This window comes from Meleagris gallopavo, chromosome Z (assembly GCF_905368555.1).
Source record: "Meleagris gallopavo chromosome Z, MGAL_WU_HG_1.1, whole genome shotgun sequence".
Taxonomy (NCBI): domain Eukaryota; kingdom Metazoa; phylum Chordata; class Aves; order Galliformes; family Phasianidae; genus Meleagris; species Meleagris gallopavo.
In genome coordinates this window covers 46,170,210-46,746,925 of record NC_139435.1, presented here as the reverse complement: position 1 = coordinate 46,746,925, position 576,716 = coordinate 46,170,210, and the positions used below count along the sequence as shown (strand labels likewise).

General features: G+C 37.0%; 3 protein-coding genes and 1 pseudogene across 4 annotated transcripts; 3 read left to right on the top strand and 1 right to left on the bottom strand.

Annotated features, from left to right (window-relative positions):
• Nucleotides 1-211,679: 211,679 nt before the first annotated feature.
• On the bottom strand, nt 211,680-212,669 carry LOC146542247 (uncharacterized). Its single transcript, XM_085213394.1, has one exon. It carries the CDS (start codon nt 212,667-212,669, stop codon nt 211,680-211,682), a length of 990 nt encoding a protein of 329 aa, XP_085069520.1.
• Nucleotides 212,670-216,589: 3,920 nt separating this feature from the next.
• Nucleotides 216,590-217,867, top strand: LOC146542246 (uncharacterized). Its single transcript, XM_085214074.1, is given in 2 exon segments — nt 216,590-217,069; nt 217,151-217,867. Coding segments are annotated over 2 exon segments (1,197 nt in total).
• A 29,331-nt stretch (nt 217,868-247,198) lies between these two features.
• Nucleotides 247,199-520,109, top strand: EDIL3 (EGF like and discoidin domains 3). Of its 2 annotated transcripts, XM_085213567.1 has the most exons (11): nt 247,203-247,544; nt 327,329-327,457; nt 361,469-361,498; nt 388,105-388,233; nt 415,268-415,381; nt 441,327-441,508; nt 458,390-458,545; nt 459,626-459,770; nt 464,917-465,101; nt 501,338-501,493; nt 516,241-520,109. In XM_085213567.1, the coding sequence occupies exons 1-11, from the start codon at nt 247,478-247,480 to the stop codon at nt 516,388-516,390; spliced, it is 1,443 nt and encodes a 480-aa protein (XP_085069693.1). In that variant the 5' UTR covers nt 247,203-247,477; the 3' UTR covers nt 516,391-520,109. The 2 variants fall into 2 exon arrangements, with proteins under 2 accessions (XP_085069694.1, XP_085069693.1); XM_085213568.1 differs by lacking the exon at nt 361,469-361,498 and having other exon boundaries at nt 247,199-247,544.
• Nucleotides 295,454-301,691, top strand: LOC146542245 (uncharacterized; annotated as a pseudogene).
• Nucleotides 520,110-576,716: the final 56,607 nt, after the last annotated feature.

Below are 576,716 nucleotides of genomic sequence, written 5' to 3'. Positions count from 1 at the left end.
TTTGAAGAATGACCTGAAAAAAAACCCATGTGACACATGGTATCAAAGATTGGCCTTAAAGAAATTATACATTATACAAGGGAAATCAGCCTTTTCTGTAAAACTTAAATGAACAGGAACGGCGATGTAGATGTCAATTAGTAAACTTGAGAAAAAATTCAATTCTTGTATGACAATGAAATCTTCAAGATAAGCAGAAACCTCAACAGTTCATCCAAGAGCGGAGTATTCTTTTAGACTCATTATATTTTCATGGAAGCATACAGAAGACCACTCTACATTTAACAAGATAAAGGATGTAAAGTTCTTGTCAGTCAAATTTTTCTCCTTTCAGTCTGATTTTATTATCAGCATATATCATACATTATAGCAGATAATTTTTTTTTTGAAATTAGAAAAGCTTCTGATCAGCTAAGATTAGGGATAATTTGAGGGTTTATCCACAGAGACTTGACAGGAATAGTCTTTAAGATATTTAGCCTTTGTAAACACAAGCTTATACTATTAAGATAACAGTAACATCTCAGTGGTTAAAATTTCATTCAACTCTGAAAAAAAAAAAAAGTTCTTTTCCAGTTGCCATCATTTTACTTTAATAATTAATAATCCAGAATGATACAATCTTTACATTAGTTGCTGTTTACATTTGTTTCTGCAGGGTTTCAATAAATGTATATTTTGACTAGCAACATTACAAAATACCCCACTCTTAAGTGATTGTTCAAATCAAGATCAAAATAATTTCACATGAACTTGCACAAAATCCATATGTCTTGAATTTGAGCGTGATAATTTGAGGGAACTATCAGAGATCATAAACCATATATATTTGTACTAAATTTAAATTATTTTATATAGTTCTAGTGTCTTTACTGCTTTGTTACTCCATAGTAGGTTTGAAGTCACAAACCAGAGACTCTCCAAGTGAAATACTCCTGAAATAACATTTTAGAGAAAACGGAAAAATCTATTTTCTGTGAAAAGTTGGAGATACAGTAATTGATAACGGGTTACAATTCCCTAGGAAAGTGTGTCCTTGGACAGTCATATAAAGAAAGAGTTGGCAGATTAGTTAGGAGATGAGTCACTTTCTCTTATCTATTGCAATTACTTGGATAAATGGAGAAGTGAATCAACAGTTTTACCAGGCTGCCTTCCCAAATGTACATAGAACTCCATCCCTCTTTCTTAGAAGACATAAGCAGATGAAGAGCAGGGTGAAAAAACACAGAAATTTTGTTCGGGTAAGGAACAAAAGAGCAAGTGAAGCCAATACATATGGGCTGCTCTGAAAGTAATGCTTCCTGTTTTATTATATTAGGCAATGATGTTAGAAGTAGATGTTGATGGAATGGCAGTAGAGATTAAACTTTCCCACGAATATCCTGCTATATTTTGTTGCTTGCTGAGCACAGTGAGGCAGTGGGTGATGTATTTCTGCAGTGGTGATGGCAACAGTGGTCATTTTTGCTGGTGCAGACTGTTACAAGTGCAGCCTGCAGGCTCTTGTTCATTCATGGAGAAAATGCATAACTAATAATGATGACTTTGCTAAAAAAAAAAAAGGATGTTTTGTAGATGAGGGCTTGCTCTGTTAAATAGTGTTATTGTGCCCTTTGTATTCATTGAAGTTTCCATGGCAACAGATGAGAAAGCATTACTTTTGGAGTGACCTATGTAATATTCATCATCATTTTGATGTTTGTGCTGTTTACACAGGAGGTAGCATGATGACTAAGATGGCTTTTGGGTAGTCTGATATGTAAATTATCAACACAATAAGCATTTGTGTTTTTCATACCTTTATTACAGTTCTGACATTTACTGGGAACTTTTTCCCATAAAATGAGGTGGTTTGTGGAAAGTAAGTTATCTCATCTGTTGAAAATACACCCTACTTGTTATTTCAGACAAATGAGCCTCAGAAGAAGCAGAAGGAAGGACAGAATCAACATTCAATATGTCTGAACATGAGACCAGTCTCCCTCTTGTTAAGAATTTCTTGCCATCACCACAGAAGTTGTCATTTTACATTATTCTGTCTCCATGAAAATAATCAGACATTGATCAGACATGTGATACTTCAGGACATCTCAGACAAACTGCCTGGCTCACTGTTTAATAATCATTTCCGAATATGCAGCATGTGTTGTAATAAGTTTACCTTTACTTCTTCCTGAACTCTATTTATATGTTGTTTCTTATTTTATATTCTAAGATGAAGGAAAATAGTTCAGATTTTTCACTTCTGTTATAGAGTGGTACTTTCTAGTACCCTATATAATTTAAGATTCAGTAACAGAAAAAAATAGAATAGTAGTCTTTGCTCTACGTGACAAAATCTGGTCAGAATTTTCTTTTCTAAAACCCTGTTTTTTATGTCTTGCAGTACTATAAACTTCACTGCATACTTGTTTCCTCTGTCAGACTCTAAGGAATGTTCACAGTAATTAATATTTTCCAGCCTGCTTCTACATTGTATGTTAATGACTATGAGATTCAGAATAAACTGGAAAAATAAATAGATAAATAAATAAGTGAGATGGGCTTTACCAATAAAGAGTTTTTATATCACTGTTTTTAAAAGATTTCTTTATAATTTGTTCTTATATAAAAACTTCAATAGATTTTGTTAAAAGTGCCACTACTGGACTTCAATTACAAAGTTGTAAACATATTAATTTCCTATATTTCCAGTTTACACTGTATTTTGTTAAAATTTCAGGAAATAATTTACCCCTAAAGCATAATACCAATTATTTTGAAAAAGTCTTTCATGTGAGACATGCTGACATTGACAAGAGCCTTGTTAAAATGAAAGAAAAAGGAAAACGTCAGATGAAAATTTGAACTAAATTCACAAGTATTTCAGATAGATTTGCAGAAATAAGTAACAGAAGAAACTCTTTGGAAATTAAAGCTATGTTTCCACATCAAGTAGTGTGAAAAAGAATTTTAAGAAGTGAAGAAAGATAAGGCATTTTCAATGTGTATTTTGAAATTCACAGGAAATTCTTTATCTATATAAGAACTTCCTTCAGTAGGACAACAGGAAGTAAGAGTCTTCTTTTCATAGGCTCCTTCTAAAACACAATCATATTTTATTTAAAAATTTATATTAACTTCTACAGAAAGCATTCCTTAAGCTCTATAGCAGACTATAATACCCTCAGTTTTGAAGGAGTATAAGGATGAAGCATTAGAGACAGCATATGTTGAAAGGATATTAATAATCTCTTTTGCAATATTGTTGTGTTATTTAGGAAGTAAGGTTCACTTCATTCAACAATATCTGTATGTTATGCTTTATAATAGCATTTAATTTGTTACAGTATTACTGGTTAAAATGATTATCGACGAAGTCTTTTAGAATATACTGGTAAATTATTCAGCATTCAAGCTGTGTCTACTTAATCTTGTCAAATGTGAACAGAAAGTTATAAATTAAGCTATAATTTCAAGACATAGAGGAAAATATTCTTTATGTTTGCAAAATTCGTATCTGTCTTATCATTTATTTATTTATTTATTCATTTCTTTAATTAATTAATTTTAATGAGAGCCTTTAGGTACAAGCTCAGTGTTTACTGAAATAGACATTTTTCATATTCTTGGACGAAGGAGAGATTTTGACCTTTCTGACTCCAGAGATGGATGTTAAAATTCTTTGTTCAGAAGTGGTCAAGGAAACGTATAGTCTTATAGTCCTGATTTATATATAAGATTAAAGATTTTGTTTATACAAAACTAAAGAATGAAACAGTGCAAAATAATATGAGATGTTGTTTCAGATATCGCTTTTCTTACAACTAGCAGTCATTCTCTGGTGATGTTTCTAAAATTCTTTAATGAATAACAACCACAAGATTATTTTCAATATGCACTCCTTCCTATCTGTAAAAGTGGAGAGTGCATGAATAATGAGACTTTTGTTATTACTATTATTATTTTTACAAAGCAAAGTAAAATGGAAAATCATTTAACTCTTAGAAATAAATCCAAGCTGGTCAGCAAAATTTATGTCAAATCAGTAAACGAGTCTTGCTACATTCACTACATCCTCCCAGAGGATTCTGATAACAGATAAAATATATTTTTCTGCTTCCTGTGATTGTCAGTCAATTTTATTTCTAAAGCTGATTTTACATTAGTGGTAATAACAGATAGGTTAGATAGAGTTATACTTCAGTATGATATGAAGTCTAAGTGCTTGTGCTGACTGAAATCTTTTGACAATTTCATATTGTCACCCAAATTAAATGCCTGAAATTTTTAATCTGCCGATTGTTCAATCTCCAGCTGTCAGAGCTTCAAATCAAATGCTACACAAGAGTCACTGAAAGTATTTCAGGCATCTTGTGAAGAACAAAAATGTATTTATCTCTGTAAAGACAAACACAGGAAAATGCAATGGAAGGTATAAAACACTGCACTAATCTTCACAGTCTCACAAACAGCTGGAAGAAATTTTGTCTTAATCTCTACCTGGCAATCAGTTCATTCTCTGAAGTAGGATGACAAATAGCATTTCTTCACTAATATTTCGGATGGTGTCCAATAACAGTTATTGATTTTCTGAAGGAAAAACAGAAACTAAGTATAACTATTGCTCTTGGGTAGCAGTCTGCCTCATAGTATTGCTCAGGCTTGCCAGAGCAGTTAATGGAGACCTTTCTCCCATGTATGAAGAAAGACATAATTTCTAAACTCTCAGATGTAATAATTAGTGAATGCAGACAGGACTTCTCATGGGATAAAGAAAACAGAGAAAGAACAAAATGCCTTTCCACTGCATTAATGTTTATTTTTAGTTTCAATTCAGTTAAGCCTTAAGTGGATAGTCTACACTGCTTTTCCCGACCTGCACCCTCAGATGCAAGCCTTAGCACCTGAGGGTGTACGCAAGGCTCCACTTCCCTGACCTGACAAGACCTAGAAGTCCCTTTCATCCCATTTTTCAGAACATTGTTTCAGTGGAGAGATAAGGAAGATGACAGAGACAAAGCATACTGCAAGAGCTTCCAAAAGAGCACACCTGTATGACCACTGAGGTTCTGATCAGGAGAGTAATTCTGAAGTGTCCGCCAATCATAGTGAAGTTCATAGTGCACAGCATATATGAAAGGTATATATTCCTTTGGAGAGAACTCTCTGAGCACATTATCCAGAAGTCTACATGTCCATAGAACAAGGTTTACAGCTAGTTATGATAAACTTTCTATATATACACGAGTACATGTATTCCTCAGAAACAGCTGCTTTTCTCAGCAGGCCTGCTTCCATTAGACCATCACAACTTAAACATGGCCACTATGAATAAATAAAAGATACATAATCCAAGTGCTGCATCTGGGTCGGGGCAGTCTCAAGCACAGGCACAGGTTGGATGGGGAATGATTTGAGAGTAGCCCTGAGTAGCAGTCCAGAGACCATCTGCATCCTGGGTTACATCAAGAGAAGTGTTACCAACAAGTCGAGGGAGGTGATTCTGCCCTTCTACTCTGCTCCCCTGAGACCCCACCTGGAGTACTGTGTCCAGTTCTGGAGCCCTCAATACAAAGACATGGAGCTGTTGGAGTAGGTCCAGAGGAGAGCCAGAGAGATGATCAGTGAGCTGGAGAACCTCCAGGGTGAAACAGCTGGGGCTGTTCAGACTAGAGAAGAGAAGACTCTGAGAAGACCTTATAGCAGCCTTTAACTAGAGGGACCCACAGGAAAGCTGGGGAGGGACTTTTTATAAGGACAGGTAATGACAGAGTGAGGGAAAATGGCTTTAGACTGGAAGAGGGTACATTTAGACTACATATTGGGAAGAAATGCCTTATTGTAAGGGTGGTGACATGCTGGAACAGGTTGCCCAGGGAAGTTCTGGATGCCCTCTCCCTGGAAGCATTCAAGGCCAGGCTGGATGGGGCTGTGAGCAACCTGATCTGGTGGGAGGTGTCCCTGTCTATAGCAGGGGCATGAAACTAGCTGATCTTAAAGTTCCCTTCCAACTCAAACCACACTATGATTCTATGATTCTGTAAGTCACAGAGGTAATCAGAGTTAAATTCCATCAAGTAGATATGTTTTTCTTTCTCAGAAGCACTCCTCAAAATTTTGCCAGATGGTAGAGAAAAAATGTAACCAACCACAGAGATGAGGAAGGGAAAAAAATAGTTTTTAGTTCTCTCCAACATTGTCAAAAACACTTACCAGGGTCCCATCTTCAAATTCGCATGTCACATCCCCAGCCTAAACATAAAATTTTAAACACATTAGCCTTCTGTGTTTTCTTGTGTAAAACAAACTTTTCTAGCTCCATTTGTCACATATAATAACCATAACAAAGTAAATGGATAAAATAAGTTTTGTCTGAAAGTACAATCCTGGTGAAGCTAACTAGAATCAAATCAGCAAAATGAGAAGCACAGACTAATCATGCATACTTTCAGTATAAGCAATATATTGAAAGACTAGCAAGAAGTATAAATGCCATATTACTTTTTCTATAATATTTACAATAATATTTTGTCCAAATATTTTCCATGCATTCTATTGAAATGAAGAGATTCTACTCTTGTCCAAAGGTTTCACTTTAGATTCAAAATGTTTTTTTAGGATGAGAAAAGGGAGAAATATTTTCTGTCAATGTACATATATATAAGCATAAATGAAGCTGACTGCATCTCAATAACTTGATGGTAAAAAAATCACAATCCTTTTTAAAAATTTGTTTGGATTTTTTTTTTAATTATTTTTGAACAAAAATTTTGCATCTTCTAAGTCCTTAGTTTGGATTTCTCATTTTGAAATTTTCTATATTTACAAGAATTGTAAATGGTGCACAGAAAACAGAGTTTCAGTGTCTGATACTATACTAACTACTACTTTCTTTTGGGTAATTAATAAATATATGAATATATGAATTAATACTTTTTAATAAAGTGAATAACTTGCTGTTCAAGGCCTAGAACACTAAACAGCCTCTAACACTTTATTCATTTATCTACTTATTTTATTTCTATTAATCTTTTAATTTAATTGAAAAAAAATACTAATTTTTGAAATTTTTTGAATTTATTTGCTCCAAAGAAAAGTCTTGCATAATGTAAGCAGACTGTCATTTATTATAGAGAAGCTCCAGGAATGTGGTTAAGAACACAATGATTTCTTCCAGATATTCCTGGGGAAGAGCCAGAAAACAACAGAATGGTGAGCCACACTTCTGTGCTGGGGAAGATCAGGGAATGGATTCTACTGGAAGATATGTTAAGGTACAAATGAGATGAAGATATGATTTGAGACAGCTAGTACTTGGCTTCACCAAGGGCAAATTTTTCCTTACCAGTCTGGTGGCTGTTTGTGATAGAGCATCAGCATTGGTGAACAAAGGAAGGCATCTAATGTCATCTACCTGGATGTGTGCAAGGCCTTGGATGTGGTCCTGCACCACATTCTTATTTCTAAATTGGAGAGAAATGGTATAATGTACTGTTTGGTGGAAAAGGAATTGGTAGGATAGCTATAGTCAGAGGGTCATGGTTAATGGCCCCATGTACAGGTAAAGTCCAAAGATGAGTGGTGTTATTCAGTGGTCTGTCTGGGGACAGGTGTACTTTAACATCTTTATCAAGCATCTGAATAGTGGGATCAAGTATACTCTCAGTGAGTGTGCTGATGACACTAAGATGAGTTAGGCCATCGATACAATAGAAGGAAGAGATGCCATCCCGAAGGTCCTGGACAAACCTGGTAATTGGGTCAACGTGAACTTAATGACATTCAGCAAGGCCAGGTGCAGTGTGCTGCATCTAGGTCAGAGCAATCCTAGATATGTCTAGTTTCAGAGAACTGTTGGAGAGCAGCCCTGCAGAGAAGGATTTGATAAATGAAAAGCTAAATGTGAACAAACACAAACAAAATGTTTGCTTACAACCCAGAAGACCAACTGCATCCTGAGCTGCATCAACAGACAGATGGCCAGCAGAGGGAGGAAGGGCATTCTCTCCTTCAACTCTGCCCTCATTAGATCACATCTGGAATACTGCATCCAGATCTGGCTCCCCCGCCTCAAGAAAGACACGGACTTGTTGGGGTGGGTCCAGAGTAGACTACAAAAATGATCAGAGGGCTGGAGAACTGCTGCTGTGAGGAAAAATTGATGGAATTGGGCTTGTTTAGTCTAGAAAGAAGAAAGCTCTGGAGAAACCTCAGTGTTGCCTTCCAGTACTTATAGGAAGCTTATAAACAGGAAGGGCACTTACTTTTTATATGGGCAGAAAGTGATAGGATAGAGGGAACAGTTTTAAAATAAAAGTAGGGAAATTTTGATTAAGTATGTATTAAAAGGAAATTTTTTACACAAATGGCAATTAGGCCCTGGCACAGGTTGCCCAGAGAAGTTGTGGATGCCTCATCTCTGAAGGTGTTCAAGGTCATCAACCTTGATGAGGCCCTGAACAGCATCATCTGGTGGTGGCAACTGCCCACAGCAGGAGGGTTGGAACTGGATGTGCTTTAAGGTCCCTTTAGACACAAACCATTGCATGTTTCTGAAATTCCTCCTCTCTCTCAGGCCTTCAAGTAGACATATATCAGGGCAATTTGGAGCTGATATCTGTATTCCTGATAGCCATAGGATTAGATGACTCAGAATACTTAGCACTTTTGTGTCTGTTATTTGTACAATACAGACTGACTGTGGAAATGAGGGTTGAGTATGTCACATGCTTCTGCCACGAGGCTGCTCCTGCCATATTCTCCCTTGTTGCAGTAATACCAAAAGACATCATAAACAACCAGTTTACAGAATTAGGAACTATAGGATAAACAGCAAACATAAACAGTATAAAATGAGTGACGGGACAACAAATAACTGCTGAGTATTCATTAGTATTCATGTAAGCTAAGTTACAGAACAGTAAGTAATTCTGAGTAGAGAGACACAGAGGATTAAAATAGACTTAAGCTTTGTGAAGCTCATTGAAAGCTGTGTTTAAACCACTTACAGTGACAAATGATAATGAAGTACATCTAAAGCAATAATAAAAGCCTACTAGGGCTTTGCTTTTATATACAGAAAATAGTGTACAAATAAGCAATATCTAAAACACCTAATGGACTGCAGAATCACATTAAAAGGGAGAGGTTAAACCTTTGTGCAGTATATATTCAATATGAATTGAATATAAGAGTCTAATTAAAATATAATTTAAAAATATCGCATTACTTATCCTCCTTTCTGCCTTTTTCCTTTAATTTCCTCCAGTGCCAGATTTACTCTCTTTTTGTGTTTCTATTTTAATGCTTTGAGAATGCTTTTAGTGCTTATACTACATGAAGGCACCATGCAATCAATATATCTGAATTAATAGGATTAAAGACAAGCTCTCTTTCTCTGGGACCATAATGTACTATCTTTAAGAAAAAAAAAATATATATATAGGATGTCAGATTTACTCAAAATGTTCAGATTCTCTTTAATATCACCTTGTTGTTTATCTGCTTTATACGCTGGCATGCAATGAGATTGTATGGAGCTCTAGCTTGGAAACCTGAGATATCTGTCCATAACTTTCCCAAGTGAATAGACAAAGTCTTTATTTATGCCTGAAAAGATAAGTTCTTCAGAGCAGTACAGTTATGTAATTCTGGTACTAATAATCCTGACATTGCTGTATACGAGTGATAAAAATGAGGAAAATTTCCACATATAAGTGTAGGTGAATGTGACTGGACCAGGACAATATGACAACTGCACACACAGACACACACACAAAGTCAACAGAGACAGTTCAAGAAGAAAACAAAGTCAGAAAATTACCATTGTATGCTTACAATAAGCATTGTGGATAACTGGTTTTGCTTACTTAACTCTTTGTAAGTTTGAAGTTTGGCAAGTATCCTATGACATTATAGACTAACAGAAAACGTTGAGATGGAAGATAACAGCTTCAAGAACTTCTTCCTTTGTCTTTGGCTAACACAGATGAAAACAGAAAGAAAAATTAAAGAAAAATTGAACCATTCAATCAGTAGCTAACTAACAACTCTGTAAACAGAGAAACTCTTTTAAAATGTTTGCTATTTTTCAGTGCTGAAAAATACCCACCAGTATCTTTATATGTAAAGTCATACATATAAAAAATGTAGCAAATCTATAATTTGATTATTTCTGATGCCTTAAAGACTACTTTCTTCATAAACAAAGTAAATATATATTAAAAAAAAAAATTATAGTGACAAAATGAGGCCCTACACTCCACTCTTCTCAAATTTCATAGATGCAGAAGAGTGTCAAACCATGTTTTACGTTTTAGGAATGATAGGTAAATACTGAGTTGAGCTCTTGCTGACCAAAAAAAAAAAAAAAAAAAAAGGAGTTAGACACAAATGTTTGCTCAAGAGCCCATTGGAAAAAGAGGGAAGCAAAAGAAAAAACAGTCTCAACTGCATTATTGGTGGATTTTTTGTTCCCTAAAATGATTTAAAAGTTTTTGGAAATTTCATTAATGAAGTTTTCCGTCTGTTATGTATTTATACATATTCATTTTATTTTTGTTTAATTCTATTATATTATATATAGAATACCTTTTTTAATTTTTCCCTCATTCTTTCCTTACCTCTCAGTAAGTAGTACAAAGACAATAAAGCTGAGTTTTAATTTCTGAAACAACCTGAGCTTAGCCACTAATTGTAAACATGTGCAGTAAACTATTATCACTCGCATAGCAAAAGTAAGGAATTATTGCTAAGAGAATTCATGTATTACTGTAGTCTTCTTAACTATTAACAAGATGTACCAGATAAACATTACTTTGAGTTCCAAAAAATACCATTTTGCAATTACTTTGAAATTGTTTTTCCATTCCTATCTTAGGAAAACTAAAGGGATGTAATTATTCTACAATGACTGCTGTTTAGAGGACAGAATCTACTGGAAATGCTGACAAATATGACCAAAGAAAGAAAGGAAGGAAGGGAGGGAGGGAGGGAGGGAGGAAAGAGATGTTATAAAATTGACACCGATCTCTATACCATTATCTGAGGCACACTGATGAAAGAAGTGACAGCATTTGTCTTCAAATGCTCCTGAAATTCATGATTTCACAGAATTTTTTGTGATGCAGTTCCTGAAGATGAAAACTGGATATTTTTGCACAGCATTCATAGAACAGATAAGCAATAGCATTTGAGTACAAAATGAGCTGACAGACTCAACTTTAACTCACACCTAATTAGCATTAGACACCTTGTACTTAATTCAATCTTTTTTTTTCCATTCTTTAGTTGCCACTTTTCATTTTACCAACCAAATTCTTTTAACTGAGGAACACTAGTAACATTTCATTGCAGCCTAGTTGTTAATACTGTTTGTTTTTAAAAAGTACAAAACACTTGTTCTCTCTCTCAGCATTTCCATGCTTCAAATTTACGTCTTTGATCCATGGTCCAACTAGAACATCAGTGTTCAACCTTTCAGTTTGCCTGGGCCACATTCAGTGATTAGAAATTGTATTGGGCTGCATATACATAGGTCACTCCTAAAGTAATGCCTCCTATGTATTTCCATGGAAGTGATAACAGATACAAAGAGCACAATGTGATTTGATAGAGCAAATTCTCAGCTACAAAACACTACTTTTCAACATCACATTAGTTGTGCATTTTTACTAACTTTGAACAAGAGTCTGCATGCTGAGATCACAAAAATCTGACCCACTGTCACCACTGCTGAAACACATCAGCCACCACCTGACTGTGCTCACATCCACTGGTTGGTCTCAATAACAATAAAGTAAGTGTTGGCGAATGTCAGTATTTTCCACATGGAAGAATTCAGTGAAACATCTTTTCTTCATAGGCATTCCATATCAGATGCCGTTTTGTCAGACTGCCCCTTTGCTACTATCTGTCACATAGCAACAAAAGGTAATGGAATACTGGTGGGAAAGTTCAACCTCTATTACCATACCACCAACATACCACCAACAGCCTCTGATGTTATGAGCCAACATTAGAAAACAGGAGGCAGTACTTTTGGAAAAGCCTCCACAAAATATGCAATATCAGTAGTATATTGTTAACAAAATATTTTTGTTTTAAATACTTTTACTGAAACATTGGAAAAGAAAAAAAAAAAGAGAGAGAGACAGAGAAAGATAAAGAGGAACAAATCCATAAAACTAGTGGCATATTTGGCCTTGTTTTTGGGAAGCAAACTAACTCACCAGCCTGGCTTGATGGAGGTGGTTGCAATTCTTTCTGAGGTCTCAAGGTGTTCATCAGAGATTTTTTATGAAATTTTACTCTTCCTGTACTTCCTTCTTGAGAATCATTGTTCAAAATGTGCATACTGTCAAAAAGTGATGAATTAAGGAAGCAAAGGATATTTTTCTTTGCTGAGATGGGCATTGTGAAAATCTGGTAAAAAGACACGATCAGATTTTTTAGATGAATATCTGACTGTGAGTCTATAAATCCAATTTAAAAATTTATAGGCTATGTATTTATATCAACTGAAAATGGTCTCACAAACATAAATTGATGATTTATTTTGGCAGTCTCAAAACCCTTAGCTCTGGGGTGCAATACACCCAAGGGATGGGATGCCATCCAGAAAGACATGGACAAGTTTGAGCAGTGGGCCCAGGAGAACCTCATGAGGTTCAACAAATCCAAGTGTAAGGTATTGCACCTGGGTCAAGGCAACAACCACTATCAGTATAAGCTGGGGAATGAAAGGATAGGGCATACGTCTGCCAAAAAAGCACTTGAGAGTACTGGTGAATGGGAAACCAGACATGAGCCACCAATGTGCCCTCGCAGCCCAGAAATCCAATTGTATCGTGGGCTGCATCAAAAAGAGCATGGCCAGCAAGATGAGGGAGGTGATCCTCTCACTATGTGCTGACGAGACCTCACTTGAAGTACTGTGTCCAGACGGGGTGTCCTCAGTACGAGAGAGACATGGACCTGCTTGAGCACATCTAGAGAAGGCCCACAGAAATGATCTGTGGGATGAAACAACTCTCCTAAAAGGACAGGCTGAAAAAGCTGGAGCTGTTCAGCCTGGAGAAGGCTGTGGGGAAACCTGAGAGCGGTCTTTCAGTACCTAAGGACAAGCTGTAAGAAATAAGAAAACAGTGTCTTTAGCAGCATCTGTGGTGATAGGACCAGGGGAAACGGTTTCAAGCTCAGAGAGGGTAAATTTAAGTTAGATGTAACAAATAAATCTCTTACAGTAAGAGTGGTGAGGCACTGGCACAGATATGTCTGGAAGCACTGTCTCTGGAGGCTTTCAAGGCCAGGCTGGGGGGAACTCAGAGCACCTGATTGAGCTGCGGATATCCCTATTCATTGCAGGGGAGTTGGACTAGATGACCTCTAAAAGTTCCTTCCAGCTCTAAGGATTCTATGACTATAGTTCTATTTTCAAATTCCTTTATCAAAACAAAAAGCATGGCTGCGTTCTCTTCACTGTTCAGAGCACTGTGTTTAGCCAGGTATCAAGATGCACATTTTTATGTGCCATCACTTGAGTCAGCACTGCCCTGTACTGCCCTCCCCATGCCCTGCTTTTAGTTGACACATTAATGGCACACTGACGATTTGGCTGTTGCTGAGTGATGGGCTTATGCTCTGAGCCATTCCATGGGGAAAAGATGCCACCCATACAGCATAGGAAAGGGGTGGGTGCGCTGCCACCCATGCTGGGCTGCATGTGGCCTGTGGGCAATGGATTGGATGACAGCATTCTAACTGAATTTGAGCTAGAATGTCAGCACGGAACGACATCTGTAAACATTATGTGAGTGACTGCTGCATTTGTTGCTCATTGTTGCACTACAATGTACACACTTAAATTCATCAAAACTGCAGTTATTCAACTCAGCTAGGTGCAGAGGAGAAAGCAAGAAAAACATACGGGAGAGATCTAAATCTGATCAAATATCATTTCAGATTCCTATATTAGAAATCAATTTTATTAGGGTAAATTAAAGACAAATGATAAAACATACCTTGTCTGATAAAATATTAATAATTCAGTATACCATTCCTGCAAAAGAAATCTTACAATCTATCTACAATTGTCATTTATTTATTTATTTATTTATTTATTTTTAAACAGAATTCTAGCATCCCATGACACCCCGAGTACACATAAAGAAACACACAGTTACTTGGAGAGGAGAAAGTACTTTAAAACTTTATGTAAATATGTCTATGTTTATATTTAAATTAACTGATTTTTCATGCCCGATCCTGTCATCTGAAACCTCATAGAACATTATTATGGAACATTAGCATAGCAAACAACTACTGCATTAAAACATTCAGCTTCTCAAGTGTTAAAGAACCAGGGTTTCAGACCACACAGGAAATAAGTTATTTTTCTACTTAAACTTTTATGGTCTGTAGAAATGTAGTACAGGTAAAATGGAACAGAATTTTGAAGACTATCATCTTCCCTTGTGTAAGAAAATATTTGAAAATACTGTGACAGTGACTGCACTTGTGCATATGGTATATTCAAGTTATGGATATCAAAATAATTTGAGTACCAAAATAAGCTCTTCCCGAATTTGTTGTTTTTTTGTGCTTTTTTTTTTTTTTTTTCCCCCTTTAAACAGATTGTGGGTGCTAGAGATACATCAAGAGTACTCCTTTAAATCAATATGGATTAGCCAACCAAAGTTGGGATTGGCAGGAGCTACTTGAAATTTTTATATGAGCTTTAGAGATGTGTTAAACTTTGCCATAGTTACGCTTAAAATACTACTTCTCAGAAACAGTTCTCTTGGCAATTATGTTGACAGTATTTTAAATTACAAAGATTTAAATTGTGTCACAACTTTTTCTGTATTTAACATCAGTAAAGTTCAGAAATCTCTTTTCTCAACTCAGGAGCAACTTAAGAAATTTAATCAAGTTTAGGAGGTTAAGAAGAGAGTCCTAATTAAATTGTGGCAAAGGTTGTTCAAGCTCTGTTTTAGTAGAGTGAACTTGTCAGTGAAGTGGTTTATAATCCTATGAAATTCTAATAAATAAATAAATAAATAAATAAATAAATAAATAAATAAATAAATAAATAAGGGAATGGGCATGAAATTTTGAACAGTTTATGATTTTCTGTGAATTTCATCTACCATAAAATGAAAAGGCCAAGTTTCTCCATGACTTCTTTGTTTCCTGAGCTCACTCAGAAACTCTGAAAACCTACCTTGTAGGAGAGGATCAGGAAACTACTGAACTTACACAATTCCCTGCCATGTGATGAATGCATCCATGAATGTTTGGGAAACAACTAATGTCATAGTGAGGTCACTCTGTAATATTGATTGGGGGAGTTTCTTGAGAACTGGAAAAAAGTTGAGAACTGGAAGACTTCTATCTTTGAAAGTGTCACGTATGAGGGTACGGGCAACTATAGGTCTTAGCTCAACCCCTGAAAGATGATAGAATAAATATTTCCAGAACCCATTTCCAAATGGCTTGGCCTAGTCAGGGCAGAGATCTTCAGTAGGTTTATAGATGATAATAAAATTGGGAGGAATAATTTATACCAGATTTTTATGATGACATTCAAAGGAAGCAAAACATAATGGAAAAAATGAAATTTTAGGAAACTCATAATGTTTAAAAAAGGAAATTTCTAAGCCTTGAACTTGGGCTAGAACAAGCACAAATGCATGCTGAGGGCTACCCAGCTGGAAAGCAGCTTTGCCAGAAAAAAGCTGGGGATCTGCGCTTCACCAAGAAGAGCACTGACAGCAGGAAAAAGGAAGTGATTCTTCCCATCTACTCATATATATATATTATATATTATGATTTCTCACAAACTAAGTAGATAGATAGATAGATAGATGAATAAAAATTACCAATTACCCTGAATTACTGATTTAAAACAGCTCTCTTTATTCTTCGAAAAGCAGCAAAGACTAACCCTGGCTAAACTTATGCCCATCTTGGACAAGTTACTTACTTTTAGTAAGACTTCACTTTCTATTATTAATTACTTTATTTACTAGGTGTTTTTCCCAAGAAAAGAGTAAGAAAAATAGCTCAGCCATATTTTAGAAATAGTTTAAATATACAAAAAATACATTATTAACTTGGAAGAATTTGGAAAACCATAGGTAATCCTCTGTTTAGGATAAACATGCTTAATTATTCCAAAGTAATATTAAATTAAGCTAAAAATAATGAGTTTCATCTTGAATATAATATTATTAAGAATGGCAACATATTCTGATTGATTTATATTTTTATAAAATGCATCTTCTTCCAAAATTTCTGCATCTGTACACCAGGATGTCATCTTAGAGACAACTGTTAACCACCCAAGATGAAGAACTAATCAGAGAATGAAGAAATTAATGATTTTTTGGGCACAAAATATATTGCTTCTTAGAAGTGCAAGACTGACTGAAAGAACTAAAGGCAACTATTTAAGATTCATTCAGGAAGTTTGCTGATGACGTCAAGTTGAGTGGTATGACTGACATAGCAGAAGGAAGGGATGCTATCCAGAAGAACCTTGATAAACTTGAATGATAGGCCCTTGTGAACTAAACGAGGTTCAACAAAGCAAAGTGCAAGGCTTTGCACTTGAGGTAATCCCAGATACGTATACAGTCTGGGAGAAGAACTCCTAGAGAGTAGCCCTGCTGAAAATGGTTTAGGGACCCTGGCTGATGAAAAACTTAAAATGAGCTATCAGTTTGTGCTTGCATGCAGGACAGATGTCAATATTTTGGAGCAGGTCCAGAGGAGAGCCACAAAGATGTGGCTGGAGCACATCTCCTATGAAGACAGGCTGAATGAACTGGGCTTGTTCAGCCTGGAAAAGAGAAGACTGTGGGGAGACCTCATTGTGGCTTTTCAGTATTTAAAAGGAGATTATAAACATGAGAAAAATCAACTTTTTCTCTGGCGAGGTAGTGACAGGACAAGGGAGAACAATTTTAAACTAAAGGAAGGGAAACTGAGATTAGATGTCTGGGGGAAGGTCTTTACAGAAAAGTGGTGTGGCGCTGGAACAGGCTGCCCAGAGAGGAGGTGGATGCTTTTACATAAAAAAGATAAGACTCCTTCAGTGTGCTTTAGCTGTTTAACAGATTTTGACACTGTTGTGGACTTTCAGAAAACAGAGTAAATTTCAACATAAGTTGGATCCTGCAAACAGAATTGAGAAATTCAAAAGTTACTGAAAAGGTTGAGGGACCAAAGAAGACTGTCATTAAGAAACTGTTTCAAGTAGAAATGCATTCACCAGATTGACCATGTAAATATAGTGTTTTCTCATTCCAGCACTACTTAAAACCATTCAGTGAATTTACAACACTTTATCCAGACTGTCTTTTGTTTTATTCTACCATTTGATTCCTCAGGTACAGATAAAAGCTACATCCTAATTACAAGAACTAAATCAAGTAGGCTTATTTACAGGATTACTTAAAGTATCATTAAAGGCTCTAAAGAATCAAACACAAAAATACTGAACATGTTCTCCTTACTCAGTTTTCTTATCACTCAGGAATATTCTTGATTTTAAAAAGTTTTCTTACTAATCCTTTTTGATAGAATGTTCTCTATGACTGTAAAAGTAAAGGAATAGAAACAAACAAAATAAAGTTTCTTGAGTATTTATGAGAGCTAGTTATTGTTGTCATTTAACCAGGCAGGTGTTTAAACTCCACACAGCCATTGCTCACTCCTCAACTTTCCCAGCAAGACAGAAAGAGAACTGGAAAGGAAAAAAAAAGAAAAAAAAGAAAAACAGAAACAAAGTAAAACTATTTACTCAGAAAAGGAAAAGTTAGTAGTTACACATAAATAACCACTTACTACTTATATATATATAAGAAGTGATGCACAAGCAATTGCTTACCACCCCCTGACTAATGGCTAGTTCCTTAGAGCACTGGGAGAGAGCCAGAAGAACTCCTACCTCCTTCAAATCTTTCCTTCCACATGATGACATACACATGTTATGGAATATCCCTTTAAGCTGTTTAAGTCAGCTGTTCTGAACCTGCACCCTCCCAGCCCTTTATCCATATGAGCTGAGAAACTGGAATAGCCTTTGCTCTGTATAACACAGATCATGACAAAATCCAATTTTAAAAGCAGAATAAACATACATATTTTTCTGTACGCAATATGAAGTATTCCTTGCTTATCAGTGTCAAGTTGTAGCAAGCAAGATAAAGTATGTAAGAAATATATAATACATGTATAGTTACCATAGAATTAATGTTGTGTAACAGTTAAGATATGCAAACAGATTTATCTAACAGAATAAATTACTAGACATAAAAATGTGCAGAATACAGCAGACAAGAAGGAGAAATATTTTTCATCTGTGCAAAAGGTACTGATAGAGGCACAGGATATGACTGTACTTTCAACTGGTTGAGGGAGAATTATGTGAGATTGAAAATTGGAGAAAAAAAAAAAATCAGGGCTTCTGGAGAGGCGAACTCCACAAGACCCACAGTGTCTGTAGGTATGTGCCACTAATGTGTCGCAAGGCTGATAAGTCCTATCATTTCAAACCGTAATATCATAAAAGTATCTTATCAGAAACACCAAAGCTGTGTATGTAGAAAAACTTGGAGGCAAATGGAAGAAGTAAGTGTGGAGAAATAGGAGAAAGTAAGGCTTCAAGGTAATTGATGGAACAAGCATGCAAAAATAGAAAAAGGGAGACACAAAAAACTATATGTGTAAGCAAGCTGCTGTCTGGTTGAGATTAGTCATTGCTGTCCATTCTGTTTTCTTGTCTACTCATCTCAACCCCAGTGGTACTTGAGAACATGTTCTCTTCTTCATTATGCAGCTGTTAGAATGTGTGGGACGCGTACCTGCAATTCTGACTATTTCATACAATGTTCACATTTCTTGCTAAGTTGCAAAGGTATTCAGTGCGTATGACAAGGCTTTAATACCTCATGGGAAATTTTTGATATCTCACTAGGAGGATACAAACCTACAAATAAAAATAAAAATTAGATAGTAAATTCTAAAACTGCCTGTATATTTTCAGTTTGATTATCATGGTCACAAGTAGTGCCTGAAAATATAATTCCAATATGAATAATATTTTTCGTAGTTCTTTCATATTTTCTCCTGTATTCACTTTTCTTGAAGTCATAGTTTCTTAATTCTGAGTATTCCTACATCCTGCATTCAAGTGAAAATATGTTGATAATCTACTTGGGTAGCATCACTGAGTGTTGTGAAAGCATGCAAGATGGATGACCACATTAAAACAGAATTGTCCAAATACAACCTTAAGTGTAAGATAACATTAACATTATAAAAATACTCAGCAAATTAGTTTGGCACTCACATCACCTCCAGTTTTGCTTGGTTTGCTCTGTTTCCTGCTATTAGTGACAGTATGTTAAGGAAGCAACAGGTACATTTGTTACACAGTGTAACAGGAAATAGTCTGCAGTAGTTTATTGCCCGTATCTACTCCTGTTTTAATGTTTTGTTCTTTCTTTTCAACAGGATTAGAGACAGACATGTTTTACTTCTGCATTGTTAACACAGGAGATAACTATTGCAACCATGAACTAACAAAGTGCTGTGGAAATCTCCTGCTGACAAATTTACAGAGCAGAGCCAAGCTGTGTAGCACTGTCAACTGAACCAGAAACTCCAGTCACTATGACCTTATCTAAGCTTGTCTTTCCTGAACATACGGCTACTTCCAGTTCTGGACCCAGAAAGCGTTACAAGAAAAGCTTCTGGTACAGTTATAGTGTTGCTTCCACATAACATCTTGACAATGTGTAGAAGAAATGCTAAGTCAAGGCCTGAAGCAGTGATTGAACACCTGGTGGGAAAACAAGAACAACCAAGGGTTGCAGTGCAATGCTGTGCACCTGAGTGGCCAGAAGGAATGGAGCCAGGATCCACGCCTTCCCAGACTTCATTTAACGGTTGGCAGTGGAGGCAAGAGTATGTCTTGTTGGAGTTATCTGCCTACTTGAGGTCTTCTTAAGGTGAGCAGCTCTTTTCTTTCATTTCTGCATTCACTGCATTTGGGTTTGTTCTCATTTGCAGTAGCCAAAGACTTTGCTGCCCCACTATTACTGTGGTACTTTCCATCCCATTATAGCATTACACAATGCAAGTAGATTTTAAAGCAAGTGCAAAGTACTTTTACGCCATGGAAGAGGTAGGGAAAAGATAATGCTCTGAAGTCTACTGCTGAGTCGTTTGTACATAGCTCTGTTTTTGTAAAACTTCCTAAAAAATTCTGAACTTCTGTCCAGAATTGTCATAAGTAGTAATAGCATGGAGTGGAGAGTATGAGAATACTTCAGTAACATTCTTAGTGTCATCTGAATTTTCAAAATGGAAACTAGGACAGCAAACAATATTGACAGTATCCTTTGAATAAAACCCATAAAATAAAAGCAAAGGCTACTTGAAGGGGCTATGAAGACAATAGCTTTTGAGATCAGTTTCTATACCAAAAAGAGAAAAAGTTTTAAATTGAGTTTTTTGTATATAGTCTGAGTTTAAAAAGAAGATTAGGAAATAAATCTAAGCTGCTCTTAGCTAAAAGTTTCCTGTTGGACACTGAAAAAAATGTGAAGGCAGTGAACTATACAACTTTTTTTTAACCTCCTAATGTATATGTTAGTATCTTTGCCTAGGACAGGGGATAGTTTCTAGTTTCTTTTGTGTTCCTTTATGTGTATGCATTTGCCAATTACACAGGTTTTTTTATTACCCAGGCTCTAAGTGCTCACCAAGATGGTGATTTAAATCTTAGTTTCTTTTTTTTCTAATACAATGACACCTATTTCTGAACATAGCTAGCAGCAGATTCATCTATGTAGTACTTTCTGGAGTGGTGTGTGATTTCTCATTGACTTCAGCAAAGAGAGAGGTCTGATGACACTTGTGAGAAAGTGGACAGGGCAACAACTTCGGGCAGTGCTCATTTGTTATGTGGCAATCTCACAAATAAAGGATGATAATGTGCAAGAGTTGGACATTCCAGGTGCATACTTTTTGCTGAGACACAGGATAGGAGGATAGGATATTAGAGACTTTATCTAATAGTCTGTTTTGATATATTTAATAGTATTCTAGCCCTTATATTTACAGCAACCACATGAAGTATTTCAATGTCTCGATTCCTGCACTTTTAAAATTTATCAAAGATATTTATTTCAGCTGATTACAAAAAAAATCAGCAGAGGACAAGTATAGACATACCTGTATGCCACGGTGTTGCATAAAGACATAAACACTGCAGAACATCTGAAGGAGGTCTACGGAAATGATGAATGGTCTAGAGGAAAAGACTGTTAAGGAGACTGGATTGCTAGTTTTTTTAGCCTAATGGAGACTGGAAAGAGGACCTGTCCTGGCCTACAGCTTCCTCATGAGTGGTGTGGAGGGGCCATGCTGAGCGCTCCTCATCGGGGACAGCGACAGGGCTTAAGGGAACGGCATGGAGCTGTGTCAGGGGAATGGCAGCTGGGGGTCAGGGAAAGGCTCTGCACCAGAGGGTGATGGGCATGGAATGGGCTGCCAAGGGCAGTGGACATGGATCAAGCTGACAATGCTGTTCAAGGAGTGGTGAGACAGTGTTATCTGCATAGAGTCTGGATTTTAGGTGGTCCTGTGTGGAGCCGGGAGCTGGACTTGATGATCCGTGTGCACTCCCTCCAATTCTGAATGGTTCAATGACTATTTAAAAATGTTTCATAATAATAGTTTGCCATCTCCCATGACATTACACTTCTGTTGCACGCATTACCGCAAAACACTTCTATTCTAAAGAGTAGACATTCAAAAAATGTATTAATTAGAGAAGTAATCTCATGAAAAACATCTTTCAAATTCAAATGTTATACATACCCTACCATAAATATTAAAATAAGATTGCACAGTTCTATAGAAAATGTAGAACTTTGTCCATTCATGGAAAGTTATATGCATGTTGTTGAAAATTCTGTTCTTATTGTAATAAGCCAATTCATCCCATTCTAAATCAGAGTTCCTCATTTAGTTCTAACATTCAAAACTTGCCATTCTTCTTGTACTTGCAATGTACATAAATTATCCAGTCATACTCAGAAATAATGTCATATGACCCATGCAATCAGAGTCAATACGTTCTGAATTATGAATATTCCTTAGAACTTTTTGTGTGTGAGAAATAAAAGAAAAATTATGCATATAAATTAAGGAATATTTGTGAATAACTATTAGGGATGAATTTTAGAATTCATCTGAAAATAACGTGTGAAAGACGAAGCTGTGAATGCTAATGAATATTAATATTACTCTCTCTTTTGTCTGACATGTACACTTTCTCTGCTTTATTCATCTCAGTGAAGTTGTATACATGAACCAGATAGCAAAATTTGGCTCAGAATAAGAGTAATTGGTGTTCATATTCATATACAGCCACATAGTGTGCTCTTAAATAGAGTGTGAACAGAATAGAACAGAATAGTGTTTCAGATAGAACAAGAATGAGTAATATACAATATTTCAATCCATTATTTGAACCCTCAAGATTTTTGGATCTGCTATTGTTGCTATATAGGCAAGAAACAAAAGACAAACTTTTAAGTACCTTTTAAGCTGAACAAGTTTGTTATTACAGAATGTGCATAGACTAAAGAGAAAATTTTCTTTTAAAATCTTTAAATGCTTTAAATGCAACCCAAATCATTTTTATGCAATCAAAGTAATAAAAACAAATCTCTACTTGCCCACCTGAGATGAAAATATTCTGTAGATTAAAGAATCAAATGAGAATCTGCAGACTGAATCAAAACACTTTCCCACAAGAATCTTATTAATATTTTCACACCAGAATGCTATTATTTTTTCTCAGCAGGAGGCATTTGTCCTTACATTTTTACAAGCAGAAGCAAAGATTAATAGAAGACATCAGTACAACATGCCTTTTTAATTCAGCTAAATTATAATATTGTATTTGGACTGAAAATTAGATATAAACAAAAGTCTCTGAATTTAGTCTCACTTAGCTTATATTTTCTTGCTTGTTGTAAGAGGCCAAGGAGATTCTGTTAGATCATCTCCAAAATAGTGTGGTCAAATACAGGATGCCTAACTAAAAAAAAAACAACCACAAATTTAATCTAAGAAAGTAGTACATCTCCTATAACTAGGAAATATATTAGCATGCAAATACTAATATTTTTCATCACCAGTATTCAGTAACTCTACTTAATGATGTCTGCACTGAGATTAAAAGACTTAATTTCTGTTTAGATCTTTCAGATTTGATTCTGATCTTTTTGATGACTTTTTAATGACTTTAGAGAGATGTTGTAAATAAACATTGGAATCTGACATACTATTTCCTTTTCCATTACTCAGGATATATATATATTATATAATATATAATATATAATATATAATAGATATATAGATATATATATATGATATATATATATAATGTGTATATATGTATATATATATTTGTAATATTTTTGTAATAAAAATAAGCTTTGCTTCAGATATATAAATGCCTCAGGATGTTAAAAATGAATATGCTAGGGTGTGTATTGTATAGATACATGACATTTGGGAGGGTAGTTAAAAAAAACTTAGTAAATAAGAGAATTATATAAAATTGAGTAACTTCCAACAGCAGTTAATGAAACAGGAACTGAGCCCAGTCCTTCTGTCAAGCTCTTATTCTTATATTACCACTGTCAGCAGAGATAATGAGCAACATGCAGTGGCAGCCAAGAACAAGGCTTTTTATTTATTATTGAATGATACAATGAAAATGTTCACGATTTGATTTCCTTGAATCTTTCAAGAACTTAAAGTTATACAAAATGAAAAGATAATTATTTTAGCATCATGGGAGAAAAAGAGCCCATATAATTTCATTTCATGAACTATCTTGCTCTAACTTAAAAATATATATATTTAAACATATCATCATGGAATCACTGCAACTTCTAAGGGTAAAAAGAACAGAGGAAAACTGTAGACCTTGAACCTTTATAGCGTAAGATCTTTATTGTAAGAGACATCATTTCAGAAAAATCTGAAATTCTCATTGACCTACCAGTGGCAAAAACAGATGTAAAGTAGGATCTCAGATTAGAACTCCAGTGTACATAATAAAGAAAACTTGCAGACTTCATTATTCAATAAAATGTGGCATTTAAACTTTAATTCATTTGTGAGACTCCACATTCCATATGTACAAAGAGGAAACAAGAGATTGGGAAGCAACAAATATGAAATATAAAGTGATACTATTCCTAAAAGAAAATCACATTAATAAAGAATATAAATGTTGCAGTGTTTTTTGTAATCCATATTACCATGGAAAAATTTTATTTTTAAAACTGAAGCTATAAACACTGCTCAAGGTCAGTTTTTCTAGAACTTTTCTGTACATGTCCCCTTGTAATAATTACATATTTTTAAATTTCTAACGAGTTTATTATGTTGGTCTGATTTCATTTATTGTACATTATGGAATAAATGCTAGATCCTTTTCCAGTAAATATATATTTGAATAAAAGATAATTTTGCTCATGCAAGTTAATGTATTTCCTGCCTTGTTAAAGTTACTAGAAGAAGAAGCACCTCTACAGCTCACATTAAAGGTGTCTTTTTTCCCTATGGAATAACTTAAATATTTACATTTTGTATCGATGGTGACAAAGCCAGAGGAAACAGCATGGGGCTAAGTCAGGGGAGGGTCAGGAAAAGGGCTTGGGGAAAGGGTCTGCACCAGAGGGCAGCGGGCATGGAACGGGATGCACAGGGAAGTGGGCAAAGCTTCCTGAGCTGCTGGAGTTTGAGGAGCATTTGTACAGCGCTCTCAGATATAGTGTTTGGATTTGGGGTGGACCTGTGTGGAGCCAGGACCTGGATCCAGTGATCCTTGGAGGTCCGTTCCAATTCAGGATATTCTATGTTTCTGTTAAATGATTCTGAAAGTATGCCTAGTAATAGACGCTATGCATTCTTTTAGAATACTGTTTAAGCAAAGAAGTAATGTTAAAAAGAAACCTGATTCTTCATGTCCTCTAGCTTCACTTGTAGTCAGAAGTATACATTAGATAACAATAACAATGTTATGATTGTCATTTATAACTTACAATAAAAGAAGGCACTCAAGCTCTATAACTTTCAAAATGAATGAAAGGCAGCATGTTATTCTCAGAGACTGTTCTTCGTGATTTTACACAAAGCATGCCATCAGGCACACTCCAGAACATGCTGTATACATTGTAAAGACACTTACTTATCCAGCAAGCTCACATATTACTCTATTACTTACCAAAGGACAGAAACAATACCAGAGCTCTGGGACACTCATAGGAAGCATAAATATCTTACAAGCATCCACCACTTCTGGAACTAAGCAGTATAAGAGTGTACAGGTCCTAATCCACATTAGAAACAGTAGCCACGCAGATAATTTGAAGTACCAAACTCTCTAAGCATAAAATGCCTACTTTTCTAACTGATCATCTCTTAGGGAGCAATTTCAGGTACAAAGCACACAACTCAGTGAGCTTATGGTGCTATGTTCTTTGTAGATACTGCTTTACAACTGATGTAAATGAGACTGCTGAAAGATGCATTACATTGTATTAGCTCTTCTGAAGTACATTTCAAAGTGTGTATTCCCAAAACACTTGGGACCTTTTAAGGCACTTTTAGGTACCTTTAAGGCACTCATAAGCATAGAGAATCTGCAGACTGTGTCTTCAGATTTATCACCTTCATAAAGTCTCACAGTAATGTTTATTCTGTGCATAAAGAGTCAATAGCTGCAAAATTAATCTCCTGTTGAAAGTGTGAGTTGGTAGGCGTATCTTGCTTCTTGGAAATGCTATGTCTACATATTAATTTGTATATATTGAGCACTGTGATAAATATAAAACTTAACTACTTCCATTTCTGACAGTCAGTGTAAAGTCAACACAGCTAAAACTGAATAGCCTGCAGATTGTTGTGCACTGTCAAAAAATTATTTCCTTTTCTATTTTAATAGGCTGATAAGCAACTTAGACATCAGAAGGCACAAATTTTCCTAAGTGCTTTTCAGAAAAAAAAAATAATAATAATAATGGGAAGAGCATCCTTCAACAAAAATCCAGTACAATTTGCCTGAAGATGTGTAAATATTGAGAATGTTTTTTCAAGGTCATATTTCAAAAATAATCAACAACTAAAGTAGTATTATCTTTGTCACATAAGTTATATTAAACAAAATTACATTTGAACTGTCAGAATAAATTTTAATCAGTTATCGCATATTGGGACAGGCTAGAGCAGAACAACTTAATTTACTCTTGCTTACCCTCTATATCTTCTTTATTCAGCACCTCTACATTTTTTTTTCTTTTTTTACCTCTATACAAAGAAAAGAAAAATACTGCAGTGAAAATAATAACAATAATAAAAAAACTACAGCATCCCGCTTCATGATCTTTCAAGATCACCATGGCATATTCAGGATATTAGGAATATAATTTATGGGCTGTTCTGAAAGTAATGCCACTTATTTTATTATGTTGGCCCAAAATATCACAGGCAGACTTTGGCGGCATGGCAGTAGAGGGGCAGTCTGATAAAATGGTGTCTGGCCCTAAACTGAATAAAGTACATGAGGTGCATGTTCAGCATCATCAACACAGAAGGACAACCACTTCCCTGGCCCTGTTGGCCATGCTATTTTTGATACAACCAGGATGCCCTTGGCCTTCTGGGACACCAGCATGCAATATTTTGATTGCCTCATACTATCAAATAATATTACCCTTATTGCCACTATTTGCTGTAGTTTATAGATCCTTGAAATACAGAAGAATTAAGAAAGCAACACAGCCTCCTTGGAAAGGGGAAAAAAAAAAAAGAGGAACTCTCTTTTGACGTTTACAAAAGATGTCTCAAATAGCTCAACATTTACTGTGAAGAATGTCTCATTTCCTTATTTCCTTATCAGCATTGTTGGTACTCAGAAGATCTTTAGAATGGATTTGTATGACTATTCTTTAAGACAACTTTTGTAGAAATCACATCTTAATAAAAAAAAAACAACCTGGTTGTAAATATGCAGGATATCTTGTTAATACTCTCAATAAGCAGGAAGGAAAATATATCAGCAACACTAATCACTAGAAACCAAAGGAATAGTACTTTGAAACATCAGCCAAGAAATATAAAACCTACTATATGTTCCAAGAAAGAGAAATTACAATTCACAAATTATACTGTTTGCCTGGTTAGATGTTTCTTTTGCTGGACAGTACACTTATTTTCTTGTTTTGAACATTATTGTTTACTGACTAACAGGTAATGAGCACAATGCTTAACTGAATAAAGAGATGACTGTTACAATCTACTCTTTACCTACTGACATGGTAAAATACCATATCTCCCACTTCATTAAAAAACATGAATTTATCAAGTAAATGAATCTGACCAAAAGGAAAAAAAAAAAAAAAAAGTCAGTGCTGCTATTATATATTAAGTAAAATACTCCTGAACTTTACTGTGACAGTTTTGAATGAAGGTGACACTTAGTATTCAGGTAACTGCAGAGGAAATGGAAATGTGACAGCAAGAAATCCTATATTTAACATAGACATAGAAAGATTTATTTTTTGTCTGAAAATAAAATCTATTCAAACTAGAAAAAAATCACAGACCTGTATGCTATTAAGAGTCTGTGGTTTCTCAGTCAGTACGATATTTGTCTTAGCAAAATTTAGATATTATTTCTGGAGAAAAAAAAATCTTCATCATGATAGATATCATGATTTTTTCCTTTTCCTTTTTATTTGATGTATCTGCAACAAAATCTTTGAAACTTACTACTAAAAATGGATATGCAGAAAACCCTTCTTTGCCTGGAACAGTGTTCTTAATCATTTTATTCAGTAGCTACCATAATTAAGATTAAATGAAGGAAACTTTCTTCAGATGATGCAGATTCAGCATCATGACTAAAACAAGAAGAAACGTCCAATGAAAGAGGAGGCACCCCATATTTGTCTCTTAAGTCTTCGAAAAACAATATAAGACCTTTCCCAATGTCTCCTCATTTCATTCTACTCAAGTAGTTCTAGAGAGAAGAGAAAGATCAGGATGTCAGTTGCAAGATTCCCTAATTCATCTTCCGATCATCCTCTTCAAAGCAAGAAACTACATAGAAATATTTTTTCATGACAGTATGGCAAGAAAGGGTGTTCAATATTTATACCCACGAGATACTGAATTAGGAACACTTATCCATCTTGATATATAGGTAAATTCTATTCCTTTTTCTTTACAATGGTACCAACTTACTGATAGAAATGTTACATTATTCACTATTTCTTGTGGAAAATAATGAATCTACTTTTGTAAACTAAGCAAGAAGACGTGTATCATACATCTCAGTGTTCTACAGAAAAGGAATGTTTCTCTTGCTGTCTTTCAAAAATGAACAGTCTGGCACTGAATTTGTTCATATCTCTACCTATTTTCAAAGTGATCATACAGTCAAGTTTTGCTTGAAAAAGAGGAGACTCTTCACATTATAGATGTAGAAAAAATACAAATAGAAATAACAAGTATTATAATCTCAGTGTTGTCACGCAAAAGGGATCACTGTTTACAAAACTAGCAATAAACATAATTCGTAAGAACTTGAGAAAAATGTTGGAGATGCATTGAAGAAAAAATAAAATGTTACATAGAATCATAGTGTGGCAAGGGATCTTTAAAAGTAACCTAGTCACACTCCCCTGCAATGAACAAAGATATCCACAGCTTGATCAGGTGCTCTGCGTTCCCTTCAGCCTGGCCTTGAAAGTCTCCAGGAGCAGGGCTTCTAGACATTTCTGGGCAACCTGTGTCAGTGCCTCACCACCCTCACTGTAAAAGACTTCTTCCTTATATCCAGCCTACATCTACCTTCCTTAAGCTTGAACCATTTCCCCTTGTTCTGGCATCACAGATCCTCCTAAAGCATCTGTTCCCTTCTGTCCTGTAGCTTCCCTTTACATTCTGAAAGGCCGCTATCATGTCACCCTGGTGCCTTCTCTTCTCCAGGCTGAACAGCCCCAGCTCTTTCAGCATGTCTTTTTATGAGAGGGGTTCCATTCCATGGATCATTTCTGTAGCACTGCTCTGGATGCACTACAACAGGTCCATGTCTCTCCTGTTCTGAGAACTGGAAGCTGTACTCTGTGTGAGGCCTCTGAAACGGAAATTTCCATTCCTTATTCCCTGTAGCACATGAGATTAGATAAGGCAGAGAAAAGTTATCATCTATACTCCTTTCTTGAGGAATCAAAAGTATTAAGCAGATGTGAACAAAGCAGACCGGGAAAAAAAGAGAGAAAATCACAGAGAATAACAGGAGTTATTTTAAATATATGAGTACTAAGTCATTAGCGTCATTTAAAATAAATCTCCTTAGAAGCAGTCCTATGTACCCATTTACTATTATGAGAAATGGAAAGGATGCTATTTTTGTCTCTCATTTCAATCTTTCTTGAAACATACAGAAAGAAAAAAAAAAAAAATCTAAGTTTTTAACCAAGTTTTTCTTATGCTGAAAGTCAGTTTTATCTTTCTCCAAGTAAAAACCTAAACTTAAAAAAAAAAAAAAAGGATCTTTTTTTTCTTCCATTAAACTGTATTCTAAAGAAACATTTGGGAATCTCCTAGAAAGCTGGAAGTAAAGCCTGCAGTGTTATTAACCAGTGGCTTCTACATTACATATAACATATAAAATATGTCAGTATTTGCTTTTGATAATTTCTTGCTATAAGGAGCTCCACATTTGTGTTATAATGTTTTTTTTTTTTTTTTTCCTGTGGAAAGAGAGAAGAGAATGCAATAAGACAACACAACAAAAAAATACAGGCTTAAAGAAATGTAGGTAAGTTGTTGAAATCACTAGTATTTTCAATAAATTTACAGGTGTGGTATCTTGTAAAGCAAGATTATTTTATTTGTTTTTAATGATTATTTTATTTGTTTTTAGTAAAAAAATTCCTAGTCTTTAATACATTCTCCTTAACTGAGTTTTTAAACTATTCTAAAACCTTTATGAAAAAAAAACCTCAGTGTTTTTTCAGTTACTACAAAAGCTGTTCTCGTATTTGAAAAAAGAATTATATTTCAAACTGCCAAGATGAAACATTTCAAGATCTCTTCATTTTTACCATACACATAGACACAGATATATACAGAGCGTGCAAAATCACAGCTACTTTGAAATAATTATTTTTAATTGAAAGCATAAATCAATTCTTTTCAAGCATAGAAATAGCTTCCCTTTTAACTATTCAAAGTAGGCTGGTAGATAATTAGATGAAACTTGGAGTTCATAGATAAATACATACTTTGTTGATTGCACATGACATTTCAGACTACAGCAGCTGCAGAAATACTGAAATAATCAATGTTGAAACAAGTTATCTGACATCTTTGATCAGCAATATGGAGCAATACCACGATTTACTTATACTGTCATGTAAGTTGATCTATTAGCCTGGAAGAAGAAAAAGGAAAAAAATATCACAAATACAGTTTTTATTAGTGAATGATCATCACCTCCAGAATACTCATAACCTTCAGGTTATTGCTCAGTAAAATCATAACTTGGATTGACTCTGCTGCATGCTTAGATAATGTACTTTGCCATCAAGATTTTTTTTTTTTTTGAGAAACATACCCAAATATCACATACATTATCTACATCTTTTTACAGATAATGTTCGCATAAATACTTACAATACAGTTGTGTGGATTAATATGAATATACCACTTCTATCATGTAATTATTTTCTTGTATTATTTTTTCAGACTCATAATCTTACGAATTCAGATGCAAATTTAGCTTCAATAAGCCTAATGAGATGCCTTTTCAGAAAGATTTCTCTATTAAATAAGATTCTCTAAATGCCATACCCCTTGGCATCTACTGTTTGAGAAGCATGTACTCTTTCATGAATCACTTTCTTTGTAAATCCTTTATACATAGGCTAATCTGCAAGGGCCCTCGTGTAACTCCCGGAGGAGAAAAAGCATTAAAAACAGCAACAAAGTACACAGGATTAATATTTATTTAAATATAACATTCCATGAATATTAATGCAGGACATACAAAAAAAAAATCCACAGGAGGAGTTACATATATGTACTATATATATATGAAGGGTGAGTTATTTGACCATTCAGAGTAGTCTCAAGGTACTGTAAATACAGTCTTGCCATTGCTTTTAGTGGGCTATGGACTTGATGATAACATGCACCTCATGATGTTAGCCTTTAGCTAGACTTTTCTTGGCCTGTCTAGAGACTTGCTTAAGTTAGTAATTGCAATTATCTAATGTGATTAGTCTAGGGGACTAAAATAAAAAATGATTCAAATACACATTCTGTTCTCACTTAGAAGAAAGAGTGAATAAATACTCTCAAGTGAATAAAATTAGTGCTTAATATATGCACATTTCTATTAGGTTCCTTATCTGTTCTTTGCAAACACAGAAAGATGTAACTAATGAAAGCAAAACAAAGGTGAACAAACTAATAACAACTCAAGCTGATTATTTCTCATGGTCCCTCAATTTGTTCACTGTGATGCAGGTAGATTTGTCTGCTAACAAAAGTAGTATGCAATTTCTACAGGATGAAAATCAGTTACATTAAAGCCAGAAGTATCCCCTGAATACTTACCTAGTTTTGTAGACAAATTAAGAAGCAAATTAATAAAATACTAAAGTGTGAATAGTGGAAAATAGAGTTCAAGAAAGACAGTGAATACTGTAAGTCTGGTTTTACTTATTTAAATACAGCTGCTAGATGGACCTTTGTCTGATTCAACTCAGATTTCCTTATGACCTAGAAGAATTCAGTTTCCATGCAAATAGAGGAACTTTTGTTTTACTTTTGTGGAGGTTTCTTTGCAGCCTCAGATATTTTTACTACAAATAAAGAAAAAATGTTTTGTTTTCAAACACTAAACTTATTATTCAAGTTTTATTTTCTTCATGGCAATAAAAAATACACATTCATAAATCAAACAAAGCTGTTTGAGTTATTAAGACCAGAACATATCTATTCTTTCAGTCTTTGTAGAATGATAACATATTATATGAGAACGATATGTAGAATGATAACATATTAAGGAGCAGAAATAGTCATTTTCACCTGGTACAAAATGGAGAAGTTGTAGTAGGATGGTAAGGCTTGGGAATTATTTTGGTTTGCAAAAGATGAACTTCCTTATCAATATTCAAAATGAGATAGCACTGATGTAACAGATTTTTTGCATTATAATCTTGGTGCAAAGTACCATATCAATTGATAGCACATAGTTAAAGTGGCTGGAATGTTTTTATTTATTTGTTTGTTTGTTTGTTTTCAGATAAAATATGTATATAAATGCAAATATGTATTTGTATATGTATATATATATGGAGAGGATTACAGACGTATGTATGTATGTATGCAGGAAAATAAATAAAACAGTGCATGTCACAGAATAATGGACACTTCAGTGTAAGATTGTCGGTTACCATACATAGAATTGATATGAATTGATGTTATAGAATCAATGTAGATTCATTTGAGTTGGAAGATCATCATGGCATTTAAAGGTCAGCTAGTCCAACCCTCCTGCAATGAACAGGGACGCCTATAGCTACATCAGGGTGTTGAGAGCCTTGTCCAGCCTGATCTTGAATGTCTGCAAGGGTGGGGCTCCCACAGCCTCTCTAGGCAGCCTGTCCAGTTCTTACTGCCTATATAGTAAAAAACCTTTTTCCTTATGTCCAGTCTAAATCTCCCCTTCACGCTGCATCCTCTCCAAGGAAAAAAAAAAAGAAAAAAAAAGAAAAAAAAAAAACTTTTTAATTTTAAACTTTTTTTTTTCCCCCTAACAGCAACTTCTGTTCAACTGAATATATTCTAATTTTGTAAATTTTAACTTATATTTTAATTACAATTGATGTTGAAGCTATTTCAGGAATCATTATCGTGTGGAACCTGGGGTGAGAAGGAAGGCACCTCTTGGAGGTACTTTCCTTAAACTCAGTTCATTTTACAAGATATGTTAATACATGTCTCCATAAGCCTAGCAATGTTTCAGACTTCTTTTAAAATATTCTGGCATGAAAAGTGTTGAACACAAAAATCATAGTGACACTCTCAGTCTCTAATTTTAGCAGGACATATTTTCTAGAAAAAGCCTTCTGTGTAACTCAGGAGTTTGGAAATCTTACTAAAGCAGAAGAATGTACAGGAAAAAGAAGTTTGGCTTGAAATAAAGTAATGGGAAAAGATTTCTGCATAGGTTTTTGAAGACAATAGAAGATAACTAAAAAGGATTTATGCAAACTATGATTTCTGTGTGAAGAAAAACCTCCATTCTCTGCCCTAAGTGAAAAACAATAAAAAGAAGTAATAATAACTCAGTGAAGATTGTGTGGAAATGCAAGGTTCTTTCAAGGTTCTGCTTATTTTCTGAAGCAGTTTTGTGTTATACAAGTAATTATTACACTAGTATTAGTGTTGATCTCCTATTCATTATCACATTCAAAATGGATGGCAACTGTTTTTATATTACTAAATATCGACACATTTTCAGTAACAATGACCCATTTTCCTCTAGATTTTTTACTTAACAAGATGCTTTCTCTCTAAAGTTCCTTGGTTCCATTTTGACTGTTTTTACTTCATCATGTTCTGCCTCTAAATAGTACAGATAAGCAGTTTTCTTCATTCATAACTCTTCAGCAACTTTCTAAATTTCCCTTCTTTAACTGACACTGATATTTCTGAAAAATACAGAATCTTCTCTAGGATGAAGCTCCTAAACATAAACTTGTACTCTGCAATCATGCTTACCTTGGTGTTGTTTAATGTTGTTTACCTTATCTAATTTTGCCCTTCTGGAATCTAGAGGTTCAGACCTGTTTTTAACTTAAAGCTTCATTTAATCAACAACTTCTAAGAATAGTGGAAAATGTTTGGTTGTTTGATTCTCAGTAAATTTGCATGCAAATCAAATTTGTTAGTGGTCATCCAAATTTCACAGCTTTATTTGTTCAGATATTTTTCCAATGAGAGTAATTTCACATTGACTTTTGTTTTGATTAATTCTAGAGTCCTCAATCCAAACATAACCATCAAGTGCCATATTGTTATTCTCACCAATATATACATTTATTTTATTCTTTTTATCCTTTAGTTGCTGCTTTGACTAGAATAAGGTCTCTATGCAAGGAGGTTGTACTCTAAGAACATGCTTTTTTCCATTAACCCAAGGTATCTCCTCCTGACAAATTAACATCAGTTAATTGAAAGTAGCCATGGCACATACACCCATGTTGTCTGTGTGCATTTTCCATGACCTCCTAATGGGACAAGTATTTCAAATTGCATTGTGCAAACAAGATCCATTGTACTCCTGAGATTTGAGGCATGAACAGTTTCTGTACTACAGCTCTGCAACTCCTCACATCTTTTATGCTTTCTGAACACAAAAGAAAAACAACAACAACCTATAAGAATGTGGTACCTGTTTGGCTGATGTGCTCTGTTTTCTCGGATTTTTGAAGTAGTTCTCAACACTAAACAGTACAATGCTTCTTTCACATCAGTAAGAAGCTACAAAATAATAGCTGTAAGGAAGGAAATGCTGGCTTTAGCCGCACTTCCAGTAAGCATCTACCAGTGTTATTTCTCTCCAAGCAGATGTTCAAGGATGGAAAGACATTGCTTTTTTCAATATGGAGTTCAAATCTAATATTAAATTTTTACATAACCTCAAAAGGGATTGTAGAAGTAGGACTGAAATCAATAATATAACTTAATTTCAGTTATTAATGCTTACATGGTAAGCTGTCATTATGAAGAAAAACAAAAAGCAGCATTTTATTTTAACTGTTTCAAAACCTACTTTTTCAATTTTATCTTTAAAAATATTTTAATTTGTAGCATCACTAAATTACCACCTGAAATCACTACTAGTTTAGTCTTTAAAATGAAATCTGAAAATGATTAGTTTTTCAGAATAGCAAATTAGTACACAAGCAGTACCATGAATGTAGAAGGACTACCTCGCTGACTCATTTTCAATTACCTGAACTATTTTTTCATAATATTAAACTATACAGAAGAAACCCTCAAGCAAGGAAGAATAATCTGGCATATAGTGCCTAGTGCTGTTAATTTAACAGTATATTTTAAGGAGGATGGACCTACAAAGATACTTTATTTCATCTTTTATGTATGGATAAGAAGAGAACTGGCAATGTGATTACTTTACTGTAACTACAAAGAATAATAGAAGTTAAAACTTTAACTCAGAATACAGTATGAGAGGAATATACATCTTCAAGATTATGCATCTGTTCTGAGTCTGTAATATTCCTTTACATGATATACAGACTGTTTCTTACTTTGGGAACTCTAGTTTTTTAACTCAATCAATTCATGCAGTTTTGAACTCAGAGACCAGTTTGAATCTATACATAATATTGCTAATACATTAGTTTTATTTCTGATAACAACTCTCTTTTTTGTGAAAACCACTGATATTTGATGAAAAGGAAACAGTTATGTGGAAATGTTGCTTCTCTTGCCCTGGTATTGTTATTCAACAATTGTTCAGTTGAAGGGACCTATGAAGATCATCCAGTACAAGTGCCTGACCACTTCAGGGATAAATAAAAGTTATAGAACATTACTGAGAGCATTATCCAAATGCCTCTTGAACACTGACTGGCATGGGACATCCACCACCTCTCTAGGAAGTATGTTCCAGTGTCTCAAAACATTCATGGTACAGAAATGTAACTTCAGTTCCAGTTATGTCCTACTTTTTATTTTGTTGTATGCAAAACTCATGGTTTTCAGATTGTGTAAATGTTTACTCAATGAAAACGGAAAACACTACATTAAAATATGAGAACTAATATTATATGATATGTATATATATATATATGTCATATAATATATAATATATTACAGATATCATATATGTTGTATATATTGTATATTTCTATATAATATATTATATAGAAATAATATATCTCATTTTTATTGCATTTAAAAACACAAAATAGGAAAGCTGCGTGCACAAAGTACAATATTACTAGCCTCAGCTGTTAATCACAGCTCAAGGTGTAAGACAGTCACTGTGGGACAAATTGCTTAAAAACTCACTCTGTCTGTGTCAAAAAAGAGGTTTGAACAAAGACACTACCTCTTCTTTTGCTGTCTGAGAAAGGTATTGTGGTTTTCTGAATGCACTGAACTTATTTAATATTACTCCTAAGAATGCAGAATGTGCTCACACTAGTCTGGTCAGTTTCTGTTCCAGAGGGTTGTGAGGCAGAACAGCTTTTCTGTACATGATATAGAATAGCACTGAGTGAACAGAAACACCTTGTGGTGGAACAGCATACATTTAACAAAATACACTCCATGAACAAAAGAAAACTTAATTTCAATTTGGTGCAAAGTAAAATGACATCAGGCTGTGAATGGAGAGGTGACATCTGTTCATTTACAGATTATTATCTAACATTCTTTTTTTACTATTTTTTCCTTCTCCCCATTTCAGTTGCTTTTGCCTGAATGTATTCCAACACCTCTAAAGTGAACAGACCTGAAGCTAACTTTCAGAGCTGATTGATTGAAATGTGGATTCTACAAAGGCAGTGATATGTTGAAGTACCTCAGAATACTTCTTTCTATGAGCATTGTTATGTTGGAAGAGATCTGTGAGATGGAAAATCATAAAAACAAGACAGTTATGTAAAATGTTTCAGTTTATTCATGAGGCGGTCTGGGTTTGCTGGTACACTAGCTTAGCAAGGTAGATCAAATACTTCACTTTCCATAGATGTAATTTTTCACTAAGCCCTGTCCTGTAGGGAAACTAGAGACATCACACTTACAGAAACTAGACAATGACCTTCCTTTTCTGTCCCAAGCAGAAACTAAGAGATAATCATTCCCATTTAAAGGCATTTTAATGTTTTCCAGTGAAAATAAAAATAAAATGTCTGTTATTCTGTTCTGCAAACAGTCCTGATTGCCACTGCAGCTAAGAAAAGTATTATCTGCCTCTTGGGGCCTTCATGGCTATTGCTTTTTGTAATAACTGGCATTTTTATTTCAGGACTTGATAAGAGGGAACTAGTTATGCAGGTACAGTTAAATGCTTAACCTAGATAAATCAGATGCCATCAGATCTGTTGTTTTCCTCTCTTCAAATATTTTGAAATCTTCAAGGACAAACTATCAGAAATAACCAATTACCCTGGTCAGGTGGAAAACCTCACAGCAGCATAAAAGCAAATGATAAAGTTTTAAAATATCTATATTGTGCTGGGGGCAAGAGAGATAGGAAGATCTTTTAAGTGACTGAGCAACAGAGAATGGTAGATCACAGCCTATACTTTTATACTAAAGAAAATAAATCAGTCTTGAGACAAATCTGCAGGAAACCAGTCTTGATTAATTCTTATTACTAATTCTTATGTAAACATGAAAGATTTTCACACTTCACTTAGGAAGTTCATATGTTCTTACAAAGTGTTGTATGAAAAACATCAGCACAGATAATGTCGTATTTTTGTTTTCTTTTCTTCTGCATAATTAAACAAGAAAAGGTCTGTGTGCTGTTTTTAATAGTTACTATCCTTTTCCAATATTGGACATAGGCAAAAACCATTCAGTGTTTTCAGCAGTTCATAATTGTTTCTACTGAAATGACCTGATTTCAGCAATATCTCTTCCCTTTTGTTGTTACCCAAAGTATTCTGCCATAAATGGGGGAAGGGAAAGGGAAAGGGAAAGGGAAAGGGAAAGGGAAAGGAAGGGAAAGGGAAGGAAGGGAAGGGGAAGGGAAGGGGAAGGGGAAGGGGAAGGGGAAGGGGAAGGGGAAGGGGAAGGGGAAGGGGAAGGGGAAGGGGAAGGGGAAGGGGAAGGGGAAGGGGAGGGGAGGGGAGGGGAGGGGAGGGGAGGGAGGGGAGGGGAGGGGAGGGGAGGGGAGGGGAGGGAGGGAAGGGAAGGGAAGGGAAGGGAAGGGAAGGGAAGGGAAGGGAAGGGAAGGGAAGGGAAGGGAAGGGAAGGGAAGGGAAGGGAAGGGAAGGGAAGGGAAGGGAAGGGAAGGGAAGGGAAGGGAAGGGAAGGGAAGGGAAGGGAAGGGAAGGGAAGGGAAGGGAAGGGAAGGGAAGGGAAGGGAAGGGAAGGGAAGGGAAGGGAAGGGAAGGGAAGGGAAGGGAGGAAGGGAGGAAGGAAGGAAGGAAGGAAGAAAAGAAAAGAGTGTTGGGGGAAAGTTTAGACTCTAAATAAAATTCACAAAATTAAAATGTTACCAAAATGAAGTTGCAAAAAATTTGTATCAGGATCAGAATCATAATCAGACTCTCAAAGCAAAGTTTTTGCCTTCTTTTTACCCATAAAAATTCCACCAGCATCTTGTTACATTTGAAATAATATACTTCATATTAGAGTTATTTTAAATTATTTCAAATTCTAGTGCTCTAAATACTCTCATAAATATTTTTTCTCTTAAGAAGAATCTATTATAGTTTTTATTTATAATTTGCAGTTAATTAAGGCATGTTAGATTCTGTGTTGCTCCTTATTAATTTCATCGCTACTTATTCAATAATTTATTGATATTTAACAAAAACAAATAGCATATCTAATCTGAAAACATATTTGACTGTAAACTGAGCTGTAGCAACATACTGATGAGCAGTATCTTCTGTTTGCTTGTTAACAATGTCTTATTCAATGTTCATTTTATTTCATTTATTTCATTTCATTTTTAAGACCAACAACATTTACTTGTACTAGTTTCGGCACAGGGTCCTAACATAATGATGGCTAACAGCTTACACAAATGGAGTATAGAAGTGTTGCTCTTCAGGCAATAGCTGCATCATCAGTTACCAGTTTTGATATAGTAAATACCTTCTTCCTTTTTCCTTCTTCATAATTTTCCAGTTATGCTAGCTATTTTTTCTTTTACAGTTATGACTTTTCTGTAGAAAAGTACTAAGTGTTGCTTTGAAAAATTTTACAGGCCTTCCTAAAAGCAAGCAAGGAGCAATTACAGTAACAGTATCAAAAAGAAAACAAATTGATTTCAGTAATTACTTTCATAATGCATTTTATTATCTTTGTCTGATTCAGCTAGGGCACCTTTGATGAGATAACAGTTGTTTGTCTGAATATATATGGAATACTTCCTTCAAACACTTTTTAAACATTCATTTTGTTAATATGCAATGGGTTACCAGAAAGCATAAATTAAAACAAAAAACAAACAAACCAAACAAACAAAAAAAACCCCACATAATTGCTAGATCAAAATACTGTGCCTTCGATAGAAGAAATATTTGTTCTTTTGATCTTTCAGAATCAACAAGCAGTATGGACCACCACCTCTGGCTGAACACTTCTGGGAATACCCAGTTACAGAACACAGGTAGACAGACCAGCACAGTCTTTATGAAAACTACAGGAACTGACTGGTGGTGGAAATCACCACCAATTCTCATCTGGGTGCAGGGCTTCAGTATGAAGACTTCACTCTATAAACTCAACTAATTCATTCAGGGGGGGACATCATGAGGCCTTTTGTCCAACGTCCTGCTCAGAGCAGGGCCAGATCAGAGATAAGCACGTGTTGCTAAGAGAATTTTCCATTTGGGTCCTGGAAATCACTGAGGATGGAGGTGATCCTGCATCTCTGGATAGCCTGTTCTAATAGACAGCATATCTGTCCTCCTCGTGAAAAGACATTTTACTTAAACCATATGATTACTGTAAATTTGCAAAGCTTACCAGCAAAGTAACCAACCAAAAAACAAATATATGTAGTATACAAGCTCAGGCATTTATAATTATTGCTATTACAACATAGACAGAGCATTAAATGAACTGAGGGCATTTAAAGTAAAAGCCATGAAGAGTTCAAATCTTAAAATAATTTCTCAACCCTTAAAGTAACTTAAAAAAAAAGTTTTAAAAGAAAATGCTTGAAGATTTTAACCTGTTACAACTTTCACTGTTTGGCTTTTTTAATTAAAACTTTATATGCCCTACTTGTCATTGGAGAGCCACAGAACTTGTTGATAACACAGTCTTTAAAGACCTAATTTATTTTCATGAAGACTGCTAAGAGGATGGGAAAAAAGTAATTAAGTATTATCTCTGTCTTTTTTTCCTAATAACCATAAACTTATTAAATGACTAATAGTCGAAGTGTACAGATGCCATATCCATTTTAGTACCAATTAATTCTGAATGCTTAAAGAGAAAACATGTGAGTAAACAAAAACATAAAATTATTTACAGAACTGTAACTATTCACTGATACGTTAGTAGCATATGCATGCACACTAAGTCTTAAGTAATAATTGATGTAATCAATAGTTTTTGAAGACTAGCTGATCAAGAATTGTACTGTTGGTTTTACTTTAAAAGTAAAAGATACTATCTGCTAAAGAACATGTCATTACATTAATCTCAATTCTGCAGAAAATATTTCATAATTTCATAATTGAAATTGGATATACAAAAGGGGAACACTTCTAGTATATGTTTAACAAATGTTCTAAAAGGTATGACTGTGTGTATGATCTAGAAATGAGATTTTATTGGTTTTTAAATACTCAGATACAAATGGAAAATTACTTAGGCAATTATATGCATATTTGTACAGTTGTAATCCACTAGAAGTTTAAACTGTGAGAAACATTTGTAGATTTATTTGTTTGATTTTGATTTTATGTTACTGTGGTGTTTTTTTTTTTTCATGTCTACTGCACTACTACATGCACCACTTTGAAAAAAAAATCCAGTCATCCCATCAGCATCACTTTATATTTTTTCCATTAGCAGAACCCAGAATTTACAAGTCAGAAATTTCTTTCCATAAAACTGATATTTACGGTGAACAAGTGAGGTATTCAGTAGAATACAAAACTTCGAAGGAAAAAGGAAAAAAGACTTTTTTCAGGACTGAAAAAGAGAAGATTTTCCTCAAATCAGACTACAACAGTTGTAAAGCACTATTCTAAGGACAATTTTAGTCTTCTGGAGAGAATACGTATTCATGCCAAACTATTAAAAAATTCATTATCAGAGACTTTGAGGATAATCAATGAAAAGTAACCAAGTCTAAATAAATTTAGTGTTTTAATTAAGAGACTAATAATCTCCCAAAATCGAAAAAATGATCTGACCTAAGTCTTCTAACTATGCTTATTTGGCCCTAGTTTCAAATGCATTCATTGTCTCAAATGGCCCCTTCTTTTAATGTTAGCAAATGGCTTTGGAATTGTCATCTGTGCAGAATAAAGAGAAAAGTTGTAGTGTTATTCTAGTTCTTCTAGCGTGCACTACTGAACTGTTCAGAGAGTTCAAGCTTTAGCAGAGTGAGCACATTAAATGTTATCTTTCATGGAGTGGCTATTGATGGCCTTGCTAAAGGAAGAGGAGTATGCTTTGTTATAGGCATAGAAAGGCTGCTACAGCAGATCTTTAATGACTCACTTTTAGCTGCAATCAGAAGATCAAATAAGCTCTGAACCTCCCCCACCCCACCCTCAAATGACAAGAATGCATTCAGCTATTTAGAACAGTTTAATCCTCATTTATAGTAATATGTAATTAGTCAGTAATACAACCAAGTCGTACCACAAGTTGTCTGCTTGTGGTTCAAAATTAGTTCCTTTAAATAAGATGTAGTTTGAAGAGTAACTGGGGTAGGTTCATTAATGTGTGTAGGTTACGTAAAACTTTGTCATGGAATGCACTTGACTTTTTTTTTTTAATTGAAACTGCTATTAACCATTTCTATAAGATAAAGAAAATAAAAAATATACTCAAGAGTATTTTGGTAAAGATTTATTTTAATAAAAAATGTTAATTACAATACACTATTGAAAATATTTCCTCCTTTACACAGTTTGTTACAAGGAACTACACACCTATTTCATAAATTGTATATATTAGAACTATCAAAACTATAGATAGAGTAATGGAATTTAAAAAATTCTACCGCATGATTAGGAAGGAAAGAAAGAAATTGTAGGTGCAAGCCTTCTATGTAAAGGTGTAGAATATATATATATATATTTTAAATTCTTTGATTCCGAAAGCCTGTGTATTTCCTTTCAACTGAAGACAGAGACATAGCTTCTTATTTCAGTTCATCTACTTCTTTTCTTACTTCATCATACCTTGGAGAAAAATAGTATCTATAAATTAAAGCTTAAATTATGAAACATAAAATTATTCAGGAAAGTAGCAGAGCTGGAAAAACTTCAAAGACATGCACATACAAAAATTGTACTCTTCAGTTAGAAAGAATTCTCTTTGGGCTGTTTATTTCCAACCTTATCTTTATAACATTACTGATTCAATTATACCCTAAAGCTATCTCAGATATTATCATGAAAGTAATAATGGTTATCAAACAATGGTTTTCCTAATTACTGTGATACTGATTTTCCCATAAAATTCAACTTGGGATTTACTTGCCAACTGCTTAGGATGAAATACACATATTTTTTTCTTCAGAACTCTAAAAATAAAGGTCATTTACGTCTAACAGTTATGTTCATTCTTTTCATGGAAACAATATGAGTAAAGAAAGTAACCTGATTGTTCCTGTTTTAAAAACTTTGTAATAAATATTCAGTTTGTGGAAACTTTAGAATAATCATTCAGCGCCAGGATCATACACTGATCATGGTGATAAACATGATTACAGACAACAGACAGTGTTTTAACCCAGAACTTCCTGGCAGAATGTATTATACACTCAAATTTATCCACAGAACAAGTAACTATAGCACCCTGACATTGCACCTCTCTTTGCACCTGAGAGACATCACAGGTCTGAAAGAAATTTCTAGTTTTCTAAGGAAAAATGTAGCTTATGAACAAAGAACAGCTATTCTGTTTTTACTGTTCTTTCTAATTTTATCCTATTTCCCACACAAAAAATATATATGAACAAAAAAACTCATATAACCAATACCTTCGTAAATAATAACTAAACTGTGAGTATTCCTGCTCATAAAGTTTCATTTAACTTGATAACATTGCCACAATGTCACGTTATTGATTTGCTGCACTTTATTCTTACTGGTCTGCATGAATTTTGATGCGATTAAGGTGTTCGCACAATTTGTACTTTTTAATGCATTCAATTGAATGATGACTTCGTGATCCAGTCGTGCCTCTGATCTGCTACAAAGTTTGGATAGGTTCATTACTCTCTTCTGGCTCACAGTATAAAAAATTTTCTCTCAGGAAGATAATAATATCTTAAATGAAACTACTTTAAAACTACCACAAACACACACACTCTAATGCATGATGTATGAATCTTCTTTTATGTTTCAGAGCATACAAATGCACTGAAGCAAGATGATGTAATCTTTTTGGATCTCAGCAAAGCTTTTAATACTGTTTCTCAGAATATCCTTCTGGATATAATGTACATGCATCTAGTAAAAAAAAAGCAATGCAACTAATGCCTGACAGGATAGGCTCAAAGGATTATAGTAAATGTAGTTTCAGTAAGCTAGTGATTAGCATGGCTCTGGAGGATTCCATTTTTTTGGGTAAGTTTTCTTTAGTGCTTTCATAAATTATTTGGATAAAGGGTTTGAAGATATGGATGACACTTAACTGGGAGGAGCTGTTGACTCCTTGAGAAGTAGAGAGATCTTGCTGAGAAACCTTGACAAATTAGGCAATCACCAACAGTATGAATTTTGTCTGAAACTGAAAAGGAACTTGTTGACACAAACAATTAGACAGAATGGAACCTTAAGGACTGTTTAAAACAGAATGGAGCCTTAGAAACTCAATTTGGAAGATGTAAGATATATGGACTCTCATTCTGTGGTGGCAGAGTGGTGGATTTTTTATCTTCACTTTCTCTCTTGAAAAATTAGCTGAGGAGGGGATGCATGACCACCGGAGATCCTTGTTGAAAATTTCCAAATCTCCTAGACATGTGAGTTGCCACACCACAGGTGGTCTTTGACCAGCTGGACTACTTAATGCTGAACACACACTTTTAGTCTTGTCAACCCAGAACCCGCGGGTTAAGTCCCCTAGATGATGATGGATCCAGGAGTGCTAAAATATATCATCTCTTAATTTCTTTTCTTCTGTCTCTCTTTCTCTTCTTCTCTTTCCTCCCAATCTTCTTCTACTCGTTTTTCTTTAGTAGTCATTGCCCAAATTTGCCTTAAAGTAGTTTTTAAGGAAATAACACCAAGTACCCTTATCCATAATGCTTATTAATTGTTGTTACAAAGTTGTCTAATTCTCCTCAAAGTAGTTGATTAGTTGTTGTTAGAAATCTCAATAAACTATCTTGTATTACTCTTGAATCATTTGATTCATTGCTCCCACAACCCTGTCAAACAGGGAGTGCACTATTCAGATTATAAAGATTCACCTTCCTCACAGCCCACAAAGTGGAGTGAGACGATCTTTAACTGAAGTGAGTGCTGGACTCTGTACTGTTCCACAGTAACCCTGGATATATGTACAGACTTGGGGGAGAGAGAGTGAAGAGTAGTGCCATGAAAAGAGGTCTGTGGTGGTGTGGCCATAGCCAGATGAATGTGAACCAGCACTGTGTCCTGGAGCCCAAATGAAAATATTTAGTTGCCTTCCATTTCCATTTGCATTTGTTTAAGGAGGATTGTGAATATATGTCATGTTACTACAAAAAATAAAATGTTTTTGAAACTTAAAAAATATGTGTTTGAATAGTTAGCATTATTGTATTTTTTGTTTAAAAACAATAATTAACTAATCTGTGCTGAATAAACTATGCCATCAAATTCACAAGTTGTGAAGAAATAACACTATAGCATACTTCTGTTGGAATGGGCTTGTATACAGTTATATTTTTAAATATATTTTAAAACTTATATAGAATATGTGTGTTCATTCACTGGGTGGAACCATCCAATCTTGATTTGCAGAAAGTCCCACAGTGTAGTATGATTTGTAACTCAGTTGTAGAAGATTTTACAAAATATTTTACTGGTAGTTTAGTTCATATTCTAATCTCCATAGCTAATTTTACACTCCAATACATAAAATGAATTCACAATTCATTACAGTGAAATACCTCATTCTAATACAACACACCAATCTCTGCTATGTAGGATACCTTCTGAATGGCTGTAGATGATGATCCCACATTCTTCCTCTGAAGAACAAAATTACCTGGCTGTGTTTGTATAGCAGCTATATATGTTGGCAAGCAACAATGAAAAATATATAAGGCACATTACAATGGCATCCTCAGAATATCATGTTGATCATGTTAAAGGTCAAAAAAAGGTCTTGTATTACAAGGAAGAAAAGAATAAGTCTTTATAGGTTCTGGAATATATCCCTGCAGAAGATCCACAGCTCTTCTCTAAGCGTGTAACATGAGCATCTACTGCAAATTTTTACTTACAAATAACGTAATGAGACATAAAAATGGGAACCTTTTTGATGTACCTGCTGTGTTTGACCAGAATGTATTCCACTGGCCAGTAAGGTAAATCCATGTGTTTGAATTAATGAAAATTGTATAGGGTTTATGTGTCAATATATTTGTAATGGATTATCAGAGTCCAGCAGGTGCCCTGTGTAGGTCTCCAGCTTGTACCTAAAGGAACACACTGCTGGCCAAAGCCAAGACAATGGACATCAACTGGTGGTGTCTCTGTAAGAATATATTTTAACAAGGGTAGAAAATGCTGCACAGCAGCTGTGAGAGACAGGAGTGAGGAAATGAGAGAGAAGCAGACCTGCAGGCACCAAAGTCAGTGAAGTACTCTGCAGTCTAACACAGGCCGTGGTGGAACAGGGACAGTGACTGATAGATGGAGGATCAGAGATGAAACGTCATGTTCTGATTGCAGCCCTCATTCCTCATTCCCCTGTGCTGTTTGGTGGGAGAAGGAAGAAGAGGGTGGATGGAGGGCAGGTATTTTGCTTTTAGTTTCTCATTGTCTTTGTCAATTATCAATAGCAATAAATTACAGTTATCTTCCTATGCTGAATCTGTTTTGGATGTGATGATAATTGCTGAATGATCTCCACCCTTGTCACAACCGATGAGCCTTTTTTTATTATTATTATATTTTTTATTTTTTTAATTATATTTTTATTAAATTTAGCTTTGCTACAGATTTCAATAAGATGTGTTAGCACATGAGATAAGAACATGCCACCAGGTTTTGAACACATTTTTCAGAATGCAACATTTTTAAGGTTATATTCTCAGAAAAGCAAATTGATATAGTTTGAGAAGTCAACAACAACTTCAAAAAAAAAAAAAATCAAAACAGGAAAATAAATTTCTTAACATTTCCTATGAATGAACCAGTCCATGTTTATTGAGATTTATGGAGACTGAAAATGCACAATGGACACACTGCATCCTTTTGAGAATTTTATTCAGACTTGTGTTTAAGAAATGTTTACAGCTTGGAAACTGATTTTTCAGTGAGATTAAAAACATGAAGCTTTACAAATAAAAATGAAGTTTATTCAGAAAAAAATATGTCCTTCAACCCCTAATGTGTTGACTAAAATCATGGTCCTGAACAAGCAAGCCAATTTTGTACTCAGAATTTCTGCATTTGATAAAGGTTCATTAATTTTCCTTTGTGACCAAGCACTTGTAAACTCCAAAATGTTCATGACTTATATAAAAGATTCTAAAAGCACATTGTTTTATTGAGCAGAATCAAATTAGAGAAAAAAATAAAAAAGAATATGATAAATAAAATAAATATAAAATAAAATTTGTTCCTCTTTACAATAAAGAATCAAAGCCTTTATAATAGAGGATGCTGGATGCAGCAATCTGGAATAGCCCTGGAATGATAGGTCATAGACTGTTACTAGAGATTCTGTGGCAATAAACAGCTCATGAGTGGTTCATCAAATAAATGCAGACCCAGAACTTTCCAAAATCTGTCTTGAGGATAACAGGTGAAAACAAACATTTTATGACATCTGAAATGCAACATGTATTTGATAATTTGCAAGTTATCCAATCTTGAAGACCGCCAAAGAAAATCAAAGTGGAAAAACTACATTAGCATATTCTGTGGTGAGAAAGAAAACTTCAGCTTCAAACTTCTCCCAGCAAAGGACTCAGAATGCTTGTGACTCACTGTGATGCCAACCTTCAACATCAAGAAGCAGTGAAAATGTGAGGTGACTGCCTGAAAAAGGGGTATAAATGAAATGTATGTGTAGCAATTTTGATAACTTTATTGAGACTTTTATTATATTAATACCTTTTATTGTTTTCTTGTAATAATTGATAACCATTCCTTTATTATTATTTCAATTACACTAGCAAAAAATTCTTTATTTTAAATACAAATATTACACATTTTTAAACAATGTAAATATTCCGGTATTAACTCTCTGTTGAAAAGCAATAAGTATACAGAAAATGGTCACTATTTCCAAAAGAGTACAAATAGATTATATCTATTTTTCCAAATTAGAAAAACAAACAAACAAACAAACAAAACCATCACTGTAATGCACAGAATGACATTTTCAAGAAAATAAAATATTCAGTTTAGCGTCTCATTGCTGTGCCCTCAATCAAAGAGAAAACCCTGAAACCAAACAAGGTAATTTTTGTGAATACATCTTAGTGGAGTTCCTGTTATATCTTATCAACCAAAAATGTAGATAAACCTCATTTTTCGATACCACCTGTTCATTTGTTTTTAAGTTGTACTGTTTAAGATGAAGATTAACTTCTCATCTTTCAAGTAAATATAGAATTTCTTCAAATGATCTTTATGTTCCTGGAATGATTACAATTACATATAAAGGTGTTTTGATTGTTTTTATTTAAGACATATCTTCTTTACATTCTATTTCCTCTTGACCCAAACACTATTTCTTTGCTATTGTTGGTTTCTGTGGTTTTTGTTTTGTTTTGTTTTGCTTTTTTCACTATGTACTTTCTCTTTTGGACATCCCTCTTGCCCTCAACTCTAGGCACTTTGCCACATTGCAACTCACTGTTAAGATTCAGGAAGAATCATAAAACTGGCCCAGATATGTGAAATCTAAAGTACATAATCATCAAGTTGGCCTCACCACACATTTTAATCTTAGATTGCTTAAAGTATATTTGTATATCTGTGTCACCCACAAATATGGAAGAGATCCCACAAAACACGATCATACTTTTATTTGAATGGTTTATCCGTACAGAAGGTGATGAATTAAAATTTCTGCCTTTGTGATTAAATTAATGGTTGGATTGCCTCCACCCTCACCTTCCTTAAGGATAAATATAATAATTATAAATGTCAGTTGGGTGTTCCAGTATTGCAACATCAGGATTAAACAAAACAATTTTGACACTATCCTATAACTACTGGACAATTTTACACATATGGAAAATAGTTATAATCTTCTAAATAGCTACATAGCAAATAATGCTAAAATAAGTCATTGATATGATTTGTTTACATCTAGTCATGGAACAATAGCAGAATTGGAAAGATAAGTTTTAAATTAGCTTAATATCAAAGACTCCAGATTAAATTGCCGTCTTTCCCATATCTCAATTTTCAAACTTCTACCTGCAAATTAAAGTGATAAAGTTACAGAGCTGAATTACAGATATGTAAAAGATCTGTATTGTCATCATCAGGTTTAAGTCTCAGTGGTACTTGAGCATTATGATTTTTGAAGAATAGCATTTGAAACACCACTCCAGCGTTATACTAAGAATGTTCTGGTTCACTTATTTTACAAATCAGTACAGCAAACACAGAAAAACAATTGTTCTCAATAGGTCAGTAGTAATTAAGTCTGTATTTTCAAATATAGTCAGATGTGAATCAACAGTTGCAAAGTACCACTGAAATCCCCAGACTGAATTCACTGCATGCAAACCTAACCCAAATAATTTTTGATCTTCCTCATTTTAGCCTACATGCCTTGACTTCTTAAAATGAGGCACTGAAGACCAAAAAACTAGACGTGGCTTCAGTAGATCAGATGCCCTGAATGCTACTGTTGTCTGTTACCATACAATCATATTTCTTCCTTGCGTTTTGTTTTACTGATTCCATTAAACAGTTGTCTATTGAGGCAAAAACTGGCTTCTGTGGCTTACAACAAAAACTGAGATTTGACCACAGGCTGCAGCTATCATCACCCTGCCAGCATGTGCATGACATCTATGAGATTAGATGAGTTGCTGATTTATTTCCTTGGAGGCATTACACACACTTTTATGTCTCTTTCTGATGACAGCTGAGCTAAATAGGAGGCTTTGGGTCAAGACATGGAAAACAAGAAGCAGACATGGAATTTTCCATTGATGTGTGCTTTATTGTCTAATCACAGTCAAATTTGGCCATGGATACACCACTGAACCATTGTAAATTCTTCTTAAAAGAATTGAAAGTCATACCTTTTCAAACCCAATTTAAATTCCAATCTTGAATGACTTCTTAGCAGGGAGAAAAATATCTGTATTAATACACATTCATCCTTTGCCCTATTTTTGTCTTCATGACATGCAAATTCTTCATAAATAAGTAAAATTATCCGTTTCTTTTGCCAGGCACTGGAATCCATTATATCAGTTCTTTTCCAAGGGGAATTGTAAGCAGTTGAATTTACTTTTACTATCTCAGTTTATCACTCTTAACTGTCAGAAATTTCTTGAAGCATATTCACCTGAAACATACTGGTGCATCTAATTGGCTGCAGGCCCTTAGATTAATTAACCAGACAGTGTTATGTAGCTAAGCAGGCATAATTATATACTCACTTTAAGCCTCATGCAGTTGCATTCACTGCACAGAACAGTGCTTCAGTACCTTTGCTGCGTAAGCAGAATAGTTTTTCCAAAGCATATGAATCAAAGTAAGACATCACCAAAACAGATATTATTGTTTGCCCTCTGATAGAATTATTTCAATCCAAAAATAAAAGCCTCTGTGATTACTTTCAGATATACTGCTGCTTCCAACTTTCTGTAGTCAGGAGACAGGGCGTATTTTCTGATGTGCCATAGCCTATTATGTGTAGATACAGATTTTGGTTTACTCTGAAGTCATCAATTAGCACATGCACAAATTTAATCTTTCAAGTGTTAATAGTAGAAAAGTTTCTCTGCCAGTGTAGATGCCTTGCTATTATTTATCAATGTTATTGTATTAAGTTAATTATATTAATACCATCTTCTGAACTGTGAATACTGTCTAATCCATTTAACCCCAGATTGTCCTGTTTTAATTTCATTAAACTTTGAATCATATAATTCAGTTTAATTAATGATGCATTCACAACAGCAGAAAATTAGACATATAAACAGAATATTGATTTTCAAGGAGTTGAAATCATGACAGAATTAACCACAGGTATATTTCCTAGCAGTAATATAATTAAGGGTAGTAAACTGTGGCCTTTGTAACTAATTAGATCAGCTACAAATAGCATTTCAAAAATTATTCTAGGAGCTTTTGTACTATTTTAAAAACAGCAAGTCATTCCCTTTTTCACATAGGTACCATTTGGAAATATTATCCATTAAATAATGAAAGCCTGATAAGTCATCAGGCAATATTTTTTCTCAACAGTAAACTGTAGCAAAGATTATGTTATTAAAATTAACATATTAAGATGGCTCTGTAGTATCATTGTGACTATATTTTGCCACAATACTTTCTTCTTCAAAATGCTATGGTACTACTCTATTCTGTTTTTGACAGAGTATCACTGCTGCCATATAACTCCAACTTATCTGACCAAGTCTCCGAAAATCTATTTTGTAATCCATATTAAAATGTAACTTTAAAAACCATAAATGTGACCATTACATAACTTGAAACATTGTTCAACTATAATCACTTAACACAGTTAAGGCAACACATATAGCTAACAGTTAATGAGTAAATTTACATATACATATATATGTGTGTGTGCAAATTATTTAAGATTTGAACATTGGAGTATTTAAAAATATCAATCACACTATCTTGATTATATTCTAGCACTATTATAACACTTTAAATAGCCTTCATAAATCAAATGAAAGGAAACTGATGCACCAGTATGATCTCTTAAAGTATTCTCGGAGCTACAGTATAGTGCAATATGCACTTCCAAATACAAATAGAATAGATTCAACAGCTCTACTAAAATAATCCCAGTTTGGACATGTATTTTGAGACTTCAGTTAAGCAACTTTTCCATAGCACAGAGAAGATAAATAAAACCTTCTGGGCTTTACTCTCTTTTTGGAATCTTGTATTATAGCACTCTATGCTTAACATTTTACTCTTCAGAGAGCAGAGTTTTAATTTCCATTCTTAAGAAGGAATTTTGTCACTAAAAATTTTAACCACAACCCTGTTCTCTATCTAACTAGAAACAATAAAATTTTTAATGATTTGGCACTTTTGAAATTGGTTGAGTCAGTATAGAATTATCTCATATGGACTTTAATGGAGTTTCAGAATGGGATTAATGATGTGAGATATATCACCTATACTGATAGTAACTCGTATCTATAGGAATAGATAGGAAGACAGGATCATGAGTGCTGAGCTCAACTGATTTCAGTTCCACAGAGAGTTTTAAGCCTCATTTTCTATACTTAAACTGTCTCTTCTAGTCAGATTTTGAAACAACTAGGAAAGTCCAAGTACTACGGAACCCAAAACTTCAGTGTACAGATGGATAAAATGCTCACGTCTGAATTCTTAATATGTGGAGGAGTGACGTTATTTGAAGTCCAAATCAATCTTGTAAAGTTTCCATAGGAAAGATAAACCTCTGGAAAAGATATGCAATCAACATAATCTGAAAGTGTTTAGAAATAGCATAAGTCTATGAAGACTAGTGTTTGAATTACTTTAACTACTACTGAAGGGAAAGCAAAAATAAATGCAGTCCATCTATATCAAATATAATAATATTCAAAGCACGACCAGAAAGTAAATGGACTCAAACATACAAACATACAATCCAGGTTGCATAGAGATCAGAGACAAATACATAAACAGTAACAAGCAAAATTTAAAGAGCAGTGAATTGCCCCAGAAATCTTGCTTAACCAGTTCTAGGCTTATGCACAGAGCCTAACTGACCTAACTGATCCATACTAAATAGATAAATACCAATGCTTCCTTAAGCTTCAGTTTACCAGTCTGGAGCAAGTCTAGCACCCAGGGCAAGCATTCAGGCTTCAGGTAGTTTCATTAATGAGAGAGAAAAAAAAAAAAAAAAAAAAAAGTTGCTACTTCAGTTAAAATCTTTTTGTCACAGCATTCTTCCTGGGAGCTGGGGAAACAGTAGAGATCCACTATTAATTTGTGACATTTAAAGTTTCCTGCTACACTTTCAGAAGAGTATTCTCACCAAGATATATACAGTAATTTTCTCATAGACTGGACTTCTCTGCAGCCAAGAAGAATATAATTAACCAGGTAAGGGTACTCAAGTTCGAAGATATGGGCATGGGTTAGGCTCCTTAGTCCCCACTTTATCAGCTATCACTTTTATCCACTACCAACTGAAGAAATTATAATCTCATGAACTAAAAACAACTGATTTTTTTTCTTACCTGTCAGGCCTTGAATACTTGGCTGGAGTCACATGGAGTTTTTATAGTATGTGGAACAACAATAACAATAAAAAGGCTCATCTTTTACACCACTGCCCAGTTCTGCTAGCGGAAAGAATTACTTCATCAAGGCAGCTTCTGTCTAGCGGTAGAGGAAACATGATTGAACACACCTTTGTCCTTCTCTACTACACACCAAAAACAGAGGAGCTAGGACAAATCTCACTGAATACAGTTAATAAACACAAGTTGGTCATGAACAAGATTGACAGAGGAGAAGGAGGGTAATTAGACACTTTTAATTATGGTTTTAAATTCTATTTAATTAATTTTCAATTGATTTCAAATCTGCCTATGCAATACATTATAAATTCGAGTTTCTTTTTTTTTTTTTTTTTTTTTTTTTAATCTTTGGATTTAATCTCAGCCCCTTTTTCCTGTTCTATTTCCATAATAATTTGAAGAAACTCACCATTGAATGAGTACATTTGAATCACAGCCCTGAAACTTGGAAAAAAGGGGGGAGGGGCAGGGATAAGTGGTCTGATTGTTTTAAAGATTGACAGAGGCAATAATTAGTGTACTCTACACTATTACAGTGTAACTCTCTCAACATGATACAGCCATTGATGTCATGGCAAAGTGAGCACACCATCTGCAGACATAATGAGGTGGGAAACAGTCACTAAAGGTGCTGATGCAAAAATACACAATATCAGAAATTACAGAGTTTCATGCCACCTCTTTTGAGAGAGGTTCACAGGCAAAAATGTCAGGTTATAGGGTTAGAAATGCATTTGTCCAAAGCACAAATATTGGTTTTGGTGTTAGTAATGCTTGGAATATACACATCTGTATAAAAATGTTTTTTGCTTTCCTTTTTCCATAGACTAAACTCTAAACACAATAACAAAATGTGAACTATCCTAATACTGTTTCTTGTCAAACAGGACAGAGCCTGAATGTCTTTTTCTTTTTTGGAAATAATAATAATAATAATAATAATAAATAAAATAATAATAATAAATAAAATAAAATAAGTTTACATTATTTAAAACCTAGGTGAGTTAAGTGCAAATTCCCCTCACTCGTTCACCCACCCACCACTAATGATATCACTCTGCTCACCATAACTCAGTACGATCTATTTTTGTATGCAAATGATGACAGAATCTTCCAATAACAAAGAGTTGGACTACTAAAATTAAAGAGGGTCAGCATCTCGCCTGTCTCAGAATCAACATTTTTAATTTTACTATACATGAAAGAGAATCTCTTGCAATTCACCCACATAGTGTCTAGAGTCACTATGTAATTTGGTTCTTCAAAAACGATTTATTAAGAACACTCAAATCTTTACAGGATTTATTCTTATTTAATAGTTAAAACAATATTATGCAAAAAACTACTTTTTCTTTTATATTTGAGAGGTGTCTTTAGTCCATACATAGTTAAATGAAAAGTTAATATTTTAATGTGACTTCTGTATTGTCAGAATTCAGAATTCAAGTTTTCTTATATTATTAAGGAAGTTACAAGGTATAGATTAAAGTGCAGTGGATCTGGGGACCTTTGCACCTCAGACATCTCATGTATTAATGAGGTCTTTGGGAAGATAATGTTAAAATTCAATATCCAATAAGATGGTGAACATTGCTTCTAATCAATTGAATATCAGCACTGGAGAGATTTCTTATATATATTCTGCAGCTGGGACACTTATTCTGAGAGCTTTGAATTAATGATATGTATTTCTTCATTTGGCATTTACTTATTCTTTTTTTCTTACCAGAAATCTATTCAGGACTGGTTAATCTGAAAATCTGTTTCTGGCAACATGAAAAACACAGATATGTACAATACCTGTATTGTCTGAAGAAATCAATGCATACAAACTTCCTAGAGCCATTTATCCTTTCAATTTAGGACAATATCGATGAAATGAATCTCTGTCATTTTTTCATAAGATAAGGTGGGTGTCTCAGGCGAAATGGTTGGAATTTGGGGCAATCTTTTACATCTGAGGAAGAAAAATAATTCAGTTAAGTCTACAATTCCACAAAGGCTTTCAGATCCCATCTAATGCACTGTTCAAGTAGAATTAACTAAAGTAAGACTAAAATACAATAAAATAAATTTTGGCAATGATACAGTAGCAAATTAAGAAAGAGACCTTATGGAGAGAACTGAGCTATTTAAAACAGTTCTCATGCAATGTAAAGTCAAAACCAGCTGGCAAGACTCTTCAGAATTTATGTCTTACTGTTTGAAAATGGCTCATCTTATACAGTGGACACAGATATTCCTTATTACATCATTTTCTGACATTTTGAATCTGCACTCCTTTGATAACATGACACTGGTAAAATATCTATATTGGAAGTGGGTGAAGGCTAACATTCCAAGTTCATCTTGGAGAGTTTTTTTGCTTATGATGCAGATGAAGATGATGAATATTATTATTGTTACTTCTGGATTCAAGTTAGAAATTTAACACTGGTCCAGATTTGATAAGGCTCAGCTAGTTTTACAATAAGTCAAAATTATTTCTTTCGTTTTTAATTTCATCAGTGTAAAACAGGTGAGAAGAGCATCCTAGAAAATCATCATGTTTCCTCAGAATACTATATTCATAAAGGTAAATACAGACCAGGAAAAGACATCAATTTTGTAAGTTTTTTAAGTAGTTAATAAAGTAAGAATTAGGATTTTCCTTTACAGTTCTGTCACTTTGCATTAATACAAGACATTTTCTTTAAATACCATTTATTTTTCCAGTTTATGCAGTGCCAAGTATAAAACTTATTAATAGTGAAGCATTACAGATCGGCAAATCTAATTTGGAGCCTTCTCCAAAACAACAGGTTTGCTCCCCATCTCTGGAAGCATTTCATTAAATATTCCAAGGCTATCCATGCAAGCCATTGCAAAGTCATGAAATTTCACATGCCCCTGTGTTGAGATAAATTTTAGTTATTTGGAAAATTGCAAGCCCAAGTTATACATATTTCCTTTAATTTCCTTATAAATATTTGGGAAACATCACAAAATATCTTCATTTGATTCAACAATTTCGTTGTTTTTGCAGACCTCCTCAATCGTTTTAAAGAGGGCTTTTAAATGTGCCTGAACTACTTTTCTAGTGTCCTTCTCTAAAGGAGAAATTCAGGTCATCTACCAAACTCTGTGAGTAAAATAATGACAAATGGAGAAGCCACGGATACTGAGTATTGAGTTCTTGGAAAAAGGAAATGTAGGGGGAAAAAAAGCCATGATTTATACTTTATTCTTCTGGAAGTATATAGTATCAGTATCAAAAGGGCCACTGCAACTGCTTACACTCAGATACTCCAAAAATTTGTAGCCCAGCCTCTAAACTGAGCAAAGATAGTAAAAATTTATTCCAATCAGAAAACCTTGTCCAATTGCAAGGTGAAAATACCCATTCTTTGAAAGCCTTTTTTTCAAAAAAGGGGCAGAAAGGGAGACATAATGCATCCATTCACAATAATTCCCTACTTAGCCCTAGTATGAGAGAATACAAATAAGACATGAGGTCAGAACCTCAAGGTATACATCTTATCACGTTGATCTGCAACTCAAGGACCCATACCGCCATTTCACCACACAAATTCAAAGTTCACTAATTACTCATCTGGGATGCAGGAGCTATGTCCAGACACTTACACAACAGCAGAAATTTCATGCTCACTTCAACAGATCTGAGGCACAAAAACAGAGGGCATATAACTCCAAGGTGCCTCTTTTATAGTTCTAAATTGCAACAACTAGATCACATATTAAATTTATATATACATCATGAGTAATTCATCACCTACAAAATTACCATATGAAAATAAATATATTGACATTTATATTTTGGAGATAAAGCAACTGAGTGGATCTGATTTGGGGACTTTCCAGAGTAAAGCTTTGTCCTAAGATACAGGTTGAGATTGTTACTCTCCTCTCTTCTCAAGTACATTGCATTCATTCCAACACAACCTTTTCACTGAATCCACAGGTCTCCAACAATACTTCAAGAGACTGTTCTCTAGTATCTGTTCGAGAGATGAAGCATGGCTGAAGATCTTTCAGATTATGTAGGTCAAATTAAGAGCACTTTCCTAGTTCTCCTAAATAGGATAACAGTAAGGACTTAACACACTAATAAATACAGGAAGCCAAGAATAAAATTATACTAATATTAAGAGTATTTTCTGATATCACATTCGTTGAGACTTGTGGCATGAAATGGCATAGGAATATTGTCCATCTCTGAAGCTAATTTCTTCTGGCACTTTTCAACAGGATGGCCTAGCAGTTTGTAGCACAGAAATAGCTTCCCACATGCAGTGCCATGAATTTGAAAGCTAGAAAATAATCAAAAATGTTTCAAGACAAAAATAATTCAAAATCTTTGCATTTCTTACTACATTTATGTTATTTCCATTTAATGACACTGTGTCTAATAAAGATCTATAATAATTAGAAAGATGTAAAATATTTAAGGAAATATGTAACTAAAATTAGAAACCTGAAGAAACAGTTATCCTTCAGTAAGGCATCTATATAAAAAAGTCAACATGTAAGGAAAACTCAAGAAATACTGTATTCCATTTCTAAAGATGAACATCAAGAAAAAGGACATAACAGCAGAACATTCAATTCTCTCAAATAACAAAGTATCATAAAACAACAGAATGTTGTGGATATACAGGTTTATTTCAGAATACCTGAGAAAGCAAAATCTTTTTAAAAATCAACATATTTCCATCATTTAGTCTGTGGAAGCACTGAAGACATTTATTAAAAAAGTCATGTAAGTTATTTAAACTGCATTAAGATTTTATTCCATTCCACAGAAGTCATAATGCAGGATCTTAAGAGCTTTCTTCACCTGAGTTTCTTTAGCCTGTTGGGCCCCTTATTGCAAGAAATCTATTTATCATTTAACTTGTTTTAACTTATGTTCTGCAAATACACCATGACACAAACCTTGGTAAGTACTGCATAAAAGATTTTTATAGTAACTGAGGTTGGAAACATGTTCAACTGTAACTGGGAACAAATAGAAAGTAAACAAACTGTCTCAAGGAAAGAATAAAACAATTCCAGCGAGATCTAAAAGTGAAAAAATCCTCATGAACACATACTCTCACACGCAGATGCTTTCGCACTCTGACTTTATGCTCTTCTAGGGGCTGATCACGCATTGTGATTTCTCCCCCAGTCTTCTTGAAAAGACTGAGATTTTTGATCATGAAGAAGCCCAGGAAAGTAACTACTGGTAGGTACAGGGAAATTCATGTTAAACATCTTTAAAATAACATATATACATATATATAAATAAATATTATTAATAATATATTATTACATATATATACATGTCTATATATAATATATATAATATATAATACATACATATATATAAGAATAATCTATTGAAGTAAACCAATCTACTATTAGTGAGGTTTTCTGTAGTAATTGAATAATTTGGATTTTCTCTTTTTAGAGTTATGAGATTTGACCAAGGAACTACTGCTCTTAAGTCTGATACGAAAGGTGCATTTTTAATTCACAAAAGCATTTGTCATATGTTTCCTATACCAAACGTCTTCAGCTATGATTTTTATGTACAGGATTGCAATGTCTATTGTATAAGTACTTGAACAGACTTGTTCTCCTCCACAAAGCAACTCCCTTCATTTAAATCGAACGTGTTCTATTATTGTGCTGAAGACTCTGCACTTCATGACGAGGTGTCAGTCTGCTCTCTCAGCATTCTAACACAGCATAACCTCGAGAAGCTTAGAACCAAGCTTCCACAGAAGGACATGTTGTGTTTCCTCTGCCTGTCTAAAAGCAGTTGCTTATTTTATTTGCTCCTTTCTTTATTGACAGGAAGAATGTATTAGGATTTGCATTATATTAAAAAAAAGATGTTTTCAAATCTAATGTAGACACATTTTAGATCATGAAACATGAAATAATCTGTTGGATAACTCCAACTCTGTACGAAAGTTCAAATTAAGCAGTGTAAAACTTCATCAGCAACAGGAAACATCTAATTGAGGCACATACGAGACAAAGAGGTGATTCAAGACAGACAGCATGGTTTCACCAAGGGGAGATTGTACCTGACCAATATGGTGGTCATCTGTGATGGAGTGACAGCTTTGGTAGATAGCGGAAGGGCGATAGATGTCATCTACCTGGACTTCTGCAAAGCCTTTGACATGGTCCCTCACCACAGTCTTCTCTCTCTAAATTAGAGAGGTATGGATTTGAAGGATGGACTGTTTGATGGAGAAGGAATTGATTGGCTGGACGCAGCCAAAAGGTTCTGATTAATGGTTCTGTGTCAGGGAGGAGGCTGGTCCTAAGCGGTGTCCCTCAGGGGTCAGTCCTGGGACTGAAGCTCTTCAACATCTTCATCAATGACACAGATGATGGCATCGAGTGCACCCTCAGCAAGTTTATAGACGACACCAAGCTGAGTGGTGCAGTTAATGCACCGAGGGAAGGAAAGCCATCCAGAGAGACCTAGACAGGCTGGAGAAGTGGGCCCATGAAAACATAACATGGTTCAATATGGCCAAATGCAAGATGCTGCACTTGGATCTTGGCAATCCCAAGTATTTATATAAACTGGGCAAAGATCCCCTTGAGAGCCCCGTGGAAAAGGATTTGGGGGTCCCAGTAGACAAGAAGCTGGATTGAGCCAGCAGTGTGAGCTTACAGCCTGGAAGGCCAACTGTGTTCTGGGCTGCATTAAAAAAGGGATGGCCATCAGGGGGAGGGAGGTGATTGTTCCCCTCTACTCGGCTCTTTTGAGGCCCCATATGGAGTTCTGTTTCCAGGCCTGGGGCCACCAGCACAGGAAGGACATGGAGATCTTGGAACAAGTCCAGAGGAGGATCACTGAGATGATCAGAGGGCTGGAGCACCTCTCCCATGAGGAAAGGTTGAGGGAATGGGCTTGTTTAGCTTGGAGAAGAAAAGGCTGTGGGGAGACCTCACTGTGACCTTCCAGTACTTGAAGCTGGGATATAAACAGGAGGGACAATGGCTGTTAATGAAGGTACAAGGGGGAATTATGATAGGACAAGGGGGAATGGCTTTAAACTGAGACAGGGGAGGTTTAATTTGGATATTAGGAGGAAATTTTACACACAGAGGGTGGCGACACATTGGAATACATTGCCCAAGGAGGTAGTGAATGTCCTGTCCCTGAAGGCATTCAAAGCCAGGCTGGATTTGGCTCTGGGCAGCCTAGTCTGGTGGTTGGCAACCCTGCACATAGCAGGGAAGTTGAAACTACATGATCATTGTGGTCCTTTTCAACCCAGGCCATTCTATGATTCTGTGATTTAATTCCATTTCAGATTGGTGAGACTTGGCATCATATTTCATCTCAAAAGAGAAAATGTCACTACATAAGACATAAGTTCTTAGAGTATATAGGTAGTCATTTTGTCCTATCAATATTAGAAACTTGAAGTTTTATTTGAAAATTATATGAAAATATTCAGTAACTCATTTCTCTTAGCTTTCTATTCTGTTTCCCAAATAGAACTTGAAAAAAAAAAAAAAACAGAAACAAAAACAAACAAACAAAAAAAACACAAGTATTTTCATGCTAGACATGGCTGAATCAGCATGCATTTATTTCAGTAACATGAAGAAATCTGATAATTAGGGATAGGCATTGCATGTGCTTGCTTCAAAGGTATTCTCCGACTTTAATAAGTAATTGAATCACAAGAGCCTTCTGTGTACAAATATCCTTTTTACATTCATTAAACTTATGTACATTTGCAGAAATCCTGGAGAAGGAGCTAATTAGTATTATTTTTTAATCTGTCACTGTAACCACAGAACACTGTGGAGGCTGGAATTATAATCTGAACAAGAGGTTGCTTATTTGTATAACCTTGATGGTGTTACTTTTTTGTTAAACGTCTTGCTATCTCATTATGTATTATTTGGATTCAAAAGGAGACCCTCTGTTAATACCTCTTTTTTAAATGCTATTGGATCTCTAAGAGCACCTTTTGCTTATTACTTCTGAATAAGTGGGGAATGTCATTTTCTCATCTCTGATCTTAAAACACTTAAAACATTTCCTACCAGATGACAAACCAGATTAAAAATCCTTCAGTGTGTTTAATATAATCAGAAAGCTGCACTTGGTCTTGGGTATCTAATTTTGCAAGTAGCACTTACTTTTAATAATAAAATTAATCCTAATATATTTAGGATCCCTAGAGAATTACACAACTGCAAAGTTGTTTACATTCTACCCTATGCATTATTTTTGAAAAGTGAGAAGACAGAATTAAAAATGTTCATACTATCGCAATGGAGAAACTATCTGATGAAATAACAAAAAAGTTTATAACAAAATAATTGTATACATGTTTACGTGCATCTACAGCTTTCTTAATGGAAGATTAGCATTGCTGAGAAAAATAGAAGGTGTAAATGAATTCTGCCAGTTCTTTTTCATCATTTTCATTTATCCTGTGTTTCTTATACTCACTTTGTTTTACTGTATAATTAGGGACAATCTATTGCTTTCTCTTTCTGTTTACCTCTAGCAAATTATCTCTGTCATTAGTGATATGGAAATACAAATGAGCAATATAAATCTTCATGAAAATCATTTAAGATAAATTCATATGAGCCCTTTTATGAGAATATGAAACAAAAGAGAAATGTGATAAAGCCTGTGATAAATAAAAAAAATAATCATCAGAGTCAAGCAGTATCTCTGAGATTTCATAAGTGACATAAGAACACTCAAAGACTTGAAAATTAGAGATAAATTAACATCTGAGGAGCTCTGGTAATCTTAAAATTAGAAAAGTACATGACAATTTTTCTTCAGTTGAATCACAGAACTTTCATACTGAGAGTAAATAAGTTTCAAAAGAAAAAGATAAGTAAGAGCAGTTTAATTTTACCTGTTAAGATCTATGCTATCCTGTTACAATGACTTTCAATATGAAAGGAGTAGTAGGAGACATATAGCATCAAGGTACCTCAAATAAGGAAATTATTTTGCTTACTATGTGCAAAGAAAACTATATCCTTGATTATAGATAAATAGTTTTAAAGCCACTACTACAGGATTTTTGATTGTTGTTTCTTTTTTGTATATTTGTTTGTTTTTGTTTCTTTATGAATGTAACACCAAGACAAGCAAAACCTTTGCCTGTAGCATGGCACAGGTCTACAGTTCTATGAGGTAACAAAAAGGAGATCTTCCTATTGGCTCAACATGTGACTTTGCAGCTCATAGAATTGAGCTGGAACATTTATATTTTTTAAAGGGAGATTCAAGACACAACTACTGATGCCCAGTCCCTGGAGGTGTTCAAGGCCAAGTTGAATGGGGCCCTGGGTAGCCTGGTCTAATATGAGATATGGAGGTTGGCGGCCATGCCCATGTCAGGGATGTTGAAGCCTGTTGATCTTTGAGGTCCCTTCCAACCCAAGCTGTTCTGTGATGCCATGATTCTATGAAAACATTCAGCAAAGTGTTTGGAAGGATATGTGGAAGGATAGGTGATTAGAAACCAAAATGAAAATTAAATCAGAGTGCTGATGAGCCTGTTGGACAAAAAGCTGATGAAAACCATTCAAACATAAGAAATGTATTTCTTCCTTAAACATGCAGAGATGAGAGAAAGAATGGCTGAACTGTAGAAACAGTATTAGTGGGGAAAGAATTTTCATAGGAGAATGGCAAAAATCAATTTCTAAGCAACTGTGAAAAAGAATTTCAACAGTCTGCCTTTGTTCAACACTGATGGATGTCTAGGATGTTCCTCAAATTAAAATACACAAGAGGTATACATCTGATCTAGGATCCATTAAACTTGTGTAAAAGCTTTTAAGATGCCAAGACTTCTTAGTACTTCTGAAAACTGAAATAATGCTGCAGAAGAGTCAATGAAATACAGAGATTATTCTCTTTCACAATTAGACTGTTAAATACATTATTAATTTCCCAGAAACAACAAATAATATTGTACAGCTAAAAGGCGGTAGTGCTATATGGAAACTGAGACTTTGGAGCATTTTAGAGGCAATGGCTATAAAACCATTTTACTTCTGCTGTTTTGTATCATATTTCAATAGCTGTTCAGATAGAAATTGTCAAGCAAAGCAAAGAAAAAAGGGTATAACTTGAATATTTCATCCAAAACTCTGATAAAATGGTTCAGAAAAGAATTGGTGCAAGTGAAAAAATTAAAAATGTATAAATGACACACTTTATTGGTGTTGGAGGATAGGATAAGAAAAAATAAGCTGAGAAAAGGCAGGACATGAGGAGGTAGCAAAGGAAATTGATGAGAATAGACTCAATATTACATTTTGTCAATTTTCTTTTTTGAGAAATCAGTAATAAGCTCCTTAGAGACAGAAGTAGAGGAAAAGGTAAACAATCTGAGAGTTGAAATTAATCATACTGAAGAATCTGCTGGGATTGAGGGCAGGATATTAAGTAGAAAAAGTTGTTTACAAATAGGTAAGGCAGAGGCAGAGCCAGAAAGGATATTTTCTACTGGTGAAAGGCAAGATGCTGGTTGGATTTTTGAAATGAATCACCACGGAGATCCTGCAATCAGAGTAAATAGCCTTACAATCGATTAACTTGTTGCAATTAACATTGAAGAAATGGTTAATTTATTACATTTACAATTTTTCAATTAGTGAACATATTATCTTACAAGTGAATTTCTTTATCAAGCTTGTTTGATTAACTCTCAGACTTTGAATTTACGTTTTAATTTGGCTATATAGATGATAAATGTGAGAATAAAAAAAAACAGTTTGACATTTAAAACAATTTATTCAGAAAAAAATGTGTTTATTACTTCTCAATTGCTGTACAAAAACTTGTGTGAAGACTTTGAAAATATTTGTGTAAACTACATGCAGAAATATATAGTACACTCCCCAGATAATATTCTCTGATTAAATCAAGAAATTTCCTGAAAAGTTTTATAATATATAAAAGTCATATATATATGTATATTATGTATACATATGTATATGAAGTATATATATGTAAGTATATATATATATATATATATATATAAAAGTATATATATATAATTTGTTGAAGAAATAATTCTGAAAATAATGGCTTCAACACCTACTTATTATTGCCCCCCATTACCTCAGATAGTACTTATGCAGTTGTCAGCCGGCATTCTGCATCTCGGAAACCAAGCCCAGTTACCCTTCAGCAAACAAAAGTCTTATATATCTTATGTTTGCATACTGCTAAAATGGATGTCCAGGCCTTCTTGACGTTCTGATTTTTCTTTTCTCCTCTCCTCCTCTCTCTCTCTCTCTCTTTTTAAAATAAATAAATAAATAAATAAATAAATCAGGCTTTTCATTCAGATGTGTGTATTCAGAAAAAAAAATACACAAGACATGGCAAACACTGCTTCCAGTGCTGATTCAAAAACTTTGGAAGAGGCAATTCTCCTAACTGAGGGAGGATATTAAGACTAAGTGGTACACAGAATCACAGAATCAGACTCACAGGTTGGCAGGGACCTCAAGGATCATGAATCTGCAACCCCCTGCCACAGGCAGGGACAACAACCTTCCCATTTAATACTAAAACAGGTTGCCCAGAGCCCCATTCAATCTGACCTTGAACACCTCCAGCACCTCACCACTCTCAGAGTAAAGAATTTCCCCCTGACATCCAACTTAAATCTTCCCTCCTTCAACTTAAAACCATTTCCCCTTGTCCTGCTGTTATCTACCCTTTCAAAGAGATGATTCCCCTCCTGTTTGTAGGCTCCCTTTAGGTATTGAAAAGCTGCAATGAGGTCACCCCACAGCTTTCTTTTCTCCAGGCTGAACAAGCCCAGCTCCCTCAGCCTGCCTTCACAGGGAAGGTGTTCCAGCCCCTTGATAATCTTTGTGGCTCTCCTTTGGACCCTCTTCAACATGTCTCTGTCTTTCTTGTACTGGGGGCTCCAGACCTGGACGCAGTACTCCAGATGGGGTCTCACAAGGGCAGAGTAGAGAGGGACAATCACCTCCCTGTCCCTGCTGGCCACCCCTCTTCTGATGGAGCCCAGGATACCATTTACTTTTTGAGCTGCAAGAGCACACTGCTGGCTCATGTTAATTTTCATCCATCAAGACCCCCAAAGTCCTTCTCTGCAGGGCTGCTCTCAAGGACTGTTCCTTCCAGACTGTATATATGCCTGGGATTCCTCTGGCCCAAGTACAAAACCTTGCACTTTGCTGCGTTTGACCTCACTGGTTCATCTGGGCCCACCTTTCAAGTCTGTCCAGGTCCCTCTGAATGGCATCCCTTCTTTCCACCTTGTCAACCACACCACTCAGCTTGGTGTCATCAGCAAACTTGCTGAGGATGCACTCGATTCCGTCATCGATGTCATTGATAAGGATGTTAAAGAGCACCAGACCAAGAACAGACCCCTGGGGAACTCCGCTTGTTACTGGCCTCCACCTGGACATAGAGCCATTGATGACCACCCTCTGTCTGCGGCCTTTCAACCAATGGTCCACCCATCAAATCCACATCCCTCCAATTTGGAGATAAGGATGTGGTGGGGGACCTTGCTCAAGTCCAGGTAAATGACATTGGTTGCCTTCCCCTTGTCCACCAGTGCCATCACTCCATCATAGAAGGCCACCAGATTGGTTAAGTATGACCTTTCCCTGGTGAAGCCATGAAGGCTGTCTCGGATCACACACTCATTCCTCATGTGATCAAACATGTCACCCAGGATGATCTGTTGTATGATCTTCCCAGGCACAGAGGTGAGACTCACGGGCCTGTAGTTACCGGGGTCTTCCTTGCTCCCTTTCTTGTAAATGGGAGTGACATGACCCTTCCTCCAGTCATCCGGGACCTCACCTGACAGCCATGACTTTTCAAATATGATGGAGAGCAGCTCGGCAACCACCTCAGCCAGCTCCTTCAGAACCCTGGGATGCACACCATCTGGCCCTGTAGACTTGTACACATTTAGTCTCATGAGGTGATCTTGGACTTGTTCTGCCCTTACAGTGGGTGAGATTTACCTCCTTGGTCCCCATTTAGAGGTTTAGGGATGCAGGGCTCAGGGACATGAGCAATACTAGAATCCTGGCCACAAGTGAAGACTGAGGCAAAGAACTCATTCAGAACCTCAGCCTTCTCTTCATCCATTGAAGTCAGTTCTGCTTTTACATTTACCAAAGGAGGTACACTCGTTTTGGCCTATCTCTTCTGGGCAATGTACCTGTAGAATGTCTTCCAGTTGTTTTTCATATCCCTCACCAAGTTCAATTCTGCCTGCACCTTGTCTTTCCTGTTCCATGTCTGAAAATCCAGACGGAATCCCTTTATTCTTCCCAGGTGACACTCCCTTGTTTCCAGAGTTTGTATGCACCTTTCTTTGCCCTCAGAGTGCCCAATAGGTCCTTTCTGAGCCATGCCACTTTCCTACCTCCTCTGCCCACTTTTTTATTCAGAGGGATGGAGAGTTCTTGTGCTCTCAGAAAGGTATCCTTGAAGAGTAGCCAGCTCTCCTCAACATTTTTGTCTTTAAGGACAGCATCCCAGGAGATCTTTTCCAGGCCCACATCCCTCGAAATCACGAACTCAATCAGGGTGTGGCCACTGCAGCCCACGCTGCCTCCAATCTTAATGCCTTTAATGATCTCCTCCGCACTGGTGAGCAGCAGGTCCAGCAACACTTCAGACTGACAGCTGGTCAGTCTGTCCAATACCTGAACCAGAAAGTTATCATCAATGGATTCCAGGAGCCTCCTGGACATCTTGCAGCTTGCCGTATGGTCTTTCCAACAGATATCTGGATTTCTGCTGGGATTTTATAGAATAAAAAGCACAATACATTTCACTTAAGTAGAGAAGTTAAAGATTAAGAAGCTATATAAAGATATCTTATACTGACAGTCATACATCATTTTTGTTTATGTATATTGACAACAACAATGATTTTCATTTTTCCAAAGAGATATTCCACAAAATTTCATTTATGAAGAAAAGAATAGTTAATACTTGAGTACTAAGAGGATTTTAATTTTAAGGATTTTGATTATTTTCAGAAAAATTTCAAATAGTAGAGAGGATGCCGGGAAGAGAAGAAAACTGCAAAAGAATGAAATCTGTATGTGTTAAGGCATCAGTGTTCCACCAAATGGTGGAACATAAGTTTTGAGGAGAAATTGAGTGTTTTATAAGTAAAAGGCATAAGAGAAGGAAGAAAATAAAGAATTATAAGATGCATGTGATGTTATAATCACTTCACAGAGTACAGAGTACATTCAGCTTTTGAGCTTTTTTTTTTAAATTGTTTTATTACTATAGAAAATCTTTGACAGGCTTTCTTGAACTCGATTGCACTTGCAAATGAGTTCATCTTTTTCATCTGAAAAGATCCATCTTTGGAGTTAAAGGAAACTGTCCACTGGAACACACAAACAAGTTACTGGTTTCCTATTTTATAAAGTATATATCTGTTGTTGCAGTTGGCTTTCAGTTTTTTCCAGAGGCAATGATGTAATGGGAAGCAAATTTTACTGCAAGCCCAGTGCTCTGTTATTTCTGTTTGTTCTACTGAAGCCCATTAAACAGCAGCTTTGTTTTTTTTTATGAGAATTCTGGTAAAATGCTTACAATTTATGAAACAATGTTGATCACTCCTTCAGAGTTTTGGTGATGATGAGAACAGGAATTTTCCTATGACTGACAATCTTGTCTTGAAACCACCATGGTGTTCATTAACATACTGAAATAAACAGAAACTCTGACCATTTGTTTCTTTACTATTCTAGTTTTTTTTTATTATTATTTAAAAACTAGTAAGAGACATACAGACAAACCTAATTCACTATCTGTTGTTTCTGTTGGTAACTATAGTAATACTGCTTTTTTTCTGAGAAAGGGAGTTATCTTTTATTTTTTCCGGTATCTTTTATCCTTGATTTTTTTTTTTTTTTTTTTAATTTAATCACATCTCAGTCTAAATTGAGATGGAATTTTATCTGTCCTTTTAATTTTCCCTATTTTCCTCTGGTGCAGAATGAGAGGTTATCATATCTTTTTATCTGAGTGCAATCCAAAACATAACCTTATGTGTCCTAGCCATAATGTAGAGATGCCATATTCTTACATCTGCAGAATACATCATAGGTAAGTAGTGTGGCATAATCCTTAGCTTTTTCATAAGCATGGAAAAGGTCAGATTAGCTTGAGATAATAAGCAGCAGTGAACACCTAAAACCACAGCTTCAGTACTAATATTAAATATGAAAATCAGAGTACACATAGGTTCACAGTCTTTTCTTGTACATTAGCAATGACATGTATTTTTCACTATTTTGAAAATATTTTTCTTCTCATTAAATCAAAACTGAAAGATGCAACTGAAACATTTTTTGAAGTATCATTTTTTTCACCATAATTGAATTTGTGATAGAAAAGTCTCAATTCATATATGAGCTTCTTGAATGAAAGTTTTTGCAATTTCAAAACTATTTGTCACAGTATCTTGTTTCTGTATATAAACAGTAAAATTTTTGTTCATTGCCTTTTTTTTCTTAAATGTACAGTTAATTATACATACCATCAATTTCAAAAATCTAGTCAGATTAACTTTAAACTTATCTGTGTGCAAGTGACAAAACACTTTTTCACAGCTGTCTGTGAGATCAGATCTTATTGTTCAACCAAGATTTAAAAAAAAAAAAAAAGAACAAGAAAAAAGAAAAGAAAATACCAAGTCTCAGACAGCTGTCTTTCTCTCTTTCATGCGTGCAAATTGGGGAGAAACTATTCTTTTTTTTTATTTTATTTTTTTTAACATTAACTGTATTCTCAAATAGCTAAGTGTATGACTTTCTGGTCCTTTAGACATACGCTGTTTTTTATCTTGGCTAACAAAAAAGAAATCACTACTTTATTGAGAATCCATATAATACCTTCATCATGCATTTCAGATATTTTTGTAAGTCTGCAAGAATGACACTCAGTCCTAAAATGTGATCTCCTTTGTGCAATTACTAATGGATATGTACAGTTGAGAATGGGATCACACTGTATCTTCAAAAGCCATAAAAAGTGCAAAGATCACAATGATCACACAAGATCAAGTGTAAGCAAACTGGAACGGTCAAGTTCTCAGTTTTAGGTACAAATAAAATTTATATCTGCATGGAAACCCAATTTAAGACCTATCCACATCTTATAAGCCATTTTAGCTTTTGCAGTAGTTGATGATAAATATTTGTAACTATTTGAGTCACACATACCAAATCAATAGTCACTTTTAAAAGATCCTGTTTGAAAGCTTAGGAACCTCCTCTGTAAGCTTACAACAGTATTTATCCAGGGGAAAGTAGTTCAATTTATTTAAGAATATTCTTTTCAAAAATAATTGCCCAGAGATTCTTAGGAATTATTCTCCCGCAAAAAGTATTCAACTGGGAATTATTCTCACACTGAATTTTGCATAGAACTTTCAAACTGAGAACTAACTAAAATTATTTACTGAAATCTAGGGAACAGAATATCAGTTCTTGTATATAAATAAAAATATCTTGGTCTGTTTTTCTTGTATTCTGAGCTCTGTTTTTTTACTGAGATGAACACTTTGAGAAAGATTAGAAACTGAAAATATTACTTTGACACTTACTGTATTTGAACAATGCCTGTGTCATAAACTCTTGGTAATGTGCAGTAATGACCGCAGCTAGCCATCATTACTTTCTGATTTCAAAAAGGAGCAGTACTGCTGTGCTTTCAAATAGCAAAGACAAATGTTATCTTCTATTGAAAACAAAATCTCTCGGGGACAAAAAGTTTAGGTCTACACCTTTCGCTATAGATATGGAATTCTTTGGAATGTAGAGAATGTAGTTGACGTGTAAAAGCTTTATTTTTTTTCTCTTTCCTAAGATGAATTTGAACTACGAAATTTGAGTTTGAGGATGGCTTAATGATAATACTGAAGAAACACTTATTGTAGTCTCCTCCAGTTATCTAATTTGAATTATATATAAAAAAACCCATAGTTTTCCTGAAAAAACCTCTACATGATGAAAAAGAGAACAGTTCTGCATATTACATATAGTTATAACTGCAACTGCTACCTCCATATTTAAAAATATAATATTGAAAGTCAGATCTAAAAATAATGTTGTAATCCCTTTTTTAATGATTCACTTAAGATACAGCTAAGAGTCTGTTATCCAGATGAATATTCATAGTCACTTTTGATGAAATAAATTTTTCTTTTGTAAAACTTCATAAGTCTTTTGTTCGTGCTTTTTTGTTTTGTTTGTTTGTTTGTTTACTTTTATTGACTAACACTTGGGACAAGCTACAGAAATTTGATGTGTAGTGACCAAAAAAGCTTAATATTCCAATTACAGAGGAGAAAACACGATGGACATCAGCCCTTCCTGTTTTCAAAATGTTGACATAAAAAGATAGAATTTCGAGAGAAGATTTATGAATCTGTATAGCTTCAGAGAGTTTCAGTATATTTTTTTCAAGTAGTTTATTAAGAATTCCTTCAGAATTTCAGTATGTCTGTGCCAATGTCTGATTAAGAATGCTAAGAAGTTCATAATTGTTCATAGTGATCCACTGTCACTCACTGCAGCGTTCACAGTATGAAAAAGTGTGTACAGTCTGTGGAAGTAACTGCTTTTCTGCTTCAAATTCAATAACTTTTAGGATAATTACTCTAAATGCAAAATTCTCTTCAAAATACTATTTTCTATCTTTATAGAGATCTTTCTCAATACAATTTGGCTTAGTCCAGAATGCAAGTAATTTTAAGCAACATCTTATACATTCTGGATGCCAATAAGCAGAATAAACTACTGCATCTTCCTCAGCTCTGTGACTTCAGAAAGCAATTTTAAATACCCCACTGTAGTGTCATAATATCTTAGGATGCCAGCTATGGCTTCAGGTAATATACTCACCAATTTTGTTTGAATCAGCTAATTCCATATTGTTAACGGTTTATGGGCTAATTTGGTCCAGTTCTGCAACTAGCAGGGAGGAGGGACCAGTGGGTCTGCACATCCGGAAAGGGGAAAATAAGGGGAAAGAGAGATAGGCCCAAAAAATAACAGCAGCAACGATCTGAGGAGAAACAAACTAGTTTACTAAACAAGATATCGAAATGCAAGATAACACACTATAATGCAATATAATTAGAATTGGAGCTAATAAACCAAATATAACGAGAAAGTCTGAAAGCTGAAGGTATTACTTGAATGCTGAGGCAAAACTTGTGGTCAGGACAAGCAGCAGGGAGGAGAGCTTGACGATCAAAAAAGGGGTGTCAGGTGACATACAAAAGTCTTTATTTATTCCCCTGAGTGAAAATGATATCAGAACAGCAAACAGTCCTCTGAGGAACACAGTAGTTCTTCTCTTCTGGGACAGGTACCTGGAACTGGAGCATTAACTCTTCAACTTGCAGTGCACTACATAATGTCATGGTGGAATACCGATAGCCAGAAATCATAAAACCATGACACATATATATTTCTGTAGGTTTATTTTTATTTTTATTTTTCTAAATGACAGAATTGACAAGCAAAACATCTGAATAAAGAACTATTTTTTTCTCACATGTAAATGTTTTTCATGGAATAAAAAAAGTCCTGATCTTTACAACAGCAGTCATTGCTTAACCATTCAGACAGAAAAAAAAAAAAATCATTCCTTTGTGTCCTTGAGTGTCCTTCCAGACACTCAAAGGTAGTTAGGGCATATGGGAGCATTTAGAGTCCCTGACACCAAAGACTTTCTTCTTTGTCACTAAATGAGATTTAGTTGGAAAAAGATGTCCAGGCCAGAACTACCTTATTTTGCTGGTGATACTTTAAAACAACAAAAAAAGATGTAACACTTTTTCAAGAAAGATGCATGGAAGTAGAATATACACACGTATTCTCCAGATACATTAGTGACTCTTGTAAACAGTGAAGAACTAAGTGGTATTAAGACAATTTAAATCTAGAGATTTGCTTCTAGAAATCTGTATGAAATGGTTTTACAGCTGTCTGGGGTTGCAATGTCATCTGATATTTTCCCTGTTTTCTATGACTGCATATCTAGAATCTTTTGTATATTTTCTCTTTAGAAGAAAGAAAAATAAAGATAACTTTAAATAGATATAATGCATAAAGAGTTCACAAATCATTTCACAGAATCACAGAATCATAGGGTTTGGAAGGGACCTCCAGAGATCATCGAGTCCAACCCCCCTGCCAAAGCAGGTTCCCTACACCAGGTCGCACAGGTAGGTATCCAGGGGGATCTTGAATATCTCCAGAGAAGGAGACTCCACAACCTCCCTGGGCAGCCTGTTCAAATGCTCCGTCACCTCACCGTAAAGAAGTTCTTGTGCACATTTGTGCAGAACTTCCTATGCTCCAGTTTCTGGCTGTTTCCCCTCGTCCTGTCTTCACAGACTGCAGAAAAGAGTCTGGTCTCACCACTCTGTCCCCCACACCTTAGATATTTATAGATCTGGATCAGGTCCCCTCTCAGTCGTCTTTTCTCAAGGCTAAACAGACCCAGTTCACTTAGCCTTTCTCCACAGGGGAGATGCTCCAGGTCCTTCACCATCTTTGTGGCCCTCCGCTGGACTCTTTCCAAGGGATCCCTGTCTTTTTTGTACTGGGGAGCCCAGAACTGGACATAGTACTCCAGATGAGGCCTTACCAGGGCAGAGTAGAGGGGGAGGATCACCTCCCTCGACTTGCTGGACACGCTCTTTTTAATGAATGCCATTGGCCTTTTTGGCCACAAGGGCACACTGCTGGCTCATGGCCAACCTGTCCTGTCCAGGACACCCAGGACAACCAGGACACCTAGGTCCCTCTCTGCAGAGCTCCTCTCCAGCAAGTCATCCCCCAGCCTGTACCAGTGCATGCAATTATTCCTCCCTAGATGCAAGACTCTACACTTGCTTTTGTTAAACCTCATCCGGTTTCTTACTGCCCAGCTCTCCAGCCTGTCCAGGTCTCACTGAATGGCAGCACAGTCTTCAGGCGTGTCAGCCAATCCTACCAACTTCGTATCATCAGCAAACTTGCTGAGGGTGGCCACTAGCTCCCCTCATGATGAAGATGTTGAACAAGACTGGACTCAGCACCGACCCCTGAGGAACACCACTAGTTACAGGTCTCCAACCGGACTCTGCACCACCAACAACGACCCTCTGTGCTCTGCCAGTCAGCCAGTTCTCAACTCACCTCACTGTCCACTCATCTATCCCACACTTCCTCAACTTTGTTATAAGGATGTCGTGGGAGACAGTATCAAAGGCCTTGCTGAAATCAAGGTAGACTACATCCACTGCTCTCCCCCCATCCATCCTGCCAGTGACAACATCACAGAAGGCTACCAGGTTGGTCAAGCATGGCCTCCCTCTGGTGAACCCATGCTGACTACTCCTGATAAGCTCCTTTTCTTCCAGTTGTCTGGAGATGGCATCCAGCACAAGCTGTTCCATCACCTTTCCAGGGACGGAGAAGAGGCTGACTGGCCTATAATTACCTGGATCTTCCTTTTTACCCTTTTTGAAGACCGGAATGACATTGGCTATCCTCCAGTCTTCAGGCATCTCCCCCATTCTCCAAGACCTCTCAAAGATGACAGAGAGCAGTTCAGCAATCACCTCTGCCAGCTCCCTAGCACCTGTGGATACATCCCATCAGGTCCCATGGATTTATGACATTGGTGTTGCCTAGGTGCTCTCGGACCACCTCTTCCCTGACTGAAGGGAAGTCTCCCATTCTCCAGACCCTCTCACTAACCTTCAGGGTCTGGGATTCCCGAGGGAGAGCTTTTTCACTGAAGACAGAAGCAAAGAAGGCATTCAGTATCTCCACCTGCTCAGCATCCCCCGTTACCAGAATATCCCCCTCACTTAGTAGGGGAGCCACATTCTCCCTAGTCTTCTCTTTACTGTTAACATACTTAAAAAAGCTTTTTTTATTATCCTTTATCACGTTTGCCAGATTCAATTCCAGGCTTCAGCGTTCCTCGTCACATCCCTGCAGGCCCTGACAACATTTCTGTATTTTTCCCAAGTGATCAGACCCTTTTTCCACATTTCATGGACCTTCTTCTTCCCTTTGAGTTTGTGCACAAGCTCCTTGCTCATCCATACAGGTTTCCTGCCATCCTTTTCTGATTTCTTGCTCACAGGGACACACTGATCCTGAGCTTGGAAGAAGACCTGCTTAAATCCTGACCAGCTCTCACAGGCCCCCCATTCTAACACCCTAGTCCACAGGATAGCTCCAAGTAGGTCCCGGAAGAGATCAAAGTCGGCTCTCCTAAGGTCCAGGGTAGCAATCCTACTTTTTGTTTTGCTTCTTCCACTCAAGATCTTGAACTCCACCATCTTACGGTCACTACAACCCAGGCTGCCCCTGACATTTACTTCCTTGACAAGCCCTTCCTTATTAGTGAGAATAAGGTGCAGCAACACCCCTCCCCTCATCGATTCCTCCACCACTTGCATCAGAAAGTTGTCTTCAGCACATTGCAGGAACCATCTGGGCTGCTCGTGCCTGGCCAAGTTGCTTATCCAGCTAATATCTGCATAACTGAAGTCCCCAATAAGCACCAGCGCCTGGGATCGTGACACTACTTCCAGTTGCTTATGGAAGGCCTCATCAATCTCCTCCTCCTGATTAGGGGGCCTGTAGTACACACCCACAGCAGTGTCAGCCATCTCTCCCCTTGATTCTTACCCACAAGCTCTCCACTGATATACCATTCTCCCCCAGGTGGAGTTCAGTACTTTCTCTTCTATGTGTATATAACTCCTATTAACCACAATTAAATAGAAATCCTAACGCTTATATTTTTATTAGCTTATTTTTAGACCATTGTCTCTGCCAGGCAAGTACTAACCTGCAATTTTTAGGAACTGAAAATAACACTATATAATTAAAAGTAGCTTCATAACTAAAAATGCACACTCATTTAAATAAAAAAGCTAATAACAGATATTTTCAACACAGATTCTTAATGAAAATGTCCTGCCTTAGCAATCTAATTTCCAATGACAAGACAGGAATGGCATAAAGCCGCACTGTGGGGGGTTGGACTGGGCACTGGGAAACATTTCTTTACCATGAGATTGATCAGACATTGACACAGACTTCCTAGGGTGGTGGTAGATGCCCCATGCCAGCCAGTATTTAAGAAACATTTGTATAACATCTTCAATAATGTGTTTTTTTTTATTAGTTCTGAAGTGGGCTTGATGTCCTTTGTGAGTACCTCCCAATTGAACAGTTCTATTCTAACCTACCCTATTCTCAAAAGTATTCTTTTAATTAAAAAAAAAGTCTAGATAATATTTTGAAAAAAAATATTTTGAAATGGTCTGAAAAAAGCTTTTAATATTTCCTTTAAGAAGCCTTATTTTTTACTTCCTAATTAGTCTCTGCTCAAATCCTGAATATGGCCTTCTGTTAACAGATGAATTGAAAATCAAAATGAAAGATAAAATATGAGTGACATATCAAAATCATATCAAAATGTGAAATGCTCAATGCTTAATTTGATCTGAATTTTAAAACTGTCATGTTACCATTAATGAACTAGGTCTAATATGAATACGCTACAGATGCCAAATTTCTGATTATCTCACTGATGATTATCTTTCCCTCACCCATCTTCAAACATTATTTATGTCAATATATTTTTATATTCTTTCCTGAAAATCACATGCTTTGCCTTCAAAGTAGTTCCATTTGTCATGTGGAAGATACTTGTGGGTTGTCCCTTTCAATTTCCTCTAAGGCAGATTTACTCTTCATCTACTCTTCATTCTCACATCTCCTAATGTATATGGATCAAACTTGTCACAGCCCATGACTAAAGTTTCCAGGAACTGCTGCAGTCCTCAAACAACTCTGCCAGAGCAGAGTGACTTCATTTATCAGATAATGTACTTTATGCTTCAGAATCTTTAATTCATTCAGTGCATAGATCAAGAACCTCCTTGTCTACTTTTGGAACTCATTCTCCGTTATCATTTGTATGCTGAACCCTCTAACTTAAAATTTCACTTACATATGGGCTGGCTGGGAATTTCTGTCAAAACATTCTTTGCTGAAAATAAAGCTTCTGCAAAATTGAAATTCATAATGGAGAGAAGATTTAATTCATGTTTCTGTCTTGATTTTCTGGGGGTGAAGGAGTATAATTATTTATAGGAGCTGGCCAAAACTTTTGCTGTTGATGATGTTTTGGTTTTTTGTTACTTTCTTTTGTTGTTTTCCTTGGGTGATGCAGGGGCTTGGAGTGTTCTTGTTGCTAGGTTTTCTTTCCCTCCTACAAACGTGTATCTAGCGTGGTTTTATATAATAGTCTCATAATGTAGATTAGCCCATTATGAAGCTACTCTCTACAGGACTACAGAACATTATGCAGCATAAATATTCAATTCTATACAGGAAAAAAAAAAATCTAATTCTTAATACTTCATATCACCTTAGGGAAATAAAATAATTTTTATAATTTTCTTAGATTTGTCTATAATTTAATAATTTCTTAAAAACCTGAGTTAACCTGGAAGTTGAAATGAATTGGCCAATGTCAAATTTAGTTCATGTCAGAAAATCATGGAATAGTCCTGCCACATCCAACCCATGGCCCACAGGCTACATGCAGCCCAACCCAGGCCCTTCTGCAATGATCCCCTGCCCCATGCCATCACGGAGGTAGCTTGCCCTCAACGAGCATCCGAGCCTGATCCCAGACATGCACGCATTGCTCAGCAATAACCAAATATTGGTGTGCAATTGCTACAGTCTTGGCTGAAACCAGGGCATGGGGCGTAGTGCAATGCAAACTGAGGTGATAGCACATAATTCTATGCATTTTGATACACTGATTAAACACAGTACTGTGAACAGTAAAAAATATGAAGTGTTTTCGGTTGTAAGAAAGAAAATTGAGAACATATCCCAAGACTGTTTTGTTTTGTTTTGTTTTGTTTTTGTATATTTACAACTTCATTTTTAGGTAACATAAATAAACTACCTATGAATTTTCAAATAGAACGCATAGAATTGCGAATGTATATCAAACTCAAAGAAACTGAATCTGATCATGTCCATTTACCAGACTTTTTATAAGCACTTTCTTACCAGAGAAAGATATGCCTCATTTCACAATCCCACCTTATCCATGTCATCGCTTTTTGGCAACACATACATTTGTTAACAACTGTTTTCAAGGATGTCTCACAAGAGGAGTAAAATTTCATCAGAAATTTCTGATTAACACTTTGGGAGCTTTCTAAGAATTGCAATCACTTCAATTGAACTAGACAATGATGTATTATTAGCACAAAAACAGATCAAATATTCTCCATAGTTTTACGTTTTTGTTTCTCTTCATGTTTTAAAAAAAGGTATGCATTAAAAAAAGTTACTTAAATACATTTACTATATTATGTATTATATATTATAACATATAACATATTATATATATTATATATGGCTTAAGGCAATTCCTCTTCACTCAATGTAGACTGGGGAACTCAAAAGGTTGCACATCCTTATTTAGTACAATCTGAGGAGTGTGTTTGCACTTTTCCAGGCAAAAAAAAAAAGCAGGATTCAGTGCAACTTTCCTGCAGATATAGAGTCTGGACAATGCTTGGGCACAGAATCATGTTCAAAACAGAGTTTTAGAAATGCTCAGATAGATTATAGAAATCAAAACACAATGAAATATTCTTTCCTATACACCTATTGGTGGGTACTTGGTATGATGTAAAGAAAGTGTACTTATTAGTCCTTATATATAAATTCAAATAGATTCTTTATTCTAATATTCCAATTCCAATTATTCCACAAATGCTTTTTTTTTTTTTTTTTGTACATCTTCGCAATAAAACTGCATATTTTGCCCATGCTGAATCCAGATAATGGGCATCCCATGCTCCTAAAGGAACTGGCTGATGTTGCCAAGCTGCTCTTCATCATATTTGAAAAGTTGTGGCTGTCAAGCAAACTCCCTAGTAACTGGAAAAAGGAAAATATCACTCCCATTTTTAAGAAAGGGAGAAAGGAAGTCTAGATGAACTACAAGCTGGTGAGCCTCACCTCTGTGCCTCAGAAGTTCATACAGCAGATCCTCTTGAAAGAATGTTAAAGCAAGGGATAAGCAGGTGATCTGACAGCTAATATGGCTTCACCAAGGGCAGATTATTCTTGATCAATCTAATGGCCTTCTATCATGGAATGATGGCATTAATGGGCGAAGGAAGGGCAACTAATATTGTCTGCCCAGACTTGTGCACAACATTTGACAAGGTTCCGCAACACATCTATATCTCTAACTTGGAGAGATACAAGTTTGAAGGGTAGACTGCGGATAAAGAATTGGTTGGAAAGTCACACATAAGAGTGTTGCTGCCAGTGGCTCTATTTCCAGGTGGAAACCAGTAATAAGTGGTATCCCCAAAGGGTACTTCCCGGGACCAATACATATTAACATCTTTATCAATGACATGGATGATATATTGAGTGCACCTTCAGCAAGTTTGAGCTGAGTAGTGTAGTCAATATAACAGAAGGAAGGGATACCATCTAGAAGTACTTGGACAGGCTTGAAAAGTGGGTCTACGTGAACTAATGAAGCTTGGCAAGACCAAGTACAAGGTTGGAGCAATCCAACCTTGGACTTGTTTCAGGGAAATTCCAGATATGTATACAAGCTGAGAGAAGAATTAATTGAGAGCAACCTGCCAAAAAGGTCCTAGGGGTCCTGTTAGATGAAAAACTTAACATGAGCCATAAGCGCACATTTGCAGACCATTGAGACAACATTATCTCAGGCTGCATCAAAAGATGGGAGGACAGCAGGTAGAGGAAAGGGATTGTCCCCTTCTACTCTGCCTTGTGAGGGCCCATCTGGAGTACTGTGTGCAAATGTGAGATCCCCAGCAATGGAAAGATGTGATGCTGTTGGGAGCAGATCTGGTCAAGACCATGCAGATGATCAGAAGGCTGGAGCACCTCTCCAGTAAAGATTGAAGGAATTAGATTTTTAGCTTGAAGAAAAGAAGGCTCTGGGGAGGCCTCATTGCAGCCTTTCAGCATTTGAAAGGACCTTATAAACAGGAGGGAAACAGACTTTTTATATGATCTGATAGTAATAGGACATAGAAGAATTGCTTTCAAATAAAAAAGAGAAGATTTAGATTAGATGTTAGGTGGAAATCTTTACTCAGAGCATGGTGAGGCATTCAACCCATGGAGCTGTTGCATGCCAGTTTGGATGGGGCCATTGGCAGCCTGATTTAGTGTTGACAGCTCTCCCATGGCAGAGGACTGGAATGATCTTCAAGGCCCCTTTCTACATAAACTGTTCTATGATAATTTTCCACAGAGTATTGAAATCACAAATTACAATATTTTACAAAACAGGAAAGTAGTTTTTATTTTCTCCTTTTTAATTTTTCGTGACATCCATTACTTGTATTCTATGCAAGTGGAACTTCTTTGAGAAGCCAATCATTAAATGTTCTCCAAAAGAATATCTAATTGTGTAGTATTTTACGATCTCTTCCAGGAACTGAGAGAAACAAATTCAAAAGTCCTCAGGAAAAAAAGGGAATAAAATTTAATTCTCAAAGTTTGTGCGAACAGTTTATTCACAGTGATTATATACAAAATTCAAATATATATTTACAAAATATACAAAAAAATTGTTATATACAGATTTTAATATTTATGGTTTAATATGCTGTGTACTCAGTGCTTTACCATTCAGTGGAAAGATTCACAGCCTCAGACATTCCATATGTTCTCTAAACAAAGACTGACTGCTCATTTTCTTGGTTGTTATGACTATCTACAATGGATGGTTAAAATCGTCAGAAAATATGACATATTTAAATCACAAGAATTGCAAGATATATCATTCTCTTACTAGGCACAGATAACATAAGTAGATAAAATTGAAACAAACCAAATTAATTTAAAAACAGGCATATGCACAGATTTTTTGTTATTTTTCATCTCTTTTTTTTAAGTAGAACTCATCTTTCAATTCTCCGTCAATTTTGATAGACTGTATGCATGAACTGATAACATTGAATTCATTTGCAGTTTGTAATTCTTAATTAAATTTATTTCTTCTATTTCTCTTTGCTGTCTATTGCTGATTTAAGTTAACCAAGTGCAGTTACATTCAGCTTTGACACTTCTGTATTATAATTGTACAAATGTTGAATTAGAATAGTAAGTAACTGAAAACTCTAACTTGTGAGCTGTAATCTTATATAAAAAGCACTACATGGAAGCCAACAGATAACTTCAGAAAATAAGAAATAGTAGCTGGAATCTTGGGTCCTTCTTTGAAACCATAGGTCATGGGAATGAAAAAAAAATCGACTTTAATGTCACTAAGACTTAAAACAACTCGTTTAGGAGGCAAGATAAATTAATGGTGTTGAATACAAAGCAATCTACACTTTTTTATCATATTTTTTATCATAGAATAACCTATGGAAAATATCAGAACTGCCATAAACTGTTATCACTTTTTTGGAAGGGGTGGAGGAAGGCAGAAGATTTTGATGTTGTTATTTTTGTTGTTATTGTTTTTGTTGCTGTTTAACTTTTTAAACCACGCATGCTGCTGGATTAATGTAATAAAAATATTTGTCAGGCCATAATATCTGGTGACTGTAAGATTGGCTGATACATTCTTTGTGCAATTCCAGAACTTTCAGCTGCATTAAGAGAATTTGGATGAGCATAGTGTGTTCTCAGAGTGTAAGACTCCTTTAAATTAAATAACAAATGTTTTTAGGTACCACTAGAATGGTATTTCAATCTCACTAATCATGCTCAAATCAGGAGAAATTATGGTATTATATATCTTTGAGGATATGAATCTGAGAACAGCAGAGCTAAATGGCTTGATTTAACAACCACTGTTTTGCATGAGTAATCTTGAGAGAAGCTGAACTACTTTTTGGAATAAAGTGCTACTCTCTTTGAATAATACAATTGTAATCTGAACTAGATTTCATCCTATTATCTTCTGCAATGAATATAGTGTGGCACATACTAAAATTCTATGAGAATGGTTGCAGTTGCAAAATCATGTTACATATATTATTAGTCAATTTTACACGATCAATATTAGGGTCCTTTCTCTCATTTTTGAAGGGTTCGTAAAATATATATCAGGAAAAGAAATGAAATCATGCACAAGAACACCTTAATAAAGTAGTTCTGAGGTTTAAAAAGATAATTTTCCTATTTTACCATATATTTTACCCACTTTTCATTCATATTTCTGCACTATAATTACAATATCAAATGTACTTGGCATGGTCTCAGCTTATTTTAAGAAAGAAAACAAAAATAAAATGGTGAAATAAAATATAATGAATCTATCTCCTTCTATATGTAGTAGCAGCAGTTACTTTGCCATTACTTTTAATTTCATTGTAATGCTGTATAGAAAACATCTATTAAACTGCAAAGTGAATTGATAATTTTTCAAGAACATTTTATTGTTGATCACTTTTCTTTATCTAGACAGTGTGTTTTTTTTTTTAAGGCCTTTGAATGTGGTCCAGTAACTAAATCATTTTTATAAGTCATGCATTTCGTATATGCATTAAAATATTTTGACGGACCAATAAAAAATTAAAGTCAATTAGTAACCCCAATAATTGTTCAGAAACCTTTAGCATGTCATAAACTTAGATCTTCTTGCTGCAAAATGGGACTATACTTTTCTGGAACAATAATGAATAATTAAATCACTTAAAATATTCCACAGAAAATAAAAAGTCACTAAATTATTATGAGTAGCTATTTATTATATGAATAAAATGCATATTGTGTGCAGTTTTATGAAGTACCCAGAATTTTGCCATGCCATTTAACAACATTTTGCATTATAAATTTTCATTTCACTCAGAATTTTTTTAGATTTTTTTTATTGATATAACGCAATTACATTGCATTACATAATAGAATATAATAAATATATAATTTAAATATATATGTATATATATATATGAGATATATATAAGTATTTTAAAACTATATATTTACAAATAAATAACAAATATATAATAAAATGCAAAATGCAGCACATGTTATATCATATTTAATTTGCTGGTAGACCAGTGATAAAATATGTTGTTCATGCCATAAATATCATACCCAACACAATGAGCAACAGGGATGGAATGAGAGCTGCATTTTTTCTTTTTTTGGTTTCATATTTCCTTTGTCATTGACATTATTTTCTGAGTACAACTCTTTTTGAAGCATAATGAATACAGTGGATGGAGGAAAAAGCTCTCCTGATAGATCTAGAAGATGCACCCTGCACATGAATGGCAGTATGTGTACATCTTCTTTCCTAGGCACAGATATGAATCTCACTAAGTTTGGGTTGGTTTTTTGTTTGTTTATTTGTGTGTGTGTTTTTGTTGTTTTTTTTTAAACTGTCAGAAGCAGATGCTGTTTTATGCATTTGTACCCTTTCCTACACATATCAGTCCTTTTATATTATATAACCAAGACATCTTTTTAACATTTTGCTATTTTTCTGTTTGTTTCTATCTTTTTTTGAGAACTATGTTTCCAGGAATTATAAATGAGAGTATCTTCAACAGAAGGATGAAAATGGATCTCTTCCTGTGATAGTATTATAGATTTCAACTTCAGAACCGGTTTGCAAGTTAAGAAATCATGTTTTTCTCTTCCCTTACAGCTTTTTGTCATGCCTACTGTTTCTCTCAACAAAGTTAAACTAAAGTTGGGATGGTCTACCCCTTGATGTCAAAGACTGGGGAGAACAAACTCCCCACAACTGAGGAGGAAACAATTAGTGACTTATCATTTCATCAGTACTATCATAGGATCATGGGGCCAGATGTGATTTACTCAAGGGTGCTGAGGGAACTGGTTTGGGTGTTTGCCCAGCTGCTTTCTACCACCTGTCAGTGCTCCTGGTCAACTGGAGAGACCCCAGAGGACTGGAGTTTTTCCAACATGAATCTTATCTATAAGAAGTGTCATAATGAGGATCCAGGGAACTAAAGATCCGTTAGCTTTACCTTGGTGCCAGGAAAGGTTATGGGGAAGATTATCTTGAGTGAAATCACATGGCATGTGCAGGACCACTAGGAGATCAGGCCCAGTCAACATGAGTTCATGAAAGACAGCTCCTTTTTGACCAACCTGATCTCCTTCAATGATCAAGCATTCCATTTGATGGATAAAGGAAAGGCTGTTGATGTAGTCCACCTAGACTTCAGTAATGCAATTGACACTCTCTCACAGTACTCTCCTAGAGAAACAACCTGTGGCATGGAAAAGTACACTCTTTACTGGGTAAAGAAGAGGCTAGAAAAAAAGCATCCAGAGAGTGATGATGAATGAAGTTAAATCCAACTGATGAATTGTCAAGAGTGATGTTCCCCAGGGATCAGTACTGGGGCCTGTCCCACTCAGTATCTTTACTGATGACTTGGACGAGGGGATTGAATGCATCCAAATTAAGTTTGCAGATGACACCAAGTTGAAAGGGAATGCTGACCACGCAGGAGATAGGAAGGCTCTAGAGAGGGATCTGAACAGGCTAGATACAGGGGCTAAAGAAAATGGAACAGTAGTTGAACAAGACCAAGTGGTAGATCCTGCACACTGGCCACAGCAATCCCAGACAATGCTTCTCGTTTGGGACAAAATGGCTGGCAGACTGCATGGAAGAAAAGGACCTGGGGGTGTTGTTCGATGCTCAGCTAAACATGAACCAGCAGTATGCCCAGTGGCCAAAAAGGCCAAGGGCATCCTGGATTGTATCAGAAGTAGTGTGGCCAGCAGGAGCAGGGAAGTGATCATCCTCCTGTGCTCAGTACTGGCAAGGCCACACCTTGATTATTATTATTTTCTGCTTTAGGTCCCTCACTATAAGAAAGACATTGAGGCTCTGGAGCATGTCCAGGGAAGGGCAAAGAAGCTGATGAAGGATCTGGAGCACAAGTCTTATGAGGAGCAGCTGAGTGAAGTGAGATTGTAAAGTTTGGAGAAGAGGAGGCTCAGGGGAGACTTTATACTCTCTACAAGTACCTGAAAGAAGGTTATGAAGAGGTGGGGATTGACTTCTTCTCCCACATAACTAGCTATAAGACTAGAGGAAATGGCCTCAAGTTGCAGCAGGGGAGATCCAGATTGGGCATTACGAAAAATTTCTTCTTTGAAAGAGTGGGCAGGCATTGGAATGGGTTGCCCAGGGAAGTGGTTGAGTTACTGTCCCTGGAGTCGGTCAAGGAACATTTAGATGTCATAAAAAGAGACATCTTTTAGTGAGAAAATATTTGTGGTAAGTGGATGGATGATCTGGATGGTGTAGAAGGCCTTTTCCAACTTTAGTAATTCTACGATTCTATAACTTTAGATCTTCATTCCTCCATCTCATACTATTTAGATAATTAGCCTCCTCTCTCCTCTCCATAGCAGAAAAACACATTCACTGGTGGTGTGTCTGGTCCCAGATTATTTTTATAGCCTGAAATGTGGTTATGCACCAGCTGTGCAGTCACTGTCCTTGGCTTGCCTCACCACTGTGTGTTGTATATCATTGTCACAAGAACTCAAGTGAAGGGAATTAACATTCTGATTACTGCACTAAAAAAAAAAATAAACTGCACATCTTTTTTTCAGAGTGGAAGTTAGAAACAACTGTGTATATCAAATACACTTTCTATATCTTTGTTTTTTTTTTCAGTTTACATTCTACCAATATATCACCTTTCCACTGATTTTCTTACTCTTTTCTTCTCTTTCTCCCTAACACTAGTAAAACAAATACATCAATTTTTGATCTGGTTCTGACCTTCACAGAGTTCTACCAAACCTCTTTTGCCACCTTCTTTGGGCACAAACTCTTAAAGATCCCCACTATTATGGGATGAATTGCAATGAGGTTTTCATTTTGTTCTCTTCAGCATTTTTATCTGTGATCTAGAAAACTGGGTTCAAACAAACTCAGCAAGTTTGTTTACAACACCAAACTGAGGGACAAAATCCAGAGGGACCTGCACTGGCTTGAGAAGTGGTGCATGAGAACCTATTGAGGTTTAACAAGGCCAAGAGCAAGGCTGGGGCAAGAGCAGCTTGGGTGGAGGCAAGTCCAGATATGAGTACAGACTTGGAGAAGAACTCCTTGAGAGCAGTCCTGCACAGCAGAACTCAGGGATCCTGACTGATAAAATGCTGGACATGAGCCAGCAGTGCACGCTTGCAGCCCCAAAGAACAACAGGATCCTGGGCTGCATCAAATGAGAGGCAGCCAGCAGGGAGAGAGAAGTGATTTTCTCCCTCTGCTTTGCTCTCATGAGATCCCATCTTGATTACTTGCCCAAGTCTGAAGATCCCAGTACAGAAAGGATGCAGAATTGTTGGAATGGGTCCAGAGGACGGCCATGAAGATATTCAAGGGACTGGAGCACCTCTCTTATGAAGAAAAGTTTAGGGAGCTGAGCTTGTTTAGCATGGAAAAGAGAACACTCTGGAAAGACATTATTACAGCTTTCCAGTACTTAAATGGAGCATACATTGAGAGGGGAAACTGACTTTTTACACAGTATGATAGTGATGGGACAAGGGGGAATGGCTTTAAACTAAAAAAAAAAAAAAAAAAAAGAGGGGGGGGGGATACTTAGATGTCAAGAAAAAAAATTTAGAAGAGCAGGTGATGAAGTCCTGGCATAGGCTACCAGAGAAGCTGTGGATGCCCATCCCTGGAGGTGCTCAAGGCTAGGCTGGATGCTATCCTGGGTAGCCTGATCTGATGAGAGGCAATCCTGCCAATGGCAGGTGAGTTGGAACTAGATCATCTTTAAGTCTCCCTCCAACCTAAGTAATAGAGATATTTTAAAAAGACAGCCTCAGCAAGTCCTCCATTTCATCTCATGATGTTCAATGCCTCTCTTGATACATGCCTGTTCTGGGAAACATGCAGGAATGAGATTTTCAGCTGGGCTTTCAAATGAGATCATTAACAAATACTGAAACTTGAAAACAGCAGGATTGCTTCCAGTAATAAGAGTTCTATATTTATACAGTTACTTTGCCTATTGCTAATCAGATAACTTCGTGATTTTTGTATCTGTGTTCTCTGAGCTTTACAAAGTATAGCTCTGATCCAGGCTAATGACCTTCAAATTTTTTTAAGGCCTTCCTCATTCTCTTTTCTTCCATGTAAATTTAGGACTTGCAGGTGCAAAGATAATATTCTGACTCTTACTGTAGTCATAATAGTACTTATAAAGCTTGCAGCTCTGCAGATTTCTTTTCCTATTCATTCTTCCATTCTGCTTATTGTCTGATGAATCATATACTCCATTACACCATTGGCAGGGGAGGTCATAAAATGTACACTTTTTTTTCCTTTAAAATAAGGACTTCAAAACAGAGATGACACAAACTACTAAAGGTAATAAATGCTTATAGATCTTTCTGAAATACAAAGTGAATGAACTCTGATTTGTTTCATAAACCCCGATTAATCAGAATGAAATGGAAAAATATGAGAATTTTCCTTCAATACTTTATGGATGCATTTTTCAGCGTAAGAGTAATTGTCCAAATTAAGTATTTCTAGTTAGTCCTAGATATTTGGAGCAGATAAGCTCAACATCTTATATCTGGTTATAATGTTTTTTCACATGTGCTAATATTTTGACAAAAAAATATTTTCTGACAGTAATATTATACTCTTATTTGAAAAAGTAGAAGATAAAGATTGAATAGATCAATGAAGACATTTTGACAAATGTATCCCTGAAATTTTTATTTAATTGCTTCCTTAGATCATTTATCTTGGCATTTATTTTTTGTATTCTCTGAGAGTAAATAAGTATGAAAATAATTCTGATCAACTGGAAAGGAGGAAAAAAAGATTCATTTCAATATTTTAGTATTTTTGTGTCAGAATCTTGGAAATGTGAAAACATTACAAGTGCTGTTAGCTCAGTAGAGACTTTTGAAAAATGAAGATCAAGTCTCTTCGAGATCTTTTTTCACTGTCACAGTCAAAAACTTTTAAGATCAGAATTATCTATTGCATTTTCTAATTATTTCAGGCTTTTCCTTCAACAGAAAGCTCTGTGAAAGTTCTCTTTAATTTCAACATTTCAGCATTTATTGTAAAATAAATACTACAACTATAATAAATATTTTTTTCAGCTTTTTAACCAAAAAAAAAATCCAAATTGAACATTCGATTAAAATAAATATTTTCAGTGTTGATGGGAATTCAAACAGTATCAAGGGATGAACATGAAATTGTTTTTGTCATTCTTAACAAAACATGGAATATTGGAAATGAAAAACAAGGTTTACAAATTGATTTCTGTTCTCCAACAGTTTGCAAAGCTGAGAGCATGTTATATTCCTCACACTGTGCAAATACAGTACGTCATATTTTTCCAAATAATACACTAGAATCTGATAGGATTTAATACAAAATAAAATATATATCTGCTGGATGTTTCCAGTAATTTTTTGAATTTTTCTGAAAGCATTATTCAAAGTCTTTTTCAGTAGAGGGCTTCCACATACTTCAGGATAAGGTAAGGCTGCTTTTGTCACTTTTGATTATGACAAATGCTTTTAGAAGAGAAGTGAACAGTTTTAAGCAATTTTTATCATCTACATTTGTAGTTAACTTCAAATAAATACATATTATTTCTTGTATATTTTTACCTAGTCCTCATCATTGTATGCAGTGATGTGTTTGAAGGTGTAATGGTACCTCATGAATGGTCTTGGTGAGAAAATAACTTATCTGGATAAGACGTATTGAAGGAAGATAATATGTCTTGCTGTTCTGTAGTGAAGGAAATCAGGAATGTCATGATACTCTTGAAGTTTTAAATATCAGTGGAGTAGAATTTATTTAATTCCTTCAGCTGATAAAAGGTATTTTTTTTTAATTTTTAACCACAGTTACAAAATTGAAGACTAATCACATCATAGAAAATCCTTCTTATCTATCCAGAGACCTTTATGGCTTGGACAGGGTGCAGCGTTCTTGGTCCATTCCACATGCCTTTTCCCATAAATGCTCAGAAAGCATCTAGGGGCAAACACTATTGTATTCTACAATTCTATGATCTCTAGACTACATATGCAATTGCCAGTGATGTTAACCAAAGATCTAGATTTAACATATTCATGAGAAACTGAACAGGATTTCAGTTTACAATAAAAGGAATAATCCAATTTTGCACGTGCTGTTGATGCTCTAGCCCATACAGAACATTTTGAACTAGATGACCTTTAAAGATCCCTTCCAACTATAAGGTTTCTATGATTCTGTCTGTTCTATGATTCTGTGCACTAAATTTTAGCTGAAACATCAAAATAATTATGCTGTATAACGTTGTCATCTAACCTTTCATTTTTGTTTAGAAGTGCAAATGAGTGTTACTGCAGTGCAATTGTAATATAAAACACTGTTTCACATAGCTGGAATTTATCTTAAATAAAAATTTGTTACAAATAAGACAAAATCATTCTGAAAATAATGCTCAAGCAGGAAAGCAGAATTCTCTAAACAAACAAAAAAATCAAAATTTTTGTAATCATTAAACATATAAGATATAGAAATAATACCAATATAAAGCTAATATAAACAACTTTAAGTGGGACTTTAATTTTGAGAAAAAACTTCTGTAAAGCTTAACGGAATATAAAAAGAAAAAGGAAACGAAAGAATGAACATATTAATGTATTATCTGTTGTCATTCCATGACCTGAATATTTTTATGTAGATTGGATTATGGCAAGTTTTTTAAATCATAAAGGAAAATCAAATACAGCATTGCAAAGTTACAACCATGCTTTAATAAAACCACAATAGTGGTGGAGCATTAAAAAAATGCCATGGTGATGAAGTAGCTTAATGTATTTAGGAATATTGTTCAGAAACAGTATGGAACGAGTAGATTACATTCCAGACATTTCATACATTCATACACAAAAGGAACGAAACAAGAACTTGTCTTGGTAACTTAGAATGTGATAAAAGCAGGATTTATGGGTTTTTTAGCAGCTATTATTTTAGATGCAATGAAGTATAAACTCAATAGTATGAGGAGATAAAATTGCTGTCACCATAGTAACTTGTTTAGAATTTTTTGCTTCATTAAGATACATTCAGTGACTATAATAAAAATAATAACTAGGTAAGACCTTGATTATTTACTAGATTTTTTAATTTTTTATCACTTTTTTAAAGAAGTATCAAACTTTTTAGCCTTCTTTGATTTACTTTCAGCAATGTATTATTCTGGTGTAAGATGCACTCATAAGATCATCAGTCACAGAAAATGACTTATAAAATCTTCCTTGAGATTAGATTTAACAATTTCTCTCTTTTGACTAATTATGTTAAGGATTCATCATAGAAGTAAAGATTAAAATATTTAATAGGCATTCTCTTTGTCTTTTGTGATAGCATTTTGTTAAAGAAAAAAATTTGGTTGTTTTGCTTTTATAAAACGGTTCTAGTGGATACTTTTTGCAGTAACAATTGTAGAGGAATTCAAAAACATTTTTCATGCTTATGTCTGTCTCGCTCCGATTTATAGGAGGGAGATGAGGTTCTTTTAATATTATATACCCGGCGTGAGATTAAGAAACAACGGTTCAAATGTTGGTCCGACCAGTTTATTATAATCCTAATCAGGGAGACGGGGAAGGGAAGGAGGTCGACAGAAAAGAGAGGAAAGAAGCAAGAATTGCGTAAAGCGGGGATAGTCACCACCAGGATCCAGCAGCGTCCCGCTGCACGATGTTTCGATGGTCCGAGGTAGAAGCAGCAGGGGAGGAGAGAGAGCAGCAGCGTGGCCGGCCTTGGGCAGCAAGCAGGTGGCAGAAGGAAGTCGCGGAGCCGATCCAGGAGGAAGCAGCAGGACTCAGGTAGCAGGCCCAGGGGAGTCCGCCGGCACGCAGGAATTCCGTGGTGAAGGATCTGATGGCAAACACCTACCCTCATGGTTTTCGGTTCCTCCTTTTATCCTCCTTTTCCTCCTGCCTACGTGACATCCCTGGGCGCTTGAACAAGAGTCCTGTGAGTATCCCCCGAGATGGCCATCATCCTGAGATAAGTCCACACAAAAGACCGCTTCACAGCTATTTAGCTGCAGCTTATCTTCCTCTCCTTGCCCCTGGCCTTGCCCATCAAAGTTCTCCAGACAAAGGATTTCACAACCTTTGCCCAGGACTTGCCTGGACTGGGACAAGTCCGTTTGTGTCCCCAGCAAGCTTTGAGACACTGATGTTAACAGAATAATGTCTTACAATGTCTAATGAAAAATGTTGAAAGGCCCAGCAGAATGCAACTCACGTTATATTTATTTTGATTATGGCGTAAGGTAGATCCCAGCATATGTTTTTCTTAAAGGTGTTCTTCTGCGCATACTACATCTCTGATAGAAGTTTTGGACAGAACATTCTAAACAGAAATTCTAAAATTTAGAATGCTGAATTTTTAATATTATATAAAAATAGTTCTCTTTCATGATTTTTTGTTAAGTTGTATTTACAGTTTCATAAGTCTCAATAAACAAGTTACCTTATCTACTTATGAAATTTGGTTGTGGAAATTTGATTCAGAATTGATTCTGTACACATTTCCTTCAGAGAATTATCCAGGTGCCTATTATGAATATGTAAGTTTTTTTCAACAATTAATATATTAGGACATTAGGGAGAGTGGGGAGGGGCAGTAAGGTGTAAAATTTGGTCCATAACTGTACTGTGAATTGATATATCTTTTCATCCATTGTGTAGACTAGGAGGTGGCACTCTAAAAAAAAGTATTTGTACCTATGTATATGCATATATTTATACCATAACAGAGTTCCTAGAAGCATAAATTTCTGCACATAGCACAGTTTTTTCATCTGTAAGATCTGTAAGTACTATCTGCATTATTCAAATGTATTACAAACTGAAATATAAATTGAAATATTAAAAAACAAAAAAGCAAACAAACAAAAAAATTCCTCGCCTTGCTTCTTCTTGCTTTCCCTCCCAGCTCCTCCCAGCCTCTCACCTATCTTCCTTCCCCTTCCCTCCCTCGGATGACGGAGGGACCCAGGGCAGTGGGATCTCCTCCTTGGAGGTCTCCAAAAGCCTCCTGAACATGATCCCAGGAACCCTGCTCTGGGTATCCCTGCTAGAGCAGGGGATGGGACATATGGACCCAGAAGTCTTCTCTAACATTAAGCACTCTGTTATTCTATGACTTCAGATTTGTACGTATATAGATTTGCAGAAATACCTTTAGTTCAACTTCAAATGAAATGGACTATAATGGACGGTTTAATGAAAAATGTGCAAAATAAGAGTAAAGAAAGCAATAAAGCCATACGATATTTCTTTTTATCTTTTTTTTTCTTTTTTTTTTTTTTACATTTTAAAAAATCCACAAATAAAGCACACTGTAGAAAACCTTATTGGCATATTTTGAATTTATATTGCCGTGAAAAATATAAGTTATACATAATTTGCCTGCTGTCAATACAGGAAGAAAAAAAGATACATATTTCTGAAACTTAGAATAACTACTTCAAAGAGGTAAATTCTTTATGATTTGTCAACGATTTACGGGCTGGTTCGGTCCGGTTCCGTGACTAGAAGGGTAGAGGGATCCGCGGATCCACGCGCCCAGAAAAGGAAAATAGGGGACCCCAAAATAATTGAAAACAGCGGCAACTATCTGAGGTGAAATAAATTTACTAAATATAGTATCAGCAGAATATGATGAGAGAGAGAGTGGTTGTCTGGATCGGCCTCACCACAACACTGAGATGAGAAGTGCAGTCCAGTTGAGCCGATGAAGAAGTGCAGACGGAGAAGCGCAGGTGGAGAAGCGCAAGCAGCAGAAGAAGCGCAGGCAAAGAAGAGAGCATCAGGTGACCTTGCTGGGAGTTATATCTCCTCGCTGACCGCAAAGCCCCCTGGGGAAATGTAGCTCTTCTTCTCCTCCGGATAGACACCCGGAACTTGAGCATCAGCAGTCAAACCCCCAGTGCATTACATGATGTTATGATGTGGAATACTGATAACCAAAAATCATAAAACCATGACATGATTCTAGAAAGAAAAGTAATTTAAAATTCCCTAAAACTGAAAAGTAATGGAATGCAACATACAATCTAAGAGGTTCTTACAGTAAATGTGAAGCAATCTTTCATAAGATTGTAACTGTACACCCTGTAAAATCATATGAGCATATTTTCCAACTAAGAGAATGTTTTTATTCAATGGTGTAGTATACACTGTCAACTTATATTGCTTTTATCTCAAGCCAGCTCCAATTTAGATTGAAACTTTATTTGGTACTGTGGGAGGAAGGGGGGGAGGTATCAGTGTAGGGGATGGGTTGACCCGTCCACAACAGTTTTAGTTTTTCTTATTTGTTTTGCTTATTTGTACAATCTGACTCTTTACAAAACATAATACATAGCAGAAATGTTCCAAGCTATATCATAACTTACTGCATACAGCACGCAATGTCTATGCCATTAACTACTTTGAAGACAAATCAAAATTAAAATTTATTGCAACTCAAATTAAAATGAGGAGCATCATAGAACCCCTAAAATATACACTAGATTGTCTGGAGATTCCGTTTTGAAAGTTATAATGAAATCTACAAATTGAAAAAGAAAGAAGAAAAAAAGTCAGTAGTGTAACTGTATCACATGAAGAAAAGCTTATTCTTGTTGATAGGTATAGAAACCATACAACACAATATAATACAACTCTGTTGTATTCAAATTCCTTTCCATACACAGGTTTAAAAATTAAGTTGTCCTCTATTGGCATTTTCTCCTTTAAACTGCTTTCATGATTCAATCTAATGTGCAAAATGGGGGATGATTAAGGTCAGAGGCTTAGCAGTTCTGTGTTAGAGCAGGGTCAATTTTAACATGGTGTATTCTTCCTATACATTCAATTAACCTTTCAGAGCTTTGGAACAAAGGTCGAAGCGGTGAGTGTTATTTGAATTGAACAAATGACATCTATCTGTCAAAGTATTGACTTACATCAGCCACTCCAAGTCAAAAGCAGGATCTGACATAAGGTGGACAAATTATGAGGCAGTGGGTTATTTTTCATTATTTTAGAAGCCTTAGTTTACAGACTTTATGAAGCTTACCATTTGATAAGCTTTTCCATCTCAACTGTTGAATCTATACATCTTACACATTCATTCCTTGATATGCTGGGGACAGCATCATGTTTTAATAAATTACTTCAATAACTGAGTAGAATATTTCTCACTTTTTCAGGCCGTTAATATCTACCAGCTAGCAGATACTTCCAGCCACAGTTGTTTGAGTCGTTTTCCATTCATCAGCCTATGTAAAATTTCACCTGAATTGAATAATGGCTTCTCAAAAAGTCTATGCAGTTTTGTCATTGCCACACCTTGGCACTGCTTACTCTTTCTTATGCTGAAAATGCTCTTCGCTCTGTAACCAGAAATGTAGCAGGAGAGAAGTCTATCAAACACAGGCCTTTGCATTCATTTTTTTCAGATAACTGCATGGTCAACAAAAGGGAAATTGGACATACAAGAAATCATGGGTAAGGCTCACATTTTGATATTGAACTCCAGATGTCGTTATTTAAAAAAATAAAGGAAGTGGCACTTTTTAATATGTATTTGAAAACCTTTATTCTGGACTTCTAGTGATTTTTTTCAAAGGGAAGGGAACACAGTGAATCACCCCCTAAATCCTCTCCAGCATAGCTAGCACAGTAAGAAAAAATAACAAATTGGAAAAAATTGTTATGGATGTCAATAATGGACCCACTGTCATTCTGTGAGACGAGAAAAAAGATTACTTGGGTGCCAGGGATAGATGAAGTTATGTTTTATATTTCTCAGGTTGTTCAACTAACCTAAGATGTGCAGACTTATCCTTTACTTTAATTTCTTAGTGACCTGCAGTACTAAAGCTTTGTTGTTTGATAGAAGAGAATGCACGTGGCTACAATTACAAATGATGTTGATAAACATATTTTTTCATGATTTTTTTTTTCATGATTTCACTTGGAAATGAGTTTGTTGTTGCTGTTGACTGGCTTTGAAATGTTGGTTTGTTAATATTTATTTACTTATTTTTGTTTAAATATCTTTTAAAGATTACAAATTGCTTCAGAACTCTAAATAATTTAACAGGATGAAGGCATTATCAACTATTTAGAGTTGCTTAAGACAAGCTAAGCCTTCAGTGGAATTATAGTATTGATTAAAATCTCATATAGAATAATACTGATAGGTTTTATTAAATATTGTGTATTTTGACTTAAAGGTACATTTACAATGAATATTCTTACAGTATCAATCCAATTTATTAGCTTCATTTTATTATGTTCTGATTTGTTAAGTATAGCGTTAAGTATAGTATAGATTTGTTAAGTAAAGATGTTTATGAAAACAGGAAAACTGCTGAAACTACCCGAGGATCATGTTTTGTTAACCCTAAATGGACCTCAAAATCAATTTCCTTGACATTATGTATTCTATCACCAAGGAAAATATCTTGTGGTTTCTTTCCACTTAAGTGAAAAGTGATAGTCTCCACATAAGAAAAGATACTATTTTCGGGCCTTCTGATTTTGAAAATACCACTTTTTCACATATATATTTCATGTGAATATTTGTTTTTTAAATATTTCAAATCAAATTCATAAGTCTTTTTGGAAATCATGGTTATATTAAAAATGTAAAGAGAAAATGCAGTAATATGGCATAACATAGTCTTTAGAAAAAGAACATAGTATGCATAAAAGGAAGATAGTGCTATAAATAACCTTTTATTTTGAATTGTTATTAATTAACCTTGATTGTAAATGCACAATCATTTATAAGCAGAACAATTACTAAAATTTTTTCACTTTCTTTACAAATAAGCAGAGAAGTCCCTGAAGACATTTTCTGATATCATATAGTACTCCATCTGTTTAATCAGACAAACAGAGCCTGAGAGCCTATCATATAGGTTTAAAAAAACAAAACAAAACACAATCTTCAGAAAGTGAGCAGTAAGTATGCATATTTTATTATGAGCAATTGCTGCTAAAGATTAGTGCAAACCCTGTTACCGTGAATGCTTTGTTCACAGATATTATTCCTTAATTCTTGTATTATTCATTTCCAGCCTGTTAAAGTCAATGTACAGACATTATACTTTTCAAAAGCAAAGATCACTAACTGCATGCTATGTGTAGTTCCATCAGCAAGTACACACTCAGGAAACTAAGAAGAATGAAAGTAGATTTATGACTGAAGGTTTCCTTTGATTCCAATTTGATTTGTTTAGAATATTCCTATTCATTAAAAATCATATTGACACTTTTTTTTTTATCAAAGAGGTCAGTAAATTGGTTTTATGCAAGTGTGTATGTATTATTTCTCACATTACCTTCCTTTTTTTTTTTTTCCCCCTTTTCTGTAAGTATTATCTTTCAATATCTCAGCTTCAAATACTGTAATCTTTGGCACTGAGCCTATATGAAAACTCCTGGGAGAGTAACAAAATATTGACTAAGCAAGATTTATCACCATAACACTAGGCAAAAATTGTGTGTTTGAAATAATGAATTCAAATTTTGGAGGAGAAATTGGTACTGAGATAAACAGATAAACATGTGATAAACAGAAAAAAAGTACTCTTTAGGGAAACAGACAGCTGTTCACCCGAGATTCAAACTCTCCAAATGAGCTTCGTGGAGCTTGTTGTGTTTAGCACATGAGACTGTTTTTCCTGCCTCATCATATGAGCTCTCCAATGAAAGATAAAATAAAAACAATTCAGGGTGTATGAAATGGAACAATTCATGACAAGTTTTTTCTGCAAGCCCATGGAAAATTCTTTCTGTCGCCAAAACAGCAAGGTAGAAAGTAACATTCTATGATGGAAATATGAGACTAGACCTATGTGGAATCACTTGTATCATTTCATTTGACTTTTTTAATTCTTGGTACCCACATTATGTGAATGCTGTGAAGAAGGTAGGAAAGGGAACTGTCAGTATGTGAACAGGACAGAGAACACAAAATCCTCAGAAGTGATTGCTAATTTTATACTTCTGAGTAGAAAAGAATAACTCCTTCTTCATGGTTAACTGTTTGGGTACTTTCACAATAGAGCTTATTTATTTGTCACTTGATTGATACTTGATTGATTTTCCTGCAACTCTAGAAACTATTGTAAAATCAGTAGGAAATTTTAGCCTGTGTGAAAGATTTATGCAACTAACAAAATCTACAGAATATAAAGTAACAAAAAATACAAGAGAATGTGTCTAACAATAAATTAAATAATAAATAATAATATAACAATAAATAGTTCCCACATCTGCACTGCAACATTTTCAAACTCAGTAGCTGTAATTTTATTCTAAAAGTACAGAACAGTAAAGATGTTAAAAAATAAATTAACATTGTTGTATGAATTGGGAAATAAGATAATAGTGTATTGAAACTCCTCCTGTCACTTTCATTATTTATTACTTCACTAATTTTTCAACAATCTTAATGTTTTCTCCTCCTTTCCACTTTTTTCCCTGTTAGCTCTAAGGCAATAACAGAGGTTGAAGAAACTGTTTTTATTTTGAATGTTAATGCCTTCAGAGATAGTCATATACCATAGTATCATAAAACATTTTCTGCTATTTAAATTATTCCATTGCTTTGCTGAAAAATTCCTGTGAATGTAAGAATGGAGATCATTCAAAAAATACAAAAACATCTCTATTTACTTAATTTCAAATATCTAAAATGTATTTTATTTATCTGTTTTGTTTGCGTGTATATTTGTTTATTTTGCCTTGAAAAAGGACAATTTTAACAGTGAATGGGTTCTTTAAGTAAGACAGATTAGCGTTAATCATATCACTCCGTATAAGGACATTCTGATGGGTGTGGAAAAATCAACTGGCTGAATTTTGAGACATGAGAAATCATTCCATGCTGGAAATAGTTTGTGTTCTGGAAATGAAGAAATTTTCTTTGGAAAAAGTTTTAAGGATATTGAAGCATTTGGATAATGTTACAGAACATGTATCTTTAATGCTGCTTCCCTGTTTCACTCTTACCTTTTCCAAGAAAAAAAAATAATGATGATAGTGAAATAAAATTTCTACAGCCTTCAGCTTCTTTGAGGAAGGGATTGTCTGTTATAGCAAGCACCACTTGCTGCTTTGGCCTAGTCCCTTTCCTCACCTTGTGTTTGAATGCTGGTCCATCCTAAGGCACAGGAAGTGATGAGATGTGGCCAGTAGGATAATTTAATATTGCTTGTCAGGCACACTATATTACATATAATAAAGTATAGCATATGGTCAAATATATGACCCTGGAAGCAAGTTGAAAGTGTTTGTTGTTTTCTCTTTTTTTCTTTGGCAGACTGTGGCCCATAGCAGGTAGATACTTGTGGTAGGAGAGTCTTGATTTAGAGTCATAGAATGACCAGCGTTGGAAAAAATCTCCAACATCATCCAGTTTAACAGCCTACCTACAGCAATGTTTCCCTATTAAGCCATGTATCTTAGTACAACATCTAAATGTTCTTTGAATACATCCAAGGACAGTCATTACAACACCTCCCTGAGCAGTCCATTCCAGCATTAAACCACTCTTTCAGAAAAGAAATTTTTTCTAACATCCTACCTGAATCTTCCTTGACACAACTTAAGGCCATTCCCTCTAGTCCAGTTCCTAGTTATATGGGAGAAGAGGTCAACTCTCACCTTTTCATAACCTCATTTCAGATACTCGTAGAGAATAATAAGGTCTCCCCTGAGGCTCCTCTTTTCCAAACTTGACAATCTCAGTTCACTCAACCACTCCTCACAATACTTGTGCTCCAAATCTCTCATCAGCTTCTTTGACCTTCTCTGGACACACAGGCAGAGAAAAAATCAAGAAGGTGTTCATCACACTTTAATCCCCCTCAGAAAATTCGGACAGTTTCACCAGTATATTTTAAAATCAAAATAATAAGTGATAATTTCAAAATGCAAGAAAAGTGAATTCATACTACTTTTGTACTTCTGTTTTTCTCCTTCCTATTCTCAGTTCACAGCATTGTACTAAGAAAGTTCGGACTTAAGGGAACTGAACACAACTACTATTAAAATTTATATATAAATAGAGGATAATGAGATTTATATACAACAGGGCATGAGTAATTGACAGTCACAAATGAAATGTTCCTATTTTGCATGTATGTCTAGCATATATAATGATTTCCTGAGTGAGAGAAGAATGCTTTAATTTGTGATGTTAGATATTTCATTCTGTGTGCTCACTTCAAACTTTTAAGCATCTCTTAGCTACAGTTTTCAATAACTGCAGGTAGAGAAAACTAAGTTCCATGTTTATCATATCACTAGCAACCTAAATATCTTTGATGACTGCAGTCGGAATTTCATGAATAAGTTCATTTGGCTTTGATTAGAATTTTAATCTCCATATTCTTACACTTAAAACCCTGCTTGTTAAGATTTTTTCCTGTTTGTGATCTAGATGGGAGAAAGCCTGTCCTTTTTTCATCACTAGATATGTCAAAGCACACAGAATAATTGTCAGCACTCATAGTCATGCTCACCAGAATGTAGGGAGTTTATATATTTGCTATTCTCAAGTATATTTAACCTTGTACAGAAGTTCTTCAGTTCAGTATCACAAAAGTAATTTCAGTCCCTTGTGGTAATCTCATACAATGCTATTTTCTAGACTTATCACCTCAAAAAAGAGCTTTCAGCTCAAAATTTTCACTCCCCTTTCAACACTGTAGAATGTGCATATAATTCTATAGTCATACAACAGTTTCCTCCATTTGTAGGAGTAATCTTCTAGCTTTTTTCTTAGTCACATAGAACTTCAGCCAAAAATAAACTCTAAAAGAACATTTTCCTAGCAAAGAAAGATTTCAGTAGACTCCACCACTTTCAGATATTCAGGTAAATAACCAATGTAAACTTTAAAAAACTGTCTCAATATCAGAATCCTGTCTGGGCAAAATTGAAAAAAAAAACACTGTTAACTTTTGCTAATGGAGATATACCTCTTTTTGGATTAATTTGTATGTGCACTTTCTCATTCATAGATCAGTGAGTCCAGGATCAGTAACTCCCACTGAAAATCATGATCTTGAATTTTTTCTATTTGAAAATATGACTAGGAGATAACTAAGCAATGACTAAGCAATTGTTTGGCTGGTGATTTTTCAAAAGTTATGCTTTTATTTCAAGCTCCTATCATGTCATTCTGTATCTCTCTGATGGTTATTCTTTTTGAGCAAAAATCTTCTTAACTGGATGCTACAAGTAAGGTATGTGTGAAATATTATACAATGGAAAAGGACAAATTTATGAATTTCAGTATAGAAAAATTTAGATAATGGCGCTAAAGAAAAATGAAGAAAAGATCAGGAGGAAAGAGAGAAAGAGAGAAGAGAGTAGAACAGAGGAAAGAAAGAGTAGAGAGAAGAGAGAAGAGAAAAGAGAGAAGAGAGAAGAGAGATTTCACCAGTTCTTCAGATCTGGTGTTGTCTCAGTTTTGGGTTTTGATCCATGGGTAATGAGTTGACAAAGTTAAATGTGCAATGCTCACTTTCACTCCAGTTGGCTCAAGATCATCCTTGCGGTGGCGACTTCCTTATATCTGCACAGTTAGGAGTTCTAGAACATTCAAGAGTCTTCACCAAAGGTCTCTGATGATCATGCACTCTTCTCAGTGAATTGCTTAAACTGATGGTTTTCAACCAGTGACGTTACTCAAGCTGATATTTTTCAGACATAAGAGGATATAAATGCTGTCCATAGGAGCAAGTGGAGTAAAGTAAAATTATTCTGATTGTGTAGGGCTCAATCCATCCTTCTCCCAACTCCCCTTGCTTGCAATGATTTCTATTCTACTTCTGCTGAGTCTGCATAGGGCATGTTTCTGGTTGGTCTCAGACAAAGCAAGTGAAGCATCTCAGAGAAAAAATGGGTGAAAATTTGGAGAGGAAAATCGTGCATAAGTATCAATATCTTTTCATTATAATTTGAACAAAATATTGTTAAAACTAAAATAAATAGGTTACTCTTCATTGCAGTAGAATTTGAACTGAGAAAGGAAGTATACTATAGTAGAATTTCTTTCTCTTTTTTCTCTTTTATTCCTTTGGTATAAAATTATATGCCTTCTTTGTAGGTAACTCTGTAGCTAAGTTTTAAATCAAAGAAGGCATAATTTTATTTTAAAAGCTCATCTGCATTACATTTAAGTCTAAGATCAGACAGCATTTTTTATTTTTTTTTTTCTGTTTCTATTCTTTCTGTGAACCTCTATGATTTGGATGAAGTCAGAAGAATAAATGCTTTAAAAAAAAAACTTGTAACAATTCTGACAACAGTAGCTAGAAAAGGGAATAGAAATCTCAAAGATTTTTATGGAAGGAAATCTGTTGCTGCTTGTGTAGACCTTACAGAGTTGAAGGAATTAGTAGTAGTCTAACACACTATTACATATGCACAGGAGAATTACTTATACAGATTTCCAGATTGCTGTCATGAATATCTATTCATAATTTAATAGACTTATGTAAAATGCATATGGAACTATTTTTACAGAAATCGCTCTGCATGCCTTAAAGTCTAAAATTAGCTAATAAAAATGACATTTCATACTTAGTACTTATTTTTGTCAATATACATAAAACATTTCCTTATTACCATTAACGCTGAATAACCAAAGTGACTGAATTAAAAGCATTTATTCTGAAATTTTAATTTCATTTATAGTTTAATAACAAAATGCAGTTTTTTAAGAAGCAATTTATGTAAGTAGAAAATTTTGTGAAATGATTCATCATAGATAATGAACGTGATTTAGAATCAGAAGCTAATTAAATTCTCAGAGTCCAGTACTGTGTAACTTTTTTTTTTCCCCCAGACCGAATGGTTCTCTAATGCCATTGTTGTACGTTATATTGCAGTGACAATATTTATCATTTTGCAAGTTTTTCTAAATATCAGATATTTTATCTGAAATTTATCAGGGCCATTAAAGCAATATCTTAGACTATATAGTGCATGGATTGCATGTTTCCTTATAGAAATTCCAGAATAAAAATAGTTGTAATGAACAGGAAAGGAGAAAAAGGGATTTGAAAATTTTGTCTATTTGAGGAAAAAGCTAGAAAAAAAAAGTTTTATTCAATATGACATAATAAATAATAATTCCTTACACCCTAGTAGCCTTGGCTTTTTACTTGTTTCTTTAAATATAGAAATGGTTACACATTTCATTGTGTCACTGACCAGAAAAATCATGTAATACAGTACTCCTTGTTTTTTAAGATTATTTGTTATTCCTAACAACATTTGAAATATAAGGAGGTTTATTTTAAAATTTACAATGTATAAATATTTTCCAAATCTTTTAAATACCAATTCTGTCTATTTTGGGTGGTAAAGAAATGTTTGAACACATTAAACACTTCCAGCGGAACAAGGAACATTAAGCTGTAATTTACAATTAGCTTCTTTTTCACTAAAATAGTTTACAGTTTTTGATTAAATCTTATCTTCTAATAAAGTTCGACATGTGCAATAAATGCCTGGAAAAAAGCTAAGAACCTGACAAAACAATTCGGGGAAACAAAAGATTTAGTGCTCACTTTAGACTTTCCGCCAAATCTATATCAAATTAAACGTGTTTATAAATCTACTCAAAGCCATCGTTAGTTATCTATATCTATATCTATATCTATCTATATCTATCTTCCTTCAGAATTCAAAATTTTTAAGTTTATGTTTCTCTTCCCTTTGCTTAGATAAATGAGAAAAATATTTGGGTAATTTTGAACTATGATTAGGAGAGGAGCAATCTTGTTTTCATACTCTCCATGGATGGATCCTGCTAAAAATTTTACATCCCGAATACGTTACTCAAAGTTTACTTAAAATCTTTCTAATTATTCTTGTCTGCATTGAAGAAACAACAGAGCATTTTAGCTAATATTACTGGCTTGAACTTTTTTTTTCTTTAATGAGAATTCACATGCAACCACACCATGGACTGCTGTTTTCTCTCTGGCTTGCTGTTGTGATGCCATCTATCATCACTCAGAATGATGTGGTCTAGGAAACTGTCACCTTGAGTCTCATATTTGTTCAGTATGTCCTGACAAACTTGTATACAGTGTTCTCTCTCTTCCTGTTTGAGCATATTTGTGACACACCTGGCACAAATTTGATCATATTTCAACACTGCCATTGTTGTTTCCAACATTCTAAGGCCTATATTCAGCTCTATAAACAGTTCCCTAGCAGAAATCCACCAATTTGTGTGGCTGAGCTAGTGGAGATACTCCATATCATGATGTGACAGCTGTGAATATAAGCATAGAATGGTAGGCACATTTAAGGGTCATGTAGTTCAATTCCCCTGCAGTGAACATAGACATGTCAGGTTGCTCAGAGCTCCCCCCAGTCTGGCCTTGAAAGTCTCCAGGGACTGGGCGTCCACCACATCTCTGGGCAACCTGTTTCAGTGTCTCACCACCTTCACTGTAGAAGAGTTTTTCCTTATACCCAACCTAAATCTCACCTCTTTTATTTTGAAAACATTTCCCCTTATTCTATCAGCGCAGACCATAATAAAGCGTCTGCCATCTTTCTTGTTGCTCCTCTGTAGACACTGGAAGGCAACTATGAAGTCAGCTTGGAGCCTTGTTGTCTCCAAGCTGAGCAGCCCTAGCTCTCTCAGCCTGTCCTCACAGGGGATGTATTCCATTCTGAAGATCATTTTTGTGGCCCTCCCCTGGACACGCTCCAACAGCTCCATGTCTATGCTGTATTGAGGACTCCACATCTGGACATAATGCTCCAGGTGAGGTCTCACCAGCGCAGAGTAAAGGAGCAGGATCAGCTCCTTTGCTTTGCTGGACACACTTCTTTTGATGCAGACTATGATACAGTTGGCTTTCTGGGCTGTAAGGGCACATTGCTGGCTCATGTCTAGCTTGCCATCCACCAGTACCCCCAGATCATTTTCAACAGGGCTGTGCTCAATCCTTTAATTCCCCAGATTGTATTGGTAGTGGATGTTGCCTTTATCCAAGTGCAAGACTTGTAACTGATCTCCGTCCAGACATGAAGCCACTGACCACCACTTTCTGAACTTGATCCTGCAGGCAGTTCTTTGTCCATTAAATAGTTCATTCATCAAATCCATGTCTTTCCAATTTGTAGAGAAGGATGTTGTGAGCATCCAGGACATGGCTTGTCTTTCACACTGATGTCACCACTTACGAAAGGCACCACCTACCACCTCACTCTGCTCACATCCACTCTTTGGTCTCCATAAACATTTAGCAATCATCAATGAATGTTGATAGATGCAGTTCCATATGTTTGCTTCATACGCACTTTCATGTCAGATGACATTTTTTCAGACTGCTCCTCTGTTGCCATTTGTCAAATGGCCACAAAACGTAATTGAATATTGGTAGGACGTTTCAACCTCTACTACCTTACCACCACCATCTTCCTTTAACACGCTGAGCAACATAATAAAATGGGAGGCATTACTTTTGGAGTAGCTTCATAAAAAAAAATCTATGCTTTTTCAACAGCATATACCTACAGAACGTTCATCCAGAGTTCTTTTGACAACTTGTAATTGTTCTAATGCAATATGAAGACACAAATACACATCTCCCTAGCTACTATTTCCTCTCAGTAAAATATGTTAGGAGCTTTCTACTACTTCTTTAACTTCTATCCAATCTCCTAGTGTTGCTTTCTTTTCTTGTTCCAACTCTTTTATTCACCTGTTTTTCAGGAGTCTTTATTTTGTTGTCAAAATATTAATTGATTATTTGCCTTTAACTTTTCCTCCTTCTAGTTTCACTTCTTTACCTTTAACCATCTCCAGAATTTACAAGACGAGCTTCTTGACAGCTGATTGTGAAGACATGAAAGGAGGAGAAAAATAAATCTGTTTTGAAGGAAAGCCCTCAGCTCCTTAATAACTGATACACACTCCTCATCCAGTTGTCTAAATCACAGTACTACAGATGCTGTGCCTAATACTTTGATTAGGTCTTGTTATCCTATGTAGCCCCAAAGGAACCAATTTAAAGGCTCACTGAGCCTTTTTGTTTGTTTTTCTTTAACACATCTTAAGTTCTATATTTTCAGATTCTGATTCAGTTAAAAGTTAGAAAGTTTGAAACAGTCTTAATGATTTGGTGAAAACAAATTCACCAAATGCCCCACAAGTTTCCCAAAAATCTAAGTTCTTGCTCAGTTTCAAAAAGCATGTGTAAGGTACACAGAGAATGTTCCCTATCCCAAATCATTCCCTAAGCATCTTCTTGTAAATTTGGAGGCACACTGATGCACTAAAACATCATAAATTTCTATTGTTTTATACTTCTTTTTTTTACACCTATGTGTACTATTAGTTTAGTATTTGTTCCATTTATCTTGTCCTCTGCAGAGGAGGATCTGGGTGTCCTGGAGGACTGCAGATTGACCAAGAGGCAGAAGTGTGCTCTTGTGGCAAAAAAGGCTGGTTGTATCCTGGGCCTCATTAAAAGCAGCATGGACAGAAGATCAAGGAAGGTGATCTTTGCCTTCCACTCTGCCCTGGGGAGGTCCACATCTGGAGTGCTGTATGCAGCTCTGTATTCCTCAGTTCAAGAAAGACAGGGAACTATTGGAAGGAGCCTGGTGTAGGACCACAGAGATGATAAAGGGTCTGGAACATCTCCCTTATAAGGAAAGGCAGACCAGGGGATGCTTACCCTGGAGAAGAGAAAGCTGAGAGGGGATCTCATTACTGTTTGTCAATATCTGAAGTGCAAAAGTCAAATGGTTGGAACCAGACCCTTCTCTGTGATGTCAAGTGATAAGACAAGGGCACAAAATGAACCACAAGAAGTTCCACACAAACACAAGGAAGAGCTTCTTTACTGTGAGGATGACAGAGTGCTGGAACAGACAGCCCAGAGATACTGTGGAGTCACCTACTCTAGAGATATTCAAATCCACCCAGACACTCTTCTGTGGAATCTATTCTAAGGAATATTCTGTAACAAGGAGACAGACTAGGTGATCTCCAGTGATCCGTTCAAGTTCACTTCTAATTTTGTCATCTTTATGGTCACTTCCTGAAAATATGCATTTTAAGAATGGGAATAGGAAGAAAACATAGTTTACAGGCAGTTACATCCCTGCATAAATTCTTCTCAGTCTCTGAATAACACCTTTCGGTGGAATTGTGATACAGCAAATGTGTCTTTTCAGCACTTCCTGACAGGGAGAGCAGAGGCAGTTTCTGAGATGGTGAAACACCCTTGGGCATAAAATAATGGGCCACAGGGTGTATTTACTTGATGAGGCTGCAAAATTTTTCCAACTCTGTATGGAGTGCTTGATTCCAAGTTAAGGTCGTAGAAATAACTTACTGTGAGAGTGGAGAGAGTTCCCGTACAGATACTCACAAAAAATTTGGGGAGTGGATACCGAAAGCCTTCTTGCTTAGTTCAATGTTGTACATGTAATTAATAAAACTTTTTTTTCTGCAAACAGGAAATTGCATTTAAAAAAAGGTGACTAACTAAATCTATGTTACTGTATTTGCTTGATATGTTCAAGTCTTTGTGCTAGTAACTGAAGTATATGATATGAAATAGCTCAAAGTTTGTAGTAACTATATTTAGTTTCCCTTGCACCCTGTGGTGAGTCCTTTAACACTGAGCATGATGCACCTCATAGAGGACTACAATAACATGCTCTTCTTGAGGAGAAAGGGTCAGAACTTTTTCTTGTATAAAGAACATTTCTCTCTGACAAATTTCATTTTGGCAATTTGATTTTATTTCACTTATTTTCCCGAGGTGCTAAACCTGGTTCAAAAAAGATTCCAGGCATTGCTGGGATTATTTTTGTAAATAACATATGGTGCAATTTATTCTTTTTCTACCAAATTGGCATCATTACAAAGTGCTGCTAGCTTTTCAAATTATACGATGACTTTTCTAGTGCTTGAAACTAAAAACCTTTTTTTTTTGTTCTCCAGGAATATATAATGTTCTGTAAAGAAAAGAAGGAAAATTGAGAGCTTTTACACTGGGTAAACACACCCAGTATATTGCTATGGCTATATTCTCTAGTGTGACAAAATTTACGACATGCTATTTTCTAATTACTAGTAGTTCATGATCCCATTTAGCTTGGAATGGGCCTGCATGTCCTATGTCTGCGTGAAATACCCTGCTATTTTCAGTCTGTTCCATTTAACAAATTGGCACTCTGTAGGAAAGCCTGTTTGATCATTCTTTACATGACCACAATTTGGATGAGTAGGAAATGTCCCTTTGTACGTCTTTTGAAAGGGGTTTTTTTTTCCTCTGCTCATTACTAAAATATTGTCAAGCATCATAATGCTGTACCATATTATCTCTCTGGAATTTTATTGCCCTTTCTTGCTGCTTGAATGTTTTCTTATGCTGTGAAGAAAGGAAATCATAAATAAAGATGTGTTCTTTAGAAAACTTCTTTCTCTTTTGAAGGTGAGTGCAGCTGTCATTAAATGTATCAAAACTAAAGTATCTTGCAAGCATAACAGAAATTCGTACCAGTAAAATAAAGTGTTCTATTTCTGCATCTTCCACAGAAGTTGCTATTTCTTTTCTAAAATTCTCCATTTTGTAATGACATGGGCATATAAAAATAGTTGTTTCTGGATACTGTTTTAATACTGTTTCAACCTTGTTACATTAAGCTCAGAGCCAGTAATCTTCAAGTCCTGATGAATAGTTAGACATATCACAGGGAATTAAGTCTTAAGTACTGAACTTTAAAAGTAGCATATTGTGTTTCTATGACATCACGACTTCTGAGAAATAAGATACTCAGTGGAACAATAAACTATTTAGAAATTAGATAGTAGCTTGAATGTAACATCTAAACAGCAGATTGAGCAGAAAACTACAAGTGGAAGAAACACCGCAGAAGGTAGATTCTTTAATAAAGAAAATACAACAGAGTTTCAGAAACAGTTTGGGTTGTTGACTCCTTGTTAAAGAACAGTTAACAGAATGGAGCTATTAATGTGAGAGTATTAGCTATTAACATTAGTGGCTTGCCAAAGAAATATTAGGGCTCCTGGAGAGGCACTGGGAGGTTTTCCTAGCAGAGGAAGGAAAAGGTGAAAGATTCTTTCTCAGCCCTCATTGAGTTTCTGAAACTTTAAAAAAAAAAAGAAAAAAAAAAAAGCTTTTTATAATGTTCAGAATCTCACCATAATGAATAATGAATAACCTTCTTGACTGGTTCAACTGACCATCATGAACAAAGATTCTAATTTTGTCTGAAGTAAAAACATTTATTATGTCTGGCTCATAAAACTAATACCTATGTTTTCTGGTCATTTATTTAGCTCATAAAAAGTAGGTCTCACTCTCAAATTTACTGCAATTGAGCTTCATGATATTTGCATTTGTGTCTTTGTCCAAGATTATGAGAAGTCTCTGAATGTGTTTTGTCACAGTTCTTGGAACCTCTTCTGGAATTTAAACATGGAACACATTCCTTCTTTTTCGGTTTTGAGTAGAGTAGAACAGTGACAATCTTGCTTATGCCTAGGAACCTGTTTCTACTTCCTCTTGAAATTTACAACTAGAGATATAAAATATTTGAACATACATGCTACTCTATTCTTTAAAATGTGTGGCAAGTTCTTTTAAAGTACTTACGGGAATGTGTCTTCACTTGATAAACTAGATTAGATCTTTTTGTTATAACATGTATAATGTCCGTATTCTTTTAGTGATTTATGTCTTAATTTAAAACTACTGTTTGATCTCCCAAAGATTTCCTCTCCTTCTCCTTAGCCAAATCCCATTTATCTGTAGAAAGATGATTTTCATGGAGAGGATTTGAATGTCTCTATCTGAAAAAAGGCTGTCGTTCTTCAAACAACATACAGTATGCATTTATGTAAGTAAATAATTGATACTAGGATTAAATCATTAAGTGACCAGATCAGCAATAAGCGTGATAAATTGAATTAAATTCTGTAGAATTTCTCCCCATATTTTTTATCCCCACTAGCAGGTATTCCTTCATTTAAGAGATCATATCTGTGTGCAAGGTTTGCTCTGAAATTAATGCATCCTATTTTATTATTTTGGCTCACAATGTCAGAGGTAGGTGTTGGTGATATGGCAGTAGGAGTTGAATCCTCCTACCAGTATTCCACTACAATTTGTTGCTGTGCAACAGATGGCAGCAGAGGAGCAGTCTGACAAAATAGCATCTGACAAGTGCAGGTGAAGTAAAAGTGTGGAACAGCATTCCTTCATGCAAAAAAAATTGCACCCATCAGCACACATTAACACTTGCAAATTGCAAAATTTGCTCTAGGTGGGTTCCACAAATGCTCACTCAGGAACAGAAAGACCATATGAAATTTTATCAGGATCTATTCAACAACTGAGAGGCTGAAATTGAGTTTCCTGGATCACATCATTACCAGTGATGAAAAGTGATGTCACCTCTACAAGCTAGAGTCGAAAGAGCAGTGTACAGAGTGATGACATGAATTCCCCATAAAAAAAAAATGTTCACAACACAGCCTCAGCAGGTAAAGTGGTGTGCTCTGTTTTGGGGATAGGAAAGAAATGATCTTTCTGGATTTCCTGGAGCCTGAGCAAATCATCAACTTTGACCACTACATAGTGACGCTGACTAAGCCAAAGTTTCAAACTTCCAGAATCAGGCCAGAGAAATAAGAATCCTTTCTCCTGCATCACAGTAGCACCAGGGCCTCTATCGGTCTGAATACTGTGGAGCACACTGCCAATATTTTCTAGACTGTTCTACCACATGCACCATTTTGCCCAAACTTTGTTCCTTCCTCCCTCTTTCCCTCCCTTCTTTTCTTCCTTCCTTCCTTGCTTTCTTTTTTCCTAGCTTCTATCCTGTAACTCCTTTAGATGAGTAGAAAGAGATAACAGGAAATGTCCTGAGGAGAAGAGTACAACAAATAGACACTGAGACTCTTCATACAGTAAATTAAGTATAAACTATTTTGAAAGAATACAATAAGCATACCTGTAAGAGTCAATGTGTCACTCTGTACAGATCAGACAAGTTAATAATGAAAATTCCTCTCTTCCTTTAGTAAAGGGATATTTTGGTATCATCAATACATAGAACACGAAGTTTGGAAATCCAATTTCCTCAAGTTTAAACACAGAAAACATGCAACTCAGTAATAGAACATTTGCATAACTACATGTGCCACATAATTAATTCCTGCAGACATTAATTTCCATTAGCAAAATATATTTTTGTCACACAAATATCTCAAAATTGAGTCAAATGAATGTTGGAGTCACAAAAAAGTCATGAATACTTTTTAATGAAACTTTAATCATTAGAAAAGCAATTTTTTAGAAAGAATGTCCTTGAATTTATTAGTGAGATTAAATTTAGACCTATTTCAGAGAGCTATGTTCAATTGCCATAGATAGATATTCAGTCTCTGAAGCACCAGTCACTAACATATGTTCAGACTTCTCTGGATCTTCTTTTGCAGTTACTCAAGTTTGCAAGAAGGAAGAAATCATCTTAGGGCTGAAACTGTACCAGTAAAGAGCAAACATAAAACTTAAAAATGATAAGATATAACCCACTGCCAAAACAACGCCAGAGAAAGGAAGATAATATTAAGTACTTGTTTTTAACATTAGGGAGAATTTTGTTTTTCTAATATTTTCCTGTATTTTTATTATCATGCATGAACTTTTATTGCTGTGATGAAGTTATTAAAATTTTTGACAAAATATCCTAAATTACTTTCCCTTGATTTAATTTCAGCAGACAGAACTTGTGCTTGCCCACTAAGATTTTAATAATCTTCCAGTAAAAGTGTAGAAAAGAGGTATTGTGATGCAAAATATATCTGTGTAAATAAGACATTTGAAAACTTCTACATAGTCCTACAAGCTTAGTTGCATAACTAGCACATACACTAATATTTCACTTAAAGTTCCTATATCCAAAATCCCTAGCTCTAATTCAAAATTAAATGTATATATGCATTTTTAAATTGATTTTTTCTCTATTTCACAGAAAGTTTAAAACTTACAACAACAGAAGTTTCTTCCAGCTTGCAGTTTGCACATCATAGATCCATAGGAGAAATTTTCCTGTAATCAAAACTCTATTAGTTGTTGGCTTTTTTTCTGTTTTTTTTTTTTATTTTACTTTTTTAATTGTTTGTTTATCATTGTTTTTATTTGTTTTAAAAACACAGCTATTCCATATTATTCAATATTTTATATGACCCTGAGCTCAACAGATTGAAAGGTGCTAATGAAGACCCGTATTTTTATACTGCAAGGTCTTTCTACAAGGCCAAAAACATCCAGATTCAGCTTTTCTATTGTGAGTAGTAACTCTGAGATTTTTATTTCAAGAATCTCTGACTTGAACCTTATGCTATTTAACATAAATTTATTTGAAACTTCAGAGATGGACACAAGAGGAATTTATCAGTTCTGCCTTTTTTTTCTGGGCAGGTTGGATTAGTTAATTCCATACTATTTTAATACATGGTAGAAACTGTTGATGCCATGTTTGTACTTTTGGAAATCTGGAAGAATGGCAAAGACTCCACACTTCCTCAGATACATATAATGACCCACTGACTGAAACAATTTCACTAGAAATGCATCATGACACTTGAAATTACCTTTCCAGTTCACAAAAGGTAGGTATTAACTTTCATATTGCTCATCATTTACACTAAACATGTCTGGCCAGCCTGAAAGGCACACAATTTTTCAAGAAGTAACTGTTTTTTGCCTTAACTATGGGCAGGAGTACTTGGAGGAATAGAGAAAATATTACTACCTCTCACTTTTCGGGAAATGATATGGGTGTAAACTAAGCTGGATAGAGTAATGGTCCTCTTTTTTCACCTGATTTCTTTCTTTGTACATTATGGGAATGAAAAAATGAGTGAGGAACATCTAGAGTTAAAAAAAAATTAGAGGAAAAAAATTCCCTTTCATTCAACAGCACATTTGTCAGAGAGCTCACTTAGTCCAAGCCAGCCTTTAACTTACACTACTGCTGTTAAGGTTTGTCATATCAGACTACCTCATTATTTTCTACAAGTCACCTATGGTTAGAAAAATAACATTCCAAGATGGAGGATGTTGATTTCAAATCATGGTAACTGGAAGGGTAGATGAACTTCATCTGGAATTGTGTGTTTGCTCAAGATGAAAAATATAAGAAATATAATGTCAAGATGAGTGTTCTAAAGTGGGTAATATTTCAGTTCTATTCAGGGACCACAATAGAGATGGATGGACTTTTCCTTATTCTCGACGAGTTCTCTGCTTTTCAGTTTGTAGAGGCTGGTAACATTTCTCTATCTGATTTGTGAATTGTGCCTAACAGTACCCCAAAATATTTTCTGCAAGGATGCAGTTAGGCTGCACATGACTGCTCGCCCGGCTGCTCTGATCTGTCAGCAATGTTGAGCATCAGATAAGAAACGCTAATGAGAACAAAGCATTCACACAATCTTAAAGGAACGTATTATCTTGTTTTAACTTGATTTCATCAGGAATTCTTTACCTTGCTGAACCTAAATAATTGTTCACCTCTGTTGCAGATATGTGGGAGGGAGTATACCTATATAAGTTTAACCTAGTATATGCTATTTAAAATCTCATTAAAATAATAATAATAATAAAAAGTAATATATAATAGCTTCTCTTTATGGCAGATGAGTTGAAATGAGACTCAGTATCAGATTGTTACTTTAAAGATCCATGGCATAATTGCTATTGCAGAACCAGCTTTGCAGAACCAGCTGGCATGAGTAGGAAAATATGTTATTCTAGGAGATTTAAAAAAAAATATGTACATGAATGTTTGCTCCTTATTAAACCTTATCTTTTACAGTTTTGAGAAAACAGAATTGGATATTTTGAATGACTTTTTTTTTTTTTTTTTCCATAAGATTAAATTAGGCTGAAAATATAGCAGGTTTATGGGGTGAATATTGATAAGTGTTTTCTTTGATATTTTTACATTTATACACAAGAAAGCAGTGTTTGCTTTGGACAGAATCAAACAATATCCAAATACTAAAAGGTCTTGAGGAGAGATTTTAACAAATGGGGCATTTGATTTTCTTCCCTTAGATCAAGGAGATGAATACTCTGAAGACAGTAGTCAAAGTTCTCACTGCAGCCAAGTAAGCTTTCCCCAGCTGCCCTCAGCATGTCCTCAGCAGCTCATGTATCATAGCACCAAAAACTCCATGAGCCTCCAGGTGAAGAACAAAGTTCAGTTTGTATGGGAGTCCACCACAGATGAATTATTCCTGCCATGCAAAGGCGTATGCTGCAGCACTGCAACTTCCTTGGGCTTCCATGGGAGATGTTTATCACCACTTTCACAGAGCTGAACCCTGAACAGCCATCAGATGAGGGGTTTTCCTGATCCACCTCTTCAAAGAATTCCCCACGTCATTTTCTCCCTTTCTAGACAGGAAGCCAGTGAGGTGGAAATTATGTGAGCACACCTAATTTTAAAATTTCAACCTTGTGGTTTTTATTGCTCTGGTAGTAATTTGAAGAAATTCATCATCTTCTCTTATATCAGGATTTCTGTGCACACTTCACAATCAAAAGGTTTTAATCCTTCAAACTGCCCTTTCAAGTTACATACTCAAGTTGATTGCATTTTGTGCTGCATCAATCAAATTAATTCTGTCAATACAAAATTCTCTTTAGAATCTTTTTTTGTTGTTTCTATGGATGTAAAAATGAAGCTTCATGCCATGGTGTGGTGGGGCATAAGGTCGAATAATACACCTATAAAGGTGTATTATCACCTTGTCACACAGATCTTCCTTAATGGCTTTTCCCTATTCCTCCCTGTTTATCAAGAGAATCAGGCTGTGCTAAGATAGCAATTGCAAAGAATATTAGAAGTGTAGCAGAGGAGTCTGACTGGGGGAATGTGGAATGATTAAGCTATGAAGTAAAGATTTGTGACATATCCTGAGCATCTGACATTGCACGACACAATGCTATTCCATCAGCTGCATCCAATATTTCCTTGTTTTTTTATCTTTCCCTCATAATTGCACCAAACACCAAAACCATAACACATTGCAGAGTTCAGAATCCATACTTACCACTAAAATTTAAAGGAATTCCCTTAGCTTACACAGGAATTCTCATATTAGGAAATAAAAGAGCATGAGGACATTGAAAACTGTTTATCAAATGCATGAAATTCATGAGCATGCCAGTTTTAGAGCACTGCAGAACTATATGAGTAATTAATGTGCTATTCAATGAACAATTAACCAAATTATAGTTGCTGTGCATTCTGAATTCTCGTGCAAGCTCAAGCATTGAAGTAATGTATTCATTACAGTTAGCTGCTTCAGTTAATCTAAATTTATCTGTCAGTAATTAACAGCATTAAAGCTTGAGGTCTTCACACTGCCTTAACAGGTGCAACAGGTAGTTATGGATCAGCTATAGCTGATGTCCAAAGAATCTCTCAGTGGGAATTCTTTAAGGCAGGGGGCTGTGAATCTACCAAAGTTCTGAAGGCAGATTTTCAATAGCTTTAAACATCCTCTAAAAATAATGTGGAATTGTAAAAAGTTCTTCCTAACAATATAATGCTAAAAGCCTGAGCAGATGCCATTGAGGCTGCCATTGGAAAATTGGGTTTTTATTCAATGCTTTTCCAGGAATTCTGTAATAAGAGATAAAAAGTAATAAGCCTACTCAAATATTCTGTATATGACAATATACATAAGCCTACATATACATCTATATAGAGATTTATTTTGTCTCTCATTAGCTTAAGAATTTACCATAAACCAAAGAGTGCTTTTGCTTGATTTTGAGAATCTCCTTTAAAGTTTTACATGTAATGGAAAGCTTAAGTTGTACATGCAATGGAAAGAGGGTCCCAGAAGTTTTCTTTTAGTGAGTAGGTTTTCCTCTGCTTTCATGGTTATGATGCACTCTGTTTTGACAGCTATGGCAACCAATAACAGTAGCATAAAAGAAGCACTGTTCAGGGTTTTTTTCTATAACTTCATTTTAACAACTTCAAACCATGAAGTCCCTTGTTTTTCTTGTTATTTTTAGACAAAAACAATGATTTTGCAGTTATTTTAAGACTTCTATTTTGTTACTATTACTACTATTCTGAATCTTATGCTGTGTTTAACTGTCAGTTCACAGCAAAATCCATTTTTTTACACCTGTAGACTGGTATTCTTCACTGCCCTATTAATAGCAAGTGAAAGAGAGGATCAGAAATAAAGGGAAATGAGGAGACTGTTACAGAATAAATACCAAGATCTTTGGTAAAATTAGAGAAATAGATGAAGTAACAACAAATAATCATTCAAAAAATGAGTAAAAGATAAGTTCCCATTATTCTCCTGTCAGTACCATCAGGTTGGGAAGAATAAGCCAGTGTCTACATAAAATAAAGTAAATTGAACTCCACTATTCTTTCATTGCATCCCTCCTCTTCTGCTTAATCTCTTTAGACAGAGGACTTTCCTTGGAAGCGAAACTTCTGCCTGAGGCAACCACATCAGCCTTATTGGTTCTGAATGTCAAAGCTTACTAAGAGCATAGGTCCATTCTTTGTTCACTAATAAATCAAGTTCCCTTCACACAATAGTGTGCCAGAATACTTTGTGTTTCTGTTTTAAATCAGTTCATAGTGATTGATATTAATTTTTTTTAATCCTTTTTAAAGAAATGATTGTTATTCACAGATTACTCTGCACAAAAATAAGGAATACAATTTTCTTATCATGCTACTGATCTTTTGGATTTGAAGAACTACATGCTCACATATCAAACTGTTTCTAAAGGAAGTACTCCAATACCTATGAATTTCTAATGGATATTCTGATGTCCAATGAGATTGTAGATCATGTTTCTCCATGCAGCTGAAAGATATGACAGTTCAAAAAACATTAATATAGAATCTGCTTCCTGAAATGCTGAGTGACTGCATATTTAGCAGTTAAGTTTCTACTGCAAACTCTTATTATTAATAGCACAAATAATATTGTTGGATGGGCTGCTGCAAATGTTAGGGAAAAATTGATTATAGGAGAGGTAATCTTGACAAATGAAGTAATTGTAAATTGAGTTCAAATATTGCCCAGTATTAGATTATACCAGTTCATATTAAATAATCAACTTGAGATTCAAAATAGTAGGTGTCTGCTATTTAATGTGGTGCAAGATCTGGCATCACAAACCACAGAATTTTAGCATCAACATTTTCTATTTACACTATCATCTCCTGATTATGTGTTTACTTCTCCATTTGTTTTTGTTTAAGGTTAATTCCTATTCTTTTAGCATTCAAATATGGCTCCATGGCTCTGAAGGAGTAGAAAGAATATGTGATCAGAATAACTACATAATCATGGAGTTTGCTTTTCAGTGGGTTACTATCAATAGCTGAAGTTCCTGTGCTACATACTTATGTTTTTCTATCCACTGGCTTGACATTCTCGACTGTATGTCTTTTACTTTCCAACCATTTTCTTTCTCTACCAGAACTCAAATATTCAGTTACCTCCTCTGGAGTGGTGTTTTGTGGTGGTTTTGGGGCTTCCTTTCTCTAGAAATTCTTGTGTAAAGAAAGCACTAGAAAATATTGCCTTAAAGGATATATTATGCTTTCAAATAAAGTACTTCATTGACCCTGTTCCAAGTGCACAAATCCTTTTATATTTTATTGTAAACTGGAAATTCAATTTTAAAGTTATCTTAAACCTTTGATGCTGTATTCTAGAGCTAAGGAAATTTAGAACATTTATAAAAGCAAATTTATTCGCATAAATGTTTATAGATGAGATGTAATTTCATTACTGTATCGTATTGCATTGACCAAGGGACAAGGGGAAGGACAAACTTTAGATCTCTGTGTTACTCATATCAAAAATATTTATGTGAATTATGATTATGGATGAGCAATCAGTATGTTGTGTTATCATGAATTTTGTATATGTATACAAATTAAGTTTCAGCTCCTCTCTAATTCAACTCCTCCATATTGCCACTCTTTTGAAAGATGAGTCACAAGAGCAGGAATTTTTAGGGTTTTCCCTTACACACATACACAGAGATGAATATGTATGCTTGGAGTAGAGAATTCCTGAAAAATGCAACCAAAAACAGAGAAGACAAGGATAGGAGAAAGTACTGAATTTTGCAGACTGCTTGGTACAAAAGGTAATAAAATATTTAATAATACATATGAAAGCTCAAATCAAGTGAACAGAGAATGCTTATACTGGATTGAGAAAGCTGGATTTCAAATGCGTATATCCTAGAGTTGCCTATGATTTCAGTATATAAACTGTCTTGGACATGTTAAACCTGACTTTTAAAAGTACAGAAAATTGCAACTGTAGTTAAAGGCAGAGGGAACTGTAGCTGCTATTTATAGCTGAATAATCAGACACTTACTACTTTCATACGTATCGCACACTTTTTTCTTTTTCTTTTTTTTTTTTAATAAATGAGCACCTAAGTTCTTAAATTCTTTTCTGAACTGCTGGAAACAACTGAGAACTTCACATTTTAGGGAAAGAAAAAGAAAAACAAAAACGTATAAACTATTAAAACTACCTTCAGAAAGAAAGATTTAGGGTCTTAATATTAAGGCTCCACTTAAAAAGAATATCTAACATAATGTAATCAACATGTGATTATAATAATAATGGGTCCTTCTCAACGACATACATTACTAACATACTGGGAAGCACAAATAAATGGACTAAAAGTGCAGTTGAAAAATACAAACTACAGATAATGAGTTTGTTACTGCATTATGAAGAAGTTCCACAACTAGTTCCACAGTATTGAAATTTTACTTCTAACAAGAGCCCCTTCCATAAAACTGTGCATGTGGAGCTGTTCTTTTATTGGCATATCCAGAATGTTAGAAACTTTTGCTTCTGAGGATGCAATGCTCAGCTGGAAATCACCTGCCTTAACATGAAACAATTGCAAGTGTCGAAGATATAAGATTTCACTCTGCCTCACAGCAATCAGATGAAGTCAGGTCTGCTTGAGAGCCAACTGCAGGAGATGCAGGGGAGAGAAACAGGAACATGAGGCAGTTTGAAAAATACAACTAGAAATTGAAGATGAGTGTGATAATAGCCTTCAGACTCTTCCTTTTCTTCACTACAGATCAGACAAGTAGAAAGGGAAATGAACTACTAATGAAGAAACTACAAAGATATTCTGATTGTAAGTCCAGGGCAGCACTGAAACAGGTAATATAGGGATGTATTATAAAAACCCTGCTTATGTTAACTCTTAAGAGAGTTAAAAGCATCTGCCAGGAAGTGTTCTTGCACGCCTGATTCTGACATGGATGTTCAGCAGTTCTAAAAAGTTAGCGTAATAGTAATATATTTTTATGAACAACATATGAGAAGTTCTTAATTCAGACTTATGAAAAAAAAGATGAAAAGAAGTAATGCAGTCCTTCTCTATCCAGAGAGGAATGGGTAAGAAATCCAAATGGAAATTTTAATGATACTGGGAAGGCAACAAGATCAGATTCATACATTTGTAAATTTTAATTCCCTTATGTAAGTGAGTAAGTATGCTTAATTTCCTTAAGACAAAAACAAATTCAACTGAATAAATTACAATTGTGAACATAGTTTTAAAACTGATGTAGAATAGTATTTCTTCTTTTAGTGTCTGTCAAGGGAAATGAAACAAAGTCTAAAGGCAGAAGAAATGACAGAAAAAAGTTAATTGCCAAAATGTTCCAGCATGAATTAGTACAGTAATTCAAAATTACTATACTCTTTGGACACAGTTCACAAAATCACATTAGAACAGGTTAAACAGGCTAGTAGATTCATTTACATAATGCCTGACATTCACAAAGCTCTTCCAATTAGTTGATCACTTAAGGCTTCTTGCATTGTTAAATGGCTTCCTCTAAAATTAGGAGTCTTAGTTGTCAAGTATTAGCTAAGTATAATTCAATTAAAAAATAATGAAACCAAATTATCATATTAAATAAAATGCCACATACATTTTTGCCAAGGTTGCACATTTTCATTCTCTAAAAGTCGCTCATGCATGACTGTCAGATTTATTTATTTATTTATTTATGTGGGCCACATTTTAGCAGTTTGAATCTTCTTATAGAAAATTTTCTGCTCATTGCTACTGTAGCATAAAGCAGCGAAACAAAGCCTAGCTGCCTGCTTAATATGTTGTTTCTTAATGGCAAATTGCAGTGTGGAGAGCTGGCACAAAAGCTTTCTGGCACTGCTAGTTTCAGTTTTCTGACACCAGTGAAGGTAGTATTCATGATGGAAGGCAGTCTGTTTTCCATTCTGCTATTTTAAAGTGTCAGCATAGATTCTTACAGATCAGATGCCAGTGCATCAACAGTCATCGTTTGGAAGCTGCATGGTTTCTTACTGGAAATGAAACCAGTGTGACTTTAGGATCTGCTTTTGCCTTTCTCTTTAGTCCTAAAATGAGTTTAGTTTAGAATCTCTAAATACCTTGCCCACATTATCTATATACTTATTACTCTCACGTCCATTGATTTTTCAAAAAAAGAGGAGTGTTTTAGCTTACCTAAAATACACTCAGTTTCAACAGAATATCAGAACATGTCTCTGCAGGCATTTTAATTAGAAATTCAAATTATCTGCTTTCTCTATAGGACTTTTTTCTACCATAGAAGGCTATTGTTGGTGATCGTTTGTATTTTAAATAGACAATGGCATGACAGTGTAAAAATGGGAAACAGTTGCACGAAGATAATATTCCAAATGCTGGAGGTACTAAATTAATATTTTTGTCTCAAAAGGCTGTACCAGGACAATATTTAGCGGATTAAAATAATTTCTTTCTGTGCTCTGTTGCGCACAACCTTTTAAACTACGCACAGCAGAGATATAGGTTTCTGTATGAATTGCAAATGACCTTTTAAGACTTTAAGCTGTAGCTTATCGCTAGTACACCTGCTGTAGCATCTTTGCAAAGTTTATTACTTTTGAGCATGTTTCATCTACTTATTTTTAACTATTTGGCATTATTTTAAAGGAATAGTCCTACATATCTATAAGTTTTTAAAAAGCTCTTCTGTTCTGGAAAAAAGCCCATAAGAAAAAGAATAAAACCAGATTTTGCTCTTCCATATTCAATTGTATTTGATTTTTTTTCTTTCAAAAATTAATTCTGTATCTTTAGAGATAAAGCTGTGGTGCGGTAGAAAATGTAGCATCTACTGTTCCAGACTCATAGCAGCCAGTGAGTCCAATCAATTTAATCTGTAAGGGTTGATACAGCTTTAATGCAAACACTGATTACACAAAACTCTCTGTATTGCTCTTGGAAGTTCTGACTAGTATCAGATTTGAGCATTTAAGTATTATAATACATTTTTCTTTATTAAAACTTAAGTGCTTATACTTGAAGCTTGTCTACCTATTTGTCCAAACAAAATATTGAACAAGATTTTTCCTATAAACTGTTGAAAAGAATTGAAAGGTTTTGGTGAAGGTGAATGAGGTCAGGTGGGCACTTCACTGAGACTCTTCAGCTATCTCCCTGGAGCTAGCTTAGGGATCTCAAATCTACTACTCCACTAGATTGCTTGGGTATTCTCCGTCTCTCTAGAGCTTTTGTACATCTGTTACTGCTCATGAAATAGAGAAAATGAAAGATTGCACCTTAGTGGAAAGGGAATGAGTGAAGAAAAAGGAGCACAGAATGGAAACATTAGCACAGGTAAAGATAGAAGGATGCAGAGACAAGAAATGTCAAAGAGAAGAGAGGCATCCAGGGCTGTGCAGTTGCAGTAAACAAGAAAGACATAATAAAGGTCTAGCCAAGAGAGGTTATCTAGAAATGATCAAGCAAGGGCCACAATGCTAAGATTTGGCCTGTATCTCTCTCAGTGAGTTACAGCTACATGAAATGCAGAGCCTAACACTCTCTGCCTACCTTTCACTTTGATTTTGCCTGTTGTGTGTTGCTAAATAAGATGCTCTCACCATAGGTAACTGCTTGAATATGCCAAACTTGTAGAAGACTCCATGTTAAAGGACTATGCATTTCAATAACTTTGTACTGAAAGGCTAGTGCTTACTGACAAGTTTCAATTTGCACTTAGCTGTCCAGCAATGCAAGGCTGCACAGTGATAGAAACATATTTTTAAGAATATAAATGTATACATTTTTAATGAAGACATGCCTCAAAGTAGCTATTCTGTATTCATTAGATGTTCTATGGTACAACAAACTTTCATTTGTGCACTTAAGCCTCTTTCTAAAGCACTCCTAAAAAAATTATGAGGATGATTGCTGAGAAGCTCTGTAATCCTCACCATCAGAGTCTCCACCTGGGAAGAATTTGAGCCATGCTCTAGAATAATATCAATAGCAAGCCAGTGGCAAGAAGCTCTCATTTTTTATTATGTTCATAGAGGAAGGTGAGTATATTATTAATCTCTGGTTAGCCATTCACAAAAAAAAAAAAAAAAGAGGCCTACCAATGACATACAAAAAGTGAAAAGAATCAACATTAAAAATAAATACATAAAAGGAAGGAGATGGAAAAACTAAACTTTCCTACTCTGTTTCTGGAAATTATTATTATGAGTTGTAGTAAGAAAAAATTGTCAAGGACTGTGGGTAATCTGCATATGAATGAGCTGATTTGGGTTGAAAGTGATCGTACAATGTAAGGGAAAGAATGATTCATCTCTTCAAACTTTGAGCAATAACTGCTCATGATTTAATGAACAAATCTCCCATCTCAGCTTGGTAAGTGATATGACAGTTGCAATATAGCTGTACAGTTCAGATTGTATGAAACCACATTTTTGTGAAGATATAAAAGTAAGTTTTGTGTGGAATAAAAAATAAATCATGGAATAAAAAATAAATCAATCAGTATCTGTACTACTTAGTACGACAGACAAAAAAGTAATGAATTTAAGCATTTTATATCCCTAGTTTATTACATTATCACATTTTTCAAACCTGTAATCTTACAGAAAACAGGAAGGATGTTGTAATATTCTAGTTTTTCACCAAGAATATTCTAGTTAAATTGACTACATCCAGAGCAGTTCACTAACACATGACCTTTCCATCACATTTTTATATTTCCAAAAGATAAAATTAGTGCCTTTATGTTAATTCCATCTATTTTGAATATTTAAATAAATAATCCATTCATCATCCATTTTAGCAATTGTGGGAAACTACATAATCTTTTCCAAAAATGCAAAAAGCCAGACAAGATATTTCTGATCTTCAGGTTCCAGAAATAGCATCAAGACATAAGACACTGAATAGCTTATAAGCACAGGAGATAACAGTTGCAATAAATCTGTTCATATTGAATAATTAATGTTAGTAGAGTTTATGAGAGTTTCCTTCCTCTCTTTTCCTGATACATAGTTAAAGTAGTTCTCTGCAGCTGCATAGGAAAACAATGCAAAATAAAAATAAATAAATATATTTAAAAATGAAAATATTTTTTTGGCTTACTGAAACTTAAGGAATTTTTTGCTTTGCTCTGGCACTGGACAGAATTTCTGCAATAAACTCTACGGAATCTTTATTTTCATTTGCTTTACTCCCTTAGTCAACATTTTCATTATGAAGTTTTTGTTCTCATTTGAATTCCATAAGTCAGAGTCTTCTGTCTTGTATATTTTGCATGCTGTCCCCGTGTCTACTAATTAGCTGTCTTATTTCTTTCTTTCTTGGGATTTCATATGGTATTCTGTATTAATTTCCATGTAAAAATTGTGTTGTCTAGAGCATGATTCACTTGATTTCGGAAAAATTTCAAGGTTCTAAAGATTAAACGAAATAAATTTTAAAGGAAATTCACAGGATTAATTAATGTACATAAATTATGGGCAGAAACAATTTTATTCACATTTTCTGATGAGTTCTCATATTTTTGTAAGATGAGAAGAAAATGTTATGAATTTTGTAGAATATTTTTGGGAATTATCCTCAGTGTATCTATTCTCTGAAGGACAAATAGTCATTTATTTCCTGTCTGGTATGTTCATCATACCTGCTCATCAGGTTCAGGATAAAGCTCAAGAAATAAAGCTTTCTTCAAAAGTATTACTATGAACTGCTTCTACAAGATGCTTTAGCAACACATTCTTATAGCATCTGGTGTCATGGTTTGGGAACACAGGTCCCTCATCACTTCTGTGCCTGACATATCTAAAACAAATGTCATATTTCAATTGCTTCTTTTACAGTGAGAATGGTTTCTCCACTGCCTCTATATTTCAGTCCTCTATTACAGCATAACTTTGTTCTTATCCTCAACTTGCCATTTTGCCCTTCTGAGTAGTGTTTGCTCTTCTGTAAAGATCTTATTTTCTAGAGACTGGGAAAAAAATTCTCCAAATTCTTATTTCATAGTAGTCAGTCATTTTCCAATTTGTATGTAAAGGAGAGGATGTCCCCTTGGAGAAGTCAACATCCATCATGCACTGGAGTCAGCAACGTTTGACAAAAGAGGTTTAGACTTTCTTCAAAGGAGAAATATAGGAACATGTAAAATGAAATTATCCTAGGAAAAGAATGGAGAGAAGAATACAGAGGAGGAGTCCAGAAAAGGATGTAGAGAAAATTAAAGAGTACTTGAGGTTAAAAACTTGGTTTCATATAGGCCAATGGTCTGGAAGCTATCCATTGTAAACAGCTAAAGAGAAACTTTATTTCTTTATGGTAGTATGCTTTTTAGAAGGAGAGCTTAAATTTATATAAAACCAATTATACCAAGGTCCTGAAATTTAAATCATTATTAAAATATGTTAACATTATTTAACACACGCAAAACAAACAAACAAACAACAAAAAAAAAAACCTATATCTCACTATTTAAAAAGGCCATTAAAAACAAATTATGTCCTCAAAATTGGTGGTATGGACCATGTCCTTTTTTGAACAAATTTGTTTTTAATGATTTTTAGCAGAGCTCTTTGATTTTTAGCAGAGCAACTTCTTGTATCTTTTGGAATTAAGTGTAAACTGAAAATATCTCCCAAAAATTGGAAGCAGCAAACAAGTAGAAGAGTGGCTGTGAGTACAGTTTACTCCTCCTTATGCTAATACTTGCATTATCAAGAGAGATGGGTTAAATATTGCTTATTTTATTTTAAAACCTCAGTAATAATGAATGTTTTAGGTCTACTTCTTGTAGGAACAAGTCAAACCTTCTAAAATTTTAGAAATAAGACAAAACTATGGAACTTGTCTATGTGTTCTTACAAAAATGCTATTAAATATTCCATTTCAATTTTGTAGTTGAATTTTGATTTTTATAGAACATTTTACAAATGTAAAATCTGTAAAACTGCATTGATAAGATTTTTATCTCCATCTGACAGATAACAAAGCAGAAGGATGAATAATTTAAAAAGTAGACTGTATATTTTTGCGCCTTTAAAATATTATAAAATAAAACAGTTTTCAAGAAGTGTAATTTCTCTCTTGTCCACAGTCACAAAGGAATTCATCACAAAGTTAAAAATAATAACCACATGATTGGTCTGTAATTCATCTAACTTTAATTCACCCTCACAAACACATTTGTTCTTGCATTTTGTGGGTTTGCAATTGTAACAACTATTCTGGAGCCATATCCAACCAATGTTACACTTCCCTAGGAGAAAACATCTCCCTGTGAAAGCATCAAAAACTGTTTGTCTTTACCATGTTTTCTTCTGAAATATAATGAATATGATCTTTGTATTGTGTCTGTTTACAACTGTGTTTTTTTCTCTGAAGTGAAAAATTGGAAGTGATGACAACAGATAGTATTCCATTTGATCCTCTCTGCTGTAGTTCTTATGCAAACTACTGGAATATACTTTCATTTTATCTCTCTTTATGTTCTCTTTAAAATAAACCAACCATATCTTTTCAATCTCTCTTCACAAAAGAGATTTTGAGTTTTAAGTCATTCCAATCTTCTGAACAGCTTATTCTATTCTGCAGTATTCTTTCAGAGCTGAAATATTTGGAATAACATCCCAGAGCAGGGAATCTCAAAGATTCATGCTGTGACATTAAATTTTCTGCTGTTTCCCCCACCACATTATGCATCATTACATTTTGTTTGTTTTTACTGCAATTGCCCAGATAACACATCAGTCTTGTTCCATTATACAGTTTCTCTCAAAATATCATATTCAACTTATGATTTCCTCTTCATATTCCTTCAGCAAGTGTTTCACTCACATTCTTTTCTTTTTTATATTGATGCTGCTTTTTCTTTCCTACAGAAATATGTGGAATAAACAATATCATTTGATATAATTCTTTGGTAGAAACTTCCTTACATTACTATTTTCTAATTACTTGCATTGAAGGAAATTGCAAAGTAATATCCATTGTTTTTGCTTTTGTTTTGTGGATTATTATTTTGAGATCCATCTTTTTTTAATTTACTTTAAATTTCATTGTGCTTAGATGTCCAGTAATTAAGATTATACTTTGCCAGCGGTGCCTTTTTAAAGAACATGTACCCATCTTTTTAAAGAACATGTACCCACATTTTTATGGCCCTTTTATATGCCTAATACACAAGAAGTAAAAGCTTTCCCACACAACTTCCTGGTCAATGGAGTACAAATATTACTTTTTTGTTAATTTATTTTTTACTTCAACATGGAATCCAAAAATAAAAGAATAGCTTTTCCTTAGGTCTTGGACTGTAACAGAAATCTGCCTAGTCCATGTTTTAGCTACTCTGTTATTCAGACCTTGAAACTGTTCCTCTTATCCCAAAAAGATGTATTGGACTGCGGATAAGGCTGTCACTCCCATTTTAGCATGCAAGATAGAGGACAGGACAGAAGTAATACTTTCCCACTCTAAAAAGTATTTTTATCCAAATTATTATCCAAAATAAATTGCCTTCAATTTCCTTAAGAGAATATTATCCCATTAAAAGCAACAGCAAAACCTTACTTGTGACTCTGTAAAGAATTTCAGTTATGAAGGCTGCATTCACATGAAACTGAAAGAAGGAATGCTGATATACAACAGTGCCATATTCCCAAATACTTGCTTCTTTTATATAGAAATATGAAAAAAAAATAAAAAAAGCAACTGTGCAATCCTACATGTTTTGCCTTTTCCTTCCTCTGTAACCAAATCTCCCTTCTGAGCTCTTTGTCTGACAATGGAGCTAAACACCTGCTCCTTTGCACATCTCTTTCTCACCACCCTACTGCAAGAACTGTTAACAGGTTATTTCATATTTCTTTGACAGTGAAAGTAAATTAAATTAAAGAAAAAATTCATACATGAAGTCACTGAAACATACTGATGCTTCAGTCATAGTTTTGCTATCCTCCTGGCAGCGTCTCAGTAAACATGCAGTAAAAGATCTTGCATCTTCCTGCTTGCAGTGGAGAGGTGCCTGACATTACTATTGCTGTCACCATCCACAGAACATCCCATTTTACAGCTAAGAGATGCCAAAACCACTGAAGATTTTGGCAAACCAGTGTAACATTTTGCATATTTGCACTATGTTCATCATGGTGACAGCTGCTCAGACAGATTTCTCAGTCTTTTGCACCACTAGTGCCCCTATATTTCTGTCCTTGGCAATTCTTTCAAAAGTAGAAAATACCAGCTGTTACTTCTGGCCACCAGAGCAGCAACAGCCTTCTTTTCTATCCCCTCTAAATAAATAACTGAAGTAGACAACTAAATCTAGTCTGAGGAATGGCTTCCATTTCTAAATCAGGCAGATAAAGTGGTATTGACTCAATGGAACGCTGTGAGTCTTTAGCACAAGCATCAACATAGACTATAAGGATGAAAATGTTTGTGGTTGGGAAGGTTATTTTTGTTTTACAGAGTACTTTTAACATGAAGATAATGTGTTCATTTAAAAAAAAAAATCTCCTCTCCCCCAGCCCCGCATAAATTCATATAAATCTGTAATGAACCAAAACCTAATTTTTGTAGAAGAGTTAGAAAGTTGTTTATAACAGATCATCCAAAAGTATTATTTCAAATCCCAAACCAAATAGTTTCAAAACACTACAACAGTCTGCACCCTCTCTGGTTTTTATATCAGAAGAATATATATTCACCCCAATTTTTGCTTTCAGGTTACAAATTCAGACTATGCATACTCATCATCACTTTGCCCTAAGTATACTGTAAAAATATCAGCAATTCATTCACAACACGGACATAGATGAAGGTAAAAGGCTTCAAATATCCTTACATATAGTAGATAGGAAGAAACAAGGGGACATTACCTTCATCTTTCTATTCCAGGAGAATAGTTATCATAGTCGCCTTTACTCTGTTTCAACAGTGGCATCAACCTAACATGAGGCTACTGTAAACCACCCTATAAGGATTACTTCCTTTGATTTCTTATTGTAGCAATACAGCTCCTTCATTTGAGTTCTCATTTGTTTACATAGCATTTTGCACAGTAAGATCCTGTACATATATTATAATATTTGTTTCAGTAAGTATTTACAATTGTACTGACACCACTCATAGAAAAGGTTGTTAAGTCAACAGTCATACTGATTGAAGAGATAGGATAAATAGATGACATCACTTTTTATAATAGGTTAAAAAACTGAGTGGCAGGGGAGCTGGCAAAATTAGTAAGTGCATATTTTGCTCAGAAACATTAGCTACTGTCATTAAAAAATCAGGCAAGTAAACTGCAGAAATCAGCAGAACCCCTACGTATGTCACAGCAGGTACAAAATGTGTGGATTCCAAAGAGTACAAGGGCCAGCTTCTAATTTTAGATGTTCTGTTATTCCTGTAACTCCAGAGGGAGAAGGAGAGACTGAGAATCTTCTTTTGCACGCAAACTGAGTAGCATGTTTTCTTCACCTTGGAGTTCTGCAGTTCTTTTGGGATTAGAAACCAGCCCTGAAAATAGAATGTCAGAAGTCTGAGTCACTATAACCCCTTTATGCCTGAATAAACACTTCTTGTCCACTCTCTTCACCTCTTTTTTTTTTTTTTTTTTTTTCCCCACAGCAACATGGCAATGAAAATTTGAGGCTATCTCTAGGCATCATTTTACCATTTTAATGTTGCATTGATAATGGACTGAATATTCAAATTGCTACTCTTGCAAAAGCTGTTTGTAGTGGTAGTACTTTTTACTTTGAAGGTGATTATGCAGTAGATATTTTATATTTAGATATATCTTGAATCAGTATGACTGTTGACTTAATCTTTTCTATGAGAGGTGTCAGTACAATTGTAAATACTTACTAAAACAAATATTATAATATATGTACAGTAGGCATTGTAGTACAAATTTTTGTTTGATTGCTTTGGTGTTGTTTTTGTTTTGTTTTGTTTTGTTTTCTGTTGTTTTTTAATTTCTTTCTGTATTAGTTGTTCTCCAGAAATATCTCATGCAACCAGAATTTTGGGTTGCATCTACATGGTTTTATGCGGTTACACTGATGGCAATAAAAAGATGAGTATAGTTGTCTTCACACACTGAAACAATATTGAAGTATTTTCAATATTTCTGCCTCTTTATTTAAGCTTCCTATTACATCACAGCATATTATATCCTTCATTTCTGTCTATTTGAAAAAAATAAGGCATCTAAGGCATCACTGCCACCCAATATATGTATTGATATTGTGAGATACAACTATCAACAAAACCTACAAAGGTTTTCCAGCCACTGGTAGTTAAGGATGGTTTTATATTATTTTTTAGATAGTTACAGACAGATATAAACTCACAACATTTTTAATTTAATTTATAGAAATACAAAAAATTCTACCTAAGGTCAGGTACATCATGTCTGCATAATGCTACTGTTGTGAAATCGGTATTTGAAAAAGATAAATTTTAGAAAGAAGTATAATCTAATTCTATGAACTGCAAATGGGCAATGTACTCCAAATGGGTAATTCTGGCATCCTGGTTTTCTAATTTATTTTCTGTAATTGTGAGAATCCTTCTTTTTTTTTTTTTTTTTTTTTTTTTTTTTTTGGCTCAAAGCTTGCTTGAGATATTTCCTGTTATAAGACTCTAACTGATTTATTGAGGAGGCAAGAGATGGGTGCTAGCATGTGACAATCAACACCACTTTGTGGACATTTGAAAGCACCTTCTTCCAGAGCTGTTCGCCTCCAGAAGAGAGTGTTCAGGAGTGTTTACTGGCAGAAGATCTGGCCTGTGACTCTGGCCAAACTCCAGCTTGGTATGGGAAAATTGAGGAATGATACCAATGTGTCTGGTGACAAATGGGATGCAGGTGGCCATCCCTGCTCCCTCTTACCTGTTGGCAAGGCTCAGAAGATGGGAACAAAGGAGTTTCTTCTGAGATCCCAGAGCCAGAAGTTGCCACTCCAAGGAGAGCTGACTCAACGACTTTGGATTTGAGCAGTCACTCCGAAGAGAGCTGACTCGACAACTTTGGACTAATAAATAAGTTGGTATTACCATTGAAAAAGTCACCATCATCGCTATGGTCACCGTCATTGTTAATGGAACAACACTGCCTGATGACCCACCACTACTGAAGATCAATGACTGAACTACAAACCACATTGGATCCATGGTGGTGACTATCTCCCTCTTTCTTCCTACAAAAACTCCTTCCTTCTTCTTTCCTATCTTTTCTATCTCCCTCCTTCCCTCCCCCATTACCCTAATTCATAATAGTGTCCGTCCGTCCCCTTCCCCATCTCCCTTATTAAGATTTGTAATTAACTAGTCAGACCAACATTTGAACTGTTGTTTCTTAATCTCACACCGGGTATACATATATTAAAAGAACCTCCTCTCCCTCCTATAAGTTGGAGCGAGACTCTTTTTTTTTAAAGACTTTGTCTGAAAATATAACATTCTATCAAATATTGAAGTTTATCTAGAGATCAAAAATTCAGAATTCGTCTTCCAGTTTAACAGCTATGAGACATGAAAAGGCCTTTTCTCTGAGGAGCTAAAATTTTGATCCACAGGTATTAATAGCAAAGTTTGACAAAGTTGCAGGGTTTCATTATGTTTATCTTGTTGATATGCAAGCCAAGAGCCATCTGAAGTGCAATGTGAATAAAGTGTTCCATCTATGTAGCTGGGAGCAGGAGACTGAATTGGAGAGAAAACAACAGATCCTGAGGGTAATATTCTTTACCAAATGAGCAGGTGATGTGGGTAGTATTCAGCAAGCCTAGATACCCGAAAACAAAAGTATGAAAGATAAAGATAACTAACAGTTGGATTGATGGGATCAATAAATTTCTAGCAACTATTTGTAAAATGCTCAGTTGAGAAAGAGAGAAAGTCTGATAGGCACGAGAAAAATAGTTTGAGAGATTTAATTCTTGTTTTTCATGAATCTGTTGAGGGACTTTTACAAGATACAGAAAATTTTTTTTAATCATTTGTTTTATTTGTCAGTATTTTAAGTTAATTTTCTAGCAGTCAAGGAATGCTCTGAGAGGGGAAAAAAATTGCACTAAACTACATAGGCATGTAGATGTCCTTGATTACTTGATCTCGGGCACAGCTAACTTAGAAAGAAATTAGAAATTTTAACCTATGAAATGCTGATTTGAGTTGTCATAACATCAGGGAGACCACAAAGGCTAAGATATAAAAATATGAGGATGTACATACATGTAGATGTTGGCATCACAGTAGGATGGAAGTCAGGTTCCTAAAAATAAAATGAAATGTTTGAATGATGAGCTTAATACTCTGCAAATAGTTTACCAAAATGCCCAAAGTGTACCACAGTGTGAGTAAGAATAGCTGCTTTTTAATATTAATTTTACTACTTTCTGGCTTCTCACTTGAAGTCCTGTCTGATCTTGAATTAAATTTGCTGCATATTTGGATCAGGATTCCCAGTTTGCCTCGAGTAGAGGGCCAGAAATTTTCATAGACTACTAGAGCTGCTGTAGTGACCCAGATTCTGACATAACATAATGAATATGAGTTTAGAAATGCTAAGTTAAGATGAATTTAAACAGAGAACCAGAAGAGACAGCCTAAACAGAAGTTATATTAAAATAAATAAATAAAAGGAAAAAAACCCAAGATTTAATAGATGCTTCAGAGATATAATAACATACATATATATATTGGAATATCCATCTTTCTCATTTTATGACCTAACTTATGAATTTATTTTCACAAATTTCAAATTTCAGCATTTATACAGCTTTAGCTTTAGCTTTTTTCTCATCTCTTCTGGAGCAGTTTAAAGCTCAGTCTTTACCTCATTTTTAAAGGTAACAATTATTATGTTTCTTACAGTGTGAAAAGCAAGCTTTTCAAATACATCAGGACAAATATCTCGCAAAAGACATCCTACAGCACTTTGATATGAGGAACTTTCAAATTTGAAAGAATAACAGTTCTAATTTGAAAGATTTCCCAAGAACAGCACATTATGTAACAAAAAAAAAAAAAAAAAAAACCATAATCCAGTAACAAAAATTATTTACAAAATGTGCCCATAACTTCTACTATGTAAAGAGTCATTTGACTGTTTTTAGAAAATGCAATTTTAAAATTTCTCCTAGAAAATTTTATGTTAAATTATAAACTTTAAATGCTGAGTTTCAGTTTTGGAGAAGAAAAAGCTTTCTTCTGTTTTCATCCACCAGAAGTACTTTTCATAACTTAAGAAATCTCTGAAGTTCCTATACTGATTAATTTTCTGACTGTCTATGTGGAGGATGACTGAATGTTCTGGCCATATCATTCTTTGAAAGACCCAAAAAATATTCTGTGTGTATGTATGGAAAATCACAAAACAAGTATCTGAATACATAAATAGCTTTTAAATAATCTAGCACATACTCTTGAGCTGTACTGTATGTTTCTGATTCTAAAAACAGCGTGATAAAAGGAGTTATTTGATCACATATTCCTAATGCAATGTACAAATAATTCCATAGGTTTCACTTTGCACAATGATCCTAAAATGGCTGAGTTTCATAGAATTGTAAAATGGCTTGGGTTGTAGGGGACCTCAAGGGTGATGAAGCTCCAACCCCCCTGCGGTAGGTAGAGCCACCAACCTCCACATTTAATACTAGACCAGACTACCCAGGGCCCCATCCAACCTGGCCTTGAACACCTCCAGAGCAGGGGCATCCACAGCCTCTCTGAGCAGCCTGTTCCAGCACCTCACATTTTGGTGAAGAAATTTTCCCTGATATACAACCTAAATCTTCTTTCTTTGTTGTCGTTTTTGTTGTCATTTTTGTTGGTTTGCTGTTTTTTTGTTGTTTGTTTGTTTTTTGTTGTTTTTTATTTTTTATTGTCAGTAGTAAACAGATTTGGGAGGACTGGAATAAAACTGTGAGAATTTATAGAAATTATAGCTGGTAAATTATTAGTTCTTGAAAATAAAACTAGTCGAAGGTCAATTAAGCCTAAGGGGGAGGCTTAAAAATTTTATGTAATTCTTATGATGCTTTAAAGCAAAAGGAAATCTCCAAGCAAATTAATCTGGGAAATGTTTAGAATAAAATTTCACTGTCAGCAGCATCACAAGAGAATTCTCTCCTAAGAATACAGGCAAGGTAGGCAGCCACTTAATGTCCTCCATCTGTAAGACAGCTATACCAAAAGGTCACCAGTATCCTTTTGTGTCCTTGACTTATCCTTTATTGAGGTAGTCTAAACTGAGATTGCACAAATCATCTGGTCATGTCCCAGTGGTGTACGTTTGGCAAGCATTCCCAGTTAGGCTCATTCAACCTCTGATATACTTAGCTCTTGTGATCCCATTGTCACTCCAGAAATCCAGATAGGTTTATCCCCTTTATAGTTTCATGGCATTAGAGTACACTATGCATGTCCATTCCTTCACCTTGCTGGAGGAAGGGACTTTCTGATCCAGATTATAGTATTTGTTACCTCTTGTAAATGTAAATCAGAAGTTTCTTTATTAAAATTAGAAGTAAAATCAGCCCATCTAACCTGTCTGGGGAACTGCTCAAAGCACACGAGATCAGCAGTTTATTTGGAAGAATTCCCCCTTGCCATTGCTTTTCCTTGTAATTCACATACCCATACCTCTGGACTGAGGTGCACTTTCCATCTCATTGCCTCATGTGTTCTCCATGATCATGCAGTTAAAATCACATGGTCTGTACCTACTATGTCCCCTCACTTGAGCAGAGGAACACTTAGTTCTTAATTGTTGAGATACTGATTCACAGTATCTCAACACATTTTCTCTCTCCTCAAGCTACTGAACCAGATGAGAGACAGGCCTGTAGGGAGGAAGAGAGACTTCCTTCATATTGCCACTGCTGTCCAGCCAATTCACCATGTGTCTCTCTCCATCTTTACAGGTCATTATTAATACTAGGTTGACATAAAATGATAATGTGCTTCATACAAACTTCCTTCACATGAATAGTGTGGTCTGGACTTCATCTGGAACTTTGGATAACTGCTTGTTGTCCAGGTTATCATAAATCAACCCCAGCACAGCTAATTTCCTGTAGAGCTAGATTTGTTTCTCAATAGTGGTCCGCTTGCCTGAGTAACGTACAACATCTTCATTGAAGGAACACATTTTCTTCAAAGCTGACAAAAGTCACCTCCAGAGGAGGAGGGCTTGTCCCCGTTTTCCATACCCTTTGTCAGTGTCCCCTTCTCATAGAGAGGGATTCCAGCTTCCTAACTTCCCTGCCATCTAATTCCAGTCTATTGAATCCATTATCCAAGCTGCAGGCAATTTTTAAGTTATCTTTGCAACATCTATGGTGTTATGAGGCTGATTAGAATTGTAAAGACCTTCTTTCAGAAGGCTGCTTGACAGGGTGTAATAAATTCATTCTCAGAATTGGTACCTCATATTGTCACTTTGATCTTGCAGAAAGCTGCGATCTCTCTAGACATGCAAACGTTGGTATTCAGACTGCGGACTGAAAAATAGGAAATATGTGAATTTTTCCAGTGAATGCAATGACTCACATCTTAAATTGCAAGCAGACAGTGAAAGCATCCCCAGTGTAATCCAGCTCTTTAAAGTCTGTAAGAAAAAATCTTGATCCTACCACACATCCAAATTACTATTTAGAAGTAGGAAAATTAAACATTGCTTCTTAGTCTCATAATATTACTAAAAATTACTTGCTTGCTTCTAACTGTTATCTGTTTTTTTAAATTATGTTGAGTCACATGCCTAGAAATGGAAAAAAATATTAATTTCTCTGTTGTAGGTAGTGACTACCCTTTGATAAAATTTAGTTTTGTACCTCCAGACAACACAAATAATGACAGCCCCATGGAGAATAGTTGAGTATTTCAGAAAAAAAAAAAAAAATGCAACTGTTACTAAGCACAAATTATTGGAAACTTTTCTCTTAACATAAAACAGTGTTTCTTACTGCCAAAGTCTATGACTCTTTTTCATCTCTAGAATTCTGTTCTTGTCAGCTGAGCCTTCAACCTTCAGACCTATACCTGACAAATTTATAATTCAATAATGGTAATTTTTCCTTCTTATCTTTGGACAAAGGATGATAGCCTTATCTAGGGGATGATGGAAAGTTTTTTACTTCCAAGCTTTTGGAGGTAAACACAAGTCTGAACTATGACATACTGGCAGGAAAGCATAAAATGACATCACTTGTTGATTGGATTTTGTCTGCTAAATCACTGTCAGTGAAAATAAGTTCCTGTGATGTTGGAACAGAAATTAAAGGGCATCCTTGTAGAAAGCGAGGAGGTAGCAGCCCAGTATATTAGCGCTAAAGTGAAGAGTTATATCTATATTAGCAAGCAAATGCTGACGCTTTCTGTATTACTTAATCCACAATTGTGTATTCCTCAACAGAGCTGTGAAAGATTATAATAAGTTTAAAAAGACTGCACAGACATACATTCTTGCTGTCAGAGACAGAACAAAGTCTTCACTGAGCTAACAACTTAAGGAAGAATAAAGTCTGAGTTTTAGTCTTGCATCACAACCAGCAGGGAGAAGTCTTCAATGATGGGTGAGTCAAAAGCAGAAAAAAAGTAGTATAAGCACTTCTCTGCCCTTGGTCACAAACGCTCGTTAAGCAGTTTACTCCATATTAAAGACTGCGGTAAAGCTCAAGAAGATGCACTTTTCAATCAGCTGTTTTGGCTGAAGACTAATGTCATACAGATCTGAAACTGAGTATTGATAACACATACTTGCATTACTTTCAAGGGCTATCATCATTCATCCTTTTTATAAAATCAGTTTAAAGTACAGGAACTTCAAAAGGAAAGATACAAGTACCCCAAAACTTCAGCAAATGCATACATTCCTGCAGAATACAGAAATGCATTTGCAAGCTGAAAATGTTGGCAGGCTTATTTATATACTTTGAAAACATCAAGCAAATCATGTAGTGTGAATTATACTATGTCTAATAGTTGGGATTTTCTCTGGTTTTTAGAAAATCTCACTGTTTTCATTAAAATCTTTTACAGAAATGCTAATAACTTTTATGGAAGTAGAATTAGAGTAAAATTTTGTTATTAAAAATTTTTACCGATTAATATATATGCCATTCTGAAAGTAATGCCTCTATTTATTTCCATGGAAAATGCAGCAGATATAAAAATCACAATAACACTACTTGATAGAGCACACTCTCAGCTATAAAACACTCCTTTTCAACGTAGTTACCATCACTAGCTGTGCATTTTTGCCAGTAATCAAAAAGATCTTCATGTAACAATCTGCATCATTAGAAGAGACCCATTGTTTCACTACTGCTATAATGGCTTCATTGCTATGAAAATGTTGCCTGTACAGTACAGCTTTAGTTGTGTTCACATCCACTGTTTGGTGTCCATGTATGTTCAGTAAGCACTGATTAATGTCAATGGCTGCCTTTTTTTTTTTTTTTTCCTATGGAGGAATTCAATGACACATTTTATTTTCATACATACTTCCATGCCAGATACCGTTCCGTCAGACTGCCCTTCTGCTGCCTTCAGTCACACAGCAATAAAATGAAACTATATATTGGTGGGAAGATCTGCTGCCATGCCACCAACATTTATGCCTGACACCATGGGCACACACTGTGAAATAGAAGACATTGCTTTCAGAGAAGCCCTTGTGTTACAACAGTACTGTCCAGAAGCAGAGCAAGAGATAACTATGATTTTTATTACTTACCTATCATTTAGCAAGAAATCTAATTAATTATTACTGTGTTCTTCCAGGATATGCACATAATAAGTACTTTCAAATGAAAGCTGTGTTACAGAAAAATATCTTTCACATCTATTCTACCTGGGCCAACTGTTAAGCCACAGTTTTCTACTTTCCTGCTCTTTCAAGGGAACACAGAGAAAGACAGGGAGCTGTAACAGTTCTTCAGAATAGTAAAAGAGGAGATTAAAAAAACTCATGCACATATATTTTGCATTTAATAGTAGGTCCTATGTTGAGGGAAATTTGACAACTCACTGATGTTCAAGCATCAAGAGGTTTGTAACATTACTTTTGTTGTGTATTTGGATGACAAACAGTACTGTATGTGATATTGATTGCCTGAAGATTATAGTCCTGAAAGTTCTTTTTTTGGTAGGGATCAGATGTTTGATAAAAGTCTTGACACAGCTTTCAGGAAAAAGAAACACAAAGCAAATATCTGTTTGATAACTCAATAGTAACAACTTAGGCATGACAACTGAGGATAATAAGAGATGGCAGTATTGAAACTGCAGCTGAAAGTACAAGGTTGTACTATGAACTGCATAATTTGTTCTAATAAGTTTCTTATATCATTTCAAGTGCGGTCTAGTAAAAAGAGTGTATTAGTTCTACAGAGTCATTTTTACTGATGTACAACACTGAGTTTAAGCCACTTCAGCTTTCTTCCAACCAACAACACTACCGTAAAGAAAATTAGTCTAACTGATGAAATCTTGTATATTAAACTAATTCCATGCATAGAGTGTCAATTATTTCCTTCCATATTGCTTGGAGTCAGGCTGAGGTTGAAAACACTCTTGCTCATCTCATTTATTCATCATTCTATTTTTTTATGTTCCTATAAAATATTTTTCTCCGACAGGTGTAGACACTATCAGCATTTCACTCACTCCGTTCCTCAAGGAGTTTGATTTAAGAGAAAAATTGCTTCCAATTCCTTCTGATATCTGATGACCTTTACTTTCAGCAAAGGGGTTTCTAATTTCTGCCCAGAGGTTGTGGCAACATAAACTACCAAAACAAAAACAAAAACAAAAACAAAACAAAACAAAATAGATTGATAAATATGAATAAATATAAAGTTTTAGACTCCTGCACATATTTTCAGAGTTGTAAGCCTTTCTCAACTTCTTTTTGAAACGGAGTTTGCTGAAGGGTGCTCAGGGACATGATTTAGCGGAGGGTTGTTAGAATTAGGATACTATGGCTAGGTTGTGGTTGGACTTGATGATCTATATGGTCTTTTGCAACCCAGGCTACTCTATGATTCTGTGTTTCTAAATCAGAGATTGTGGTTTTGTACTTAAAAAAAAAAATTCATAATTTAAATATCAGAAAATATCTGCAGAATTTAGTTATCCCATTAAATGGGAGTTAATATAATATCTGAAGGAGACAGATAAAGTTTAGACTGAATTTGAACCTCAGATATTCATGTTTATTCATTTTGGCAGCTCAAATGCATAAACATCCAGACTAAACATGTATTTTTATAGATATAAGGAAATAAATGTTTAATATCACATACAAAGTAGTAATGCTAATTAATAGATGATATAGATGTAAGGGTGAAAAAAAAAACAAGTTTATATTCTAAAAAGTCTTCTTTGGTCTCGCAAGTAGTTACCCTCTACATGCAAAATGCACTTCATTATAAGGGTTTGGTCTTTGCTAGTTTGTAAACAGAAATAGAATCGAAATGAAAATGTTCAGTGAAAAAAACACCAGCAACCGAGTTATAGGATATGCTTGACAGGGCAATAGAGGAGAACAGTGGAGCAGTGATTCATCATACTATTGCCACTGTTCAAAATTATGGGCGTTTAAGACAAGTTCAGTTATGAAGCATGAGGTCTGAAAAGATTTAAACAATCATACATGTCATTTTTATGTCAGGAAGGAAGATCTTTTCTTGGTGTTCAACATCAAGGGCTATGGTTACTACAAGGAAATGCAAAAGTTAGCTCCATTCCCTAGAGGTCATACCACCAGCGTGGTAATTTCAGGCTTCTGACATGCTAGCAACAGCATGTAACATTGCCTACTACCTTCAAGGGATTTAATGGCATGCAAACTTAAGACTAGAAGAGATATTGTGAGAGAGATCTGGACAGATATTTGTTTAAATATAAGCAGTGATACAGTTCATTATAAAATTATTTGTTTTCCTAGCTGCTCATACTGTGGGATTAAACAAGACATATGCAGTCACCTGAGACAAAAAGTTTTCATAGAAGTGGTTCTTTGAATTAGAAATGCTTAAGATGAATTATCAGCATTGATAGATCAAGGGTTCAAGTTTTGTGGGGTTGGGGTTTTTTGCTTTTTTTTCCCTGCAGGTTTATCCTTTTCTCACTAACATATATTCACAAAAATGTTATTGTCCACTAAAGTGAAGGACAGAGAATACAGAGTCCAGATGAACACAGCGAAGAGAAGTGAGGTACATCGTAAATGGTGTGCATAATTCCCTGTGCATTTATGTTAGTGTCAGGAAATCTCAGGTACGAAAGCATTCAACACTCCATCTGTTCTAAATGAAGTCCTTTCCTGCAGGGGAGAAATGGAAATGTAAAAAGGCCTTCAACTTTCAGTCCTGCTCAACAGTGACATTTTGTCGATAGTTTTTATTTAAATTATTGAAATAGGTAAGCATGTTATTTGAAGCAGCATGAAATTACAAAGAAAGAGAGTAAGGGTATGAATTGTTTCCCAGGTAATGGTCTGTACACTGAATTCCATGAAAATTTCTATAATTTATATAAACTCAGAAGCAGTTCCCTCTGTAAGAATGTGTATATACACATATCTGTATTGCACAGAGGGAAAGATCTGTGTTCATTACTTAGAAAAATTTGGCTGGAAGTAGCTGGAGACTTATTTAATGCTCCTTTAAACTAAGATCAAGAAGGAAAAGAGTGCTTCCAGGCTTCAGTTATATACTGTGATAGAAAAAATAATTGTTGTAGGCAATGTGAGCATGTTTTAAATTGTTAACTTTGATAAGAAGTCAGATTTTATATGAGAATAGCATGTTATAATAAGGAAAGAGAGTATCTGGCTTTTTCGTAAATTCAATATCTAAAATGGCTACTCATGGCTGTATCAGATGCCAAAGAAGACACTTACATGTGGCTATTGTGACTAATTCAGTACTAAGCAGAAAAATAGAAAGCAGAACAAACTGATTTTCTGTTTAGAATAGAATTTGTGCTTGTCCTTTCATCCTACCTGTAACACTCAGTATTGTTTCGAAAGTCTCTGGGTTAGAATGAATGAATGATTTACTTCGGGGTAGTTGAATGTTTTTGCTTTTATCAGGTTTTCTCTTTTGGCCAAAGACTTGTCTAGTAAAGTATCTTTTGTGTTTTAATATTTCAAGGCAAATATGTACACAAAAATCTTTCTAGATGAAACATCACAGGTGCATTCATACCAGATTAGCTTTTCGTTAAGGTGGAGCTTGCTCCATGGATCTGAACAGTTAAAGGCTTCACTGATACCTAACCTCAGTTTGAGTCGTTCAGCACATCCAAAAAAGCTAAGTCATAATCAAAGACATCTTACTGCCTGGATTAAGTCAACAGCAATCAGTAGATTTTTAAAAGCTATTTTATGTTGGCATTCTGCTGAATCTTGTACTGGGAATCTAGATTTTCTGTTAGAATCTGGTCTAACTAAATTTCTATCGATGATCTGCATCCTAAACATCCTTCGTCAAATTTACTTCACTCAAGACTTTGAATAATAATGAGAATTTTCAGAATAAACTATGTGGGAAATATATGCATACCTACTCTTCATTTGTATTTTTATCTTTCTGCTGAACATTGCTAGAAGAATTGGAAATAAAAAATGCATATTAAAAGCCATGAAAGGCTTTAAATTGCAATTTTAAAACATACAGAGAGAATATGCTTGTTACCTCTATTTCAAGCACTTACTGAGATCTTATTTTATTTTCTGCTAAAAAAAATGTGTTACAATTGTTCTTACACTTCTTCTTTAAGATTTTCTCCTAGGCATTTCAAGGTTTCAGTAAAAACAATGGGATGCCATTTTACCGTTGTGCTTTAATGATAAAAAAAATAGCAATGAGAGATATATTATAAATAAACACACTCAGGTAACCATATTCAGAATTCAAAGTTTCATAGTTAAATGTTTAGAATCAGAGGATAACTCTTTTTAAGTACAGAGATACAATTGTTTTACAACTTTTAGCTTGGCTTGAAGTCTGTCAGATCCTGGGAAAGAGCCCATCTATTATGCTCTGCAATCCAGAATTTAAACATAAACATTCTTTTCTCTCTCATTTGTCGTATCCTTTCCCTTTTTGCACAGAAATAAAGCAGAAGTCTTAGGAAACAAAAATACATTGTCAAGTAAAAAAGGTTGTCTACCAAGCTGGATTAAAAATGACAAACACATTTGTTCTGAGATTTGAGGTCTTACTGAATAACAGAAATCATCAGCTGTAGCACATTAAAATCCATACCTAATGTATTCCTTGTCCCTGACAAAGCAAACTTCGTTTTGAGCATAAAGACATTTTACTACTTGGACAATATTCGCTATCATTTATGAAACCATAACCTTCACAGCATGCTCATTGTGGCAGCACTTGCATTCTCAACTGTGCTGACTGAGATAATAAAAGTGTTTTGAACCTTATGATATAGCTGCCATTATTAACTTGAAGACCCTAAAGATTTCTTTTTGACTTCATGTACTTACCTAGAAAAAATTTTAAATATCACATAATTTGAAAAAGTTTTTTCTGTTTTTTCTTTCCTTTCAGAAATATTTGAATTTTATTATCCTAGTAAAAATAACCCCTAGAACAACAACAAAAAAAGAAATTTAAAAAATCCTCCTCCCAAAAAGTAGTTTGAAAACATTTGTTAAGATAAAGGGGGTAAACAAAAACAAAAACCAAAAAAACAGCAAAATAGCTATAAAATAAAGAAGAAGAAGAAAAAAAAAACTTGTTTGATGCACTTGCTCACACAATGTGTTGACACACTGGAGGAGTCCAAAACGGAAAACAATTGGATATGTTACTTCTCACTGGCTATATGTTTGACACTGGCTTACTGCTGTGTACAATAATAATTAATATAATTATAGTAACATAAATAATAATAATAATAAATAAAATATAATCTGATAACAGAGATGAAATTAAATATTAGATGTACATGTGTCTGAATATTTCTTTCTCCTCTTTTAAGGACATCCTAATACAGGAAATTGTCCAAAACGATTATATGCAGAAATCAATGCAAAAGAAGGATACAATGTAGAAATTGGATGTCTTAATAGATAGTCCTAAAGAAATAAAAACTATATTGTTAGAGTTTGCCAATATTCCTCACATGTATATGTATGTTATTTGAAGTAATAACATACACTGAGTTGCAGGAATGAAGTTAGATTTCTTCATCACTGCTATGATGCCATGTTTTGGATTTATGAGGAAAATAGTGGTGACAACACATTCATGCTTTCATTGTTGCTCAACAGTGCTTGAACAGAGCCAAGGATTTTTCAGCTTCTCATGCTGCTTTGGCAGCAAGGAGCTGAGGGAACACAAGAAGCAAGGAGGGGACAGAACCAGGATGGATGACCCAGACTGTCCCATACCACGTGGCATCATTCTCAGCAGTAAAAGCTGGAAGTAAAACAGGAGTAAGGGGGAAACATTCAAAGGGATGGTATTTGTCTTCCCATGAAACTATTAACAAACTCTGCTTGCCTGGAGTGGCTGATCACCTGCCTGCTAATGGGAAGTAGCAAGTTAATTAATTATTAGGTTTTGCATGCACATGCAGCTTAAAACAGTCAACTGCCTTTATCTTGACCCATGAGCAGTCTCACTTTCATCTTTCAGAATCTCCTTACTAGAAGAAACTACACAGTGTTCAGTCACCCACCCACACTGTCTTGCATTTTCTCACAGTCCTGCTCACTGAAGAATTCCATGAGAATCTATCAAAATCTTGATATATGTAACTCTGTGTTTCTTTTGTGAAAAAAGTAGTTACGTTCCTAACTTTGCATTGAATTATCTGCCTATTTTTAAAATGCCTTGTAGACTCTTTTATTTTATTTTATTTTATTTTCCTTGCTTGTTTTGTAAAACTCTCTTCAAGAAGTAGCCGTCTCTCAGACTACCAGTTTCTTTTGAAAACATAATGAACAAATATTTTGTGATTTGGAACAATCATTTGGCAGCATGCACTACTTTAATAGACACACAGCATAAAACTAAGACTCCACCATCTGTTCTGCCCTTTAATTACAAACACAAATACAACAAAACATAGCATAATTCAGAATTATACATTATAATATAAGTGATTTAAATGCATATCTGTTCCCTTATACAATCAAAAAAACGTATGCCTGATGAATTTTTTTCTTTTTTCTTTCTTTCTTTATTTTCCCCAAAACCAGGGGAGGATTGTTTTTTGGTAAAATGAACACTACTTTTTTATTCTTTTGTGAATTTACATTTAGATAATTCCTTAAAGAGCTGTTTTTAAAAACACCTATCCTAAAAGTACAAATCTCCTGAGTGTGTATTCTGTTTTTCATTTAAATAGTAAAAACCATTCAGACAATCCAAAGCCTTAAGAATGGTAAGATCTAGAATACAGGCTGTTAAAACTTCTTTTTGTGACTGAAAATCTTCAAAAGACTCAGAAAGGAAAAAGATGCAAAGGAGAAAGAAAAAAAAAAAAAACAAAGAAAGAGCATAACAAGCAGAATACTACAAGTTGGTTTTGAATTAAATCTTTTTAGGGGATACTAGCAAAGGCAATGTAAAATCACTGCAAAGGAGTTGAGGAGTTGTTTTTCCTGAAAATAATGGGGGGGGGACAGGAGGGGAATATAATATAATATAATAGTATTATAATAAAATAATAAATAATAAATAATAATAAAAACTGACAGTATATAATACTGTCAGTTTGGAAGATGTGGGGAAAAGATAAGAAACATGGTCAGCTGGGAGATGATGGAGCAATACATAGTCAATCTCTGCACAGAGGGCAGAGAGAGGTATTGCCTTGCTCCAGCTCTCTCCATCAAACTGCAGTTATCAACTGCACATTAGAAGTAGACACTGCAAGAACTATCATTCAGATATATACTCCTGAAGCCACTCAGCAGCAGTATTTCCCTCACAGTGCCCTTATTTCATTTATCACCTCAAAACTCCCATAACAACAAAGTGAAAAAGAATATTTTGTTCTCTGAGTTGCTCCTGGTATTTTGTTATTTTTATTAATTTTAATATTCAGTAGATAAGCAGCCTCTTTGTGATCAGGGATGTCTGGGAGATGAGATTCTCAACCTTCTTATCCTTTGACAGAATTCACATTCCCCATCACTTTTGATATAGTCATTTTATCTTCTATGAACACATCAGTTATCTTTAGGTTAAATATGTGTGTTAGGTTTTGGGACATTTAACATCTTCATCATCTTTACTTGGATAGTGGATTTGAGTGCACTCTCAGCAAATTTGTCAATAACAATAAGCTAAGTGGTGCAGCTGATAGGACAAAAGGAAGGGACTTCATCCAGAGGATCCTGGCTGGAAAAGTGGGCACATGAGAACCTAATGCAGTTCAACAAGGCCAAGTGCAAGGTGTTACACTTGTACTGGGGCAATGCCAGATACGCGTGCAGACTGGGAGAAGAACTGTTTGAGAGTAACCCTGAGAAGGAGGAGGTACAGGTGGAAGAAAAGCTGATGAGCCATCAGTGTGCACTTGTAGCCCAGAAAATCAGCTGTATTCTGGGCTGCCTCAAATGAGGGGTGGCCAGCAGGGAGAAGGAGGTAATTGTCCCTATCTACTCAACCCTTATGAGGAAACATCTGGAGTATTGCGTCCAGACCTGGCACCCTCAGCACAAGATAGACATGGAGCTTTTGGAGAGCGTCTAGTGGAGGACTATGAGTACGGTCAGAGAGCTTGAGGATTTCTCTTTTGAAGAAAGGCAGAGAGAGAGATAGTCTTGTTCTGCCTGGAGAAGAGAAGGCTCCAGGGAGACCTCAGGGTGGCCTTCTAATACACAAAGGGAACTTGTAAGAAGGAGGAAGACTGATTTTTTACATGGGCAGATAGCAACAAAACAAGGGGAAAGAGGGGAATAGTTTTAAACTAAAAGATGGGAGATTTAGATTAGATATTAGGAGCAAATTTTTTTCAGGGTGATGAGGCCTGAGCACATGCTACCCAGAGGTGTCAATGCCTCATCCTTGGAGGTATTCAAGGCCAGATTGGATGAGGCCCTGGGCAGCTTGATCTGAGGGGGTGGCAACTCTGTCCATAGCAGAAGTTTAAAACTGAATAGGTTTTAAGATCCCCTTTAACCCAAGTCTATGACTCTGTGATTCTGTAAAGATTTACTTTGATAGCCACTGTTTATTTAATTATGCATGTCATTTTTAAAAACATAAAGACAAGATTTTAAACAATTGAAAGAAAAATCCTAATGTGAAGCTGAATTTTTCTGTAAAATCGGAAAAAGAAGGCTATCATATCTAATGTGTTCATCAGAAGACGTGCCCAAATATACAAATGAATAAACTAAATACAGCGCATAGATATACTTACACATACATAAACAATGTATAGCATTCACTACTGCAAACATTCAAATGAGCTCATAAAACAGATATACTCTATGGCTGAGGTATTACCAAAAAAACATAAAGTCAAAACGGCACTATGAGAAAAATACATGGTAAATACTTACTTGTTCATTCATCACATGCTACAGCAGTAGCGACCATAATGAATTTTGCCTTGAATATTTTCCCATGCTCAAGAATATTGCTATGGTTCTATCAAATGCTACTGGATGAAATATCTGTATAGATTTAGATGTTCAGTTCAGTGGCCAGCCCTGGGAAAGCACAGTCCAAGAGTCTGATGTGCAATAACATACATAAATATGGCTGCAATTCCAACACTACCTGTGCTAGAGCTTGAAAGCACAAGTCTTTCATGTTCAGACACTGACAAATACCAGAGACACGAGCTTTCAAGGGAGAAGTTGGATACATGTACAACTAAGTCTGGCTTTGAATCCTATCTCTTTCAGGCACTGAGTTGTCTCTTTCAGGCTGGTTGAGAATAAAGAGATGTTCCAATTCAAAATCTTTTACAAAGACAATTAGCCTCATTAATCTATGGTAATTCTAGTCAGTTAACAGGGTGACAGAGCTTAGGAATACAGTGATTTTCAGTGCTGTGCAATTTTGTAAGCATGTGCTTGCGTGTGTTTTAGCAAAATTCAAGATTTACCCACAGAAAGAAACTTGGAAAACAGTTGGTCAATTTTGCCCTGTACAAAACAAAAGCCTTGGAATTCTTCTAAGTGTCTAGTAGTAACCCAAAAAGATTTATTTTTTTGTGTGTGTGCATGTGTGTCTTTTAGGGATGGTATTACTTTATCAGTGACAACTGGTCTGAGAAAAGTGTAGCAACTCATTGTACAAATGGAAGCTTCACCTCCTTGTTTGGGTCCTTGTATCCAATACTGCTTAAATAAAATCAGGACTTAGACAAAATGAATCTATGACACTGTAGAAAACTCTATTATTCCACAGAAAATCTCCATTATAGACATAGGGCCAACCATCTTTATCATGCATTGTTAATAGTTAAAAAAAAAGTGTTGTAAGAAATTTCCTCCATTGAGAAGTAATGGAGGCATTTTTTTCTGAAGAGGTTTGAAACTTTCTGAATTCTACTATTTAAAACTTCTGGTTTCTTCACTCACATGTCTCTTAACAAGGAATTAGGGCAATAAAGACATAAAAGGAACTTGTTACAGGTTAAATGAATGCCCATGCAGGTGATACAAGAGAAAACAGTAAAGAGCACAACTAAAAACAAATCAAGAAAAACAAAAGATAGAAAAGAGAACATCCATAAGCTCCTAAGAGCACAGGATATTTGTATATTTTTCAGCTAATTTAAAAGAAGTTGTCTATGTTATTAGTTTCATTTACTGCATGTAAAGCAATGTTTCTGAAACATTTTTTTTACTTTTTTTTTTTTAAGTGAACAGTCCAAAATAAACAAAGAAAATACAGAAATAACATGTAGTTAATAGATTAGGAATTTAGATGATTGTATATTGTATGCATTTTTAGACCACAATTATTGTTTTTGTTGAGATCATTTGTTTGTCCGTTGAGTATCAAAGGCAAAATCTCTATGGAATCTTTAGCAATATTTGTCATACATATTATATTTAAGAAAAAAAGGTTCTTTCCAACATGAAGACTAGTATTCAGTGTATGTTCAATTCACAATAAAATCAAAGCAGAACAAAATATCTCCGATTATTCAGACATTTTCTTCAAAACAAACTTTTCAGATGATTTTCTCTTCTATAAATTAGCCAACCTTCTAAGAAAAAAGAAAATGGAAGGAAACATGGCAAAATGGCAAAAGCAATCTGGAGGAGGGATGAATGGATGTTGAAAGAGGCAGATGCTTAATCTTGTATTCCTGAAATAACTCCTTCTTATTTCAGTTTAGCTGTCTTAGGTTGCCTTATTGACTCAGGTAAATACACCTACTAGTTTTAGTAAATATCCAACACAGTTAATATTTAATAATTCTTAATATTTAAGAATGCATGGTCAGATTGGCTGGCAGTCTGCTTCCCCGCATTTAATTTTGACAGTGAATCTTTTTGGGCACTGGGTAAATTTTGGTGTGACTCACTGAAATACAACTAATTAAACAGATATCTAAATAACATAAAGTATGTATCAGAGAAACATTGGTATTAATCTTGCAGTGGATGTAATAATGCCTCTCCCGGGTATGTGGAGGGCAGTGTTTGAAATGCACTGTCTGCATCTTCACTAGAAATCTAGCTAGATAACAGAACACACATGCAGTTTTTTAATAATTTTTTCCTTAATCTTTGGACTTTCACAGTTGCTCTTCAAATAACAGAAACTGAGTAAATTCTGAAGTCCTGTTTAGCAATGCCAGAACAGTAACAGGTTCTTTCAGTGTGTTTTAGCTTCAAAAGGTGGTTCGTATCTTGAAACGTTTTGGGATATCACAGGGAAAAGACTTTCTTCCAATTGTCTGCACCCACATAAAGTTATAAGCAATAAATGCCTACTCAGCAGCACATGCAGTCTGGTTAGTGACCTCTTCTGGGTGCATACACAGAGTGCATGCACATTTCTCTGTGCCTGCACATCTTTCAAATTTGCAGTTCAGACTTAAGGAAAATGCTGCCAGAATGCAGCTTGGTGCTGCAAATCAGCACTTTCAGCAGAATCTGATCACAGAATCCCAAACTAGAGCTCATAAACAACCCTGTAACTGTTTGCAGCGTGTCAACGAGGAAAGACTTTGATAATTTTATCTTGGCAGCAAACAATAATGAGGAATTAAGTTCATAAAACTTGACTTAATTGTGGATAAAACCCTGGCATACTATTCTGCTACATTTCAGAAGCCAATTAAAGCGTTTACAGATTAGTCAACATCTATCCATCCGATTCACATCATCAGTATGCAGACGGCAATGGAAATGCAAAATGGAAATTAAAAAAATGCCTGTAATTTATATTTGTATAAAGTTGTCATCTGCTTCTCTCCACTTAGTGGTCTGTCAGTTTTCTTCTCTCAACTATTAAATTCAGGAAACATTGCATATTACTTTAGATTTTTTCTAATCATATGTTTCTGTAAACATTTGAGTTTTTCAAAGATAAAAATGTCATGAGATAAAACAAAGACCTTCTCACTCTTGACCAATATTTACAAGTCAGAATGCATATTTTTAAAGCCTTTTTATAAGGTTCTGAAGTGATCTGATAAAAACCCTGTTTGCCTGAACAACAGCAAACCATATTCAAAAGGTCAGACAGACCTTTATATTCATAAGAAAAATAAAAATAATAAATAAATAAATATATAAATAAAATTAAATCACAAGTAGAAAATAACTTCTATGGAAAAAAGCCTGGATTGGCATTAAAATGCAGTATTTACTGGTGATAAATTCTTCAAAATGCTATGCAGTTCATAAAAAAAAATATTTTAAGCTGATTTAAATAAACTATATTAAAGCTAGAGTAATTTATTAATTAAATACAAAATTATACATTTTAACTGAAATATGCTTAGTTGTATCAAGTGTAAAAAATTCTATCTTGAGCAGTGATTAATTTATATTTTTATGAGGAATATCATTCTCTCGTTTCAAGAAAGAAAGCAGTCACTAGTGGAAGTTTTCTCTAATGATTTTTTCTAGATTTTCAGGCTTGGAGAGTGGTCAGCAGTTCACTGGCATATGCCTGGAGTATTTAATCATTGTCTTGGGGCTGTATCTTGTGAAAGTGAAATTGTGGCAACAAAAAAAAAGCAGATCAGTTTTGTTTCTATCTGGGGGAAAAAATGTCTTTTTGCTGTGCAAGACAGTAATAAAAATACTTCTTTAATTTTCTTGACTTACACTTTAACCTCTAGCATAACATTAAGACACAGGTAAATGTCCCAACCTGTACAGTATAAAGATTTCAGGCTCTTTTTTAATGACGATAAAGGTTATTCTGTTTTAATGAAGATAAAAGTTGTTCTATTCTAAGAACATCTTGCAATCAAAGCAGTGTGAAGTCTCATGAAATGATTTACCTTACACTTTCACTTTGTATTAAACTAAAAGCCCACACTAATATACCATATGTTGCTGTTTGTGGAAAAGGAAAAATAAATTTAAAAAATGAAAAGAGAAGGAAATTGCCTTGAAAAGTAAAACATCAGCTGTTCATCATGATTTTTTTCTGTGTGCAAGAGAGAATATATTCTATAGATAAATTTCTAAGGAAAACAAAATGCCCACTATTTCATGAATATAGGTTTCCAGAAGAGTGGAAGCCACAGTCAGATATGAAATAACAGGAAACTACTTCATCTTCTTTACATAAAGATCTCATGAATGTAAGAGGTCATGGAGTGTCAGGGTGACTTCATCCTGCTTCAGTCAAGTCTCATGTCCAAAATAAAAACACAGCAGGAAGTGCTGACTGCCCTCAAATTTTCCTAGAAATAGAAAGGGTCAGATTGTGCTTACACAGTCAGATTAAAAAAAAAAAAAAAACAGGCTGCAGGACTTACTGGGAACATGGCAGTGGAAGTTTTATCTCAGCTGTGGCAGAAACCCTTCAGTCTCCTCTGTTGTATTCCTCCATATTGGAGTCCAGCAGAAAAATGGATCCCTCTTTAAAGAAAAGCCAAGAAATATGTTGAAGATCTGAAGGAATGGTGTTCATCTTAAAAACAGCCTTCTCAATACAACAATGGAAATTTATCATTCTGCATCCACGTTTCAGGTCTCTGTTTCCTAAAGATGTTTTCACATATTTGTGTTTCAAAATCTTCAGGGCAGAAGTTTCATTTTACTCAGATATTACAGTGTCTCACCTACAACATCTGGTTCCTGCCTGGGGATTGTATGTTCTACTGCAAAAAGAAAAGCAGCTGAGAGCAAAGAACGATTATGCAGGACTTAATATACAGTTTTTGCAGTCTATCTTCATTGAACTTCTGTTGGCGTATGTGGGAAACCTGTAGGGACCTTGTAATTCCTTTCTGCTGACTGATGCAAGAGCAGCTTGTTACCTTCATCCTGGATATTAAGATAAGAAAGCTGGCTTCAGTAGAGAGAAACAGTAGAAAGAGAAAGAAGGAAGAAAGTGCTGGTAGTTTAAAAAGTATAATTATTTAAAGGGGTCAATATATGGATTTGTGCAGATAAATGAAGCAGTAGCCGTCCCTCAACTTGCTCCTTAGGAGGAATAGTACAATTGGATGATCACATGAATACTTCTTTGCATATTTGTTCCTATTTGGCTACAATTTGAAATTGATGAGGGGGTAAGAGTGGAGGGGCAAGAGGCAGAGGAGGGTACCAAAATGCTATTTATACTAACATGGTTCTAGCCTTAAATAAGAGCAAGTAAGAAGATCACAAGAACACATCTGATCTGGTGATGAATAAATACTAGTCTAAACATGGCTATTTAAAATTAAATTAAAAAATTAACTAAGTAATTAATTTAGTTCACAAGTCCAATATATTTTGATGGAAAAATAACCTTTGAATCAGATCTACCTTTTTTCCTCCTGTTTTTGAACACACTCTTATATTTATTTATTTATTTATTTTGATATGCATATATTTTGCAGGATTTTACAAGCGCGATAGAATGTCAATATCTCTGACAGAACTGGAGAACTGAGTAGAAAGTTGCCATGTCTCCAGAAGAAAGAAACACCTCATGCTTAAAACACGTTTTGTGGACACCCTGAATTCAAGGAAACCTTCAGAGATAAAGTGATTTGATGCATTTCTTGCAGATAGTAACACAAAGACAAAAGACAAAAGCATTCCAGTTATGGTTGCTATGGGCTTCTGCTCATTGGAATTGTTCCTTTAGTGTTCAACTCGCACAAGCATCTTCAGGGAAAGGATTTGATTACACAATGTTCCTTAAAAAAAAAAACAACAACCTGCAATCATTAAGTTGTAAGACTCTATTAGGCAATTCTAAATTCTAAACCTACCCCTGATAGCCTTAGCACAAGAAAAGTTTATTTTGTCTAGTGAGGTGGAACTGTAACAGGATTGCTACTTTAGAGATTGTACAAAAATTAACAGAGTTTCCTGTGCTAACTATATTTTTTAGTGTATTGAATGTTTGTCTTCAGGCTTGTGTATGAATACATCAGAATAATATTGAATGCTGGTAAAAAGAAATACTTTACTGAAATACTTAACTGAAATTTACTTTCAGTCTGGAGATAAATTATGACTTCCCATTCAGATTTCATTAAAAGTTTTTTCTCTTTTTTTTTTTTTTTTTACAGTATTTATTCAAATTGATATCTACTGAAGGAATCCTAATTTAGAAAATCTTCTCATTTTGTTTCCTTGTAAGTTTTGTCATCTGTCTTTTTTTTTTTTTTCTTCATGGATGGCTGACCTGTGAGACAGAACAGTACCTTTTACATGTACTCCATTGCAGTCACTCATGTATTTTCACCTCAAAGTTTATTTTTTTCAAACACAATATATGTAATAAAAATCTTAATTAAATATTATATTATTCTGTTCAGAGATTAGACTACATCTGTGGAGATTTATGTCAACAGTTTTTACCCTCCCACCAGTTCAAATTAAAGATTCATTTGTTGATATTGCAGCAGATTCTTTTGATACAATGTCTAAGTGCAATATTTATTAACAGTTCCCTTAGGCAGGTATATAAAAATAACATCATATGACTATTACGTTATTTCAGATACTTGGTACAAGTTTCTCCTGATGAGTAATGTTTGGATGGTAACTCAGGCAATGCAGATGAAGGTTTTATGTTACTTAGATCAAGCATAGCTCATGATTTTATTAACAAAGTTGAAGCAATCTGAGTATTGTTTCTTGTAATCTCTCTTGACTGAGTGTGCACACATACTACTTTTCAAATATGAACTAGCAGTATGTTATACTCCAGCTCACTGGAACACAAACTGGTTTTGAAGACAAACAGATCTTGAGCAAAACCTACATAACCATTGTAAGCATTTTTAAAAGATCGACTGCATGAACTGAGCTAAATGTTGTTACCTCGTTATTTTGGACAAGACTTGCTTGCATCAACTCAAAAAAGTAAATTGACACACAGCTGTAAAATATTATCATACCTTCATGTATGAATGATAACATCTTGTATACATCTTCCTCAGTAGATATCTTCTATCACAAGCTGATTCATTTAATCTGTGAGCGTTTATACCAGCTGAAGTCAATATAAAGATGTAAAAAAATGATGCCAGGTTCTACTCCTGATAGATGAAAACTTCATTTGGTTTATTGATTATTTTTTCGCCATAAGTCTATCTAATTTTACTTTCTTATTTTTATTTATTTATTTTACTACTGCTCTTCACAAATAGAAATGTTTTCAAGAAACAAAAAAAAATAGGACATTCTCTTCATAAGCAAAATTGCTTCTATACATGGATTGCTGCAAAAGTAATGCCTCCTATTTATCTCCACAGAAAATACAACAAAGACCACAATAGCACTATTTTATAGTGCAAAGTCTCAGCTACGAAACACTCACTTTCAACACAGTAATCACCACTACCTGTCCATTTTTGCCAGCAATCAAGAGCCTGCATGATGCTCTTGTAACAATCTGCCCCAGTGGAGGTAAGACACTGTCACCACTGCTGAAACAAACCACCCACCACCTCACTGTGCTCAAATCCACTGTTTGGTTTCCATCAATGTTCAGCAAAAGTCTATGAATGGCAGTCCATACCATCCTTTTCCATAAGGAGGAATTCAATTCTATCCCTTTTCTTCATATACACTTCCATGCCAGACACCATTCTGTTAGACTGCCTCTCTGCTGCCATCTGTCATAGAGCAACAAAATTGAACGGAATGGTGGTTTAACCTCTACTGCTGTACTAACAGCAACTGCCCCTGACGTCGTGGGTGAACGTCACAGAATAGGAGGCATGGCTTTCAGAGCAGGCATCATAATTTTAATGAAAAGTATCAGTTTTTTTATTCCTGGAACACATATTGAAACTGTGAGAACTTTGAAATAAATCTTTATAATCCTTCCGCTCCCTCTCCCCCAAAATATATATATATTTCCTCTTTTTTCAATATAACTCTTTATTTCATCAAAAATGGTCTGTTTTCATTAATATTATGTTGCTTGATAGTCAAATTCTCTTGCAAGCCAAAATTAGAGTGAGATGGTGGAAGCTGAATACTTTCTATTACAGTTTTTCTCTCTGCAGAGTTATGGAAATTAGGGAATGCTTTTTACATGCGTACTGTCCCCATATGAACATAGCAGCCACATAGAACAGTTGAGTCAGAAAATCAGACCAGGATTATCCCAGTAAGAATCTAGGGTGACAGTACAGAAAATATTGAGAGAATGAGAATTGAAGAGAACTGGAGTACTTGGCTATTAAAAATGGTGAAGTGTGAGGATGCAAATAAATTTATGATTGGCATAATGCATCTGAGCATATTTAAGCCTTTTAACAATTTTTTTACAGAAAGTATCAAGTGGTTGACATATTTTATCAATAAAAATTTAGAAATTGCAAAACACTTTTTTTCCTTGAAATCTTATTCCTTTGTTCTAAATGCCTGTTGTAAGTACTCTGAGTATTATATTCAACTCTATAACATGATAGAGATGCTTATAAGGACTAAGTCACTGAAGACTAGCTGGACTTTTTCAAATTGTAACTGCTAATTAATGGAACTGAAGCAGCGTTTTTGCTTTTTTTCTGCATTTAATAACTTCTGTCATTTCATCTAATGGTTGCTCACATTTTAGTTGTGCGTTTTTGCAGTGATGCAAGCTACAATATGCTTTGTGTTTTACAGAATGTTGAAAAAGTGAAATAGTACTATTTTCCTTATCTCAACAAGCCTGCACTCTAAATTTATGACAGCAGACAAAAGATTGAAAAACAAATTAGTATTGTGGTATGAAGTACAAAAAGACAAAGTAATAACTCTTGCTACTTCCAGTAAGGACCTGGAGAAGAAGAGTGAATTTTGTTATATTGCTAAAACTGGTATTTTATACTATATTGCTAGAATATAATTTCAGCACAGTAGCATTATTATATCTTTTTATCATGAATAGATTCAGTGTTTCACATTGTTTTAGATACCATCAGATAGGAGGCAATTAATTATACTGTCTAATAAAACTTGATTTTGGAAATATAGTGCACAGAATCATAGATCAGAACTGTTATTGAATGCAAAGAAATGTCCTGATAAATCTGCTGTCCTGAAGTTAAATAATTTTAGTACTGCATTTATTATTTATTCTTTTTTTTTTTTTTAATAAGTTCTGACCTGTAACTCTTTTGTGCAGCTGTAAATGGATTTTTTTCATCATAAACAACTATTCTTTTCAAATGATGTGATCACAGGAAACATCTGAAAGTATTACATTAAGAAAGAGGAGAGCAATTTTGGAGATTATTTAAATTTAAATTCTAAGATGATGTTGTATACCAATAAACAGTGATTAGGAAGAAATATTAGATAAAGTTTTAAATTCAGATTGAGGCGAAAATAATGAAATATAGAATAAAACAAATCTTTGAATATCTGACCTTGCTGATTTTATGATCTGAATTCATGTTTCAGATTAAATCCATCCTTTATATGGAACAACATATTGGTCTAAAATAAGACCTATTGCATTACTTTGATAACTATCAATAGAGTGTAGACTAGGGAGGAATGAATGAGGAAAGGAAGGGAGAGAGAGAATAAAAATCAAAAAAGAATGCTTGCTTTAACCAGAAACCCAGAAAATATTATGGCATTTGGAAAAAAATCTAAGCAATCTCATGATCAATAATAATAGGATGGCACACACTGTTTTTGCAATGTTTGGTGTTCACGAGTAGGAAATGGTATTTCATACAAAAGCGTTTAGTGAAATCTATAGTACTGATATTTGGGGAATGTTCAAGGATACTGTCTTACGTCTATAATCATTCATAATGCAGTGCATTCCTTCTGAACCTTAATAGGAATTGCTTATGCTTAATGGGAGAGATTGTCAGCCTGTAGGTTGGTGCAAGAAGTAAGCTTCTAAAAATACAAAGCAGGGGTGTGAACCTGCAAATTCAGGTAAGGGGATTCAGATGCTGATCTTTCTATCAAGCTGAAATTTCTTCATCCTGATAAGTTTTTAAAGAAGTCACAAATGATGGAATCGCCACTCCAAATCCTAGGTCAGGGAAAGATTTCTAATGTTTAAGGTCTCCTTCCTGGGTAGAGCTGGGAAGAGTTTGATTTAAGTGATGTGCTTAGGGCTTTGTGTATGTGAGCTACAGATAGTTATCAGAGGATATAGCCCCAAACTGCATTTTATTTTAAAATTTACGTATGTATTCTTATAGAACTCTTTATTGTTTTTGATGGAGAGACTGGCATTATTATTTTTATTTCATGCATTTCTTTATTATGTTCATGCTGTTGTATGAGAACATCCACACTGAAGTATATTCCCAAGTGTGGAATTCTGACAATGACTCCTTTGTAATCAGAGGTTTAAACAGTATAATCTAATTTAAATTAACAAACACACAATTTGGTGCTAAATTTCAAGGAAAATTTTTATTTAACTAGTGGAATAATTTAAAACCAAAACTTTACTAAGCACTGATTATAAAACTGATAGAAATGGGAGTGCAGATGTGCTTAAGTTAAGCATGTGTGTAAGCACTTTGGCAGATTGGGGTCTAATCAAGAAAACAGTGAAAAGCACCATCTGTTCAGTGACATTTCACAAGACAGTGAAAAAATTCTGAAGTCTAATCTTCCCTGCAGATGAAAAAGAGATCTGTCCAGAGCAACAAGCTATCACAAAATTAATTTAACAGAAACTAGCCATTTCTCCATAGTCCTGTCCTCTTCAGCTTCCTCACATTATTTTTGTAGGTCAGAATAAAAATAAAATATAATACAACCCTACTGCAGGCACACAGCTCAATAAGGATGAGAAAAAAGTGTAATTTTATTTTTCCTGTTATGTGGCAATAATGGTGAAAGAAATCAAACATTTTATTTTATGTCTAATTTATGAGAGCCAGATTCAATCACTATTACTCTGTCTAGAGTGAGAATGACATCACAGTAAGTTGCTGTTTTTCTGATTAGTCAACCTTTTTTCTGAGAAACATCCATTCCTCATGCAATCAGGTCTTCTTTAGAATGAAATCTACTCACAAATTAAATGATTGATAGTTGAAACAACTTAGGTGTACGTATGTTGCCAGATAACTTTGTGGAGCAAAATTAAATTTGTAAAACTTCCAGACTGATTTAATGAATTATACTAGAAACTCTAATGCTTGAAGCATAAAAATGATTCTGAGATTTGTTCCCACTTTCATCTTGCACTAAAAAGGAGAAAAAATAAATACTATTCAATAGGTAGTTGGAAAATACACCAAGTAAATAAAGATCAAGCTTAGGTTCAAATTTTTCTTTTTTGGTTAGCCTCTGCCCTGAAAAATTCTGTGGTTTTTTTTTTTTTTTTTTTTTTTTTTTGTGAACAAATTTTCAAAACACAAACATATCAGCAGCTATTAGGCAGTCAGCTAATTCCTACAATTCTCTGTGTCTGGCACCAGCTGTCAAATGTAGAGTTGAAAAAAGGAATGGATTTTTTTTCTGGCATTTCTAACCAACCAGGGTAACTCATGAGTCCTGCGTCATTCAAGATGTCTACATAGTATATCAGCAATATTATGAAATATGCACTGAAGTGCATAGATCTTTATGGCATGTTATTCTTTAATGCGCAGAATACCATGTCATCAATGAATATAATTTTTCTGTTTCTATACATTCTTGGTAAGCAGAAAGCAGTAGTACTTAACAGATCAGCAGACAGACTGAGATCCAGCATTAATGATATTAGTAATATAAATGGGAAAATTCACGCCTTGCAGTGACTGTTTCTGACTGCCTGTTCATTCAAACAAATACAAGTGGACCTCTTCTTCACTCATTCAAAGATTATCTTGATGATTATGATTTCATTGAATATAAGCTGGGATACAATTGCTGAAGTCAGTGATGGTAGGATTTACAGTAGTGAGTGAATTGTTCTTAGTTTTAAATGAAGAATTCAACTTTGAAATACAGGACATCAGACCTCTTATGAGCAAGACACAATCTTCTCCCACTCCTCTCCAAAAATATATTTGTACTGAAACCTTACTGAGGAATCCCTCAAACCATGAATACTACTTTTGCTTCATTATAGCTATATACCCAAAGAGCAGTATTAATCTAGACACTGTATACTATCTTTGAAAATAATCTACACGGCCTCTTCATTTGCTAGCATACCAGTGATCCTTATCAAGTTACATAGCAATAGCTAGCTCATCCAAAGTCGGCAGAAAGAATGAAAATGATGATAGATAAAATTCTTAGTAGGATGATATACCTTATCTGTAATTATTATCAGAGATCTCTAGCAGTTACAAAAAAGTTAAATGCCCTGTCATGGTTTTACGATTTTTGGTTTTCAGTATTCCACATCATAACATCATGTAGTGCACTTGGAGTTAAAATGTTAATGCTCCAGTTCCGGGAGAAGAAGAACTTCATACTCGAGGGGGCTTTGTGGTCAGAGAGGAGATATAACCCTTGGCAAGGTCACCTGATGTGCTCTTCTTCGTCAGGCTGTCCTCCCTGCTGCTCATCCGGACTGCGCATCTCACCTCAATGTTATGGTGAGGCCTATCCACCTTTCGGACACTCTCTCTCATCACATTTGATTTATTAGCTTCAATTCTAGTTATATTGTGTTATAGTGTGTTATCTTGCATTCCAATACCATATTTAGTAAATTAGTTTGGTTCTCCTCAGATCTTTGCCACCGTTTTTTAATTATTTAGGGACCTTTCCCTTTCCCTCCGCCCCACTAGTCATGGAACCGGGCAGAACCAGCCTGTAAACTGCTGACATGCCCAAATCCAGCGGAAACCACTCCCTATCAGCTCTGCTGCTGTAGATGTGTTACACCTAACTATTCAAGCAAGGCTAATTATTAAATAATTTAATTTAGTAGCAACACAGTATTAATGGTTTCCAAAAATTGTTTTTAATCCACTATCACTGAAACTGGGTTTCAGGCTTTTGAAGTGGGAGCTTTCACAGTATCATCCCACTCCTAGAAAGGTTTTGGCTAATGTAACAGGTTTGGGAAGCCATTTTGCATAGCAGCAGATTTGATGCACTCTTAAAATATGTGAAGATCTTAGCTTAAGGCAAAAATGACTCTCTTTAATTAGCCAGTGCACTACTGAACAACAATTTCACATCTCTATCTTGCCCACTTCTTCTGAAAAGGTCAAGTAGTTTCTCCATCATTTCTTAGAGTACTGTCATTAGACTTGCTAACATGAAAAGGAGAAAAGTGTCAAGGATATTTAGAGTGAGTATCCAGCTCATCAGATATCTGTAAACAGTAAGTGCATGACTAATCCAAAGGTTTTTTTAGAATATCTACTGTTTTCTTGCTTGACCTGGATCATTATACTTCTTATTGTAGAGCTCCCAGATGGTCAATATATGCACAGAATTGTATGAAGCTCAAAGAAAGGCATTACTGATTGCCTGGATGAAGTGATTGTATGCACTCATCATGTCAGAAAGTTTGCAGATGATACCAAGTTGAAAGAAAGTGTTGACCTGCCTGAGTGATCTGGAGAGCCTGGATCAATGGATAAACTTAAATGATAGTAAATGCCAGGTCCTGCACTTTTGTCACAACTACCCCATTTTAATGCTACAAGCTAGGATCAGAGTAGCTGAAAAGCTGCATGGAGGGAAAGGATCTGTGGGTAGTAGCCAATAGCCAGTTGAACATGAACAAACAGCATGCCCACATGGCCAAGAATGTCAATGGCATCCTTGTTTGTATCTGAAAAGTAGTGTAGTTAGGGCTGAGGAGATGACTCACGCCCTATACTCTGCATTTGTGAGGCCACAATTTAAGTTTCGGGTCCCTTGCTACAAGAAAGACATAGTTGCTATGGGGGACAGCAAAGCTGCTGAAGGGTCTGGCACACAAGTCTCATGAGGACTGACTAAGGGAATTGCTGGAGAAAGGAAGGTTGAAGGGAGGCCTTATCACTCTCTACAAGTCCCTAAAAGGAGGTTCTTGTGAGGTGGGGGTTGGCCACCAGGTAACAGAGATAGGACAAGAGGGAACAGCCTCAAGTTGCACAAGGAGGTGTTCAGGATCACCAAGAGAACATCAGGAGAACTTCAAACACTATCTTTTGATATTTCTGGCACAAACATGATATAAACTCCTACAAGATTTTAGCAGATTTTGTACACACCCATGTTTAGGTTTGGGAAAAACTAATCACACTGTCTTCATTCGGTTTCATTATTGTGTTTCCTCTGTACCCTTCCGACCCAAATATGTTGAATACAGGAGTTCAGTATACCCTGCCATCCTAAATTATAATTGCCGAATACATTCTTACTGTCTATTATTGGTTATGGCAGTAGCTATTTAGTGACAATTTTATCACTTCCATTAAAAAATTAAACTTTCTCGTATTTTTGTATTTTTATTGTAGCTTCCAAACACTAGTGATATTTTTGTATCATGCAGCATGATACTAGCATCTTCTTAAATGACAAATGATATTAAGCAAGTAGTTGAAACTCTTCTCCCCAAGAATTTAGTATCTTAAAATTTTATAAGTAAGTTAATGCTTTTTCGCGGTGAGTGTTGGCATCTTACTCTCTTATGAAGTCATATGTAGAAAAATGAAATCGTGGAGTATTAGTAATTTTAAAATAATTTTATTATCAAAGCTAGTATACCTAAGTGTCATCACCCTAATATATATAAAAAAATAATCTTTGTTTTTCTAATTTTACTCCAGTATTAACACAACATAAAGTTATTTGTATCAGTGATGTGCATTAAAATGACAATATGTTTTTATTTCGAAACATAAGATTTTTTTTTCCTATTCAATTTGATAGTTACGATGTAAAAAGCTTTGTATTATACAAAAGGCACAGAAGAATCCTTCCTTCTGGAGAGTCTGTAAGATTTGAGAATATTTCACCCTCAAAGGGATGAAGAACTCATGAGAAGAACACCACACAGTACTCACACAGTACTAAGTTAAGGCTTGTCAGTCACACTGAATGTGTGCTCTGACTGAATGTGTGTTACACATATGCTCTGTCCAAACAGCATGTGCTGGGCATTAATGGATGAGAAGAGAGACAGAACTGACAGAATAATTTTAATATTCTGGATATATGTGAAACAGAACTTGCTTTACAGTCAAACTTCTTAGTCTGCATTAGGCTTTTATGCAAAAATTCATAAATCCTTCAGGCCTTTTGAGATATGTCATATATTATTATCTGTCCAACAGCTTACACTAAAAATAGAATGTTCATTATTTACCATTTGTCTCCAGATGAAAATGCTATAGTCATCTAGGCCTAGGATATACACAGTGTAACATATAGTAATACACCTGTAGTCAACAATTCCAGATAGTGCATATTTCAAGTGAGCAATTTAAGGGTACTCTATAAGAATGACATACAATGCATGCTTCATAGACCTAAGTACATGTTGGTTAAATAAAACAAAAATCATTTATAAATTACCTTTAATATACAATTATATTATCAAAATTGTTATTTTAAGGCCATGGTTGATTATAGGCATAGTTTAAAGAAATATCTTAAAGACTAAGATGGATGCATAAGTAGATGTGCTGACTTGTGGGGATAAAGATTCTTTCCACTGAGACCAAATATATCAATTCTTAAAGTGCCAGATGTATGCTCCTGAAACATGTTGTTGGGAATGAGAAATTGGATGCAGCTGAACACAGATGTGTGTTTGGATGACAGTCATGTGTCACAAATCAAGCAATTTTTAGATTTTTAGGTTTAGACAGGTATATAACAAAAGAAGAAGGTGACTGTGTCCATTGGAAATTGTGATACAGACTTCCACTATTGATAGTACAGGCTGGCAGTGAAGAAGTTGGTGAGAATAGCCTTCAGGCTATCAAAGATGACTTCAGGGACTGGGGTGGGTAGTTGAAGGAACTTAGGAGTTGGTGCAAACGCAGGAGTTTTGTTTTTTTTGATCATGGGGCAATTTACTCGGCACCTGGCATGATGGCTGCAGATGGATGCAGCTTGTCTCCACGGGGAAAGAGGGTTCTAGCTGAGGAACTGGCGGGACTTATTGACAGGTGTTTAAACTAGGTATGAAGGGGGAAGGGACAAAATGAGGACTGCTGGGACTGAGGGGACAGTTCGAGGCTCCAAACGGAACTTGATGGGTGGAGACAGTAGAGTTCAAAGGCTTGGAGAGGGGTGGGGGGATGCTGCTTCTCTTAAGTGCCTGTATACTAATGCGCGTAGCATGGGGAATAAACAGGAAGAGCTGGAGTTCTGCGTGCGGTCGCAAGGTCATGATCTCATCGCGATCACGGAGACGTGGTGGGACAGCTCGCATGACTGGAATGTTGTCATGGAGGGCTATGTGCTTTTTAGGAAAGATCGGCTGGCTAGGCAGGGTGGTGGAGTTGCTCTTTATGTGAGAGAGCAGCTCGAATGTATTGAACTTCACTTGGGGGAGAGTGATGTAGCAGTGGAGAGCTTATGGGTGAGAATCAAGGGGCAGGCTGGTAAGGGTGACACTGTTGTGGGTGTGTACTACAGGCCCCGTGATCAGGATGAGGAGGCTGATGAGGCCTTCCATAAGCAACTGGATGTAGCGTCACATGCCCAAGCACTGGTGCTTATGGGGGACTTCAATTATCCAGATATTTGCTGGACGACCAATGTGGCCAGGCATGCAAGGTCCAGACGGTTCTTGTAGTGTGTTGAAGACAACTTTCTGATGCAGGTGGTGGAGGAACCGACGCGGGGAGGGGTGTTACTGGACCTTATTCTCACCAACAGGGATGGACTTGTTAAGGAAGTAAAGGTTGGGGGCACTTTGGGTTGTAGTGATCATGAGATGGTGGAGTTCAAGATCCTGAGTGGAAGAAGCAAAGCAATAAGTAGGATTGCTACCCTGGACTTTAGGAGAGCCAACTTCGATCTCTTCCGGGACCTACTTGGAGCTATCCCGTGGGCTCGGGTGTTAGAAGGTAAGGGGGCCTCTGAGAGCTGGTCAGCATTTAAACAGCTCTTCTTCCAAGCTCAGGATCGGTGCGTCCCTGTGAGCAAGAAATCGGGAAAAGGTGGCAGGAGACCTGTGTGGGTGAACAAGGAGCTCATGTGCAAGCTCAAAGGAAAGAAGAAGGTCCATGAAATGTGGAAAAAGGGTCTGACCACTTGGGAAGAATATAGGAATGTAGTCAGGGCCTGCAGGGATGCAACGAGGAAGGCTAAAGCCTGCCTGGAATTGAATCTGGCTAAAGTGATAAAGGATAATAAAAAAGGCTTCTTCAAGTATGTTAACAGCAAAAGGAAAACTAGAGAGAATGTGGGCTCCTTACTAAGTGAGGGGGGGTTCTGGTAACAGGGGATGCTGAGAAGGCAGAGATACTGAATGCCTTCTTTACTTCCGTCTTCAGTGAAAAGGCTCTCCCACAGGAATCCCACACCCTGGAGGTTAGTGAGAGGTTCTGGGGAATGGGAGACTTCCCTTTAGTCAGGAAAGAGGACATGTGTGAGTGCCTTGGCAGTACTAAGGTCCACAAGTCCATGGGACCTGATGGGGTGCATCCACGTGTGCTGAGGGAGCTGGCGGAGGTCATTGCCGAACCGCTCTCCATCATTTTTGAGAGGTCTTGGACAACAGGGGAGGTCCCTGAAGACTGGAGGATAGCCAATGTCACTCCAGTCTTCAAAAAGAGCAAGAAGGAAGATCCGGGTAATTATAGGCCTGTCAGCCTCACCTCCGTCCCTGGAAAGGTGATGGAACAGCTTGTGCTGGATACCATCTCCAGACAACTGGGAGAAAAGGAGGTTATCAGGAGTAGTCAGCATGGGTTCACCAAGGGGAGGTCGTGCTCGACCAACTTGGTGGCCTTCTATGATGCTGTCACATGCTGGGTGGATGGGGGAAGAGCGGTAGATGTAGTCTACCTTGATTTTAGAAAGGCATTTGATACTGTCTCCCACCACATCCTTATAACAAAGCTGAGGAAGTGTAGGATAGACGAGTGGACAGTGAGGTGGGTTGAGAACTGGCTGACTGGCAGAGCGCAGAGGGTCGTCATTGGTAGTGCAGAGTCTGGCTGGAGACCTGTAACCAGTGGTGTCCCCCAGGGGCCGGTGCTGGGTCTGGTCTTGTTCAACATCTTCATCAATGACCTTGATGACGGGATAGTGGCCACCCTCAGCAAGTTTGCTGATGATACGAAGTTGGGAGGATTGGCTGACACGCCTGAAGGCTGTGCTGCCATTCAGCGAGACCTGGACAGGCTGGAGAGCTAGGCAGTAAGAAACCGGATGAGGTTCAACAAAAGCAAGTGTAGAGTCTTGCATCTAGGGAGGAATAATTGCATGCACCAATACAGGCTGGGGGATGAGCTGCTGGAGAGGAGCTTTGCAGAGAGGGACCTGGGCGTCCTGATGGACGACAGGTTGGCCGTGAGCCAGCAGTGTGCCCTCATGGCCAAAAAGGCCAATGGCATTCTGGGGTGCATTAAAATGAGTGTGTCCAGCAGGTCGAGGGAGGTGATCCTCCCCCTCTACTCTGCCCTGGTAAGGCCTCATCTGGAGTACTGTGTCCAGTTCTGGGCTCCCCAGTACAAAAAAGACAGGGATCCCTTGGAAAGAGTCCAGCGGAGGGCCACAAAGATGGTGAAGGGCCTGGAGCATCTCCCCTGTGAAGAAAGGCTAAGTGAACTGGGTCTTTTTAGCCTTGAGAAAAGCAGACTGAGAGGGGACCTGATCCAGGTTTATAAATATCTGAGGTGTGGCGGCCATAGCGGTGAGGCCAGTCTCTTTTCAGTGGTACGTGGAGACAGGACGAGGGGAAACGGACATAAGCTGCAGCATAGGAAGTTTCGCACGAATGTGCGTAAGAACTTCTTCACGGTGAGGGTGACGGAGCACTGGAACAGGCTGCCCAGGGGGGTTGTGGAGTCTCCCTCTCTGGAGATATTCAAGTCTCGCCTGGACACCTACCTGTGCAACCTGGTGTAGGGAACCTGCTTTGGCAGGGGGGTTGGTCTCGATGATCTCTGGAGGTCCCTTCTAACCCCTACAATTCTGTGATTCTGTGATTCTGTGACTATGTGCTGTATCAAAAAACCTCTGAGCTGCTGGCAGTGTCAGCCAGGGTGAGGAACAGTGGGAATACTGGTGTAAAGGAACTTTTCCTTCCCCAGGGGGAACCACTCAATAGCACCAGCCTTGGGATGATAAACAGTCAGAGCACATCTCATTGACCCTGGGAACAAGGAGAAGACCACACCCTCTATACCAAATTATCCTAGTGCCTTGGCCATGCAAGGAAGGAGATTTTCAGCAGCTTCTCTTTCAGAAATTCATAAATTACAGATGCCAAATACTTGAAGTTGTTGAAGTGTCCATGTGAAATAAGCCCATGAGGTTTTTAAGTTGCCTACATACTCTAAGGCTACTCTCCTGTTGAAATATTTTTAAAATAGCTGAAACAATCCAAAATATAATATTCCCTCTAGATTGGCTAGCTACTACAGTGCATTACAATCTGGTCATGAGAATGAATGTGAACCAGCAAACTGTGAGTTGAATAGTGTGCAGTTCAATTTCCTTATGTGAATTAGTTTGCAATAGACAATTCCCTTCTAAGTAAAACCATCATGAACCACAGTGGTAGGGAAGGAGACAGACAGGATGAGGGGAGTTGTACAATTTAATCATTTAAGAAGGCTTAGTGAAAAGTAATGAAAAAAAAAAAAAGAGAGAGAGAGAAACTTGATATTCATTAATTCATTTACATTTTTTTAATCTTTTGTTCAACACTTAATTGAAAATTTATGTGTTTGAATATGAGCTCTCTTCATGATCTGTCAAGTATTCTTGCAGTGGTTGTGTATTAAGATGATCACTGAATATTCCGTTATGGCTGAGGAATAAAAAAAAAATCCATGACTAAAATACTTTGAATTTTTCCCAAGACTTAAAAAATATGTTATTCTCAGAATTATGAAATAAGGAATACAAGTAAAGAAACTCTAAAAAGAGAAAAAAAAAAATGGAGAGGAGATGAACACTTTTCAAGAAAAGCATTCACATATTCAGCTCAATCTATCATATTCCACATGGCTAGAATATTCTGAAGAAAAAATAGCCTTTAAAATCATAGTTAGTAATTCAGCTAATGAAGTAGGATCGCTGTTTTTATGAAGAAACACTTATTCCAAAATGTTAGAATTTATTTATCAATTTTACTGGTTCTACCAGATTGCAAGTCATGCTTAAGTTGTTAGTGCCTATTAAAGTAGCTTCAGAGCTACCTTTATTGTCAATTTTGAAAATGTTGTAATGACAAAGCTGAAAATTAAGGTAGAAACAAAAGTAAAATAACTGTAATGTCAACAAAAATCTCTAAAATTGGTGTTTAAGAAATATGCACTTGTAATAATATATCTGTCCAAGGAGTAGCAGGGAGAACTGGGATTGTTTTTAGTCTGTAGAAGAGGAGGCTGAAGCAAGACCTTAATCACTCCCTACAACTCCCTGAAAGGAGATTGTAGTGAGATGAGGGGCAGCCTCCTCTTCTCCCATGTAACAGCATTAGGACAAGAAGGCTCATGTTGAACCAGGAGAGTTTCAGGTTGGCTATTAAGAAAAACTTATCTGAAAGAGAGGTGCAGAATTGGGACAGGCTGTCCAGGGAGGTGGCTGGGTCACTGCCCCTAGGGGTGTTTGAGAGCAGGGTCACTGGAGCATTGGTCTAGTGGTATGGTCATGATGGATGGGTTGTTGGACTAGAAGATCTTAATGGTCTTTTCAACATTAATGATTCTATGATTATATAAATATATTTTCACAAAACTTCAAGCAGTTCATAAGGAGACAGGTTTAAACCCACAGATTTATGTAGTGTGCTAGATGATCTAGATGGTAAATGAAAAATAAAGAACTGTCATGGATGGAAAAGAGCACAAAAAACATTTTTTTTTTTACAAGTTCTTGTAGTCAGATCATGGACAGAAGAGCATACAGTTTAGAAGGAACCTTAGTCTTAATCTAGGTGTAAAGGGCTGCAGGGACTAGAATGGTCCCACATAAGATTTAAAGATAAAAGTGTACACAAAATGATATAAGAGATGCTTGCTCTTATAAAATCTGATGAAGCATTTAAGATATTTTGAGACACTTTTAAAGTCTATTGAGATCTTAATTACAGTTAAGAGATCTTTATTTATTTGTCAAGTTAATCAAAGTTTCAAAGGATCTAGTCTTCTCAGTAAAACAGCGAGATTTTGGAAGGTTGTAGAGGGTTTGGAGTATTAAGTAAGATGAAAACATATGTATAAGACAATGCCAGATGCCAGACTTGCAACATCTTTGTGCTGTGATATGTGCTTGATATTATTAAAAATGTTAGTCATGTATCTCCTACTATAAGCTAAAACTTATAATGTGCTTGAATGAAAATATACTGAGACCTATGTATACTAAATAATCCTGAGATAAAAATAGCAATGCATAGAATTTTAAAATATTGCAATGTCTCTGTGCTGTCAAAAATTGCCATTTTATTAAACGGCCTACTATTCTGCAGTGTTCATGTTTAAACATTTCTGGTTTTAATCTTAAATTCTCTGTGAAATCTTCTTTTTGGTTACTCCTGTGTTGTTGTTTGTTTGTTTGTTTGTTTGTTTGTTTTTGTAGTAATATTTTTTCCTGCTCTCCAATTTGTGCTGCAATGTATTACATTTCTTCTTTTTATATGATAATAATAGTAATTCTCCACATCCCAAGGGTACTTTGAGGCTAAATTAATATGCATGAGTTGCTCAAACTATAGAGATAAGCACCACTGAGGCTGTATGTATGCACGTGTGTATATATCTCTACAGAAACACACATCGACACACATATATTTAAATTGGTCTATTTATTACTAACTAGCATATATGACTATAATATGAATATACAAATACTTTGCATTTCTTCCACAGTGGTTTTTTTCCCTTATTGTTGATTAAGTAGATATGTCTGTTATTCCCTTGGCTGCATTAGATTTGTTGTTGTTATTACCATGCTGCACTGCCGAAGGCTACATCTCTGCAGAAACATGGCAGCACTCCTTATCATGGCACTGGGACAGAACTCATCAAGGGTTTTTGCTAGTCTGCCTATCAACCCCACAGGCTTTCAGCTGTTTATTTTCCCATGTTCGTAAAGATATGAAGTGCCAGTGCACTTCAGTGGCTTGTTTCAGTACAGACTGTGCACTTACCAATAACAGTTGGGAAGATCTCCAAAGTCTGAAAGTTCTTGTATAATCTACATGTCTCAGATGAGTTTGGGCCTTATGCATATACAAGTAGCAGAGTTACAAGACATTTGTAGTCTAAATTGCAAATAAAAAATGAGAAATATTTTATAATTCATACTTTTTCCCTCACTGACCTGACTCTCTAGGTTTTTGACATTAAAATTATTTAGATATTAGCATCATTTCTTCATTGTATTTTAAGCACACCTTCCTACTCTTTAGACATTTATACATTGCCAAAGGTAGAGTGGGCATACAGGGTGTGCTTTAGCCCTGCATATTAGCTTGAATGCATGTTGAAGATAAAAAGGTGTAATTGCAGCAAGGACAGCTTCAGTCTCTTTTCTCAGGTAACAAGCAATAGGACATGAGGAAACAGCCTAAAATTGCACTAGGGAGACTTATATTAGACATTAAGAAGAATCTCTTCAGAGAGAGTGCAGTTAACATTGGAACAGGCTCCTCGGGGAACTCGTGAAGTCTTCATCTCATCAGGTATTCAAGAGACATGTAGATGTGGCAGTAAGTGGTAGCACTTGGTAAACCAGGTTAATAATTGGATTTGATGACCGTGAAGATATTTCCCTACATAGATGATTCTGATTCTATGGTTCCATGCCTTTGCTGTCAGAGATGTGCTCCTGTCCAAAGCTATATTCCTGAGGCTCTGGTTAGTACATTCATCCTTGGCTTCCAACAGATCTTTAATACATCCAGGCAAGTAGATCCTGGAGTTCAGACCAGTGCAGATCTCACATAGTCTGAATGATCTAGATCTCACTTAAGTTTTCATTTTAAGCCCCAAAATACAGAAATCTCAAGCACACTAAGCAGACAAGCATCTACTAATATATTGATCCCATTGGGAATGGCAGAACAGATAACCTCAACCCACCAAAGCTTCAGAATTGTCAGACAAAGAGACAGACAGAAAAGCCCTTCTGCAGACATCTGTCAATATTCTGATGTAATCTATGTTTTTCCCTGCAAGAATGGAGCCCAAGGGGTCTGAATTCCAATCTACTTAAAATAAATGAACATATTCGTTTTGTCTATATTCATAGACCTGAAAACTGTTTCCTCTAAGTAGCATAGTATATATGCAAATCTAGAATTTTGACACATATTTAGAACTTAAATGAGAATAATTGTAGTATTTCATTTTAAACAGAAGACAGTGATCATTTAAAACTTGTTTTATAGCACTATAATATAAGATAACATTCAAAAAGAACAGTCAGTATGATAATATTACCAGGAATATTTTAATTACATGTCATAAACATATAATTTTGTTTCAATCATCTGAAAAATAATGCATTTAGAAATACTTTATGTGGTGAGACTCTCCCTTTCAATGACTTTTTAAAAATCTATTTATAAAGAAGGCTACTTTATCTACCAACTTTAAGCATTACACATTATACAGATAATACAAAAATTCAAGCACGTACATTAGCTGTCAAATGCAAAAAAAATATCAAACATAACATTCTGACACTAAAAATCTGTACTATCACAAAAGGCATTCTATTTATTAATGATTTAGACAGATGGAAACACTGATTCCTACTGCTCACCTGGAATCTGAGTTTTATCTGAAGTCCCATCTAATCAAGAAGCATTAATGTCAACACACTAAAGCTGGTGATGTTGTTTACCTCCTGGATTTTTGTGGTGACATTTAGAAGCTCGAAATGAATCAACAAAGATCATAGAAGCTGCTGGAAGGACAACAGAGGAGATTTGAATTTTCTGGACACAAATTTTCATGATGATGTGTATGAAATCATGCTAAAAGAAATCCATCCCACAAATACAAAATCATAGAATCATTAAGGGCGGAGAAGACCTCTAAGATCACCAAGTCCAACTATCAATCCATCCCCATCATGCCCATTAACCATGTCCCTCAGTGCCACACCTACACACTTCTTGAACACCTCCAGGGACTGTGACCTCACCCACCTCCCTGAGCAGCCTGTTACAATGTCTCACCATTCTTTCTGAGAATAAATTTTGCCAAGTGACCATCCTGAACCTCCTACTGGTACTTGAGAAGGCCGTTGCCTTCTGTCCTACCAGTGTTATTACGGAAAAGAGACAGACCCCTACCTCTGTACAACTTCAGTTGTATTCTGTGATAACAGCTTGCCTTGCATGACTTCTGCCCCACCTTGCATCAGATATCTGCTTTCTGTACATGCACTGTTTCTTACACTCAGCACAAGATGTCTGAAATCTTCACTGGGCCATATAGTTTTACTGTAATGTTCATATTATTTGCAAGTAGTGCTGCAGAATAAAGGTACCCACACACCTGAAGATGTGTCCTGTAGTACCTAAGAGCACAGCAATCTGGAAAGGAGGCACAGATAAATAAGATGCTGGGAGAGTGTGCTGTTGTACAAGCAATTTTCAGGATTGCTGAGTTTTGTCTCGCAGTGTAGCTGCCAACCATATCACATATTTTATGACTAACTTTATCAAACTGAAACTTGAAGTTTGTTATCTTGGGGGTTCATTTGTTTGTTTGCTTATTCCTTTGTTTGTTTTAGCTCTGTGGTCCACTAAAATTTTCTGAAATGTAGTATCACATTTGTCATCTTCACAAGTTGGGCTCAGCTAGAATTCATAATCTTTTTGTGTTCTTAATAATCTTTGTGTAGGAAAATTTAAAAATATATCTTTATTAACCTACATGTACAAGACCTATGTAGCCATTTTTACCTCTGTTATCAAATGACATTCCATTTTATTTCTCCTAAAAGCTTTGAATTCTTCTTGCATAATTTTGTAATCTCTCCTACATAAAATATTCCCTTCTATTTAGGTGTAAAGTTCATCTATAAAAACTCTCAACTCTGTGCTCAAGTGTAAGAAAACAAACAAAAAAACCTATAAACCATACGTAGTAGTTGTGAAATTTTCTATGACTTCTTGTAAATATACACTCCTTCAAAACCCTTGATTGCCTATCCTCCAATATTCTAATCTAACTCACAATTTTTGTACTAGTAGCTCTTTTGCTTATCTTTAACATTTCAACAAGTAATTTCCAAAGTGGTATTTAAATATCTCAGAAGTTTAAATTTATCATAACAATATAACTCCCTTCAACATTTAATCTCTGATATTATTGAAGTAATTAGAGCAAAACATGGGAATCGGAAGCAAATTCTAACATCCCTTCTTGAAACTATCTCTCAGTTCTCCCTTAGAATGCTTTGGTAAAAAATTTTCTGGTTTCTATGACATTTGCTTAACATAGTCATGTATAATGTAAATCACCTTATCCACCTGGAGACGGTATAAACATATTTCAACCCTAATTGACATTTCAATACTTTTCTGTTATCTTTTCTCATACTTTTTGCCAGAAACAGAAATGCTTTTATTTGATTTTCCAATTCACACAAGTTAGTATTGGTTAGGTAAGAAAGATATACTTCAGTAGTGAGAATATTTTAGTTTAGTATTATGAGTATGAAGAAGGTAAATTCTGAATGACTATCCTTATTTCCTACAACAGTAAAATGACCCACTTAGTGGACAAGGGAAAGGCTATGTAAGTTGTTTACTCGGACTTTAGCAAGTCATTTGATGCTGTTTGCCACAGCCTTCTCCTGAATAAACTAGCTGTTCAGAGCTTAGATATATGTGCTGTTCAATGAGGAAAAATCTGGCTGGGTGACTGGGCTCAAATAGTGTAAAATCCAATTAGTGGCTCATCATCAGTGGTGCTCCCCAGGGATCCCCTGTGTGAGTTTTGCTTAACATTTTTATCAGTGATCCTGACTCGGAAATCAAGTGCACCATCAGTAAGTATGCAGATGACTCCAAATTGGGCAAGGCAACACATCATCTCTTTGAGAGTAGGAAGGCTCTACAGAGGCTCTTGTTTGCTAGACAGATGGGGCATTCAACCTGTAACATTCAACAAGGTGTCATGGTTTTGTTTGGAATAGGGTAAAATTCCTTTGTAGAGGCTTATATTATGCTATATTTTGAATTTTTCTTAAAAATGGTGTAGCTGTAGTTGTTGCAGAGTAGTGCTTGCACACACCAAGAAGTGTGCTTGCTTCTTTTCTCTGATGACAATTGATAGGATGCAAACTAAATACCTCAAATTGTACCAGGAGAGGTTTGAACTGGATATCAGAAAAGATTTTTTTTCATGAAAAAAAATGGTTAGGCACTAAGACAGGCTGCCCAGAGAGTTGGTGGAAGCTCCCTCCCCGAAGTTAATTGAGACATATGAATGAAGCACTAAGGGACATGGTTATCCATAGGGATGGCCTACAAGTGTAAGGCTAACAGTTGAACTTGATGATCTTAATCAATTATGTTAATGTCCTGAAAATGAATTTATTTTCAGGATTCATTATAAGTAAAAAACATAGACCTATTTTGTCCATTTTTAAATATATTTTGATTTAAAGGAAGAAAGATAAGAAGAAAAGAAGAAAAGAATGAAAGAGTGAGGATAGGAATGAAAGTAAGAAGCTGCCGACTCTTTGCTCCTTGAAGAACATGTACTTCTGACCTTATCCAGAAGCTTGCAAACCACTTTGGCAAAATTAAGACAGGAGCTCAGGAAAAAAATAATGATTCCTTTCTCAACAGGAAATTTAGTTCAGAGGTAATGGAGCTCTACAACGCTTATATGAGATTGCTCATCTCAAGTTATTAAATAGCTTGCAGAAAATTCCCCTTTCCTAAAAAAAAATCTTTCTAAATTACAGTAAAAATTGCATAGCGTGCAACTCAGTTGCAGTTTCTATTAATTAAGGTGTTGAAAAAATGAGCTTTCTGAAAATATATTATTTGTTAGAAAAGAAATTCAGCAAAACCTAATTCAGAAAGACCATGTTATTAACAACTCCTGAGGTTCTTGAGTCTGTAAAGTAGTTATTTCCACATAGACTTTTCTGATTTTCTTCTCACACTTCTTGATCACTATTTGGTTTTAATATCTTAAAAACTTTCAGTTCTATGTAACCAGGAAGAGGCTGTTCTGGTATGCTTCCCATTAAGACATAAATTACAGTGGAATATAATTGTCTCCTTTATGATTATATGGTTCCCATTAAGATGGAGTAGCATCTAACTTGTTGGGAACTGTCTATGTAAGAAAAGATGTTTTTCTGAGCCTTTCATAGAGAAAAGGAAACTGAATTTATCTGACAGTGAGGTGGCTGCTGAGCTTTCCAAACATTCAACTGCTGTGTAAAAAGATGCTGATCTTTTTGCTAGCAGCAGGAAAAGGGTAGAGTCTTCCTTTTAGTTCTAAAATAAAAGAGTTTGATCTCCAACATTTCAGAAAAGTTTAAAGTTTTCCCATCTTGAATGAAAAGAATAACTCAAACTTCAGAGACACTGAGACTTAAGATGCTCTAGTCCCACTCTTCAACATTTTTACCAGCTGTCTAGGACAGACCAACTCTGTAGTCTGATTTTTATGACAGCCTTTTTGAAGCATTTAAGTCCTCTGTGTATCATGGAGGCAATAGTTCTGAGTTCTTACTCTGAAATTCCTCCAGAGATTATTTATCAGTTTGCATCTATTTGAAAAGGCCTTTTAATAATATGAAAAATATTGAGTTCCAGATTATCTTTCAATCATCTGTATCTTAACATGTGTAGAACATCTGGAAAGTTTTTCAATCATCAAAATATCTAAAAAATACTTTTTGTAATGGCAGTAAAAACTTTGGGGGATTTAATATTTGGTATCCAAAGTGATAATTAAGAGTGATTCACACACTCAGTTCTGCTTTTAGGACTCACCTCAAATTGCTGACATGAGACTGAGGAGTCGGCTGGGTGACAAAGTATTTAAATATCATCTTTAACAACTTTAAATTTTGCAATTCCTTAATTTATTCTCTTGTTGTGGTTCTCAGTGCCTGACTGTTTCAGTTCAGATATACACAAATAAATATGGCTCTCAAACACTATAGTATTAGGAACACTTAGTATTAGACACTTACAACAAATGTTTCATGTTTCCATGATCATATTTATACTGGAATAAAAGCTAGAAGCTTAAATTCAAACTAAATTCTGAATTAAATTTTGCTGTGTAAAAAAATATGCCTGATTTACCTGTATGCTTCAGATAATAAAAGAACATACAAATCCATGTATCGTGGCAGACTGTGATTACTAACGCAGGCTTTTATGTACTTATTTCTATTGATCCCTAAATCTCTTATATAAAAAAGCCTAGTTAATTTTCCTTGATACATGTGTACAGAAGCATCCTGAATTGGAAGGGACTCAGAAGGATCATCAAATCAAACTCCTGACTCCACTCTGGACTACTTAAAAATTAAACCATATCTTTTAGAACATTCTCCAAATGCTTCTTGAACTCTGGCAGACTTGGTGCCCAAATCTGCAAAATAGGTATTTTGATTCACACAGTTATTGTAAGCTTAAAATGAAGTGCCCCTTTCCAAACCACTGTATGCATCCCAACACTACATTTTAACTGAAAGTTAATTTTACTCTCTAAATAAATAAAAGCAAAAACAAGAGAGATTGCTATTTCAGATGATACTTCAGAAGCTGTGTATGGCCCAAATAAAATGAGTTTAAATACACAAATGTGGTGATATGACAAACATGACAATGCTCACATAAAGAGGAATAATATCTAAGAAAGTTTGTCTTCCATGACTTGGGGATGGCCAGCTCCTACACCTTTAAAAATAACTTCTTTAAAGTTCCTGGGCTTCCATGACCTCCAGAACTAGCTCCCAAAGGATCCTCTCAACCATGGTCCTAAAGACGTTAAAATCTGCCCTCCAGGAGTCCAAGGTGGCTGTTCTGTGACTCCCCTCAATGGTACAACAAGGAGTGAAAAATCTAACATCTAATGATCACTATGCCCCAGACAGCATCTAACCTTTACATTCCCACAAGACCTCCTCTGTTAACAAATATCACATCCAGGATTTTGTTTCCCCTTATTGGCTCCTTCACCAACCGTGTCAGGAAGTTGCCTCCCATACGCTCTAGGAACCCTTACCTGTTGTATTATAATTCCAGCAGATGTCTGGGAAGTTGAAGTCCTCCATGAGAACAAGGGGGAGAGACTGCAAGACCTCACCAAGTTGTCTATAAAGTTTCTTGTCCATCTCTTCATCCTGTTTGGGTGGCCGACTCCCACAATAATATGCTAACATAGAGGGCCACACCATCGCCTTTCCATCCTTACCTATCTCTGTTGAAAAGTTGGTAGCCATCAACTCCAGTTGTGTGAGTCCTTCCACTATGATTCTGATGGTGACTATATCACAGTTTTCCATCCACACAGGCTCCTCCTGTTTGTTACCCATGCCTATGTCCATTAGTGTATATACACCTGTGCTGGGCCACCTTTTGGATGGGAGAAGCCTAAAACTCTATTGACCATACTCAGGTGTTTCCATAGTAACCAATCTCACACCAACTTTTTTGTTCTTCCTACAAAAAAGTATGTCATCTTCCTCCTTCAACAGGACACATGACTGTGGGATCTTACTAGGACATCCCCCTCCCAGGAGCACTGGCATGTTACATACCAGGATCCTTTCTAGTGACCCCACTTTCACCCCTACCCCAATTCATAACTAGTTTAAAGCTCTACCAATGAACATTGCCAACTGCCATTGCAAAAACCCTTTCCACTGGTGGGATAAGCTATTCCCATTTGTTGACAGCAGGCCTGGTGTCATGTAAATCCAGCTGAGCTCAAAAAGCCCAAACTCCTGCTGGGCACACCAGACTCAGAGACAAGTATTAATCTGTTGGCCCACTGTGTTCAAACCCTCATCATTCCTTATAACTGGAGGGACAGAGAACACAACTTGTGTTCACAAAGCCCTGACCAGTTGCCCCAAGACTGTGAAGTCCTTCATAGTCCTTAGAAAAGTTCTTTCTATTTCGTCATTGCCTATCTGAACAGTAGAGGATAATAATCTGAGAGCAGTACTACAGAAGAAGTTTTTTATTTACATCTTTACATCCTGGGAGCCCCCCTGTGCAGTGGATCTGGTCAGCATGGGCATTCTGCTCCCTTCAGCAGTTAGTCACCAATTACAACCACCCATCATTTTTCATTTAATGCCAAGGGTAGTCTGGCTAGACTTTGGTGACACCTCCAAGTGGGAAGAACCATCAACCCCGCTGTTGTCTAGTTGTCCCCTCAGAGCACTGTACCTGTTCTGGAGGGACAGCTGTGGAGGTAGGGGAATTGCTGGCCAGGAGCACATGTATTGTCAAGCAGGGACCTTTTGCCATTGTTCCCCTTCCCCCAGTTCATCACCACCGTTGTTAGGGGGAGGAGAGGAGAGGAGTTAACTGCAGCAGGAAAACTGTCTACCTGTTGGTCCGCTCCTATTACCTGTTTGCAAGGGTGATGTGCTTCATGTGGCACATGGAGCTGGCTGTCTAGATCTCAGGGCTGGTAGGTACTGGCACCACCAATCAGTTTCCCTCTTACACTCTCTAATGCTCCTCAGCCTCTCTACCTCCTCCTTCAGGCCAGTCACTAGGCTGCGTAGATCATTCAGCTGGTCACATCTAACACAAGTGCTATCTCTGTCACCCCATAGTGCAAAGCTCAGGCTTTGGCCCTCACTGCAGCCAGAGATGAATTATTATACTAACTAATAGGCTAGATGCCAGTAAGTACTCGTTTTGAAATAGAAAACAATTTAGTATTAGCTAGAGGAATATGAAAAAGTCCCATGCAATTAACTTTTTGCAGCAGTGTAAATTGAGAACTCATTTCAAAATTTGTTTAAGAAAAAAATTCCATGAATCAAACAAGTCTTCTGTGTAATGTGAAATATCTAAGCGTCTAACAAAATGTTTTCAGACTACAATGCATAAAGTCTATTGAACAATGCTCTAATATAACCAAAAAATAAACGTTGACTTTCATGGTATTATAAAAAATTCATTTTATTTCATTTCACATTTGCTGACATTTAAAGTGTATGTACAGTAATTGATTTCTTCTGAATTTCTAAACAATTTTAAATAAAATTAGTGTAAATTGATCCTTTCTTGGTTTTCTGTCATGTCAGTTTAAATTCAGAAAAATTATCCAAAAAAATGCTTTAAAATGAACAGATGTTTCAAAGAAAATTAAAATAAACATTTAACTCTAGAAGTGTTAAGGTAGCTTAAAACAGTGGTCCTGAAAGAATAAACATCTGTAGTTTCAAATGCATTTAGCCTATGACAGTTGTATCCAGTGTATTTTAAAGAGTTATTCAGTGTTTCTTCTAGAATGCCTTTCAGAACACCTGATAACACTCTCTACTCCTTAAATTCAAATTACATTGCATCACAGAAGTAATATAACGTGCACCGGAAAAAAAAAAGGAAAAGAAGGTATCTATTTACACAAATACATACTGTGTATCTGGTTTCACTGACTTTTTAAACACTGTATTAGTATAGACAACTTTATAAAAAGTAAAAAGAAAAAATTTTAAAGGAAGTTTTAGAAATCATTGTTCTAAGGACTTTAGAACTTCTCATGCTTTCATAAAGAGAGCACATGGGAGAAGCCACACTTTCTTGGAATCTCACCCATTGACAGAGGCTGTAGAACTTCTTGCAGGTTGTTTTGGCTTTGGTTCTATTTTCATTTCAATCTGAGAGAGTATTATCTTTGTTTTCAATTAAAAGAAATCAACCATTTTTTTATGATGTGATCAAAACTCAGTAGAACAAACCTCCTCTATATCCTCTATATCTAGATCATCATAATGTTTTCCACAAATACCCTTTATCCTCTGAACTTCCCAATTCTGTTGAATGCTATCAACATATGAAAAGCAGTAAATATGCAGCACGTTATCAAGTTAATAAAACAAGAGATGGAAATATATTAGTTCTTAGTTCTAAATAATCTTTACTTAAATTCTGAACAATGTTGGTACATAAGCTTATATTTACCAAACTACATTTTCTACACTTTTTTAAAACAGTGCTAGCAGATGAAGGTCTGAAATTCCAATTGCAAAAGCACTTTTTTACTTTACTGCTTGACTAAGGTATCTTTTACTTGCAATCAAAATACTTTTAAAATTCCTCAGAAATTACAATCTAAATTTTCAAAACCCAAGGGGAGGGTGTGCTGAAACAGATTGCTCTGCCATTGCAGATATTAAAACCTTTACTCACATAATCACAGAAAATATCTTCTAGTTGACCTTCTTTAGGTAGATGGGTTGTAACAACTATTTGAAGATGTTCCTTCAAATCAAGAGTTCTATGATTCTAAAAATCATGAACATTGACTTCAGTCAGTATTTTGAGTTATAACGTTTTCCTTCAGTGAGGAAGATATCTAATTCTATTTTAAAGATTATAAGATCTTGCTTCATTTTTGAAATTGTAAGAAATAAATCAGTGAAATGTGGAACAAAAGGTTTTCCAAATTTTACAGTCTTAATAAAAATCACAAATATTAATAAAAGTTCTGCATTTCTCTGTATATTCAAGATGCAAATGGTTTATAATTTAGCATTAAAATGATTGACTATATTTCAAATGTTTTCTATATGCTAACTGTATTTAATGGTTCTGAGAACAGCAACTCACTTTTTCCAATTACAAATCTTCAATTTTCATTGAAAATTCATTATAAACTATGAAATATAATTTTCTAGGTTCTATTAGTGCATATAAATAGCACAAAAAATAAAGAATATTTGGTGAATATCAGCTCTCAGTTTTAACTACTTGAGCGCTATACTAATGGTACATATAATGGTCATTATTTTTTCTAATCACTTTAGAAATATTAACTGACAAGTAGAAGAAGAGTAATTTAGAAAGCAACTCAGTGGGACTTTTTCTGATGGAAAGAAAAAAATCATTGAATTCCATAGAAAATATAATAATTATTATAATAGTGAGTTTGTACTCAATTGTATCTGTATTGAGCATGAAAGACCAGAAAATGAAACAAGCAAACAAATAAACAAACAAATCTGTACTTCCCAATAATTTAAATTTTTATTACTGTACTACAGTTCCAAAGAGCCTCTGTGCATTTCTGCTTCAGAATAGCTAAAATATGTACACAACAGCTTAAAAACTAACTTTATTTAGAATAGTTTATATTTTATTTCTTGGTCTGACTTAAGTTTTCATTAAATATTAATGACCTGCTTTAGCACTTAGTTATGATACCGCAAACACAATATAGATAAGAAATCCATTTGTTAAGGATGAGAGACTCTCCTAATTGGAAAGGAATATTCCAAAGGACAATGTTTTGTTGACATGAATTTAACACCTGACTGGTTTTATCAGATAAGGTAAAAAAAGACCCCCAAAAATATAAAAGCTTCCAAACAGTAGGTTTCAGTAAATATTAATTAAATTAAATTAAATATATATATGTGTATATATATATATATATGGTTAAATTCAACTATAGCTTATGAGATTCCATTTTTTATTTCAAGAAAAATGCAATTACCTTTAGTACATTGGATATAATTTGATATAATCAAAAGTATAAATACTGTTACACTGTAAAATGTTTGATTTTGCCATCATGCATAATTTGTTTAGCCTACAGACCATTCACTGCATTCTTAAAATCTGCTGTTACAACAAAGTGGAATAGGTCAAATAGAAGAAATAGATAAATTGATCTTTGCTTGGTCAATTACTTCTTGTTCTTTGGCCTAAAACTATCCAACGAACTGTAAAACAGTACAGATCTGAAGCTAAATTGTATGAGCTGTAGGCTTTCCTTGAAACTGAAAGAGAATATTGAGGTTAGAAAATTGAATGATTGTACATTTAAGTCTGTGTGTGAAAGGATAAGCCAAGAGTAACATATAGAAAGCAGGAAAATGAGGAGAAAGTGTTAGCATAGGAGGAACCCAAGAATTATAGAGCTTGTATTTAAAAAGGCAGAAACAATACTAGCTTATGCATTTTCCTTCTTACCGTCACTAATTCTTTGCATTGCTCACTATATTCACAACTTGGCTGTAGTGAAGGAGAGGAAAGAAGGGCATTGAATAATTCAAACAAATCCAATTGTTTGTGCTCTATGAAATCAAAACTACAGCTTCATTTTTCAAAATGTCTGGCTGAGAGAAGAGACAACTTCACTCAAACTGTCTCCTGTTGATTATTTTGTGATGCGATTCAGTTGATTTATCCTTATACACACTATTGAGGTGAGATAATTTCCGTGGAACTGAGATTTGGTAATACAAGCTTTTGATTTTCTACCAATATGTAATTGTCTTGAGATGTCAGCTTTCAAACAGTTTAATATGTGAAATGACTAAGTCATTGGTTCAGCTATAAACTTCTACTGTTTAGCTCTGTTTTTTTACAAGCCTTCCTTCTTAAATAAAAATAAACACAAATATGAAATGTTTTTTCAAAAAAATTATTTTCAAAATTTTTTTATCCAGTAAACAATAAATTAATAATTCATGATATCCTATGTACTTATTTTATTCTAGGAACGAAAATAAAAAAACAATAAACCTCAAGGGCTGCTCTAAAAGTAATGCCTTCTATTTGATTCTACTGACTTACAATATCAGAGGCAAATGATGGTGATATGGCAGTAGAGGCTGAACATTCCCACCTATATCCCATCACATATTGTTGCCACGTGACAGATGGCAGCAGAGGGGCAGTCTGACAGAATGGTGTCTGACATGGAAGTACATATGAAATAAACATGTGTCACTGAATTACTTCATGTGGAAAAAATGATACTCATTGACATTCATCAACACTTCTGAATGTTTTTGGAGACCAGCCAGTGGATGCGAAGACAGTGAAAACTGGACTGCACAGGCAACATTTTCCTAGCAAATAAGCTATTTTAGCAGTTATGAAATAGTGGACCACCTCTGATTATGCAGATAGTAAGAGCATAGTATGCAGGCTCTTTTTCATCTGTGGTGAAAATGCATAGCTAGTAGTGGTGACTCCACTGAAGAAGAATGTTTTGTCGCTGAGAATTTTTTCTATCAAAGGAGTGTTATTGTGCTATTTGTATCTGACGTGGTTTCCATGTTAACAAGGTATAAGAGATTATTCTTTTACATCGTCTCAAAGCTTGCTGGGGACACAGATGAACAAGTCCAGACAAGTCCTGGACAACGGCTGATAAATCTTTTGTCTGGAGAACTTTGATGGACAAGTCCTGGGCAAGGGTTGTGAAATCCTTTGTCTGAGGAACACAGATGGACAAGGCCAGGGACAACGACAGTGAGATAAGCTGCAGCTTAAGTGGCCGTGAAGTGGTCTTTTGTGTGGGCTTATCTCAAGGAAGATGGCCGTCTCAGGTGGTGCTCACATGACTCTTGCTCAAGTGCCCAGAGAAGTCTCGTAGGCAGGAGAAAAAGTAGGATAAAAGAGGAATCGAAAATCATGAGATTTACTTTTTCTGGCAACAGATTCCTCATGAAGAAGAAGAGATTTCTGCCATGAGAAGCCTCACGACCTGCCTCTCTCCCTCCTGGACTTGCTCTGCGCTCTACCACGATGCTGAAGAAGAACAAAGGTGTCTGCCATCAGATTCCTCACCACGGAATTCCTGCATGCTGACGGACTCTCCTGGGCCTGCTGCCTGAGTCCTGCTGCTTCCTCCCGGATTGGCTCTGCGACTTCCTTCTGCCACCTGCTTGCTGCCCAAGGCCGGCCACGCTGCTGCTCTCCCCCCCACTGCTTTTGCCTCGGACCTTCGAAACGTCGAGCAGCGGGACGCTGCTGGATCCTGGTGGTGACTATCTCCGCTTTACGCGATTCTTGCTTCTTTCCTCTCTTTTCTATCGTCCTCCTTCCCTTCCCCGTCTCACTGATTAGGATTCATAATAAACTGGTCGGACCAACATTTGAACCATTGTTTCTTAATCTCATGCCGGGTATACAGATATTGAAAGAACCTCAACTCCCTCCTATAAATTGGAGCGAGACACAAGGAGGCGGCATTTGTTAAAAGTGTGCATTTTGACAGATAACCAAATTTTCCTAAGACAAAATAAGAAAACACAAGACATAGCTTTCCATTCGTGAGTACTGATTTTTAGATAGAGGTTCTATACCATCTGATACATATACATTGTAAAACATGATAACTTATTCTCAAATATTTTTGCCAGAAAGTACAAAATCTTCAGATCATTGGTGAAAATGAGAATTGGGGGAGAGAAAGGAAAAGGATAAGTCAGAAATCAGTAACTTCAACAGTGAATATAAGTATACAAGTTCAAGCTATACAGCTACTGCACCTGGAAAGATTTTTCATTCAGGTTGTAAAGTGTAGCTCTATAAGCTGACATTCATAGCTGTTTATCAATATGCTACACTTTTAATGCATAATAAAATTTCTGATTTAATTCATTGCAGTCATTTTGAAAACCTGTGAAAGTGATGAAATGAACACTTGCTCATCAAAATAGAGTGCAGCCTGCAGCTGCAGAAACTGATTTTCAGTACATTGCAGGATTCAAAATTGATTGCTAGTGTTATGATTTATCCTAATGTTAATGGAAATAGCCTTCTGGAGTGGACTAAGGGTTTTTTCCCCATAAATTCTGACCTAGAACTTACGAAAGAATTTAATTTTTTGTTTTGTTTTGTTTTTTGAAAAACAATTTTCCCCTCAGCTCATGCTTTACTCGATTACAAAATCTATGCCTTTTTTATTCCAAATGAGCTACAGTTGTAAAATAGATCACCTTTTATTAAGAGGTGGAAACTTACACTGCATAATGATTTGAGAAAAACAGTAATTTCAAGAAAAAAGGAGAAATGAGTCTTTTCCTAGATTAACTTCAATCACACAAAGGTGGAACTCCTGCCCTGTGGTGTCTGTGTGCATGAAGTGCACCCACCTGGCATGTGGGATCAACTTCAGCATAGTACAGAAGCCTGCGTAGGATTCACCCTTGGTCTAGCTTCGATTAAATGTTCCATTCTATAAAATAGATTTATCTGAGAAAGAGAAATACCACCACCAACAAAAATACGACAGGAAAATAAGTGAACATGAAAGTCAGATGAGACTGAAAAAGGCTTAATTCTGCCTCTAAATGAAAGATGTATTTCAGCATAATGTCTGAGATGAGAAAAAAAAAAATCCCAGATTTTCTTAGGTCCCAGCTAACTAACTCTGCTAGTGTTACAATGCCAGTGGCTGTAGCTGCTGACATCTCTCCCCTTCACAGCTTATAAATCACTAGAGACAGGTGGATAAGATATGGAGGGACAGCATCAGTGACTTCTCTACCATCATCTTCATGGTGAGAGGCAGCTCTGAGGCAGAGTCCTTCCAGCATAGTATCCGTTACAGCAAAGAGGAATCAGCACGCGCAACCATGCTGCAGAGGATTTGGAAATTCAGCATGGAAAGTCAGGTAGGCATTCCTATTTGGTCCAATTGGGTTGATGTAGAAAGAAAGCTTGGAATGAGTTTCTGGATGTGAGCTAGAAACTCAAGATATGGCTTTCTACTGCAGTTTCAGTCCCTTACCTGCTTAGCAGTCTACTCAAACTCTAGAAATGATCTTAGCTCAACAGAAATGAAAATACAGACTTTTCAAGACTTCTGAGACTACAGAAATGTTACTTGACTAAGAATTCACAAGGTACAGGAAAGCTCTCAAGCAAGAGTTTACCTTACTTTTTCTCAACAGGAAGAAACCACCTAAGGTGTCTGTTTTTTGGAAGTTTTTTTCAGTTTTCATCTGGGGTTGAATTTTTCTGCCAAGTCTTGAAACTAGAATCAGAGAAAAGAGGCTCATAAGAATTATATCCTCTTGGGAGTAGCATGTAGTTGGTCTCAAGAGAAGGATAAGGCCACAAATGAGGAGCCAGTGGGTTGTAGAGTCATCTTTAGAAGAGGTTCCATTCGTCTTTATTTATATTATAAATTGAAGTCGTATTTCCTGGATCAATTCTTCTGAAATGTCCGTACCTCCTTGATACAGTGAACTCGTCTGGAGCCTGTTTATCATAAGTCATATTAAACTATAAACTAAAATATATAAACTATGTTCTTTTCAGTACCTTCTCTGCCACATTTAGTGATATATTCAGAAGCCTATAACTGTAAAAAGTTAACAACAGAATAGTAAAACAGATGTTATACCTAGTCTTCTAAAGCTTAGGGAATATGCAACAGAGTTATATGTTTGATTGGGGTTCGGAATGCTGATTTGGGGTAGGTAATCGTGTAAATGTCGGATGATACATGAGTGATTCAAGAAGCAAGTAGTCTGCTGAATTGGTAGACTGAGAACAGAAAGTGGTTACATTGTGTGCCTGACTAGCAGTATGCTGCTCAGATGTTCAAGGCATCACTTGCACAAATTAATGAGCAAATTGCAATTCTTTGAAAGGAATGGTTATACTGGAACCCAAATTGAGAGATACTGACCTGCTTAATATCAATTTAGATAAACACAAGTTGTTTTATCTTTTTATGCATGCATCTGAAGTGTATCTAGTTTTCCAGCAGTAGTCTGTCTGCTCTGCTTGGTTTTTGAGGGTTTTTTGATTGTTTTTTGTCTTCATATTTGTTTGTTTGTTTTTTAATTCTTGTTCTGTAGTGCTGTCAAAATACATCTAAGAGGTAAATATACTTTCCATACACAGAGTGGGGAAAAATATTTCTACTCTCCTGTCCTAGTTTCACACAGCCAGGATAGCTGATCCAAACTGATCACAGAGATATCCTATACCATATGGTGTCATGATTAGCATTAAAACTGAGAGAATGGTTGGAAGTGCTGTGAGGGTTACCTTTCCCCAGGAACCATCTGAGCATTGGTATATGGCATATGGTGAATAGTTGCATTATGAATCACTTGTTTTATGTATTGTTTTCATTTTTGTTTTCTTCCTCAACCCTTCTTTTTACTTTCATATTTAACTCATTGTATCAACCCATGAGTTTTATATTCTTTTCTGTTTCTGTCCCCCTTCACACTGAGAGGAAATTGAGCAAATGGCTGTATGGTGCTGAGCTGCCTGTGGGTTAAATCACTGCATCTTTTTTCTGGAAATAGTAATGACCATAGCTACAGCACAGCTGTATTAAATCTCTGAATTCCCCCAGCAAAGGTAAAAAGCTTCCATATATAAATTTTATTAGGAAAATTCTCCTTGGTTTCTGTGGGAGTGAAGCACAATGCCTAGAGGAATTAGCAGCACCATAAAGAAGCATACTGCTTAATGTGTGAAGAGTCACCTGCCATACTTTTTTTAAAATGAAAAATATTTTTTCATTATTTCCTTATGCAAGTGTAGGCTACCTTCCTGGATTTAACTAAATGTCCATTATCTGTTGGTTTACAGTAGTATTACACAGATTTTCATCCTGCTTATGCTCTGCAAAGCTCAGTCTCCTTCATTTTCATCTAAGCATGTGAGTTGACATTCATATGGATTTCCTGCTTGTTGCAGAAACGAAGCATCAAAACACCTGCTTATGAAAGGCCACTGTTAGTAGTGCAGTGCAAACAGATCCCTAAGGTTCATAAGTGTTCAGGGAATGTGAAGCACTAGAAAATGAATGAATTGATGAACTTTTAGAGGTCTCCAATGCCTAATTATTTCAAATGGTAACCCTCTCATTGGCTAATACAGGAGGAAGTTAACCAGAGCTAATTAGTATGTACTTTTGCAGTCTGCTCAGTTTAATTATTTTGCTGTTAGGGCAGAGCATCTAGAAAATAATAATGGTTTAAATTTAAAAAAAAAAAAAGAAAAAAAAAAAAAGCCTTGTGAAAATGCCTGCTTGGTTGAAGTGCTGCATATCATGATTAAATGCTTTTGTGTCCTCAATGTAGGCATTTTTTATGTACTGCCTAAGCAAACTCTGCTGTCAGAACTATCTGACACCTACCTGCCATGGGGTCTGGGTGTTAAATAATATGGACGTGTGATGAGCAAACTTCCTTGATTGGCTCACTTGAAAGAACTAAAAATAAATCCTCAGTATTTCATGAGTTGTATCCTCTTGAATTAAAAGAAAGAATGGAAGAGTTTTAGGAGATACAGTGAGCCAAGATCTTTCCTCAACAACATTTAGTGCACTACTTGGATGGGCAGGATCTGGGGGAAAAAAGACACTACATCTAGTAGATTATATATGTACAGTTTGGGGGAGAAGTAGCTAACATGGCAGTTGGAAAGATACAACCAATGTAAATCCTGCCTGTTATTTTGGTTTTGTGACGTAAACAGAAATCTTGTCTTATGTTATGGCTTTTTCACTGTTCAGTGAATGAGTGTTCAGACCAATTGTTCTGCCTGCCAGCTCTAGAAAAAGAAAAAACAAACAAACAAACAAACAAAAACACTAACATTTTTCTTTCACCTATAAAGAGTACACATACAGTGATATTCAACAGGTAATAGTAAGTTTTATAACACCATCAATTTAGTAGGAAAAACTGAAAATAGGGTAATTATGGTTCTTATGCATTTTTTTCTGGTCATACTGTACAATTTGTATTCAGCTAAGCTTCTGATTTCATTTTTATTGTTGTAAATCAAAACCTTTGACCTTATAGACCCACATTCATCAGGTCAGAGAAGCACACAGTGTACGTGAAGACTCCCCAGGCTGCTTCACTGCTTTGTCTCTTCTTGGGACAGGTACTACATTTGGGTACCAGTTATAGATGCCCACTGTCACCAGCACACATCTATTTAGACTAAAAAAGAGTGCAGGATTTTTGAAGAAGCCTGGTCAACTATAAACCTTGCCTGGCTAAATAAACTCTTATTACTCCTTGTTGCAGAGATTCACTGCTGATAGCAATGTGTCCTTACTTGACTATTTTTATTTTCTAGTGAGAAGTGTTGATTTTTTGGCTGAAAAGATCTCGATTGTGTATGTGAGAATTTCCACAGTCTCTCCTGACACCTCTTCTTAAGTGACAATTTTTTTTCCCTGATGATCACCAAAACAGAATAAACAAGGGCAGCAAGGGAGCATGTCTCCCCATGTGACTTTACATGCCAGATTAAGGGCAGAATGACAAATGATGCTAAGATAAAACTGTTCTCTGTTGTAGGACAATAGTAACAGCAGGAATTAAGCTGCAACTTTTTCAGCTTTCATGTTATAGCCTTTCAGAGATGAGAATTTTGCACATTCTGGGGATGATTAAACATCTAGATTTGAATCAGAGCAGAGACATCAGTGAACAGATATTCACCACTGCATGGATGCACCTTTGTGAGAAGACATATTACCATGTTCTGCAGCCATGAAGCTTAAAACAGCTTTCATATTTAAGGATCTCCAGGGAAGGAAAGATGTGTCAGCAGCCTTGTGACTGAACAGCTGCACAGCTTGGTGCAGATGCAGGGCTTAACCTAACTGCAACTGCACTTGAGGAAAAGTCAGCAATGGAGACACTAAGATGCTGAAGTAAAATGACAGACATTTCTGCAAAGCTTGTTCCGTCTCATTTTGACTTCTCTGTGCTTGCTTCACCATGTTTCTCCTGCTGGTATGTACTCTGAGTGAAGGGTTCAGGCCCACACAGGTCCTTGCTCGCTGGAAGCAGTCTGGAGACTTTTGTTATTTTTGAAATTACAAAAAGAACAAGAAACTGACTGGTTCTTCCTGAAAGGAAATAAGTACACCTGGACTAGTGAAAAGTGAGGAAAAAAGCACTAGTTAAACCCAGTATTCCCTGTTATGACATGAAACTTTTGAAGAGCAGGAAGGGTTGTGTCTGTGATGGGACACCCTTCAAATCTAAAATCTCAGTATTTATAAGGTAAATATTTATTCGGGAAAGTTTTTATCATGTTGTAAAAATTTTCATTATTCAAATATAAAATGATTGAAGCTTTATTTTCCATGCAAAATTTTCCTTCCAAAGGCTTTTTTCAGTGAAATTATATTTCCTCTCTGCTTTACACATATCCTCAACTATCCCCACCAGCCCAGTATCTGGCTCCTAAAGATGATCATGGAGCATTTCCCATAACTTAGCATGAGGCTGCGTTTTTTTTTCCCCTGTATTTCTGACATACATCACTCAGCTCTCATTCTGACCCACAGTCCTCTCTATTCTTGAAATATCTCCGTCAGTTACTGTTCTTTTCCTTTTCTTCACATTCAGATATTTTCTTCACTTGGCACCCACTGTAATCTTTTTTTTCCTCGTCCTCTATTAACAAAACATGCAAGGAAAACACCTTTAAAAAGCAGACTTCAGTGGAAAAAGGAATGGGTTCCATGTAAGAAAATAATCTTCCCTCAGATGCTAGACAGCCTTTCTTTACTCTAACTTTCTTTAAAGCCTCAATGATTAAAAACAGATTCCCCCTAATTTTGATTTCGGACTGCCACGTATCATGTATTCAGTCTTCACTATGGAGATATTAAAGAACTACATAAATATTCTTGTAAACATAAGAATAACATGCTTGTAAATTTCCATTGGGTCAAAAAGATTAATTTGTTCTATTAATTAGCATTCAGACCACTGAGATTTAAATACAATTTGCAGAGTGCTAAGCAAAATAGTCTACCAGGATCTAATATCTACTTTGTTCTACTTGATTAAACACAACACAAGTGCCACTGGACCTCTTGGAACTACATAATATACTTTTATACACAGATGTCCCAGTTTCTTCTTCATTTGCATTTACTCAGTCATTTAAACTACAGTATTTGCTATCAAATCTCTCATGCTGAGGAAACGTCTGAGAGAAATTAGTTTTGTTTTGTTTTTTTTCCTAGTTCTTTTTTCCTTTTTCCTTTTTTTTCTTTTCCTTTATTTTTTCCTCTTTTTTCTTTCTTTTTATCTCCTTTACTTTTTTATTTTTCCTTTTTTTTTTTTTTTTCTTCTTTTTATGGCCTAAGACTCCAGTTAATTTCGGGGAGAAGGCATAAACTCTGGTGTGGTTGTATCAGAAATGAAGGTGCAGATTTTGTCATGCCAAGAGGCAGGGCAATTCCTCTGTAATAATTAAGGACTTTAGAGGCAATGGGGTATTACTGAGAGGAAGTCATATGTAATATGGCATTTAAAATGTGGCTTTAAAAGTGTTACTTACAGTAAGCGTCCCAGCAGTAGTATTTTTTTATTTTTATTTAGTTTTCAAAATAGAATATTAGTTGAAAAGATATTTTTAAAGATCAATAGTGAAAATAAAACACATAAAACCAAATCAATATCAAACTGGTGTCCTATTTTACAGAGAAACACTTTTTTTAATAAGCAACCTTATCTTCTATCATCTCTCAAAAGAGATAATTTGAATAAATACCAGACATAAGCCTTTATACAAATAATAGCACTGAAACTGATATTAGTTGGTTACTAATGTAACTGTAACTGGTCACCAACAACCAGTTGCTAATAGACAAGATGCAGAAGGCAACACTACTTTGTCATATCACAAATGAAAATAAACAGTGTGTCAAATGCAGAATTTTCCTAGCTAGAGGTCAGATCTAGGGTGTATGTTCTAAACATTCTGTCAAATGCAGTTATCTGTAAGAGAAATATCTGCAAGAGAAGGCTTATTCTATTAACAGAAAAAAGACTAACTAGTACATTAAAAAGCATCATTATCAAACACACATGTACAATGCGCTCAAATTCAAATTTAATAGCTATTAAATAGTTATTAAAATCTTTCAGAAAAGAGTCTTCATTCCAAAAAATAAGTGAGATAACCTTGTTAGGAACACTGATGATTTTTTGAAGTAGAATGTGAAATAAGTGACATGAGTTCCATATTTCTTACTCATAATTTGAACCTTCAGCTACCAATTTTGTATTTCTCTCATGATGAAAGGCAAGTATTCTTCCCTTTATAACAAAATGAAGAAACTGAATTGCAAATAAATTACATTCATAGAAGATCGTGCTGGTGTTGGATATGAGATCACTCAAGTCTTCCATTCGATAACATTAACTTCCTAAAAAATCACTTCCCACAGTTTCATGATCTTCTCAGTTGCCATGCTGTAAGTACTTTTTACCACTTAAAATATAGCATCAGAAGAATTTTTGATATTAATAGTAGCTTGTTAAACAATAATAAAGTAATTTTTGAAAACATAGTTCATGTCTAAAACACAATTCAGTGACCAAATATGTATAAGTTGGGAGGGATGTTTTATGGAAATGGTTTTAAACTGGAAGAGGGTATGTTTAGAGTAGGTATTAGGAAGACATTCTTTACTGTGAGGTTGGTGAGACACTGGAACATGTTGCCCAGAGAGGTTGTGGATGCTCACTCCCTGGAGGTGTTCAAGGCCAGGCTGGATGGGGCTGTGGGCAACCTGGTCTAGAGAGAGGTGTCCTTGCCTATAGCAGTGGGCTGGAACTGGATTATTTTAAAGGTCACTTCCAACCCAAATTATCCTATGATGCAATTATTTTATGATTATGGATAGGGAGGCCTTAGGTGAGTTAGTTCATTCACAAACGTGATGGAAGCCTCCTATAATTCAAAAAGCTATCCAAAATGCACTGTAGGTTTTGTGATTTAAAGGGAGTATGATCCCTGTGGAAGTTAGAAGTGCATTGCATTTTTATACCTCCTCAGCCAGAACAGCTAACATATCACTCACCGTGTAGACAAAGAGACCACTAATACATCCTCATTTGTTTCTTTTTTTTTTTTTTTAACAAGAGTTTTGTAGTTTTGTGCATGTTCAAATCACAAGGAAACTGTTAATGTATTAATTCCCAGACTGACAGAAAATCAGCATGAGTCATAAAAGAAGTGTATAGGAAGCAAAGAGGTAATTGGAGAAACAATATTTTGGATAAAGTCTGTTCACAAATTTCCTAATACAAGAAAATCCTTCATTATTTTCTTTTTATCCTTTGGAAAATAAGGCAATGTGTTACCTTCTTACTTGTAATTTTTCATTATGTACCATGGTCTGTTACCAGTATTCTTTGCCAACTTCTTAGTTACTTCTATTTATAAAATCAGGCAAATCTGTTTTGTTGTTTTGGGGTTGTTGGTTTTTTTTCATGTTTTCAGACGTTCTACCTAAATAGTTGAAATCTCTGCTTTACTTTATTCAAACTTCTAAAGCTGGTATTATCCCTTTTTAAAAGCTTGTGAAAGGATTCCTGGGAACATACAAAATAGGCTAATGATATGGGTTGAGTTGCTGGGAAGCTAACTGAAAAAACAGACTACAAAGGGCTGTGCTAGTGAGAACATCCCTACTGATGATAAAAACTAAAATATGACAAAATATATGCATGCATATAAGTAGGTTTCTGAAATTATAAAATGTCTTGTATTCAGAGAGTGAGAATAGACTGTATTACTAAACTCAAAGGCTATTGGATTTGTACATTTTCATTGTCATTTACATTAGTCTCTGCTGCACATAAAGCATTTTCATAAATTCTGAGAATTAGAAATATATTTTTAATTTTGGCTCACCAGCCATAATCCTTCTTTTTAAAAAATGTAACTTAGAATGGTAAAATAAAAACAAAAATAATTAAATATTTTTAAATTATCAAATTAAACTAAAAGGCAAGCAGCCTGTATACTGAATATAGAATTTGTCAATGAAAGATGTGATCACTCCTAAGTAATCCAAGTTTCCCATATATTAGATCATCCAACAAATTTCCCTTATTTAATTAACAAATCACTCATGTCAGTCTGAGTAGGAAGTAATTTAAAGAAAATTGTAGTGTGTGTATTGCATGGTTTAGTTCTGAATCTTAAGAGAAAATGTCCCTGGAGATATATGCAGAAAGACTCAATATTTTGCTAGATTTGGAGATGAAAGGTAATTTGTTTTAGCAATACAATGTCCAACTGGTGAATCAACAACTGTGAATGCCTGTGATACAACAGTGAGATATTCCACATGTCAGTGCTTAAATCACTTATGTGATCACAGATGAGAATTATACAACATTCACCAAAACAAATACTATTTTATTCTTTAGAGTCACAAAGCTTGCACAAATTTGTTTGTTAAACGTAAGTTCTTTTTTCATCACATACGGAAAGTAAGTGCCCTTAGAGAATATTCCCATTTTTTTTCCAGCTGTATGTATTTTGTGAGTTTTCATTCCATCAATAGCAGTTCTATTAGTCTACTGATCTTTTCACTTGGTAAAGCAAGCAGAAAAATGGGGAAACATTGTTTATTGATGTATTACTACAGTGGCTGTAGTGACAGCTTTAGTCATACGCTGTGCTGAAAGAGTCATTAGCCAAATGGAAATCTGAGGCCAGATAACATTTCTGATGTTCAACGAGATAGTTCAGTTATTTGAAAAACAGTGTGTATTTCATCATCAAAATGTCAAATTCTCTCCTGGGATAATTTATTTTCAATCACAATCTCAAAGCTCTCTGCACTTGCAAAAAAAGGTCTGGGAAGCTTTATAAGTTAAAATAATGCTGCCCAAGTCTTCTCATTGCTTCTCAATATTGAAAGCATGGTAGCACTATATACTTTCTTTCTGGATCTTTACACTTGTAGCACAGTATGAATACACATCTGTGTTGCACGGACACTGTAATATCTTCTGAGCCCAAGTTCTGCAGTCCTCCACTGTATTTATGCACTTGGAAGAGCAGATAATCAGACTGCTAAACTTTGAAGTTTTGTGAAATACCCAGTGAAAATAGCTGGAAAGACTGTCATTCTTTTCATGAGACTCTCTTATTTGGTTTTAATATTTTTTTCCTATATCCTAGTAGAGAATATCGCCAGAGCACAAACTTCAAAAGTAGTTCAACTAATATTTGTCACTTACTCCAATGTTAGTAAACTACACAAAACTAAAATAAATCCAAAAAAGATGTAGGTTATCAATATGCAGTGCTGATACAATCAACACTCAATATTTCTTCTAAGTGACAGTGTATTCTGAACAGCAATGATACTAAATTAATTCTGTTATTCTAATTTCTGAGTACCTGAAAAAGTATTTTTATTCTAGATCTGACTACCATTGCAAAACTCCCTGTTTCAATATTGTTGTTACTTTTAATACCAAAATCCTGTCCTTATACCAGCATTTCAGAACAACTGATTATGATTGTCATTGCTCAAGAATGGATTGTATCCAAATAAAAAGGCCAAGAAATTCTAATCAAAATGATTCTTAGAGATTCAGCAATATTTAGATTCAAATGTAATACAAAAAATATTTCTTATCCTCATTCTCTTTTTAACTATTTCTGCATCAATTCCTTCTCTATTATTTCCTCCTAATTTTAATATATTTTTGAAATTGATATTCATGCTTCATCTTTTGAATCCAAAACTGCACAACTTGAACATTTCTACTAAAGCAATCACTGACCATGATTCCAACAGATTCCTATAACTTATTTTTTTGCACCAAAGTTAATAAAAAATGCAGCAGAAGAAATCTTAGCTTCACTGTCAAAAAAAAATGTAAGGTTCAATGAAAAAATAACCCAGGCTAGGAATATAAGCAAGCAGGAAACAACATCTTTATGTTTGTCAGAATTATTTATGTTTTTGTTGTCATTGTCATTGTTGTTTTCCAGACTCTTTGGTGTGCCAAATTCCTCAAATATATTTTTCTTAGCTTGATATATATATGTATCTTACATATATCTTTTTCTTTTTTTTTTTTTTAACCTGTTGGGATTATTGTGGGATCATTTTGTGACATTGAATTTTGTGTCATTCTGCACTAGGAAGATCACTGATCGCATTTCAGGTAATCGTTAACTCAAATTACAAAAGCCTAAGACTTCTGAGGTAAGAGAACTGTGCTGATCCACTGTAACACTTAAGCTGTGCACCAGAAGAAAATTACGAGTTTCATCACTGGCAGAGAATGTCATCAAAGGTTGCCAACTTTCTTGTTACGAAAATTCCATGAACTTTATTTCATCCTTGCTTCTGGGCTGTTTGCAAGAAGCATCATGATATGATTTGTACAGAACATCAGCATTTATATTAGAGCTCCTCAGCAAAATAGATCAGCACTAAAACCTCAGCCAAAATAAGAAGCTTATGGACTTAACCAGTAGAAAGCAGATGTTGGTCTACCAAAGCTCGGACTCTTACACTCTCAAGGACTACTGCTCTTTCAGACAGTTATTGCTTTGACATAATAGAGAAAAATGAAAACCTCTTCACTACAAAAGGTTCTTCCACATTTCACTTATTATGTATGAAAACTAACTTACACTTGTGAGTGAAGTAAATATTGTGTTCCAACACTTTAAGGTGCTAGTATATGTTGAATACCATGTATTTTTGTGTAGGCACAACATTAATGGACCTTCCGGAGAAGATAACACCACAGACAAATACTTACCCCAGCACAGTAGGATCAGTTTCCATTTATAAGCAATGTTTTGTTCTTCTAGTATTGTGCCTCGTACCTGGTTCTTCATATCTCTGTTCACATACTGGCCAATGCTTACAAAAGCCTGCTTGTTTGATTATTATTTTCTGAATTATTTTCCATAAGATAAAAAAATTTCTGAGGTGATAACATATTTTTTATTACTGTCATCTATTTTCATTACTGTCAATTCTGAAAATAATTGAGAGAAATAACTAAAGAGACCTCCAGAATGTCTCATTTAATGGTTTTGTGAATACATTTTAATCATTTTATGGAAAAAGGCAGATTTTACAAACTATATTCACAGAATTTTATCAACAGCTATACACCCATGAAAGATTAAAAAATATTTAATTTAGTGGAACTTTTACCGGCTATTATTTCACTGGTTTATGCTAACCTGCAAAACTAATTGGTTTTATTAGAATAGTATTTAATGAGATGGTGTCATTGCTGTAAGAAATTGTTGAGTTACTGATTGAATACATTTTTGAAAAATATACATATACATACTAATCTGCTACTAAAAAAAATGTCAGAGTAAAATTTGGCAGGCATTTTCTTTGTCCATTAGTGAATTTCCTTTAGCATTCCTTATAATTGGCTCGCTTATTACTTTACTTATATTTTATTAATATTTAAAATGCTCTTATTTTTCAGAGCATTAGAAGAGGCACAGACGACTTGTAAGGAGCCAAGACTACTCTCAAAGAAAGGCATTCAATCTTGCTTCTTGCAAAAGTAGCGGCAAAAAACAACCTGGACAAATATTGATAGAAAAAATAAATTTCCATATAGTAAATTAAAAAATAGTCCCAGAATTTTGGTAATAAGGAGGCAGATGGAATAAATTCATAGAAGAAACATTGAGACTGCTCCAAATATATGCTTAAATTATTTGTTCTAGCATGCTTCGCATGAAGACAAACAAGAGTTTTGCTCCAGAACCACAAGAGGCTCAGTATTAGGCACGGTGGCAAACAAGATTGAGCTTATAGCACTACTATTTCCCCAAATCCGCTTAGTTTTTTTTTTTTTTATTTTAGGTCACAAGCAGTACAAGGTTGAGCCTTTTCGTATAACATCTCTGTTTGGGGATCTGCAGGGAATCTCACGGTGTAGAGATGTATGAAAATAAAAATTAATGAGAAAAATCAATCAAAATATGTTGATCTCCAAAAAGCTTGACCTAAATGAAAAACAGAATGTTTGAGTCAGGTTAAACCATTTTTTCTTAGTTCTTCTACACACTCATAGTCCTAGTAAACCCCCTGACGAGGAATATCCTGAAATGTCTAATGAAGAGAATGACACAGAGGCTATCAAATTAACATTCATTTCTCCAGAGTGATATCAACCAGCAGTATAGTGCCAAAAGAACTGAGTTCGCAAGTATACATAATTTATATTAAAGATGCCACACTACACACTAAACTCCAAGAGAGCTCGGATGCAGGAAAGCAAATTCCTGCACCTTTCAGCAGTCATATTTGAAACTCAATGTTCCATCCCACTGCTTATCCTGGTGCAAACTATCCAGTGACTATACTAATTACAGAACCAGGTAGGTGCTAGGGAAGGCACCTGGATCTACCTTGTTGTGGGATCTGTAGCATAAACCACAGAAATCTTCTACCTAGTCTGAAATGGTCTGGAAGAAATATGATCTCTCAGTATGGATTTGGATTTTTGAAGAAAGAGTGAGAAGAGGTCAGAGACTCAAGCTCAGCATAAAGGACATGGAAAAACACTCCTGTGAAGACTTGTAATACAAAATAGTGACACCTCCCAAGTTATCAACACAGGATAAGGATGTTATCCAAAGAAACTGTGTGATCTTCCTGTACTTCTCTGTTTTAAGAGCATTGCTTACTAATGGCCCCTGAGATTTACTGAAAAGCCAGAAATTGCTAGAGCAGGAAAGAATCATAGTCACCCATGTCTCATTTTTCCCCTGTCCATGTCCCTTATAATTATTATGGATAGAAGTGACATATGGGAGCATTTGTGGCGGTCTTGCATGTTTGAGGACCTTACTGCATAGAGGATACAGACTGTTGCTATAAATCTGCTTGAAGGGAATACATCAGCACACCTTACAACAGCGTTGTCAAAACTTGCTAGATATTTTGGATGTTTTTGTTTGTTAAAACTATCATCTAAATAAATTCTACTGATAAAAACATCATCATGACATTTTTATGTTTTCAGGAAAAATATAAAATTTCCAGAAGTTCTATTTAGAATGACAAGGGGGATATAAACTTAAATTACCTGTAGTGGAGGAATATACTGTGATTTAAATAGTAATAATGAAAGTGAAAGGATATTAAACCAACATCATCGAGTCAATTTTATTTTCAGAGTTAGAAGTACTTAACATAGGGAAATGCAATTACATGACTGCTGATTTCTGACTTTATACTCACACTTTCAGCCTTGCTGCTCTCTCTTATTCTTATGTATATCAGCAGGGTATATTCCAAATCATATTTTTACAAAAATAGTACAAGAGAAAATCAGGGACATCTGGGGTTATTTATGTAATTGCTAGCAAATCTATTTTTACCTATAAGATGTGTTAGAAAATTCATCCAAAGCATATCACTACTTCTTTCAGACAATTAAGCTGTGCTGTGAGTATGTCTTTTGTTCTGGCAAAGCAAAACTAGTCAAATAATTCATAGACTTTTACTTTGTTTTAAATTAACCAATTTTAAAAATATATATATTAAGATTTTGATTATTTTCACAATATCTAAATATTGATTTTAAAAGATTCTTGTCCAAGATTATGCAACTAGCCCTGGCTGAAAACTTTAAATATATTTATATATGTTTATTATTAGCATTATTTTACCAAGTAATACCAAAAGACTAGCATGTAATGGAATTGCAAGTTATCTTACAGTATGTAGACCTATGGTCAAATTAGAATATTTTTCATTAGGTAATATTGTTATGCATTGCTTGTCACTTTATATAACTATAATCTTTTAGAAATTTTTCATGTCAGGATATGTCCAGTTGACTATTTAGTTACTGCAGGATTTTGACCAAAAGCATCCATAATTTCACAGAATAAACTTAGAAAGAAGGTATGGCTTTGCCCAAAGTCAAACTTCCTGTAATCATCAGAAGTCAAGAAGGTCATTTTTTTTTAATCAGAGTGCTAAAATTTAGCAAGATGGTTAATCTAGGCAAAAAGGTATATCTCTTTGTGGAATTAAAATTGTATCTGACCATTCAGAAAGGCTGTACCTATCACATATAACCTTATAATTAATGGAAAAAAACTGAATCACTCGATGTTCAGTATACGCAGATACACTTATCAGCTGGAATTGATGTTTAGTTTGGAGCAAACAACACCCCTGCTATCTGCACAGAAAAGTTGTACAGCAGAAAAAAGTGTAGTGGGACACCCCAACACAAAGACTATAGTCTGGATGCAATAACCCAGCAGGATCTTCCTGGTAGCTGCTTTTGATCTCAGAATGGAGAGCATCCAGTGTCCTCTTACACATCCCAGTCAGTGGAGTGGACAAAAAAACAAACAAACAAAAAAACCCCATATCCTGCAGCTGTAAAATGCAGGATCATGGAAGGACAGGTAAGAAGAAAGATGATTACTGCAGCGAGGATCATTGCTGATCACTGGTGAGACTGAGACAGTCATCTGCAAGGAAGTAATGTGAATAGCTGTGCAAAAAAGATAGCGGGGTACATATGGAGGAAGGAAATACAGGCAAGTGACTCAAAAAAATAAACTAAAAAAGAAGGAAGACAGATTGAGCTTGACTGAACAAAATATCCCTGAGGTAAAATGAAAGCACAAAGTACAAAGCCTAATTTTGTTGACCTGAGATTCATCAGTGTATGCCCCACTTATAAAGTCTTTCATTTTTTTACCTACTGGATGAAAAAGTTGTCATTCTGATATTTATATATGAGCTGAGAACAGAAGGAAGATTTCTCAGGGTAGGATAATGGTGCCCGAAGCACATAAGAAATTTTATTTTTAATTTCATTCCAAGTCATCACACATTCATTAAAAATAAGCTCTTTCTCATGGAAGAATATCCTGCAAAAGAAATAGCATCAGAAGTACTAAAGACAAACAGATTTAATTCACAAAGACATCAAGAGAAAGAAATATTAATGCAAAACTCTTGAAAGGAAATGTGATAGACATGAACATTATTGAACATTGCTCTGACAATAAGAAGATATCTCCAAAGTTCAAGTTTGATATTTTTCAAAAAATCAATCAAATTTAAATGTGAATGTGGTGGAATCATTAATTCCATCTTAGAAATTAATAAGAGGACCTCAGGCCCACAGGAGAACGAAGAGAGAGGGCATTTAAGAAGAATTTTCTAGACTTTATCATCAGAGCTTTGATTAGATGATTAATTACAAAAGCAATAAGAATTCAGTAACTATGAAATGGCCTATCTAAATGTCTTCAGTGTTCAGCTTTCCTTTCTCTCTCTAGGATGGTTAGTTTTGCAACCTGATTTATTTTGTTTTGCTTTTCCTTTTATCTTTGCTTTTGCTTTTTTAGATATGAATTCTGTTAAACATATAAAGATACAAAGATTGGGGCTTTCTTTGTTTTAGGATTCTGTCCAAAAATTTCTAAGATATATTAAATCTATTAAGCCCTGTAGATCTAGTATAATTGATATATTTCATTCAGAGAGTGTAACAAAAATTCACGGTCAGGGAAAATATTTTGGGTCTGATTTCTGTTGTTGTTATTGTCGTTGTTTTCTGAGATACTGAGATCTCTGGGGAACTCATAAACCCCCTTGATTCCCAATGACAGCAGATCTGGGCCAGGGTTTTAAATATTTTAAATATTTATAGCACACAGCTAGATTCCATCAAAGCCTCATGAAGTGAATAACAAAATCTCCACTCCAATAGTCCACTCTGAATAGTCCTTTTTCCTGAGATTGTTGAAAGATATTCTTTAAAAAATGAACTGTAAATTTTATCTACAAAGTGCCTTTGACATGCATTTCTGAGATTAATATTGCAAAGGTGGACATTTAGGTACTTTGCCTAAGAGAAGACTCCACATTGTAACACTGATGCAGGTGCTACAGAAATGGATTAGCAGATGTAGCAAGGATCCACTTAGTCTTATCAATAAGAATTGAAAGGAAAAAGTACACAAGAATGTAAAAGTGGCCCTACATCATAGAGAATATTAAAATAAATCTAAAAATGAGCTATAAGAATAGCTGACCACTACTCCCCAAGTATTCCATCTTTCACAGTGATAACATACAGATACTTTGAAACTTTCTAAAGGAGGCAATGAATGGAAACAATCTTCCCTTGGAAAGAAAGGAGTATTGTCAATGTTTAATCACCATGAACGTAAAGCCCTTTGATCAAGTACTGCTTATACTAAAGCAGAATGTCCTTGCTATTGATATTATCTGATTAATCAAGGACAATTGTTTTCCTTGGACAATTGACAAGAGGAGCACTGTTCAGTTGGTTATAAGGTGACCACATAAGGATAAAAAGACTAAGCGGAGCATTCTCCCTGCTGAGGTGGTGCAACTCTTGCTAAATTAAATATCAGTATATGTATAAGACATTAATGTGAATGCTTAACAATTGTATGTGCTTGGATAGGGACAACTGAAGTATACAATATTGGGGATACATACATGCATAATGTACAAGAGTTTAACAGGCATATGTTTAACAATAGTTTGTGCTTCGACAGTGAAGACTGGAGCATACACTACTGGGATAAACATGCAGGTACATAAGGTACATAAAAACAGGTATATAAGAGATTAATCTTATATGTTCAGCAGTAACTGGAGTAAATGAAGCCTTGGCTGAGAACACTCTTTTTAGGCAAAAATGTGAGTGCTCGGTGATCCACAATACTTCCTTATTCCCCTTTGAGTTGTATCTTAAAACAGTAGGTTGAAATTGAATCCCTAACAAAAAGATAAATGGTTGAATATTGTAATCATGGTGGCCAACCTATAAACAAGAAAGTAAAGAGAAATGGACAGAAAATGACACTATATTAAAACTAATACTGCCTTGCAGAAAGTTAGAAAAATGGGTGAAGCATTCTATGAAGGAAAATGGGATGAAGCATTCTATGTAGAATTTTCATTGTTTTACAGAATGATCATGAAATTCAGGGGAAAAAAAAAAAGTAAATAATTGACCTCAGATTTTAACGTACCAATGATAACAAAAGACATAAAAAGACAGTGAAAAGGAGATACTGTTCTCCTGCAGCATAGGGGAAAAACATCTAAAGCTAGAAGAGAAAAAGAAGATACTCAGATGTTAGTGACTCCAGAAATGGAAAGTATTACTAATGCACTAGAGGTGGAGAAAGGGATGGTGAGGCTTTTAGCCTAGTTGCAGAGAGAACACAAATACAGCAACATCCTGCAGTTCAGACTCCCTTGCATAAAGCAGGGGGGTCAGAGCATTTGCCTTTGTATATAAAAGGTGCCTTTTACAGCATCAGATCTGATGAACTGGAAAGAGTTAAAAAGATCATATAAAAAAAATCCCAATAAGATTCACCAGACTTTTATAATAATTGTTGGAAACCATAATCCAGATTGGCAACATACACAGGTATTGTTGAATAATTTATTCATCCCAGAGAAAAGAGAATGGTTGTGGAAAAAGCAAAAGAAGAGAACAGTAGTCAGAATGCTAGGAATAGCCCCAAGACATTTACACCACTGTAGGAAACAAAGAGGGATCTTAATGTGAGTGCTGGAAGGTTAATGATAAAGCAGTAACAGCAGTTAATTTCATACAAAAATAAAAATGGGGGTTCTAGACCAAAATATTTTGTTAAATTTTATCAAGTACCTTTTATGAGTGATTGCATGAGGTAGACTGAAAATGGAATGACTTACATCTTCAAGATGAGCCAAAAAGGATAATGATTACTACGTTACGTGTGGGTCGATCAGCACCCAATATTAGAAGAAAATTGCACAAAATTGATAAGAAGTCCAGAATGGCAATATTCCAGCTAACTGAAATTGCAGTTAAAGTTTACAACAACAAAGAGGCTGATAAGAGAAAATGAGGAGAAAATGAAAACTAGAAAACAAAATGTAGTAATATTGGCAGCTGGTCAAGAGGTCAAAGTTTTAAATGGGCATGAGGATGAGGAAGAGATCAAGGAATAGGTAGGATATTAGGAATTAGAATCCTATTAGAAAAAGACTAATGTCCCCTTCTTGAGGAGAAGGAACAATGGAAAAAACGAATGTCCAAAGCATCAAGAAGTTCCGATTCCTGTCCCTCATATGGCCCTGACATTCAGAGAACAAATCAGGATAGTGGATGGAGACTCAGATTGTACTGAGCTGAGTACAGCTGAGGCCCAGATGAACCACTAGTTGATGTTAAGATGGGGAATTAGTGATTAAATTTGTTTGACATAGGAGAGTCTTGTTCTGTATTGAATAGTTGCAAAAGACACATAAGCAAATATTCTATGGTTATAGTTGATGCAATCAGAAAACAAGAGGTTAGACCCTTTTCCCAATCAATTGAGTGTAAAATTCTTAATAAAAATGCTTATACATCAATTCTTACACATATCAGAACGCTCAATAACTCTAGTGGGAAGGGACTTTCAAATCAGCTAGGGGTACAAATAACATTTGACAAAAATAGGAGTCCATATACCGCAGAATAATGCTTGGAAATTGCAAATATATGCATTGCAGGAATTATTTGAGACATAAAAAGAAAATAAAAGAGAAGTACCAGACAATTCCTTATCAGATATCAAGGATGCAGTAACATCTTTTGTATGGGCAACAGAAAAGCTAAATTAGCCACATCAGTAAAAGCAGAATTGAAACCAGAAGCTAAACCAGTGGGATGAAAAAGTATCCTACAAATTTGGAAGCTCATGAAGGACTGGAACATATTACAAACCATTTTCTCAAATATGGTCTACTATGAGAATGTCACTTGAAATATAATATTCTAATTCTGCCAGTTAAAAAGCCACATTCACTGTAATATAAATTAGTACAAGATTTGAGCACTATATACCAAACAGTAACAGATGTTCACTTAGTGGTACCCAGCCCCTATAGCTCGTTAACTACTATAATTGACCCTGACATTTATTTTACAATATTGGACTTGAAGGATGCTTTCTTCCAAATCCTCATGGAGGAATACAGTCAGAAGTTGTCTGCTCTTGAATAGGAAAGTCCTACAACAAGGAGAAAAATACAATTCTTTTGGATATATTTCCCTAAGGATTTAAGAATAGGCTTACGATTTTTGGTAATGTACTTAGAAAAGAGCCCAAGCAGCAGAAAGGTAACAAAGCTAATGTCCCCTTGTTGCAGTAGTGGATAATATACTACTGGGGGGAAAAGGACTGAAAAACGCAGAGACAAAAGTTGTCTTTGAGATGGAAAATCACTGTGTAAGTGCTGAGTGCTGTTGCAGCAGTGTTAGAACAGAAATGACATCAATGTCTTCTCTAAGTAGAATGGTTCAGTACCAAGCAATACCAATCGAACAAGAAGATATAACAATTAAAGTGAGGAGACAAGTCAGCGCATGATTGCTTACAAACTATTGAGCAGGTATACTCCAACCATACAGATCTGAAAGCAACATCACTGCCGGCAAACACTTGTGCTCAGAAAGCTGAACTAATTGCGTTAACCCAAGCTTTAGAGATATCAGAAGAAAAGTGAGCCAATATCTATACTGACTCAAAATATACCTTTGGTGTGATTCATGCATATGGTGTAATTTGGAAGGAGAGAGGATAATTAACATCACAAGGAAATTTTTTTAAAATACAGCAAAGAAATTTTGTGATTGCTCAAAACAGTGAATAAGGCAAAGGAAATGGCAGTGATACATTGTAGAATCAATCTGGACAGACTGATATAATCAACGGAAATCAAAAGTCTGACAAGACTGCAAAAAGAGCTGCTCTATTTACAAGAACAGCAGCCTTAGTCCCTGAAAGAGTTTTTAATATCAATATTCTCAGACATACAGAGAAAGAAAATAAACTAGCTGAATTGTTTTAAGGCTTCTGAAGGATGGTAGAAATGGACAGTGGACAATGTATATTTGCCCCCCAACTAATGAGGGAAACTATTTAAGAACAGTTATTTATAAATATGTATATAAATATCATAAATAAAAATAAAATAAATATATAAATAAAATATATAAATAACACTGTTATTTTATAACAGTGATATGAGAGCAGAAGCCTTAGTATAAATGGTAAAAACATAGGCAATAGGCATCAGTATGCTAGGAATCATCAAAGGTATTACAGAAGGATGTGAAATTTGTTTAAGATACAATCATACAATACAAAAGAGCCCCTGATCAGGAGAGGAGAAAAGACATTTTAAACTTGGAAGTTACTGGTAGACTGATTTTTCAAGACTAGAACTGTGAAGATTATAAATGTTTACTAGTGTTTGTCAATACCTTTTTTGGTCAGCCACAAACTTTCCTACATCCCACCAACAAAGCAAGAGAAGTAGTCAAGTTGCTTTTGAAATAAATAATATCTGGATTTGGATTTGGATCCTGAAGGACTGTCGTAAGAAGAGGACCTCATATTACAGAAAGTGTAATTTAGTGACTTTTTAGATCCCAGATCAAGTGGGATTTACACACTCAATGAAACCACAGACTAGTGGGGACAAAAGAAAAAAAAAAAAGAAAACAACTAAAAAAGTTAATCAAGAAATTGGTAAAATATGTCAGGAAACTCACAGGAAATGGAACAAAGTCTTGCCAATGGCATTATTTCAAATTAGAATAACAACTAGGAGCGAAGAAAAAAAATAGCCCATTTGAGAGAAGACCTTATGTTGCAAATTTCTTAGAGAACAAGAGTCAGATGCAGCTAAAAAGAGAACAAACTCTAAGAGATTATTTAATACCTCTGGGCTAAGTAATTATCTTTCTCCATAGACATATCCAGGTTTGGGCTCCTGTGCCTTTGGATTCACCAGTACACCACTCTAAGTCTGGAGATTTAGGGTATTTGAAGATATGGAAATAACAACATATAAAGCCTATCGGGTGCTGATTACAAATACTGCAATCAAACTCCAATGAATTCAATCCTGGATTCATTATACTAAGGTAAAGAAGATACGCCTCTTCCTTAGGACTATTACATCAACTGGACCTCTGAAATTCAAAATAAAACATATCCAATAGTGGACTATATCTAGAAATGTTCGTAATAATAATGATTTTTTTTTTATCATGAATGATATTTTAATAATCTGGGTTAAAAAAAAATGGTTCACAGGCTCTATTGTCACAATGGAATTGAAATCAAAATTTGGGGGAATTGTTAGTCGAGAAGAAATCAATAGATCCTCCTTTTGTATTTGCTTGACAAATTCAGAAGGATAAATACGTGATTTATGCTTAATAAGAAGTTTTACCCTTAGGAATTATTGAAAAATTACACAAACCTTAAAGCATTTGGAATAAATGTAACCTATGGCAGCTTAATTGACATGGGTAAAACAACCAAAGGAAAGGATAAGGAAGTAGCTTGAGACTTAAAGATGTTAAGCCTCAAAAAGTCAGAAAATGATACCAGATAAATATTTCAAAACTTCGTAAAGGGGGAGGCAGATGGAAACAATAATCTTCACTTGGAAAGAAAAGAGTATTGTCTATGTTTAATCGACATGAACGTAAAATCTTTTTATCAAGTTTAACTGCTTATACTAAAGCAGAATGTCTTTGCCATAGATGTTATCTAATTAATCAAGGACAATTTTTCTTGGAAAACTGGAAAGATGAGAACTGTCCATCTCATTCTTAGGTGATCATAAAATAAAAATAATATAAAAAGTGTCATTGACCACCATGGGTCCTGTAAGACCCCAAGTAATCCTGCACAAATGTAGATAGCCATCCGAAAGGGGATGAAATATCATACTTGCTTAATCTTACAAATATGTAGGTGTTTCTTCTGTATTAAATATGAGGAGTACATAATGGAGTCAGTGTAAAAATGCCATGAAGAAACTTGCAACTCTACTGAGTGTGTGGGAGTTGGGTTATTACACATCAGGTAATGAATCCACTTGTCAAGACAACAGTAGCCTGTAAATGTTCCTATACATGAAAACAAAATCAAGTCAGGAATATAAAAGACTTGCCCAGATCTCAGTAGGAGAAAGTTTGGGGTTTAATGAGAGAGAGTTGATATCAGATATTTACAACTTTGTCCATGTATTATTTCACTTTTATTTTTTTGTTTGCAGACATACTGAAGCGAATTCCCTTCTTTTATTTCATTCTAAGGTTGTCTGGTTGTGCTGCAGTTCAAAGAATAATATTTAAAAGTAAGAAAAAAAGGTTTAAAGCATGCTTTAACTCAAAACTCTGAGCACTGAGACTCTCGGGATGTTAACCTAATCTTCTGAATGCAAAGTGGTCTTGCACAGAACCAACTTGCTTTGTAGGAACTTGAAAACTGTTTTTATTCTGTCTATATGCAGAGATTCTTAATTTCTGCTCTCAGCACATATTAAGCATCTGCTAATCTCAAAACTCCTTCCAGATCACACTGTCTTGTGAATTTTGGAATTAAGCTGGTGAGCCAGCCATCAGGATTTCCAATACTGTAGAAAAAGGGAATTAATAATTCCATCCTTAATCTAAAAGCTCTTCTAATCTAAAGTAGATTAGGTGATTTAGATGACTGCGTTCTGCAAGTGACTATTTCTCTCCCTTGAGTATAAGGAGAAGTCTTAGCAACTAACATTGCTGACTTCAGTTATGAATGTTCCCAGTTTAATATGGAAAAATGATTTATGCTTTTTCCTAAAATGTTTTATTGAAAAAAAGAACAAAAGCAAAAACCCACCTCTGATTAAAATAACGTCACTTACTGCCTTTTTGTGTCAGTGACCTTCTATTGTTTTGCAGCTTTTTGTATTTCTGGTAAGAACTTATTTCCATAGTATATGCACACATAGGTAAACACAGACTCAAATACATATAAAAAATTATTTAAGGCAACACCCAGCAGTTTACAGTTTTGTTTATTATTATTTTATTATCATTATTATATTTGTTTACTATAACTTTTTACAACTATTAGTACATTCTGGGTATGGAAGACATAATGTTTCCCCTTGGATAAAAATCATTTTGATTTAGTGGTTTCAACACAGCATGTTGCTAATTATTGTTATATTTTTTAGCATGGAGAGGAGCGTAAATTTGTCTTAGGATTTCTCCCCTGAAGAAAATTTTGCAGGGAAACATGTGCTTGTAGGGTAGTAATCTTCTCTAAATAACAGTAATTAATTGACTGTCTTTCACTTGTTTTATCTCAATTGAGAATGCCAGATAATTAAAGTCGAGAACACAGTTGATAATAATGCAAGTCAAGATAAAATTATCAGAGCTTCCCAACTTCCTAAGTCAAAGTCCAAGTCAATGTGAAGAGAAGCATAGATCAGGGAAGATTTCTTTCTGCAGTATGGGGTGTTCCAGGCACCATCACTGTTTGGCTTATGCTTTTCTCTCAGTTCTCCTTTAGCATGTTTGATATTTGTTTGTCTGACAATCACTGAAGCACTCGTTGCCACCCTTTAATGTGACTTTTTTCAACTGACACCTTATCCAAATTATAACTTCACTATGACACATCCTTTGTCCTGCAAGTCAAGCAGCCAAAATAAAGTGATTCATTTTTACTTCCAAAACTTATGTCTTGTTGTAGGCCATTAAAAGTTTTTTCCACAAGTGGAATATGTTCACTTTTTTGAAATGACTCATAAAATTAAAAGGGCTGAATGTATGAATAATTCAAAACTTTTCAGCCAAATACCTGAGCCAAAACCCATTAAAGTAAAGCAGCATTGATCAAATTTGTCTCAAAAACAAGAGAGGGAATGCATGGAAGAGCAGAAATAACTTAATATTCTTATAAATACCATGGAAGACAAAATGTTGGAAATATTGATTTGCAATAATTAAATATGTAACTAATTGGAAGAAAAAAAGAAGTAATTTCTTTATGTAGGTTTAATTTTAAAAGGAATAAGATGTTTGATCCTTTTAATAGACTCTACTGTTATGAAGCTTATCATACATAAGGTTTTCTTAAGTCAATAAAATTATTAAGAGGAAAAATGTAGACAGATCAGTAAGAAATAAGCATGAAAGATTTTCCATCATAAAGATTCATGACTGTGCATAGATGAGGATGTGTATACTTTGCACACTGTAGGCAAATCCAGACTGCTTTACAATAACTGCTTCTATTACTTAATTTAACTCATTTGGATTTAAATCCTCCGTCCCCACATCTTCAGCAAACACATCCAAAAGAAGTACCCTTATCTGGCCTTTAATTTTCTAGTGACATTTTTAACTGGCACAAGCTCTTACTCCCAGAGCTTTCCATAATTGGACAAGCAGTGGCAGTGGGCTCATCAGGACCACAGCATATGGTGAGATCTTGACAATTAGCCACAAAACTTTCATCAGTGTTCCTGAAAGCTAAACTCAGAGACTGGATTACAACTAATTGTTAGATTATGTGCAGTACTAAATGAACTTTTGTTTAACAAAAAGCTGATATATGTATAAACAACGTCATTATTTGTTGCTAAGTTTTTCACATTTATCTGGAAATAAGTCCTCTACCATATTGTTCATTTGTAAAAGTAACATTACAAGCTAGCATGTTACTTGGACATTTAGCTCATAAACAGTTTTTAGAACTCACCTGCCGTTAGAACTACTGTGATAAGGGAAGATTTTCTGTTGTCATTGTTGTCCTTAATCTCAGAATTTATTTTCAAAACCTGCTTCAAGAAAAGAATTAACATGAAGTTATAATACTCTTGAGAATTTTTTATCAAAGTCTTCTGTTCACATTCTATACTAATCAGAAATTAATTTTCACCAAACTACTTTATCCCATTTTACTTTAGAAGCACATGTCACAATTTGTTGCAAATTTTGAAATCATCTGTAGCTGATTCTGCTATTATACAACCAGAGGTTTCTTCTTGAGTAAGAAGTCATCCTAAAACTATATTTGGTAGACTTTTTTTGCCCATTTTACAACACAGAAGGAGAATTCAACTTCCAGGATTACCAGTTTTTTATCTATGTTTTTCTTGTATTGCTTCTGAGAAAACTGCACAAAAGCATTACAAAAGTATAAGAATATTCATTTTTCTAATACAGTAGTTTAATGAAATGATAAAAAATTAAAAAGAAAGAAAGAAAGAAAGAAAGAAAGAAAGAAAGAAAGAAAGAAAGAAAGAAAGAAAGAAAGAAAGAAAGAAAGAAAGAAAGAAAGAGAAAGAAAGAGAAAGAAAGAAAGAAAGAAAGAGGAAGGAAGGAAGGAAGGAAGGAAGGAAGGAAGGAAGGAAGGAAGGAAGGAAGGAAGGAAGGAAGGAAGGAAATAACCATTAGGTGTGAACCCTAGCAAGTAGACATAAATAGCACATTCTGGGATTTTTAGTTTGGTAAAATAACATTTAAATTCCACTTCATGTTTCAAAGGAAAAATGGCTAAACAATTTCCTGATGGCAAAAGTTCATTTCAAGTCACCTTAAAAAAACTACAATGCAGAGTTTCAGTAATTGAGTAATAAATGTGATTTGAAATTATTAAAAAATGATCTTTCATGTGAACTGAACGTAAACTAACACAGTGACTAAAAAACATGTGTTGTGGTCTTGAAATACATAAGAGTTTATCCAACATCGACTTCTCAGTCTTCCCCTATGGTTCTCATGGATGATACTAATCTGCAGGATTTTCATGACCTCATTGAAAGACAGGAATGGATTTATACAAAATCAAACTTTGGTATTCCAGTAGTACTGATTTTTTTTTCAACAAATTGAAAAAGTTACTTTACGTACCTATGTACAGCTTACCCCTCCAAAAGCGTTAGTACAGCATGCTTTTCTTCTTCTAATCTGAAATTTGACTAAGACAAATATGACAGCCTATGTCATATGATATAGCCTATGATAAAAGTAGGTAAAGTTGTTCCAAATCCACTTCCCAAGCAATCTTCATGGGAAAAACAAAAGAAAACAAAACAAAAACAGGTTTAAAATAAAATAACAGCTGAGGTTGTTAACATCCTAATGTATCTCCTACAGTAAAAAGTTAATAGATTAATTCCTGAGCAGTTTCCCCAAAACAGTGCTGTTTATCACACATTCTTGTGGATGTTTATACCATGCTGGTGGATATGTGAAAGTCCTGTCATAAGTCTATTAACAATTTACAATTGCATTTCAAAATATAAACCAAGGGAAAAATACATTCAATGAATCAGTAGGAACTGATGACCTCAAGTTGCGCCAAGGTAAATTTAGGTTGGATGTTAGGAAACACTTCTTTACAGAAAGGGTGGTTAAACATTGGAATAGGCTGCCCAGGGAGGTGGTTGAGTCACCGTCCCTGGAAGTGTTTAAGAGCCACTTGGATGTGGTGCTCGGAGATAAGATTTAGCTGAGGGTTGTTAGAGTTAGGGTACTATGGTTAGGCTGCGGTTGGACTTGATGATCCTTGAGGTCCCTTCCAACCTGAGTAATTCAATGATTCTATGAACAAGGTCAATATTCGTACTAGGTTTACAAGGCCACTATGGTATAAATATTGCTCTGATATTTAATATTCTAAATTTCTAAATTCTAAACTACTTATTACTAAAATTCTAAACTGTTTATTAGATAATGTTATATTACAAAGTTAACAAGTTAATAATAAAATAATGATACCCTAATATAAAAGTGCAACTTTCCTCTGAAGAAATTTCTGAATAAAAACAAAGAAACTAAGTACTTAACCCCTCCTCACTTTCCACAGGAATGACATTTAGATTAGCCCCTCTTCTTTCCTTTTCTGTGTATTCCTTCTTAGTAGGTGATACGAAAATTCCTAAATGATCTGAATTTCCCGTGAACTATAGGTAAGCAACTGCCCCCCAACTGAGACAACAACAAACTCTGCAGGCTACCTTTATGGTACATTACACCATAGAAAATTTCACAGTGAGAAAAAGCTTTCAAGAAAACAAACAGTAATGGAATACACAGTCATGCAGACACACACACAAAAGTAAGAAACACAAGAAAAAAATAAAAAGAAAAAAGGAAAAGGGAATTTATGAAAAAACCTGGTTTATCGAAATGAAAGATTATTGGGCAAAATCTGATACATCTGAGTGTCTCATAATTCAGCCAAATGTGTGATTCTTCTTCCCTACTCTGATTTACCACAGTAAATCAAGCTTTTCACTAACTGCTATAATTAGAAGTAACTCTCTGTTCTCCCATCTTCCTCTTTCCCCATCATTCATACTGTACCCTTCTCAAGTTCAGAATTTTTCTTTCACATTCATCTTGTGTTTCCCCAAAGAGTCAGATATCCAGATTTTTGTACACTATCAACATCTTTGCTTTCAAATAGGAGGCTGCCAGAAACAGCCATGCAGAGATACTATACTGGGAAGGAGTCCACTCCTGGGATAGGTGCTCCCCTGCCTAATTTAAATGCCTATAATTGACAACAGCATTTCCAAATACAATGTTGATAACATACATATTTTTTAGTTATTGCTGCCAGTATCTGCACAGAGTTAAAGATGTTCCAACTTCTCGCATGGTCCTGCCAACAAGGTGGGCTGAGGGGGCACAAGGAGCTGGGAGGGGACAGAACCAGAATAACTGACCTAAACTGACCAAATGAATATTTCATAGCAAATGACACCATGAGAAATAAACACTAAAAACTGTAGGGAGTTGGCTGTTGCTTCTCAAAGACTGGCTGAGCATCGGTTGGCAGGTGGAGAGCAATTGCGTTGTATGTCACTTGTTTTACTATTTTTCTTTTCTGTGTAAGAATATATTTGTCATATTTGCTTTTTGGTTGTTGGCAGTTTCTCTTGTTTTGTTTTGTTTTTTTATCTCAACACATGACTCCAACTTTATTAGTTGTTTGGTTGCTGTTGTTTTTTTTTCTTAGTTCACTAACCCACTGGGAGAGGGAAGTGGGTGAACAGCTGCTTGGATTTAGCTATACACTGTGTTAAACCACAACAGCCTTTTTTGGCTTGCAACACGAGGCATGAAGAGTTGAGACAACAGCAAATTTGATCAGAGGCTGTTAAAAAAGAAATTTGTAAGTGTTGTAGCAGTTCAATAATTAGCTAGTCACAATGTTAGTTTCTTCTTAATATTTTTGGAGATACTTCAGAGTCTTTTATTGAAACAACATTATTTAGCACCTTACTTGCTGTGTATATTCCTTGTTGTGCTGTTAAGCATCTGTGGGGGTTGGATTAAGGTTATCATTTTTCTTTTACAGTGTAACTCTGGTTTAGGATAAAATAAAATTAATAATAAGGAGACTAATTTAGTATTTGTCCTTGGCATTACAGTCATCTTCATATTTCGGTATCTATATCTAGGAAACTACTAATAATTACGCTCTCTATTCTATCTCCTCGGGGAGTTAGGCTACAGAGAAGACAAATGGAAATATTTTCCCCTGCTTCCACTCTTCCTCGCTCACTTTTCCTTTTTTTTTTCCCCAGTTTACTTACAGTAGCTGTTAAGGACTCTGAATATCCTTTGGATCAAACCACCATGTTCCTATTTCTGAGAGTATTGAATGTGTTCAGGTTTTGTTTTTGATGGAATTGAGCAAGTGTGGCAATGATGGAACCAGGCAAGCACACTCGTGATGGAACCAGAATTGGCTTCAGCATGTAAAAGTCCAGCACTGCATCTCGTCTCTCCTGACATGAAGGACTGTTATGGTAGTTTAAATCAAATTAAGTCAAGGACTAAATTAATGCAGTGGTCAATTCACAGGGATAGTTTATAGACAAAGGGAAGGATATTTGTGTGATTATATCAAAGCATGTGAAAAGTGGTGTGACTAATGAGAATGGATTTGAAAGAGTGAGACATGAGTATGACATAAATGATAGGGAATAAATCCACACTGTGTGAGCAGCTGATGTGCACCTCTGTGCCCTTCTTCCTGCCCCACTCTGGCACGGGGTGCGTGGACACCCATGGTCAGGGTGATAAAGGGCATCTGTGTTGTCAAGACCCAAACGCTGAGCCACCAAGGGGATACGGGGAGCACCATTTGGCAGGGTGGTTAAACCCAGCAGTGTTTCCAGTGCCCACGTGCGGGGCTGCCAGGAGGACGTGACACCTGTCGTGGAACAGGGAAGTGTAACAGCACAGGGAGACTGTCCCTAAAACCAGGCAGCTGCAAGTCTTAACTGGGGCTCAGACTGCCACAGCTGCAGTTGGACAGAAATATGATCCCCCGGTGGGCAGGATGCCTCCACCATCATCTTCTTTCTAAGGTCAAGAACTCGTCCTCTTTTCTATAAAGCCTGAGTCTGGGTTGCAACTGCATCACGTGCTGGCTGATAAGAATTTGACCCGATCTGCAGAGGGTTTGCCCAGGTGACCGAAAGCGTGTGTGACTCAGAGTCCCAGAAATCCTGTGCAGCTGCAAGCTATGCCGAGTGCCAGAAATGTGCAGCTGACGTACCAAAGGGTTGTGCCATTGAAGTACATCCAAACAACTGTCAGCTGGATTGGGCTACTAGGATTGAAGGTTCACAGGTAGGTCTGGATGGGCAACATAATGGTGAATCATCTTTGATTCGGTGGGCACATGATACGGCTAGGAAGAGATAAAAATAGAGATGGACTCAGGACTGAGAAGTGGAGCTGAACATGAATGATACTGCAGTCTGTCCATGAGCGTGTGTCACGGTTATGTGATTTGCAGCTCACACCCCACAAAAGGCCCAGGACAAGGGTTTGTTTAACGGTGGCACATTCACACTGGGTGCAGAGAGCACCGGCTCTCGTACGGCACAGTGTGTGTGAAGGGTGAACCTCGGAAAGGACAGACACTGGGAACAACACGTGCTGCTACCTTTTAATCTTTTATTGGAAATGCAGGTAAGCCCCGCTAGAGGCGCCGGGGGCGCCGCCTCTTGCAGGGCGGAGGAGCGCGCTGGGCGCTGCCGGCCCTCCTCTTCGTGGGGCGCCGGGGCCCCCCAGCCGAGCGCTTCCTGCCCCGGCCGCGAGCGGAGGGGCCGCGGCTGCGGCGCTGCTCGGAGGGACCGGCTGCCTCGGGACCCGGCTCCTCGGCAGGACCTGTGCCGAGGGCCCCGCTGGACGTGCCGGGGAGCTCCTCCGCGTCGGGACCCGCGGAGCTGCCGGAGGGCACGGCGCTGGGAGCGACGGTGTCTCGCGGGGAGGCGGCGGGAGCGGACGGGGCCGCGGGGCCGTCCTGCTGCTCCTGGGCAGCGCTGGGATCTTCGATGCCCAGCAGCCTCCGGGCCTCCTGGCCGCACCGGCTCTCGACGGTTGCGATGAGGCCGTCGATGAGCGGTGCGGAGACGGGTCCCAGGGCGTGCTCTGTGCACTCCACCAGGACGTCCCTGTCCGGCCCCACCTGGCACAGGAATGCCACGATCATGCTCTTTAGCCAGCTGATCTTCCACCAGCGCAGCTCCCCGTTGCGGCGCAACTCCTGCTCCAGCCAGGGCAGCACCGGGTCGAGGATGTCCCGTCGCCCCCTGAAAAGTGCCGCCCACTCCTCCAGCAGGAGGCCGCCCACTCTCTCCGGCTCCGCGTTCATGGGCTCAGGGGACAGTGGTGGAAGGGGTGCAAGAAGGTCCTCGTCGCTGTCAGGGACCGTGGCAGTGGTGGTGCCGAAGCCGACGGGCACCGGCACTGCGGGCGGGGAGACGATGCAGTCCACGTACTGATTGTCTCCCCGCACAGAGACCCGGATGGTCTGCATGGCCGTCCTGCACAGCGGGCAGCTGTCCCTCAGCCTCGCCCACCGCTGGATGCAGCCAAGGCAGAAGGTGTGATTGCAGGGAATCACACAGGCCGTGTCCTGCCGCACATCGCGGCAGACAGGACACGTCCACGCCTCCTCAGCAGCCATGGTCTTCTCGCTGCAGGGGCCGGGAGAACCGAGGATGACGAGTTGTTCTCCTTCAAGGCAGCTGCAGAGGTGGTGTCTCGCCCTGCAAGAGGAAGGGAGGTCACGGTCACTGGCTGTCCCAGGGTGTCGAAGTCCTCCGCAGCCCCCTCTGCAGCAGAAAGCCCTCCTAAGCCCATGAGTGGGCCGTCTCGTGCTCCCCGCTGGCACAGGGCCAGGCTCCCCACGGCTGCCCTGAGGGACCCAGGTGTCCCCGCACCACTCACCTCCGCTGCTGCGGGTGCGCTCAGTGGGGTCCCGGCTGCCTGCACTGGGCAGGGCCGGGGAAACAGGAGCGATACTGCGGGGTCAGGCACTGAGATGCTGCGAGCAGCCCCAGGCACGACCCGGCACAGCACAGCCAAAACCTTGCTCGACCTCCAAGCCTCGCAGAGCTGCTCAGCACGGTCCAGGAACGAGCCAGACTGAGCCAGGCTCTGCCGGCACCCCACTATGAGCAGTGAGGGCAAAGCTGTCACAATCCGTCACCCGGTGATGTCACAGCCTGTTGCTTGGGGACATTGCCATGGGCTGTCCGCCCCCACAGCACCCATCCCAGTGTCAAGATATTCTCTTATTTTCCTATTTTACCATAACTTACTCTTCTTTTTCCAGTTCCTGATTTGCTTAATCTTCCTTTTCTTTCCTTTCTACCTCTTTTGCCTTACATTTGACATCAGTGCATAGATCTCTCCTTGATTAAAGGAGATTAAATCAACCCTGATTATATATTTTATTTCTTTACCAGTATACTGTAGATTTTTCACTGGTTTGTTATGCAGAAAATGGGTTTGGCATTCTGCTTGCTTCAGGAATGTCTTGTCAATCTTTCCCATTCCTCTTCTGTCTGCATGATCCTGATGCTTTTCATAAATATCTTCCATTATCAATCTGGTTATATTTTTCTTCCTGAATGTCACAACTCACCTCTAGCGGTGTGGGGGGGAATCGGTAAAATTTGTGAATCACCTCGGATTGGATTAAGATGAAATAAAACAGACCATACCTAAACATCAACTTTAAAGAGAAATCTCTACAGAACCATGATCCAGTAGGGATTGGACCTCTCAGATGTATATCTACCTAAGCTGTGTAGTTTTATGGGAAATCAAATTAAGCTTTGAGTTACTTAATAGCTTTTGGGAAACCTTTCTTAGCAACATTAGGAGGAAAGAGAAAAACGGTTGGGTGAGAAGGGGGGGAGAGACATTAGCAGTCCTGGATCCAGCCCCTGATCCGCCAATGGGGGTGTCAGGTGCGGAGAGAAGGGGCCTACCCTAGGCTTGTGCATATATCTATTTACAGATCCCAGTGCCTGGACTTTTGGAGCCTTCTCTTGGCCCAGTTCCAGGATTGGTTGAGAAACTTTGGTTGAGAAAGCTATTACATTAAAAGAAATGACATCAGTCACTCTCCCGTGACTTAAGAATCTCTCAGAGTGTTATACAGAGTCACAGTACTCTTGGGCTAGTCCCTTATGCTGAAGTGACCAGTTTTCACTGACAATTACCTTGGGAAACAAAGTGTCTCCCATCATATGAAGATCAAGCCTTAGGCCACTTGAGGAGCCTTGGACATATTCCTGAGATCCGACAAGATTCATTCCAGAGTCCTAAAGGAATCAGAAGATGGAGTTGATAAGCCGCTCTCTATTAGACTTGAAAAGCGATAGCAGTCAAGAATTCTCTACTGACAAGAAAATGGAACATTGTATCAATTTTTTAAAAGTTTAGTAAGGACAGTGACCTACTCCTGACCCCTGGCAGTATGATTAGCATCACCAGTGAGAAGGCACATATCCACAATATGTAAGTAGTTGATGAGTATCCCTGTTCCCCACTCTGGCCCAGGGTGTGTAGACATCCATGGTCAGGGTGATAAATGTCATCTGTATTATCAAGACCCAAACGGTGAGCCACCAAGAGGGTATTGGGGAGCTTCAGATGTCAAGGTGGTTAAACCCATCAGTGTTAGCACCAAGTGGTATAACATGTGACATGATTTTTATCACTTACAGCATGGTTAGGTTTCTTTATGGCTTTCTCAGTTTGTATATACGATGTTCTTATGTTGTTTCAGTCGTGTGTTTAACGTGGTATTTGTATTCAATGGTGCCATCATTCTCAGGCTTCAGGAACATACTGTGCAAAATCTTGACACTCGTTAGGCAAGCTAAAATAGTTGTTGACAATTCTGAATATACATGGGATATTCAAACATGTGTGATCTTGTTGTTATTCCTCCTGCATATATTTCCAGTTTTATTTATAGTTAAGAAACTATTAAAAAATACAACCCAGAATTCTACCCTGAGGCAGGATGGTTGTGGATGATAAGATGTGGGGGAGGACATCGGAAGGTATCTGTCATGGTTGTCACCTCCCATGGGTCTGGAACTCAACCTTGAATTAGTATAGAATCCTAAAAAGCTGACTGTATGTTTTGCAAAGCTATGGCTTAATCCTGGAAATTTCAAAGAGTTACAGTTTATTGCACTGTGCTGGGGCCTGGTCTTCACCCATTCAACACTATACAGAACGCTGAAAAGGAAAAAATTGTCTCTGGATTTGACCCACCCCAACCAAGGTACCAACGTGTGCTGGTAACCATCACCTCTATCCAAAAGCAGAAACAATGGAAGCGGAAGTTGGTTTGTTTAGTAAGGAAGGAGAAAGACGATGAGGAAGGCTGCTCCATATGGGGGCCATCACAAGAATAGAAGTCAGAGGCAGAGGTTATAAATGAGCCAGTAACTACTTATTGCCTATCCCTAGCTGTTAGATATGAGGAAAAATTTTATCTACTGCCCAGACAAGCACATTGTCAACTGGTTGCTCCAGTGCTGGGATAGTGGGGATAGCCTGGATTTAGTGGGTATGGGAAGCAGGTAGCTGGGATCCCTCTTGAGAGCAGAGAGCATTCCCAAAGTAATTGCAAAAAAATGATATTTTCTCTTTCCCTCTGCATGTGACTCCTGACATCTGGGAAGAAAAGGTGTCCCTGCAGGGACAATAATACATGTCAGCCAATCAAGTGTACCACTACAAAAAGAGGTATCCAGTATCTGAGGGAACTGCATGTTCTCAAGGTGGTATATAATACTGACCTTCCCACAGTCAATTGTCCCAAAATCCAGACAGCATTAGAACTATGTGACAGATGTTTGTACTGAGTTCACCATCATCATATGCATACTCACTAGCAGTAATTGCCTGAAAAAATGAACAGAACAAACAGTGGATGAACAGGCTGACCAACTCTAGGATACTAAGAAAGTCTCTCTTCCTCCCCACTCGTCTGTTTCAGCTGTAGAGATACTTTATCAAGCAATCCAACAACTCAAATGGTATATATTTTCCTACCCACCTGTACGGACCAGCATCTCAGCTACCAAAAGTGTTTTTCTGGTGTAGGGAGAAGGGATAATGGATACATATCATGTGCCAACCTGTGCTTTTAACTGTGTGACCAGGAAGAGTAAATGCCGAAGTGGAATGGAAAACCCACCATACATGGAGGCACATATGAGTTACAAAAAAAAAAAAGATCAAAACAGGCTCTTCCAGGAAAATGGCTGATCCAGTTTCCAGTGGGCAGTCCTCTAAATGAGTAGGTGGTCTCATCTTATTTCAGAGTTTGATAATGAGCCTTGTGAGAAACACCTGGGCTGATTTATCAAGGAGAAACAGTAAGCCACTCCTACACGAGACTCCCCAGCAAGGACGGTTGTTATCACTCTCAGATGAGTGATAAGTGCGCGGGCTTCTGTTAACGACCTGGCAATGTGGCGAGGGCAGAGCCAGCACTACTGGCAGCAGAGCGGGACTGATCAGGCACACCTCATTAAGACTATCTAGTAGTGTTAGTGTGCCTGCTGGTTTGCGATGGCTGCACCTCGGAGGAAGGCTAACGCCACAAAAGTTGTGGAGACCCAGACGGAAGTTGCATGCTCACGCAGAAGAAAGACTGCTGCCAAAAAGAACGTGGAGACCCAGATTGAGGTCCTGTGTATGTTTGAAAGGATAGCTGATGCTAAGACAAGTATGGAGACTCAGACTGAGGCCCCAACAGGAGATGCTAGTACGCAGGTCACTGGCTGTCACGAGTGCCAAAACCTGGCCTTTGCAGTGCCAAGCAATGGAGGTGGTAGTTGTGTAAGATATGACCAACTACATGACTTACTCAGCCTTGTGGTTGACCTGAAGGAGGTAGAGAGGCTAAGGACCATAAAAGAGTGTGAGAAGGAGATTGACTGGTGGTGTCAGTCCCTATCGGCCCCAAGATTTTGGCGTGTAGCTGAGGCACCACATGGAGAATGTCACCCCCCGCTGCCTCGTAAACAGGTGGGAGAGGGGAAACGGCACGTGGGAGAGGGGAACTGGCAGGCTGACGGTGCTGCAGTGAGCCTCCTGTCCTCTCTTCTCCCTACCAACAATTTGAGAAAGGAGGAGTGGAAACAGGTACTGGCTTGACGAGGTGGGCATCCCCCATCCCGACCATCTTCGGCTCCCCAGGTACCCCTTTGCAATAGGTTTGAGGCCCTGGAACTTGAGGGAGAGGTGAGTGGGGGTGTGGAGGGAGGTCCACCTGTGAGGTTGCCTCGGGTAAAGTGGTCGACACCACGCCTCAAGACTGCCTCCACCCAGAAGGACAAAAGGGTGGTTGTTGTAGGTGACTCCCTGCTGAGAGGAATGGAAGGCCCTATATGTCAGCCTGACCCTACCTGTAGGGAGGTGTGCTGTCTCCCTGGGGCAAGGGTCAGGGACATTTCTAAGAAACTTCCTGGACTGACTCACCCTTCTGATTATTACTCCTTATTGATAGTCCAGGCTGGCAGTGATGAAGTTGCTGAGAAAATTCTTAGGGCTATCAAGAAAGACTTCAGGGGACTGGGGCGGGTAGTCGATGGAGCAGGCATGCAGGTGGTGTTTTCTTCTATACCTTCAGTGGCAGGGGAGGATACTGAGAGGTACCAAAAAGCCCACCTCATAAATAAATGGCTTAAAAGTTGGTGCAAACACAGGAATTTGGGGTTTTTTGACCACAGGGCAACTTACTCGGCACCTGGCATGATGGCTGCAAATGGAAGTAGCCTGTCTCTGAGGGGGAAGAGAATCTTAGCTGAGGAATTGGCAGGACTCAATGAAAGATCTTTAAACTAGGTATGAATGGGAAGGGGGCAAAATCAGGGCCACTGGGGTTGAGCAGGTCGTTTGAGGGCTTGTACTGAACTTGATGGGCGATGATGGTGAAGTACAAAGGGATGGACTAGGGCAGGGGGGTGTTGATGCTGCTGTTCTAGGGGATCCTTGATCCTCTATAAAGGAGGTGAGAGGGATAGCCCAGCTGAAGTGCCTTTATACCAATGCACACAGCCTGGGAAATAAGCAGAATGAGTTGGAAACGGAGATGCGCTTGGAAAGTTATGACCTTGTTGCTATCACGGAAACATGGTGGGATGACTCCCATAACAGGAATACCACCACTGAGGGCTATTGGCTCTTTAGAAGAGATAGGCTAGGTAGGAGGGGTGGGGGAGTTTCCCTCTATGTCAAAGAGTGGATAGAGTGTGAGGAGCTCCCTCTGAGAAACAGTCAGGAACAGGTTGAGAGCGGGTGGGTTAGAATTAGGGATGGGTCTAACAAAGGCCAGTTGGTGATAGGAGAATACTACAGGCCACCTGATTAAGGTGAGGCTTTCTTGCTTCAGATGCGGGAGGCTTTATGCTCACGGGGAGAGGCTAATAGTGGACTATTGTGGTCACCACTGAGCACTGCCCTGCTGGACATGCTAGAACTTCAACACAAACTGGAGTCAAAGGGAGACTGGGGAGTACAAGAAAGACAGGGAGCTGTTGGAGAGGGCCCAGAGAGGAGCCATGAAGATGATAAGGGGACTGGAGCACCTCCTCTACTAAGACAGGCTGAGGGAGCTGAGCTTGTTCAGCCTGGAGAAAACACGGCTGCAGGTGACTTCATTGCAGCTTTTCAATACCTAAAGGGCCTACAGGCAGGAGGGGAATCAACTCTTTGAAAGGGTTGATAGCAGGAGGACAAGGGGAAATGGTTTGAGGGAGGGGAGATTTAGGTTGGATGTCAGGGGGAAGTTCTTTACAAAGAGAGTGGTGAGGTGCTGGAACAGGCTGCTCAGAGAGGTTGTGGATGCCCCATCCCTGGAGGTGTTCAAGGCCAGATTGGATGGGGCCCTGGGCAACCTGGTCTAGTATTAAATGTGGAGATTGATGGACCTGCCTGTGGCAGGGGGGTTGGAGATGCTTATCCTTGAGGTCCCTTCCAACCCTGGCCATTCTGTGATTCTGTGATTCACATACGCAAGAAGTAAGTAATGTATACAATAATCAGGACTAGAGGGGTCCTTGCTTCAGCCAGATGGAGGAAAGGGGCATTTGGGTTTATAGGACTGTATGGATTCAATGACCTGGCACATCAGAACCAAAGGAGTATAATGCTCTAGTGGACATTGATGAAAAATGTAACCTAATGCCATGAAACTACAAAGGGGTGGAACTCATTTATATTTCTGGAGGTACAGGGGGCTTCCAAGAGCTAACTGTACTAGGGACTGAAGTGAGCCTAACTGAGAATGAATGCCAAAAGGCACACAGCTGTGATTCGATCAGATGATCTGCACATCTTCAGTATAGACTACCTCAGGAGAGGGTACTTAACCATAAAGGGTACTGGTGGGCTTTTGATATAGCTGTCCTGGAGATGGAGCTGTCTACCTTGCCAAAAGATCAATTCTGTTGTGACATATACTAAGAGCAGAAGAACAACAGGTGGTGATTGCTACTGCAGCAGTGCACCAGTGACAGCAACACACTAGTTGGGACTCCTTGATTTCCATCCATAAACTAATTTGTCAGCTGGAAGACCAAGGAGTAATCATCATGATACTCTCATCCTTCAGCAACCCATATGGCCAGTGCAAAAGTTCAGTGAAGACTGGAGAGGCTAATAGTGGACTATTGTGGCCACCACTGAGCACTGCCCTGCTGGACATGCTAGAACTTCAACACAAACTGGAGTCAAAGGCAATGAAGTTGTATGCCACAATTGATAATACCAATGCATTTTCCTGAGTTTCTTTGGTGACAGAATGCAGGTATGGTACTTATTTGCTTTCCAGGTTAAACCAGGACATGCAGACATCTAAACAGAGTACAGAATCATATGACCCTTGCACTCCCAGTGAAACTTGGGTAGAATTTTGGTCATCAGGAAATTTTCTCTTACTTACTTTGGTACCATCAAGGCCAAGAGTGCACTAATAGGCCTTAATCTGCCTTTCTAGAAAAATAGCACTGGGATATCTCATGTATTTGTCATTAGAATGTGTCCACTATGTAAAGAAATATACTAACGTTTTGAAAATGGGAATCTGAGATAAAGCCAGGGCTGACTTTTATGTTGTCTTAAAGTCATTGGGTTTCTCTGTAGGTGAATAACTACTGGGAAATTTATGATCCTTGGGCCTATAGAAAGAGAATATAACAAGCTCTCTGTGTGAAGGTAATGAGAACAAATGTCATAGCAATATGTTTTGTTTATTTTTAACTTCACATTTTTTCATTACTTGCCATTTCTATAAGATGAAGAACATAAGGTAGTCACTTAAAGGCTAATTGAATACACAAGAGGATACTGAAGAAAAATGATAGTAAAACTGTCAGAATCTGTTCCATACCGAGGACTTAGTTTCTTTTCCAAATTACAAAGCATCAGACTGGAAATTTTTTTATTTAAATCAGTAGTTCTGAAACTATCATATTTTGAAATTAATGATCCTAGCTATGTATGTGTCCTGGTTTTTGCTGGGATAGAATTAACTTTCTTCTTAACAGCTGGTGTGCTACTGTATTTTGGATTGAGAATGAGGATAATGTTGATAATACAAAAATGTTTTAAAGTTTGCAGAGCTGTACTTACACTAAATCAATGACTTTTCAGTTCCTTACATTGCCTTGTCAGTGAGGAGGACAGTAAGGCTGAAGAGAACAAAACCAGAACAGGTAACATAAACTGGCCAAAGAGATATTCTATGTCATATGACATCATGTAGACCAATAAATCTAAGGAAGCTGGTTGGCAGGATGGGCTACTTCTTGGGAATTGGCTGTGCATCATTCAGCAAGTGGTAAGCAACACCATTGTGTACCACTTGTTGTGTATATTATCTTATCATAATTACTATTTCTCCTTTGTTTTTTGTCCTATTAAATTGTCTTTATACCAGCCCGTGGGATTTCTGTTTTCATTTTGAATTTTTTTCGTATTATACTCTGGGGAGAGTGAGTGTATCATTCAATTTTCCCTCAGGTATGTCCATGGTAGGAGATGTGATAGACCCATTTAATGTTCTGCCCTTTGGCCCAGCTGTCTGTGAGGTTATTTCAGAAATAAGTCCCTTTGTCTGACTCCATTCTTCTTGGGTGCCATGTTGCCACAGGACAAGTGTGGTGCCAAGCTGCCTTCTGAGTTAAACAACAAAAATTCCTTGGCACCCTGTGTGGGGTCCAAAGCATTCAGATAACAGCAGATCTGATCAGAGTGTGTTGAAGTAGAACTGTTAAAGGCATTATAGTAAGTTAACAGGCCTAGTTGTTCACAATGTTAAGGTTCTTGTGTTTTGTTTTGTTTAGTTTTTCAGAGATTTTTTTTTCTTGGATTCTTATTATTTACCACCTTACCTGTTGTGCTGTGTACCATCTCTGGGGACCAGATTAAAATGAACATTCTGCTGTAATGTGTAACACTTTTTTATGAGATGATGAAACTACTGGTTGGGAGACTAATATGGTATTTTTGTTTGACACTACTGCCATCTCTGTACTTCAGGAACCAACTCAGGAAAACTATTAGCATGTACACCTTTTCTCTGTGGGGAGCCAGTCAGTTGGGTTAAATAAGAGGGAACACTTTCCTCAGCTTCTGCAACCTCCTCTGCTCCTACAGCTTCCCCTTCTCCTTCAGGCTACTTACAATATCTCTTGAGAATTTTGAGTATCATTGGTATGTTCAAACCAGTATATTCCTAATCTCCTGAATATCTTTTACGTCTTATTTAAAGTTAAACCATTTAAAATTACTATTCAGAGAACTGTCCTGAGGCCAGCTAGTTATGACTAGAAGGGAGTGTGAGGTACCATGGGCAGATTCCTTAGACAGTGGGCAGCTCCAGTGTTTTCAAACTTCACCCTTGAACAATTGCAGAAAAGCTAGTAAAATATTTGGAAGAAGTGTGCTGTCACCCTAGAAATTCTAGAGAGACACTGCAACATGCCAGGTGCAGGCCCATGAATAGTTCAATACTATTGAGAGGAAGAGGTTTCTGGATGAGGTGATGATGTGATAGGCTCTGAGGTTGCTCCAGCCCAACTGACAGGCCCTGCAGTTTCTCTGACATTCATGACAGGCCCTCGACTCCTGACATTCATGACAGGCTCCAGCACCCATGATTATCCCTGTGGTCACTCCAGCTCCCACAACAGCTCCAACCCTCACAAACAGGCCCTGTGGACTCTCTTACCTCTGCCACAGGCCTTTCTGCTACTTCCCTCACTGTGACAGACTTTGCAGTTCAACCAGAGAACCAACCTGTGCCAGTATCAGTGACTCCTACAAACACACACACAAAAAAAACATCTGGGAATGTCAGCTAGTTTAATAAGGACATAAACTCCTGAATGGAAGAAGATGAGGATGAAGCAGAGCCATCACAAGAGTGGAAGGAAGAGGAGGAAGAAGTCAGAACAGAGGCAATATCTGTCTGACACTTAACTATGAGATACCTGTAGATGTCCCTGTTCATTGCATGGGGTTGGACTAGATGACATTTAAAGATCCCTTTTAACTCAAACAATTCTATGATTTCATCTATGATTCTGTGACTCTATGATTCTACTTCAGCTGTCATCTTACTTGGATATTGTCACCAGACAGCTCCAATACTGAGTTAAAGGGGCCAGTAGCTTAAATTCAGTGTCAGGCAGCTGAGATCCCATTCTAGGAAAGAGGGCGTTGACGAAGCAACTAGAAAAGAGACATAAGCATTTACCCTACAGAGGTGACACTTATCATCAGTGAAAGAAAAATAGCTCTTCAGGGAAGATCTAGTTTGTTACCCATACAAATGTACAGCCATGGAAAAGGGTGTCCAATACCAGAGGGAATTAGCCATGCTCGAGATGATGTATAATATTGACTTGGACAAACAGCAGTTATCGCAAGATCCAGATGATGTCAAGTTCTTGTGACCTATATGGCAAAAATGTGTACTGAGTTCTCCATCACTGTATGCTAACACTGACAGCAATGACCAGGATAGATGAAGACAAAGCAGCAGTGCATGGGCTGTCTTCCATTTGATTATATGAAGAAAATCTCTTTTTGTCACTATGGTCTAGTGTCTAAGCTCCCAGAAAAAGCCATCCCACAAATTCTAGCAATTCAAAGACAATATGTCCTACTTCCCACATGTATGGACCCGTGTCTCGGTTATTAGAAGTAAGCATTCCTCTGCTTGAGAAAGGGGATATAGTGGGTTAACACCATGTGCCATCTTGTGGTTTTACTGGCATGACCATAGGGAACATGCTTTGGCATGCTTTCCTGCTTTGGCAAGGGGGTTGGTCTCGATGATCTCTAGAGGTTCCTTCCAACCCCTACAATTCTGTGATTCTGTGATTCTGTAACATATGAGGAAGTTTGATGGAAAGCCTACCTCGACCGCAGAGGCATGGATACATTAACTGCAAGATAAAAACATGGCAAAAGCGGATTTTTTTAGAATTGTTCCTCCAGTTTGCAGTTGGCAGTTCCCTAGACAGGTTAGATGAACTGCTCTTACTTCTGTCCTTAATAAAATGACTTATAATTCAAGTGTACAAGAAGCAATCAGTGAATACTATGATCAATACTGTGACTTGAGAGGCCCTGTTTCCAGACAGGTGGAGGAGTGTTCACTGGTGCACAGTGTACCCTAATGCCATGAAGATAAAAAGGAGCCGAACCAATCTATATTTTTGGAGTGACAGGGGGATCTCAAGAGGTAATTGTATTGGAGGCTGAAGCTTCACTGGAATGAGTGGCAAAAGCACACTATTATGACTGGACCAGAGATTCTCTGTATCTTTGGTATAGACTACCTCAGGAGAGGGTATTTCAAGGACTCTAAAGGTTATCAGGGCTAACAGTGAATGAATGCCCCTGCTGAGTACTGCCATGCCAGACATTCTATGAACTTGAGTCAAAGATAGCCAAGTGGTGTGCTACAATTGATGTTGCCAATGCACTTTCCTCAGTCCCTCTGGTGGCAATGTGCAGGTGACATTTTGCTTTCACTTGGAAAGTGTCCAGTATACCTGGAATCAACTACCCCAGGACTGGAAACACAGCCCTACCCTTTACCATGGGCTGATGCTGCACTGGAGACTGACTGCACTGGAACAGGAGGAATTTCATGAACACCTACAACCTAACAGCATGTTGTTAACATCTTATGGAGCAACACTGCAAAGTTTTCAAGAAAAGAAAGAAAATACTCAAAATCTTCTGAAAGCCACACAACACCCTCCTTTGGTCATTAAGCTGATATTGCACTGAAAAGATATAAAACATAAGGCCAAGACACAATATATAGCATAGAAAGATCAGCATCTTCTGTCATCCAGATGGCCCGTATTAAGCTGGTCTGAGGCACTCTTTGTCTATCCATACAATTAAACATCTTGTTGTTTGTGGTGTTTTCTTGTTTGTGTATAGTTACACAAGTTATCAATAGCAAGAGGCCCAAGATAAACACTTGTACTTGCAGATCATTATCTTAAGAAAACTCAGTGTTTCACAGCATCTTTTCATGCTTTCTTCCAAAACCGTAGAGATTCTTGGCAAGAAGCATTTATAACTAAAGCATTGCTTACTGTGTCTGGCTGGATAGTGTTAATTTTCTTCACAGCAGTCCATTTGTTGCCATGTATTGGATTTGTGACTAGAACAGTGGTAATGATAACCAGCATTTTGTCTGCTGCCTAGCAGCATTCACACAACATGTAGTTTTCTTAGACTACAACCACAGGAAATCTGGGGTGGCTGAGACAGTGGTAGGAGACAAAATCCAGACACCTGGACTGAGCTGGCTGATTCCATCCTGTATAATACTGAAACCAGTAATAAAAAATGTGGGCAAGGAGCTTGGTCTGGGAATTGTTCATTGCTCAGAGACTGGTGATTGATCTACTTGTGGGAAGCAGTCAGCTATTGTCACCATGTCACTTGTAGGGACATTTTTTATTTCTTCTTTCCATCTCCAATTCAATTGTCATTGTTTCAGCCCCTGAGTTTTCTCACTTTTGCTAATCTTATTTACTCATCTGTCTTGCTGCGGATGTAGAGAGTGAATGGAGTTAATCCGCCACACATAGGAAACACTTCATCCTCTTGTTGCCTTAAGAAGAAAAGTAGTATTTCAGACATTTATATGGAATCAAGTCACATGCCTTGCATGAACTCCATAGCATAGATCGTAGAATCATAGTCATAGAATCATAGAATCATAGAATGGCCTGGGTTGAAAAGGATCATAATGATCATTTAGTTTCAACCTCCTAGGAGAGAGGATTTTGATAAAAATCTGCTATAAATACAGCTCTTATTCTTTTTAATGCATTTTTAGGATACTATGAGCTTACTAAGTTGGCTAATTAACATTTCCTGTGGAAAGTAATTAAGGTATATTGGATACCCTTTATTCACGTAGCCATAAGAGGGAGTGAAAAGGAAATGAAGAGAAATTCTAATGCGATATACTCACTGTTCTCCAAAGATATTCACTGTATGCTGGTAGGTTCTTGATTTCTGCAATCATAGTGATGGTAAAAAAGATGTTTGGCCCATAGCTCATTTTCTTCAAACAAACTCTTATAATACAGCTTTCAATACTTAGTTCTATCCCTTAGTATGAAGATCAGATCCCAAGATCAGTGCAGTGACATGCACGTACCACTGTGTTTGAGTAAATACATTTTTCAGAAGTGTTTATTATCCATAATTAACTAGCAGATTTTATTAGCTCAAATGCTACGCTGCACAACACAGTGTGTTAGTGCTGCTGTATTCTTTCACTTCACAAGCTAGCACAGTCTCGTGTAGGCTTGGGCATCTCCACAGTAGTCTGCACTGCATAAAATGCAAAATGTCTGTTTGATTGTCATTATATTAAAATACTTATTCCAAGCAGAAACCACAATTAGTGTATGTGGGGAGGAGCATCCCTACATCAGTACTTTCTACATGACCTGAAGTGTCAAGATGTTATGAAACACTTATGTCAGAAACTGTATGGCAGCGTATAAAGAAGCCTAGGACCCTGGAGTATCACAGAGGTGATTTCTAAATATTATGTCAGGGAAGAAAGGAGGCAAGAATTTAATTTTAATTTTTTTTGAAAACCTACTCCAGTAATTTACTTGTAATTATCGAAATGTTATGATCCAAATAGGAATAAATAGCAAATTAATGCCAGAAGAGACTTCTTTCATCTTCTATCTGTTCAGTAAGAAATAGAAAACTAACTTATGGTTCCTCTGTAAAACATTTAAAGTATGTAATAGTAATGTTTTGCCACTGAGATTCTTCTTTATTGTATCCTATACCACTGAAAATACTGACATAAATCTTATGTAATGTCTATCCAAGTGACTCAGCTAAGTATTCTAAAGCTCCCTGGGGCCTTGGGAGGGAGCCACCCTAAACAGTACATATAAATATAACTGCTCCATAGAGAGCACTTCAGCCTTTAAGAGGAAGGAGCAACTGTTGTTTCACAGCCCTCCTCTGCACAGGAACAGGAGGAGAAAATACTTTGTGCATCACTAGAAATACTAATGCATATTGAGATACTCTCTCCAAAAAAAAAAATTTAAAAATTGCATTTGCACTTTCAACTAATGAGCAATATGTTCATGATCTTGAATCAGAGCAGTCTTTAATATACTTGATATCTGACTTCACAATATTTGGCATTTATAGCTAACTTGAAAATAATTTTCTTAGTAACAAGTCCTTCACATACAAAATGCATCCTTCACTGAGCTTGATCCTCAGTTTTACTCAGAAGAGTAACTCCTTTTATATATAGCGAAGCAATATTCATAGGATAACAGCTAGAAGATCAGGCTCTTTTGCTGCCTGTGTTCTGTCTAAATTTTCTTACACGGCAAAAGCAACGCCTCATTAGACTTCGACGTCAGTGAAGACAAGACATTTCCTTATCTAAGCACACTGAATTTTTAGTGGCATGGGAATTGTTTTCTAATCTGAGTAGTGGAACCGTAGATTTTAGAAAATATATGTGATTCTTAATGAATTATTCAGTGATAGGAAAGAGCAGATAAGTTTTGCTAAAGATAAGTTTAAGAAAACTTCTCTTTTTTTTTTTTTTCTTCTTATCAATAGCTACCAGGTTGCATTAATTAATTACTACTAAAAGCTTCCATAATCTTTTAATGTCTTCTATGATGCCACTATTTCTCTCTCTATTGAAAGGACTTACAGCCTTGTCTTTTTTCAGCTATTTTTTTGGGGGGGTGAGGAGAAGGGGGGCACAGAAGTGATTTTTACATGGTTTTGGGGTGGTTTTTTTTTTTTGAGACTTCTTTAGTGGCACTTTATTGAGGCCTAGTCTGCCTTACATTTTAACTACTTTACACGAAGGCTGCTCAAAAAGTAGTACCTCCTATTTTATGAGCTCACAGTGTCAGTGGAAGATACTGATGATACAGCAGTTAAGGTTGAACCTTTCCACCAATATCCCATTAATTCTTGCTGCCGTATGACAGATGGCAGCAGAGGGGCAGTCTGACAGGATGGCGTCTGACATGGAAGTGTGTATGCAGCAAAGGTGTGTCACTGAATTCCTCCATGCAGAAAAGAAGGCACCCATTCACATCTGTTGATGTTTGCTGAATGTTTCTGGATACCAGCCAGTGGATATAAGCACAGTGGGGTGGTGGGTGGGGTGTTTCTGCATTGGTGCCAGTGACAGTATCTATTTCCGCTGCTGCAGATTTTTTGAATGCAGCATGCAGGCTCTTGTTGACTGCTGGTGAAAATACATATCTAATGGTGGTGACTATGTTGAAAGCTAGTGTTTTGCAGCTGAGAATTTGCTCAATCAAACAGTTTTATCATGCCCTATGTATCTGTTGCATTTTCCATGGAAATAAATAAGAGGCATTTCTTTTGGAGTGATCGATGTATTTTCCAAATACTTATGTTTGATTTATCCTTAGAAAAAGAGCGTTTTTTTCTTTGTTTTTATGGCAAAAATGGGTCATATATAAGTAAATTATATTAAAATTTTTAACTTTTCTTACAGGAGTCCATTTCTCTATAATCCAGAGGAAACCCGTAAAAAGAAAAAAAAAAAAAAAAAAAAAAAAGAAAAAGAAAAGATGAAATGATGTTATAAAACTAATAAAAAGAAATGGTGTGAAACCTATTTCTGTACTTGAAGCCTTCCAGTCATACATTTCAGTGGTTTATGTGGGCATGTAAAGTTAGTAGGTGCAACTGGGGAGAAAAGGGAAAAGGAAGGGGGAGGGATGACTTCAGATATAAAGAGATGGAAGTGTCCTACTCTTTTATATATGACATGATCAAAGAAAATAGAGTTCCACCTCAGATCAGCTAGAATGTGGTGGGTGGAGCAAAGAAAATACAGAAAACAGGAAATGGCCACACAGCTAATCTTTGCAAGAGTAAGTGTCTAAGAGACGAAGGGACAAAATTTGATGGCTTCAGTATCTCTCATTGCCCATACACATATGCTATCCTCCGATTACCCTGAGGTTGCTAATGTTAAACACATCTTGCATCAGCAGGTTCCCAAGGACACACACTCACAAAAGGAAGGCTGGAATTTGGACAAAACTAAAACTAGGGAAAAACATACTTTATGGTTAAAAAGAAGATTATCATATAATAATTATGGAATGCCTGAAAGAAAAGTGTGCAGTTCGTAACATGTCTCATCTAAACTAATAATGTGCTTGTTTCTCTGTAATTTGATTTCATGACTGGTGACAAAGTTCAATAGTCACAGTTCAGGATAGCTTGCCAGTATAAAGCACTTTATAAAATTTTAGCTTTTGCTTGTTTGTCCTTGTACTTTTTTTTTTTTTTTTTTTTTTCCAGATGCAGCAAAGTCCTTTGGAATGACTGAACCAAATGAATCTAATGAATGAATCTGCCATTATCCAGTACGGACAGTATCAAGACGAATGGCCTAGAAGCACCAATATTTACCAGAAGTATTATGTTGCCTTTCACAAGGACTATGAGGATCTAACCAAAAGCCTTACCATCTTTAGATAAATGGTACAGAGCTGACAGAGAAACAATTTTAGTGCCAGCAGTGCAATCTATTTTGTAGCTCAGAACAATATTTTTGATATTTATTATTTCTTAGACTTGGAAGAGGGCCATCATAAAGAAAGAAAAAAAAAATACAAAGAAACTCACGTTTTAATCAATTTTCCTGCATAAAAAAAATTCATTCTCTCCTTGTTTTAGAAATTGTTTCTTAAAGCAACTTAAAAATGTGAAGATTCACACCATATTATTAACAATATTTAGTTAATGAAGAATTATTGTGTTCTTTTCTGCCATATGTTCAATAAATAATAAACAAAATTATTAATTATTTGTTTATACATAGCTGAAATTATTTAGCATGTTGTCTGCCTACAGTTTGACAAGACAACAAAGAATCTTACAAACTATTACCTGGACATACTTTAATCACACATATGAAACAGTTGAACAGAGAAAAAGACATTGATACTAATGCCTGGATCTGTCAGGTTTTCTTCTGCAAAAATAAAAGTATATCAAAGAGCACAGACAACTTTATAAAAATAAGCTGTCTTCATATTTCAAAATATGGTTCAGATTAGAATATTTCTGTGCAAACAATAACAAAAGGTTCATGAGTTTATCCTGAATTCAACTCAGTATGCTAAGCATATTTCTAAGGAGGCACTGAGGATTCATGTTGTTTAATTTCTCATTAAATTGAAATAGATATCCTTTTAACATGACTTGCTAGACAGTGCTTTCACTTCACTGTTTGACAGTGCTGACAATGTTTCTCCTCCCATATCACTCCAGTCCTTCTAATAGTTTTGCAAAAAATATCCATGTGAAGGTAATTCTCCATTTTACTACTGCAGGTATCCATCACACTGCAAAGATCTTTGCCTACTGAAGAATCAATATCATTCCCATTTATGGAAAAGAATAGATGTACATAGGCATACATTTATGTTGTCTGGAGCAGAGTGATTTGAGAACATACTACAGCACCCTGGTTTTCTGACCTTTACTTTTCTCTTATGCACTCTGCAACAGACATTTCTGTCACAGCATCCCTCAGTGACTGCAATATGACAAACAGTCCTTGTGTGGAGGTGACCGTCCTGTCTGCTCAGTGTGTTTCAGTGACGTCCCTGGAGAGCCTTGTGGAGTACATCATATCTGACTGCACCATCTGCACATCAGGAGGTCATTTGCTGGCCTCTGCGTTCAGGAGGAGCAGGGCTTGGGGCACTGCCTCTTTCTTCACCCAAGGATTAATCCAAGTGGGTCCATGACTATACTGGAGGGCACATTCTAGCAGTGCTCATCACCTGTGTGTATGATGAACCTTAAAACATCACACAGACATAAAGCAACGGTTAGCACCTGTCAGTAGCTTTTTTCCTAAAATAAAAAGCTGATCCAGTTTGTTTTCTACCATTAGAGTTATCTCATTCTGAACTACATGTACAGGTGACCTAGTCTCACAATAACTAAATAAGAAAGCTGTCTTCGGACTACTTTAATTGTAGTATCTTCAGATCTCCTGAAGAATCAGAAGATAATTCACATTGTTGTTCAATAAATAAATAAAACATCAGTGTGCACTGTTTGTCAGGTTTGAAGAAGGACCAATTTCTTAATTTGCACCATGGGAGAGTGTTGCAGCATATGGTGGGCAGAAGAAAGAGGCAGAAGAGCCAGATATGGACAGTCTGCTGTTAACACGATGAGAACATTTCTAAGTTAGGAGCCTGTGAATCAGTTCCACATTTGGTTTAGAAAGTTATGACAATGGAAATCAAGCTTTTGAAAGATGAGAAAAATATTGGAGGTACTTACATTAAAATGTTTACCTGTATGTATAAAACACAATTTAAATATGTGAATTATATGGCTACCAGTTAAATTGCTATTTGGAACTGCTCTGTGGTCCTTGAAAATGGATCTGCAAGTCAGTTAACAATGAAGGAAATTAAATGACCCTTTCCTGGGAAAAGAACAGAGAAGGATTAAGCAAGATAGCTAAGATCCTAAGGGTCTGTTTTCCATGGAACATCAAGGAAGAGTGATTCCTGCCTTAAAATAAAATAAAAATAAAACAATCTAGTTTTCTGACCTAATGAAAGAAAATATTAGCTTATTATCACTACTTGAATGATTTATATTTAAAAGTAATTTTTTTTTTTTTTTTAATGATAGGAGTAGGAAAAAGGCCACCCAAATTTTTTCTTCACATTCTTCACATTGTTTTTACCAAGCATTTGTAAGGAAATGGAAAAGGGTCCTACAGATAGAAATCCCTTTATTATCCATCTTGCAAAAACTTGAAGTACACAACCTGTGACCTTGGCATTTTGAGTATTTCAGGTATTATGAGAATCTGCTATATCTTGTAACAATTCCCGAAACATAATATTAGATATATTCCAAAGGTTTTGCAGGGAAGATGGAAATCTCAGGTCATATCCAGGCACTTCACAGCTACTTATTTTCTTCCAGTCCAGGCTGATTTTTCACATACCCAGCAGCTAAATAAAAGCAAATATATTTCTAAACAACTAGATCCTCTAAATAATTTTTGATAAGAACTATGCAGCAAAAAACGAAGTACATAATGTATGTGATTCTTCATGCCTCTGGTAGGAATGGTTGGCATTTCTTACATATTTTCAATGGGTAGAATAGCTGGAGAAAAGAAAAGACACTTAGGTCTTGTTTCTGCTGCAGAAACCAATATAGTAATTTTTTTCTTTCTAAACGAGACAAGAAAATCCAAAAACAATCAGTGTTGATTGCCCTTTGATAACAAATGCAATGCATTTCTCATTTTTAAATAGAATTAATGTGAGTTGTGATTCTAAACAGAACCATCAAGGAAAAGACATTCCAGTTGGTAAGCAGAAATGGAAATGGATAAAAATGGAAGAGGAGAATAATAGTGTTAAGTTGTGCGTTTTCATTTTTTTTTTTAATATAAACTATCAGAAACTTACAAGAATTGCCACTTCAGCTGTAGTTAAGTATTTTTGAGATGATCCTTAAAAACTGCAGAAACAGTAATTAGGTTTTGTTGAATTGGTGGTGTTCCTACTGAAGAATTGCTGTTTTGTAGATGATTTGGATAGGATCTTTTATTTCTAAGTGTTGAGGAAGACAGAATGCTTTCCAACACAGATAATTCTCATACAGTCTCAGGAGCTACTTTTATCAAGTTCTAACTTCAGAAAGCCAATGTTTGATGTTGAAAATTTTAACTGCTGATCAATCTATCACGATGCCCCTCCCTCTTCTGAATAATTTAGTTTTTATTGAATAACTTTTTCTTAATTTTCTTTTCCTGTAAATTTAACTCTGTTAGTGATTGATTCATGGAAAGAAAAGAAGATATTGACTATACAAAATCAAGGAAAAAAGTGAAATGGTCTTAAGTTGAAGGAGGGGAGATTTAGACTGGATGTCAGGCGGAAATTCTTTACAGAGAGAGTGCTGAGGTCCTGGAACAGAACCTGCTCAGAGAGGTTGTGGATGCCCTATCCCTGGAGGTGTTTAAGGCCAGATTGGACGGTGCCCTGGGCAACCTAGTCTAGCATTAAATAGGGAGGTTGGTGACCCTGCCTGTGGCAGGAGGACTGGAGATTCATGATCCTTGAGGTCCCTTCCAACCCTGGCCATTCTGTGATTCTGTGACCAAATCATAGAATCATACAATGGTTTGGGTTGGAAGGGACATTAAAGATCATCTGATTCCAACCTCCTGCAATGAGAAGGAACACCTTCTACTAGATGGGGCTTCCCAAAGCCACATACATCCAGGTCTTGAAAACCTTCAGGAATGAAACATCTACTCTGGGCAGCCAGTGCTAGGGTCTCACCCCCCCATGAGCAAAGAATTTCTTCTAATTTTAATCTCTCTCTTCTAGTTTAAAATTTCTACCACTTATCTTGTCACTACACATTCATAAGGAGTCCCTTCCCATCCTTACTGTAGGCCCCCTTGAACTACTGGAAGGCCACAGTAAGGTTTCCCTGGAACCTTCTCTTCTCCAGGCTGAACAAGGCTAGATTCCTTAGCCTTTATTTGTAGGAGAGGTTCTCCAGCCCTCAACCTGGACCTATTCTATGTCTTTCTTGTGCTGGAGGTCCCAGGACTGGACAAAGTACTCAGATGGATCGTCATGAGGGCAGTGTATAAGAGGACAATTACCTTCCTTATCCTGCTGGTCACCTCTCTTTTGATGCAGCCTGGGATGAGAATTGCCTTTTGAGCTGCTAGCTCACACTAATGTCTTGTGTCAAGTTTTTTGTCAGCAGGCCTACTCTTAATGAGTTCTTCTTCTAGTCTGCACACATATCTGGGACTGCACTGACACAAATGCAACACCTTGCACTTGGCCTTGTTGAGCCTGTTTTAGTTTATGTGGGCTCGCTTCTCAAACCTATCCAAATCCATCTGGATGGCATCCCTTCCTTCTGTTGTACCAAGTTCACTGTTCAATTGTCTGCAAACTTGCTGAGGGTGCACTAAGTCCCACTGTCTATGTCATTGATAAAGACGTTGAAAAGTACTTGTCTCAAGGAGAACACTGGCCTCCACCTGAATATATAGAAGCTGACCATAACCTTCTGGCTGTAAACATCTAACCAATTCCTAAATCACCAAATAGTCCACCCTTCAAACTCTTCCCTGTATTTGAATGTTGGACTGTGTCTCTGTTTCTTAATTTATTATACATGTCATTGCTGGGATATGGCTAATTTTGTTCATATGATGCTGCATTTTGGATTTGCTATGAAAGTAATGTTGATAACTCATTGATGTTTTAGGTTTTGCTTATACAGAACCAAGGATCTTTCAGCTTCTTATACTGCCCTGATAACATGCAGCTAGGGTGCACATTTAGTTGGAAAGAGACAGAACCAGGACAGCTGACTCCAACTGGCCAAAGGATTATTCCATGTCATATGGCATTGTACTCAGAGATAAAAGCTAAAGAAAAAATGGAGGAAAGAGATGATGTTGGGTGTGGTGAAAATGGTTTTCCAAAGAAATCATTAGGCATGATGAGTCCTGCTTTCCTGGGAGTGGCTGAACATCTGCCTGCTGATGGGAAGAAACAAACGAATGAACTTGTTTTGGTTTGCTTGCAAGTGCAGCTTTTGAACCATCTTTACCTCAGAGTAAAGGAGTTTTCACAATTCTTCCTTTCCAACTCTGTCCTCCATCCCATTGTGGGAAATGAGCAAGCAGCTGGGTGGTTCTGAGTTGCCTACTGAGATTAATCACATTCTCAACGTTGCCTAGTGCAAACAAGCCGTGCTTTTTTATAATAGGCTTGCTGCATTATTTTTTAGTATGATTCAGTGCTGTATGCACGTGTTTTAACACCATATGTTTTGAACATTTCTGCATGGATTGAGAGACGATAAGATACAGCCATGTAGGAAAGAGGCTGTCGATCAATCAGTCAATCAGGATATCTTTCAAAGAACAGTACTGAGATAAAAGGCTGTCAAATGATGTGTGTTAGTAAATATAAACTCTCTGATCGGGGTATTTTTGCCTTTCTGAAAGACTGTAGGGAAAATGGACCGCCTGGGTAACTAAAATAGCTTATATCATTTGCATAAATTCAGGCTTTTGTTCTCCACTATTCCAGCCAACTTTCATAGTGCTGAATGAAAAATAACCACTTGTGTTTAAATCTCAGAAAGAAAATTTGGTATTTTCTTACCCAAATATCCATCTCTCATTTCAGGTTTGGTTGCAATAACCCACAGCTGTTTCTCACAAACCACTGTGAAACCAATTTAAAATTTCACTACTGGGAAAAGGTATTAAAGATATTGTAAATATCCTTTCAGTAAAAAAAACTTTTTTTCCTTTGTCAGTGTGTACTGATGAGACCATATAATATGTCAAGTATATCAAAGATAGGAAGAAACTTTTTTGCCAGATAGCAAACCAACAATAATTGCTACTGTGTAGAGTAGAATAGCCTTTGAAAAGCATTTGTTCATAACCTTTGTGATGAATGTCCACATGATTCCAACTCACTAAATAGTGTTGTTGTTAAGTGAACTCTCTTCTTGATATATTTACTTGGACTGTACATTAAATACATTTGTATTAAATAATACAAAGTGTTACAAAAGCACAATAAATCCCACTGTTCCTTGTATTGACATTTTTGGTATAATGATGATTGATATAAATGAAATTCTTTATGAATTATGGCTCTGTGTTCTTATGTCTGAAGTTTAGATATTGCAAAATAATATGATTAGTGCAGTTAAAACAAGCTGCAGGAATTGTTCCTTGGTTTGTAACAAAGTTGTTTACATCTGGCTTCCTGGAGCTGCCCTTTTTCCTTTATATAAGAACAACTCTGAATCAAACCAAAGCATATGTAAAGAAAATAGCATCTTAAAAAAATGAGCGCAAGGGGCAACTTCTAAAAATGAGGAATGAGGAATTGTGGGATCAAAACAAAGCTGCAAACTGAATACAGAAAGTGTTTTAAGTTCAGACAGAATACTGACTATGGACTCCAGTAAATACTGATCCTGTATACTGTACAAAATATCTGTTATTACAGCTGGTATCACCAACTTTATACATGATAGTTTTAGTCTCTAAATTGCTAGTTAAGTGTATATTTCTTGCAAATGATCCAAGAGTTTATGTTAATGCATGTTAATGGAGAATACCTACTTGAAGATCACAGTAAAGGAAAATATTTGTTTTGCCTTCTTTTACAGAAGATAAGTATATTTTTAAAAAAATATATTACATTTGCATTTTCGAAACATCTGTATTAAAATGTAATTTAAAACAAAAATTCCTCTGTAAGCAACAAAACTAATTAGGCCATATTTCCTACATGTGTTGTGGACTTTTTATGTTTGTTTTATCAAAATCGACTGCAGTGGCTGCTTGATACTCTAACCATGGTAATCTCTCTTCTCCCGCAAAATGCCACACTGTGGTACCCTCAGGTCATCCCCACCTAATGATTTATTAATATTTCTCCTCCACACCATGGTATTTCAGTCTCATTTAAATCAGTTTATCTTCTCCCTTTCATTTTCTAAGTCTTTGATGATAATTCTTGTTACTTTTTCTGGTTCTCCAATTAAAAGTAACCTCTGATCATTCTTCTATTTCCCATTCTAATGGGAATTCTCCACACACACACACACATATATAAACTTTTTTTTCTTTTCATGGGAAAAAATCCTCCTTACCCTGGACACTGATTAATCTTCCTTCTTCCAACACTGTGAACAAGAGCAGCTTAAATTAGGCATATGCCTTTGCCATGGAGAGAGAGAACTTATTTATATGGCAACAGACATTCTCAATATGTTGGGATATGCATACATCTTTCAAAAACTAGACTCTAGAAATTATTAAAAAAAGATATATATATATATTTTTTTTTAAATGGACTTTAAGAAATACCGTGTTTACTTTGAGAGTTTGGTCTTCCAGAAGTTTTATTTCCAACAAGGAAAATAGGCTAAGAAATATGGGTCAGGGGAAAATCGATCATGCTTTTCCTCAAAGTAAAAATCAAATTTGGGGGAAAGGAAAAACTGTGGAAAGAATAAAAACTAAATATCAGAGGAATTTAGCAGGAACTAAGAAAAATTAAAAGAATAAATCTTTGAGTGACAGAGATGACTGTTGGGTAAGAGATGGAGCCATTGAGTTCCAGAGTTACTAAAACTGCAATTAATTTTTCCTTAACAAAGAAATGTTGTGTTTACAATTCAAACCAAGCATGGTAGATCTTGTGCATCTTTGTTTGTTTGTTTGTTTGTTTGTTTTTTATCCAGTAAGGGATAATACGAACTGGGCAGATGCAACAAATCTCATTTGTGCCTTTCACAGTATGGAAGTTCAGATTTGGAAGTTTGTACTGGATAAGCCAAAGCAGCAATTTCTGTTATCTCTGATAACTGGTTCACTGCATCTCAGATTAAATTGTTATTTTTCAAATTTGTGACAAACGAAAATCAACATCTGCTGATGATCCAAGTGACCAGGAGGGGAAAAAAGTCTCTAACAAATTGGTACATTGGGCCAACTCTTTGATCTCTAGGGGTTTGTGCTGCCAGAAGCAGGAGTGACTGAAATGTCTGTAAGTTAGCAACACTGGGAACTGTAGTACAGTTCTTTTCTGTTCATCTATTCTGTTTTTGTTTTTGTTTTTGCTTGGTTGTTTTTTTTGTTTGTTTGTTTTGTTTTTTGTTTGCTTTTTTTAAAATTTCAGCTACAAATATTACTAATATTCTTGTATTAATTACTGACTTTAATTTAAAACTTGTTTAGGCAGAAGAAATTGCTTTTCCAGATGTGAATGGGACTTTCTTGCCTGTATGTACAAATAGTTAAAAAGATTTTCTTTCATCAGTTTGTCAAAGATTTATGATCAAAATAATGTATGTTTGTGTAGCATTACCATCTTCCATTTTTTTTTTTGTCTTTTTCTTAGATAGAAAAGAGGGACTTTGAGGTTTGATCATAGCACAGGAAAGACATGGAGCTCTTGGAACAAGTCCAGAGGAGGGCCACAAAGATGATCAGAGCACTGCAGCACCTCTCCTGTGAAGAAAAGATGAGGGAATTGGGTTTATTTAGCTTGGAAAAGAGAAGGCTTCAGGGAGACCGCATTGTGGCCTTCCAGTACTTGAAGGAAGCGTATAAACAGGAGGGGCAACGACTGTTTATGAGGGTGGATAGTGATAGGACAAGGGGGAATGGTTTTAAACTGAGACAGGGGAGGTTTAGGTTAGATATTAGAAGGAAGTTTTTCACAAAGAGGTTGGTGACACACTGGAACAGGTTGCCCAAAGAGGTTGTGGATGCCCCATCCCTGGAGGCATTCAAGGGCAGGCTGGATGTGGCTCTGGGCAGCCTGGTCTGGTGTTGGCGACTCAGCAGGGGGTTGAAACTACATGATCATTGTGGTCCTTTTCGACCCAGGCCATTCTATGATAAAGCAAGCTGTAAGTACCATGATATTCTTTGTGGCTGCTGTGTTCCAAAAATTGGTTATTTGATGACCAAAACTACAAGTCCTTATAGTTCAACGGAAATTGGATAGCATTATATCTTTGGTGAAAAAGCATACAAGATTTTCAAGAGCTAACCCTATTTGCAAGGTACTAAAATATTTGTTGCTTATATTAAAAAATAATTTGACAAAGGATATGTTTCCACATTATAACAGTCCATATTTTATAATTGAATTTTATCTATTCAATCCTATTTAATAAGCTAGAACCAGGGAAAAGGAAAGAAAACTAACTTTTTGAAAAATTCTAATTCTTTAGTACCACATTTACAAATAAATATATAGAGAAATATCCTTTATGTGGAATAAAATCTTTCTAGATTGAGAAAAAGGGAGAATACAAATCACCCCTTAAATAATTCCAATTAAAAGACAAAATGCCCAATTGCAAATATTAAGCAGAGTTTTCAATGTGACAAACACCATTTGGAAAGTACTTCTGAACATTTAAAAGAAGTAAATGTAGGAATATATATATAAACCTTGGAAGAAATGAAATATTTTATGTGAATATCTATATATTTTAATATTTTTGTTTTTTTTGTGTGTGTGGTTATTTTTAGGCCTTACTTGTAGTACTACAGGCTTTTAGTTAAAATGCCTTATGGTTTTTGTTAAATAAAATGGTCAATTCCCACCCACCCAGTGATGCTGAAAACTTTTGCATTATTTGCCCATAGTTAAATACATTTTTACTGTCTGAGTTTAACTTTATTTTCACAAGTTGATTTTTTTTTTTTTAATTAAGTAAATTGAATGTTAATGGGGTAAAACTGTAGTTCAGCAACTCTTTCTCCAGGGAGAGATGTCCTGCTTTTTAACTCAGAAGAGATAATATTGCTGGTGCTCTGGGACCTGCTCCAATGTCTCTTACTGAGACCCATATCTGGCAGCAATTAATACTACAAATAGGAAAAAATAATTGCGTGGTAAGATCTTATTTTGCATTAGAACATTTCATTGTTTACCTATTCCTTACCCAATCCACTTCATTTCTTGCCTTGTGTTTTCTGCTGCAGTCTCTAGGTGGAAATCCTCCAGAGAATTGCTGTTGTTGCAGACTTTGATACAGCCTCTAACATGGTGTAGCTTCAACCTCTAGCCTCTTTGGCTGGAAAACATATTTTGACTGTCAATAAAGACAAGATCAAATGAGACAAAATGAAGCTTTCTCAAAATTATCATGAGGATCAGAGTATACACTGAAAAAGAAGAGTACCCTGAGGAGCAGTAAAGAGTCAAGATATTTAATTGATGTACTGGAAACCTGGATGAAGCAGCTGTATTCCCTGAATTGAAGCGTAAGTATGAATTTCAGCATCTTGAATCAAGCAAAAGTATTCGTGTCTTCTTTAGATCAGCATGCCCTTTTCTAACTTGCACAAAGATGTTTTGCCACTGATAAAAAAATAAATCTTTCAGAAATTTAACATATAACAGAAACTAACATATTTCCTTACCTCATCATTTTGTTGCCGTGGTGGTTTTTAACAGCTTCTAACACACACCTCCCATCTCTAGATTTACTTCAAAATAAGAATTAAAAATTTATTTTATGTGATAAAGATGTTCTATTTTGAGAGAAGATGACTTTGTTAGTTCACTGCAGTGGTATAAAAGTATTACCCAAATTTCTCACACTGCCAAATTCCAAACTAACCTGCTTACAGAAAGTCATGCTGGGCTGCTAGCGTATCAAAAAACAAAACAAAAAAAAATGCAGTTTTGTCTAGTTGTCTTCTTGTTTCACACACAATCTGTCATTGAAATCTGTGTAGACCTTGTTGATTTGAAATGCCCTCCACTGTGATAGATCAGGTGTCAAAAGCCTCCTGGCTCTAATAGCATTCTCTTATTTGAAATTACAAGATCTTTGGCTCAGTGTGCAGCACGGTCTCTGAAATGCAGATGGCACAACTCTATTAAGTACTTCATTGTGATGTAATGGTTCCTCTCCTGGGTTCTGAAATACAGTGTGAACGAGCTACTAAAATTAACTGTGCAATGTAAGTGCTGAAAGTAATACAAAAGAATTTTTGAAATGATGTCCCAAATCCCCCTCTCTGAATATATATCTGTTTTTAAATACTCATTTATTAGAATGAGCTGGTACAGAACATTTAGGGAAAAACAGCTTCACACACCCACAGAGCTGTTTACAGTCTAAATAGTTAAGCATGTTCTTTCTAAGATTAAAATATCTTTTGGGGGTGTCCGACAAAAAGTTTTAACCAAATCCATTGGCTGCGTTGTCCTTGGAATTCTAATGTAAATAAGATGCAGACTTCAATACAACAAATTTGCTTTGCAAAATTGCAACTTTGGTATTTATGTAGCACTGAAGCAAGAAAAAACTTGATTCTTATGTTCTTTAAAATACGAACTTCAGACTTGCCCTTAAAAGCTGTATTTGAGCACTGTTGACTTCCTTCTCCCACTGCCCTTGGATACGTAGGTACAGAATCATCCAATCCAGCTATCTCCTTTTCTTTCAAATAGCTGTTTCAAAAGGTCTACATGTTGGACACCAACTTAAAGTTATTATTAAATGTTATGACTTAGCATTGCCAAAGGAGGTAGGACAGACAAACAGGGCACCACTATCTTCACAATCTTTTACAGTATTTACAGCAGGAGCTAAAACTACTGTGGTAGCCAGTATGCAAGTGGACAAACAGGAATCACACACCAGCGAAGGGAGGAAGACAAGTACAGAAAGGAGGGAGGTGTGTGCTCACAGTTTTGTGAGACCTATTCAATTGGATAGCCTTTATTCTGCTGACTGATTTCCTCTCAGTTCAGAAGTCTGCAGCTAGAAGCAGAATGCATGCTATCAAGAGCACAGAAATGTTGTCTGAGATGCCAGTCCTGCTCCTCATTATCATAAAAAAATCACAGAATGTCAGGGATTGGAACAGACCTCAAAAAATCATCTAGTCCAATCCCGCTGCTGGAGCAGAAACACCAAGATTGGGTCACAATGGAATGTGTCCAGGTGGGTTTTGAATGTCTCCGAAGAAGGAGACCCCACAACCTCTCTGGGCAGCAAGTTCCAGTGTTCTGTCACCCTCACCATGAAGAAGTTTTTTTCTCATATTTGTGTGGAACCTCCAGTGTTCCAGCTTGCATCCATTGCCCCTTGTCCTATCATTGGATGTCACTGAGAAGAGCTTGGACCCATTCTCTGACACTCACCCTTTACATATGAATAAACATTAATGAGTTCTCCCGTCAGTCTCCTCCAAACTGAAGAAATCCAGCTCCCTCAGCCTTTTCTCACTTCCTTAAACATCTTTGTGGCACTATGCTAGATGCTATCAAGCAGTTTCCTGTCCTTCTTGATCTGAGGGGCTCAGAACTGGTCACAATACTCCAGATGTAGTCTTACCAGGGCAGAGTAGAGGGGGAGGAGAAGTTCTCAAAACCTGCTAACCACACCCCTTCTAACCACACCCATTCCCCAGGATGCCATTGGCTTTTTTGGCCACAAGGGCACAGTGCTGGCTCACGGCCATCCTGCTGTCTACCAGGACCCCCAGCTCCCTTTCCCCTACCCTGCTCTCCAACAGATCAGTCCCCATCTTATTCTACCTGGGGTTGATCTTGCCTAGATGCAACACTTGCCATTGTTTTATTTCATTACATTTTTCCCTGCCCAACTTTCCAGCCTGTCTAGGTATCTCTGGATGACAGCACAGCCTTCTGGCACGTCAGCCACTCCTCCTAAGTGCAATATTTATACAATATATGCTGTATAAGTGGTGTGAGCAACAGAGCATGGGGCAGGTAGCATTATGGACACCATGAGTATTCTACGTCCCTTCAGGAGCAGTGGTTTTCCCCAGAGCTTTGCACTCACTCAGCACTGCTGGATGCTGGCACTGGTCCCATCAGCAGACCCATTTGCTCCCACATTCAAACAGCCACTCTGTGTCACTTGCTGCCAGGAACACCTTTCTGGGTCTATCTTTGTCTTATTATTCCTCCATACTGCTGATGTTAAGTGACATTAGCATTAAATTCACACCTTCCTATGCAGAAAGCAGATGAACCAGGTGGTGTTGGTGATGATGTGTCTGCTGAAGCAGTGAACAGACACATGTGCATTAGTGCTGTGCCTCTACGCTTGTCTCACTGCATCTAACATAACCGCTATTCTACATTCCCATAAATCTGAATTGCTGTCTGTCTTCCCTTCACAAGCAGGTAGGGAATAATTTCAGCTGAAATTAATTAGCACCAAGTTCCAGAACTCTAGTGGTGTGCAGAAGGATAGTAGACAAAATGTAGGAATGCCTCATTTCAGAGATTACTCTTGCACCTTAGCCTGTGCACCCATTTCCTCATTTATGTTCTCATACAAATTACATGTTCATGTTATGGGTGGCAAAGGATTCATTTAAAAACATACTCAGACATTTAGCCATTGCACAGGATTCTTAAATATGTCATCTTCATTAAGAGAAAGCTTATTTATAAGATAAAAGAAATGAAATCAAACCCAATTATGGCTCTGGTTTTGCTGCATATTTTCTAGAATAAGAGAAAAAAAAAAAGAAAAAAAAAGAAAGAAAACCAATGGTACAGAAGAGGGAAAGAAAAAAATATATATATACATTTTTTACATTACATTTGAGAGGTTCCCTGTGTCGCACAGCCCCCTTTCTCCCTTTCCTGTGATGCAGCAGTACATGACACTTCTTTTGAACCAGAAAGGTTTGAAAGAAGGATCCTCCATGCTTCACACACAAAAAAATCACACTGACTTAACTGGAAACCTTGCATGTTCGACAAGTAGGGGTTCGATCTCTATTTTAGGAGAGATGAAAGGATGAACTATTTCTTATTTAGAGGCAGGATAATTCCAGCAGTGTTGCAGTGGTGGTGATAGACATATATATTTGTTCTTCTTTTCTCTGAGGCAAATATATGCCAATGACTTGCAAAATCAGAGTAGCCATTTACAGTGCTTGGTGCATGGAAAATCTCTGGTGAACACAGTACACATTGTTAGAAAACGTTATGGAAAGATCTAATGCTCTACAGCAGTGGCTTTTTATAGCCTTAATTATAATCGAGGTGGCAATACAATCCGAGTCTGTAAACCCTGGGCTCTGAGCTTGTCTGATCTTTCACCTTAAGAAGCTCAAATCTGGCCACTGCTTTGATGGGAGTCACTGATAAAGCTAATCTCCTAAACAAAGCTGGAACCTAAGATGCCCTAAAGGCATCGCAGAGTAATTCAAAGGTTACATTCCTGTTTACTTGGTGACTTCTAAAATTGACAAAAGGTTAGCAAATGATAAACTCTTAGTCTCTTACCTCTTTACAACCGCAGCACATACAGGAGTGACTTGGTTTACCTTCCGTGTAACATATATTAGACTTAACATCACTGTTACTAAACCTTCAGTACCATTACATTTCTTATACTGAAAATAGACTTCTTTTGTGCATTGAACTTTGTTGTTGCTTTATTGAAGGCTTTTTATCCAAGGTGAGCATAGCAAATAATAGAGCTGCCTAAATTTCTAATGGCTATCACTTTTTTGTTTGTTTGACATGCTGCATGACTCCAAAGGGTAAATAAATGAGGAGGGATGAGAAATACGGTAGGGGGAAAAAAAAGTAATGATGAAAAATAAGATGAAAGAAAGAAAGAATGAAAGAAAGATGAGAGAGCCAATAGAAAGGTTACTGGCTGTGTGTTAGCTCTGGCCCAGGGTCAAGGAAGCCAACAAAGTTGGGTTTTCCATTCATAAAGTGATAGTTCATCCTTATCTCTACTAACCACCTCAAGCTTAGCCCAAACGTGCGGTGTCACACGTTCAGACAGCTTCTACAGTTCCTATCTGCTACTCCTGTTAGTGACAAACTCCTCGTAAACAGTGATGAACGTTTAGATGGGAAAAGTTAAACAAACTGGATGCAGGAGATTTCTTGATCCTGAGTGATTAGTAAATTAATTATCCTGAAGTGTGAAAATTTGGAAAATGAGAAGAGGATTTTGAGTCCTACATTCATACAAAGGATGGAAGAAAAAGGAAGCTAACATCTGTCATCCCTGGTTTCATTCAAGGCTAGTCTGCATGTGGTTCTGGGTAGCCTGGTATGGTGGTTGTCAACCTTGCCCATAGCAAGGGGGTTGAAACTAGATGATCATTGTGTTTTTTTTCAACCCAGGCCATTCTGTGATTCTATGAGTTCATTTTGGTAGTAATTTCCAGAAAATGAAGGGCACCCATGACAGGAGGAGGACTCTTTCACGTATAAACACTGGGATACAAATAAATTTTAAAAATAGCATTTTTATATGGTATATAAATACAAAAATGCATTTAAAAGGTGATGACATCAGATTGATCTGCAAGAGTCTATGCCATTCTAGTCCCATCTAGTCTATATCTCAGCTAGGCTGGGAAATCATTAAGCATTTGCAGATATGTAAACAAATAAGGGAAAGCTAGCTTTCAAAATTGTCATCTGAAATCTGTGAAGAAAACTCTCTAAATCTTGCACCTTGTAGGGAAGCTATGTTAACATAACTGCAGCAGAAGGCAGGTTCTCTCACTGTTAGGTGATGGCATTAGTTTCATAAAGGCGTGCTCAACCAACAACACCAATCCACCATTTCTGAACAACAGTCAAAGAAGAGCATCACACCAGCCTGTTTTCCAACCAGGTCAGGTCAAGGGATGGTCACTGAAGGCAGAGATGCTGGAGTTGCAGTGACCTCAAGCACAGTGCTGGTGATGAAGCACACGAGTGTGGTGCATTACTTAATAACAGCACAGCATGATGGGATAAAACTCTTATTACCACAGTAAATAGGTTTGACTTGTAAGTGTCAGAAAATCTGAATTAAAAGACCTAGTGCAAATAATCACTGCATTTGAGTCAGAATCAGCCTGTACCTCTCACTGCACTGAGCCGAGCCTTGCATTACCCTGTGCTCAGAAATACAATTGGACTGAAGTGGAGATGCTGCATGCAGGGGTGCTCCTGCAGCATCCCCAAGTCGAATCTCTCCTGAAAAAAGGAACACAGCGCAGCAAGCAGCAGAGAGCAGCTTTTGGAGGGAGCCAGGCTGCAAAGGAGAGCCAGAAGGATATGAGAGTTGGTCTGGTAGTCTGAAGAGAGGGGATAGAGAGATGCTGCTGAATGAAACTTATTCAAAATCTGAAAACAAAAAGGCACTGCACTTTAGGTAAGAACCAAACATAAAAGCCTTTTGTTGTTTTGTAGCTTTTGGCTGAATAAACAATGCCTTGCTTTGAAGAAGCTGTTTCTGTGTCATTTTAGTCAGCTGGTAGTCACAGGCTCTCAGTGGAAGAAGGTCTCCCAGTACCAAATGTAGTTAGGGCCTTTACATTTATCCTAATTGAGGAAGCAAAGGGGCTGCATCATGGGATTACTCCCACAGGAAAAATAATAAATAATAAAAAAGGCAAGCCAGCCACTTGGGGGTGCAGGCATGCTGGGCTGCCACAGCAGCTAAAGTGCAGCTTGGCTTATAATTATGACAGCTGGGTTCTTGGTTGTAAAACAGAGATAAGCCGTAAAATTAGCACCGTTGTGGAGAAATGGTGCATTAATATCAGAAGCTTTGTAAAGGCTTTCTAAACATCCCCTATCTCTGCACTGATAGAAGAGCAGCTCTCCAGGAGAAAAATAAGTATATTTTTCCCAGACAGGAGTTCTTTAGGGAGATCTCTGGCATGGACACTGACTAACATCGCAGTCACTTAAGTAGATGCAACCTCGGTGCACAAAGAGGTATGTGCAGCACATGCACAGAAAACACAGGAAAAGTTTGAATGCTACCAGCTATTGTTTGTTCAGAGATATGCTGGAAGAAAGTCTGTGCTAATGTCTCTGCTACTGTGGGCTTCATTAGTGGAGAGAGGAATTTTTTCTTCTTTAGCTGCCCTAACCTGCTGGGTAATTTTGCAGTGCACCACGGAGCCTCACACCCCTATTCTGGGTGAAGAGGGTGTCTGCGTGCACCTGTGCCCTGCAAGCAAGCAGAAAATGCTTCGGAATCCTGGGTGCGAAGTGCCCTTTATCGAAGTGTGTTATTTCTAGTAATTTCATCGCTTAACCAACACAAAAGACTTGATCCTTGTAATTCTGTCCTGAAACTGCGGTGTGTAGGAACTGAAATACCTCCAGTGTCAGAGGAAAATGCATTTAATTGCAGGCTCAGAAGTAAAAGCAGGGCTTTAGGGAAGAGCTGTCACCCTGCCACTTACCGGCACTTAGACACAGACAAAGGGCTTGTAAGGAGAAGTTGGAAGCTGCGGTGCGATGGTAGCCACCAGGAAGGATGATTTAGCAGGTCATTCTGCGGTATCTCCCTGTCATATGCATCAGGTTGATACTGTCAAGTGCATTCTTCTCACTCTGCAACTACATTAACATTTAATTCAGTACTAACACGGGCTCTTTCACTAGAGGTGATGCAAAATACAAATATGAAATATATGAAGAATCTATTGTCTCCCACTGGATTATCAATGCTTACTTGACTCTTCTAACTCTATAGTCAACCTGTACAGGTCAGGCAGGAAAAGCAGCACCCATGCTGCCGACAGTGGTCCCACGCAGGACCTTTGCCCCCTTCATCCTCTACATGTCGGTGAATTCACCACCTTCTGCTTTCCTGCGGGTATTGCTGTACGGGGCAGGCTGACACCCGGCCTGCGGCAGAGGGAGGAAAGAAGGACACTGACTTAGGATGAAACTCCCATTCAGGAGTTTCAGGGGTGGAAAGGGGTGGAAGGCAGGACCTTCACCTTTCCCTCTGTACCTCCGGCAGCGGGACTTCCGCGGGAAGAGGGCCATCAACACAATACCAAGCAGTGCAGCAGCAAAACACAGATCCCCGACCCCAACCACACCAAACTTCGCCCGTTCCCAGACGAGGTCCCGGGGCACCTCGCTCTCCGCCGCGGCGGGGGAGGAGCAGGTGTCGGGGCGCGGCCGGGCAGCACCACTGCCTGCCGCCGGCACCGCCCCTCTGGAGCCGCTCGGAGCGGGTTTAGCGGCGGGACGGAGGCGGGTGTGCTGGCCAGGCTGGAGGCGCGGCGGCGGCACCTGGCGGGCGCGGCGGGGCAGCCTGCTCGTTGCTGGTAGGGCGGCGGCAGCGGGAGGAGCGCTCGGCCCGGGGCCGCGCCGGGAGGGACCAGCCTCGCCTCTTGCATCTCGAGGAGGAGGAGGAGGAGGAGGAGGAGGCGGAGGAAGAGAAGAAGGAGGAGGCTCTGCTGCTGCTTTTTTGTCGGTAGTAGCGGCGCGGCCGCGGGAGAAGAGGACGATGAGCCGTGCGGTGCTGGCCTGGCTGGTGCTCTGCGGGAGCCTGACGGCGCCGCGCCTCGCCCGAGGTGAGCGGCGGGGACGGGGACGGGGACGGGTCGGGTCGCGGCTCTCTCGAAGTCGGAGCCCAAGTGCGCGGGCTGCGGGGGCGGGTCGAGGGTTGCCTCCGCCGCGGCTTCCCTCTTACTGCCGTTTACAGATAAAATACTTCCCTGCGTTCCAGATAGTCGACAAGCGAGCCTCCTCCGGCACGTTCTGTTTAGAAACTATGTTTAATTATTGCGTGAAGGAAAAGCCACCGTGAGAGATTAATCCAGATGAGCTGCTGAGAAGGTTTGATAATACCCGCTGATAATACCCGCTGTAGAGCTGTCCACATTTCTTTTTCTTGCCTCTCCGCCCCAGCCAACGGGCTGCGTACCCAGCGCAGCGCGGAGCAGTTCGCAGGCACGTCCGGGGGTACAGCATCGCGGCAGCGCTGAGCAGCGCTCGGTAGGCGACCCACCTCTCCTTAACTAGGGCATCTCCAGACGGAGCACCAGAGACGCCTTCTCCCCCGCTGGAGGAGAAAAATAAAACCAAAAACCAAAAACAAACCAACAAACAAAAAAAAACAAAAAAAACCCACCGTCCCATAAGCCAACTTTAGAGGTTTCCCGGTTTTCTTTATTATAATTGGAAATAACCACTGGTGGTTACGTGGGTTTTCCGTTTTCATATTTAAAAAAAAAAAAAAGAAAAGAAAAAAGTTGCCGAAGCTCAGCTAGCGTCGGCGTGGGGCAGGGTAAGAGGCGGACGGGAGCCGCTGCCGCCACTGGGCTCCCCTTTTCCCACCGCAAGAAGCTCTCCATGCCCCCCCCATGTGCCCCAGCAGCGATGAGGAAACCCGCCGGCGGCACGGACTGATCCTCTTTGTCGGGCTGCTTCTGTCCCTCCGGGCGCTGAGCACTGGGGAAGGCAAACAAACCTCGGGGAGCTGAAGACCTTTGTATCATTCAGGTTGTGCTTTCCCTAAGCTTAATTGAACAAGTGTTATCCTAATGAGTAGTATAATGTTTTCATTGACTTGGACCTGTTCTCACTGTTATTCGCTTTTTTTTTTTTTTTTTAAATTTTAAAATGAAGCCAATGTATCAGTAAAATTGAATATTTTATTAGATCCTAAATTATTCAGCATTGTAGCGTCTCAAAATCCAATAACATTCACGCAGTTGCAGTGAGCATGCGGGTGGCTTATGCAATGTGTCCTTGTACCTGCAGTTTATGCTTAAAGTCTTTTAAGCACAAAATCTAGACATGCCGTAAATACTTTGCATTGGACTTCTGTAGGACTGAAGTGTCTTCTTATTTAAGTCTATGATCTAGCAGTGTTTTTAGGTAACTTCAGAACAGAGAGAACTTGATAGATTTTCTAGAAACAAGAAATAAAAGGAAAGAATCCATTTGTTCTGCAGTTGCTTAAGCTAAGCTGTAATTGTTCAGCTAAAGGGGTTGTCCTTGGCTTTCAAAATGGAACAGAAGAAAATTATAGTCTTTTTTTTTTTTTTTTTTTTTTTTAAGCTGCAGCAGAATAAAATACTGCTTGAAAAGTCTGACATAGTGCGTTAATTTTGCTCACTGTTAAGACTTTTAATAGGTCTTCTCAAGTTATGGTAAGTAAAGTAATGAACTCTTTGGAGAGCAGTTTTTGAACAGCACAAAACTTTTTGTGCATCCTTTGAGTATGAGTTTATTTAGATAGTGAAGTATAATGAGTATATCGTGAATGCCTATGGTAAAATCATATGTGCTTTGGCACATATGATTCCTTGCTTTCTCTGAGGGATAAATTCTAGCTGCAAATCAAAGTTCGGTCGCTTAGTTCATTGCTGACCAGTGTTTCAAGTCTACTGTTGGATGAAAAATACAAACTGCCTGTTTAGTAGAGCACTGAAAAGTAATGATGATGATCAACTTCCTGTTGATATGTATCTTCTCAAATATGTTTCTTACTTTTGGTATTTGGAACATATACACAGTGTTTCAGCAAGTCATTTTGATAAAGGGGGGAGGCAGAACTGGGAGAAGAACAGGTGATGAGTCTTTCAGTGAAGATGGAAATCTTCTTCTTTGTGACTGGTCTGATAAATTAGGAATCTCATGCACTGTAACAGGAATCTGTTCTTCAGAGATGCGTTTATATGCATGTGTACAATGAAACAAGATTTCAAGGGTGCTGTGACTTCTACTCTACAGCTTGCAAGGAAGATGTCAGTGCATTTTTAACAAGTAGTGTCCTTTTATATTCATTTCCAAACAGCTGTGAAGGTTTACATTTGCTTTGGTTGCTGTTCCTTAGTCAAATCGCAGCAAGAGCAAATCTTGTGTTTCACTGTGCAGTGGACAGGCAGTCACTACAAGAGTGACTGCAAAGTCTACAAGAGATGATTTCAGGTGGAGGAGATTCAGTGCATCTCATCTACAGAAGTTCCTTAGTCCCAGCACGTATCTTTTTGGAACAAATAAGCACAAGGCTACCTATAGGTTTCAGAAGACCGAGTGAGGATTGGGATCAAATGGAAGGAAAACATAATTTAGAACTGATGGCTGTCTTAGTTTCCCAGATTTTCCTCATGGAATGGGGTAAGCTGATCAGCTACTGTGATGGTGCTGTGAGCAAATCAGTGTATTCCAAGCCTGTACATTAAATGCTTTTGCAAAGGGATCTTCTGAAGGTTTGCCATTTGAGTTGTCCCTATCGCAGAGCCGATCCTTAAATTGTATTGTGTGTTTTGACTTCGCTTGATGCGGAATGTTTATGTATGGTTTGCCTAGTAATGATGCTGGTGTTGCCAAAACCAAGCAGATCCCATTCTGCTTTAATTTGCAGCTGTGCACTGTGAGCCTGAGATAAAATATTTCTGAACTTTAAAGGAACTGTTTCAGAGACGCTGCTTTTTCTCTGTTACAGTGGAAACTTTCACTCCCTCTGAGGCTTAAAAGTGTATGTATAGCCTCTTTCTGCAGCTGGAATGAGCTGCAATGGGTAAAGCTGCAGAGAAACATGAGAGGTAAACTGTAGGTTTGTTCCCATGTAGCTGTACTAAAGGACTGAAAAGATCACAAACGCTATTAAAGGCCAGCATTTTTCTGTTTCACTGAACACCTTTGCCTCTTTGGACAGCATCTGCTTCTGTACTAACTGCTGACAGTGTGACCTTGCATAATGATTTCCACTGTTCTTTTAACAAATTACATTTGTATTCAAATTGATTTTCCATGAGTGCTCATATAGCCTCCAGAAAGCATATAGAGCAGATATGCTTTTGCATCCAGTGTGTCTGGTCAGCCCAGGACAGAATTTGATGTCAAACCATTCTATCTTATAACTAGAATTAATAGTCCTGCTGGTATTATTGTTTGTGTGTGTGTGTGTGTGTGGTTGTTTTTGTTTGTTTGTTTGTTTTTTAAAGTATCCAACTTTGCCTTTCTCTGCCCTACTTATATCCTTTATGTTGTTTTCCAGAGAATGTATTTTATACAGAGCTGTGTTTCAATGATAGCATAGTGAACAGGATCACTGTATTATCTTCCCTCCCTCCCCCATTTTTCCAATTACGATCCAGTTGAAAATCAAGGCAATGATCCACTTTGGAAGTTATTTCAGAAGACAAAAGCTTTGCATTAGGAGGCTGTTCTTTATGCCTTGAGCTAGCTATTTGTACAGCACTTACCCATACAGCGGGGCTGGCATACTTGCAGTCATATAGCCCATCAATATAAGTAAAGGCAACGGAATCTGATCCTGGAAAAGTGATGTTTAGGGGACTGCAGCAGTCAGAGTAAATCTGTATCAATCTAAAATGTTGTGAATCTCCCTGCTGTCACTGTGTTACTGCTTCCTCTATTTTTTAAAATGTATGTATTTACTTCAAACTTACATTTGACTCCAGAGCCAGGAATATATCTGAAATCCTGGAGGATGATCCACATCACATTACAAATGATGTTTGGGCATCTTGAGGCCATGCTGCCTCAAGTTAGAAAGACTATGGGCTGAGCATCAAAACAACATTAATTTCTCTCAACTTTTTAAGAAATGTTTTCACACTAAGAATGTATGTTTAATTTTTATTAGTCAGATGACACATTAGGAAATGAAGGATGTGATAAGGAGATGCAAAACTAAATAAAGATTCTAAGTACCTTAAGATTTACAAACTTAAAAACCCTGGAAATTGGTGTGATACAGTGGAGGACCTGCACACATATAAAGGGTATGAAGTGAGGATGTAAGAAGAAAGCCAATGAGAGTGTAAGTTCAATGCACTGTGTCAATGATAATGGCTCTATGTTTCCTTTTTTTTTTTTTTTTTTTTTATTAATCAGCAAACTGTGTTACTTTCCATCACAGTGGGAGTGTTCTATTTTAAGTTTAAAAAGCTGAGAAGTGAAATAGACCATGAGTTTCTTGTCTGAGCAGCAGGCACAGGGAGATTGCTCTTCTTGCTCATAGCCAGGGCAGGAGCATTGCAGTCCAGGTAGGGAAGGCAAAGGTGTGAGTAAAAGGTGTGGTCAGCACGGGTCTGTGTCAGCTTTGGAGTGCTTCAGGCTGCAGGTTTGAATCCCAGTTTTGTTTTCGCACAGCTGGACTTTCTCAGCCTTCTTTCCTTCTTCCTTTCCTGCTCCCATTGTAACTCTTTCTTTTTTCGTAATTGTTTTCAGTATTAAACGATGCAAGGTTTGCATAGCCAGACCATAGCCCCGCTGTAAGGAAAAAACTATAGTTTAGGCACATGTGACTTCTTTGTCTTTGAGTATCTTTGATTATCCTCTGAGCAGTAACTTTGACAGAGCTGAAAGAAGTAGAAGACGATTGCTTTGCCAATTTTTAGCTGCAGTAATTTTATTTGCCATCCTTCTGTGTAGGGAGGCTGACAGAATTTTTATAAAAACTACGTTTTTCCTATCATTGTCAAGATGCTGTGTCAACCTGTGTAATTATGGAGAACTGTGACAGCAGTGCGTAAATAACAGTAATTTCTGCCCTGTGATTACTCATGTCTGCGGGTTTCTACAATAGTGAAGCTACAACAGACAATTTAGGAAATACTTTTGGATAAGTCTTATATATGCGGCATGTGTGAAAAACAGAAAACAAAGGAGGATTGATTTATTTTATTTTTAGTATTTACATCTTCATGTCTATGTCCTGAGCGTGCACGGCATCCTCTATCCCTGCTGGATATCACTGCACGCAAGCATTCCCTTTAATCCAGGCTTGCTCTCTGGTTATTCTCTATTACAGTCCCATAGGCTGTACCACTTTAATCTGTTTGCCAGTTTTCATTTTTCTAGCTAAGTATTATGTTTTCAGACAGTGGCATGGGCTTTGAGACTGTTTGTTATTTTTTTTTTTTCTTATCTGTACCCTTTGCGGCTTTGCAACAAACAGAGATGGAGAAAATATCATTTGCTGTGTAACTTGTCAGGTTCCTTACTTCTGTGAGGAATTGGGCAGAATTGCCTTACAAGGGCTTTTGTAGGTTAAAAAAAGATCTAGTAGCTGATTGCTCTCAGATGCTGTTCCATAACTATTTAAAAACCTCTGAATGTCCATTTATTTGAACAGTTTTAAGGCAAAATTAGATTGATACAGTGAATGGGGAAATTTTGTGCTATTCTTATGGAAAATAGCTAAAATGATGCATTAGTTCTCTGCTATTGATGCTATTGTCTAATTTCTTAGATGTTTCTGTTATGGTTTACCTCATCTAAAATGATGCATTGGTTGTAAGTACGCCTTCAGCGTAGATCAACCTCTTTAATAATAACTTTAATTTCCCTAGGTATGACCAAGCCCATCCTGTTCTGACCTCTTGATTTCCTTCACCAGGCCTCTCTTTAATCTAGAGTACTTGCACAGCTGCATATTTTCTTTCAGAAATGCAGTGTCTTCATACCCTGAAACTTACGCATGTGCTTGTGCTTTATGGTTCCTGTAAATGACAGTTCTTGTTTTTCCTTTTACTTAACTCTTCCCAGAAAGGTGGATATTGCTCATGAATTCAGCCTGCTACTGAAGTCACGGTGAACAGCCAGAGATCAGCCAAAAAAAAAAAAAGTAATTGCAGTAACGTCAGGCACAGTCAGGAATGTAGTAATCTCAGAGGTGTTGCATCGCTGGTGAAATCTGCTTGGTGAAGAAATCAAAGCAACGTTCTGAGCCAGAATTCTGAAACCTTCTGAGTACAAATCTGCTAGTTGCTGTTTACCACTGACATTTCCCTAATTTCAGCACTGTTGATGGTCTTACACAGAGCAACAGTGCAGCTTCTTGGGTGATTTATGCCAGGATCAGCCAAAAGCGCAGGAGCTACTGGTGCAAGAGCTATGGGAAGAGGGAGAGATGAGAAAGTGGTATGGTGCTGTTGGAAACTGGATGTTCCCTCACAAAGTTTTTGCAAGGGAAAATTGCAGATGGTTTTCTCAGTGGCAGCTTTGATATTTTTTCACAAACAACGCATTTCTGAACTTATCCTCTGAGTCCATTTTTCACTTCAAAGCAGGTGAATTTAAACCATTCTGAGTACTTAAACAAGATCATGTGTTCCTCTACCCTAGGTGTAAAATGCCACAGTCCTTCATGCCCTTGTGTATAGGGAAGACTGCTCTGAAAGTAATTCATCCTATTTTATGATGATGCCCCATGACATTAGAGGTGGAGATTAGTGGTATGGCAGTAGAGGTTGAAGCTTCCTACCAGTATTCTGTTACATGTTGTTGCCATGTGACAGATGGGAGTAGAGGGACAGTCTGACAGAATGGCTTCTGACATGCGTGTGAAACAAAGATGTGCCACTGAATTCCTCCATGTGGGAAAAATTGCGCTCATTGACATTCATCTACACTTGCTTAACTTTTATGGAGATAAACCAGTGGATGTCAGCACTGTGATGCTTTGTGGTGCATTTCTGCAGTGATGACAGCAATGGGAAGGACAAGCCACATTCCAGGTGTCCATGCACGACTATCACACCATAAAATGAAGAACATCTTGACCAGCTCTTCCATGCAGATTGGTGAATTACGACCTGGGAACTGTGTATGGGGATGAATATTGACTTCACTGTGTTGGAAATGATGGTGGCAACATTGTAACGTTGCAAAGTTTGCACCAGGTGAGTCCTGTGAGTGATCACAAAGGAACAGAAAGAACACTACATGCAAGTTTGGCAGGACCTGTTGAACCCATATGAGGCTGAAAGTGACAGTTTCCTGGATCACATCATTACTGGTGGTGAGACATGGAGTCATCTCTATGAGCTGGAGCCAAAATGACACTTTGTGGAGTAGTGACACGTGAATTCCCTATTGAAGTCTAATGATGCAGCCCTGAGTGGGTAAAGTAATGTGCAGTGTGCTGGGATAGAGATGGGGTGATCCTTCTGGATTTCCTGGAGCCTGGACAAACTGTCAACTCTGACCGCTACACTGTGATGCTGATTAAACTGAAGGTTCAAAATTCCAGTTAAGTTAGAGAAGCAGACAGGCTTTCTCTGGCAACTTGATAACACCAGGCCCCATACCACTTTGAAGACTGTGGAGCACATTGCGTGTATTGGCTGGACTGTCCTACTCATCCACTGTACAGCCTAGATTTGGCACCTTCTTCCGTCTGTTTAAGCTAACGAAAGATGAACTGTATGGGCAACATTTTCCTATTGAAGACACCATCGCAGGTCACCTCCACTGATGCAGATTTTAACAGGGATGGCACGCAGACTGTTATTCATCATGGTGAAAATGGTTGTGACTATGTTGAAAAATAATGTTTTGTAGCTGAGAATTTATTAAGTGGTGCTGTTCTACTCTTTGTATTTGTTGTAGTTTAATTTAGAGCAGCTGATACATTCTCTACTGTTGAGACCAGGTATAAAAATCAGATCTATGAGTACTCTTTGTGAGTAGTCATTGTGTTTCTGTCTGGGTACTTGTTGAATTCTTGTAGCTGTAGGCAGAGGAGCAAATTCTGTGTTTCTCCTGCACCTCCTGGTCCAAAGCATCTGCCTGCTACCTCACTGTCCTGGGGCCAATTATGTGCCAATTAACAAAAATGTCCCTGGTAGGTTATTTGATGAGGACAGATTACAGTGTTTTTCTTCCCTAATTATTTTACACCAAATATTTAGTTTATGGATAAAGATCACTCCCTGGCCACAGGCAGCAGGCAGGACGAGATGCCTTCCTGACAGATTCTTCTCTTGTTCCTAAGCCGGTAAATTGATTTAAAGCTGCTGGTGAGCAGATGTGGCTCTGGCTCCTCTTCTCGGCTAAAGGCTGAGCAGGGAGAGAGAGGCAGCCAAATTGTGTAAAAACACAACATGTTTCAGTTACTCTAAGAAACTCTTCAAAATGTTGACCTAAAGTATTTTGGTTGTTTGTTTTGCTAGTAGTTCATACATGTGTGTGTTCTGAGTCTGGAGCATGTTGCCCTGAGAGCTGTGGGTTCCCCATCCCTGGAGGAACTCAAGGCCAGGCTGGGTGGGAGGTAGCCCTGCCCATGGTAGGGGGTTGGAGCTTGATGATCTCTGAGATCTCTTCCAACCCACAACACTCTGTGATTCTGTGGTTCACTGAATATGTGACTTGATGAGGTGCCCTGACTTCATGAGGCAGCGTCCCCTATGTCAGCCTCACACCAGCTGTGGAGGAGCTGTGTCTCTTCCTGGGGTTCTAGTAGACAAGCTTTTTTTTATTTTTAATCTGTTTCCACTGCAAAGCAATCTTCAACTAAAAATAGATCCATTGCTTTCTTTTCAAGTAGTGAATTGTGTTTATGACATGACCCTTGAAGAAAAAATCTGGATAAAATTTTAAATCCCCACTAAATGTTTACTTCCAAGGCAAAGAAAGGGAGGAGGAACATGTCAAATCAGTGCCCCAAGGTAACCAAAATAAAGATCACTCAGATTTAATGTTGGTCATTTTTCTGAATGGGTTTTTCTTCTAAGGCAGCACCATTTTCTGATCTGAAGAATTGTAACAAGAAACATCATATCAAGGAAATTTCCTTCTTTATGCTTCTTTCATTCTTCAAGATTCGAGAAGGTATGCTTTCACCCTGTAAAACCTGGAAAAATTCCAGTCTGGTAGATACTGCTACTTCTTATGATAGCACCTTCCATAGCAATCTTTTGTCTCATGTGCTCGTGCTTTTATTTTTTTCACCTGTCTATTGAAGTGTTCACCTTCCAGATGACACAAAGAGAGTCCTCAAAGTCTGAAAACAAAGGTCAAGGCATCACATGGGAAGATGTCTATCACAAAGAAAAATAATGAGATTTGATAACATAAATCTGCAAAAAGCCAGGATGTTAGGTCCTCTGTAGAGTAAACTCTTGCACCTCAAGCGCTGCAGCTTCTTGCACATGGGTTTTAGTGCATGTGTATGTGAGGTGTTCGCATGCTGGTGATATTTACACAAAGTCTTGCAGGGATTTCACAAACAGGTAATCTTCTCAAATTGCTGTTTCAGGAGAACTCTCAGCTGGTGTTATTCCACGTTCTTGCTTTATTACTGCATGTGCAGAAGATTCTCATTTCTTTTTCATTTTCGAAATGAGGTGTTAGAAGCTTTTAAAATTCAAATTGCAAATGCGTATTCTGTTTACAGCGTGGTACATGTATTTTGTAACAGTTGGAATAATTTTTAAAAGCCTTTAATATAGGATCTCAGAACAGATTTTCTGTAGAAAAAGCAGCTTCAGAGCGAATGTAGTTTTGTTCTGCCCATTTTCCTGTTAGGATATGGCAGTGAAATTACTGAAGATTTTAGACATATTACATCTGTTCTTTGAAAGAGAACAGCATTAAAGATATAAAATTACTGTTCTAGTAGATTATAAGCTATAGTGTATATCTGCTGAAATTGACTTTATAGTAGATGCTACTTCTAAATCGATGCAGTTTAAAAATAAAATACTAACTTCTTTTGGATCATACCTTCCCTGTACACTGCAATAATGCTGCATTGACCTGTTCTTCAGCCTCATAGGCAGTGCCTTGGTGCTGGGCTCTGAGGAGCAGCGCCAAGGCCACAAAGGGATATGAGCACTGATACTTGACCAATGGATGGGTTAAAATACTTGTATGTACGACTCTTCCTATTGCAGACTGGGAGGAAAGGAAAAGTATTTACTCTTGACCCTCTCTGAGGCATAGTACAGTCTTTATTTTCCTGATGAACGTGAGTACTTGGAAGAAATTGTCCATATAGAGTTTGTGGTGATGTTCTTGGGGCTGTGTAGGTGTGCTGACGTGATCCTGACAGTGCTCAGAGGTGATCAGTCTGTCTTAAGTGGCGTGTAAAGGAATATCTTGTAGGGGAGGTTGGAGCATTACTGCATGACCATGCTGGTCTTGTGGCAGCTTTTGTCTTTTTCTAAAATTATCTATAAGCACCAACACATGACAGATCTTTATACAGTATTTATGTTCTGAGATCTTTATACAGTATTTATGTTCTGCATTATTTACCAAATTGATAATGGTGGTGACAGTTGTAAAGAAAAAAATGCATTCTGCATTCAGTGCAGCCAGCTCAGGCTTCCAAACATTCTCTGGGAGCATTTCCCTGCATTAGAAATGACTATATTTATGCTTGGTATCTGTATAGTGACCTAGTTTATTTATCGCTAACTACTCTGAATTTTTAGACTGCCTGTGCTGTTGTCTGGAAGAGCAAAGAGATTTTTATTTATTTGTTTGTTTATTTTTGTGAGAAGAGGTGCAGTTCTCTTTTGTTTGCTTGGATTTTTTATTTCTTCAGGCCTCTGGCTTTTATGAGATCCTACTTTCTTCCTTTGAACAGAGGCTTTCTGTGCAGTTTTTCCATTCTCCTGGAACTCTCCTGATACATTGAAAGCTTTCTACTAGATCTAAAAATTACCACTGTTACAAGCTGGAATGGCCAACGACTAGAATCAGCTGATACTGCAGAAGAGTTAGGGCAGAAAGTTCAGGCAAAGGCTTCACTTTGTCAAACGCAATGTTATTTGAAAATGTTTTTCATATTTAGCATTTTCATTGTACATTAATCTTCTGCTGCTTTTCTCTGGATTGGAAGTTTATCTTTTCTTTTATTTCCTTTTTTTTTTTCTTCTTTTTCTTTTCCTAATGTTGAACTGACTTGAGCTTCTGGATTTCTGATTTTTCAATCAGTTCTTCAAAGACCAAGAGTTCTGATAGATATTAATCCAAATTTGATGTTGGAAGTAGGTCACTATTCATATTTAACTCTTTCAGGAATTTAGATTTTTGTGGCTGATGTTGGTTTTGACAACTCTGGGATGTCTCTTTTGAATACTGTAGAATAACTTTACACCAAAGCTTCCTCTAGATTTATGCCTGCAGTTTTGCTGGAACCATTATCTGTATTGCAAGCTGTCTCTCCATGTCCAAATCCAGTAATTAAGACTTCAAATCATGTATGCCTGCTTTTTTATTATAATAAGTAAATTTTCGGGTTTTATGTTTTCCCTTCAGGAAAGAGCTGCAGTAGAACTCACGAGAGGACTAAAACCTCTGAAATTTTGGTTTGTTGAATTATGTTTTCTGGTTTGGACTCATCTCTTAGACAAAAAAAGAGAGGAAAAACTGACAGCACTGCATTAGATGTGTTTGTTTCTTTGTGGTCTGATATGGAGTTCTGAATCTGGGTTGCTTCACCTCTGATTTTGCAACTATAGGTACCAGGAAAAAGAAGAAGATCATTGGAGATTCTCTGACAAGATGGATGCAGCCATCTTTGAACCTGTTATCTTATCATGGCTGTTTGAGGTGGTACAGAGAGATTGGGGCCAGTGATAGGAGGCCTGGCAAAGAAAGTCTGGAGACGTGGCTGTGTGGGACAAGTGATTTAGTGTGATACTGGGTGTAGAAAGCAGAGATACTAAATGCTGCCTTTGCCTTGGTCCTTCACAGCCATTCCCACATCCAGTATGGGCTATAATAAATTGGATGAAAAAGTTGGTTGGATGATGGGACTTGGAGGGCAATTATTGATATTGGTTTACAGCAACTGGGGAATTGATGGGGTCTGTCTGGTAACCCATTTAACATCTTTATCCATTACCTGGAAGAAGTCATGGGGGACTTTTGACTGAGTATATGAGTGACACAATTTGCATAACCACAGAATGCCCCTGAAGGCAGGGCTGCCACTCAGAGAGGCCAGACTGGGTGAAAGAGGTAGCAGGAGCCATAAAAAGGGACAAATGCAAACTGCTACCCTAAGAAGGGAGAGCTGCTATAAGGTGATCTGTTTGGGATACTCAGCTCAGGAAAGACCTGGATAAACTAAGATATAAGGTCAGGGAAGACCACAGCAGTGGTCAGGACTGAAGACTGTGCCTTGCAACGGAAGGCTGCAGGACTGTGGCTGGTTCAGTTCTGGGAGATTTTGAGATTCCGGTGGCAGCCCCAGTGCACGTGGGAAGGAAATCAAGGAGATTGAAGATGGACCCTGCTTAGTAGCACATGGTAGGAGAGTAGAAATTTGTTCTTTAACTTTGATCCTTACTGTAGGGCAAGCGTGAAGAGTTATGCCTCTTCCAAGAACCCTTTTGACCAGTTACACGAGATTCAGATGGTTTTGTACAACTACTCTTCTGCAGAATACTGATTTTTTTTTTTATTATTTTTTTTATTTTTTCTCTTTCTGCGTAGAAGTTGAGGTTGATTTTATGTGCATACTACCAAAAAAAAAAAAATCTTAAGATCTGCTGCAGGGTACATCTGGTATTTTTTTTTTTCTTGCTGTTTTTGATTGCTGACTTATTTTATAATTGTTGTGTATCATTAATATAGTAGTCTAAGCAATGTAAAGCAAGCCATGGTTTTCAATGTTGTTTTTTTGTTTGTTTGTTTTTTTGCAGTTCTCCCTTAGTAGTTTTGTGGCTAGGTGGGCTTCAAAGATTTACTTTCATTATTAAGTCACATAAGACTTCCTTTTATGCTTGTTTATGAAATACAAATGAAATAAACAAAATAAAATGATTGACAATACATAAAAATTCTCCTTGAACATTTTCCTCCTTGAGATGTTAATAATGGAAACATCCAGTTTCTGAATTGTGACAGAAAAACATCTATTTCAAGGATATTGGAGTGAAGTTATAAGTCTGCGTTTTAAAATGCAATCTTGATTTGGCACAGAAGATCTTAGGCAGAAACCTCCTGCTAAGATGATGAGATTTACAGATTTAAGATTCAGTGATCATGCAAAGAGTTTAATAATTCTGCTGATATGAGTGTTAAGGGAAGAAATTAAAATGAACTGAATTGGTGATTCATTTTGGTTACGCTCTGGGGAAAGACCAGACATTTCCTAATAATTAATTATCTAATTTAAAACCTCCTTGTTTCTTGGCTGAAGTAAGAAGATAGATATTTTGTAAAATAAAGCAGCTGATCTTTAAAACTAATGGGAAGTGCAGTTTTTTTTTTCAGAAAAGCTATATGCTCTTCAGTTCATGCGGCTCTGCTTCAAGGAATTAGTTTTGAGCAAATTGGCCAGTAAAAGAAGGTACCTTTAACTGATTTATTAATAAATGCTATGTATAAACAGCGATCATCAGTATGGCAGTCTGCATAAGAGGAAGAAAATGTGCATGAATTACACAGTATTGGTTACTTACCATTAATCATGTGCTGTGTTTCTCTTAGTTATGTATGAAATGCTTCTTTTATTTGAAAAATGAATAAATGTAGCTTGAATAAGCTGAGCAGTTCTAAAAAGTTTTCATTGCCTTTGATTGCCTTATTGCAAGTAGAGAGTGTGCAGTATTATTTAGAGTAAAAAAGACACGATCTTGCAGTGCTGTGCTGAATGCTGAAAATGTATTCTTGAATGTAAACATTTTGCTGTTTATCACGAAAGTCATCACCTGGAATTATATTCAGTGTCAATATTCAAATTCCTGTAGTTTCCTCTAGAACTACAGGGAATATCTGTCAGCCAAATGTACCACTGTGAGAACCCTGATTTATGGGTATCCTTTCCATTGTTAACTTTTTCATTTCAATTCTGAAATGGTGCCAGTAATGCTGATATGACACTGGTGGCATAATGTGTGGAGGATGCTTAATATCTTTGACAAAAAAGTTGATTTCTGTTACTCCTATTTAGTGCATTTGGCTGCAGTAATAAGTTGACTGTGGTTTATTTTCAAGCCATTGGCTTGATTTCCAGTTGTGCTACTGCCATGCTACTGTTACTGTAATTTCAAGTCTAGTGTATGAAATTGCTTTGCAAATGTTATGGTTGATAATTGGGCTAGGCAGTACTTTTCTGTTTTTGCAAGAAACTGTTTTGAGTTGCAGTAGAGCCAATGGCATGGTACAATTTTTCATGGCTAGTTTTTGAAGATCATTATTAAGTAAATATGTATTGCTGGCTTTAAATATCTCTAATCTCACAGTCTCTAGGGATGCATCAGCTGGCACCACTGCATTGTATATAGCCAACTGTATGAGGAAACGAATGCCAAAACATTGCAGCTTAAAAATACTGGCAGAACTTAGGTGGTAGCTTAATGAAGTATGAAACAGCAATGGTCAAAATGGCTATAGTGGTGCTGATTTGCTATGACTAATGAGTGTAATAGTATGACAAGGAGAGTTTTAAGGATGGGTTCAGAGAAAATGAAAGGCAGCTTTGTTGAACTTCTGGGGGAAAAAAAAAAAATCTTTCCAAGGCTAAATGGCGGTGTGGAAGAGAATGAAACACAAGTTGATTTGGATATGACTTCTTGAATACATGGAAGGTTCAGCTAGATTTCTTGTTACTGAGTAAGAGATGATATGTTGGAAAGATCCTTTCAAAGTGCTTTGAAAATACTGAGTAGTGACATATGCTAGATGTGATAGGAGAAGGTGAGAAAACAGAGTAATGATCTAGTTAAAGCAAAATGCTTGTATAACACTCCACAGTAGTATTCAGAAAGTTATCATCTATTCAATTTCTGAAAGCACAAGTGAAAGATGACAAATCAATACAAATTCAAGCAAATGAGAACTTGTGATAATTAGCTGTGCCAGTGGATTGGAAAGGCTGTGCCTTACGGATGCAATTAAAGGAAAAATTCAGCAGAATGTCAGCAAGCAGTGATACCAAATTTTCCCTTTTTAGAACCAAATGGTGAGCAAAGAAGGTGATCATTATTGCAGTGTTCTTACTTGTACAGTATAAGCTTTTGTAATTGAAGATTATTCACATAAAGTGAAGCAGTGGAGGTATCTGAAGACTTAGATGGAGTAGTTTAATTATTAGTTAAGCTAACAGAATGAAATAGAAATTTAAACAAGGGGTGATGTACCTGTAGTAGAGATTTTGGTGGGGAAGAAAAACTTAATCCATTTCAGTCTTAATCCCTTCTGACTTTTTTTAAAAAAGGAAAAGACTATACTGGAAAGTCACTTATCCACTTTTTATGGAATGTGGGAAATAGTGAGCTCCCAGACCAATATGCATATACAGGAATTATGCTATTCTGGGTTGAAGATGAGAGATCCTTATACTCTCCAACCAAGGAAATGAGATCCAGGTGCTTTTTCAGGTGTGCTCTGAATTTATCCAAACTAATCTGAATAATTAGGGGTCTACAGCCTTGGAAAAGTCATGCAGTCAACAGAGACCATTTCAGATTTAAGTTATGAAGACCAAGGGTTAGATACTTGTGACCAAAAAACACACTCTCAGTACAAATGATTTTATATTAAACAAAACTGAAAAGTTGGATAACTTTTGCAGGCAGATCATGCCAGTATCATCAGCCTTTTTTTTTTTTTTTTTTTTTTTTTCAAGTGATCTGGAAGATGATTTAATTGTATTGACTTTCAGAAACTTATTTATATCAGGCAGTATCTGAAATTTTTAGAGGGCCACGTGTAATGATTCAATCAACTCTTCAGGTACTAGAACATCTTTCAAGAGAAAAAGAAAGAAATGTAATATTGTGGTATGTAGCATTATTGAGATCTGACTTAACAGCTCTGTTTAATATCTTTATTGATGATGTGGATGAGGGAACTGAGTAGCGGAGAATGATCATTTCCCTGCTCCTGCTGGCTGCGCTATTTCTGATACAAATGAGGATGCTGTTGGCCTTCTCACCTGGACACACTGCTGGCTCATGTTCAGCCAAGCATCAACCAGCATATCTGGATCCTTTTCTTCCATGAAGCTTTCTAGTCACTCTACCTCAGTGCTCTGGTGTAGCATGGGGTTGTTGTATTCTTCTCTAATCTCCACTTTCAAAATATTTTAGGTATCTCGTGTTCAAATTATATTAAAAAAGCTGTGTAAATTAATGCTTAAAAATAATGGAACATTGAGAAAGAAACTTCTTACACTATGTCTCCAGTCTGCACAAACTAAAAAGGAGATTGCATGTTCAAATAACTCTACATTAATTTAGTCACGAAACAGTTGAAATCAAGTTTTCTTTTATTTTAAAGATGAAAAAACCTGGCAGTAAGCTGTAGCTAGAAATCATCCAGATGAAAGATTTATACTTTTGTTACCTGGCTTTTTAGGGAGTATGAAGGAGACCTGATTGAAAATCATCAGTCTTTTCATACTATGAAGCTTTTAAAATTTTAGATTGTTAGAGGATTTTTAGTGGACGTTATTTACTGTGAAAGTAAAGTAAGTGGAAGATAGATCTTGCATAGTTTAATGCTTTTATTCAGACATACTGGAAAAAAAAATGGCAGACACCTTTGCAGAAGTAGTTGGTTAGAGATGATAAGAGAAGATTAACCACAGAAATACAAATAATGAAGGTTATTTATGCTTTTGTCTTCATTGCCTTCTCTCAGCAGTTGCAGAGGAGCCCTGTTTGCATCTGTTTGAAAGCATGCAAGTAGTTTTTAGGCATCTTTGAACTACCCTATTTATAGTAGATGAAACGCTGGCCCTAGGTTTTTCACAACAAACAGAACATTGAAGGCTGCTCCATCCGTCTGTTTGAATTGTGCATAGCTTTGGTTGTTACATGAATTATGACTAATCCATGTAAGAAAGTAATGTTTTCCTAGCACTTCCCGTGGCCATTTAAACTCAAGAGTTTGTTACCATCCATCTAGCTCATAGTTAATAATTTTTTTTAAAAAAAACAAACACATATTGCATTAAAATGTGTTCTGAAGAAAAGAGACTGGAATAGATGGAACAGGTAGAACAGGAAACTGTAAAGTAGTGAAGTATTAAGCTTAAGTATGATAATATTATGAACCTGTATTGTATCAGTCGTATTTCAAGTACCTAGGCATGGTATTTAGTAGTATCAGTTTGCCTGGGAAATTTTCTGCTTGAGCTGTCTTCCCTTGAGGTATGTATTTTTTTTCTTTACTTGCTTTTCACTCTTCTAATAAAAGAAGCAAGATGGAACAAACTGTATTAGAGATCTTGTGTAGTTTGAAGTTCATTAATGTTACAAGGATACTGCCAGTGCCTATGTGAGAAGGTCACACCCATTTTTGGTCTCTGGAATGATGATGAAGTACATCAGATTACATTAGATGAAATACACTTAAAAGGAGGATGCCAAGAAGAAGGCATCTGTGCAGATTATGAGAGCATATGTAGATGCAACATCCTTCTCACGGTAACCTGAAAACTGTCTTCTCTATTCAATTGTCACGATGTTTTGGTTTTGTTTGCAACGGTATTGTGTTCCCATGGCTTGATTGGAGAACAATCAGGGAAGTGTTCATAAGAATTTCAGTAAAATCAGTGAAACAATGTATTTGAATGAAGAGGAGAGGAATGTAACCTTTGCCAAATCCAAACAAATGATTTCTCCTGTTTCTTTTGAATTTCTGCTGTTTATTGTTTGTGCATTAGAGTTTGTTTTCCCCAGTAGCTGAAGTTATTAAATCCAGTTTTTTGAAAGGATGGTTTTGAGATCAGTGCATGAAAGGATTGTTTCCTGGTTACCAAGACCAACAGGTTTCAAATGCAAGTGCTTCAAAATCAGAGGTTTTAAATACAGTCCATTGTTGACAGCTATGCTTGAGTTATATTTAAGCTATTTCCCATTTCTCTCATTAGCTTCTTAAGTACTGAAGTTTTCAAGAGTAAGGAAGTAAATCATACTGATTACAGGCTTCAGTTAAACAGAAAGAGTAATTTTCTGCACTAGAATTGCATGCATTTTTCATCTAAAAATAATTAGATGTATATAGTGAATTAGCTTAAAATTTCCAATTAAAACCACTGAGTAATATAATAGAAGAACTTCCTGAAGCAAATGAAATTCCAGACTTCTGTAACTATCTTCAGAAGAAAACAAATTTGTATAATGCTTATTTTTTTTGCAACAAATGAAGTCGCGGCTCTTCGTAAAAGGCAGAGAACAAAGAAAAGATGAGTGCTTATTTAGATGAGCTGTAAGAATTGGATATTTCCTGGACATTGTGTGTAGTTATCAGAAATGTGGTTGCTTAGTTGGGTGTTCTTGATTATCAAGGTATTTCAAATACTGTTGTAAGTAATAGAAGCCTAATAAAATAACAAAAACCACAGTGTATTTAATTCTATAGGAAAATGCATACATTCCTTCTTAGGTTTGTGCATGAGCACCCAGTCATTTCCCCCTTCTGTTTCCATGGATGGAAACTGGATTTTTGGCCACTGTTCAGCAGAGACTTGTGAACTCGACAGTATGCTGTATTTATAGTTCTGTGGCTATCTGAAATGGGAGTTGTGTTTCCTTTCACCAGTAATGCCACAAGAGGATTTAAATTGTCTGGCACAATTTTAGTCAGCTACTATTCCAACAGAAAAGCCTGAGAAGAGCGGAATAATCAAAATGATAGACTAGGGTAGATAAGTCAAAGGGAAAAGAGAACTGTGTGGATAATAGTAAAAACATCTTCAACATTTAAATAGTAAGTCAAATGCTTCATGAAAGATTCAGTCATGGAATTATTTTTTTTGCCTCAGTTGTGTATTACAAATGTATATGATTGAAAGTCAAGCTAAATTCTTGAGGAAAAAGAGGGGAAACCACCTCCAAATGAGTATAAGTAAATCTTGTATGTTTGTACATAAGAAACAAAGGATGTCTTCTCTGTATCTCTTAATAGATTAGGAAAGAGCTTGGGGCCTGAAATTTGTGCAGTTTTTATAGATTTTATGAAGATTAAAAATATTTTTCTTGTTCATTTGGCTTGCAGACTCATTGAAAACTGACTCTTATACCTGAATAAAAATCAACTCTAATGAAGAGCTAGTTAAAGTTTTGGAACATCCTGCATTTGATTTGAAGTATTCAGACCATGATAATTGATATAAATGCCATTTCCCTAGATGAAAATCATATCCCAGGACTGGAACATTTTGTATTTGGGAATATGCCTTGTGCATTCCTAATGTATTTACCCTGGTGAAGACCATGTTCATTACCAGGAAGAGGATTTAGACCATTACCCAGAACGGTAGAAAAAGAAGTCAGAAACACCAAGTGGCACTCAGTGGCCTATTTAGGCCATATAAGTGCATACACTTTGCAAATCTTTGTTTCATATGTAAAATTAAGAGACTAACTTTCAAAAAGTATTTCTTGAATCTACTTACACAAGTTGCACCTATTGCCACTACTAAGGCTGCTGCGCAGTTCACAGCTTCTTGTTCAGCCAGTGGCTGACAAAAAGATGGGTTTGAATGAGACTGATAGGAGCCATGTAGGTATGTAAAAGTGCTAGGGAAATAAGCAGAATCTTGAAAGGCTTTCTTGAAGGTCTTCATGTTGAGACTTATGACCATGGTACAAATTTCCAGGTAGAGCTGATACTGCTGGCTTCGATGAAGTGCACACAGTGTAGCACGATGTTGCATAGTGACACATCTGCCGCAGTCAAAGAATAGCACTGTCCCACCACTGTGCACACCTGTGTCTGCACAGCTCTGGGTGCTGTGTGGGTTCTGTTGCCTTCAGGGAAATTTGAACTCCTCTGTATAATATAGACCTGGTCAAGATAGTGTGCTTAAAATTTTTTTGCCTGATAAATGAAGAGGGATGAAGTATAAATAGCATTTCCCATCTCTTAACTTTGTCTAACTCCTGGCTTGATTTAACAGCCATTGGGCAAATATTTAACTGTATTTATTGTGCTCTTTGACGTATGTTCAGCTTGCCTGTTAATCATCCAGCCATATGGAAGATGACAGTACTGCTGTAGCATCAATCACATCTGCAAACAGTCTGTGTGGAGCAGGTCATTCCTTCAAAGTGGAGAGAGCTGAACTGTCATAACCCACACTGGGAAGCTTGAGAGGCAATGTTTTCTTTAGGTTGCTTTATTATATTATTTTTTTCTGTACACACTATGTGTAACCACAGCCCAGTATATGCTGCAAGCACTTTGCCCCTCTGTTGCACTGGTCCAGCATTGGTGGAGCAGTGGCTGAGGGTGCTCAGCACTGGTTGTGCCAAAGGCAAATTGCACATCCCTGGAGCAAAGGAGCAGTGCAGAGGAAACAGGGTTCTCTCATCTGCAAAAAGCATCCTTGTGTTACTCCTTGCTCCGGGCTCTGCCTGAAGGCACAGACCAGCACCGGGACTGTATTTTCTGCTTTCTTCTGTCTTGTCCCTTCCCTTTCTTTTTTCTTAGTTTGTTTTCCTTTCTTTTTTTCACCACATAAACACAAACATCCATAGTTTAGTAATTAAATGGGAAGGATGTTTCCTGGAACAGAAGGAGGTGGAATAGCATCCTGGGAGGAAATTTGAAAGCTGCCCTTTGCCAAGTGCTTAGAAGCTGTGAATCAGCAGGAGGGAGGGACTGTCATAAAAGAAGATCACCAGGATGTTTCATCTGTGTAAAATCAGAGAAGCTTGTCATGTTATCTAGCAGCCAAGTGTCTTTTGTTAATTCTTACCCTGCTTTGCTGTGCATTCTGTTCTTAGAAACCCTACCAGAACAAAAATCTAAATGTCACCATCCGTTTCTGTGTGGAAAAGTTACAGTTTTTGTGTTCTTTTGGATTGTTCAATTAATAAAGTCATCTTCTTCTTACAGCCATTTTTATAATTATTAAATTTTTCATCTTTTACTGTGTATTAGCTTCTTCATTTAGGAAAAAAAAAAAAGGACTATGATTGCTGCATTTAAAATTATTTGGTTCTTCATAGTGAAGTGTTTGTGTTTTTGTGAATATGTAGGACTCAGCAGTTGCTGCCCTTCCACTAAACTGATAGTCACTCAAAGGTTAAGATGTCAAAAAATGAGAATGGTTGAGTACTTGGAGTGCTTCTCACGCATTTCTTTAGTCATATGGGAATACACAGATTAAAGTAAACACTTGCAGAGTGTTCCACTTTTAAACCTTTGTGACTTCCATTTTATGTGATAGACATATGGGACCAAATTTTAGTTATTCCTGTTAATCATGTCTGAAGCAGTAGTATTATTTTAGAAATACTAGTTGAACACTGTAGGAGTTAAAGTGCTCATTTTTGGAAATGCAAACCCTCTGAACATTACTATATTGTTAATATATAATAGTTCAGATAATAATGACTGATTCAACATGGCAGATTTAATTATTTTAGGGGGTTTGATTAGGGGATGTTATGGAAGTGTCAGTCTGGACCACTGTATTCAACAACAACCTTCATGTCAAACTTTGTTAAAAAGTCTTTAAATCCCATTTCTATACTGAGGGCTTTCTGTTGTTTTGTTTGAGAAGCATTAAATTACTCCAAGAACTAGAATTTTAGGAAGAATGCAAAATGCTTTGATTTCAGTTACTTTGTCATCAGTCCTTAAACTGAAGTCTTTGTGTAAGTCTTGTGTGACATTTAAGTAGCAGCACACATGCCAGTACTTCTGTTCCTCAGTAACGGGTATGTTATTGGCTATCTGTGCTCTCCATATTGAGACTAGGCATGTGCCAACAAATGTAAATGGATGCTTCTGGTCAAAATGAACTTTTGAAGATTAGGAAGGAAAAAAAAACAACACCTGCAAATGTATTTAATTATGCTGTTTAGAGATCCAGAACGAATAAGCCATAGTACTGTAAGTAATTTTAGAACAGTAACTCCATGAGGAGCGTAGCACTTGCATTGGATATTTTCAGTTGTTATATGGCTGCCTGTTACTCAGGTCATTGTTTTGCATCATCAGTATCAATAACACTGCCTGAGAATAAGAGGTTTGAAGGTGTTTTTGTCACATAGAATTATAGAGTGGTTTGGGTTGGAAGGAACCTTTAAGATCATCTAGTTCCAATCTCTCTGTTATAGGCAGGGACACCTCTCTCTAGATCATGTTGCTTCAGTGAAACATGTAAGACAGTATTCTGTTCTCCAAAATGCTGAAACATGTTGGTTGGACTTCATGAGGGTTGTTTCCAGCCCAAATGATTCTGGTTTTGAATACAGAATAAACAGGCGATTGTAGAAAATCCATGTTCAGGGCTTCTGGTGTTAGATCAGAGTTTCTCAGATCTGAAGCAAAATGATGAGCTAGTATAGACTTGCTATTTTTCCCAATATATGTTTGACACACATTATGTATCATTTTCTCTGTCTGATATAAGAGAAAGAGAGTCCTTTTACTTTTTTCAAGTATGTATGAACTGGTATTCCAACTGATTCTAACTTTGATATTAGTAATCATTAAAGTCATTTGCAAACACCTTTTCCAGATTTCATATTTTTATGTCCTGATACTTCAGACGTAGGGAAAACACCAGGAGTGGACATTGGTTGAAATCAACAGTAATGTGATTTGCTTTCATTGTTCGTTGAGCTAATTTTCACATGTCTGATAAGCTCTCATCTCCTCTGTGCCTGCTTTAAATCACTTTCTTTTTGTGAGTATGACTGTACATAATGATCCAGAGAGCTCACCAAGATCTTACAGAACAATATTTTGTTCTGCATATCTATTAGGTTTCTGCATGTCTACTAGAAATACATCATCTAATGCATCCTTAATATGCTCCTTGCCTTTTTCAGAGAGTGAGGACAGCCTGGATCATACGATTGATGAGATATTAAGCTCACAGCTCAGGAGGTCCTGTTAATCCCTAGACACTGAAAACTGTCATGTTGTTCCAATAAAGCCCATTCTGTCTATTATTTCATTCCTTGAGTTCATCCAGTTATTCCTTTGCCACACCAATCTGCCTCAGTATAGATAACATTCTCCAGCTTCATATCACCAGCATGATTGCTAATGGAAGTACTGAAAGACCTATTCTGAGACATATTTTAGAAGCAGTGCCTGTCTTTGCTGGAGTTGCTTTTGCAGCATGCTCATTATCCACATGAAGTCCATACTCACATTTCCTGTGCTAATGATGCTGACAGGAGGCCCTGCTAACATCGAGGTGGTGAATACGACTCCTCCAGCATGTTGCATAAAGAGTAGCAATTACAATTAAATTATATGGAGAACAAGGATATAGATAGCCTGTTATGATAATGATGTATTTCCCAGTCTGTTGTGAAGGTGGTGCTTTCAGATGTGCATTAGATTCTTTACAATTTCATTGCGTACAGTCTTGAGTCCAAAAAAATGTCTTTTCTAATTAATCTAGAAAACATAGGCAGGATGTGTGTTATTATGGATGTTGGCATACCTCTGGTGGAGGAAGTTAATGTAAGGAGAAACTAAGGGTTGCTGATTGCTTTGGAAGAACCAGTAGTAATAACATGTAGCCATAACAATTTTCTAAGCTAGAGAATCAATAGGAAGAAAGAAGAGTAGTTCAAACATGCCCGTGACGCTATTTCCATCTACATTTTATCAGGGAATGTTATCAATACAAACGACATTAGCATAATAAAAGAGTGGTTTTGAAGGGAAGTTCAAGGCAGCGACACGGCAGAGTATCTTTTCAATCTTCAGCTCACTTTATTTTTAGCTTTATCTATCAGTTTGTTGTTTAGAGAAGAAAAAGTTGTGGTTGGGGAGAAGGAAAGAACAATAGCTTTTCTTTACCAAACGGAAGAGTAAAGAAATTCATGTAGAAGCTGGCAACAAGCGCTGTAAAAGACATTCAGTTGTTTGAAAAAGATCATTTTGAGGCTCCTTTTTGAGCAATAATGAAATAGTAAGTCTCAATTGTATTTCATTAACCACTCTGTCTTTCAAAGACACTTGTTTAGCACAGATGTTATCTAAGCTACTTAAGCTTGTTTGTAGAATTTTCCATCACTCATTAGCAATGTGTATCTTATTCAGTTAATCTTTTCTTATTTCCTTGCCTGCTACTTATGTCTTCAGCAGATATACTTGCAAAATATAGTTGAACTTCAGGTTAAGCTTTTTGCGCTTCTTACTAGTATTTCTTCTTTTATTCCTGGTGTTAATTCTTTTGTTGATTGTTAGCAAGCAAGCTAAACAGTGCAGGATCCTACAAAATGTACATAGCCTAAACAGGTGTTTTTAGAATTTTATAGACTGATGTCAAGCGTTATGCTGAATATAATTCATATACTATAAACGGTTCAGTGATCTCAGGGAACTGTTAGCAAGATTTTCAAATGTCAGGAAACTACTTTCAAGTTCTTCACATAATATAAGAAATAGTCCCTTACACCTTTTATTTCTTCACACATTGTAAAAGTTCAGAATAAATCACAAATCACAATTAAGGATGTAGCATCTAAATACTCAATTTTGTACTTTAGGCAAATATAGTTTTTAATATCCTATTTAAATCTTAGAGCTTTAGGAGAAAAACTGAAAACAGCAAAATGCCCACATGTTGGATATCCCACATTATTTTTTAAAATCCCAAATTTGTGTTAGCATTTGTGTGGTGTTCTTCCATTTTACCAAATGTTCTCACTCATGTTGTTGGAAAGAGAAGTTGTCCTGTCACATCCTCTCTCAAAACATATTATTAAAACAAACAAACAAAAAGGCTTTGCATAGCTGTTTTCTTTGTAAATGGAGGAGTCCAGTGCTGAAGAATGAATGGCAAGCCAAAAATGAAGAATGAACACCTACAAATGCAACTAAATAGAAAATCTTCTATAAGAAAAGAATAGCAATTTGTACAACAAAGCAGTGCATCACTCTTAACAGCTATCTCTGAAAAATAATTACAAGAGAACAAAAAGTATTCTGATTTACATATGTTCACTTGCCAGCTCTAAGAGAAGCCCATGACATTTCCAAAAAAAAAAAAAAAAAAAAAGGATGTCTGAGATGTCTGTGAGCATGGGAGCAGTGGCAGGGATACACTTGCATAGTTCTTGAATTGATAAGGACTGCCATTTGGCAGTTCAGAGCATGGAATTTATAAATGTGTAAGCAAGAAATATTGTACTATGTGGCTAAATATGCTTAAATTCTCTACAGAGTATAGAGAGTATATGGATTAGAAATTTATTAAGGAACAGAGATTGCATTATTCTTTATTGGTATGGTAATTGTAACATTAGAAAAACAGACACACAAGAAAAAAAAAACCAACAAGTTCATAGCCTGAGAATGCCTATAAATCTTTGGAACACAACTTTGTGTTTCATTTACATGTATTTTGTTTGAGCATGAGTTTTGCAATTTATATGGTCAGAGCTTTCAAAGTACTGTGCAGTACGCATACCAGACGTCTACTGTAGGAGTATAGTCTCTGGCTCCCCACAGCCTACTTATGGACTGCAGAAGGAAATCTCTTAACCTTATAAAGGGTGCAACAGGAGTCAATCAGTGTCTACATCATTTGCTTTCATTGTTATTTATCAGTATGTTTTTATTTTCCTGTAGCCGTTATTGTAGATCATACAGCATGAAGCTGAAGTGTGACAGACGGTTCAGAAAAGACAGCATGAACTCAATAAATATCCTGAGTTAGAAGGGACCCATAAGGACCATCAAGTCCAACCCCTGGCTCCACACAGGACCACCCCAAATACAGACCCTGTGCCTGAGAGCTGTGTCCAAATGGTCCTTATACATTAGCATCTCGGTGCCTTGCCCACTACCCTGTGCATCCCCTTCCATACTCACAACACTCTGGTGCAGCCCCTTTCACAGAATCACAGAATGGCCAGGGTTGGAAGGGACCTCAAGGATCATGAATCTCCAACCCCCTGCCACATGCAGGTCCACCAACCTCCGTATTTAATACTAGACCAGGCTGCCCAGGACCCCATCCAATCTGCTCTTGATCACCTCTAGGGATGGGGCATCCACAGCCTGTTCCAGCACCTCACCACTCTCTTTGTAAAGAACTTTCCTGACATCCAACCTAAATCTTCCCTTCCTCAACTTGAAACCATTTCCCCTTCTCCTGCTCTTATCTATCTTTTCAAAGAGTTGATTCCCCTCCTGTTTGCAGACTCCCTTTAGGTACTGAAATGCTGCAATGAGGTCACCCTGCAACCTTCTTTTCTCCAGGCTGAACAAGCCCAGCTCCCTCAGCTTATCTTCATAGGGGAGGTGCTCCAGTCCCCTGATCATCTCTGTGGTTCTCCTCTGGACCCTCTCCAACAGCTCCTTGTCCTTCTTGTACTGGGGGCTCCAGACCTGGACACAGTACTCCAGATGGGGCCTCACAAGAGCAGAGTAGAGGGGGACAATCACTTCCCTGTCCCTGCTGGCCACCCCTCTTCTGATAAAGCCCAGGATACCATTTGCCTTCCGAGCTGTAAGAGCACACTGCCGGCTCATGTTAAGCTTTTCATTTATCAAGACCCCCAGGTTCTTCTCTGCAGGCTGCTCTCAAGAATTGCTCCTTCCAGTCTGTATGGATGCCTGGGATTCCTCCAGCCCAAGTGCAAAACCTTGCACTTTGCTGTGTTGAACCTCATCAGGTTCACCTGGGCCCACGTTTCAAGCCTGCTGAGTTCCCTCTGAATGGCATCCCTTCCTTCCATCGTGTCAACCGCACCACTCAGCTTGGTGTCATCAGCAAACTTGCTGAGGGACTCGATTCTGTCATCGATGTCATTGATAAAGATGTTAAAGAGCACCAGTCTCAAGACAGACCCCTGGGGGACGCCGCTTGTTATCGGCCTTCACCTGGACATAGAGCCATTGATGACCAACCTCTGTCTGCGGCCTTTCAACCAATTTCTTATCCATTCTTTCCCTGACCCCAGCTTCTCCTCCCCTGACACAGCTCCATGCCATTCCTCGGGCCCCACCCTGCAATTGCTGTATGGCTGGTTAGTGTGTAAGCTTACATCTGTAGTCCACTCATGTCAGGTAGCTACCAAGTACATAGTGTAAGGTATTTTTCCTTTACTTCCACCTCCAAGGTCCACTCTTTCTTTCTGTATCCCTTCATATTTGGGTGCTTTGGAAAGGGTGACGCTGTTTAATTATCTTATTTATTCATGGGAGGCTTTTACTATCTTTACCTGGCCTGGTAATAGTAATTCCTCTGTGGAAACAAGTTAAAATGAAAAACAACAATTATCTTGGAAACCTCAGCTCTGGAATTTTACCTGATGAACCTGAACACATTTGTTCTGCTAGCTGTTCAGCTTAATCATCTAGCCCATATTGCTCTCCCTGAGTAGGACTGTCTTCCAGCTGATTATGCCTTAGTACTTAATGAGGTAACTAATTTTTAAAATTTAAATTGTGTGGCTGCCACTGTTCTCTTTCAGACATAGTTCCAAGGCTTGTTGTCAGGAGACGTTTTTTGAATTCAGTCTGAAAAGACTGGTAGGTCAAGAAAATCAGCTTCTGGTCACTAATAAAGAGTGGGTATTAAGATACCATGAGCACCACTCGAGCGGTGCTTCACAGACCATTCCTAGAGATCTGGTAACTAATCACAGATGTTGCTTTGAGTTGGCATGGGATTCAGGTGCTTAGTATAGAGATAGACCGCATATTCCCTCCCATATAAATAGCTACATCATTTCAAATACTTTTTTCTGAATCCTGGGTATAAACAAATTATCTAACTTTTCAAATTTATTTTTAATTGAGCACTCAAAATATACATTGTTCTGTGTCCCTACTGTTAAGTCATACTTCTCTTGACAGAAAGTGCCCTTAAAATTTTGTGTAAATAATTTTATAATGATGTCCTGTGAAGGGTTTCTGATATGATAATTATAAAGTATACTGTTGCCTTATGAAGGACAAATTGGTTGCAGGCTCGTTTCCTAGGATGGGGGTGTGGGTTTGGGGGGAGGATGCAGGTGTGTGAAAAATGATATATAACCAGTTTTTTTTGTCACAAAACTGCTAAAAAGAAAATTATCCACTCAGTGAGTTGGTGCACATTTAAAAATAATTTAGTTAAATTGCATAAATCTTTTTGTTTGGGAAAGCAGACAAAAACAGTCCCTGTAATTTAGAGGAGTGTGACAAGAGAAGTAAGGATATCTGGACATCCATACCAAAGAGTAGGCATTATTTATTTTTTGAAATGAAAACTCAAAAGGAAGGTTTGGGCTAAGAGGTGTAGGTGTTTGTGTATGGGTAAGGGAAACTGTGCAAAACATGGAATGAGTTGGATTTACGTTCTTTCCATATCACTTCTCCAGGAGAGGTAGCTCAAGTGATTAAATCAAGCATAGTGATTAAAATGTGTCCCTTTTGTCCCTGCTCCCTCAATCCCTCTGGAAAAGGGGCTGCACTGGAAGTACAAAGGGTATGGACTGATTGGCCCTGAGTGGGGAGAGGAACTGAGCTGTGTGTAGAAAGTAAGGGCACATCTTTCTGTGGTCTATTCTGAAAAACAGATGAAATCATAGAATCATAGGAAGATTAGATTGGAAAGGATCCTAAAGCCCATTTAGTTTCAGTCCCCCCAGAATTGGCCACCCACAAGGCCAGACTGCCCAGAGCCCCATCCAAACTGGTCTTGAACACCTCCAGTGACGGGGCTCCTTTTGAGTACAGATGGGACAATAAGATCTCAAGAAGTCTGCACACATATTTGAGATTGCACTGATACTGCATTTGGCCTCATTGTACCTCATTTTGTTCATGTAGGCCCACTTCTCAAGCCTGTCCATGTCAACTGGATGGCATCGCTTCTTTCTATTGTACTGAGTGTACTGCTCAGCTTAATGGCAATGACAAACTTTATGAGGGTGCACTCTATTCCAGTGTTAATAAAGATGTTGAGGAGTACAAGTCCCAAGATGCACACCTGGGGGACACTACTCATGACCAGCCTTCACCTGGACACAGAGCTGCTGACCACATCCCCATGGCTGCGACTATCCAAGCAATTCCTTGTCCATCCTTACCCACTATGTAGTCCACTGTTCCAATTTGGATCTTTCCAATTTAGAGATAAGAATATAATGTGGGACCGTATCAAAGCCTTTGCAGAAGCCCAGGTACATAACACTGATCTCTCTTACTTTTTCTACTGATGTGGTCACTCCATCATAGAAGGTCATCAGATCAGTCAGATACGATCTGCTCTTGATGAAGCCATGCTAGCTGTCTCAGGTTACCAGCCTCTAGTTCCTCAGGTTTTCCTTTCTCTCTTTCTTGAAAATGGAGTAATGTTTCCTTGTTTTCAGTCACCAGGAACTTTACTTGAGAGCTGTGTCTGAGAGCCTTGTCTTTACGTATATAATAAATAGTGACTTGGCAACCACAGCAATTCCTTCAAGACACTGGGATGTATGTCATCCAGCCTTTTAAACACTCAGTGTCATTAAGTGATCTTGCGTTTTTCTTACTGTGGGAGGGATTTTGCTCCCTCAGCCCCCACCTAGAGGTTGAGGTATACAAGGTATGTTATGTTATTGAAGCCTGATTTGAATAATGGTCTTATCCACACATGTATGTAATGCAGAAGGGTCATCAGAGACTCCTCATGGACTGAGAAACTGATGAGATGTCCAAGATTTGCCTGCATTGAAGTCTGAAATTTGATTTCATACCTTTGACATTTACAGATTAGCCTCAAAGTGTAAGAATTAAGAGACCTCTGTTCAAGGTCCTTCTCCATTTCAGACTCCTTGGTGCTTTTCTTATTCCTTCTGTTCTCTTTTCTTATGTTCATATTACTCAGATAATAGGGCAGTAATAATAGTGCTCCCTTAGTTCTGGATGTAAATACTTTAAAAGTGTTAAACGTTTTCTCTTCTGCAGTACAGAGGAGCATGAGTACACTGGTTATATGTTCCTTTATATATCTTGTATGAATAGTATTTCCCATTGGAATAGAACTATAAAAAGCTAATATTTGGGAGTCTGAGAATAATTATAACTATTCTTCTGTTAACTTTGAATTTGCCTTCTGATACAGAATGCAATTACTTTCAGTAGCTGCAGTGGGAATCAGAGTTGAGGAATTCACTTTATTATTTAAAACAGCTTTGAGAGATAGTGAAGGGTTGTTTTCTCTTTCTGAACCACTAAAGGTAATAGTAAACGCCTTCACAGAGTTAGCAGATTAATAATCAGTGATTTTAAGACAACTAAAGATTAGGAATTTATCTCTAGGCCTTTTGAGTTCTCAAATGTAATCAGTTTAATTAGTTAGATGATACCACCTTGAAGAATGTTAAAATTCATTGAGCACTGAGCTGTTCCTTCTCTCCAGTTTGCTTTCCTTCAGAAATGTGTTCTCCACTGAGTGCTTCCTTCTCAGTGAGCTATATAATAACCCTAAATTTTTGAGATTATTGTAATGGTTTTAAAATACAGTTTAAAGTTATGGCTTAGGAAGTAACTGAGTTTCGAAACAGGAAACTTTTTTTCTGTCCGTGAACAAAGACATGGTTCCTGTTACTCAGTTTCCAAACCAAATTACTTCACTTTTTTAAGCATTTTTTTGTATGAGTTTATATCTCTCTTAACATTCAATTTGACTAACTTATGTGCCTACAAAAGAGGAATATGGGCACAAAAATTGTAAAGGAATATACAGTTTGGAAATAAAAGCAAGCACTACAGAGGAAGAAAGTTTCTGTTGTCTGAGTGATCTTTTTGTAATCTTCCTTTGGCTAATGCTTCAATACATGGTTAAATACCTCTTCTACAAAGATAAGTCCTTTCATTATTGCACGAAGCAGTGATGAGCATGCTCACTTAATAATGTGCCACCTCACTCAGTAATAAGTTTCAGCAGCCTTTGAGCTGTTATGCAGTGATCTCAATGGTAAGACAAGATTCTTTAGAAAATGATAGTAACTTTCTAGTGAGTTTTGTGTTAGTTTGTTGGAACTTCTTTCAATGATGGTATTTATCTTGCTTGAGTAGATGCAGTAAGAGCATCAGCTGAGAGAAGTAACACAATGTCTGCAGGCATAATAGAATATACAAGTTACATGTTGAGCTTACAGACTGAAGCTGCTATTTTTCCCTCATTTTTTTTTTTTTTTAATTGTGTAAGTATATGAACAAGTTGTTCAAGTAAAGGGAAACTTTTCTGGTCAAGACAGAGACTACAAAATCAATGTTACTAAAAATTCTTCCTGAATGGAAGCCCAGAGGAGGCCATGAAGATGCTCAGAGAGCTGAAGCACCTCTCCTGCAAAGACAGACTGAGAGAGATGGGCATGGATTAGCTTGGATAAGAGAAAACTTCGGGGAGACCTCATAGCAGCCTTTCAGTGTTTAAAGAGAGATTATAAACAGGAGAGAGATAGACTTTTTGCATTGTTTGGTGGTAACTGGAGGGAATGTTTTTGAAGTAAAAGAAGGGAGATTTAGGAGGAACAATTTTGCTCAGAGGCAGTGAGGCCTTGGCATAACTGTCCAGAGAGCTGTGGGTCCACATCTCTGCAAGAGCTCAGGGCTGGGTTGGGTGGGGACCTGGGCAGCCGAAGGGATTATATTTCAGTTCTCTTCCAACACAAATCAGAGTGAAATAAGCTGTCTGTATTTTGGACGCCTGCTCCTGTTCCCCAAACTGATGGCTGCAATAACAAAAGCATTCAGGAGTCTCATGATGGTCAGAAATATACATTAATGGTGAGTGGAGAAGGAGATATGTGAAGAACTGAATGCAGGCTGCAATTAATCCCAACTCTTTACTTTCTTCTTTTGCTGTTCTCTTTCAAAGCATTTTATGCCTCTGAAAACAAGAAGAGTAGAAAAGGAGCAAAGAGACAAGATTGGAAGGCAGCAGACTTTGAGGTGAATGAAATATGGGTGTGAATGATAATGGGCTGCAAAATAAAGATAGGATTTAAATGATTGTTCATTCTGCAAAAATGAGTTGACATCAAATGGAAGAGTTTTGTTTAAAGCAAAGTGATGGACCTACTACTTAATCCAGTGTTTAGTGCAGTGGTACTTTCTGGCAAGTTTTATTGCCATAGCTTTTCTTTGGTTCAAAACCCAATATGGGTGTATTCACAGAAGAAAAAACCTCGCAGGATTTATCCTGCTATAGTGTTATCTACACTTACTTGAGAAGTCTCTCATTGTAAATTGCTGTAAACTCTAAATGCACTACCATAAAATACTGTTATTCACTTGTTTCGTAAAATTCTGTTGTAAATTGTTTTTTTTTCCCTCTGCTGAGCTCTTTGGTACGAGGCAGTGTAACTGTTCTTATATTTAGTTCCTTGATATCTGAGGTGTCATTTTTCAGCTCCATGAAGAAGCATTTCTCAGCTTGCCCTTTGAGCCACACTGTCTGTGCAGCCCTGGTTGGCAAGCTGGGAAGATGGAATTCCAGAGCCCGAACCTTTTTGATTATTATTTTTTTTTTTACTAGTTATTTATTCCAGAAAAGAATTGTAATTCAAAGCCTGGATGGCTCCTAATCTCAATAGAGTGGGTCATTATTCCATTATCATTCAAAATTTGCTCCTAAAATACAATGATTCAATTTGTTGCAGATTAATATTTGTAATATTTTTGCATGCTTCCTGAATGTGTCTGAAAATATTTATATAACAATTGTCTGTAATGACCTAATGTTGTTGTCTTTTCCTAAAAGGAAATCAAAGCAGAACACATTGTATAGCTGGATAGCATGTATGCCTTCCATGTGGCTAAAGCAATATTTTCTTCACTCATCTCACTGAATTATTTTTTTTTATTAAAGATCATCTGAAATACAAAAAGTGATGAATTTCAGTCCAACAGAAAGGTTTTAACATTCATGGATGAATGATGAAATTAGTCATTGACAGCAGGACTGCCTGCTTGAAGTATATGAACTTCTGTCTAAAACTTTTTGGTGCTGTTATTGCAGACCCTGGAGGCTGCTTACTCTATGCATTTTGTCTTATGAATAATTTTAGCATGAAGAACACCTTTAATAACAAATGTTTCTACATTTCAGAGTTTGCAAACAGTAACTTGTTAGGATGAAAGCATTACTTTAAAGGCACGTTGCCTTACTGCCTCATTTGAATGTGTCTTCCATTCATATATTTGTTATTTATTCTACTTTAACTCTGGACTTAATTCTTCTGAATATTAAATATTAAGTGAGAGTGCATGCAGAACACTTACAGGCACAGGGAGGCTCTCCAGAAGGTAAAGAACACTGTGTGCTATAAGCACATGGGAGAGAGGAGTGACTCTGTTTACATAAGTACACCAAAATAATGAAACCAAAATAATGATTATTATTTAAATGTGAGGAACCAAACACTCAGTTTTTCAAGGACAGGGAGGGAAAGATTCTGGAATGTGGTGGATATGAATATGGGTGAAGTTTTCTTGATGGTGTTTGCTGCAAAGTAGATGCTGAATGAGATTTTTCTTTTCTGGGTCCTTCATCAGGATGCTTCATTTTTCACAAAAGGAGTAGTTTTGGGTGAGTCTTCTCAGGCTGTAATGTCTTGGCAGTTTTTTCTATCTCATGACAATGCTTCTATCCCACAAATCTCAGCAACTCCAGAAAGTGAGTATAGGCAAATTCCTTATCTCTCCAGTCAATGTAAAAAAATCATACAACTGCAAAAACAAAACCTTACTGCAAATGGCAGAGCTCCATCTGTATCTTCTGCATGGAAGATGGTTTGTGTTGCTTTCTCTGTCTGAGTATATAAAGATTTTTAGTTTATATTCCTCCTTAGCGGAGTTCCTGAACATTTGACTTCGTATAAGCTGAATAATTATGACCCCATAATTATTTAACTAGTGCCAGAGCAATGATAGAAAACATGTAATATGCATTTTGATTATTTGATGGTGAATTAGCAGCATGCATGAAAAATTATTACATTTTTCTCCTCTTTCTTTATGCACATTTGACTATGATGAGTCTTTAGAGGCAGATTTTGAAAATCCACATGGAAAAGATGAGAGTGAGATCTGAAGCTATGGCTTCAGATACTTTACAAAAGAGGAATTCTTACTTTTTTTGTGGGTACCAACAAGGAAAGCTTCTGGAAGCAACGACAAGTAAAACAAATTATAAAAATACTTGAAGACCTCTGTTTCCAACTTTTTCTCTCATTTTTAATGCATAGCTTAAATCTATTTTATCAAATCCCATGTAGCAATTTAATCAACTAAGCCAAGAATTTAGCAAAATTCTTTTTCTGTACTTGCATATTAGTCTACTTCTTTTTCATTCATTTCAAAATGTGCTCTACGAGACACAAAATGGTGAATAAATACGTTATCATCAAGGGATGTGGGTAACTTCCCTGATCCAAAATGTTTGAATGTAAGGAAGGATACTGCCACTAGGGGAGGGCTGCTGTGTTCCCTGTCTTGCTGGGCAGTTTGTAGGTTCATATATAATCATTTAGATTGGAAAAGGTCTTCCCGATCACCAAGTTCAACTGTCAACCTAATAAGTGCAACACTATTTTTTATCTTTTGCTAGCACATATCCTCCTAAGAGGAGATGTGTTTATATCTTCACCTAGATGTCTCTTACTTAGATTATTATTAAATCATGAAGAAGTTAGTAAATGCTTGGAGCAGGTTTTTTAGATGAGAACATCTTGAATTATAGAAGGGACAAGGATCATTTCTGTGTGTGAATTTCTACATCGATAACTTTTAGGGATTAACCTAAAATGGGTGAAAATGCCCCTGTGGAGTTATCTGGTTATACTTATTAAACTCCTGTACTGTTTAATGATGTTGGTCTTGCAAGTGTGGACAAACAGAGCAATAACAGAAGCAAGGTATGTGATAAAGTCTTAGAATGTCAGTGTAGTGAAAATTTCAGGAGGGTGATGCACTGTGAAAAAAGTGATAGATAAGATAACCATCAGGCAGTCAGGCTTCTTTATGAGAAAGTGGCAATCAAAAACCTATTTTATTCTTATGTGGCAATTTACAGTGCAGCCATAGCTGTTAACCATTCAGATACAGGATGGATCTCTTTATCTTACTAATTTTCAAAAGATCCATGGAGCTTAAAAAAAAACCCAAGATTTGTTGAGAAGGTGTTACTTTCAGAATGAAATGAGTAGAAGGGATGAATTTAGACTGTTTGACTGGTCCAAGACTCATGTCTGAAAGGATTTTGTGTATAGTAAGGCACAACTACTACCATTAAAAAAAAAAAAATCAATTTTAGAGGAAGGAAGGACTTGAGTATAGATTTTCTTTGCAAAAGGAAAGATGCAAAATATAGTGAAAAATGTCATTTGCTTAGAGAAAATAGGAGAAATGGTAAATATCTAGACACTTGAGCTGAGGTTTCCAATATAGATTTTGTGATAACCTCTAAGGCAAAGGACAAGTGTTCCTTTACAAATGTACTTCTTTTTGAAAACCCAGCAGGCAAGGGCAGAGTGAGTAATGTGAGGAAAAAGCTATGAAAGCAGTTTCTTTTCCTCCAAGGATTTTACCAATGTCTGTTTCTCTCTGTCAACGGTTTACGGGCTGGTTCGGCCCGGTTCCGTGACTAGAAGGGCGGAGGGATCCGCGGATCCGCGCCCCCAGAAAAAAAGAAAATAAGGGACCCCGAAATAATTGAAAACAGTGGCAACAATCTGAGGTAAAACAAAGTAATTTACTAAATATGGTATTAACAGAATTTTATAAGGAGAGAGAATGTGAAATTGATGGTGGATCGGCCTTACCACAACGCTGAGATGAGAAGCGCAGGCAGAGAAGCGCAGGCGAGAAGCGCAGGCAGAGAAGCACAGGCAGAGAAGCGCTGGCAGAGAAGCGCAAGCGAAGCAGTGCAGGCAAAGAAGAGAGCATCAGGTGACCTTGCCAGGAGTTATATCTCCTCGCTGACCGCAAAGCCCCCTGGGGAAACGTAGCTGCTCTTCTCCTCTGGACAGGCACCCGGAACTTGAGCATCAGCAGTCAAACCCCCAGTGCATTGCATGATGTTATGATGTGGAATACCGATAATGAAAAATCATGAAACCATGACACTCTCAAGTTAGAAATGTAAGAATTCAGTCAGGAGTATGGAGAGATCTTACTCTGCATTCAGTACTGTTGTTTTTCCCTGCACTGTTGAGATCTTGTATTTTTCTTCATCATTTTGTCTGTGGTGGCAGGAAGTTCCCACACAGGATCCTAATGAACGAGATTTAAACACTGTCTTTGTTGTCAGCCTGTGCCTTTTGTTTTTGTTAGCAGCCATTCTGTCTATTCCACCTGGTATTCCAGGAGGAGAAGTAGCAAGAAAGGTTGAAGCAGCCTTCGCAGATACAGCAGCTGAAATTGTTTGAATGCTCATTGTATTATACTTGCTTCCCAGAATGGGAGATTTGAGTAGGTTAGTGAGATCTACTATGTAGATAACAGCATTGAAGTTTCAGAATTCACTAGGGTAAAGACATTTAGCATCTATGTGGGGAACAGGGCCAGAACAGGTAGCATAGTTAGGGATTACAGACTAACAGGTGAAATCTGTTTTTCATTTGCTGAGGATAACAACTGCAGAGCCATTGATTTGACAAGTTTTCAGGTAAATCCTTTGTTAAGATTTTTTTCACTTACCATTCATGGACTTCTAATTGCACAGAACTGAGAATTATTTCATTCTGAGAAAATTTCTAAATGCGCAGTTATTCAGATAATTTAAAAAGGGTAAGTTTCTGTGTAAGTTTGTATTCTTGAAGAGTGAGTGGTCATTGAGCTATCACAGTAACATGGGCATGGCAAGCAGGGAGTTCTCCAGGGATGAATACAGTTCTACGCATGCATTATGGATCATCACGAGACTGAGAGCATGTTTGTAGAATTAGTATCTTAATGATATGGCTCATAAAATCAAGGCTCAGATGTTTTTGAAGACCTACTTGGGAGGAAAAGCCAAGTTCTGTGTATGGTGAAAAACGGTCTGATGGAAATATGTGTTCAGCATTGAAGTTATTTCAAGACTATGACAAACAGTAAGAGCCTTTCTATGATGAGAAACTTTTTACACTGCTGTCTTCAACACTGTCTTGCTTTAATTTGCTATCACAAGAAATTTTAAAGAATGGCTGTATTAAATGATTGCTACCAGTAATTAAAATTCAGATAGATCAGCTTCTGAGCCTTGACTATTTGTCTCTGTCTTTCTAATTAATATCCCAAAGATAAAGGGTTTTAGTAGCATTCAGCACTGTTCATTTCCATCATTCCTCCATCTGGTGGAAAGCTCCGGTTGGCATAATGTGGATGGCTGTTGGGGAATGGCGTAAATTCTGTATTGATAGCTACTAAAATGGAAAGTAGACCTGCCAGAAGGTATCAGAGGCAGGATCAATACGGACAGCAGAACAAAATTTAGGGAAGCATGTAATTATATTTGTAACCCAAAATAGACTGCATTTGAAAATAAACAAACAAAAAAAACCAAAAACCAAAAAAAAAAAAACCCCAAAAAACTGACTGTAAACATTGATATTGTTTTTCCATGCCTCATAATGATAGAAATTAATTTTTAGAGGTAGTATTTATAGAAATTTATTCTTTGAAAACTTGACCTCTGTCATCTGGCCATGTATTATTTTCAATCTTGATGCTATGGTTGTTGGCACGAGATTTGAAGCTTGCAAGGAAAAGCAAGTAGCAGGCTTGTTTTGTGCAGGGCTTTTGAAACTATTTGATACGCATACTGGTTTACCAACTGAAGAAAATTTTTAAAATGAAGATAAAAGAAACCTACAGTGTGAAATCATCTGACTATACTTTGCAAGATGGTTCTCTTTTGCGGATCTGAACATAGATGCCCATTGTGGTAGCTATGTTTAAAAGATTGAAATTTCTCAACAGATCACCAATTTTCAGCTCTTATATTGTGAACTGTTCTGCTGCTGCCTTATTATGCCCATTTCTTACTACAGCCTTTTAAATGATCACCCATTCTCCCTGCTCCTCATCCTGCTGTTTTGTTTTTATTTTCCGTGAGTGGTATTGCTGATTTAAGTGACAGGCCATAGACAGTAAGACCAAAGAGAAGTGAATGATTTTACCATCAACTATTGCTCTCCTACTCTTTATTCAGTGAATGTGATGTGGACTAACCCTTTTTCTTCCCCCAAAGGGAATGTAGAGTGCTTCCTGGATGGCTACCTTTTCTCCTGAAGACAGAAATACTATAACATTGACTTGTTGGCTTGCTTTTATTTATGGAGATGTACACTTTGAAAGATGTCCTAAACTGTACTGGAATTAGATTATTGGGAAAAAAAATCAGTGAGGGAAAGGTGGTGATTCTAATATTAATGTAATTTTAATAAAACAGCAGTGGGGGAGTAACTGGGTTTAGAGCACTGCTTGTAAAAATGAGTCATCCATGCAAATACGATGATGCTCACAAAGTAATACATCCCTTTTTTGCCCTCTACTGGATGTTTTCTCTGCCATGTATAATGTTCGATTGCCTTTGAATGTTGCATATCTTTGGAATTGAAAGGACATTTATACCAATGCTTTAATAATTGTAGGTACATGCAGTTGTGGATTATTGTGAATTTACATCTTCATGTTTGTGTGTTATCTTGCAAAAGGCACATTGAAAGAGTGAAGCTAAATAGCAAGCATTTCATCAAGCATCTTCTGGTGATTTTAACTTAGCTACACTTTGGCTAATGGTCTTATGAAGACTATTATGGAGAGAGAAGAAACATTTAAAAATATTGTAGTAACATCACTGATAAAAATAGCAATTCAGAGAAGTGTAGTTGATTAATTTTGAAAGAGAAAGCTCCTCTATCAGATAGTGAAATCTTAGTGCTCTTCTTAGTGCTCTTATGCACCCTGTCATCAACTTGCATCCAGCAGTTATTACTAAGAAAGCAGAAAAAGTTATATCTGTAGTTTAGTCGTCAATATTGTCTAGATTTGGGTGGGTGAGATGGGGGTGAAAGCTTTTTAGATAGCACCACCTGAAGACATATTTCCACTGGAAAAATATCCCTGATAAGTCAAAGAAGAGTTGCACATTTGGAGTGATACAGCTCTGAATGGAAAGTTAGGCATGCCAGAATTTCATTAAACATGAATTTGGGGATGGAGGTGCATTTCCAAGCATCCGTTTTGAATCTAAGAGTTTTGTTCATATTACAGTAACTTTTAAGTGGATGTTTATGACTTGCTGTTAGTAACAGAAGACTGGATTTGCTTGTGCACGCTCCTCAGTGAATTATTTAGAAAACATGTCATTCTGGGAGCTAGACAAACTCATGTAGAACTCACAAAGCTCTTGCTCATGTTAGAAGCATTTTTAGAGGATAGTGCTAACAATGTCTAAAACCTATACATCAGTTAGACTATATTTTCTTATGGAGTTGGGGGAAGCGGTGGCTACCTAGATCTTCTGTAAGGAGTTAGAAATCTCTTTCACTCCTGTCCCACCTCTTCTGTAGTCACACTTGCTCTTGTAAATGGAAGGAGAGCAGACAGTGATGGGTGCTGTGGAGCTTCATCTGCTTTTCTATATACAAGTATGGTTTTCAGCCAAGAAGGGGGAGGGACAGCAACTTATTTCCCTAGTGTAACTGAAAGGACTTTTCCAATTCTGTCCTTCCCCAAAAAAAGCTGTTGCCAGCATTTTAAAGTACAGTGCCAAAAAGAGCCAACCATATTTGCTTGTTAGGAATTACATTTACACATATGTTTGAAAGCGTTTGAAGTTTTATCAATCTAGGTGACATGGTTGTGTATATATTTAAGAAAAAAATTACCTGCTCTAAGGCTGAAAAATCAAATAGATATGGAATATGATTCAGCTGAATATCTGCTGATTTAACTAATCTATGTAAGTGTGGAAAGCTCCTAAGGATTAGTAGCTTAGAAATTGTTGTAAAATCTAAAATAGAGAAGTGAATCCTATTTTATATGCCTAACGAATGCAGCTATGGTGGTCATTGGTTCTTGTGAATCAGATACCTTATGAATTTTAATTAAGGTACATAATGAGTATATCTTTATTGAAAATGTTTAAGGTGTTTTAAAACTAACAGAACTCATATTTCAAAATGTGTAACAAAGATACACTTTATATACTAATATTTGTATGTCATTTAGGAATTACTGACAGATTTAAAAACTAATTTGCATGCAAACATTTATTATAATGCATTCCAGAACTTTTTAAAAAGTACTTTTTCACATCAAAAACAATAACTTTGTTATGTAGTTAAGATTAAATGTTTTCTCTGTCTGCAGTTGTCTTGTGGAACTCTTACAAAGTTGTCACCCAAGATTTAGTGATAGATTGAGCTGTAATTTTGTCTGTGTACTCTTTACTTCTTTCTTGCTCTTCCTCTCCATTGTTCTTAGTGGAATCTAGTCAAAAGTGACTTCCAAAACAAGAGAAGTTGTCAAATTTGGTTTACTCATAGATAACACATTTTGTTCCTTCTAAGAACCAAAAAAAAAAAATGAAATACTTCATTTGCCATTATAGTAGGTGGATAACATTAGGTAGTTCAATTTATTTCTCTAAAAACAGCATTTCACTTTTTCTGTTTCAATGGCATTACAGATTTAATATTTCAAATGCTAAGGTAGCTAATACTTCTCGGGGAGTTATCCCAGAATCATAGGAGTTGAAAGGCGCCACTGGAAATCATCTACACCAACCTGCTGCAAAAGTAGGTTGCTACAATAGGTTGCATAGGAATGTGTCTGGGTGGGTTTTGAATATCTCCAAAAAAGGAGACTCCTCAGCTTCTCTGGGCAGCCTGTTCCCTTGTGTCAGCCTCACATAAAGAAGTTCTTCCTTGTGTTTATATGGAATTTCTCATGTTCCAGTTTTTGTTCTTTGTCCCTTGTCCTTTTTCTGGATGCTACTGAAAAGAGCCCGACCCCATGCCTTTGACTCTTGCCTTTTTGATACTTGTGCATTGATAAGATCCCCTCTCAGTTTTCTCCAGGCTGAACAGTCCTAGGTCTCTTAGTCTTTCCTTATTAAGGAGGTGCTTCAGGCCCCTCATCATCTTTGTAACCCTCCCCCCACTAGACCCTTTCTAGAACTTCTTTGCCTTTCTTGAACTGAGGAACCCAGAACTGGACATAATACTCCAAATGTTATCTCACTAGGTCATAGTAGATAGGGACTGTCATGTCCCTTGATCTGCTGGCCACATTCTTTTTAATGCACTCCTGGATATCATTAGCCTTCTTGGCCCCAAGGGCACACTGATAGCTCATGGTCAATATAGATTTCAGATTTACTATTGAGATCTTCAGTTACTTAACCTTTTGCTTCAACACTTTTTAGAAACTAGAAAGCATATTAAGCTCTAAAAAGTGGCAATGTAGCAATTAATCTCTTGAACAGAAGAAGATGTACCGATTATATGTTCAGTATTTGCTGATATTGTGATTGAACTCATCTGACATACTAGTATCTCAAGTGGGATGGGAAAGAGAATATGGAACAGGGGGAAAAAAAAAGAAGAAAACTCATAGATTGATGTAAAAACTATTTACTACGACAGAAGAGGAGGAGAGAAGTAATGATAAGAATATAGTAACTGTAAACATATACATGAGGGGCTGCATTGAAAGTAATGTCTCTTACTTTATCATTTGGCCCATGATGACAGAGGCAGATGTTGATGATATGGCACTAGAGGTTGAATCTTCCCACCAGTATTTCATTACATTTTGTTGCCATGTGGCACATGGCAGCAGAGGAGCTGTATGACAAATTGGCATCTGCAGATGAAGTGAAGGGTGTCACTAAAACCCTCCATATGGAAAAAATGATACCCATTGTCATTTCTTGACACGTGCTAAATGTTGATGGAGATCAAACTGGGTGTGAGCATAGTGAGGTGGTGAGTAGTCCATTTCAGCAGTTACAGCAGTGACAATGGGGCACCTCCACTCGTTCAGATTTTCAGTGGTGTCGCTTGCAGGCTCTTGTTCATTGCTGGTAAAAATGCATTTGTACTGGGGATGACAGTCTTGAAAAATACTGTTTTGTAGCTGAGAATTTGTTATATCAGAAAGTGTTATTGTGCTCATTGCAGCTGCTGTAGTTTGCATGGAAACATATAGGAGGCATCACTTTTCAAGCAGCCAACATATATATGTATACAAGTGATGCACAGTGCAGATCACTCACCAGCTGATGAGCAGTGGTTGCACCTCCCCACAGATTTTACATTTTTTTGAATGATATTTGTCATATAGTATAGTCATCTGTCCTCCCCGCTCCTTGTGCCATCCAGCCTCATCACTAGAGGACAGTACAAGAAGCTGGAAAACTGAAATGTCCTTGGCTCTGTGCAGCACTACTCAGCAACATTTAAAACATCCACAGTGTGTTATCAGCACTGTTTTTTTCCACAGACCAAAGCATAACATCATATCAGACACCGTGAAGAAAATCAACTCTATCCCAGCTGAAACCTGGACAGCTGACCACCTGAGACTGAATTTCACATCTGTGCAGTATTTTCTGTGTATATGCAGTTCTCTAAAGAGAATTACAGAAACAAATTTGGAACAGCTATTTCAATAAATACTAGTTTTCTAACTGGAGAAAAAAAAACCCACAAATTTGAACTAAAGGAATATTCAGTATAATCTTTCATGGTGTATGTGACAGCATATCAATATCATGATTTGATGCAATTCATTATTGCATTTTCTAACAAAATAATACTCATATGCTCAGGAAATGTCACAGCCCATGTGTGTGCTCAGAGTAAATGATGGTTTTTGGCAATATCAGATGTTTCTAAGAGACCAGTGGTCACCTCTGATGGCTGGATGCACAAGATCTGTCCCCTCTGGAAAAAAAATGTAGGAATTCCATTCTACCTCCAGATTTTGTACAAAGACTGTTGTGAGGTCTGGACATGCCAGACACACATCTCGTGTAGGATTCGGTAGACTACTATATTCCTCTTTGATACCTCAACTGGCTCCTGCTTTATTGGACAGAGTATCTGCAACAAGATACCAAGGATGAGAATGTCAAAACTGTAGTGTCTGATTAGTTGTTTATTACATTAATTTTACTCTGAGGCTGCTTTGTTGGTAATGGCCTGCATTGCATACGCACACAGAATCTGAGTCTAAGGGGGAACTTAAGACCACTGACTTGTTTGGCAGAGATTCAACTTCTAGATTTAAGTTTTTTTTCATTTTTCTTAATCTTATTTCAGTGCAGTACTAAATAGTTCTAAGCAAAGCTGCTGAAATATTAAAAAAAATGATTTAAAGTAAAAAATAATACAAATTCTGCAAGTGTTTTCTTATAATACTTAATTGGTGATAGAAAGTAGCCTGGTGATTAGCTCAGCTGTAAACGTTGTGGAGTGAACTCCTAAGGTTAGGTGAAATGAGTCACATCTTACTGTCATGTGAGGGCTACCTAAACACTATGCTGCTTTACTGGAAAATCACACAGCTCACTGTATCTTTATTACAGGTGAGACTCTTAATAACTGGCACTGATTTTTACTGGCTCCACTCTTTGATAATGGTGCTTAGCTCCTCTAGAAAGCAGCTGGATTAATATTTCAGTGTGTGTGTTGAGTTGAGAGGATTCAAAACAGAGATACATTCTAGAATTTGGGGGGCTCTTTTTCATGTATTAAAAGATGGGTTCATTGCTTGCAAACGACATTACTCATTTTTAATATTTGCTGGGATCATAATCACTTTAAATAATAATTTGGAATAACTACTAAAACTAATCTATACACCATTTGAAGAGATGAATGAGATCTGAAACTCAGTCATGATCCTGAGTGTACCAATGTTTATCTGCCTTTATTAATGGCTTTTGAACTGACTTGCCTTCTTTGAACTGTTTAAATCTCTGCTTTAGTGACAGCTTGAAAGCCATGCTGAGGTACTTGTGATTAGAAACTCTCCTTAAATCTCCCATTTATTTTAAAAAATAATGAGTAATTGTACCTAAATTAAAAAAAAATAAAAATCAATGAATGACATCCATGACATCAACCTTCTCCTAGGTTATAGCCTATAAAGATCTACTGATGTTCTGGATTGAGAAAGTTTCTTCATTCTCTTGAAAGAGTCACATATATGTGATTCTGCTGTGTTTCTGAGTCAAAATGTTTTCCTTCTAGTGAAAGCTCTACGCTTTTTCATAGGAAACCTCAGTGTTGTAGTACGCTGATATAACCTAACCTGTCAGAGTTAAGTAACTGTTCGGACAGTGCTCTCAAGATCAGGGTTCCTTACAATTTGTTCTTTGCTATGGTTTGATTCAATGATAATACCACATTGATAGGCTGATGCGTATCCTTTCCAGTTGTTTTGCCTTGTTGTAAAAGAAGAAGTGTTAGTAGTGATTTAACTGCAGATTAGTATGGTAAGTTTCTGAAATTTCTCAAGCATTCATGTACTCTGTGTACATTCCAGACAGTGGTTATCTTCAGTTTGCAAAAATAATCCTAGACATAGTATTCACAGCAAATAGTTCAAAATAATTGCTACATCATTGCATGAAATGTCTGTATTTATACTGGTGATTTAACTTAAGGACACCAGTCTTTGAAACTCACTATACAGTAACAGCTTTGTAAAAGGGGAAAATACTGCTGGCAAAAAATATTTTGGATAAAAACAGGCAACTAACATATATGATCCTAAAAAATCCAGCCTGTAAATTGGAAGTCTTTCAAAACCTCATTAACTTTAATGAGTCTTATAATACGTATTCAAGGGTTGAACTGTAGGGTTTGGCTCAAATTAGTACCGAGTTGTTCTATGACAACTTATTAATAGCATTAATCTTTCTCTGACCCGTTGTGGCTAGTTGTGTGAAGACAGGACTTCCCTTTTCCAAGTGAGTGGAGTTTTTTTTTGCACCTGCAGACATAGAGACAGCATGTCAAAGTAACTCACTGGGCCCTGTGAAGTTGTTGGTTTTATCTGAGTTTGTATGTGTGTGTTTGCAGGGTCATGAAGGTTTTCTTTCCTGGAACACACAAAAATGTCTTCTGCTGCCTTTACTTTACTGATATCCTACTCACTGTGTTTGCATAAGTAACATGCAAGTTGGGACCTGTTATTTGTTTTTCTCCTTTGGAAAGGAGTATTTTCTGCCACAGAAAATATGGGTCTTGCAAGCTGATTTTCCTCCTGCTGCTTGGCTTGCTGCTAATGTTGACTCAGTTGGCTGGACCACTCTGCACTATATGTTCGTTATAGCTGGATGTATGTTTTCAAATAATAAACAATACTGGGTAAAAGCCTGTGCACTAATTGTGTAATGTAATGTGAAAATGATAAGTGAAGAATAGAGAGTAAAATCTACATTTTACAGGAAGCAGTGTCCTTTTTTTTTTTTTTAATAGAAAGTCAGTCCACTTCCTGTGTTTTAACGCAATACAGCCTTGAGAGCCATTTCATCAACTGTATTTTTACAAGAAAAATAGACAGAGGTGAAGATGAAAAAAATGGGAAGCAGGAAGTCAAAACATTTCCAAATGTTATTCTGGATATTCATGGATATACGTAGAAACAAAAAAAAAAAAGTAAATTGAAATTATTTCATCTGATGCACTGGGCAGAATTATGCTTGACAATTAATGCTATATTATCAACATTCAGGAGCCACTTGTAGCTTTAAAGTGAAAGCAAATATGGGGCTGTTACAGACCTTCAGATTGTTAAATCAAGGGTCTGGATAAATAATTTTCCCAGGCTCTCATTAAGTTACTGTTTGTCCACTTTTAAAATCCCTGGTTCAAAATGAGGAATGCTTAACTGACCCATCAGGGTGGCTGCATAGCTGCAAACTGCAGCTTGAGGATTAGAAGGAGCATCCAGTTGGGCAGGCATTAGAGGATTCCTATCAATTATTTCTTTTCAGTTCAATCACTATTAATGTGAAAAAATCAGGTTTTTTTCTACCAACCCTAATTTTCCTGGTCATTGACTGCAGTGTTGATTATTTAAATTTTTTTGCTCTGAAAACTAGAGTTTCTGCAGATACATTGCTTTCTTCTTTTCTCCTTATGGCAGTTTCAGTAATGCATTTGCACTGCATGTTTCATATGACTTAGAAATTTTAAGAATCATTATTGTAAAAAAAATAATTGCAGGCTTGTTGCAAAGTAATTACTAAGAAGCAGGCACTCCCTGTTGTGAGTGTTTACAACTTGCTTGTTACTATGACTTATTCTGTATACTATTCCCTGAAGCTATTACTTAATGGGGATGGAAGAGTTGGGTCCTGTTTGATAAATTGCATTGTTTGGAAAGTTTATTGTTGTTTTATTTTTTCTGACTACTTGGTTCCCAGCAAATAAGACAAGTGAATTTTAGAAGGTTTTTTGTCTCTTGAAAAACTGAAGTTTAATCATTAAGAGTTTGTTTTGTGTTTTTATTTTTCTGTCACTTTTGTGCATGAATACTGTGATACTGATGCTTCTTCGGAAGTTTAATTGACATGAAAGTCTATTCCATATATAATTCTTTATATATCACTTTTTTTTTTTCCTGCTGGAAAAAAAAAAAACTAAAGCTGTAATAGAATATTATTTTCTATCTCAGAGCTTTTGAAGAATGCATTCACATCATGGCACAAGCTTAAGTCATTAAGTGCTCTTTTCATTTTTGAAAAGCAGAGTTTGGCCTCACAAAGGCAGAATAGAGGGGGAGGATCACCTCCCTCAATCTTCTGGCCATGCTCCTTTTGATGCATCCCAGCATACCACTATCCTTCTTGGCCACCAGGGCAACAGTGCTGGCTCATGGCCAACCATGCAGATTCTTCTCTGCAACACTCCTCTCAAGCAGGTTATCTCCTAGTTGTAATGATGCATGCAGTTGTTCCTTCCCAGGTGCAAGACTCTTGCACTTGTTAAATTTCATGAAGTTCTCTCTGCCCAACTCTCCAGCATGTCCAAGTCTCATTTGAATAGTAGCACAGCCTTCCAGCATGTCAGCCACTCCTCCCAGCTTTGTATCATCAGCAAACATGCTGAGGGTGGATTCTATCGCATCATCCAGATCATTGATGAAATGTTGAACAAGGCTTCCCGTGTCTCTCATGTCCCTAAACCTCTTGATGGTCTTTGGAGAAGCAAAATTCCTCCCAATTAAGCAAAGAGCAAGTTAAAGACCACCTGATGAGACTGAGTGTGTACTAGACTACAGGTCCTGAAGTAGCTGACCAGTGTGGTTGCCAAGCTATTCTCCATCATATTTGATAAGTCATGGCTGCCAGTTGAAATCCCCAGGGGCTGGAAAAACTGCTATTTTCAGGAAAGGGAGAAGGGAACTGGGAAACTATAGGCTGGTGAACTGCATGTCTGTGCCTGCAGAGATTGTAAAATGGATTTTCCTAGAAACTGTGTGAAAACACAAGTGTGATGAGAAGATGATCTGAAACAGCCAGCATGGCTTCACCAAGGACAGATTGTGCCTGACCTGGCCTTCTGCAAAGTAGTCAGTGGTCAAAGAAAGGTAACTAATGTCATCTACCTGGACTTGTGCAAGGCCTTTGATATGTATATCTCTGGTCTGGTGCTCTTTAACTTCTTTATCAAAGGCATATGCTCTTCAATATCTTCATCAGTGAAATACAGTGGGATCAAGCATACCTTCAGAAAGTTTGCAGATCAGGTTGTGTAGTGTGATTAACACACACGAAGGATGGGATGTGAACCAGAGAGACTAAGAAAGGCTTGAGTTGTGGACCCAGGAGAACCTCATGAAGTTCAACAAAGCCAGGCATGCAAGGTTTTGCACCAGGGTTGTGGCAACCCTCACTGTCCGTAAAGGGGACAAAGGATTGAGTACACCCTTGACAGAAAGAGTCAAGGGAGGTGATCCTGCCCTGCTACTCTGTGTTGTTGAGAGTTCATCTGAAGTACTGCATCCAGATGTGGAGTCCTTTTTACTGGGGGGAGACAGTGCTGTTGAAGAGAATGCAGAAGAAGGTCACAAAAATGACCCAAGGGATGGAGCACCTCCACTGTCAGAACAGGCTGAGAAAATTGAGGCAACTAAAAAGACATTAAAAACTAAAATAAGGAACATTCAGACTGGATATAGGAAAATAAGGGCAGTGAAATACTGTCACAGGTTGCCTAGAGATGTGGTGGTAACTGCCTCCCTGAAGACACTCAAGGTCAGGTTAGATGGGGCTCTGAGCAGCCTCATCTAGCTGTAGGAGTCTCTGTTACTTGCAGGGGAGTTGGTCTAGATATTTTTTAAGGGTCCCTTCCAACTCAATTTACTCTATGATTCTATGATTGACAGTGGAATTGTGTGCACCCTCAGCAAGTTTGTGGATGACACCAAGCCGAGTGATGCAGTTTACACAATAGAAGGAAGGGATGCCATCCAAAGAGATTTAGGAGATCTAGACAAGTTTCAAAAGTGGGCCCATGTGAACCCAGTGAGGATCAACAAGGCCAAGTGCAGTGTGTTACATTTGGGTGAGGGCAATAGCAGAGATATGTACAGACTCGGAGAAGAACTAATTGAGAGCAGACCTGCAGAGAAGTAAATTAGAACCCTGATGGATGAAATGTAGAGCATGAACCAACAGTGGTCCAAGTGGAAAATCAGTGGTATCCTGGGCTGCATCAACAGAGGGATGGCCAACGGGAAGAGGGAGGGGATTGACCCCCTCTGCTCTGCCCTTGTGAGGCTTCATCTGCAGTACTGCGTCCAGGTCTAAATGCCCCAGCACAAGATTTGGAGCTGTTGGAATGGGTACAGAGGAGGATCCACAGGATCAGAGTGCTTGAGAATCTCTCTTATGAAGAAATGTTGAAGGAGCTGGGATTGTTCAGCCTGGATAAGAGAAGGCTCTGGGAATACCTCATTGCAGCTTTCCAGTACTTGAAAGGAGCTTATAATCAGGAGGGAGACTGAGTTTTTACGTAATCTGATAATGGCTGAACAAGGGGAAATGATATTAAACTGAGAGAAGGAAGACTTAGATTAAGTATCAAGAGGAACTTCTTCGCTCGGGGAGATGAGGCCCTGGCAAAGGCTGCCCAGAGAAGCTGTGGTGCCCCATCCTTGGAGGTGCTCCAGGCCATGTTGGATGGGGCTCTGGGCAGCCTGAGCTGGTGGGAGGCAACTTGCCTGTGACAGGGCATTGGGACAGAACAGGCTTAAAGTCCCCTTCCAACCCAAGCCTTTCTGTGGTTCTGTCTTTTTTTGAAAATTGCTCATGATGCGATTACTTACAGAATGCCAGTTTTCTCTCCTTATTGTATTAATAACAATTTTTCAAATGATTGCAGTGATTTGCTTGTACACTTAGCAGATATGAAATATGGAGAAAGTTATGAATTGGGATGTTCCTATACCCTAACTAAAAGCCAAATGTATGCATCCTGTTGAGCCCTGTTTGGATGGCTTAGACATAAGGTCAACATATCTACATTTATGAAAGCCATATAAATATTTAGATAATACTAAAATATTTGTTTGTGTCTTACAGTGATGTTGTTTCTGCTACAATTCAAAGGTTTTATTGATGGTAAGTTAGCTAAATTGCTTCAAAGTAAGGCAAGAAATTCATTTCCATTATGTAATTCTGTTAAAAAGAAAAACAAACAACTTTTGACTGCTCTGATAATATGTATTCTCTACACACCAGTTGTGGTTTTTATTTAATGAATTAATCAGCAAAGTGATTGTCTTTAGTATAATCTAGTGTTAAAATTTCATCTGTTTTTCTGTTACAGTAGTTCTGAATTAATAACAACATAAACACAAGACATTTTTTTCAAAACCAAAAGATTCATGCATGCAAGGAAGAAGTGAGTACAGAAGGAGGAGAAGAGGGAGAAAGCAGCAGGTGAGGGGGCAGCAAGACAAATTCAGTTAGTGTGGCTCCTTTAAATGGAATAGAATTGCAATACTGTAAGACTTCTGGTGCCCTTGGGACCAGAGTATGACCCAGCTGCTGACCTGGCCCTGGTTTTGCCAGCAGCTAGGGCTCTGTCCTAGTTATGCTGGTGCCCTGTGAGCTGCCATCAGCAGCTCCTACATCCGAACTCCAGCAGCAAAGCTGTCTGCACCTCACTTACGTAAAAAGCTGGAGTGTGGGCATGAGTCAGCGGACTGAACCTCTGCACCTGTATGTATGCAACAGGAGCTATGTGGCCAGAATCCAGTGCTTGGGGATGTCACCTCCCTCTCCAGGGGACATCAATATGGGTCTTCCTTGCCAACAGCATTTTTGTCCTGGTATTCTGATGAGAATAACTGGTAATGCACCAGTGTTTTACTTACCGCTGGGCAGTGTTTACACTATGTTAAGGACTTCTCAGCTTCTCATACTGCCCTGCTAGCAAAGAGAGAGCATGCACAAGTTGGTGGTAGGGGACAGAATCAGGACTTGAAGAAGTCTGACTGAATCCAACCACAAGACATATGTGAATGACACACAGTTTTCTTCCCTATCGCTCATGGCAAGGGGATAAGTGAATGACTGAATGGTCCTTTGCTTTCCAGGCCAAAACAAAACATTCTTTTTTGACATCCAGAGGGAGGCATGAGATAATGATAAATTTGAGCAGAGTGTGTTAGAGTAAGTTATATTTATTCTAAGCATTTTATTCACTTAATAGTTGTTTGTCACAATGTGAATTTATTTGATCTTAAAGTTTATTTATCTGCTTGCAAGTTAGTTCTAAGTAACGCCCCTCTTGCTGTTTATTACCTCTGACTGTTGGCTTGATGTTGGTATTGGTTTTCTCAGTTTGCATGTGATATACATGACATTTGTTTATATTACTCTGGCTGTGAGCCTAATCTGACATTTGTACTCAGTGCTGTTGTTGCCCTTGTTCTTCAAGGATTGTTTTGTGTAAACTTTTATCGAATATAATTTTCACCTTTTGTCCGTTAGGATCAAACTGTGCAGTACACTTCTCCGTTCTCCTTTTCATTCCCTTTCTCATTCTCCCTCCCCTTCCACTTCAGGCTAGCTACAATAGCTCTTAAGAATTTTGAGTATCTATAGGATGTTGAAACCAGCATTCTCCTATTGTACTCCTTCCTGAAAGTGTTTCAGGTTTTGTCTAGGATTAAACAGTCATTTGAGAATGTCACCCAAAGATCTGCCCTGAGGCAAGAGTTGTGAGTGGCAGCATGTGTAGAAGAATATGGGCAGGCACCCAAGATAGTGGCCACTTAAAACAGTACCTTGGAATTTAACTCCTCGACAAGCGCAGAAAAACTGGTTAAATGTTTGAAAAAGGCATGCCATCACTCTTGCAATTCCAAAGGGACACAAATCAGTGCAGCATAATGGGGCATAGCCTATGCCTACCAAGCTGCACCCAAGAATAATCCATGCCCTACAGTAGACACTGCTAATCCAACTCCTACACCTTGCACAATGGTTGAACAAGAAAGCAAACCCTCAGTGATGTCTGTCACTGCTATAGCCAGCAAAAAACAATGAAAATGGGCATCATGTCTTCTAGTAAGGGAAGAAGAAGGTTCTTCTAGGAGGGAGCAGGAGAAAGAATTGGAAGCTGTGGGCTGCACCACAGCAGGGCCATTAATGAGGAAGAAAGGAAAGAGAACATAAATCGTAAACAAATCAGAAACTGCCCAATCCCTATCGCTGAGTGAACTCTGAGATATGTGAAAATATTTCAGCCATTGTCCAGATGAGCACGTTGTTACCTGTGTGCTCCAGTGTTGGGATAGTGGAGCCAATATTCAGGAACTGGAAGGTAAGGATGCTAAGCAGATGAGATCTCTCTCTGAAGAAAGGGACAGAAAATTGGAGAAGAAACAAAAGTCCACAGCTTCTGGAGGTGATTTTTGTCAGGCTTGAAGGAGAGGTGTCTATTCATGGAAGATGTTATATGTCACCCAGGCATGTGTACCACTACTGAGAGAGGTATCCAGTCCCTGATGGAATTAGCCATACTGGAGATGATCTACAGAGACTGGGATAACAAGCAAATATCCAGAGATCCAGATGAAGTCCAGTACAGGCACTTTATATGGTGGAATTTTATAGAAATGTGCTATCATCTTATGCCGGCATGCCAGCAATAATGAACTAAACAGTGAATGAATTGTGCAGCGCTATTAAGGAAATATCTCTTCCACATAACAGGCCTTCATCTCAGCAATAGAGAAATTTTCTTTACATATTCAGTGGCTGTGAAAGAAAATGTCTTCCTCCTCATCTATAAGGACCTGTATCTCAGTGATTAGAAGAAAGCATTCCACTGCTCACGAGTGGGGAATAAAGATGGTACACCATCTTCCACCTGTGTAACTTTCCTTCTGAAAGATGGTTTTGCCCTAAAAACAAAGTAAGGTCAAAGGACCTGCACAGAAGAGCCATCATTTAGGAGTACAAAGTGCATCTGGCAAGATGCACATTGCCAGATCCAAATGGATGTTATCAACAGGGTAATTGTTGATCTATTAGTCACGTCGGCAGCTATGCCTCTGTGTACTAGCAAAAAGTAAACACAAGCTTCTTAGACACTGTGGGTTTTTGGAGAACACATATTCTGAATTACGGTCTGATTGTAAGCTGAATGACCCGGAGGGAGAACAATTTCACACTGGGCCTTGAGCAATACGAAGCCTTTGGACAAATTAAACTATTTTTATTCTATTGTATAAAATAATTGAATTGCCAAGGTTGGAAAAGACCTCTAAGATTATTTGGACCAAATGTCCATTTATCACCAATATTGCCCTATTAAACCAAATGCCTTACTACCACATCTATACTGTTCTTGAACAACTCCAGGGATGGTAACTCCATTGCTGCTCTGGACAGCCTGTTCCAGCACCTAACCAGTTTTTCTCAGAAGAAATTCTACATAATATCCAATCTGAACAAGATCTGTATAAAGTCCAACGTGGTACAACTTGAGGCCATCACCTCTCATTCGATCACTAGTTATGAGGGAGAAAAGGACAACCCCCTTGTCACCACAACCTCTTCTCAGGCAGCTGGGGAAAAGAGTATCGTCTCTTCTGAGCCTCCTCTTCAGACTAAACAGTCCCAATTCCCTCAGCTGTTCTCCATAAGATTTGTGCTCCAGACTCTTTGCAGCTTCGTTGATGTCTGTTTTGTAGTGAGGGCCCCAAAGCTGAAGGCCATAGGTGACCTCACCAGAGATGAGTACAGAGGGACAGTCACCTTCCTGCTGGCTGTGCTATTTCTGATACAAGGCAGGATGCCATTGGCATTCTTGGCCACGTGTGCACACAGCTGGCTCATGTTTAGCTGAGAAATGACTGACATCCCCAGATCTATTTCCTCCACACAGCCTTCCAGCCACTCTGCCCCAAGCTTGTAGTGTTGTCTGGAGTTGATGTGTCTTAGGTGCAGGACCTGGTGCTTGGTCTTGTTGAACTTCATTCCACTGATCTCAGCCCTGTCCATATCCCCCTTGTAGGGCCTTCCGACACCTAGGCAGATCAGTACTTCCAGCTTGATGTCATTTGCAAACTCACTGAGGGTGCACTCTGTCTCCTTGTCCAGCTCAGTAAAAATACTGAACAAGACAGGCCTGAATACTAACCCCTGAGGAGCACCACTCATGACCAATCACCAGCTGGATTTAACTCCATTTACCCAGTCCTTCAGCCAGTTCTTTATTCAGCAAAGAGTATACCTGTCCAAGCCGTGGGCTGCCAGCTTCTCCAGGATAATACTATGGGAGACAGCGTGAAAGGCTTTGCTGAAGTCTAGGCAGATAACATCAACAGCCTTTCCCCCATCCACCAGAAGAGTCACTTGGTCATAGAAGGAGGTCAGGTTGGTCAAGCAGGACCTGCCTTTTGTGAACTCATGCTGGCTGGATCTGATTCACTGGTTGTCTTACACATGTTATGTGATCACAGTCAAGACGATCTGTTCCATAACCTTCTCTGGTACTGAGGTCAGGCTGACAGGACTGTAGTTTCCCGAACCCTCCTTATGCCCTTTCTTTTAGATGGGAGTCATGCTGGCAAACCTCCAATCCTCTGGGACCTCTCTGGTTGACCAAGAATGCTGATGGTGGAAAGCAGATTGGCAATCACCTCCACTAGCGTCTTTACCTCTCTCAGGTGGATCCCTTCAAGCCCCATGGACTTGTGACAGACCAGGTGGAGTTGCAGGTCTCTAAATGTTTCCACCTAAATTCGGGTGGGTTTATTCTGCTCCCAATCCCTAATTTCCAGGTTAGGAGGTAGAGTAGCCCAAGGATAACTGGTCTAAATTTTAAAGACAGATGTAAAGAAGGCACCGAGAACCTCAGCATTTTCCTTATCCTCAGTGGTCAAATATAATATAGTAGCCCTTTGATCAGTTTGATCAGGGTAAGATATAAAAAGTGGGTTCTATGCTGCAGCTGGAGAGAACAGTCCCACCTGGAGACTCTGGGGAGACTCAAAGTTAACCCCTAGAATATTGGAGTTGGGGGTACAAAGGATCTGAGGCCCATGTATTCTCCATCTCATAAAGAGATATTGGCAGCATATGAAGTGATCTGAGTTTCTTCAGAATTGGTTTGTACTGAACTACAGCTCCTTTTGGCACCTTGACAGCCTGTTTTGGGCTGGTTGTTCAAAAGGAGGTTTCCCTCCACATCTGATGCAACTAATGCTTTGTGGAATGAGTCATACTGATGACTCAGTGAGATCAAATAAGGAACAGGGAGAAAGCAACATAACCAATTTCATAAAAAACAAAAAACAAAAAACACAACTTTTGAGTCTTTCCGTAGTTGTGGCTCTGATAACGTTTTTATTTTTTCCGTGGAGAGAGTGATAAATAAAATTCCTGTCTTAATATAATTTCAGTAGATAATAATGTGCAATACCGATGCTGGAGGGAGTGTCTGTCGTAGTAGACTGCTCTCATAAGCTGACCTTTGCAGGTTTATTCACTTGTATAGATACCGGGTTTTAATTACACTACATACATGCTTAGTTACACTAGTGTGAATCTTTTTTGTTTGTTTGTTTCCTGTGAGTACTGAGAGAATGAGCTTTATTTTCCTTACATCCCATTAACCCAGCAACTTTCATGAAATCTTTCCCACTTTATTCTGAAATGGAGACAGAGAAATCAAGAGTAAATATAAAAATGTATAAAAATATACATGCATGTATGGGATATGAAAGTAAATAAATAAGGATTCATGTTGTGCACTGAAAATGAGGTCTCATTTTTTCACAAATAATAAGTTAGCTAATTCATTAGGCAGTGACTTACAGCTGTCCATCTACGAATCACTAAGATATCAGTGATGTACCCCAAAGGCCTTTTTTTAATTTCTGCTTTGAATGCCTTTGGCTATGAGAAAGTAATAACTGGCTTCTAAGTACTAGCAACAGCTGCTGTCTGCTGTGGTAGTGCTAATACCTTTTTTTTTTGTCATTTAACATAAAAATATTACCCTTTACACTTACAATTATTAAAAAAAAAAGTCTCTAAAAGACTACTGCAAATTCTGTAGTTGGAGTTTTCATTTCATACAATTCTGTCCGTAAGATGTCTATAGCTGTGATACAAGATTAAAGTTAGCCATTCCAACTATTGTAAAACTGGCAAATGCAATTAATAGTGTGATTAGGTATTGTGCTGTGCCTGGTTTGAAAACAGTACATTATGTTATGCAAAGTGGCTTAATTTCTTGCATTAGTGTTAACACAAAGTGGCTTAATTTCTTGTATGAATGTTAACGCTTTGGAGCTAACACTCCAGTCAATGATCCAGTGTGTCCACAGGGAAGGTTCTTATCATTTAGACAAGAATCATTTTACACTAAATAACTTGCAGAAACATCGCCGGTGAATTTTCTTGACAGTCATAGTGACCAGGTGTAGTCTGTCAGAATCCTAGGTTAAAAATCTCATTAAAGAATTTGTTGAGCTTCAAAAACTGTAGAAAACAGAGGCACTGTCTTCCGAATACATTTCATGTTTAGGAACTCAAATTACTATAACTTCTCCAAGGTCTCTAACATGCTAATCACAAAAATTCAGAAATGCCCTGGAGGAGAAGAATGTTATTTCACACTTACTACCTCATGCCCTGACAATGAGACATGACGGCATCTCTTCCCCATAACATGCCCTTCTCATTGCTGGTGACTTGGCAGTATGCTGTGACCTGTGTGGGTTCTGGACCCCATTTTTTTCCCTGCTTCAAACCAGGCAGCAGCAGACACAGAAACGTTCACTGCGTACAGCATGTTTTGACGTCACTTTTCACAGTGACCTTTTTGTATATTGCTTATCACACAGCTATATGGGATATTTGCTCTCATCGCTCTGTATTTGCTGTATGATGGGGAGAGATCACTGCAAGTTATAGCTGGTCTGGGAAAATGACAGAAATTTAAAAACATAATCTCTGTAGGAATACCAATATTGCCAAAACATTGACCAGACAGGGTGTGAAGTCTGAGCTGGTTTGATGCAAGTTTTAATCTCTCATCAGCTTAAGCATGAAATAATGCATGTTTTTGTATGTGTGTGTGCACGTTGGTTTAGTTTGTCCATTTTTTTAAACAGTCACAGGCTGTTCAGCTCATTGTGGAGTTCAAAAATAAACACAGCAGAAAATAATTTTGTAAACTCTTCATCCACACATGAATTCTTATATTAGATTACAGCCACCCAATCTTACTATTGCTGAAACACAAATCTGTAGTTACTACTACTTAATATTCAGGGAGAGTCTGACTGTACAATAACTTTATCACTCAGTAAATGGCATGGGCTTTGAAATGCATAGAATAAATAGATCTTCCTGACTGGGGAAGATACACAGATGTCTGGTGGGACGTCATATGAGGCCAGACATCATGGTGTTTTTCACATTGTTTATGCGTGCACTGAAGTCAAGGGGAGTCTCTTCTTACTGCATACGTAAAATCCAGTTCTGCTGGAGTATGGTATTTTGATTGTTTTGTGTTGGGGCTGGGCCCAGAGTGTGTTGGAGTGGATCCAGAGGCTGGCTGTGAAAGTGATCAGAGGGCTGGAGTACTTCCCCTGTGGGTCAGACTCAGAGAGTTTGAGCTCTTCAGCCTGGAGAAAAGAGGGCTCCAAGGGAACCTTATAGCGGCCTTCCAGTACCTGAAGGTGGCCTACAGGAAAGCTTGGGAGGGGCTTTTTATAAGGGCATGTCGCAACAGGACGAGAGAAAATGGCTGTAAACTGGAAGAGGGTAGATTTAGACCAGATATTAGAGAGAAGTTATTTACTGTGAGGATGATGAGACACTGGGACAGATTGCCCAGAGAGGTTGTGGATGCCCCCTCCCTGGAAGCATTCAAGGCCAGGCTGAATGGGGCTTTGAGCCCCTCTGGTCTAGAGGGAAGTGTCCCTGTCTATAGCAGGGGAGTTGGAACTACATGATCTTAAAAGTCCCTTGCAATCCAAACCATTCTATGTTGCCACAGAATTCTGTTTTCAGTACCAAAACCAGTAAGAGATGTAACCGTTTTTGTGGATAAAAATGGTAGGATAGCAAATGTATTCCATGATATTACAGGAGGAGTATAAGATATGTTGATTATAAAGGAGTGAGCTATTGACACAGTACCTTGCTGTGATGTGTGCTTTCCATTCAGACCAGAGAAAAGAACAGAAGAGCAAGACACTGAAGGATAAGGAAACAGACACATTGCTTGTGAGCCTCTTCAGACAGGAGCAGAGAGACATGTTCTAAATCTAGAGATGCTTTGAATAATTAATCTGTGTATCTGTGTATTTATCTTGTATAATGCTGTTTACCAGTAGGTTATTCTAGTACTGCTTTTACTCTGTAAAATGAACTTCAGAATGCAGTCCAGCTTAAAAGGAGCAAAATACACTAGATACATGGGTGCTGAATGTGAATTGTTACAGATTCTGACAGTTTGGTTCATTTAAAGCTAGCAGGGGAGAGATGCAAGGATGTAGCACTCTTCTATGCCCAAACATTTGGGGAAGACACTTAATGGCTTACATACCAAAATGCTAGTAAATACTAAATTTCTGAAGAGCTAGTAATTTCAAAAATATAAGTAGTCATCTGTCTTGAACAGCAGTTTAGTTTAGGAGTACCTATAATTATGGTTTTAGTTCAGTACTCAGGCCCTGAAGCATGAATCCTGCAAGCTGCTCAGTACAAGGAGGCTGTTGGGTCTTTGAAGAGCCGCTTTGATGTCTGTGGAACTGATTACATTTGAAGTCAGGTAAGTCTTTGAAATGTTAGGATTATCGTAATGCTTTCCATTCAGAAGACCTAAAAGTGGAAGCTAACATTTAAGAATGTTTTATGAAGGTGCTGTACAGTCTTAGGATGATTTGTAGTCTGTGTAGAACTGTTGCTCTCTGTGGTTAGCTTTGTGAGCTTTCAATGCATCAGGGAATGTGTTGGCTGCTTGCCCTGGTTTGGAGGTTAGCCTTCAGGTAGTCCAAATGTTTGTGCCTTTTAGAGGTCAAAACCAATGGGCTGCTGCTAAGGCACCTAAACCTGTTGCGGAGGCTGAACTTGGTCAGAGGTCTTCCCAGAGCAGACACTACTCAGCTGTAGCCTGTCATTGAAAAGATGACTGACTTAGAGAATTCATCTGTTTGAAACCCAGATGTGCAGGATAACAGCATAGGACAGGCAAACAAACAAACAAACAAAAAAACAAAACCAACCAAACAACAACAACAGAAACAATGGAAAAGAAACAGTGAAAGAAACCATAAGGTAACTACTTTCCAAATTTATTTTAAGAGAAGAATCACAATTTAATCTTACGAAAATCTATAGCTTTCATTACATATAGCCTGGATAGCATAGCAAAAGAAGTTAATTTACCACTAAAAGATGGATGTAGGGAGTTAGTTGCTGCTTCCTTCATCACAGTGGCTGCAGTAAGAATTGGAAATAGAGATGGAATCTACTCCCTTGTAACTGCTTCCCTTATCACCTTTTGATGATTTGTTCCATGTGTATCTGGAGCACTGGAACAAAGAAAACTCTCAATTTTCCATGTTTGTTTGGTTACATATTTCTCATTGCTCAGCTGATGACATCAGAGGAAGCCCCAGAGGATTTTTAACATCTACAAATTCTGTGTTGTTTGTAGCACAATTCTGCTGCACAGAGCCAGGCACAATCATACAAGAGTCTGTATTGATAATTCTTGACTCTGTCCTGGGCATTTCTTTCAGTTCTGTCAGCTGGATTTAAAGATCTGGTAGCAGTCAAGTTGAATGAGTTACCTGTGGGGTAAAGAGATTTATAGACCTCATACATTGTAAGAGTTTTTTCTTAGTTTTGTTTACTTGTTTTTCTTAAGCTGACCATAGACAAAGATGTGTGTTCTACACGTTCAGTGTACTACACTGAACTACACGTAGTTCTACGCTTGTGTTTTGTTGAGTTTTTTGAAACATTTATTTAGTAAGGTGAAAATTTCTTACAAAAATCTTATCAATAAGCTTTGAACATGATCTAGCAGGCAGTATCTTTCGTACTTTGTATCTGACATGTTTATAAGGATGTAGATGATTATGGTGGTACTGATAACTGCCTTATTTAAATGTGGAGAACAAAATACCCCAGGAAGCATAAATTCATAAAACTTAATTTTTCACAACTGGGTAGGTGAGGATCTTTAGGAAATGCTTACAACTGTGATTTTCAGCTAGTGGTTTTGAAAGCAGAAGTCTCCAGCACTTGAGTACTATACTTCTGTGTTTTTGTCTGTTTTTAACTACTTTCTGATCATCATTTTTATTCTAATTTATGTTTTGCCTGAGTTTGGAAGACTTTTTTTCTGACAAAGATTCTCACCAAATTCAGTTCATGCTTACTTTTACTTAATTAGAGCATGCCTTAAGAAAAAATTTTAGTGCAGTGCAGTAGTAGATCTGTCTTTGATCTATAAATGTTCGAGATAGATTCTATTGTGATGCTTTGCAAATTGCTTTTAATAGATAAGGTTTTCAGACAGTGTTGTTGGGCAATCTCTACAAAAGTTAATAGCTTGGCTGTTGCAAGGACACTCATTTTGTCTTCCTGTCACTCTTCTACCAGGCTAAATGTGTAGAGAAAAAACAAGTTGCAAAATGCTGAAATCATGTAGGAGCTTAGTTTGAAGTGATTTGTCTTGAACTACGTGAACTATTCTGATATGTTGGATGCAGCTGTCATAATCTAAGTCACTTCTGAATAACATAGCAGGGAACATAAGGAAATACCTTTGTGCAATGTAATGTCTGAGCCTTCTCAGGCTTTTTTTTAGGGGATTAATGTACTTAGCTGATTTCTCAAATTACGTGTATCTTATATGTATCTTGCATGTTTGATTTAAGTAGGCCTAGCAGAAGGCATTTTCAGCAATTTCTGTCTTAATAACCCAACAGTCACTGCTAATATTGAGACAACAGTGATACATGACTAGAACATGATAAAGAGCTTAGAAGTTTGAAAATAATAGCTTCAAGCTACTTAGCAAGAAAACTGTTGCAAATAAGTAACAAATGGAAAAATCATAAAAGGTTGTATAAATCAAAAAGCAAACACAAACTGCCAAATGAATGAATTTCAAATAAAAATAAATTAGGCTAAAAAAGAAAGAACTAATAGAAAACTTACGAGAAATGGGAAACACAGTTAAAACATTGCTGGATTAAAAAATAAATGAGATAGGAAATTGGAGGAAAGGATGGAAATCATATGGTGAGGAAATAAAAACAAATAAATTGTTTTTAAAATAATTTTGGTGATACAATATAATTAAGCAATTGGGAAAGCTTATATTGACAACATGAAACAAAAATAACAGTGTTATATTAGTGGAGATGTGATACTTTGGACTCACACAAGATTAATGCAAGTTGCATTTGGATTTCAAACGATTCTGCTGATCTTGTTAGAAGATGTTGTATAACTGCTCCTGACGTAAGGATCCAGTGTCCTGATCCAGCTTTGTGGAAGTGGATAAGAGTTCTGCTTTTAACTTTCCCAGAAGATTTATTAGGCCTTAAACCCGCAGGAGCACCAAGTGTTATGCAAATAATGCTTTTATCCTTCCAGATGTTCCCCAAGGCTGTGCGTTGCATACTGCTGCTTTTGACGGCAGTGAGGCAGGGTAATGGTGCTGCCTGCCTCCCAGCTGTGGGCCCTGCCCAAAGCAACTCTGTTTAGAGCTCAGATGGGGGAGAAATGTGATTTAGGGGTTATCATGTCCTTGTCATGTAGTGGTAGCTGACTGCAGATGTGAGCACCTCATGGTAGGTGGTGGTCTGTGCCTGCTTTGTAGGAAATATTTTGAGGACATTAATTTGAGGTCGAGATCAAAGCAAAGCAGTGGTGATGCTGATCTGTGAAGTGCCTCCCTGGGTAATACGGAAATGGGCGAAGCAATACAGTTTTAAACTAATTATGCTTTTAAACTGAAACAGGGAGGAGCTAGGTTAGATGTTAGGAAGAAATTGTTCATTCAGAGGGCACTGAGAAACTTGGACGAGCTGCCCAGGGAAGCTGTGGGTGCCCCATCCCTGGAAGCACTCAAGACCAGGGTGGATGGGGCCCTGGGCAGCCTGAGCTGGTGGGGGGCAGCCTGCCCATGGCAGTGGGTTAGGACTGGATCTTTCAGGTACCTTCCAATTTAAGCCATCCTATGGTGCTATGATTCCACAGTAATAAAAACCAATTCTGTGATTCTATTAACAATAACTTGTGTTTGAGAAGAGGACAGATCAAAAGCAGATTTTTTGTTTGTTTGTTTTTGTTTTTTTGACAAAATCTAAGCTTGTACTCAGAGGGGAAAAAAGACATTAAAAATTCCATCAGTAAATACAACTATCATACACACATACACAAAAAAATAGGTGACTTCTTTAATGAGAACCACAAATACAAGGAGAAATAAATGAACTCCCTAATGAGTCTCCAAGTTACTGTTAATGCTTCTTTTGAGAAGAAATACATTGAATCTCAGACTTCACTCCTGTATTGCATTATCTGTCTTTTTTATGCTAGTCCATTTGTTTGTCAGGATCAGGCAGTAGCAATCTATTTATGTACCTGCAATAACTCTTTTATATTTCCTGTCAGTGAATAATGAGGCTTCTCTAATCACCTGTTTGTGCCATAAGTACTGTGTTCTCTTTTTGTGTGAAAAAATTACTGGATGATAACAGCAAATGATAAAAAAAAACATTTGTAAGCCAGGGCATGTGATTACAGGAGGAAGTGATCTGAATTTTATTTTTGAGGAAAAAAGGAGGAGAAAACCCAACTGAAGTTAACTGCATGAAAAAATGCAGTTCGAAGTTTGGAATTTGGTTGTTGTACCTGGTCAGAAGGGAATAGGAGAACAGTGGTGATCATTCCCCACTGAACAGTCAGTGCACATCAGCAACACTGGCCTGAAGTATCATCACTGTTATCTGCTCAGTTTCTGGGTGTTCTGTGAGAAGAAATTATTATAAGTTGAAAGAAAGTGTTTTCAGATAGAGCAGTGATGACATGTGAGAGAGGGCAGCTGTTCTTGTTAAAAAGTGGGTATTCCGCAAAACGTTTCTGTGTCAGCAACTGTGGACTGGTTGAAAATGAAGGGCTTTGTAGATGCGACAGTGTGCCATACTTCAAACCAGGAAATCCTGTTATCAGTATTGGAAGCATTATCTTATAATATGTCCCAATAAAGTACTAAAAAGTACTGTATTTTCTTTCAAAATCATTGTTCATTTTCAGATAATTTTTTTTTTTTAAGAAACAAATTCAATAAAATTCATACAAATTCAGCAGCAATAATTGCCATAAATACTGAGAGCTGAACAATTATTAAATACAGCCGTAAATTACATATTTGTGACTGTTCATGACCATATCCCTCAGAGCTCTCTTCAGAAATACCAGTATTCTTAGAATTTACATTACTTCTTTTTTTAATCCTATATCCCCTGTACCACAACAGTTCAATTGCTTGAGCAAGTTTCCACACTATGGCAATACTTCATTTTAAAAAGTAGTAAATTTAAACTGTTCTAATTTCAGACTTAATTGTCCAGTAAACTGTTCATTCTCTTGTCTTTTGGAGATTGGAGATTATAGAAAGAAAAATGAATTTTCTAAGAATTTCCACTTTTCCACTTTTCCACTTAGAAACTGTACCTGCACAAAGTCTTTTTTGGAAAAATTATGTTTGTTTATTATAGTTTTCAGTTCTGGAATCTTTTCTTTTAATAATTTTTGCTAAATGAGGTGGTGAACTTGAATTATATTGTTTATAATTTACATACTCCATACATTTATATACTTTATATGTGGATGTGGATATGAGTATTATATTATACTGGTGTGGAGCTAGCATCATACAAATCCATGTAGAGACAGTGTTCTTACTCAAAAAAACTCTGGAGTCATCTTTTCTGGCATTCTATGTATAGAACTGTTGGGATTCAGGAAAGTGGAAAACTGTCAGGAGACAAAGATGTACAGTGACAAAGGCTTATTTCTTACTCTAAATTAACCTAAAAACTGTAATAACTGTTCTTCCCTTTTCTCCTCTACATTTTAATTAAGAGGCATTACTTCCTTTATTATGGACTACAATTATTCAGTGTTTACATATTCATAATATTCAGTACTATGGTATTTGTCATATATCTCCTTTTTTGTTTATATTGTCTACCTTGTCCTGCATTTTTAAAAAATGCGTGCGGACTCAGGCATTAAATGCTGAAAAACAACGATTGCAAGTCAGGCAATACACAGGGGACATCCGGTGTGCAATTAGCCATGCTAATATTACCTGGATGCAGTTTGTAAAGCAAAGCTGAGAATAAATCAAAATATCAGGCCAGTTACACGACACATTCCTTTTATGTTTGCTACTAGTTGAAACCAGAATAAGAGACCAGCTTTATTTTCAGCACCACATGTCAAAAGACATGCTTTTGAGCCTCTGATTTATCAGATATGTTGAAGGGTGGGTCAATGACTTGGTCCTGAGTGTACAAGCAATTGTAGTGTACTTCAGTTCCCTAGATGAGAAATTTTGGTTGTCCTGGGCTGACAAACCAGAAACATTGTTACAGAAACATCTGTCTGTATTCAGAATCCTGTTGAAACAGCATATTTATTTAGCTTAATAGTTAAGGTTCCTCTTAGAACTTACTATACTAGAAGTATCATATTCTCAGTCACTATATTTGTGAATGTCTTTCATTTATGCTGTTCTCAGCTAAACTTCTAGATTTTTCCTTTCCTTTTTCAATACTTTGCCCAGTTCTGTATATTCGTATCTTACTCAAGTATTCTCAAGCTGCAACCGTACTTCATTTAGGTTTTGTATACCAATTAATGCTTGAGTGGTCATCTATGCTGTGTAATCAGGGAAAGCTGTGGAGCAGGGAGGCCAAGTGGCTGCTTAACATGTAGGATGAATAGCACAAGAGAAGGCAAAACACATGTATGTGCCATCAAATAATTTTACATAATCTGGTGTATACATTTGGCCAAATACAGCTCTGGCCGTCTTTGCATCACATTATTCTGCATGGAGTAAGTTGAAAATTTAGTTCTTACCTTGGGCATTTAGTTAAAGTGTACCAAACAGATATGTATTGGAATCTGATCTTTATCAAAAGAGGGTGGCCAGCAGGGAGAGAGAGGTGATTGTCCCCCACTACTCTGCCTTTGTGAGGCTTCACCTGGAGTACTGTGTCCAGGCCTAGGGATTCAGGGTGTGGAGTTCTTGGAGCATGTCCGGAGGAGGACCTGAAGATGCTCAGAGGGCTTGAGCACCTCTGCTGTGAAGACATGCTGAGTAAACTGGGCTTGTTAGTCTGAAGAAAGGAATGCTTCAGGGAGATTTCATTGCAGCATTCCAATGCTTGAAGTTAACATAAACAGGAGGGAGACCAAATTTTTACATGGTTTGGTTGTTTCGAGACAAAGGGGAATTGTATTAAACTGAAGAAGTGGAGTGGAGATTTAAGTTAGATGTTAGGAATAAATGATTTCCTCAGAGAGTGGTGAGGTGGTGGCATGCTGCCTAGAGCAGTTGTGGGTGTCCCATCCCTGGAAGCACTTAAGGCCAGGCTGGATGGGGCCCTGGGCAGTCTGAGATGGTGGGGGGCAACCTGCCCACGACAGGGTGTTGGAGCTGGGTGAGCTTAAAGGTCTCTTCTATTCCAAGCCATTTTGTAATTCTTTGATATATTGGTTACTGGAATTTTATATAGTATTTAGGGACAGTTAGCAAAAGAAGAATATTTACAGTAATGGTATGCAGTACAATCTATACCTGAGTCTTTACATGTGCAGAATTTCAAATTTTATTTCTGGGCAGTCTACCCAAATATTTTAAACAATATATACGCACATCTTTCCAGAGATTTTTTGCAAAAATTATCAAAGGAATGTGCATCATTCATCCACGAAGCTCTAATGTTACTGCTAGCTACATCATCTGAAATAAACAAAATTGCTTCTTTATTGTAGCTGACAGTTCTAATGCCATTATTATTTCATATTTTTCACAGGAGGGGCACATATCAAATCACTGCCTATTTATTATTCTGAATGTGTTCGGTAGCATCACTGTCTTACAGAGTCTGAAAGAAAATGATGAAAACCAGCAATACTGTTGTATCTCTGCTGGTGACATTTCTATTTTTGTGTGACAGAACTGTTATGGGGATGGATTTGAGCATTTCTGTAGCCAATAAAAATGCAGGAAGTGAAATGAAGTAAGATCAGGCAGTTGTAACAATGGAAACTTGCAAATATTTGCTTTCATCTCTTTAGTAATGTATAAGGGACGAGCTTGCTGGAGAAGAACTTCAATGGGAAAGTGTATTTAGTGCCTGCATTTCTTTTAAAATAGTTTTCAAGCATGCCAGAGAGCATTGGAAGGCAATCACATGATTGCCTCCAAATCCAGTACTTGCTTTGCAGGTGCTCTGCAACTCACTCTGCAAAGTGGTTCTGGTATGTGTGAGCTACATTAATTTCTGAGGACTTCAGACTACAAGCTCTGCTCTCATGGATACCAAATACCCCTTAAGACCTTTACGTACTCAAGGATCTGATCCAATGACTTGGTTTTCGGGTACTAAATCTGTAACAAAATCTACAAGCTTCATATAATGTAGATACTGAAGCCTGAGCACTGAAATCTTTGAAATACTGATCCACTTGTGCTTTGCCCACCGTTTTAAAATTCATACATAGCCAATGCCAGCTGCTTCAGGTGGCCTGTTTTCAAATATGTTTTCCAGTTTAGAGTATTAATTGAAAACAGAATATTCCTGCATTTTTCTTACAGGTCTTCAAACTTCTGATGGAGATGAAAGTATATGTTTTAATATAAATGAATATATTTAGTGTATATGAGACATATTTAAGGGCTTTCATGTATGCAGCTGGTACTTAGAGTATTTTTTTTAAATTTTGGTGTGTAATGTATTTGCATGTTCTACGTTTTAGCTAGCTACCTAACTTGGGATATTAAGTGGCACCCATTTCTCCAATACTGCTGGCACTTTAAAATGTGGCCAAGTAAACTATTTAAGTGTATGTATAAAAAAAATAGAACTAGAGATAGATGGTGAATTCTTTCCAAATGGTAATAAGAATATGTTTAGAATTCATAGTGTATTATATTATACCATTCTAGTGAAGATAGAAGGATATAATGAATGTAATGAGTTTTAAAAACAGTTAATGATGGCTTTTTAATTGCTCAGCTTTCAAAATTGGATTTATGTTGGATAAGAAAAGATAAATTTGCCAGCACTGAGGAAACTACTAATTGCCTAGCAACCAGTGCCTTAATTTTTTCAAATATAGAGCAAAAGGAAAAGAAAACATTCTTATTTCCATAAATATAGTGCAAGTGAAAGCATGGAGCTAAGTTTATGTGTGTGTATATCTACATTCACACATACTCTGGTGGTTTTAAATAATGAACCACGGAGATGGTGGGGCACAAAAAGGATAAATGAAAGGTAAGAAGAAGAAAGGAAGAAAATCAGAAAGATTTTAACAATCTAAAAGTGATTGTTCAGCAAGTAGAGTATGTTTTAGTTTGGTGTGGTTTGTTCTTTTGCAGAAAGTCCTTTTGCTGGGAAATACCTAAATCTATATCAGGAGATCTGCAAAAAAAGCATGAAATAGGAGTAGTATACTGAAAAATACCACTGATAATTCCTGATTAGCTTTGAAAGCAAAGAACAAGTAACTGGAAATGATAATATATTCACATCGTGATTTGCTGTGTTTCTGAAAGTTTTGATTGAGCAAAACACAACTTAACGGAGAGATACTAGACTGACCTAAGTGCCTTGTATAGAATCTCTCCGCTTAAGCTCTTATTCTCTCCCTTTTCATAACCATTGATCACTCTGTAAATCTGAACAGGTGCAGATCTACTGGTTGGTTGGTTAACATGCTGATGACTGGTGGGTAAGTCTGTTGACATGACTGACAGTTGAAATCAGATTAGTGCTGTGGTGGTTTCACACTGATAGTCAGCTAAACTCCACCACAGTACTTTCTCACTCCATGTCCTCAAAGGAACAAGGGGAGAAAGTGTCGTAAAAAAGGGCTCAAGGATTGAGGTAAGGACAGGGAGATTGCTCACGAAATACTGTCTCAAGCAAACTAACTCAGCATAGGTAGATTAATGTAATTTATTGTCAACAGATAGTAATAAATAAACAGGAGCAGTAAGAACTAAAAACACCTTCCCCATGTACACCCGCTTCTACGTATTCACCCTCAGCAGTTCAGAGAAATGGGGTCAGTTCACCATGCTTTGGTTCTGCTGCCTCTTCATGGAAATTGTGCCCCTGCCACTTCAGGTCACTTCATGATCCCCACAGGCAGCAGCTCTCCCAGCCTTCCTGCTGCATTACGGGCTGCTCTCCTCAGGCTGCAGCTCTGGTCTGGGATGTTGCTGGGGGATGTCCATGGGCTGTGCCCCTCCAGGCCTCACCCACTGCTGCACCGGGGCTCCTCCCTGGCTGCAGGGTACAGCCTGCTCTTCCACGGGCCTCTCCTGGGCTGTAGGGAGCTGCTGCTCCGCACCTGGAGCACCTCCTGCCCTCCTCCTGCATTTCCTCAGTGCCTGCAGGGCCGCTTCTCTCACGGTGCTCACCTCTTTTTCCCAGCTGCTGTCATACACTGGTGTTTCCTCCCTTAACTCTGCTCTCCCAGAGCACACCCAGCATGGCACACGGCTCAGCGCTGGCAGTGGCAGGTCCCTGTTGGAGCAGCTGGAGCTGCTCTGCTATCGTGGAGCACTGCTCGGCTCTGCTCACACAGAACATCCCTGCAGCACCCCCACTACAGAATCCTTGCTGCATAAGGCCAGTACATGTATATGAGGAGTACCTGGGTACTGTTTTTTTGCCTGCTTTTTGCCAACTATGTTATGAAAGGTTGTATTGGTAGGGGTCTGGGTATATGCATTAAAGGCATTCATCTACTTCCCTGCTTGCATAGGGAAGTGTCATTTCTGTCAGCAGAGGCTGGATGTGATCTGAAACTGATAGTGTTGGTCAGCCAGCATAGGGGAACACATCTCTTTTCCTCCAGTGAAACAGTCTCTCAGTGTGTGGTGTCATTCCCCAAACCACATCGCAGTGTATGCACAAAATCTTTTCCACAAATTGCAAAAATATTCAGAAATACATTATATAATCACGCTCCTCTTTTAATCACTTTTGATCCATTTCTTACAAATAATGATTTGAATTGACAGGAAAAGTTCATTTTTTTTCCCCGAAGAGACACTTGACATAGAAATGAACTCTCTGCAACCTAAAAAAGAGAGGAGAATTTCCTTTTTAAGCTGTTTTCTATTTCTACTTGTATTTCATATTGTCAGCTTTCAGATGCTTGCAAAGCCTGTAGCACTAGAGGCTGAAGTACAGTGACCTACTGCTCTTTCACATTCAAATGAATAAAGTAGCTCATGCTGTAGACCTTTAGAAAGGGGAGAGATTATATTTTTTTAAGGCAGGAGGGGATTTATTATGATAGAAATTAATCCCTGCAGGCATTACTTGAGGACTGTATTCTAACCCTGAAAGTAGGGACACACTTCTACAGTATTGTACTACTAGACTAAATCCAAAGCTTAAGACAGCTCTTTATCTTCACTCTGGATTAATGCTTCAGCAAAATCCTACATGTGATATTCTAATGAAAATTCTCTGATTATAAAAATCTGGCTATGTTTTCATAGTGCCATCCTAGATTTTAGAAAATCAGCTGGTGCATCTCCCCAGATGGCTAGGCAAGAAAAACTAAAATTTAAAGAAATACTTAGGACTACTTCACAGGAGTATTTTGCAGTCCCAATTCACAGATACAAGCTGCAGGTACTGTTTATAGTGTGTAAGTGTAGTCTCGATCCCTGAGGCTTTCAGAAAAACAAACAACCACCTCAACCTCCACGAGACCTGTGATAAAATAATGATTTTTTTTTATTTTTTTTTTTTTTAATTCTGAGATTTATGTTTTGTAAATTTTTGCATCAAATTCAGATCTGGATATTTGGCATTAGCGATACTGCTATTTTCCTTGCTGTGCTTTTTAGGAAAGATAGGCCAGAACAATGAAGTGATGGATTTGCTCCTTATGTGAGAGAGCAACACAAATGTATCAAGTTCTGCCGAGGAATGAATGATGAGCAAGTGAGAGGTTAAGGGTGAGAATTAAGGGGCAGACTAATATGTATGACACGATTGTGAGTGTGTACTACAGGCCACCTGATTAGGAGGATGAAGTTGATGAAGCTTTCTACAAACATCTGGAAGTAGCCACATGACTACAAGCGCTGTTTCTCATGGGGGCTTCAGTGCATTGATAACTGCTGGAAAAGGAACACCAGCAGGCATGCACAGTCAAGATAGTGGAAGATAATTTTGACGCAGATAGTGGAGGAGCCAAAGAGGAGAGGTGTGCTGCTGGGTCTTGTTTATAAGAACAGGGAAGGACTGATGGGGAATGTGCATTTTGAAGGTAGCCTTGGATGCAGTGGCTATGAAATAGTGGGGTTTGGGATCTTACATGCAAGAAATAAGGTAATAAGTAGGATTCCAACACTCTCTTCAGAAGAGCCAGGCTTGACCTTTTCAAGGACCTACTTTGAGCTTTCCCATGGGTAATAATATTGAAAGGTAAGGGGGCCTAAGCAAGCTGGGTGACATTCAAGTACCACTTCCTCCAAGCTCAAGATTGATGCATCCATAAGAGTTTGAAATCAGACAAAGGTAATAGGAGACCCACATGGATGAGCAAGGAGATAATGGAAAAACTCAAATGGAACAAGTTTATGGCATCTGGAAAAGGGGTCTGACCACTTGGGAGAAATATGGGAATATTGTCAGGGAATGCGAGCATGTAATGACAAAGGCTAAATTCCACTTGGAATTAAATCTGGCAGGGGAGATCAAGGAAAGCAAGAAGAGCTTCTTTTAAGTATAGCAGTAGCAGTAGGAAGGGTAGGGAAAATGTGGGCCCACTGCTTAATGAGGTGGGTATCCTGGTAACTCAGGATTCTGAGAAGGAATACTTATGGAATGCTTTCTTTGCTTCAGACTTTTCGGCTGAGATTGACCTGCAGGCATCCCATACTCTCCAGAGTGCCTGGAGAAGGGAAGTTCTCTGGTTGAGAAGAATCTGGTCAGAGATTGTGTAGGCAAACTTGACACAAACAAATCCATGAGCTCCAAAAAGAGCTGAGGGAGTTGGCAGAAGTATTTAGCAAACCACTCTGTACTGTTTTTGAAAAGTCATGGAGAATTGGAGTGGTGCTTGAAGACTGGAGGAAAACTAGTGTCACTCTAGTCTTCAAAAAGAGCAGGAACGAGGACCTGGGAAATTACAGGCCAGTCAGCCTGCCTTCTGTCCATGGAAAGTTTATGAGACTACCTATTCTGGATTTAATTTCCAAGTAAATGGAAGAGAAGTGGCATTCACAATGGATTCATGGATTCACCAACAGAAAAATAATGCTTGACCAACCTATTAGTCTTCCACAATGTCATAACAGGTTCAGAAAATGAGGGGAGAGCAGTGAATCTTGTGCACCTTGATTTCAGCAAGGCTTTTGACACTGCCATAATGTCACTGTAGATAGGCTTAGGGAGTCTGGGATAGATGAGTGAGGTGGACTGAGAGCTGGCTGATTGTCAAGAGTACAGAATGTTGTGATCCAGCAGCACAGAGTCTAGTTGGTGACCTGTACAAGCTGTGTTCCCCAAGGTATGTGCTGGGTCCAGTCTTGTTCACCGTCTTCATCTGGACGGTGATCTAAACAAAGAGATAGAAGGTAGCCTCAGCAAATTTGCAGATCATGCAAAGCAGGGAGGAATGGCTGACACACTGGAAGGTTGTGCTGCCATTCAGCAAGACCTGGACAGGCTGGAGGGTTGGGACGGAAACTTGAACTTTAATGGGGTTCCACAAGGGTAAGTGTAGCGTCTTATATCCAGGGAATAATAACTTCATGCATCAGTACAAGTTAGGGACTGGCCTGCTGGAAAGGAGTTCTGTGGAGAAGGATTTGGGTCTCTTGGTAGACTACAGGTTGACCGTGTGCCAGCAGTGTGCCCTTGTGGCCAGGAAGGCATGTGGTAGCCTGAAATGCATTAGAAAATGCTGTAGTCAATAGGTTGAGGGAGGTGATTCCCCCTTCACTCTGCCCCAGTGAGGCCACATCTGATGAACTTAGTCCAGTTCTGGGCTCCTTAGTTCAAGAAAGATAGTGAATTACTGGATAGAGACCTACAGAGGACCTAAAAGATGATGAGAAGCCTGGAGCATCTGCCATTATGATAAATGGCTGTGAGACCTGGGACTATTCAGCTTAGAGAAGACTGAGGGGGGATCTTATCAATGGTTGTAAATATCAATGGTTATAAATATCTGAAGGGTGGGAGTCAAGTGAATGGAGCCAGACTCTTTTCAGTGGTGCCCAGTGACAGGACAAGGGTCAATGGGCACAGAATGGAACACAGGGAGGAAAAATTTCTTTACTGTGAGAGTGACAGAGCACTGAAACAAGCTGTTGGAGTGTCCTCTGAAAATATTCAAGAGCCACTTGAATACTTTCCTGCATAACCTACTGTAGGGAACCTGCCTTAGCAGGAAATTGGACTAGATGTTCTCCAGAGGTCCCTTCCAACCTCTATGCTTCTGTGATTCTCTGATTATGCAATACCCAGTTATCTATTTTCTGAAACTGTGCCAACAATCTGACATGAATATTGAAGTTAGGAGTTAGTTGAACCTTCTTCCTGCATAATAACCAAATCAGCATAGCAAGCAGGCAGAATAGAAGCACCTGAACTACAGACATCTAGAAAATTTCAACTTTTCTTTCAAATAATAAGAGATAAAAAGTTCTCTTTTCACCTTAGGAAAAGCAAATTAGCTGCCTCACCATTGAATCTGAGTAGTAGTTTACAAGTTCCTTAAAAGAACTGCAGAGCTCATCTGTTCTCTTGTTCACATTTTGCATCTCTACACAGGTGTGTCTTTAATATGATTTATTGTTCTGCTTCAATAGTGGTTGAGTGGTGGAGAAATGGATTTGAACTTGAACACTGTACAGATGATTCTGTAAATCAGAAAGCTATTAAAGCTTTTTTTCTGAAAATTGATTTTAACATGAATCTGCTAGTGTTAGCAAGTAATTTCTCAATCTTCTTTTGAAGTTTAGGTGCTCTGTTGGGGTTCAAGACTGAGGTTCATTTGTACTACCCTGAGACAAAATTTCTATTGACTGGTTATTTTCTGGGCTGTTTATTGTTTGGTGCCAACTGGAGATTTCTTCCTGGTAACAAGTTCGGTTCTCATGAAAGGGAGTAGCTATTCATTTTATTTCTTTAGAGTGAGCTTTTAAAATAAGCTATATTTCATGTAGAAGTATAGAGAATTGAATAAAAAACTAGTTCTTGTTTTAGGTAAGAACAAGGGTCCAGTTCTCCCTATGAGTGGTGTCAGCAAATGCATCAGCTCCGTAGCACTATTATGTAGCATACTGGTAAAGGCTGGTGTACCTATCCAAAAACATCTGTGAGTAGCACCCTGAGCTCCTAACATTCATTACCTTTGTGACTGTTTACCTCCCAGTTTTGTCATGCCTTTTGTTTTGATGGGTGTCTGCATCTCCATGGACTCCTGCAGTATTACGCTTACTTCAGTGTAAATTTTTCTAAATCTCACTACTTCAGTATATAATGCATACATTATAATATATAATATAATATAATATAATATATATATATATATAATATAATACATTAATGGGTATATTTAATGTACAGGATGTCAAATGACAAATAAGGATGCTTTTTCATACTTTCTATTTCACAGAATATGCTGTGCTTTTAAATTACAGAAGAAAATGTTCCCAAAAACACACTGCCTTTCTTCTTTCACTGTTTTTTCTTCCAGTTCTGAAATCTGTGATCTGTGTCCATGTGATTTTTTTTTTTTTTTAGGACATGTTTTTTTTTCATTTTTTCAAGCAGATGTTTCTTACAGTAGCACTTCTGCCAGAAATGATAACAGTTATCATTCTATGTATTAAAAGGTAGTTGAAGAAAATTATAATCATTTCAGGCTAATGAATTTGTGAGTAGTGCTTCAGATGCTTCTCCTGTCCCTGATTCATGGCACTGTACCCGAGTTTTTGCCAAATAGATGTGTCCCAGGAACAGACAGAGTGATTCTTTTTTCTTTTCTCATTTGCAGTCATTAGTGACCTGTGATAGCAAGTTGATTCACAAGTAGTAATGGTAACTGACTGAACTATGTAATTTTACAGCAAAACAACTGAGAGTGCTTTACAAATTAATGCATGCCTATGGTTGTGGATGGTACTTCTTGGTTTGCACAGTGCATGTTCTTTAGTCTTCATATCAGAAAACTTGTATCCGTAAACTCTGAATTTCTGTTCTTGTCAAGGATTGATGGGCTAACTGTTACCATCATGATGTGCTGCATTATTTATATACAGCAGCTGGATTCCTTCTTTCAAGTTGTCCTTTGCTGTCAAGCAAAGTATTGCACTATTCAGTAGAGCTTCATATAGCAGTTTATGGAGTCTTACAGGATCAAAAGTGCTCTATATGGAAACGTAAAGTTTGTCAAATCCTTTGCAATTGTTATTCCACCAGTGGATACCTGCTTGTGGAAAGGAGCGTGTCATACATTCAGCATTTTGTTTAAAGAGTGTGGCTTGAGAATGGTTATGTGAAGATATGTCAGGAAGTAGCGTGGATTTACAGAATGGTTTCTCAGTGATGGCATTTAATACGAGTTAAATCATGTCACTAATTGAGTTATTCTTCATGGACAGAAGCAGGCAGACAAGCCTAATTGCTACTAGAGAATGACAATTTAACCTTTTTACTTCAGTTTTGTTGTATGTTTTTAATGAGTTTTGAGTTTTGAGTTTTGAGAAGGAGTGAGAGTTCTTCAGTAAAATACTGATTTCGAGTATGTACTCGAAATTTTGTTCTTCATTTTATTCTTTCTGTCTTGCTTTTTTATTCTTAATCAATCATGATTTCCAAAGACAGCATGGACAAATGATTCCAAGATTTATTTGCCTTAAGAATGTTTTTTAAAAGGTGAAGATGTGAGGAAAAAAGAGCAAATCCTGAAAATGCATAATCTGATCACTTAAATATGTGTTTGCTCCTCAGTCCAATGCACTCTGACATAATTTGAATTTTAACTCATCCATGCAGGATGTCATGCAAAAAGAAAGAACTATACATATACACCTATATGGTTTATATACCTACACATAAAACATGAAACTTCAAAGAATGGTACCCTAGAAAAAGTAAATTCAGAGTGGTTGTGAGTTTGGGCAGTTTTGTAGAGAAGCAAACTTATTTTCCTTAGTTCTGTTCTATACATCTTGCACCAAATCTCAGAAGTTTGACCTTGTAAGATTTACAGTCTGAGAGATTCCCTAGAATGAAATAATGGCAGCAGTACTTTTAGAAAAAAATTTTCATGCACAGCTGGGACATTACCTTAATGCTTGAATTGCTGCATAATAGAAAGTGCGTGTTTAGCCAGACACAGAAAAATTATGAATTATTTTTACTTCATACCTGTATTTTTTATTGGACCCTTTTCGTAACATTTCTTTTTATAATGCATGCTATGATTTTCTTTTCATGTTGTTTTTGACTTTTTGTTTTTAAATAGCAGTATTTTGCATAATGTGTCTGTTTAATTTATAAAATTTCATGCAAACAGTGTATTATGTTTCACTATGTACTAGCTCAAAGTACAGTAATGCAAGAATTGCTCTAAGGATATAATTCTTCCCTTTATTTTATTCCCATTTACAGTGACTCTGTGGTTAAATTCTGAAACTACTGTTGTGTTAAAGGTTGTGTCATGTGCAACGCAGTACTTTTATGGTAACAAATCCTTTTATCAGTTTCTTAAAACAAAGTGCACACATATAAGCTTTTTTTCGTAAGTGCAGAGCCTTTAAAATCAAATCCTGTACATCAAAGTGAGTAGAATAACAAATTAGTGTTCAATATTTCAGTATAAATGGCCTCTCAAGAGGTGTAAAATGTAAATTGAGGGGAATATTGTTGATTCAAAGGTGACATTTATTTTGTTCTGCACAATTTCACAAGCACTAAGTCATAAATAAGAGTACTAACATTTTAAGTGAGTTTTACTAATTTGAACATGCAAGTTTGCAGAGATTTTATGTCTAGTCTTACGCAGAAATACTGCTTGCTTGTTTCTGTGCATTTGCTCAGACATATGATTCTCTGAAAGCATCATATTTGATGTCATGCTGATTTTATTTCAACCATTGGTGTCCAGAGTACGTATTTTCCCTCTTTAGTGTTATATGAATGATACAGGGTTGCAAAAATTGTTATTGTGTTTTTTTTATCTGTTTTGACAGTCTTTGCAGATGTTCTGACATTCCAGTGATTTTTTTCCAGAAGCTATGGAGGAGTTGCATGCTCATTACTTGTTAACTCAACTATAAAATAGCAAAAATGTTATAAACTAAGCTTGCCACACTCTAGACAAACGGTCATTTAAAACAGTAACATGAAACAAAAGCATATGCCATTTGTAATCCTACTGTAAAACTGACTAGAAACAGTTAAGATTTTTTCTTGTATAGATCCACTGATAGCTGATGTCATTGATAACTGGACCGAAAAGTTGAATGTTGCATTTCCCTGAGAGCATGGATATTAGATATTTTAGTGTCTTTGTGAGAGTTTTCAGACACCTGGGTGACCATGAATTTTCAGACACCTGGGTGACCATGAAAGTACAGATAGGATGTTAGTCCTGAGCTGACCATGGTGGTTATGCACCCAATAATACCAGATCCTACCACTGGAGAAAAAAAAAAACGTGAAAAGTAGGAGACATAAGCAGTGAATACAAACACTAGTAATAATACTTCTTACATGTAACATTTATTAAAACTTAACAGAATTTTGCTGTAAATTATTCAATATGTGTAGAGAGTTCAGCGTTCTTTGTTTAGTGATCATCTCTGAATAAAGATAGAAATTATTTTCACAAAAGTCAGGATTTCTTCCAAAAATATTTTTTGTATTCACTGCTTATGTTATTGTTTATGTTCACTCTTTTTGATAGTCCAATTTTCTTCAGAGGTATGCTGCACTCTTTTTATTTCTGTTGTATAATTTAATGGCAACAACAAATTCATACCAGTAACTGACAGCAGAATTTGGGTCAAGATGGCTGGGTGAGAAGAGCGCTTAATGCATTTACTTCCTGAACATGGAAATAAATTACTGTTAGAGGATAACATCAGCTTTATTACCTCTAAATTGTAGGTCAGATTAGTTCAGATTTAAAAAGCCCACACAAATTTTCAGAAAAATAGAAACAACACAGCTTAGCATAAATGCTGTGGTTGTAGTGGGTGATTGCAAATTCTAGAACTGCATTGGAAAATTAACAACTTGTTTGGTTTGTCAATCAATATAAAACATACAGATGAATACAGTGGTTTATCTTTTTATCTTTCATATTCTTTTTCATGTTGCATAAATGAGATCAGGGGAACAAGAAGTCAGGAAAAAATTAATAAATGTGTTCCCTCTCATTTTAATGAGAATATCCATAAGGATTAACATAACAAGTGTTTCCCTTCTAGGTTTTATTTAATTTATTTATTTAATTAAAGCCAAGGGAATATAGTTTTCAGAGCAGTCAGTTCATAGTGATTATTTTTTCATGACTAAAATGCCTAAGTCATATGAATTTTAAAACAAACATCCGTGGCAGACCAAATAATGAAATGAGCACTGAGCTGAGAAGTCTCGACTTGTTTAGATTCAGAGAGGGAGGAAAATGATGTAGTCATATGATGTAGAAAGATGCTGTTGATTCTTTTCAAATAGCTGTATGTCAACTTTAGCTGGACAATATTCAAGATATATGTATTAATATCAAGAAGATAGATGTATGACAAATCATTGTAATGAAGGTAATTTAAAGTTGACAGATTGAAATTTAAAAAACTAACAATCAATAAAAAAAACAAGTGATTTTTTTTTTCCACAGATGTGTAGAATTTATAAAGTTTCATACATCAGTTAAATTACTTAAGTGATTCTTAGACAATGCATGAGGCATTGATCTGCTGTCTGTGAGCCAGTGAGGTGTAGGAAATGTTCTGGGCCTCACTATTACTGTAGCCCAAAACATATACAAAATGTTACTACTACTGACATAAAAATGAATTTTGTATATTTCTTTCTACAGTTGCACGGCAAAAGGCAAATTTTTGATTTCAAGAAATATACAAAGTAATATATTCCTTAGATTTTAATAATTGCCCATCTGTAGATGTTGCTTAAAGTTGTATCTGCAAAACTGTTGCAGAACAAAACAAGTGCACAAATTGCTGGTATTTCTAAAAATGATACTGAGCATATTGTAGAATAGCAACAACAACATTCTGAAATAGAATATGTTACTTGGAAAATGGTGCAGTTTTGTAATAAATAAAATTATTTGGAGAAAAAACAAACATATATTTGCATTTCTGAGCAGCAATGACTTTGATTTACTTGCAGGATTATATACCATATAATTATACTTAGAAGATTTGAGGTACCAGGTAGTACTACATTTTGGCGCAATACATTTAAATGTTAGGAAATTCGCTTTTGGAGATCTGCTATTAAGCTTTGTGGTTTGTATTTCCATGGTTTATGTCATGCTATGTCACGTTATATTGTGAAATTAAAGTATGGAAATAGATCTCACTAATCTGGCTTACAAGATGAAGTCTGTGATAGTTTAAAAAAAAAAAAGTCATCTAAATGTGTATTTAAAGTTCTGAGGAAAAAGTACAAAGTTAAGTCGCACAAAGGGCATTCTTTGGGACTGCTTCCAATTATCTGACTGGAGAATGGACACAAAATTACCACGTATTGTTCTTCCTGAATGGAAATGTAAAATGCATCATGTTTAGGTACCTGTTTTGATGGAAAATAGAAGCTATCCACAGGGCTGTTCACTCACAAACATTAGAACAGATCTCATAGTGACAAAACAAGTATTTAAAATGTTTTCAGCTGATTCAATCCTGTATTTGAGCATATTTCTGGAACTGCAAGAAGCTATGATTCTCTCAGGGTATTGGAGGAGTTGCAAGAGTTGGACAGGCACTTCTTTTTATATTTCCTCATGAAGGCAGCTTCAAATACTATTTGATAATGTATTGCACATAATAGTAGTATTGAAGACGCATTCAAGCGCTGAACATATGAAGCTGCCCTGTGGTACATCTTCCAAAGTTTACATCTTTCTGCTTTTGATTGCCTTGATACTAATTGATGTAGGAAGCTGTCTTCATCAAAAAAAAACAATTAAATGATTAGCAAAACCTGCTCATTTGGCCTTATTTAGGAAGACTGAAACTACCTGATGTGCCTGTGCTGGTCATGTCCAAAGAAATCTTGAAGCATAGCTAGTTCATAGCATGGCATGGTTTTGAAGCAGAGCAGTTTTGTTTGTGACTGACTGATTCACTCTGCAATCAGAACAAATGAGTTGTGGAAGAACTTTGTAAACTTGCTTGGGATGTAGAGTGGACCAGTGGAGGAACACTGGACATCTGTGAATGCCCAAATCTTTGCTGGTGTGTTGATAGGTCTCTGTGTGGAGTGAAAGCCTTTCTGGAAGCACAGTTTGACTGTAGAGCTCCAGATTAAACATCATCAATTGAATGCAACCTTACCATTAGAATTATGTAGCTCGAAATACTTCAGTGGCTTTACTTTCTACTGGTGAACTTTATCCTGAAGTTACGTACAGATGATTTTTCCAGTGACTGATAGAAAATCAACATAAAAGCACACTGCTGGCCTAACTGCTATGGCCCATGCACAGCAGTACTGTGGCATGCCTGAGCCTTATGTGTCCTGATTTAGGAGTTCATATATCTGAAACAGAAGATAATATAACCAAAGCCATTCCTCTCCATTCTGAATCACAGTCTACTATACTTAGAACTTGTGCATAACTTCTGCAGAGTTTTTTAAGAGAATCTTTTCTTCTTTTAACCCACAGGGGACTTGTGTGACTCCAACCCTTGCAAAAATGGTGGCATCTGTCTGTCAGGGCTGAATGATGACTTTTATTCATGCGAGTGTCCTGAAGGCTTCACAGATCCCAACTGTTCTAGTGTTGTGGAGGTTGGTAAGTGCAAACTTTAACTGATGGAATGGTGTGAATACCTTGTGAATCTCTGGTTAACTGACCAGTGATTTTGTCCACTCCTTTTTGTGTAGTGTTGTGGTTTTTGCACTGTTACTGTTGTTCTGTGTCATAAATAATTATATTGTAACTAATAAGTTGTTAACATGCATCTTACAGGTCTATCTGCAAAACATATTCATCCAGAAAAGTTTAGTTCTTTGCTTCAAAAACAGAAAAGATCGTAATGGTAATTTAAAGGGGCCAACATTTCTCAAAGAACATTCTAATTAGAGATTTTGGTATACACTCTTGCTGATGTCAGTGATCATTGAAAGTTTGGTTTCTAATAGCTTAATGGCTAGGGCCAGTCAGGGAAGAGCAATTAGTTAAAGAAGTAAAGTTACAGAAACCATGTAGGAGAGATTAACATAACATATAGTAGCCGGTTATCTGAATTTCAAAACAATTATCAAGGTGGAAGTTACAGTTAATGATGATGAGCACATAGGCTGCAAGTCAAATGTATTATGATGATGTGCTTATGACTAAAAGTGAATGTAAATATGAATAGTAGCTCTAAAATGTCCAACAGTTCAGGGGTCCGTTTTAAGAAAACTTAAAGGAAAAAAAATGAAAGTGCAAGGGAAAAGATGGTAGACAGCTCATTATACCATTCAGTCATTCTCAGAAGAGTATAAGAGCTGCAAGCTGGTCAGGCTCCTATGTCTTTCTGAAGTTGTAAATGTTCACAAAGCAGAACAAAATATTAGACAGTGAAGTTTATGTAGGTGTATTTTCTACATATATCTTTGGTGTAGTTGTGGGAGTTAGCATAGAAGGGTAAAATTCACTAAGGAGATGGAATTGTCTATCATATTTGTTCTTATTAGGAAAATAACACTGCAGCTAGAGTGGAGGCTCTGTGGCATTACTTCTTGTCTGAAGGCTTTGCATGCCCTCTGTACGTTTCTTTTGCTGACAGCCAAAGTATTTGAAAGCAGTACAGCCCTTCAAGTATTTCACATCTTATGTCAATGTTTGTAATTTATCAGCCTAGGTTACACTAACATACTTTGGCTGGTGACAGCTGAGTAGAGCTCACACATTTTGTTTCTGCCAGCTGTCCTGTAGGACACTAACCTTGAGCAAAAAAGGCAACACCAACAACTGAGAGCACTCACTCCTACAAATATTCTTGAAACTCTCGGAGCTAGACTCAGCATCTACATAACACTGTAGCATTCCTAAATCTATGCAGTTTTCATTTCTTAATAAACAAGGCTATTCAGGTATATCTGAAGACACTCTTCTAAAGGCTAAGTATTGTCCCTCTCTGTCATGAGATATGGCTTGCGGGACTTGATTCAGAATCCCACAGTTGTTTATCTTTTCTAAAAGTGACACTTCAGTTGATCTAGAAGTGACTCCTAGGTCTCCACAATGCAATTTTAATTATAGCGGATTGGGTGGAATATGATTCCTCTGGGCATGAGTTTCCCAGAAACAAGTGTAATAGTTCCTCAAAGAGAATTACCAACATACTGGAGTAGTTAGACATCTATTGAACTTGCTCTGTCTGAAAAGCATCGATATAGTAGCTGGTTATTACCTAACATTTGATTTGCTCAAGAATATCTTTTTTTTCCTTGATATAGCCACCAAGAAACAGCCCTTGAGTCCTATTTCCCATCCTTTTGCTGGCTATGTTTATGAATGTTTGAAAGGTTTAAGTTTGTCCTACAAATACATACCACACTGTCCATAAAATGGCAGTGAAATGGGTTTACTGGAGGAAAATTTTGGATTTGTCATGCACTTTGTTGGCAGGAGATTGCATTGTACATAATGGGAGGATGCCAATATGGAACAATTTGAGATTTAAGTGTATTGTGATAATTGCTACTGTAATTTACTTCTACAAATTACAGGGCTTTAAAAAAAGCATGTATTCATAACTTAGTTTTGCAAACACTTCAGACAAAATCTGAATTAGGTAAACAGAGTAAAACACAAGCAAATGGAGAACTGTAGAGTATCTGTTAATAACAGTGCGTATGCAGGCAGAATGTGATGTAGGTCACTCCGAAAGCAATCCTTCCTGTTTCTAATAAAGAGGACAATAGCAATATTTGATAGATCAAATTCTCAGATGCAAAGCATTATTTTTCAACATAGCCACTATCATTAACTATGCATTAGCTCTCCATCAACACATGCAGTGGCCAGTAGCTAGGGAGGTGATTGTCCTCCTATGCTTTGCCCTCGTGAGGCTACAACTGGAGTACTACATCTACTGCATATTACTGGGGCCCCCAGCATGAGAAAGGTGTGGAAGTGGTGGAGTGGGATGAGAAGATGCCACAAAGATGATCAGAGGGCTGTAACACCTCTCCAATGAAGACAGGTTGATGGAGCTGGGCTTGTTCAGTCTGGAGGAGAGACCTCGTTACAATCTTCTAGTATTTATAAATAAGAAAGAAATCATTTTTGTAGGTAATATAGGAAAACATAGAGAAAGGATCAATTTTAAGCTAAAAGAGGGAACATTTAGCTTAGATGTCACTGGGAAATTTTTCACTGATACGATAGTGAGGCCCTGGCACAGGTTACCCAGAGAAGCTATGGATGCTCCATTCCTAGAGGCATTTAAGGTCAGGTTGCACGTCCTGTGGAACCTGATTTAGTGTCTGATTCAGAAGTTATGAACCACATCCATGGCAAAGGGGTGGGAACAAGATGATATCGGAGGTCCCTTCTATGATTTTTACCAGCAGTGAACAGGAGACTGTGTGCTGTAGTCTTAAGAATCTGCACCAGTGGAGATGACGTACAGTTGCACAGCTGCTAAGATGGCATCGCTGCTAGAATAATATTCCCCACACAGTGCGTCTTTCAGTGTCCTGAACAGGTGAAAGTGAAAAGGTCCCAAATGCAGACTATGTGATAGATGTAGTAGGAAAGTCCAGCCAAGACTGGCAATGCACTCCACAGTCTTCACATTTGGTACAGGGCTAGTCATTATCTTGTTGGAAGAGAATGATTGTCTTCTTCCCTAGCCTGACTCTGGAATTTTGAGCCTTTGGCTCAATCAGTGCTGTGATATGGAGGTCAGAGTTGATGGTTCATTCAGGTTCCAGGAAATCTAGAAGGATCACTTCATCCCTATCCCAGCTCATTGTACATCACTTTACCCACTCAGGTCTGCATCTTTAAATTAATCTTTGATGGGGAATTCACATGTCACCACTCCACAGAGTGTTGTTTTGGCTCCGGCTCATAGTGGTTTCTCCACGTCTCATCACCAATAATGATGTGATCCAGGAAACTGTCACTTTCAGCCTTGTATTGGATCAATAGGTTCTGCCAAACTTGCATGTAGTGTTCTTTCTATTCCTTTGTGATCACTCATGGGCCCTACCTGCCACAAACTTTGTGATATTCCAATATTGCCACCATCATTTCCATCACATTGAAGTCAATATTCAGCTCTCTGTTTGTAATTTACCAGTTCACGAGGATGAGCTGATCAAGATGCTCTACATTTTGTGGTGTGACAGCTGTGCATGGTCATATGGAGCATGGTTTTTCTCTCACAATGCTGTCGTCACTGCTGAAACACGCTTACTCACCACCTCATTGTGCTCACTTCCACTGGTTGGTGTCCACGAACATTCAGCAAACATCAGTGACTGTTAGTGTGTGCCTTTTTTTCTACACGGAGGAATTCAGGGACACACCATTGCTCCACATGCCCTTGCACGTCAGATGCCATTCCATCAGGCTGCCCCTGTGCTGTCATCTGTCAAGTGGCAACAATATGTAATGGAATATTGAGGAGAAAGCTTAATCTCTACTGCCACACTCCAATATTTACGTCTGGCATCATGGGCCAACATCATAAAATACCAAGCATGTATTTTGAAGCACCTCTCGTACAGATTTTGTTTACAGTTCAGAGGTAGAAGTAGAGGGAAACACTGGTTAAGTAAGGGATTTGTAAAAAAAATTCCGTATTTATACAGTGTTTAACTTGTGTTTGACCTTTGTAATTATGCTAAATGCATCAGTTCAGAGATACCTGTTATTTTTTCAAATTATTATTATTTTTTTTTAAGGGAGAAATAGGAGAAAAAGTAATTTTTTACTTTTACTAAAAGCTGGTGTAGACTGATCCAGCATTATCTTCCTCCACATGGTGTAAACAACGGAAAAACTAATACTTCCAATTAGTATTCAGGTTTTTTCCTATGAAGATAAAGTGTCTATGAGATGCCATGAATTCAAACACTGGAGCATTCTAAATAAAGAAATCAACTGCACAATGGGCTTGAGAGCAACCTAGGTATTCAGGACCCTGAATGATCACTTTTGCCTAATGTTTAGTAGTAGTTAGTAGTTTATGTAAGAGTGGAGAAAATATGCTAACAAAGGCTACTTCTCTTTGGCTTTCTAATGAGTTAATTATTTTTGTCCTTACGATCTCAGATTTTCCTGTAGTTGAAAGCATCAAGTTGGTTGATGGTATTTAGCATGTTTAGAAGTACCGAGTAAGAACAGAGTAGATTGGGCAAAAGAAATAAGGGAAGAAAAATCAATGTCCATCCTGCTCCCTTTGGAAGGGCTGAACAACAATAATGAGATGCAGCGGAGTATTCTATGCAGCTTGTCATTAGATACTCCAATTTTAGACATTATTGGCTCATAGTGATGAGATATTGTTGATCTCTAAATGCTAACTGGAAAGTCACAAGTTTTCAAGGAAACAGTCTCAGACAGGAGGATTTCACAGGAAGAGGCAATAGGAGTTTTACTTAATCATAGAATCATAGATTATCCTGAGTTGGATGGGACCCATAAGGATCATTGAGTCTAAATGCATTAAAATTGATAAATAAAAAGATGCAATACAGATTCATGTAATAAGAGAACAAAAATAATTCAAGGTAGGTAGATTAAACACTTACACAGACATCTTTACTGTGAACTACCAAGTTTCAAGACCTCTGCATGAGTGTTTCAAGAATGTAACTCCAGTTACATTTTTTTATTATCACATTAAGTTAAAATGTAAATGAAGCCAATAATCATAGCACGTTATTTCAATATTGGTGGTTTCTTTCTTAGACTTTACCCATGAAAAGTCATCCTGACTCTTCTGCCATAGCACTCCAGTATTTTCTGATCCTATAAATTTGGCTGAGCCTACATAAAACAAAATTGCAATCCTGCCTTATTTTCTGCTTCCTTGTACTGAATACTATGTATACAAAGTCATGTTAGAAGAATCGAGATTGAATGATATATCTATACTATTACTCTGTTTGTACAGCCAGATGATTCCAGTGCTCAGTGTACCCTAACAGACTGTAAATATTTGATGAACTAGCGGAGAATAAGATAGAGGCAAGCAGGAGAAATTACCCTGTGGTTCTTTTCAATACAGTACATCCTCCAGTGAGGCAGAAAAGGATTTATCTTAACAGACAGGAGTAGAAGGTAATTATATTGTGCTTCCCAAATAGTATGATCTTTTGCAAAGCTAATAAGGACACTGTGGCCTCAGTTATACGCCTGTATCTTTAGCAACATGAATTTTAGCTTAGATTGAAAAGATTGACATATAACATTTGTGTTGAATTGCCCTAGAGACAATGAGTTGACAGACTTTACATTATTTAAATAGCTTGTGAGTAATTCTCAAAAACCATGTAAATTACAGAAGTACCATAACCTGCAGGTGTTGCATACAATTAATATCATACTCATTGTTAAGGAAAACTATTAATGTGAATCCTAATCAATATGAATAGTCATTGAATGAAAAGAAGCTTAGTCACGGAGATTACACTCGGAGAACAGAGTCAGTTTATGCATTGAAATAAGACTGGGAAAACTGTTCTTTAAAATAAAATAACATCTAGTCTTATTTTATTTGGTGTGTGCATAGAGGCAAACAAATCTGAAGGTAAAAGTTAAAGAAAAGGGCAGCTAAGTCTAGTATGCCATAGGGATATCAGTGTGTTTCATGAATGAACATGTTCTTCACATTTGGAAATTGAGCAACTTAAAATTAGTCCATTTTGGTCTTCCAGATCTGAAATTCAACTGTCATTCACCAGAATAGACTGGTGAACATGTTTAGCTTGTGTAACAGAGCCAGGAGGACAGTAGAAGAGAGCCTGCAACAATTCCAGCCCTGCATTCAAATAGGCCATCCAGATACTTTTAGAAAGAGCACCTTTGGTATCAGATCTGATTGAGTATCACCAAGGAAGAAGACTTCTTGGCAACCAGTGCCTGTGCTTGGCTAACCACACAGTGAAAATATCAACCTACAAAACCCACCCCTCTTCCTCAATATGCTCAAGTGGAATTCCCTGAAAATTTGTTTTTCCCAATCTCTCTTTTTTGGTCCATTGAGGAAAACTAAGCTCTGTTTTCTTTATTTCCCTGACCCTTTGCTACTCCAGCCTTAACAGTCCCAGCTCTCCTAAGTGCTCCTCATATATGAGATGCTCTAATCTGTTAGTAATTCTAGGCAAGTGAACATCTCCCTCGACCTATTGGCAGTGCTCTCATCTCAGTTTGCCCAGAATACTGGTAGTTATTTAGAATGTGGACCCAGATCTCAGAATGTTCTCTCTGGTGTATATGTGTAGTGTCACCCAAACTGGCTCTAATTGTCGCTGTCATGGTAGTGTGTAGTCTAAATGACTGTCAGTCTCATTGTAAGAAGACTTTATGTATGGTGGTGAATTCTTCTTCAGTAAGAGGACATCAGGCCTTGCTTTTAAAAATGAGTAATTTAACATTTGGAAAAGTTATAAAGTACCCACTTACGATTTTTCTTTTTCTTGCAAATTGTTTCAGCAATCCTGAATCCTTGACATAAAAGTGAAACTGTGGAGTAGTGAGTGGAGCTGTATTTATTTGTGTATAGGAAGACTTATCAGCTTTCCTGACGAGTCTCTTCTGGAGAAGAGTGAGATGGAGTGGGAGGGGTAGAAAACAAATTATTCCTTGCTAGGCTTTAGTTGTGATGCCTGTTTGTAATCTGCTGATTTCTTTCCTTACTGGGAAAGAGAGAAAGTGCTAGTTTTCTTCCACAATTGCTTACTGCTGCTGAGTTCTTAGTAACCGCTGTATTCCTCTTCTGAGCAATGGAAAAAGCTGTTAAATGGAGCTCCATCAATGTAGCACCTGAATGAAATAACTGTTTTTTTGTTTATTTGGGTTTAGAGGAAGATATGCCCAAGGTAATTGCTGAAGTTTGAAGTGCACTCTTGTATTACTTTTCTTATAATAAGAATTAGCAATATGACTAAGGACTACCAAGCTTCCTCTTAGTAAAGCTGTAGCAGTTGTCATACATTCAGTATGTTAATGACATTTCTCACAGTGTTCTGTCCCAAAGTCTAATGACTTTAGATCCACATCTTTGTTGCAGCAATTTTATGTAGAATTGATTATAAGACAAAATTTTAACAGGGAACATGTTAGGACACTCAACTCACGAAGAAATGTTTTCATAACATATGGAATTCTACTGAAAGTTAATCAATAGATAATAATAAAAATAATTTGATTAAGTCTTAATTTTTAGCTTCTAAGTAGCCTGAAGAGTGCATGCTACACAGAAATCTAAACTGAGTAAATTAGTGCAAGAAGAAGGACTTACTAAATGACATTAAATGCAGATCAGAAAAGATTTTACACTATAGGTAATTATAATACTGCAAAAACTGTTGGCTTTGCTGTAGATTGCTTGTAAATCTGTTGTGAAAGTATAATCTCAGGTCAAAATTGATGAGAATGTTAATGCAGTGGATATTAGATCGGCATCAATAAGTTGTCTGAGGGATCTGTGAAACATTTTATCTGTGAGTTATGTACGATCATGTTCATATAGGCTGAAGCTAATACCTTTTGAAGAGAACCTCTGTTCTTGGATACTGAGTCTGAAGTTCACTGAGATAGTGTCTCAGAATAACAGAATAGCTGAGGTTGGCAGACACCTCTGAAAATCACCTAATATGAATCCCTCTTTTCAAGTACAGCCAACCTGCGCAGGTTGCCCAGGTCTGTTATCCAGTCAGGGTTTTAATACCTCCACAGGAACTGCTGTGATGAAGACTCCACAACATCTCTGGGCTACTTGCTCCAGTGTTTGACCATACTAAAAATTAAAAGGTTTTTGTGTGTGTGTTAAGGTAGAATTTCCTGTTTTCTAACTTACACCCATTGGCTCTTGTCCTGGCACTGGACACCACTGAGATTGGCCAGGTTCCATCTTCTTTGCACTTTCCCTTCCGATATTGATGTATGTGAACATGATCTCCACTGAACATTCACTTCTTCAGTCCCAGACCCTTCACCCTTTCCTCATATAAAATTTGCTTCACTCTCTCTGTGATCCTTTATTGAATTTGTTCCGATAGGTCTATCTCTTCCTTCTTGTGGAGAGACCACGCTGAACTCAGCACTTCTATTATGTCTCACTAGCGCTGAGCGGAAGGAAAAGATCACCTTTCTCAACTTCTTGGCCATGCTCTGCCTAATACAGACGAGGATTCTGCTACCAATTTAAAAAGAAGATGATTACATACTCCTGGGTTTAATCAGGACATACTCTTTATAAAGCATCCTGAAGCACATCGCTAATCTTAATAGTCTATGCAGTAGCATTAATCTCAAGATGACCATCCATGATATGCGTAAAGTTTAGCTCCCTTGTGAAAAGTATCCTGTCAAATAAATTACATCCTGAAAATCTTATCATACTTTTTTTTTCTTTTTTTTTTTTCTCACTTATAGCTTTATTATTTGAAAAGATAGACTGGCAAGGAAGGAGTAGTCGTACAATTCAGAGCATTTGACAGAAGACCAGTGCAATATACTGGGGAAGATTTTGTGCATTCCTGTCGAATTCAAAAGACAAAGTAGAAACATCCAGACTTGTTACCAGAGCTACTGCTCAGAATTAGATAAATATAAGATAAATAGATAAATGCAAAGATAAATAAGGTTTATGAGACCAAGGTGGCCTGCTAAATTTTCTCAGACTGTTTTCAGTGGGAGCAGTGGAAGCTCTTGATAGTAAATTGAGTTTTGATTAAAAGCAGATGCCAAGTGTTGCATAGAAAATTTTTCAAAAAACCATGTAGGTCATGGAGTACTGTCACAAAACAATGAGGTGTGGACTCTCTACCCAGGTGCCATTTAGTTGGAAATTCCATGTATGTAGGATCTGCTCCAGAAACAAGACTTAACAAACTGCAGATGCGATCTACCCGAGCTGTGTTTATCTGAAAGGAGGTCTCACCAAGCACTTGTTCATTCCCATGAGCAAGTCCATTTCCACTGGGTTCCAGTATGCAGCTGACAAAGCTATTCCCCTGGTTTTAAAGGTTGAAGTATAGAGAAAAATCAGAGTGGTTTCCTGAGCAATGTGATGTATCTGGATTCTGAAATGTTTAGAACTGGCTTCAAACAAGTAAGTACAATAAGCAATTATATTTTGCCAGATGTGCCAGTGAAACAGCACATAAAAATCTGTGAAGAGCTTATTTTAGCAGCCAAGGAAAATTGCTTTTTGGTGCATGCTCTAACACTGTCAGGAGAAAGAAACGTGCAAATAATTCAGTGGCTTTTATAGAAAGCAGTCTTTTTGGGCACCAGCTGTAGCAGATAAAAACAGCTGAATGAGGACACATTGAGACACATCAAGATCTAATGAAATAAGTATGCTGGTACACAACTGTATGAACGTTTCACATACACCAGGATCTCCGAAATAGACCAGCTGCCTGCGAGACCTGCTGACTTTGCTGCTAGGTTGTTTAAACTGAACATCCATATTATGTTGATTTTGTTGTTCAGAATTTTGGTGGTTTTTTGCTTTTTTTTTTTTCCCCAGTGAAAAAAAATAGCTGTAGAACTGTAGTTTCTAAAAGTCATGCAAGCTCTGTTTAGAAGAATTTTATGTTTTCTGAAGAAGAACATGTTGTGCATATCATGTGCTCATTAGCTGCAGCATAGAGCCAGTTTTTCTAGACTCCTTGGTTTTACAGAATTCTTGTAAAAAGTCAAATGTTGAACATACTTCCCATCCCATCCATTTTTTGTGCATATATGCATGTATTTTAAATATTTATTTATTTTTTTTAAATTGCTAGTAGAATTGGCTTTTTGGTAGATGAAATCTGCGACATAGCGTGCCCTCACAGCCCAGAAGGCCAACAGTATCCTGGGCTGCATCAACAGAGAGGTGGCAGCAGGTACAGGGAGGTGATTGTTCCCCTGTACTCAACGCTTTTGAGAATCCATCTGGACAACTGCATCCAGGCCTAGGGTCCCCATTACAAGAAACATGTGGAGATGTTGGAGTGATACCAGAGGGATGAAGCGCATTTAGTGGTTGAAGGAGCTGAGTTGTTCAGAAGAAGTCTTCAAGGACACCTCATCGTGGCTTTCCATTTCTAAAAGGAAGCTTATGAACAGAAGAGAGACAAACTTTTTTATGTGGTCTGACAGTGATTGTACAAGGAGGAATGGTTTCAAACTAAAAGAAGGGAGATTTAGGCTAGATGTTGGGAAGAAATTCTTTACTCAGAGAGAGATAAGACTTTAGCACAGCTGCCCAGAGAGGCTGTGGATGCCCTATCCCTGGAGGTGTTGAAGGCCGGGCTGGATGGGGCCCTGGGCAGCCTAGTAGGTGGCAACCTTATCCAATGCAAGTGATTTGGATATGATCTTTAAGATCCTTTTCAACCCATGTCATTCTATGATTCTATGATTGTTAATATATACTGTAATCTGCCCTTATGCATGATTTTTGTGTGTATGCCTTTATCTTTGCCGACATTAAATCCAGGCTATACGATTTCTTGTCTGACTCCTAGGAGAATGAAGAGTTGCAGAAATTTTTGTATTTTTAAAATACATTAAGAGCTATCAAGGAGGATTACTTACTCATCTATTTTACTGGAAATTGAGTGGTAGCTTAATAGATTTCTTTTCCTGTTCCTTAGCTTTTTTGGCTAATGTATATACTTTTGATGCTTTTTAAGAGCCTTGATGACATAATTTATCATAAAATGTAGACTTCAGAAATAGATGTTCTTAAAGTCTTGTTCCAGTTTGTATTCTTACTTTATATGATCTAGTGTTCTTCTGGATTTTTATTTAGAAGGTTATGACTCAACAGCTTGGAAACAACTTGCTAAAATAAAAATGCCAGAAGGAAGCTGATTCTTTAGCTGAAAAGGCAAATTAGTCTTTAATTAGATGATAATTCTGGCATCCTATGAGATTCAGATTAGAAAATTTTAGACTTCCTAGGCAAAAATGATCAGATGCAAAACCTGATGATGCTCAGGTTAATGCAGTTTCTAAATGCACTGCACACTGCAGTTCCAGAATAAGAGATATAAAAATTAGAAGCTAAATATTGAGACCTGGATACAGATGGATTTTACTATATTTTCTTTTTCTTTTTTTCCCCTCTAAGTTATTTTCCAGATGTTTCTCTGCAAAACTATTTATATAAAAGGCTCATTAAGCAGAGTAAAATTCATCATCATTTGGAATCACATTTGCTTACCCTTTTCTCCATGATTATTTTTAGTTATATTAAAGTAATGAAATAAGGAAATGTTCTTTTAGAATGCTGATTCTATAAAGAGATGCTGCGGTTCTTACCTCCTTTTCTTTTATCCATTATTAAACATTACTGTATTTGGAAGCAGAATAACAAGGGTGCCTAAGTGTTATTCTGAATAAATTTAATATTTCTAACTCTTCCCTCTTTATTTCAAATATCTGTTAAGGCACTTGCAAGATCTGATCTTTTCAGTGATCTGTTCTAATTACACACTTAAATGTTTAAAACAGTGTGATGTATCTGCTCTATTTTCTTGACATCTCTTCTGTGAATATTTGGAATAGTGCATGAACTTATTATGGTTTTAAAGTGGAATACATATAACCAATACTGTCTTGAACAAATGCACATTGTTCTTACTTACGTTAAAGACAGAACTTTTGGTAGAAGTGGACTCTTAATGTAGAAAAATAATGCTGCTATATCCTCGTTGACGTTTTTATCTTACTTTTCTCAGCAAAGGAGTCCTCACAGATTCCCATTTTACCTGGATAAGGAGAGTAGCTAAAATATTCTAGCTCTTTCTATTTCTAGTATAGGTGTAATTACAGGAGCTTCCTCATAAGTTTATAGTTGAAAGTTCAGACTACTGAATAAAACTAGGATTTGTTAAAAGGAGTAAGACAAGCAGAACAATTAGGCTCCCACTGGCTTCTCTTCCTAGTAAATGCTCGAGGATGGTGGTTTGGGGGAATGAAATGGTACCATGCACACCCTCAACTGCTGGATCTTGACGCACTGGAGAGGTACAACCATTCTTGTGTGGCATGGGTTCTTAGGTTGTTTTTTCTCTCTCCAGCTCTGTTGTGCAGTGACAAGTCAGGCATCTTTCTTTCTTTTTGTTTTGGTCCCAGATTGGATAATGAATGCTTAAATAAAATGTTAACTGTATTAAGCACATGAATAATTTCATTTAGAGATACTGGGTTGTTTTCATGTTACAGGTGAACATTTTTGTTAACTTGCTGATGTCTAAAATAATGATTAATAATAATTCAGTCAAGTTTATGTTATAATATTAATGGCCAAAATTATAGAGCAAGAAATTCTGTCCTAAATTATTTCATCAGTGTAGCATTTTAATTGTATTACTTCAGCACAGCACCTGGATGAGAATTGCCATTGCACTGTGAGTCAAAGGAGAGAACATAATCCTTCTGTGTTTTACAAAGGGGTAAAAAATCAACAGGAATAAAATTTACATTTTCAGCTTGTAATTTTCCGACTACATATATAATACTAGCATACTAGACTAGCTTGAGGTACAAACACTTCAGTCATCAACACTATCTCCATTTTGAATCACACACTGGACTGAGTCAGCCCATTCTGAAGTCTGGAAAGGCATTTGCAAGGGATTGATTTGAACATGTGTTTGATTTTTTGTTTATTAGTTGTGAAAAGGTGGCTATGTGATTTAGTGAAGCCATACTTCATCTTCATTAGTATTTATAATGCTGTTCAACTTATTTGTCTCTTCATGCATAATTGGTGCAAATATGCATAGTTCCGTACTTCTGATCTATGCTTTTGATAAACACCTAATTCAAATATGCATGTATGCATGCAAGTTTTTCAGTGATTTTTTTTTTTTTTCCCCACATGGATGTATACAAGACATGCATATATAATTTACTTCATCTGTCCACGTGCACAAAATTGTAATGTCCTAAACTTATTCTCTCCTCCTCTCCTCAAAGACTAATAGGAGAGGTCATAGAATCATAAACTCAGAATTGCTTGAGTTAGAAGGAACCTTTAAAGATTCCTGCAGTGAACATCTAGGACTCCACATCTGGACAGCAGTCTGCTGGTCACGCTTCTTTTGTGCAGGCCAAGATATGGTTGACTTTCTGGGCTGAGAGGGCACTTTGTTGGCTCATGTCCTCATCAGCACCCCCAAGACCTTTTTGGCAGGGCTGTGCTGCATTCTTACATAGAATCATAGAATCACAAGGTTGAAAAGGACCTACAAGATCATCTAGTCCAATCGTCTTCCCATTGCCATTGCTACCACAAGCTACTAAACCATACCTCGAAGCTCCTCATCCAGATGCCCCTTGAACATTGCCAAGGACGGTGACTCCACCACCTCCCTGGGCAGGCCATTCCAGCACCTGACCACTCTCTGAAAGAAAAAGCTTTTTCCTCACGTCTAATCTAAATCTCCTCTGGTGCAACTTGTGGCCATTTCCTTGGGTCCTGTTTGTTGCCTGGGAGAAGGGGCCAAACCCCTCCTCATCACAACTTCCTTTCAGGAGCTTATCTCCCAGCTTGTCCTGATAGTGGGGGTTGCCATGACCCAGGTGCAAGATCTCACACATGGCTTTGTTGAACCTCATGAGGTTCTCCTGGGCCCACTGCTAGAGCTTGTCTAGGTGTCTTTGGATGTCATCTCGTCCCTCAGGCATGTCAACCACACCACAGAGCTTGGTATCATTCACAAACTTGCTGAGAGTGCACTTGATTCCACTGTCGATGTAATTGATGAAGATTTTTGATCTCCATCTAGATGTGGAGCTATTGACTTGCTCTTGGTGAAGCCATGCTAATTCTCTTTTATCACCTCCCTGTCTTGCATGTGCCTTAGCATAGCTTCCGGGAGGATCTGCTCCATGATGTTTCCCAGCGCAATGGTAAGACTGACAGGTCGGTTGTTCCTGGGGTTATCCTATTTTCCCTTTTTAAAAATGAGTGTGTTCCCTTTTTTCCTGTCACCAGGGACTTCATCTGACCACTGTGACTTTTCAAATATCTTTGACAGTGGCTTGGTTTCTGTATCAGCCTCCTTCAGGACTTTGGGGTACATCTCACTGGGACTCATTTGCTTATAGATGTGACCGCAGATAGTCACAAACCTGATCTTTGCTTACAGTGGGAGGACCAACCTGCCTGTATTGCTCACTACGTGGGATACACCTTTTTGGATGTTACTTTTCTGATTAATTACTTGTAGAAGCTTTTCTTATCCTTCTTTACACCCCTTTCCAAGTCCAGTTCTAATTGGGTCTTAGCCTTCCTGACTCCATCCCTACACAGCCTAGCAGCATACCTATACTCCTTCAAGGTTACCTGTCCTTGCTTCCACTGCCTGTGCATTTCCTTTTTGCTCTCCAAACTGATCTGCAGATCCCAGTCAGCCATGTCTGTCTCTTGCCTTCCTTTCCTCACTTCCTACACCTGGACATGGAGAGCTCTTGTGCCCAGAGGAAAGCTTTCTTAAAGATCTGCTGGCTCTGCTCTGCTTCCTTGTTCTTGAGGACAGTTTCCCAGGGGATTCTGGGAGTTGACTAACTCCCTGAAGAGATGCAAATTGGCTTTCCTAAAAATTTAGCATCCTGAATTTACTCTTTGTCCCATAGCCCTCAAAAGTGTGAACCACACCACTGCATGATATCTGCAGCCTAGGTAGCTTCCTCATGTCACCAGTCAGTTTACTTGCATTGATGAGCAATGTGTTCAGTATTACATCTCCTCTGGCTGGGCTGTGTATTGCCTGGCTTTATTCCAGGAGCCTCCTGAGTTGCCTACAATGTCAAAACAGACTGGGTTATTTTAGGTCTGTCATAAAATAATTCAGTTGATACATCTGATCACTTTCAACAGGGAGAAAGAGATGCGAATACTTACACTTCAAATCCTTACAGAGATGCTCTAAATACTCAGTTTCAATTCCTGCATACCTCTTTCTTGCCATCCCTTATTATACATCAGTGCATACATGCAAACATATAGCTTGATCTGTATTGCATTCATTATGCTGTTATGGAAAAGAACACAGAAATAAGTACAGTTTCTAGCTATTTATCTAGCTATCCCTTTTAGCATCCTTCTGTGGTGTCAGGAGGAGAGCACACGTGTCTGTGTTCAAATCTTTAATTTCAGAGTAAGATTGAAGATAACCTTTAATTTCCAGAATTCCAGCCAGTATGTTACACGTTTCCTCATGGCTTTAAACAGCAACGTCTGTTTAACTTGTGTTGACTGTGTTCGTTGTACTGGTCCTTTTAGCTGTAAGCATAGGAAAGCCTAAGGAGGAAGGAGGAAGTGCGACAGTAGCAGCTATCATAATGTTCATTTTTATTCTAAATATACTTAACAGTTTTCATGGAATCTGTTGTCTTTCATGATATAAACAAAAATGGGATAAAAGTAGTGTTTCTCTTGTCCTTGCAAGTAACTGTGTATATAAACAGCGTGATGCTCATGTTGTGCTAAGTGCTTCACTCGTTAAATTTAAATCCAGAAGGATTTGGCAGCACAAGGCAAGCAAAAACTATCCAGATTGAATTGATTCTGCTTGATAAGGAGGATCTATGACAAATCAGTAAGTCAGGTACTGTTGTGGTGTCTTACAGATCTGCTGTTTCTTCACTCTGTCAGAGGAGGCCCAGACCTTAACATAGGTTGCAGTGCTGCCAATTCAGTTAGGTGTTAGAGGTCTGCTAAAGTGTTTCTGTCTAGTTAGAAGCTAGTTCATGCATAATACATTTCTTCAGGAAAAAAGCAAAATATTTTTCTTTTCAAATGCAGTATGAGTCACTTCTACTATGTATTTAATAAGCCTTTCTCAGTACAAACATGAAAAACACATTGAGGTTTGTTAGAGGTATGAATGTTTTCTTTTGAAAGAATAGTACAAGCATTATAATGAGATACATGTAAAAATTAAAAAAAGAAATAGAATGCATAGCTTTTCAGCTTCTACCTTTATTAAAATTGTGATTTATTTATTTATTTATTTATTTATTTCTTAAATTGACTTCTGTGTCAATAAAAATCCGGAGTGACCTCATTGCAGCCTTTCAATACCTAAAGGGAGCCTTCAAACAGGAGAGGAATCAAATCTTTGAAAGCGTTGACAACTGCAGAATGAGGGGAAATGGTTTTAAGTTGAGGGAGGGAAGGATTAGGTTGGATGTCAGGAGGAAATTCTTTACAGAGAGAGTGGTGAGGTGCTGGAACAGGCTGCCCAGAGAGGTTGTGGATGCCCTGTCCCTGAAGGTGTTCAAGGCCACACTGGATGGGGCCCTGGGCAGCCTGGTTGAGTATTAAATGTGGAGGTTGGTGGCCCTGCCTGTGGCAGGGGGGTTGGAGATTCATGATCCTTGAGATCCCTTCCAACACAGGCCATTCTGTGATTCTGTGATTCTGTGTGTTTGTAAAACTAGCATGTAGAAACATTTACTGACAGTGATCTGGTCTCTCATTTGAAATGCAGTCTGTAAGCAAGTATGGCTTCAGTATTTAAGGCTAAAGTAGTTTATTATTAACAACAATTAATATGTTTTATTAAAAATGTAAGGCATTGCAAAACAATGATGGCAATCCCTAAAGAAGTGAGATGTAGTGTGGCAAAAACCATGAACAGCAAGAAAACTGTGACCAAGATAGTATCTCTTTCTCCTTTATTTGTGCTGGATAGTTGTAGGAGAGGTCCCATGCAGTCATGGGAAGAGGGTGTTGATAAAGGAAGCAGGCAAAGGGAAAGCTCCACAGTGGAAGGTGTGGAGAATGGGATTGACAAATCAGACAATTCTCAGGCATTAGGATATGTAAAAGAATCTTTCATAATAGTGTTTCTTAACTGTGTTCTATATGGGTTCACCAGGAAGAAGGGATTTGCACATGCTAAGCTGTGTTATTTTAAAAGTTTACTCTGCCTGCTCTTTGCAGTTGCTCATAAAGGATTAAAGCTGGAAGGAAAACAGAGTGTACTAGCTACTGATCTCATCTTGTGACAGTGTGGCACATTGTCCTGTTGCCTGAGAAATGACAAGAGGGCTACACAGCCTGTAAGGTTACACTGGGTAAGCTGAAGATGTTACCTTCAAAATTGTTCTGTTGCAATATCCAAATGAAGCTTTCTGCTTAGCATTTTTCTGTGTGGGTTTTCCCAACTCAGACTATTCTTTGGTTTGAGGGCTCTAAAATGTCGTGAGGAATCACATGCTTTGGCAGAATGTCAGATAAACAAAAAGATGTAGGGCTTCCAAAAACTGGAACATGCAGTAAATGGCAGGTAGCAAGTAAGATCGTAACTGCAAAAAATGTAATATGTGATTAGAATTGTACCAGAACAGGAGAACATTGGTATGTTCAGTTCTTCTCCAACATTATAGTAACATGCATTTATTAAAATGTATTTATTTATTAGATTATCCAAAACCTACAGTTAATAAGGTTTTGGCAGAAGTGAAAAGCTTAGTTCCAAGATGTTTGCTTAGTTTCCAAGAAGTTCCAAGAAGTTATGAAGAAAATGTATTCTCATAACAACTTACACTAGGTGTACAAATCGGTACACCTAGTATATTGGTAATTTGGAGGTCCTCAGTAGAAGATACTTGTTTAAGCATTAAGAATGTTTGAAAAGTTTTCTTGCTGATCAATAACAGAATCACAAAATCCAGCACACCCCGTTTTCTGATATATATAAAAACACTGTGTGTTTAGTTCTGTAAATAAAAATCCTATTCTCATGGTATCGGTCCTTCTAGTGCATTAACCAGATTTCTTCTGTTGAATAATATAAACATCTATGCTAACATCTAGAAATAACACAAATTCGGAATATGTCACAATAGATTTCAATATGTCATTAAGCAGAAGAAATTCCTGAAGGTGCCTTCTTGGCTTTTTCCATGTCAAGTGAGGAGAAGCAATGCTGAGAAATAAGAAGACATCCCAACATGTACAAATGTAATCTTGTTGAAAGAGAGTGAGGGATTATGTCTTGATTCAAAATTCTTTGAATCTGTATTCAAAGATGGAAAGTGAAAATTCTTCTCAATTTTTAATTGAGTTATATTCTTCATTTTCAATAGTCTAATGAGACCAGAATTTAGTCTTTTAAGATTAATTTTTGCAGATAGGAAAATTGCATTTGATGTGTCATTTGATATGCTCAAAAATATGACTGGCCTTTATTTTATAAGAAAAACAATAATGGCCATAAAAAGAAAATATTTAATTTAAGCTTCTGCTTTTTCTGGCATGAAATAAGAAACATCTGCAGGACTCATTAGCTCATAGCTGAACAATAGATTAGCCTAAGTCAGCAACAAACATAAGCAGTAGATTAACTTTGTCCTCGCTGACAGTGTCATTGAGATCTGTCTTAGTTATATTGAAACAGCAGACCCTGACCAATGTAGCATAAACAAAGTAACTAAACATGTCAATCAGAATCCAAATTATGGATATTTCCAAAACATCAGTATGTTCCATCACTTGCCCTCTCAGGGTAGAAGAAGGGGCTTGACTATTTCAAAATAATCAGTAATCCAGCATTAAATAATATTGTTTCAAGTACCGCAGCTGAATATATGAATACCCAAACACCGTGAAATAAAAAGTTTCCTAAAATAAGGAATGTGAACAATAAATTGGCAGGCTGTGAGTCTTGATACAGTTTGGGATTGGAATGTGTTAGGCATTTATTTTATACGACTTTCATTTCAATGCAGAAAGAATTAAATTATACTTCCTCTGGTCCTGCTGAAGTCAAAGCAGTAGCAATAGTTATGGAGACAGATCCAAACATTTTTTGGGAAAATAAATCCTAAAATTACAATAACATGGTTAATCAGGATTGTGTTATATGGCATATTTTTGTATATAGTTTTGTTTGCCACTACATTTAATTTCATACTCTTTATAACAAGCAGTATTGTATCCATTTGTCTTGTGAGCACTATTCGTTCAAAAATGATCCACAGTAGCTTCACTGTTCTTCTTGACTTGGCAGCCCTAAATGACAGCTCTTTTTGCTGCCGACCATTTGCCTTTGTTTGCAAATGACTGCATCAGTTCTGTGGAGCTGACTGTCCCATGAGGCATGTGAATTTACTTCATGGCTTTGTCCTGCAAAAGAAGAAAGCCACGTTTTCTGTGATGAATTCACTTATCTTGGTGGAGCAGTTCTCCCTGGAACCTAAGAAGCATACTCAATGCATACCTGAAGAGCAGAGATCTGGAGGGTGACTTATCCAGTGTAATGTATCTGTACCTTTATACACTCTTGACTGCTGAATCTGGATAAGAAAGGGCCAATTTAGCTTTATAAACACAGATTTGTTTTTATGTTGTTACCCAGCATGTGGTACGTGAAACACAGTGGCAGCAATCTGTCTGGTGAGAATAGGAGCAGAAATGAGAATGTGATTAATAGAAAACCAGAGTGTAGTGCAGGGAAACATAATGGCAATGGCCTACCTGGTGAGAACAAAGTGATGAAAAGAGTGTGATTAAAAAGAGCAAGAACAGCCTGGCAAAACAGTACAAGAGAAGGGGAGGGAACTGATTCCAATAGTTCAAGTGAAACTAGGAAACATTATTAAGTCTTGCTGATTAGTAAGTGGCACATGTAATTTGTAGAAGTATGTAATTTGTAGGACTATATAATTACAATCTTTTCAGTACCAGATTTGTTTTCTGTATCTAAATGCTTATACACACTGATCAGGTGCTTCCCTATTTTGTGTCTATCACCTGAGAAACAGAAATCCCTAAGTCTGATTTCTGATTGATTCTAGTGCTTCTAGTTCTGGTACCACTTCTGAGGTGTTCATTTACTCTTTCTTTGGTATTTTCGTAACTTTGCTGAAATTTAGATATAAAAACTGGTAACTTAATCCAGATCAGTTTTAACAGTGTTACAAGAAGAAGCAAATTAACGTTCCGTATTCCTCTATGTCCGGGAACCCCTTTTATTGTAATACTCCTAATATTAAAACCAAATGGGTGAGATGACAGAGAAGGAGCTGTCTGACAAGCAGCAAAAATCATTTTTAGAAACTTTGGGTAAATATAGATTGCTAATCAAAAAGCTGTGGAGCAAGTATGGACACTGATTTCGAATTCAGTCACACAACATAATCTTTGACATGAAGGCCACTGAATGTTGCAAACTACATAGGCTTGTGCAGAGTGAAAGATCAACAGTGATCTGTGTGAAAGAAGGAGAGTGTATGTGACTTTGTGCATTTGAACAAAGCGCACGGCTGTGTGATTCAGTGTGATGAACACCCACAGAGAAGCTGAACATAGAAATAGAGCTTCCTATTAATTTTTTCAGTACTAATACTGGAAGGATGAGTAATATGAAACCTTATAATATTTTGAAATTGTAGAATCATTTAGGTTGTAAAAGATCCTTGAGGTCAAGTCCAACAATCAGCTTGACGCTACCACTAAACTGTGTCCCTTACAGTGCCACATCCAAACATCTCTTAAATAGCTCCAGGGAGGGCTACTCCACCATCACCCTGGGCAGCCCGTTCCAATGTCTAATGATCCTTTCTGTGAAGCAATCAATTCTGATACCCAATCGGTAGCTTTCCTGCTGCAACTTGGGGGCATTTCCTTATGTTCTGTCTCACCCCTCACCTGAGAAATGAGGCCAACACTTTTATTGCTGCAACCTCCTTTCAGATAGTTGTAGAGAGGGATGAGGCATCCCTCAAATTCTTTCAAATTAAACAGTCCCAATTCCATTTGCTGCTCATCATATGTCTTGTTTCCTAATGCTGTCAACAGCTTTGTCGCTCTTCTTTGGACAAGCAACTCAAAATTCTTGTAGTGAGTGACTGGATTTCACTGGATTAAACTCCATTCACAGCAATCCTTTGAGCCCAGCCAACCAACCAGATTTTTCCCATTGAACAGCACATCTGTGCAAGCCATAAATTTCTCCAAGATAATGCAGGGAGAAACACTGTCAGATACCATATATAACAACCCTTCCCTTATCCACTAAGCAGGCCATCTTATCATAGAAGGAGTCTGAGTTACAACAGAAATACTTGAGAATTGGCTAGTGGCTTAGTGTCAGGGATAAAACAAGGGATATGTTTTTACTCCAAACTGTAGTAATTAAAAATATAATAGTATTGACAATTACTAAATCTTCTAGCATGCTTCAAAAACAGTGGATGAACAGTGATAAGTTCTAGATTGTCAAAGACCATCTTTAACACATTTTTGAAAGATGGATACTTTGTTAACATATTGACAGGCAGAGCTGACATTATGACAGCAGTATTCTTACTGAAAAAAATAAAGGAAAAAGTAGCCTCTGATAATGCCAGAAGGTGCTGACAACCTGTATATTTAATTTTATTGCAAAGCAGCAGCAGACAGCAAGCTCATTCTTGCAGTGGCCAAGGCAGACCATGGGGAACGTGTGACCTGAGAGACTTACAAGCGCCTCATTCAATCTCCTGCTTGTTGTAGGAGAGCTGGAAGAACTTTGGTACTTGCACAGCCTAGAGATTTAGTGTCACTTGCATCAGAGGAAGGAAACAAATCCCCAAGCTATATCTGTGATGCAGACAATTTGTGAAAATGATTCATGGATAATAATAATTGAAGATATCCACATATAGAAAAAAAGAAACATGGAAGTTCATATTAAGTTAAAAAAAAAGACCCTAATTTATTTGCATGATTTTTATTTGGAGATTTTTAGAAAAGTAATTTGTACTTTTAATTAAAAAAAAAAGAACAGTATTCATGTCACTAAGTAGTGCAGAAAAAAACAGTTCAAAAAACAGACAAGTAACCCTTTAAAATCTTAAAGGTGACTAAGAAAGAAAGACAGAAAGGCTTGTAGAAGATGTAGGAGAGAAGACATGAGCACAAATCTTTTTGTTGCGCTTGATTTCAGTTTACTGGTTTCATTTTTATTAATAATAACAATTCACTGTTAAGTTCTTTCCTCCTTAATGTTATTAGGAAACAGCAGCTGCCATTCGTTAGTTTGTGCAATGTTTCTAAGTCTAGAAATTGAATGATGTCAACTGGTCACTTTTAAACAAGGTATAAGTAGAAAAAGGGAAAAAAAAGCTCATTAAATTGGGTTATTTCCTCCACTGAGGATCACAGAAGATTGTCAGTATTAAAAGAAGCAAACAAAAACAAAAAAAACAACCTTCAACTACAGACATTCCCCAAACTTCAGAGGTTGTGCATGGCATGAAGGCTCAAGGTTTTTGCAGTATAGCATGTTTTGGAAAACAGCTAGAGTTTCATTACATTCTTATTCACTGAAGTATGCTTTTGTCATGGGAAAATTGGAAGCAGAATTTGTAAGATTGCTTTCTGCTGGGAAACCTTGACTAAATTAAGGAGAAATTATCCTTCTGCCATAAGACTGCATTTTGCATTGCATAGTCTAAACTCCAGCGTTTTGGTGGGGTTTGTATCTGTGTTATATGGGTCCGAATTGGCCCTTGGTGAGTCAGAGGCTATTTAAAAATTTCTCAAGCTGGAAGACAGTGCAGTAAAAGAAGCACAGGCAGTGGAAGGTAATATAAATGTGTATTTGATTGATTTATTTCAGGTCACCAGGAGACAATAAATTCAGTCACTCACTTTTACATTTATAAAGTGGATCTCACGTAAAGACCTTTGTGTGGTAAAAGAATCAATAGGATGATATGTAAGTGAAGGAAATTCAGTCAAATATTGGCTGTTTTGCTTTAAGCATTGAATACAGATAGCAATCAGACATTTTGCTTTGTCAGCTTACAGTAAGAGAGCATGTATGTATACATATGCATGTGTCTGTGTCTATCTTTTTAAAAACATGCATATATTTAAAACTATATATATATATCTATATAAATCTATCTATCTATCTATATATAGTGCATGCTATTTTGTCCTTTTCATGCAGAGTCATGGCTAAAACTTGCTAGTTTAAGGCATTAAATATTTATGAAGTGGAAGAATTTGCTCAACTGATGAATATTTCATCACTACATTTTTTATTTCTATTTTTTGAATATATCTTATAGTTAGTCATAATAATCTTTGATGCAGAAACTCCTTGCAGAGTGTTGTAGATAATAATTAACACTGACTTTAAAATACATGATTTAATTTAAAATCTAATATTCTAATGAATTCTCTTAAGGGAATTATTTTCTGTTCAATTAAGTCATCAGAAGATTCCCAATGAGAAAAATATATTGGAGGATAAAAAAACAAAGCAGTTTGACAACATATTTTGGGATTACTTGTTGTCTGTTACTTAAATCAGTGGAGTTCTTTAAAATTACTTTGTTATTAGATACTGGAATTAGATAATCTTTTGTATTTATGTTAATGATGTTGTAATAATGTTAAGCAATTGAAAATGCAGTAAAACTACATCTGCGCTGGATGCATTTTGCTTGTCCATCTTTAAATCTGAACTTTCTTACATGCATATAAACTGGAAAATGCCATGGGGTCTGTGCAAATTATTCATGAATGTGAGTTAACTTCAGAAGAAATTTCTGACTTTAAAAACCAACAAGTATATCTTTGACCTAAAAATTAATAGAAACAAAGTTGAACCTAAAAACTTGAGAAAATATTCACGAAAAGATATTAATGAAGTTCATTTTCATTTCTGTGAGTCAGTGAGTACTGGTGTCTAACTTTGAAGTTAATAAAAAACAACAACATTCAAAGTCTTTTAAATTAAAATACATTTTTTCCTTTGCCTTTCAAAGGAGCTGAAAATAAAACGAGGTATTTTGCTAAAAGCATGAGATTTTAAACTGACCAGCACAAAACATAAACAATTTTTCACCTGAACTATTTATTTTCCCATAGGGTGAGTGGAAAACATGCAACAGAAGATTGTTCTTTAGTTTCTGTCCTGAAGAAAGCAATTCATGTTAGGGAAGACAGAGCAATTTTTTTCTCTGATATGCACTTCTACATAAAATAAAAATGAACTACATTCCAGCCAAGGCTATCTCAGTAGTTTCTCAAAGTTAAGAATGTAAATATCACCAGAAACATATAATTAAATCATTTAAATGAACATTTAAAACATGTAAAGGAACATTAGATATGAAGGTTAGGAAGAATATGGAAGCAATAGGGATTTTTCCATCACTGTTTTTGTAATTGGTCTTTTTAATGTAATGTAATTTAAATTCTAATAATGATAAAATGGTGTTCTACATGTCATAAAATATACGTTAGATAGCAATGTAAAACAATGTGAGGAGTTTGAAAGGTAGCAAATACAGGGAAAAAAAGATTGAGCTATGGAAGTATAGTTTCTTCGCTCCCATTGCACAGCCCTTCTGCTAACTGTACTTCAAATACATTGTGATTCATAGAATCACAGAATTAGGAGGCTTAAAGGAAATTCTGGGTCAATCTGGCCCAACCTCTACTCAAGAAGGGCCACCTAGAACAGGGTATGTAGGCCCACTTCCAGGAGGTTTTTGAATATCTCAAGGAAGACGACTTAGCAGCCTCTCTCATCCCTTAAGAAGAATGCAAAAGTAAATGTCCCGTGTCTGGAACCCAGAATGATGAGCATGTTAAGAGCCCAAGTAAGAGATAATAGAGGATCAGAGATAAGGTTATTGGTCACAGTCAGAGGCTGAGAGCACCGTATGGCTTCATCTGTACACCCATGTGCTGAGAAGCAAAGATCAAAACATCAGTTTGCATTATTCTGACCTAAACAAATCAAGTAAAACACATTTTGCAGTATCTCAAGTGCTGAAGGGAACATACTGTATGAGTTATAATCTTGCTTTTGTGATGGGCTGCAATGGCAGTCGTTCTCATGTGCTACAGTGATGTGCAGTGAAGTGAGTGTGTAGCAGTGGTGTTTGGCTCCACCAAACATCATTTCAAATGTGGCAGAGCAATGAGAGGCTTTGCTATTTGTTTAAAACATGGAAGAAGGGAAAACCAAAAGGGATGAAGGACAGATTTTTAACATGTTTCACCAGAGCATAACTGCTCTTATTTCTTACAGAGGAAGGTGTTGGTTAGGATTGCTTTTGAGTTGCAGCCATTGGAGAGGTGCTGTGTCCTCTGAAAATCCCGCTTCTGGTAGAAAGTGCTTGGAAAAATAATAAATCTACTGTGAGGAACATAAGCAAAAATAGGGGAGAGATGGTTTCAGAAAGTCTACATACTCCGAATGAAAAAAAAAGTCTTGAAAAAACACAGTTCAAAATCAATAGGCTTGACTCCTATGCTAATGAAAATTGAAAGGCATGGAGAAGAGCTGGGGTGCTGACTGACAGCTGCTGTGAAAATGCTTCCTACTGGGGTGAAGTCAGAGAAACTGATAAACATTTGACTTCTAGTTGCTTTATTCATCTAAGATAAAAGAAAAATCAATGTAACTGTCTTCATTTATTCACATGAAAAAGAAGTCTTGAGAAGTCTTTTTCTTTTCCTGAAATATTAAGACTAGTAATTATGTAGTTTAAATATATAGATACAAATTAAGAGAAATGCATAATTTCTTAGAAGAGTAATGAAATATTATCCCAACATATTTTTATACTTCATATCACCATGTTCTCTCTTGACCTGTCTTACATTGTGTATCAAAGCTACTTTAGTGCCAGCAACAGAGGAAAAGCAGTAAATTTTAATCTTAGTTTAAATATGTTTCTCCTCTGCCATTTCTGCATGTTGTGCTTAGTAAAGCCAGTCTAGAAAAAAATAATTTGTAAAAGTGCTCCCAGCTTACCTGTATTTTAAGGCAGAACAACTGTTCAGGTTTAGTATGGTATCAGATGACAATTTTAGATATACTGCTACTTTGGTGGTTCAGAGTTACCATTTTTAGCATAGCCGTAAGATGACAACTTCTTTGAAATCTAGAGGAGAACGATGTTTTATTAAAGCCAGACATTATTAACATTCCACGTCTTAGTGTGTGCACCCTCGAGTTTGAAGATGACACAAAAGCTGAGTGGTTCAGTTTACATACTGGAGGGAAGAGATGTCATCCGGAGAGACCTTGACTGGCTGGAGATGAACTTCTGAATTTCAGAAGGGCCAACAGCAAGGTTCTTCAGCTGATCAGGGCAAAGAGCACAAACACATTGACAGTAAGTGGACTGAGTGCAGTCCTGAGGGGAAGAACTTAAGGGTTCTAGTGAACAGAAAGTTTAACATGACCCAGAAGTATGCACTTGCACACACCATTTGTGAGAAAACCTCGCTGTTCTTCCTTGCACAGACTGCCAACAATTTCCCAGCTCTAAGTATTCTCAAAAGCAGACCAAACTGCCCTCTTAGATCAGTGCCTGTTGTTCACTCAACACAACAGTTTTTGCAACCCATAATGGGAAGGAATGGTTAATCTGCTACCCTGGCACCTTTGCTTTTGAGCTTTTAATATGGTGGTTGTTGTTTTTTTTTCTTTCTTTTTTCCTTTTTACTTTTTCATAGAAGGAGAATATCTATAAAATAAGAGCCAATGTCATCACTCTTATTACATTTTATAATTATGCAGTATTACAATTATAATTTTCAAAAATTCTCCAATGACATAAAAATTATCCATCAAACTTCCTTTAGAACAAACAAAACAACCAAGGAAGAAGCTTGAATTGAGTGTCTGAAAAGTGAAAACATGAAATTGTTTGGTTTGGAAAGTGAAAATTTCTGTGTGTAATTATGAAGTCATCATTTATAAGTTTCAGCTTTCAAAAGTGTAACATATGCCAAGAGGTAGATACTTTACCGCAACTGTATTTTATATCCTTTTCAGAAATCAATAAATGTCATTAAAATCAGAAGCTTGATTTATGCTCTTAGTGAGCTATTCGAGTACACTTGGTTTTGTACATAAAAGCACTAGGATATTTTCTAGTTACTTTCTGTACTCCTTTGAAACATGCACATCTTATTGAAATAGTGCATATGGCAATGTGTGTTTGTGTGTGTATGTAAAATTGTGTGTGATATTTCAAGCCATGACAGACTACTACTGGTTTCAGAATTACAGCTTTAAGTACGGTTGTGCCTTTGGCAGTATTTGAAACCTTGGCAGAGCTGCAACTAATTAAGAAGTGACTAACTGTTTTAAAAACAAATCTTTTTATTCTGCTTTCCTTTAGCAGAGCATCCTGCCAGATACTTGGCTCTGCATTCATCAGTGGGCACTGAATTGACTTTCTTGGTCTACTAAGTTGAAAATGTAAGGACAGGAAACACCAAAATCATTGTCTAATACTGACTGTCTTACGAAAAAAATACATAATTCATTCTGCAAAAATTCAAAAAATATTTTGAAACATGTATTTTTTAAACAAAAGCACTTCTCTTGGTATTTTCTATTCTTTTGAAGACGTTAATATTCCACGTTTTGATAATATCTTAAATTTTGATAAGATACCCATTTTTTTTAGACATTTATTTCTTGAAACAAAATAATGAAAGAATAGGGATGTTTTTAGTAGATGTTTAGTTTTAGTAGATGTTTAGTAGATTTAGTAGTTCTTAGTAGATGTAAAACTATGAAGAGTGAAGATTTACTTTATTAAATAGCACAGGCATTTAATAGGAACAGGGATTCCTAATGAATTGGTTTTGATTAACATCCGTTATCCAGTCATAGTTTAGTCAGTTTGTAGTGGATGATCACTTACATGCACTAGTGAGTTTCCTGGTGTCTTCCTTCTTGATTTTTTTTTTTTAGACCAGCTGCAAACACACCTTAGCCAACTGAATGCAGAAGGAGGCACTGCCATTCCCGAGGGCCTATGATTGCCAAAGGATGTACAGTCATTCCAATACTACATTTACTAGACAGAAAAAGAGCATACAGTGAAAGAACAAACCCAACCTTGCTGTAAAACTGTTTCATGAAATCTCTTACACTAACAGATGTATCTTTGACTGTCATAAATGGTGTGTTTTCCAGATTTACTGCCAACCATATTTTAAACTAGAATATATAACTGGAGTCTCATATTTAGCAGAGAAGAAGAAGAAAGGTGTCCTACTTTTAAACTAAAAGAGGATGCAAAACAGTCTGATATAGGTATGGTAATGAATGCTGCACATTTCATTGATAATGCTCAGTACTGCTGAGTGTAAGATAGCAATAACAACCCCAACTATCACATCATTAGTTCGCGTTTCTGAATGACATGTGAAAGAAAGAGGAGCAAGTGCAGGTAGGGAATTATATAATCATAGAACTGGGTTTGGGTTGGAAGGGGCCTTTGAGATAATCTATTTCCAACCCCACTGTTGTAGGCAGGGACACCTCGCTCTTGACCAGGTTGTTCACGGCTCCATCCAGCCTGGCCTTGAACACCTGCAGGGGTGTGGCATCCACAGCTTTGCTGGGTAACCTGTTCCAGTATCTCACCACCCTCACAGTGAAGAATTTCGTCTTAATGTCTAGTCTAAATCCACCCTCTTCCAGTTTAAAGCCTTTTTCCCTTGTCCTGTTGCTACATGCTCTTATAAAAAGTCCCTCCCTAGCTTTCCTATAAGCCCCTCTTCAGATAAAACCAGCAAAACTTGAAAATTGGTCTTACCAATTACCTGGTCCAGCTTCAGTACAGCATCATCACAAGGTTTGTGTGCTTGTTGTCAGTGCTATAAACATTGCTCTCAGTTGTAGGAGGCTCACTAATTTTTGTTTCAAGCAGTGCCATGAATGGATGTAAATGCAGATAGACAAATACATCTTGGAAAAATTCTGTTTTCCTTAGGGTTTTCTCCTCCATTTTAATAACTTGGGATGACAGTTATCTTGTAGATATTATATAGAGTTGTAGACAGTATCTTCTGGATAGTGGCAATATCATTGATCTTTGTAGTTCCCTGTGGAGGGAGGTGCTGGGCTTTGCTCCAGGGAACCGATGACAGGCTGGGAGTAAGACAGAGTTGCCAGGGAACAATCAAACTGGGAACTGGGAAACATTTCTGTTCCATGAAAGTGGTCAGACCAGGGAACAGACTTAGAGAGTGGTGGATGCCCCATGCCTGTCAGCGTTCAAGGGATATTGGGATAGTGCCCTCAACAACGTTTCAACTTTTTTCTATTTCTACACCTTGTATTTCTTAATCCTAGCCAATCCCATCCCATCCCATCCCATCCCATCCCATCCCATCCCATCCCATCCCATCCCATCCCATCTTCTATCTCTTGTTGCAGTAACTCCCAGCTGAGTTGGTTTAGTTGCTTGGCATGCCATTTGCAGATTAAACCTGACTGGATGGTACAGAGTGAGACTGTGGTTGGGTGCAGTGCGGACTTTGGTGGAAATACAGCATCTTCCAGCTCTTCACTTAAAGATGGGTTGCCACATCTGTTGTGGCAGTAATGCCTGCAGTACTGAAGAAAATTGAGCCTGTTTATGGAAAAATGACCTGGAGTTTGAGAATTAGAAAATGAGTGAAGAGTCAGACTGCATATGTGTATACTTTTAGTGAAATATCTGCATCACTAAAATCACAGTCTTAATGTCTGATTCAGTCAGACATATTAGATTGCAGTGCCTTGCATACCAGACATTTAATGCTGAGTGGAATATTGATGAAGTTTCATTCAGAAAATGTTGTTTACTCACAGATTCTGCAATTCATAGGTGGTTTATTTGTACCATTTTACAGAGCTGTTGCATAACTTTTTCTATAGAGATACTATCATATATCTAAATCTATTGCTTTATATATGATTCATAAATTTTACACATTAAAGGTGGACATACTTTACACTGGACAAGCTTTAATGTAAACACAAAACTAATTTATAATGTAATACAGTACACTGTTATACTGATTCTGCCTCCTTCAGCTTTCCTGTGCTTAAAGACATTTTCCAAACTTGTCAAGCTTTCTACCACTGCATCAGAAATAATCTGAAATCTGACATAGTTACTCAGGAACTATATAAACAATCTCTTCAGTCACCTATATGTTGGAGTGTCTGTATCCTTACATGTGCTTTCCAAATCTCCCTGTGTCTTGTTTTCATTCCCCACTAATATCATGCAGTAATATTTGCCTCTGAGAAAAACAGAACTGAGGTTTCCCAAATGTGCATGGGATTTTCTCCAAATTAAAAGCTAATGTTAGTGCTGCTTTTTTATCTTCAATGCATTAAAAGGAGAAGAAAACATTTTTAAAAACACTTTAAAGCTGCAGGATGCTTTATCATAGGATCATGTACTACTGTTGTCATCACTATGGCAGCTGTTTGGGAAAGTCTTTGTCAAATACTCAGCTTCTCTGTGCTAAGAGGGACTAAACTTTTCTGATTGTGATTCTGTGCCCAGCACAGTGAGTAACCAGCTGGCTGGCAAAGTGATTCCAGCTGACTTTATAAGCCACACCTCTGAAATAAGTGAAGAAGTAAATTATGAATAATTACTGTAGAGCTGACTCACTGCATAAACAGTGAGTTCAAAATAACTTCAAGTTTTAAATCACTGATGATGGAAGAAAAAAGGCATTGTGTAGGAAACGTTTGGCTTGGTAATTTAGTGCATTTACTTAACTATCAGAAAGTAGAGTGCTGACATTGCATCTGACATGGTATGGTAATGCAAAAATAGTTTATTATTTGAGTATTCAGTAGATTATTGAAAGTTTTATTTCTTTTTGTTTTTTGTTTTTTGCTTTTTAATGTAGTTTATTAAGCTGTGTGGCATGAAAGAAGTCCTGCCACATGCAGCACTTTTAATTTGATTATAAAGGAAGTGTGCCTGAAGTACAAGCAAATTCATAACTGTATTTTAACATCTGTTTCTTTATTATACATCTTTATTTCCTGTCCAGGGTCAAGAAATACATTACTATCAATTAGAATTAGGTCTTTTGATTTTAACAAGAGCAATTCTGAACTCCTGTTGTCATGTAACTTAGCATGCCATTATGCTACATTTATTAATTTTGATTGCTGACACCTGTTGATTCAGACAGGAAGGGTCTTGGATTTAAATATACTAGTCAATTACAATATATATTAAATAGTTCTAGTCTCACTGAAGATTACAGCATTCTTTCTTAAATAGGTGAAATACATAAAATGCATGTGATCTTCATTTAGGCTTCAGATTTTAAAGACTTTCATTGTCCTGCACTTTTTTTTCTAGGAAAAAAAAAAAAAAAAAGAAACTGCCATGTTATGGTTATTTGTAAGAGAATTCAGCTCCTGGGGAAAAGAAATGAACATAGTTTACTCCTGAAAGACCCTACAACAGCAGTAAGATAGTAAAAAATAATTCAACAAGCAAAGAGGTAACATTGTCTAACTTTCTTGGCTGAATAATTTATTTCAGCTGAGATTCTGCTATCCTATTTTGTTTAGATATGTGCCTAAGTGCAGAGTGATCCCATCAAAACAACCATCAGGATCATAACAGAATCTAGTTTTGAATTGCTAATATTAGTGTTCATCCCAGTAATCAATTCTACAAATAATTCTCAAATAGCATTCTGAAAAACAGTTGTTACTGGACTAAATATTCTTTGTATAATTGAATGTTTTGTTTAACCAGTTTTAATGGAGCATCACTAATGTTTTTTACTATTTTTTACTCAAGCATTAATTCCACTTGCAGATCACGTAGATTTTTGTCATTTGCAGAATTTAATATCTGAGCTTTTACCATGTCTAGTCTTCTTCTCTGCCATTGATAATCTAAGAAGTATTAGCATACTTTATTTAGATTGTAGTTTATTCATTTACTTCTGATTTTTCTCTCAAGATTTAAAAACTCATTTGCTTTTCATGCAGTTAGCTGTCATGTTATTTAACTAATGATGTATCTTACTAGTTTAAAAACAATAGGCTGGTATTTTTCCTCCTTTTATTGTTGTTAAATCTTCTGCTCTTCCAAACACATTTTACTTAAGTAAGTGTATAATAAAAATAATGTCATTGTAAAATTTAAAAGCTTAGTGTGATCGTTTGTCTATATACACCTGATAGTTGATTAGTCTAGCTTCAAAGTAGACATCTAAACATCAAATTAGGAGTAACAAAAGAGTTACAAAAGAGTTACAAAACAGAAAAGAGAAGAGGTTAACCAGTTAAGCACCATGCTTAGGCCTCTTCGAGTTACATGCTTTGCAAAGCACTGAGTTGTAGCCTACTTATGTATTTGAACACTAATTTGTAGAAATAAAAACCATCTATTTACCTCAGGAAACTTTAGTCTGAGACAGCATAGTTGGCTGGCGCAACAGACTGTAATTCATTATTTTCTATCAATTGGATTTGACAGCCCCTAGGACACCATGCTATTTTGCAATTAGCAATAACTGTTGTATCCAGTGTCAATGCAACATACAATTGCTTACAGAACATTTTACTAAATTAGCCAAGATTGGTTGGTGTCAAACTCAGTTGGTGTCTGGTGATGAGCTACTCACTGTCACAGGGTCTCTTATGTCTGATGAAATTTCACTACAGATTTTTTGTCTTAACATAACACATGGAGTAATATTGAAGGCAAAGAAGTCTATTTAAAAAGAACGGTACTGATCTTTGAGAAAATGTTTGAAATCTTCATCTGTGCCATATGCAAGCTCTGAGGCCATCCATCAGTATGCCAGGGTGCTTCTACAGTTGTAGGAACTTTGTCCTCACAATCTGCTAGGAAATGAGTAAGCTGGCAGAAAAGAGGGTTTCTTTGGAATGTTTGTATGGAACTGATTCTACAATAAATCAAACAGAAGCTGCTTACATTTAAACTGATGACAGAAGAGAGTGTTTAAAAGAGACAAAATGTGATAGGGTAGATTTGTTTAGTATCTTAAGAGAGTCTATATCACATTTATAGGGATATAGACTCTCAGGCCTCATGGTGCTTTTAGAGATGAGAAATGTTTGACTGTTGCTTTCTCTGTCATTGAAAACTTCTCAAGACTGTGAGAAGACTGTTTTTATGATGCTTGTGTATATAAAACATACTGACTGCAAGAAGAGGAGGAACTAAGTCACTGGTGTACTTCTAAAATACACTTTTACTGTGAATATGTCTTTTATTTGAATATGTGTAGTAGATAGTCAGTAGTTCACAGGTTCTTTCTGGTGGTAGTTTAAGGCAATTTGATGGTTACCTGTCACAAAAAGGGAAAAGTTCTGCAAGATGCATGTTAGTGCTTGTCTCAGACGACAAACAGACTGGAGAATCAAATGAGCACTCCATCATTCTGTAAGAAAAAACAAACAAGCAAAATTAAAAAATTTCTCAACTATAATTTCAAGGTCACTGTACCATTACTGGATACATATGCGTTAGATGATGGAGAGATGCAAAAAAAAATGTTTCTGTGTCATCTAGCAGTCTTTGTTAGCTAACCAAAACACTGATCCCACAGCCATGTTTTAGAAGTCTTCACTTTTAGAACTACACCATTTTTAACGTCAACTTCACTCAGGTTATCAAACTACATGAACAGTTTTCATAGTGTTATATTGTTGATATAGTAAGGAAAAGTAAATAATATAACAACTAGCACAATTTGGATTTCTTCATCTCTCTTTTTTTTTTTCTCTCTCCCTCCCTTCTCTTCCTCCCACCAACCCTGCCCCATCCCCACTCTCCCCATTTGCACAGCCTCCATTGAAGAGGAACCAACTTCAGCAGGTATGAGTATTTTATCATTACATATACATCAAGGTGACCATTACTTAAGAGCTGCCTTTTAAAATATACATATATATATTAACCAGCCTTATGTTATACATAACATGTGTTTAATATCCTTATTAGTGTCATTTTCTTTTCTTTTGTGTCTCTTTCTTCTTGGCCATATTTTCTTCAATTCAGAGTCACTGGAAGATAAAATTTGGTGAACATTTTTTCCAGTAGTAGTTCAAAATCTTCCCTGTCACTTGTTCCTTCCTTAGTAATTCTGAGCTTCTGTATGGACCTTAAGACAACAGACAAGGTCAGAAGTGATCAGAAGTTCAAAAATATCAGTGCTTTTGTTAGTTATTAATTTGGCTTTATACTGGTAAACCTCAGCCAGCTTCATGACTGACAGCACTGCTTGGGAGCAAGGAGTGAAAGCAGGGAAGGGCAGAGGGTGCAGAAGCATACTGCTCAAAATAAACATTTGGCAAACTGTGGCCTGGATAGGTAGCTCAGTGAACTTTTATTTCCATTGACAGACTGCCAAGTAGTGAGAAGAGATAACAACACAGTCATAAAAATTAGTTTAGAAGCACCCCAAGAGATGCAAACACATAGTGCTTATGCTATTCCAGAGATTAACTATTTCTAATTAAATGGCAATCCATTAGCTTGGGAGTATTTAAAGAAAAGAAGACATACCGAAGAAGAATGCTGCTAAACAGATTAACATATTTGAAATGGCATTGGGTTATATAAACTCAGAGAGCTAAAACATCAAATGAATAGGGAGTCACTTTATAGTGGCTTGTTAAAAGAAGTCAAGGTCTCCAGAGTGCCAAAGGCGAAAAGGTAAGAAAAGTGAAGAAAGAAAGGAAGATAGCAATGAAGGATAGAATGCTAACTGTTTACAACACTAACCTACAACTTGGGAGCAATATAAGTAATTAGGATGTGGTGAAGAATAATAAATGAAAGGACTCAGAACAAAGACGAAAGTAAAGTGTGAGATGAGTAGACTAGTTAAGGATAGCACTGAAAAGAGGAAAATCAAAAGGGAACTTTCAATATAAGATAATAGCAGAATAGAAAAAAAGCATGACTGAGATGAGGAAGGCCATGTTGAAACAGAAAGGAAGAGCTTTGGGATGCGTAAGACTTAATTAAACGCATCTGAGAAACTTGTCTTCAAATTTGCATGGAAAATACTTCAATAAAAGAGTCAATTGCAAGAGGAAAAAATACATGGGTGCTCACCTGTCCCTTTTTATTTTAAGTAAGGATGAAAGAAGAGCACCTTGTATTCCCCTCATGGAATGGATTTAAGCATGTACGTTTTGTAGAGAGACATTTGAGGTATATGTGAATGCATTGTCCATGGACTTGTGGCTGTGCATTAATAATCATTCCTATTGCAACCAATGGAGGACCTCGTAAAGACAGACCTTCCTTCACATTTTTAACGCTACTATAGATTTTGGTGACAGCCCATATCCATGAATTGGCCAAACTAATTAGACGCATTAGCTGAAAATGATTTTCAGTAGTTGGACAGAATCCTACAAGTTATGTATTCACATCTTCTGGAATCCCTGCAACTTCGGGTGACACAGCAGAGCTGTGTTTGTATAAAAGCTTGTTTGCTTTTATATTCATTTAAGTGGTTTGTGTGTAACTACTTCTAACTTTTTTTACTGCACCCTGTATCAGTGTTTTGGTTATTTCTCCACCTAATTCTCTGTTCAGTAGAGCTCACACAAAAATTTACAATGAATGAGTTAATATTCCTAAGCATTCTTAATCTTCTTGAATGCACCCATTCTCCGTAAAATTTTTACACAATTGTTATTAAAAATACTTTCACCAAGGCTTTGTAATGTATGTCTAAAACTTAAATAATTTACTTAACTGTGGCTGGTTGAATGAGCTGCACCTAATATTCAGTGATTGTTTGTATTACTATTGTTTTCACTGTTTCAAGGTTTTTTGACATCCAAAAAATGTACCGCAATTATTTGTACAGTAATAGCTATAGTAGTGTAACTTTCTGTATGAAAACTCTTAATAGAAACACTGGTGATCTTTTCGTGTTAGTTATGCCGTGCTGTTAGCAGTAAGAGTGTATGTGTGGGAGCTGCACTGTTACAGCAGCACAGATTGTTATTCCCACACAGACAAATCAAAAGCTGGAAATATACAGATAAACAGTACCGGAATGTTTTTGTTCTCTGAATTGGACAGATGAGCAAATGCCTCTGGCATATATTCTACATGGTAGATTTACAGTGTGAGGCAAAACACATATTTATAAACATTTGTGCAAACAAATTCCAGCTTCTTAGAAATTATGTTACAATGGAGCATGACTAAATACCTGCAAAAACACACTGGCTTAATGTAATAGAAACACTTCTTGTTATTTAATCTGGTTGTAGGACACAGATACTTCACATCATTAGATTCTTCATGAATTATTTTTGAAATAATTAATTTCTTTAGAAAAACTGTGATGAATTTGAAGGTTTTTGTGGGATTTCATTTGACTGGAATTTTCCAAATGCAGAATCATGTTTTTTCCTATTCAGATAAGAATTTCCACTTTAAAAAATCTGACCTTGTGAAAACAATTCTGATCTCTTCTTTGAGAAATAAGCTTTAGGTCTTAAGCTTTTCTTCTAGATACTACCAGAGTATAATCCAAGTGTCTATATTCATGAAATGTCACTAAATAAAATAGGCTATATAAAAGCATAGAAGTTAATTCTTAGAAATTCTGTAAGATAGTAAAAATCATTATCTGCAAAGTTGTACGTATCTTATTTTGAATCAACCTCAGCAAAGCATTTCAGTGCATAGTATCTGAGTAGTCCTTTTAACTGTCAGTGCATAGTAAACCGACTGTCTTTGCAAGGTTCATTTAGGCTCACAAGTTTGCCAGAGCATAAAGCAGCTGTAGCGAAAGTACAACCCAGAGGTGTCAGTGAAATGCGCTATCTTATTCTTAACGAAAACAAAATCAAAAGCAGCCAGCTGCATTAAGAGGAGGCATATAGTTTTATGTGTAGTAATATGCTTGGGAAAATGAAGTTAAACTCATGTTATAAAAATATTACTCATGCAGCTTTTCCTAAGAAAAATTTTATGAGTAAAATGTAATTGTTCTTTAACTGAATAGTATTTATATCTTCAAATTTAATAAGCAATACTTGTTCATCAGATGCTTTTAATTTATAGCTTCTATTGATTTTGTTTTAATATATGACTGGACGACATTGTTTTGAATATAAAAGATTAATGAATTCTTACGTGATTGTTCCAATACAACTTAGTTCTCAGATTGTATTGATTTTTACAAAGCCTCATGCTCTGCTTAAAACAGATATTCCTTCCTTCTGGTAGGAAGGCAGTTATTGTTTGAAAGATGCAGTGGTGCAGTGATGAAAAATAAGTAGAAACTGTAACCAAAGCCCCATCTATCACCTGGAGTCTTCCACTTACGTTTCTGGGGGATGTGTTCATCTTGAAAGGAACATGTGCTTTTATGGGCAGGAAGCAGAGTTTTTGCAGCTACCAGATTTTGTTCTTTTCCCAGAACAGCAGTACACATCATTCAGTTCATAATATGTATCTGAGCACCATGTAATAAATCTCTGAATTCCAGTGCTGATCTGGTATTGTCACAGGGAGGTTAGCAAGCACTTCCATCTGCAAGGCACAGAAGTTTCTCAGAGTTCAGAATCATTGGAAGTACCTTAGAACTGCTGCCTAAACACTCTGTGATAAAAGTCTGTGTTAAACTATAGCAGTTGCAGGAATGGAAAGATGAAAAGATTAATTAGAGGGTAGCACATAACGTATTACTAGTTTTCCAAAACATGCCTTTACTTGGCAACTCTGCCCACAGCAGAGGGTTGGAGCTAGATGGTCTTTATGGCCCCTTTCAACCCAAGCCATTCTATAATTCTGTAATTCTGTGATTCATAAAAAAACAAGCTGTAGGATAAATTGCAACTCATAAACTGCTTTTATGAAAATTATAAACTTTGTAGGAACATTTTATGATCACTATAAGCTTTTAATGGAACAGTGATTGGAATCAGGGCTAGATTTTTTTTTTTTTTTTTTTTTTTTTTCTGTTTAATCAATGGGAAAGATAGTACTATTTCCCTTACTCTGCTCTTGGGGTAGTGTTTCATTTCTCTGACAATGCATCCCTTGTCTCCCCAAATAATCTCAAAGAAGTTAAGTTTCTAAAATTGTAATTTGACTGTTGTAGCCCCTAACGTGAATTTGAGTAATGCTGTGGGTGAATACATGCCCCGTATGTCTCTAAAAATGATATTTCTCAGAGTTTCAATTCAGTGTCAGAATGTTTCAATCCAAACAGTGAACTGCAATTACAGATCATTGAACATACTCCTTGTAAGATGAACCATGCTTATATTTTGCATGGTGTTTAACAAAAGCAGGAACAAGGAGTTTTTAAAACAATCCTGACTGTTTTTCTTAAAGTGATTCTGCTTTAGCATTGATCCAGATCTTTTTATTCCATTCTACCTAAATATTTTTGATTTTTAATTATCATAGACATTTGAACACTCTCTTTTGAGCTAGTTCTACAGATCTGTTCAAGTTATTTTGCGTTTTTGATCAGTTGAACAGTTTTACTGTCACAGAAGCTCATGCATCCTGTGAAAGCAAACTAGGAAAGCCTTGTCTCTTGCAGATTTTTTTTCTTCTATTTTTGCATCTCAGAAATGTTTTCCATGACTTAATAATATATTCCTTCCTTTCATAAAGGAGTCTGGAATTGCTTCTACAGACATTAAAGAGTAATTTTTCCAAGACAAGATGAAAGGTAGTGCAGCTCAACATGCCTCACATTGTTCACTTATATTTACACTATGCCTTTGAATGAAATAATAAATATCTACCCTTTTGACATAATAAGTGAATACATTCCTTGATTTCGTTGTCATTGGTTTAAGTCTTCTGTTATAGGTTACTGGCATTTGAGTGTTTATATTCTATTTATATAAAATATGCAAATGGTTTTAGTGCTTCATGACAATATAAGTGATTTTACAATATAAATTTATTACTGTTTTAATGAAATTTTGGTGTTGAAGAGATAGCAGACTCAGTACATGACAGTAATTTCTTCTTCAAACACATTAGTAAAAAGACATCCGTACAACAGTTCCAACAGTTCCATGGCACAGTATATACATGCAGACATTTCCATAGTATGTCTGTGTGCAATTACTATATGCAGTCTTTTTTTTTTTTTTTTCCCAATGTAAAGTAGCATTGTTACTCACCAATTCTCTGGTGTTTAATCTGTTAACTTCTATAGAATTTCAACTTATACAAAACTTATTTTAACATTTTAGAAAGACAAAAACATTTTTGAGAAGCAGAGTTTGAAAATGCAATGGAAAATGGAGAAAGAGACATGTTGAGAAAAGACTCATAAGGATTGGAATAAAAAACTGCAACAGGAAGCATTCCAGGAAAGAAAAAAAAAAAGTTATCTGGAGATAGAACTTCTCAGGAAGTAATAAAAAAAAACAGTAATAGAAAGCATCTAACAAATTAAATTCTTTTGTGTTATGATCCAAAAAGCAGGTAACTACTTGACCCAGCAGTATATAGAGATTGCAGCAGTCACTAGCAAGACCACTATGATCAATCAGGTAGATCAACATAAATAGATAGATAGACTAGATAAATAGATAAAAAACTATTCCAGATATTATCAGGAAACAAGTGTACATATATATTTTTTTTTATGTATGAATGTATATGTAAGTACAAACATACATGCAAATGTATATATGTAATGGATATTAAGAGTATAGAACCTATTATTAGTAGCATTAGTTACAAATAGTAGAAAGGTAATCTGAGGTCAGAAAATCAGATACGATTTGAGGATTATTATGGGCTTATCAAACTCTTCAGTGATTCTATGGTAGTGAAAATACTTTAAAAATACAAATTTACTGATACTGTAAGAGAAATTAGATTTATCACAGAATCATAGAATAGCTTAGATTGGAAGAGACCTTGGAGATCATCTAGTTTCAACCCTGCTGCTGCAGGTAGGGTTGTCCTCCACCAGATCAGGGCCCCATCTAACACAACCTTGATTGCCTCCAGGGCCAAGGCATCCACAGCATCTCTGGATGGCCTATGCCTGCATCTCACCACCCTCTGAGGAAAAAATTTCTACCTAACACCTAATTTAAATCTCCTGTTCTTTAATTTAAAGCCATTCTTCCTTGTCCTATCGCTACCAGACTATGTAAAATGTCAGTCTCTCTTCTGCGTATATGCTCCCTTTAAATTTACCTGGAGCCTTCTCCAAGTTAAACAAGCACAATTCCATAACCTCTGATCATCTTTGCAGCTCTCCTCTGGAGTGCTTTCCAACAGATGCACACCTTTTTCAAGTTGGGGGCCCCAGGCCTGGAAGCAGTACTGCATGTGGAGCTTCAGAGAGGCAGAGGAGAGGGGAAAAATGACCTTCTTCACCCTGCTGGCCACTCCTCATTTGGTTCAGCCCAGGATACAGTTGATCTTCTGGGCTGCAAGTCTACACTGCTGCTCAATTCTAGTGTTTTGTCCTCCAAACTCTTTCACTGCTCGCAGTGAGTTCTTCTCCCGGTCTGTATGCATCACCCTCACTCAAGCATAACACCCTGCACTTGGCCTAGTTGAACCTCATTAAGCTCACATGGGCCTACTTCTCAAGCCTTGCTCAAATCCATCTGAATGGCATGTCTTCATTCTATTGTATTAAATGCACCACTCAGCTTAATGTCATCAGCAAACTTACTGAAGGTGCTCTCTATCCTAATATCTACGTCATTGATAAAGATGTTGAAGAGCACCAGTTCCAAGATGGACCTCTGGGGAACACCACTCATGACAGTCCTCTGCCTGGACATAGATGTATTGACTATGACTGTGACCATCCAACCAATTCTTTATCTACTGAATAGTCCACCTTCAAATCCATATTTGTCCAGTTTAGAGATGAGATGTGGAATGGAACCATGTCAAAAGCCTTGCACAAGTCCTGATAGATGGTAACAGTTGCCTTTCCTTTGTCCATTGATGCTGTCAATCTATCACAAAATGCCACCAGATCTGCCCTTGGTGAAAACATACTGGCTCTCTCAGATCACCTCTTCATCTCATATATGCCTTAACACATCTTCCAGGAGGATCTGCTCCATGATCTTCCCAGCCACAGAGGTGAGGTTCACCAGCCTGTAGTTCCCTGGTTATCCTTTCTCCCTTTCTTAAAATTGGGAGTGATGTTTCCCCTTTTTCCAGTCATTTGAATGGAGGACTTGGGACTTCACTTGACAGCCATGACTTCTTGAAGTATGACAGAGAGCACCTTCACAGCCACATCAACATTGTTTGCTTTACTACCCTGGGATATGTCATCTGGCTCCATAGACTTGTACACATTCAAGTCTAATGAATCAGTCTCTGACTTGCTTTGTTTTTACAGAGGGAAGGATGTTGTTTCCACGTAGACGTTCATGAGAGAATGCCTGACTGCCAGGGAAGACTGAGGCAAAGAACTCTTTGAGTACCTCAACATTGTCCATTGTCTGTCGTAGACAGTTCTCCCTTCTCATTTATCAGAAGATGTAAACTCTGCTTTGCCGTTGTCTTCTGACCAATGTACTTGTAAACCTTACAATAGGTTATTCTTATCAATACTATACTTACGACAAATTAAATGAATACATATATATCCATAGAATTATCAGTACCAAATCAAAGAGATCTCAGAAAGAAACAGTGGCAGTTAAGGAAAGCAATATCCAAAGAGACCAAATGTCAAAACATTTCTTATTGTGGTCAAATTACCTTTGTAACTACTCCCGTCATTTTGTTCAGTGTAGCATCTTACTCTGTAAGCATAGTGTTAAGCAATGAATCTGAAATCTATATTGCCTCAAAACAGTGTACTTTTTTTTTTTTTTCCCCCCCCTTTGTTGCATTGGTGTTTCTCTGGCAGTTAAAACAGGTGCTTTGTCTCTTCTCTGGATAAAATACATTTAGTATGAAAATATGAATTTACCCTCCAGTAAAAATAGATTAGAACTAGGGACTAGAGAAACATAGGAATTTTGGTAATTTTATGTGTATGGCTTTAAGTTACCAAAAAATGGTAATTCGCTTTTGAAACTCTTTTTCAGTATAAACTCCTCTTTATTTGAGTGCATGTAGGGGTTTGGGTTTTTTTCTTTATATGTTTGTTTGTTACAAGTCACCGTGACATATTATTTCTGGGGATTCAGTCCAAAATGATTCTTCATCAATCTGTTTGAGCCAGGCAAGCCTTGTAAAGCAGATTATAGCACCATGGCATGTTGACCTAAGGTATGCCTTGGAGCCTGTATGCAGGATAAGAAATTATAGATCAGTCAATGATTTTGGAAAAGTAAAAGAATGATGGAACATAAAAATTAAAAGTCTTAATAAATTATTTTAAATGGTAGTTATTTCAATACTTACTTATTAGACATCTCATAACAGAACCTGAGTTGGATCCTTTTGGATTTGTGGAAATAGAATAGGGGAAATAAAGCAGGCATGTCCAACTCACAGGCCTCAGGCTGTGTGCAGCCTGGCACCATTCACTCTGCAGCCCTCTCTGCCTTGCACCATCATGGCAGCAGCTCTGCCCCACAGAGAGTCCCAACTCAGCCACAGGCACACACCCATCACCACCCTCACTGTAAAAGATTTTTCCTTACGTATAACGTAAGTCTACCCTTTCAGCTTATATCTATTAACTATGTTATATATTTTATGTGCAGTCCAAAATGATTCTTCATCAATCTGTTTGAGCCAGGCAAGCCAAACGGCCAAACATCCAGGGAATAAAGCAACATATTTAATGCATGTTTGCCAGGCACAGTTGCTAAGCATTTCTAATCTGTACATTTGAAACAAATACGGAATGCTTTATCAGATTTCCAGTGAACTTACTGAATCCCCAGAAATAATATGTCACGGTGACTTGTAACAAACAAACATATAAAGAAAAAAACCCAAACCCCTACATGCACTCAAATAAAGAGGAGTTTATACTGAAAAAGAGTTTCAAAAGCGAATTACCATTTTTTGGTAACTTAAAGCCATACACATAAAATTACCAAAATTCCTATGTTTCTCTAGTCCCTAGTTCTAATCTATTTTTACTGGAGGGTAAATTCATATTTTCATACTAAATGTATTTTTATTTCCTTTAGCTAATTGTGGTGGATGGTGAAAAATTTCTACTTAGCAACATCTTCTATGGGATAGCTTTATGGTAGATAGTTCGGCATATTAAGTATGTCTTTTGCTTGAACACAGAAATAATGTAGTCATTTTTTCAGTGGCTTTCCTTGCTCCATACCAATGAATGCTTTTACTTTTTAATGCTGTAAAGCATGTTCATCAAAGAATAGAAGAGAGGTCAGTGGGTTAAAATACTGGCAAAATGTCATTAATTTTTAGACAACTGTGTTGAGACTACAAGTGAAAAAGATTTGAGATCTTTCTTAGAATGATATTCCCACACGAATTATAATTATGCTCATGTCTCTGTAGGCTAACTGTGCATTTGTTTGTCTTACAAATATTTGACTGACTGTGTCTGTGCAATTGGATTTCACAAGGGACATCTCTTCTTGAAAATAATGCTCTAATGATAATCTTCTATTGATTGCAAAAATTTGAAACTGTAATTCCTTTGATGATAATCAGAAAAGGAAAAACAAAATACACTTGTGCCCATAATTTACTGAAACTTGCCAGACAGTCGGTGATATATTTAATCTGCTTACTCACTTACCATCAAATGCACCATCAGATGCATCTAGCTTATTTGTGAGGACTTTAATTTACACACACTGTACAGCAGAGTCTAGAGCACTGTACTGTTGAGACAGCTTGCTCTCAGGCTGTATTCTGGGGCACAGTAATTCTGCTGCGATATGCAGAGCTATCTGTTTTGAACATTTTGAAGAGGAAAACTATATTTCTGTATTATTCTACAGGAAGGGATTTGCCAGCTCCCCAGGGTCTTTCAGGGAGATTTACTCTCTTGTTTGACACACTTATAAAAATTCCTTTTCTCTCTCTTCTTGAACTATATACTTTCTTTTTCAATGCCTGAAGCTAACTGGTTAATTATTTTTTCATATATCCCAATCAAAACATAGAGGAATTCAGAACATTATGTAAAGATCATTTTGAACCCTATTCTGATGGAAATTGGGCTTCTGCATTAAAAATAGCCCTGAATGCCAGGTGGAACTTAAGACAGTAAGTAGGCTGGGACATTTAAAATGTGGAAATCTTGCTCAAGTCAAGAACAGAAATTAAGTAATATTTTCACTCTATCCCTTAGTGAATGTTTGTCCATACATCTTAAAAACAACTTTTTTTGGCAAAATACCTCATTTCTTTTCAAGATTAGACAAAAACAAACAAACAAAACCCCACAAACAACAATAACAACAAAGCCAAAACAAACAAGCAAACAAACAAACCAGAGCTTGGATGTTGGGGTCTACCTGCAGCACTGTCAGTTGCTTGGGAAACTCATACATGCATGTTTTTCTGTAATCTGCATAATTGTAGAGAATGGCATAATGCCCAGATACAAGTGGAACATCATATACTATCCCCTAAGCTTACTACTGCTTTTTGCTGTAACAAATTTGTCTGCGTTGCTTACCACTTTCTTGAATTTTGAGATGGAAGTTCTCCATCTGCCAAAGGCTGAACTCATCTCAGGTTCTTTCCCTATTTCTTGCACAGAAATTAAGGAAGGACAGCATGTTCTGCTGCACAGATTGATTGTTACAGTTTTTCTACTCCAAAATAAATCTTCTCTGATGTCCTGGAGAATTTCAGTGTGGTGTCAGAGAGTGCTTTTTTACTGTGGTGGAGAAGTCCACAGGGTTATTCAGGATGTTCACACGCCATCAGCAGAGAAAACTCCTAACCTGTAGAAGACAGTGGAGAAGTCCAGCTCATGGAAACCATCACTGCATATGCTCACTGTGGGTGGGTGTGATCAAGTCTGCCATACTAACACCCAGCGTGTCTATGGAGCATTGAGAGCAAGGTGAGAACAGATGGAGATGACACCCTTGGAGGGAAGTGCAGAACCTTAGTAAGGCTCCAGGGCTGTCAGCATGCTGCATCCTATCAAGATTGTTCTTACAGGGAGTCTTAGAAGTGGAGGTGAGGCATAGGAGAAAACATGGCAGGAGGCTGACCATAATAGGGAACAGATTGTAAGTACAAGGAGATGAAATCATCCCCTGTTAACGGACAGATTTTCATTTAAGAAGTAGATGGAAACTGAGACAATAAATTGCTGTCAGGGAAGGGTGCTGGCAGGCTACAATGAGATTAATGAGTTATGCAGAAGCACAGAGTGAACGAGTCTGAATAGGGGCATTTGATGGGTTGAATGCAGGCAGACGATGTACATTGGTCTGGCTGCTGTTGAAAGGGATACAGTTGAAAGTAGGCTATTCCCTAATGCCGCTTCTCTCACACAGCTACTGTTCTTTCAATTAGTTCCTTGATCTGCCACGTAGTATCAGGCCTGTTTTGGTTGGGAAGAGGAACTTTGTGGAAACATGTAGCCAAAGCTAGAATGAAAGAAAGGGGGGAAAAAACAAACAAACAAACAAAAAAAACCCTTAAAATCACCAGTCTCTTTAGTGAGAGTTTGTAATTAAATTGGATTAAAGCAATCAGGAAATCCAAGACAGGAATCAGGCATGTAGGAAGGGAAAAGCAGTAAATGCAACTGAAAGCAAAATAAACATTAGTACTGGGTGACTGAGGGTTTGGAAGCAGATTAACAAGACTGATGCAAGGGACCCTACAAAAATAGGATTGAAAGAGGGTTATTTTCTTCATATTCTGGTTTTAAATTGTGTCTTATGTCCATCTTTAGAGCACTGAATTGGCTGTGGAAACATAAAGAGTGTTGGAGAAGAAATTTTACTCATTTTCTGTTCAGCGCAGATTTAAGTGCTTTGCAGTTACTGAAGCTTTGTATTACACAGTCAGCCTGGAGGATAAAAGAAGTACTGAATAATGACCCATTTGCAATGACTGGCCCTATAGAAAGATAGTACATGATAACAGTGTGAAGAACTTGAAGTAAGTGAGCTCTTAAAGAATCTAAATAAATTTTGCACAGACCCTTTCTGATCGATATTGTAACCCAAATAACATTCATAAGTGTAAGGTTTTAGTGGTGTCATGTACATTTAGAGGTGCCAGTTCTTGCATACATATGAATTCCTTGCTGTTGGCAGATATGCATTTAACACTAAATTGTACCACGACTCTTCAGTCAAATGTCTTCTTTTGGAAACAGTGTAGACAGACATCATCACATCCTGATTTTCTCCACAAGAGTGAGGAGTCCAATACTGGCCAATTTTGCAGTCAAAGAGGATAAGTATGATCTTACAGAGAACAAGTTATCCCTGTAGTAAAAGCAGAGATAGCAGTTATCCCATTTTTCTATTAAGCATGTGAGAAAAAAGCTCTGAAATTAAATAGTCTCCTTTACAGTTTCTACAGGAAAGACCCCCATATATGTGTTGAACTTGTACAGCCCAATATGATGGTGTCTGTGTACATATCACACACTTCCTAATTTTTTCCTGAGTTTTTAGACTTGGCATATGCTAGAGTTGTTGATTTGTTATGTTCTTTTGTTTTCTTTCATACTTATTATACTTCCTCCTGGCATGTTTATTTAATGCCTTGATCATTCTGTGCTTCACAGATATTGAGCCTACAAAAGCTACTTCCAAGTAGCAATCTGTAACACTGACATTGCTACAGTACACCAGCATCATCTTAGAAAGAAGAGTATAACTAAAAAGAAGTAGTGATAAAGTGCTTATTTGACAATATCTTAAGAACAAAAACTACAGAAACTATAAATATATCCCTTTGTGTTGTTACTATTCCTCTGTGTGTTATACTTACAGCCAAGGAAAACTCTTTGTGATGAGAATAAGTTCAATCATGTATTGTTGTATATTTGTTTATAGTATCTAATTTCACCTATCATTTCATTTCTCTCTTAAATATATTTTTTATCTATTACGTATAGTTTAGTCTTGCACTACTGAAAAGTTTTAATTCAGAATCCTTTCTCTACCATTTTGGTATGAGTATATCGTTTTATGTAGGGATTAATTTACAGATCTGCCTGGGCTTAGGCAGGTTGGATAGTGACTTTAGTGGGATGAAGTACTAACGAAAGCTCTGTGGCACATGACAAAATAGTGGAGAGCATGTCAGAACCAAATAGATGCAATGCTTTTGTTAATTTCAGGCTCCTTTGCAACCAATTTTATAATCAGATAAATATGTTATATTTTGTGTCAGAGATGTATAGGTTGCATTATGTGAAGTAGGAGTTTGTGTAATGATGGGAAGGATAGAATGAGGAAAGGCTTGTAGATCTATGTGGCATATTTCGTTGAATGAGCTGGGGTGATCAGGTTAGATAGATGGGTATTCAGATGTGAGATTCAAGTCTGAAAAAGCATTACTGTATTGAACATGGTCATGGATATGCGTAATGTCATTATAGTGCTGAGCGTTTGTCATGCATCAAAGCCCAGGAAATATTTAAATTGCTGAACAATGTAACTGCAAATGGAATTAAGTGTCCTGAAGGACCAAGAGCTGTATTTAAAACTGAGTTTAATTTTGAATTTTGTTTTTTTTCCATCTGATCTGTCTTACTATGAATATTTGTCTCACCAATTACTCAACTACATCCTAGTTTCCGTCTAGATTAATGTCTTTCTGCATTGCATTGTATTTGCTGTTATTCTGCCTACTACAAATGCCACCAATACCAGTATCAAGATAAAAATACAGGCTATCCCAAAACATCTCAACACTGCTGTCACTCCTATTATGTGGATGAAATAATTTTACTAACTAGCTGTTTCACTGTGGTTTTGAGAAGGTTCTTAAGTCTATCGTAATAACTTGTGTTAGTTGACATCTGTATTTTAAAAAACACTCAGATATTGTTTGCTGTTAATGTTGACCAAGAATAAACAACACTCTGTGAAATGTGTCACGAAAGCAAGATAGAGATGTAGTTCCTAACATAAAGAGGTGAAAAATAGTTTTAAGGGCATAGAAATAATCAGATTTACTCAGTCAGGGATGTGTGGATTTCTTCATGTACACAGCAACTTGTTATACCTTCTTTTGCAATAACAAGTATCTGCCTCTTCATTTACATTTATTAATTCTGATGATTATTCTAAATGATTGCCTTTTCATATGCTAATGACCATTTGCCAGAGCCAAGTCCTTCCTTTATATTTTTATTTTACAAAACAAATAGGTTATTTTTTGTGGTATGTTCTTTTGAAGCCTTTACTACTGTAATTAAAATGTATTTAATTTTTCCTAACTGGAAGGCTTTTAGATAAACAGGATATAACCTCAGCACATAAATGTCCATTGTTGGGTTTAAATGAAAAATAACATGTAGTATTCAACTACAACATGTTTGTAGTGTTCAACTTATTTTGTAAATTTCCTGGTACTTATGTAAAACTGTTGATTTCATAGTGTTCCTTATGACTAAATACTATGTGACTTCAGAAATATGGTAAAAACATTTACATAAGTTTCTCTGTTCTGTAAAGTAATAAACTGCCAAATGAGAATTATTAGTAGGCCTGATGATAAGAAAAACACAGTTCACTCCAGAAGCCTATATTCATCACTTATTCAAGATACAGCTTCTACTGACTGCTATGGGACAGCTTGTATGACAACTGTTCTGATAAAAATAACAATTACAAAAATGGCAACATGCTCCCATAAATGTCTAGTTGTCTATAACTAAAAATGTTAAAATGAATTGCACCCTTATAAACTTTTGAGGTTACTTAAATTGTCATTGATAGGAAAGAAAATATTTAGAATTCATGAAGTTTTATTAAAACGACTAAGCAACAAGGAAGAAGCTATAGCTTAAAAGCAAAAAGATCTGAGTATAAACTTATATATTTACTTTGTGTGGAATACCATATTTTTACATTTAATTGCAGAGTATGAGTTAGTTCTAGACATCAATATTACAAGCCTTTGTTACAATTATTCATGAATTTCATTAGTTTCAATCTTTTTGCAATATTTCGTTCACTTAAAATAGTCCCTTCAATTTTTCTGAATCACGGAAAAGTGTTTATCTATTAATATACCATAAGGGAATCAGTAACAATTGTTCAATATCAAAATCTTCATCTTTTTCTACATCAACCTGAATTTCTCAATTTTCTATTTCTTGTTCTTTTTTTTTTTCTTTTTCTTTTCTTTTTTTTAATTTTAATCCAGCCTTCTGGAAGAGAAGTGGTAATTTTATCTGCAAGACAGTGGAACTGGGCATTTTTGAAACAAAATACAAATCAGTGATTCTATCAAGTCAGCATTCTTTAGCTGCCCTTGAGTAGGGGCAAAAGGTATAATGTAACTTATTTGTCATCTAGTCTTGTTTCTGTCTGCACTTTCAGTAGCAGAATAAAGATCTGCAACTTCTTAAATACTTCCAAATGAAGAATTTATTTTAGTCTGTGAAGGTTATGTCAGGGTTATCCTCCCTTAAAGTACACAGTAAATTAACGTGGTAGTGGCATAGAGTACTGGTGTTTAACCATGTCATTCTGAACCTAATTGCAGTATCCGCATTTTTCAAAGATGGATGACCATGCTTGATTCTATCAACATGTGAAAAACGTTTTGGCTTCCATTTTGGGAAGTGGGAATGAGGTATGAACAAAAAAAAAAGAGCGATGACGTAGCTAAGAGGGAAGAGAAATATGATAAATAGTGACAGAGTGCAGGATTTGGAATTCATGAGCATTTAGGGTATGATACATGAAACTGGGAAATTTTGATGACAGCTAAAAAAATGCAAAGTAGTAAGGATAAATATATTATCCCCATCCTACAACCTCAGGGAAGTAAATGGCTGCAATCTAAGATTCATCTATTTCATTGATTTCTCCTCTGATCAACTTTATGTCTTTTTGGTCTCTGTGTATTTCACATTTAGCAATTCTCTTTCATATTTTGTAGTAGTACTTTGTATCCTAAGGATAACCACTCTCCAAGATTCTCTTCTGCTCTTTCCATGTCATTAATGCAACATTAGTAATTAGATCCTGACTCATAGAAATATGAGTAGGATAAGTTTAGATTGTTGCCTTATTTAGCTCCCAGTGGAATTCTAAGCATGTGGACTAACTGGATTTTAATCTATTTGCTGTAATAATTAAGGCTCACATTATCTTTTTAGTTCTTTCTTCCATTTTCCAGTTATTAGTGGAACACAGCACTTCAGAAAAGGATAAGAGATCCTGATTGCTGATAGTTTTAAAGTGAAGTAAAACCATGAAAACTGTCATAAGCATACACGAGGACAAGAAAAGTGATGCTAAAAATGGCCCTGCTAAACAGAAATCCCAAATGGCATTGGAGTTTGCACAAAACTGTATATAGTTTCCTTAGTGCTAGCTGTCTTTTACTTAGGCAGCAGGCAAATGTAACAAGTACACAGATGGATTTGTTTTAATTAAATAGAGAGCAGATTTGAGGAATTTGTTTTAATGAAAACTCTATAGACATAAACATTAATGTTATCAGGAGTTCACTTTTGAACTGACTCTTTAATCACCCCTGCTCACTGTGAAGGCTGTGGTGGTATGCTCATCCTTCAGGATGACATAGTTTGGATATAAGGACACATTTGTGGAGAAGCTATATTGCTTGAGTGAAATTCACCATTCTATGTCTCTGTTCTAAAGCTGCTGGTTAGCCGATTATGCTCAAACTCAAGTCCGGAGATCTCTCTTGAGATTTAGTGGCCAGCAGGTGATCTCAGTGATTCACATTTCTCCAAAACACTCAACGTGTAATTGACAAACAGAAAAAGAGGATTGAACAATAAAATATTTTTAAGTACAGGACTTTTTTAAGATCAGATAGTTTTCAGAATTTTTTGGTGACTGTTTATAAAAAAAAAAGAATGCATTTACACATCTTTCAGGCTCTCCTTTCCACTCCCTACTGCCCACTATTGTAATCTGCGATCCTTAATGCATTTTGGTTTGAATATAAATTCAAGCAGCTCAGTAGGCCTTTTCAAAATAACACTGTCAAGCAGTTTAAGTACTCTTTTTGTGAAGACAGTGCTGCTATTTATTTTACAGTTTTTTCATGTTTCTTCATCTAGACAACTTTGTCATATTTAACTCTACAGGTAGCATCCCAGCATTACATTAGTGAACTGAACTGTGATGGTATAAATATATCCTTCACAATCTAAAATATTCCTTTGTTTTGTTTTGTGTTTTTTTTTTTTTAAACATAAGTAGTTCTTCAAGTCTTTGCAAGAGGAAAAAAAGTAAAGAATCAGAGAGAAGCCAGTCTTCTTTCTTAAAAGTCTTCTATATTTTAAAACTTACAGAGAAAAAACAAATTGGCTAAACAAAGAAAAATGCAGTGTAGCAACCAAGTCCCCATATTTAGTTAAAAAGAATAGAGCAAGTCAATGACAGAAGTAGTGTCATCTGGGATAAAAATGCAAATGCTGCTTTCTGAGTGTAAAGTTGGAAGAGAATGCAAAGGATATGAACCTGGACGTTCTGTTAAGATAGCAGATGTTTTATTTATTTATTTATTTATTTATTTATTTATTTATTTATTTATTTGAAGACAAACTCCTGTAAAAGTGGATATAGACACCCAGAACAAACTAAGGTAGGTCTATGTGATAACAGGGCGGGTAGGAGTCTGTGGGATCTATTCAGAAACGTGTATTTAGGTGATAGAAGGTATAAACTACAGGAGAAAAAAGAACATTGAAAATGGGAGAAAGTTCTGAACTTGGAAGCTGAGGAGTATGTAAACAAGTAATAAAGCAGAATTTGTGGAAAATGTCTTGCAAGGCATTAAACATTTTGAGGGCAAAGTCTCACCATGTGCAGTATCACTGCCTAGCCTACTACACTGAGCATACCTCAGATGTGATTTTAATGTGTCCCCAGTGGATGGAAGGGTTACATAAAAGCTTAGACTGTTTTTTTAAGGCAAGACACTGTACAGCATCTTGTCAGAAAAATACTCTAGTTACTTGGATAAAATATATTGGGAGGTGGCTGGATAATTGATTTTAAATTCTCTGTAATAGAAATCCACAAAACAGATTCAGAGGGAAATGTGCAGAAATGACTTAAAACATTTCATACTCAGGGGGTGAACCTCAGCTTTTGCTGCATCCAGATGGAGACACCTTGATCATTATAATCAGCAGACTCCATTTGCTGCATTTAAAAACTAGATAAATATTTAATCACAGTGCAATTAAGTCTAGATCATTGCCATTTGTTTATAATGAATTGTTTGATAGGATCTAATACAGTACTAATATGTTCATGAGCCAGGCTAAACAGGTTTTTTTTGTTGTTGTTGTTTTTTAAAGCTGATATTTTAAGAATCTAATGAAATATAAGATGTGGATGATATTTTTTTTTACTAGATTCGTAAGCCGAACTATTCTATAATAGTCAGCTAATATTATCCATATTCCGCATAGACTGCAAAGGATGTTGTACCATGTCTATTCTTTTCAGTTTAAAATAGGCAAATAAATAGCAAGCTGTAACTATAATAAATATTTTTGTTATAAAATTAATTTGCCTTTGCAAAATAAACTCAACACTGGCAAATTCCAAAAGGAATTGGGCTGAAATGTATTGATCTGTAGAAGATGTGGGTATTTTTATTCTTTGTTTTATAACTATTTAAGTATGCTGAGGTAGCAGGGATTTCTTATTACAATTTGGAAGAATTGAAGGATGAGGTACTTCAAACTACATCAAGGTTGACTTCTTTGAGTTTTAGTTAAAATGTGACATGTCTTTATTGGAGCCATGTCACAGTGCACCAGTAAAATACAAGATAAGCCATACAGTGCTTAGATGTTTATTTAAATATTGAACCCAGACTGGCTTTTAAGGGCAAAAATGAACAAGTAAATAAAGAAAATGTGAGTAATAGAGCAACTACAGGACTGCAACATTTTCATATGTTACTGAAGATGCACCCTGCTGCAGAATGAACTTTTGACTAGAAGTCATTTCTGTGATTATAGCTATTTCTGACATAAGGTCAGTGGCACATCTGCTGGGAGCTCTCCTCGAATGTGCTTGGAACGGCATACTGCAAAACAAGCATCTGAGTTGTGGTTGCAGTTTCAGGTAGTTAGCAAATATGTCGTTCTTTGCATCCAGCTATGTCAAGAATGTTCTTTGGAAATGGTAGTTTCTTATAAATGTAGACATAATCTGCAGAATACATGAGCAGCAGATGAATCTTAGCCACAAAGTGACTCAATCTATATTAGTGAGACCTAACTCTCTGTACTGCAGTTGCTGGAGTGGGTATGCCATACTTCTGTTTTTGAGCCTGTAGGCTGAGTAGTGTGTGCATTCTGGTGTGATCTATCTTTCCCCAGAACTCAAGAGATGCTGGATCATTTTTGTCAAGTGATTGAAATGATCTCATTCTAAAGTAACGTAACTCCCATGCAGACGTGCAGTTGTGGTCGTTCAAAAACCAGCCTCTGTGTCAGGCAAACCTTCATAATCACATTAATAAATTTTAGGCAAAGTTATAAATGTGGGTACGATCACAGACCCTGAAGAGTGTTTGTTATATTCCCACTCATTTTATACAGTTCTCTCTTGTTATTAGTAGGGACATTCCTGCAGGTTTAAGTGATTTATGTGGTTCTGTGGGTGGTAGACTCTTTCAAATGGGGTTGTTTTATATTTTGGATTTGTATCTGACAAACTTTAAAGTCTAGAAGCTCACATTAGAAGGGCATATTTTTCAAAAATCCTTTTGGATTGAGTTTTGTAAAGGATGAAGAGGAATTAGAAAAGTTTATACACTTTGGAAGGTAGTCCCTCATTTGTGTGTGTATGCATGGTACTTTTATAACTGTTTGGATAAAATATATAATAGAGTAGAATATCTTAAATGTAGAGATCCAGAGATTAAACTCATCTCAAATATTTATAAAATATATAGTACATATTTTTAGTTGTTCCTATTTCAGGATTCTTCAGCATTCTTATGAAGTTGCAGGAACTGATGGACTGCAGGGATGCAATACTAGATTACCTGGGCAGTACATCAGATTCAGTATTATAGTCCTAAGCTTCATTATGGGAAGATTCTTCCCTTCTTGATCACCAGCAGCAAGGACATTAATCCTTCCCACAGAGGTGAAAGAAGCCACATGTGCCACTCTCTTTTTTACATGTCTGTTTCAATGTATAAGAAATCTTTGTAAGTAAACACTGTCACAGTAGAGGAAGCAGTTAAATATTAGAGAGAAAAATAAATACTTCAGACAACTGATGTTCAAGCTTAAGGAGAGTAAATTTAGGTGAAGTATAAGGAAAAAATAGTTTACAGTAAAGGTGATGAGACACTGGAATAGGCTGCCCAGGAATGTGGTGGATGTTCTGTCCCAGGAGATTTTCAGGGCAAGGCTGGACCAGTCCCTGGGCAACCTGTTCTAGCTGTACGTGTCCCTGTTTATTGCAGGGGAGTGGGACTCGATAGTGTTCAGAGGTCTCTTCCAACTCAAAAAATTCCATGATTCTATGATTCTATGTTTTTTGTGAGAGACTGCTGATAAACTTACAAGATGGAAAGATAAAGATGAGATTGACATTGCTGTAGATGGATCCAAGAGGGGCGTAAGAAGCATTAGTAGTATGAAGGCAAGCAGATTGAGAGTATTTTTCTTTTACAGTGAAATGTAAAAATGTACTTTGATAGCGACTCCAGTATCTGTTTTGATTTTCTTTGGACCTTACCATATTATCAGAGTAGCATTATCTGTTAGTTCTACTTTAGTAATATTCCACAAAATAAATGAAGAAATTAGCTTTGTAGCTAACGATATCTTCATCTTGATGTATGTCAGTGTCAGTATCTAATTTAGTGTTTTTCATTGAAATTGCATTATTGCTATGTGAAGAGAAGATGAATAGATAGGTGTCATCAGAAGTGTTAACAATTGCAAATCTGATCATTTGGTGTGTGTCACTCCACTGGAGAACATTTTTCTTCTCTTTTTTTTTTTTTTCCCTTTCTTTACCTTGGTTTTCATATTCTTCATTTAATCTTGTCTTTGTAAGAAATAATGGTTGTTTGATTTTTGATCTTCCTGTTTTAGCACAGCAGCAAGCACACTTTTGGGGGAATCAGACTTTAAGAAAGATCTGTGGCTGGAATTTCTGAATATCTCTCCCACCAGAGCAGCATCAGATTTTTAGTTTGTAAAAAAATTCTTATCGTGTTTGGTGAAAACTTGAGAAATGGCTTATTTTACCAATAATTTGTCTCTAAAATGGGGAGTAAAAAACTGGATCTGCTCATTTGAGCAGTTTTTTTGTTTGTTTGTTTGTTGGTTGGTTGTTTTAGTTTGTTTCTTCCTTTTACTATTACTACTTCAACTAGCTTTCTGGTTTGACACATTTCACTAAGCTAATGTCACCATGCTTTGAAATCATATTTTTGAATCCTTCAGTGGAGATTTATCAGAAAAAGCACTTATAGCCTTTTTTCAAGTGCATGTCAATGCATTTCACAAGATCTCAGGTTTGTGTGTTGTAACCTTGAATATCAGCACACTGTGCCCTTTCAGACAAGCTTGGTGCTTTTTACTGATCAAGGTAGCACTGGGAATGCAGTTGTATATAGCTGTTGCTGTCTTTAGCTGGTTGAGCAGTGCAAGGGTTGCACTTTACAATCATCAGTGCACAGGAATTATAAGCTTTTTTCTTTAAACTCCAGTGCATCCTGGACACTTAAAAGGGACAATTAGTGTCATATCTCATGTCTACAAATCATAGAATCATAGAATCACCAAGGTTGGAAAAGACTTAAAAGATCATCCAGTCCAACCATTCACCTATTACCAATAGCTCCCACTAAACCATGTCCCTCAACACAACATCCAGTGTTGTAAGCAGATAAAAAGCCTTTACAGAGTCTAGGGTTAGCCCAAAGTAAATTAATCTTTCATCTACCTCTCATTTTGCAGGGGAGACACTGTGTCTTCTTAGATCCTGAGCATTAGCTCCCCTGTTCTTCAGGTCCATTTCCATTGCACTGTGTATCTTACTGCTGTAGATAAAGCTACTCCATAGTAAAATTAATTCGTTTACCAAGTAATTTAACTGAGAACAATCAAAATTTTATGTAATTATGTTCACTTAACACATATTAAAGTGTGGTTTTCAAATGTTGCTGTCTCTAGGGTTTTGTTTGTTTTTGTTTCCCTCAAAACTGGTAGACAGGGCAGGAAAAAAAAAAAAAGTCTAAAAAAAAGATGTTTCGTTGAAATCAGGAGAAACTTTGAAAGATATTTGAACAGATAATTGTACTACTTCGGAAGAATTTGAGTTCCTTAGAAGACAGAAACAGGCAACCATTTTCCTATACTGGCTTGTTCACTCTGTATGTTCTCAATGTCAAAAATTACTTCCTTTTTTAATTAAATGAAAATTCCCTTGCTTTTCTGCCTTCTCTTGCTATAGATAAACTAATGGTCTCTTTCAAATATGTAATTATTTCTTCAGTATTGCGTTATACAAGACTGTATTTATGAAGTTTTAATTGGCTGTATTTGTCAAAGAAGAAAACAGATGACAGATTTGCCTCGAGCCCCATTGCAACTCAGAAGTGAGGATGCATTTGCTTGATTTCTCCATCTATAAAATATCTGAGATTCTAAAAAATTTAAAACTTGTTAAGATCTAAGTCAACTTTCAATACTTTTTTCAAAAACCGGGTGGTATTTCAACTGAATAATTATGTATGTTGGAGTATACTTGTACTTATTATTTTGGCTAATACCCCTGTAAATGCACAAAAGGCCTCAAAGTGAATAGATCTATTGCTTTTAGTGCACAATTAATCTTGTTGACATTACTTTATATGAGCAAGGATAAAAATGCCTGGAAAGCATACCATTGAATTCCAGTGCTCATTAATATTGGTCAAATGTTGTTCTCTTTGTGTTTGAAGCTACTTAAAGATTACCTGCAGAAGTATTACAGTGCTATTGATTTAGAAAGACAAATCCCTGAAGCCCACTGTTCTTTAAAAAACATGAGTTGACAAGGGTTTTATTTGTTTGTTTTTCAGTAAAGAAGGATGCTTTCGAACTTGCTGCTATAGATTTGAGTAACAAAGAATATTAATCAGATTGTGAGAGAATTAATTATCCAACATTCAATATGTTGTTATTTAAAAGCTCAAGGAAGTTAGATGGGAGCTCTTATCATGGGGCAACAGTGCCCAGACTCTCCATACCATTTTTAGTGTTTAAAATGAAATGATTGCTGGGTGAGGACACAGGTTCTTCAAGACACTCAAACCTTTATAACTGTGCATGTTACACAGCTTATGTGATAGACGGAGGTTAAAAAAATAAATAAGTGATATGCTTAATGATTCATACAATTTAGAAGTCCTGGATTCCTTGGACACTGATACTGCTGAGAATTAGGAGAAATGAGGTACAATGTTACAGATTTCTTTTGAGTTTCAATCATTCTTTCTTTTAAAATGCAAATGAGTCTAACCCATGTCATTTTGATGAAATGAATGTTAACTAGTGAAAATTAGATCATTTTTGTTAACTACTTTCAATGCATTTAATTTGTGTGTTTAATTGTTCACAGAACCATTTCTGAACCACCAGTTTATATCAACAAAAAAAAAACATTTTGCATTTATATTAAAAACACTGTTATTATATGTTTATGACCAGATGACAACTGCAGACAGTCAAAAACACCTTCATGCCAGTGTTTTCTTCACAGATGGAAAGTGCTGTAGAAGACTAAGATCAGATAGAAGTACTGGCATACGCCAGTATATTTATTACTGTGCTGCTCGATTGACCTCTTAAGCCTTTAGAGTACTTTAGAGTGATCTGAGAAAATGCAAAATCTAAGGAAAATCAATGGAAATATGCTGAATATATGCTTAACAAACCACGTGGAGAAAGCAGCAAGCAAAATGAGAAAATAATTGTTAAAAGACTTATTGTTCTTGGAAGATTAGAGTTCCACATGGATAGAAATAATTAACATATGGGGCTAGCTTCAGTTACTCCCCAAACTCCAACACTGTGATAGAGACTTTAAAAAATATATAGTCCATATTCATTGGAGACAAAAGATAAAACTGACTAAGTTCCCAGAATATTACAGAGGAGAAAAAACATGAACAGAAGTTGTGAAAGTTGCAAGCCGTGAATCTCACTTGACCTTCCAGTAGACTAATATATACTCTCTGGAATTAAACATGTAGTATACCACATATTTAAAGTGTAATGGAGAATGTGAGTGGAAAAAGCAAACATAGCAACACCCAATCTGCCTTCCTTTTGGTCTTCAAGATTTTTCCTTTTTTTTTTTGCTACTAAGTACACTTGAAATAGACTGATATATATTCAGGTGTTTTATGTATTGGATTCAGTGAGACATAGTCCATGTTTAATGAAGTGCATAAGCACAGTTTCTGCAGGATTGTGTCCTCATCTACACTAAATACAAAGCTGTAATACAAGCGGGTAGATGGTTAGTTTCTCAAACTGCTCTAACTACACAAGCAATTATAAGTGTGGAATGTGTTCTGACAAAATTGTCATTCTGATAATTTTTGTCCTCTGCAAATTAATGTTTTCTCAGAGATTATAGTTTTCATGAAGTGATATTCTGAATATATGCTATGACTCTGAACATCTGTTGAACCTTGGGTTTGTAATTGAAAACATAAATAGCCAGACTCTGAGAAACATTAAACATAGAGCGTTTTTAAATTTAAATTATTCAATTCCCAGTGCTGATTGTCAGTAAATTATGCTGTGGAAAGAACTTCATGTCTTTTTTTTTTTTTTTAAGATGTGATTTTAAGTGGATGAATTATTATTACATTGCAATTCAGCAAATGAAGATTATCACCTTTTAGGGCACATAGCAAAGGTTGCAAATAATGTACTTTTTACTGCATTTACAAATCTTTTCACACAGTAACTTGCATATGAAGCTTTCCAGTCAGTGACTACAAGTACTTTAAAATGACATTGGAAAATTAATTCATCAAAATTCTAAAGTGTTTTCTTCTGCTAAGAGATATGCTACAGGTATGGGGGCTGCTCCATAAATACTGCCTCCTATTTCATGATGTTGGCTCACAGAGGTAGATGTTGGTGGTATGGCAGTAGAGATTGAACCTTCCCACTAGTATTCCATTACATTTTGTTGCTATGCAACAGATGGCAGCAGAGGAGCAGTCTGAAAAAAATAAAGTCTGACATGGAAGTGCAAATTAAGCAAAAGTGTGTAAATGAATTCCCCCATGTGGAAGAAATGGCACCCACTGACATTCACTGACCCTTGCTGAGACCAACCAGTGGATGTGAGCACAGTGAGGTGGCAGGAGGTGCATTTCTGCAGTGACGATTGCAGCAGCAGGTTACCTCCACTAGTGCAGACTGTTACAAGTGCAGTATGCAAACTGTTGTTAATTGCTGGAGAAACTGCATAGTTAAGTTATGGTGATTGTGTTGAAAAGGACTGTTTTGTAGCTGAGAATTTGCTCCGTTGAATAGTATTATTGTGCCTTTTGTGTCTGTTTTTGTTTTCATGGAAGTCAGTAGGAGGCATTACTTCCAGAGTAGCCTGTGTAACATTAGTAAGATAGTACAATGGGACGTGTTTTTTACACACATCATGGACATAAGAATATGTCCATAATGTCATAATCTGTGGATTGAAAGACATAAGTAGTCACTGCAAACTAAGTAAGTTAGATCTCACAGATGAGACTTAATGTATCCCAGCATATTGCTAGTTGGGGAATAAAAAACCAAATTCACTTGGAAGAATTTTTTGAAAATAGTTTGAAGTGGATTTGTTGAAAAGATAGTCAGTGGAAAATAACACTTGGTTTAGTAGCTTGATTTCTGGGCCAGATAGTTACATATTCAAATAGGCACACAAAGCCATAGAAAAGGTCTCACACTTGACACGTAGTGATTACTCAGGGATAATGTACATGTCACTCCATACATGATAGGCACATTTGATTAATACATATTGGCACAGTGGTATAAAAGTCAGAATGCCTGTTATCTTTAATAGGAGAGCAAGATTTAGCTTCTCTGTCTCCTGTCTTCTCTTACATTAAAAAATAATGTTATGATTAATGAGTAGTGACATGCTTCATATTTTTTCTTGTTCATAAAAATCTGTGTTGGCAAGTTCTCTGAACTAAATGAAGGATATATTTTAGTGGAATATGGAGGTCTACATGAGAGATTTTATTTCCTTAATGAGTGTAAAATTATGATGTTTTTTAATTATATGTTTATATATACTTATCTTCTCCTTTTTTTTTTTTTTTTTAATTCCATCTCTTAGGACCCTGCCGTCCTAATCCATGTCATAATGGTGGGATGTGTGAAATTAGCGAAGCATACCGAGGCGACACATTCATAGGATATGTTTGTAAATGTCCGGAAGGTTTTAATGGGATTCACTGCCAGCACAGTAAGTTCCACATGGTAACTTTTAAGTATTTATGGACAGAAACCTTTTTATTAGCTTGCAGTCTTGAGGATCAACATTTGATCTCGCTTTCTTAAATCCTTATCCTTTATTTTGTGACCAAGCTAATACCGTTGAATACTGTTATTACCTTCAGAAAATGGTGTTATTATTTCCAACTTACTCGACACAAGAGTGAATGCTTTATATACATAATAAAACATCGTATGCAAATGCAGCTGCATTTATCATGGATTTAATAGAAGGCAGTATTTGAAATAGTAGAGATCTCCTTTTTTCTGTTGGATGTGTCTGCACATTTGTTTTTATTTATGGTATGCAAATGTGGAAAGGATTACTGAGAAAAAATTGTTATAAATACACCTTCTCCATCTTTCTTTACCTATGTATTTATAAATTAAGAATAAATGCCTTGAATCACGGTAGTATCTAAATTTCAGGGTAGAAGTTCCAAACTTAAATAGGGTTTATGTTTAATCATGTTTTAAATGCATTATCTTTTATGTCCTTATAATTTATGTGAAGAGTTTCTCCTACTTTCAGATTAGATTGTTAACCATAAGATTATGCAGTTACGGAACTGAAAAGTAGCAATATAAAAAAGAAAAAAAACATTGTCAGATTTTGATATTCACTCACAGGGGGAATGAGTTCACAGTGTAATCATGATGGCAAATGATTGCCTGCCTTTAAACGGTGTAGCCAGGAGTTCAGGAGTCTTCAGAGCGGGAAAGGAAGAACGATTATGTCTAACTGTAACTCAAGGTTGTACCAGCTTGCAAGTTTCACCTGGGCTAAATTGTCAGTTCAGTACTTTGTTGTTCCTGACCTTTGGCATCTGCATGTATTTTACAAGAGTCTGCTGGCTGATAAGTGAAGAGCCATTAGAATGTGGCAAGCTGGGAAGTTATATATCAGCCCTTGTGACTACACTTGGTAAGAGTAGAGCAAACAGTTTCTGTTTGCTGTTGATGTCCAAGTTGTATGACAGAACATCATCGTGTTCTCAGGCACACTCCATCATAAGACTAGGCTCATAGTCAACTCATGGTGCAGTGTTTAGTGTTCTACTACTTTTAAATGTCAAAGAGGTGACCTTTATTAAGGATGCCGTTAAGTGAATAACACTACAAACTTTTATCAAGCAAAATGAATGCTTTAGCCTGTACTGTTGAAAAATTTCACATATTACCTCCTTGATGAAAAAAAAAACCATGCAGTAGTGAATTATGGTATTAATCATAGCAGTTTACTGAGTCCCTATATCCTTTTAAAAATATTCAATATTCAAACTGAACAATTAGCTACTGTTATCCTCCTGATAATCAGCTAAGTACACTTACACTAATTTCAGAATAAAGCAGAGTTCTCACATGGGTGATTCAAATTCACCACGGGGAGAAGACAGCAGCTAATGGGATTTCCAATTAGATAAATTTATGTGAAAAGTTAGTCTTTGGGGGAGAATGAAGTTCAGTTTTTTTCAGAGAGTCTGATTTAAGGTATGGTAATAAACCGTATGCAATATATAGATATTCAGGGTGTCTCTAAGGATTTCAGCTATGAGAAGCAGAGGAGAACATGACTTTAATAAGGAAGAATCTGACTTCCAGTGGTGCATTTAATGTAACTCTTTAATATGATATCTCTTTAGCTTAATTCATGAAGTTCCTGTTATATGAGTTCTTCCACCTCATAAAGTTCAGCAGTTCAGTTCTGAATTCATTCTAAATCAAATAAGAAGTCTGTCAAACTAGTTCCATCCTTAAAATGACCTCACTGAAAGATACGTGTCTTCATCAAAATTGTTAAGATATCCAGAAATCATGTTATACTTTCTTGTGCAAGGTTTCTTATCTCAGACTTCTTTCATGTCTAAGTGTTGATAAATCAGTGAAGTTAAGTGACTGATTTCAATCAGGATATAATTCCAAAGCTGGTATTCTGACATTCATAACAACAAACATCAATATTCCTGCAGTTACTTGATCTTAGTAATTAATATATAAATTATGAAATAGATCATTAGCAAGATCACTGATTTCATAGTATGGATTTACTGCAAAAATAATATTAATTGTCAGTGGTTATCTATTCCTCAGTGGTAAGAGGTTTTACAAGGATAGGATAGTAAAGACTACCTTGGTTTTAATCTGGGGAAATTTTTATGGAGACACATAAGAAGCTGCTTCTGTATGACATTCTAGCTTTCAAACATGCTGTTGACAGTATCTAGTGACAAGGAGAGAGGAATTTGCAAAAACTTGCTTGAGGCAAGAAGGCAAGTCTCCCTACGGTCTTTCTACACTGAGAAAGCAGCTCTTCCAGAGCGTGGCTCAGAGCACTTAAATTCCTGAAAATAGCATAAAACTCATGCCCAGCAGGACTGGGGTGTATTCCTTGAGTGTGATGCTCATTTTTAAGAACAGCAGGTAATGTTTTCTTCAGGATCTTGCTGACTGAAAGATAAATGGCAAGCTTATGCGGTAATGTTTTGGTAGCAGGGGGCAGCAGAAGTGGTCTTTGTGAGCAGAGCCCATCAGTGCCCCATGTCAGAGCAGAGCCGCTCCAACTACTCCAACAGGGACCTGCCTCTGCCAGAGTTGAGCTATGAGTGATGCTGGGCGTGCTCTGGGAGAACAGAATTAAGGGAGGAAACACCACTGTGTGACAGCAGCTGGGAGGGAGGGGGGAGCAATGGGAGAGAAGTGGCCCTGCAGGCAGGAGGAGGGCAGGAGGTGCTCCAAGTAGCAGCTCCCTGCATCCCAAGAGAGGTCCATGGAGGAGCAGGCTGTCTGGGAGAGCCAGGGGAGCTGCCATCTGTGAGGACAGTGCAGGAATGGTACCTGAAAGGTGAAACCTGCATTACAGAGCTGTGCTGGGGAGAGCTTGGAAAGCTGCAGCATGTGGGACTCCCATGTGGGATCAGTTCAGGAAAGATAGCATCCTGTGAGAGGCACCACGTTTAGCAGTGGCAGAGACTGACCATGAAGGGCTAGTAGACATGAAGTGTGAAATAGGTGGATTATTCACATACTTAAAAGAACAAACACACACAAAAAAACATAAAACAGAGTAACATAGGACGGCTTCCCAAAAGTAATGCTTCTTGTTTTATTAAATTGGCCCATGACATCAGATGCGAATGTTGGTGGTATGACCACATTTTGTAGCTGTCTGACAAATGGCAGCAGAGGGGTAATGAATCATGGAATCAGAGAATTTGTTTGGGTAGGAAGGGACCCTTGGAGGTCATCTGGTCCAACACTCTTGCAGTGGACATTGATATCTGTAGCTAGATTGAAGTGTGTATGAAGCGAAGATCTGTCATTGAATTCCCCCATGTGGAAAAAAAAAATGCATCTGTTGACATTCATCTTCACTTGCTGAACACTTATGGAGACCAAAAGGGCATGTAGTACATTGAGGTGTTCTGACAGTGGTGACAGAGGTATTGGTTCACCTTTGCTGGTACAAGTTATGAGTGCAGCATGCAGGCTCATGTTCATTGCTGGCAAAAATACATGGCTAATGGTGGTGACTATGCTGAAAAATAGTGTTCTGTAGCTGAGAATTTGCTCTATCAAACCATATTATTTGCTCTTTGTTGTAGATTCTATGAGAAGAAATAGAAAGCAACCTATGTAGATAGCATGTATTATTGTGATTATCAACAACATACATCAAAGTGTGTCTGCCACTCAACAAACTGAAATAAGAGAGAGATCCAACCTCAAAAAAAAACGAAGTTTGAAACAACAAAGAGTTCAGATTTAAGTTTTTGGTTTTTTACTTTATATTCTGTTGATGGTTAATGCTGCTGGCCATTACTAAATGCCTTGCATTCTAAGAGGATTAAAGCTTATTAAACAAACATATTTGATAATACAAGAAAGCTCTTCCTAGTGTTTTTCCAGCATTCTCTGTTTTCTGTTGCCACAGCCTAAATGACTTGTGGTGTTCACAGCTGCCACGTTAATGTGTTGAGATACTACACAGCTGGAGTGTGGGGCATGTGGCAGAGTATCAGCTCACATTTTAGTAGTATGTTAAGGCATCATTCCAAGTATGCATGGATTACTGGCTCTTAATGCAGGGCTGCAAGTGGAAGGGCCATTTGCCAGGAATTTGGCCTAGTTGAGATCATGTGTAATTTACATCTTCGGTTTAGTAACAAATTCAAATACAGGAACCTGCCCATCTACTGGGGAAGACACATGTGAGAAAGTTGGATAACATCCTGTGGCATGAATTTTTGTTTGTTTTAATGAGCAGGAATTCTTGCTAAACTGCTTCCACCTGCAATTTGATGGTAGAGCCATCCAGAATCCATTCCCTGCAGGCAGATGGCATGCAACTGTCTTGTTTTGGAGGCTAAAACTAATTTTATCATGCACAGATGCAGCTTGTTCCAAACCAGAAGGACCCTTAGCCACATGGGCAAATTTAATATATTAGGGCAGATGCAGATACACCATACATCCTGTGCTTCTACTGATAAACACTCAGTGTGACTTCTCTTGCAATATAAGTTTAGGCTTAGGGAATTCTAAATCTAACGGAGGTATTCCTTTTTATTTCTGAGAGGTTTTTTATTGTTGTTGAAAACGACTGCACAGTTTTAATAGGTTATTATACAAAATAGTAATAATAAGTTACATTATGTATTGGTAGTAAGTTGCTTGTACAACATGTTGTAAGTAACATAAATATCTAAGCATTATTTAGCTGAATTCTGAAAACTATTTCCAGGTCTGAATAGTTGCTTAGATAAGAAATGAAGAAAGGTAGATATGCTGTTTCTTTTTCAGTAACCTGGAATTTTGCCTAATTAGAACGTAAGAGAAATCAAGTTGTTTGAAAAATATCTATAAGATATCACTAGTAATGAATTAAAAAAGCCTGTAGCTAGTAATTACTGTTGGAGGAAAAGTCAATCAAACATAGTTCCTAAAATGGAAACCATGTAAGGGAGTTTGTAATGTGGAGCATGGAAAAGACATAAGCAGTGGGTGTAAGAGCAGCATTGCTGGAGATGTCTGTTGCATTCGTAGTAGTCCAGTAAAACTTGTGTGTGAAACTGCCTGGAAAAAAAAAGTGCTGTTAGTTGAGATGCATATTGATACAACTGTCAACTGAAAACAGAAGAAGATTTGATGATGAAAATTCTTACAACAAATATGTAGTGAGAATGAACAAGAGTGACGACAATTTTGGAGCTGTTAGAACTTGGATTTTTGCTTTGCCTGAAATCCCAATAAGTATCTTGGTTTAAAGCAGTAGGTGAGTTGAGAACACTAACCAAAGCCTGGGAAAAAAAAAAAAACAATAAAAAAGACAAAAAAAAACATTAAATCTGAGGAAACAAGCCAACAATAGGTACTTTGTAGGAACAATCAGGACACACTGCTGTGAAGACAGAGCATAGCTTATCCCCTACTTAAAGATTTTAATTTATTCTCTAATAGCCAGAGATTGGCTTGAAGTCTCAGGTGGGAATTAAAAAACTCCTTCCAATTTTCTTTAATTCATGTTGACTTCGGTTGTATTCAGTAGTATTACTTATTCTTCTTATTCATACAAACTTGCAATATCTTTTTTTTATTCCTATTAAACATCTGACCTCAACAATATCCTGATACACTGAGTAACTGTGTCTTTCAGGGTTTTAAATTATCTCTTTGTGTGTTATGCAAGTAGTAGAAAAGAAGATTCTTAGTGCCTTTTGTACACCACTTATTATTTTGCATATATTTGTCATGTTACCATCTGACTGTTTTCTATGCAAACAGTATGAATTGTTTCTGTTTCAAAAGAGTTTTTGCAAGAGTTTTAAATTGTTTCTCTGTAACCTTCTTAAAGCCGTCTTTGTTATGTGATGGATTTTACTGACACAACAACCCCTACTGAACAAAAAATGTACCATTTATTGGGTAGAAGATCCTTACAGTGCTTTCTATGTTCTTTATCTTTCATTTTGTTGGATGTTTCGTTTTTTTCATTTTAACCTGAGCTCGATGTTGAGCTTGACTTTTATTAAGCCTCCTAATTTGATGGCTAAGTTTCTTTTATAAGATATGATAGTGGGAGGAAAAGAGATATTCCCGATAGCTTTTGGATTTTATGGGGATATTAGACAGAGCAGTGGGATTCTTACGACTTGTAAACTGGCTGCACTATGCAATGACTGGTACTTTCAAAGAGATGGGCAATTCTGTATTATAAAAGTCACTTCAACTGCCAGTAGCCATTATAAGCATCTTTCACAGGAGGGCATATATCTCTTCTCCTAATTACTGTCTTTCTTAAGGATTGCTATTAGTTCACATGGGAAGAAACCAGTGTTCCAAAAATACATGCATTGCTGCTTGATTATCAAAGGAATTTAGTTTGTTCATGTTTTGCATTAAAAAGATAGCATGTGGAACATATGAACATATTTTGCTTAGACAGGTTTCCCTTTATATTTGAATTAATAATAAATTCTGGATACTGAATACTGAAATACTGAACTCTTTAAATTCAGTAATAGTTGTCTCATTGTAATGTCAATTTTACACATTTCTTCTTTTATAACATAAATATAATATCCTCTTTCAGCATGAGAATAACTGTTTATATTCCCTATACACTACAGCAAATACTAGCAATAAGTCTTGCTAAAACTGCATTCAAACGCGTCTGCAAAAAGCCCACACAGGTTCCCTTTTACATATTCAATAACTACATTGCTTTTTTTAAAATGGTCTTACATGGCTTCATGAAATGGGAATGTGAAGGAGTGTATTATGTTTATATATTCTGTTAGAGTCATTATGCACCAGAGAAATATTACAACAAAATGATGAGTAGTTTGAAGAATTACAGGCAGCTCTTTTATAGCCGAAATGGAACTGGACACTGTGATTCATCTAGTCCCTTCCACTCATTTTCATGTGTTTTTCCTATAACTATTTGTGTTTGAAGGGTATATTTCTGAAATATCTAATGCTCAAACAGATTTTGTATACTGATGATGCATGCACTCATCATTCAAATTTCAATTTACATCAGTTGAAATTTTTATTCACTGAAAAGAGCAATGAGTATAATATCTCTAGATATGTTATAACAAATCTTTCTAATTTACTACTACGTTATTCCATGCAGTGTGTACTGTATAAATATTTTCAGTTTTCTTCAAGATTATACATCCAAACAAAAACTATTATACAGGACCTGATTGACATTTTATTATTTGGTGTTCTTTTTTTCTTGTGTTCCAATTCACACTTACAAAAATAGCATGTGCATTTCAGTTGTTACGCAGATGATACAGCATTGTTGTCATCACTGGACAATACCATGTTGAAGCAGATATTCTTTCCTTTTCAGATGCTTCCCTTTTCCTTTGAGTAAGGAAAATGTGCATTTCTTTCTACTTTGCTCTTTATTTCCAAAATGCAGTGTTTTTGTTTAGGCAGATTTCTGGAAGTGTGGCCAATGCTGACTTGCATTTTCATCATTCCTAGCCATGGGAATAATCACGACACTATCCTAGCAAGTATTTGATATCAGAAGACTCTTCTAAGGAAAACATAATTTAAATGGAAAAATACTGATTAGAAAAGCTAGTCATTGCATTCGTTAATGTAGTCCTATAAATAATCTCACCAATATTAATTTCAGTGATTGCAGATTCTTACCTTCAACTTTGTCAGCTTGTCACATAGTATATTTTTTGAGTAAGCCTACTTACCAACTGTTTGTATGACCCCATATTTCTAACAGTGAAGCAATGATTACTGTTGAGAGCAATGTCCTTGTATTTCTACATGGTTAGAAGCCCTTTTCTGAAAGCTTTGAACATGTGTACTTTGATACAGCCTTGAAATGCTAAGTGGCAGATAGTACTGTGACTGTTGCAAATTGTCAATTTCACAACATTTCTTTAAGAAATGGCAAAATAAGCTCTTAAGACTGTGTTAACTGTATTATTACACCTATAAAGAATTATTTTTGTAATTTGTTAATATTTGCAACTCTGTACTAATAGATGATGCAGGCGAGTGGCAACAGAATTATGGAAAGTTAGAGGAAAAGCACAAGAAACTTGGAGATGAGCTCATCATCAGTTCTCTCTTCTTGCTCCCTGCTTTTCATGCCCATTATAAGACAATTTCAGTAATTGTGATGGTTTAGGATCAGAGGCAGCTTTGAAAGGAGGTTTGCTTTCAGTCTCCATTGCAGTGGCAGATTCTTTACATAGATACCAGCACATTTGTGTAAGGAAGATAATGAAGATAAATGAAATCTTGAAATGAAATCTTATTTCTCTAAAAAGGCAAAACTTACGATTTACAGTTTTGTCACAAAGTGGTATAGTCTGATCCATCTTTGTAGGAAGCAGCTGTTAGAAAACAAAGATGAATTTAAGTATTTTTTTCATTTTTCTTTTCTTGTTCTGCTGCAAGAACTACTGTGCTGAGCCATCTGTGTGCATAGGTTTGTCAGAGATGAAGAATGAAAATATTGTAAATGTGTTATGAACATAGGATTGTGCAGTTCTCTGTATAGAATATTTGTATTTCCATTGTTCATTGAACTAGTTGAAAATTATATAACACATTTTAATGTTTGTCATTTGAATAATTCATGTGGCACCCCAAATGACTGTGCTAGAGATTAAAAATAGGAAAAAAAAAAAAAAAGAAGGATCTAGTGGTCTTTTTATACTACAGACTCAGTGAAGAGTTTGAAGAAGGCAAAGAGTACTTTCGCTGCTCTTTTGAAATTTTAAGTAGTCGTTATTCATGTGAATCACTTTTGAGATCAGTATTATTTATTTGTGAATAAATAACATACAGATGGAAAGGAGAATATTTTTAGACCTATTACCTCTGAGTTTGAAACATGGAAAAAACAATGCTTAGACTTGAAGTGAAATATATCAAGATAATATTCTAATGATATATGCCAATTTGCATTACAAACGTATTCCCTTTGTATTTATAAGCTATCTTGGGGAAAACTCATTGTGCTATCACATTTAAATATTAATACCCAGGATATTCTTCTATCTTGCATTTATTCTGATGCATTAAATATTGCAATTATTTCTGTAGGATATCCGATGAGTGTTTTAGTTTAGGAGTGTGCTTAAAAAAAATATCTTTGTCATCTCCACTTGATATGCCTTGCTTCATGTGGCAGAGTGGTCTCAGAGCACAAGAATTGGATCCCTTTGAGATGAAGATAATCTCAAATAAAATAATCAGATAGTATAAAATTCCTCATGTTGCATGCTGTGAATCAACATAAAACATTTCAGCAAGAAAAGTCCACGCAATTCAGTCAGCCTAGTCAGCCTAGAACTTCTGTAAAGACAATGTCCTTGAGTTAGAGTTAATGCAGGCATTGTGTCCTCCACTCTGATCATCATAGCCTACAAATACAATTCTGCAAGGTGATACTACTTTCAAATGCAGACATAATGTGCATCTGCTTGATTTTTTTTCCAGGTGCACTGCAAAAAACGAAGAGATCGTATTTCTCTTCCTTTTTTTGGTTTCTTAATGTGTGATGTCATGGGAGACACTTGAGTTTCTGTAGTCTCATTATCTGTATTCTGGCCTGATTTTTGTTTAATCCTGTTGTGTGTCCCCTGACACCTCCCTGAGATTATATCCCCATCAGACTCAACAACCTGGCTTCAGTGTAAATCACTAGGCTTGTGTGGTAGAGTACAAGTCAAGCATGAGGAAGGATTTTTAGCCAGATTATTGATTTGACTCTCCATGTAGTAATATAGCTGTCAGGTTCTAGGGAAGGAATGGAACATGTAGAGGGGCACAAAAGTTGGAATTGGCAGCTCTCCATTTCCATCAGATTAGATAGATGTTGTAGCTATTGCACATCATTTTGGTGATTGCTATTAAGCATGGGAACTCTTCAGACTTTCTGGAGATGTTAGTTCTTGCTGTGATACTTTCTGAACAAGTGCTCGGATCTCTTGTGATTTCAACTTTCAGTTGTTGCTTATGATCTCAGAAGAACTTCTAATACCTGTGCTTTGGGATGAATGAACAAAAACAATAGCATTTAAGAATTGCTCTCTTACTAGAAAGAATTGAAAGTGAATTAACGTTGCACGGTCTAGACATGTTTGTGTTTCAGCATTAAGGAGAATTTAGATTGTAGCTTGCCTGCAAATATAGATAAGTTTTGTAATCTCGTCAGATGTCATTTTAACCACAATACAAGTCAGTAAGGCATCCTGTTCTGAAAATGTGTTTTATTTGATCCTTTCTTGTATTTAATAGATTTGTATATGCATGCAGTTATTGTGCTCAGGCAGTTTTTAGAGTTTTTATTAAAAGCAATATTCTCTTCCAATACAAGTAGTTTAGAAAGCAATTAGACTTTTGGTTTTTGTTGTTTTTTTTTTTAAATCCATTCTACTTCCTTTGACATTCGTACTCAATATCAAAGAGAGTTTTGAAATCACAGTGCAGGGGAAGACATACAAAAAAATGAGGGGGAGAAGTTATAGATGAAGATAGTTTACTCAAATGTAAAATTTAGAGCTCACAGTCTTTGTTTCTGACATCATTTCAATGCTCTAACAGAGAAAGAGGCTCCTCAAAAAAATAAAGATGTTTTGCAGGGATTACACCACCTGTAGCCCTAAGTCCTGATGGAGATGGTATCTATAAAGACAATTCTTTAGCTGCTGAACAAAGTCTTGGAAAATGCTATAACCTACTTAGATAGGTCTTATTTGATGTGGACATCAAACAAAGGTGACGTTGCCTAGTTCGCTTCCATATATACAAGTTCCAGTCCTGAGAACTGTTTTTAGTTGCAGGACATATAACTCTCTAAGAGTCATGAAGAACAAGGAGATTGTATGTATATCAAGGAGATAATAGAGCTGTCAGTCAGGTGGAGACAGAAGTCATTACAATAAATAGCTTTCTTCCTGTACTAGATAGTCATTGGTGATGTGAGGAAACTGCTTCATGTACATTTTGCATTTTTTATGGGAAATGAAATCTGGAATTCTTTCTCAACTTTGCAGAGGAAGCAAGAAAATTACTCTAGTCCAAAAAAATAAAATGATTGATAAGTGGTTAATAAATTCATGAATATATAAAATACCATATACATGGCATGTATACTTAATGCATATATCATAGAATCATCACAGAATCATGGAATAGCGTGAATTGAAAAGGACCACAATTTCAACCCCCCTGCCACAGGCAGAGTCTCCAACTACACTGCCCAGAGCCACATCCAGCCTGGCCTTAAATGCCTCCAGGAATGGGACTCCACAACCTCTTTGGGCAAAGGAATCATACACTGGAAGGGACCTCCTGTGTTCACCTGCCCAAACCCTCTATTCAAAGCAGGGTTACTTCTTCCCTTGATAGATCGCCTACCAACTCGCAACAAAGATGCTGAATGTTATCAGACCCAGAAGGGAGTCTAGGGTACACTACCAGTGACTTGCCTCCAGCTGGACTCCTTGCCAGGGTTTGGCCATTCAGCTGGTTTTCAATTCATCTCACTGTCCACTTACCTAGTCTGCACAGTGTCATTCCCAACACAAGAATGCTGAGACACAGTGTTAATAGCCTAAGTAGATTTGAAGTATATAACATCCCCTGCTCACTTGTGTCTAGGAAGCCAGTGACATAACCGCAGAAGGCTATGTGGTTGATCAGGGATGATTTCCTTCTCGTAAAATTGTGTTGACTTTGCATCACTATCATGTGCTTGGAAATGCTTTTCATGATGTTTTTTTCTACCTTTCTAGGATCTGAAATGAGATTGAATGGCCCATAGTCCCCCAGACCTTTCCTCTTGCTTTTATGTATATATATATATAATATATAATGCAAGAAAATGTATAATCATTGTAAAATCTACGTGTTGCTATAAAAAATGTTTTGGTTTGATAAAGATGTTCATATCTAAGACAAGTGGTTAATCGTGCGGAAATTAATTCTTTCACTTAGTAACTCTCCATGAAGATGATTTATAAATGTGCTCTTGATCTACTACGTGTCCATGTATGTTAAATGTAATGAAAGGTAGTACTGTGCACTCAGTAGAGGGGAGAAGAAATTGAAGAACTATGCCAAAAGGTCTAACCTTTTCTCCTGTTGACACTGTTGGATTTTTTCTAACAATGAGATTTATAAGAAGTGAAAAACACACATTTATGAGTAACTACTACTATAGATTTCTACGGTATTAACAAAGCATGAAAATGACCTTTGAGCAGCACCTTTGCGTGCATTTCTGTAACATAAGTGTACTGAAGTCCCATGGACAACTTTTAAGAGTACAGAAATTAGATTTATATAGATTGGCCATAAAGAAATACACTTCATTCCATGTGTATCAAATGCAGACATGCGAACAAATATAACCATCTGTTTTAGTCATTTCAGAACGTCCATCATTGTATCCTACAGGACTTATTAGTCTAATCACATTTTTAAAAACACATGCCATAACTGTACTGGTATTAAAAAGAAGATATATCTGTACATTTACTCTATTCTGAAATGCATAAACAACTGCATTTCAAAAGAATACGTATACCTGGGGATATGCAAAGGAAAATATGCTCTTTTAGTGATCTGGGTTCAAACTTTATCTGAAAATAATTGGACTTTTTGTCTTGAGCCCACTTATACCTTGTGTATTAATAGCCCAGCTATTGGCCATAGTCTAGTGCAGGATAATTTAAGTTTACCTGTGAGGTTGAGAATTTTGAATGTAGATTGTAATAAAGACTGATTCAAAAGTGGATTCAAAAATTTTAATATGATTTTTTTTTTTTTTTTTACTCAACTGCAGCTAAAATGATTTGTCAAATGCTTGTTATATAAGTATCCAATTATTTTAATAAGGTTCATTGGTAGCAAAAGGAATTGTTGCCCTAAAGACTTTCAGATTCATTGCAAAATTATATGGTAAATTATTTAATGAGATGAAGTTTTCCATGACAGTATACATTAAAATAAAAATAAAAAAAGAAAGATCTGTTTCAATTTATATAAAAACTCTTAAAGTATCAACTCTTTAAAAACTAATATGAGAAAGAGTGTTATTCCAAAATTCTATTAAATTTAAATTGCCTCTTCTGAAAAGCCATTCAATATGTATTTAAACAAGTAAACACATAGGTTACTCTGAAAATAAAACCTCCTATTTATTTCCATGGAAACTGTAACAGATACAAAAAGCACTGTAACACTATTTTATAGAGAAAATTCTGAGCTACAAAATACAAGTGCATCTTCACAAGCAATGAACAGCAATAGCCTGTATGCTATTTATAGCATATCTGTCTTAAAGAGTGATTTTTCACATAGATGCTATTGTTGTTCACTGATACTATAACTGTTATTATGAACACAGGTGGAAACTATAGGTAGAATAGATGCTATATGAACTGATGCAGAAATGAATTAGTCTTTTCAAAAAATATCCTGTTGTTACAAATAAATTTCTTACTTGCCACATCATATTTATTAAAACAACATTAAAAAAAAAATCAAACTCAAAAACATCCTTCCATTTTCACTCTCAGAACTGTGTTTTCCTCCAAATCAAGAATAAACCAGAATCATAGCTGTATATTCCAATTTTCTCAAAATAAGCTGACCTAAGAGGGGGAGTAACAGTCAATTTTTTCCCCAGTAAGGAAAACAGCCATTGTTTACAGGTGGTCTTTAAAAATAACAATTAAAACAAACAAACAAACAAAAAAACAGCATATGATAGAGACATCTTGAAAAAATCTGAAATTCAGCTAAAGCCTAACAAAATATGAAAGGAGAGTTTGAAAGGCAAGGCTGTTATATTAGAAAAATGCTTCAAAGGCAGTTTCTGACAGAACTCCAGATATTAGCAGTTGAACTCTTCTCAAAACTGTTTGTTGTATACTTGGATGATAATGTATATTGCTGGTTACAAGAATGTCTCAAAGATCCATACATAATCAACCCAAAAGTTATGTCTACACCTTGCTTTTATTTACTTGGCCTCCTTCAGTGGATGAGGAATCACAAAATTATAAAATCACAGGATCGCTCTATGGAAGGTACCGCAAGAGATCATTGAGTCCAACCCCTGCTAAAGCAGGTTCCCTGCAGTAGTTAGACATCTGGGTAGGTCCTGAGTATCTTGTAGAAATAGACTTCACAACCTCTCCTTGCAACTTGTTCCAGTGCTCCATCACCCTTACTGTAAAGAAGTTCTTCTGCATGTTAGTATGGAAGTTCTTATGTACAAATTTTAGACTATAACTCTTTGTCTTATTGCTACACATCACCAAGAAGAGCCCAGCCTCATCCATTTGTCTCTCTCCACTGTTTGGATACTTCTAAACATTTATCAGAGGCCCTCTCGGTCTTCTTTTTCCCAGGCTGAGCAGACCCATCCTTTCTTCATAAGAAGATGTTCCACGCCCTTTATCGTTATGGCCCTCCTTTGGATTCCTTCCAGGTGGTTGTCTTGCTCCAATTTATAGGAGGGAGAGAAGGTTCTTTTTATGTATACCTGACAGCAAGATTTAGACACAACTGGTCAAATGTTAGCCTGACCAGTTTATTACAAATCCTAGTCATTTAGGGAGGTGGGGGAGGGAAGACGGGTGACAGAAAATATAGGAAATAAAAGCAAGGAGACTTTGTAGGAAGCAAGAGAGAGATAGTCACCACCATGGGCCCAGTGAGGTTCATAGTTCAGTCATTAATCTTCAGTAGTGGTGGGTCAATCAGGCATTGTTATTTGGTTGATGATGATGACGGTAACTTTTTCAATGACAGTGCAAACTTATTTATAAATCCAAAGAGGTCGAGTCACCTCCTTTTGCAGTGACACCTTCTGGCTTTTGGACCTCAGCAGGAACTCATTTTGTTCCCATCTTCTGGGCCTTGCCAGCAGGGAGGGACCTGAGGGAGCAGGGAGGCACCAACTTGTAACTTGCTTTCACAAGGTACAGTGGTATCATCCCTAGTCTCCCATAGCAAGTTGGAGTTATTTGGTCACAGGCCAGATCTTCTGTCAGTAAGTAGTCCTGAGCACTCTCTTCCAAAGGCAAACAGTTCCAAAAAAATGCCTTCAAATGTAAAATTGTCCACACAGTGATGCCAACTGCCACACAGCAACACTCAGATCTCATCTCCTGGAAAAGTCAGAGTCTTATCACAGGAAGTGCCTCGGAAAGCAAGCCAAAAACGAAAAAGGGTTCAGACAGAGATCCTTGTCTTTTTTGATCTTGGGAGCCCAGAACTGGACGCAGTATTCTAAATGTGGCCTTGCCAGGACAGAGTAAAGAGGAAGGATCATCACTCTCAATCTGCTGGCCACACTCTTTTTAATTGGCCTTCTTGGCCACAAGGGCACACTGCTGGCTCATGTCCAACCTGTTTTCCACCAGAACCCCCAGGTCCTTCTCTGTAGAGCTGCTCTCCAGCAGGTCATCCCTTAGCCTGTACTGATGCAGCAGAAAATGGACTGTATAGTTACTGCCTGAGTGTTGTGGTCAATGGCTCTGTGTCCAGGTGGAGGTAGGTGATGAGTGGTGTCCCCTCGAGTCCATCTTAAGACCGGTGATCTTCATCATCTTTGTCAATTACCTGAATAGTAGGATTGAGTGCACCCTCAGCAAGTTTGCTGATGATACCAAGCGGAGTTGTGCAATTGATACAAAAGAAGGAAGGGGTGCCATCTAAAGAGACCTGGACAGGCTTGAGAAGTAGGCCTATGTGAATCTAATGAGATTTATCAAGAGCAAGTGCAAGGTGTTGCAATCCCAGAAAGATACAGACTAGGAGAAGAACTCATTGAAAGCAGATCTGAAGAGAGGAACTTGGGGGTCCTGATATGCAAAAAAGCTGGATATGAGCAAGCAGGGTGAGCTTGCAGCCCAGAAAGCCAACAGTATCATGCATTAGAAGGGGACTGTATCAGAAGAGAGGTGGCCAGCAGGGTGAGAGATGTGATTATACCCCCTGATCTGACCTTGTAAGTCCTCATCTAAGTACTAAGTACACCTAAGTTCTGCACAAAGAAGACATGGAGCTGTTGAAGCAGATCCAGAGGAGGCAACTAAGGCGATCAGAGGACTGGAGCACCTCTCTGAGGAGGAAAGGTTGAGGGAGCTGGGGTAGTTCAGCCTGGAGAAGAGGAGGCTGCAGGGAGACCTTATTGTGGCCTTCCAGTGTTTAAAGAGAGGTCAGAAGCAGGAAAGAGACTGAGTTTCTGTATGGGCTGATAGTGACAGGAGAAAGGGGAACAGTTTTAAACTGAAAGAAGAGAGATTTTAGATATTGGGAAGAAGTTTCATTAGGTGGTGAGACAGTGACATGGGCTGCCCAGGAAAGCTGGGCATCCCTGGAGATGTTCAAGGCCAGGTTGGATGGGGCCCTAGACTATGTGATGCGACGGGTGGCAGCCCTACATGTGGCATTGGGGTTGGAATTGGATGGGCTTTAAAGCCTCTTACAATCCAAGCCATTCTGTGATTCTATGACAATATCACAATCCCTATTATCATGGGTATCATTTTACTTCTACTTAGTTCAAAACATCCCTCCCTGAAAAGCTCCACCATGTCTCACTGTATTTTTACTTCTAATTCTCACAGATTCCCTGTAGAATTAATAACACTTGGTACAGAATTGCATATATGTAGTTATATTGGTGACATTTCATTTCCACCATTGAATTTGGTTTCAGAAATGTATAAAACTAGGAGTTCTTTTACCAGATGAAAAAAACTGAGGTGGAGAAACATGCTTAGGGAGGTTGAGTCATGTCCAGGTTTTTACACTGAAATCTGCAGCAGAATCAAAATAAAATACTTGTTTTGATTCTTAATCATACCAATATTATTTCTCATCCTTACTTCCATTCTACCCTCATTAAAAACAGAAAAATCCACTGAAAGTTCTCTTAAGGCATTTAGGGGTTTTACAGTGCAGTAGTTTTCCTTACCTTGCAACCAGTTATATGACAGGAATCGCAAATCACTGAAAGTCTAGCAAAAACAGTCAAGTCCATAACTCATTTCTGACTTGTGAAAATAATGTAACAAACATCACCTTAGCTCACATCATCCACGTCTTTAAAATAGCAAATAAAATTTGTTTCACAGGACTTTGAAAACACAGCATTGCATTTCAATCATATGATAACTACCAACATGACAAAGTAGCTCAAAATACGTCTCAGTATCCTGCAGCCAGTAGGACTAAATCTAGACTACAATAAAACTATAGTTTATTCTGCACCCAGTGCATCTTTCATGGTCTGTCTTTATCTGTCTCTTTTATCAGCTGTTGATGGCACTGCAAGAAGCAGTGTCACTGTAGGGTGACAGAGCTGTGGATCATTCTGCCCAGAGAGGTTGTGGAGATAGTCAGAACCTGCCTGGACACCTACCTGTATGACCTGTTGTAGGGAGCCTGCTTTAGCAGGAGGTTGGATTCAGTGATCTCCAGAGGTCCCTTCCAACCCTAATTCTGTGAAATGTATTCTACTGAGTGGTTCAGAAAAGAATTCTAATAAAAAGAATTGTTCTGGAGGACATTTACTGTAATATGTCATATCAAATACTTACAGGAGAAAGAAGACTTTATATAGAATCATGACAATAGGGATAGCATAATGTTTTCTCTTTAAGGATGGGGACGAGAGGCTTGTATGTTTTTGTTCTTGAGCATAAAGCTGTTTTCTTCTCTTTTGGAAAATCAAATAACAACAGTATCTGAACAATGAATCACTTAAGTATGATATTACAGTTGAAGTATCCTACAGGTTCTTTGGCACAGATTTTTTAAAGCCTTCTCTGGTCAGGAAGCTAGCTTTCAAAAAGCAATCAAAGCACTAAATTTTAACAGATGTCTGTTCTGTTTTGAGTATGTACTGAATACATCTAGTTCAGATTGAATCATGTGTGTTAAGTTCACAGATTTCATGGTAATGAACTTTAATTCTTTTTGAACATTTAACTCAGTTGTACCACTAATTTGCTAATGCTTGTTTTTGTATTATTCTCATTAAATCAAGGGATGGTTATAGCTAACATTATAACTTATTTTTTTACAGAACATCCAAGCAGTTCCTAAGAAACAAATTAGAAATCTTAGAGCTATAGTTGTCAATAGAACCATTTCTTCTATACTAACTTATCTCTTCTATATCTTCCAACAAAAAGATAAGGGTGATCAACCCGTGCGTGCAGACTTTTTGATTATGCTTTCTGGTTCTGTTTAATTACTTTTTTTTTTTAACTTTCTGCCTCTTTTAGAAAAAAAATAAGGTACCTCTGCAATTTAGGATTCATTTAGTAAAATACAGGATCATGACAAAGAACATTTATGTGACAATTTCTGTTGGTAAATATAAACTAGATGTTTATAGGATTAGACGGGTTAGATGTGTCCTTCTATATGTGAATCACTGTAATCTTTTAAACTGTATACTTTAACTGAGTAGATTTCTGTTAAGATGGTCTTAATAAATCATATTTTAAATCAGATTATTTGCCTAATAAAACTGGTAGAATTGTATGCATTCAATGCACCATCATTATGTAATAGATCAAAAAAAGTTAGTACTTTACAAATTGTTACAAATTGGTAATAACAAAAAAAAGGTACTGCTTTCATTTTATTTGTTAGGGAAGTAGTAATTATAAATCTGAGTAAGTTCATGTTTAAACACAGGCTACTAAAAAGTTCTGCAACCAAAGTCAGATGCTTGTGTGGTCTTACAACACTTATGCATCTAAGTCTTCCAGAATCAGAATGGCATAAATAAACATGAAGAGTGTTTTTAAAAAGTCTATTAAGAACCATCAAGTAACTACAAGCAAAGCCCAGACTAAGGTCTAGCTAGAAGATAATTATTCCATATTGTATTTCTCTACAAGTTTCCAGTAAAAGTCCCCATTAACTGGAAAAAGGGATGCATCACTTCTGTTTACAAGAATGGGAGAGAGGAGGACCAAGAGAACTACAAGCTGGTGAGCCTCACCTCTGTGCCTGGGAAGACCATGGAAGAGATCTTCCTGGAAGGCATATTAAGGCTCATGAAGAATGAGTGAGTGACCCAAGACAGCCAGCATGACTTTAGAAAGGGAAAGTCATTCCTGACCAGTCTGATGGCCTTCTGTATGAAGTGACGATACCAGTGAACAAAGGGAAAGCGACTGGTCATTTTCCTGTATTTTTGCAAGGCTTTTGACTCCTATTACATCCTTATCTCTGAATTGGAGAGGATGGACTATTGGGTGGAAAAGGAATTGGTTGGAAGGTCACAGCAAGAGGTTGTGATCAATGGCTCTATAACCAACTGGAGGCTGATAACAATTGGGGTCCCCCAGGAGTCAGTATTAGGTCTAATACTCTTTAACATCTTTATCATAGTGACATAGATGATGGGATTGTGTGCACACTCAGCAAGTTTACTGATGACACCAATCTCAGCAGGGCAGTTGATACAACTGAAGGAAGGGATGCCATCCAGAGGAACCATGATAAACTCAACAGGTGCACCCCTGTGGTTCAACAAGGCAAATACAAGATTTTGCCCTTGGATCAAAGTAATCCCATATATATATATATATGAAATGGGAGAAGAACTCCTTGATAGTAACCATGCTGAGAAGTACTCAGGGGTTCTGGTTGATTAAATATGAGCCAGCAGTATGCACTTGCAAGCCACAATGCCAATGATATCCTGGGTTCCTTCAGAAGGATGGCAAGTAGGACAAAGGAGGTGATCGTTCCCCTCTATTCTGCCCTTGTGAAGCCCCATCTGCAGTACTGTGTCCAATTCTGGGACCCCCAACACAGGAAAGTTGTGGAATTTTTGGAAAAGGTTCAGAGGAGGGCCGTGAAGAAGATCCAAAGGTTGAAGCACCTCTCTATGAAGGTAGGCTGAAGGAACTGGGATTGTTCAGACTGGAGAAGAGAAAACTTTGGGGACACCTCATTACAAACTTCCAGTATTCAAAGGGAGTTTATAAAAATGAGGAAATCAACTTTTTATGTGGGTAGATAGTGACAGGACAAGGGGGAATGGTTTTAAACTAAAGAAAGGGAGATTTAGATTAGATATCAAGCAAAACTTTTTTTAATGGAGAGAGTGGTGAGGTGCTGGAATGGGTTACCCAGAGAGATTGTGGATGCTCCATCACTGGTGGTGTTGAAGGCCAACTTGGATGGGACCCTGAGTAATCTGATGTAGTCCTTTATGTAGCAGCTGACAACCCTGTCTGTGGCAGGAGGGTTGGAAATGACGATCCTTGAAGTCCCTTCCAATCCAAGCCATTCTGTGATTCTATGATTAAGTGCAGTATTAATTAGCATAAATTTTTATATTGAAGTAGAACTCAGACAAGGAAATAACTATGATTTCTGTTTTTTAAAACAAAACTTTACTTTTTTTCTCATCCTCATTCTTGCCTGGCTTGTTCTTTTTCCATTTTATGGTTGTGATTCTTCATAAAAGCCAGTTAAAACATAGAGATTATATCCTGTTGAACTTCTGTTTTCTGTGTATTAAACTGACTTTTCTTGGAAAAATCTTTGCAATATTACTGTGGTACAACTGGAGTATGTCTAATGAATGTTTCCTGTTAAGGGCCAAGTTGGCTTCCAGTATGGATGCTTGAATCATGACTCTGTGGCTGAGATGGGCCAACGATTTTATCAAACTAAAAGACAGATGACATGAGTTAGAGCCAAGTTGAATTAACAACATATGATGGGGAAGCAAGTATAAAATAAGTGAATAAAGAAAGGGTGTGTGTTTTTGCAGAAAGGAAATTCAGGAAGTCTGCATTGGAAGATGTAGTCTTGGATCAAAAATAAAGGTTCAGGTGCCAGGAGCTTGGAATTTGGGCTCAGTGAAGAAGAAGTAGGCAGGAGACAGGAACAAGGTGTACTGGTGCTTTTGTAGCCAAGAAACAGGCTGTGTTGGCAAAAATAACTATTCAGGCTTATTTGTCCCTTTATCATAAAAAGTCAGATTAATTCCAAATAGCACACTAAAGAACTCAGATTGCTAGAAGTAACAGTTAAATACTTGATTATGGCAGTTGCATGATTTAAATACACATTTTATTCAGGATTTTTTTCTGGAATGCACATGTGGCTGTAGTTAGCAAGTGAAGTGTAAAATAAGGAATGTATATTTTTAGTTAAATTATCTTTTGTGATGCAGTATCTGATTTTATTCCGGTTTTATTAAATAATTGGAGACTTTAAAAACTAAACAAAAATGTTATTCAGCAAAGAAGGATGAAAACTCAGAACTCTGCCCCATGGTGATTCTCCAAATCAGTATGCAACATAGTCAGACTGTCTCTTACTTGTCTCTTACTTGTTCGTTTCAAACAGCAGTTCTATTCCAGGATGTATGATGACTGTGCTTCAAACAGAAGCATGCTTAATAGCTTTGTAGTTGTGGTTTGATCACAGGAAGTGTAAGGTAGGAAATGTAAATTTAATCATCTTCAGGATACAGAGGATCCTGAATGCAGCCTTTGCTTCCTAATCAACTGTCTTCAAGCAATTATTCAAGCAACAATCTATTTTCAGAAAAAGGTCAGTGTTTCCTTGTTCCTGTATCACAGTCAATTTCAGAATCTACTCTCAGAAAAGAAATCTCTGGACAGAGTTTTTTTGGTTTTGGGTTTGGTTCTGTTTGTTTTGGTTTTTAAACTAACCTGGATTTAGGAATGCTGACACTTAAGCCTGTCTGGGAGCTCATTTTTCTCAGTACTTAGCAGACTTACAAAGTCCCTCCACAAGAAACTGAATTCTTTGGTAGCAGCCAGATATCTTTGTATAAGTTGTATAAGTTGCTACAATGCATGAGATTATGTGAACTGAATGTCAAAGTCTGGTCTAGCGTAACACCTAGATTTACCTGAAAAGGTAAATTACAGTGATTTAAAAAAAAAATTTTTTTTTTTTTTAATGTACGTAGCTTACACTAAAAGCAGACCCCTTCTGCAGAAAATAAATCAACTGCAATGTCAGAGAAGAATTTTTATCTGGCAACACACTGTCATTTTGTAGAAATCTTTAGGAGCAGCTACTTCAGAAACTCTGGCATTTTAACATTTCTGTTCTGCACAGATCTACACATAACAGTATGACAAGAAGAAATGCATGCATTTCGGGGGGGGGAAAGTGGGGGAATGTGCTTCAGCCAAAGTTTAATACCGTAATTGTTACATCTAACTCTTTGAACAAAACCTGGCTGCAATTTGCAGAAACCACTTTTAAGCAAATATGCTACCTATATGCTTTCAGTGAAATTAAATAAATAATTGCAAATTAAATAATTATGTAGAACTTGTGCTTTTTTAATAGCAGTATTCTTTAATACCGTCCAGTTCATTATCTTTCCCACTAAGGATTTGTTCTTGTATCTGACGTGGTGGTAGAGTGAACTTGTTTTTCCTCATTTCTCAGTTATGACAAATTTGTTTGAGCTATTGGGATTACAGGTGCTCAAAATACTGAGAAAAAAAAAAAGTCACAGCAGGATCAAAATAACACATATAATAATGAAAGAATTCATCTTTCCTCACTGATCATAGCTAATTTTACAGCAGGGATAGAATATGAAAATTACTTTAAAAGTTCCTGGTATTTAATGTTCAGCCTGTTTTCTGACAGCCAATATGAAAAAATATGATAAAAAGTTATGTCTTTTTCTCACTATATTTCAATACAAATGGCAAACCATAAAAAGATTAAGTATCTTGAGAGGATAGTCTTTACATACAAAAGCTTTTAAGAGTACAGATTACTACGTTTATTTTACCAAGTAAAAGATTGTTCATAGTTCACTTAATGTTTTTTCAGTTCATAATGACCTTGTTTTTTTTTTCCCACAAATACGTTAGCCTGTATTAAAATGATGAATAACCTGCTGAAAACTTAAGGTTAATGGGCTTTGCTTAAAAAGGCAAATAGGGAGCTGAAGCATCTTGTTAAATTGTATAATGCATATAAAGAATTTAATATAGAAATGAGCAGGTCTGTTCTCTGGTCATTTCTCCTGGCACGTTTTATTTCTAGCACACTGTGCTGTTCCTTCTCTTCCACCTTTTTAATAGACAGAAATTCAACTAAGAAGCCCATGAATTTTTATTAGTCCAGGATGTGATATTTTTATAGGCAACAACTAGTAAGACATGCATGATTAAAAAGAAGCTCAGAGATCAGTAACAATCATGAATTTTAGTATACTCATCTGAAATTTTGCTAGTTGAAAGAAATGAAACTAGCCTCCACATTTAGCTGAAGGCTAATCCCTGCATTCCCTTTCACTACAGCAGAAAGATTATCACAGAATCACGAGGTGATTGGGGTTGCCAGGACCTCTGGGTCCATCTGTCCCATCCTCTGCTCCAGCAGAGACACGCAGAGCAGAGTGACGGGACTACATCCAGGCAGCTTTTGGAGAACTCCAAGGAGACCCCCCAGTCTCTGGGTCCCTGTGCCGTCGTTCCATCACCTACACAGCACAGAATTGCTGCCTGATGGTCAGAGGGAACCTCCTGTGCTCCAGTTGTCCCTGTTGTCTCTGGTCTTGGCACTGGGCAGCTGTGCCAAAAGCCCAGCTCTGTCCTCTGTGCACCCTTCTTTCAGCTCCAGTCCAGAGGAGGTGGGAAAGATCACTTCCCATCAACAGGCAGGTATTCAGCCACTTCCAGGAAAGCAGGGCTCCTCACGTGTAATGGTTTCTTGGGAATACAAATGCTGTCAGTCCAAATATCCCCCACTTACTCCTCTTCTCCCTGCTTTTATTGCTGAGCACAATGCCATATGTTTTTGTACATCCCTTTGGCTAGTCTGTTTCAACTTTTGTGATTTTCTCCTCTCCCAGCTTCTTGTGCATGCCCAGCCCCATGGCTCAGTGTAAGCCCTTCTCAGCTAAGACATTGCTGTGTAATCATCATTTTTGCCAAAAATTCAGAAGATAACATCGTTTGAGCCTCTATAAAGAAAATTAACGCTATTCCGACTAAAACCATTTAACCCAATATAGAAAGAACAAGGGCAGAAGAGGCAATAGCATCAGTGCACGAGCTTGATGAGTTTCTGTGATATTTCCTCCTCACACATGCTCTGCATTCATAAGCTATTTGATCAGATGAGTTGAAAGATACATTCTTGCTTTTTTGATCTGCTGTGTATGGCTTTGAAAACATGAATGAGCTATTTTGGTTTGTCTGACCAATAAGTGGTATTTGCTGGTTATCATGTGCCATAAATGATTCAAGGGGATAGAGAAATTCTTATAGATGAGAAGCTGGTAAGGATTGGTATTAGTAAATACATTGGATTTGTCTCTAATTTTTTTTTTTTTTTTTTCACATCCCTAAACCATACTTCCTCATTAGAAGCAAGGAGAAGATTTGTCTGGGCAATATGGACTTATGTATAGACAAGCATACATACATATATGTATACATTTATCTTCATCTTGCAAAGATTCTCAGCAGAATCTAAAGAGACTACCACTTCATGAAAAGAAACAGCCTGCATTATATGTTTTAAATGTATTTCTACAATCATGAACAGATGTATTCTCAACATAATTTGGGCAGAACCACAATCACCTCATGTATCTTTGTTCAAATAAAGGTTTTTTGTAAAATAAGCAAGTGATTGTAGAGCAACGCTATCAATTATTTGTTTAATCTACATTGTGGCTCTGTCACACTTTCTGAAATGAACATTGCATATATGTTTTCAGATACCTGTACTGTTCTTGAGCTTTCAGTTGTATCTAATCCAGTTTTTTTCATGGTAGAGTCATATATTTCAAAGAAATCAATGCCATCAGTTCAATTCGGCATATGCACAGAATGCCAATTAGTTACACTGTTATACACAAAAGTATCTTACAGTCCTTAAAAATGTTACAATATTTCTTTATCCATTGTAAATCCACTTGCAGTAGCTTCTCTTCCTGTAACCAGAAAGGCAGCAAGTTTAATTTTGGAATAAAAATCGCCCTTAAAAAATGTTATGTCTTTGGAGTGTTTTAGTGAAAACTGATTTGATTTCACCAACTTGCATCTTACTAAAATAGCCCATTTGTCACTTGGGTGTGTGAAACAAATATTCCAAAAGCAGTAAGGGAAGTAAAAAGAGTACTGAAGAAGCTACAAGGCATTGCAGCTATGTGTATTGTGCGCTAAAAAATTAATATTGGTTCATACGCTACCCCAGCTTAATTCATTCTATATGACAAGGAGAAGGAATCACTTGTTTCATTTATAGCAAATTTTCCAGCTTGAAAGGTACACAGCTTTTAAATTTGCAGAAAAGACTTGAGGAAATTTCCCTGTAGACATGGCAGAATCCAGGGGAAACTTGCGTATTAGAAAATTGGATTTTTTGTACATAGATTTCGAGTACATATCAAATTGAAAGCTCAGAAGCTATATACTGAACTGCAAGAAGACAAGCAACATGGCTGACAGAACTGAATTCTTCCTCTCCTACATAAGCCTTATTACATTGGGTTTAGTACATGGAGCATACTTACTTGGACCATACACAGCACTTGGATCTAAGAGGAAGAGTTCTGTTATGTGCTTCTGATAGAAACTCTTTCAGAGTTTGTGGAGTCACATATTAAAAACAGTGCTCTCAAGGACTGCAGTGCACCTTGGTGCTGTTCCTGAACATGTACCGTGACAAAGATGTGGCTTCAGGATCAGGTCTCACACTTGCGTCAGGTGTTTAAAACCCAAGCAAAGCTGACTTGCCGATTCTACAGCAGTGCCAGTCGGTCAGCTTAAAATACATGCGAAGCTATGGACCTTCTTTAGTTTGTACATACCAACTCAAACCAGTCCCACATTTTGGAGACAGAAGCAGGTTCAAGAGGATCGTAAGGAATATTGGTTTATTTCATAGGGCATTGGACTCACCAAAGAGTGAATTCTCTCATTTGTATGTGTTTATTTTAACATATTTCTGTGCTATATGCCTGTGTGCTTTATCTCAACTGCATCTGAAATGAATGTGCATACTTAGTGAAGTAGAATTATAGTACAAGCTGAAGGTTTCTTTCATGCTTGCTCTTTATGTTCTCTTCAACAGAACTTCAACAGTTAATGAAGCTAGTGTGAGCTATCATATTTTAAATATTTAATTATATACATTGATATGGCTATTTGAGACAGTAATGCATAAAACCCATACTCCTTTCTCAGTCTTAGAATTCTCTGTGTACTTATTTTTATTCTGTAAGAATGTAACTGAAAAAGACCATCATTCTTTGATGTCTATTTATAATGACTGAAAAATACTATATTGTGTTTTAGAAAAATAACCTTGCAGCGGTAGACACACAGTACTGAAAAAAAGAAATTCAAGTAAAATTAATCACTGCTATATTTTGAATTTAATAAAATTTGCAAGCTTTTAGATCAGGCTGTTGTTTTCAGTTTGCTCACCAACTCATGCACAGGAAGGAAATTTTTTAGACAGTTAAAAAAATAAGTCAGTTAGATACTTAATGAGTTAAAATTAACTCATGTCTTTCATGTCATGAAAGACATTCTTAAATGGTATCTGTTAGTAAAAAAGTAGAGTAGCTGTATTTCTAGAAGCCAAAAGTGTGGCTAAAGAGTACTCTGTTAGGACTAACTGAATTTGTACATTTAAGGCCAAGCTGTGATGTTCTCTGGAAGTTGTAATGCAAATACCCGAGCAAAATTCCTAATTCTGCTGTGTGGGACATAGTAAATCTTTTGTAGGTATAGGAAACTAGCAAACTTAATGTGAAATTGTTTTCACTTTTTTCCTAGAATCAACCCTGTTTAATCACACATTTTACTATGTTAACTGGGATAAAGAATGCATGTCTTCTAATGTTAGTGTGTAAAGACTGTGTTTTTGTACTTTAAAATATGTGCTTATTGCTTTTACAGTTTCTCTGACATTATCATGTTGGCTTCCCACAGATGTAAATGAATGTGAAGCTGAACCCTGCAAGAATGGTGGAATCTGTACAGATCTCGTTGCCAACTATTCATGTGAATGTCCAGGTGAATTTATGGGGAGAAACTGCCAACAGAGTAAGTATTGCCATGAGTTTACGTCTCTTTTTAAAAACGTTAGGATTTTCCTTGACAAGAACAACTAGAGAAATGTTTGACTAGTCTACAGATGCATAATGGTTAAAATAGTCATGTTATTCTCTTATAAATGGAAGAAATTTAAGAGATCTAATCTGTCAGGCATTGAAGTAAAGCATCAGATATGATGGAAATATTAGCAAAACATACAATTATTCTATGAGTCAAATGGAAAGGAGTCTGTAGTGTAAAGAAGAAAACTATAAACACTGACTCATACTGAGGGTTAATCTATGCAAGTATCACATCTTCAACAGTTCTTGTGAGGAAATACCAGCTACTGTAGAGTAGGGCATAGGATATTTTCTCTGATTTGTCTCCATCATTTTCTGCTCAGGGGGGATCCTGAGCCTGATTGATTGATTCAGTACCTGGAAGAATGACCCCTGGAGGCTTTTCTTCCAAGTGCTTGTTTGATCTCTACTGAATTCATTCACAATACCCTCTGGCAAGGAATACCACCAGTTGTCTACCCATTCCATGGAAGTTAAGAAACTTATTTAGTTTGTTTTGACCTTGGCTCTTGTTTTAAGTAAGGACCCTGCATAAAAAAGGTGTCAAGCAAGTAAGGGGCTGACCTGAAGGGAGGACAAAAGCAGACATGTGGAAGATGGATCACTGCTTTACAGAGAATTTACTAGTGGAGCTACTCCAGGATCTGTGTTGGGAACACTTGCACATGGTTTTATGAATAATATTAAAAGTTCATTATAAAGATCCAGTTCCTAAAGGAGAAATCATTCACATATGAAGGACTAGGTAATCTTAGAAACCAAAGTAACAAAGGTAGAATAAACTGTCATGTTGCTAAATTCTTTTTTGTACTTCCACTGGGAAGGGGTCTACATATGAAGCTATCACCAATCTGGTGATTGACGGCAACACGGAAGGAATGTAAAATGAGATATGCTATAAAAGTTAAGACAACAGTAATGTGTTACTTAAATTTGTAATTATAAAATAATGTGAAGTACAGATATTCAAATATTTAACAATGGAAATAATGTTTTTACTGGCTGGTGGCATCTGAACTGCCACTGTTGAGGGAACTGCCCATTTTTGTACTACTATGGCACTATTCACAAACTTTTAGCATTCATCTGCTTATGAGCTAGCTTTACCACAGGTAGCATTAAAAACTAGTAATTTTTCTTTTCAGAACACCAATATTACTGTGCAGTATAACAATTCGTATTGGTAGCATTGTAAACATCCACTTACTCATGAGAAACTTAGTTATGCCATTACACCTAATTATGTAATTACAGGTAGTAATTACACATTCAAATTACACCATTAGAACATTATGCATATTTACAGTAATCATATAATTAAATAGTTACACTAATTATGTAAATGACTGATTGCTGTCTCAGAATTACCTCACAGAGCTCAAGGATTGCTTATCCACATCATAGAACACATGAAGTAACCTGGATAGAGTAGAAAAAAGACAAAAGTATACTCTGCAGTTTTCCTGTCATTGCAAGCCTGTGCTATAGGATGTTGTTTCAATGGTACATTAAGATTTCCATATTCCAGATACTGGTGCTTGTTATGTTACTCATCAACTTGAAGTAGTTAGATATTTTTCCTCCGTGTAAAATTTCATTCTCATTTTATTTTTTTTAAATGCACCATGTTTCTCTTAGCTACTTAGCTGCTAGCCATTCAGGCATACGTGATACTAAAACCAGCCTGCTTCTTATTGCTAGAAATCACAGCAGGAGGCACAGTGAAAGTAATGTGAAATACGAAAGCAGTGATGGCTTCCAAAAATATTTAGTTGTTCTGAAATAAGCTTATCATCCTGTTAGAGAACCTTCACCGAGCATCTGGTATTCACAACATTTGCCCACAGATGTTTTATGACAACAGAATAGAAAGACAGCACCTTTCCCCATGCTGTGAAGGTAAACACTAAACAGTATTAATTGCACATTACCTCCTACATTTCTTAAGGCCTCAGCACTCTCATTTTTACAACTGCATCTTCTTCTGTTCTTATGCTCTGTGAACCTATTTCTTTCTTCTGTGCTGAGTTCAGCCTGTCAGTAGTGATTACCCCCATTAAAGCTTTCCTTAGTCTTGAGCCACTAAAATAAGTACTGGTTCCAAGACAGATTCTCCTGGGCCTGAAGATTTTACTTTCAGGATCACAGAATTCTCTTGCAGACAACAAGAAGCCATATTTGTTGATGTCAAATTGTTGACATTACTCAGTGTGACTCTGTGCTGTTAAAATAGCCCATGTGCAAACATAGGTTGCGAATAGCAATAATTTTGTGTTCAGCTGTTTAGGAAGCAGAGGGCATCAACAGTGGACACACTGCAACTCTACCATTGTGCTTGTGGAGATGTATTTTGTTGATTGCCAAGGATTTTTGCCGTTAAAACATATGGCAAATTTTCTCATGCTATTACTTCAAATTTATAGGTTAAATTTGTTACTGTAAATACTTTTTACGAGTGCTATATTTGTATAATGTGCCACAAAGCTTGCTGTGCAGTGTATCTTTATGCATTTTACCAGTTTTTTATGTCTTAGTACCTTGACATATGCCATACTTCGTAGTCTTCTGCATTCCTCTTCATGGAAATCAGAGCAACATTTTTTTTTTCATTTGAAAATCTATCTTCTTTCTGTGTCTTCCATGTTGAAAAATTACCTGAAGATTTGGCAGATTTAGACACAAAAAATCTTTCAAGGTTTCTGTTTACATGCATCATTATACTCCTGGACTAGATGACCTGTGATGATTTCTCAGTGTCATACAGATTATGACCTTAAGTGAATCAAAGTTTCCTGTTGCTCTCTTATTATATTCCCTAGATAGAGAAGTTTTTATAATTACTTAATAATTCCAGACATTTCTAAACAGATATTCAACACTTTGAAGGAAAAGGTACAAACATACCATACCCCATGTTTAATTGCATCATACTGTAAAATAGCAATTCCAGGAGAACTTAAACAAAGGAGCCCAACTGCTTCACCTCTCTGCCTGTCTTGATGTTTCTGTGCCTGCTTTTTCTGAGCTGCCTGTTTATATTGTTTCCTCAGCAAAAACTTGACACAGGAAATTAAAAAATAACAAATGAGCCATATCAGTTCCTTGATCAGTGAGCTGCTTCACCACACATGTACTGAGCTGGTACAAAGGAGTGGCAGGGAATGAAGCCTGGGCATAAAATCAAGACTTAACTGAAAATGTTAATCAGACTAATGAAGGGAAAAAAACCTATTCTTTAGTTCAAGACAAAGGCAGTTTTTTTATGTCTCTTGTTTTATTTCAAAGCTCTTAATATTTGAAAGCTAGAATTTTCAATTTGTTTGCTGAGCATACAACAGGCAAAATTTCAGCAAATAATAAAAAATACCTTCCTGTTTGCTATTATGTGGAAAAGTTCAGTCTTGCTGCATGGAAAAATACAGAGACTGTATCTATGGATGTGTAAGGGTATGTGTACATACCTTATGCCTTTAGAGAAATTAATTCACTTTTTAAAACGTGCAGCATATATAACTTACCATTCGTATTCTGTCCTTGATGGTTTAGGGAATAATGTGTTGCTAGTCTTAGAAAAACACAAGAATGGAAGAATTTTTGTGTCTAAAAGAACTGTGTTAATTTAATACGAAATTAATGCTAATCCTGTGTTTCTGGCCTCTTAGGATAGCAGAAAGAACTATTAGCAGAAATATATTAGAAACAGGTTCCAAAGCCGCAAGAGAAAAAACTTTTACATGTTCAATATGATTTTAGCCCATATAATTCAGCACAATCTGCTATCTTTCATGTACTTTTCTTTCTTTTAAACTCACAGTAAGAATAGAAATTATTTAAGAAGTTAAATATGTACTGAAAGACAGATTTCAGTAGTAAGGATGATGCTTTTTTATATATTCTTAACTATTTCTGCATATCATGGATGGACTCTGAATTTCTGTATTTTCATTGGACAAAAACCCTCTTAAATCTCTTGCTGAAACTAGTGAGATTTGCTGAGGCTGGAAACAAGGTCTGGCTGGCATTTCTGTGCAGTACATTGGTATGAAAGTGCAGAGAAGCAGAAAAGTTACAGAAATAACAGAAAGCATTGTTAAAAGTGGAATGTTCTCGCAGGCATTTCAGTGACCTAGTGAGAAATAATAATCAAACTCTAACACATTTAATATTGAGTCTTCAAACAATAAAGCACGCTCTTGCCCTTCTGCTGCTAATGTTCTTTGTCCAGCCATCCTGTTACGATGCAAAGTGTGCAAAATTCAGCTCAGTGGATCAGAATGGTAGCTCTTCCTTTCAGCACAATGGGAAAATGAGACTGAACTCTCAGTATTTGATACTTAAACAAAATCCTCAAACCCATGCCTTCGGGTACATTTTCATCTTGCCGCTGTTGTACTGTACAGAAATGTCTCACTTTGAAAGTTCATTTTTCCAAATCTAACTTTGATTAGGCTACAAAGGACCCAATCTTTACTCAGACACCTGTCAGAAACTCATTGTAGAATATTCAGACAAGCCCTTAGGAGCCAACATTTTACCCATTTAATCATTTCCTTGCTCCATGACTCACATAGTGCAGAACTAGCTTTTAGGTTGTGTCAATAACTCCAGTATTGAAGTCAAAACCATTTTTGAGAAGCTCCAGCTTGACTTTCTGACATCCCATGTGAGGTTGAACCAACTTGTGGTGAATTTCTTGCTACATTTCCTTGCTTAAACATACTGATGTGCTTTGCTGTGGCATTGTGTCGTTCTTTACTTCTTAGGACTCCCAGTTACTTTCTGTAAAGAGTGAGAGGCTGCACTGGAGCCAGTGGTTCCCTCTCCTAGTTGACTTCTGCCTTCTGCTTCTTCAGCCTGAGGAAGCAATACAACCCCCCCTTTTCTTTAACGTTCTGCGTTACAAATGTTCACAGAAAGTAAAGAAGCAAAAATAAATACACCCTTTGTTCTTTTATAGAAGAAATTCTATATGCATTTTTATGTTAGGCGAAGACTATGACAATGTGTATTTTAGCATTTCTAAGCCTTACAAGAAAAATTACAGAATAACGTTGTTTTCAGAGTAGCCTCTATAGCTCTTAAGTTCCTGGTCTGGTCAGTAGTGCACATTCTTCAAGTCCTCATGTAAGTAATATGATTTGCAAGTAAGGAATTGGTACAGTAAAAATAAATAAAAGCTAGGCTGCAGCAGAAGAAGCTAGCTGAAAATAAATAATCCATTATTTTGACCAAAAAAACCTTTAAATCTATGTAAAAGCACATTCAATAACATTACTAATGATTATAAATATAGGGAAAGAACAATCCACAGCTGAAGTAGGCTCAGCAAAGTTGCCAACAGCCACATCACTATTTTTTTCTGTTTCAGGCACAAGTTCAATTGCAAAAAATACTTTATTTCAAAGCTTAGTATTTATCACAAACAGTTAATTTATTGCAGACTAGATTCACTATCAAGGTTGGCTTGACATCTGAATCAGCCTGGTCTCCTCTGTTGCTACCCCTTGGTGGAACAGAAATGAGCAGTGAGAGTAAAATCATTTTTAGGGCTAGCCTCATAATGAGACTGCCTTGAAGCCTGCAATGGCTAATTAATGGGGTTCAGGGTATGTATTACATAAACTTCTCAAAAGCTGGAGACTTTAAAGTTGCTTCATGTTCATGAGACTCATTTGGTCTTGAAATTTAAACCAAACTGTGAGAGATGAAAACCCACATTAACTAAAGAAAAAAAACAGAACAAAATATTGCCACAAGAGTCCTAAATGAAATAAAATCTCCAGGCTCAGCATAGATCCCTCCTGCAGTTTTCAGAAGAAGAAGGAAATGTAGTATGCTCAATGATCAACTTCCTGCTGAGGCAAGATTCACGGCTCATGCTGCTTTAGACAGATGGAGAGTCCAGCAAAGTTCCTGTTCCAGGCACTGGTGCAGTGATGTGTGAGATATCAAGGGAGAGAATGAGTGATGTTAGTAGGCTACATCTATTTTAGGCCCTGACCATTACCATGTTACCATGAGATGCTCTGAGGACTTACAAGGAAAAAAATGTAGAATGTCTCCAGTGTCTTATCGTTAGTTGAAAGAAAATCAGCATGTGGTCCATCACAACTTGGTGTGGGTCTGTCAGGATCAGCAGCCACGCTGCTTCTTACTGCCAGCTCTGGTAAGAAAAGTTTTGCAGCAACACATTGCTGAGAGAAAGGTTTGGCTCCTTCTATCCTGCTGCATGCTGGCTGAGACCTAGAAGAGTGCACGTGAGTTTTTGAATCACAGTGGAATTACAGATTTGAAATTCACAAATATCATATAGGATTGTTACTTCAGTAAGAAATGTTGATGGAATTACTTTTACAAACTAAAAAGCACAAAGCCTTGTGCTTCAACCAGTGGTTGTTTTCTGCTATTAATGCTAGATGTCATTTAGCTAGTTTTTGGTTTGGTGTGGTTACAGACAAGAATGACGTGCAACTTAAGCCCTTTAAAGCAGGTGTATGACCTATTTTTCAATAGGGATTCTGCAAAATCTGTTTGATAAAGCTCACCCACAAGTTTGACTTTCCTTTATTGGCAAATCTGCAGATGATGGCAATATTACATGCCTTCACTAAAGATTAGTTTCAGAGTGTACTTTGAAATATTTACATTGTAATATCTGTAATGTATTGTTATTCTATAATATCTATTCCGGTTTATGTGCTTGCTACTGAAAGCTAATTTTCAAACTCTTCTGTTCCTATTTTATTCAATGCATTTTATTCATCCTCTTATTGCAATTTCAGTTCAGGCATAGCATGGAAATTATCCATGTTGTAATTCATTACATCTGAGTTAGAGGAAAACAAATATTTCTGGGAAAAATCTTTCCCAGTATTCTTTTAATGCTGAAAGCAAAATTGAATCCTTACATCCATTGTGTGCAACTGTAACTCCTTCTTTTACTTCTGTATAGCAGTAAAATTCCATATACAACGTTACCTGTGAATTTTTCTCTGATTGCTGAAACCTCTTCCTTTTCTACTTTCTTTTGACCTCCTGGTCCTTCCAGTCTATGAAAATAAAACCACTAAATTGTCTCGTTGGATTCCTCACCATCTACGTCATCACATGGAAAAGCCTTTAAACTCCTTTCTATCTTTCACAAGATCTTTAAATTTTCCCTTGGGAATTTCAGAGAAATGTTCTTCAGGAATTGCTTTTTGCTCATCTTTAAACATAGCAAATTGTCTCCTCCATAAAAGGTACCAGCAGGAAAATCCTCAGGGCTTAACCTTCTCTCCCAAAGCACATGATGGAATCCCTTCAGCTCTGCTGATGTTGGTGCTTATTGTTTGACTCAGTTCTCTATAAGCAGGATGGGGAACAAGTTATATTCTGCCTATTAAAATGTATGTTTTAGTGTTATACATACAAATATAAATGCTGGAAGTACAGAATGATTTAAGAATGAAATGTAGCATATGTACCCCTTCACAAATGAAGTTAAATCTCTCCAGCTTTAATTGCACATTGTCTTAAAGATGGAATCATTAGTTTTTTATCATGCTTATTAGCATTTAAAGGCAATCTTGTTTTCAGAAACCGTTATAAACTGTAAAAGTGGGATGTTTGTTGTTCTATACGGAAAGCCGATTTGAAGTGACATCTGTATCAGCTTGTTCCATCTGCAACAGAGAATCAGATCTCAGTGAATTCACCAAGAGAGCTGCCTAAGTTAGCCTATATGAAATGTTGAGGAAAAATATGATTTTTTTTGAACAGTGAGAACTGCACCTCTCAACAGTGTTTGTCCACATGGAAAGTAATGTGGATTTTTGCTCTTGGGAAATCACTGCACTGGTTTTTGGCCAAGAAGGGTGCCTTGGGAAAAGCAGATTCTGGTCTAGCTACGATGTAACTAGAATCTTTTATGCATGGTGGAGCACCTTCAGGAGAAAATGTCCACTTAGGCTTCCTGCAAGAGCCTCAATTCAAGCTGCTTTACTTTCCAGGCTGCAGTTCATTCTTCTTCATGTGGTCAGATACAAAAGCATGTCTGCTGAAGAGATAGTGCAGTTAAGTGTGTACATTCTTCCTTCTTCTATTATATGGTTTGTTTGCTTTTGTTCATTTGTTTCTTTGTTTTTTGTGGTTTTTTGGGGGGGCTGAAATTAGGTCCTTTTCTGTAAGACAGGAAACTGAGAAACAGAGAGTTCCTCCTTCTGTGTCAACCCTACCGTAGCTAAGTTAGCTGATCAGAAGCCATCACTGCAATGCTGCAGTACACATTTATGCAAAATAATTTCAAGTCACAAGAAATTTTACATGGTGTAAATGGAGTAACTTTCTTATGCAAGAAAGGCATTATGATGTTTCCAAGGTCATGTGAGCACTTTGGGCTGGCACTGAGGAAACAGAGTGAAGAGGTTACTATGATTTTGAATTGGGTAACTTTGGGAAGTCATAAAGAGATAATAGCATTGTGATGCAGCACTGAAGTTGTCAAACATCTTGTCTATGGTACCTACATTGCAATTTCATTTTAATGAAATTTTGTAGTTTGTTTGGAATTTCTTAGTGCTACTATTGTTAGCACATTAGGATCTCCTAGCTCTTTCTTGGCCATCAAGAATCTAATGTATCAAAATAAAATTGTAAACAGAACTGTACTGGATTATGTACCGCTGACAGATTGCCTTTTGTTATAGGATTTTGTGATTTTTTCTCTTTAGTCATTAGTGGAAATACTTTATAATTCTTATCTTTCAAAAATCAAGGCATTTTGTGAGAAATTTTACTCAAAAGTCAAATCTTTTTTTACGCTTTACTTACGGAACAGGAAAATCTAAGAAATACATATTTTGGTGTCTGGGTGGTGTTTTCTAATATCTTTCATCTCTTCTCTGAGCAGATGGAATAAAGAAGCCGTCCTATCTTCTGGCTTCACTCTTCTGGGGGATATCATGAAAGAGGATATTATTCCATAGTTTGTCAGCTTAGAAATACAAACCTCTTCTCAGCAGTTCCCCAAGAAACATTTTTATTTCTCTGTTATATTAAATTATTAGATAATTAGGTTTTCTACAGAATGCTGAGTAAACAGCTTATAAACCATATTAAAAGGAGATGCTTTCTGAAATAGCAGCTTTTTAGCGTCTAATTTCTATCCTTAATTGAACTGTTATACTTATTCATTATGTATGCAGTGTGTTTTCTTGGGGAGTAATTTTTATATAGACTATTTACATGAATAACATAATGGATTCTTAGCTAAACTTCACTACCATTTTATTGTTAATTTCTTATGAACCTAAGACACATAATATTTAGTCAGAAAGTTCAACATTCTGGCTTACCATCTTGTCTCTGAAGGTAGCAATGACATATTATTTAAGGAGAGACTGCATTTGTGCACTTTCTGTCATCTGTCATCTGTGGCCTCACATCTCCTCAAGGTCAATAGTTCCTGCAGTAGGAACATCAGAGGGTGTGTTCCTGGCAAGTCTCTGTAGTGTCATCTATGGACTTATAGTGCCTGAATATCCCTAAGTCCTCTTTGAACCTGGTGATCCTGTGTGTGCCTCTAGAAGGCTTCAGAAGATTTCTACCCCAGGTAGAGAAATAATCTCTTTTATATGTGTTGAAGTGATTTCCTGTGAATTTCAGTGAGTACTTCCTATTTCCAGTACTGTGGATGTGGTGAATAGTACTGCATTTACTGCATCGTCCATGCTTCTGCAAAGTTCAGTCAGATTCCTCCTCAGCCTTTTTCTCTCCAATTTGTGAAGTTCTGGGTTTTTATTTCCTTTTACTAAGACAGCTGCTGTCTCCCTCTAATCACTTGAATTGCTGTTCTCTATACTTTTAGCTCTTCATCTTCTTGAAATGTAGAGACTAGAACTGCACATGGTATGTGGTCATACCAGAGTATCATTCATCAGTAAAATAATACTCTATGCCTTGTGTCCATGCCGAACATTTTTATCAGCTTCTTTTTGGCAATAGCTGTAGCTGCTGTTCGAGCCAATGACTTCAGATGACTCTGAGATATCTATTTTGAGTTGTGATGGCAATTTCCAAGTCCAGTATTGAGTAGGCAGAGCTTAGGCTTTTTTCTTAAATGCAGTATCTTCTGTTTGTGTACACTGAGGTTCATTTGACACCTTTTTGACCACTCATTAAATTTTTTATGTCATTCTTGAGCTGTTCGCCATCAGAGTGATATTTGAATAAGAGAGCTTAGTAGCACAAACTTGATAATTTCCCCACTCGCACCTTTCTGTGGGTCACTGATGAGTAAAAGTGATTCAAGTGCTGATCCCTGGGGGATTCATCTTGAAAGACTGGTTCCTGTTCTCTAATTAGATTTCAGTGTATGGAAAGACCATATCTCCAGGCAAAAGCCTTTGATGTGGAACTTTTTCAGATACTTTAGGAAAATCCAAGATGTTATTTACACAGTATCCCCTTTATCCCTATGCAAAATGCCACAATTAAAAAAACTCCCATCAGGTAAGGCAGCATTGTCATTTACAGAAATCATGCTGGCTCTTTTCCAGCAGACTGTCTTTAATATTTTCCTTAGTGATCTTATTCTCAACTATAGACTCAGTAGATTATGAGATGTAGAAGTAGACTCACCTGTCTGTAGTTCCCACAGTGCATCCCAGGGATATTATCTGTAAATGGGAATGGAACATTGATTTATTGGTGTAGCTCTATAGAGTGAGGTCTCTAAATCTAGTTTCTTCACCTAGGCACAGTTCCTAAAAATAATAAGTCATGAAATCACATTACCACTGGAAAAAGCAAGTGAGTGTTAGGAGATGAAAAAGCTCCAAAAATCCTTTTGCTTCTGCTTTGAAAATCCTCAAGTCACCTAAGAATTTCTTAACTGTATTTTCACACTGCTCCCTCAGCAGAGAAGACTAAACATTACAACCTTATTATAAAACTATGAACAGAGAATTTGGTAATGGAAGCACATGATAGTCACTCAGCAATAATGACACTATTGAGAAGCAGAATATATCATCTAATTTCTTCTTATTTGATTAGTTCTGATAGCCATTGCTTATATAATGCTTATAATGCTTATGAACTGTGTTGACCACTACGATAATAGTAATGTACTGTGGTTGGCTGTGATGCTACATCAGCATAAAAAGCATTTAATCTCTTCGGACATATCAGCAAATAGGTAGCAGTTCTTCCCGTTACTATCTGAAAAGTTTTCTTCTGTTGCATCAATATAACTAATCTCTTCATTTTCATGTCAGCTCCTAGAGATTTAAAGCTTAACACAACACCATTTGGAAAGTTTGCTTGTCTGTTCATTCAGTTGGTATTGATGCAAAGTGGTAAAAATGTTGTCTGTGACATACAGTATTTTATGTGAAGATATGAAATAAGATTAATCATATTCTTCACTTCAGTGCCTAGTACGAGACTAGATAATAAGAATTAGAATCACACTTAATAATAATATAAATGATCATAGGCCAAAAAAATCCATTTGGTTTAGTTTTAAATATGAGAAGTAAACATAGGAAGGTAAATGATTTCTGTCAATCATATTTCAGAACTGAATAAACTTATCAGACTCAGGCAAAAACTTGCAATTCTACTGGGCAGTTCCTAATTGCCCATTTTATATTTATGTCTGCTAATTGTTAAAAGCTGTCTGATATAACTGTCATTCCAGTCTACTGAAGTGCAAAATAAAATGGCTTTTTGTAAGTTCTGTTTTATGGTTTCATCTTGCATTGTGATGCCCTAAAAGGAGAGACTTATGGTCTGGTACCGTGTCTCAATGAAAGTGCTGATTAAATTCCTTCAGTGGGAATGAAAACATTGATTTGGTCTTGCCCGTAGGACTTGTTGTCAGAGAAACAATTTACATGAGTTGCTACAACCAGGTTACTCAGTTTCAAACAGATCAGAACATTGGATTGTGGAAAAAACTCTTGCTGTATAGAGTAAGCAAACTGATTAGCTGAAGATTGATTGAAATGGCCAATAGGCAAAAAGTATGGCATTGAGCTTGTGATATGCAACTGTATCACCTCTATGTTGTACTCATCAGAAACCTTCGTACTCTAGACCAGATTAAATACTTCAAATTTAAAGCACTGCTTCACTTAACCTATGGATTCTTAGCAAGAATAGATTTATAGCTAATATGGATGCTGTACTATGCCATCACTTTTGGGTGATTTCTATATTCGTATTAGAGTTCTGCAAAGCTTTAATATCTAAAAAGTCAGTGTTCCATACACAATCCTTACAGAATTTAGTATTCATTCCAAGTGAAAAATCTGCTTCTGTAAGGGAGGGACTGCAGAGGGCTTAGGCTTTGCTAATGTTTTAAAGTAGTGTTTTAAGAGATGGGATAAGAAACTAGAGCTGTTAATGGGGAAAAAAAAAAAAAAAGAAGGAAAAAGAAAACTGTCATAAACTTGAGAGCAAATGAGATGTCAGTAAGAATATGCTAGCCATAAGAAAGCAGGCCAATACATTTTAAAAATACATATGTAGGAATATGCCTTCTGTGTTTATGTTAGCTGCAGCTGCACCGGTGCACACTGTAAGAAGTGCTCCTGTGTACTGAAACCAAGCCATAAGTTGTTTAATCAGATAATGACCTGGGGTAAGTGACTATCCTTTACATTACCTTCATACAGTAAGTTTTCTTCATGCAGATATGATGGAAGTAAATTCAATTTAAAAAGCCAAAGTAACTGTAACTTAAACTCTTCTTCAGTCCATAAAATATACATGTACCCATGTGGTCTGCCTACATATGTAAAAAGCAAGGTCTTCTGGAAAATGGAAAGTGTCTCTGACTAATTCTACCTTCTGGAAATGAAAATGTAAGCCCAACGATTTGAAATTCCGCTGTCTTAAATTTACTGATTATCCAGCAGCTCAGTAAGGAAATATAATTTGGTATAGGAAAATAGGCAGATTTTTTTGTATGCCAGGTAGTATTTTATCAGACTGTGATTTATTGACACTGAAATGTATAGATATTTTATTTCCCAAGGAAAATATGGATAGTAGACACATTTGTATAAATAGTGTTCTGCTTATGAATGGCTTCCAAGAAAAAAAATGCTAAATCAATGAACAATTTATTTATTATGACTTCACATAACATTGCACATTAATGGATAAAGTGGAGTACTCAGAAAAAAATCCCCACCTGCTGTGTTACTAAGTCTCCAAATTCAGCAATACTGCCTCATATTATTTCTTCTCAGGGAGGGATCCTCTCTGATGGTCTGACTTTTCAGGACTTACCAATCCAAGAACATTGATCTGAAAAGAACCTGAAGCTACAGCTGTTCAGAATCACAGAATCACAAAAAGGTTGAGTTTATCAGTATCCTCTGAAGATTATCTGTCCCATCCCTTGCTTAAACAGGGACACCTAGAGCAGGGTACCCAGGACCATATTCTATTGGTTTTGAGTATCTCTGTAGTTGAGGCTCCACAACCAATATAAGCACCCTTTTCTAGTGTTTTCCTTCCACTGGACACCACTGAGGAGAGTTTGTAACCCTGCTCCCTTCTCTTTGTTCCCTCTCATCAAATATTTGTACATATAGACAAGGCCTCCTGAGCAGTCTTTTCTGAAGGCTGAACAGTCCCAGATCTCTCAGCTTCTCGTATGAAAAATACCTTGGTTTTCACAGTCCTGCACTGGACTCTCTCCAGTAAGCCCATGTCTCTTTTGTATTGGAGAGCCCAAAGCTGGACACAGAACTGCAGATATATCTCACCAGTGTTGAGCAGGGGGGAGGGATCACCTCCCTTGACTTGCTGACATTCCTCCTCATCTAGCCTGGGCAGCTGTTGGACTCCTCTGCTGTGCGGGCATGCTCCTGGCTCTGGATTTACTTGATATCCACCAGGACCCCCAAATCCTTCTTTGCACAGCTTTATTGTGGCTGGTCAGCCCTGCTTCCCACGGTGAGGACCAGGTAAAGATTTTTCCCTTATTGAACTTCACCAGATCCCTAGTAGCCCAATTCTCTAGCCTGTCAAGATCCCTCTGAAGTCCAGCACACCTATCCAGTGTATCAGTCACTCCTCCCCATAACCTGTCATCTGTCAGCTTGCTGATATTGCACAGGGACACACTGCTTGGATCATTAACAAAGATTTTGAACAGCATAGGACCCACTGGAAGCCCTAGAGTACATCACCAGTGACTTCAGTTATAATAAATGCATAAGAGTGACTTGACATAAGATTACTTACTTTATTGAATAACAGAAATCATTATTTAGAGTAGTTCATTTGTTTCCACAGGTGGCATAAAGAGCTTAACAACCTAGTTCAGGGCAGATCTCTACCTTTCAGATGGTTGAAAGTTATCACAATGATCATGTGAATTGTGACCCTCTTTTTGGCTTTAGTTGGTTATCTTTTTTATAAATACTTTGTTCCCTGTCTGTGGTGAAAAGAAATGTGCATAGGAAAAAAATAATGGGAAGGACAGAATCATAGAATCATGGAATAATAGAAAGGTTTAAGTTGGAAGAGATGTTTTAGATCATCTAGTTCCAGCCCCCCTGCTATAGAAAGACTCACCTTCCTCTAGACCAGGTTGCTCAAAGCCCATCCAGCCTGGCCTTGAATACTGCTAGGGAGGGGCCATCTACAGCCTCTCTGGGCAACCAGCTCCAGTATCTCACCACCCTCACAACAAAGAATTTATTCCTAATATCTAGTCCAAATCTACCCTCTTCCAATTTAAAGCCATTTTCCCTTGTCCTGTTGATACATGCCATTATAAAAAGACACTCCCAAGCTTTTGTGTGGGCCATTATCTGCCGAACCTGTATTTGTGCTTGGGATTGCCACAACCTAGACACAGAACATTACATTTGGTCTTGCTGAACATTGTGAGGTTGGCATGGGCTCACCTCTCAAGCCTATCCAGGCCCTCTGAGTGGCATCCCTTCCCTCTGGCATGTCAACTGCACCACTCAGCTCAGTGTCATCTGCAAACTTGCTCAATCCCACTGTCCTTGTCGCCTGCAAAGATGTTAAAGGGCACCAGTCCCAGCTCCGATCCCTGAGGAATACCACTTGTCACCAGTCTCCACTTGGGCCCTGAGCCATTGACCGCAACTCTCTTAGTGTGACCATCCAGCCAGTTCCTTATCCAGCAAGTGGTCCATCCATCAAATCCAACCTGGTGACCAGGATGTTGCGTGGGACAGTGTCAAACGCTTTGAACAAGTTTAGATAGATGACATCAGTTGCTCTTCCTTTATCCACTGGCACTGTAACTCCCATCACAAAAGGCGACCAAGGTTATCAAGCAGAGTTTGACCTTGGTGAAGCCATGTTGGTTACCTCAAGTTACCTCATCTTTATTTTCCGTGGGCTTTAGTGGGGCCTTGAGGAAGCTCTGCTCCATGATCTTGCCAGGCACAGAGATGAGATTGACTGACTTGTAATTCCCTGGATTTTCTTTTTTTTTTTACTCTCTTCCTGAAAATGGGGGCTATGTTTCCCATTTTCCAGTCAGTGCGAACTTTACCAGACTGCCATGATATTTCAAATATGATGGATAGTGGCTTGTCAGCTTCATTCACCAGTTCCCTCAGAACCTATGCAAGGATCTCATTGGGTCCCATGGACTTGTGCAGCTTCAGGTTCTTTAGATGATCTGAAGTCTGATCTTCATTTGCAGTGGGCAGATCTTCCTTCTCCCAGTTCTTAACTTTGGTTTTGCTATATAATGTAAGTGTATATTTAAATGTTTTTCTTATGTTTAAAATACTTGATGAAATAACAAATATAAATTTCACTGTACTATACTGAAGCACTATTGAAAGACTTTTACTGTGTATTCAAAGGTTGCTCTAAATCTTCATTCTGAAGTTGTTCCACCCTAATAAAAGACCATGACCTTTAAATTAATTCTGTATTTTTAACATGGCTTCAAGCCCTGATTCTAAAAGCTGCTTTACATGAATGTAAGGTTATGCCTACATGAAATGCCTTCCAGAAACAAGATCTAAGTACTGTTATCTGAATTTCCAGTTATTAAAAAGTCAGATGTTTTATAGGAGAATATAGAAACAGCTTAGAGGGCATGAGAATTGCCATTTCTGGATAGACAGATTTAAATAACAGCTGTTTGCATGCAGTTCACATACTTTACTGTAGTTATTGCTCATATTTAGCCTATCATTTCAGCAGTATATTGCAGGATAATCCCACATTTCTACTTCTTTCCTAAGAACATGTATTCCATCATAATGTAGAATTCTCATTAGTGCCACTGGTAGTTTTTAAATGCTTTCAATGAATACATCTTGTAACTGGTAATATTGTCACTTCTAGGAGAAGTTGCTGTTCTTATGAAGGAAAAAGAAAATGCACAAAGACAGGAAGAATGTCTCTAGGCAGCCAAATGAGATTTGCCACTTGAAAAGCACATACGCTTCTCCTCTGTTCAGGCAAGGGAACATTCTCTTGTCAAGATGGATTTCAGGAATGCTAATTATGTTGAAGTTTTAATCCCATTGATTTTCATTGTAGACCTGCTAGAAAAAAAAATGCAAATTGAGTTTCAGTGTAACTATATGTTGTCTTCCCAGTCTTAATTCCAAGAGAATGTATTTTTTCAAATTCGTTCTTTTGGAATTAGCAGATTTTTAGTAGAAGGAATCATTAAATGCCTATATATGTATATATATATGAGTCAGGCACTTCATTTAAATTAGTAGCAGTTGGTTAACCATTAAAAGAGAAAATAGGATCAACATCTGGTTCCTTTAACTATTTAAGAGAACTGGATCAGAACTTCAAAACAGTCATCTAGTCTGAATCCAGATATTTCACTGCTACCAATAGAATTTAACAAAAGCTATAAAGGAAATCAGTGAGATTTTCTGTTCAGTTAGCACTTGTGAAATTACCGTTCCTATCAGTCAGCATGACTGTGAGAGTGTGCGTCTGTGTCAGCAGGTTATTTCAATAGAAAGGCAGAATATGAGCTTTCCAACTGGTGAACTTCATTTTACAGCGCTGGTGTGGATATTCTTTAGCTTGCACATTTTTTCCCAAGAGTGCTGACAGCTCCTGAAAATGTAGATTTTAAGATATATTCATCCACCTTATTTAAAGAAATTACTAGTTTTTTCTAGTGCAAGTATGACAGAAAACAAAACATGCTTTAGAATGAATCTAGGAAGAAAAGGAGGTAACAATGCAGTAAATGTGTGTGTCACATATCTGAGTTTTTACATATTTGGTTCCTACTCCACAGACAAACAAAGATAGAAACAAATATAGGAACAAACAAATAAATTAAGGGGAAAAAGAAAGAATTTTATTCATGACAGATATATGTAAATATAAAACTAGAAAAGTGTGAAAGCAGTTTTCTGTAAACATCCTTAAAGCAAGCTGAAGTTTTACAGAATTCAATGTCTAATCGGAAAATTTCCTAACATTGCTGGAAAGCTAGTGAGTTTTCTTTTATTCTTCATGCCAAACCTGAGGAAGGGAGAAGTGCATGGGTAGCACAGGGTTCAATAACAAATGAAAAGAAGTATTTTGAAACACAATTAGATTCTTAATTTCATTTTTACATACCTAAATTATGCTTAAATTAGTGATTTGCTGTGTTCTCTGTCACAGCCATTTACTATGACTAGAAGCAAAGGAGATTCCACTATTGTGCAAGTCTCCTCCACACGCAACTGCCCAAATCCACAAAAACCTTGAGATTGGTAAATAGAACTTGGAATCACAAATTTCTCACCCTAAGATTATAAAAAATAAATTACTTTATATGACCCTTAGGGGCTAAGATTTCTCTGTCTGCCATTCCTTAAGAGTGAAAGCATGACCACATATCAATTACTTTGTAGAAAAACTTGAAAGTTTCTATGAATTTAACTTTCATAATAAATATGAAATTTAATTTTTGTGATTTTTTTTTTAGTGGTTCTGAATAACTTCTGATTTATTCAGATTAATCTTAGTAATGTTTAATTGGCTATGTTACTTAAAAACAATTAGTGCTATTACTCAAATACAGCAGAGATGTCATTTTTCAATATGTCAACTAGAAATATAAAAATCATTTTTCACATAAAGATTAATACATAAACAAGAGCTCAGCAGAGAGGTTTGAGAAACTTAATGTTCCTTTCCACAGTATAAGTTTGGTTTTTTGCTTTCTCTTTTACAAAAAGTCATGTTTCTGTTTGAAAACAAAATAAATGTAATGCCTATTACTGCATGGTTGAATAATTAATATTACAAACTCAGAGGAAGCATTTCGTATTTGATAGTTAGATACTATGTGTGTGCTGAAAGAAATCACCATGGAGTGATGGTTGTTTTCTGCTGTGGCTGTAAATGGGTCATAAGCTGCAGTGTTATCAAGGTTCAGCTAATCACTCTACTGGTTTATCTACTCTCCCTGAATTTTGGGTTGTGCCTCCAGTATTGCAATAACCAAGAGGTGAGGGAAGCCTTAGTCCTTGTGTTTGACTGTGTGTTTAACATGCACTGTGGCTGCTTGGCATCCTGAGGTACAAGAGAGAACAATGAAAGGAGATTGGAAGTGCTTTCAGGTAGACTAAAGGTTATTGCCAGAAGCGTATCGTGTTGCCCATGCCTGTGGAATTAGGGCAAGAAAAATAAGACGGCATAGGGAAGATTCACCTTGGCCTGCAGTCAAACGGCAAATGGGATTGTGGAATATATGTTCCTGGAGCTTTTGAAAAAGTCATTCAGCAAACATTTGTCAGGAATGGTATGGATTAAGTTTATGTGACTTGAGATAGAAATTCTCATCTGAAGCCTTATTTTTCAGTAACAGCCTATCCACAAATAATGTATCTTCATTGTAGAAGTCTGCTTTCTAAGCCAGTTCCATTAAAAGCATCTTGAATATGTCTAGGAATGCTATTAGTAAAATTAATGTTATGAAAATCAGAACAAAACAGCCAAAACTATCTTTTCTCTATACATTTTTTTCTGAGCACTACTTTGCAGATAGGAGATTTTGATATGTACTTCTTATGCGCCTTGCTATCAGCTGGGATGGAATTGTTTTGTTCAGTGTCTGGTACGATGCTGTTTTAGTTCTAGGAGAAAAATAGTGTTGCTAGTACACCAATGTTTATAGTTGCTGCTAAGCAACACTGTGCAGAGCCAAGGCCATCTTCAGCGAAGGGCCCAAGGAGCTGAGAGGGAACAGAATTAGAGCACCTGAGGGCCAAAGGCATATTCCATAGTATATGACATCATGTAGAAAGAGATCTAAAGGGAGTGGGGGTTCATTTGTCTCTTCTGCTGCTCTGGGGGCCTAGCTGAGCATCAATTGGGGTGGTGGGCAATTGCTTGTGCATCACGTGTTCATTCATATGTATGTATGTATTTGTCATAGTTATCCTTCTCCTTTTCTCTATCTTAGTAAATAGTTTTATCTCAACCCATGAGTTTTGCTTTTTTTTTTTTTTTTTTTTTTGCTTGTTTTTTAATTCTCTCTCCCATCCAACTGGGAGATGACTGTGTGGTGCTGAGACATCTGCCAAATTAAATCACAGCAGTCATTCTGGCACCTAATATGAGGTGAATGAAGGGTTGGGGTAACAGCAGATCTGACCTGAGCATGTTAACACAAAGTGTTGTGGTAGTTTGATAATTATTGGTCACAATGTTGATTTTTTCACTATTTATGAAGCTGTTTAAGAGTCTTCTCATGGGACGATACTGTGTAGCTCCTTGCTTGCTGTTTATTTTTCCTGCTGCATTGTTTGTCATCCCTCAGGCTTGGATTAAGGTTTTTATTTTGCTATGCTGATGGCATTGGCTTATATCATGGCAAAATTGGCAGCTGAGAAACAAATGTTCTGTGTGTATTCAGCACTGCAGTCATCTTTGGGCTATGGAAGCCATATTGTTGATACTACGCTCTTTTCTTTGTCTCTCCCATCCCATGGGGAAGGAGAAGTGAGCAAAGGACTGTGTGGCACTTAGCCACCTTCTGGGTTAAACTACTACATGCTTGATCAGAAGAAAGTCTGAAGTCTGAGAGGTGCTGCCTTTGGTGGTGAGCTGAAGTAAATGTTTAGTAAAAAAAAGGAACAAGCACAAAGTAGTGGTTCTCTCATCCATCTTATTTTCCCAGCTTCTAGCTGTTTAGGGAGTTCCATTTCAGGGACTTCCTAAATTCGAATGCATTTTCCTTCAATTTTACACCTGTTGGATAGGTTTGCTTTTTAGACAGTTCATAGATGGCAGTTCCCCAGATATTAATCTCGGGGCCTTGTATGGAGAATTCACAAACATATCCATTCTATGCAAGCAACAGAATAAAAAAAACACGCAACTAGAACTAAGCAAATCAGTCCCTGAATACAAAGCCTCTGTTTTATACACAGAACTATACAAAAAAAACCCTAATACTCTTTCATTGTCTTGGCCACTATTTCAAGGGCTCCTCCAGTAAGTTGAAAGATTTTTCAGAGTAAGTTTAGTGTAGGAGATCATCTGGTGGTTCATCATGACAATGTGAATCTCAGCCTGGGGGCTATCAACCATCATAGGAAAAAGTATATTTTAAGAGAGCCAAAGCTTCTGTGTGGAACCATGCAACAGTGATGCTGGCCATTGGGGACCATCATATTCCTCAGGCCATGAGAGTGTCCACTGACACATCTCATAGAAAGGGAAGTTGTGTCCCACAGCCACCTTTCTTCCAAAACATTTTATGTAGTACTTGAAGAAAGGGTTTTTATTGTTAACGTGTCATGGTTGTGAAAAAACAAGCCATATAAACATAACATATGAAAGGACAGACTGCTGAATAGTTGTCCGTATTCATCTAGCTAGCTCCTATAAAAACACATACATAATAATCCGAAGAGAGCTGCCCTTGACAGAACAAACTGTGCAAGGCTGTGTATGGCATGGGGAACAAGAAGAAGAAGCCGAAGGCTGAAACCTGGATTTCATGGTGAGGAACTTATGCATGTATCAGCTTTATTTACTGCACTATCAGAGGTCATCTGTAATCCCATTGTCAGGATTTATGTTTAGCACAATTACTGTGCTATGCTAAGCACAGCCAGAGTAATCTCATTCCAGAAAATGAGGAGCTTGGAGAAAGACAGGCTTGCAGATGTCTAAAGCAGATTTGTTTTCTCCATGCCTTCAATTTTGCATCTGTTTGTTTTGATGACGCTAGGTAAAGACAAACCAACAGAGGAAATGAAAACTATATATTCATGCTGCAGAACCAGACATGCTTCATTGTCAATAACAGAAAATCTTTTTCTTCTATTTGCAGAGGCAGATTTTCAAGTAATTTTTAAATCCTTTGGAGGCTTTTTTTAATTTGTGGACTGACATAAATGTAGTTGTCCAAATTAAATATACTCAAGCAACATGTTTACCCAGTGCTTTCTGCTTATTATCTCCTAGAGTAGTAATTTTTTAGCTTGAAATGATTTCTCCTTCTCCTGTTAAGAGTGGGAATAAGTGACATATCTCCTTATTACAATTTATGTCTTTAGAGATACCAGTGATATCAGGTTATATTTTCTTATTTTTTTTCTTTTTTTTTCTTTTTTTTTTAATGTGCTATTCTTCTAAGAGATTAGAATATAAACACAATACTCATATTTAATCTGAGGATCAGTTTGAACCCAATACCCGATGTTTACTCATCTCATCTAATAAATAATTGCTTTGTGGTGCAAACTGGTGTGTTGTATTTCAGATCTCTTTAAGTTTGAGATCATAAAAGAAATCCTCCAGGGACTTCTATAGCCATGCTATATTCAAATGGTTTGGTGGGGATTTCTCAGAAGAATGAAAAGATATAAAAGAATCCTTAATTTCTCCTGTAATGCTGTCTTTTCTGTCTTTCACTAGATCTATGTAGTTTATTGTACAGCTTTGCACTGTGTCATCTTTATGGACAGTGGTTTGTTGTGAAGTAGGTCTGTATTAAATGAGATTAAGAGAATTATTGGTCAGGCTTTATTTACTGAATTGTAATTGCTATTGTACGATAAAAAGCAATATAGTGAAAGTTAGCATTTTGTTAATAACATTAAAAGTAGATAGTATTTTGCTATTTAATGACTTAAGAGTTCTGTATGACAAAATATTCCTTGAGAATCTGTATCATGAATGTGTCACACAGCTTTTTTAATTGCTACTATTTGATTTTTTTTTTAACTTTCTTACATCAAGTTGATTGTCATACCCTAGTGTACTAGAAGTAACAGAAATGGTTTTCTATTTAATGACTGACATAGACCAGACTGAATTGTACAGTCACTGCAGTGATATTATTACTCCCTTGGAGACTGCAGTTTGCCAAGCTGTCATGATTTTTGTTAAATGAACTGTGGATATAATAGTAGCAGAGATAAAACAACAAAATATAATACAGCTTGTACCTGTCTGCAGAAAGATATATCTTAGTTTTAAATAAAAGACAAACAGTCTCCAAAGGCTGCATTTGCTTTTGTCCTTCATTGTTAGAAGTCAATGGTGTATCACAGCCATGAAGCACTAAAAGGAATAATTGCTATCTTAACTTGAAGAAAAATACTTTTTCTGCTCCAAATGTCTTCATGCAGCAGCTAGTCTGTAAGCAGTTAGTCACCAATGAAACATATTTGATGGCACCAGGAGCAGGTTATTCAGTTTAGACTTTTCAGGCAAAGTAAATTTCTTGGGAATTTAGAATATAATAGCCTCATTATAGCTTTTGGAAAGAGACTGCATGACTCATAAAGTTATTGGAGTATTTGGTAAAAGTTAATGAGCATATGCATAAGGAAAGTCCAATTGCTTTGCAGTATTTGAAGTATAAAGATGTTTTCAGATGTGCCCTTGTAACTGATAAAAGGGAGCAAATTGACAAGTTTTCTTGTAGAATAATGTCTGATTAATAATAAAGAGGAAAGGACTGGCAAAATGGGCAATGTAACAATAGAAGTAGCTTACTTGTTGAGTTATAACAAAACAATTGCAGAAGTTCCAGCTGTTCCTCCTAGAGGAGATAGCTAGCTAAATGTTGATTTAAGAAATACACTTAGCATTAATAAAATGTACTGAAGAGTTTTTAAAACATCTTGAAATATCAGTTTCTGTGGCTATGAAACAGAAGATTAAAGTCAGTGTTGTCAAGTTCAGGTAAGACATCTCGAGAAGACAGTCCATTACTGTAAACGTGGAGGTATCTGACGTCTCAGGAAGTAACTACAGGTGAGCTTCCTCAAGGCCCATCTGTCAGGCATGTGCCTAAAAATGTTTCTGGTTTGTCAGCACTGCTTTGGTCATAAGAGTAGGGTTGCACTGCAAGTCTTACAGTTTGGACCTTAATCAAACTTAATCAAAAGTGCTCACCTAATGAGTATGATCTAATGTCATTAAGGGTAGGGAAAAAAAAAAAAAAGATCTAAAACCAGATCTTACCAGTATAAACTTGCATATTACATTGTAAGAAATTATTTAGAAAATATTATCAACTCAAATTATTATCTATATCAAATTTCTTACTCATTTTGTTAGGATTGAACTGAACAGAACTGAACAACAAACTATAAAGTATATCTAACATGTTAGTTTACACTTTATATACTCTTTAAAAGTAGTACTCCTGGGGTTAAATCACACTGTAAACTAATAAATATGGCAAACCAGGACTGGAACTGCAATTAAAATAAGTAGCTTGTGCAGTGTAGTACCCATTTCCTGGTGGTAACAAGTTGCTTTGGATTTCAGTAACAATACTCCTGAAGCTAGGGGAAGGTAAACATTTTTGACCGTATATGGTCATAGCTGGCAAAACACAATAAGTGCCCTTGATGATTTGACTGCCTTCAATTTAGAAAATTCAAGTCTCTTGAAAGAAAATCACACATATTTCAAGTACTGTTTATCGCATTTGAAGCACAAGAACAAACATGCATTCAGATCAGGACTTACACAGTTCTGCACCTTAAACAGAGGCTGTTGAGAAAAAAAAAAAAAAAATGCTAGACATTTATCTTGTTTGCCGAATCTGGGACATCTATGGGAGACTTGAGGGTCTTAAAACCAAGTAAGTGTTCTGCGTTTGAAAATTATCTGCCAAGGCCAGTTACTCTTTTCCTCCAACCTGTTCAGAACTGTCTCATATATGCTGAGATCCTTTCCTCATGCATGCCATTTTCCCATTAGATCACTGAATAATGCTAGCAGAGCATGCATGTTCCCTCACCTTTGTGCACCTCGTCAGAAAGAAGCAAAACAGAGCTGTATGTTCCACGTCCATGTTAGAATACCTGCCATGCCTCTATGCTGCCTGTTTAAGCTCCTCTTACAGATCTCTTTAATGTTTCCTTAGATGTATAGTTTAAAATCTTTATCAGTCTATTAGGAGGGTTGGATTCAGGACGGTCCTGTATATACCTGCATGTGTTTCAGATATGTATGAGTGTGCTTTCTTTTAAAAAGAAAGTGTGCTGTACTTTTTCTTTTAAAAAAGTGCTTTCTTTTAAAAAGAAAGTGTGCTGTACTTTTTCTTTTAAAAAAGTATTTTAATAAGTAAATATCAGAAACTTCTGAAAATAAGCCATTTACATTTGAAAGTACAAAGATTTCCTTCTGGCTTGAAAACACGAATGGCAGCTTATGAGCCAAAGGAATTTTATGAGTTGATGAAAAGATTTCAAAAACAGAGCTACCACTTAAATAGGTCTTTCAATTTTTAAGTAACAGCTGATAACAATGAAAAATGACAGCTTCACAACAGACATTGTTTTGTTTTAATGCATTCTGTAGTGTGCTTGCCTGCGCTGGTGACAAGGAATTTGTTTTCTTCTGGCACTGCTGTGCATATGGCACAGCAGCAGGAGAGGGAGCTGCATTTTGTTGTATTGTGTGTGGCATTAACAGAGCCATTAGTCATTGCACCACCTTTGTTGTTGGGTGACACATGATGAAAAAAGGTAGAACTGGAGCTTAGGCTAGACAAGCTTAGTGGACTGTTAAAAATGTGGCTGGAATCATAGCACAGTATGGTGCAAGTCAGTCATTAATTTCAGTGGGGCAAAGAAAACAAAACAAGTTTCTCATTTAAAAACTAATGCATTTGGAACTCACCTGTGGAGATTTTACTTTCTTCCTTCAGAGCACCAAAAAACCACAAAGCTTCCTGTAAACAAAGCAGCAATTTAGTTTGCATTTGGCTTCAGAAAACAATATATGCAAAAAAAATCCTGTTTGTAAGCAATTATATATACAAGTGTTTGAATAGTGGTGTTATGGATGAATACTACTCATAAAATTGGAGCATTTGAACATTATAGTTAATTACATACTTTGTAGTTTGCTTATTAGATGTATAAAACCTTTAACTATTTTCATGGTAGCTGAACAATATCATATTTCTAGATTCATATTTCTAAAGATGGCTGCAGTGACACGTTGAAGTGCATTGGCTAAATGCTGACTTTCACTGCACAAGGAATATGAACTTTACTATAATTACAGAATTTTGAGTTTGCTTTTATCGGCTATTTCAGTATTTGAATCTAAGAATAATTTTCTTAATGTTGGTATCTGTAGAACTGAAACTCACAACTCTTCAGAGATAACAAACTTTTAAAAAATTGAAATCTTCTACTACTTCAGTAAGTTTGTAATGGGAATATTATATACAAAATATTTGTGCACATTTTTAGCCTTTACAAAAAGAAAATGCTGTTCAAGTACTCTAAGTCTCTTCTCAAACGGTATTTGACTTGTCATTCTGAATCTATTTGTATGCTATTTGTAATTACAGCCATTTGGGACTCAGAAGAGTAAATAATAATTTGAGTTGCATACATTTCTTATTTCCACAGGATGCTCTGGTCCACTAGGGATAGAAGGAGGAATTGTGTCAAACCAACAAATTACTGCATCATCCACTCATCGAGCTCTCTTTGGACTCCAGAAATGGTATCCGTACTATGCACGACTTAATAAGAAGGGTCTTGTGAACGCTTGGACTGCTGCAGAAAATGACAGATGGCCGTGGATTCAGGTAACAGATGGAGCTGAGGAGAAAAAAATCTCCTTGATTCAGTTGCCAGAGTCACTTAAGGAACTGATGAAGACAAGTGGTAATCTAACAGCTAGATTCTTTTTCACTGCCAGAAATGTAGCCTAGACTAAAAAGGACTATTTAGTTGCAAAAGAGGAATAATCTGAACTTTACAAATGCACAAATCTTTTTAATTTGAAAAGTGCGTGCATATGTTCCAATGTGACTCTAAGCCACAGAAGCAAATTTATACAGACTCTTTTCAAGGGAGCAGCTTTCCACATATGCTACATTTACTCTTTAGGTCATTAGTGGCATTTAGCAGTGATCTCTCTTGGTGGAGGTACTTTGACACAGTCCTTGGGCAAAATTCTAGACTGCTTTAATGCAATCTTGGCCGTACCAGAACCTTTGGGAATTGTTTGTGCTCTCTGTTGAGCTGTTCCATGCGCACAGGTTAAGCACTGTGTGCATCGTGCTGAAAGAAACAGGAACTGTTGTAATTAAGGTTGAAATAGCTGTTTGAACATATCCACGGGATTGAAAGTACATATATTTTTTCACTCCCGCTTAAGGATATTATGGCTAGAATGATTTCAATGATGGTGCTCCACTTTATAGACTGGACTTCTTTGCTCACAGTGGTTGATTTTGTTTAAAAGTCATGAAACAGTGCAATACAAAGTCCTATAGTTGTATTTTAATGAAGATAATGATTATGTAGTGAGGGTTGTTGATCTTTACTTTTATGGTGTTTTTATTGTATGAGAACTGGACTGAGCTTTACCATGTTCAGCTAGATCCTAACAAAAAAAAGTCACGATAGTATATATTTGAAGAGGGTGCTTTGCTCCCTCCCTCACACCTTGGGAATAGCAGAGGATGGTACTGAGCATCTTGTGCACTAGCACTGAGTTGAGCTGTCTGTTAGTCCCTTAGCTGTGCCAGACACACTACTGTTGAACCCACCCTTGTGTGAACTGCAGAATTTTTATTAGCATCTTCATGCTGACTGCTGCTTGAGGTTTTCCTGAGCAGTTCCCAGATGTTTTGGAAAAAAGCCTACAGGATTGCCTGTTCATTTTTCTTGTTTGGAGAACAGGCGCAAAGCACTGCTTGATGAAGTCCTCTGGAGCTACTGTTAGAATGCCGGGTTCTGTCAGTTCAGAAAAATGAAGCTTGTGTTGCAGTTTGTTATTCACTGCAGAGTGAAAACATAAAGGTCCTTCAGTATATCTTAAGTCAGTTTTCTTCTGACCAGAGAGGTTAGGAAGTTTGTGAAATTTATACATTAAAAAAGACCTGGAAAGAATAACATAAAAAGACTTAAGGAGAATTATGTGGGGTGGAAAGCTATTGTAATGTGAACAGATAATGAAAAACATCCATTTTACAGTAGCTTTTGGGCTGCTTTAGAGCATGTGCTTTATTAAATATTCTGGAGAAAGAAGTCAGAGTCAATTAGCATTGGCCCCCTGAAAATGTCTTTAGTAGAAGATGAACTGGATGCGAGCTGTCAGTGGTCAGTTACTTCCATATTTGTGCTCAACAAAGCCACAGCCCTTCATTGAGGAAACCCTCAGACAAATGTGAAAATTTCTATCCAGACTGTAGAATCATAGAATGGTTTGGATTGGAAGGGACATTTAAGATCATGTAGTTCCAATCCCCCTGCTATAAGCAGGGACACCTTCCACTACACCAGGCTGTTCAAAGCCCCAGCTAGCCTGGATATGTCTTCCCTTCAATCTTACCTAGAAGGAAAGTTGGACCAATTGAGAAAATACACAAATCTCAGCCCAAGGCATTATATTTAAAAACTGCAGATTTTTTGAGTTAACGTCTCAATCTAAGTAGCACCAGTGATCTTTGGGTTATTCTCTAATTTTGACAATCATAGTATGTAAAATCTACTTACTAAAATCTAATTAACTGTTATAATTGATAGTAAACAGTATCATTCCTTTTTTTCTCGTATTTCCTTAAAAGTAAACTTTTGTTTACAATTATTGAAGGATTTGCCAATATTTTTATCAGAGTTCAGAACAAAAAGAAAAATACTCTTTGCAAAGAAAAATAAGTTTATATCTTGAGAGAATCGTTCCTTTCTATTCAGATGACTTTGCTTCTTGAAGCACAGGGGGTCAACAAATCTTATTTTGGTACAGAGATGATACTTATAGAGGAAAAGTAGTTCTGGAGAAACCTGATTTTGATTTGAGAAGGATAGAATATCTCAGAAACTCACACTTAGGAACTGTGAAGTAGTCCTTTACACTAGAACCCTGTCTTATTCTTTAAGAATGCAATGCGCTATAAGAGACAGGTACTGTCTGTCACATGTAAGAGTGAAGAGTTTCTGTTGAGAGAAGAAAAACCCAGAAATTCCATATCTAATGTGTAGTCAGCATCTGTAACGGCCAGAGAGATGCTTCTCCAGCCAAAATACTCACATTTGTACCAGGTTTATGGATATTTCTCCTTTGGTCTTGTGGAGTAACTGCTCCTATCAACCAGCTTCCTCCTGAGTCCTAATATGTAGGGTCTGCATTTGGGACCCTCTCCACATTGATCTGAGAGATGGAGCATCAGGTCCTGAGTATGGCTCTTGAAAACAACATGAATGTATGACAGAGAGTGAGTGGAAACTTGTGAAACCAGAAATGCAATTTTAGGAAATGCAAATTAACATTTAGTGCAGTGAACCTGACACAGTAGCTTGTTACTCTACTACAATTTCTAATGCTAAATAAATTCTAAAGGAAGCAGTTGTATCCCACAGAGTATGATTATATATGGGCCTGTGCCTATTTTTACCTTGTTCCATCATTTCCATTTTTCTATCATTTAATTTCTTTGTTTATATGTAGCTTGACAAATGGAAGGCTTGAGTGCTTTACTTAAAACTTGCAAAGAGTGCAGGTTATTTTTCTCTAATCCTTCAGGTGTCTGACACTCATGAACTAATTAGTGTGCAGTTTTGTTTTCTGCATTCTCTAAATGAACTGAAAATTGAAATTGCCATTGTAAATTTACACACTCTACATGTAATTAATAATGGCATTACAATGCTTATAATTGGCTTGTGATTTAAAGGGTCAGTGACCATGCTTTTCAAAGAAAATTAAAGTCAGAGTAACTTGTATCTCCCTTTTAAAGTTCTGCTAATCTCTGTTTCCCTGCACAGGTTGACACCGATAAAATAACACTCGTGTATACAGTTCACTGCTTTATAAGTGGCATTAACATATAATATTTTAGAATACAACGAGAAAAAAATCTCATTGTCTTCCTGCATTTCTACAGTTTTATGTTTCCAGAATTGTTCAATTTCTCCAAATGGTCACTTTGCCTGTTCTGGTTAAACTGTTTTTGTCAGAACTCTTTTCTTAAGAGATTTTTCTTTACCCTTTTGTCTTTTTGCATTCATGTCTTTAAAATATGCTATTTCTTTTCATTCTGACTCTATCTCTACTCCTTCCTTCAACATAGTTCATATCTTTTCCTTCCACATTGTTCACATATGAATTTTCCTAAGGCAGTACCGATCAGAATACAGATGGCCATGGGCAGGACTATTGATCATATTCTTTCTCTAACACATGCAAAGTAATTTTAGATTTAGGGGAATGGACCAAATCCTAAATTTTCACTCTGACTCTCACAAACACATCTCTTCAGTTATCCTTCTTTCCCCTTCTTCTCTCATTTTGTCTGTTTTCATCATTCTTCTTCCCACTCATGTCTATACTGTGCTCTGCTATCCTCAAGTAAAATTGTAATATTTTAGTAAGAACAGCTAATCTCTGAAACAAGGCTGGAAACAAGATGTTCTAAATTTAGCTCCTCTCTAGTGATTTCTAACCTAACATTCATATCTATGCCTTACACTGATTCTTCTGTTCCATTTTCACTAACCAAAACTTGCATTTCTTAACTCATCTTTCCCCTGTTCACAGCCAATTTCCATTTTCTTTCTACATAATAATATTCTTTTTTGAGTCCCTGCAGTTATTATTCATGTAATATGCAAAGACTTCAGCCTTAACGGACATGCAGAAAATATATAAAATGGAGTGTCATAAAGAACACTGTAAGAGAGGTAGAAAAATTTGGTATAACTAGCAATATAAGGAACAGTGTACAGTACCAAAATTATTAAATTGTGCAGTTAAGGTGTATGAATAACTCTGGAGAAAAAGTGCATCTGAAGAACCATGCCCACAGATGAGAAGGGGAAGTGGGTGAATATTATCCCATAATATAAGAACCTTGTTTCTTCAGACATCTGCAGTAGTTATGATCTTTCTGTCCTGTTAAAAAAAAAAAATATATATATATATATAAGTGCAATAGATCACAGATCAACCTATTTAAAGCTTAATTGGCCCAAGAATAGTAGGCCCTACACCACCTGTATCCGGGAACCTGGAGTGGGGAAGGAGCTCACAGCAGAACTCCAGCGGTTTTACCACTGTATTGCAGATCATGCTGAGATTTGTTGGATGCTAAGTCATAGGGAACATTAAGAACATCCTCAGAAGTGTGTGCCAGAATTAGAACAAAGTAAGATGGTGCATGAAGGCATGCAAGAGATGGGTGAAAAGAATAGGGTGAAAGGTACCAGATTTCAGATCAGATAGTAAAAATCTGAGTGTGCAGTGAAGTTTTAACTAAGGGAAAGATGGGGTAAATTTAATTTCCTGGTGCTAGCTGAGGCTGCTCAATTAGGCAAGGAGTGGAAAAGATCAGTACCTGCTGGTGACCGTGTAATTGCTGCTGTTCCATGGTGACTGAGCTGTCACATCTGAGAACAAGAGTTCCTGAAATTGTGCTTCTCTCTGGAATGTGATTGAGAAGATATCTGTGAGGAGCAAGCCTGATAACAGCAGCAGTTGTGGCATATATGAGAGGCTATCACCATTTTTTTTCTTTTAAATGTTCTGGAGTTTTTGGACATGGAAATTATTTTTATTTGGTCAGTATTAATTCACAGGTGCAGAGAGCAGATTTGAGCATATGCTATACTCAGAGAATACTAAGAAAATAAACTAAGTACTGTGTTTGAGGGTCTGAACTGGAGATTGTTGTATATAACATGTTAAATTGAAGAATAAAAAAGTATTTAGTTATCAATCACTAAAATAGCAGGAACTGTTTCTCCCAATTTGTTTACGTTGTTACAAGTTGCCTTTCAAATAAAAAGATCAAAATATTTTGCTTTATTGCTATGAGAAGGAAGAGGATTTAGTTTAGGGTTGGAATTAAATGCATTTTCATCTTAGTATTAACTCCTTTCTATGTCTATTTTGAACTGTTTTTCTTTCTTAGATCTATTTTTAAATATCAAATATATTTTGAAAATCGAAAACCTAGAAGTCTTATTTAGAATATATGGAAACAAAGTGCTATAGCATTCTCTAATTTGTTCTCTAACTAGCTTTTCTGAAACTACATCCTGCATCTTAGATACAACTCCATGTTTTGAGATATTACAGATTAATTGAAAAGCTGTCCAACTTCTCATTGGCAATTTGCATATATTAGTATTCTGATCTAAAACAAATACGTTGTTTTATTTAGTTTTAAGTATTACTTTTTAAATATTGTGGTTTTTTTAAATACCACTTTTAATTTTATTTTTTTTCTTTTTACTAACTTTCGCAGTTGAAAAAGAATCTTTTGTTGTTACACTTCTTGGAACTGTAAGCGATAGTCTTCCCACTGAGATTCTCAATTAGAAAGTGATATCTGCACCAGCAGGTTCTCTCTAAAGCTTTCTCAGGTTCCTATAATAATTTAGAATTTTAAGATCAGATAAGTCTAATTAGAGTCACAAAAATGTAGTTCTTGTATAGTATGTTTCCAGCAGAAATCAGAAGGATTAATTAAGTAGCAAGTCTAGTAGGCATCCTATGAAATACATGGAAATGTTCAGTTCCCTGGAGGGTGTACACAGAGCCTACGCACTGTATCGGAGATAGCATTGTTCATCCAGAGAACAAAACACCACAGTGTTGCCCATACACAGCATTCACCAAATTGCCTTTGTGGACTAATATACTATTAATGTATTTGAAAACTTTGTATTTAGAATTTGCAGGGATTCTATTCATTAGGATACTTGTTTCATAGGATTTAAATTTTCTATACCAGAAGCACTTTATTTAGTCATTACTGATGCTTTTATAGTGATTTACTTCTTCTTTTTTTATTATTTATTCTGAATATATTGAAATATTGTTTCTGTTTGGAAGAATGCATTTTTTTTTTGGTAATTTGTAGCTTAATTTTTTTTTTTTTCCACATAGGTACTTAACGCAACCCCTATGGCCTCAGTCTGAACTCTGGTTCTCAGCCTCCCTTTTTGAGTGCTTACAGTCTGTAACACTGGCATAATTAATTGTGTTTACTCATAACTGTTCTAACATGCAAACAATATAATACAAGCTGTTTAAGTTCCATCATTCTCACCCTCAACCAGGAAAGAGTAAAATATAAACTTTTTTTTCTTCTTCCCCAAAAAAGTGAGGAAAAAAATAGCAGCTTCCACATCAAGAACTTCCAAAGCGCAAGTATATACCAGATGATAACTATTTGCTAATAAAATGATAAAACCTAAAATACACAGAGGTCTTTCAGAACATTCATTCAAACATCTGTTAGTAAGAGCTCTAAGCAAACGACCATCTGTCAAACCATTCATTTTGTCAAAGTTCATTTCCTCATTCATGAGTACTGTTGTATCAGCTTCCAAAAATACCTATCATCATAGATTAAATATTTAATATTATTTAATATAGCTCTCATCTTAGTATAATGTGGTCAAGTGAACCTTATGAAATATGATCTGAGAGCCATCATGTAAGGTGATTTGAACCATACAGGAAGACTTAATCTGATAAGTTAAATGTTCAAAAATGTATTAAAGGTTTTCATTTTTTGTCAACAATCCAAAATCTTACGTAGTTTCAAATGAGGATTTCTTTGGGGAGTATTAAAAAGTGACAATAAGTACCTGAAAGTCCTTGGCAGGAGAGAACAGAAACTAATAACAAAGGTACTTCTGAGTTGTCTCAAAACAGCCCTACAAGGACTCTGGAACTACAGAAATTGGAAAAGTTCTTCAGATGGTGAAAGTTCTCCAGAAGTTAATTGACTTCAGTGAACTCAAAACCAAGATCTGCAAACTGTAGATCTTCATCAATGTCTAAATCTTTAGCTTACAGAAAAAAAAATACATTGTTTATCTACTCAGACAAGAAAACAGAAGGACTAGACGCCTGTTTCCTAATGTAATCATCCAGATACTCCCTTGTGTTCCATATCTCGTTATCTATTTGATATTATCTTAAATCTTTTAGTTTCATTCTTCATACACACAAACACCCACACACATACATATTCAAACAACTTTTGATTGAGGTTTCAAATACACAGAAACAGTCAGTTCAGTGTTAGCATTCCCATGGCAACAAAACTTGATGCTGTTATAAACATTATCCATAGCATGCTCTGTCAGCTTGTGCATCAGCTTTCCTTAATAATTCTTTGTAATGGAGCTGAATGGCTGAAATAACAGTACTCTTAAACACATCGTTTTATGTACCTTTAACAAGATATATTTTGAACTATTGATTTGTCACAGTCATCGTGGTAATCAAAACAGCAAAAGGTGATAGACTTAAATGAGCAAATGTGTGTCTGCCTGGTTTCTTGCTCCAACAGCAAGTGGCATGCGGGGATACCTTCACACCTATATGGAGGCCAATGAACTGCAATGGAGTGATGTGTGGCATCACAGTTCCCCAGTGGGAACAACACCATATAAATCAGTTAGATGACGCTATGCTGGTATGAGATAGTCAAACAGGTCATATTTTGGGTCATAAATATTCACTTTCAAGATAGCAAACTAAATAATTGTTGCTTACTGCTGGTCTTCTGCTAGGTCTTACTTGCAGAAAGACTGTTTTAAATTACTTCACTAGAGCTAATGATTGGGATACAGAGATATTACCGCATGGCACAGAGACGTGCATTGAAATTTACCTGTGTGCTGAATTCATATGATAAGTGACAGAACTGCTCAGCAGAAATGGAGGCTCTGACACAGGCTCAGCTTTCAGGAACCTGCAGACCCTGGCTGTACCTCAGACTTCTCTGTGATTTTAGAGATATTGGAGAAAACTGACAGTCTTATGCAGTGAGTGTAGGAGTTGCCAGCACCACAGTATTAAAGCAGGAATCAGGGTATAAAGTAAACTCAGAGTCCTTGACCTCTGCTGGAAATGATGATGTGTGCTTGTCAACTGACTTCACTGGAACTGTGAATTGAAAAGTAAGAGTGAGTTTTACTCTCACATTTTGTAACCTTATTCCATGAGTGGTTAAGATAAAGAGACATTGTTCAAGTCCGAAGTTCTCAATGATATTTTTTTCAATTTTGAGGAGGGTTTCTGTTGGCCTATTGCAAAGCAATAGCAATGTTTTGCATTTTAATTAAAGCTATTGCCTATCAGCTTCTGTAGAAGGAAAATTTGTTTTAAGGAAAAATGCAGAGCTAATTAAAATGATAAGAAAGTTTCTTTGCTTTTTCCTGAACATCAGGACACTCAAGGGTAACTATACTTAAATATTAACTTTTTTGTCTATTGATTGTTAATTTGAAGGGATAATGGAAAGAATGGGTTTATTTATTGTGATTTAACTAATATTCAGCCAATTTCACAGGACTCAGGAGGGATTAATCATTCAAGCCTATTTTTCATTTTCTGTAATAGCATCTGTCACCTGTGTGCTTATTAGTCTACCTCTTCATTCCACTTGCATCCATCTAGATCCTTGGCCTCTCTCCCTACTCAACCAGTCTCATAGCAACCAACAGATTATTTTGAAAGTTGATAATATGTAGGAAGTATTGCTTTTATGCACTTCTATTTTCCTATGTGTATTTCTCCCACAAATTGTGTCATGAAGTGAGCACATTCTAACAGTTGTTCTAATTATTATCAGTCAGAAAGTCCTAATTACAACTGAAATTTCACCATTCCTTGGGTCTTCTATAAACTTACAGTGAAAAAGACTTTAGACTAACGTGACAAGCTATTAGCAGATACATGGGAAAAACATAAAGATGTTATGGTCAGCATAATAGGCAGCATAAAACCATCTGTGGTTGCCAGGCCCACTGGAAAATGGGGATTCAAGAAGGTATTTCACGATTAGAATTCTTTAAACCAAGAAGGAAAAGATGTGCAAAATGTATTTTGTGATGTATGTTTAACGTATTTTGTGTTAGAAAAACTGAAATATTGCATCATGAGTCATTAGGAATTAAAAGCACAGATTACAGACTGAGGTAGTATAGCATGTTTCTTATGGACTCATTACAAAAAAAAATCCAGACCAAATTTAGATCCTTAGCATCTCCCAAAACTGACATAGTCAAGATTATGTAGGAAAGGTGGTTTTTCCTTTGCATAGCCCTGACAACTGTGGCCTATGAAATCAATCTTCAGTGAATCTCTTCATCTTCCTTTACAGTTGTAATAATTTCTATAGATTCACTGCATTAAAAAAAAAAAAAGGCATGGTAGTGAATTATGGTTAAGAAGTGCTCTCTACAAAGATTGTTATTCGTTTGCTATCAATGCTATCCTTTACCGACTGTATTCTGGTGAAGGAACTAAGTAGCTTCAGTTTTCTTGTGTTAAAATTAGCTGGGAATGTGTAAAACTCCTAGTAGTTATCCCACAGGGCCAGGGAAGTCTGATTTCCTGCATGTTCTCAGTTATTTCAGTTTTTACTTCAGCTTCCATCCCTCAATCGGTGGGTTTTACTTCGGGCTTAGCTTTAACATTCAGAACTAATGAAGGGATTTTCTTCATCTGTTTGTCATTTTGTAGCACTTCTGAGTGTCAGCTCATTTCCTTCTGAATCACAGTATCCTTGGCTGAGAAGATATATAGGACCTAGGCAAAGCATGCCAAAGTCCGAATAAGAATTCTTCCCAGTTGTCCTTGTTGGGATAAGAGTAGGTCATATTTATTATCAAAGTTTTTACTGGAGTTTTCATGTAGCATTAAAAGAAAAGTGCATTTGTTTCTGCAGTCAGGATACATCCCAACATCTACGAGCTACTGATCAGAACTATTTTACATGCAGAAATACATCCAGATTTTTTTTTTTTTTTTTTTGACAACTGTTGTTATTTGTGCATTCTTTGACTAGTACTTTAAGATTTATTCTGGACATTTTGGGGAAGTTCTTTTCTGTTGCCCAAGGAAGTTGTGGATGCCCCATCCCTGGAGGCATTCAAGGCCAGGCTGAGTGTGGCTCTGGGCAGCCTGGTCTGGTGGCTGACGACCCTGCACATAGTTGAGGGTTGAAACTAGATGATCATTGTGGTCCTTTTCAACCCAGGCCATTCTATGTGAAGATGACTCAGAGTTAGTAATAGCAATAAATGACTCCAGTGTTTCTTAGCTAGTCTTAAATTGCAGGTATATGTATATTTATATAATTCCAAGTTAATCAGGTATTTGTAAATGAGAAGAAACTTTACAAGGCTGCAGGCCTCTAAACAATGTGAGATTGATTATGGACCTCTATTTCAGATGGCAGCCTAAACATACCAGTATTTGAATAATTCATATAATGCAGTTAATATCATTCATAACAACTACCTTTGGGGCTAAAATAATGGCTTAATAATAGGAAACAGACCAAGTAAGTTTTTAGTCTCTCTAATTATGTAAACACTTGAAGGCAAAAAGTGAATATTTTCAAAAAAAGCCAAAGTGAGAAATTTTTTTGATATTCATAAATACACTGCTCCATGTTAACATTACAGTTTGGCCCAAATAGTCCCTGTGATTGGTTTTATTTATGTATACTTTTTTTTTTTTTTCCATATAACTGGGTTTTGATCTGCGTTCTGATCTTTTCACAGACTTGAAAATTAAATTAACAGGCCAGCTCACACCTCTGTTTCAGCTTGCCTAGCTGGAAACGTACACAGTTCTACTTTATTTATTTAATTGAGGGACACAAAGATGTTGGCTTGCTTTTAGGTAGTTGGCTGGGACTAAGCCGAAAGTACAAGGAAGACCTGAGAGCTCTGTTTTTACTGTATGAGATGAGAAATGTGCAAGGCACCTTGAAATCACAATATGAGGAGGATGAGTTTGCAGAGGATTTAGTAGGAAAGCTATGAAGAGTCTTTGCTGAATCTACATCGAAGTCAGTGAAATGAAAAGGGTTTGTGCTCAGAAATAACTGGGTATCTCATCAATTTGCCTGCAGGGCACAATCCCACAATCACAGTGGGAACTACCATTTCCAAAGTGGCGTATAGCAAATGACTGTGTTTGTTCTCCCAGACTGTCATGAATTTAAGGTAAAACATGTTGACTTTTCTCTGCATAACAAACTTTTATCCAGAACAGCAACAGCTGCAGTGCCGCCGTGGATAAATCACTGCATTACCTAGTCTGGTTGCTGGTTAGGACATGTATAGCTGCTGCTGTCCTGATCACATCATTGCCCTCAGCTACACCTCGAGAAGCTCTGCTGACAGGCCTGGTTAGGAGAGTAACAGACAGCTACAGACAAGCAAGACAGACAAACACCTTACATCGAGATGCGTGGATACTCTGCAGCAGGGAAAATAATAGGAACTGACCTGCCCTGGCCTTCCTGGACCTCATCACATTCCAAGTCCTGCTCTGCAGCCCCCTGCTCCTGACACACTATCCAAATGAAACAGCAGCATTCAGTGTATTCAGCGTGCACTGATGCTTAAAAATGGAAGGGGAATCATGGGAGGGAGCTTTCATGCTCATTATATTTCTCAGTCTTGCAGGAATCATGGCAGGTTACTCCTTCCCTGAGTTTATTACAAGCATTTTCATTGGCAAATTTCCCTATTTCTCATCAGAAAATGTTTCTGTGGGAGCTTTCTATCTGGCTTTAACAGAATTATGACTTAAAAAAAAAAAAAATTAAATTTCAATCCTTCAGAAGCTGATGAAATTATCAGGGAGGGTTGCTATAATAAATCTTTGCATACCAGTATAACCTTGATCAGTCCTATTTTTATGTAAATAATAGTGAAGTTTAGTGAAAAAATATATACTTTATGCCAGAAAATATGGAGAATTATTTATAGCAGTGCTATTGCATCTCATAACTGAACTAGGTAAACATCATAGTTCTCCATAAACTGCATTTCTGTTTTGAACAAAGCCTCATGAAAAACTACACATTAGGTTTCAAAGAGCCAGCACTTTCTAAAGGTTTTAAATTGAGCATTTCTGCAAGCTTGCTGTTAAGGTGTACTTCTTGCCAGCCTGTTCTGTACTAAATATTAGTGGTGTTATTGTTAATAGTGCAGCAATAAATGAGAAGATTATGGCTATGTTTGAGGCCAAGAGCATTGCATATGATATCCGCCTAAAGTCACTTCATCTTTTTATCCTTCTCCTCTCTATATAAAATAATGTATATTAGATAGATGTATATTAGATAGATGTATATTAGATAGATAAACTTTTTTATTCTTGTTTTTTGATCAAATTCATTGCTTCTGCATACTGATTATTCTATTATTTGTTCATAAATTGCAGAGGTATATGAGTTTCTATTGGTAGAATACCTAATTTTTCCTGTTTTGCTACATTGGCATATTGTGACAATGACTTTTTGCCTCTTTCTCTGTAGTTTTACATTTTTTTTTAAGCACACTGGGAAGTTCTTTTTGGACTTTTGGGCAATTGGTTGCATAGCTCCCTCATAAATATGATGTGTTTTCCTCCAGATTTACAGTTCTCCATTTGCTCACACCTAGAAGTGAAGCTGCAGAAGTGCATTATAGATTTGCAGGGTTGGTTCTGAAATGTCTTTGAAAATAATGCTCTATCTTTATTCTGTGCAATCTATAGGAATTGTAAACTTGCCTTGTTCACATTGACACTTTCTCCTGAGAAAAATAGTATTTTTTCTTTATTCTCCCTTTCTGACAAGGACTTATTTTCAGTTAAATTCCATTTAAATTTTGATTGCCTACATATTCAACTGTTTAGACATATGAATGATATAGCATCCCAAAACTGACTTCTATGAATCATTGCCACCAAAGACATTAATACACCAATGAAAATTACTGCTACAGAATCAGTGCCAAGAGCAAAAGACATGACAAGATGCTTCTTCCTCTCCTGTTGAAAAAGGCAGTGGCTCTGTAAACTGCTGCAATGAGAAAAGTGGTCTAATCATGGTTCTGGGAAGATTATGGTGATTGAAAAGAACAAAATTAAATGAAATTTAAGGGTTGGTGGGAATATTTTAAACTGATAGAGTGTAATTACTCCCCAGCTCTTGAGCATGTGCCACACTTGAAAGCACTGCCTGATTTTTTTTTTTTTTCTTTTTCTTTTTTTTCTTGGTTTTGGTTTTGGCTATATCATAGAATCATAGAACAGCTGGTGTTGAAAAGGACTGCAGTGATCATCTAGTTTCAACACCCCTGCTATGTGCAGGGTCACCAACCACCAGACCAGGCTGCCCAGAGCCACATCCAGCCTGGCCTTGAATGCCTCCAGGGATGGGGCGTCCACAGCCTCCTTGGGCAACTTGTTCCAGTGTGTCACCATCCTCTGAATGAAAAACTTCCTGCTAAAATCTAACCCAAACCTCCCCTGTCTCAGTTTAAAACTATTCCCTCTTGTCCTATTACTGTAGGAGTATATGTCAACTATCTTTTTGTATCAGCTTAGTGAATTTCTGCCACCTGGAAGAGGTTTCCCAAACAATTGTGGAAGCCCCACCCCTGGAGACATTAAAGGGCAGGCTAGTCCATGCTCTGAGCTCTCTGATGTAGCTGAGGGGTCCCTGCTCATTGTAGGGGAGTTGGAATAGTTGGCCTTTTACAGTCCCTTCCAACACATGAATCTTACTGTGATTATGCAGACATCACCCCTTTCACTTAGAATTAGATTTGAATGGACTTAAATGAGATTATGGCCTTTCCTTTACTTGCAGCTTTACCTGCTTGATTTAGTGTTCATCATTTACTCCAGCCAAAGGAAATTTTTGCACTGAAATAGAAAGGCAGTTTCAGGGAGATTAATTGTGGGTATCAAGTGGCACCTTACTCAAGTTCTGTCAGATGGTGTATGCTGTGAAGAAGTGCAGCAGTGGGCACTCCTTACTGGGATTCATGTGTAAACATCACAGCCAAAATCTTTACAGTGAATGACGTGTAAGTTGCTGTACCCTGGAGCTAACACTGCAGCAACATGAATGGGGCTGTTTTCTTCACAGTGTAACGTTAGAAGGAAGCCAGGCTGGAAGAATGCATCAGGATTTTTAAGCAACACTTTCCTCAGATTTCTATGCAAGCATCTTCTACTTTCAAAGCCTTTGCGATCCGTTAATTCTTAAATTACTGGGGCAAACCCTGCCAAGTACTAAGGATCTTCTATCATCCTTGATTTGCCTGGTAGATAAAGGCTCCTTTATGCCCAAATAAGTTATTGCTTTTTTATAAAATGATGTGTTTAACTCTTGTTCTTGCCCTGTTGATTTTCACTCTTTTGTTTGAAAACAAAGTTGCCATATAATTAGAATATATTACTTCCAAACGTAAATCTGTATTTCTCCTATGTACACAAAGTAGAGCATCCTGAGTTATTTTTCTTCATAATTGCTCTAGAAAAAAATGCATTGAAATTGTTTTTAATGCTAAAAGAGTCGGTTCACATTGCACATTGGGAACTGTGCTTCCTGCTGAAGTACATTAAGTAAGAAAGATTTTCAGCACCAGCTTCATTATAGCCACTGAACAGTTATAATAGTTTCTGTTTTACTAAGCTCTGACTTGAGAAGTTTAAAACCCATAAAGGAACTCAGACACAAAGGGCCAATTAGTTCCTGCTATATCCGTATACGCTGAAAGGAGCTACCCACTGTCATGAGGTTAGCCTCATGAGGGTTTTGTATGTAAGAAAGCTGCAAGGATTTGAAGGCATTTTTCCTCCCCCTTCACCAGGATTTTTCTGCAAACACTGACAAAACCTGCAGACCTGATTGCAAACCATCATGTCCTGTTTTCATTTCCTAAGTTATTCCAAGCTCAGTGCTGTTTAAATCCAGATCTCCATTTATGATTCAGAACTTGATTGAGAAAGCCTCTAAAAGGAAAGATTCTGTCTGTTAAAATATAGAAGTAAGATTGTGTAAGTTGTCCAGATACCATGTACAGGTATAGAAGGGCCTGGTCTACAGTAGAACAAAAGCAGGGTTTTTTACCTTCCTTAAAGAATTGAGGTGAAACATTATGCATATTAAGGGAGTATTAAAAAATTGATTATTTTCATTTAATTTTGATTATTATTTCATCGAATCTTCCTTCATTCAATAGTGCTCTTTTTTTCTCCAAGTTTCAGTTCCTGCTGAAGCATTTAGCTCTTCAACAGATTATTTTTGGTTGTCACTGGTGGAAGATTTTTCATCATTTTGCTTCTTGAGGTGCAGTAGTTCATTAAAGATGGAGGCTGAGACACGAAAAGGAGACAGTGTAGCAATAATCCTAATCTGGAGGCTAAAGCCATGGTTTCCTTAGAAATAAATAATAAGAAGAAATATTTCCAATGTGAATCCTCATCCAAAAACACTTCCTTATACTAATATTTGGGAAAAAAAAAAAAAAAAAGAGTGAATCTGTATATGCATAAGATCAAAGAAAACTAACAAAACTTGGTATTGTGTTATCTTCCTTGAGATCTTCCTTTTCCTGAACAGTTAAACCTGAAGATATCACTGAACAGCACATATAGAAGGCAAATAATCAGTGATTGTTTTATGTTTGACTGTACTTTTTAATTTGTTTTTGGAGATGATTTTCTTTTTATTATAAATTTTGTAAATATATGTCATATTTTTCTATATTGTCTATTTATGAATAATCTTAAATTCTACACGGAGAGTTAAGTCTTTATAACAGAATTCCAGAAATCTTTGTGTCTGACTGCTGCTCTGTGTTAACTAAATTTTGAAATGGCAGTAATCTCAGGAACTGTCCTCTTACAAATATATGTTGGTGGTTTTTTTTTCCTCTGAGAAACAAGTAACAGAAAAAATTTTCCAAGACAGACAGACCCGAATCTCTTCTGATTAATACCTGTCTAAATTCTTTCATTCTCTCTATTATAGCTGCAAATGTTCCTGACTTTTCCTGGTGTCCATGAGAAAGATCCTGTGAAAAAAATCTAATTTTTATAGGCACCTTCTCCTCTCTCCTACAGATGTATGAGTGGTTATTCATTACTTATTGTGAAAAATGTGATAAAGCAACACTGACATTTATTTTTGCTTCAAAGACAAAAAAACATCAGAAGACTAACTATTTCAGTCAAATAGCAGAGAAATAGCTAGAGCCTCACAAAAGCACAGCAGTAAAATACTGCCTTTTCTCACTTTCCCATATAATATGTAATAAGATATTGTAACTGATGTTTGATAATCCTTAATAGCTGCTAGATTATATTTCCAAGTGAGAGAAAATCTTGAGATCACACCGTAAAGGATTTAAATGTCTAGTTGGCAGACACCAGATCTCTCTCTTGACTCTGCATACCCCTGCATACCCCTTAGGCTGCCATCCTAAGTGGTAAGAAATGCACTGAGTCAGCTTTTTGTTCCTTCTTTTTTTCATTTTATTTTCTGCGTATGTATATGAAATGAATGAGGGAAGTAATTAGTACAGGTGTAAAGATAGCATTTTAGATGTTACAGGTATGAAGGAATCAAAGCAACCTAGGATCAGAATTGTGTCTCTCCATAGGCTAGTAGTGATGTTGTACCATTTTACTGTTTCAGATAAACCTACAGAAGAAGATGCGAGTCACTGGAGTTATAACCCAAGGTGCTAAGAGGATTGGAAGTCCAGAGTATGTGAAATCTTACAAAATTGCTTATAGCAATGATGGGAAGTCATGGACAATGTACAAAGTAAAAGGCACAAATGAGGATATGGTAAGATTAAGTCATCTCTGTATGAATATGTCTCGTGGTCCAGCTGCCTTCAGTAATTTGAGCTATCTCTGGTAGATAAGCCTAATTACTTGACAGCTTGATATAGCTTGCTGTGTTCTTATTTTATTCCAGAAAAAAATCAATAAATTCATACTTTCTGTCTGCTAAGAAATTTCTTATACTTTAATTGATGGTCGTATAAATTCTGTGTCTAAAGGCTAGAAAAATCCTGTTTATTACACATATCTGATTTTTATTTTAATTAGCTTACCAGTAATTACTCATTATTTTGTTTTCAATTTAGTCTTATTACACTGGCAGATTAGTGTTAACCCTTTAAAGCATTGAACTCATTCATCAGTGCGAATCTCCTGCCACACAAAAAGTCTCATCCAGTGAGAAGTGTGCATCTACAGTATTTAAAGAGAGCTGTACATACAAAACAATAAAATTCCCTTTGCTGTATAGGTTAAAATGCAGTGAAAGTACTTAGCAGAATTGGACATGTTTTTTTTTTATGCATGCAGGGAATTAAACTGTTGTGTAAAAAAGTGCATAACGAGGGAAGAAAACAAAATACAAACAAAGCATGTCTACACTGTTAGAATGAGGTCTATATATAGAGGAATGCGTATAAGTTTAATTCAGTGCCCACTGAGATCAGTGGGAGGGTTACAATACTCTTCAGTGGGAACTGGACGAGGCTCTTGGAGTAGAGGCGAATAATAAATGTCAATCAGTGCAGATAATTGGAGGTTAAATTGAATAAGGTCTATTTAATGCACTAATTAGACAAGAAGATGTAATTTACTGCATCAGTAGATCAGGTTCCCAGGAGTGACAAGATAGAGGCCTTGATTCAGTGCAGGTAGCAAACACACATTGGTGCAAGCCAATGGAAATGCGTTTTGCTTAAAGATTTCCTTATTGAACAGTGGAGGAAATGGGGCATTCTCTGTGAAAAACTGTGTGAAATGTGGAAAGGAGGTCAGAAGAGTGGACATTTCTGAAGCATGGAAATGAACTACACCTTTAGTATCGATCTTGCCATGTTTTTAAAACAATTTTGTTTTTTTATAGGTGTTCCGTGGAAATGTGGACAACAATACCCCATATGCTAACTCCTTCACGCCTCCAATAAAATCACAGTACGTACGCCTGTATCCTCAGGTTTGCCGACGACACTGCACATTGAGAATGGAACTCCTGGGCTGTGAGTTATCAGGTGGGTTTCCTGAAGGGAACAGGAATCATATAATCACAGAATGGCTTGAGCTGGAATGGATTTTAAAACCCACTCCGTTCCAATTGTTTGCAGTGGGCAGGTTGCCCACCCCAGCTCAGGTAGTCCATCCAACCTGGACCTGAGTGCCTCCAGGGATGGGGCACCCACAGCTCTCTGAGCAGCTGTGCTAGGGCTTCACTGCACCCTGAACAAAAAATTTCTTCCTTATTTTCAATCTAAGACTACAATCTTTCAGTTTAGAACCATCTTTCCTTGCCTTATCACTACACTCTCTGATAAAGAGTCCCTTCCTGTCTTTCCTATAGGCCTCTTTAGGTACTGGTACGGCTCAGTGAGGTCTCACTGGACTTTAAGCAAGCACTGCATTTTCATTCCCGTGGACTAAACAAACTTACGGAATACAGTTGGCAGGCAACAATTAATCTGTTTCTATGTAAATCATGTCACAATTATAATGATTTAAGTAATATAAGTGACAATATTCTATTGCAGTAGGACAGTAATAATAGTAGGATAGCTCAGTTACACTTTGTAAATCTTTCTGACACCAAAGCTGACCTGAGTCATTTCTCATGAGGATCAGGTACATGCCAGCCTCAGAGATATCAGTGTGCTTCAGCTGCAGCCAAACACCACTCAGACTGGAGACAGACTTATTTTGCTGGGTTGCTTTGGACAAGATTTCAGTTTAAATTTATTTCGTGGGTTTCCAGCAGAAGCAGGGATTGTTTCTTATAGCAGAAAGTAAAAGAGTAAGTGGAGCCAATATAAACCTTCTTAAGGTTTGTAGTAGCAGAAGTTATAACTCAAAAATGTAAAGCCTGACCTCTAGCTGCTCTCTTCAAGAACCGTATTCCCTCACAAATTCAGTAAAGCATGTAAATTTTTTATCTTTTTCAAGAGATCAACCTTTTACCAGTGGGAGCGCTCCACTGAATTCATTTTAGAATGATTTTTATGTGGCTGCCTGCTTACTGTACAAACAATAGTCATCTAATTCACGAATGATATATCAAAACAGCTGGAGTTAAATAATTCTCAGTCCTCTAGTGGCATCAAAACCAGATTCAGAAATGAAAAGTTAATGCATTAATCTTAGTGTAGCCCTTTTCCAATATAGATAGGTTTGAGAGTAAATAGAAAATTCTGTCTAGCTGCTTTAGTCTATTAGATTTTTATTTTCATTTTTTTTTATGTCTTCCATTTCTGGAACTGCAATTTAGAGCAAGTCCTTGCCAGAGTGACCAGGAATTGTTTTGCTCAAAGAACTGTGAAAGCTACTGAAGTGATTTCATTTCAGTGGCCTCCTAACTCTTTCAAGGTCATCATTTCTTAGAACCAGGGGCAGCCAAGGCTCAGCTGAAGAACATGCTTCCCTGAAAAGTGCTGGTGCTAGGAAAAGAATCACTGACAAAGTGACTGAGATATGTTGCAACTCCAGATCATCCTAAAAACTAATCTTTTTTAAGCCAAACTTTAAGACAATCATTAGAGTCGTTGAGGTTGGGAAAGACCTCTAAGATCATCAAGTTCAACCACAATGTTCTTTATAATCTGCTATAGATATATATATTCAGAAGGACCCAAGGTCACAGCTTTTGAAAATTATGATCAGTGGTTGTGTAGTGGATTATCAATAAATGAGACATCAATTTTCATAGCCTTGTGTTCCTGCTTTCCCCATGCTTTGCACATCTCTGTATTGCAAATTCCCTTTCCACCATAGGATATTCATTTCTAAAGAGACACAGATTACAACTACTGCTTATTGTAATGCCTTAATTAATTAATTACTAACAGTAGGAGCAAAGTGTAGTTATTCGGCAGCGGATGTCTTCACACAACATAGTCACTCATGCAATTTACTCATATGTTCACACATCTGCATTTGGCAGACAGTTGCCTTCTGGTGGTTCATGTCATGTATGGTTAATGCTGGCGTGTTTTGGTAGCCATGAACAAATTTGGCAAATCCTTGGTTTTATGAGCTGTCAGTTTTTGCAGAGGAATGTTGGTCCCCAGAATTTAACAGCCATTGGGAAACTTGCACATGTAAGTGTGCATGTTTTTTTCCTCTTTTTGGCTGGTTGTTTTGCAGCAACTATTTTTCCATGTTAGTAGTATCTATACGTACCATTCACACAAACTCTTGTATAAAAGCTCTTTATAACATACTTGTTTAATACTAGATGTCACTCTCCTTGTTCATCTTCAGAAGTGTATAATCTAGAAAGGAATATTATGTTTATTAATAGGAAGAAAATTTTCTAAATTTTCTAATTTCTAAATTCAGTTACCATTTTTCACAGGTGGTGATATCCAAAGCACCTGAAATGTCTCACTCTAAGATGCTCCTCTGAGCTTTGCCCCAAGTATGTCTACATGAGTTCTCATTAACAGGTTGTAAAAATGGAGGAGAGTTTAATCCTTTCTCAAGGATAGTATGAAGTAAATTTAAAGAACATGCAGCATAGTGGAGGTGTCCCAAGAAGTTGTCAGCATTATTACAGATAAACTCCTATGAAGGAAAGTTATCTATGGACACAAAAGTTTTATATCAGTTCAATGTTTCTGTTGTTTGTGCTCTGAGTGAAAGAGCACATCAACTATCAAAAAACTCAGTCATTACCTTTCGTGCAGGGTGCCATGGGAGCTGCAAGGTGACTGTGGTCTCTCTGGAACAAGTCTGTCACATCGTTCTGCCACCTATGTGCATCATGCTTATATCTTTTGCTTCACTTTGCTCTTCCACTGACTCATAACAACTGTCTTCCTCCTGCCCCTTTGTTATCCTTCTGGGGCAGTAGAGAAGGAAGGCAAGTGTGAAATGCCATTAAGGCATGCATGCGTGCACATACACAAAAGCAGAGACATCTGTTGTTTCATAAATCAATAATAACGCTTAAAACTATTTTTGATTGATTGGACCAACACTGAAAAACAGTTTTGACAACCCTTGTTTTTGTGTCTGGAGCTCCCTTCATATTTCTAAGATGAAACATTCTTGCTGAATGTCCTTGTGATTTTGTAGTGAGACTTCAGAACTGAATAATAAGCCAACTCCTTTTCTAAAGCAACAGATGAGTTTCCCTTATTTGCACTATCATTTCCTCCCTTCTACTTCCAGGAAACTTATTTTGTTATTTTTAACTTGGCAGTCCTCCCAACAGGCAAGACTACACATTTTTTGTTTTTGCAGTGTGAATCAATTCTAAAAAGTTTATTCAAAAACGAACTCTGGTTTCTGTTTTTGTTTTTTGTTGTTGTTGTTGTTTGTTTGTTTTAATTATTCAATATGAAACATGCCCGTATTTCAAAGTTAAAATACACTTATTGTTAAAAAATGTGGTATCATTACCTGTCTCTGATAATTTGCTCCTGCTGTTTGACCTCACTGGAGGGCTTGGACTTAGCTACCCTGATTTGAATCCCCGATGAATCCAGCTAATTCTGTGGTTAAACCAACTGGAGAAACTGAAAGTAGAATCTGAACAAAAGGACTTTTCTAAGAGTATCAAAGAAACCAAATAAGAGTCACATCTTTCAAATGAAGGTGAGCATACTGTGGAGGGAATGAACTTTAAGGAAAAAGAAAGCCAGCACTGGTATCTAGCTCAAAAAAAGTGAAAAACAAAATGATGATTTTGAGGGTGTTATAAGTGGTCATACCACTCTGATTCTATCAGAATACACCAGCTGAGCTGGGTCATGTCACAGCAAGTAGGCCTTCACAGTTTGCCAGTGTGCTGTAAGCAGCACAGCTGGTGGTGACTCAGGAAATGATTACCTGTAAGGAACCAGCTCAGTGGCTTGGGGTCCAAGCGCCAGGTGATAAACCTCTGTCTTCATAGTGATACATAAATTCAAGATCCTGTCCTTCACAATCATCATAGGGGGATGCAATCCTTGCATCACCCCCAGTGAGGCTTGCTAAGTATGGGACACATTCTGACCCATCAGGTTAGAGGAAATTAAAATGCTATTTAAAATTTAACTGAGATAAGTAGCTACTGAACTGAGGAGAATCACTGAAATTGTGGAATTAAAACTTCTGCAGATTTTTGATAGCCGGAGCAGGAAATAAATGAGAAAACTGCCTCTTTTTATGCTCCCAGCTCCACCCAGCCATACATCCACTTTTATGGAGCTTTATGGAGACCTTTCTTGTTCTCAGCCACCTAACTTGCCTTTCTTTTCCTTTTATGTCTTAAACCAGGCATCTCACCTACTTCTCTGACTTCCAGTGCTGCTGTTATATTGGGGCCATTCCGGATTGTCTTACCTGTTCTCAGTTTCCCTCTTCCTTCTTATGGATCTAAATGCATTTTGCATATTCTCAGCCTAGCAGTACAGAGGAATATAGAGTCATTTGTTAAATTTTTATTGTTTATATTGTTGTTGTTGGCTTGGGTTGAGTTCTATTTTATTTCCATGAACACTCAGCAGGGAGAAAGGAGAAACTCAAGATCTATCTTTAGCAATGGTCAAAATAACTCAGCAAAGAGGGACAACCACCTGGTTTAAGCAAAATGAGCCTGTAACTCTATTTCTCCTACATAATTCTTTACTGATATTCTCCCTCCTTCACAGTCACTATTCTGTAGTCTTCTACTCTGCCAGTATGTGTGGGGGATTTTTTATTTTTGGCTGAGTATCAAGTAATTTGAAAGTGTAGAACTCAGTGCTTGTTAACATTTAAACTTCAATAATGTTATTAAAAAAAAAAACAAAAAAACATAATGTTTCCTCAGTACACGAGGTGCTTGATGTCACAAGGAATAAAAGCATGGTAAGACTGAAGTGAATAGAGGAAATAATAGCAAATTTCTGGACAGAAAAAGAAAACCAAGAGACAAGAGTCATCTTTTCTATGGGTTTTTGTTCATACATTTGTGTGGGATTAAAATACTTTGAATTCTGTATCTTGTTTTCAATTCTTCTGAGTATTGAAACAAAGTGCCTTGAATTGGCTATTTTTATTTGTTGGTTTGTAGTTTCTCCCCAACAATCTTCTTGATTAAAGTTCTTTCTTTGAGAATTGCTAGTTTTCTTTTCCATAAGGGAAAACCTAAACCACTTACAGAGATAAGTAGCCTGTGTCACAGATCTTATTTTGTTCTTCCAGGTTGCTCTGAACCCCTGGGGATGAAATCAGGGCATATACAGGACTATCAAATTACTGCCTCCAGTGTTTTCCGAACACTCAACATGGATATGTTCGCTTGGGAGCCCAGAAAAGCCCGACTGGACAAGCAAGGCAAAGTTAATGCCTGGACCTCGGGCCACAATGACCAGTCCCAGTGGCTGCAGGTAAACTTCCAAATAAAATTTCACAGACATTCGTCTTCTTTGTCATTCCAGCACGCACTGGAAGAAACCTGGCACATTGAAATTATCTTTGTCTAATTGAGACTGCTCAAAGATGCGTCAGGATCAGTCTGACAGTAGCAAGATTGATTCAGCACATAAATTCATTATAAAGCTGTGCACAAGGGATGTTTTCAGCCCGAGAGTGATTTATACAAGTCAGTAGTAAGCTAATGTGAAAGATTGCAATAAATTACAGTATGAAGGCTATTTGACCAGTTGCTGACACATTTACATTTTTTGAACTGTTGAAAATAGTAGTGCTTTGAGCCAGCTGCCAGTTTATGGTGGAGTTCTCAGTAGGAAGCCTCAATATTGCTAGACATGTGGTGCTAACCCCCTGCAATCTTTCCACATATAAATTATGACATATTAGCTTTTTTACCTACAGTTGCTAAGCAATTTAGCAATATGGTTACTGTCTTTTCTCCAAGTTTACATATACACAGCAAGGAAGAAGCAGTTGCCTCATCTATTTAACATTTGAATAACTGTAGGTCTTGGGATTTACAGAAAGTTTTTTAGAGAAGCTTCTGAAGTGGAGGAAGATTTTGTTTTACAGGGAGGAAGCAGACGAAAATGTTTTTTACAAGAAAGAGAGAGGCAGCTTTATCACAGCCAGTTTTAGCCCTGTCAGTGATACCAAGAAGCCAAGATTGTATAGAGGCAGTGCAGAAATATCCTGTGGTGCATTATTTCTTCTGTGGGCGACAATGGATTTTTAATTAAATACAGATGGAAAGGAGTTGCAGAGTTAATTCTTACATTCTATTCTGTTCTAAGTCTTGCTATGTTTGAACCTACCTGAACCTGCAAATTGAACTTGGACTCCTGTGACCACTTGTCAGTTCTCTGGAAGTCCTTTAGCAGGCATACTTTCTTATCTGCATAATAAGAATATTGTTAAGAAATATTTATATATTTTTTTCCAAAAGAATTCTTGTTTTGAAAAGGAAAAACAAGCAAACAAAAAAAAAAGAAACACGAGGCATTAAAATAACTTGTTTTCTCACTGTTTAAACTGGTCATTAACTTATACTGCAAGCTGATTTTTCTGAATTCAGTCCATGAGTACAGACGGATTCAGATACTTCAAGACAAGGTAAAAAATTCTGTAAGAAAGACATGCTTGTCCTTTAAATTTGTCTGCTCGTTGTTCTGTTAGCTGGTAGCTCTCTCTGCTTTTTTCTTTAAAATCCAGAGCACTGTATTATAACCTTTAGCACTCTGACTACAATTTTATCGTCATGCTGTTTTCACAGAATATAGTCAAAAAACATTTGTAAGAAAAAACATATAGAAGCAAACTTATCTCTGCACTCTTTTCCCTTAGCCGTTAAATATTACAAGCGGTGATCCCAATTGCGATTCCATAGTATCCAACAAGCTTAACATAAGAGATAGATTTCTGGATTTCACTAAAGTGCCTGTCATACCAATGTGCTATTTCACAGTGTTAGTTTTATATCCCTTTCGAATTTTCTCTGCATTCCTTATTTGGTTTATCTTTTAAAATTTTCTCTAGAAAGCCAATAAAATTGAGTATAAGCTACTGAATTCCTTTAAAAATGATTGTTGAAATATGTAGTATTTGAATAACTTGAACGTCTCTGTTCCATCTTGTAGTAATTTTGGGAGAACCTTATCTAAATGCCATTGTTATCAACCATTCCTCTCCTTAAATGCTTGTGTGCTCATAGACACATCTGAGAACCTGCTGTGATAATGGTTGCGTAGAGTTAATTACATCATATGTATAAATGCTACTTGCTGCTTATGGGCAGTTTACAGCACTTTTGGATGAACCCTAGATATTATATAATCATAGAATGGTTTGGGTTGGAAGGGGCCTTAAAGACCACTTACTTCCTGCCCTCTTGCTGTGGGCAGGGCTGCCACCTATCAGATCATACTGTCCCAGACCCAATCCAGCCAAACTTTGAATGCCTCTGGGGCATCCACAACTTCTCTGGACAGCCTGTACTGTTGCCTCACCATTCTCATTGTGAAGAATTTCTTCCTTATATCTAATCTGAATCTATTCTCCTTTACTTTAAAGCCATTACTTCTTGTCACTATGTGCTCTTACATAAAATCCCTTTCTTGAGGGCCACAAGAGGAAGGTAACAATGACATCTGCTTACAGCTATCTCAACTCTCTCACCCTTTCCTCATAGGGGAGGTGCTCCAGCCCTGTGATTATCTTCGTGGCCCTCCTCAGGACCCACTCCAACTGCTCAGCATCTTGTACTGGGGACCATAGAGCAGGAGACCTCCCCACATCTCCTAAATCCTTATTTTGCTGTAGACCAGAATGTGGTGGACTTTCTGGGCTGCAAGTTTACACTGCTGGTTCATGTTGAGTTTCTAATCCACTAATACCCCCAAGACTTTCTCAGGTCTGCTCTTAACCCATCCATTGCCCAAACTGTGTTTGTGCTTGGTATTTCCCTGACCCAGCTGCAGGATCCTGCACTTCACCTTGTTGAATTTCATGAGGATCACATAGGTCCACTTCTCAAGTCTATCCAGGTCCCTCTCAATGTCACTCCTTCCCTCCGGTGTGTTGGCTGTACCACATAGTTCGGTGTAGTTCACAGACTTCCTCAGAGCACACTTAATCCCCCTGTCCACGTCACCAACAAAGATGCTAAACAGTGCCTGTCCTAATAACAACCCCTGAGGGACACTTGTCACTCATCTTCAGCTGGACTTGAAGCCATTGACCACAACTCTTTGAATGCAGCCATCCAGCCAATTTCACCACACATTCCATCCATCAAATCAGCATCTCCTGTATTTAGAGACAAGGATGACTTGTGGAACAGAGTCAGATGCTATGCACAAGTCCAGATTGATGATGTCAATTGCTGTTCCCTTACTACCAGTGCTGTAAACCCATATCTTGCTCCAATTTATAGGAGGGAGAGGAGGTTCTTTTTAATATATGTATACCCAGCATGAGATTAAGAAACAACGGTTCAAATGTTGGTCTGACCAGTTTATTACAAATCTTAACAGGGAGATGGGGAAGGGGAGGATGGAGGCTATTATGAATTAGAGTAACAGGGAAGGGAAGGAGGGCGATAGAAAAGATAGGAAAGAAAAAGCACAGAGACTTTATAGGAAGCAAGAGGGAGATAGTCACCACCGTGGATCCAGTGTGGTTCGTAGTTCAGTCTTCAGTAGTGGTGGGTCATCAGGCGTTGTTCCGTTGAGGACAGTGGTGACCATAGAATCATAGAATTATAGAATCACCAAGGTTGGAAAAGACCTAAAAGATCATCCAGTCCAACCGTTCACCTATTACCAATAGTTCCCACTAAACCATGTCCCTCAACACAACATCCAGTCTTTCCTTGAACATCCCCAGGGTCGGCGACTCCACCACCTCCCTGGGCAGTCCATTCCAGTGCCTGACCACCCTTTCTGAAAAGTAATACTTCCTAATGTCCAGCTTGAATCTCCCCTGCCGTAGCTTGAAACCATTCCCTCTGGTCTTATCTCTAATGACCATGGCGATGATGGCAACTTTTCAATGATAGTACCAACTTATTTATAAGTCCAAAGTGGTCGAGTGAGCTCTCTGGAGTGACAGCTCAAATCCAAAATGGTTAAGTCAGCTCTCCTTGGAGTGGCAGCTTCTAGCTCTGGGAGCTCAGCAGGAACTCCTTTGTTCCTATCTTCCTGGCCTTGCCAGAAGATAAAAGGGAATAGGGAGGTGCCAGCTTGTATCTTGCCTTCACAAGATATCATCCCCCAGTCTCCCATAGCAAACAGGAGTTATTTGGTCACAGGCTAGGTCTTCCACCAGTAAACAGTCCTGAGCACTCTCTTCCAAAGGTAAACAGCTCCAAAGAAATGCTTTCAAATGTAAAATTGTCCACACAGTAATGTTGATTGCCACATGGCAACATCCATCTCTCATCTTCTGGTGTCTTATCACAAGAAATACCTCAGAAAGCAAGCTTTGAGCAAAAAAAAAATAAAAATAAAATAAAATAAAAAGGATTCATACAACCGATTGTAGAAGGCCACCAGATTTGTCACAAATGATTTGCCCTTAGTGAAACAACACTGATTGTCACCAATCACATTTCTTTTTTCTGAGGATAACTAATTTTTTATCATGGTCTGGAGTTGTTTTACTCTGTCTCCCATTCAAATGGGAAATTTCTGAATCTTCTATCCATGTTAAAATGCAGGCAGTAATAAGTAAGTTCTTTGCTTTGAAATGTTCAGGATTACTACATCCATAACTTAGCTCAAAATACAGGAATATGAAGAGACAGATCTAGTTTAAGAATAACAACAGTGCTGCAGTTGTTGGAAACCTGTTGTGATCTAAGTTCTACTCGGTGAAGTTCAGGTTCCCCTCATAACTCTCGTTTATACCAAATATCATCATTAGACAGGGAAGAAAGTATTTTGTGAGAGAAAAGTTAATGAGTTAAGATGATCAAAACTGTCATTTTCCAGCTCATCCATAATCAGGGCATTAAGAGATGTTATTTAGTGGTGGAACTTGATGAGTCAGGTTGATGGTTGGACTTGATGATCTTGAAGGTCTTTTCCGGTTCCATGATCCTATGGATGTGAATTACCCATTGTGCTTGCTTCAAGGGACAGCCTTGCCATTCCTGTAGAGATGATGCTGCAAAAGCCATATGTCTGTTACCTAATTCATAGCATAGGACCCTCCATTTACTTAGGTAATCTGCATCTTTATTGTCTCTGTACTCACTGTAGTCGAAATACATGCAGTTTGGTGTTATTGAACAATATAGCTGTTCATAATACCAAATCTAAATGGAATAGTGAGTTCCAGCAACTCTTTCTGTTCCTAAATGCTTTTCCTTAGGGATATCCTTTATTTTGGAAACACCTTTGTGAAATTATCTGAATATTATTATAGCCAAACCAGAAGATGGGGGTGAGAGGCATGAAATTTAGAAGTAATGGTTTACTTCCCGTAATTATGTATAACCTTAACATAAACAAACCAAGGTAAAGCATTTTAGATTAATTACTGAGAAAAAGGAAGAAAAGCACAAACTTAAATTTCTTTAAAGGCAGCCTCATTTCTCTCATCACTCTAATTTGTTTGTCAGCATGGTTTACTACTTCAAGTCAGGTCACTGTCTTTTGCAAGAGTTCCTTGCTGATATTCTGTACGAAGGCTGTTTTTTCAGCTTTGAGGGTGCTTGCACTTCTCCTGGACAGAACCCATGTCTGTCAGTCCAGTTGGTTACCCACTCTCGTATTTTCAGCTCTTGGTGTGAAGTAAATATTGAAGTCCTTCCTGCCTTATGCCCAGAATGAGGCACTGAGGCTATAAAGTTTATAGAAAAGATTCTTATCTTTCAGATGTTTGATGGCTGCTCTTGTCAATATAATTTCAACCTTTGTATTTTTCATTTTTCTAGCCAAGACTATCATTCATTAGAATTAAGATTTTCTTTAAAATCCATTTCCATTCTACTGTTAGTTTTCCACGGCTATAAATTTTGAGGTCAGGAAAGAAGCACTTTCATCTGCTTACCGTTAGTTAAAGTTCTGTTATTAAATATTTCCATACCATATTTGTCATTGTATTGATTTTCCATTCTGTATCTCTGCCTGGTCCTTTAACGCCTTTGCCTGTTTGTCCTTTGCACAGTGTTTCAGCAAGTAATTTCTTTGATGCTGTCTCTCTGAACTGCTGTCCTATGCAATATTCTTTGCAGCTGAGGCTTCTCATTTCATTTGGTTTCTCCAAATAGCTGGAGCTTTTTTTTTTCCCACCTCAACAATCTCCTTCACTTGTTTTGCATGTTACCTTAGTTCATTCTAACAACACATAGATATTGGTATTTTAATTTGAAACCAGTGATATGCTGGGTTGTTTTTTTTTTCTTTTCTAAGGACCGTATCTCTACTGAGCACAGCTGGATGAAAAGGATGCCCATCCAGGAATCCTGCTGAGGTTCATTTGCCTGACCATATTATCTTCAGCTCACCAGCAGCACTGCTGTAGCTTTGTGTTTCTATTTGTACTTGAAACTTCAAAACAATTTACTCAGTGCAAGTTTGACTTTCACATATTTTCTTAGGTTTTATTTTGCTGCTAACTTAGCAGAAGGTTCTGCAGCTTGATGTACATAAGCAATAAACTTTGTAATACTAATTCACAGTTGTTTTATATTGCTACCACTGAGCTCCGATGATTTAAGGAAATCATCCTTCCCTTAAACAGTAGAGTGGAGCAATAAACAATGTCTGATAATGTTTCTTTTACTGATTGCATGTGATGGAAACAGCTAGACTCTGTTAGAAAAGAAACATTCTGATAAGGATAGGAGATTGTTTTGAAGATTGGCAAACATATACCTACATATTTTTCAAATGCGATAATTGTCAGTAGTAATAGCAACACATTTGGCATGACTGTTTCTCTTGCCAGCTTAACCTCTAGTATTAGATAATATTCTTGAGTCTTCTTCATCAACACTGTTCAAAAACAGTTGTCTCAGTGATGCAATCTGACTTACTCTTTGTTTCCATTTTCCTACATCACAAAGTCTCTTGCTTGAAAATGAAGAATTCCAAGTATTTCTTTAGTTTTTATTGTAGTATATGCAAAAACATCATAATGTACAAACTGTCATGTGATTTTAGTGTTTACTTCATTGCTTAGCATTGCTTTACAATGCTTTGAGTTTCTAAATCATCAGATAAAAGAGCTATAGCTATTTAAAGTCTAAAATGGACTAGTCTTCCATTTCTTCTTCTTGTACAGTACTCTTGTAGAAATCAGACTTTTGTGCTATGTTTCTTCAGTATTTCCAGAAATGTATATAATATGCTATTCATCACTAATTGACTAAATAACTGAAAAAAATTGAGATTGAGAGGAGACAGACAGTAACCATGCCTAATGTCAGTTCTAGTATCCTTGTTCAAAGCATGGCTAGTGTGAGCCTAGAGAGACATCTCAGCCCTTTTGTAATGTTTCACTAAGCTATTGACTATATGACAAAGAGACTAAATTAGAGCAATTTTTAGATTTACAGCTTTATATATGAATGTACTTATTCAATGTACGTATATCTTAAAATGGCTACTTCTTACTATTTTCTTAGACTCCTTCTGTAGTCAATGGAATAATAGTCAGGGAATAACTCATCATACCCTAACTAGTTGTCTGAATTTTCTATTATGGACCACTGAGATGTGACCTTACTTTATTATTCAGAGAGACAATCAGCTTAAACTACAACATGCATTTTTATATGCTGAGAGTTCTGAAAGGTGAATCCTTCCTTTTTTTTTATGGCAAAGAAAATAATGTTTTTCATCTCATGTTGATTAGCTTGATTGTTTTAATGTTGTTTTCTGCTTTTCATCTGGTATTTGCTACTCCTCTGTTATTTCATCTGCCTCCTTCTGCTCTGTTTTGCCATATATGCCAGTTTATTCTTAATGAGATCTGCAGATTATTACCACATACGAAGCTACTATTCTGTGGAGTTTCATAAATGCTGAGAACAATGCAGAAGGAGAAAGTTATGCGGATGGTTTTATTATCTTTTGAATTGTGTCATTAGCAAAGCAAGTATTTCTACCAATGAAGTAGACAAATACGTGATTTCTGTCTGGCCACCAGCTTAAATATTTTATTTTCCTACCCACGCACTGGAAAGAAAAAGGAAGTGCTTAACAACATCTTAATTAAGTAAGGACTTGAAGTACTCAAAATCGGAATAGGATAAAATGTTAGCTTAAGACCAATCTAGTAATTAATTTAATGAGAAAATTACATGACTTTTAGAAGGCCTGGAGTGCTGAGCAGCATATTGTGACTGTTCTTTGAAAGATACAGAAGTTTTCTATTGGTATTGTAAGCTTAAATACAAAGCATTATAAATGAAGGGGGTGAATCTTTTTTACAGCACTAATACCATAGCCATTACTAGCAGATCAATCAGGAAAGCATCCAATGTCCTTTACATTTATCACAACAAAAGGTGTTTTTCATTTTTCAGAAGCAAGGCTGTCATTCATTTTTAATTATAATTTCTAACTAGCAGAAAAGTAAGCTTGCAGATTACAAATAGAAAAGTTGTACAGAGATGAACCTTGCTTTCTACCATGTTTGTTACTGGGTTATTGAAAGCTATTTATGGTCAATAATGGTTATTTTATTTTTTTTCAATTCAAAATTATGTTTTTATTTTCTTGTTGTTTTTTGCAAGGTAGCTTTCATTTTCTGCTTGAAGTCCTTAACTCAGTTTTGGCATCGTCTTGATCTTAAGTTGGCATTGAGGAGTTTCACTAATACTCTGATCAGTTTGCTTGTCCACAGCATGTAGCCATATAACAAGGCAGGCTATGATTAAACCATTAATACAGCTCTTTTCTTTCTCAGACTTTCCCAGAAACTCACTATAAATTTTTCCTGTAGAAAGTAGCCAGTGATAGAATAAGATGGTAGCAGATAAATAGTTCCCAGTGATGTAGTCAAAGACACAACCAGGTAAAAAGAGGTACCCATTAATAAATTGCACATTGTTAATTATATCTAGTTTGCACTGCCTTGGTTGGAATTCTAAGCAGGTCACCTTTTGCCCATAAGCCTCATAGTTAGTTTTGCAACAAGCTGATCACTTGTTGGTTCTAGGACAGTGTAGTTAGAGGTAAACAGCAAGGAATTTTATTTTTTTTTAACTCTGAACAATTCCTTTTGGTGCCATTGCTTTTTTTAATACTACTAACATGCACACAAATCTTGGAGAAATGGTATATAAGAGATATGCACCAATTTCGTAGTCATAGTTACCTGTCAGCAGATATTTGATGGCCACTCCAGAGGTCACTCCCTAACCCAGTTTTTCTCCCAAATCAAGTTAAATTTCAAGTTAAATGCATTATTCACATTAATAATGTTACTAAATTCTGCATTTCAGCATTGCCCTTCCTAAATTGCTTTTGACTTTGCAGAGCTCTCTTCTGCAATTCATTTTATGGAAATGCTTATGGTGGTAATCAAATTTAAGCCTCAAAATTAAATAAGGCAGCATAAAATTTTGGTTTATTTTGGCTTTTCAGTGCTATGTTTGGGCTGTATTTTGCCAGTTAGGTATGAAAATCTAAAACCTTGGTAAAATCATAGATTTTACTGCCCTTGGCTAAATGCAAGGAAGATTATTAGAAGGACAGGAGGATGCAGAAGATCTTTTTGCAAGGTGTCCGGGAAATGAGAAACAAACAGATTTAGCATATTTGTTATTTCCTGGACTATGAATTCATAGCATGACAACTTCACGAGCAAGTGCAAGCAGTAAAGAGTCCATCTGGACTCTAAAGTAGCTATGGTTAGGATTTTAGGAGAAAAAAGTTTTGTTGCAAAATATCCTACCATGTTCAATGAATTGTTTCCCACTTCTCCTGTTAATTCTTCTGTAAAAAAAATAAGAGGTTAACTCTGTGTTCCAGAGCTTGTCCTTGAAACATAACAGATTCATCATAACTACAAAAATTACTCAAGAAGTTTCCATAACAGTTGAATCATATCTAACTCTAAAGTGCTGCAAGAGAGCACTGTCGGTTCTCTTACTGACTCATGTTTTTTTCTCTGTATCACCCTCCTGCAGATGAAAGTTAAATTGAATAATGACCCATTTCCTATTACAATAACGGCTTTATATCTTGCTTTAAAAAAAAAAAAAAATGGGAGTCTAAGCAAAAACTCCCTGGTTGTTCTGAATTTTGATGTACATAGCATATGAATCTGAAGTGTATTTTGTAACTGTGTATTGACAATGGGAATTTTGCTTGTACTTGACACTGTCAGCAGCACCATTTATAAAAAGGCATGCATTAAATTTGAATGGAAAGATGTTAGTTTTTCACTGTTTTAATTTCCTTTGAAATAGTATTTCTCCCTCTCTGTGAACCGAAACTACTAGTTCTGTATAAAACAACAAAATGGCTGCACAGTTTGCTTGGTAGGAAGACAGAGGGAAAAGCTGCAAAGCTGTTTTTCACACTTTCTTCCATGGCAGTGTTTCAAAACTGCACCTACTTCTTCCAGATAAAACTGTTAACTGTTTTTGTAGCTTCATCTGAATTACTTTTAGGATCATGCAGAACTGGACACAGCCGTCTGCCTACAATACTTTTCAGTCCAGATAAGACAAAAGAATGACCAAGAAAATACAGATGAAGGAGAGAAACAAAGTGACCTTGGCAAGGTCAAGTATACTGAAACAGCAAAAAATGCCAGATGTAAAAACACACAAGACAAAACCTGATGCAAAATCAAAGCAATAGAACATTTGTGGAACTGGTTCTGCTTTCTGATAGCTAAATGCTTTATTAACTGTGCTCTGCTGTTTTTATTAGCCCTTTGCATTTGTATAATATTTTCCAAATGTTATTTCTTGAGTAAGCAAGGCACTTTTATACTTTCTTCATATATCTGTCAAGACAATGTAAGTGAAATACACAAAGGTTTTGAAAAGCTACTCCTCACTGGGTTGGCCTCTCAGTTTTCCGTTCTCATCATTTTAGTCTTGATACCAGTTTAACAACTCTGAAGCTGTATTATGATATTTCAGTTCACTTCAGAACATTTTTGTCCAACATCTGCTATTCATTTTCCTATTCTGCTCCCCATAAAGTAGATAAAAACTGATCAGTTCCTAGCTTGAACAGAAATCTTGTGTATATTTTTGTTTAGTAAATAATGAAATTGATGCAGAAACACAGAGGAGTTTTGATGGCAAATAAGCCCTGATATAAATATGAATTCTGAGACAACTGACTACCCTGCAGCCTTCTTCAGAGGTGGGGTGCTTTACTAGACTGCCATTCACCTAGCAGTGAGCAGAAGAATGAATCAGCCATATTTCAGCTTGTTACAGCATCACCTAACAGTAGATATGAACATTTATCTTGTTTCTTCTGAATCTTGACTAGATCACTGTTTTCATCATGTATTTTTTCCCAAATAGCATCCCAGTCATAGTTTAGTGTTGGTCTCAGCACAATACTAAATATCTTGTATTCTTTGATTTTATTTTCCATGTTAACTCAGGTGTGTCTATACTATAATGTATTGTGCAAGACCCTCTTTCCACCCTTCTTAATAACATTCATCCTACTTGATCCTCAAGTAACGCAAGAGCAGTTTCCCTGTCAGAAAACATGACAGAGGAGAAAAACCTTAGCAGAAAAGATGAGAAGGAGAGGAAGAGAATTTAAAGGGAAATGACAGTAGACATAAAAATACTGCAGCTAAACATTCCTTCAATTATCTTAGTCTTGTTCAAGAGCACCTTGAATCTTTTAATGTAAAGTGTCAGAATAAGCTCTCAGAGGAATTCCTCACCTATTTCAAGCCTATGTCTGGGTGTACAACTACTTACCAAAGTTGAGAGCTATGCAGCATTTCTAAAGATAGAAACTAAGACAAATTTTCTTGGAATTGGGCCATGGTTTCTAATCTATAATTTATCTTTGGTATTTGGACAGAGCACTACCTGATTTGGTAGTGCTTGTGACCTTGTTTGACAGTTTTCCCTAAAATAAGTAAGGAATGCATGCTTTAAAAGTTAGTCCTGTGGATTACAAGAACTGCCTGCCTAATTACATCCTATACATAACCAAGTGTTAATTGCTTTTGTTGTTAGAGTGATCTTCTTAAAAGCTTCATGTTTAATTAACCACAAGATATATTAATTCTATTTCAAACCAGCTTTTCTTTGTTGTATAATTAAGCAGAAAAATATTTTCACAAGTAGAAGTTAATTCTATATATAGCTCACCAAAGGAAAATATCTCTGTAAAAAGCACGGATTTATTTTTTCCAATGACAAAAGTAAAAATATTTAGACCCATCTTAGTAGGTCTTCTTTTTTATGAGGTAATGAGAATTAGAACTCACAAATACTATTTTCAGTTATGAAGCATTAAGAAAACTATCAGAATGTTTTTTAAAGGTCTTAACCACAGATGGTTAATGATCCCCTTTGGCAACAGAAATGTTACAGAGGCTTTGTAGGGTATTTATAAATAGAGAAACAGGCCCTCACTACATATTCCTGTTTCTGAATTTATTTTTATTGACTTTAATTTGTGATATTTGTCTTATTTGTTATTTGGCAGGTATATTGAATCTGAACACTGTGCTGTTTACCACACATAAAATACCATTCATACATAATGTGGAGCATCTTGACCTTTTAAAAACCTCAGTATCGTGTTGCAGGAGTAGCTAAGACTTGCTTTTTTTTCCAGAGATGCCAAACAGATTCAGGTGGTGTCATGGCATGGAGCCAAAGAGTGAAAGTAGGAGATTTTTAGAAGTTGTTTTTTGAGTAACTGGCTAATCAACATCACAGTGTTGAGATTATGAAACTTACTGACACAATGAACTGGCAAAGCATGGATGTCTTCACTTTTCCACAGTCAAAATGGGCTTCAGAGCATAGTGGCTTCACAGATGAGGTATGAATGCAAGACCGCTGCAGAAGGAAGCCTTGTTGTTTTCAGTGTCTCTCACATAGCATAGGTTCTTCATTCAGACCTCTGGAAGTAGCATGATCATTTTTCTGTATATAAATACGTGTTATATGTTCACACATGTACCATGAGTCCATGAGTGTGGTGAGCTACGATGACAGAACATGAATACTGCAGTAATATGGCCCTGATGGATGGCACATCAGGAGAATGTGTGCCAAATCCAAACAAGCTAATAGGAGTATTAACTTCAGCAGCAGTAGAGAAGTGTCTGGTGACAAGTGAACGAACGATGCATTCATTTTGCTCGTTGGACAAGCTTGCCTATTTCCTGCCCGCAGATCTAACTCCGCAGGCAGAACTGTTTCATTCCAAATAAACCTCAGAGCAGCCTTAAAACAGCTGCCAGTTAGTTATTAGTGGTTGACCATTTTTCACATCAGCTGCCACCAAATTGTTTATTCTTTTCACTTCCTCCAAATGCACACTGATATAAACTGCCGGACCAGAATTGGATTTGCTTTGTGTTCTGAAATACATCAGAAGAATTGTTTCTATTTGAGAGGATCTTAGAAGGCTTGTTTTCTGAGGTTTACAGCAATAATTCATAGTCCTAGAAAGTAATTTGATATTAAAAATTAAATTTTTGTTTTACGAGAATTTAAAAGTTCTTTAGGGATTATTGAAGAGTTTTAATGTGGTTCCATTTATTTCCTTTATTCCTCTTCATAGTGTACATAATTAAAAGTTAATATTTTTTATGCTCTAAATTAGTTCTGTATTTAAAATACGTATCATGAAACACGAGAGAATGAAGACAGAGTCTTTTGTGTATTTTGCATGTCAGAATTACTGTATATCCAACTGCATGCATAGGGGGAGGACACAATCTTTTTCCACTATATTTTCTTAATATTCAGCTTACGTTGCACTCTTCTGCAAAACTGTCATAAAATAATATTTGTTTTTGTGTTGTTTTGTTTGTTTTTTTTTACGTTAGTGAAACAATAATGACACTTACTATTAAGGCAAGAAAGGATAGGTAGTGAAGGAAGCAAAGTGTTGTATTTTTAACTCTCTGAAAAGTCAAACTTCAAATGGAGTAACAACATTCCAGGAGAAAAAATGAGCAAATGGAAATAAATGTTGTCATGTTGTATAAAAATGTAACACAGTGTCTAACTCTGAGATTTAAAAAGGTCTGTCATCCATTACGGTAGCTCACAAGGAAGGTGAAAATCAGGACTAGTCAATTTACATTGCAGTCCTCTTGTGTTTCCATTTTATTTTGACTGAAATGAGAACTGAATTCTGGGAATTAAATGCTACTTCTTGCTTTTAAAGATACAAGCAAGTTAAACTTTAATGCACAAAAAAATAGAAAAAAAGAAAACATTAAAATTAATTATTCAAATTTAATTTGTTCCTTAGTTTTATGGAGATCTGTAAATCTCATCTGAGCCCAGCACCTCAGTCATTTAGGCAGTGGTCTTAAAAACTGGAGTAAAGAATATATATAAGGAGCTTTCTAGACAATTTGATCATCTGTCACTTTACATTATATCACCCCATTATTTCTCAGATTAAATAGAAATGCTTAAAAAGACAAATCAATGCCATGATTCTAACAAAGGCAATTCTTACAAAATGCAGATCTTTTCACTGAACCCCATTTGATTTTAGCCATCCCATAGCAGGGATGGAAGTCGAAACAGACAGTTCTATTATTATGTTATATTTGTTTGTTTATTACATCAACTTTAGAAGCACATTGCCCACAGAAGACTGTAGGATTGGTAGGATTTTTACAGCTGAGGAACAATAACATACAATGTTTTTTTACAGAGCAGCTTGTATCCAGGATAAACAATGTCTACCGGAGGCAGAAGAAGCAAACTAGTATATATGCATGTGTGGGTGGCAGAATAAGAATCTGATGTTTCAAAATAAAATATCAGAATCTTGATTCCAAAAGGTAGCAAAGTCTAAACGAATGCTGGTATTTATTTTCATGTGTTTTTCCACAATACCCATGGAAATAACCCATGCAATAACCCTGGAAATAACCCATGCTGTGTGTCGCGGTCACTAGTCATACATCTCTATTATACTAAACAATTGCTCCTGTTAAGTGGAAGATTTGTATCCATACCATCTTGTAAATAATTTGAACTTTAATTGCTAAAAATATTTCAGAGACTTTTATCAGTTTGTTTTGGGATTATGCTGTTCTTCTGTTGTTGTTTGTTTGGTTTGTTTTGCATTGTTTTTGACTTTTAGTCAAATCTCAGGACATAACTAAAAAAAGTCAGAAATGACTACAGAGAATAGCAGTCAGTACATTTTTAGAAATGAAGAAAACATCCCATATACTGTGTGATTTTATGAAGATCAAATACATAAATAAGCTTATGAATTGGATGAATTCATAGAGGATAAGTGTCTATTTATATCATTGTCCAAATGTGATCAGAAAGTAAGGTTATTTTACCATGTAACATTTTTTCCTGTGTTTTTTTCAAGTCTTAGTGCTACCACAGCCATGGTGTTTAGATCAGCTTTGATCTGACTTACTCAGTAATTCTCACCTCTTGTGATAGCATATGATCTTTGCTTTCTGGCAGAATAAAGCTGTGAATATTTATCTCTCAGAATATTGGGCAGTAATGGTTAGTAGCAGTTCTTCTGGGAAACATTGTCATTCTATTTTCTTAAAAGACCAAAAAATGTATATACTATGAAGGAGCTTAGTATCTAAATCATAACTGTCCAAGAAGTGGGAAGAAATAAGTAGCTAAAAGTACTAGCATTCAAAATTGCAGTAGCTATAAAATCTTGCCATTTACAATGACTAGCAAGTACCACTGTGTTTGCCGTAGTACAAAAGCCTTCCAGCACCTCCTCTACTAATCCGTCCTTACTTGAAGTAATGTAAGGTAAAGGCTGGAGAAAGGGACCAAGTTTGTGTGATAGGAAATATATCTGCATTATAAGTGAGCATTGATCTTACTTGAGTCTATGCCACTTGCCACACAGAGTCTGTATGAACTGAGCATGTAGGAATTTTATGCATTCTGCACTCCATTTATTCCTTGTACTGTCCATTAATAGATAATGAAATACTGCCTGCTGTATATGGATTAGAAAACTGTGTAGGTCTGAACTTCACAATTGAGTCTAAGTTCAGTGTAAAAATTGAATGAAATGTTTAATGGTTAATATGACTGTAAGGGAAGATAAAAAAATTTGTCCCACCTTGCGTTTAACTGCACTGTCTGTCTTAATTCTTTGGTTATACATTTGTTTATTTCCTTTTCTGAGGTAAATTTGAAACAGGAGAAAAAATAAAAAAGAAACATTCTGGAAAAAAATAAGAGTTCCTATTATGAGAAGTAGAGTACATCAACAATAGGATTCAGGTTAATGAAAAAAATGTATTCACTGTTTGGCTTACACAGTGCAAAATAGTCCTGAGAAACTCTAACCAATGTTTTCTTAAGTGTGAGGGGTTGATTTGAATTCAGTGGGGAACCAGACAAGACCTCTTCCTGTTCTTAGAGGAAGAAATGGAACATAATAGAAATTACCAAATAGACAAAACACATCAGATTCAAGAAATTCCCTTAAGTGTAGATTAATGGAGAATGTTGGTGTGTGAGGTTGAATCATGTTTACTTTCCCTTTTCTCCCTGATTTTTGATCACTTTTGGAGACAGAATATAGGGCCATTGATTTGTACCTATCTAGATTGTGCTTTTATGTTGATCTTCTGCAGAGACATCTACTACACGCATGAAGGTGCCCTAGCGGTAAGAAGGCACAAGCCAAAGAAAAAGAAAAATAAACTGAACAAAAAGATTGGAACAGGATAGTGATACTTCATTGAGATTTCTATGTAATTGTTTGTTTAGAGAACTGCTTTCAAAAACTCCTTTTCCACATAGCTGGAAGTAAATCTTCAGTTCTTCATAACAAATGTGGGGCATGTGCATCTGTGTTCTGTCAGCCAGACTAATTTTCTCCACTGAGCTTGCATGATCTGGCTGACTCAGAAGTAGTGACAAAAGACTGGTTTATCAGCCAGTGGATGCTGCTCTGATGTTATATAACGATCAGCTTTATTCCTGCAGAATCATATCCTGCAATTGCCTTTACAGTAGGACTTTTTATGTTTTATAATCATGTAAGAACTTCATACCAGTAAAGTTCTGTGAGCATGTGCCTCCATAATTTTGGCAACATTTTCTCTCCTGATATTACCAAGTCACGATATCAGCTCAGGAAACTGAGAAAATTGTGGGCATTGGCAATCAGGGCCATTACCAGTATAGACAGATAATGCAAAGTATTCAGAGACAGCTTAGCGTATCTGCTGGTTCCATCTTTGATACCGTCCTGTAAGGAACTCCTCAGATGGACAAGGACTGTGATAGAAAAGGGCAATAAGGACCCAAGGTCCGCATGTTTGTTTTCCTGTTTAAGTTTTTACTTATTCCATGTCAAGCACTGTAGTGTATCTTTCATTATACAGCTGAAGGAGCTTCACCAAAGAATGAATTAGCTATGTAAACAATTGAGTAGCCAGGCAAACAGCATATTTTATGTTATTTTCCTATCAGCATCTTTAAACTCTTAAAGTTATGTGTGAGAGTGTTATCTTCACAACATTGCTTCTGTTATTAGGTAAAATTGCATGATGAAGTTTACACCTCATAAAGGAATGAAAGAACTATTGTGTAAACAGAAGACTGTTTTCCATGGACGAATTCTGAAGTGTTACCAGTGGTCACTGAAATTTTAAAGAAATTCATAGTAGCTTTAATTTGTGTGAATGACAGTATTTTTCAGCTTGGTTAAATACATAGGTGAAGAGTAATAGACAAGGTTGGTGATTGAAGCTGTGTACAAAAAGTTTAATTTACTGCAACATCCAAACATGTTTGTGCTACATTGATGAGTAAGTCATAAAGGCATAGAACATAATTAGCTATGTCCACTATAAATGGTGGGCGAGAAGGAAGGGTGGAAATAGAGATTTAAAATCTGATTAATCAAGACTGAATGGCTTTTTTAGTTCCAGAAATACTATTATTAAATGTGCTTGATTTAATAGTGCTTGTAAAATATCATTGTCAGAACACTTTATACAAATAGCAATGGCTCACATAGAATTTGGTGTTGATTTACAAATGTCGTAGGAAAGCTGCTGAGTGAATTTGTATTAAAATGTACTGATAAATAACTTCCTGAAATGAGCTTCAGTCTTCTGTGAGAACTCATAGGAATCCCTTGCTCAGACAAGAGGCTGAGATGTGCTTCACTCTGCTTTGTTTGACTGTGATCAAGGTGAAAGTGTTTTGTATTAGCTGGAGCTCAGAGCAACACAAATGGGTGATTTAGGCTAAGATATTACGAGGGAACACTGAATGCCTAACACTCTACTGTAACAAAATGAGCTGCTGAACTAGATACAGGGGAGTCTGATAGGGAGCAGAAGAGGCAGCAGGTAATTGCTGTGCAAATAAAGGGCTTATCCATCCAGCAAACAAGCACATGCCTATATACTGTCCATTCCTGTCATCCCTTGAAGTGGTGGAGCCACTGATGAGGCAGAAGAGAGTATGTGTCAGTTTGCTAACCTGGTAATTGACAGTTAGTACATTGGCATTGTCTGTCCCACATCCTGAGCACTGTCTAGCATCGTCTCAGCTTTATTTTTTGTTTGCATGTATCTGCTCAGAGGTCTCACCATATTCTAAGCAGTATCCATAAATGGTCCCTAAGGGTTCTAAAGGATATTTTATCTGGCTCTGTCTGTCAGAGAGCACCTGAATCTGAAGAAGCTGCTCAAAAGAAATTCAGATTCCAACAGAATGATCTGCTGATGACTTCAGAGCTCTCAGTGAAGGCTCAAATTACCCACTTTCCACCAGCTTTGCAGGCTGACATCTTTCTCCATTCAGCTCACAACTGCAGGAGAATTCCTGAATTTGATGAGCAGGGTCTGAAGCTCCAAGGCTGCTAGCTTCCTTTAGGAACATGTTGGAGGACCTGACATGCCCTTCTCAATTATGTGCATCTCAGGGGATGAAGTGGTGACTCTGTGATTTTGGAGAAAATATAAGCCTGATGTGATGTTCAGATTCATTGATCTGATGCTTTGCATTATGTTGAATGATACACTGCAGACATGCACTGGCCAAACCTCCAGAGTAGCAATTAAATCAGAAGTACCCATCTGAGGGAGAAAAAATGTTGTTAATTGAAGGTATATTTCTTTTTAAATTCATGAAGAGGTTTTTCTTAATAGCTGTAATCCACACCTTTTCACTTCTACCTACTACAACAAAACTTCCTGATTTAGGAAGGGGACTAAGGGTATCCTGAGGTGCATATTGATTTTATAATCAAGTACATCACTTCCTAGACAAATTAAGGTAGAATCCCACATGAGTATTGTAACCTTTCTCATAGCCCACGACCTTGCTGCTGGATGTCTCCTTTCCAGAAATGGATCTGCTTTTTCTCTCTCACTGGTACTACTCTTCCTTAGCACATTCCAAGTCCATCCATGATGATTCATGAAGATCGTGGATACCCACCTAATGAAAGAAGAGGGAAGACATTTCTTCTTTATAATGAGGGGTGCTGTCTTATGGCAGCAGGTGCAGGTACAGGACACACTGATTTGGAAGCAGTGCTGAAAACATCCATGGTAGTGGAGCAGTTTATCACTTAACAATTTGTTGCTAATTTATCACTGTGGCTAGCCAAACAATCTGCAAGGTTTCAGCACTTTTGCATTTATACAATCACAAAGCAGCCAGATGTCAGGTTTGTAAATCAGCCGTGCTGCATAAGCTGTAAATATTCCACACTGATATGAATTTAAAGCTTATACATCAAAAGAGAAGCACAATTATAAAGCCAGGAGTCTGAACATTCACTAGTTCAACATCAGTAACTCAGGGAAGAAGTTTCAGAGACAACTGGATTAATATCAGGGAAACCAATTACAGCATGTTACATGGTAACAGGTTTATCTTTTACAGTGCCACAGTTTGTTACTTTAACCATCAAATGCAGTTACAGGCATTTAATCTCTTTGGTTATGTTTTCACTAGTGCTTCAGTGAAAGTGGATGTTATAAAATCCAGATCTCTGCTGGAAGGTTTACAGCAGTGATCTTGGTGTGAGTAACACATTTTAAGAAGAAAGTTAAAAAAAAAAAAAAAAAAAGCAGATTTTAAATGCTTCCTTTAAAGAATTAAACTGCTGCTGATTTTACTCTTCCGTGGGAAAAAAAAAAAAATCAAAAAAAAAAAAAAAAAAAACCACAACAGTTTAATTTTTAATGTAACTAAGTAGATTGCAATGTGCACAAGGAGGACTAGATTTTTTCATTGCTACCTTTCATTGTTCTGGAGACAAATTATAAAACAAATAGACAGTTGAAAAAGAATGTTTCTAATTGAGCAGCTGTGGGAGCTGAAGCTTTGTTTTGTGCCTGTCACTGGTGTTTTAGCTGCTACAACAGCTCCTGCCTTTGTATCAGGTGGTAGCAGTGGAACAAGAGACATGCAAGGCTAATACGTGTGCTTTTGGGAACTGAGAGTAAAATGCAACTTATTTCCCTTTGGAGTGCAGGAAAATTGTTCTCATTTAAGATCACACTGCAAAAGGCAGAAGAAGGTTCATGGCTCCCTACTCCTTGTGTTAGCTTGCATATAGGAGACAATCCTAAGTAATTGATAAAGGCAAACAGTTTTCAAATACTGCTATTTTTTAATATACTATGGAGAAAATAATATTTTCTTTTTAAAATCAACTCAGCTTATCATAAATATAATTCAACGCATTGCTTGTATTTTACTGGGATCTAACTCAGAATATCTCATGCCAGTGAGAGAGAATGGGGTAGCATGTTTGCAGTAGAAAATACTCCATCATTATGCAGAGTACCACAGTGATGAAACCACCACTTCTGTTTCCATCAGGCATGTTGATCAAATCTATTGTTTGATCTAGAGCAGGGGTATGGAGATAAGGGGAAGATTTGTCTGATTTTTCTCTGGTATCTCAGCATATAGGAGTACAGAACAGAAGTATCAGCTCTGCATACATTAGTTTGTCCACTCCACCTTAGCTATGCAGGTAGGTCTGCATGGAGCAGCAGGATACTTGCTCTGTGAGAATCTTGACTCTTGTCAAACTCCTCATCTAGAGTAATCTAGGTTAAAGATCTTCTCTTCTTCCATCCCTGAGATATCCATCAGCTCATGGGGTCTCAGGTTTCTCTCTAAGTGGTCTCTCTGCCCATTTCTGAGGATTCAGTCAATGTATTTTGCCTAGTAAAACGGTTCTCAATGGAGGCAGGAGACAAAGACATTATCTTGAAATGATGCTGAGACCAGCTGTGTTTTAGAGAACAGATTGCACCAAGCCTGGTCTCAACTTGCCGCTGTGAGGAGAATGAGATTTTTCCTCAGTGATAGCAAATGGCATATGAGAGTATGATAAAATCTAATGTACAGTAGGTAAGAGCCTTGCACAGTGCTCTTCATCCCCATGGCTTCATGTCACTCCAGAAAGATCACATCATGTGTCCCATCTCTGTTGTCTCAAGAGACTTCCACAGGGAACACGACAAATGAAGAGGAGAAGAAAAGATCCGCTGTCATTTCTGCTACTGTTTATGGGCAACCATTAGCAAAACATCTCCAGGCTCAATCTGGCAGAGGCAGGGGCTTTCTGTGGCTCTTAGTGTTCATAAGGATGATGAGGCCTTACGTTATCTCAATCTACAATCAGCTGCATAGCAGGAAAATCTTCCTGGATGCAGTTTCAGGATTATCTGAGAATAGCTGCCAGCTAGGATTGGCCTGGATATAAAACTATGAACCTTAAAGGTACACTTACAACGACTGGAATGGCAATAAAATTATCAACATTTAAGAAGAAAAAACTGTATGTTGTATCCTTTCTTAATGTTTTTATGTTGTTTAGAATTTAGAATTAGTTTATTCCAGGAGTTTATGCAGATAAAAATTATATTGCAGAGCTCTGTACTAAATAACACACAAAATAGTAGAAAGCTCTATCTCATTTCTTTTAGTTCAGCATTTTCTTTTCAAAAAGGTTAGTTCCATATTTCTCTGCCTTTCATCTGCTGTATAGAATTAAACCTAACTTCTCTCATACACAGCCTGAGAAACTATGGGCACCATGAACAAATGAGAAGCAATCCATGTCACGTGCAGTGCGTTTCTTGTTGTCATGGTAGTAAATTCTAAGGTGCACCTGGTGCGAGTGAGTTTGGTGTAAATGCACTTGTCAGCAAGTGAACTGCATTTGCAGTGCCTACATAATCTTGGCTTTCTGTCTTTCTTTGGCCTAAATTGTTTTCGTTCATTTTCGGAGTAGTCAAAGTAGGTGGGATAATAAGGAACTGTGTATTGATATAAGGAGGCTATTCCTACAATATTCCAAAAATCTGTGAGGAAACATTGAAAGGAATTAATGACTGAGGAAAACAGATCTTCCCTGATGGATGATCGTTCATTTCTAATAAAATTAAACCATAAACTCATAGGATAGTTTGAACTTGTCAGATAAGGTGTCAACCATCTGCTCACTGCATGTGCTGTCACTGTGGGTGTTCAGGAGCAGGAGCTGTCATCACAAATGTTCCTCAGAAAGTGCTTTCCCCAGTGAAACTCTGAGGCTGAGTTATTTATCCCAGTGCTGGCGAATACTGCGAGATGAAAAGGGCCTGTGCCTGTGCAAAGTATTTATTCCTGTGTAATTTTTCAGAACCAAGTACAAGCAGCTATTTCAGACCTTCTGAGTGTGACTGCATTGTTTTAGGATATTGTATGGCTGTGGTATCTGGAGCATGCAGGAGGAAATATGAAATGTAGACTAAATAAAATAATGCTAATATGTGGTTTGAATATTTCGTATTACTTTGGTTAAGAACATGAGAAATTTATTACCATCCAGAGTCATTGTCACTGGCACCATAATATAAATGAAACTTCCTCAGGTTAAGGGTGTGGGTGCCCTGATATAAGTGCCCAGCTATATTAGCCATACAGTCTTAGATAAATGTATAGCCATTTTATCACTACATCATTAACATGTCTCTCAGTCTGATTTTCTGTACTTTAGGAAAGTTACTTTCCTACTTGCTATTGGCAGTGTTTTTCTTTTTAAAAATTCCTCTTTCTTCGAGTATATCAGTATATGTATTTATATCACTGATGCAGTGACAAACAAATCTATAGAAAGGTTGAGGAAATACTTCACAACTCAGATTTTTGTTAGACATTTGAAATGAGGAGTGTGTTTTTGAATGTGCTCTTATTACCCAAATACCATCTTCTCAATTAAGGAAATTTGAAAACCCCTAAAAAAAAGAATTGAACATATAATTGTATCTAAGTATACATATACGTGTGCATATTTATATAATGGAAGAACCATTTCACTTTAAGTGTATGAAAGAGAATTGTATGCAAATGAATTAAAAGATTTGCTTTATTAAAAGCTGAGCTCTTTTAGAACTTTGTCGGAATTACTTCTGCAGTTTCCAGTAAGCCCTGCATGAGTCGCTTGTGTAGCATCAGCAATCAATTGAATTCCTTGTTACCACACCTGTTTGTGATGATTTGCCATACTCTGATGTGCTGCAGCCAGCAATAGTCTGTACAGGCTACTCCTCCCACCTGCTGTCAAGAGCTAGTGCTATCTCATAGCACCCAAAATCACAGAATCACAGAATCACAGAATGGCCAGGGTTGGAAGGGACCTCAAGGATCATGAATCTCCAACCCTCCTGCCACAGGCAGGGCCACCAACCTCCACATTTAATACTAGACCAGGCTGCCCAGGGCCCCATCCAATCTACCCTTGATCATGTCCAGGGACAGGGCATCCACAACCTCTCTGGGCAGCCTGTTCCAACATCTCACCACTCTCTCTATAAAGAATTTCCCCTTGACATCCAACCTAAATCTCCCCTCCCTCAAGTTAAAACCATTTCCCCTTGTCCTGCAGTTATCAACCCTTTCAAAGAATTGATTCCCCTCCTGTTTGTAGACTCCCTTTAGGTACTGAAAAAAAAAAGAAAAGCTCTTTCAAAACTCTGCCAGTGTCAAGGCTCTAGCTAGCTTCTGAGCAATCAGAATGCAGACAGACTTCTGCACACAGATCATTTCATTACTATCACAGTCAATAGGGCTTTCATGAGTTACACAAAGTCCGAAGAGAGTGGAAGGGATTGTGTGGTTTTTAGTTTTTGTATTGTTAGTTTAATTGTTTTCTAAAGGGCAGTTGCCCATTTCAAATCTGCATTGTTTGGACAAGCTTAAGACTGCTTTTCTTTAAGTATCTCACTTGCAGTTGAACGTGCAATCAAATACAGAAGCGATGAAATACAGAAGATGAGGTAACTTTAACAGTCTGTGTCCTCAGCCCTGTATTAGCCTTTGATCTTTGTGCTCTTATGTGCCACCGTAATTGTTAAGGAATCACAAAATGACTTGTGTTTGAAGGGACCTCAGAGGCCATTCGTTTCCAACCCCTGCCACGGACAGGGTTGCCACCCAGCAGATGAAACCTCTCAGTCTGGCCTTGAGTGCCCCTAGGGATGGTGCACCCACAGCTTCTCTGGGCAGCTGTGCCATAGCCTCTCCACTCTCTCTGTGATTAAATTCCCTCTGAACTCTAACCTGAACCTCTTCTCTTTCAGTTTAAAGCCAGTCCCCCTTATTCTATCACTATCAAGAAGTGTAAAACTTTGGTCTCTCTGCTATTGATAAGCTCCACTCGAGTACTGGAAGGCAGCAGTGACTTCTCCCCAGAGCCTTCTTTCTCCAGGCTGAACAATCCCAGCTCCCTCAACCTTTCTTCCTAGGTGAGGTGCTCCAGTCCTCTGATCACCTTCATGTCCCTCCTCTGGACCCTCTCTAACAGCTCCACATCTTTCCTGTGCTGGGGGCCCCAGGCCTGGATACAGTACTCCAGATGGAGCTTGACAAAGGCAGAGTAGAAGGATCAGTCTGCTGCCACTCCTCTTCCAATGCAGCCCAGGATATTGTTGGCCTTCCAGTCTGCAAAATATATGCACCATGTATTTCTTTCAAATTAAAGCTGATGTGCTGTCATTATAAGACCATCATCTCATCCTTAGCAATAAAATACTGAATATAGCAGATGATATCAGAGTTCATACAGATTGGCTGAGGTGGTAATTCTGGAAATAATCATAATTAATATGATTATATTTTTGTTATTCATAACTTAGGAATTCTTTCTTTTACCCATACTGGTTCCAGCAAAAACACTGCTGTGCACAAAGTACCACAATTTGTATTAAGAAAATTAACTTTCTGTAGTAGGTACTTTTTTCTTTTTTTCAATCTTACCTGTTGCTCTTGCTCAAGACATAGCACAGACTACAGGAAATCACAAAGTACTTTTAAGTCAGGGTAATCTTAAGAGTTTACTTAATTCCTATTTTGGTACAGTACTTTTGAAGTTAAAATAAGCTTCATCTGCCACATAGCTTTGCAGTTCAAAAAGATTGAAATATCTAACTTAAAACTAAAGTTTTGGAGAATGATCTGTATATTTGGGTGGGATTTCTGGCCTGTGATACAAGTAGTTCAGATTCACTGAGCTGGTAATTGCCTATGAATTCAGGATTTCTAGTGCTAATAGCCTCATGCAGTGTCCAGAGTTAGGGTTTTCATGGGGTGAAGGGAATAACCATATTTGCACACATCCAGTCATGTGTAGTTTGGGACTAACGTTAGGATGGTCCTTAATCCAAAATGAAATGCTGCTCAGGGCAGGGCAGAACTTGCTACTCAGTTCCACAAGCACATTAACTCTGGTCAGTGTAACAGATGGCATTTGCGAAAAAATGGGACAGTTACATCAATTGTGGGTATAGTCTTAGGAGTCTTTTTTTATCTTCACCTTTGCAAGATCCTTTTGAGGAGACTTGTTGGAAATCTATCAGTATAGAAAAATATCTAAGACTCCTGTAAAACAAACAAATCACCACAACCACCACCACCAACAACAAAAATTAATATACATGTTTCTTTAAAATACAGTTTTTGAAAGGAGAAAAGAAAGAGTATTTCCATTTTCAGATGCCATAGCAGATTTGAATATGTTCTTTCACTGAGTCATCTGATTTAAGCATGATAATGTGTTGCAAGTCAGTACACAAATTACTGCTGATTTGTTCTACAGCAATTGAGGTATATTTTCTGCTGCCTACAGAGCAAATAGTTAGGAAGCAGTCCACTCTATGGAACTGAAATGAATGAGTGAGAAACATCTACTTTGAGTCAATGGAGAAAGTCTGTAAACTGAATAAGGGTAATTTTTTTTTTTTTTTTTAATTCTTGTTTGAAAACAGAGCTCAGCAAAGAATGTGCTGCAGTGGTAATTTTTATTTCTGCCTGCCAGCCACTATAATGCCTTGCTTTCTAGAAGTTAACTTGTATTAAGACATGTTTTTATCTAGACTTTTTACTGGTGGATACAGTTGGTAGATACACAAGTTTTTTTTCTCTAATTTATGCTGCTAAAATTATTTTTTAACCATCCAAGTATGAAAATGGATGTGTCATAACATCCTCCACATGCCTGAAATTGATTGAAGAATTGTCTTTTTGTGCGGATTCTTTGACAGGAAATAGTGGGCTCTAATAAATTAGACTTGTGCCCACCTGACAGAGCAGGGGCTGCAGAAGTCATTTAAAAGAGCAATCTTTGGGAAGAGAACACTAGGAGCAAAAGGGAAAACAAAAACAAAACCTGATGGATCTGCAAGGAAAACACATTGCTCAGAGCTGAAAATGTTCTTATATTTCTTGGTGCTGTGATTTCACAAACTTCTGTGTGTGTTTGTTTCCTAAGATAAGACCTCAGCTTCATTAATAATTGATCATCTGCCATTTTTCTGCTGTTTTTTGATAGACCAGACCTTACTCTCTGTGGTACACGTGAAGCTGTTTGTTAACAGTAACAGATGTCGGTGGGAGTTGCCTGGCTGCTTGTACAAATGCAAAATATTGCAAATATTTTGCCTTAGAAATTGCCAGAATCCTAAAGATTTTCTGTGAAATCAAACTTTTTTTATTATACAAAACAGTTATGTCTTCAAGAATACAGTGTTTGCTTTTCTAGCCATGGTTATACATTTCTATTTTACTGTCTTTGATTCAGAAAAAGACAGCGCTTTTATTTCTAAAAAATTTTAGTTTTGATTAGCTAAAATTGTTCTAGGAGATTTTGGCACTTCTCTTTATATGCTGAAGAACGTTTTTACTAACTTGATCAGTGTGAACAATACATAGCATTTGTTGACATCAAGATGTTTTGTGTGTTAAGCAAAGAAAGCAATGACAGAACGTATGTGTAGTTATCTATAGGGGAAATAGTGGCAGTGTAATTAAATTTACAAAATGACTTTCCAGGGGCTTCAACTAAAAATATTAAAACTAACAGCCATTAACAGTTACTGAGTTCATTCTATTTATTTCCAAGCGGTTTAGAGAGATGTTAGAGTTAAGAGGTGTGTTAGTGTAAGAGTTAGGTTATAAAATATGTACATGTGGTTTGCTTGTTTTCTTCAGTGGAAGTGCTGCAGAGCATACTGAAAAATCATTTGGAGGTGAATGAAAGAGAAAAGTGCAAAAGACAAATCAGGCTTAGAGAATTTGAATGACCTGTCAGAAGGTCCACTGCAGGCTGGTTGACCTCCAAATGGCATAGGTTCTAGTTGCCTGACATAAGTGGCCATTTGAGGAGTGACAACAGAGGGCTGAACATGCAGAAACCTTTCTGTTCTCTGGAGCTGTATAATCCAGCACTGTGTGTGGGTAGTCCTCAGTTCTGAAATTGTTCCGTACCTCAAGCAGATAGATTTCAGGTTTCTTACCCTTGTAAAAAAGATTTAAAGGCCTTTTGCAATGTTAGATGGAAAACTGAGATAGATAAATTTTTGAGAAAGCCTTCTGCATTATGTTGTCTTACACTCTCACATAGGCCAGGATATAAAAATCTGCATCTGAACTGTATGGAAGTTCATTTAATACAAATTATTGAAAATTTGTGTGATCTCACCCAGTGAATCAGTTCTTTTTTTGCAGCTTTCACCAGAAAAAGTTTCTCAGTTCTAGAATGGCAATGTAAAGCTATTTGATTGTAACTTCTGTCTGGAATGTGAAATTCCATTCTTATTAAGCTTACTTTTCCTTACTTAGATGAGAAACTGAAACCTTGACATATGGGCCGAGTAGCCAAAACACTGATTACCTACATCTAAAGCGCACCTTCTCATCTTGCATTTCTCAGTTTGTGTTGTTTTGGGTTTTTTTGTATGTTTTCACTTTTTTCCTCTCCCATTTCTCTCAGTAAAAAATGATTTGCTTATTTTTTAAACTTTGGGGGCACAGAGAAATATTTCTCCACATAACTCTAGGCTTGGTCAACAGTTTTAGCGAAGTGTTAATTCTTTGAATCAGTCATGCCTTCTGCTTTCCACATGCTCTGCAATAGGTGCAGAGAGCTGATAAGCATTACAGGGTCTTTTGAAAGCCAAAAATATATGTCTGTGTAAGATCAAAGACAGAACTGAGTCCCAGGGTTGGATACATCCTGCCAGTAGCTTAGTCTTATTTTGACCAGAGGCCTCTGTGTGAAGCTGTAATAGTGACTCCAGGATGTTCTTTTGACTTATAACAGATAATCTTTCTTATATCCTGGAGAATGAAGATTAATATACCCTTTAATTGTATTCAGACCAGTGCATCACGAGCTTATTGCCTTAGAAGTACCAAGGCATTTCATATACAAGGAAGAAAAATCTTGATTTATTCCATAAATCCTGAAAAAATACTTTTCTAACTGAAATAAAACATTACCTAAGAATATACCTAAATTTCAGTTCAATTTCATTTATTTCTCCAGGTTATTATTGTGTGTCACTGGAAACAAAAGCCTGTCTTATCACTTTGGGGCGTGAGGGGAGAAGAAAGGAAAAGGAACCTCATTGTTTTTGAAGCCTGGTAGCACAGTTTTGACATTTTTAGTTTATAGTTACAGCAGCATAGCTCTATGAAACAGGTTATGCATAACAATCCTGGCTGACAGATGGGCAAAGTCATTCTTAGAACGAATGGCTGAATGATGCTGTCTTGGCTGCATTTTCTCTGAAAGTAACACACAGATCTTTTAAATACAAGGAGTTACTTCAACCTGAAATCTGCTTGTCTTCTAGGCAGATTCAGCTTTGCTTACAGGCAGATTTTTGCTAGTACTTCCACAGTTCAGTAGTTATATTAATTATTTGTCACTTTGCAGTATCTTCTGTGCTAGCTTGTTGATCTATAGCCTGGATATCTGTAGATTACTGGGACATTGTTATGTACTGTAGAAAATACTTGCAATGTTATTAATCAATGAGAAAAAAATGACCAAATGAATAATGAACATCCATTTTAGCACCATTATTTTTCATTTTAAAAATAAAATGGTCTGCTCATGCATAGGTGAGCCCATTTATGACCTCAGGTTTTTTTTGAAGGTATTCATCAATATTGCAATAAAAGATACTGCATCATCACCTGTACAGAAAACTGAGCAGAAGTCACAGTAGTTCATTTCCAGGAAAGGATTTTGCTTTCTCAGTCATTGCATCACCAGCTTTTTATTTCAGTTTAAAAACTGTAATGCTCCAAAATCCTTAAGACAAATGAAATCTGAAATAACTGGATTTCTACTGATTGCAGCTGAAAAGCTTATGCTGTTTCAAAGCGCTGCTATAAAGTGTTAGCTTCCTCATCCTTTAGATTTCAGGTTATCAAGAGTGATTTTGAGGCTTTTAGTTAAACAGACCACATTTCCTCAAGTTTACTTCTGCCTGTATTTGCCAGTGCTTTACTGCAATGGTCTTTAGAAGAAAACAAGGGAACATACAAAGGGGACAGAACTCACAGGACAGGCATGCAGGAAATCTTACAGATGAATTTTCTTGTGAATTTTAGATATCTTTCAGTAAAATAAAGGATAGTAGATCTTCCTTGCACTTCTGACTATCCAAAGAGTGTACAGCATGTCTGCCTGGCATCTCCTCAGGATGATCATTTCCTTGTTCAAAGATAGGAGGAAAGAAGAGCAGAATCAGCAATGGTTGACATTTTTCTTGTTTTGTTTTTACTTTGTTGTTTTGGGGTTTTTTTCCACCTTCAGTTATAGTCAAAAGTTCTTAGCATCATTATCATTAACATAATAAAGTTACTGCTCTATACATCTTGCAGAAATGTTCTCCTGAAAGACAGTCCTTATTATCATTCAGTTTTATGTGCTCTTTTGCTTTTAAAGGCATGTACCATTATGTGAAAAACTGAAGGCAAATGAAAATTTCTACCTATTTCCATATCTATTTCTAGCCATACCTAGGTGTTGGGATCAGTCCACAGTCAGAGCTTGCATTAGTGTTCAGTGTTCAGTAGTTCATCATGAACTACTGATGATCATGTTTATCCTCTTTTTTTTTTTTTCTCTTTTTTTCTTTTGAATGTCTGAAGTACTGTTTTGTCCTTGTCTTTCCCACAAGAGCTCCAACTGATTGATCTAACACAGAATGGTATTACAGGTTCTTTTAATCAACTCTTCAAGTGTCCTGTAATGCACCTCAAAAGTTTCTTCTAGCTCTGCCAGATGTCTGTGCCTGCCTAATCACCATTAATTTAAATCTCTTAGCATTATCACAAGGATTGGTAAGCTTTGAATATTCCACAGGAGATAGAAAGGCCACTGTTATTTTATGAATGGTGACCACTGGTGACCAATGCAATAATCCATTTTATCTCTATTCACATTTTAAGTAAAAATCACCATTGTACAGTATTGCTGCATTGAAATACTACTGTATTCTACAAATGGGAAGTACTGAATGTTAGGAAAAGAGGTTACAGATTTAATAATCATTAATGTTATAATTTTGAAATATGAAATTCTCTTCAGAATACGTTCAGACTTGGCTAGACTGAGCATCGCCATTTCCTATTAGGATGTGAATACTCTCTGAAAAATTATGAGAGTTACTGACACCCACAGAAATCATTCCAGTTTGTGGGATCTGTATGAAAACAGCATTATCTTGTGTGTACTGCAGGCAGGATTTACCGCTGTGCCTATATGACCTCAGAACCTTAACTGCATTAAGTTCCCAAAGGTGCCTTTGAAAATCCAGATCCTAAGGCTAAAATTTTATTTTGTATTTTTACATTTCAGGTTTGCGATATCAATAAAATGAGATTAGTGATGGTTTAGTAAAGTCTGGTTCTAGTAGGTTTCTCTGTAAGAAATAGATGCTACTCTTCAGTGAGCTATGTGATGGATCATATAAAGATTATCTATCTGAAAGTTTTCTTTAAATGCTGAAAAATTGTATAGTAATTCAGATGTTGTTGTTTTTTTTCCCCTTTTCCCCATAATAGTTTCATTATAATGATTACTAAGTAGGTAAATATATTAATGAAGGATCCGTACAATCTCTACTCTTTAAGAAATAACTGCTACTTAAGGAGCTGTTGATAGAAATGAAGTTACCTGCGAGCTTGTATGTGTGTTTCATACGCACAAATTTCAGAATAATGGCCTGAAACGTGTTTCTGACAATCCTTGAAGATTTCAAGCAATGGGCCTCATCCTGCAGTTGCTAGCTTTTAAATTGAAAAATCTTTTACTGAGGAGAGCTGAAGGTACATACTATTCTCTCTTAGGCTGTTCCTTACAAGTAGTTGCTGCAGTCATGAAACAATTCAGAGAAAATACACTCTTTAAGAAGACACAAATAAGAGTAAATAAGAAATTAATAGCTATATTTATTATCTTAGCCTACAAGTCTACAGCTGTTAAATATATAGCAACATGAGTTTAAAATAATGGTGAATTGTAAGCTTAAATTGAGAAATAAACAAGCAAAACATACTACTTTTTTAGGAAGAAAAAGAATAGCATTCTTTAATCTTATCTCACTTGAAAACAACTTATCTCCACATAGGTACATAAATAAGTTTAATTTTATATATATCCCAGTAATATGATCTTAGTTAAATGTGAATGAGTTTTATTTTATTTTGAAAGTATAAAAGTCCTTTTTAGATATCTGTTGAACAAAATGCTCTGAAATCCTTCTTCCTATAAAATTATTATGGCTGAGAATTGTAGAATAGCTCAGGTTGGAAAAGACCTTAAAGATCATCAAGTCTAACGACAACCAAACCCTATTACCCTAACTCTAACAACTCACCACTAAATCATGTCCCTGAGCAACACATCCAAATGGATTTTAAACACATTCAGGAATGGTGACTCAACCACCTCCCTGGGGAGTCTATCCAGATCCCTCTGTAGTGCCTTTCTCCCCTCTGGCAGTTCAACACTACCTCCCAAGCTTCATAGTTTACAATCAAGAAATGTTGTTAATAGCATATAGATGTTGCACATTTGCAGCAGGTTCTGTACCATCATCAGTTTTCCTTTTATCTCCAGAGGTTGGACATGGAGGAGAATACTGAGTGCCCAATTCCAATGCTATATGATAAAGAGAGTGGCAATACTGACTTTGTACCGTAGTCACTGCAAGCCTGTCATTCCTTTTCACAGGCTTGGGTGCACATAGCAACTATGCAGGTGCCAGTTTCCCCTGTAAAAAAATATGAAAATAGAGGTCTTGATCAGAGAGTGAGAAATTTGCACAGAACAACCTGAGTTCATTAAACTATCTTGGTAATATTCAGGAACTAATCATGAATACCTAATATTACCTTGAGCAGTCCAGAGTATCTGAGACCTTGACACAGGGCAAGTATATGTGATAGATGTCCACTTTAATGAAGTAGATGTCATGTCGAAGTCTTTTAAGAGTAGGTGCTACAACCACCTTGCCAGTGTTTCTTCTACATTTCTCACTTGTGTTGGACACAGATTTATTTTTTTTTTTTCAATCCCTCTACTCCAAGATGTTTTGTTTGATGACTAGGAATACTGAGAATTTCATCTGTTTTATCTGGCGTCAACTGATATGAAAACAGCCCCCAGAGGTAAATTAAAGAAAATCTGGAGGAAAATGACAGTACTAAAAATTGCCAAATAAGTGGGCACAGGGCTAGCTAAACTTGGAGCAGGAATGTTGTATCTTAAAAAGTAGCAGACTAAAATGAAATTTTAAAATATAGTTCTAAAAAACATGCATCATTAACTAACCAGTATCTTAACTCCCAGCACTCCATTAATTTTCAGTTCCCTCTTTCTATTCTGAATCTCCAAATTGAAGCTGAGATTGTGTGTACTGAAATGATAACATATACAGTTGAAGGTCAGCTGAGCCACCTCACCATTATCTTCACTGCTTACTAGGACGTGCTGCCCCCTGGATTCTGTGCATTGTTTCTTCTCCCCTAGTATTGCAGAGCAGATAAGGAATGTGTTGGACTTTTTTAAGACTGTCTCCACTTTTCATGCTTTAGTTCATAGGATGGAGTATCTTCACAGAGCATGAAATGGATTCTTCTCAAATGAAATTAAGCCAAAAATGCTTCAAAATTTGGTCCAGGCTAACTGGAAGTAAAATCCCTGTAGCACAAACTGTGTAGGCATCTTGGTCTCTATATCAACTACTTTTCTTTGCCAGTCTTCACCCATTGCACTCTGCTGCTTGTCAGTATAAACATACCCTACCTATTGCGTATTGATTTCCCAGTCTCCAATGCTTTGATCCATCTGGATGGGTTTACTAGGTCACAGCATCACAGGACAGTTGATGTTAGAGGTCATCTTGTCCAAACCTGCTCAGGTAGGGCCACCTCGAGCAGATTGCTATGTACTGCTATATAGATCCATCTCTCCCGTTCATGTCTGAAATGATGGATGCTTCTGCAGTTTGTGTCTTCTTGAGGCTTGTCTTCTTGTAAGCCAGAGTTGCAATGTGTGCTTCTATTCTAGGAGAGATTCCTTGATCATCTTCCACATATTTCATGAGAGCTGTCTACTTCCTTTCCTGAGTTCTGTCCTCAGTTTCCATGGTTTATCGTGGATATGCTCTTCTAGCAAATACTCAGATATTGATGTGGTTCTGCCAAATACACAGAAGAAAGGGGGATGTTCAGAAGAGAAGAGAGAGGAAGGGGTGTTCAGAAAACTGCAGTAGTTGAAGGTTTCTGCAGACTGAAGGTATCTGCATCTGTAGTTGCAGTTCTCAAGGAGTTCAGTTGAAAAGCAAGTTGTATGAAAATTGCACACATACATCTGCACAGACAGATAAGGAAAGTCTATGGTTTTTTTAGTTCACAGCAGGGACAGAGAATGTGACTGTTTTCTCCCTACTTAGGTACTAGGCACTCTGTTTTGAATTGTACAGTGCCTTGCAGTTTCCATGCAGCAGTTCACTAAAATGTTTCATATTCAGGTGGATTTATCTTAACACTTTCCTTCAATTCTTCGAATCAATTGAGTCATCTTCAGTGTCTGAAGCAAGGTGGGAAACATATTTACAAAGGGGACTGCTACAGCCCAAGAGAGTTCTCCCAGACACAAGGTGTTAAACTGCTTTTTGATCAGCTGCTTGTAGAAATGTACATTAAACTGTAAACCATGGTTCTTCGTGTAACAAGCTAATGAGCCTATCAGTTGCAGTCTAATTGCCTCTACCTCACTCTAAATTCTGCTGCACTAAAAAAGTCAAAGTCACATTCTAATCTGTTTAATCACATTCAGCTTTGAAGATCACATAGTGGCTGTGTGTTAATTCAACTTCTCTTCCTGGCAATTTGTTTGATTGCCTGTTACTTGCAATCTGTACTAACTGAATAAATGTATTCTGCATCCTGATGGGAAGTTATGACTTTCTGATAAGGTATTTTAATGTGGATGTTTTGCTTAGAAATTGGAGTAAGTTCTTCTCACCTTTTCATTCCTAACTATTTTCAGTAGGAAGGATGAAAAGCAACACTGTTTTAACTCTTTGCAGAAGGTAATAAAGCAACAGAATAAAAGAAGTTTTTTAGATGGTAAATTAAAACCACCCCTTACCTCATGAAGGCTTCTTACTAGCTTATGAAAAAATAATATGATACTAAAGTAAGAAAAAAGAGAATAGTACATCCTTTTCTTTCTCTTCACCTCCAGCAATTTATATTATTTGTATTGTCAAAACCTAGACTTAGAACAAATCCTGTCTATTAAACTTTACTTTTTTCTTTTTTCTTTTTTTCATATAATTAACATGCACAAGCACGCACACACAGAAACATATCTATGTATGCTATGGAAGTCTTTCATAAAAAGACTGAACATGTGCCAAATTACCTTCCAGATTCCCACATCATTTTTCTGAACAAGACTGCAAGGCCACTGGATATGTCCCATAAGCACAAAACAATTGTTGCCAGCACATTTTTATTAACCCTGGGTCTGGGTGATAATAAAGATATATTGTGATTTCATCTTTGAAATTCCCTGAATCTTAATAGGACTTTTTCTTGCTGTTCTGAATTTCAATGAAAAATAGTCTGAACATCATGGCCATGTAAAATATTTGTGAAATCCTTTTAGATTACTTTTGACATTTTAAAAATAGCCAAGTGTTTTTATGGAAATATCTTTTCAAGTAAGCGGGAGAGAGATTAACTTTTAGTATAAGAAACATTCACTATATAGAAGAGGTTATGCTTGGAAAATGTTAATGTAAAAATTATTTATAAGCAGAATTTAAAGTTGACTCTGAAATGTTTAGTTCAAATGCTGCCCAGAAGTGTGGATCAATTAATGATTCTTTTCCAGATCAGCCTTTCTGAAAAGCAGATCCAATCATCTGGGCTCTGAAAAAATATTGGGAATTAAGATCTGGAGACTGAGAGTTTATTACTTCATTAAAAAAATCTAACTAGTAATGCCTGGTTCCCAGCAGTCCACTCAGGTTGTGGAAGCCAGTCTCCTACACTTCTTACGGAAGAAAGTTGTTTCAAGCAGACTATGAGAGTGTGTTCTTGGTTCAATCCTTCCCTGTCTCCATTGAACAAACAGAAAACCAAAAGAGTTTCTCCCTGCAGGGGTACTTCCCTCAGGTTTCTCTGAGCAATATTACTTCTGTTGGAGGAGAATAAATCCTTTTCTTCTGATAGAACCAAAATTCTAAGATCATCTGTGGACAATGCCATTTTCCATTTGCTGTTATGGTATCCCAGTACTAAAACTTTTATTTTATTCCTCTTATGGAAAGGATTTGTTACTCATTATTTGCTACTTGTCATCAGATATTGGGGCAGATGTATTCAGTCTTCCTTATTTGGTTGCTCCTAACAGGCATTTTTCCTCTTCATCTCTTAAAAACATTTCTTTATACATTTCTGCTTATTCATCTTTATGGGATCCAAACTGTAGTGCCCGGCTTGTGAAAGCATTGACTTGGGTTTGATGACTTATTACCCAATGGTAATTGACCATTACATGGAATTGGAACATGCAGAAATTGTTGCAAACTGTGCCAGTGTATCAGCAGCTTTTGATTTTGTGTGATGTGAAGTCAGACTGCATACAGAAACTGTTCTAATTAGATTTGTTCTACTGTGTTGTGTTTTGTTTAGGTTGACCTACTTGTCCCTACAAAAGTCACTGGCATAATTACTCAAGGAGCTAAAGATTTTGGTCACGTCCAGTTTGTGGGATCCTACAAGCTTGCCTACAGTAACGATGGGGAACACTGGGTCATATACCAGGATGAAAAACAAAAGAAGGATAAGGTAAAACAAGGAGAAAACTGAAATTTCAGTTGCACGTAGAGAAGACTATGACTGTGGTAATTCCAGTGCAAGGAGCTGGTAGCCTATTGTATGCTGCTTGTTTTATAGGGTTCCTATGCATAGGGTCCCACAGATAAAAGTGAAGGTGAATAAAAAAAAGCAATGTAAAACAGTGACATTCACAGGACAATAATATCATACCAATCCATGCAGCGTACCTAATTTAATGTTGTTAAATATGGGACATAAAACTTTACAGTTCTTTCTTTATTGGAATTATTTCTTCCTTTAACCCAAGAGAAGAAAGTATATAAATAGCAGTTTATCCGTATATTTTAAATCATGTCTCAGTACATATTTTGTAAGTATTCACTATTTTCTGTAATTTTCTATAAAGCACATCTTTAATTTACCTCATTATCTACCCATTTTTAATTCTTTTTTTTTTTTTTTTGAATGGAAATTATTCACTCCAGGGTTTTGAATACTCAACGGAAAGATTATTTTTATTACTTTATTACTCTTATTATTATGAGAATACAAAACATAAAAAGTTTCAGAACTTCCCTAGCAAATATTTAATGGGGGGTGTAAAGAAAGTGTAAATTTAATGATTGATCTACCTACAAGCAGTTAACTTGCTATTTAGGGTATTATTCATTGTATATTTCCTTTATACTGAACAACATTTTTTATACTGTAAAGACCTGAGTGCATATGCACTGCTTAAGAGAAACATGAAGAATGCTGGCAAAAATGTGAATTATTTATTAAATATCTTAGTGGGATTATGTCTGATTCAATTGAAAGTTATATTACTAAAAATATCAGATGGGGCTGATATGCCTGACGTGTATGTCCCAAATCTAATGGTTTTAGCATCTGTATTCAGGATAGTAAGTGTTCCCACTCTCACAATAAGGCCCCCTTATGATGTCCAAACCTGGGGCCCCAGCACAGGAATGATACAGAGCTGTTGGAGCAGATTCAGAGAACAGCCACACAGATGATGAAAGTGCTGGAGAGCTTCTCCTGTGAAGAAAGGTTGAGGGAGCTGGGATTGGTCATCCAGGGGAAGGCTCCAGGGAGACCTCAGTGTGGACTTCCAACACTTGAAGAGAGCTTATAAGCAAGAGGAGCCTGATGGGTTTTTTACACGGTTTGATCATGATAGAACAAGGGAATGGCTTAAAACTAAATCAGGAGAGATTTAGGTTAGATGTTACGAAGAAATTTTTTATTCAGAGAGTGGCCTCATCCCTGGAGGCACCCAGGGCCAGACTGGATGGGGCTCTGTTGTAATTTGATCTAGTGGGTGGCAACCCCATCCACAGCAAGCAGTTAGAACTAGATTATCTTTAATGTTCGTTCCAAGCTAAACCATTCTGTGAGTCTGATTCTGTGAAATGAATGCTCATTTAATAGTGGAAGGTATCCTACATCATTGGATTAAATATGTGCATAACAGCATATCTATGCATAGAAATGTTTTATTTGTAAGAAGATTGTTACCACAAGATGACAATGTCAACTCAAAGAGCCAAGTTGCATTTCACTGTTGTTCAATCCTGCAAGGGGATTTTTCCCTGTCAAATTCTACAGGTTTTTAAAGAGGTAAAACTGTTATTTTAGCCATCCACCTGAGAGGGTCCTGACACCTATGATTATGGAAGTGTCTAGTATAATTGGTTGTCATATAAAGATGGGAAAGAAACAACTCACCTTTTGAAGACGTACTGTAAATACATTCAACATAAATGACAGGTACTTCAGCACTTCCTACACATTCCATTTTAAATCCCTGGCATTTAAAAGTGGAAGAATCCACTGTGAAAGAAATACCTTCTCCAAGCCAAAATTCAGATAGCAAACCATTGCATTCATTTTATTGAAAAAGAGAACACATGTTCCAATCTCTAAAGAGAAACACAGTAACAGTCACAAGGAAATATAGAAGAAAATGCATTCTCACTTAACAGCGCTGTTCCAGACTAGACTTGTTTATAAAATTTTCTAAGGCAATTAAATTCTTTTCACTTTCATCATCAGGTGGGTTGCTAATTGCTATATGTACAGTCCTCTGGGAACAATGGAAAACTCTTAATCATTGTCTTATTAAAACATCTCCCACCCCATTAGTTTACATCCCAAAGAATAAAATAGATGCATCTTATTCTTTAAGAAATCAAGAGCAAATAAAGGCAGAATATGATCAAATACACTTAGATCAAAATTAGAAATTATATCTTCTGAATTTAAATTTGTGCAAATAAACAAGAGCAATAGGCAAGAGTCTAGACTTCAGTCTTTTGATCCACAAACATCAAACAAAAGTATATTCACTATTTTAAATTTCTTCTAGATAGAAAAAGTTACCCAGTCTGACATTCGAAAAATGCTAGCAGTCTGTCATTGAGTTTGGCAAAACCTCATGGGAGGTAGGACTGGAAAAGATTTCAAATGATCAGGTAGTATCTCTTGACCTATGAAGGAACTACTCTCCTACGCATCCCTTTGAGGTCTTCTGCACAGAAAATGGGATTCAGCAAACCCAGAGGCCCTGATTGCCATCTTAGGAGTAGGTGCAAATAGTTCTTCATTATTTGAATGAAGGTTAAAAACAGCTAGTTTAAAAAGTCAACATAGTAATTAAATTCATTTACCTGTCCTTCACGTTATCAAAGATACAATGCTTATACTGTAAACCATTCTTCTAATACGTTCATAGAAGTAGCCGGTGATGAAAATTTTGCAATATAAGCAGTCTACCCCAGGACTTAAATATCCATAGAGGTAGAAAGATTGTTTTTTTCTCTTACTGCAATAATACTGCATTGTCTTCAGTTTCTTTTTGTTGATGCATGCTAATAATTCTTCTCTGCTTATTGTGGGGAAAAATAATCTTCATTCCTTTAGTCTTTCAGTCTTTCCTAATACAGTCTGTTTTCTGAGCATCAGATCATTCTTTTGAATCCTTCTTGGACCAACTCTTCCAGAAGCTGATTTCCCAAACTTGTAGTATTTCAGCTGATATTCACTAATATTGAGCAGAAATATTATCTAATATGTTTTACAGGAGATAGTCTTGTTATAATCCCCATACTTTTTTTTTTTCCTTTTCTTGGAACATTGCGTTGTTATTCCCTCAGATATATTTACAATCCATGTTAATTTGTGTAATCTTTAGCACAGAATTACTGTAAGCTCCAACATTCCCCACATTGTACTTCTGACATTGGTCATGAATTTCTAAGATTTGGCTTTATACATACCATTATTAAATTGCAGCATGCAATTCTCCAGTTTGCATTTCTTCAATTTGTCAAGACCATTCTAAATTTTGATTCCACTTTCCAAGATAGGAAAATGTTCTGCATTTTTAACAAGCTAACAGATTTCCATCATCTATTTCATTATTGAGAGCATATAAATTATCCTTGTCTCAAGGCATAGAACATCACTCAGTAAAAACTTGTAGTTTTACATTCAGCCCTTCATTGTCACTTCAGCCCAGTATGCCTTAGTGCAGTGTGCTCTCAGGGGGTTTGCCAACAGACTGTGTACAACAGTAGTACTGAGTATTCTCTGACCCACTCCTTTGTCCATGATTTGCAGCAGAGTGGCACAAAAATGCAAATGAAAAATGAAAACAACCAAATAAAAAGCAATTCCACAGAGAGCAGAAGAGAAACAGCATCATTTGTCCTACCTAATAGTTGTATCCCTGCGCAAAAGCCACAACAATTCCCCTTGCTCTTATAAAGATTTGAGGTTTGGCTCAAAATGGAAGAACATTTTAGAAGGTACTATGTTTACACACCAAAGTGAAACTCTCTTTGAAAGATTTCCTCTGTCCCCTGAAGATACAGAAAGGAGATAAAAGATAAATACTAGCAACGATCAACAGCAGCAAACATAAATTATTCATAATTTACCCTAATTCATTCTATTTATTGTGTGAAATGTTTTTTTAAGAGAAAAACAGAACAAATAGATTTCTTATTACCTCCACAGATAATCTACTCATCCTGGTAATCTTTAATTTAAGGAATCCCAATAATTTAAGGGAAAGAGAGTTCCAAAACCTCTAAGGGAAAGGAAGTCAGTATGAAAGAAAAATAACTTGTTTTAAAGTCCTAAGAAGTGTGTCATTTTATGATGACAAAGCATCAGAAGTGCAGAAATTACAGAGTTGTTTCTGACTGTAGTAAGGATTTATGGATGAATGTTGTTACTTTAAAACACATAGAAATATGAACTGAGAGGTTAATCCTAAACCACTCACTGTTGAGCAGTTTACAGGATGAATCCTAACATGTCAATCTTAATGAATTCCTAAAACTATTCACTTCTCCCTTTTTTCCATATAATGTGTGAAATTACCTTACAGAGATAAATAAATAAATAAATAAATAAATAAATAAATAAATAAATAAATAAATAAACCAACACTATTATCTTGTATTCAAAAATGCACTATCTGCACCCTGCATCTTTGATAAATCTGCAACACATAAATTAGTTTTTTCAAACAGAAGAAAATGTGGTATTCAGTTTTCTTTGCTGGAAATGATGTTGCAAGCTCAGGTGCCTGCAGCTCCTGATTGGCTTCTGCTTTTTCAGCTGCTTTCCTCTGAGTTCACAGCTATGCTAAGCTTCTATGAAGGCAGAGTAAAAGGTACTAAGAAAGAAAGTTGAAGGGGAAAAAAAAAATGTTACTTCAAGTAATGACGCTTTTCTCATTCATTTTAAATAGTTTGAATCAGATCCATGAAAAAATAATAATACTTTTCCTGTTCTCTTCAAGACACAAAGAAAAATTTACATTGCTGGTTGGCAAGTAGGAAGAAACTACATTTTAAAAAAAGGACCATAGCCAATAGCTATCTTGTTTTTCTCAACTAGAGGTCAGTAGCTCACTGTGCCTCCAATGCTAAGGAGATCTAAACCAAATTTGACCTTTTTTTAATAACATTCCAAATGTGATTTATAAATTACATGGCATGCTGTTGCTAGCTCAAGGCCAACTGTGATGTCAAATGGTATTTTACAGGCTGATTTCTAAAATGAAAGAACATAAGAATGTAACCTAAAGGACAATATGCAAGCTGCATATTGTCAGTTATTATTAGCTAAGAGACATGCAATTAACTGCAGGTAGACAGTATCTCCTGTGCAGATGGTCACTGGATTTCTGGACAAATTGAAGAACTAGTTATAAGCTATGTGCTTTGTATATCTAGTTAATTGCCATAGCAACAGAAGGCAGAAACATATGTTTAAGTGGAAAGTTAGATTGTCAGATGGAAAATCTTTCTGCTAAATATTGCTAATGTTTTATCTTTCTGATGTTTAATTATAATAATACCTGATTTACACTGATAGATCCAGTTTATACATATAATTCACATCAGTGTCATATTTAAACATCATTTTTTATATTATTGTTTAAGTGATTGCTGCAATAGGGAAATCACAAAATACTGATAGAGACTTTATGTCCCTTTGAAGGATGCTGAAGGAACTGGGAGTAATAGTAGGAGATTGTGCTTTTCTTGATTCCAGTTGGTGACTGGGACCTGGGTAGAAGGAGGGGAATCTATCAGTTAAATGAATGGCTGCATGGATTGTGTCACACACAAGTTTTGGAGTTCTGTGATCTTGGATGCATCTTCAAGGTCAGTAGTCTAGATGAAGTGCCTCTACACCAGAGCATGGAGTCTGGGAAATAAACAGAAGATGGAAGCCATGGTGCAATTAGAAAACAATGACTTAATTCCTATCACAGAAACATGGTGAGATGAATCGTACAACTGGAATTCTACAGTCAAATGCTAAAAGCTTTTTAGAAGGGATAGGCGGTGCAGGTGAGACATTGCCCTCTAAGATAAGGAGTAGATAGACTGTGAAGAATTGCCTCTGAGAAATGTCCATGGTCATATGGATTAAAATTAGGAACCATATCACTGAAGGTCATCCTGTGGTTGGGATCTATGGCAGGCTGTCTGATCAAGAGCAGCCTATTGATGAAGCTTTCTTGCTTCAGTTCCAAGAAGTATCATGTTCACAGCTCTCATTCTGGTGGGGGATTTCTAACACCTGGATATCTGCTTGGAAGGCAACATGGCAGGCTGGAAACAATCCAGGAGACTCCTGGAATCTGCTGAAGATGACTTGCTGGTTCAGGTACTGGGTGAAACAAGCAAAAGTGAAGCTTTATTGGACCTGGTGCTCATGTGGGCTGTAACAACCATGCTCTGGTTGAGTTTGTGATCTCAAGTAATATGTACCTGGCAAAAAGCAAAGTCAGGACACTGAACTTCAGGCTGTGTAAGGAGTTACTAGATGAGATCTCCTGGGAAACTGTCCTCAGGAACAAAGACCAGAACAGAGCTGGCAGCTCTTTAAGGACACCTTTCTGAGAGCACAAGAACTCTCCATCCCCCAGCATACGAAATCAAGCAGCAGAGGTAGGAAACCAACATGGCTGAGCAAGGACTTGCTAATCAGATTGGGGGATAAGACAGAAATGCACAGGCAGCAGAAGCAGGGAACTGTGGCCTGGGAAGAATAGAGGAATGCCATCTGGACTCAGAGGGATGGGATCAGAAATGGCAAGGCACAGATGGAATTAAACTCTGTGAGAGATGTGAAAAATAACAAAAAGGACTTGTACTAGTACAGAAAGGAAAGGTGAAGAAGATATGATAAATATGAAGTGAGAAATGGCAACAGTGGACTTGGAGAAGGTTCAGGTACTCAGCAAGTTCTTTGCCTGAGTCTTCACTGGCAGTCAGGCTTCTCATGTCTCTCAGTTCTCAAAACATCCAGGTGGGCTCTGGGGGAGTAAAATCCCTCCAACTGTAAGTTCAAGAGCATCTGATAAGACTGAGTATACACAGGTCTGTGGGACCAGATGTCATGCATCCCAGTGTCTTGAAGGAACTGGCTGATGTAGTTGTTGAGCAACTCTCAGAAAAGCTGTGGCTATTAATTGAAGTCTTAAACATCGCTCCCGTTTTTAAGAAAGGGTGAAAGGAAGACCTGGGGAATTGTAGGCCAGTACGTCTCACCTCCATGCCTGGGAAGATCATGGAATGGATCCTCTGGCAGTTCCATTAAGGCACATGCAAGACAAGAACTGTGACAACCAGTACGGCTTCTCCAAGGGAGAATTGTGTCTGACAATCTAGTGGCCTTCTATGATGGAGTGATCGAGTGATCAGTACAAAAAGGAAGGGTCACTGATGTCATCTACCAGAATTTCTTCAAGAACTTTGATATGCTTTCATATCATATTTTTATATCTAAATTGGAAAAATATGAACTTGAAGAGTGGATTATTCAGTGGATAAGGAATTGGTTGGATAGCTGCAGCCAGAGGATTGTGGTCAGTAGTTCTGTGCCCAGGTGGAGGCCGCTGACAAGTGGTATCCTTCAGAGGTTCGTCTTCAGTCCAGTGCTCTTTAGAATCTTTATCAGTGACCTAGATAGTGGGGTTGAGTGTACCCTCAGCAAGCTTGCTGATGGCATTGAGCTGAATGGTGGATATAATGGAAGGAATGCAATTCAAAGAGACCAGGACAAGCTTGAAAAGTGGGCCACCGATAACCTAATGACATCAGCAAGGCCAAATGCAAGACCAAGTGCAAGGCACAAGGCTTAGGGCAATCCCAGTGTACTAACTGGGAGAAGCACTCATTGAGAACAGACCTGTGGAGAAGGATTTGGGTATTTTGGTGGATAAAAGTTTGATGTGATCCAGCAGTGTATACCTGCAGCCAAGGAGGACAGCTGTATCCTGGGCAGAAGAGGGGTGGCAGCAGGATGAGGGAGGAGGTTGTTCCCCCTCTACTCTGCCCTCATGAGGTCCCACCTGGAGTACTGTATCCAGGCCTGGGACCCCCAGTACAAAAACACTGGGGAGCAGTTGGAGTGAATTCCAGAGGAGGCCACAAAGATGACCAGATAGCTGGAATGCCTCACCTAGGAAGAAAGATTGAGGGATCTGAGTTTGTTCAGTCTGGACAGGACAAGACTCCAGGGAAAACTCACAGCCTCACAGTGTAAACAGGAGAGAGACTGACTTTTTACATGGGCTGATAGTGATAAGACAAGGGGAAATGGTTTTAGACTAAAGGAGAAGATGGAGAATTAGGTGTTCAGAGTAAATTCTTTCCTCAGAGGGTGGTGAGGCACTGGCATAGGCTGCCCAGAGTGAATGCTCCATCCCTGGAATGTTCAAGGCCAAGTTGGGTAGGGCCCTGGGCAGCCTCATCTAGTGAGTGGTGTCCCTTCCCATGGCAGTGGGATTGCAACTAGATGATAACTAAGGTCCCCTCCAATATAACCTTTCTATAATTCTAAGTTAATATGATGATTATTATTTAGTATTCTTGCTTAAAATAATATTTTAACCTTATGCTAACTTTTTTAAAATTTCACTATAAAAAGTCTGTATTTTACTTGAAATTTTTTTTCATCGGACAGTTAGATTTCATTGGTCTTGTCTGATCTGATACCATGTAAAAGGAGAGTAGAAATTTTATTTACAACATAGGATCTGCACTTCATTTTTTCTGTGTGGTGTAGGTAGTGTGTTGTGCTTTCCTGCTATTTTGCCTGAAGGAACTTGACTGATGATAAGGCTTGCACAAACCAAAACAGCCCTGTTGAGTATAAACAACATACATCCATATATTGACCCTGTGTAACATCAGGGCAAAGTTTCAATACTGTGTCTTGCCTCCCAGGGTCCCATTGCTTGTTTGTCTAAGTTTTTCAAGCCCTCAACCTAGGTTCTCCACTGCTTTAAATTACAGGTGGTTCCTATTGCCCTCAGCTGAGCTAAAGTGAATTTCTGTAAACATTTCTGAAGGGCAGTTGTTCTTCAGAATATTTCTTTTCTTGCGTGGCTTTGAACTTTCTGTCATAAACCACTTACAAACTATGTGCAGTGGAGTAAATTCCCATTTCAGGGACATGAGGAGATATAGCAAGTAGAAAAATAGCAAGAACGTGTTAATGCACTTTACAAATTTAGAAGTTTTACATGCCTGGTATCTATTCAGAACTTGAAGAAATAATAAATATCATACTATACATTACTTTATTCATAGAAACATAGAATCATGGCATTATTTGAGTTGGAAGAGACCCTTGAAGGTCATCTTGTTCAACTCCCCTGCAATGAACAGGGATACCACCCCCTAGATCATGCTGCTCAGGGCTCTGTCCAGCCTGACCTTGAACGTCTCCAGGGACAGTACATCCACTGTCTTTCTAGGCTGCCTGTGCCAGTGCCTCACTATCCTTATTGTGAAGAATTTCTTCTCTATATCCACTCTTTTAGTTTGAAACCATTTCCCCTTGTCCTGTCACAATTAATAAAGAAGGATGTCCCCTTCTTTCTTATAACCCCCTTCAAATACTGAAAGGTCTCTATAAGGTCTTCCCGGAGCACTCCCAACTTTCTCAGTCTGTCCTCACAGGGGAGATATTCCATCCTTTGTATTATTTTGGGGGCACATATCTGGACATACTCCAACAGGTCAGTGTCTCTTCTGTACTGAGGACTTCACATCTAAATGCAGTAATCCAAGTGAGGTCTAAGAAGTGCTGAGAAGAAGGAGCAGGATCACCTCCTTCATTCCGCTGATCATGCTTCTTTTGATACAGCCCAGGCACAGTTGGCTTGCTGGATTTTGAGAGCACACTGCTGGCTCATGACCAGCTTGCAATCCACCAGTACCATCATGTCCTTTTCAGCAGCACCATGCTCTATCTTTACATTGCTGTGCTTGTACTGACAGTGGGGGTTGCCATAACCCAGGTAAAAGACTTTGCACTTTGTTGAACCTCATGAGGTTCATGTGGGCCCGCTGCTCAGCCTGTCTAGGTTTCTCTGGATGGCATCCTGTCCCCTTGATGTATTGACCATACTACTGACAGTGACAGTATCATTGATGAAGATATTAAAATGTGTTAGTCCCAGCACTGACCCCTGAGGCACACCATTTGTCACTGATCTCCATCTGGACATTGAGACATTGACCGCCATTATAAAAAAAGCCACTAGGTTGTCAGGCAGAAGTTGTCTCTTGTGAAGCTATGTTGATTGTTGTCTCTTGTGAAGCTATGTTGATTGTCTGGGATCACCTCCTTGTATCCCTGGGCTTTAGCATAGCTTCCAGCAGGATCTGCTCTATCATCTTCCCCAGCACAAAGGTGAGGCTGGCTAAGAGACTTTCTGAATATCAACTGAAAAGGAAGAATGTCTTTTTTTTCTTCCCTTACATCACTACATAAGCAGAGGTGCGTGAGCATGTCTGTTTGAAACACATATCCATTTATATTTAAAAAGCGTGCCCAGTTTTTTATAGTGAAAGGCATCTTCCAGTTGTGAATTGTTCTAAAGTAAAACAGAATGCCTTTAAACAGCAGTTCTCTTTCTGCTAAAAAATCAGAACATTTTTCACCATCTTTGATCTAATGTCATTCACCTGTAGCTTTGTAGCTCTTCATTGTGAAAAGAAATACTCCACCAAGCAAGAACAAAAATTTTCAACACAAGTAAATGGATTGTTCAGATCTGCAAATTTCATTCTTGCTTGAAAAAGTATTTTTCAATGAATTACAATAAAGATATAATTTCTGAAAGAAGGGAATATAACTGTCAGAAATATTTTTCATTCAGCTTTCTTTTGAACTTGAAATGAATAGTTCCCCTTTATTTGTCATACTCATGAGATGTAATCCATTGAAACAAAATCCAAATGGAAGCAAGATCTAATTACTCTTTTTAAATAGTCTGCCTTTAATATGATATTCAGGCTGGGCGTTAAGAAATACTGCTTCTCCAAAAGAGTAGTCAGGCACTGGAATGGGCTGCCCAGAGAGGTGGTGGAGTCACCAGTCCTGAAGGTGTTCAAGGAACGTTTGGATGTTGTGTTGAGGGCCTTGATATAGTGAGAGCTAATTGGTGGCAGGTGTAGGTCTTTTCCAACCTTGATGATTCGGTAATTCTGTGATTTTATGAGCAGGATTAACTGCTCCAAGAACCTGTTTGAAATACTCTGGACAAAAAATATGGTTAACATTCAACAGACAGTATACCGACTTCATCATCTGAGACTTGGATGTTAAAGTCTCAGCTCTTTGCTATTATCCCAAATAGCAGGAAGCAATAATGCTAAGGCCAATGCAGACTTTCATGTAATTTTAGTTTCTGTAGGACATGAGATCCAGAAACACTCTCTGCAGAGAATCAGGCTCCCTGAATATCTGAGGTATCCACTGACACAATGCAACAAACAATTCTACCCTCTGCCCCCACCTGTTAATTAGTCCTGCGGATGCGCCCTGAAACCTGCCTTTAAGCTCCGCATTTACAGCAAGCATTGGTTATAATAAATTCAATTTTCCCAAGTTATTCTTCCTTAGATAGTTATTCTAAATTATCTTGTCATAAAACTTACTACAGTGCTCTTTTTAAAATATGAATCAATTTACATTGTCATAATTTGAATATGTTGCTTAGGGCATAAAACACTTAGTTCTAATGAAAAATCTTGGTGAGTATTTAAAGGAAGACAACCAAATAGCTTGTTTGACACAGCTATAAGCAAGATTTGTTTATATTTCAGAAATCTTTTTTGGCAGAGAATATCATTCTGTATGTACTTTCTATAGTTGTGTTCATTTTTCTCAAACCGGTCATAAATTATCATACATAAAAGCACACTATCATACATTTTCTACTTTTTTATTTTAAAAGCACCTGTAAAATACTGAGATACAGAGGAGCTACACACATATGTATGTGGGGAATATGTACGTGTAAACTTGCTGAAGCTTCTGAGTGAAAGTTTTAGTAACTTACACCTTTTAAGTATGCAGCCTGACATAAACAGATATTCCCAGTATAAAAATAAAAATAAACTAAAAGCTTCAATCTACTATTACATACACAGGTACCTGGTGATTTAGGATCTGCGCTGTTGTGTGAGGCTGCCCATACTAGGGAGCAAGCATCCTTCAGCAGATATCTTCCCAGTTTCCTGCACTCTTCTACTTGCATGTTCTATAGTTCTTGGCTATAGATCCTATCCCTAGCAGTTTATCTCACTTTACTAATACCTAAATAAAGAGTACCACAGTTTAATTACGCAGTGTGTGAAACAGCACGACCGTTAGGTGGCTAATTCATTTCATTCTACAGGGACAATGCAATGTTGGCTGTGATTGATCTCCATGCCATTTATGATGTTATGGACATCTATCATACCTCCTCCTTTCTTCCAAGTTTCTTGACTTCATCAGTGAGCTTAAGCTGAGGTAAAATGAAGAATGAAAAATTCAGTAGTAAATTTTCTATCCCTGGAGGTTTTTGAGAAAAGAGTAGATGTGGCACTGTGGGACACGGTTTAAGGGCATGGTGGCGATGGGTTGATGGTTGAACTTGATGAGCTTCGTGGTCTTCTCCAACCTTAATGATTCTATGATTCTAAATTTGCCACTGGTCTACAGCAACACATCCAGTATATCTGCTCATGGAATGTTATATTTCATGCCGGTCACATTTGGGGATATTCGCACAGCTTCTCTCGTTATTTGATAAATCTGTTTTCCTAAAATCCTTGTTCTGATCTAGCAATTTTAATTTCCTGAGACTGTATCTTGAATTTTGAAGAATGGTAAATTTTACAATTGCATAAATTAATATCTGAAACAGATGAGCTCAATTTCAGGTAATAATGACATTGTGTGTAAATTTACATACACTTTCGTGGTTCTAAGAAAAATAGTATAATCCAACTTTTTCATCTGTTTTTGTTCCTTACTTTGACTCAAATATTTTCACTTTGCACAAATGCATGTGGGTATGGATAGCGAGTAGGTGGATTCTTCTGATAAACAAAGACTTTTTTTGTTGTAAGTCTCAGTCAAAATGCTATTTCTGAGATGTCTTCCACAGGAAAAATGAAATAGAGAATAAAAGACTTTTCCAGTTGCTGTGCAGCAAGAATTGTTTGTGGCTCTGCATTGCTTATCATCTGAATTGGTAAAAAAAACCAACAGATAAATTGCATGCATGTGCAAGAAATCAAAGGGAAGAATCTTTTAAGCTTTCTTTGCTGTGGATTGTACCTTGCTAATTTTAATGAGTTTGCTTTCTTTTATTGTATGCTGTATTAATACAAATGATACTCAAATTCAGATGAAATCTTAGCCAAGCTCTAGCTAATTTACGTAATCAAGACTAGACTATACTTGGACAACAAGCAACTTTTCCTGACAAAAATGCTTCTTCTTTTTCCTTAGAGTCCCAGCACTGTGTTTCTGTGGCCAGTCTTTCTGAAATTTTATCATTTTATCTTAACTGCTGGGAGCTTGAATGCTGAGGTTCCAGGCAAGGAGGGAAATATATCGCTTGTGAAAGAGCATCACTTGTGGAGCTCTTTCTTGTACATGTTTTCTTGAAAATGCCAAGCTGATAGCACTTGAGAGAAGCTTAAAGACTAAAATAGTAGTCTAAATTCTCTTCTGAGAATTTAGTAGACTAAAATTCTCTTCTGAATTCAGCGTCTGACATTTTTCCTAAGAACTTCAAAGAAGTTTTTCATTCTGCACTAATTCAGTCATATAAGCACTTGTTCTAGAGGATCATACTCCTTTTGTGCTTTATGCAAATGAAAATCACTCATTTGAAGTCAAAAAGACATCAAATAATGTTTTTGTAAATGAAAAGACATTTGAAGACATTGAAGATTACCCATATAAACCAAAAATATCTCAGGAGGGTGATCTGACCATTTTGCTGAAAAAGAAATGCTGTGTCCTTTGAATTTGAATCACGACTCTTAGGAGAAAAAATTGGCACTGTTCTAACACAGACTAGAGTTTTGGAACTCACTGATATACTGATTAACACATGCTATTGGAAATAATGTATTTATATGCCTTAGACTGTGTTAAGATATTTTTAATTGAATCACGAACTGCTTACCAATGCTATTAATGCTTATGGTAACATTTTTCAACAGAATATGATAATGTCCTTTATAGTCACTAACTTTATCATAGCGTATGCAATGGTGAGTAAGTGTCCTTCTAATGCTAGTTCATCCAAAACAGTAACAGAATCTCCTAGGATTAACTTGACGTGATACAAATGTCAAGTAAAAAGGCAGTTAATTTTTAAAATGGTAATGGTGATTTGAACTGTGGGCTGAATCTGCACCTCATGTCTTAGCCAGGTATGCAGGTCCAGAACTCACACAGGCCCTGAGTCACATGTGTACAGTTCTTTCTCTGGCCCTAGAGATTTCAGGGTTTTTCTGTCTCCTTTGGCTCTGCTGTGTGGAGTTTCAGGCTCTTCACTCACTTTGTCACTTCCTTTTGGTTCCCATTGATGTCAGTTCTAGACATTACTTTTTGGTTTCAGGTATCTGATGTTTTAATAAGACATCGCTCCCTTCTGTCTGAGAAATAACACTGTGTAGACCTTCATTAAGGAGGAATGTCGTTTTACCCTAGGATTGGGTATTTGTCAGACGTCTTATAAAACACTAGTCCAAGGAGTACCTTGGTATGTAAAATAGCGTGTGTGAAAGAATAGTCCTCCTTGAACCCGGCAAATGTCAGCCGTGAAGGAATATCTCTCTTGGAGCTTTCCTAACCCAGTCATTGCTCAGTTCTCAAGCTTGGCTACCCAGGCACCAACCTTCTTGCTGCTTGCCTTTTAGGTTTTCCAAGGAAATTTTGACAATGACACACACCGGAAGAATGTCATTGACCCTCCGATCTACGCCCGGCACATCCGCATCATCCCGTGGTCATGGTACGGCCGGATCACCCTGCGGTCAGAGCTGCTGGGCTGCACGGAGGAGGACTGAGGTGGGGTTCTGCTGGGCATCACAGCTCTCGATACCCCTACCAGTCCCTTTGTAGAAGAAACTGTGCAAAGCCTGTAGGAAGCTGAGTGGGTTTTTCATGATCAAGTGCTCATTTTATGGTAGGCCGCTAAATGTCTTTCGCAAGGAGGTCTAAGCCTGCCCTTTAAATGATCCAATCCGATTTTTCCTTGAAATATGTTAGTGTTGTCCCTTTTGCTGTGGCATTATCTTTCTAGCTCTCCTTTAATTTGTTCACAGTAGTTGAAATGTGTTAGGGGAAAACAGCAGCATCCTTTTTACAAGGGAAGAGAAAGAGCATGACAAAGCTCATTTGCAGCTTCAGTAACATTGGGCTGACAAGTTCTCCATAAATCATACTGTCATCTTACTTGCAAAAAGTGATACTGCAGCTTTTAGCAATAAGTTTACTTGGGGATGACTGCATTATAGTAATTGTGCCTATCAAACACTGTCAGTATTTTTGACATATATTTTGGAAAATACTTTGTGGTACCGTAAAATACAGTACCTGTGATATTACTAGCTACCTTTCATTATTCTTATCTAAACAGCAGAGTTCATTCACCTAAAGGGTTGTCCTAGCTAGCCCCATGTTCCTTCTCAATTTTGCACGTTACAGACATAACCTTCATCCTTTCTGTTCAGTATCACTGTTATTTTCTTTGAAAGACCTGTTTGTATATGGAACAAAATTTGCTGTCAGTACATTATGAAGTTAATGAATTTGCCAAAGTATATTAATTCTGCTTGAATGGTGTTCTTGCAAGGAGGCTGAGGTGAGACAGGGGGGTACTTGTGGTTTCATGTCTTCAGTACATGCAAAGGTAAATGCACAGTGCACAGCATAAACCCTGAACCCACTGCATGACTTACCCAAGAGTGAACTGCCCGATATGGAGCTGCCCATCTGACTTCTTCCTTCAGAAACCTTCTTTCTGTGAGGAGACACGTGGAATGAAGGAATGAGGTGCAGTGAAGCATGTGGAAGGAATGACCTCCTTGCTGCTGGGAAATCCTTTTGGTGGGCCTTTCTAATGGCACCAGTCATGTTCTTTCTCCCAAGAACGGAGGCAAGAGGTGTTGTAGGAGTTCACTAGATTTGGGCACTTGGTTCCCTCTGTTCCCAGCTATGTCTTCACTGAGTATGCCACTGAGCCACAAGGAGGCTGATCTTTGTCATGCTTCATCTACAGAAATGCTTCATACTATGATGTTTTAAGAAAGTATGGCCAGTTAGGGCCCTAGGACCCAGAAAAAACTGATGGGATTTGAAAGATGCTAGAAGTATGGTTAGGCATTGGATGGCAGTGCAGATCCCATTGGGTGGAGGTGGAGAGTGCTGCTATGCCTTATAGGATTTAGAAACAGGTCAATGGACTTGTCTGTATGAGGTAGCTGAGCAGCAAGAGTGAGAGAGAAGGGGATGGGAAGGGCATTGCAGTCATGGTTCTGGTGTTTGTTTGCTGGGCAGTAACTTCACCCCAGTGATGGAGATAGTTATACCAACCTTGTGAAGCACTCTGAGCTTCCTAAGCACAAGGTGCTCCATGACGATGTAGCACCAAAACCTTTAAGACCTTGGGACAAGGAGTTAGGAGATGTTTTATTTGCTACCTGAAATAATGGCACATGGGACACACTGTTAACTTCATAACATGCTGATGGCAAAATATAAATTACTTATATATATATATACAGCTGCATGTTTTAGCAAATATCACTGAACTTACTTTCTGTCACCATTACATTCTCACTGAAACCAAAATGCTGAAGTATGAGCCTGAGTCCTGCTTCCCAGACAAATGCCCCATTGGCCCACAGTCTGCAAAGGGAAAAGTTTGCTTTGGAAACAAAACAGTTTGGATTTCAAAACCTGCATTTAATCACATTCTCCACCATAGAGAAAATATATAATCCATTTAACTGTGAAAGACCCTAGATTAGCAGCCAGGAATTTTACTTGCAAGAATTGGGGATATATAGGTGGCGGTTTTCGGATAGCGTCACTTAAACTGTCACATTTTAACAAACAGAACACCCTGCCTCTATAAAATGACTTAATCCTTAAACTGTATTTATACAACTATTTATTTTATAAGGCTTAGACATGTAAAGACTTCTACAGGAAAGTCTTATAAAGGTGAAAGTATGTGTACGAAATGTTGAAGTCCTGTGCAACACTGCTAAGTTTGTTCTTTATTTTTTATTTTGTGCTGCATAACAAAAGCCACTAGACTGTTAATGTCTTGTCTGTAACTGTGTTAACAGCATTCCTTAATGATGTATATATGAAGTGGTCTTCAAGCATAGTGAGTGATTTTAAAGAGAAAGTCAATCATGGGGATATGTAAAATTCTGGAGAAAAACTGTATTCTTAAGTTAACCACTGTCATTGTTTTGCACCTCAAACTCTTCATTAAAAAACAAAAACAAACAAAAACAATGTTTTTAAGGACACACAGTATTCAAAAAAGTCTAAAAACCATTTTTCAACTGAGTATTTATTTATAGATTGGAAGAATAACCATCTATCTAATGCCCTGTGTAACCTAAAAATGGGAGGCATTTCTGCAAATTGGAGTCTCTAGTTAATCAAATATTTTTAGTTTTGTTTTGGAATATTCATTCCCAAGTGATTATTTTTTTCATGTTTTGCAACTTTTGGTATTGTCTTCCATTGCTAATTTGATTGTTAACCATTTATCTGCATATAAAATAGTGTTGTTAGAATATCTAAAATAGTCACTTTATTTTGCATTAACTTTGAGTTGAGTCGTTTTATTCTTTTACTCTGTGTTAGCTTCCACCTGCCAGAAGCTTTCACAACCTGAAAACAAAGCTCTGTACTTTATAATAACATGCTCCAATAATCATATAGGTGATGCCCCGACACTTTCGGCCAGTGTGCTGTGGCTTTATTACTGAAATTATTCCTTAGTTGCCAGAAACTTTAAGTGGTATTGAGCAGCCATAGAACCAAACTGTATTTCTACTGTTATTTCATACTGAAATAATTCTTGATACCAGGTGTGGTCCGGTATTATGGTTTTTCTCTTTATTTTACTCTCCTCTCTTTGTGCACGAAAACCACTGAAAGAAGGGACAAGTGAAAAACAACTAACACAGCCGTACTTTCCCAGTGAAAGCAATTGGCATACAAAAAAGAGAAGCACATAAAGGATAAGTGGAAGAACGTTTTGAAAGGGTCCTTCGGTATTAATTGTGACAGTGATATTGAACAAGACTGGAAGTACGCTCTTAATTAAATTTCACTCTGAACCAGCTAAGTAGGCACCATTCTGTGGCTCTGTAACATACTATGGTTTTAGCCTGGGAAAACAAGCACTGGCACCAGGCTCAGTTTTACCTGTGTGAAGGGCTTATCATGCTACCTGGCTGTGGTCACCAGGTTGACTTTCTCTTTGGGAATGGCTGCATACAAATATATGTGAGTTTTGAAGACTAAGGATACTAAATGAGTGTATCTTTGCTATACAACAAATATGATCTATAATATTCAGTGCTGGCTTCTGATGTGTCAGTAATACAGAAGTGTCTTGGACACAAAGACGTTTGCAACCTTTCAAGCTGTGTAATATTCAAATGGTTTTGTATATACTTAAATTATGTAGGATGATGTAAAACCAGTATGACCTTGTCTAGTCTGCAAACTTAACAATAAAACTTTTGAAAAATGAGGCCATTTCTGAAGCACTTATATTGCAGTACCTTGAATGGATACAACTTATCTCAGCCAGACCTGCAGCAAATGCAGAGCAGAGATATGAGGTGGCATTTTCCTGGATTCCTTCGTGGGGTCTTTGTGGTAGGTAAGTTTGTTTCTGGCAAAATCAGCCCTGGTTCTGCGCTCCCTTCAATGTGTTCCCTTTGTTCTTACAGATAAAAAAAGCAAAGGTTTCATTGAGGATAAAAACATTTTTTATCTTAGTGCTGTCTGAATAAGCACCAGAAATATAAACAGACAATTTCATTTCCTTCAAGTCAGATTTTTCAGGATATGTATCAGTCCTTATCCTCTCTTCTCCACTCCTGCATAGGCAAATTAATTTCTGCAAAGATAAACAAGCTACTAGGAGACTTTCAACCAAGATTGCCTTGCAGGGCCAGTGCTTACTCACAACCATGCTTCTCCTTCACATCCTTGCTTTGCTGCCAGCCTGCCAGAGCAGAACTGCACCTATTACAGATGTCCAACAGCAGCTCTGCTGCAGTGCCTGGGAAAGGACCAAAACAGTCATACCTGACAGACAAAGCAATATTTGAATGGAAATGTTTCCAAAACTCAGGAAATTTAGTCTTTATTTTCTGTGATGGGAGGTGAAAGTAGTGCACGGAAAAGCTATTCACTACCACTGAGACTTTTAAAATATTTTAAAGATAGGTAGAATGGTATATCTTAAAGATAACAAGAGATAGAGTGTCAGTGGTTTACTCCTTACTCTGCTAGATTAAGTTCACAGATGCACATGCTTTTGTTGCAGTCCCATCTCATCCTCCGTCCTTCAACCAAAAGTAGTCTCCATCCGTGAGTACGCACTGACAGTAGTTACTCTGTCTGCCAAATGTGCAATCTGAACACTTAACAGTGTAATGTATTTCAACAGTAAACTCCCAGAAATGATGTTGTGAATTTCTTCTGATTGCATCTCTACCAGTCTTAAAAAGGAGAAGAATATAATGTTGCACATAAAGAGAGAATATCTTCTAGTGAATGGTGGCTGAATATTACTAATATAGTTACAAATGTCTGACAATGTACACCTTGAGTCTTCCTGACTTTTAATTATAAATTGCAATTTTTTCATGAAACCTGTGGCCTGCGCTTGATGAAATGAAAAGTGATTTTTCCTCTCATTCTTCATAATGCAGTTCCCCAGGAACTTTAATGAAGACAGTGAGGGAAAATAATTAATAATTCTCTTCATAATGGCAACTATTTATCAGTGTCCATCCTACCACACCTGTTGCTAATGAGCTCAAGGGATTAGCATGCATATCAACATTTATATCATTATGAAATATAAGTCCCTGGTACTTCTGTGATAAATACAATGACACTTTGTATTTCAATTCAAACAGCAGGTAAATTTGTTCACTTAGTGATCACTAAACAATCGGTGAACACTTAGCCTTATAAAGCAAGTTAGGACAAAGCAAAAGATAATCGTGCTGATGAAAACTTCCTATTTTCTTTCAAAAGATAATTTTCTTTATTAGAAATTTAAGGTGCAGAAGACTGGGCTAGGTTAATAATACAAAAGAGGGCAGGCAAATTTAATCCTTGTCTGAACATTTCTTGCCTAGTTTTATAACTGCATAAATCACAAATTATCTTTTGACGATTTCTATCACTATCAGTTGTTGAGGAACTGTTAATATATACTAAAATGTATCAGAACATAAGAATGTGGAAACACATGGTCTCAAAGCTTGTCTTTCTGAGAGCATAGTAAAATGCATTTTAGCAGTATATATTTTAGCAATACCAGTTGTGTTTAGATATAGATACAATATATATTGACAAATATTTTCCACATACATATGAATATATGAGAAACATGAATAGCAGAGTGAAATACAGGTGGGAATGGCAAGAATTGTCAAAGAGCACAGCCTGTTTGTCATGATAATGTTTCAGATGCTGCCGCTTTCTCACTAATTTACAAGCTAATGCATCATGGTTATCTGAGGTTGCACATCAGATGATAGGTCAGTAGACACATTTCTGGTGGCTATAACTGATGAAGGAAATCAGCCCTCAAAATACTGTAGGAAAGGTCAGTAAACTTTTGCATCAGACTGGAAAATAAGAAGCGGATTAAAATGAACAACATCCTGAAATATATTGTTTTTCTAGGGCACTGCATAATGTCAGTAATGTATTATATTGCCATGACCACAATAAGTACAATTAAGTACACAGACTGTTGGGCATAAAAAATACAGGTAATTCATTGAAGCTGGGTTAAAGGCTTCTTAAAAAAGTGATACAACGTGTACTTATGAAAGCATAAAATGATATGAGGTGTGCTCTTTGGGCAGGTATATATACCATGGGTTTCTTTACCGATTCAGGTTGGGATGGAATTACCTTTCATTGCAACAGCCCATATGGTGCCATATTCTGGATTGGTGGCTCCTGCAGCATTAACAACATTGCAGTGCCTACAGAGTATAGCCAGGACAGTTGACCCAAACAGGCCATGCCCCCTGCCATATAACATCCTGCTCAGCAACGCCAATGGAGGGGAGGAGGTTTGGGGTGGAGGTTGCCAGCAGTCTATTTGGTGAAGTGATGAAGGATTGCATCAATTGAGTGGGTCTAATATTTTTTTCTCCTCTTTCCTTCAGTCATTAAACTGTTTATATTTCAACCAACAAGCTTTCTTACTTTTGTTTTTAGCTTGTCCTGTGAGTGCAAGCGCATGAGCAAGAAACACAGTTGATGACTGTGGTCAAGCAATCCCAGGTTTACGCACATAAATCATATCCACAGTCTAGAATGATGAATTTTACAGAAAATATTTTCTCTGAATCTTCTTTGCTCACTTTTTATTTACAATTTAATTTTCCCTTGAATGGTGATGTTTTTATGTGTCTGTCATGGAGTTAACTAGATCGATCTATGCCCGTGACAGGAGGGCAGTAGGCCCATGGTGTCCCTCCCCCCCCCCCAGCCCCCAAAACTGGGAGGGAAAAGGGAAAAGAGGCAGGGAGATGGGAACCGGGCTCAAGGAAAAAAAAAAAAAAAGGAACAGCAGCAGTGATCTAAGGAGGAAAACTTATTTTACTAACTATGATATTGGAATGCAAGATAACACAATATAATACAGTCTAATTGAAATTGAGACTAATAAATCAAATAAAATAGGAGAAAGAGAGTTTTCCAAAACCAAAAAAGCCTACTTTGAACTGAAGGCGCATGGCTCAGAAGCTCACCCACACCCTCTGCCAAGCAGCAGCGAGAGAGAGCAAGATCCCATGACTTCCTTCCTCCCTCCCATGACTTATCATGTTCGCCTCACATGCAAAAGGTCCCCTGGGATATGTAGTTCTCTTCTGAGAGCCAGGTATCCAGTAAGTTGTCAGTCCGTGAAACTGGAGTATTAACTCTTTAATTACCCATGCACTGCATGATGTTATGATGTGGAATACCAGAAACCAAACATCACAAAACCAGGACATTATGATTTCTGACTTGAGAAATTCTTTTACTACTTATGACGTAATGTTTGATATTTCAGCTTCATTGGAGGAGGCACAGATGTAGAGTTTTTGAATAAGCTATTAAACTTGGTTTCCTTATGTTGAATATGCTTTATATATAAATTCTCATATATAGAGAAAAAGATACAGAAAAATAACACAAACATGGACACATTGGTTGCTCCAAAAGTAATGCCTCCCATTTGTTTCCATAGAAACTACAAGAAGAGCACTATAACTCTTAGGATTTGATGGAGTATATTCTCAGCTATAAAACGCTATTACTCAACATAGTAACCACCATTAGCTATGCATTTTCACCATAGTGCTACTCTCAAAACAGTCTATATCAGCGAAGGTGACTCAGTGTTACTGTCACAACTAGTGAAATGCACCACCCACCACCTCAGTGTGCTCACATCCACTGTTTGCTCTCCGCAAACATACAGCAAGAATACACAAATGTTAATGAAACTTATTCTGCTGCAGGAATTCCATCACACACCTTTGCTTCATACACAGTTCCATGTCAGATGCCATTCTGTCAGATTGCTCCTCTTCTGCCATGTTGCATGACAACAAAATGTAATGGAGTGTTGGTGAGAAGGTTCAACCTTTACTGCCATAACACCATCATCAGTTTCTGACATCATGGGCCAAGATGATAAAATAGGGGGCATTATTTTCAAAGCAGCATTAGATGCATTTTCTGTAGGCCACTATCATTCATTCTGGTTTAAATAGCTATAAGACTAGAAATAGGAAAGAGGAAGCAGAAGGATAATTATACTTTTCATGTAGAGGCACTACCTATAACTTTCTTCAATACTTATAGAGCCGGACAAATAAATCCAGTGTGCATCAAGAGACTCGCTAATGAGCATAAGAGTTGATTTTGTTTCCATTCCAACTTTTGATTTAGGTTAGAATCATAATCATAGAATAACATCATTATAAGATTGTTTGAGTTGGACACTGAAAAGCCTTCTAGTCCAACTCTCCTGCCATGAACAGAAACACGCGCAGCTTAATTAGAGTCCCGTCCAGTCTGACACATCCAGGGATGGAGCTTCCACCACATTTCTGGGAAAATCATTCTAGTGCTTCATTAAAATTATCATAAAAAACTCTTTCCTTTTTTCCAGGCAAAATCTCTCCTCTTGTAGTTTGAAATAGTTTCCCCTTGTCCTTTCATAAAGGACCCTGCTAAAGAGTTTGTTCCCATCTTTCTTACAGCCCCTCTTTAGATACTGAAAGACCACTAATCAGGTATCCCCAGAGATTTCTCCAGATTGAACAGCCTCAGCTCTCTCAGCCTGTTCTCACAAGTTTTTGACATTTTTGTGGCCCTCCTCTGGACACACTCCAACAGGTCGATGTCTCAACTGTACTTAGTACTTCACACGCAGTGGAGTACTCTATGATGCAGTAATCCAGGTGAGGTCTCATTAGTGCAGAGCAGATGAGAAGGGTCACCTACCTCATCCTACTGACCACATTTCTTTTGATGTTTCTGAGCTGCAAGGGCACACTGCTGGGTCATGTCCAACTTGCCATCTACCAGTATCCCAAGCTCCTTTTGGTAGCAGTGCTCCATCCTTGCATCCCCAGGCTTGTATTGATAGCAAGTGTTGCCATGGCCAGTTGCAAGACCTCATATTTGGCTTTGTTGAACCATGTAAGGTTCACCTGGGCCCACTGTTCAGCCTGTCTAGTTACCTCTGTCTAGCATCTCATCCCTCAGGTGTGTCAGCTGCACCACACAACTTGGTTTTATCAACAAACTTCTTGAAAGCACACCCAATCCCACTGTTGATGTAATTGATGAAGATATTAAAGAACACCAGTCCCAGCAGTGACCCCTGAGGGACACCACTTGTCACTGATCTCCATTAGGTGATGACATTCAACACCACTCTCTGAGTACAATCTTGCAACCACTTCCTATGCACTGGACAGTCCACCCACCAAATACAAATCTTTCCAAGTTGGAGATAAGGATGTTATGGGGGAACGTGTCTAAGTCCAGACAGAATGACAACAGTGGCTTTTTCTGTGTCCATTGTCATAGTTATGCCATCATGAAAAGCCACACCAAGTTGGTCAGGTAGGTGTTGCCCTTTGTGAAGCTATGCTGGTTGGCCCATATCACCTCCTTGTCTTCCATGAGCCTCAGCATAGCTTCCAGTAAGATCTACTCCGTGATCTTCCTTGGCACAAAGATGAGGCTGACAGGTCAGTAGCTCCCTTGGTCGTTCTTTTTACTGTTCTTAAAAATGGGTGCAATATTGCCCTTTTTCCAGTCACCAGGGACTTCATCTGACTGACATAACTTTTAAAATGTCATTGGGAGTGACATGGCAACTACATCAGCTAGTTCCCTCGAGACTCTAGGATGCACCTGTTTGGGACCCATAGACTTACAGATGTTCTGATTCCTCAGGAGGTCTCAAACCTGATCTTTGCTTACAATGGGAAGGGCATCACTGCCCCAGTTCTCAACTTCCAAATAATCCATTCTTGGGCTGTGTATAGAACAGTTTCTAGAAGACTGGGGCAAAAAAAGTTGTGGAATACCTCAGCCTTCTCCTTGTATATTGTGGCTAGCTTGCCTGTATTGTTCACTAGGAGAGGAGTGCCCTCTTGGGCTTTCTTTTTGCAGTTGATGGACCTATAGAAGCATTTATTATCTTTCTTTGTGCCCCTTTCCAGGTCCAGTTCTGGCTGGGTCTTGGCCTTCCTGACCCTTCCTATACAGCCTAGCAGTGATCCCTCTACTCCTCCCAGAATATCTGTCCCTGTTTCCATTGCTTGTGCATTCTCTTCTTGCTCTTCAGTTTGACCAGCAGGTCCCAGGTCAGTCATGCCAGTCTCTTGCCTTCCTTTCCAGGCTGCCTGCAGCTGAAAATGGAGAGTGCTTGTGCCTTGAGGAAAACTTCCTTAAAGATCTGCTGGCTCTGCTGTGCTCCCTTGTCCTTGAGGACAGTTTCCCAGGGAATTTTGTTGACTAGCTCCCTGAAGAGCTGCAAGTTGGCTTTCCTAAAATTAAGTTTCCTGATTTTATTCTTTATATGCCTCAGGAGTGTGAAATGTACCATTGCATGACAGCTGCAGGCCAGGCAGCCTCCTTACGTCAGTTTGCTTGCATTGGTCCAGTACTGCCTTCCCCCTGATGAGACTGTGTATTACCTGGCTCAGGAAGGTGTCCTCCAGGAAACTCCTGAATTGCCTTCAGGTCGCTGTGCTACTTTTCCAGCAGGTGCCTGGGTGGTTTATGACCCCCAGCAAGATGTGAGCATGTGATCCCAAATACCTCCTATAATGACTCCTCCCTTCCTTCCTTGCCTGTCCCTTCTGGACAGTTTGTATACATCAATAGCCACATTCCAGTTATGGGAATCATCCTACCAGATTTTGGTAGTGGCAGCTACACCATGGTTTTCCAGCAGACCAGTGATTCCAATTCCTAGGTTTGATCAGTGATGTTTCAGTTTATTGTCCTTTCACTCACAATTTTTTTCAATTTCTTACAGTACACATTGGAGGAATTAAGATTTATTATGGAAACCATATGTCTTCCCAAGAGGTCCTATTCATGTTTTTCCAAGGTTTGTGGGATTTATTACAACAAATTACTTTTCCATACACATCCAGTACAACTCTTTTTTTTTTTTTCTCTTTTATTTTTGTTGTCTAAATGGAATCGAGAAGCAGGACTATTAGCATTTTTATAGTAAGATGTTGCATCCTCATCTATATAATTTTTCCTGAATCTCACACATCTTAAATCTTAAACATGATGTGCTAGTTTCTATTTTAGTCTTAATTTATCATGGAGAAACCTTTGCCACAGGAATGTCTCCCATGAAAATCTAACTCTGAGCTTATACATAGATAAGATACACCTTTCTCTCTTGTAGTCCTTTGAAATGCCTGTTCCTGCATTGCTGATATGGGAAATGGATGAGCAGCACCAGGTCTATATTCCTAGGGTTGAAAAATGCACTGATCTATGAACTGAAAATTAGAGCCATGTTTCACAAATGCTGCCATTTGTGTGGGGGACAAGGTCCTCTACTATGGGCACAGGGAGAAGAAAAGCCACAAGGAGAAAGGAGAACTGCAGACTGATTAAATCAGACCAGAATGTGGAAATAATTTGAGAAAAGATAAAGACAAGGACTGGGACCTTGGGTAAGGAGGGCACTGAGTCCAGATGGACAAGGTTATATACAAGTTAATATATATGAACCACATTGAACTTGCAGGGCACTGTTATTGGCACTTGCTCAAAATTAATCCATTTTTTCAGGCTGACCCCTCAGACAGACACCTGCAAACCAAATACTTTACTGATTTGTAGCTGTCAGCTTGCACCAGCTGCAGCCACAGACCTGTGTGTTCAGCCATGTGATCAGCCCTTTTTTCCTAATTTTCTTACTCTAAATATTTTAGAACCAGCATTTCAACAATGCATGATGCTTCATGTTGCACCCACCTAAATGAGAGACATGTCAAAGAACATTTAGGGAGTATAAATTCTTGACTAAAAACTTGTTAGCTTTAAATATATTAGCAAATATAACGGGCGAAATCTGATGTGAAAGCATGCTGATAAGTGAGTTTCTCCTATAGACATTCCAAGGACCTTATTTACTGCAACTGGCAGAATGCTTGTGTACCACAGTGAGAATTTAAATTTATCAGCCTAATCTTGCTGTCCATCTTCTGGATGCCAATATAATTTTCTTCCTTGTAAGAGAAATAAGTGAAATTTTTTGTGGGCTTTTATCTATATTCGTGTTGTTTTTTTGTTTTTTTTTTTAACTATCTTGACTTAGGAGCTCACAAAGAAATTGAGTTCTTTTCACGTGGGAACAGACTCAAAAGTCAAAGCCTTTCTTTGTTTTAAAAATATATTTTTTTTCCCATTACTAAATGATTTGCAAATATTTTAGTACAAGTACCACCACTATCCATTGATCAGGAGAAGTATGAATGTTTTTTTTAATTCTCAAAGATACTCCATTTCAGATGGGACTCAAAGGGGCACCCAGAAGAATTTGACCTGATTTTATATAATGTGCATATACAGCAAATGTCACTCACCACTCACATTGCCTGCTCCACCTTTTTACTTCTTTCCAGTTTCTGTGCTGTAATAGAAAGCGTTGTTTAGCTGTGGGATTGAGACCACCTATTCACAAATAGCTTTTCACATTTAACTGAATGGCCACATTCCCCAGATATTTCTTGGAGTCTAAAACCAGACTTCCAAACCAGAGCAGCCCAGGAGCTGGGTGTGATGTGGTGAAGAAACGTCTGTCCAGTCCTGCTGCAGCTGCCGAGGTAGCTGAATGGCACATAGGCTTTACACCTGTAAACACAGAGTGGGTAGCAGGAATGGCTCAGTAAACACGTCCCATCATGGTTTAAAGCAGTTTAGGTATTTTTAAACATTTAGCGATCTTTCCCAGCCTCTACCACAAGCATTCCTCTGGCCTGCAAAAAAAATGCATTTGTGGTTAGTTTTTTTTCACCACTGGGTTACATGCTGTTCAGACTAATGTCTGCAATGCATTTAGACAACTCAAATGAACTAATACATTCCCAGAGTCAGATAGTGGACTGTTGGAAGTCTTGTCTACTGTCCTCTATACTATATCTCTATACTGTTGGAAGTCTTGTCTACTGTCCTCTATTCTATACCTCTACACTTCCACTATACCAAATGGAAGGGCTGCTTGAGATACCCTGGATGCTGGCTTCTATAAAAGCAGTCCTATACACAAAGAATTCAAGCAACCTCTTCATAAAAGTAAGAACTTAATTTGGGGCTGAAAGAGAGAATTGTGCAAATCATATTCCAGGATGATTGGTTATGTACTTCCCAATGTGCTGCATGCTCCTTTCAGGCTCCCAAGATACAGTTCAGTGTTTCTAGGGCTTGAATGAGCCTTATTTGTTAGCTCCCATGAGCCACTGTGAAATCCTCTTATATTGCTTCTTGTAAGAAATCTCCATCGATACACAATTTGCTAGTAAATTACTGAAGATTCTGTCACAGATGCCTTTTTTCATCATTTTGAGCCACCTGTTTATATCGGTTGTGGTGAATCAACTAAGCATACAGACACTTTCCCAGGATTATTTCTTGAAATGTAGAAAGGCAGTTTTTCACTAGGATGCAATGCTGGTGAAGCCATGCTGAAAGGTGACTAGAATCCTCAGCCCTTGTCAAGTTCCTGGTCTGGAGTCTGCAGAACTGACCTGCAGTAGCAGAGAGAGAATGGGAAGAGCTGAATCTGTCTCCTGCATGCCATTGCTCACACCACAAGGCTCTTCAAACTCAGAGCATGAGCAAGCATGAGCAACTCTGCCACAAATGATGGAGACACTGCGAGTACTTTCCATTCAAAATGGTGCTCCAGGTTTCTACAGCATGGAATCTGTTTTTATAACTTTTTATTCATTTTATTGGGACTGAATACTCAGCATTGAGGGGTGTGAAGGAAAAAGGGAAGCTTTTAATCTGAACTTACCTATCTTTTGAGACATGTTCTGGTCATTGTCTGGCTCTGAATAGCTATGTTACCTTTAATTAAATTGAAAGACTAATTCATATAGCACAGTCTGACTAAGATGATTTCAAATGCCAATGTTGTATTAATGCACATCTTAAATATACCACAAGGGTTTCTCCTTCATCTGCTTTCATCTTGAGACAATCTGATTGCATGCAGTGGAATTATTTACTTCGAGAATAAGAAAAATCGTATCTGTGAATATTAATCCTCAGCTTCTGCCTCAGCAACCAACAATTTGAGAAATGCCTGTACAGGAAGGAGGAACATAGCTGTGAGATGAACCTTTTCTCCACAGTCATTCCGGTACAAAGTGCAGTGTGGCATTGCACACGTGCACACACAGCCACAGGTAAGGGCACAGACTGGAACAGGGCTGCCATGCAGAATATGGAGTATGCAGGAGTATCTGCATGATTGACATTTTTGCCTATGTCTTCAACATCACCTTTTTCTGTTCCTACAACATTAAATTCTTTTTAAATGATTATGTGGGATTTCCACCTGCCCACATGATCCTATTACCTCCAAGTATAATTGCAGATGAGACAAGAAATCCCAGCTGTGCTGTTCCTTATAATGACATTCATACTTTGTCCAATGTTAATTATTACTTGCAACTGACAAGAAACAGAAAGTCCAGAGTTAGATTTTCAGCGTAATGAAAAATCACTGCATGATAATATGTTCCTTGCTCATTCCCTTACTTACCTAGGAGAGCACTGTTGTTTTGCCCTATGACTACTTGAAAGCCAGGCACTAAATAAAAGGTGAGAACAAAAGAAACAAAGAGCCAACCCAAGACCACCTGCCACAAGCTGGTCACGGAGAAAGCAGTCTCTGAACAGAAGCCCTGTAATTTTCCCTCCCGTATTCTGATGGCTCTGCTTGTGCCCTCCTCACACCCACATCATGCAGTGAAGCACCTGAAGGTGTACCACTGAGCTGACAGACCCAGTGGCAGCAGAGATCTGCCCTGCAGGCAGCCCCTTCTCACTGGATGGTGGGAGAGAGGCAATGCAGCAGCACAGGGGAGCCCCAGAGTAGGCATGTCAGAACAACTGACATAAGGTGATGCTCTGAGCAGGATCTATCAGAGGAGGAGGAAAGACCAATAAGCTCTATTGCTGATGAACTGTGGTAACAGCATTGAATCTGGGTGAAAAGTACAGTCCACAACAAAAACTCATCTGATTCTGCAGTATAACCAAAACTTGTATTTTGAACATCTACTGGTGTCTTTTAGGCCTGGACCTCTGCCTAAACTTTTAATGGCAACAATATCCAGCTATTCTCTGCTTGTGCATCATTTAACTTGGGATTTTTGCCGTTCCTAGAAGTCCTTCAGGCACATTCAGCTTTTTCTACCAATCTCTGCAGTGACCTCAGCTCCGTATTCATCTGCTGATGTGTGGGTTTGCTTTTTCTTTCTTTGTTTCCCACAAAAGGAAAAGCATATTACCAGGATCATTCAGTTCTATTCAGTACAAGTATTTCAGGGTAAATTCAGGAAAGCCTTGCAACTTTACGCCTGTTCAAATTCCATTAACTTTTACATGACTGTGTCTTACATTCAGTATGTACTGAAGTGCTCTTAGCATATTGTTGTCAATAAAAAGTGTTTGTTGATTTTAAACCAAGTAGGTAGAAAGTGAAGTAGTGGAATGACTAAGTACCATACTACTTTCCACATATTCTATTCTATTCTATTCTATTCTATTCTATTCTATTCTATTCTATTCTATTCTATCCTGTTCCGTTCCGTTCATTCCATTCCATTCCATTCCATTCCATTCCATTCCGTTCCGTTCCGTTCCGTTCCATTCCATTCCATTCCATTCCAGTTTGGTCTAATTCTATCATGACTATGTATATTTTTTTCCTGAGAACAGAATTGCCTGGAATGGATTCATCATCAAACCGTAGTAATAGAAATTGGAAGTGGATCTAACTCAGATCTTCCATGTCCTCCTAATGATGCAGTTTTAAATTCATTAATTTTAATTTGCTGTTCAAGTATTATGCAGACAGATGACATTATTTATTCAGAGTATCAGTACAGTTTTGCGGAATGCCATAAGACATCTGAGGATAAGCCTTTGTCATTACCTCATGGTGAAGTTGAAGCCCATTTCTTCTGTCCTCCTACAACCATATTTTCAGATGGATAGAAAGTGAATGTGACGTATGCAGCAAGTGCTTTCCATCAGGACAGAGATAATGCCTCATCTTTATAGCCAGGAAAAAAAAAAAAAAAGGCTATACATGATAAAATGCACTCAAATGCTAAGGTCTTCTCATTCTTCATTTCTGACAGAATAAATCCTGCATCATTAATAGTATGAAACTCAAGGGAAAAATTCAGAATCCAGATTACTATTTCCCTCTTCCAGTCATAAGCCTTAATTACATACAGTTTCAAATATGTACGAGGGATGTTTTCACTTTAAAATACCAGATCTTCCTTTAGAGAAAGTATTAGAAATCATGGAGTGGTGTCAGGAATCTGAAGAATTTTTTTCTGCAAGATGCCTCCAAGGATTCCATATTCTGCAGAAAGATTCCTATTGCCCTCTAAAATGAGCAACCTTGGCTAAACAGATTTCATCTTCCTACCAAGGAAGGAAGACGATAGTCCCATCTGACTGGAAAGATCATGACTGGGTTGTCGTTCAGCAACTCAGATCCATATTCTTGTCTGTTTGGTGATGTGGTTCAGACTGACATTTCTGCCTGAGTTTGGAATAACAGTAGCGATTTGAAACAATGTGAAGCAGTCTTTCATGAAGTTACCATAGAGACCACCTATCTTGCTTTTGCTGAAAGTTCACCATCTGAAGTCATGTGAGCCATTCTCCTAAAGTCTTCTGAGAAAACAAAAATGGAAGTAAGCAGAGTTTACAAAGTAAGGAAACACTATTCCCTTGTAAGAATGAACACGACATTTAAAAAATGTGTTGTTGAAATGCATATTGTCAAAAAGGTATATATTTAATGTACCTTCATTGATTTCATATGACTTTGGCTCCTTAGAATTGACACGTAGTAAGTCTCACATGATTCAGACATCTGAGCCAGGTTTCCGCATGAAACTTTTCCCACTTCTTTCAAGTATGTTTCATTATAAGTAAGTGACATGCTGATTCACTTAACTGAAACTCTGCCTAAATAACAGTGCAGTGTCTATTTTACAGGTGTAATTTTGAATATTTGCCATTTTTTCTTTTTTTTTCTGGACTCACAGGAACAAAGCCTGTTACAATCTCCACAGAAGAGAGGTTTAACTCAGAAACAGTCAGCGTGCATTAATCTTCATTATTTGAAACCTTATGCATTTTTTTTAAATGAAATATTGAAGCATTCACACATGGCCAGATGGAAATATTTCCCTTCAAAGCTTAGAAAAAAATCTAACACCATTTGCTTAACATCTTCTTGCACGATCACAATTTCACAAGCACATACACAAACTAACTCGGGGGAGACAAGGTCAGAATCCATTAAATGAAGAATTGGAGGGACTACAAGGCAAATAGGGATATATTGAGCTCACAATCGCATAGACTGGTCATTAGGAAAATATTCTCAGTGCTAAGACTGATTATATAGTACGCTTGTGACAAGACCCAGGTCTGGTGATGGGTGTTTAAAACCTGACTTGAAGGTTCTCCTGGTGGTTTGTTTTCTGGGGAGAACACAAATGTCACTTCTCAAGCAGAACCAAAGCCTAGCTCTCTTGCTAAGAAAAATCCCACGTGATCCATTATGCACCATCAGACCTGTTCAATGAATTTACTTTTCAGGTGTCATTTTTGATAAATAGATTGTTTTTGATAGATAGATTTTACCTGTATAAAATGCAGGTAAGGCCTTTTACCTCAGAGGATTTTATTCAAAGATAAATCCAGACACATCCCTGATGCACTCAGCCTTCCTAGTGCACTAAATGGAGAGCGTGCTTTATTTTTCCAAGTTACATTGCACTGTCATGTTGTCCTAGGCACAAGGCAGGCTGCCGTTATGTTTAGCTTCAAGTGGTAGTAATTAGAGTGACCCAGAATTTTTCAGAACTGCTACACTTAAGAAACACAGCTTTACCTCTGTTGACCTTCTCTGCAGCTGCCAAACTGAACAAGCACTGTGGGACTAAAAGCATAAATTAATTTAGTGACTCCTTCAAAACAGTATTGATTTAGGAAGTGTAATAATGGGCAACTGCTTCCTCAAAACCTGCACTTAGTTCAAGTCATTGAACAAATGTATGCGATGACATTAATTCTATGGAGTTTATAATGTGATTCAACTAATAGAGAACTTATGCCAAACTGTTTCAAGCACAGGAGATCTGCTATAAAAAGAAAGTTTTTAAAAAGGATGCAGAGTTGTATTTCAAGTTATTGATAATTTTTCTTTCATTTTTTTCTCTTCTAAGAAGGCTGATATATAGTCCTTTATCCAAAAAAAACAAAAAAAAAAAACAAAAAAAAACACTGAATACCAAATAGGCTGCAAATTCAGAATGTCTAGCCAATTGTATTTATTGAATACTCCATCTGTCCAAAAAAATTGAGAATCCTAAATTCAAGAAGAGTTTGTGCTGATAGAGGTACATATCACATTCAGTGTGCAACCCAGAAACTGTTGCTTTGTGTGTGTGGGTGTGTGTGTGTTTGAATGCTATTAATCAGGCAAATGATTAATTACTCTGAGTGATTTTCCTTCTTCAGTGTGCTCCCATCTCCATGCTCTTCCTAACCCTCAGAAGTTTTGATTCTGAAAAATATAGTTTCAGTACACTTAATTTTCGTAGGCATAATGTTGTCTAAATATAGTTATCTTTGAGCCCTGAAAACATAAATCATGGTTAAAACTGTCATATAAAGACAACAACTCAAGGTTAGACCTTGCAAAACAAGCATGTTTGTTCTTTACAAGACTTTCTCTTGAAAATGCCTGTATTAACGCTGAGATTCAGTGCCTCAGCCTTTTCACATTCCTCACATTAGCACTGGGTTCTCAAAACGGCAGGCTCCAGGAGCAAATTTTCGAGATGCTGACAGCACTGTCATGCTGAACTGAGAGACAAACCAGGTCCAATGGGCTTCTCCTGCACAGACAAGGAGAAGCAACCCTCATGCATAATGCAGAATGCTGACATACATCTGCCTCCTGCGTGGCATCAGTTCCCAGCTACGTGTGCAAGCCTGAGAATGCTGGCTGTAGAAACTTCTGTCAGCTCAGGAGAAATATGAATCTGTAATTGAGTTATTGTGTGGGAAACAGGGACTGGTGTGGAATTGCTAACATCCCACAGTGGCCCTGCAGAACTGCCTGCACTGGGCTACTGAAAATGGCACTTTTTTTGTGTTTTCAAAAGCACTGATCTTGATGGCCCCTTAACTCAGATCAGTTTGACACCAGGGTCATTTAAAGAGGCTTCGATTCTGCTACTCTGATGCTATGCTGATACAAATCAGAAAGCCTTCTGATAACTTTACTTTTGCTGAGAGGTACATCTGGATGAAAAACGTCTGTGTAGAGGTAGAGGGAAGAATACAGACAGGGCTTTGCTTGTTTACTTTTGTTTTCATGAGATCACTTTCGTGATTTGGAAAATTGATTAGTTCCACTTCAACTTTCCTGAATCATTCTAAGAAGAATTGCTAAATATGTTTCCCTTGAAATCTTTGCAGTATTAGAGCTCATTCCTCTTTATACTTCACCAGCCTCTAAAGACAATGAGCTCAAAGGACATACTATGCATGATTTGCTGTTTGACAAAGAACTTATGTAGCACAATTTCAAAGAGACTATTAGAAGAGATGCAATTCAAGCAATCCTTTCAATTGTCAATGTGATCTCTTTTTATATGAATACATTATGCATTCAAAATCTATTCCAGAGGTAAGATTTACACATTTACATAGAGGGAGAGAAAAATAAAAAGCATAAAAGGGGAACGTTAGTATTCCAGTACAGTGGAATAGTGATATGTTCTCAGTCAGATCGATGGGCTCACCACTAAAGTCTAGTTTTATTGGGACTGTGAATTGTTGAAATGTCACTGGAGATTGCCATGGACTGTATGACATGAAGGCAAAAGATTTGGGTCCTCATTTCACTCATTTTCTTAGTCTGAAAATAATTGACATCTATACCTTTTATCCCACTCCTTTTATTTCAACCTATCAAAAGCAGAATCTTTTGATTATTATTATTTTTTTTTATTCATACTGGACAAGATACAAAACCTGTCAGTGTGTATTTAACCCAGGCATGCAAAGTAAAAAGGCCAAAAAGGCATAGATCTGTTGCAACCGCAGGTCATATTTAAATTGATTTAATACAAGCCTTTCAAATCTAATTCTTTGGAGAAACCCCTTTTTTTACACACATCTAATACATTATGTACATTAATACATACATTAATGTGAAGACCTCCTCCCTCTGGAGACACAGTTCTTAATTGCATGGAGGGCACCACTCTATTGTAGCACAGCTTTCATGCACCTGCATTTAAAGGCACTTAAAATAGTTACCCTTTATATCTCAGCTACTGCTTGCTGTTATTCCCAGCCGAACATGGGATTTCATGGACAGGTCAGCATTTTCATTTATAAAAATGTCAGCACTAACTATCAATGCTGAGTTTCCCGTCCACTAGGGATGAATGACAGAAGAATATTAAGTGACAGATGGTAAGAGGCTGCTGGGAAGGATTAGCAGGATGGCTTTTATTTTCTGCTGGAGCTCAACATAACACACAGCATCACTTTTTTCCCAGTTAGTTGTGAGGACTGGGGGAGATGACAGGCTTTGTGGCTATTTGCTTACATGCATACTGCCTTGGTGACACTTTTTGACATGCCTGACTATTGAATTTTCACTAAGCTGTTGCATTGCTGGAGCTATCAATGACAGTGTTGTAACATTTGTGTATCTTTTTCTTAAGGCTGTTTTCAATGTGGTTCATCTTGTAAGGATGATCCAAAAATCTAGAAGATGGAACAGCTCTCACATGTTAGCTACATGCAGGCCTTACAAGAACAGCAGAGGGAACCAGGAGATGCCCTTACAGTGCAGGCTTAGGACTGCTCTGGAGCTGAGACAGCTTACCAGTATGTGCTCATAAGATGGATGGCCAGAGAGAAGGCAAAGGAGGAACTGTGCAGTCCTATGAGCAGCACCAGCCGCTGCTGCTGCTGCTGACACAGAACCATCTGCCTTGCCACTTGCCTGGCTGCCTAAAACTATTTTCCACTCCACACTTTATTACTAGTTTCTATAGCAGGTCAGCATAGAATCTGGTGCAGAGCTCCTGCTTTATCATTTTGCAGCATGAAAATGAAAAGGCTGCTGGCCATGATTATTTTGTACAACTTGAATATGTGGGTAAAAGAAATTTAAGAAATGGTGCTGACAGCTCCTCAGATGATGAGAAATAACTGTAATTCAGTAACGCTATTTTTAGTTTGCAGATTCCATACTAATTACTGGTAATAAAAACAGAAGAAAAACTAGATCAACAAAAATGGTTACATAAGGTGAAAAGAGAAGCGAACATTCAATCAAAAGGGTAATGATCCCACAAGCAGCACACTGTCTCCTTCTTTACAGTGTAAGAAGACAAGATTTTGGTGTCAATCATGCAACACTATAAATGACTCAATTCTTTTTTTGGCGGGGGGGCGGCGGGAATATCTTTTTTAATTAGTGGGATTTAACCTATACATCACACATATATTTAAATCATCTTCCTAACCATCTGTCTGAATATTCATCTAGTTCTAACTTCTCCTTCCTTTGTTGTTATTCACAGCTGTCCCTAAGGATAACATTGAAGCAGAACACTGCTGAGTAAATCGATATATTTTAAGGATGATCTTTCATGCAAGTGACATTAATTATCACAAAATAATGAAACTGTATCTTCAAACCACCTGACCATATATACAGCATGGTTTTATGTTCAATCATCCTCTGAGTGCCTCTGATGGTTCCAGTAGGTGGTTTGTACTCTTTCCTTTCGTGAAGCATTGCTGTTCCCACCAGCTAAAATTAAACTGTCTCAGACTGAGTAGAATTAGAAAACCTGCAGTAATGGATAGTCAGTTCTTTCAGACAGAATCAGTCATAGGGACATTTTAAAACTTTCAAAAACTGTCACTTTCTAACTGTGCGGAATTATTTTTGCTCTATTCAGTACTATTCTTTCACATGAGATCCCTGGAGATTAAAATTTTATTAGAAGTAGATGTTTATTTTTAGATACAGTTTTATTGTTGGAGGCAAAGACAAGACTTCAATATTATCGTGAAGAGAGCAATCTTCACTGATGGCACCATGTTAATTACTGTCAATATCAAATTCTTGACACCCAGTAGCCAGCTTCAGAAGGAAAATAAATGTGAGGTGAGGTCTATTGACTGCTAAACCTAATTTTTTGCTTTCTTTGGACAGTATTCTCCAACCTCTCTGCTGTGCTCCTTACCCCAACAACATTTACTGTGTGAAGACAGAAAAAAAAGCATGTAGAAACCTGTAAGGGAACACTGCACAGAGATTTTTGAAGCTTGGAGTATCTTTAGAGGCATTTAATAACAGATGTATATCTAGAAGCAAAAGGAATTAAAGAGCAGAGATGACTCAGCAACCATTAGCTTTGTAAACCTCACCCCATTTCCTACCCAAAATTATTACAGGAAGGGCCCCTTGGGTCCATCTGTTCAGACTCTGTTCCAGCAGTGACAGCCAGAGCAAGGTGCTTAGGCTTATGCCCAGGCAGTTTCTGGGGATCATATAATATAAAATATCCTGAGTTGGAAGGGACCCATATCGATCATTGAGACCACCTCCTGGCTTCACACAGGACCACCCAAAAATCAGGCCATACAACTGAGAGCACTGTTCAGACACTTGTCAACTCTGGCAAGCTCAGCGCCATGACCATTGCCCTGGGGAGCCACCAAGTGCAGGATCTAGCACTTGTTCTTGTTAAAGTCCAGGTAAATGGAGATTGCCCAGCTCTCTAATTAGTTCAGATCTATCTGAAAGGCCTATCTAACGTCAGTAGAGTCAGCAGCTCTTCCCAGTTTAGTACTATCAGCCTCCGAGTTTAGTATTATCTCTAAGGAGAAGACCCCATAGCCTTTGGTTCCCAGTGCATGTACTCCATCACAGGCACAGCACAGAAGGGCTGTCTAATGGTCAGAGGGAACTTCGTATGCTGCAATTTGTGCCCAGTACCTCCTGTGCTGGAATTGGACACCGAGAAGACTTGGCTCATCCTCTTTTCATTCTCCATTTAGGTATTTATGGCCATTATTAAGGTGAGCGAGAAGATTATATGCCCTCCTTTTTATAAAGATACAGGTCAACAAAGGCACAGAGGGTGTTACTGCCTCATTTTACAGACCACCAGATATGATTTAATAATGTGACAGAAGCTTGTGAGTCCAAACATCTCCCCTATGAAGAAAGGCTAAGTGAACTGGGTCTGTTTAGCCTTGAGAAAAGATGACTGAGAGGGGACCTGATCCAGGTTTATAAATATCTGAGGTGTGGCGGCCATAATGGTGAGGCCAGTCTCTTTTCAGTGGTACATGGAGACAGGACAAGGGGAAACGGACATAAGCTGCAGCATAGGAAGTTTCGCACGAATGTGCGTAAGAACTTCTTCACGGTGAGGGTGACGGAGCACTGGAACAGGCTGCCCAGGGAGGTTGGGGAGTCTCCTTCTCTGGAGATATTCAAGTCTCGCCTGGACGCCTACCTGTGCGACCTGGTGTAGGGAACCTGCTTTGGCAGGGGGGTTGGTCTCGATGATCTCTAGAGGTCCCTTCCAACCCCTACAATTCTGTGATTCTGTGAAACCATCTCAGCAAGTCACCCAGCCCACTCACTGATGTTAAGAGCAAAATGCCATACTAGAAATTCTGCTCCTGGTGTAAGTAGAGATGTAGAAATACTACTGAACCAAAAGAAACACTGATCAGCATCAGTAGGACCTACTGAGGTGCCTAGTAGTGAGTGTACTCCCCATGCATGGATTGAGACAAAAACAGAAGTGTGGCATCTGTAGTAACCCAAACATGGTGTGTGTGTGCATACAGTGAAGTTTAGGATTTCACCTGGCCTCTTTATTTAGTTTCTTGGGGGTCTGAGCCAGTGCTCACTAACTGTTGCGTCCCCGCCCTGTGGCCGCCTTGCCTGCCAGCAAGAGAAATATATCCCCTATCTGATAGATAATTTCTGATGTGCCTGTTACCTACTCACCACCCTCAGCTATAGCTGTTACAGATTAGTCTTCCGTAATGATATTCATCTACAGGATAGTAAAGATAATGAAATGAGTTTTACTTTTCCATAGGAAAGCTGATATCCCTAGTGTATTAGTAGGTAAAATACATACCTGGTTTTATATTTACACTCCTTTGACTCACAGATCCAAATATAAATGGTTATTTTTATGCTTTCTATGCCAAAGAGACTAACCTCAAGCATTAATTCTGGATTTTGAATATGTTCAATTTACGTGTTTTCAATTTTTTTTTATTGCAGGTAATTAATTCAGTTATTATATGCAACTGAAACTATTGTTAAACTTTTTGATATCCCAGCAGTGATCCTCCAACTTCTAAGCAGATTACTGTTTATCATGGCTCTTTAATGGCCTTTTGATAATTTTCTGTCCATGTTCCTCCCAGTTAACCTGAATTAATTTTTTCAGGTCAAATTTTATGAGCCATTTTATGAAATGTTTCACTGAAATTCTTACTTACAATTATACTATATACTTCTTTGTATTATTGTATTCTACATTTACTAACACATAAATTTCCTTCCACTTGCTCTCCCATTGTCCACCTGTGACTAATCTTCCTTTTCCAACTAGAAATTAAAAAAAAATAATGTCTCTGTAAGTTTCAAAAATCGCAACAGAAGAACAACATAATTAAGGAGTAAGTCATTTCCCTTTCTTTAGCAGCAAATGCATAAAAGAATTTGTTTTTAACATCACACAGCTGTCTCAGAGAGAGAGGACCTATATGTCCATACTACCTAATCTCAAACTGAAGTCCATTTTGCTATGATGTGCTCATCATGACTATTTCCAGTGTTCACCCCAACACACTTAAGCACCTTACAGATGCTGGCTTTCAGAAGAGTGCGCTATTTTTCACATATCTTCAATACTAAAGTCTGCTAAAGTTAAGTTACAATCCCCTGAAGGAGAATAAGGCACAAATAATTGCTGTTAGATTATATGATCAAGGAAACCAGAGATGACCATAAAACTGTTAATGAATTCTTAAACACTAAGTTGAGTAAGGGGATACATAATGATTCAAAGGAAATAGTGACTGGCATTTTCATGGCTTCATGTTTTACACTTAGACTGGCCAGCCAGTGCACAGGGCACTGTTCAATGGCAAACAAATCTGCCGCGAAAGAACTGAAGAAAAGGTCAGACAGATATGCCTTACATTTTATGTCCTGTATTTTATGCCTAGAAATCTTTGATTTTTTATTCATGTTTCCTAAGTGATTTTTTGTCTGCATCTCTGTAGAAACAAAGGAGAAATTTTATTGTTATCTTATTGGCATGTTTCTCTAAGCATTTCTAAACAATGTTATACTGAAGGTACAGAAGGCACATGAATAACACAAACACAACAGTAAGTTGCCAATGTCTTCCATACTGTCATATACTATTTGGAGTTCCTCAGCTCTCTAGAGGTAATTCATCACTAACAGTATTCTTCTGAGATGCGACTGAAATTTGTGTGAACGTATCACCAAGGTGATACTGCTACAAAGAAAATGTACCGCATAAATAAATTTTTAAAATTCCAAAGGGAATAAATGTATGTGACATGCACCTCAGGTGGCTAGAAGTTTAAAAGCTATTACTTTCCATCATTAGTAGTCCCCGGGGCTAGAGCATTCAGCTGTGAAGACTGCTTTGTGCTTGCAGTGACACAAGGTCATCACAAAGAAATTAGTTCCTGTGGTGTTAGCTGGTGTATCACTCCTGAAATGACTTCCATGGCTACAGGTAACTGTGTCCTTATCACCAGAAAATAAATATAAAACAAACAACGGATTTCAGACCAAAACTCCTGTGTCTTTGCAGAGAACTGAAAGTTAAGAGCTTAAATTCCTCAAAAAGTACAGGTTTCCAAACGTGCATCCTTCATACGCCACTTAAAATATTCAGTATAACTTATTTATTGGCGCATGTGAAATACTTCATCAGATATAAAGAAATTGCCTATTATGTACCAATTTACTAGTTCATTTCACATCCATCCATGATTTATACCACATAGCTTCCATGGGAGGATAGAGGAGAAGGAATAAAATGATGAGATTTCAGCATTAAAATGCATTATGGAGTGGATTAAATAATTTTTAAAATATGACTTTAAAAAAATCTTTCCATTCTTATGCAAAGAAAATTAAAGAAAAAAAAAAGGAAGTATAATTGTAATCTTTCATTTTTAACTTGATTTTCCTTATTCTCTTCCAATGCTACTGTGTACTTGTTCTCACGACAGCTAATACTGAGAGTAAAGGGCTGAAAAGTTGATATTACTGTTGGCCACTTCTCAGGTAATTTAATGTGTTGGTAATTTAGAGTATTATGGAATTTCAGCTTTTGTTTTCTTTTAAACTGCATAAGTTGTGAGAGGCAAAGTTTTGTTATCCTGGTGAAATCTGAAAGTGCACAGCTGTAAATCATAATACTGTTCATAATACCAGCCTGGAGTCTCCCAGGTGCAGAGATCATTATTGTGTTCAGTCAGCATGCGAGGCTCTAGCAAAAATAATAAATGCTAATGAAGTACAATTTTACACAACTTCATGAGAGCACTGGTAGGGGAAGGAGCATCTGTGAAGACCACAACCAGGTTTGAAATCTTGAAAAATCAGAAATTATTTGGTGGTAATGCCAAATGCTGTGTGGATGAGGAGTCTCTGTTTCTTTGAGAGCAATTAATAAGCTAGCAGCATGTTTGTGGGCAGAGCAGGGGCGCTGGTGCACAACACTTGCATACAAGGAAAGAACAGGAGGATTATAAGGGTACTGCCATATGCACAAACTGGGAAGATATGGGGTCATGGATCCTTGTTTCCTGTAGCTTTCTTTGAGATTTTCCCTGGTTTTCAGCAGCCCTGTGACACTTTCTAATTTTGTCACGCCAGAGCTGTGTGATAAGCAAAAAGGTAACATAGCCATGTCCTTGCAGATGCAGTGAGTAAGGGCTGTTCTCTTAAGCATTTCTCCTAAGTATTTTTTCATGTGCAAAATTCTTTACTTCAGGAGATTTCCTGGCACATAATTCTCACACCACACTTTGTCATTTTCTTACAAGGCAATTTTACCACCTACACAATCAGAAATTAAGCTACATCATTTTAAATCCTGCTAAACTCCTAACATCAACTGGGGGGAGGAGAGGATGGAAAAAAAAAACAACAACTTTAGAAGAGGCCAGTAGTAAAAGCTTAGAGACTTTAAAATAAATATGTGTATATACATGTATGAAAAAAACCAAATGTATTGCGGAGTATTTTCTAGTGGAATATTTTGTTAAGGAATAATCATTTGTCTGACTCTATTTAGATTCTGATAAAATGCTAGGAGAAAAAGAAGTGTATCTATGCTAAAAAGGAAATTTAAGTATTAACAGATCTTTTTGTCTTCTACCTTCCTCCTGCCCCAAGACTCCTAAGTTATCAGCTTCTCCTTGGAGTATAACACATAATTTTAAATGCCTAGACTGAAACTAGTAGATATAGACTTCAGCCTGCTTTCCACACTTCTTTTTGAATAAGGAACACAACATGCAGTTACTGATGAGCAACTGAAACAGATAAAGCTGCATTCACTGTATATATCCACTGAAAAGCAATGTGAAGATGGACAAATGACTCAGTCTTTTGGTGTTCAGCCGCATGGGGATGAATTCTAGCCTGTTCATGAGCACACGAGAAGAATATGCTCCATTTTTCTGATGCTCAACAGAGCACGCAAAATTCTTTGGAAGAAAAAATACGTGTAAATTATTTTCCTCAAAGAAGAATACAGAAGAAAAGACTCCTCCTTCTTTGCTGGGTACATTCACTGCAAATATGCATGTGTCCTATGTAAATAATGACAAATGAAATAGCACTTTAAAGTTAATACAAAAAGTGGTCATTATGAATGGATTGAAATGTTGCTGGATAGCGTAAGTCCTCTCCTTTTTGGAACCTATGATAGCAAAATTAATTCTGTTTATTAAATGCTTTGATAAAGGAAAACCCTGAATATAAAAAGTTTGCAACAGTCTCCTTCCATTCTTCCATAGACACATAAAAGAGATAATTTTGCATCTATTGCATATTCCTTCCAAGTTTACGAAAATCCATAGTAGTGCTGATTGAAGAGTAATGTGGTTTCCAATTACCCTCATAGATGTGCGTGCTGAGAATCTTTACTGGATATGCATCTTAGACAGGGTTGTATCTTAGAGGAGTTGTGCAGAAAACTTCCTAAGACAAAGTCCAGTTCTAGGGTAAAGCTTGAATTAAATATAATTATGCCCCTCTAGGCATAGAAATAGAAGCTACTGCTTCCTTAGGCAATAATTAATATTAAATTAATGCATAATGAAAATTCATTTGTATTAATGAATGGTACATTAAGCAGGCATTAATATTACATTAATTTTAGATTTTTTAAATTAGATAATATGAAAATTAAGGGTATGACCTGACTTTTATTTCTTTATAAAGGTCTGTGAGATTCTAGAAAAAAGAAATGCAAACTCTTCTGATGCAGAAGAGATATAATTGTATCTCCAAAGGGCTCCAAAGGGGTCATAGAAGACTGTTACAAGACAAAAATAATGGGAAGATAGACATAGAGAACATTTACTAAAAAATTGAAAGAATAGTGGCATAGTTAATGTTAATCAACATTTTTCTTGAACAAATAGGTTTTTTAAACTTGGGTTTCTGGTGTGGAAAATTAAGCAGATAATATGACTGTGTGGACATAATATCCTTCAGTATCTCTAAGGAATTTTTCGTATGTCAGTTTGCAACAGTGAGATATATATCCAGTCACATATCAAGTTTGCTTAATGGAGTAATGATAGAGCTCAGAAAACACTTTTAAAACACTGTTAGGGAACTCTCAGAGGAAAATTTGTCTCAGTGGGAGAAGCACATTGGCTCATCAATAACAGTGCAGTTACCTCAGCAGGCAGTAAGTCCTGGTCCCCAGATTAAGCCATGTGGATGGATGTGCTCATCATGCTTCTCTTTGGCCAAGAATCCTGTCTCACACTCTTCTGCTCACTGCTCAGGGTTCCCCAGTCAGAGAATTAATTTCCTCACAGAGGATCTCTTCATAGATGCGGTGATGGATGAGGGCTATGGCAAGAAACATAGAGAAAGATAAATCCTAAAATGTATTCTGCATGCTTACTAGCACTTTTGGCAGGGAGGGGAAACAATGTTGATATCAAAGGAAGCGATAGCAATTGTGTAGTAGCAAATAATTTGTTTGGATCACCTAGCGGTTTTGCACAATGCACACTGTGCCTTATTTAAAAGCAGGAAGACGTCTCCTAAAAGAAAGTGACTTTGCAGTGCAGAGGATTACAGTGCCAGCAGAACACAGCTATTACCATTATACTTAGAGCCCAGAGCGGCAAACGATATCCAGTACGACGAATAAGCAAGGAGAACACTTGTACAAAAAGAAAGGAGTTTCCCATCTCTCATGACATTATGTTGAGAGAAGGGGGAAAAAAAAAAATGGAAGAAAATGATTGAAAAGTTTGGAAAAGATTAAGATAATTAATTAAAACATGTAGTACAAAATCTATTAAGAGTATGCTACTCAAGGAAGTTTAAGTGAAGATTGAAAAGAGACCTGACTGAGGCTTATATAACAACATGAAAGTCATGTTTTTGAATGTGTTGGATCCATAATTCTACTACAGAACAGTATTAAGCTCTCGAATGTAGAAAGTAGATAAACATAAATAGGAAAAATACTAAGGAATTTGTAGTGTTTAACTCCTAGGAAATATTGAAATACTACCACACTTTTATGAAGACATATATTTAGAATATACAACTATATATATTACATGTATATATATACCTGTATATATAAAGAAAAATGTGTTCTTCTGAAAAGTTAACAGAGGCATAGTTAAATAATTGGGTCTGAACTGAGGCTAATGTGCCCTTAGCATTGAAAAGAAATATTTGAATCATGAAGGCAGGCCATTCTGCAAAGGAATAGCATAATATGAACAGGAGTAATGCTTTGAAATGCAGGGTTTATTACACGGTTTGTAGAAAACAAACTTCAATGGTAAGTCTTTGGAAAGCTGCGGTTGGAAGATAAAGTTTCTTCACAGCTATAAATATGTTAGAAGTTCCTTTGGCCTTCATGAGGTTTGACCTTTGAAACGTGTCATATCATTTTAAAACTGGGAGTTTGTCTCCTAGTCACTTCTTAATTATTTTCAAGCACTGCGCTTAAGCAGATCCTAAACTCTAAGTCTCCTTTTACAGTTACTACTACTAAACTTAGCTCAGACAAAATTTGCCCCATGAGTTCTTTATTAAAGCTGCAACAAGAGAGGTTTTATTGCAGCCAATCTAAAGAAACATTCCTGGATTGCAAATAAGTACTTATAAGGAAATACTATATAACAAGACCAGGTTTCCTCCTTATCACATATAGCAGCATTTGACATGTAGAGAGTGCACAGCCTGTTTCTAGATGTGCTCTCTACCGCTCCAAGAAAAAGAAAGCATGACAATAGTAAGATGATAGTATCTATATTACAGTATTTTCAAAAAATAATTCATTATTGCATAGCCAATTTTTTTTGCTTTTAGTACAGCATTATTACCAAACAAGTATCAAATAGAAATTAACTACTGAAAAATAAAAATTGCAAAATCAAATTCAAATACTCACTGAGCTGTGCATCAGCTGATATTACTGTGATCAGACTGAAGGGCTAAATCTTCACATGCAGAACTTCACAGTCAAAAGACAAACACTTGGAAAGGAATAGGTGTAATGTCTAGCAATAAAAGATAAGAAACCTCATTTGCTTGATTTTCAAATGCCATAATATGTTACTTTATTACAAGTGACTATATCTATTACAAATTTATACATAAATACAAAGCAGCTAACATTTTCACATTATGTTTAGAAACCCTAACCCTTCAACTCCCTTCCACCCTTTCTTGGGAGTTGGGGCAGAGTACTAAATGTAGGCCCCATGTATGGTGCCTGCAAAATGACACTCTGAACAAATACCTTTTCTGAGCCACTCAGTGTGGGGCTCACTCTTCTTCTACTGAAGTCAGTAATAAAACTGCACAGATTTCAGTGGGAACAAACTGAGGTCAGGATTTAGTGCTTTCAAAAGCTTTCTTCTTGACTACATTTCTTCTCAGTTTGTTGGTTTATTTTTAAATATTACCCAGATACCTAACTGTGTCCTTTACAGTTTTTTGGTAAGTTTGTTTTGGTGGTTGTTGTTTTGTTTTTTTTTTTTTCCATGAAAGTCAATATAGAAAAGGTACATTTGCACTATGTTCTGCTAAAAAATAATTTATAATTTTATCTCAGCATGACAACTGGTTTTTGCGACTTGGTCAAAAAAAGAAAAGACACGAAAATAAGAGTATTTTCCCTTACAACTATCAATTGTATGGGATAAATAAACACTATAAATTTACCTTTTAAGTTACCTAAAAACAACCTTAAAATATAGCTTCATCCACAAGAGACCATTCATTAAACTGAGATGTTTTGCTATATTTTGTACAAATAAAATAAGATAGTGTATTTTGCTATATTTGTAATTAACCTCATGCCCACAATGGCTATATAAGTAATCAGAAAAAAAATTCAAGTAATTCTTGGAAAGGCAGAAATAATAAATTACAAGTTACATGTATAGCACAAAGTGCTACATATTGGAAAATGTTATAAGTGATCATACCCAACCACCAAAGAAAGAAATAAAATAATAACATTAATAAACAAACAAAATAAAACAGACAGAAAAAGAAAACTCCTAACACAAAAATCTGTCAAAATGATGATTGAATGACCAGTTGCAGGTATGTTTCCACATTACTGGAGGACAGACATTGTGTGCATACCACTCCCTGCCACTGTATGGTAAGTTAAGTGCCACGATGCCTTAACTTATACCTCCAGGAAAACCGTACCAGATTTGCTGAGGCATCTACACAGTCTGCTTAAAAGAAGTTTGAATTCATATGGGTACTCAAGTTAACAAATAGAGCAAATAAATCAACGCTTCTGTTTAGTTTCCACTTCCAAAGCAGATAAAAAGCAAGTTCCTCTACTGGCATACTTCTCTAAAAAATTCAAGGAATTCTGAATCTTCCTTGAAATTAAAGTTGAGCCATAAAACATAAAATCAATGAAAAATGGTTACGTACAAGACTCATATCGAATTCACTGACTAACTAAATGCTTCACTGCATTACCACATACTCTGGGGACCTCCACTATGACCAGGTGAACTTCAGTGCTTCTATCATATTAACAGTCTTTAGTTACAGGAAAAGATAATGGCATAGTGCACCTGAGGTTGGCCTCAATCTAATTCCACTGATTGGAAAAAGCTGAAAGTTCTTCTGAAAAGCAGTAAAACTGCTGCATCAGGGAAAGTTATTTTAGATCTTGGTTCTAATTATCAGTGGGGCAACTTGTGACTGAGACACAATTAATAGAAATATTTTCAGAAGTTACTCACTTAAGAAATTAGTTTTCTATTTGCTGTTTTAATTATAGCCTTTCAATTGTGGTGTTTTTCTTTTTTTTTTTTTTTTTTTTAAGCCATTTGACACTGCTATTTAAATGCTGCCAGTATTTAATTACTCTTCCACCTCTTCCTAAGCACCAAACAACAATAGAATGTAAATTTCTTTTATCTTTTTCTTAACTTTAAGTGTCTGAAATATGTTGAGCTTAGAAGAAAAAGAAATTTCCTGTTTTTTGCAGACCGTATTTTAGAAAAGCTGCACTTTGATTTGTATTTTATTTGTGAGACTGTTGTTTCTTAAACATTTTGACTATTTCTCCCATTGCCTCTGGGAAGATGGCTAATCACTCTGGGGAAATCCAAAGATGCTCAGATTTCCCTTTTTCACTCCTTTGCTCTCCGAGATTACGTTCTTGCTTTGAACTAGTAGGTGTCAAACCATTTAGTTCATACCAGTATACACATCTGTTGCTATGCCCTCTCTACTGGGATGTTTGTGCTAGCCTTCTAGCTGCAATATCCCAAGTATTCATTCAATCTTTTTCTATCAAGTAAATACGTTTTTACAGTTCTGTCCTTCATAATTAAAAGAAACTTTTGTTTAAAGAAAATTGTGCCTTGGCAAATATGGACTTGCTGAACTGAAAAATCTCCCTCCAAGATATGTGTGCAGCCCCATTCACTCAGAGGACTCCAGAAGCCGAAACATGTTGAGCTGACATTTTAAGAGGAAATTGTTCTTTCATTGTGTCATTGCAGAGAAACATCAGCATGTACTTTGCCCAAATTTTTCTTATTCTGTTCAACTCTCAAAATCTCTAGCTTCTCATCTAAATCCTGCTTAATTATTTGCTACTGTTACAAACTTCTACAACTCTTAAACCTCATACCTGAAAGCACTACATAAAATGAATGAAATTTAGACTAAAAATAAATGTATAAAATGAGTTCATAGTAAAATACACACAAAACATAAAATCACATAGTGACACATAGGTAATTGTGTAGTTGTGAAAATAAGCAGTCCATTTTCCTACTGAAATTTTTAGCATTTCAGGCTTTGAGTTCACTTGAGAGCATACACAGCATTTTGGAATATGTTGAGGTTCCACCTATGGAATCCAGATATCTTCTGTGACTCTTCTAAGACTATATTTTCTGTGATCTTAAGCATAAACTCTGTAGCATTTTTAAGGTCAGGGATCTTTGGTTCAACTTCAGATTCAATCATGTAATATTGGCATGTAATAGTGTCCACTGGCACCACCTTCAGTTTTGTTGCACTGAAGTTAACAAGTATTTTCACATCTTCCTGTTCTCTTTCTGGACTCTTTTTTTACCTCTTGTTTTCTTTTTCCCCCCAAAATGGAAAGAGGAGGTAGGAGGTAGAAATGTTCAATTCAGCCATTGCCATGTCAAGGGAAAAGAAGCATTGTATACTTGCCACAAAAAAAAAAATATAGCATTATTCTTTGATTACTGACTGAAATATTATAACTTTTGTGCCATGAGGCATGAAACTCATCCTGTCAAAAGAATAGCACCTTCAGAGTAGAGTCACTAAATATTTATTTCAGTGGCAATGTTCTGTAAAGCTTCGACTGCTCAGATTGAGTGCTACTCCCAGACCTTTTCCTTTTTATTGATTATGTTACCATTTTTAACACTCTGCCTTCATAAATAGTCACCAGAGAGCATTCATTCAACACCCAGTGAAACTTTTGCATTGAGTAACATTATATTTGTACATGCATAAATCAGATGAACTGTCTTTATCCAGTTGGGGTCACAGAGCGTTCAACCCATGTTTGATACCACTCAGTCCCTTGAATGAACTCTCAAGGCAATACATGTTTTTCTGTCTTCCGGAAAGCTATTTTAAAAGCTTTCCAAGACCTGCTGAATTTCTTGTACCAGACCTATTACAGAAGTAAAAGTAAGGATGTAGAACAAACCACTTGGGGAAAAGAATGTGCTCAACTTATCTGCTGGACAGGAAATATGTCCGCTTTAAAAGACATGAAAATTTTGTTAGAGATGGATGAAGTAATTTTAACATGATGACATTTTCAGAAGGCAAACAATTTCACATCATGTGAAAAAGGATTAGAAAGTTTAAGTAAGTCGGGAAATAAGTTGGGAATCTTATGGAATTTGCCTTAGGATGTGAATTTCTAGTGGTCAGATTTGAAATGAGTTGTGAGCGAAAACTCTCCCTGAGTCACAGCAAGGCCTTGCACCTCTCCTATGTCTGTGACCAATGATCTGACCACTAACATGTACGTACTCGATGTAATTTTGATCAAATGCCATCAAAAATGTTTTTGTCCATCAAACTGGACTTTAAACACATGTTCAACTTGGTTTGCTTTTTAAACAAAAATATTTGCAAGAAGCTGCTTTCTTAAAGTGTGGAAGTAAAATAAATTCTGAGACTTACTGAAAGTGAATGTGAAGAGAGATTATTGCCCTCTGGGCAGCTCTAGAATTTAGTGTTGATAGTGCTAGTAGTAAAGAAGTAAGGACATATGTCAACCAAGGATTTGTATTTAACTCATCTGTCATCAACTTACTCGATGAGATCTGGTGTCTCACGTGAAAAATTGCTTAACTTTGCCTATAGTGATAAACTGCCTGCTTACCTCAGATAACCTTGGGGTCCACAGGATGGCACTGTGCCACAGAAGATGCAATCATCCTCAAGATGTTGAAATGAATACTTGAGATTATGATATGATTTCACTATGGGATTACATCAATTTATAATAATTCCCAATTGTAGATTGGGAAGAGAACTACTTCTTGGTGATAGTAGTTTCTCCTCCTTTTAAAAGTAATACATATGGCTGGATGTAATGCCCTTTTGGCACCTACTGTGAAGTGTCACTGAATGTAATAGATCACTTTTATCCATTGTCGTTGGCTACTATTGTTTAAAGTGAGAATAACATGAATGTAAGGTTCTGAAGGTGCAAAATAAGTGCCTCAAGAATGTACAGTGAATCTCTGGTGAACTGTACTTTCAACAATATGTAGGATAGGCTATCAAGGCCAAAAGGCTTAGGACTAGGCAAATCCTGACCAACAATGCACACAGTAAGAAGAATTTTAGAAAACTTCTCATTTGTACAGTGGCCAGCACAATCCATTTGTTTATTTGTTTATAAAAACAGTATCCAAAATCTGTTTGTTTGTTTGTTTGTTTTCTCCAAATTGGAGCAAATTAAAACTTTCTGAATTCTGAACAGTCCTTGATATAGTCTTCATAAATTAGACAAGATTTCAGGAAGATTTAATACTTTGGGAAATATCTAGGATGTTGCTGTTCAGTATGTTTTTTCATACTGCTCCACATCATGAGTGCTGACCTAGAAAACTATCACTTCTCAGCTAAGACAGGCCATTCAGAAGGGCTCATTTTCAATATTAATTTTAATTCTAGTCACTTAGAGTGAAAAATAAGGTTAACCTGAGTTGCGCCAGGACAGAGAAGGACTACCAGAATGATAGCAGCAATACATAATTTTCCTTATGTGAATAACAGAAGGGCATCCAAAACCTAGAAAATAAAAGTGAAAGGAAATAGGTTGATATGATTAATCACTAAGTGCTGGTAGAAGGTCAGTATAAACTGACCATGAATAAATCTAGTCTGCAAATTACAATATGCTTTCTAAACACCAGAGGAGTATTGTTTGGGTACAAATTTTTGACAGGACATTTGAGAACAAGGCAAGTACATCATACTAAAATGGAGCTTGATGAATTAATGTGTGGAAGTGACAGAATAAAAGCCACTCTGTATTTTTCAGTATGAACACATTATTCCTTTATCAGTATCTGATATTAAATATTTGTGTTTTTAAGTTTCTGTTTAGTACCTTTGACTTATGAATAGTTCTGTTTTTTTGACTCACAAATCCTAGGCATTTTTCAATATATCTAACCATATCTAGACTAAGAGTCTTTTTGGGCTGCTGCACTTCCTCAGTTTAGGCAACTTTTCACATATTTGATCCTTATGCTGTAACTGCACTTGAAATTACACTGTTCAAGAACTTCTGGTATCAGGAAGAAAGTTTCAGAACTTTCTTTCTTTCTTTCTGGTATTCCTTTCTTTATTCTGGTATTCACCAGAATAAAGTGAATACATTCACTTTATTCTGAAAGTATCAGAATAAAGGTGATTGAGTTTTTCTATCTTGTTCTGCAACTTACCTCCACTGATGAGCCAGGCCTTTCCCACTAAAAATCTTCCTGATATAACACTGATATAATGCTCTCATCTTGCCTAATAGTGTTACTTAGAAAATTTTGATGTCTTTATTCTTTTCTTGCTTGTTTTATTTATCATGGTGTTTCCAGCATATTTATAGGTTGTGAAGAACAACGTTCTTCATGAACTTTGCAATATTTTTTTACCTTATTACCAAAATTATTGCCTATGATTATGGAGAATGAGGACTTAATGCCCTTCAAAGCCTTCTTTAAATAAAGCTGTATTTTACTATAACATTTCTATAATACCAAAATGCAGTTAGCTTTGTGAATGACCACCTTTCACTTCTAGGACATCCCTCCTACTGTACAGAACTTATCTGGTGCATGTGTCCACTGGATGCCTCTCTGTTTAAGTCTATTGCCATAGATTAAGATTTCTTACATGATTTTGTTTGTAAGTAGAGAATAATTCGCAAGTCGTCTGTTTTTCATTAGGTGCAATCTGTATAGCAAAACAGACTAATGTACTCACACCAATGCTTTTCATTCCCGCCTCTAAATCTAATCAGGTATTTCCCCAGCCCAGTGTTAGGCTGTTTCTGTTCCCAAAAGTCCACTCTTATTTCCTAATGGCAAGGAGGAGTCTTAGCCTCAAACCAGAAACACTGAAGTGATCAGATCTTATCCAAACATAAAGGCAATCTAAAAAAATGGAATTGCCTTAACTTCCTAATAAGTGTTTTTCCACTAACCTCTGTTCATGTGTGAATATCAGCCTAAATCTGAGAAGAAAGCTGGCAATCATTTGTTACCATTCAGCCACTAATCCAGACTGCCCTTAGGGGAGCATTCTTCCTCTCAAGTCCCGAGGCTCATCAAATTCACTTTCAAAAACCATCTTTGGATTTCTCTTTGCCATTTAGTGTTTTCCAAAAATCCCAAAGAAAGAAACCTTGAGACACAAAAATGTGGTATAGGAGTTGTTTGGGCAGTGAGCTCGAAGGTCATTCTTAGGCATCTCATAGCTTTGATAAAGAGCTGCCTTGTATGGAGAAGAAAAAGTGATCTCTCTCCCACTACCTTGGCAAAGAACCCAAAGCTGTTGATGTGTAAGGAGTTTATGTGAATACTTATAAAAGAGAAAGCTACATAAGAAAGTTACAGGCAAAAGATAGCCTACTGCAAAACAACGAACACCTGAATATCAGACATAGTAAACAAGACCTAAGACCATGAATTACAGCCCCATGTATTCCAGTTGTGATGAGTTTGCAATCCCATCTTTCGCTCTTAAGACACACTCAGTTCCTATGAACTGCATGCAGCTCTTCAGTTTTCAGTTGGTAACATTTTTGTGCTTAGCTTTTTCTTCTATTGAGCTTTTTGTTCCAAATGTTAATATTATTAATATCTGTTTATCTTTTAATGTCTTTGTCATGATGAAATCCAAGAGAAAAAAAAAGGGGGGGGGGGGGGGCCGGAGCGGGGGGGGGGGTGTGTGTTTACTCTTTAGCTCTTTCTTTGCATCTACAGCCCCTTGTGCCTTTTGTTACAGAATGATTCATGTCTTTGTTTCACAGGATTCCCTGCATCCCATCCACGGCAATCAGGGCTGAATTGAATCTGTCTTTCTTTGTGTTGCTGATTAACTGGGAGCGGTAAGCAAAAAAGAGAAAGAATGCAGTACATGATCTTTTCATTTGAATAAAATGGAGGCTACCAACACAAAATGACTTTACTCAGGCCATTCCCAGAAACGGCTGTTTCCGTAAAGCACGTTTCTGTCAAAGGATAGATGTAGCCAAAGGAAGAAAATGTGCTTCCTGAGCTCCAGCCAGGAAATACAGCTGAAATGGGGGTAGGCTGGACCATGAGCAGATCACAACCTTGTGTGCAAACCCTGAAGACCCTGCGTGAAAGCTGTAGAAGCAGAACATCACATCAGGGATGGCTGCGTGGTCACAGAAAACGCGTTTTCACCAGGAGGGCCTGCAGTGCTCTTTGAAATGGTCACAATTTTTCCACTGAAGCCAATTTTCATTTGAAAGAACTGTGTTCTTTCACAACAACTTGTTTATTCGTGGCTCAAATTCCCTAGTTTTCTGCTTTTTCACAGAGCAGAACACTGGTGCTCTCAGGCATAACAGCCTCGGCTGTTACAATGCTGTAAGACTAGAAATGTGTAAGTATGAGAAATCGAGTCTATGTGACAAGTAAATGGATTGTTTTCATTCTATTTCCATTCAACCTACCCTTAAAATTAGTGGTAATTATGAATCACAGAAATCTGAAGTCTGTCACAGATGTGGGTTATGATCCACTTACCTTTCTGTGAAAACAGACCACTTAGTGGGCACAGAATCTAGTTAGATTTATGTAACTGCTCATAGATACAGCTCAGACATGTTACACTCAAATCTTGTAATGCTGTTAAAAAAAAAAAAAAAAAAAAAAAAAGGAATGAATGCAGTGGTGTATAAAATCAATAATTATTTTCAATCTAAGTAAAATCTTAACCAACTTATGAAAGAACTGTTATTGTTCTGATACCGAAAGCTATTGTCAAGATCGGATTATTACAGAAAAAGGGCAAAAAAAAAAAAAGAGATAAAATATGACATTTGCAAAAAATATATCAAAAATATTATTTCCTCACTGATGCTAGGATACTTAAAAATACATACACATTCCCACAGCCTTTCCTAAGTGTTTTGCTCATGCTTCCACTGCTGCCTGGGGTCTTGATGATGACGACTTGAGTCTGGTGAAGGTTACAGCAAATTGTCATCGTCCCAGGTCCTTCCTTATTAGAAGGATCTACATGGGGGTTATTTTTGAAACATTTTCTAACAATGCATTACACCCTGTTTCTCACTGGTCTTCAAGTCCACATCCAAATTTCCAGGGGCATTTTTTCTGTGATAGGTATTTGTTATTTGTTCCCTTTACTTTTCCTAAAATTGACTTTTGCCTGAATTATAGCTCCAGGTCTGCATTTGTTCAACTGACCATTGGAAAGTTGTTTATAGCTATGGGGGCTCCTGTGCTGGCCTATGTCTACCCTCTGATCCTATGACTGTTTCTTTACTCCACATCCTGAATATCCAAATTGCTCAAGGGCTCTGATAGCATACCAGGCCTGTATTCCTATACGCTCTACTACATTTAAGTTATAAATATTTTATTCTTTTCAGAAGAATAGCTTTTTGTAGCTACCTACATTAAAAATATGGTTGCATTACACCAAGATAAGCAAAAGCGAAAAAAATTAATTATAGCCATCTAGTCTTCAGAAAAATGAATGCTGTGGCTAAACCAGGAAAATACCAAGCTCCAGGCAAGCCAAGAAAGGTTCAGAAAAAAATTAGGTTGAAAAGCCTCAATAGTGAGGTCTCACATACTCGCTGTAAGCCTGTGGCATATTTCAAACAATGACAATGACAATTACTGGGCTACCTGTAGCTGGTAAATGCCCTCAATTCTCTAATGCATTAGGAAATGTTAATTGGTCCTCAATTAGCATAACATCACAGGTGTCTAAAATTGTTGGTTCAAATAATGTTAGTGTTACCAAAGGCTGTACAGAACACCGCATTTATCCCACAACAAAGAACTGAGTCTCCAAAATCATGTTATCCTTCCTGACAGTTGCTGACAGACTAAATAATGTCATGGCCACAGCAGGCAGTCTGTGCATACACAGCTCCAGTTTTCAAGGTGGACAGTCTTGCGTTGCATGTAAGATCTATTAGTTTGTTTATAAAATGCATAAATAATTCTGAAATTGGTGAATGTATAGATGATGTAGATAATGTCTATTTCTGTGCATTTTAGTATTCGAGGGAAGAAATATAAAATATGTATTTCTTTTGGAAAAGTGGGTTATTTATTGCTTTGCTGAGATACAACTTTTTGAAGTTGAGATACTACATTTTGAAGACAGGTGTCAAACAAGTGGTAACATACATTTATTCCAGAACTTACTGAATGAGACACAAACATGCTGGAACTGGGAGGCTTTGGGGATTTAAGGTTCGCTAGGAAAACAAGATGTTTTCAGTTAAGCTCTTACTAGCTCTTACTTTTGTATCAAAATCTCAGATAGTACCGGACATTCTGTAGTAAAGGCAAAAGAAAACTTCCTCTTATTCCAAGTAGGAAAGATTAAATCCAGAGTACTCCTTGCCCTGGGCAAGATTAAACAAATGACCCAAAATGAAAATTGCACATAATTTAAGCTCTAAAGCTGAAATACTGAAAACTCAACTCGTCTTTAATTATCCTGAAGAAACTTAATGTTGGTTGTGTTGGACACTCTTAAGGTGCAACAAATACTTAACCTCAATTAGAATACAGATGCTGAGCATCTTGTCCAGTCCCATCTGTCACTTAGGGCAGTGAGTGTTTCCAGGCTGTGAGACAGGACAGAGTCTGCCCAATGAACAGGAGATTCCCAGCACAACCACAATGAATTCTGCTATCAGATTTATCTGAAACAGGTCAACATACTAATGAAATAAAATACTGATTTTTGAACTTTCCAAAATTTAATGATCAACATTTTTTTTTAAATCATCATGTTTGACTTTCCATTTTGAAACCACATTTTTAATTGAAAGTTGAGCAAGGTGAATAATTGTGTTTCATACCACAAAAACAGAAAAATATTCTTTTTCTTTCAAACACAGTATTTGAGGCTGAGTTACCTTTAGATTCACTAAAAGCACTGAAAAAAGCCTGTTCTGATTTGCTTCTATGAAAGTTTTCTTAAGATTTTCATTCGTCTAAAAAACACTTGCTTTTTATATTTTTTCAATTAAAAACTAAAGTGTGTTATATTCTTCTCCGTTATTCCCCAATGTTTCACCCTGAAGTAATTTTACTACACATAGTTCTGATATGAAAGCAAAGCTACTTATATAAAGTCTTACAGGTTCAATGATTCAATTCTTACTCATCACTGTATGTATTAAGAAAAGCACTATTTATATTCTATTAATGCATCATCTTTTGATGCAAAAAGTGATAACACTAACTGGGCAACCCAGTATGAATTAATATTTCAAAATCATGTCTGTGTATCAACGGCAAATATTAGATCAAGAAGATTCACGTTAGCAGAAGGCTAATTGAACAATAATCAAATTAACCATCAAGACTGTGGGTTATATGCAATCCCCCTGAGGTATATTCACACTTAGAGAGCAGCCTTGGAGAATTAAGCAGTTCATTAAAGACAGACTCCATCCTAAGTTGGGGACTCCAATTCAGGAGAGGTGATACTGGATGGATATGGCTCATCAGAGGAACTTGGTGCTAGCTCTAACAAGCTACTAACCCATTCTGCCATCTCTCAGGAAAACATGCAGAGTTGAGACTGAAAACCAGGCCAAGTACAGCTGTCTAATAAGGTATATACTTGCTTTGTATCTTTGCATTTGCTCATGAAAACTATCAACTACACTGTTGACTTTGTCTTTTAGTAGTTTAAAATGCATTTTGTTTTCCACCAAAATCTTTTTATGTGTTCATATTGACTTTAGCTAAAGGGAAAAAACAGACCTATGTCAGAGTGCCTCATCCTCACTCTGGTTCTCAGTCAGGAAGTTTTGTTAAACTGCAAGGACATGGGATGCTGGTTGTGTAGTAGAAATTCCCTTTATTAAATGTTAGAGTGCATGTAGTCTTGTTCACGTATCAGTTTATGTAATTCTCCAGATCCTACTTCTCACCAACGTGCAGAGGCACTATTTTTTTTCTAAAATGTGTCTTGTTATATACATGGTGCCATCCATCTACTCTGTTGACAGGATGGAACGAGTGGAAAGAAAATGAGCTGTGCTGAACCCTAACTCAAGATCTTTCTTTGAGCACTGCCTACATTTGAGGAACCATCAGGTTTCAGCCCAGATGTGATCATATACTGTTGGGTAGCACAAAGTGGACTCCCTGTCCAGCAGTCCATCTTGTTTGTATTCAATCCAGACATCTCCTCATGAAGTGCTGTGGGAACCCAAGGGTTTACCTGGGATTTCTCTCCTGGCATATGCCACCTAAAAGCTACACACAGCAACATTCACCAATCCATATTTTTTTAATTTAACTTTGAATATCTACCCTCTAGGAAGAGAGAGAAAGAGGTTGATTGGTCCTAGAAATCAGAGTTTTCACTGAGATTTTTAGGAGAAAAATGACATGCTGGAAGGGCAGCAGAACATGCATCCACAGCATCTTCAAACTAGTTCAAACCTTTTCTCAATTAACAATACAAATCTGTAGTTTCAGTTATGTGTCAAACTACAAAATTGCAAGAAAAAAATAAGAGAAAAGATTTTATGCTTCCCTTTTAAAGTTTTCCTATGAATCCATAGTAGCTGTTATTGTTCTTTAAATTTTTTGTTTGTATCAGCTAGAATTAGCTGAACTAACTGAACTAAAATCTTTCCTTCAGTCTACAGCCTAAGCCACTAAAATGGGAACTTGATGATGACAGTAGATTCACACTGCTGTTGAAATGGTTAACAATGACAAGACATGCATATTGTATCTAAAAAATCTGATTTGACTGACAACCACAGAATACAGCAAGTAGCATTATTGCCATTTAAATTTTATATCCCATTGGACCTCCTGTTTAGAGCAGAAGACTTCAGAGGGATTATCTTTAGTTAAAAATAATTATGGCAAGAACTGAGAGCAAAATCAGTTCCTGGAGAAACAGTGTATATTATTGTAGCTTTTGCATGAACAAACATCACTCTTAACACCAAAATCTGCTCAAGAGGATTCTGGCAAAATTAAAGAAAATGTAGATGTAAAAAATTTATATATTGCTTTTCACAGACAAGTGCTCACCAGAAAAAATGAATATATCAGCACTGGGAGCTTACATGAACTCACATGACAGCTGTGTCCTGATTTATTCAAGTGCTGTGATTCTCTATATTTTTTCTTGCTTGCTTTTTTTTTTTTTTTTTTTTCCATGAAAGGAGAAAGAGAAACTCATACCCAACTTCATCTAAGCTATTTCAGAGTAACATTAAGGCTCTGACTCAGGCTGACAAATGACCACCCTGTAGGGATCTCTTTCTCTGCACAAGACTGGCCATTGAAAAATATTGTAATCAGACATGGTGGTGATTTTATTGGAATAAGCTTATTCATTCCTGTTCATTGTCAAGCAAGTTTCTGCATGAGCCATTTATCAAAAAATCAATGGGAGGCTTTTGAATATCATTTTTTCTTGAGAATGCATAGAAATATCAAAGTTTCATAATGTACTGATGTGCAGATCTGTGTGTGGGTTGATTGAAACTGTCTGTAGGACAAAAAATCATTAGGAGCTCTGAAGTTCTCTGAGATGGGGTTCCAGTATGGCTAAGAAACCCCCCAAGAAACTTCTCATCAAGTGGGGATACTCTGTTGAAATTTTCCAAAGAGATGGAACAGTAAATGAGTAAAATGACTTCCAGAAATATTAAATAAAAATAACTGTGATTTTAAAAATGAACAGTACTTCCGGAGAGCTCCTACAACTCAGACAGAATCCCGGTGAGAGAGCCATTCTCATCATGTCCTTTTCTTGTTGGATTTTTGACTGAATTTATGCTACAGACCACAGTCAAGAAATGAGATCTGGACAGACATATTTTCACTCTAATATATTGCAATTATTTGTGTTTCTTGTATAAAATTGTAGGAAGAATTTAGATAATTTAAATACATGTTAACAGACAAAAAGTCTTCAGATAGAAAGAATAAAACAAACCTCAGTTAGGATACCTAGCACACGTATGTAGATAAAATTGTGCTCTATGACATCTTCAGTCTCTTGTAAAGGCACATTAAATTGGAAATGTTTGTTATTTTCTTGAAACCAATATTACTTCTTTTTAGCACAGAACTGTCATTTCAAAGCTTGTGATAGCTGTGTTGATTCTTATAGCTTGGTTCTGTGACAGTGAGGACAAACAATTTTGTATGTCTGACCCCAGCCCACTGAAGGACTTCAGCCACTGGATCATTTTGACAGTACCTACTGTTAAACACCCTTATCTTGATCAGAGTTCCACAGCATGGGAAAATATGGAAGATCTGGAGGAGTGTGATTACTTTGAGATCAGAAAAAGAAATAAATAAGAAGTCTGGTTGGAGCACCCAATAACGCATCCATGTGCATATATCGAAGTCCACATCTGAGTTCCAAGTTCAGTAACTTTCTGTTCAGCCTCAACAGTAAATTTATTTTATACTCAATTTGGTAAAAATATTTGGCAAGATGCAGGCAGTGTAAACAGAGTAACCACACTGTGGCAATGGAAGACAGTGCTACGATGTTTGTAATATGCATAAAAGAGGAAGAAAATGTTATGCAAATGTGCATGGTAAATTAGATGTGCAGAGAAAGAAGGGAGATCTTGTGACATTCCCTCCTAAGAATAAGTGATGCAGAGGTATGTAGTGAAAGACTATCTCATTTCCATGCATCTGGCAGTGTGTGCAGCTGATAGGACACAGCTTCACAGGAGACCTCACCTTAGGCAACGTGCATTTTAACTCAATATGAGGCTTCTGTTAATGTTTCAAAGAGAGCACTGGAAAGCTCCGTATCCCAGTATTCTCACCTTGCATACTGAATTCTTTCCCATCTGTGGATGATAAATGATCACAGACATTTCATTTGGTGTGCCAACTGAGAGTTGTGAAGCGTGGTGTATCAATAAGAGAGAGAGAACATTTCTGAAATTAAATAGATTTAGATCTGCCTGAAACACTGAAGAACTGAAAAAGTACTCTGATGTCAGTAACACTTTTTTAAAGTTCTGGCTATGATGTATGAAAGTGGATGAGATGGATGGAAGGATGGAGGTAAAGGTAATTGGACCACTAACTAAAATTATGAGGGAGAAAGAAACGTTAAAATAGCCAAAAGTAGTATTGTTTGGAAGTTCAGGTTCCGAAACCAAACAGGATTAATATGTTGTAATTGTAAACTGAACGTCAGAAAAAAAACATTTGTTTCAGTGTGACAGGGATGAAAAGATGAGGAAACAGGTGAGGAAACACACATGATAATTAAAAGGAAAAGAAAGTTAATGAGGGCTTCAGGAAGCATATTTCATGCAGAGAATCTTAATATTCCAGTCTGCATTCAGAAACAAATTGTAAGACAAAAGCTGTGTGATAATTCAAGGAAGAAATATGTAAAATGTCATGCTGTTATGCTGATTACTGGATAGATTTATGATATAGACTTCACAAATTACAGTATATAGAGTGGAGAGGCGGAATAAATATACTTTCTAAAACTTAATCACTTTCTAGTGATTAAGTTAGAAGGTGATTCTTCAGAGAGCAAAAATGTAACCTGCAAGATTATCATTTTTGTCTTCTTTTTTTTCTTTTGTGGAAGCTTAAGCTTAATAAGATGAAATTAGATTATTCAAATCCATCTGAGGCCACAAAAAATACAGTATTATCCGAGCAAATTACTCTTACGTAATTTGCTGCCAAAAGCTGCCAAAAGCAATTTAGTCTGTGTGCATAGAAATAAAAGCACAAGATTAAATCAATATGTTTTTCTCATGTTTGTGGGGAATAAGATAATTGATTAGAATAGCAGGTTGCATCTGTACTAATGTGCCATTCAGTAGCTGACATCACCTCTCTCTCTCTTTGGCATGAACACCAGCTCAAAGTACTCACTTACATACCTTTTAATTACTTTGCTTTGTAGACAGAAAATGGAAGGCTATCTCATTAACCTTCCTTGTCTTTACAGAAAGTTTTTGTTTTTGTTTTTGTTTTTTTTATGTTTACTCCTCTTTGGATCTGCAGTTATGTCCATAGACTGCAGAGGTATCTGCTAGCAAAGCTGGCCAGCTGCAAGTTTTCTTTCATTGCTTAATGTATTCAGCAATCTGTTCTTCATGATTCAAACCCACACTCCAGTCTTATCAGTAAATGGAAATTTCATAGATTATTTTTCCTATTTCTAGGAGTGCAGCAGTATTTGCAAATGCTGAAACTATTCTATAGATTGTTTTGTTAGTGGCAGGCGATTAAGAAAGGATCTTATAAACAGTGATATAAAACACCAATTTAAAACCAAGCCATTCCACTTGTTTGAAGCATTTCTCTTACATGTGAGTAATGACTCCTATTTAATGCATTGTTAATGCCTTCCTAAAGCAGAAGCATCAGTGTTCCGGGAAGAAAAGAGAAATACATTTCCTGAATCATTGTAGAATTTTTCAAAGTCAAAACTGTGGAAATGAATGAAGATAAAGAAATAGAAATTATAGAGGAATTATCAGAAAGCAATAATTCTGATGTCAGTAGAGCATTTTGCTTGTTTTTCTATAAGGAGAGAAAGAAAGAGAACACGTCAGTACAAATTCTTCCAGGTAATTAACACTCCTTTGTACCTTTCTGCAGGTTGGAGATGCAATAAGGTTATACCTTGACTGTGAAAGAAAAGCTGAGACTTGGAGTTTGTTTCAGCCATCACCAGCCCCCCAGAAGAAAAGCACATAGTCATTTAAACTAGATCAGAGAGGGATGTGACTGCATCTAAATTTGGTAAGCCTGATAAGCACAGGACAACAATTCTGCACTTCAAATGAAGATTTAAGTGACAATAGGTTAAACCCCTCTTTGTCTAATCTGCCATTTAAATGCTACTAATCATGTGGGCTATGTCCCCAGCTGAATGTCTGTAACAGGAGAGTCCGAAATCTTATAAAGTGCTCAGGTTCGCCTCATGCTCAGACCACTAATTTTTATGTGTTTGCAGGTTATGCGAATGGATTCCAAGAAAAAATCACGGCTTTACACCTTCCACACCCTAATAACAACCTATCCAGACAGTATGTAAATTACTTGTTTATAAAATTGTACTATCTTACTTTAAGGTAGCTGCAGGGGAAAACAGCCTGGAGCCAGGAATGCAGTAATTAAGGTATATAGTAGAAAAGTTAATTGGGAGACAACATGCAGGAGGGCAGGAGGAAATGACCTATTTCAACTGACGTGGGATTGTGGCCAAAATGCTGCATTAGCCTTTTCTCCTGCACCCACCCGCACCTATTGTGCTGTCTTTTCTGTTTTACCCACACATCTGTTTGTACATCTGAACAAGTCTGGGAACTGACTGATCAGAGAAATAACCCTTTTCATTATTTATCCCAAAATAAATTTTGTAGACTGATCAGCTCTCTGGTCTAGTTCACCACATAACCATTTGAGTTGTTGGAGAGGAGCAGAATCAGGAATAAGGAAGAAATTGTTTATGTTGTTTCAAGTATTACTGCTGCGTACCAAAGCCTAAGAAATGAGGAAGATTAACTCGTAGGAAGAAATAAAAACTTCGTAATCTTATTCTAAAGCTGAGAAACAGATGCAGACTGAGTGCACCAACTCCACTAACCTCTTAGAAGCAGCAGAGAGAGATGAGTTGGAAATGGAGAACACTACAGCAGTTTGTGGGAGCTCCAGGAGGTTGGTGAGGTGGTGGGGTCTGTAATTGCTTTCCCTTATTGTACTGTTTGTAATGTTTTCCTGCTTTTCTCACAATTTTAGGAAAATATGGAGGCAAAGAGTGGCATTTCCTACAGCTGAGCCTTCCATGAAAGGAATAGTTTGAAGGGAAATCCATCAGTGACCACAGGCACCTGAAGGACAGCAAAACTAAGTATGGAGAGGTAACAAAAAGCTATCAGGATAAGGTTCAAAGGCACATTTCTTCACACCTCTAGACTCTCCAGACCAGCCCTGGTACCTGTTATCATTGCACACATTAATGGTAGTATAACCCAAAAGACTGTCAGCAGCATGCAAGGAGGAATCAACCTCAAAGGTTGAGCTCCTCCAAGGGATATGTCTGCAGTTTATGCTTGGTATTTTATTGCTGAAATAGCTATGATTAAGTTTGCCACTTTCCATCATCATAGCACCACATACAATCATTATTCATGATTAAAGTATATAGCTATTTGTAGCAGGAGGGAACCTGTGGCAATATCAACCACAATGCTTGTCCACTCCCCAACCTAAGATGCTAGAAATCATGCAATTATCAAAGAAGTATAGAATAGTTTGGGTTGGAAGGGATCTTTAAAATCATCTAGTTCCAAGCACCCTGCAATAGGAAAGGGTTTCAGGACTAGTGACAACATGCTCTGTGTCCTGGCTCAAATGCACTGCAAATTTCCATGCCAGCTTTCTGTCTTAGAAGGAAATAGCTATTTCCTATTCTAAATAGTTCTTCTTAGAGAAGGCTCTAATATTATCCCTACAATGCTCAACAGTCATCTTTTTAATAACTGTGCAATGCTTTTAGGTAAAAAGTGAATGAATATACTGCATGAGAGCTGATTTGGAAGTCATGCTGACTGCACGTGTAGACTAGGTAACAGCTTTTTTGCTGTGGCAAACAATGGAGAATTTACATGAAATGCCAGTAGTAGTAAAAATGGATAGTGGCATAAAAAAAACTAAATATCCCATGATTTTTTGAGGGGAAAAGTAAGGTTCAGATCGTATAAGATAACAGAAACATGAAGAAAATCCACAGAGTTGTTACACAGAGATACCTCACTGCAGAGCTGACAGAGACATAACTCACAAAATTGCTGTGAGAAATAGAAATTATATTCCACAACCAGCTGCAAAATCAAAAACAATGCCCAAACTAGTACTAAGGCAAATGGAGAATAAAACTGCCCCAAAAGATGCACACTGACATGCTCTAAGGGGATATGGAGCGAGGGCTGCTAAAAACAAGGGCCCGACCCAAATGTTTTTGTCATTTCATTAACAGATAACTTTTAAGAACCTTATTGTAAGAGATTGGCTTAAGTTACATATATAACATGTCAAGACCAGAGAGCCCGATGATACAACATGTTGACTTTCTATGAATGATTAACTTTCACTTAGTTGACCATCTGAGAATTATTAAAGGACCTTTATGCTGTAGTATGGAGTGAATTTCCTTTCTCTACAATAACTGCTGTACCTCCTCTGTACTCAAAATGAAATCTACATTCTCTAGCACATCTTTGAACCAAATAGTTAGATTTTCAAGTTTTGTCTCCTTCAGGAGTGAATTGAAAGAAGGAGTAATAAATTTCTATTAGTCATTACTTATAAAATATGTGCAAAGTAGTATTTCCTCTAGAACCAAAGGCTTTATCCAAAACCCTTGATAATGGACTTCTTTTTCTTGAGAATATTACAGCGTTTTCTAGTTATACTGTACGATTACGTGTTTTCCTGTGCCCTCCTGTGAGCCCTAATGCTCTTCTCGTAGGAGCATATATACATGCCTTTGCCTATACTCTGGCTCTGCATTCATTTTAATTACAAAGGAATAATATGGTAATATGGTCATATATTTTATCTTTTGTTCAAAACTTGTCTCTTGCTTCCATCTAGAGAGGGTATGTGATTATAGTGTGGATTTTTATCCTCATCTCAAAAAAAAATCTCAGTAAACTCACTGTGTTGCAGGTATTAGGCACACATCACTTGACTGCAGAGAGGAAGTGAAATGCAGAAGATTTAGCAGCTTGAATCTGTCTTCCTCTTAAACTGTATAACTTTCTTTCAGTGACTAAATAATAATCTGATCAAACATTTTTGTACTTCTGTATAGAAATTCAACAATGATGGTGGTTTTGACACTAAATAATGACTGTATTGAAAGTACTTTTGAAGACATACTCAGAATTCAAAATTAGATCAACACAGAGATTTTCCAAAGTCAAGTAAGAAATTCAGAGAGAAGTTCAGCTTGCTTGGCAGAGAACATTGGATTCACAAATACTAAATGTTGTTTCAGTAACTGCCCTAAGTCATGTGGCAGGAAAGGTCCCAGAATATATAGCCAGACTGCAAATTTATAATAATATTTTACACTAATATTTCTCTGTTTTACAGAAGATGCAAAAAGAAGACACAAAAATCCACTATGTAATCATTAGTAAGCACTCAGGTGGAACACTGTCTGCTATATCAGTCATTATAGGAGATGTAAATGCATCTCAAATGGGGTGCCCCTACATTGTCTCAGGCCAGTACCTGTTTTGGGAGACTTAAATAGGATTACTGACCTTCTTCGCTGGAAAGTAATAAACTGTATATCATCTTGAATTCCTTTTCAGCCTTTCTTAGACTTGAAGTTGCACACCGTGTCTCTAAAGGTAGAACAAAATATAACTGCCTTCTTACTAGCTAGAATTTTATCCATGACTCTATTGTTTCAGCATATGTGCCTACCATATCAGCTGGTAAGTCTTAAGATGGTAGATTTTAACCTCTATCTGATTTTTAGAGATGATACAAAATAAATAAAAAGCATCTATGGATTATCTCCTACTATAGACAAATAGCTCTAGCATCCTAATACTCATGGTAAAATGACAAGTCCATCTATTTTTCCATTCCATGGAGTGAGAAGGAGCAAGGCTGGAGTGAACTGGCTTTTCTTGCACTCAGTGGGCACTGTGCAGCTTTTTTGGCTGTTATGAAGAGGCCTTTTATAACTATGGTGGCTGAAGCATATATTTATTTTGTGTTGGGAGAATTTCATTCAGTAAGTATGTGTAGCTTCACAGAGTTCCTGAGGAGTACAGTTCATCATATATAATCTGAATAAATACATGTTAAAAGTAGGCTCGTGTTCTGCTCTAATTGAGTTTTGCTACACATTCCTTAAAGAGACCCCTGACATTAAAGTAGATTTGGTGAGCCTTGGAGTATAGTATAGGAATGAATTCATCACTGTTTAGGAGCCATACATGCTAAGTCTTTGATAATGAAAGTCACGCACATTTTTCCAAAAAATAGAAAGCTCAAGCTGGGAGGAAGAAGTGGTCTCACACTTTAAAAAGCAAACAAACAAACAAACAAACAAAAAAACCCTCAAAAAGTTAATCCAGAAATGTGATTGTTACTGAGTTATTTTCCTTTCTCTTTAGATGAAATATGAGACTGGCTATTTAAGTATCAACAAGAATGAATGTTATTCTAGGTCATTATTCTCATCTTGATGCAGAGGACTCAGTCATTCAATCATAATTATGAATGTCCATTAACTACTGAAAAATCACACCACACATTATTTGGGAATTCATATGACCTCTATATGAAGTTTAAATGAATTTACTCTGATCAGCTCTAATCAACTATCAAATTAACTCATAATGTTTGCAATAGTACTACTAAGCTCCTGGACACCAAGTTCACTGAACAATGTCACAAATTCATTACTTTCTGAAGCATAATGAAAACCTGAAGTGCTAGCAAATGATCTACAGTTATAATGATGCTTGAAGTTATCCTAGCCAAAGAAACTGTCATAAATACCTGCAGTTCTTCTCTGTTTTCAGGGAAACTTTTCCTACTTCTGAAGAGAATTTTCATCCAGTTTTGTACTGAGGTGTACCTGTACAATTCATAAAGCTGGGGGAAGCTGGGGTCTGAGGGCTTGTGCAGAGCAAGGGGATGCAATATCTTGTTTTCTGTGTCCCACAGAGACTGCAGAAGAGCATGTGTTTCTGCTCTTCGTGTTCCTTTCATCAGGAACCCTCCCCTATGAATGCCAGGTCCTTCTTGTCAGCTCTGTAATGAGGGCTGTATTCTTTGGAAGACTGGTAGGGCAGGACAGCTGGCAGCAGTAAAATGTGTAACATATGAAGCAAGATTTAGCCTGGAAAATAAAAGCTACACATCTATTTTCTGCCTCTCTGTGGCCTGAGAGAGTAGCCCTGCACTGGCCTTCCCCAAACAGGCAGCACACTTAAGCTCCAGTGGCAAAGACTCGTGAAGGATGACATTTCAGTCTGCCCTTGTCAGTATGAGTAGGGCCCTCTCAGGGCAAGAAGAGTCTAGGGAAAACACAAAAGACCATAAACAGGGCCTTACAAGGGCAAGAAAGGTCTGGGGAAGGTATGAAGGCCATTTATACAAGCAGGCTGCTGATTCCTTCCAGGAAACCAAATTTGAATATTGTTTCACTTGGTCTATGAGATAGATGTCACGTTTATTTCCTGGTTTGGGGGTACAACTCTTCTTTTGCACGTGTTCCTTCAGAACAGCACCGTACCTTAGCCCTAATGAAGCATGTTGTCCCATCAAGCAGCCTTTTCATTTTCTCACTGGCTGAGCAGGTTACCAGGTGAATGCAGGACTTTACCACATCACGGATCATAGGACAGGAAGTTTTACTCTTTAGCACAATGCAGCCAGCCAGCTTCAGCTTTCCCTGTAGACTAGAAACTTGGGAAAAATGTTGAGACATGGCATTTTTGTCACATTTACTTTCAAAATGTCAGTTCACACTCAGATATGAACACAGGCAACAGGACAGGAGTATGCTGGCCTTTTCCTTTTTATACCTTTGTTTGATGTGAAATTACACATTAGTACATACAACCACATGACATTTCAAGATGAAATATTCCAGTAACATGAAAAGCAGTCAAGGTCTGAAAAGTGTCATAATTTTCCAAACTTGTCAATAGAGTGCACAGTAGGTCTGATATAAGCTTCTTCCTTGTGCGTTTGTCATGACACAAGCTGCACTTCATCCTCAGGGGACCTGCTTGGTATGTTCTCACCTCTCTCGTCTGGAGATGAATTAGTGCATTTAAAGGAGAGCACAGAGGCTGCTTTCTGAGGCTTAGTTCTGACTTTGTTCTCAACTGCAACTCCACTCACAGAAAGCATCATTCACACACACAGACACTCACAGGCCTAGGTTTATGATTAATCCCACCGCAGTGTGCTCGTACATGTATAACAAAAATGGTCCCTTTGTGTAAGCTGATGGGCGAAAACAAGGGAACAGTATATTCAGTCAGTTTTTTGACCACTAGGTAAAAAGTTCAACTTCAGCCCAAACTGAAGGATGACTCAAGTTTCTTGTTTGGACTTTCTGAACATTTTCTCTATAAACAGTATGTGTGTGTGAGCACACATGTCCAGGAAAAAATGATTAAAGGAGATGAGGGATGAAGGAGGAGTATACTCAGGAATCTGTAACGTATTTGCACTTCTGTTAGTAACAGCACATTAAACATCTCTTGAATTCAGCAGGTAATTGTTCTTTGCCACTCTGATGTGTTGTAGAAGCATTCCCTTTAGCGCTTTGTCTTTGTTTTCCCTCAGTTCAAAAATGTACTGGCACCAGTAATTGCCAAATTTCAACTGGATACAATACAGTACGGTGCAAATTTATTATGCTGCAACAACAAAATAAGGATAAAAGCTCCAGGGAAGCTGTAAACTGGGGCAGAAGTAATTCTTCTCCCATTGCCTCTCAGAGAGCCTCACGGAGCATCCAGAGCTTCTTCCTCACCACCACTCACGCAGAGTTGCATGAGGCTGCTTTTCCCACCCCTCCCATGGGCTGAACACCATGAATTTAAGCAATGATAAATCAACTGACACCACCCCATACTTCATGTATTCTGATGGAAGTTGTTCTGTCCTTGGTGCTCCCCAGGCAAGTGATGCCCACTGGCATGAGGTTGCAGCTCAGCCCAGCACCATGCTGTAAGATGGGGCAAGATTTGTTCTGATAGTGATTTCTTGTTGCGTGCCCAGATAATCAGCTGCACAAAGATATTGGAGATTCCAAGAACTGGAACTGATGTTAGTGGAGGAACCAACAGCAAGGCAGCTGTGATAATATTACTGCATGAAGATCATTATTGATAAGTCAATTCAAACACTGTTCATTTCAAAGCCTTCACATTTACTCTTGATGGCTGAAAAGTGCTGGTGCAATGTGATTTACATGGTTTGTAGTTTTTCTGCAAAGAAATATGGGGTTTTACACTTTATTTTCAATTATGGTGCTGAAGGGATTGGGATAATACAAGTAATTCAGTGATTACACATATTTGTTCATCTTCACCACTCATTTCTCATATTGTGAACTGTCTTTGCTAAGATAATTATTTCTCTGATTAATAAACAGCTAAACTATGATCAGAGATGTCACTTCTTGGAAGAGAGAACGAAATTATGATAGCGACAATTCACACACAATTCACACTTAATGTTATGTTAAATTAATGACTGCCTAAAGTTACTCCCAGAAAGAGTGAGCTGAAAAGGCATTGTAAAAAAGAAAGTACAACTACATTGGATGGCATGTGAAAAGCACTAAGAGTCATCAAACATTATACTTCAACACTGCAGTGGAGCAAATAAAGGTTTAAATAGTTTCTTTAATATCAGTAAAAAGGCTTTAATTTCAGCAAGGCTGCAGTGAATGCTGAAAGAGATTTCTGAACTAGGAAATAACATGCTTACTGCTTAGCATGAGTAACAAGGATTTGATTTGAGCCTTAACTTGAACATTCGCTGTATTGAGTAGATTGAATTTTATTTGCTCATATGGCTCCTGCAGAGTTCCTACAGATACTCAAGAATGCCACAGAATGACATTAGTTTATTAATATCTGAGCAAAAAGTAATTTTGTCAGTTCAGCGTGTGTTTTCTGGGAGATGTACATGTTCACCAGCAATAGGTTGACAGAAACTAAAATTTGTTTCTTAGCAGCCCTGTTCAGTACCTGACAATGACAGCACTGGTTTAGGTAACAGATTGTAAGGTTCATGGTCTTCTTTTGCAGAGAAAAGCCCTATTGACTTCAAAAGAAGATTTGTATCTGGAATAACTGTATATATTGATTCTCCTTGATTAGTTTTCAAACCATATGCAGCCAGATGTACGTCTGCTATAACAAGTGCATCCTTGCTCCTGTCCTGTCCTGTCATTGTGTAGAGATATCCCATGGACTTTGGCAGGATGTCTGTGTTTGAATTACAAGTCCGCCTGAAATAATTCTGTCTTTACTTCTTACAGTTTTGTTGTGGGGCTCTGAAAGGAAATCTGCACATACTTGTCCCAGGTTGTAATTCTACACAATTACAGCTGAGATGAAATGACAAGAAAAAGCCAGAATGCTGCTTTGTTTGTCTACACCTACAGTACTTAACTAAAATTTGTTCACTGTTCACAGTTGATGGGGAAAAAACTATGGCTTTGTGGCCACCAAGAGTATTCTGTTTTGCACCCACAACCAAAACTGGCATTTTGTTTAGGACTAGACCAAAAGGGGAAAGGAAAACAAAGGTACATAAGGATCTTTTTCTAAATACCCGCTAAATGCAGGTTAATCCTTTTGTAAATGCAATCCTAATTGCATTTACATACAATCTATCCAATAGTATTTATGTAATGTAAGTTTTATCAAAACCTCACAGGATTTTCCACTGACTTTTTCAGATTTATTGGGATTACTAAAAACATTAATAAAGAGCATGCAAGACTGTCTTTGAGACGTGCATACAGTTCAGCTACCTTTAAAGGACTTCCTCTAGATAATATGATATAACTTCAGAAGCCTAAAAACTTTGGTAGGAGAGGTCACAGCCTTAAAGCAATGTTAGGTTATATCACCGTATGAGTAGCAGGTAAAGATCAGAAAAGATCAAAGGTTGTAACAATGTGACCATCTATCTTAAATTATCTACCCAGGTTACTGAATTGTTTGTGGTTACTCCTTGACTCCTTGACTCTGAAAAGAGACTTTCATTTTTTATCTATCAAAGTTCTGGGTACTTAGGCTTCTTCACAATTGAAGATCTAATTGTGTAAGTTCTACTGATTTAAAGTCAGCATTTTTTTTTTTTTTTCCCCAACTAGAAGTGGTTGAAAATATCGTCATTCTATTATATACATTGATGTGGCTTTTTTTTTTTTTTTTTTTTGCTTACACTTTAAGTACATTAAAGAAACATAATCGGAACAAACAAACAAACAAACAAAAAAAAAACCACCATCTCTTTTTTTTATCTTTAGGAAGAAAATGATGAATGGGAAAATGGAAAATAGAAAAGGCTCCCAAAATGATGGAACTGGCATTGTTAGGCTCTGTATTTTAAATTAGAAGTAACTGTTCTGAATGCATAAGCAATCAGAAATCCATTTATTTCCTAGTAAGAATCTGAAGCTCCATTAATTGCAGTAGAATCACACACAAAATGAACACTTCCTCCAAAAGCCAGACTTTCTCAAATGAAAACTTCATGTTTTATGATAGTGTTTTCCACATTAGATTTCTACTCATGGCTACGTCATTGTGGATAAACATACATATATTTAAACAGAGAAAAACATACACTTTTAGTCTAAAAACTGAGCCACAGAAAAGCCACTAGACTGAATACTGATTATTTATGTGAATCACTAGTTAAACAGAGGTGAGAACCAAAAAAATATGAGTTACTATTTCTATTTATAACATTCAAGTTTGAGTGTCATTTCTGAAGGTCTTTTTGTCATAGTCAGTTGCTCCGTGTTGTTATACATCAAGAAGAAAACTAGATCAAAGGATAGCTTGTGTTGCTAACACACACCTAATAAACCTCCGCTCTCCACTTTCCTTTCAGTCATATCCTTTTTAATTCTGAATAAACCTGGGCTAATAGTTGTGTTTTTACCATTTGGGTCATCATTTGATTTCCTCTGGAAGATGCTCCAAAATGTAGACAAATATGGAATGAATATTCGGCAGATCTGAATGAAATACTGAATACTCCCCATTTCACTTTGAAGACAGACTGCCCACTAAGACTTCCTGATGGACTTCATCCATGTGACTGAATGACTCAAACAAATACTCACATACGTCATGTTAAACACCTGTAGTTGTTCACATATTCAGGAACATATTTTCTATAAGCTACTAATAATCACTTGCCTAATGAAAAAATAATTTGGAGACATTTAATTTATCACATCATGAAAGCACCCATAATGTATGTCTCCATTTTAGAGTTATTTTAGGAAACAATTTCATATTCAAAAGAAATTGCACTTCTGATGAAAAGTTATACAGTGTGATCATTGCTGTAGCTAAGCTATAGAAAAAAATCTGTTAAAAATAACAGGCATGCTGCTAAACCATGTTAGCAATGAATGTGGGTTTTGACATGAATTTTAAGGAGTACCTTATTTCTTCTCTAAACTCCTGCTTGAAATGTGCATAGTATGATTTGTTCTCCACTTTCCCGCTTTCTCTTTAGTCAGTTATTTTCCTGTTTTACATATGAGTAATTTAGCCACAAAGTTTGGAAAATCTAGACAACAAGCAAGCACTACGAGGAAAGGCAGAAATATTAGAAATTTCAAACTCACAGTAAGAATAAAATACTCAGTAAGTGACAAGACATTTCTGCTACATCTTCATTCACCCTCCTCCAGTGTTGATGCCTTTCAAAATAAAAAAACTGTGCATCACTAACGTGTTCTCACCTGCAACAAACGTTTCCATTTAGCAAAACATCTTTCGGTTCATGCTCTTCATTATAATAAATACAATTAATAAAGACAATCTCAAAATGAACCTTCCGTGACTCTTTCTCATTTTACTCTTTTGCTACCCTCTGCTGACTTTCTTTTCTCAGTCACATTAAGCCGAATCTGCTGATACTCACTTTGAAAGCTTCTTTTTAGGTAATTTCTGAAACAGTGCTTGGGGCTGGGAAAAGGGGAAGAGTGAAGCTAATAATGTGGCACTGATTTCTTTCATCACCAGCAACGTGAACAGGGATCTTCATCCAGATCACCAGTTTTGATGACGTTTCTTAAAATAATGAACTTCAAGGCATGGTGTCATTATGTCTATTCAGCTCTCCTATGCGATGCATATTCTTTGAGTCTGATAGTAACCATGCCTATATTTCTGATCTTTTGAGTGAAAGTACAGAAAACCTTGATGCATTTCCACATCATTCAGGTGAGCATTCCACTTGCCCTTGATCTCCACATTCCTTCAAATCATTCTTTTTCCTATTCATTATTCACTATCTCAGGAAAAGAAAAAAAAAAAGAAGAAAAAAAAAACAAACAGTGGGCATGTCATAGCAAATCAGGTAATTTTGATTGATTTCCCAATGCAAAATTGCAGGGTAAAAACTATAGTTTGCAGCTGCATATACATCACACTTGAAATCCCAGGTAAAATCATTTCTCTACAGTGTGTGGCTGTTCACAGAAAAGTGCATTTAGCCCTGAGACTCTCATTATTGAGAAGAGTTGTAAATTGCAGAGAGGTCAGTGAAAAGCCACTGATATGATTAAAGTGGGCTGGAGGCACTGACTTATGAAGAAAGATGAAAAGATCTAAATAAACACGGACTGTCTGAGAAATGCTTAAAAGGTATCAAGATAACTATTAACAAATAGCTGAAGGATATGAAAACTAGGGAGGAAAAAAAAAAAAAAGATATCTCAGGTAGCATAAAGGAGAACAGTCAAAAGTAATGAGATGAAAATTAAGAAAGGAAAATCTAAGCTAAGGAAGTGCAATGCTTCACACAGCGAGGCACTACCCCAGGGATAATGAGACAAATAGAGCTGGATATACAAAATTGAAGGAATTGTACAATAGGGATTAACCCTGCCTTTACAAAATGGTAAGCCAAAATGTACAAATAGGTCTTTATTACCTCTAGCATCTCTGAATTACTGCTGAGATAGCTCAGCTATTAATGGAATTCCCTGGTGGACGACACTGCCCACATCCTGCAGAAAGTCTGTGAACAGTGCAGTTTCCAAAGATAAGAACTCTGCAAACAAAGCAGCTTACAGCACTCCCCCAGAAATGCTCTGCAAAAGAGTGAAGCAAACTTGGTGTTTTCTGAGTCCATGGAAGTTACTGCAGTGGTGATTTCCAGAAGTTTTGTGTTCATTGCAAACTGCCACACCACAGAGCAGACATGCAGTGCTGGCTCGGGTAGACTGTTGGAAACTTCAATTGTTATCAATCTGCACACAGCCTGGTTGTCTTGTTTGGCTACCAGATATGGAGTAATTGTGAACAAACTGATGAAGACATCAAATCTTCCTGAATAAAATTTTCAGGAAGAAAAGATATGCCTATTAAAATCACATGCAAGATAACTCATTGTGTGGCAATTAAGCAAACTACAGTCAGGACAATTTTTACCCCTTCTCTTTACCGGGAGGAAATGCAAATTGTTCCTGCTTTCACTTCAAGGAAGAAGGCATAATTCTGCCCAGGCTAAGACAAAAAAGATCTCCCTGTCTTTCAGTTCTTGAATTTCCACTTGCAGACACTGACATCTCCAGCTGCAAGAGATTTTAGTCCTTTGCAAGACTGTAAGCACTCAGAGAATGAAACCTGACCAATTGATAGGCTGATGGCACAGGGAGACCCATGTCCACTGGAAGGGTAGGTATCTATCTACATAGCACCAGAATGAAGATAATTGCATCACGTCTGCTCACTGTAAATAGGCCATCTCTCATCACTGCATCTACAGCAATGAGCATAAAGCACTGAGGAAGTGACAAGCATGCTAGACAACCCAAGAAACGTGTTGCCTGTACAGCAGT

Coding starts and splice junctions, on each gene's coding strand:
- EDIL3 (XM_085213567.1), top strand. CDS start 247,478: ATGAGCCGTGCGGTGCTGGCCTGGCTGGTGCTCTGCGGGAGCCTGACG. Junction 441,509..458,389: donor ACAGATGGCCGTGGATTCAG/GTAACAGATGGA, acceptor TTACTGTTTCAG/ATAAACCTACAGAAGAAGAT. Junction 465,102..501,337: donor ACCAGTCCCAGTGGCTGCAG/GTAAACTTCCAA, acceptor TGTTTTGTTTAG/GTTGACCTACTTGTCCCTAC.
- LOC146542247 (XM_085213394.1), bottom strand. CDS start 212,669: ATGGCTGCTGAGGAGGCGTGGACGTGTCCTGTCTGCCGCGATGTGCGG.